Source organism: Felis catus, chromosome F1 (genome assembly GCF_018350175.1).
Source record: "Felis catus isolate Fca126 chromosome F1, F.catus_Fca126_mat1.0, whole genome shotgun sequence".
In the NCBI taxonomy this organism is placed as follows: Eukaryota; Metazoa; Chordata; class Mammalia; order Carnivora; family Felidae; genus Felis; species Felis catus.
The window spans coordinates 5189552-5766267 of record NC_058384.1 but is presented as its reverse complement, the minus strand read 5'-3'; the positions used below and the strand labels follow the sequence as shown (position 1 = coordinate 5766267).

The following is a 576716-nucleotide window of genomic DNA, read 5'->3' as shown; positions in this document are numbered from 1 at the left end:
ACGCGGGGCTGGAACTCATGAACCCTGAGATCATGACCTGAGCTGAAGTCGGACGCTTAACCACCTGAGCCACCCAGGCACCCCCTTTTCTTTTCTTAATTTTTTTTCTTTTAAGAATCCCTCAGTCTTTAAGGAAATAGGAAGCTGTGTTCCCTCATCTGTGCTCCCTGGGACAGTTAAGGGTTTTCAGGTTAACCTTGAATAATCCAGGAGTTCAGGTAACTGGAAGATGACATCGTCAAATGATTTAGATTCATTAAGATTTAAATTCCTTTTGTTGCTTGACTGTCACGTTTCTGCACCTGGGTATCTAGATTACCCTCCCCATGGTGTTTCTTGTACTTCAAGTCCCCTGGCTTCCATGTACTTCTCTGTTTTTCTTAGTGCCATTGCCACTTGCTTCTGTGCTTGGGAGAATTTTTTCTTTATATATCTTGATTTCTCTTTCCCACATTTTCGTTTTGAAATAAGCCAAGAAGCTCTCCTGAAAAAGGCAGGTAAGATTCTTATTGGCTGTTATGTACTCCTTTGCTCTGCACTAGACTAACTTCAACGTTCTAATTTTTATCTCTCTTTGCATCTCTGCCGCCCTTATTCACTTTATTCCTTTTCCCCTTTCTTCTCCTTTTCTGTACTAAATGTTCAAGGCAGCTCTTCTCTCAGAGGAAAGCAGCCCCTCCAGGAAAGAGGCGATTCGGCTTTCCAAGTTGCCAATTCAGCATGGCACCGGAGGATGCAACAGAGAGGCATACATTTAAAATTGCTGATAGGCATAGAAAAATCTTGTAGGGTGGTAGAAAACTGTGGAAGCCATGAATTTTCTGGGACCGCGTTCATTACTCACGAACTTTGGCAGGTGGAAGCCTGCTCACCTCTCCCAGAGGATGTCTGCTCCGGCTAATGGAATTCTTCTGTTTTCCTATGGCTCTGTTTTGTTTTCTTTAGGCACTGAGTCAAATGGCATGTGCCAGTGTGGGTGGTAGCTGTCCCCGCTGCTACTGTCCTGGCATGGCTATGACCCTTCTCTCTCTATCAGCATCAAGAGGATGCCGTCATCCCGTGGCGCCCAGCAAAGCCCTCCATCCTCCACCTCCTAGAGCATCACGTTGTCTCCAGGTCCTTCCCTTTCGCCATTAACTGTGAAATACCCAGCGCAGGAAATGAAGGTGGGGACACCAGTAAACGGATGCATTCCTGCATCCTGACAGTGATCTTCCTTTTCCTTGGGATTTCTCTTCTGCTGACTCGAGTTTCAAATCCTAGTGTTACTGTAACTAATTCCTGGCAGATGATGGATTTTTTTTAAAGCACAATTAAATTAAAGCAGACTTTGCTCTTCGTAAACTATTTTTAGTAAAATGTATAGGATGAAAAAAAAAAGCCCAACTCAACACTAACAACATGCTCAATCTAGAAGGGAAAGCACATTGTTCACTCAAAACCCTTATGCACGTTTTGTTATTGTTTAAGAAATGGACTGGCTTATTAGTCTACAAGAAATTTAACCTTGTGTAAATAAATACGAATACATAGCAAGACATTGGAAAACTCTAATCTATATATACTCAAACAAAAGATTTAAAACTATTAAAAATCCTAATATGCCTGTAGATATACTATTTAATTTGCATAAAATAGTAAGCAGGGAGTTGCTGTACCAAATGCTACGACGTGGGCTCTAAAGCATATAGGCTTAGAAAATATCTAAGGACCATACACCTCCCATCTTAAAGTCAATTTTAAGTCCATAAACAACTGTCCACCCATACCTGGCATATATATAGCGAGGCCAGGATCCCAGTGCCTCATTACATGCTTAGCAAAAGAGGAAAAGGCAGAGGGTCCTTCATCAGAGGGCGGCTTCAAAATGGGCAGTGCTTAATTCCATGTGACCCCCAAGTGGCTCATAATAGAAATGGCCCTAAAGTTTCTCTTTTTTCTCTTCTACACTGAAGAGAATTATGAGTGAGAAAATGCAGCCCACTGAGAAGCAAATCCTCACTGCAAACCCAGTGGTTGGAATCCCTGACTTGATTGATTGCCCTCACGGACTCTCTTCTCGCTGGCAAGAGCATCCTCGCCCCTGCCCAGGACCACAGAGCCACCTCCTCCGCGCTGCTCACCGGACCAGCCATCCATTATCCCTCCCTCAACAGCTGCTTTCTGCTTGCACTCCATGCAACGGGAGGCTTTTAAATTCCTCCTTCCTTCCTTCCTTCCTTTCTTTCTTTCTTCTCTCTTTCTTCCTTTCTTCCTCCCTCCCTCTCTCCCTTCTTTCCTCCCTCCCTCCCTTTCCCTTCCCTTCCGTTTTTCTTTCTTTCTTTCTTTCTTTCTTTCTTTCTTTCTTTCTTTCTCCTTTCTTTCTTTCCTCCCTCCTTTCCTTTCTTTCTCTTTCTTCCTTCCTTCCTCTGTCTCTCTCTCTCCCTTCCTTCTTCCCTCCCTCCCTCTCTTTCTCTTTCTTTCTTTCTTTCCTCCCTCCTTTCCTTTCTTTCCCTTCCTTCCTTCCTTCCTTCCTTCCTTCCTTCCTTCCTTCCTTCCTTCCTCTTTCTCTCTCTCCCTTCCTTCTTCCCTCCCTCCCTCTCTTTTTCTTTCTTTCTTTCTTTCTTTCTTTCTTTCTTTCTTTCTTTCTAGGTCTCTATAGCTTCCATAATTTCCTTTTGGGATCTAAGACTGTTCTTATTTATTTATTTAATTTTTGAGAGAGAGAGAGAGAGCGCTCACAAGCAGGGGAGGGGCAGAGACAAAGGGAGACACAGAGTCTGAAGCAGGCTCCAGGCTCCGAGCTGACAGCACAGATCCCAACACAGGGCTTGAACTCACAAACCGTGAGATCATGACCTGACCTGAAGTCAGACGCTTAACCTACTGAGCCACCCAGGGGCCACATAACTAAGATTATTCTTCCCTTTTCCCCAATTACTATATTTGACAGCACAAAATTAAGAATCTGGTCATCACAGGTTTAACATCTCCATAAGTGGGACAGGTAGACCAGAGCCCCAGGGACAGCAGTCCTATCTTTGCTTCCCCTGGTGCCACGGCAACATTGTGCCTGCTGGGGGCTCACTGCAGGGTGGGGGGGTCACAAAGTCCGAGTGGTTCCCTGTGCTCTGAGTACCTGAGACCCACACAGATAGCACCAGGCTCTGTCTGGAAAACAGGCTGCTGTCTTCTTTTCCTTCCAGGCAATAACATAATGAAGGATTCTTAAAAGCAAAACGAACAGCAGAAAGGTTGGTGCCTTCGCTAAATCCAGCAGACCGGACAGCCTACACAGAAAATCATCAGGATGGGTATCCTTACGGAGCCAAAATGTAAAATTTTCCACAACAGTGAAGTTTCCCTTCTAAATAAGAGCAATTGCCATTATCTTGCAGCTCGATCTTTATATTCATAAAGAGGCCCCTCGGTTCTTTTTTATTACTCTGTCCACAGTTTACCCAAAGGGTGAATAATTGACGCTGGTAATTCCTATCGTATTTCTGGAAAAATTAGGAGACAGAAGAGTGAAATGACTTCTATCGGGTACACAGTAAGTCAGTGGCAAAATCTAAATTAGAACTCAGGTGCTTGGGTGGCTCAGTTGGTTGATTGTCCGACTTTAGCTCAGGTCATGATCTCACAGTTTGTGGGCTCAAGCCCTGTATTGGGCTCTGTGCTGACAGCTTGGAGCCTGGAGCCTGCTTTGGATTCTCTGTCTCCCTCTCTCTGTGCCCTTCCCCTGCTCACACTCTTTCTCTCTCTCTCTCTCTCTCAAAAGTAAATATTACATTTTTTAAAAAAAATAAATAAATTAGAACTCAGCGTCCTTTTGAGTTCTCAACTTTCATTTTTTTCATCAAGCCACACAGACAATGATATTCAGTAGCCAGGGAAACACACACTGCCACAGTGTAAATTCTACAATCTTATGAATCTTTCAGGAAATTCTTGAAACGTCGCAACCCATAGAGTCACATTTTGAGTGGTTTGTCACCAGGTCTTCCAGGTGAGATATTCTCTGCATTTTCTTGTGGCCTATTTGTCATATTTTATAACCCGAAGTTATTATTTTGGTACTTCGGGAAATAATTATTAATTTGTATTTCCCCCCTCCCCCCAAACAACATGCTAAAATGACAGCATATGCTAGACGTATGGCCTTGTCTTTGAATGGGACTTGTCAAAAATCACATCCTAACCCTGCCTCGTTGACAAATAAATTTTATAGCTGTCTGAAGGTTTAAAGCAATACAGATTGTCTGAGCCAATAAGTTGATTTGGTGAGAGCGGGATGCTAATGAGTCTTTGATCCGTGCAGAGGCCAGTGAGCTCTAGCATAGTCTCAGCCTGCACCCCTCACCCTGCCAGCTGTCTCGCAAATGCCTGCCATTGGTCACAGGGGGGACCAGGCAAGCTGGGAGTAGAGATGGATCAGTGCAAATCCATCATCTTTCCGAACGCATCACTCGAGTGTCGGTCCTCTGCAAGACAAACCCGCGGCATTCTCTTTCTGCCCAGAGATGGGCACGTTGCAATAAGGAACCGTTCCCCAACGGCATCACGGTCTTGTTTTTCTAAGGGAGCCTTTTCCCCCTTGTGCCGAAAAGAAATGTAGACTGGTGTGTACTTCATGACTTGGGCTCTTTAAAGATACTGTGTCTGGTGATCCTGGGGGTGAGGAGGGGTGAGTGTTGAGTCCTCAGGAAAACTTGCTGGGTCTTAGAAACTGACCATGCGGGTGAGTGATGTCAGGCACGCGGGGGCCGTATGAAGCAGCTGGGCTCCAGCGGGGAGGCCGAAACAGCCCGCAGCAGCTGGACAAACGCAGGAGGTCAGGCCGTGTTTGTGGACATTGACTTCTCCCTAAGCATCCCTGGATGGCAGGACACATCAAAGCCCATCACCCAGGAATAACACTCGGTGGGTTTTCTGTGTCTGACCCCCTCCCAAGACGCTGACCCAGGCCAGACCAGGTCTTCTGTTGGCTTCATGCCCTTGGAGGATGGAGTCACATTCCTCCTGCACCTGCTATTTTTGGAATAGGTTGCATGACAGAGGAGGAAATAACCCACATCATTGTATCACGAAGGTAAAATTGGAAACAATTTTGTCCTTTGCTATTCACTTTCTTTTTCTGATGAAAAGGCCTTTTTAGAAATGTTTTTTAAAATTCATTTTATTATTTTTTTAAAGTTTCGATCCAAGTTCGTTAACATATAGCATGAAAATGCCTTTTAATATTCAACAGATCTTTTTACTAGCACCAAAAACCCTTGGGTATAGTTGAGGTGGCAAGACGTTATTTTACTAACCAGAGCTCTTTTATGATAATACAGAAAAGGACAAGAAAACATAGTCTCTAAGGTTTAGGAGCTGGGATTATCATCAATTTTTAAAACTGTTGATGTTGAATGGATGGAAATAATTAGGGAGCCCTCTTTGGTGGCAAGAGGAGGCATATGCACTGGGGACAACCACAACAAAAGCTAAAAGAGCTGTTCTGTACAGGGTAACATTCCAATTTTGTGCTCAAAGTGCTTGAACCCAAGATGAGGCAGTGCCATTTCTAGCCTGTTTCCTGTTCACCTGCAGGCTCCGAGTTTTAAATGGGTTGCACTCCAAAAGCTCCCTGGAAGACTGTCATGTGGAATTTTGGACACTCTCCCATAGGAATATAAGGACTTTTCACAATAGTAACGTTCCCATGACAGCCCTTGAACATGCGTTCTATCTCTGCCATGGCCTCAAGACCCCCTTCCCAGGCAGCATCTTTTGGGCGGCCCCGCACTGCTCTCCCCATGTGCTGCTCTTCCAGGGCCCGTTCATGCTGTTCCTGCTGCACCGAGTCCTCGATGTTCTGGGATATCGCGGCAATAGCTCCCACCTCTGCACTTCATCCTGGTCCCCCTCCACCTGGAAGGTGGGTCCCCAGGGCCGCGTGGCTCGCTGCCATGCTTCCTCCAGGGCGCCGTCTCTGACATCCCTGACCACACGCCACCCAACATGCCCACCCTGTGGGCTCCATGTTTCTCCAGAGCCCTCTCACCATCTCCTCCCACCTACAGGTAGGCAGGCTTCCGCAGGAAGTTTTGTCAACTTTATTCACTGCTTATTTTCAGCACCTAGACAGGTGCCCGGCCCAGGGTCACCAGGGTCGGTGCTCAGGGAGCACTGGCTGGTGAGCAGTACTGTCCTGCACCTGTGTGGCCACGCCCATCTCACCTAGTCTGTCTTCTCACCTTGGGGGGGGGGTGCATTTCCCCTTCCCACACAGCACTGCTGGCATGAGCCACCGAGCAGTGTCACCGAGGATGACAGTTTCCCTCTCTCAGCCATGGTGCTTCATCTTTGAAATCAGAGTGTCCCATTAGCTGCTGGTTATGATCCTTGAGAGCTCTTTTTTTTTTTTTAAGTTTATTTATTTATTTTGAGAGGGGGAGGGGCAGAGAGAGAGAGAGAGAGGATCCCAAGGAGGCTCTGCGCTGTCAGCGTGGATCCCAACGTGGGGCTCGAACCCATGAATTGTGAGATCATGACCTGAGCCAAAATCAAGAGTCCAATGATCAACCAACTGAGCCACCAGGCACCCGGAGCCTTGAGAGCTCTTAGGGGATGACGACGGAGACAAAATCCCGCCTCCTTCACGCTTCCGGGCGCTTGCTGCTGACTCCTCACGCCCCATGTGGACGCGTGGGCTGCACTCCCAACCCCAAGCCTCCACCTGCTCCTACCATTACTGTGGAAATCTACCCCGTGATTCTGGGGACTTCCTGCCTCTTATCCATGATGCTCCCTCCGGACGGAGCCTCCTGGGTAGGCGGTGGGACTGCCCTGTGCACCTGCTACGCTCTGATTCTGAGGTCCTCCTTCTGACCCTGGGGCATGTGATGGAGGTGCCTCATGGGGCCTGGCAGACAGGGGCCCAGGCATCCTTCCATCTGTGAGCTCTGTGGAGCTCGTCCTTAGGCACAGGTGGGGCTACTTTTAGTGGGGCTGGATCCTCCCGGCACTGGGACAGAGGACTGCAGTGGTAGAGCCATCTTCCTCCTTCAGCCTGAAAACAAAATTGTCCCCACATGCCAGAGGGCGGCTGTCCCCCCGGAAGCCCTCCTGTGCCCTGACTGACCCATCCTTGGAAGGAAAGTCTCCTCTCTACCCCACCCCGGCTTTCCCTGGAAGGACATTTCCATGCCATCCAGTTCTCTCTCTAACACATACCGACATGTAAATTTCTAAGATTTATTTTAAATTTCCTTTTCATATGTCAAGCCGACTTCCCTTTATAAATCCTGAGATCACCTTTGAAATTTTAGACCAGGGCAGATGTCACTTAACGTGACTGGCAAGTGTTCCACACGCCATTTGTTGCGTGCGGTTGTTGTTTTCCCTTTCGCTTCTTTCTTATTTTTTTTCTCCGTTTAAAAATCACCATCGCACTGTAAAACCAATTAAAACAAACTTTTCAAAGACTGTTACTTCCTGGCTGAGCTCTTCCAACCTCTGACTTTCTCTGAAGCGCGAGATAAGACTTTCTGATTAACTGGGGGTGGGATGTTTGTTCAATCTGTTCGTTTTATACATTGTGGATACCGCTTTTTAATTTTTGTGCCGTGTCAGTGGCATATACTTTCCGAAATTAAGAAGTACAATACATACCATCCATGTGCGAAATTTAAAAAAAAATCCACATATTTCCATAGTTTGACATACAAAAATGTACTCACACACTTTTGAAATCTACTGTCAAATAATTTCACATCTGTACCTAAAGCAAACAGACATAATGCTAACAGCTTGTTAGAATTCAGAAATGCCACCCGCTAATCAGCCCACCTGTGGCATATTCTCGGTCCATCTTGCAAGCTGCGGAGCCGGCTGCCAAGAAGCTTGACAAGAAAATGTATATTAAATTATTGAATAAGATTGGAAATATTGTACAGCGTGGGATAAAGAGCGTGCACAACGTGTGGCCAGTGACATACTGCACCTTCTCATCTTAACGCCTGTCTGGAGGTGACCTAGCTTCCTTCACATTTGCCATGAATTACGGAGTCTCCGGGTGAAAAATCGGCAGCAAGATTTTCATTGTTTCGGTCGGGTTTTGTTATGTGTCACGGGCACTGGGTAAAACAAAAGCCAAGTTGAAAAAAAAAAAAAAAAAGAGCAGAAAGCAAAATTTGAACCGAGTTTGACAGAAACAACCCCATTTGCCTACAATTCCATCCCGGGGTTCAGAGTAAAACAAAGAAGGAGATTTTTCTGAGATTGCTGATACTGTTTGGGAACCACAGTAGCGATGATGTGAACCAAACCTAACCTTTATCTAAAATCCTAAGGAAGTGATCTTTTAGCAAAAAGTCCAATAACACGCACTAGTGAAATGAAGCTAGGTCCTAGAACAAAATGGGGCAGAACATGAGGGGATAAACTGTGGGTGCACTCTGCCCACGCCTGGAAGCTTGTGAAATCGGGGGGAAGCGTGACATTGCACCACACGATTACATTTCTACCGATTATTAATTTCTATAGAATATAAACTAACGCGCTCGCAGAAGTATCTTCTCTGGGGGTCTGTGAGTAAGAAATGTGATTTTAGCATCTGTTCTTTTAAGGCTATTTGCTCTGGGAAGGCAGTGTGTTTTGCCATAAATCTAGGTCATTAATTTGTATCTGTTCTTTGTTTATTTAAGACACAGGACAAAAGGGCAGCTGCTGAAACATTTGGCTGTGCCGAGGGGTAGTGGGCTCGACATGCTGGAGTTCTGCACATGACCAGCTTGAGTTTGTACCCACAGCTACAGGACAGGACTTTATGGAAACACTTTGCCAAGCCATGTGGTGCGCGGCTTCCCTTTGCATCAATACCCTTTTAATTACCTGATCCTGAGGGGGAAAAAAGTTAAAGAAAAGTGTCAGTGCAAAACCCTAGGAACCTGCCGAGAATCAGACTTAAAAAAAAAAATCCTCGTGATACGATGTTCGGCAATTATTCTACAGAATATCCATGTAAATCCTGCAGCTGGTCTATGAAGGTAACGCTATGACCTATATAACTTGATATTTATAAAGCACAATAATATCCAGGAAATTGATTGTTAAGAGCGTTTAATGCTCTGAAATTGGCCATTAAGTGCAGAATCCTTTGAAAGGCATTATTGTTATTATGAAGCATTGCAGAGGTTTTATTTATTATCATAAACCTAATGGACTCAGTAAATTAGGTGTATTTAAAAAGGTCATTTGCTGCTTGTTGAGGCCAAATCCTAAGCACTTGGATTCAGATGGATCACAAAACGTAGCAGTGTTTTTAAAGATGACCCACTGTAAGCTACTTGAGATAAATAACATGGAAACACAGTTCCTTGGATGTGTATATGATAATAGTGAGAATGATAGCAATGTCACAAGAACTCTTAGGATTGTGTAAAAGGCTACATTAGGAAATGACAAGTTTCCTTTTCAGAACTACTTATTAAAAATAAAAGAAAAAAAGTAAAATTCATCAGAAGTGAGTTTTAAGTCACAAAGAAAAATCTCTTCCTGGAATTGTATTTCTTTTGGATGGAATATAGTGTCATCTTTGCATCTTTCTAAAAAATCTCTCACGGTGAGAGGGTGTGGTTACTTTATAATCTAAGGAGTCAGCTAGGGACCTGAAGGATGAGAGATACACATGGCTGAGGGGGTCCCGACACGCCGCCGTGGCCTCGAGAGTTTGTTGAGTACACGATGGAAATTGAACACTTATGTGGATGGAGAGTAACATTTTTTTTCCTGTTGAATGTATTTTCATGTGAGTAGAAATGGCTTTGTTTTCTCAGATGCTCTCTTTTGAGGAAGTCATAGCTGGAAATGTGGTCGGAACTAGGCACTGGTGTTTCAGTGCAAAGTCATACTCAAGGCCCTTGCCTGGAACAATCTGGAAACCGGAGGAACATGCAGGTGCCTGTCTTTGCAGAGCTCTCCTTGGGTAGCAGACAGCAGACAGCAGGCTGCATCTGAGTGGGACCCGGCCAGTCTACATTCAGAGACAAGGACTGAAGGCCTTTAGGAAGAGAACTCCAGCACAACCTTTTCTTTTATCACTGGAGTCTTACACTCGGAGTAAATGTAAACTTGGTCCAAAGAACGTGTTCCTTCCCATCGTTGCGTTGTTTTGTGGTCAGGTGGTGCGGAGGAAAATTTAACAAGAGTCCCAGCCCTAAGACTAGCTGAAAAGACTCTTTTCTCAACATCAGTGAAAAAAGGAAAAAAGAAAAAACCTGAAATCAATTTGGTATGAGACCTGAAAAGAGTTCTTATACTCTGTGACTATGTTCGGAGAAGAAAACACACAAAAGACGCTTCCTGAATATGCACAGGCCAGTCGCTTGGTATTACACACACATGGTACTATCTTAAGTCCATTAAAAAACCATGGGATGGCTACTAGCCAGCATGTATTTAGCACCTGCTATAGGTGATGAGGATGTTATGTATTGTACTATCTAGTACTCTTTGAAAAATAAAACAAATAATTTCAAAAGGTCTTATCTGCACCTTTGGTGTGTACCAAGTAGAAGTAGACTTATTCTGTAGGCTTAGATCAGTTGAAAACTACATTTTGGCAAAACAAAGGAAACTGACTTGAGATGATTCTAAAACTAAGGGGGGGCATCCTCAGAATTTGTCTGAAGGAAACTGATCACCAGTTCGCTGCTAAGCTGGGACAAAACACTGGATTCTTGTCTCTTCTGGCCATTATGTTTCAGTTCTATGCACCTCTTGATGTTTTTCTTTCTTTTTTTTTTTTTGTCTGACCTCATCCAGACTCTTTTATTCTCCCACACTGTCTCCGACTCCCCAAGGGTTTAATGGATGAAACACACACACATAATAAAATGCTGCATTCTCACCCCCCACCAGGAGAGCCGAAAGGTATCTATTTGGTCCTTTATTGGTCTCTCGATGAATATATATAAAAGCCGTTTTGTAGATGTATAAAGATACGGTTATATTTATATGAGATACAATGATCTCAGGTTTTTCTCCTGCTACCTACAACCTTTTCATTCACTAATCTTGCTCACTTTTCAATTCTTCTTCAATATCTTTTGGCTGCTAAGTTCCTCAACTTTTCTCTGTGTCTCTTTCTCCCAAGCCCAATTCAGAGGCTCTCCATCTGATCATCTCCCCCAGGGCGGTTGTGGCCGTTGGGATGCAGTCTAGGTGTTAAATGAATGATTATTCATTGCGATCTCCAAGCATGAAAGCCCTCCTCTCTTTATAGAGGCTCCACTCCCTAGAGAACAGTTTGGCAGCATTTTTTTTTTTCAAAGTAGAATAAAAAATGCATCACACTTAAAAAAAAAATGCCTGGCATCTCTCAAGAGACTTTTGATGCAGGTTCTGTTTCTGTCAAGAGAAGATGCATGTTGTTGTCAAAAAAGCATTGAACTTGGGTCTCAAGAGAACTCCCTTCCAGGCTGGCTCTGCTAATTACGAACTGGGGGATCTTGGACAAGTTACCTACTTCTCCTGCGGTCTTAGGTCCCTGGTGTAGAAGTAGAAAATGGGACAAGGGAGTATCCATGGTCTTTCCGGCTCTAACATTTCTTGAGTCTAGGAAATGGGGTCCTAAGACATTAAAAGGAGAGTTATGTCAAAACTAGGATTTGATGACCTGTGAATAGGTAAACCACCAGAAGGTAAACTCTTCTGGTATTTTACCTTAAAGTAATAGAATTTTGATCCCCTTGGCTGGGCTTCTCTAGGAAGAACATCTAATAATCGTGTAAAGTACAATTTACCTTCAGAAATGAATTTTTTTAAAGTTTAAAACCAAAATTCTTCTTTTTGGGGGGCAATGCCAATAGAGGGAGGTACCATTGATTTAAAAAATGGACAACCTCATCATTTTCTCTATTGGCAACTACTGTGAGGCTTGTTTTGGTAAATGACTTTTTAAAAGAAAAAAGTTTTCTTTCTGATTCTATAACCACAGTGATCTATCTATCATCTGTCATCTATCTATCTATCTATCATCCATCATCTTTCCTTCTCTATCTATCTATTATCTATGATCTTTCTTTCTTTCTTTCTTTCCTTCTTTCTTTTCTTTCTTTCTTTCTCTATCGTCTATCATCTGTGTATCATATTTCCTTCTTTATCTTTTATCTATCATCTTTCTTTCTTTCTTTTTTTCTCTATCATTATCTATCATCTATCATCTATCATCTTTTTTCTCTATCTATCATCTATCATTGTTCCTTCTTTCTTTCTCTATTATCTATTTATCTATCTATATCATCTTTCCTTCTTTCTTTCTCTATCTATATATCATCCTCATTTGTCTTTTCATACACCCACATATACTATTTTAACAAAATAAAATTAGGAAACCTTCCTTTCCTCTTTTCTCAATAAATGCTTCATATTAAGTGCTTAGTGTTGAGAAGATTTTCATCCTTGGGATGTATTTCAGGTATACTCAAAAGACTGTAGAGAATTCAGAAATAAACAAGCATAATTGATTGCTCTTAGCTGTATTTGTGCAGATATGAGCAAGATTCATGGTCCTTGTGTTGGGGACAGAATCCATTACTACCCCTGAGCTTAGAAAGGACAAGGACAACATGGGGAACTAAGGTGTTTTCCTAGCACACTATAAGTATTGTGCCCCGACAATGTGTAGTAGCCTAGAGAGGCTTTAAAAATATCAGTTGAGAGTTGATGCTTTGGGAAGTGCAAGCGTAATTTCAGCCAGTATTCTCCCCATCCCTGGCTCAGCACACATTATCACACCATGAAGCTGTCTCTGAGAAAGCCAAGCTTTCTCCAACCCAAATCATGTCTATGACTGTATTCTTGAGGCTCTCACTTCCTCCGTCCACTAGTCAACCCGCATTTCTGGCTGGCTTCCCAAACAGGACCCAAATCCAAGTCAGGCTGCTTCCAGCACTCTGTCTCACCTTCCTCTAGGACATCATCCCATTGTGATCGCACTCCCTGCCCTTTCTTGGCTCCTTACGTTTTGGACCACATCCTGGAAGTCTCTTCTTTCAGACCTCAGTTTCCCTTTTTGCCACTTGATCTGTTCATGAACACTCTCTCATCTTACCCTTCCCTAATGGCTTAAAAGAAAATTCTAGCAGTTTTCAGTTAATGAAACAGACACTTGAAAAGCTCTGGACTGGCCTGGAGAAACCAAGCCTATCTGGGAGCATGGTTTGTCATGGGTGGGCCAGCTCTGAAGTCATGTTCCCTCTGTTCTCCCAAAACTCCCCAAGGTACTAGGGTGCTTCTGGTGCTGATCATGTTATTAGAGTGCCATTAGGGAGTGATTTAGAATTACTCGATGTGAACCAATATTAAATCTAAACCTAGATATCTTTCAGTTTTGAAGTTATGTAAGAAAGCGAACTTGCTAGCCCATGGTAATTCCCTAAATTTATTACAACCCAACATCTAAATCTATAGATTTGATAAACAAGCATATAGATTATTTAAGTGATATTCACTACTATTTATTAAGGACTTAGGGACTGTGCTCAGCATTGTCTGTGCATTATTTCACTGTCTTTCCTCAACAAGCTTCTGTAGAAGGTGTTAGTCCCACCCCAGTGAGCAATTTGCCCAAGATCATACAGCTAATAAAGTCACAGCCAGCGTAGGGACCACGGCCTGACCCCTGACACATGGTAAACATGAAGTTATGAAGATATGTGGTTTCGATTTCTTAGAGTCATTCACCATGGAATACAGACCTTGAAGCAAGTTATTCCTAGAAAGAGCAGTTGAGTAGGACCTTGGGGGAAGATCCCACTAAAGGCTGCAAGGCTCTTTGATTCTAGTCTTCATGGGCGTGTTGGTCTCCCACAAAGAATGGTACCACGCTATTCTCAAATGGAAGGGGAAATCAATGGGTATTTGTTGAAGTATGAAGGGTTTAGGTTAAATAGTTAAGACATTTTCCCATTGCAGAGAGTTGTGAGATGCAGGAATGTGTCTCCAAGAGAAAGGATGGGATTTTTTCACTGTAGTCTTTTAAAACATGGGATGTATTTTCTTTTGAACAAAAGTGGACAAGATCCTAAAGAAAGGTCCAGGCCTCTTTTGTGATAGAATTGTGTAATCATTCTATAATTCTAAATAACATTCTGGCATTATGTTCCTTCAGTAACAAGTCATTTGTGATCACGATAGCCAAGTGTATGTAGGCCCCAATAAGAGAACCCTGAGGGCCAAAATTGGGTGAGAATCCACTATTCTGAACTTTAAAATGACAGTTCAGACAAGAAATGAATCATTGCTGAAGATAGGGCATGAATCAAGCAAGAGGATTTTATCCTAATTTGATATTCATTAATTAAATACAATTTGACCAGTCTCTTTCCTAGTCTGGATGTGCAAGATTCAATCCTCTAAAGTCACTGAAGAGAGAAAAAAAAACTCCCCCTTTTCATTGCTGTTATGGGAGAAGCAAGCTTTTCAATCTTTGATCAGCCCTTAGATTTCAGTGAGCCTCTGTTCTAAGAGCTTAAGAAATAAAATAATAGCTTTTTGAAACAATGAAGCCTTTTAAGTTTTACTTCTTAAAGTAGTTAATCATTGGTCAAAGAAAAAAAATATCTAGGCATGCAGCAATCGAAACAGGGATTCAAGATCTACTTAACACATGTCTGTGGAAGGTGTTAACAGTCCCACTTGAGTAAGCAAGCTGATTAGTGAACATCATAGCTTTGGGTACTTTGTGGGGAGAAGGGGTTTCAGAGGTCATGTCAGAGATATCAGTAAGAATTTTAGTAAAATCTGGAACTTTGATCCATTAAACTGTTTCCTGATTTCTTAAGGCTCTGATTGCTTACTGTTACTAGATGCATTATTACTTTGTCACTAATAAATATGGGAAGGCCTGGAAAAATCTGGTGGGCTGGAAATTGCTTGTGAACCAGTAAGTCTAGCTTTTGAAACCAATTTACTGGAGAAGATAATCATGCTCTTTTTTTCTTTCAATCGTAGAAAATAATCTCTGTGCGCCATTAAGTGCAGTAGTCTGTGTTTTTTTTTTTTTTTTGTAAGAAGCAGCAACAATTTCCTAACACCCCAAATGCACTTCAGTGCGCTATTTTAAGAAAAATATACATGAGTTATGGGTTTGAGCAAAATCCATATTTAATCCAGATTATACATTCCATAGCGGTTTAAGAGAGTGTTTGTTTTTATCTCATTATTCAGTTCTCCATTGTGTCCCTCGGACTCCCTTCAGAGGTTCTGGTGTGAATGTACCTTTCCAATTGTTTTCTTTATTGATTTAATCTTGTAACTTGAGGTTTCAGACTGATTTATCCAGCTTTTTATACAGCAGTACAATTTTTTTTCTCTCTGTTTAACACGTCGCAGAGAACTGAGCGTCAGGTTTCTGTCTCAAATGTTCCATAATGCTGCGTTCTGGTGTGATGCCGGCATAACTGATATAATTTGAGACAAATAGTGATCTTTCCAAGTTTCATAAAATAAGTGCTTCTAATTTATAGCATTTATAGGAATTAGAAATACAAATATTGAAATGCTTTAGAATACCACATGGTTACATTTTTTTTTTTTTTCCATTTCAAAGGTCTGGGGCGTTAAACTGACCTGACCCCCGTACAAATTACAGCTAGCATTCTAGATTGTGTGAGAGTAAGTGGGATGAGTGCCCCAGAAGGAGGGTGTGGAAAGACGAAACAGCCACCAACCACCCTGTCACGTTGTCGCTTTCTAGTTTAGAAAGACCAGCAGGACGCTTACACGGCCGCACGCGCTTATTCATATGTCCATTCAATATTGAAAACACAGCAACATTTAGGTGGATATAAGCGTCGTTGTCAGTTGTCTCCATGTTGATGCCAATCGTGTTGCCCAAATGTCTTAAAAATCTGTTTAAATAAAAATGTCAAACCCCCATATGATTTCTAAAGCTGTGGGGGGCATTTGAGGCGATCTACACAGTCGAGGACAACATCTTCATTGTCTCTTAATTTCCCACAATGCCTAGAGTGGGGTTTTTTGCTCAATAATTATGTATTTAACAACAGAATAAATGAACGAATCTAGTACAGCCCACATCCCAATGGGGGCATCACTGCTTTGCATCTCTGAATATCTCACTCGTCAACCCCAGTCTATTCTTGCTCAACTCAGTGGCTCCAAAGATCCCCCTGATGTTGAGTGAAAGCTTGCCTGGTGGTAATCTCCACCTATTGATTTGGTGTATACTGGGGGGATAGTCTATTGCCTTTACTACAGGACAATCCTTTTCATATTTTAGGGCAGCTGTCATGTCTTCCCTTAAACATCTCCAGAATCTTCCCCAGGTCCTCCTACCATTGCTTATAAGGGAGGCAGTGTAAAAAAGAGCTAATTGCTAGGCAAGTGCTCAGTAAACTTGCATTTATGCCCCACTGTGGTCATCTATGAGCAGTGTGACATTGAGTGGGCCACTTAATCTCTCTGGGCATTTACAGATATGTGTATGACATGTCATGTTAATGTTTGTCTGCTTGCCTGATGGTACTGTTTTGGGGATCAAACCTTCCAAAAATTATAAGATATTATAGAAACAGAAGATATTATTATTAATGTAGTTTCCAGCTACTTCACCAATCTAGTCTCCTTCCTCCAGCCATATTTGTAGTTTGTCATTTGTGTTCCTTAAAATGTAATGACCAGAAAAACTCAGTGTTCCATCCATGACTGGCCTTGTCCAAAGTACAATAAAGACTAAAGAGGAGAAAGATGTGAACTCACTTTATTTAAAACTCGTCACGTGCCAGGCCTTCATTCTTTATTGTAATCTTCATAATAACTCTTGCAGGCATGTATACATAGGTAAGAAAAGAAAACCTTAGGAATTGTAAGTAACTTGCTCGAGTCACCAGGTCAACTTGACTCATGTTCTTCCTACTCTGCCATGTTGCCCATAACCCTGTTATCCCTACATTCCCCCTTGGCTGGAGCATAACACTGACTCCTTTTTCAAGATTGCAGCAAGCTAAGGGCTTTGAGTTTTCATTTTTATTTGGTTTCACATATATTTCTATTCATCTTGTACTTGTGTAACAGATTTGGAAAAGCCTGAATTCAAGACTTTCTACAGATTCATTAGAATCTTGGGTTCACAACCTCTCTCTAAGAATTCACTCTTGATTTGTATAGGGGATAAACACTGGTCTTACCAACTCTTAGCCTTATCCATTTCTGGTTATCCCTGATTTTGAAAATGGAAACATTCGTCAATCTGTCTTCTCATACCTCTTTTCTTATTCTCTCTTCTTCCTCCCTTCCTTGTCCCTTCTTCCCTAAGTGACCTAATACATACAAAGCACTCAGAAAAATGTTGTCATATACAGAGTGCTCAAAAATGTTAGCGATTGTTATTTATTTAACAACTAGTGATGGAGCATTTCCAACATACCAAGGATGGTGACGGGTGCTGGGTATACACCAGGGATGAAAAAGGAAATAATCTTTGTCCTATAGAGTTCACAGGCCAGTGGGTGGGGGAAGTGGGACAGAAAAATCCTTAGGGCAGTGGACCACCCTTTGAAGAAGTGACATTTAAGCCACCACCTGAAGATTGGAAATCATGCAATGCAAGAAGTTCCCTGCTAAAGGAATCCTGAGACCACATCTGCCACTGCTTCTAGACCCTGACAAGAGATTCGAATTCACACCAAAAAAATGGCTACACACACCCCTGGTAATTCCTCACTTAACTTGGCCTTTGCCTGCTGAAGTGTTCAACCATTTTATTTTATTTTTTTTTCAATGTTTATTTATTTTTGAGAGAGAGAGACAGAGCGTGAGTAGGAAAGGGGCAGAGAGAGACGGAGACACAGAATTCAAAGCAGGCTCCAGGCTCTGAGCTATCAGCACAGAGCCTGATGTGCGGCTTGAACCCATGAACTGTGAGATCATGACCTGAGCCAAAGTTGGACGCCCAACTGACTGAGCCACCCAGGTGCCCCTAATGTTTTTATTTTATTTTTGAGAGAGTATGTGTGAGCGGGGGAGGAACAGAGGGAGAGGGAGACACAGAATCTGAAGCAGGCTCGAGGTTCTGAGCTGTCAGCACAGAGCCCAATGAGGGGCTTGAACTCATGAACCACAAGATTATGACCTGAGCTAATGTTGGTGCTCAACCGACTGAGCCACCCAGGGACCCCTGTGTTCAACCACTCTAAATGTGAAGTCTCTTCTCCCTTTTGAAAAAACTTGGAGCAGAATGAAAGTGAATAAATAAATGCATTCTTTGTTCTTCGTCCTTCTCTGAGTGTGGCTCAATGAGCCATTTCTGTCATCCTGGGTGTTTTTACAAGCTCATCCTGGGCTTCGGCCTCCTGTAGTCAACTAACAGCCCACAAAAATATCAGGTCCCAAGCCCTGGAATCTAAATGTTACTGTATATGGGGAAAGGGACTTTCTAAATGGGATTAATTTAAGGATCTTAAGATGAGGACGTTATCCTGGTGGGTCTTAAATACAATCATACGTGTCTTTATAAGCAGGTGCAGATGGAGGTTTGACACAGATGATAGAAGAGGGTGCAATGTGACCCCGCAGAGATTGGAGTGATGGGCCTTAGACAATGAATGGCTGCAGTCACCCCAAATTGGAAGAGGCAAGGATTGGCTTCTCCTTTTACAGCCTCTAAGGGGGGACCAGCTGCTCACCTGGATTTCAGCTTCTAGATTCTGATTCTGAACTTCTGCCCTCCAGAACTGTGAGTGGATACGTTTCTGTTGTTTTCAGCTACCAAACTGGTGGCAGTTTGTCATAGCAGCAACACAGAACTAATACACTCTCTTACATTATTCTTTGATGGTCCTGAAATTTGAAACTCTTTTGTAATCTCCTGAGATTCATGCTCCTCTTTCTTTTTTTTTTTTTTCCGGTATACACCTTAGTTATGTTTCAATAACATTCCATATGTTTTATTTTAACATCTGAGTTAGCCAAACGGCTAACCATCGTGAAAATGTTTATTTCATTTTATTTTGTGTGTGTGTCTTAATCCCATCATTTAGAGGTCAGAAAATATAAAACATTGCTTGGACAAATAAGGAATAATTTTCAAATGTCTTCCGTCTTGGTTTTTCAAATATTGGCAGTACAAGAATGCTTACCAGTTGTTTGTAAACTAGGAGAACCTTTGCTCAGTAAATTCAAAAATTTGCACTGGAAGCACTGTGGATGCCAATAGACCCAGTGAGCTAACACCCAGAGGTGGAGATTGGGAGAGGCCGCTGGGGAGGTGGTTGACACAGAGACCCACAGAAAACTCCCTCCGAAGCTCAGCCTCTGCCTCCAACAGCCGGATGAACTTGCTGCCTTTTATGTCAGACAATTTAATGCCTCTTTTGAAAAACTATCAGGACCAGGCAGTCAGGTGGGTCCGCATGAAACAGCAACAGAGCATATAAGTAAACAGACTTTACTTATATCCTCTTTCCTGTTCCTTTCTAGTTGAAAAAGGTTGTTTATTGCCTCCTGTCTAATGTTCAGAATAATCAAATCTTAGAGAAGTGACTGCACTTTACAAGTGCCTGGAACAGTCCCATATATAATTTATGTGCTTGCTCTGCATGAAAAAGTATCATTCTTGAGACTATTTGGAAAAGCATATACGCAGAGAAATAACTCACTGTCGTCAGGTTGACTTGGCTTTTGCTCTGCTGCTGTTCCGGCCATCATCGGCCCTCTCTGGGATTGTGGAAGGGGTTGGGAGGGGAAGGCCAGGAAGCAGCTGGAAGGGGAGCGAGCAAGGAGGAGGCAGGGTGATGAGGAAGGAGGCGCAGAGGAGAAAGGAAGCAGGTTTGACCTACATTCCCAGCTGCCCGGTCCTTGAACGTCAGAACTCAGGTCAGCGCCGTGGGGGAGGGTGGGCAGAGAACTTGCACCCATGTCAAGTTGGAGCCCGAAGATGGGACCCTGTGCAATTTCAACACAGTGTCACCAGAGGCCGGGCTGGTGCTTAGAGCCCTGCTTTCAGATGCACATGTGTGTCTGCAAATACTGCACATCTTCTTTCTTCGTGAGATGAAACTTACTTATTCTGCCACATGCTCAGAAATACTTAACCTTGCTATGGATAACCCTGTGCTCTTGTGCCCAGGTGGGTGGAGCTGCGTGGATGCTTTCCTGCAGGAAGAGGTGGACTGTCTGAATGAGAAAGTCTCCGGCAGGGAGGCTTTGTGAGTGACCCCCGAGTCAGGCTCGGGGGGCTCAGACGCACCTCCAAGCCACCCTAACCTGGTGATGTGCCTGCATCCAGTTTGCTTCTCTAGGTATGGACCTCTGGGATTCTTGATGAGTGAAACCCACCCGATTCATTGATAACTGTCAAAGCAAAATAGCAACGGAGTAACAGGAGGACTTGTTGTCTGTCTGTGCCTCTTATGTTCTCTAAGCTAGCTTGGTGTTACAGCATCCTGGTGTCTGACCTGAGGCTCCCATCACTGTCCAGCTCTTATGCTCTCTGGGGGAGGTATGCACCGAGTGGAGGGCAGGGAAGAGCACAACGCACGAGCCTTGGTCCCAGAGGGGGACCAAATGCCCCAAACCTGCAGATGACAGGAGCTCTCCCCATAGCAACAGACGCCCACAGTGTACTTGCGGCAGGCAGCCGAGGATTAGATCCAGGCGGGTCCCGGCACTGAAAGCCTTCATCACGGATGCAGCGTGGGAGCAGAGGGGGCCGCACGACAGGGCTGGGCCCAGGGTGAGGCGAGCGAGGCATTTGCCTCTAGTACAAAATTTAAGGGGGTGCCAGAAACTCAAGAATCAAGCTACAGAATATCACAATGCAGTACTTTTTTTAAAACAAAATCACAAGGAATATGAAATAATAACGAATGAAACGTCGGAGTTCTGAAGAACAAGACCGATATGACTGATCCTTCTTTTTTTCTCAGGCCCCGGTGCGGCCCCACACAGTACTGATACTGAAGGGTGGGGTGAGCATCAGAGGTGGGTACCAGGGTGCTGAGAAAGGAGGCAGAAATGCACTTGTGCCATGAGGCCGATTGGCTGGGACAGGGGTCTAACAAGGGGACAGCAAAGACGACAGCATGACATGGGGGAAGAGGTGTGAGAACCCTTGGGGGTGGGATGACGAGCACAGTGAGAACAGGCAGGATTTGTCATCGTGGATTTTCAGAAATGGTGGGGAGTGTTCCACAGAAACAATTGTAGCACTGAAGCATGGGAGGGTCGGGAGCTGCACAGATTGCCTTGGGGAAGTCGGTCAGCAAAGATGCAGGGTCCGCAGAGGCATCTGCTAAGGGTAGCTGTGGTACTGGGGAAAAAACCATTTCCAAAAGGGATTGTAGATAAAAAGAACTGGCAGAACCCAATCACTTAGACATGGGGATAAAGGACAAAGAAGCAATGGACAGGAGGAGACATCTGCCAGGCTCTGGGTTGATCTAAGTCTGACCTGCCCACCAGATGATCTTCTCTTTGGCAGTGGTTGGCAGGAGGGGCCAGGAGTGATGCTAACAGGTGGGAGAGACAGGCTTGGGGGTCTTGTGTGTGTGTGTGTGACAGAGAGGTCTGATCCCACCATTGAAGCAAAGTGCTTAAGAGTAGGGGTTCAGAAATAACGAATGAAAGGTCAAGAATTTGATTTCCCCACGTGGTGTTTCTCAAAAGTGTAGTGCTGTTTGGATTTTGGCAAAACAAACCTTTGTCACGTGGAACTGTCCTGTGCGTCCCAGAAAATTAACGTTCTTGCTCCTCTCTCCTCCCTGCACCTGACTCCCATTAAATGCCAATGGCCCCATCACTGGAAAATGCTCTGCACGTATCCAAATTCTTCCCAGGATGTGGTTCCTGACCCTCCAACACAGGATCATTGAGCACCCCTCTGGGGAAGAAGAAAATGTGGATTCAGTGGAAGGGTTACCCACGAGCGGCCAAGAGATACTATTGTGGCAGAAAATCCAAAGGCAAAAAAGGTTCTCAAAAGGAAGGTAATTGTTGGTGTCAAATGTAACCAAAAAGTCAACAAATAAGGACCCTCTAAGAAACAAGACAATTGGGGAGGTGTCTCTCATTACACCTTTAGTTATTCCAGAACAGTTAGGTGTTGTCCTGTGCGGTAGGTGATTGGACAGCTGTATTTTTTCAAGCAGGGCCCCAATTTTTATGTTTTATCATTATTATCATGTTCATACAGTTATGTGGTCTGAGAACCTGGTTCTCTTAAAAATGCCTTGTATCTAATAGATGAATTATTTGTATATATGTTTGTATATATACATGTAATATGAACTGATTCATAGGAAGAATGTGGTTTTTGTAATCAAAACCCTGTCTTCATTGCCGCTACATATCCATTAAAGCCATCTGGAGCTATCTGTAGGATGACAATATGCAAATATCAGGAGACTTAGCTAAAATTTTCCTTTTACTTCTTTCTAAATGTAAAGAATATTTTTGTGGGTGTGTGTGGAAATAAAAGGGCATACCATCACTTTAAAATGAACTTGCCCAACTATAAATGGTAACTTTCATAATTAAATGTAGTCAAGAAACTGATAATGGCCTTTTCCTTATTAGTTGGATACCTTCAAAGATGTATGGCCTGCATTTCTTTGTATATACGGTTTGCCTTTGAACTTGCATAAAGGCTTTGTTATGACTTCATCTTCTGGAATATTCTGTCTTGGGAGTAAAACAGAGAAGACAATTTTCATGTATTATTTTTCATTCTCTTTCGTACACTCTTGCACTTGGACATCAACTGGGCATATGGTCTTCAGAATGGTCATGGCTGTCCATTCCCACAGAGTTCTGTTGCTTGTCCTGAATCAAATCACATACAATTTTGTGAATTCCAACTCAGCGTTCTATCAAGGTCTTCTCTAAATTGTTGGTTTTGGAGTGCTCTGTTATTCCTGGAGCTCCAGCCACTGTATTCTCCCCAGATGAGAAAAGGAACTGTGGAGGAATATTCCTAAACATATAAACACTACCTTTAAAAGTTCTTAATTTCTCTTTCCCAATCTCATATTGTCAACAGAGGTCTTTTTTCCTTCTCATCGTGTTCAAAATGATCTGCCCTTTTATGAATGCCTTGAGACTATCACACAAAGCTAACGGTGAGGGAGCAGATGCCTCATTCAATTCCAAATAGAAGGAAATCTGTTGTCTCAAATAATCCCTAAATTCAGACACTTTCAGACAGCTATTATCAAGAGACCACATTCTAAGAGCAGATGTGTTATTAAGGCTGAGAAATGTTATGAGGACTTCGTGATCTGACAAATGATTTCAATCTATCCAACATTCCAACATTTCATCTTTTAATAAATTAGAGATTAAAATATCCATTTTAGGGAGACAAGTTGTGTAAGGTGGTTGGGTACTGGAGGTGTAACAGACTTCATTTCCATGCAAAACCTGCCCTAAATTATGCCTACAGGTCCCTTTTATATACAAAATCTGTTCATTTGACTAAAGCAATTATGAAGTATTTTAATCTCTGTATTCAATCTTCTGGCTCCTTCCTACATATATGAAACATAGCTTCTGCCTTTCAGTGAGGAATGAAAAACAAACGCACCCAGCCTTCAGTTATTCCACCTAAATGTGCTCAATCATTTCTTTATACCATTAAGTTTACCTTTACGTGATTGCACTATTGAGCCTTTTCAGGGAGGCAATTACTGAAAATTCTGCTGAGGGCTAATACTCTCCCTTTCTTGTCTGCTACTAAAACTCTATTTTTTTTTTAAGTGCAATAGCGTTCTTACACTCCTTGAATAATAGAGTCTTCTTTTGGGTTCAAGTGAATGTTTTCAGCAGCCCTATTCAGAATCACAAAGTGTACCATCCATAACAAAGTATACATTCCTCAGCACTTGCAAACTGCTTATTATCTAGGGGTTGTGCTTTGATCTTCTGAAAATACCTGCAGTGCCAGGAGATTTTTACGTAATCCTATCATTGTCAAATATAATAAAACTTAGATCCAGGTGAACACCAATTACCGTAAATAACCCGAAAAGCAGTGAAGGCCTCCAGACTCTCTTCAGCAGAGATGTCCCCAACTGGACCTGTATGAAAATTTATATTCCACCTGGTCTTATAGAAAGTGGACAATAAAATGATCTTGACTGGTTTTCTTTAATCATCTGGAATTGCTCTCCCGACTCAACATTTGAAGATGTTTCCTTGGTATGAAATTTGGGAGGGGAGGTAAATCATCTCCTAATATTCTACTTATGACAGGTGATACTTTTATCTCAGACCCTAAGGATCAGAATTTGACAATAAGATTCGGAAAACAAATGACACTTACTTTGTAATTTTTAAAATATGTTCAATTGTCAAAATCCCAACTATGGAAAATGTTGCACAACATCAAGCATGGATTCCCTGACCGGGTGGAGGGGCACCTCTGTCTTAGCAGTGCTGCAATGCACAGTGGGGCCAGCCCTTGGCCTCAGTGTGCCTTCTACAGCCAGGGGCACAGAATGACCCGCCTGTGGGTCTCCCCCTCCCCACCCCCCACCCTCCCCACCAATATCCCACTGACCTCTACCCTTAACAAGTTTAAGCTTTCTGGGTACCATCATCCCAAACTTATTCACTCATTCATTCATTCACCATTTTTTAGCTCCTAAACAAAAGTGTTTGGAAAGCCTTTGGAAACTAGACATTTAAAGAAACTTTCTTTGGACCACCAAAATGGTATGATTGTGACCCCACTGCAGTAAAATATTTAAGACTATAGGACTCACACAAGAAATTGAAAGAACACTCAAATCCATGGCAACTTTGGCATTTGCAAGCTTTGTGATTTAGGGCATGTGGCTAAAGACTCCTAATCTGTCTAAAATGGTGGTGACTAAGTATGCAGCACGTGTTGGGCACTTTGGGGAATACAAGATAAATGAGATACACATTCTGGCCTTACTGAACCTCCAGTAGCTTTGAGAGCAGAGGTGCTCGAGATTGTGACACACAGACAAAAACAGAGGTGTTGCGGGTGAGAGAGGCAGAGGCTCCTAGGCAATTCACGCAGGCCATTGACTCTTTGCAAGTGTGGATGTCGGGACAGAAATACACTTGGTTTGGGTCTAAGGAGTGGGCAGGATTTGGATGCACAGAAAGAGGTAGGATTTTACCCCAGGCAGAGGAAGCATGAGAGAAAGCACTCAGAGGTGGAATGAAGCTCAAGTATCAGGCTCCAGGTAAGAGAACGTGCTTTGTGGTGCTTGCTTTTTTGCTTATTTATTTGCGGTGAAGAATACTCTTGACCTAGTGTGTAGGCGTGGAGGAATTTGTCCAAGAAAAGATTTTAAAGGCGTGTTGAGGGAGTGGTAGGCAAACAATGGCAGAGAGTCCTGGATCAGGTGAGGGGCATGGGGCCAAGGGGAGGGATGGGCATTGTGCAGAGAGAAGGTAAGGCCAAGCCAAGCTTGAATGTATGCAGAGGCTCAGACAGCGCTCACGGGGTCTGGGGAGCCCATCCCTAATGGCATCTGTGTTCTCTATGACAGGTTGGCATCTGTTGAGTCAAAGGAGCCAGGGCATGGAGACTGAGAACGTTGATGAAGATTTAGAAGCTCTTGTTGCTGAGCAGTCTTGAGGGCCCGGTTGAAATTGGGCATCATGCACCTGCAGTGGAGCCAGACAGGATGGTGATCTCTTCTAAAAGTCTGAGCAGGGGAAGATCCAAGAAAAGGAGGCAGACAGAGGAAGCACAAGGGGGCCAAGTCATGCAGCAAGCAGAAGGAGATGAGATCAGTGGCGAAACACGGTAAGTAAAAAGGTGGAGTCAGCGCTGGGTTGGAAGGGGGTCTTGGAGCAGTGGATGAATCTTCTTTTCTTTGAGTAGGAAGGGGAGAGGATTTTCAGAAAATTTTCTGTTCCTGAAGATTAATGCATTGAGAATTTCATTGTGCCAGGGCCAATGATAAAACTGACAAATAAATAAGTTTTCACAGATATATTTTAATGGCATCAAAAAATAATGAGAAGGAAGTATGCAAAAAAAAAAAAGCTCTGTGGTTCTTTATGAGAACCTATTCTTTTTTTTTTTAATGTTTGTTTATTTTTGGGAGAGAGAGAGAGGGGGGCAGAAAAAGAGGAGGAGACACAGAATCCAAAGCAGGCTCCAGGCTCTGAGCTGCCAGCACAGAGCCTGACGTGGGGCTTGAACTCATGAACTGCGGGATTATGACCTGAGCCGAAGTCGGATGCTTCACCGACTGAGCCACCCAGGCCCAATGTAGAGAACTTGGAAAATAATCTGACTCAAGGAAGGCAGATGGATTTAAACTGATAAACTATCTCCGCCTGCTTGTTGGTGGCTGCTTGGGGTGTCATGCTGAAGGATGTGTGTGAGGACCTAGGTGAAACAGCAAAACAGCAGTGAGGGCCCAGAGGAAGGGAGTGGTGGGTGCTTGGCAGTGCCTGTCATTCATAAAGTATAGGCAGAATATCGAAGCTTTGTATTTGCTCAGGTAGGTCACCAAAATAGTATCAAAATCTTGTGCAGATGACTTAATTTGTTATTATCAGTTCACCTTAGCAATCCAACATAAATTTACCTATATCTTTCTAGATCGCAAGCATTTTTTTATTTGTAGTGCCCTTTGAGCTCTTACACAGAAGATGACACATAAGTACAAATTGGAATAACGTGAGCAATATATTTTGTTGGGTAAGTGTTTATGTTTTGTCTGAACTAAATTACTGAAGGGAGAACTGTTTGCTTTAAGTGAACTATGTCCATGGAAACATGATTCTAATATCTTTCAACTCCTGGAAGCTTTAGAGACATTTGCACTTTAGTGGGCTGAAAACAATAAAGAGAAATGTAATGGTTATTCTTTATTATCAGGGAAGAGAAGAGATTAATGTTTACTGAGAGCTGTTTTAGGATCTTTCTGTGTGTTCTCATTTAGGTGACCCTGCAAGTGGGGGACTGTGTGAGGCTGAGGGAGGTAGGAATTTGCTCCAGGGCAAACAGCTCCCAGGTAGCAATGGTAGAGCACAAGTTTATGTTCTTTCCATCACCAGGAAAGAAGGGGGTGTGTGTGTGTTCCACCTTTGCACATGGATAACTTACCTGAACTAAAAGAAAATGCTACCACACTACCAATTTTGCACATAATACAAGGTAGAAATTATGGTCACTAGAATGCTGGAATCATACCTGTTAAAAAATTGCTTTCATTTTTTTTTATCAGCAGGAAGAGAGGTTTTAAAAATGAGTCCATCTGGTTTTGCTTTAAAAAATGGATCAGTAAGGAAGGCAAAATTGTACAAGTGGATATTATCAATCGGTACTTCCACATGTGTGCTAGACTTAAGTGATCCTTTGATAACACTCCTCAGATCCTGTTTGGTTCCTTTTCTCTTGTGCTATTAGAGCCCACACTGGGTTTATGCTTTCTCTCATAACCTTTTAGTTAAGATGTGATGCCAGTCCTGGAAAGCTAAGGCCATATTAGCCAGCTGAGCACTACAGAGGTACTGATAGTCATAAACAAAAGTAAGGTTGAGTGAGGTTGGTCCTCTGAAAATCCCAAGACAATGACAGCTTGTCATCCTTCAGAGGGTTTTTCTGCGGCTCAAATATAAATAGTTTTTCTAACTAAAAAACAAATCTAACATATTAAGTGTTTCATTGAAAGCCCCAATTATGTCTAGGGTTTTGTGCTGAGTTTATTTTAAAATGTATCTTGAAAAGCCAGTGGTCCACATTTTCCCCTAGACTTACACATGATGAGAATCTGTCCCTTTATATTTAGCTGCAGGCCACCTAACAAGTTCTTAGGCGAAACACATTATTTGCTAGTACAAGAAGAATAAATACTGTATTTGGAAAGTTCCAGTGTTCTTCTTTAAAATATCGCTGTTTCCATAGCAATAACATAATGTACTAAAGAGTAGAATAGTGTTTCTTTAGAAACCACGTGTATGGATGCATGTTTCCATGAAGGGCTTTGAAGCATCTCACCTGCTTGTGGCCCCAAAACAGAACAAAGATGATGGATCACCTTATGAGATGGAACTTGGTATTTTATTGCCTGGTTATACATTAGGTTTCTGCTTTTAGTCACATGTGTAATACTTTCTTGGGCTCTGTGCTCTGAGAAGGTGGAGAATAGATTTATATTCATTCATTCATTCATTCATTCATTCTCCATATAGCCGGTAAGTATTTATCAAGCACCTATATGCCAGATATGGTTCCAGGCACTGGGGACTCGGTGACATCATGGAGCTTATAGTTCTAATGAAGAAAACAAGAAACTTCCTTTTAAGTAATAAGGCATGTCACATTGTGTGCAAATATGCCCATGAAAGTGCTCCTTGATGACATTAGTGATGTTTTAAATACTTTGCAAGCACCCAGTGTCAAAAAATAACACTAAAAAGGTAAAGAATAAGACAAAGGGGAGGGGGGGTTAGGAACAATCATAACTGATACCGCGATTCCCGGGTGGCTCTGCAGGCATCTGAGAGGATCGATCTGGGATAAGCCTCGCGTTACAGGTAGCAAAGGGTGCTTTAGGGGGTTGTATAATTAAGGTATGGCAAATACACTCAAAGATTCGGGACAGTGGTGAGTTCTGTGTGAGTGAATGCTCTTTGGGAAGATGTGGTATGTCTCTTAGGATATGACTGTGATCTTTAAAACTCAGATGAGGTCTCTTTGAATACCTACCTCCTCTGTATTTTGACTTGGGTCGGTGCCTTTGCCTTCCTGTAATCCTCCATATTTGTTTCCCGTGCTGATTGTGCCCTGATGAGCCCCACCTTTCTCTGTACCCCCACTCTGACTCCTAAAGCCGGGAGTGTGGACGCCTGGCTGGCGTGTCACTGGGAACGGCTGCTTCTCTAGTTAACTAATGGCTGTCGAGCATCTGGCAGAGGGGATGCAGGTCACGAATGTCTCCATGCTGGGTCATCACTATTCAGAGAGAGAACAGTAAAAGGAGCAGAGTGTCCCCACCCCCTCCCTGAGGCCACACATCTTTGTCTCCCACACAAGGCTCCACTTGTGCTTTCAGTAGCGAGACCTTGAAATATTTAATGTCTTAGGAAACCTGTGTCTATCTGCCATGTGCAAGGTCCTTTCGTGCCACAGCCTTGCTGATGCCCTGGTCACAAGCAAGCAGCAACCTCTTGACTCTCCCAGACTTTGAAAGGTTTGGCTATCTGTCCACGTTTGCTCCAAAAAGGTCTTGGTTTGCAGACACTTCTCAAGCCGCCATGGGAGCAGAAGGAGCTTCGTGGGCCAGATGTGGGGTCACAGAGTCAGAAATGCTCCCAGCGTGGCCACCCTTTCTTCAGAATCAGACACGTTGACTGGCCACCCCAGATGCCTTCTTAGACCCTGCTAATAAATCAGTAGGCAGCAAGGTCACAGAAAGAGTGCTGACATGTAAGCACATATTTTCAAGTAAGCCTTTCAAACTTTTGCTTTTGCCCCCAGCAGGGCCAGAAGTCCCAGAGGGAGGAAAAATCTAAACTCTATCAAGGAAGTGAATTTTTGGTTGCCAACCACCCAATTCTTTTAACCACTGTGATTCTACCCAGATGTTCTTTCTTAATGCAAAAGGCATCATTTTCTTGCCAAGAAATGGAATGATTGATCAAGCCTTCTCTAAATCATTTCATCTTATCCGTTCCCATCTGAAGGAGCAGCCATTGCATTAATATTAATATTCTTATTGTCTCCCTTGAGAGAGGAATGCCCCAGTAACCCCCCTCCCAATTACTGCCAACACCGCGGGGATATGAAGTTAGAGGAGGAAGCGACCAATGCAGGGACTGGAGTTGTTTTATTAGCAACAGCTGGTGGTAGTCCCCTGCCCCCCCCCCCTTTTTTAACGCTATGCCTGTCAGATCCAGCTTCTTAAGACTGGATGGCAAAGGGTAAGACAAGAACACGGCATATTTCAGCTTTTGCAGGCAGAAAAGGGGGATTTATGCTAACGAGGGTGCAGGCAGCATTCAGAAGCTGATGAAGAAACTTTGCAGAATTATCTGCTCTCAATATTGTGTAGGTAACATGTGAGCAATTAGACAAACATATTGAGTAACTGAAACCACCTGTAGGCTTTGAAAAAAAACCCCCACCACTTTGTCTTTCCTTCTCGTTTGTCCAAGATACTTTTATAGAAATAAAAATGTGGACTGCACATGTCTCACGTGTATCCTTAGTGTAACTTTAAGTATGTTTATGATCAAGGGTGGAGTCTGTAACACCAGGACTCACTCAAACTGTGTTGGAAACACTTGGCCATCAAAAGGGAACCTGTGCCATTTGCCCAGCAAGGAAATAAATCTTCCTTTACTCACGTTTGCCCTGATTTCTATCTGAGAAGCCCAAATGGACACTGTTTCATCTCATTTCACATTTGGAATCCCAGGTAGTCTTTGCAGGATATTACATTCACATACGGAATCTATATTTGACAGAAACTTTTGGCTGGTCAAACATATGCCCTTTGTAATTGTAGCTGTTCCATTTTCATCTACTTTTCCTAATCTGATCACAATTGAATGACTTTCACATATATACTAAATTACAGAGCATATACCACACTGTCAGAGTCATGAAACCGTTCCAGTTTTCTAAAATACCAATTATGTATCATGCAAATAAGAACACTTATGAATCTGCATATGAAACCACATTGTAAGTGTTAGTAGAAAAAGGGCATGCTTGGGTAGTGTGTGGCCTGCTCAAGTCCATAATTAATAACTATTGGGACAAAATGGTTAATATAATCTCCAAAATATGGATCCATGATACGCCTGCCTCTTGGGGAGAGGGACTAGAACAATGCCAAATGGAAGGAACTCTTGGCTGTCCTCCCTATTTCTTTCATATGTGACAAATTTAAGACATGTATTTCTTCCTTTTGGAACAAATATTTTTAAAAATAAAAATTTCGCAAGATAACAGTAACACTTATAGGAAGGACTAATGCTTGATACTGGGGTGGAATCTTAAAAACAGCAACACTAACAACCATGTGGAAGCATGGCCCCTCTCTAGAATGTGCCATTTCGTGGACTGCACATTCCCTAGTCATCTTCTTATCAGAGGGAAGTTCACTGCAAAGGAGGCAGATGTCCCTGCTGTTGGCTGCCATTGTCTGCTTATAGGATAGTTCAGTGGGTGCAGACCTAGGAAATTCATTTGCTTCTTGAAATTTATAAAACACAATCTTTCAGGATTGAACATTGGAATACTATTTTTAGACACTGTTGTGCTAATGTCCCCCCCAAGACGCCCACATCCTAATCCCCGAAACTGTGAATATGTTACCTTCCATGGCAAAAAAAGACTTTGCAGATATGACTAAATTAAGGATTTTGAGATGGGGAGATTAGTCTGGATTATCTGGGTGGCCTAATGTGACCACAGGAGTTCTCACTGTGGAGAGGAAGGCAGAAGAGTCAGAGGTAGATGTGGCTATGGAAGTAGGTCAGAGTAATGGGGTATGAGAAGGACATTACTTGCCATTGATGGCTTTGAAAATAGAGAAGGAGGGTCTCAAGTCAAGGAAACTGGAAAAGGCAAGGAAATGGACTGTCTGCTAGAGTCTCTGGAAAGGAACAGAAAACACTGTGGACATTATGATGTTAGCCCAGTAAGACCCAGGTCTGACCTCAGTGCTCCAGAACCATAAGACAACAAATTTACATTGTTTTAAAGCATGGAGTTTATGCTAACTTAACTTTATGGCAGCAATAGGAAACCAGTATACCTGGGATACATGTTTCTTTTTGCTTCTGGGGGTTCTATTTAGAATCAATGGTACTGACGGCTTCCGGAATATTATACTGGAAAACTCACCAAGACTCAAACCCAGACAGGGAAGAAAGTGAATATGGAAGAATAAGGATGTGTCCGAAATGAGTAAGTGTAACCAAACTACTTATCATTTCAATTGTGTTTTCTGAGGCGCCTCAGAGGAAGCTGTGATTTTGTTTTCAAGAAATGCAGACCTTGGGTTGGCATTGCTGACATTTGGTTTGATTTGGAATTTAGAGAGAATGGCAATATGCTTTCATGTTAATGATTAGCAAGTAGTAATGCAAAATCCGAGTTTTATTTATTTTTAATTTTTTTAATTTTTTTTATTTTTGAGAGAGACAGAGACAGAGTGAGAGTTGGGAAGGAGCAGAGAGAGAGGGAGACATAGAATCCAAAGCAGGCACCAAGCTCTGAGAGTTGTCAGCAGAGAGCCCAACGCAGGGCTGGAACTCACAGACCTCAAGATCATGACCTGAATCAAAGTCAGACGCCTAACCAACTGAGCCAACCAGGTACCCCCAAAATCTGAGTTTTAATGCCTCCACTTTTGGTTAATATATTTGCCTCACAGCAAACTAGGTAGACAACAGCCAAATTGATATCTTTAATGTTATTCAAGGGCATCTTTTAAATCTGTGGGAGAAGTCTTGATCAAACAGTTCCTTTTTGTCTCATTCTCTTTCATCAGGGAAGTTAGAGGTGGAAAAGACTCACTAGATCATAAATTAATGATCCTGTGTTAATGCAGATGTCCCCACTAATTAATAAAGAAAAATAAAATGCAAAGCTTAAACATATCTAAATACCTTTTAGTCTGGGGGAAGATTAAAAATTCTCCTCATACCTACATGAAATTTGTTTACATTTTACATAAAAAGTAGAGATCTAAACTCCTGGCCCTAACTAAGTCTTGATCTCAGCGATTCTTTTTAAACAGACTTTCTCCCAAACCAAGGGACAGGCAGAATTAGGCAATGCCAAAGCAGTCAGAGATATTCTCATGATGCTGGGTCACTAGGCACCATCCCCCAAGTAGAGCCAGATACTGAAGTTACCTAGTTGTTTCCCAATGCCCTTTGCTGGTACTCTGATTTCCTTCTTGGGGGTTCCAGGTACCCAATGCATGGGAGCTGTAGGCCTAAGAAGAAATGGGTCACCAGAATGGGAGTATGGTTTTCCAAAAATAGTACACTTAAAATGGAAGCTAATAAGAATCAACATAAATGAATCTGGGAGCTGAATGCGTTGTATGACCTAGCCCCAGAAATCACATACTATCATTTCTGTAAAATCCTATTGGTTACCTCAACACCCCTACTTCTAAGAGGGGTTACACAGGGGCATGATACTAAGGTGTGAGACTCATAAACAACCATTCTGGAGGCTGATTACCACAGAGTAGATGGTTTTCCTTCAGAGACATTAATAGGGTTTGCTCTCTTGACTTCATGTGACAGAAACACTTCCTTCAGAACTGGAAAGTTGACATAACTGTCTGCCCACATTCTCTTCTTCCAGAGCAGCGACACCCAAAATGAAAGTATGGACCTTCAATGGGAAGACTGATGTCATTAGTATGGAAAAACCATCTGCCAGATAAAATCATGTCCATGAACAATCTCCTCTATGTTCTGGGAGAGAGCCTGTCTTTCTTCTCAGTGCAAGCAAGCAAGTAGCTACAAAACAACTTCTGCCTGAGGTTCAACCAAATACTTCAAGACTTGACTTTGGAGAAGTCACTCAATTTGTATGGATAAATGTCATGTTCTCTTTCACTTCCCTGACAGAGCCTCTTGGATTGTATCTCTTCATTACACGCAGTTAATGGATAATTTAAGGCTCTGATGCTGATAAAATTGACAAATGTTATGCAGCGGTGGGCACGATTTTCAAATCATTGGCCAAGTCTTAGATGTGAGCACATGCCAATGTCAAAAGCAGCAAGACACAATGGTATGTTGTGCCTCCTTGTTTACCAGAGAACCAGGTGGGTTGATGCCAAACACACCATGTGCTTCATCAGTTCAACAAATACCAAGATATTGTGTCTATGGCAGACCCTTGTTTGGCAAAGAAATACCTTTAACAGTTTTGAAGATGTCAGTGCCCTTTGAGTTTTCCAAAAGGGACTCACCAAATAGGAATTCTCTGACAGTATCAGAGTGCACCTCATGGACAAAAACCAAGAACCGGGTACATTGAAAGATGTCAGTAACTGTCTTCAAGGGAAATGGCTTATTAGTGAATTCTTCCTTGACCTTCATCAAAGGGCTAAAAGAAATGCTGAGGATTCCGGAATGGATGAGTTTATTTGACAGAGATACTGTTTCAGTGTTCCTTCCTGATCCAAATTAGAAGGCTCCTGAATGTTTTCCAGGACATGCGGTTTCACAGTTGTATATGGATTCTTTTCCTTAAGAACATTATAAGCAGCTTTGAGAGATACATGAAAACAGAGTTTTTGTGTTGAAGCACAGCCACATTTTGGTAAGGTTCCAATCACAAATAACTACCTTTCCTGATGTGTGGAGAGGATAGACAGTTTAATTGGATTTGTGTTTCCATAGGGAGGGTCTGTGGCTTTTGTAATCCATGATATTCAATAGTAAAAGAAACAAAGATACAGACGACTTATCAATCGTTTCTTTTCTATGACATTTTCTCCAATTTAACCTGGGCCTATGTAAAAGGGCAGAGATACTAGGGTGTATTTATTTTCACTAATATCTATGGGAAACTAATTTCAGTGCCATATCAGGGGAGCGATGATTTTCGCCTTACCTGACCATGTACAATAGCATCCCTTCCTATCCTGCACTTGTTGGACGCAAAACAATACCATAATAACATGGTTGATAGTAAACACTATCTTTGAAAACATTTTTTTTTAAGTTATTTATTCTGAAAGACAGAGGGAGCAGAGGAGGGGCAGAGAGACGGGGAGAGAGAGAATCCCAGGCAGGCTCTGTGCTGTCGGCACAGAGCACAATGCGGGGCTCGAACTCCCAAACTGTGAGATCATGACCTGAGCCGAAACCGAGAGTCAGAGGCTTAACTGACTGAGCCCCGCAGCCACCCCAACACTTTTGTTTTTTTAATGACAGCAATGACCAAAGCAACAGAAAGGCAAAACAAAGAAAAATAATATTCCCATAAGGCTCATCTGTGAATTCTCTTATGGACTGAATGTTTGTGCTCCTCCAAAATTTATATGTTGAAACCTATCTGTTGATGTGATGTTATTAGCAGGTGGGCCTTTGGGAGGTAGTTAAAATTAGATGAGGTCATGAGGGTGAGGCCCTTGGAAATGACATTGGTGCCCTTATAAGAGTCATGAGAGAGTCTGCTTCCCTCTCTGCTCTCTGCCTTGTGAGGACACAGCTAGAAGCTGGCAGTCTGCAACCCAGAAGCGGGGTCTCACCAGAACCTGACCTGAACTCTGACTTCTAGATGCCAGAACTGTGAGAAACTAATTCTCTGTCATTTATAAGTCACCCAGTGTATCGTACTTTGCTATAGCCGCCCAAACTAAGACAAATCCCCTAGGAAATATTGCCATATTCACTTGATTTCCTGCCTTTTCCCTACTAGACTAAGCTGTTTGTGGGCAGGAACCGTGTCATTAATCTCTTTGTCCCAACAATATAACAAAATCTAAACAAAATAGTTATTTCTTAAGAAACCTTCTTATGGCATAAGGTACCAGTTACTAAGTTTTATATACCATCTGTAAATCTCAGAGTGATTAACAGTGCTGGCCCCATAGTGTGTATTCATTAAAAATTTCTTGAATTTTTTTGAGCCTTGGGTGGCTCAGTCGGTTAAGTATTTGACTTCGGCTCAGGTCATAATCTCACAGTTCACCAGTTCAAGCCCCACGTCGGGCTCTGTGCTGACAGCTCAGAGCCTGAAGCCTGCTTCAGATTCTGTGTCTCCCTCTCTCTCTGCCCCTCCCCTGCTCTCTCTCTCCCTCAAAAATAAATAAACATTAAAAAATTTCTTGAAATGAATGGATGCATGCATGAGAAAAATAACGTGTCCACATATCTCCACCACTAGCTGGGGAAGACAGTCGCTTGGTAGAGATATTCCAACTTAACTGGCAGGTAATGCCCATGCACACATCAAGCTCTTCTATCTCAAAGGTGATGGTCTTGGGATCAGACAACCAGGGTTCAAATTCCACCTCTGCTACTTACTTGCTGGGAAATAGGTTTCTGCTCCTTAATTTACTCACTCATTCTGCTTGTCTGTTTATGCTCAATCATGAGGCTGGGAGTATCAGTTAACTTCTCTGAGTCCTGTATAACATGATAACATTAGTTTTACAAGATCACTCTGAGGATTCAGTAAGTTTGAATGAAATAACACGTGAAAGTATCACAGTGCTTGAGCTGTAAAACGTGCTCAATAAATTTTTTTTTAAATTTTTTAACGTTTATTTATGTTTGAGACAGAGAGAGACAGAGCATGAACGGGGGAGAGTCAGAGAGAGAGAGGGAGACACAGAATCTGAAACAGGCTCCAGGCTCTGAGCTGTCAGCACAGAGCCTGATGCGGGACTTGAACTCACGAACCATGAGATCATGACCTGAGCCGAAGTCAGATGCTTAACCGACTAGCCACCCAGGCGCCCTGCTCAATAAAATTTAAATGCTGAACAAGATCAGCCAGCTCCCTGTCCCCTGAGCGCATTCACCAAACAAACTTCTCACGCTAATTTAATTTCTCAAGAAAACTCTTGGACTCAAAATAAGTTCTATCCATGTACACGTTCTCATCTTAAGTGTAACTATGTCTCCATGTACCAGCCTCTGTGCTGGTTTTAGTAACTAGAGATGGACTTGACATTGAGGGCTCACGCTCTAAGAAAGTGCTCGGTGTGGCAGTATGGGGAGTCTGTCAGGCGCCTGCCTAGCTCACATCCTGCATGAACCCGCCAAACGAAAGCCAGCCCCGCGTGAGAGACTGTGTGTAACTGCACGTGCTTTGACATCCATACAAACATGTCGATTAGCAGGTCACGCGAGGTCCTGAACTTTATGCAAATTGCATCGCAACAGGAAGTTGACTTGCTGTAATACAGTCCTTAAGGAGCGAGTTTAGAACATCACATCGAGGGGGCTCCTGGGTGGCTCAGTGGGTTAAGGGTCCGACTTCAGCTCAGGTCGTGATCTCACAGTTCGTGAGTTCGAGCCCCCCTTCAGGTGAGCTCCAGTTGTGCTTCCGGCATTTCGCTGACAGTTCGGAGCTTGCGTGGGATTCTCTCTCTCTCTCTCTGCCCCTTGCCCACTCACACCCTCTCTCTCCTAAAAAAAAAAAGAAAGAAAAAACCCATAAGAAAAAAAAGAACATGACACATCATGACACATTGGAAGCTCCACCTGGTTGTCTGATCTATGAAACTGTGTCGTTGAATCTTCTGCTTAGAAAACGTGCTTCATTCATTCATTCGTTCATTCATTCACTCACTTATTCAGCAACCATTTACTGAGAGCCTGCTGTGGGCTGGAGATGGCTCTGGCCTCTGAGCCTCAGTCAGCTCCACTGACACAGATTCTTCCCACTAATCCAATCCTTGCTATAATAGTACCATCTTCCGTAATGAAGGCCAGCCCCTGGCATGCGATTCCTTGGAACTTCCGTACTATGGTCTGTATTACCTTTGGGTAATTAAATAAAATGTAACTGAAGCTTAATGTAGATACAAAACAGGGGTGCTTGGGTGGCTGAGTCGCTTAAGCGTCCGACTCTTGATTTTGGCTCAGGTCATGATCTCAGGGTTTGTGGGATCGAGCCCTGTGTGGGGCTCTGCGCTGACAGGGCAGAGCCTGCTTGGGATTCTCTCTGTCTACCCTTCCCCTGCTTATGTGCATTAGCACATGCATGCCCTGTCTCTCAAAAACACACATATGTGCAAAAAATTGTGCAGAAAATTACGTGATTACAACCGAATATACTCATGTAATCAGCACCCAGATAAAAACTGAATGCTCCCACCACCCCTTAGAGTCACTCCCACCCTCCAAACATGGGTACCTCCTATCCTGACCTGTAACAGCATACATTAGTTTTGACTGTTTCATACTTTATATAAAGAGGATCCTACAGTTTTTATCTTTAGGCATTTATAAACTTCTGCCTGGATTGCTATATTTTATAAATTTTGGGGTTTTTTTTAAGTGATGAGAATGTAACTTATGTAACTTCCTGGTAGAGAAAGCTCGAATCTAGAACAACGCCGTGGACAGAATACATTAAACTGGGTGCTCCTCAGCTCCTTCAGTTCATGCAGGCTCATGGAGAGGTAGACTTAGGACCTTACCAGGAACATGTCTGAAGATGGGGATCTAGTTTTTTATTCTAGTCCTCCTTCCAGGATGCCACTCTGAGTGTGTGTGTGTGTGTGTGTGTGTGTGTGTGAAATTTATCACTGCCTAATGTAAGCAGCATTTCTGAAAATGTGCATGAGAATAAAAAATGAGAGATTTTCCCCCATCCTAATAGTATTAGTGGACAGTTCTCCAGACTGGAGTTAACTTACTGCTGACCTTTTGGGTTTGTCTGAAACACTATTCTTAGCCCTGGAGCTTCCTTCTGGTGACTTCACTGATTGACAAGAGAAGAGTGTCATAGGGTCCCATTAGTGATGGTGTGGCAGGTGGTTTATCTTCCTCTCCAACTTAGGAAACACCGAGCTGCCATAAGGCTATTGAAAGAGACTTACACCTGTGGCCTATTCTTATTTTACTTCTTCTTTATTTTTTTTTGTTTTGCTTTGTTTGTTTGTTTGTTTGTTTGTTTGTTTTGACAGATTATCAGCATTAACTCTTACTAAAAGCCAAACCGGTCCTTTGTTAAAAACCGGCATGCAACCTTATTGAAAATATTTTTCTTTTTTTTTTAAATGTTTATTTATTATTGAGAGGGAGACAGAGCATGAGCGGGGGCGGGGAGGGGCAGAAAGAGAGACAGAGACAGAGACAGAGACAGAGAGACAGAATTCAAAGCAGGATCCAGGCCCTGAGCTGTCAGCACAGAGCCCGATGCAAGGCTCGAACCCACAAACTGTGAGATCATGACCTGAGCCAAAGCCAGATGCTTATCCAACTGAGCCACCCAGGTGCCCCTGAAAATATTTTTCTATGTAAGTTACTTTCATTTTCAGCCTTCAGTATTTCAGTCCCCAGTATCTTGGTAGGCACTGACCTCTACCATGCACTCAAGACCCTAGCAAATGAGTTGTTCTAAGAGATAAGGAAATAACACCGCTGAAACGTAGTTTCGTAATGGAGCCATTCTGGGAAACACTGACCTAGCAAATGGCCCCAGTGTATTCACTGTGAATGTCCATCTCCAAATAGCCACAAACAAATGCTGTAAAGTCACAGCGCTGCAAGCTGCTCAAAGGGCATCTGGGGAGTAGGAAGACAGTGGTTGAATAATAAGGGAAACCCAGCTGGCAGACGCCTGCGGGACAGGAAGCAAGCTCCAGGTTGTGGTGGGCAGAGCTCAGATCTGTTGAGCTTGAAAGTCATATCCAAGATTTTCTGCTCATTGCTTCTATTGTTATTTTCACTGCTGCCAACTCAGTGTCAGACACTGTACCTACCTGGGGACTGGCACCTCATATTCTAGGTCATTAATCCATCGGCTGGCTCTCCATCATAGCACCACGGCATATGCCTTTCAAACACTATCTGTTGGAGGCAAAGCTTTGAGACCATCACCTCAGAAATCACAGGCTATGGGGCGTCCAGGTGGCTTAATCGGTTAAGCATCTGACTCTTGATTTCGCTTCAGGTCACGATCTCACGGTTCACAAGATCAAACCCCATGTCAGGCTCTGTGCTGACATCACGGAGCCTGCTTGGGATTCTCTCTCTCTCAAAATAAATAAACAAGCGTTGAAAAAAGAATCACAGGCTATTCTGGACTCTCTCTTCCCCTTCCCTACACAGACCTTTGTGTTGTTGCTCCCAGGAGATGCATCGTCAGAAATGCTATTAAGCCAAACTACACCATCCATGTGTTGGTTCATATTTTGTTGCATCTATTCAGATTCAACTGCAGTTTTCCCATTTTACCAACTAGATGAGTGGAAGGGAGTGGGACACAGGGAGCCCAGGGATGGATTCAGAAACACCTTGTCTTCTCATTTGCTTTTGTTGCGAGGGTGGCTGTCAGTGTCAGAGGCTGACCTGCCCATCTTCCTTAGTTGCCATGGCAGTGACTAACAGGGTCTCCCGTTGGACACAAGGGCTTTTTACAGTTTAAACAAAGACAATGGGGAAATATGTTTTCTTGACCCTTTGCAGGAAATCCTGCCCAATGCACACAAGAGCACAGCATTTCCTGGACCGTCCTTGCTCAGGTCTCGCACTCAGGGTGGGCTTAAGTGAACCTGGAAAAAGGCACATTGTTTCTGAATAAGAAAACCTGAAAGTCATTACCCACGTCTGAAGGGGCTACTGTGCAATAAAACCTCAGCATAAATCAGCTGGGCCTTCAGGAGAGGGGGGAAAATGACATATATATTTCAAAATAAACTAAAAGAAGAGAGAGCTATACATTTGACCCTGACACTGTCCATTTTCACTGCTTAGTTTTTGGCTATGTTCAAGAGCAACAGAGTAAGAGACTACTTGGAAAGAGAAGAGAGGAGGTCTCGTGGCCCTACAAACAAATGATTGTTTAATATCTTTCTTCTAAAAGCCACAGCTTCTAAGGGGGGGAAAAAAAGCAAACTACAGTTTCCTTCCCTGGGCCTGGGTGGAAGTCACAAGAATAGGTAAGACAGCTGTCCTGCCCTGTGCTGGCCCTCTCGCATGGCAACATATCAGAGCAGCGTTGGTGCCTTTTCATAAAACTAATGAGAGAAACATCTGTCTCTCTGCTACTGTCTTTTCCAGGCAAATGGCACTTAAGATTCTCGCTTTGGACTTATCAATGCTCCCACCCCCAAAGCAGCTTCAGCATTAACTATTTCTCCCTCTTTCTCTGAATCTGTTGACCACTTTACTTTCAGATAGTCGAGAAGCAAAGGCCACGACAAAAATGCATGCATGTCTCCGATGCTGTACGATTAAGAAAAAAAAGTGAAGATACAGCAGAATCAATTGTTACATGTTTGCAGAGAATTCTTCCTTTCTTTTAAAGAGAGAGTAGAAGAGCCAATGTTTTAGAAGTGTTTATGCCTAAAATATTGCAGAAGTTTGAAAATTATGGAGTGACACAGATCATGAATGGATGGTGTAGTGTTAAGAGTGACACTTTCTTGGGGCGCCTAGGTGGCTCAGTGGGTTAAGTGTCTGACTTCAACTCAGATTATGATCTCGTAGTCAGGGAGTTCGAGCCCCGCATAGGGTCTGTGGTGACAGCTCAGAGCCTGGACCCTGCTTTGGATTCTGTGTCTGCCTTGCTCCCTGTCCCTCCCCCACTCATGCTGTTTCTCTCTTTGTCTCTCAAAAAATGAATAATCATTAAAAAATTTTTATAAAAAAGAGTGTTACTTTCTTGAAAAATGCTTTTCCAGCTGATGTCAAAGAAATTACTGCCTATGTTTTCTTCTGGGCGTTTTATGGGTTTGGGCCTCATGTTTTAGGTCTTAAATCCATTTTGAGTGCATTTTGTGTTTGCTGTAAGAAAGTAGTCTAGTTTCATTCTTTTGCACGTTGCTGTCCAGTTTTCCCAACGACATTTGTTAAAGACACTATTTTGTCTTCCCAATGTATATTCTTGCCTCTTTTGTCATAGGTTATATGGCTATAAATGTGTGGGTTTATTTCTGGGCTTTCAATTCTGTTCCATGGATTTGTGTGTCTATTTTTGTTCTAGTGCTATACAGTTTTGATTACTACAGCTTTGTAGTATATCTTGAAATCTGGGATTGTGATACCTCCAGCTTGGTTCTTCTTTTTCAAGATTGCTTTGGCTATTCATACAAATTTTAGGATTATTTGTTCTGGCAAAGAAACAAAAGCAAAATTAATCTATTGGGACTGCACCAAAATAAAAAGCTTTTGCACAGTGAAGGAAATCATCAACAAAACAAAAAGGCAACCTATTGAATTGGAGATGTTTTCAAATGATATATCCAGTAAGGGGTTAGTATCCAAAATATATGAAGAACTTACTCAACACTAAGAAAATAGATAATCTGATTGAAAAATGGGCAGAGGACCTGGGTGGACATTTTTCCAAAGAAGACATACACATGGCCAACAGATACGTGAAAAGATGTTCAACATCACTGATCATCAGGGACATGCAAATCAAAACCAACATGAGATATCACCTCACACCTTTCAGAATGGCTAACATAAAAAACGTAAGAAATAACAAGGGTTGGTGAGGATGTGGTAAAAAAGGAACTCTTGTGTACTTACTATTGGTGGGAATTGTGTGACTAGTGCAGCCACTGTGGAAAACAGTATGGAGGCTCCTCAGAAAATTAAAAATATAAATACCATATGATCTGATAATTCCACTTCTGGGTATTTACCCAAAGAAAATAAAAACACCTAATTTTAAATTATATGCACCCTATATTTATTGCAGCTTTATTTATAATTGCCAAGATAAGGATGCAACCCAAGTGTCCATTGACAGATGAATGGATAAAGAAGATGTGGTGTCTATATACAATGGAATATTACTCATCCATAAAAAAGAAAGAGATCTTGCCATTTGTGACAACATGAGTGGACCTTACCGCCTTTTACAAGGAAGAGGGTGGCACTAGTCAAGCTGAGTGTGTAAATGGTCCTTCCTGGAGATTAGGAGACTGACTTCTTAGGAAACTTCCCCTTTTCAGTGCCATCAAACACAGTGTTGATCCTTTTGTAATTTCACTTCATCATTTTACAAAGGGGAGAGCCATTACCTCCACAATGATCTGAAAAAATCCCTAAGGGGTGAAGCCTTCAGAATCTGTAGACTTAAAAATAATCTTTTTGTTATACTGTGCACCAAACTGGTACTAAAAAGGTCTGCTTTTCAATGTCTTCTCCACACAAGACCTATCCACAAATGGGAATGAGTTTTCTCCACCTTGTCTCATGCATGTTTCCATGAAGAGTGTTGCTGTCTCCTTGCAGGGTTTTATTAAGTCAACATATCCTATCTTGCATTGGTTTTATTGATTTATCTATGTGCTTTTATGTCTAGACTGTCCTCCTTCATTCCAAACTTAACACTCATCTCACGTTGATTATTATTTTTTTTTAATTTTTTTTTCAACGTTTATTTATTTATTTTTGGGACAGAGAGAGACAGAGCATGAACGGGGGAGGGGCAGAGAGAGAGGGAGACACAGAATCGGAAACAGGCTCCAGGCTCTGAGCCATCAGCCCAGAGCCTGACGCAGGGCTCGAACTCACGGACCGCGAGATCGTGACCTAGCTGAAGTCTGACGCTTAACCGACCGCGCCACCCAGGCGCCCCTCACGTTGATTATTTTTTAAGGACTTCTCTGGACAGCCATGTTCATGCTGAGGTCAATCTTTGTAATGCCCTTATTATACTTTCTTGAAGAAAATTCAGCCACTATGGTCTTTTTTGCCAATAAAACCAAACCACCCCATACCAGCTTACTCCTTTTCTTATTTACTATCTTTAAAAGAGTCATTAAGAATTTTGAGCTATTAGGGCACCTGAAGAGGCTCAGTTAAGCATCTGACTTCAGTTCAGGTCATGATCTCACAGTTCATGAGGTTGAGCCCTGCGTCAGTCTCTGTGTTGATGGCTCAGAGCCTGGAACCTGCTTCGGATTCTGTGTCTCCATCTCTCTCTCTGCCCCTCCCCTTCTCATGCTCTGTGTTTCTCTCTGTCTCTCAAAAATAAATAAACATTAAAAAAATTAAAAAAAAGAAGTTTGAGCTATTACTTAAGCATCAGGGATTGAAAGCTCTCTCTACCATTTTCTTCAAATCCTCTTAAAATCAACTAATGAAGATAAAGCCAACCAATAGATTAGGGCAGCATAAATTCTTCTAAGCAGCACTACAGCTAAAATCTACTGTTCATTTTCCACATCCCACACAGCCTAATTTTTATAAGGGTTAAATTGATTCACTTTAAAAAATTTTTTAATTTTGTTTTGTTTTTAATTTTGACCCACAATTACTTCTCCAGGTGAATGCTTTTCTCCAAATTGTGTTAAGAAAGTGGCTTGACAGGAAGATGAAAATAAAATTTCAAATATGAACTTAAAATAATTTTTAATTATTTTAAATCATTTAATACTCCTTAAGGCATTAAAGATCACAGTGTAAGGGGTCATAGAAGCTTAAAGGAAGTATAATTTTTTGAATACGCACCTGGCCACAATGAAATAGTGAAAAGTGGATGACAAAAACATGGAAACATCTGAACTGAGCAAAATGTATTCAAACTGAGCTCATTGGTTATTTAAGGTCCCACAAATAGACCATGGACAGAATCCATCTGTGGTGGTTTCAAAACATGGCAGCAAATTCTTTGACATCGCCCCCACTGAGAGGTGGGATCCAATCCCCTTCTCCTTGAATGTGGGTTGGCCTTATGGACCAGTTTCTGACAGAGAATGTGACAGAAGGGAAGCTGAGAGACTCCTGAGGCTCAGTTAGAAGGGCAATCTTGTGGGCACCTGGGTGGCTTAGTGGGTTAAGCAACTGACTTTGGCTCAGGTCATGATCTCACAGTTCATGAGTTCGAGCATGCATTGGGCTCTGCACTGACTGTGTGGAGCCTACTTGGGGTTCCCTCTCCCTCTCTCTCTGCTCTTCCCCAGCTCTCTCTTGCTCTCACTCAAAAAAACAAATAAACAAAAAAAGAAAGAAAGAATGGTGATCTGCTTCTCTCCACTGTGATGCTCACCCTTGTAACATGGCAGTCATACTGGGAGGAACCTTTGCTACATAGAGATGCCACGTGCAGATGACCTAGCCAGTGGCTGAGGTCCAAGGTCAAATAGGACCAAGATTTAATCTGATATGGTAAGACTTGCAGAAACAAAAGTGAGTCATAAAAGAAAATGTTTCTATATTCACAGATACCTATAAATGGGAGGCATGCCACGCCCACACAGAACAACATGAGGAAGCACCAGGGTCAGTGGAAAGGCAGAGAGAAAGGGGAAAGTGTGGGCAAGACCCTTCATTGTGTTTTCCACAAGAAGGAATGGGTGAAGTAGGGCAAGCAAGCTTAGGGTTGGCTAGTTGGAACAATTTCAGTGCGCTCTGAGGCTCAGGGGCTGTCTCTAGTTGTCTGGTACCTGGCCCTGGGGTGATTAAGGAAGAGGAATGGTGGCCTAGAGTGTGGGAGTCCAAAAAAGAGGTGGTTGGGTTATGGACTCTGAAAAGTCATTTGTTATCTCTTGAAATTAGCCAGACCTTGGAGGGGTGGACCCTCCAGGGTCAGCAAGGCCCAAATGTCAAAGCATCAGATTAAAAAGTCATGTTTAAGGGGCACCTGGGTGACTCAGTTGGTTGAGCATCTGACTCTTTGTTTCAGTCTAAATCATGATCTCACAGTTTTATGAGTTTGAGCCCTACGTTGGGCTCTGCGCTGGCAGTGTGGAGCCTGCTTGGGATTCTCTCTCCCTCCCTGTCTACCCCTCTCCTGCTCCTGCTGTCTGTGTCTGTCTCAAAATAAATAAATAAACTTAAAAAATACAGGCATGTCTAATATATCAGCTGACAGTCAGCATCAACTGCCACATATGTGAGGAGGCTTTTGAGGTGTCTTTTACCCATATCACTGTTGTCTGGTTACAGTCATGAGACCCTGACGGAGAGCTGTCTACTGGAGCCCAGTTGGCCCCCTGACCCACAGGAGACCATCATCATCATCATCATTGATTGCATGGATGTTTTATGCTCCTAATGAGTGTTCAATTACCACATACCCTCTGTTTAAGGAACTAATATGATTGCATATATCACGTTTCGATGCTATGATTATTCTTTAAACATTGAAAGGAGTCATAGGTGCATGGCTCATGATATACATTCTCACATGTAAGACATTCTCCCATATTAGAAATTCTTTGAAAAGCATAATTATAACATTTCCAGAGTAGTTTAAACACATATATTGTCTTACCAGTCATAACTTCTATTTTGAAGCACATTTCTCTCATCAGTCACTATGTATATACAATCATTTTTATTATGTTCATCTTAGCTGGGATCATTGAATATGAGATGAGATGTCTGCTTAACAACACTGAAATTATGGAGCCAAAACTTTGATCGGGCTGCTATCTGTAGGGCATTATTTCCCAGGTGCCCGAGAGGCTATGGTGGCACCTTTGGGAAAGAACAGGAGTGCAAGCTCTCTACCTGGTCTCACTGAGGGATTGGTGAGGCTGCACACTATAACAATTCAGATATTGATTCATTATCTCAAAGAGCAGTCCCTGTGGCTCTAGGACCCACCCATCAGTCTGTTTCTGCTACTAGAAAGTCCACTAGCCGCACAGAGACCTGAGCGTGAACACAAAATAGCTCGGCTCACCACCCAAGAAGAAGGTTCATTCTTTGGGCTCATGCTTATACGTGCAAAGAGTATGAAATAGCAGGTCTTCAGATGGTATTCACGTAAAAGGGTGCTGACAACCGTTAAACACCTCATCAGAATCAAGAAGAGAAGACTTTCCCTTGCAAAAAGGGGAGGGAAAACCACATATTTCCTTCTGTCCTTCTGTGGATGAGAGGACCTAATATAGACCAGGTATGAGCTGCAGAAGACCCTGGGCTCCTTTCCTGTTCCTCTGTTTCCCCTCTTTTCAAGTTTCCTCTCCCTGTCCCCTGTGCCCTAGTCTTAGTCTTGCTGTCTGATAGATTTCTCATTTAAAGGGGAACTCTTTTTTTAAGATTTTATTTTTAAGTCATCTCTCTACACCCAACATGGGGCTCAAACTCACAACCCCAAGGTCAAGAGTCGCATGTTCCACCGAATGAACCAGCCAGGACCCCCCCTCAAAGGGAACTTTTGATGTCCTCTCAGCCTCTGAGACCCAAAGTTATGATGTTAATATATTGGTTAAAAGACAGGTGAAAGACAGGGGCTTGGGGGCTCAGTAGGTATGGTTTAGACTGGCTTTGCCAGTTCAGGGTGCTGTGAGACCATCCTGCACTATGGGATGACCCCAATGAGAAGTCCCAATGCTACTTGCATCATGTTGAAAGACCATCTGGGGAAATGAAACACAAAGAATTTCAGAAAACAACTTTAAAATCAGAGGGTAAAACAACAATTATTTTTTTAATCTCAGGATTCCAACACTAACATTTTAAGAAGTTGTTATGCACGTATTTTCAAAACAGAACCTGAAATTATCAGTGAAGCCATAAAGGAAATCTCTCTGGAGACAAAGTAAGATTTCCTTCAAGTGCATCAAAAGGGCCTTGAATGTGTACCTTCTGAGGCTTTACATCATCTTGTTTCCCCAGCTCCTAGCTACACCCATAGTGGGAGCTCATCGCCGAGTGAGTGACTGGGAGAGAAAAAGATACAGGATCTTTGAAAAGCAGAGAAGTAACTGATGCACTCAACCAAATAGACCAAGGATGATTGATACTTCTTTTAACACCAAATACTGGGATGAAGAACTATTTGAGACAAGATCTATACTACTAATTAAATTGATAGCAACAGCCAATTGTGCCTGAATCTGGCTGCCCTGTGATCAACAACTTCCCCCCCTACACACACACATCCTGCCAAGTGAATAATCGTCTCCTTAATTCAATTAAGCTGTTTAGAAATTGCTATTGTTAGATGCAGGGCTGGTTCTAGAAGGCTTCATGACTCGATTATATATACCCTTTATTCCAATATAGGTTAGGATTTTGGCTGAAGGCAAGCAAAGAGCTTTGATGACTACTTTGGTTGCTTCTTGTCTTTTAATTTATGATTTCAGCATTTGCTACCTGTACATAAATTTAGAAATTTTTCTTTCATGCTATTACTGCTATTCATTATGAGTCTATAACCACCACGGGCTAAAATGCAATCTTCGGAACCATGATTTGCATCTATATTAAATGCAAATATAAGCATATCTAAGTGTATTCGCAAAGAATTCATTTAAATAGTCAATAACACTACTGAGAAACCTGGACTATAAGTGCAAGCAAAAATCACTGAATGTAAATGTGTCCAGTCAGCTAAATAAATGCATAGTGGAGCATGGGTCCTGCATAAGTGTCCTAAAACCCAACATTTTCAAAAAAGGAAGAAACGGAATGAGTAAATACAAAGACCTGAACCACACAATGTCTCTCAGGCTCATCTATTTTAGGGTTTGAAATTGCTATTTAATTACTTATGTACCATGAGCATCTTTAAAAGGGGGAAGGGTATTTGAGCAACTTTTAATAAAAGCATAAGTACAATAATGCCCCAAACCATTAACAAAGGATTGAAGAAGAAGAAAAGAAAAAAAACCCCATAGTAATAGCCAAGAAGAGGGGGAAGATTAGGTCAAGACATCCTGTCAAGAAAAAATATACCAACCAAGGATAGAGCTTGGCTTTGAATTCTCTGACAGGCGGGGCATACCTGGTCATTTAAGGATGTTGAACTATTTGGGGCACTGGGTGGCTTAGTCGGTTAAGCGTCTGACTCTTGATCTCAGCTCAGGTCTTGATCTCAGGGTCGTGAGTTAAGGCTCCATGCTGGGCTCTGCACTGGGCTCAAAGCCTACTTAAAAAAATATGATGTTGAGCTATTTCTGGTGACCAAAAGAAAGAAATAACAGTCTACCATTCTTTCACCAAGTATTTACTGAGCACCCAAAATAATGATGAAAAAGTCATTCAGTGTCCCTCTTCATTCATAGAATTTCAAAGCTTCCATCAAACTTATCAATGAAGTATCACAAAGAAGCCTTCCAAGGCTTCAACAATACATACAACATACAAACAATATGATGTAACGCTTGGTTGTTCTTCAAATGTTAAGAGTTGATTTCCTACTTTGAAGGGTAGAAAATACACAGCTGAGGAACTCAACATCTTCTAGGAAAAACAGGTTTATTGAGACAGAGGTTACAGATTAAACTTAGGATAGCTTTGTACATATTTTTATATCCCCTGAAATAAAATAGCATAGCAATGAATGATAAACATTAATGACGTTTTGTGTTGCTCAAGCTAGTAATAATAAAGGCTATGAAACTAATTTTTATCTCCAGGGCACTGTCTGCTAGGATTTCCTTTTCAAACATTTGTCATCCTGCAAACAATAATGATGCTGTATCTGTAATTCTGTATCTGATTCTTCATTCAAATTCCCAAATATTTTAAATTCTATCATTTTGATTCCCACACTCCAGGTTTTGCAGCGTTCATAGAAATTAGGATTATTAAATTGGAAAGGGCTTTATGCCACTTGCCGCAATGCATCTGGTTATATAGGTCACAACACTGGCCATGAGAACCTCACAGCTTCACAGACCCAGCTCGATTCTCTCCTTTCCAGGCTTTTTTGTTGGAAAGAATTAAGAACCTAGTTTCAGGGGCACCTGGGAGGCTCAGTCGGTTAAGCGTCTGACTTCAGCTCAGGTCACAATCTCATGGTATGTGGGTTCGAGCCCCGCATTGGGCTCTGTGCTGACTGCTCAGAGCCTGGAGCCTGTTTCAGATTCTGTGTCTCCCTCTCTCTCTGACCCTCCCCCGTTCATGCTCTGTCTCTCTCTGTCTCAAAAATAAATAAATGTTAAAAAAAAAAGAACCTAGTTTCCTTTTCCTTAGCTGCCTTTTTTTCCCCAAGATTTTCTTACAAAACCTCTACTCTTGCATCTTTGTTTTAAATTTCTAAACTCTATTTCCTTATATTCTAATTACCCCCTGAACAAATGACTCACAATTTTAGTGTATTAGAATCAAATTCTTACAATTGTTGCAAAGGCATTCAGAGAAAAGACATCATGTGCTAGAATGTTGAGTAAGAGGAATTTGCTTTGAGCATGGTGGTATCTACGCTATGCCAATCTTGAGAGCTCTGGAAATTGGTGGAGATGAAATGAGCATGTGTTAATCACATACCATGAGCCACACACTGTTCTAGGCACTGTGGGTATGTTCTTTCTTACCGTGAGTACAATTTGAAGCTAAGTGTTATCACATCCAGTACACAGAAGAAAAATGGAGGCTCAGGAAGGTCAAATACATTCTCCAAGGTCTTATGGTTGATTAGCAGTAAAGCTGCAAATTCAACTATACTTTTCTCTGGTACCAAGCTTCCTTAGATTTCGTCTGGAATCTTTTTTTTTTTTTTTTAATGCATACACCAACCAAAATGGGCATACTTTCCAACAAAACTGTTTCCAAACATTTGAATCTTTTCTCAACCGTTTACATCAATATGTTAAATTATATGGAATAAATTTAATGAGCTAAATTGTCATTACAATGTGTCTGACCATTTAGAAAATGTAAAAATATGGAATTGATGATTTTTGATAGACACGAAAAATTTAGTATTAGCCCACCTGTGCATTTCATTGACCACTAGCCATTATTTTAGTGCCCATCTTTGGTGTCAAGGGATAGTAGCATAGGTAGAAATATAGCTTGCCTCTGTTTTTTAATAGTTGTGTATCCTTGGGCAAGTTTTTTAACCTCTCTCTGCCTCAGACCCCTCTTTTGCAAAACCTTGATAATAATAGTAACCATCTCAGAGTTGTTAAAGGACTCATGAATTAATACATATAAAGTGCCTAGAACAGTGCCTGGCATGTAGTAAGTTCCATCTGGTCTTGTTAAATTAAATTAAATTTTTTGTGCTGTTGTTCAGTGATAATGTAATTCACACAATAAACATTAGGGGGGAAATGAATCATAAAACTAAGACTAAAATCTTTTTTTTTTTTTTAAGAGAGAGAGATAGAGAGAGCATGAGTGGCAGAGAGAAAGAATCACACTCAGCGTGGAGCCCAACATGGGACTTGATCCCACAACCCTGGGATCATAACCTGAGACGAAATCAAGAGGCAGGCACTCAACCGAGTCATCCAGGCGTCCCATAAGACTAAAATCTTTTTTAACATGTTTACAGGCTGATAATAAGAAAGGGAAAATGTGGATCATTTGGTCACGACTTGAATACGGTGTGGGAACAGTTGGTGTCTTGTGAGGTTCTCATGTGACAAAATGGACATTGAAACCCATCTATATTAGACAATCAGTTCCTTCATTTACTTCCATGCAATATGTTTGTGAAAGTCGCCTTTATTACTATGATGGCAATCTTTGACCTATGAAAAAAATGAAAGGTTGAAATAGCTGAACATAATATTAATGGATACGAAAGAACAGTGGTCATTGGAAACCAAAACAACTTTTCAACTTCCACATTGCTGAGAATGAATGCATCTGGATGTTTGGGACACTGGGTAACTTAGGGGAGGTTGGGAGAATTTCCTCTGCTTGTTTGCCTTTCAGTTGTGAATGATGGGAAACCATCCCCCTAGATTTAGCCACAACATTTCCTGGAGTTTCATACAAAATAGAGGTTTTTTTCCATTATTCTTTACTTTGTAGGCTCAAGAATGTCAAATCACTTAGGCAGTACCGGAATAGACTCCATAAATGATCACCACAGACTCAAAAAAAGTTTGACAAAAAGTTTTTGAGTGCCTCCTAAGTGCCAGACCTTAAGAATATGAACATCGTAAATGTCGTAAACATCATAACCAGAAGCAGCATGTGAACAGGTTTGATTTTGTGAGAACTACGTGCAGGTCACTGTGCTAAGTACCTTACGTATACATGCCTCATTCAACCCCCAAAGAGGTAGGGTCTCCACTCTTTAAGAAGTGGACAACCCAAGGGCACCTGGTGGCTCAGTCAGTTAAGCGTTGACTCTTGGTTTCAGCTCAGGTCTTGATCTCACAGTTGGTGATTTCAAACCCTGCATTGGGCTCTGTGCTGACAGTGTGAAGCCTGCTTGGGATTCTCTGTCTCCCTCTCTCTCTGCCCTCACCCCCACCCCTACTTTCTCTTTCTCTCTTTCTCTAAATAAATAAATAAATAAATAAATATTTTTTTTAAATTTTTTTTCAACGTTTATTTATTTTTGGGACAGAGAGAGACAGAGCATGAACGGGGGAGGGGCAGAGAGAGGGAGACACAGAATCGGAAACAGGCTCCAGGCTCTGAGCTGATGGCTCAGAGCCTGACGCGGGGCTCGAACTCACGGACTGCGAGATCGTGACCTGGCTGAAGTCGGACGCTTAACCGACTGCGCCACCCAGGCGCCCCTAAATAAATATTTTTTTAAAAAAATAAGTGGACAACTCAAAGAAGGTACCGGACAAGCGTCCATAATGTCAGGCAATGGGCAGTCTCCCTCGTAGGGCTCTTCCAGGCACATGCCTTCCATAGCACCTCTGAACTTATGCCTGGCTGTTGGCTACCCTCAGTGCCTCTTCTTCGGAGGAAATCAGCTCCCACAGAAGACCAAGAGCTAATGCTTTATTGTGAACAGGCCACACTGGGTCCCTGGGAAGGTAGGTGAATTCCCAAAGTGCATAAATAATGTACAATAAATAAATACAGGTTTCTTTTTCCCAGCTAGATCTCGATTCCCAGGTTAAGCCATGAGGGACCTACAGGAAAAGGTAGGATGGTAAATAAGAAATGAAAATCCTCCATGTTTAGCTGCAGCATGGGGTGGGCACAGTGATGATCGAATTAGTTACTGCTGATAGTTATTAGGGATGCCCACCAGGTGCTAAGAGCTCTGCACGCCCCTGGGAGCTTCATTGTCACAGCCATGCTCTGATGTAGGCACTATTGTTCTCATTTCATTGATGGAAAGCAACCAGGTGTAGGGCAGTTACATCACAGCCACATGGGGCATTTGAACCCAGGTCTGTCTCCTGTAAAGCCTGTCACGTCCCTCAGATGTTGAGCCTCTCCAACATGGGCACAGCTTTATCTTCTGCCTCTCTCCATCTTCCCATCTCCATGTCTTCAGCTTCCTCCTTGCTGTGAAGCCAGCCTGTCACCACCTCCAGTGACAATTGCAATTACAATAAGGCCAGAGATGCCCAAGAATGGAAGAGAAATGGGATGGGGCACTTATACGGGGGATCTAAGAAGACAGTAGAAGGGCTTACATCCTGGAACCCTCCACGTCCTCTAAGGAGCAGGTGACAGCTCTGAGGGCCTCCCATCCATCAGTTCAACAGCGACACGTTACTAATCTTTACCAGCCACGTGCCTTGCCTCTCCTTTTACAGATGTGGACACTGATGCAGAAGGAATTGTAAGAGGCTGACCTAGGGTCAGCACATCAGGAACTACATGCCACAGACTTTGAATTACTGGCCTGTTGCTTAGCGGTTGATCTACCAGACACGCCAATACAAATGGACACCTGGGTGCCTCAGTGGATGGAGCATGAATATGCTGCTGATTCACCCTTCTCTTCTGGAGAAGAGTGGGGAGAGTGTGGAATGCACATTTAACTTCAAGGCAATGGGGAAACCTTAAGGATGGAGACAGATTCCAGAAGTGGAATGGGAGATCAGGAGTCACACCTCCCTTATAGACACAACACGGTGCATGGACTTTCTGTGCTTGGCTGGATTATCAAAGTATCTACAGACATGCTCATTTCCTCCAGAGAGTTCAAGACTCCAGGAAGGGATTCCAGCTGACCACATTAATCTCTTCACAGCCCTGCACCCCCCGATTCGGTGTCATGTGAGCAGGGACCACGTCCACTTCATTGAGGCCAGTGTTCTGACATTTCAAAACCCAACACTTCTTCCATAGGATGGCTAAAGCAAGACCGTGAATCCTTGGAAAGCCCACACTTTCCATGCGACCGTGAATCCTTGGACAGCCCACACGTCTGGGAAAATGGCACATAGGCCCCTTTCTCCTTTTTACTGCTGATACAGTGAGTGAGGGAACATTAAGAATTCTGGGTTCTGTTTGCCTTTCCACCAGGCAAGTGGCTTTGGCTATGGGTTTTAATCGGCACCTCGGCCTGAGAAAGTATGTCCTCTACATAGAATACATGCAAGCCAAAACTTTCACATTGAGAAGCGTCTGTCCCTGGTCCGCGCCCCCGCACCCTGAAATTGCTTTCGTGAGGACAGTTCCAGCTGCAATGAGAATAGGATCCAACAGGTACCAAGTTGGGGGTGACACTGTGCTACCTGGCCCCCCACCAGTAACTCCTCTCGCTTCCTTGAGGCTCTGAGATACCAGGAGTCTCAAAGTGTGATCTGTGGGTGGTCACATGTGGCCATTGATTTTTAGATTCTGATCTACTCTTAATATTTGTAATAATGTTGGAACGTGTTTCATGGAATTAGTCATTTGCTTATATCTACTTAATTTAAAAAACAGCCCCTCATTACTGTCTTATGAGAAGTAATGGTACCATGTGAATAAATTCTGATGAGATCAGTTGCTTTAGGAAACCAGGGATTACTGGCAGAGCAGATGGCCCATAGATTCTTTTCTGCAGGCCATAACATTTTCAGAAGCACAAAAGTACTAACGCACAATATTAACATGATCGTAAATAAACATTCAAAGATGATTATGATTAAAAAAACCCACTAAGGATGTCATATAGTAACTTTGCCAGTTACTATAAATCAGAGGGCCATAAAATCTAAATCTGGCAATAAACTTGAGAGGCCACATTTCGTCTCAGGTAGGAGTCAGGAGTCCCTGGTGATATCAAACATGTCTACAGTTTGTATTTTTAAAAATGTGACTGTAAATCAGGTATCATAAACTCAGCAATAAATTTGAGAAGCCACCCTTCATGTGAGGCTGGATGTCAGAATTCCCCAATGATGAAAACTTTTCTTCTACAATTGTTACTTTTCAAATGTAATACCCAAAGTAGTTATTATGCTGGGTGCATGTGGCAAATGTCTACATGAAATACTGAGGTTAAATTACTTATGGGCCCTACGTTATAATATTACTTAAAATGTTTCTAATGTAGGGGTGCCTGGGTGGCTCAGTCGGTTAAGCCTCCGACTTCAGCCCGGGTCACGATCTCGCTGTCCCTGAGTTCGAGCCCCGCGTCAGGCTCTGGGCTGATGGCTCAGAGCCTGGAGCCTGTTTCCGATTCTGTGTCTCCCTCTCTCTCTGCCCCTCCCCCGTTCATGCTCTGTCTCTCTCTGTCCCCAAAAATAAATAAACGTTAAAAAAAAATGTTTCTAATGTAGTGGGGTGCCTGGGGGCTCAGTCAGTTGGTTAAGTGGCCAACTTCAGCTCAGGTCATGATCTCGTGGTTCGTGGGTTCGAGCCTCACATCAGGCTCCGTGCTGACAGCTCAGAGCTTGAAGTCTGCTTTGGATTCTGTGTCTCCCTCTGTCTCTGCCCTTCCCTGCTCACACACTGTCTCTTTCTCTAGCTCTCAAAAATAAACACTAAAAAAACTTATTTTAAATGTTTCTAATGTAGTATTACTTTCAATCATTTTGTTAATGTAATCCATAAAGGAATTCTTTTTCTTCTGGTTGCGTTTGAGAGCTGCACATAATGATTTAAGAGTTGCCTACGTTCTCAAGTGTAAAGACTGCCTTCTCCAATCTCCTTCCATTTACAGCCTTTAAAATGACACCCTTGCCTATGTTCTAGAAGGTTCTATGTGTTTAAATATAAAGCAAAGTAAAATAGGGGTGAATACCCCATGGCTGATTTTGAGACTTTGGCTTTGCTTAAAAATATTTTATATATAATCCTCTACTCTTTGAAATAAAACTAAATACACATACACCATATCATAATTATTCCCATTTTACAAATGAGAAAACCGAAGTATTAAGGGTCAGGTGAATTGTTTAAGGTCACCCAGCTCATATGTGGTAAAGCACTGAGTGTTTGTCAGTCTGACACAGGCCAGTGCTTTTAACTCCTCTTACATTCTGTTTTTCCAAGCTCCACACATGGCTGAGAAAAATCCTGGGTACCATTGCAAGGAACATATTGGATTGTCTTTACCTTCAGGGGCCTGTGTTGTCCATCTCATTCATTCATTCATTCATTCATTCATTCATATAGCTTTTCCTTCATTGATCTGTTCATTCATTCAACAAATAGTTGTTGAGAAGCTTTTAACTGCTGGACATCATGCTAGGTGCTGGGGTTTAAACAGAGAATAAACTAGACAGACATGGTCCTAGCCCTCACCCATTGGGAGAGACATTGTTCAAGCAATCATATCAGTAATTATCTAGTTATAAATTTTGAACTATGATTCAAAAAAGACAAAAAGAGGCCTGTGAAAATATGAAAGGGCAGCTTTATTGAGTCTGACAATAGGAAAGTCCCTCCTGAGGAAGTGACCATTAAGTTAAAGAATATAACATTCAGAAGGAGTGACAGTACATGTCTGGCTCTTGAATGTTCATGAAAAAATGACAGCTTGGTCCTCCTACCTAATACCACAGTCATTCAGAAATTCCTTTTCTCATTTCAAGCAACCACATGGAATATCTACCTACAGATACTTGTTTAAAAATTCAGCTCAAACTCAACCATTTCTGAAGCTTGCTTAAGACACTGGATTTTGGAAAACATCAACTCCTCTCCCTTACCCTCCAATCTATCACCATCTTGCTAATTTTATCTCTTAAATGTGTATGTATTTGTCTCCCTCCTTTGTGAATAATTTCTCACTGCCTAATATCATCACTCACCAGGATTTCTGCAACCACCTCCCTGCCTTCAGTCTTGTCAAATAAATTATCCCTGTTGGTACCAGGATGTTCTCTCCCAAACATGGATTTAACCAGAGTATTTTCACTCTTACTTTGCTAGGTCCTATTTAGCAGGCTGAGCTAGGTAGCCCTCATGCACAGCATCTCTGCATATTTCTGTCATTGCCTTTAATGTGACACATTGCAGACATCAGCAAGGTTTTGATTGTATGCAGAATCAAGCACGCAAAGACTTGGGAGAAATTCAGGATCTATTTAGATAATATTCACTTATCTCAAAAGAGTCAGAGAAACACAAATCCAGTTGAGGCAGTGGACAAAATTAGTTACATCTTGGTGGGAATTGCAGATTTCAGGAAGTGAACAGAAAATTAAGTAACGGCAGAATTTAAGTCTTGGGACATGGACAAGAGTACAGTCCCTTTATCAAGTTTTGGACTACCTTTTATAGCGACACAGAGAGATCTTGTTTCGTCTCATCATGATGGTGGAAAGAATCAAGTCCCATGATCTGATGAAGGGGTATCTTCTAGGTCTTTAGGCAACTGCAATATATTTGCTTGGATGGGGGTAACAAAGTTTCTTTAGAAGGTAAATTTGTTTGTTTGTTTTCACCCTGGGAAGATATAGAATTAAGTAGTTAAATATCAAAATAAATCAAACAAACATGTTAAGGTTTTAGCTAAATTTGGAAAATACACGTGTATACCTGCTCTATTGAATATTTAGAATGTTTAAGAGAAATAGGCACGTTTCAATATGTAACAGAATGTAATTCTAATTTCACATTTCTACTTAAAATATGACATTAATTGGGTTGACTTATGAGTCTAAATTAAAAAGTCTAAGAGAGTATCACCAAGGTTGTAAACAATAGGAAAGCAGTTTTAAGAGCTTCAGATTCATCATGCGTGCAAGTTTCCTTTTATTAGATTCAAAGGAGCAATGCAGGTACTTAAAAATTTTTTGTTTATTAATCACACAATTGAGGCATTTAAAGAAGAAATGAGTACATCATTTTAATAAACACAGTTTAAATTATTTAAGAGAATTCAATTAAGTAGTGAGAGGTTTCTTAAAAGTGGTTGTAAAAATATAGGGAATGTATAAATAGAATAAAACGATTTGTAAATTGAACATAAAAGCTCAAGGTTCAACCTGAAAATGAGGTTTTTGAACTTGTGAATTTTTAATTTTAATAAATTAAGCATTAATTTTTAAGCCTCTGAAGTCTCTACAAGTACAGGAACATTCAAACTGAGAAAGCAATTATCAGTGATTTATCAACTTGTTCCTTTTTGTGGTGAATACCTTGAAGATAAGGGTCAAGTCTCACTGAGATGATCATTTTCTTATTCATATGATTTTTTTCTTAAGTATTTCACCTTTTTATTACCTAGGTGACCTCTTGCTTTAGCCTGCGTGATTGAATATTAAGTTAATACCAATTACTTTATTCAGCTTTTAAGACACAAATAGTCTTGAATCTAGGTTGTTTTAAAATTTTAGTTCAGAAATTCCAGGGAAGTACATTTCTTTCTAGCTTTATTGCAATGTAATTGACATATAATGTTGTGTACACCTTTTTTTTTTAATTTGGAGATCTGATTGACCTTATTAAACATTAGGTGAATTTAAGGTATACAGTGTAATCTTTTCATATATGTACATATTGTGAAACAATTACTACAATAGATTAGTTAGCGCATCACAATGTGCTTTTCTTGGTGTGGCAAAAACGGTTAAGATCTACTCTCTTAAGAGAACAGCTTTCAACTATACAAGACAGTATTGTTAACTATAGTCACCATGCTGCATATTACAGCTCCAGAACTTATTCACCTGACAACTAAAAGTTTGTACCCTTTGACCATCTTCACCCCCACCCTGACCCACACGTTCTGACACCCATCAATATGCTCTCTGTTTCTAGGTGTCTGATTTGTTGTTGTTTTAGATTCTTATTTCAGTTAAGATAATGTCCTCAAGGTTCATCCTTGTGGTCACAAACAGCAGGATTTTCTTCGGTTTTATGGCTGAATAATATTCCATTGTGTACATATACCACATTTCTTTTTCCATTCATCCACTGATGGACACTTAGGTTATTTCCATGCCTTGGCTATTGTAAACAATGATGCAATGAACACGGGGGTGCAAAGGTCTCTTACAGATAATTATTTGACTTCCTCTGGTTATACCCAGAAGTGGAATTATTGAATCACATGGTAGCTCTATTTTTGACCTTTTGAGGAACCTGCATACTATATTCCATAGTGACTGCACCAAGCTACAACCCCACCAACAGTTAGTTGTATGAGGGTCCCCTTCTGTCCACATCCTCATCAGCGTCTATTCCATGTCTTTTTGATAATAGCCATTCTAACAGGTGTAAGGCAATGTCCCATTGTGGTTTTGATTTGCATTGCCCTGATAATTAGTGATGTTGAGCACCTTTTCTTATACTTGTAGCCCTTTGAATATCTTCTCTGGAATTATGTCTACTCAGTTCTTTTACCCATTCTTAATTGGATTATTTGGTTTTTGTTATTGGGTTGTACGAGTTCCATGTATATTCTGAATATTAACCTCTTATCGGACATGTGGTTTATAAATATTTTCTCCCATTCTTTTTTTTTTTTAATTTTTTTTCAACATTTATTTATTTTTGGGACAGAGAGAGACAGAGCACGAATGGGCGAGGGGCAGAGAGAGAGGGAGACACAGAATCGGAAACAGGCTCCAGGCTCCGAGCCATCAGCCCAGAGCCCGACGCGGGGCTCGAACTCACGGACCGCGAGATCGTGACCTGGCTGAAGTCGGACGCTTAACCGACTGCGCCACCCAGGCGCCCCTTTTCTCCCATTCTTTAGGCTGACTTTTCATTTTGTTGATTTTATTATTTATTATTTATTTATTTATGTATATATCTATTCATTCATTCATTCATTCATTCATTTTGCTGTGCAGAAGCTTTTTTGTTTGATGTATTCCTTCCTGTTGATTTTTGCTTTTATTGTTTGTGCTTTGGGTGACATATCCATGAAATCAATGCCAAGATCAATGTCAAGGAGGCTTTCTCTATGTTTCTTTTAAAAGTTTTATGGTTTCAGTTCTTACATTTAAGTCTCTAAGCCATTTTGAGCCCATTTTTGCGAAGGATGTAAGTTGGGAAACTAGTTTCATTCTTTTGTCTGTGAATATTCAGTTTATCCAACATCATTTATTGAAAAGACTTTTTCCCATTGAGTATTCTTGGCTCCATAGTCAGTATTAGTTGACCAGGTATACATGGGTTTCTTTTTGGACTCTATTCTGTTCCATTGATCTATGGTTCTGTTTTTATGCCCCTGTTATTCTTTTTTGATTACTATAGCTTTGTAATATAGTTTGAAATAAAAAAGTAATGCCTCCAGTTTTTGTCTTCTTTCTCAGCACTCTTCTACCTGTTTGGGATCTTTTGTGGCTCCATGCAAATTTTTTAGGTTTTTTTTTTTTTTCTGTTGCGTGTGTGTGTTTTTTAATGCTATTAGAGTCTTGATAGGTATTGCATTGAGGTGGCTTAGACAGATGGCTTTGGGTAGTACAGACATTTCTACAATATTAATTCTTCTGCTCCATGAGCACATATCTTTCTATTTATTTGTGTCTTCAATTCCTGTCATCAAAGTCTTATACCTTTCAGTGTACAGATATTTTATATCCTTTGCTAAATTTTTTCCTAAGTATTTTCTTATTTTTGACAGTGTTATGAATGAGATTTTTTTCTTCATTTCTTTAGCAAATGTTTTGTGGTTAGTGTATAGAAACACAACTGATTTCAGTATGTTGATTTGGTATCCTGCAACTTTACTGAATTCATTGATTAGTTCTAACTTTTTTTTTTTTTAATTAAGTCCCTCAGGGACACCTGGGTGGCTCAGTCAGCTGAGCTTCCGACTTCAGCTCAGGTCATGATCTCATGGTCTGTGAGTTCAAGCCCCGTGTTGGGCTCTGTGCTGACAGCTCACGGCCTGGAGCCTGTTTCAGATTCTGTGTCTCCCTCTCTCTCTGACCCTCCCCCATTCATGCTCTGTCTTTCTCTGTCTCAAAAATAAATAAACATTTAAAAAATTTAAATAAAGTCCCTCAGCTTTTGTTTGTTTGGGAAAGTCTTTATCTCTCCTTTACTTCCAAAAGACAGTTTTGTCAAGTATAGTATTCTTGGTTGACACGTTTTTTTTCTTTCAATATTTTGAATATATCATCCCACTCTCTGCCTGAAAAATTTCTGTTAAAAAACCCAGCTCTAGGATTTCTGTTTGGGACTTTTTAAAAATAATTCTTATTTCCAGGGCATCTGGGTGGCTCAGTCAGTTAAGCATCTGACTCTCGCTTTCAGCTAAGGTCGTTTGTGGGATCAAGCCCTGTGTCAGGATCTGTGCTGACAGCATGGAGCCTGCTTGGGGTCCTCTCTTCCTCTCTCTCTGCCCCCCCCCCACTCGTGCTTGCTCTCTCTCTCTGTCTCTCTGTCTCACACACACAAAATAAGTAAATAAACATTAAAAATCATTTTAATGTACGTTTCAGTGCCTTTATATCATAACAAAATAATTTTTTAATGTTTATTTATTTTTGAAAGAAAGAGAGAGAGAGAAAGAGAGATGGAGTGTGAGTGAGTGAGGGGCAGAGAGAGAGAGGGAGACACAGCATCCAAAGCAGGCTCCAGGCTCCTAGCTGTCAGCACACAGTCTGATGCGGGCTCGAACTCATAAACTGTGAGATCATGACCTGAGCTGAAGTCAAACACTCAATGACTGAGTCACCCAGGTACACCCCCAAAAATAATTTCTATTGCCTGTTGAACTACTCATTTTGTTCATGCTTTGTTTTCCTAATTTTTTTAATTGCCTGCTTGTGTTTATAAATTTTTAATTGCCTGCTTGTGTCTAAAGTTTTCTATAAACTTCCTTAAAAGGTTTATTTTGAGTTCTTTGCCAAACATTTCATAGATGTTCATTTCTTCAGGGCCAGTCATTGGAGCTTTATTCATTTCCTTTGGTGCAGTCATGTTTACCTGATCTGCATGATAGTTGATTTCTTTTACTGGTATATGTACATTTCTATAAGTGGTCTCCTTTTCCCCAGACTTTACATGTTTACTTTGGCATGGAAGGACCCTCACCAGTCAGCTCAGCTTGGGTTACCAGATGGGTCAGCTAGTATCATCCATGGGCAGGGTGGATTTGCCACTTGTGTCTTTAGTTGAGAGAGGCCACTTCTTGTGATCTGAGGGTGGGTCTTTTTGGGGGGTGTCACTGACTGGGCTCTCTGGTTGTATGGGTCTGATGGTTGGGCTCCACATTCAAGCAGGGCCCCTGGGTGGGTCACTGGGCAGGGCTGCTGGATGTGTTCTGCAGTCACATGGGGCCATTAACTGGGTTCTGCAATCCCCTCTGGTTGGGTGAGGTTGCAAGCTGTGTCTGTTGGAAGGGTGGTGCCACCCTGGTTAGACTCTGTGATGAAGTAAGGTTGTGGGCCAAGCTCTGCAATCACTCCTGGTTGGGTGGGATCTCAGGCTATGCTCCAGACCGTTGGTGCCACTGGCTGGATTTTGTGTTCATACTGGGCCACAATCAGGGATTCACAGATGTGCCCTCAGACTTTGCTCTGTGATCAGATGAGGCTTCAGGCTGTACTCTGAAATTGGGAAGGGCTGCAGGCTGGACTTTGTGGTTGAGAAAGGCACAGTTGGGTGGAGATAGAGACAATGCTCCACAGTTGGGTGTGGTCACTCTCTGGGCTCCCTGCCTGGGTGAGGCCACAAGTTGTGTTCAGGGATCAAGGAGGGCTACATAGGCTAGGCTCTGTGGCTAGGTATTACCATAGTCTCCAAGGATTCCCAGGGCCACTTTTCAGGCACCCTGGTTATGTGAGGCCAGACTAGAGACCTTATTAACAGTTGTTCATGGCTGCTGGCTTGATTCCCTGCTTAAGTGGGGCTATAGGATGGGCTCTGCAGCTGCCTGGCTTCTCTGGCAAAGCTTCCTGGTCAGGTGGGACTGGAAGTGATACTCAGAAGTTGAGTGGGACAGTGAATTTGCTTTCCTGCCTGGGCAGTGCCATAAGACAGTCTCCATGGACAGTATGGCTCATTGGCTGGAGACTCAAATCAGGCAGAAATGACAAGCAAGCTCCCTGGCCATATGGGGCCACTGGTTTGGCTCTGCAGATGGCCAGAGCTGCTGGGTAGGAACTCTCCTTGGGGAACATGCCAACAAGAATGTGATCTGCAAGATCTGAGTGCTGGTTCTGCAAGTGTGCTCCCTTCTTTGTCTCTATCTGATTTCCAGTGGCTGAGGCCTACAGATTTCCCAGTGATCCCCATGAGGTGGGACCCAAGTAGGCCTCCCGGGAAACATCCTGCAATGTTCAGGGAATGGAGTGTCCACTGTGGGCTCTACTTTTCCCACTGGAGAAACTATAGGCCCAGGGGGCCCTCTTGGTGCAGCTCTGTGCTGGGTGGAGGGAGAGGCGATGTGGTCAGACTGTAGCTATTCATCTTACTCTTTTAATGTGGTCCTCCTTGGTCTCTGTGGCTCAGGGGTGCTTCAGCCTCACTCCCACGTTCTGGGATTTTCATAATGGTGTGTTATGTATGGATAGGGGATAGTTGATCTTTTTGTGAGAGGGGCTAAAGTTGATAATGATCTATATTTGTCATCTTGATGATGTTACCCTCTCTGGGAAAATATTTTCAATTCAGTGGACTATAAATATAATTCTTATTTCCCTGAGACAATCCTGTAGGAACAGTGTATATCTTTGAAGTCTGTAATGGACATAAAGTCCATGGAGATTATTTTTATCTAATTTATAAATTCAGCCCATTATGCTGGATTAGGCAAAAACTGAGTTTATTTTCCAGCCCTCTTCAATGAAATGTCCCACATAGCCAGTGATTTACATAAATCATATGAGATTTTAAATTATCAACACATTTTTTTATGCATTCAAAAAGTTTCTGACTAAGAGGGAGAAACTTTAATTAAGACAAGATTGCATTTAAAGATGGGCACCATGACTCATGGCTCAGTCAGTTGAGCGTCCAACTCCTGATTTCAGCTCAGGTCATGATCCCAAGGTCTTGGGATCGAGCCCTGCATTGGGCTCTGTGCTGAGCATGGAGCCTGCTTAAGATTCTCTCTCTCCCCCTCTGCCCCTCTCCCCTGCTTGTGCTCTCTCTCTCTCTCTCCCTCGCTCTCTCTCTAAAATAAATTTTAAAAAACAACCAGCACCATTAAATATACTATTGAAGGTCTGCAGGAAGGCAGGGAGGCCAAGTGCTCCCTAGGAAATAGCAGGGCTCCTTCCTACCAGCCCATGGAGAGAAAATTCTGAGTTGAGTTGAATAATAGAGACACACTTCCACCAACTCAACCATATTTTGACCTGTCTCCCCCGCAACCAGAGGCACACATTTATGAGGTTCCTGACTAGTTGAGCCTTCTGGAGTCACAGGACAAACGTGGACAACTAACTAGCTCACACGGACATCAGACGTGCTAAACAACTGGCAAAAAGGCAGCCACGAGTGCTGGACAGACAACTCAGTCACTGTAGACAGCAAGGCGTGGCTTAAGCAGCCTCCCAGGACTCAAGGGCACCCATGTTGGGGTCTGTGGGCAGGATGTGTGCAGGGGCCCGGCAGCTGCTCTGTGCCAGCACAGGTGGGACAGCTGCAATGAATGGGCCAAAGAGCCACCTCAAAGGCACACTGTGCCCAACTCCAAACACATGGCCTTGCTGCGGACAGCTGAGAAACAGCAGCAGCAGCGGCGCAATAGCAACAAACAGCCCACCCAGCCCAGGCGTTGGCAGGGAGGGACAGAATGGCTCCCTATTGTGCAAAGCAAGCCAGCAGGCAGGGCCACACAAAGCTCTGTCAGCAGCAGCTGCAACTGCCAGCCAAAAGTTATCTTTACACGTAAGTCACTTGGACAAGGACTTCCGGTCACACAGGACTTCTTCCTCCGCTCAGTCAGCCTAAGGGACATCTCTAAACTCCCATCAGAGTGCATCCCTAATGGGTTTGCAGGCTATTGTGCTATGTGCCTCTCCTACCCAAGTCTACTAGAATGCCCTCCACATCCATTTCACTGGTAGCAACCGCCAGGTGGACTTTAGCTGTGCTAATTGTCAACTTAAGTATAGACAGGCCGGTTGTCTACCCTTGTGGAGGCCCCCAAGGTGCATCTCCACCTAACTGCATTCTTGGATCTTTCTCCAAAGCCAGCATCTCCAGAATGAGTGGATGTCATGGATAGATTCCTGTTCATTGCCCTTGTTCCTACCTTATTCAGAACGGTGGGCATTTACACGAACAAGGCACATGGGCACCCACCATCAAAAATTTTACCTGGATTGAATTTTATCAGTTGTCTCTAAGTGGGTGCCTGCCCTACATCTTGGTTGTTGCTCTATCATCTACATTAACACTCAAACTTTGCCCCTTGATCTGGAACTGGCTGGCTTTAGCTGGAATGCTCACTATTATTCTCAAAGCCCATTGAACAACTTTCTTAGTCCTCCACATGGCACTCTTCCCCGACACCATCTCCAAGGCCACCCCACCAACTCATAGTTTGGGACCTGTTTTGCAAACTGAATAATTGTTTTTCTAAATAATTCCAATTTTGTTCAACCAGGCTGGTGGTTTTGAGCAGTTCAGTAGCATGGTCTCCCAAGTTTGGAGGGTTCATCCATGATGCACTTTCAGGGGAGATTGGTTTGGCTCCCTTTATACATGATCCGAATCACTACAAGCAAATGTTTAAGATTGGCTAATATCCTAAATAGGCTTAGTGATATATATATTTTTAAAAATAGCATAGATGTTTGAAATGAAAAAAAAATTCAACCTTTCCCCAGTGGGCTAAGAAAAAAAATCTATGAGCGAGAAGCTTCTAGTACTACATATAGAACTTCTAATATTATTCCACAGCTAGTTTCCTGATTCATATGTTGTCACTGTTTTCTCACTGCTGGTCCTTTTCTCTTTTAAAACTCTGATCTTTTTTACTGTCTTTATTTTAAACCTTTTCACCACCACCCCCCTCCTTTTTTCCCTCAGCCACAATATACAACAATCTGAATGTTTCAGGAACATCTTTCTTTATCTCTGTGTCTGTGCAGTGTTCGGTGTCTGGGAACCCTGATCCCATTTTGTGAGGAGTCGCTTGGTGGTCTCTTGTTAGAACATAGAGATACAAAACATACTTCTCTTCTTCACAGAAACAGAGAACAGGTCCCAAATAATGAGAGCTAAGCAATACTTCTTGGCTTGTTTGTTAGTTTGTTTCTTCATAATTATGGCAAATTATACATAACATACAATTTGTATAATTTTTACCACTTTTAAGTGTACGATTCAATGGCTTTAAGTACGTTCATAATGTGTGACCATCACTACTATCCAAGTCTAGAATGTTTTCATCATCTGAAATATAGACTCTACAACCATGAAACAATACTTCCCTTCCCCCCAGTCCCTAGTGATCTCTATTCTTTCTGTCATTATAAATTTACCTATTCTCGGTATTTCATATCAGTGGAATTACACAATACTTCTCTCCTTCTAACTTGCCTCTTTCATTGAGCATAATGTTTTCCAGGTTCATTCATGTCACAGCATGTATCAGGATTTCAATTCTTTTTATGGCTGAATAATATTCCATCATATACGTACACCATGTTCTATTTATCCATTCATCTGTCAATGGACACTGGCATTATTTCCGCTTTTTGGCTCTTGTGAATAATGCTGCTATGCCTGGTTGCTTTTTGAGGATAAAAGCCTTAGATCCAACTGGAGACAAAGATAGCTGGTTAGGATACTGAGGTTTTCTGAGAAATTTTTAACCTAACTCAGTGTTCAGAGTCCTTGGGTGATGCGAGGGCCCTATTAACTCAGTTCTATAAGAACGTAAATTTCAAAAGCTATTAAAAAAAAAAGAACAGAGGACATCATAAAATGTGTATCAAGAATTATTAGTGACAATCTCACAATCCCATGACCTTTAAGTGCACCCAATATTGTAACAACTAACGCCCAGATATTACACATACGACCTGACTATAATACATGACAGTGGGTAAGAGAAAATCATTGTTTTGGTACAAATATCCTTTTTTTTTTTTTTTTTTTTTTTTTGCATGAGTTACCATTTGTCCTCAGTTTTGTATTATGTGATACTGAGGATTTGTATCCTCAGTTTTGTATTATGTGATAGTTGTAATGCCCCATCAGAGATGAAATACATATTCATCTTTGGAAATTATTGGAGTTAAAAATAACCAAATTTACCAATAAAAATTATTCTTCTTTCAGCTAGAGTCATTAGGTAAGAAAAGTTTATATTTCTGAATTCAGGGATTTTCTTCTCTAAACCACATCAGATTCCATATAAAATAAGTATATAGGCCATTCTGTCACATTCTTGGCTATCTTCCTTATCTGCCTCCTTCACTACCTCCTTCTCCTGCTCCTGCGTCCTGCCCTCCTAGCAAATGGGAAGCCATGTATATTTGCTAGGATTCTCTTACTTACCTGTAACTCTCCTTGCCTATGAAATGTAGGCACATCTGAGGCTCATTCATAGTCAACACTATGATCCGGGGAGATTTTTGCTGGGCTCCAGCCAAAGAAATGTTCCTCTTAGTGAGAAAATGGAGAGTTTTCTTAGCAGACTGTGACCTCAGGCTCACTGGCTCTTGTTGGGAATGCAGCAAAATTTGTGCCACAAACAACATAAAAATTTTCTGAAAGGGGTGAAATCAGGGTAGTTGGTTCTCAGGTATGTACTTTTCCTGTTCGTTAAAGGGGCTGAAGACAAAACATGTTACAGATTGTCTCCCTGGTGGTGACAGTGGCCTGGTGCAGTTCTGGGAGACCTCATGCTCTGGGACTAGCAGGCAGGGTGTGTGGAGGGAATGGGGGTGGGAGATGAACAGGGCCAGGATGTCCAGAACAGGTATCTCATTCCAAAACTATGCCTAATTTGGAAGTCACAGTTTTGATCAAAACTCGGGGTCAGAAGGCATGTGTTCCCTACTCTGTGCCTAAACCCAGACCACCACCTATGTATGTAGTATGGCCCCATGCAGCATAATTATATACAAGTAGCTACTTCATTATTGAACTGTTATGGTCCAGGCACTATGTCACATCACTTCACAATAATTCCAGGAGAAAGTTATATTATTTTCATACCTAAATTTACCAATGAGGAAACTGAGACTGAACAAGATTGATATATCTGTGATGACATAGCTCCTGAGAAATGGAAGTGTGGCTCACTCCGTGGGCCTACTCTTTCAACTGGTAGGCTTCACTGTGGTTGGCACCCCATCTTCGTGCCTTGTTATTGTTCAAGGAGAGTCAGTAAGGGCTCCGAGGGTGTCTTCAGAACAGCAGAATGTCCATCAGCATTTCAGGTCTCACTGTGTCTTTCCCTGATGTCTTCACCCTTCATGTGGGCACCCAGAGTCCTGTTGAAGTGACTAACCTACCCAGCAGAGATTGCTAAGTTTTCTTATACACCACCACCTTCTTGTCCTCAGTTCTTGTCAGATGGGTATCTGTCTTTGCAAGCTTTCTTGGTCCCAAAGACTTCCTGTCAGTCTTGCAGCCCTGACAGGATTCCTACTGTGTGGAGCCAGCCTCATAGGCGCTATGAAGGGGAGCCGTGCTGTCAGGCCTCCCTCACCCCAGTGCCTGGCACATATCATGTCTTAAATGAATGAATCCCTCATTCTAGAAGTCACCTAGTGTGGGAAGAAAGAGATGGATGTGCAGCTGAATGGGACACTCACTTGGAATGAGAGAGAAACCACACTTCTTAGAGAAGGAAACGCATAAGCCTCCTTGACCCCAGAGTCCTTTTCCCTGGCCTGTCCCCAAGGCCGCTAAAACCCCAAATGACTGTTTCCTCCCCACCACTGTCTGCCTCCCTGCCTATCTCTCTGGACTACTGAGTTGAGAAACCAGTAGGCCTTGAAAACAAACTTCCTGGCCTCACCACTGGCCAGGATGCCCATGAACCAGGGTGTCTTCACTGTGGAATAGAGAGAAGACAGCAACTGTTTTCCTGTACTCACTTCCTAGAGCATAGATGGCAGGAGCATGTTGGGCTTAGGTGGGCGTGTGCATGTGTGGGTGCTCACACACATGTGGGTGTTTCTAAGCAGGAACCATGAAGTTACTATTACCCAGCATTTGCATTCCACACACTAAAGCAATGATTTGTCTCTTCTGAGGGTTGGAAAAGGAGCTTCGTCTGAGGGTTCAAGGCAGTCTTTTGACCTGTAGCTTTGTGGGTGGCCTGAGAAGGGATGTGACCCAAGCTTTGCCAGAAGCCACAGGAATAAGTTGGAAGGTTGGGGCTTGTGCTGAACTTGAGCTCGAGGCCCTCTGAAAAGAGGCCTCCGAAGCATATTTCTTCCTCGGCTAATTAAGCATGGACAGGGGATGCGGGAAAATGTGTGGCAACCAAGCAGCCATTTTCCACGTTTTCTTACCTATGGCCATGGCACAAGAATGCGGGGGGAGCAGGGATGTCCATAAATAGTCTGGCCCCAGTTGCACAGAGACAATGCCTCTCACAACCGAAGCTTTAGCATGTGCTAGAAATGACAATGCCATCCAGTGTCAATAGTTCCAGGGGGACCCTTCATTCCTAGTCACAGCAATGAAACCGCTGGTGGGTGGTCTGTGCTGCTGGTCGTCTTCATTATCATTTCATTGTGCTTCTGGGAGGCCCAGTGCATTTTGGAACTCTCAGCATTCTAAAAGCCTTTCATGCATTGGAGTGGCTTGACATTCATATTTATATATCTCCTCTGCTTGCATGGCTGCAGAATCTCTATTCTCAGGATCCCAGTTCTTTGTGCATTCAAGGTCACACCCCATTTAAGTGGGAATTGCAATATACCCCGAGAACATCAAGCCATCATAACTCAACTCCACAATCCAGATTCCTCTCGGGTGCTGAAAGCTCTCTGCCTCTTGATTCAAAGTCAAAGGGAAACCTAGAATAAACTCATCAAATTACGATCTCTGAGTCTACCTAGGAAACTTCAAAATGTTTACTTTGGAAACTTTCAAAGTTTCATCTCCTTTAAAAAATATACCTTCAGGGGTGCCTGGGTGACTCACTTGGTTGAGCATCCAGCTCAGATCATGATCTCAAGATTCATGAGATCGAGCCCCAAGTCGGATTCTGCCCTGACAGAGCGGAGCCTACTTGGGCTTCTCTCTCTCCTTCCCTCTCTCTCTGCCCCTCCCCAACTCATGTTCTCTCTCTCTCTCTCTCTCTCAAAATAAATTTTTAAAAATGAAACATTAAAAAGAAATAAAAAATATCCCTTCAATGTTGCATTTATAAGCAAAAGTGGGCTTGTCTCAGTCAGAAACCTGGGCACCACTGCCAGCTTCTTTCCCTCTTTATATGGTGGGTAATCACTTCTGGTCAATTCTATTTATGGAGTATCTTCCAGTCCTACACCTCCATCCTCATCCTAAACTCCTAGTATTCCTCCTGTCTAGTCTGTGCCTACACAACTAGGATAGTTTTCAAAAAAATAAGCCTGATCACACGAGTTTCCCCAGCTTCCAGAGTAAATGTCACCAACCTTAGTATAGCCTAGAAGGATTTCTGTTGCCTGATCCTTGCCTACCTCGTTTGTCAGGTGTTCACAGTCGCCCTCCTATCCAACCAGTCTCACAATCTTGACTAACTTGTATTTCTCCTTGAATGCTCAGCTTAAGCATCCTTTACATTTACCCTGATCTGTACCTCACATGACATGCTCTGCACACATCAGAGACAGCATGACCAGAGTCATCATGAATTTGCTGTTCTGTTTTTCACTGACCATCATATAAGGTTGACTCATGGAGAATGGACAGGTGATTGTGGAAGAAATATTAGATAAATTTTGCCAAATTGCACCTGAAATCATCCTCCAAGGTGGCATCATACAGAGAACCATCAAAGTGATAAGTAGCTTCTTGTCATCCCCGGGCATTATGGGGGGAACGACTGAAATTCGAAGTAGGAGGCTGTGGGAGATGGTCGCGAGGACCCTTGAAATGCCATTGAGAAGTGAGGCCAAGGGGCGTGTTGCCACTTCTCCTGTATGGCTCATCAGGCACTGATTGTCCATGCACATGTTGGTTTGCTTGCTATTTCCTCATAAGGGGATGAATGGTAGCCTCAGGGCCCTCCTCTCCTCCAAGGCCACCAATGGTTCACATGAGAATGTCATACCAAATGGCAGAATAAGTCACAATAAGACCCTCTGTGGCCAGGAGGAAATGGTATATTCAGGGTTTATCATTTAAATGGAATTCCCCAGTGTTCACGGAGGTATTTTAATTGGTTTCTTCGTAAAAAATGAAAAGGGGCTCTTCCTCAGTTTCTGAGAGTGAGTTTGGGATTCGCTCGGATAAAACACTCTGAGAGAAGGGAACAGAGTCAGTGGAGTCTGTGGAAAGCCCAGACAGGCCTGACTCCGGGCATGTCCCTCACACCTCCCCAGGGCTTCCCAGGTAAACTGCACACTGTTTCCTGGAAGCCTCTCGCACGTCTTTAGGTGGTCTTTGTTTAAGCATTAGATGGATGTTTGCGAGATTATTTAAGTGGTTTCCCACAATCTATTTCAAGCATTTACTGTAAGTGGCTCCAGGAATTTTAAGTATGAGGTAAACTACAGATCGCCTCCCTAAATGCACCATATCTTGCGTTAGTTTTATACAGTAGTCTAATCTAAAAGATGGTATAAGGCCGGGGTCTGAGCTGCTGCTAACTGCCCCGAAGGGCTCTGGGTACACCGGAAATGCCTGGGAGGGGCCCCTCCCAGTGTCGTCCAGGGTGCTCTCCTTCCGGGTGTGGCCCCAGACTCTCTCAGCCAGATTCTCCTAAAGACCCTCCCACAAGACCCCTTTTCCAAGATTCGACAATGGAACGTGAAAAAAAATCTGAGAATTTAAAGCCCAAGGATATAAACTAAGTCTCTTGTAAATATGATTGCCCTCTTTCTGCTGTGCTGTAAGCAAGCTCTGACTCACTTCCCCTGCTAGAGAGGATTTCCTCCTGCATGTACTCCCAGTGCATGGGATTCTTTGAATGCCTTTGCTATTACCCCTGTGCTTTCAGCGTGTATCTCTTAATATTCTTAGGCCTTGCTGAAGGCGTTCGTAGCCATCCGTCTCCACAGCTTTTGGCATTACCCATCTTGGCCTCGCCCCTGGGGTGGTTCCTGGGGATTAGTCACCCAGAACCTTCCATAGGCTTCACTGGGCATGGAAGGGTTGTCTTGTGCCTAACGGAGCTCCATGCCAGAGCTCCCCCTAGCCTTCCCACACTAGGGACAGACAGGCCTGGAGCAACCCCAGAACACACTGGAAGTTTTCATGTGTTCAGGAGGTATTGATCAAATTTAGCATCGGCCTGATCAAAAGCTACACTGTGGAAAGTGAGCAAAGCAAACTTACAAAAGTTCACAGAAACGGACATGTTCTGACCATGTACTGTAAGTTTTCTGATGTGATTGATGCTAAACTGCAGGCCCTACTAAAGCCTCTCAAAGAGGTAGTCATTACTCTCCAAACAGCCATTCTTGGTCAATTAATCATCATGGAATACCAGATATCAATTATACATCTACAGATATGTCTATGATCGCTCATATGTCACCCTGAGCATTGTAGGGCAGCATGCTGGGTGGTTTTTTTGCTTGTTTTTTTTTTTTTTTTTTTGATGTTTTCATTGGTGTGAGCACTGCTGATGAGAATGATCACATTAAAGAGATACATTCATGTTACCAAGTTTTTACAACACTTTGCTGTGATGCATGGAAAGAAACATAACCTTAGCTTTTAGTCTGTCAGATATCTTAGGGCCTGACTGGGGAAGATGGGGAGCAAAATAAAAATAAACAAATGTCATCATTTCAGGTACTTCCAAGTGCCCTGACATCAATCAGGCTTATAAGAGAGAGGGTCTGGGGACTGGATTGGAAGGCAGGACACTGCTGGATGAAGGGTGTAAGGAAAGTTCCTCAGAGGAGGGACCCTTTGAGCCCAGGCCTGAAGGGGAGAGAGGCTGGCACACAAAGGTCTGAGGGAAGAATGTCCAGCCTGTGATGATAACAGGTGCAATGGTCTCAAGATTAGAATGAGTGTGACTGTAAGGGCAGTGAAGCCAGAGCATGGACAGCACTAGGGATGGGACTTGGTTGGGGGGAGGCGGTTAGAAGGTGGACCCAGGTCATGGTGGCCATATTGAATTTCATTTTAAACTTAATTGGAAGGCATAAGAGAGCTTTACTTCAGCAGAGGGTGACATATATCTGATTTATGCTTTAGGGAAATTGTTTTGTCTACCGTGCACAAGATAGGCCATAGGGAGCAAGAAGGGAGGCAAGGAGGCAGTTCAGATGAGAGATGATGATACCTTGGACCATGGTGGTAGCCGTTGAGATGGTGAGATGTGGTCAGTCTGAAGCTGTATCTTAGAAGAAGCACCAGTGGGGGGCACCTGGGTGGCTCAGTCGGTTAAGTGTCCAACTTCAGCTCAAATCATGATCTCACAGTTCATGAGTTCGAGCCCCGCATTGGGCTCTGTACTGACCGCTCAAAGCCTCACTCACACTCTCTCTCTCTCTCTTTCTCTCTTTCTCTCTCTCTCTCTCAAAAATAAATAAACATTAAAAATTAAAAAAAAAAAAAAAAAGAAATAGCACCAGTGGGATTTAGCTCATGGATCAGATGTAGAGTTGGAGGGGGAGAAGAAGAAGCAATGACCTCAAAATATTTAGTCTTAGCCACTGGGTGGACCTCTCCATATGCTGAAAGGGGGAGAGCTTGGCTGGTGGGGAGGAACTGATCCAGGGGGAGGAAAAAAGTCAAGAGTTCAGTGTTGGCACTGTTGGTTGTGAGGTACCTATTAGTCATCTAAGCAAGGATGTTGAGTAGGCAGATGAGTATTTGAATTTGGAACTCAAAGGAATGTCAAAGCTGAATAAATAATATAATGGTCAAGGGCATAAATATAGGTCTTAAAATCTGTGAGACTGAATAGGGTCATCTTACCTTGATGGAACATAGATAATTTAGAAAGTCAAGAACAGAGTCATGGGGCACTCCAGCCTCACAGAGAAGTGAAGAGCAGGAGTCATCAGAGAGGCTTAACACAGACAGCCAAGGTAATGTGGTATCCTGGAGTCCTGGGAAAAAGTTTTTCCAGAAAGAGAAGGAGTGACCCATACCAAATGCTGCTGAGAGTCTAGCAGAGGGAGGGAAGAGAACTGATTCCTGGCTTTGATGTCAGTAGTCTTGGTCAAAGTGTGATGGAGAGGACAGAAGTGTGAGTGGTTTCAGGAGCGGTGATATGTGAGGATATGGAAACGATGAATCGTAACAATCATTTCAAAGATTTTCTGATGAAAGGAAACACAGAAATGAGATTGTGTCATAGGGACAAGTGTGAAGAGGCTGTTGTTAACATGGATGTTATTGGCTCTTGTGTGTTTGCTGATGGAAATGAAGGTAAGACATAAAAAATAAAGGAGAAAGAGAGAGGAAATAATTGCAGAAGCAAAGTCCTTGAGAAGAGCACAGGGGATGAGATCCAGATCATAAATGGAGAAGTTGGCCTTAGAAAGAAACAGGTGTCCTTTCATTTAGAGGGAGGCAATGTGATTTCAGCTTAGCAACTTCCAGCTTGTGAGTCCCGGCAAAGAGTAAGTGGATAGATACGTGAGCAAGTATGCGGCTTTTCATAAACATGCATGATTGAGGAAGACAGAGGCAACAGTTGTTAAGGGAATTTGTAAAGGAGCATTTATGCCACTAGACCAGGAATCTAAACTAAGAAAGGAAGTGAGAATACATGTGTGGGTGGTGGTGGTAAATAGTGAAAAAGTGGAGGTGAGCTGATGGGATTGTCTGTCATGCCAGTGTAGCTCTGTTGGAGATGGTCAAAGTGTGAGATGCCTAAACTTGAGATTTTAGAAGCTTTGCAGTTATTTTGAAAGACGAGGTCCAGGGCAAGCCATGGGAGTGTGTAGCTGAGGTCTAGAAGAAAAGATCTTTGGAGCAAAAGAGGTCAAGGAACTAAGAGACCAGGATGTTTGCTGGATCATCAGCATGGAGGATGAAGTCACCACAAATGAGGAAGTGGAAGAGGGGTCAGTGAGCAAAGGTGCCAAAGTCATCTCTGAATGACTGAGAAACCAGGAGACCAATAGGCTCAAGAAATGAATAGTGAAGTCTGATGCTATTTAGTTCAAAGAAAGATTTTGAAGAGGGAAAGAGGAGCAGCAAAGGGAGCAAGGGCACCCACTGCACTCCCAGGGTGTAGAAGAAAAACAACCTGCACAGGTGAGAGCTTTGAGGGAAGCATGGTGCTCAGAACACCACCAGGTGTCAATGAAAGCAGGATGTTGATGAGAACTTCCAGATAGGGAAAGAGGAGAGGAAACCAAACGTTTACCAAAACCATTTCAGTGGGATAGCTAGGATGTACCCTGACCTTCCTTCTGCTCCAGTCTCATCAGGGTGGTTTGTCTGGGAGCCTCAAACCTTCCCAGCATTCCACAGACCCTACCTTGTTTGTGTTCTCTGGGTGCTAACACAATCCCCTCCCCACACGAGAGAGGTGGTGTAGCCAGGAGATCACATGGCTCTGAGTGATTTATAATTGTAAACAGTGCACGAGGCTGCTTACAATGAATGGAAACACCCTATGGTGTTTGGGGGCCCCAACAGCCACTTCTATGACCAGACCCCTCTTCTAATCAACTTACCTCAAATATCATGTTTTCAGAGAATTCTATATGTAAAAGAAGAAACACAGAAGCTATTGGTTTTGAAGCCTGGAAGGTTGAATGTTCTAGGAAGGTTCTGAGCAATGAGGATTCATTCAGTCTTCAGGACCATCCCCCTTTTTGTTTTGTAGGTATTTTTATTACAGTAGTAAGAGTCACTGCTCATGCCTGAATGAGGAATCTCAAGTTCATTGTGCCTGGATCCTAATGTCTGTGATAATAAGGCTGTGAAACCAGGTACATTTCAATAGTAAGTGGTAGTGAAGATTTCATAATATTTTAAGCTGGTGTAACATTTTCTACTGACAAAAACCAAGTGGCAGAATTTTGGGGAACTATTTGCTCTTGGGTGGAGTAGACAAAATTTTCATATAAAAGATAATATTTTGTCAAAAGGTATTAGTGAAAAGGGGACTTCAAATGAAAGTGATTTCAGCATTGTAATTGAGCATTTCCACACATTTGGCTCTATTTTCTTAATGAAATTAACTTATACATCCAGGGAAATGATTGGTCAACTCAGTCAAATATTTGACCAAGAAGGAAAAAAAAAAAGAAATTTCTTATTGTTTGGGTCAAAGGATTTTACTGAGTCGAAATGAATACATCCTCTTGGTGGGGGCATCTGCTTGTTAAATAAGGACAAAAGCTATAGTTTATGTTCATTATATTCAACTTATTTATACTAATTGAGGGAGCTTGATGATGTTAAATATAAGTTTATGAGAACAAACTTCTGCTGTTGTAGAAGTGATAAGATACCAAAAGTGGGACCCAGTATAAAAGTAATGGGCAATTGACATTTGTAATGATTAAAAGAAGCAAAAAGAATGGGTTGGTGACACTGATGATGTAGTGATAATCTGAGAACAGTGTTCTAGAATCTGGTAGAGAATTCAACCACCTGGCATAGTAATACAGCCCTGCAGACCTGCCCCATTAGTCAGTCATGTTTCTGTGGTGGTGACTCTTTCTCACAGCTTTTTGTGTGGTTTTTGTTACATGTACGACAGTAGACAAGAGTAAATACAGGCATAACTGGCTTTATTGTATTTCACAAATACTGCATTTTTTACAAATTGTAAGTTCAAGACATCAGGGGAGGATGTCCCTGCAGATATGGTGGAAACAGCAAGGGAATCGGGATCAGAAGTGGGGCCTGAAGACAGGACTGAATGGTAGCGATCTCATCATCAAACTTGAATGGATGAGCACATGGTTTCTGGAAGTGGAATACTCTCCTGGGGAAGATGCTGTGAAGACTGTTGAAATGACAACAGAGGATTTAGAACAGGACATCAACTGAGCTGATAAGGTGGCAGGGTCTGAGGACTGACTCCAGCTCTGAAAGAAGTTCTACCATGGGTCAAATGTGATCAGGCTGCATCGCACGTTCCAGAGAAATGGCCCATGAAAGGAAGAGTCGATCGATGCGGCGAACTTCATTGTGTGTTTTTTTTTACTTTTTAAAATGTTTATTTATTTTTGAGAAAGGGAGAGAGAGAGAGAGAGAGAGAATTAGTGGGGGAGAGGCAGAGAGAGGGGGAGACACAGAATCTGAAGCAGGCTTGAGGCTCTGAGCTGTCAGCACAGAGCCCAACTCAAGTATCGAACTCATGAACCACGAGATCATGACTTGAGCTGAAGTTGGATACTTAACCACCTGAGCCACCCAGGCACCTCTCATTGTTGTATTATTTTAAGAAACTGCCACAGCCCCCCAACCTTCAACACCTGTCACCCTGACCAGTCAGCAGATGCCAACACGGAGGCAAAACCCTCCAGAAGCAAAAAGACCATGACTCACTGAAAGCTCAGGAGGTAGTTAACATTTTTTAAATAACAAAGTATTTTTTTAACTTTATTTTTATTTGTTTTGAGAGATAAATAGAGAGCAAGTGGAGGAGGGGCAGAGACAGAGGAAGACAGAATCCCAAGCAGGCTTTGTACTGTCAGCACACAGCCCAATGCAGTGATCTAACTCATGAACCATGAGATCATGACTTGAGCCAAAGTCAAGAGTCAGATGATTAACCAACTGAGCCACTCAGGCACACCAACAACAAAATATTTTTTTAAGTTTGTCTATTTATTTTGAGAGAGAAAGAGAGAGAGAGTGAGAGAGAGAGAGAGAGATTGAGAGAGAATCTCAAGCAGGCTACAGTCTCAGCACAGAGCCCAATGTAGAAGTCGATCCCATGACCCTGGGATCATGACCTGAGCAGAATTCGGGTGTTGGACACTCAACTGACTGAGCCACCCAAGTTTCCCTGCACAACAAAAGTATTCTAAGCCTTGATTAACTGCTCTCTGTCTGAATTCTTCATGTTTTCTGAGAGCAATGTAACTTTGATATCAGAACATATCCTTTTTAATTTCCTATTTTCTTATTTGAAAGCATACAGGAAAAAAAAATGAAGTCATGGTTTTCCACTCTGGTTCAACATGTCTACCTGAAACAAACCTATAGAGGTTGAAATCCTATGTTTTTTTCCACCTATTAAATGGGGAAGATAACCTGTAAGTCAGGAGTTCTTATGAGGATCATCTAATACAAAGCATGCCCAGTCCATAAAACACAGCAAGCACTCAATAAATGTAGGTATTGTTGGCATTATTATCTGGGACCTTCTGTTGCAACCACCTTCAACTGGTTCACTGCCTAACTCTTACTCTTCTATGGAGTAGCCAAAGTGACATTTATATGTTTTCTCAAACATATAAATTAAATTCTGTCATTCCCCTTCTGAAAACTACCAGCAGCTTCCCTGTTCTTAGAATAAACTCTAAGCTTGTCACCACGACCCACAGTGACTTACTCAGGCCCCTACTCACTTCTCCAATAGGGGCTCACACCACCCTTCTCCCTACTCAAAGACACAACATCTGATGTCTTCCTGCCCCCCCAGAAGTGCCAAGATTATCTCCACTGTAGCGCCCCTGTCTTTGTTATTTCCTCTTCTGGAGATGCTGCTCTTCCAGATCAGCTGGCTCCTTTTCATAGTTCAGGTCTTAGATGAGATGTTACTTCCTTGAATAACCAATCCCAGCCCATGTTAAGTACTTCCTTTCTTACCCACCAACACTCTTCAGCAAATGACTAAGTTTTGTTTCCTCAGTAGCACTATTGCTATCTGAAATTTTCTTGTTCATTGATCTGATACTTGCTTCCCAATCTTCCCCCAGTGGAAGGTAAACTCGATGAGAGCATGACTTCCTGTTTGGCCAATAATAGGTGCTTAATATGTAACTGCTAACAAATGAATCAATGAGGGAGTGAATGCACTCAAGAAATAAGCTTTTATAATAATGAAGCTTTCATGATAATCCTTAAAACAAAAATTAATTACATTTTCGTTAAGGTGTGTGTATATGTATATGTGTATTCAGGGCACAGAGTTTTTTTTCAGCGGATCTGAATGATAAAAACAATCAATAGTGACAGGGTTTCACAATGCTAAGAAAATCAGATCGCCTTTCCCTAGAGGCCAGAGTCTCGGGGAACACCGATGGACATGATCTGGCTGGGATATGTGTGTTGAGTTTAGACTAAACTAAGACTTGCTGTTCACCCTTCTCTGCAGCCAGGGTACAATCCCATACTCACACGAGCAATCATATGGAAGAGGAGAGAAGATGAGAGGGCCTCATCATGTGTGTTCATTCCCTCAGGGTCTGATTCATTGAAAAGACAAAAGAAAGGGGAGGAAGTCTGAGCTCTCCCATGTTTCTGCCTTTCCAGGTAACTGCTCAGTCTTATCCTGGGGGAACGAGAGATGGCAATACATAACTGGCCTCTTTCCAAGCTCCTTAGAATAGAAGTTACCGTAAGATGCATGGACATGCATAGGTCCACCTTCAGAAAGTCATGCCCCTGTCCAAATACACACTGACCTCTGCCTTTTCAAAGGCAAAATTTGATCCATTAATGTTCTCCAGTGTTGGTTTCATAAAGCATTTGGATGGGCCCTTCTTCACAAATGAATAAAAATGAGTAAAGTCCTCAGAATCAAAGGAAAGCCAGGACTGGCTTCCAGAAGCACGAGGCAACCCAGAGAGTCCATCTGCAGCCAAACCATGCAACAGACCCAGACACAGCTTAGAGGCTGGCAACAAGTCTGCCTGTAGGATCTGCCAAGGAGCCAGATGCTGTTGCTTCCAAAGCTTGGCATCAGGGCCCCTGACTGCCATCCAACAAAGAGGAAAAATAGGAATGATATAATGTGGTGGGATAAAACACATCCCACCTCAACCTTTTTTATTACTCACTGAAAAAAAATATGGAAGATATTTATGGGAAAGTACCAATGTTTTTGGAAATATTGTACATACATTAGCTACAACACCATTTTTGCCAAATGGGAAATATATTTAAAATATGCAGCCTGCGTCTGTCTAAAAATAAATTGTCATCTTTTCTGATCAATGTATATGTCCAGGATATGGAAATGACTCTGCTAATTGAGGATGCTGTCAACCAGTGCACTTGTAAGTTACCAAGAAGTAAACTTGCGAAGAAGTCTGTCTGTGTGTGTGCATAAAATAGCAATTAATGTTGTTGTCATGTGAAGTGAGTTTAAGAAAGATCGGGCTTTGAAAAAGAACTATCCAATGAAGGTGGTGTGTTGAATCTCATGGTTATATAAAGTATTAGGAGTTATGTTAGGCTGGATGAGATAAGATGTTTATGAAAAAGTAGAATGTGGTGGAGAACGGTGTTGGCAAAGGCTCCAGGGTGGTATTAATAACCCACTATATATGAGAAAGTACTGGTTATGTAGTGAAAATTCACTGTCATTCTGCTTCATCTGGGTTTTAAATTAGCAAATTAATGTCACTTTTGATACCACTGGTGAAATTTCTATTGTTTTGAGTGACTCAGAATTCTACATCTAAAAATTAGAAAAATAAGGCAGGAAAGAGAGGGTATCTTTGTTGGGTGAGCCAAGGGGCGTCACCAACAGCAGAGTGCCTGGATTCACACCCACCGGAAATCCCGCCCCCGAAGTCACTGTGGGCTCAGGCCGCACACGCAGAGTAGGTTCCAGGAGCCTTCAGCTAAAATGCCTATCGCCTCAGCACATTAGCACAGGCAAATTTGTCATCCCAGCCCGTTGACAGGCGTTTGAAAACAGGGGACAGTCTGTGGGGGAGCAAGGACACTGTGAGGGCATCAGGTAAGGCAAACCTGGAGCCTGTTACTGACAGGGTGGAGGGGGCCAGTGCTCTAATCCAGGTGGAACTCTGGGGGAGATCCACCCTCTTCACTGCTTTGCCAGGTTGGAGCATTATTTCATTTTCTGTCTCAAGAGTGAGAATCTAGGACAAATACTTAAAAAAGAAAAAAAAAAGTTTTGGGTTTAAAATGCAGCTGTTTCCTTTCTAAGCTATCCATTTAAATGTGAATAATTGCATCTCGATCATTAAAATATTATTTCTTCACCCAAGACCCTTGGGTTCCTCATATGAATGGAAAAAGGCAATCAATTCAAATAAAATATGAGAGATCATTCCAGACAGGAAAGATAGATGGGATTTTCTTTTTTTTTCTTTCTTTCTTTCTTTTTTTTTTTTTTTTGGTTTCCTTTTTTAAATTCCATACTGCTCCCACACTTCACAGAGAAGAATGCAATCCAAAGAAATAGACCATTTTCATGTAGAACTTCCCAAAGATCTCCCCAGGTCCCTGGACACCGTTGCAGAGAAAAACTACTGCAGTAAAGGGTAGCCCAAAAAAGCCTGGGTTCAGTTGCCTGCTTCATTCATGGGACTGGTGTATATACACATGGACACAAACATTTGTCCATGAAAGCCCATGTGTACTTCAAATAAAGACCCAGGGAGAGATTAGTAGACTCTTCTTGACTCTCAGATTCTGAAAGATCAAACCGCCAAGGTTCTTTCCCACTTAATAAGGATGCTGATTGCCGGAACAAGGCAAGTCTGTACTGATCTCTTACACACTATGCTATTTTTGCAAAACGAATAACGGGTAAGAAAAAAATTGATAAAATGTTTTTATCTCAGTTTTGACCTTCTTGTGATTTGTGTCACTTCTCATTGATCCCCCGCCCCCCAGCAAGTGAAAAAGAAGGTCTTATTATAATGCCAGCAAAATCAAAGAGACTTTCAAAAATTTATGTCCAATACATCTCCAAATCGGAGCAAGAGGTCAGGCTTAGCTCAGGTGAAAAATGTGATGATATAAACATAAATTCATCACTGTTACAGTCAGCAGATCATATGGACATTCCAGCATGTCAGGCAAGGACCATGATTTGTGTCACTGCAGAGAAAGATAAATCACAGTAGAAGACATAACAACCAGAATCACTGCCACCATGTAATAGATCATGATGCACCCCGATCTTTTCCAAACGTTATTTACAGTTATCAGGGCTTAAGGATGGCAAAGCACAAATGGATATTAATCTTTACTCTCCCAGGCCTCGGCCGACTCAGGGTTGCTGTCTATTAGAGTCAGCCCGTGATTTCCAGCAATGTGATAAACTCTGGCTATGTGCAGTCTGTCCAAAAGGGATCAAATATAAATATTTCCAAAAAGAAAGAGTGTTTCCAATCCCATCAATCAAAGCCTTTGAGAACTCTGTCACTGTAGCATTCTGGAAACGATTGCTATGTGAGATTTTGTTCCAGAAAGGAGCTACTGAAGTAAATGAATGAGGCCATGTTATGGAAAGAAGAGGGGGGTAGAGGTGAGCATGGGGGGCTGGGCAGAGTTAGAACACAGGAAGCTGCAGCAAAGAGGCTTTCAGAGCACTGGTGCTGGAACTGGAAACCTTTTCTCTAAAGCTTATAATGTAACTGCTATTTTATCTTTATATACTTTGGCTTCCCAACTGTGTAGATTAAATGGGAACTTGTCGCCCTGCCATCTACCATATGACCGCAGGTCAAGGCTATGTTCACACCTTCTCAGTCCCTAGACTCACTTTTGCAGGGTCCCAAGTCCACTCCATATCACATGTGTTAAAATGTACCCATATCCCATATTATAGGGCATTTCTTTCTTACTTTTTTTTTTTTTTTTTGCTATAAGAATAAACTTTCAAATTGTGATGTTGCCTTTGAAATTATTTGGCTCTGAGTAATTTAAATCATGATAGGCGGTGGTTTCCTGGCAGCTCCTGTGTCTACGTCTTCTTGTAAAGAGAAAATATACATGTATACATCATATTCAGCTGCAGTGCAATTTTTACTAATACTAAATTTAGCAATGAAGGAAGTGGCCATCTTGTCATGTTCTGCAAATTAAATATTTATTAATTTCAATGTTTTAGTTTTCTTTTGAGCCGTTACATTTTTCAGTTCTTCAATATTTTCTTGGGTCCCTAGAGTTCTTGTGTAAGTGCCTGATGGATGGAACGAACTGTCCTGGGTCCTCAAGAGTAAAAGCACTGGCGTGGGGGCATTCCATCCACTAAACCTTGTGTTCCCATGACCTAAATTCCCCCAGTCTGCTGGTGTCTCTGTAGTTTGCTCACAAGAGAGTACACAAAACTTATTTAGGTGCCCAAGGAAGCTGTCCTGTGGGGGAATGCATATCAGGGCAGTACATTTCTCTACAGTGGACTCACTGTATGGGGTCATAAGTATGGACCCAAAGACTCAAAGACAAAGAACTTGACTTGAAGAACAGAACAGTCCCTTTTGTGCTACCTATTTTTTTGATCTCCTTTTCAAGAGACCTTTCACCCTTGAGATGATGGTTGCTTCTGACAAAGTCTCCATCCTTTGTCTTTCTAGACCCAAGGCATGCTTTTGAATTTACATCCTGTCTCTTGGCTCAGCAGTGAATTTCATTAGGATTTAGGCCCTGGGCACATTTCTAACATGTCTAACCTTTGTAGAAGCGAAGAGAATGTGCAAACACCTTCATCTCAGAGCAATCTGGGGGAGTGTCTCTGATTTATCTCCCTGATTTACTCTACTTTCAGAGCAGCACAGATAAATACTGCCTGAGATGTATATTTTACCTAATTTCTATATATTTATCTATCTTACGTGTTTACCCCTCAGTTGAAATAGGTGGAACTAGGAGTTCTTCCTTCTTTTCCTCATCTGTGGTTACACGGATGGCCACACTCTTCTGTACTGCCAAGGCCCCATCTTGGATCCGGTCCATCTTTCTTGTCTTTGTCTCTTCATCTAGGCATGACTCTGACCACACCAATTCACCTGTCAGGTCTTCCAGAGTTCAAAAAAAATTTGGCTTTTATGTCACTCCACGCTTGGGGCCTCGCCACACTGGACACAGCAGATATCTGATATCTCGCCTCTCCCACCTGGGCAAGCAGACCCACCCTCACACCCAAGACAAGAGATTCTTTCACAAGTTACTGGTCACAAGGACTAAATCACAGCCGGCATTCTAACAGCAGCCTTCACTGATTTCTACCATGACTTTTAAATTCCCAAGCCAAATTTTAATATTTTACTCACTCTTGGTTTGCTTCCTGCTTCCCCGGTCATCCCAGTAAGTGTCCTTGTCTGTCAGTTTTCAGGAGCTCCACCCTGACATCCTACCTGCCCTTCCCCTTGTCACCTTCCCCCCTGCCCTCCCAGTGTTCCTGCCCTTAACCTTGTTCTGTTCTTTATTCCTTGCAGTGCCTGCCCCCTTTTAACCTACCATGTAATTTACTTGTTTATTTTGATGATTTAGTGTTCATTTTTAAATCCCCTCCCCAGTGCATAAGCCTTCTCAGGCCAGGGATTGTTGTCTGTTTGTTCTCTGATATAACACAAACATCTAGAACATTGCCTGGCACACAACAGATACTCAACAAATATTTGTTGAATAAATAAATGAACAATACTTCCTCCATTCCCTAAACGGGGGGAGCTTTAATAAAAATTTCTCCCAAGCAGTGCTGTAATCTCTTGATGGTGAGTGCTAACATCTATAAATATATCCAAGGTATCTCATCCAAAAGCCTTATGGGACTGCCTGGTCCTTTACTTTTCAGTCAGACTGAAAATGCAGCCTATCTCCTTAGCTGTACAAACACTGAAGATGGGAGAGAAGCCACCACCCAGGCAGGTACAGAAACTGGGTTACCTGTGTCTCAGAAGCCTGATGTGTTGAACAAGCACACCCAAAATATTTCTCACCACATTGGAACATGTTTTGCTTATTTGTTTAACTGAGAGCTCACTAATAACTGGAATGGCCACAGCAAAGGTAACAACACATCCATTGTTTTCCAAGTGTTCTTCTACGGTGTGCCTCAACTTCCACACATGCCTATAAGACAGAAGTCAAACTGAAGAGCTTAAATTCCTTCTTTTTTGCTTTGCTTCAAAGGGCAGAACTGAAACCAACAGGTAGGTATCATAGGAATGTGTTTAAGTAGATGAAGGGAGGTTCTCACAATTGGATCTATTCAGAAATGAAATGGTTGTCTTCAATATGGAGGGCTCCAGTCCCTGGAGAATTGGTTCATGGATGCTGTGGAGAGCATTTCTGCAGTGGGTGAAGGGTTGGACAGAGCGACCTCCCTGAGCTGAGATTCTATGAGACAATGGCTTATACTGGTCAGTTGCTATAGCTCACTCTTCTTAGGGGACAAGGGATGCTATCTTAGCTGGGTGGTAAGTAAACTGAGGTGAAAAAACTGAACAGATGACCCACATTTTCAGAGTGAAAATTCATGAAAAGAACACCCATATTTCTGAATTCCATTTTTCCTTCGCATCAGATATAATTAGCTTTCAAAGTGAAAAGTATCAATCAAATGTGAAGGGCAAGGCAGAAATGTTTCCATATTCTTTATACTTGAATAAAAAGGAATCAGCTCCCAGCAATAAAAATTCATTTCTCAGAACCCAAAAGTAATATTGAGATCACCTAATGGGGAAGATCAACAATCTTTTATTGCTGTTCAGAGAAGTCAAAAGCAACCCGATTGGGAGAAGATATGGAACCAATAAAGTGGGAGTCAGAGAGGTACTCCCATGAGCAGTGTAGACTCAGAAGCTTCAAACCTGAGAGACTTCTGACTTTGGGCATCAACAGAATTGGCTGAGAAACTTGAAGATATAACTAAGAACACTAGCACGATGCTTTCCAGGAGTTTGTAATAGTGGTTATCATCTGAACTTCTCCTCTAAGCTCTTGAAAGGGTCACACAAAATTATTCTTCTGTTTTGAACCAGTGTATGCACTATACTTGTTTCCCATTAAATGGTGCATCTAAGCAATCTTATACTCGATTCCAAAGTACCCAGTGCCATATTTGCTGCTGCCACTCATCTTCCTGCTCCTGGATGTGATGACTAAGGATGGAAAGTTCAAGGGGAGCTGTGTGTCTTCCAAGCTGTAAGAACTCTTAGTAACTTCACCATGGGAAAACAGGAAGTTGGGAGAGGCTGCAGTCATATAGACTTTACTCTCAGAACTGGAAGAGGCCAATAAAATGTACGTTTATTACTCTTTACATTTGAGGTATTTTCAAGTGAGCCAAACACCACAGGACTATGAACCCCTTTGGAACCTTTTCTTTAGAAAATCCCTAATCTTGGGATCCACCTGGGTGGCTCAGTCAGTTGAGCATAGCTCCTGATCTCAGCTCAGGTCCTGATCTCACAGTTCATGAGATCAAGCCCCATGTCAGGCTCACAATGATAATGCAGAGTCTGCTTGGGATTCTCTCTTCCCCTCCTCCCTTCTCAAAATACATACATACATACATACATACACACATAATAAATAAATTAATAAATAAATAAATAAATAAATAAATAATAAAAGTAGTTTAGAAAATCCTAAATCTTAAAATTTTTGATGGTCATTCCTCTTATCAAGTAGAGGTAATATTGATCTATGAGAATGATGTAAGTTCCAAAGACAAAAAGATGCCATTAAAGAAAGTTACTGCTTTGGAGATTTATCCTATAAAGTATTCCAAATTTGAAAGCTCATATAAACCCTTTACTGCAAAGTCTTGAGGAAGGGAGTTCTCTTATTTAATATAAAACTGTGTAGAGTAAGGAACTTCTTGAGTTCACACTGTTTCTCTCTCCATCTTTGCCCCCTGAATGAATGTTCTTCCTTCCCCACATAAACTGAGTTAAAATATGGCAAGACACCTTCCAGCCTTTGGATTAATTTTTTTGAACCTATTTGCCCTCAAGAGGATAAGAAGGATGATTCTAGAGAATAATTATCTACCTGTTTTGGTTCTGCAATCAAGTATAATCTGAGCCCATTCTAAAATTAAGAAGAGGCTAGGTGGAGGTAAACTGGGAACCTGACATGCACTACCTCTGCCTTATAATTGGACATTCCTCCTCATTAGTGATTCTTTTTGAGCTAGAAAGTACTAATTACCAAGGTTGTCTCTCCTCACTCTTTTTTCCCCCAAATGATCTCTTTTTGTTCAAGTTCACAGAATTGGCATCCTATTTCTTTTTGCTGTTTTAAGGATGCAGCACAGAACCTTGGCTGCTTTCAGTGCCCTGAATTTTGGAAGGTGATGTGTCCTCCAAACTGCTAATCACTGGCTCTAAACTGTGATCATCTCCTTACCAGTTCGAAGAAGGAAAATATCCAGAGCAGGGGTCATCAAACTATGGCTTGTCACCTGATTTTTTAAAATAAAGTTTTACCGGAACACGTCATGCACATCTGTCTATGTATTGCCAGTGGCTGCTTCAGGGCTACTGCAGCAGCTGAGTAGTAGCCACAGAGGCTGTATGACTCACAAGGTCTAAAATATTTACTATTTGACCCTTTGTTGAAAGAGTTTGCTGACCCGTGGTCTAGAGTACGGTGCGCTAGAGATAGCACATGATAGGGAGTTGAAAAATCAGCAACAAAGACTCACCTGTATTTTGAATTACCTTCTAATTGGCAGTCACTTCACCTTCCAGTTTCTTCTTTCGTAAAACAAGACAGGTAGCCTATAGAATCTCAAAGTGTCTCTCAAGGACCCAAACTCTGTAGTCTGTGAGTGGGACATACCCTGCCATCGCCCTCCTTCCAGGCCTGCTCTGTGCAACACTGAAGCCACTGAAAGTATCTGGCACGATCCTGTTTGCTTACGTCAGGATTATCCATTGCCCCCATTTGGTGACCCAGCTGCTGAGCCCTGAAGTCCCTTCTACCGGGGGGTGCACTCCCAGTAAGGCCCGTCCTCTGTCCCCATCATCATTCACATGTTCTTTTTCAGGTACTTGCTCTGTGACTCACCAGGTAAATCCAAAAAACTACTTCCAGCTTTAGCCACTCAGACAGTTTTGAGTTATTTCCCCATCCAGGAATGTAGGGCAGAGCACACTGGTTCTCCATACCCTCTCCTCAAATAAATGAACAAAACTTAGAAGCCCAAGAAATAAAACTCAAAATCATTCTTTTATTAAGAATCAGATTTCAGGGGTACCTGGGTGGCTCAGTCAGGTAAACATATGACTCTTGACTTAGGTTCAGGTCATGATCTCACGGTTCGATTTGTGAGTTCAAGCCCCTCATTGGGCTCTGTGCTAACAGCATGGAGCCTGCTTGGGATTCCGTCTCCCTCGCTCTCTGCCCCTCCCCCACTCTCTCTCTGTCTCTCTCAAACAAACAAACAAAAGAAACATTGTTCAGCTGACTCATTCCCTCTGTGGAAATTCTTTGTTCAACCTGTTTGCCCAAGTCTGGGTGGTCCAGTGACACAGATATCAGTGAAACAGCTGACCAGAACCTTCTCTCTTGGGGCAATCTCTACTACTCGAGTTCACACACTTGCTAGTCCTTACTAGTCATGACACCTGGCAAGGGTTATTTAACCTCTCTGGGTTTCAAGTTGCCACGTTTGCAAGTGGAGGTAACAGTGTCCATCTTACAGCCCCATTCCAAGATGGCGGACAATGCATATAAAATCCCCAGCATGTCGCAGGCATGACCAAAAGTATTCTCCATAATGAGATTTCTTTGAAAAAGAAATGCTTACTCCCAGCTAGGAATTTTCTCCCCACTGGTACAAGACCTGGGTGTGCTGGCCTTCCACATCATGCTTCCTCTGAGGTCTTTGGTGGGCCAGGAAAGTTGGAAGAGCCTCAGGTAGAAGCAACAAGGAAACCGGGGAACTGGAATCTAATCCATTCCCATGCAACTGCTCCCACCTCTCTGAAGACACAGAAGTATGTATGTATGAATGTTTAGGACATCATGGGACAGCAACCAGGGACAATTTTCCTAGGGACCGTTAAGTAACTAGAATCAACCCTCCCTTCTGACCCATAATTACGGTGATTTGCAGATCCTTGCTTAATTATTTTCTTGCTGAAACTGATTTTGGCTTTTGGCTCCCAGATTAAGTCTAGAAACTCCTCGAGGGAAGCACAGTGTCTTCCTCATATTTACGCTGCATATACGGTGCCTGGCACAGAGCTCGGCATATAGTCAGGGGCCGGTAAATGACAAAATGATTAATCATGACTGATTAATGGATGGATTAATAAATGAATGAGCCAATTGACTGGATATCAGGGAGGGGGATCCTTGAACATTTAGCCTCATCCTTTGTGTGGGACCAGGATGGAAACAGAAGGAAAGATAAGGGGACCCTGAATGGAGAGGATTCTGAAAAGGAAACTGAGCATCCAGCACAGGCCGGAACTAGTCGCAGCCCAAAGCGGCCCAACTGTGAACAGTCCGATTGTCCAACTCTGCAGCTCTCGGCGCCAACCCCCAGTCTCTGAGCCGCCAGGCCTCCCGGGCCCGGTGTCAGAACCCATGCTGCCGCGGGAGCAGTCATGCGTGTTCCCCCAGCAGCCGGGCCTCACGGAGCGGTGCCAATTTACCTTCCGCTACCAGGGCCAAATCACTTCATCCAGTAACTCTCCAGACCCCTGTCCCTCTCTGACATTTGGGGGATGGCAGCTCCCAGCCCACAGTGAGCAGTTTCAGAGAAAAATGCAAAAGTCATTCCTTTTCTTTCGGCAAAGGGAGCCCCTGACTGTGTCAGGGCTACTAGCTGACTATTGATGCATCTGAGTTATTAACAGTGTCTGTTTGTGTTTCTGTGCTTTGCAGGGCTGTCTCCCAGCCCCAGCACCTGCCCTCATGGTCTAAGGACACCCTGTAATGCCAAGCCACAGCACAAATTTCTGGGGTGCTGCTCGAGCTGCCCTTGCACTTGAGAACCCCTGACTGTTGTGGGGCAGAGCAGGGACGACACTTTCTCAGTTCATTCTCATTGTTTTGGTTCAGCTTGAAATGCCCTTCTCCTCCCTCTTTGGGGAGTTCCAGGCTGGAATTCACAGAGGCTCCTGATATGCAGGACCAGTTTCCGTAACAGCCCATCCCGCCTCGGTGACAGAGATGTTCCCCTGCTCTTTGGGGCCAACCCGACACTGCCTGTAAAGAAGTGAGCAGGCCCTCCACGAGGCATGTGGTAAGCGTGGTCACACATATCTTGACCTCTACTTGCAGACGTGTGGTTAGTGGTTAAGATCTAAAGTCAGACCATCTGGATTCGAATCTTACCAGGTGGGGGAGCTTAACCAAGTTATTTTCCCTGCATCTCAATTTTCTCATCTGAAAAATGGAGTTGAGGATGTACCCACTTTATAGTGTTGCAGGGAGAATCAGGTGAGCTAACTTCTGGCACACTAGTGCTTCAGCAATAGATGTCACAATGATGCCCAGGCCAGGGCAGCGTTGGGGGCCTAGCCCTAATCCGTGCTGTTGGCTGCTTCCGTGAACAACTGGATATTCTGATCTCAGCTTGGCCTCTTACTAGCTGTGTCATCACGAAAAGAACAAGGCCACATTGCATCCCATTTTCCTCATCAGGAAATGTGATAACGATACCTTTATCTACAAAGTCCTTATGAGAATCCAATGAAGTAACATAAATGACAATTCTCTGTAAATCTACACATGCTGCATGGTGCTTGGTGATTGGGTGACACCATCTAGAACAGGTAACTGGTCTGTTTTTTCTTTAAAAGTCTCTCCTGAGAAAGAGATTCTGGAACTTGACTCTGACCCTGGCACCATCTGAAACTATGCTACCCTGAAAGTGGATAAGTTCTTTTTCTTTTTTATTTCTTTTTTTTTTTCTTTTTAAGTAGGCTTCAAGGGAACCTAGCGTGGGCCTTGGACCCACCACCCTGAGGTCAAGACCTGAGCTGAGATCAAGAGTCGGATGCTTAACCAACTGAGCCATCCAGGTGCCCCGATAAGTTCTTTTTTTTTTTTTTTAAATTGAGGTATAACTGACATATAACACTATCTTAGTTGTAGGCTGTTTGTATATACGTTGTGAAATGGTCACCGAAGTACGCCTAGCTAATGTCTGTCACCGCACATAGTTATAGATGGTAGGTTCTTCTTTATGTTGGTTTAATTTCTCAAACTTGGCCCTATAAAAACATGAGCAGAGACTTGTCATCACCACATCGGAAGATAAGCAAAGAGCCTGACCAGGAGGCACAAGGCCTGCTTGAGGTCCAGGTATCCAGTTAAATACACATGTCCCCAGTGCAAGCCCATGAACTTTTCCTTGACCAAAGTCTCCTCATCACTAAAGTAAGGACAATAAGCACACCTTTGCTTATTCATTTTTTCAACACCTGTTTCTAGCAGCCTCTCCTATCATCTGCCCTGCTTGGGGGACAGATCCAATGAGATGCCAACAGGGGATGCTCCAGCTGACGCCCTGCAGGGCCTCTCCGTGGGACCTACCTGATCTACTTTAGAAGACTCGGCTGCCTTTTCGTAATGTACCCACAAATTACAGTGCTCCCACAGCACATTTATGGACATCAAAGCCCATAATTACAGATAGATCCAAACAATATGTGGGTACCAATGGGCGCCAAGGACCCTGGTAATGCTGTTTCTATGGGGGTTTTGTTGTTACTGTTTTACATTTTATCAATGCCTGCTTGTTGGTTAAATCCCAAACTGATCACCTCTGTGCATGAGGGACTGAGCATGTCCCTAGTGGATCTAGAATTGTGGGAAGTCACCGCATTGCAGGAAACCTCTGAGTGCTCACTCTGGGGCCCTAAAAGCCCCCCTCCCCAAGAGAAGGAATGGTCTGTCCCCATCTGGCTCAGTGGAAGCAGTGTGCCTGCATCGTAGGTAGAGGAAAAGGGTGGTCACGTGCAGGGTGATCTGGCCACACTGTCTTTTCTGATCAGTGAACCGTGGGCAGCCAGATCCCTCTGGATATCACATCATTCCTGAACTAGGGGACATGGGCTTTGGTCAGTGCCTCACCTCCTGCCCTGCCAAGCCGCTGACCACACCCTAAGGGTAAATTGGGAAAACACCCAAGCTCAACACACAGCAGAAGTGAGGAGACCTTCGTAAGGAAATTCTGCGTCTGGAGGTCAAGCCTCACAAGTGGTTTAGTGGGCCAGCAGCAAGCCCCTCTCCAGGCCAGCCTATTAGCAGCTGGTGTGTGTGTGGGGGGGGAGGGCAGTCATCTGCCAAATGCACAGTGTGATGGATGCTTCCTTAGGTGACAAGTCGTGAGGAGAGGAAACAAGATCTACAGGGGGGTGGTTGGAAAAAATGAACTCCAGGGCAATGAGAACAAAAAAGACATGGAGGAGGGCAGCTTTCCCAAAAGTAAGTGAAAAATGGTGAAAAGTCTGTGCTCATTGTGATGAGAGGAAACTCCTTCACTTGCACGCAGCTGCTGACACTGCCCTTCAGGGTTTGGTTTCTGGTTTTCAGAGAACCGCGTGGTAGCAGGCTGTGAGGGTTATGAAAGATGTACGTTTTTTGATCCTATAATTGAGCCTCTAAGAATATAACCCAGAGAAGCGATGGAAAAGAAAAGAAAGAGAAGGACTAACCCTATCACAGGAAGAAATTTTTTAAAAATACGCAAATAGATAAAAACATGTATATAAAAATACATATACATAAATTTTATTTTGAGGTGAAATTAGAGATGTAGTTCCAGATGCCCAGCCCAAATATCCAGAAATAGTGGGATGACCAAAGCCCTAAGATATCACTACATAGCCTGTTCAGTGGTCACTCAGAGATAAAGATGACATCCGTGCTGATACATGAGAATACACATATTAATCACATTCTGTGGACATGACAGAACACGACAGAGTGTGTGTGCACTGATGTAAAAATGTGTCCATGTACAATGTCGAGGCTCAGGGATAAATTCGGAAACATGGAAATGGTTGAAACTTCATGTTTTCTTTTCTGTCAAATATTTCAAGGCATAATAAAAATTGTGAATTTGGAAACAGTAGTGGGGGCCCCTGGGTGGCTCAGTCAGTTAAACTTCAGACTCTTGATTCCAGCTCAGGTCATGATCTCACGGTTGGTGAATGGAAGTCCCCCCCCCCCCCGCCCCACCCCAGCCCCGTCGGGCTCTGCAAGGACAGTGCAAAGTCTGCTTGGGATTCTCTCTCTCCCCCTCTGCCCCCCCCTCCCTGCTTGCACATGCAATGGTGCTCTCCCTCCCTCCTCTCAAAACAAATAAACTTAAAAGAGAGAGAAGCGAGGATGTGGTAAAGTCACTGAGAACTTGCAGGCCCCAGAAAAGTGATTAAGAGGAACAAAACTGAACTGCCAATCACAGCGGAGTAAGAATGAGGATCCCAATTCTCGCGCCATCTCCTCCGCCCTGTCCTCCTTTGCCGCCTCTACCCACCCACCGTCAGGCCACTACGTCTACCTCTTCTTCTTTTTAAAGGTTTGCTTTTCTGATTCGTGTCTCTTTTGCCTTGAGGTTGGAGAGACTGAAAGCCAGTGGGGCATTTCCAGGTCCTTCCTGGGTCCCTCCCAGGTCCCCTCTCTGAAGGCCAGTCACCTATGATGGGGGCTCTAGACTTTCCAAGAGGTTGGACTGTGCATTTTGCGGCTCGAGCTCCATCACAGCAAGCGTGCGTAGAAAGAGAAGGCACACGCCACAGCCCCAGAGTCCAAATTTGCCACTGGCAGCAGGTCTCAGAGCCCCAGATCCAACAATGGACTCCCCTGGTCCAGCCACAAAACATTTATAACCTCTCCAAGCAGTCCTCTGGCAGAGAAAAGCAAACTGTGAGCTCAGGAAGCTAATGACCTTGAAACTATCCATTTATCTTGGCCTTTCCCCTCCGTGTGAGATGCCACAAAAAGTGCCAGTCTCTCTCTTTCTCTCTGAAGAAGAATGGATGGAGCCAGACAGCCATGCTCGCCTCACCTTTGTTTTCCTCCTGGGCCAGGCCCAGGGCTGGAATACCGATGGGAACCAGGAGGGAAAGGAAATCATTCTTGATCATCCAAACCACCTTCCCGAATCCTCTGTGTAGGGGGGACAGCTCACCTGAGTGCTGCCTCAAAGCCTAATGTTTGTCGGCTCCTCCATAAATCTTCATAAATAGACAATGCAGATTCCCAGCACACCTCCTCCTGCCTGGCTCCAGAGGCTGGTGCCCACCACAGCGGACAGCTCCGCTCCTAGCTACCTCTGTCCTCCCTGCCTAGAGGAGGAGGAGGGCAGCCACCCTGAGGAATCTGAGCGTTGGAAATCAATATTCCTCTCAGTTGCCCACTATCTGCTTCGGTGGCTGCCCTCACCCTGGCACAGGGACATCAGCTTCCCGCTGGGCCCGGCTGAAGCCAAGAGCTGGCACAGCGAGACTCCCCTTTGTTTCTGGTGTGGCCACTTGGGTGTGAGATGTTTCCTCTTCTCTTCCCTGCGACACTCAATTGGATTTGAGTTAAACAACAAATCCGTGGACTGTGGCTGGGCCGAGGAGGCAGCTAACTTGTCTCAAGCCCGGAGCACAAGCAAACCAACAAGCTAGCGAGAGTGACATCAACAAAGAGAAATAAAACTACTGTATATTTGAAAAATGCAAAGCTGGTTTTAGAGTCCGAAAGCCCCTTTCCCCAAATACCTGCTTCTTTGATTTTGTGTGACCTCCATTTCTTTGATGACTTTTCTCCTTCTTCTTCTCCTGCCAAAGCTGTATCCCTCTCCTTTAGCTGGATCATGCCAGGGCCATGTATGCGCTGCCCGTAACACAGCATGCCAAGGCCCCTTCCTCACTAATCTCCTGTGTGCTCGTATCCAAGCCTTTGAGAGAGCTGTGTGAAGGTAGGGCATTTGGGGAAAACATCTGGAAGAAGAAAGAAGAGAACTAGGGGCTGATGCAATGGTCTCCCATTCAAATGGCCAGTTCTAGGCTCACGCACTCTCTTTCTCTCAAGTTGGTTTTTTGTTTTTTCCCACGTCTGGCTTTAAGGGTGAAAATATATTATTTTCAGGTAAATCCACAGTTGCATTTAAAATTCCCAGGCTGCCTTGGATTCATGAAAAAGTAGTTTCATTCATGTGCTACTGTATTAATGTGTGAAATGGTTAAATTAATCCTTCCATAGGATGTCTGAATAGGTTATTATAAGGTGCTTAGAGATTTGGCAGGCTAAGCCCCATCTTTCTTTCAAGATGTTAAGAGAATAAATGTAAATGCAGGAAACACTGCATGTGAGGCATCTGCTGTCCAACTGTACAATCTGAATGTCAGCACACTATTTAGGAAAAGTTAACCACAAGAGCAAGGGCACAGGATGCCCACTAGGTTGAGACTTCTGAGGAAACCCAGGAACTTGAGACTGGACCGCCTTCCTGTTGCCCAACCCTCCTTTCTTGGTTAAGACTCTTGTCTTCTAGGGGCATCTAGGTGGCTCAGTCAGTTAAGCGTCTGACTCTTGGTTTCAGCTCAGGTCATGATCTCATGGTTCATGAGTTCGAGCCCTGCATCAGGCTCTGAGCTGACCCTGTGGATTCTGCTTGGGGTTCTCTCTCCCCATCTCTCTGTTTCTCCTTTGCTCTCAGGCATACACACTCTCTCTTTCTCTCTCAAAAATAAATAAATAAACTGAAAAAAAAAAAAAGATTCTTGTCTTCTAACAAAAACCAACTTGACCTAATTTGAACCAAGAGGGAAAAGTATTAAAGAGTTGCGGGGGTGTCTCACAGAATCCAGAGGCAGTGGGATGTCTCAAGGAGCCCAAAAATAGGAACTGGAGGGAAATTGGGAATCCAGGCTGTACTATTTATTGCTTGCTCTGTTTTTCTCTGTGTTCTCTGTTTACTCTGTTCTTCTGCTCTTCTCTGAAGGTCAGCTTCTTCTATTGCTGCATGCACGTGGGGGAAGGTAGCAAGCCCAGTTCCTGAGCTTTGAGATTCCCTCAATGCCATCCCACACAGAGGAAATGTCCACCTCCGAATCCGAATTTTACATCAGTAGTCCTGTGGTCAGCACACCTGAGCTTACTCTTGCCCTATTCACACAGTTTGCCTGTTTCTTTTGTTCTTTTCTCAAAGCATCCTGTTCTTGTGTCAAGGCCACACATTTTGTATCTCGCTTAGGATACTAATTAGATGTTTGTATTGTGTATTTAGTTGATTTTCAGTTTTCCCTTGTATCCCCTTACTTATCTTCTTTTTCAAGGTCAGCTTATTGTGTTTCATTCTGCTTCGTCTTGTTTTTATGCTGCTCACTTTATTCTGAGGTCTGGTTAACTTCGCTTGTCTACTTGGAATTGCAGGTAGGAGAATGACTTGGTTTGTTTCTAGGTTGCTTGGTGGGTCTTCTCTGTGTTGAAAGCACATGTCTGTTTCTCTGCTCTTTCACAATCAGATGACTGGGGCGTTTGTAGATGCAAGCAGACTGTGCAATTGGCAGGCTTTACTTCAGAATAAGCAAAGGAGGAGTTGGTGAGGTGGGGTGCTGGGTTTGGGGCTAGGTTGTCTCCAGATGCAATGGAGAGGTCTTCATCCAGGAGCACAGCATCCTCCCAAGCAGCCCTAATTCTTGTTAGGCTGGGACCCCTTTTGTTTTGCCTGTGGGTAAAGCACTGGACTGCCTTTCTAGGGGTGGTGGAGAAGAGAGGGGAGGGAATCGTGGAGAAGCAATTGGCATGGTAATTGAATAAGTAGAATTTTCTACCTACCAACTGAGTTTGGAGCATTCCCAGGCTTCAGCAGTAGCTGCCTGGGCTCTCTGGGCTGATGCTCCCTCACTCTGTTTCGTTTATCAGAACCCCTTTCGTCCAGCAAAACTCTTTGCTCCCAAACTCCCTTCGCGCCCCTGACATTTGCTAAAATATCGTGTTTGCTGATGATGCTCCTGAAGACTGATTCCTGTACATTCTATTGGAGTCTCGGAAGGGAGTAGAAACAAATATTTCACTCATTCTGCCACCTTGAACAGGAATGGCTAAATCTGAATTTCAAATTCCAATTTCAAAATCCAGTTGGTCCACCTAGATGATGGGCCCACCCCTGTTCCAATAAACTGGATGGGAAGATCTCATGATTGCTAAAAGCAACCATGGGGTGGGCTGGAATGTCTCCCCTAAGGCAGTCACTACACCATTAATTTTAAGAATTTAGATTTTTCTTGTTTTGTTTGTAGGCTCTTTATTCTCTGCCTTGTTCCAACAGATCCTGGTCTCCTGTAACTCCCTCGTTCTCACCTTAAGCAGGACTAGGTCTATTGGTGAGCTGATAAATGTTGAGCAACTGTCTCTTGGTTTGTGACATTTTCTGGTTTCTGTGGTGGATATACTCCCACTATGGCAGATTTCAAACCTTCTGGAATTACTGAACGTGGAATTGGGGAGAAATGAACAAAATTGACTCCGCCAAGTGTGTGCAACCCACCTCCAGCACACCTCTGACTGGGGTAGAGCCATTGTATAGTCCTAGCCAAAGCATGGCCAACCAGTAAAGTTGGTTGAATCCATTAAGATACTTCAGTTACAAGGAACAGAACCAAAACACTGTTTGATGAAGCAAAAAGAGAAGTTTATCAGAAAGAACCCAGAATAAATCATGGAGTCCAAGGAAGAGCTGAATGTCCAGAACTTGGGAAGAGCTGACGCTGCTTTGGTGACCTCAGAAGCAGCGACACTTTAGGACTCGACTCCTCTTCCCAGTTTCTGGCTCTAATTGAAATTCCTTAGAGAGAACCTAATTGTCCTCGAGTTAGGTGTTTTCACCTGGGGAAATGTAGCCCTATCTGACTTCAGTGACATTTAGCAAAACAGGACTTGCTTACGTAATGTGTAGGATTCAGTGTAGAATAAAAATGTAGACCCCTTTGTTAAAAAATTATTAATAGAGCATTAAACCAACTGTAGGGCCCTTTTAAACACAGGACCCAGTGTGACTGCTCAGGTTATATGCTCCTGAAGCTGGCTCTGGCTGGTGGGGTTGGGGGGGGGGGCGGAGCTCACTTTTGTGATCCAATTGTGAGATCTGTCTTAGGTTCTTTTCTGAATTGCTCACTTGGGGGTATTGCAAGGCAAGCCCATGGAGAGGCCATGTGGCAAGTCAACAACATGAGTGAGCTTGGAAGCAGAGAAACTACCTTCCCCCATCCCCACCCCCCCATCCCAGCAAGTCTTCAGATGATACCGCAGACCTGAATGATACTTTCAACTTCATGAGAGACATTCAGGCAAAGGCACCTATCTAATCCATACTTGGATGACTAACATACACTAAGTATGAAATAATAGGTGTTTGTTGTTTTAAACCACAGGTGTTTGTTGTACTTTGTTACCCCCCAAACAATAACTACTATAGTGTTATTTATTACTTTTGACCTATCGAAAGGTATTATAATTTACACATGGGGGTGTTGAGTGAGTTTATTTATTATGTCATCTAGCCTTAACTAACTTCATCCTCACAGAAGCTGTCCAAGTGATTTTAAAACATTTCTGCAAAGAAACTAGAGATTGGAATTAAGGCTGATAATGCAAACAAACTCACCTCCAGAAAATGGCTCTTAAATACATTTGAAGGAAAAAAATAACAATGACTAATCAGATCTGTCAAGATGATGACCAAAAAAAAAAAAAATCAACATTTTTGAAATGTGGACTTACATCCACTTGAAATTATAGCTAATCATGGTAGTACATGTATAAAAATTATAAATAAGTAAATATTCATATGTTTGTGCATACTCAAATGTACTTAACTGATGGTTTGCATGATCCAAACAGATTGGTGATGGCTGTTTCTGTGCTTGAATAGGGTTAGGGGAGAACACCAGTACCCTGTTCTGAGGTCACTTGATTACAACACCATCATCACAAGAGAGGACAATGGTCAGGTGGGCCAGGTGCAGCCTGGGACAGCAGTTTAGAGTGAGAGGCCATTTAAAATAATCAGGAAACTAAGAAGCATTTCATGATGATAGGGACTAGTCACAGCCACACTAAATCACAGTCACACATGATGGAGATGCATTATTCTTACTTGGATATTAAAGAGAAGAGTGATTCCAGAAGACTGGAAATCCACAGGAAAACTGTAATCATACATGCAATTCACAAAATAATTTTGGTTTGGATATATAATATTCATTCAGAAAAATATCTTAAAGACCTGTGTACAGTGTTACAAATAATAGTAACATGAACCTACTGTAACCACCACCTGGGTCGAGAATTAGAATGTGGCCAGCCATCTGGAAGCCTTCCAGGTAACTTCTCCAGTCATATCCCTGTCCCTCTACCCTGGAAGCCACTTTTGTCCTGACTTCTGTGATCATTCTTTTTGGGCTTTATTTGATAGTTTTACCACTTTGGCATGTCTCCATAAACAATATGGTTTGATTTTACCTGTCCTTATGACTGGAAATTTCACACAAATGGAAATCATTCCACATCGTATCCTTTTGCCTTTTATCTTTTGTTCAACACTGTTTGAGAGTCATTTGTGCTTCAAATAGCTACATCTATCTTTATTGATGTACAGTCCTCATTTTATGAATATCCTACTTATTTATCCATTCTTTGTAAGAGAACATTTGGCTTATTTCCAGTTTTTAGTTATCATCAGGAATTCTGCCTTAAACATTCTGGTACATTTATCCAAGTGTACACATACATGAGTTTCTCTAGGACATATGTGATACGGAAGCACAGAGTTATAAGCTTATCTTTGTGTATCTTCAAATGGAGTGGATAACGACAATTCTTTTCCAAAGTAGTTGTACCAACTTACACCTCCCTTCCACTCCACAGTGTTTGAGACTTCTCACTATTGCACACCTTATCCAATCGTGGTATTGCCAAACTTTTAAATACTTGCCAGTCTTGTGGGTATGTAGTGTTATCTCTTTGTGGTTTTAATTTGCATTTCCCTCATTACCCATAAAATGCTTTTACACTTATGTATTGGCCATTTGGATTTCATCTTTGGTAATTTATTGGGTTTTGTCCATTTTTCTACTGAATTGAGTTTCTCTTATTGATATGGAGTAGGTTTTTAAAATAGATTTTCAATTTATTGACACATATATTACATATTCTGTAACATAACATATTTACATCTTCTTCCAATTTACAGTCTGACCTTTTATTATTTGTATAGAATCCTTTGGTGAATACAAGTTCTTAATTTTAATGTAGCCAATCTCATGTATCTTTCCTTTCTGATCTTGTTTAAGAAGACATTGCATATATTTTTATGTGAAAATATTCTATATTGACATCTAAAAGCTTATAGTTTCACCTTTTACACTTAGATCTGTAGTCTACCTGGAATTCATCATTGAAAATGTCTTCCTCTCCTCATTCATCTGCCATGCGTCTTTTTCATATGTCAAATGTCCACACATGTGTTGATCATTTTTCTGTTCTCTCTATTCTGTTCCATTAGTCCATCTGTCCATTCTGTGCCAAGACTATGCTGCCTTTACTACAATTTAAAACAAATCTGGTGTCTGGTAGAGCAAGTCTTTCTACTTCATTGTTTTCTTCAGAAGAGTCAGAGATTCTTTGTGTTTACATCTAACTTTTAGAATCAACTTCTCAAATTTTACCAACACCTTGCTAGAATTTTGGCTAGGATTAAGATTACATGGAATCCATGAATCAGCTTGGGGAAAATTAGTATCCTTCCAAAATTGGGTCTTCTCATCCATGAATATGGTATATTTTTCAATTTATTTAGGTTTTCTTTAATATCTCTCAATACAGTGTTAAAATTTTGTCTGTGCATATCTTCCATATGTTAAAAACATACTTATATTAATTGCTTCATATGTTTTACATAATTATTTACTGATTTATAGGAATACAATTGAGTTTTGTATATTGCTATTGTATCCAGCTACCTCGGAAAAATCCCTCATTAATTCTAATAATTTATCTGTAGGTTATTTTAGATGTTCTATGAACATACTGTTGTTGTTTTTCTTGCCCTTCCTTTGCACTGTCTAGGGCCTCCAGTATAACATTCAATATTATAATTTTTATGCATGTATCTTACACCTTTGTGAAACTGTAAGTTCAACGAGGGATAAATCATTGTACAACAGGGATATTCAATAAGCATTTGTTGAATGAATCATGGAATGAATGAGCTATTCCATCATCCAGATGGCTAATTATAGCAGAAACCATAAATGGTCATGGAGGCAGGAGACAAGTTGACAAACTGGTTTAAAAATCAAAATCAGAACCAACAGTACAAAATATACTACTGGAGACCAACATGTAGGTGCAGAATACATGCATTAGCCTAGTCAAGGACCTGAGCTGGGTACAGAAAGAGGGACAATAACTGATTTTCTTGAGCTTCTGGTACAATGTAAGGCACTTAAATTCATAACTTTCTTCCCTAAAGAAATTGTGGGTGGGTTTTTTTTAGTGTGTTACTGTGCTTCTACTACTTTTAGCTTAAAGCCCAAATTTTATATATTCTTGTCCCTGCCCACCTCTCCGACCTTGGTCTTAGAAGGGTCTAACCTCCCCACCTCCCACCTCATCATCCCTTGTTGTGTTCCACTCACTCTGACTTCTTCCTGGTTTCTAGAAAATTCCAAGCTTTCTCTAATAGTGCTTTGCCTATCTGTTCCTTCTACTTGGAACACTCTTCCCACCGTCCCTCCTCTGGCCATGCCTGTTAATTTGTCAGGTCTCTGCTCTATTGTCACTTTCTCAAGCAAGCCAACCCTCATTTTCACCATGTAGCTTAGCTACATGGTGTATACTCTTAAAGCCCCTGTACTTTTTCCTTAAAGGTTCTTACCAAAATAGCAATTTTATTCCTGTGCTATTATTTGACTAACGTCTCCTAATTAGATTGTAAATTCCAAAACAGGGGTGGCTGTGTCTAGCTTGCTCACTGCTGGCTTCCCCAGCACCTGGCTAGTGTCTGACACACACATGGCGGGTAAGAGTCACTTCCTGAACTAAAACCTGTAGATCTTCACTCTTGGTTTTCCTTTATGTCACTGCCCCTCTGTCCTTTCCCTTTCTCTCTGATGCCCTCAGATGCTCCCTCCTTGTTCCCACAGCCCTGTACCCTTGATTCTATGATGCTGCTTAACCATGTGGAACCCTATGCACCTCCACCTCCAGACTGGTCTTATTAAGTTCACTTTGTACTGTCAGCCCCTGCAAAGTGTCAGGCACATAGTAGGCCCTGATATATATTAGCTTGACTAAATGAATAAATGCAAATGAATAATAAACAACGAATGAAGTGTGTATGTGCATACAAGTATTTGAGAGTCTCTTACCATGGGGCAGTCTCTTAAATGAAGATAACTAATTGCATGCTTTTTATGATAATTTAGTAATTAATCTCCCTTTGAGAGGGTCTAAGATAGAACCACCTTACACCAAATTGCAGTCAGTAGTGAATATTCTTGCAGAGAGGATCTGGGTAGCGTATGCATGTGTAGATGTGTATGTAATATAATATATATTTTTTTCTTTCTAAAAAACCTTACAAAAATAAAGAAAATGTCAAAGCCTTTTAAAGGGCGCGATCACGCTGAGTAATACAACCCTTCCTTGATTTTTGCATTATTTCAGTATGAGATGTTTTTATGGCTCTTGCTAAAAATAAAAGACATTTCAGAGTTTCTCAGTAAATGAGGCACTGTAGACTTTTCAGTTTTGTTGTTTCCCCTAAAATTAATATAATTAATTAAAATCCCATGTGAGTGTGATTTACAATCTGTGAGTCAATGAGTCACAGACTCTTATGCTAATAGGGCAGTTCAGCTTTCTGAGCTCTTTACAAAAAACTGTGCCCCAGCGAAGGGCCAAGAACAGAGGTAAGGTGACAAAGAGGCCCAGAAGGAAGGACCTCTCTAACCAGGCCGTGGCATATTTATATTGTGTTTGGAATGGAGGAGTCTGAGGATGATTTGGAAAGACAACTGCTTTTATCAAGTGTAAGAAATTAGTTTAACTGAATTTAAATGCAATTACAGGAGCAGCTGGTGAAGGCTAATTTCTCTTCAGTCTGGTTTCTCAAGAACCGCACCCCCATTCTGTTCCCTGGGAAGGGATCAAGTTTCAAGCTTTACATCATTGACACCAACCCTTATAGGCTGGCCTTGGTGGAGGTCAGTGCTAGGAGCCACAGAGGACGGGGATTACCTCTCTCCTGGTGTTTACCTGAATTTGCTCCTCCCCTTTCCTTTGTAAAGAGACCCAAGGCCAGGTGCCAGTATCATGTTGACGTCACTTTGAAAGGCTCAATTTCCACTAGGGTCCATTCTGACGCGATCTCTGTCTAGATGGCACCGGGGCTGGAATCCAGGGTTTTTAGCTGCTTCTCCTGGTTCAGGATGGTGAATCCTGTGTGATGAGGAAAATCTTTGACTTCAAGAACTGAAAAGCTCTTAAATGTCATCTACCTGGGCCAGATCACTAACCTGATAGACTGAGAACAGACAGCCTGGGAGCAATATCCTGACTGCCAGTCCAGTGTTACTGGTACCAACACCCCACACTCCATAACCGCACCTCAAAAATGTCAGGCCCATTCTTTCCACATGGGAAATCCCTGCCACCCCAAATCCAGCTCAGTGCACACACCTGATCCCCTCAAATGCACTAAAGTGAATACAGTGTTCGGGCCTGGATCTTCTGCCTTTGGGTCAAGGCTTTGCCGTTCTTAAAATATGGAATGTATAAACCATCTCTGTGATCTACACCCCCATATAAAGGAGCTTATAAAATCATTAGTGGGAGAAGGGATTGTCACAGATAAGAGAGAGGAAAGAGATAAGGACACTGGAAAAGGAGGTTTTTCGGAAGCTGATCAAAAGAAGAAAGAAGGTGAGCACTCTGGGTAAACGCTGCAGAGGTCTCCTGGTTGGTCCTGGTCCTGCTCCTGGCTCGGATCAAGTGATCCTCCAAGTGGGGGGTTGGAGGGAGGCCCTGTGGAGTCTCACTTCCCCAAGGGTTACCTGGTTTCTAGCTCTGAACTGGTGGCCCCAGCGGGACCTGGGATTTCCTGTCTTGTGGGCAACTTCCCCAGGGGCCTCCACATATGAGAAATGTCATGTGAAGCTTCTGGGTTTCTCTCAAGTGTCACCAGACAAGGGCATCAGCCGCAGGGCGGGCGGGGCCGAGAGACGGCCAAGCTGCTCAGTGTGCCCATCCAGCCAGTGGCATCCCCCCGCGCCTCCACGTTTCCTGGAACTTTACAGACTGCCAGATGCCTTCAAGACAAAGCTGATGGGCCCCAGAACATGGCTCTCAACTCTCCCCAGCAACGAACACTCTCCAAGGCCATCACCCTGCCGGCCCCCTCTTCACTCTCATCCTGCCTTATCTATATGTTGGTCCCCCTTCCGCTTGGGTACAAGGCCACTCCCCCATTTCCCCCACCTTCCCAGGTGCTCACACATGAGCACACTGAAGCCTGTGCCTCGTGGGGCTACAGGGACCCCCTGGGCCCTGGCCTCCTTGGAGATCTCCTCAGGCCCCTGCAGCTCACCTGTCTTCAGCATTCTCTCTCCCTCCTGTCATGCACACCTCCCTCTTGTCCCATGCAGGGCACTTCCTGAGGGCTCCTCATGTGGCCCCACGTTCAGCATTATTACTGAACAGACTAACACCTATAAAGGTTGTTCACCACAGGCCTCAAGGCAGCATGTAGGCTCCAGATACTTGAAGATGGTTTGCCAAAAACAAAAGACTGACCCCCCATAGGAGAACCAAGGCTGTTATCAAAGCCAAAGGTCCCAATCTCATTTCCTGAAGGTTTGTTGCCTACAACCTAGGATTCAGGTCAGATGAAATTATTAATTCCTTTTATGGGGGCTCGCGTGTCTTTTTTCTCTTCCATGAATTGGCACATCACAGGGGCTTTCTCAAATTATTGGCACGGTTTGGAGAAGAGGAGGGGCCCCCAAATGCCTGTGAACATTAATAATGTTAGTAAGATCTATTGGAGGTGGGGTCCTAACACACACAGCTCAGCGCCCACGACACACAGCTTGTGCAGCTGATGGCCCCTGCCAGGCCCCGAGAGGTAACAAGGGTGATAAAGAATGGCATTAGATCTGTGACTCTTAACTCCCAAGAGGGACTCAGCTGTAAGGCAGACCTTACTGAAATCCTTATTTTCCTGGTTCAAACTAGCCAGCCTGAGGCCCCGGCTGGAAGAGCTTGCGGCTTCTGTCAGACAACCTGCTCACTCCTGTCTCCACACCAAACCTGCTCTATTCCAGGCTATTATTTTTATATGAAACTCTCTTCCCGATCAACTCATTTTGTTCAACCCCTGCTAACTGTCTTGCGACTCCCATCCCTCAGTGAGCCATACCGGGAAGACAGGGGACGGCGAGGGGGCAAGAGTGGGCATGGGGCGGGATGAAGTCACTGTCAGCAATGCACCTGCAGTCAGTGGGAGCTACGGCTGGTAAACGAACCTCAAGTTCAGCCATCCAAGACCCACAGGCAGCCAGTCTTCTGCATAGGACTGGACAGGAGGAGCCCTTTAGGACCAGACAAGAAAGAGTTTTGTTTTCTGAGCATTGACTTGCAGCTCAGCCCATGTGAGGGCTGTTCACTGAGGTGTCTCGGCCAGGTGGTAGATTTCTCCTGTTGTCCTGTGACTTGGCTTGAAGCGGAAGATGACCCGTGTCACCTGGCACCCTGATAACAGAGAGCAAATTCCAGCAAAAAAGTGCCCATGCCTGGGCTGGCCATTCTTGTGCCCAGCAGGCAGCTCCCTGCCATCTGGCCACCTTAGAGGGACCACAGCCGCTCTGCTCCTCGCCCACCTGGCTTCAGCTGCCTCCCAACCCCAGTGACAGGGACAGCATCGCCAATACTAGGCACAAACCAGCCTCCGATTTACCTGCTTTCCTGCTCTGGGGACTGGGGACCAGGTCCCCTAATGCTGTTGTGCCCTAGTTTTCCACAGAGCTGATGCCCTATCCCTTGAGGTAAGCAATCTTCCAACCTTATTTGCAAATACTGAATATACAAAGCTCAAATGCATTTGTGGCACTCAGGGCACTAACATTTGTCAGGGGACTTCACTAGAGATTTCCTAAGGCATTAAGTGAAGAAAATAAGTACTGGATAGATGGGAATTTGGGGGCAAAGCGTGCACACATGTACATCGCGATGGCCTCTTAGTCTAATATAACATTACAAAGAGGTGGTCCAGAAAGAGATCAGGTAGAGGACCCGGGCAGCAAAGAACTGTCATAATTTCACCATGTTTCTTAAAAGGCGTTTTTAAAAGTGTGGTAGCTTGTGTTGCTCCTACAAATCTGAGCACTCTGTTCATTGGTTTATTTACACAGTGACTTATTTCGGGAGTACGTTACAAGAATACATGTGATAAAATGTGAAAGTATAGATAGATACATGGGAAAGCATGTATGAGAGGGAAATTTTAGAATGGGAGGGGAAATCTGGCATGTGGATATATGGATTATAGGGTTACATGGATAATAGAGGTGAGCCACTAATCAAGAACAGATGATTGCTAAACACTGTCCTCTTCACTGGTGTTGGTGACATTAATCAACACCTGTATAAACAAGGTGCTGACTCCACATGGGCTAAGACATGCTCCTGCCTTCCAAAAACTCAGGGTTTCGGGGCAAATAGAAGGGCCCTTGTCCAAATGGGGTCCTGTCACAGAGTCATAGAGAAAAGAAGACTGGGGTCAGCAATGTGGGTCGACATAAGTATCCCGGTGGAGACTCACCGTGTACCTGCTGATCTGTGCTGTGCTCCCCCCACTGCATGCATGTCTGGCCAGCAGCCCCACTTCTCCCTGGATGAGGTCCATGGGGAACCTGGCCACACCCCCATAAAGCAGCACCCCTAAACTGCTCCTAGCCAACATGCCCTCATCCGTAAAACACTCAGCATTGGTAGCACATCTCATGGTTGGAGCCACTCCTACTATAATGTCTAACAACTTGCTAAGTACCTGCATGGATTTATTTGTCTGACGAATTCACTTGAACACTGACCCAGAAGAAAGATTCAGTGTCTGATGACAGGGGGAAGAAGACTGAAGCCAGGGCCACATCTCCACACACGTTGATGTTGGCATTTCCGGAAGCAGTCCCCTCATTGAAGGAAACTGTGAAGACCAGGATGGGGGAGAAGGGAAGGAAGTTTTCGCAGCTCATCATTTGGCTAACACTGTTGCACTGATGGCAACGCTCTCTGTCTAGATCAATTCTTGTGTTCTTTTGAGCAAAGTAGTACTAACACATTTTTTAATGTTTATTTATTTATTTTGAGCGAGCGAATGAGAGAGAGAGAGAGTATGTGTGTGTGCACAAGCAAGGAAGGAGCAGAGAGAGAGGAAGAGAGAGAATCCCAAGGAGGCTCCATGCTGCCAGCACAGAGCCTGACGTGGAGCTTGATCTCATGAACTGTGAGATCATGACCTGAGCTGAAATCAAGAGTTGGTCCCTTAACTGACTGAGTCACCCAGGAGCCCCAATACTAGCCCATTTTAATTCATGCATTTGATTTGTTTTTTCCAAGTAAAAAACTCTGGATTTGGTTTTGGCCCCATCTCTAGGCAATTTTGGAAAGAAACAAATTGCATTTCAGCACTAGAGTCTCACCCTGGATTCCCCTGGGTGGATCCTCACCCTGAAGCACCCAAAAGTCTCATATTGTCCACTGGATATTCAGTCTCTTCCTGTAATAGATCTTAATGGGAATCACTTATCTTTTTTCTCATCTCAAGAGTAATCCATTAAATTAACTAAATCTGACTGCCAACCTTTATATCCAAAAATAATACAGAAAATAAAATTAAGAAAAAGTGTATACCTAAATACAACTCTTTACTTTTCCAGCTAATATTTGATTATTTTAGACATAATTCAATGATGCTAGACTCTTTTCTAATATTAAATTACTCATTTTTTTCTTTTTGAGTCAAAATCCTGATGGAGAACAAGTAAATCCTAGCGCCAGCTCTGTTCCCTGAGTCTGTTGCTTCAAGGCCTCTTGACATCAGGCTCTCGCTGGGAGTTCTTGTCTATCCTTGGGTCCCACTCCAGCAGACCAGGGGTCAGTGGGTACAGGAACCAGAAATAAGGCTTTCTCATCAGAAAGAGCTGAGCTGAAATTCCAGCACAACTACCCAGTAACTGTCTTGATGTTCTCATTTGCAAAAAGAGGTTCCTAACACCTACTTCACAGGCATTTTATAAGGAGTAAATAAAATAATAAATGTGAAAAGCTTAGCACGGTGTCTGGCTCACAGTAAGGATGACAGTCATCACCACCATGATGTCCTCCTTATCATCATTGTCACAGCCATCACTGATTCTTACAACTAATTCAAAAACAAGCCACACATTTCCTTTAAATCTCTGATTCCCAGTGGAGGGCTAACCTTGTGGAAAGGTGGTGGGATTTGGGTCCATCCTAGCTGTTAGCTCTGGGTCTGCCATCTCGGACAGCCTGCTTAGCCTCTCTGGGTCCTCTCACCTCGTCTGTCCAGTAGGGATGACAGCTGCTGGGAGGGTTAGCGTGGGGGTGTGGACAACGCATCCAGATCCATTAAAGATTGGCTTTCTGCACCTTCATCCTTTCTTCTTTCACTGTAACGAAATATTAGAAGAAATCACACCCACATGAGATGCCACACATCTACCTAAAAGCCTTGTAATAGCATAGGCAAAATATTTAGTCTCATTTCATCAGACTCTATTCTCTTTGGGCTCTGCTTACAATGGGTATTAATCACTTAATCATACAAGCTAATTTATACTCATCTGTTAATCAGTTAATGGCTCTTCCATAAGCATTTACATAATGTTTTTAGCCAGAAAAAAAAAATGCAGTGTCCCAAAGGCTCCTAGGAAGTGTCCCTGTGGTGAGCCTACCCTGCCCGGTGACAGGGACTACCTTCATGTGGAGAATCTTCCATAATCACCCAACGGCAGCCCATCCTGCCTGTGCCTGAGCCTGAGCCTGAGCCTGAGCCTGGGTCTGCTTGACTTGACAAGATCCCCATTTGTTTGCATGGATCTGTTTAAATGCTTGCTCTCTGATGGCTGCGTTTCTTCACACACCCAGATGCACAGTACAATACCTGCCCCCTCTTGTTAGAGTGAATGCACAGCTGGGCTTGTGTCTTATTAGCAGGCTGGGGCTGGGTAAGGGGGCAGCAAGGAAAAAGGAAACTTATATCTTGGAAGCTGGCCATTTCTGTGTATAACAAATACAAACCGGAACCGGGTGACACTTGGGACCATCAGCATAAGCCAAGATAGAAGTCACTCTTGCAAGGAGTCTGTGTTCCTGGTAGAACGACACCAACAATCAAAGTTAAATGATTTCTTGCCATTGTACATTAAGACCAGAACATTGGAGAAAATGCTTCTTCAAGACTCAGGGTGCCCACTGTTGCACCATTTGGTTGTATAAACTTGTCACTATCTGCACCTGGGTGGCAGCTCAGCTGTGGTCAGTCCCTGGGGGGAGGATATTAACCCTTTTGGTGACAGAGGCTGGCTCAGCTTATTTTGCAACCATCTCAGTTTCTGGAAACAAGCCACATCACGTCTTGAAGGTGGAGAGTGGATGGAATCTGAAAGAAGGTAGGTCACAGACCGGCAGAGAGGGCAAGGAATGATTGACAAGAACCGTAGGTGAGTGTCTGAGAGGTTGTGTGACTTTGCTTATATTAAAACATAAACTGTGGATTGGATGGGGCTCAGACATTTGGCTACAACACACATTTGGAAAACGCATCAGCCAGAGCAGCCACGGCACCTAATGCGCATCTTTGTTTGAGTAATGCTGATGGGAAGTGACTCAGCAAAGGCTGTAAAATGGGTTGCATTGGGAAAACCAAAGACTTCTGCTCCCAGGTCAGATCCTGAAGGCTAAATCCAGAGTTTCACTTCGTTCTTGGATTTGCTGCTGCTGCTTCCACTGGGGCCACCAGATAGCCAAGGGCCTGGGATGGTCTCCAGTCGTCTCCAGCACCCTGGCTTGGGAAGCAGGCTTTGAGTCCAAGGGTGGACATCTCTGTGGCTAGCCATCTGGTTAATGCTCATCACGCCCGTGTGGGACGCCAACAGGGAACAGACTTAGGACAGAATCAATAATCTGGCAAGGAGGAGGAAGCTCACAGCTTCACAGATGAGCTCCTGAGCATTAATTAATTTATTCATTAATTCAATAATAATTCATTAAGGGCATATTATATGACAAGCAATGCGAAGACATAGAGCGATGGTGCCATTATAAAGATATATAAAGACATACCCTCTTCCTGTCTTTAGGAAGCCCATACTGGGGGGGGGGGGGCAAGACAACCACACGGACGTGTAATCAGAATACAACCTTAATAAATAGTGTTTTTGTAATGTGTACAGAGTGTTACAGGACTATAAAGGAATATGCAATTACCTGAGGAATTCCATTAAAGCTTCACAGAGGAAACAGCATGAGGGCTGCAGCTCAAAAGGTGACTGGGAATTTCTACAGACACGGGAAAAGGAGAAAGTAGCAGACTTTAAAATCAGGCAGACCTATCCGCTAGCCCTAGATCTACTTGTGCAATGCTGACTTCAGTATTTAGTCTCTGTTTCTCCATCTGCAAGATGGAAATAATAAGCCTATCTTGCAGAATTTTACAAGAATTGGAGATCATCTATATTCAAAGAAGTCGTGGCTTTAGCACATTAACCAGCTGGGTCTTGAAAGAGGACATTTTATATAGCTGGTATACCATGAGTAAAAACAGAGACATGTGGAAAGAAACAGTACATTTTTCCAACAGGAGGTAGTTTACCACATCGGGAAAGTAGGCCTGGGAGGAGGAAATAACAGATGACGCCAGACAGATGATTGGGGTTCATTTATGATGAGCCAGGACTGTCTTAGGTGAAGAAGAGCCAGGGTCATTCAGGCTTGCCCACGACCGCTCTGCCCAAGGGCTCACTGCGAGTCTGCTTCACGGGTGGCTTCCGCCCAGTCTTCCCGGTTCTTCCTCCTCCCCACGCCTCCTCCGTCCATCATACTCTGACAGTCCCCACGCCATGCCCACGGCTCTATCCTCAGCATCGCCATATGCCATTCCTCCTAATTCTTTAGCAGTCACGTCTATTTAGAGCTGTATTGAAAGTCACTTCTATCACTTCTCCTGCAGGTGCATTCTAAGAATACCCAACAACAAAAATCCAAACAGGCAAACAAAGAAATGACAGAAAGATCTTGATGACACCGAGAATTCATTGCCCTCTAGACTTTGCTTTCTTCAAGAGTTAGTTGGAAAGAATAATATTACCAACTTTGTGGGATTGAATGAGATAATTCCGCGAAGTGCAAAGTAAATCCTTATCAGCTTATTAGCTGCTATTATTATGATTGTTCCTAGCTTTATAAAATAGGTAACCATTCAATACATTTGAGTGCTTACTATGTGCAAAGAATCAAAACATTCCTTTACAAACATATAATTCACCTACAACTTTTTGGGCAGATATATTCTGCAGAGAAGAAAGCACAAGCATATGGGAGCAGTATAATTTAATCACCACCTAATTAGCCAAACTATTTAAAATCGGCCTTACAATGATGATGAAAACATTCTCACTTCTAAATGCCGGAAGCTGCGTCTTCCTGTAATTCTCTCCCTGGAAAACTGCGCACTGAGGGGCTCTTGGCTCAGTGTGGACGCTTCCTCTCCATCACATTCAGACCTCACTGAGTCTAGTCATTTCCTTGCTTTGTCATTAGAGGAGGCCAGGATGGCCTCTGTTATCTTTCCTCATTTTCTTGATGTTTCTCCTAGTGGTGATTGTCCTTTGTGTGGGAGGATGTGCCTGAGATAGGGATAATAGGACCCAATATTTATTAAGACTTGCTACATGGTGGGGGCGCCTGGGTGGCTCAGTCGGTTGAGCGTCTGACTTTGGCTCAGGTCATGATCCCACAGTTCGTGGGTTCAAGCCCCGCATCAGGTTCTGTGCTGGCAGCTCGGGGCCTGGAGCCTGCTTCGGATTCTGTGTCTCCCTCTCTCTCTCTGCCCCTCCCCTGCTCATGCTCTCTCTCTCTCTCAAAATTAAATAAACATTAAAAAATTTAAAAAAAAAGACTTACTACACGGCAGAGGCCATTTAAGCATTTCACTTCTGTTTTTCTTGCGAGAAAGTGAGCGACATGAGACAGAAGGAGAGAGAGACAGAGAAAGAGAGAATCTTAAGCAGGCTCCATGCTCAGCACGGAGCCCAATGAGGGGCTCAATTTCATGACCATGAGATCATGACCTGAGCCGAAATCAAGAGTCAGAAGCTTAACAGATAAGCCACTCAGGTGCCCCCAAACACTTCACATTAACCCTCCCATAGCCCTATGAGATTAACACCATGAGTATCTCCATTTTCTAGAAGAAGCCAAGGCTCCAAAGGGTTAAATAACCTGCCCAAAGTCTCTCAGCTGGTAGGTAGTGCAGCCAATATCCACCCCCAGGCAGTCTGCTTCCAGCTTCCCTAAGAGTCAGAAAATCCAAAAGCAGTGGAAACCTTTGGGCTAAGAAGAGGCAGTTGCTGTGAGCGAACCCGATTCTTAACTCGTGTTTCCCAATTAACCCAAAGTTTCTCTTACAGAGTTTAGAGAAACCCTGTTTTCAGACTGTCCAGTGATGAAATTATGAACACCCAAGCCAGGTAAATAAATGTCCAATGGAAGGTTTCTCTGAACAGCTAATTATAAAAAAAAAAAAAATCTGTTATGACAGAAAAGCCCAGAGAAACTTAGAACAGAGTAAGAGGCCACAGTGCTCAAAGAATCAATCAAAAAGGAAAAACACTGTAAATACAGAGAAAGCCCACAAACCGAGACCAAAGTACAAGACGCTCAGCAGGAATGTTCTACAGAGGATTAAAGTGTTTGACAGACAACTGGGCTAGATGATTTTAAAAGATCTTTCTAAACCCAGAGATGCCATTATTCAATCAGGAATGTAATTTTTTTTAAGTTCCCAGTGTTCATGTTTTTAATCTCGTGGACTAATTCATAGCAGGTCAGCATAAGTTTGGTGCTGCCATTGCCTCCAAACATTTCCGCATCCAAATTCCACTGTGCACACCAAACCCCAAGTGTTGGCTCCACTGACCCCTTCTTTCCATGCACCTTATCTCGGTTAATGGTCTCACCATTGCCAGTCACCCCGACCTGGTGCTCAGAGTCTTCCTTGACTCCTCCTATACCCTCAGGCTCCACATCCAACTGGTCAACAAGCACCATCAGCATCTAAAGTGTCTTCCCTAGCTGTCCTCTCCTACCCCACCATGGCCCTGTTGGTGCAAGTAAGTCATACTACAGTACGTACTGTGGACTAAAGACACAAAGATGAAAGTCATGGTCCTTCCCCTCAAAGAGCTCACGGCCTGGTAAAGGAGACAGGCTCATACACAGAACTCAAGACCCAGGCAAGAGGCATACAGGAGGTACAGTAAATGATACAACAGATCAATATGTATCAAGCATCTTGTTACCTCACCTGGTCACAAAAGGCTCCTAGTCCACATGCCTTGTCTCCTCATCCTGTCCATTACTCACACTGCCAGCCTAACAATCCCCTTTTTTGGTGTCACTTGATGCTCAGAAGCATAAGGGCACCTGGGTGGCTCAGTCGGTTGAGCATCCAACTCTTGATTTTGGCTCGGGTCATGATCTCACAGTTTTGTGAGTTCAAGCCCCCCATCAGGCTTTGCACACTGACCTCAAGGAGGCTGCTTGAGATTCTCTCTCCCTCTCTTTTTGCCCCTCCCCCACTAGTGCTCTCTCTGTCTCTCTCAAAACAAACAAATAAACTTAAAAAAGAAGAAGAAGGGGCGCCTGGGTGGCGCGGTCGGTTAAGCGTCCGACTTCAGCCAGGTCACGATCTCGTGGTCCGTGAGTTCGAGCCCCGCGTCAGGCTCTGGGCTGATGGCTCGGAGCCTGGAGCCTGTTCCCGATTCTGTGTCTCCCTCTCTCTCTGCCCCTCCCCCGTTCATGCTCTGTCTCTCTCTGTCCCAAAAATAAATAAAAAACGTTGAAAAAAATTTAAAAAAAAAAAAAAAAGAAGAAGAAGAAGAAGAAGCGTTGGATGGCTGCACTTGTCCAGGTATGTGAAGGGCAGATTTCTGCGCCTTATGCTGAATATAACCTACGGCAGAAGTGACGGGTGGTTATGAGCTTGTTCAGAGACGTTTCCGGAGTAAGATGAGCCCCCGGGAAAACAGTGGCATTACATGATTGGCAAGAGGACTAATACCAGACTCAAAAAGAACATTCACAGAGGTGGGAGGAAACCAGGAAAGAGAAAGACAGGGAAGATAGAGTGACAAGAAGTTGAAAACAGTCAGTGGCAATGAATGTTGCTGAAATTTAAGCCAGAAGAGAACTAAAAGCCAGCTACTGGTTGCCTACTGGTTTTGCAAAAGCTACATCTTTCCATTGATTGGATCAGATACCAGGCTTCATGGGTTTGTGATTTGATTATGAGGTCCAGGAGGGCTGCAAGGATCCCTGTATCCCCTTTTAACATGACTGGGAGTGAAAAAGATGTATTTAAAGCATTCCATCCTATATTCAATTTATTTAAGCCCAACATGTTGGTTTTTTCTTTTTCTTTTTTTTTTTCTTTTTTTGAGAGAGAGGGAGAGTGAGGGGGATGGGGCAGAGAGAATGGGAGAGAGAGAATACCAGGCAGTCTCCATGCTTAGCATGCAGAACCCAACATGGGGCTCAAGCCCACAACCATGGCATCATGACCTGAGCCAATATCAAGAGGGAGACGCTTAATGGACTAAGCCACCCAGGCGCCCCCAACGACTTGGTTTTAACTGCTGAGAGCAGAGACCATCTTGTTTCTCTTCATATCCTTATCCCATGGTAACCAGCAGTGTTTGATGCATGTTTGTTTGTTTGTTTGTTTGTTTAGGGCAATGGTAATTTTCCTGTAATCAGTTCTTAACTAAAATATTTGAGGGTGCGTGGAAATGGTTGCTTCCACCAATGGTTTCAAACATTGTTCACTGGGTTTTTTGTTCTATTGATTTGCATTCTCTCTAGAGAGGCAACTAGCTGAGTAGGCAAAAATAAACTTTCAGAGATCGCATTTGAGTAATCACAAATTCGGAACTTATATTGGCCCAAATTAAGATTTATTTTCGTAATTTTGGCAGCTCTGAATTTGCAGTGTAAGTCAACAAGAAAACAGGACTCACGTTGCCCCCATAACCACCAAACGATTTATAAACAACTTGGATGGAAGCTTCTATGATGCAAAGCAAATCTGCACCAGTATGCCACATCGGGTCAGATGGCGGGACTCACTTTACGTTCACCCTATTTCCTGGATGGACAGTGCCTGGTCCTAAATGTTCCCTTTATTTCTATTTTTATTTTTTAAATGTTTTATTTATTTGTGAGAGAGAGAGGGGCAGAGAGAGAGAGAAGGGGGCAGGGGATCCGAAGTGGGCTCTGTGCTGACAGCAGCGAGCCCGACGTGGGGCTCGAACTCACGAACTGTGAGATCATGACCTGAGCTGAAGTCAGATGCTCAACCGACTGAGCCACTGAGGCGCCCCCAAAATGTTCTTTTTTAAAAAAAACTGACTTAGTATGCAGGTACTAGGGTTCTGATGTTTCTGAACACACTGGATTCTGAGCCACCCCAATGGCTCCGCACACAAGGTCATTTACAACATGTAGCAGTAACACGATTGCACACGATTTACAGAGGAAATAATCATTTGCTATGAAATTATCAAAAGCTTCCCTTCTGGCCATCCTGAGAGCAGTTCTCCAACAGTTTTCCCTTAGGTTAGCCCCAGAATATTCTGGAAGTCTATTTATTTATAATCCTGGCACTGACCTCCTATGTCTGTGAGGTCTTTACCAAATCCAAGCGGGTGGACAAGCACTGATTCCCTGTCGCTGGCCTCACCTTGCCAGGTTCTCCCAACACCTCCTAAGCCTTTTCAAACAGAGGGCTCACCCAGCCTGCCCAGGGCCAGGGTCCATCAAGCCTTATCTGCTCTGTTGAGAGTTGGCATCCCACGGCTCCTGGCCCAGCCTGCAGCAACAGTGGTTCAGCAGTGGCCCTCACACCAGGAGCCTGTGCACACAGGCATCTCCCTGGGGCCCAGGGGAAACAGACAGAAAACCCTCATTGAAACACTGGCTCAGCAAGTTCCATTATTCATGGACAGAGAGAAAGCAATGGCGCTGAAGTTAGGCACCGAGTGTCCTGACGGCCAACATGGGGAACAAGTGGGGGTTCAAACCACAGTGCACTCAACCTTCTCTGGGCGTTAGAGGAGGTCCTGAAGCACTTCTGTGTCCCCATAACGTGGGATCTGAATACCTAGGGCTGACAGAAAGGTAGGTCGACACGTCTCTTTTATGTTACCAATACCGCCTTGACGTTCTGAAAACATGAGTGAGCCACCTACTAAAAGCACATCGGCACACACACTTGCAAAGTCAAACGCCTTCCTTAACCAAATGGCCTTGAGAAGAGATGTGTAAAGAGACATACGATCCATGCTTAGCCTCTTGAGGGGGTGCTGGATTTCTAATTGACATATAAAAAAGGTAATTGCTTGAATCCACTGTAAACCTGAAGAGGCTTGAACCTGCTTCCTCCCAGCCAAAGAGCCCGTCGGTAATTTTTTCTCTTGTTCATCACAACAGGCGCTGCATCCAAGACATTGCCCAACTCAAATCCGGTAATTCCCTCCAAGACCATCATAACCTTCCGAAATAAGCTTGTTCGTTTAAAATAGCCTTGTCAATAGCACTCACCAACTCACACAGAGCAAATAATGATTTATACCTGAAAAAAAAAAAGGGAAAACTGTCAGCCTCTGGCTCATCCTGGAGGAAAGAGTGATGAATTCACAGGCTACTGTTTCAGTAATTTTTACTTTAAAATGTAAATTGTATTTTGTTGTTGTTGTTACAAGAATGACATATGAGCATTATGGAAAATTTAGAAAGACCACTAACCAAAAAAAAAAAAAAATACTAGTCAATTAATTAGACGAACTATAATCCCACAGTGAAGATATAACCTCTGGTATTTTGGCTTATACTCTTCCAGATCTATCTTTCTTTCTTTTTCTTTCTTTCTTTTTCTTTCTTTCTTTCTTTCTTTCTTTATTTCTTTCTTTCTTTCTTCTTTCTTTCTAAGTCCATCCTCCATGGCATCATGATGCTCACAGTCCTTATTTGTGAGGCCATTGTAGAAGATGAAATCTGTGTCAAGAAATAACTATGAACACACTGGATACTTTTAGCCACTGAAACCCAACAAGCCTCTTGGAGTGCTAGGTCAGGCTCAGTAGGTTCAAACCACAAGAGCTGGCTTCATTGATTGGGTGTTCGGCCACATTTTCATGCCATAGAGTGGCTCTCAGCACTGGGCGGGAGCAGCGACCCGGGGGGAGCCAAGAGGGCTTACTGTAAGTCAACATGTTTGTTGATCCTGGACCAGTGGCTGAGCCGGCGGACAGGGAGAGCCCTGCAGGGCAGACAGACAAAGAGCAGGGAGACGGAGCTGGAACATGGAGGGGCAAGCACCGTCTGCTCTCTTCTCTGGGGGAGAGAGAGGCCCTGGGATTCTTTCCATCTGCAGAGACTGCAGTGGTCAATGCCGCCATGGCCTGTGGGGCTTTGGGTATATGTCACAAGAGGGTCCTCTCCCCAGTGGGAAAATTGTTTATTTGGCATCTGACCAAAGGCATTAGGGCTCCTTTGAGAAACATTTGATCGGGGCCCAGAATTTTCATGTACGCTATGGAGAAAGGAGGTCAATTTAAAGAAAATTTAGATAGAACAAGAGCCACAACAAAGCAGCCTCTTTAAGGGGCAAAGGCAGGGATGCGATGTTTCTAGGGCAGAGACACTGACCCCGTTCCCATTCTAGGAAAGGGACACTGACCCCATTGAAATAAACAAAAAAAGCTCCTCAAAGAGGCTCACCAAACCCAGGCAGTCACGAGCGGGAAAGAGGTCCTCACGTCTCTGCAGTCTGGACAGGGACCAACGTCTCCATCAGCCTTGACACAATCAGTTCTCTTAATATGGGGAGGCCCTGGGATCACAGCAAGCTCCCCTGGGCAGCTGATTTGCCTTCAGGGATCTGCCAAAGCCTGTGCAAGTGCTGTTTCCACCAGAGCTGGAAAGTGTCGATATATTGCGGGGCAGGGAGGACCTCATGTTTCCCGAGCTCTTGCTAACAACAGAGTAGTCCACGTTTCCTCACTTACCCCTTACAGTCACCCTAAGATGCTCAGTACTCTTGTTCCCACCTTGCAGATGAGAACGCTGAGGCTCCGATCATGGGAGGGATCTGCCCCGGGTCCCACAGCAAAGTGACAGAGCGGACATCCAAAACCCCTGCACACTGGTGCCAGAACTCATGTCCTTGACCTTCTATGCCGTTCTGATCTCAGTCCCCTTCAGAGTGTTTCTTTCTTCTATCCCACTGACTTCCTCCTTTTTATGAGAAGAATGGAGAGTCTTTATAGGTGACGATAATGAACGCGAGAGCTTAGTTTTTCATAGACCTCTGCCTCCTGCAGGAAAGGATCAGAAGTCAGCATGGCGGTGATGTTTTGTATTCCTCTGCCGTAGCTTAATTAAGGGAGCGCGTTGTGCCGTGATTACTTAATACATTTAACATTTAATAATTATCCAACACGTAGCCAGTATTCCAAGACAGACGCATCCGGAGAATCAAGAACGAAAAGGCAGGAAGGAGAAAGGGAGGAGTAGATGAGGTGTTAAGGAGTAGACAAGGTTTGAGGGGGAAGATGAGGTTTGCTGCCCTGTGCATTCTTAGTGTGGCTGCAATGGCCAAGGCACCGCGGCGAACGCTGATTCCCTTCCAATAAGAGCAGCGCTGTTCCCTGGGCAGGGAGCTGGCCGCTGAGCACACTGGGGGAGCCCTGTCCGCAGGACACAGATTCCGCTTGCGGTTTTCCAAGGGAGGGACCGATGGCCCCCGGCCATCTGTGCTCTCTGCCGGACCCCACAAGGTTTGACCGTGACAGCTGAGGGGGGGCTAGGATTGCAGCCGTGAGCACACTGGAAAAAAACAGCTGCTGCGGGTCCTTTGCTGGCTGGCCTGCGCTCCGCTGGCGAGTGGGACATTACGGCCTTTGTTATTCACGAAGCATTTGGAATCTCTGTCCATTTAAGGAAGGAAGCCGCGGGGTAATCCAGCCCTGGCTGTGCCATTGACGAGTGACTCACTCATTTCTGCCACGTGAACTGTGGATGAACCCGGGCCGCCGGGGCTCAGGCCCTTCCTCGGACGTGGTCGACAGCCTGCACTTGATTAAACTTAATGGATTCCTGAGGCATACGTGCGCTCTATATATTAAGTCAAATTAAGCCCTGTGCACCATAAACCATGCTTTCTGTTTGTTTTGATAACATTAGAGAGTTGGGAAGGAAAAGAGCAGGTTTAGGATTAGAGCAAGAGCCCGGCCACATTGGTTTACCCCAAAGGGAATCCAAGCCAGCGCTGGGCGCCCCAGGGGGCGGGCGGGGGGGGGGGATGCGGGGGCAAGGCTTGGGGGTGGGGGCTTCAGCTTGTGGGCCGCCTGGACCGGGAAGGGCTGAGGACGCAGTGCAGAGTGGAGCTCGGTCCTTGGAGAGGGGAAGCCGTGGATTTGGATTCCATCCCTGCCCTACCGCTAACGAGCGGTGTATCCCTGGGCAGCTAATGCCTCCTGCTCTTAGCTTTTTCATCGGTGGAATGGCCTGTCTCGGCTTCAGAGGGCTGGCAGGAGGGTAACATTGGCCAAGGGTTTAGCACAGCGCAGGGTGCACCGCGAACATTAAGAAAGGTAGGCATATACACACAGGTACACCTGCATGTATGTGTATACGTCTGCATGTATACATGCTTAATGTAAATATCAGGCTATCTAGGTATATACGTATACCTAGATAGTGTACTTATCGGCCTGTATAGAGACAGATCAGCCCATGTCGATACAGACACAGACATAGATAATGCACGTCTCAGCACATAGAGATAGAGATATATACATACACATACATAAAGTATCTATTGGCGTATATGGGTATATGTATGAGGTAGCAGGGAGCCTGGGCAGGGTCGGCAGAGGGGACGGTATGGCAGAGGAGGGGGTGACCCCAAGGCCCGCACCTACCTGAGCCATGAATAGAGCCCCTCCTCGGGGCTGCTGGGGTAGGAAGCCGACATTTATCAGGTGACCCCTTATTGGAGAAGCGATGTCCTCTCATGTGGTTTTTGCTGTTTCTAAAAACAGAAAGCAGAGGCTGTAACCGTGGCCAAGATCGTTCAGGGGAGACTCCTTTGGGAACCAGTAGCTGACGCGCAGCAAGTGACGCCCTCTGGCCGGAGGGAAGAAGAAGCTCAGGGGCCAGTCGGGAGCTGGGGACAGACGCCTGCCTCCCTGGGCCTTGCATCCGTGACCCTGGAGTTAGGTTCCCAGGCCCCCAGGAGGGAAGCAGCTTGGGTCTAAGCCGGCAAAGGAAAAAGGGGTAAGTTTTTCCCGGCAAATCGCTCTGTCCTGACAGAGCCACCAGCAGCCTCGTCCCACAACCCAGCATGTGACATGGCTCTCTGCGCACCAGTCCTTCTGCTTCTCCGCCCACTTTCACTTCTCCTCTGTCCTTATCTTGGCCTCCCCTCTGGAGGAGCGGGTCCGGAGCACCGTGCCTGCGGGGCAGGGACAGGATGGAGCACTTGTGGTGCCTCTGCTCCAACCGTGGAAGGGACTTAAGGCCCCTGAGTCCAGCGAGTCTCAGGGTCCTCACCGTGAGGACAAGTGTACCAGCTCTGTGAGGACCCAGTGAGGTCGCGTGTGTGGTGGGGGACGCAGGCTTTGGAAACGAATACAACATTGCACACACGTACCTCTTTCAGGGACTTGCACCCCCAGGGACTCTGACAAGCTGGCTCATGCCCTTGCCACCACCACTAGAGCACTATGAGAGCACACAAAAGCTGTACGCTATGGCCTGGCTTGTGCCTCCCCCAAATTGATATTTTGAAGTCCTCATCCCCAAAGTGATGGTTTTGGACGAGGGGCCTCTCGGAGACAATTAGGTTTCCAGGGAGTCATGAGGAAGGGGCCCTCACGATGAGCTTAGTGTCCTTTGTAGAAGAGACACCGGAGAGCTGGCATTGTCTCTCTCCCTACCACGTGAGGACTCGGTGAGAAGGCTTCCACACGCCAGGAAGAAGGCTTTCACCAGAGCTCGACCAGGTTTGCAGTTTGATCTTGGACTTCCGGCCTCCAGAAGTGTGAGAAGAGGACACACTTGTGTCCTATCAGCCACCCGGCCTGTGGCGTTTTGCTGTGGCAGTCCAAGCTGAGTGGGACACACACATCTCAGGCTTATAACACTGACAGCAGGCTAGGTCGATCCCTACCCAGCCGCGGGGCCATGACACCAGTGGGCCAGGGGCTCTAGTTAGCACAGGATGAATACTGAGCTTTCCAAAAAGTTTTGAAAAGCAATTTGGTTTTCCTTTGGTTTTTGAATGTGAATGATTCCAAAAAGATGGTGGGTTTAAATGTGGGACGGATATTGGTAGAAAGAATGTACAATAATACATGTTCTTACATAATGTAAAAGTGACTGTCATACATTTTCAGAGCACGTGGGCAGGTACAGGTGGGAGAGAAGTGTGGGGAGCAGCACAGAATGTCACAGCTCCACGAGACGGAAAATGATGGCACCCGGGCACACTGAGACATCGGTACATTCACGCTCACCCTCCTTCACATCTAGTGAACAGATATTTCACAGCGAAGACGTTAATCTCCTTCTGGTCAATAGTTCTCAGCCAAATGATCAAAATAAAATACATCACTCATCGCAAGAAAAAAAACCATAACTATGTGTGGTGATGGATGTTAACCAGATTTATTGAGGTTATCATTTCAGAATACATACAAATACCAAATCGTTATGCTGCACACCTGAAACTGAAAGCATGTTCTGTGTCAATTATACCTCAATACGTTCAGACACACACACACATGCATACACACATGAATACATATACACATGCATACACACATACAGACGTATACACATGCAGACATACACATGCATATATACATACACAAATACATATATATGTACACACATATGCATATATACACACACATACATATATACATACACATGTGCATATACACACATGCATATATATGGACACATGCATGCATGCATACACATGCATACATATAGAAACACACACATACACATACATGCATATATATACACACATACATATATACATACACACATGCATATATACATACACACATACATATATACATATGCATATACATACATGCATATATATGCACACATGCATGCATACATACACACAAATACATATAGAAATACACACACGCATATACACATGCACACATGCATATATACATACATACCCATACATATATACATACACACATACATATAGACATACACACATGCGTATATACATACACACATATACATATACATATACACATGCATATATATGCACAATGCATGTATAAATACACACATACATATGTACATACACACATACATGTATACATACACATATGCATATACATCCATGCATATATACACACACCTGCATGCATACATACACACCTGCATATATACATACACACACACACATATACACATACACACATACATATATACATACACACATACACATATACACACATGCATATATACATACACACATACATATAAACATATACATATGCATATACACACATGCATATATACGCACACATGCATTTATACATACACACGCATACATATGGACATACACACATGCACATACACACATGCATACACACATGCATATATACATATGCATACATATATGCATACACATATGCATATACACCCATGCATATATACGCACACATGCATGCATACATACACACACATGCATATATATATACACACATGCATATACACATACACACATGCATGTATACATACACACATACATATATACACATATATGCATATATACATACACACATGCATATATACGCACACATGCATGCATACATACACACATGCATATACACATACACACATGCATATATACACACATATGCATATACACGTACACACATGCATATACATGTACACACATGCATATATATGTACACACATATGCATATATACATACACACGTGCATATACACGTACACACATGCATATATACGTACACACATATGCATATATATACACACATACATATATACGTACACATATGCATATATAAGCACACATGCATATATACATACACACATGCATATATACATACATACATGCATATACACGCACACATGCATGTATACATACACACGCATACATATAGACATACACGAATATACACATACCCACATGCATATATACATACGCACATACATATATACACATATATGCATATATACATACACATGTATATATACATACACACATACATATATACATACACATATTCACATATGCACACATGCATGTATACATACACACTTGCATATATACATACACACATACATATATACATACACATATGCATACACATGTGTATACCTGCATATATACATACACATGCATACATATATATACACATACATATATACATACACACATGCATATATACATACACACATATACACATGCATATACACACATGTATATATACATACACATGCATACCATTATACATACACACATGCATATATACATACACACACGCAAAAACAGACGTGCATATACACAACACATGCATATATACATACACATACATATATACACATAGGCATATATACATAAACACATACATATATACATACACATATGCATGTATACACTCACATGCATGCATACATACACACATGCATATATACACATACACGCATATACACGTACACACATGCTTGTATACACACATGCATATATACATACACACGCATATACACATACAGACATGCATATACACACATGCATATATACATACACATACACATATACATACACACATGCATATACACACACATGCATATACGCATACACACATGCATATATACATACACACATACATATATACACAAATATGCATATATACATACATACACATGCATATATACATAAATCACAGCCCCATCCATAGACTTTTCTCCCCCCTTCTTTGCTCTGCAATCACAAAGTCTAGGACAATGGAGAAGGGTTCAAAGTCAGCTGTCATCTCTTTCTGGTCCTTGTTGTTAGTGCTGTGACATCAAAATCCCTGCCCGGCCCCTCCCCAGCCACAGGTGACATTGACCTTGCCCCCGCAGGAGAAAGCCTTGGCAGGGCCGAGTGGGGAGGCTCCAGGGTGGCTGGGATGAACCAAGGCACCCATCTCAGGAGACCATGCGGCCATTGATTCTACCCGCCAAGTGCCTGGAGGGAGAGTGACCGCCTTCCCTGGGTGCCGCACAAAGTACCAACTGTGAGAGGTGCCTATCAGGCCTCACCGATCTGCTTGGGGACGACAGTGTGTGCCTTTGTGAGCTGAGGCTGAACACAGCACTGGTAGGGAGGAAAAACATACCATAATGAGTGTGGTGTCTTCATCTGTCCCGCATTAGGTACAGATTTGCTGCATTGAGATTCTCTGTCAGTTTAAAGAGAAGCCAGGGGGAGGAGGTGAGCAGCAGAGTCACTATAGAAAAAAGAAAGAAGGAAAAGTGGTCTCACCTGCACCAATGTATTCACTGGGCAGAGAAAGAAGATCCCACACAAAGAGAAAGGAGAAAGAGGAAGCTCTTGTTTCCTAACTTGTTCATCCCCCACAGTCAAGGGTTCCTGCATGATCAGGGGTGTTTCCCAGGAAAATAGAAATTCAGAAGGAATGCCAGTTCACTCACTATATAGAGTGAAGTATTCCCGATGAATCCAGATTTGAGGAAGAAGGTCCGGAACTTACCCCTTGAGCTCCCCACACAGACTCTGCACCCATCCCATTATCCTGGGCTGTGATGAGCAGGAACAAGTCGGGAGGCCGGGGGGGACTGGGGAATTGCAGAATTGAGGGGCACAACATCCCCGACCTGTTGCTTCTACAGTCTTTCCTTGGCCGCATGGCCACGCCCTCCCCAGGCTGGCTCCTCCCCAGAGCTGGGACTGAGTCTCTCTAAGGTTGTTTACCCTGGTCTGTCTTGCCCCAGGGTACTAGTATGTTTGAGTAGCCCCTCTAATTGTAGAGCTCCTTGAGAGCAGGGACTATATCTTACATGCTGTGGGTCCCCCTGAAGTTCTGAGCTCAGTGCCTTGTATGTGGCTGACATTTACAACACGTGCTCAGTTGGAAAGGAATGGGGATATATTACACTGAGAGCCTCCCAGCTTCTCTCCTGCCATCTTGCACGAAACCACAGCACGATGCAGTGAAACAGGACACTGAGGAGCCAGCGTTGGGCTCTCCCCCAGCTTATAGGGCTGATGCTACGGCCATAACGTGCTCGGTTACTCGGAAGGGAAGAGAGGGGCAGGCCCAGCGCTGGGGAGCTGGGTTTGCCCTAGGGACCGGGAGGTGGAAGGAGGGCAGAAGGAAAGGGGCCACTGCAGGGTAGAGGCACATCTCTCCCTGGGGATGCAGACGGGACTGGATGGGGGAGAGGCATCCCTTCCAGCAAAAGTATCTCTGCTGATGCCCAGGTTGGGAAGAGGAGCCCGCCAGGCTTTGGGGGTCTCGGAGTTCCCCTGTGCTTTAAGGAGGAAGGAAAGAGTCAACGCGAGGTGCTGACTCCAGGAAGCATGGCTCCTGCTGGCATCCTGCTGGTTCTGGTGGCTTCCTGCCCCAGAGATGGGGAGGAGCCCCCCTGGCCACACTGCTTATGCACTGGTGCCCCGGCTGCGGCTGCGGGGCTTGGCGGGGAGGCCTCCGAGTCTGCACACGGATCCCTGTGATTTCCTGCACCCCGTGATACCAGCAGCAGGAAAGCACCTGTCTCACTGGCACAGACCTGCCCCTCCCCTCCCCGCGCTCTGGAAGGCCCGGGAAGCCTGGTGCGGTGCGCAGAGTGAGGACCACGTGGGGCGGGAAGACACCTTTCCAGCTACAGGCAGAAATGCCTCCCGGTGACCCCTGTGCTGGGTGAACAGTGTGGCCCTCCCTTAGATGATCTCATTTCTTCTCCCGCCACCAGAAGGGAAAGGGAGGCATTTAAAGAGGAGAGGGAAAAGGAGCCAGGATGCATTTTCGAGAGTCAGTGTGGAAAATTAGTCCTTGCGACCCTAACGGCTATTCTGCATTATGCATGCCCCCACCCCACAAACATACACTGTCGCTTTATTGCAAAGCAAAGTGTCTTCCCCCGGGCTCATCCAGAGCCTAAACAGCCAGGGACAGCGGGTGGGCTTGAAGTCTCATTAAAACTTTATGCTGCAGGCGATGCAATTATTTTCACGGGCTCCCTTAAAATCTAAACGTGGCAGGTGAGGCTTACACGAAAGGGGTCGGAGCCCTTCTGTGGGGGGCGTCCTTCCAGCTGTTACACACCGATAAATAATGCCTCGCACATCTGCCAGTCAGGTAGTCCGGGAAAGCTCAGAGTGCGTGGGAATCACCGGAAGACTGGGGCCGGCTTGTTAAGGAAAGGGAAATCAACGTTCCTCCATCTCCATGTAAGTGTCACACTCTCCCCCAAAGAGGCTCTTGCTGAACAGGGAGGCAGTGGCCAGAGGTTCCATAGCCCTCCGTCCAGTTACACTAAACTCACGCAAGAGGCCAGATGGTGTGGAGCGGGGCTGTTTGCTCCCTGCTCCGAGTGGCAGAAAGGCAAGAGAAAGACCACAGGGCTCCTTCCGCTACTTCCCTGCAGGCCTGCGCCCCAGCAGGCTCCCGGAGCCAGCCTGCCCATCCCCTCTTCTCCCGGCTCACTCGCACGGATGACCGTGGCTGGAGAGGTCAGAGACGCTGCCTCGTCCTGGCCTCCCCAAGCAATCAACTTCGCAAACAGAAACGGTATCTCTTCTCCAAGCCTCAGCACCCCTGCTCCAACCTTCTCACGCAGCCCCCCGGCACTGCTGGGGCACCTACTGAGGATCATGCTGCTATACCAGCTCAGGGCAAGGAGAAAATGGCAAGGATCTGTGGACTCAAGGATCACAGAGATTTTTGAGAGAGAAAAGATGTAACATTGGTAAAGAGTGCAAAATCAGCAGCCTGGGTCAAAAATGCAAAATGCCCCATGGCCCAAGCTCCTGGGTTTCTCAGGATAGCCCCGATCTCCAATACTCTGCCCTCGTAAGTCACTAAAACGTTCAGGTCTTCTGGTATTTAGGGACACCTAAACAGCATCTCTCAGACTGCCCATCACGTCTGGAAGCCACACGAAATCCTCTTTCAGACGGTGTCTATTCTGACTCGGGAGCTGTGGCCCCGTCACCAAGGTGTAGTAAGAATGAACTTCTATCTGGGGTGACCGAGCAAGTTTCCAAGAGGAAGGGGACGTGGGGGAGCCTGAGCTGAGGGGTGGCCAATGACAGGTGTGTCTCTCTGCAGAAGGAATCATGGGAGGCCAAGAACAGGCTCCCGAGGGCACGTGGATGCAGGCCGGGTGGGGAAAAGATGCTGGGCAGCTGGGCTGAGAGTGAGCATTGGAGGATACAGACACCTAGAGGAAGGGTGTGGACTTGACGATGTCACGTTAGCCAGATGGTGTTCTAGAAGGCACCGTGTTCTACCAGGTGTGAGCAGATGGTCCGTGCAGGGGGAAAGGTGTGCTGGAGGCTCCCCTTCTCTGTCTCCCTCTGTTCTCTGGAAGGCTGACCTCTGTGGACTGTAAGGGTGAATCCCGTGCCCCTTGACTTTGGGTTGGGTTCAGGTGATGTGAGGATTGACAGGTGCCTGGAAGGCGGGAGGGGAAAGAGGCTGGGGTATCTATTTCCCAGGCTCCTCCCTGAGGTGGCCAGTGCCTCTAGGAGAGGTCTCAGCCCCTGTCAGGCAGCGGTCCCCACGCCCATACCTGTCCCAGGCTCTGTCTTACCTCATCCCTAATTTCCTCGGCTAGTCCCCGGGTGCTCCATCATCCCCTCGTTGGTTTCCTTAATCTGTTCACACTTTTGCTAATAGTCCCCGCAATTACTCCTTCGAATCAGCCATCTGTTTCCTGCCAGGATCTCAGTCAAGTAAATTTGGGGGAAATGCTTGAAAATTTGCAATGCTTATTAACATCTTAAGGCTCCAAAAAGTCCTGCTGTAAAGAAACTCTTTAATTTTGTTTGATCTACAAAATCTCCACCACCACCACCCCCAACCCCCGCCCCCCACCATGGAATCCCTACCAATCGTTACAGAGGTTAAGACCTGCTGTTGTAAACTAATGGTCCTTTGCGGAAGGGAGCGACATACAGAAGCAATGTTTTAAGAAAACGGGTTTGACCTGTGGGAAGGATAGATTGGGAGGAACAGAGACCGGGGAGGGGGGGGAGGGGGGTGTTTCTGGAAGGAACATGGTAAGAGTCTCAGCATGAAGGTGTGATTTAGGTCGTGAGAGCGGGGACAAGGGACCACGAAAGCTGAGATGCTCTGCGGCGTCCCTTTCTGGGGACTGGGACCACTCTCACCCCCCATCCCCTGTGAGAACCGAGCCTCTGTTCATGGCGACTTCCCTGACTCAGCAGCCTCCTCCTTTTTGAGAATCTTATTAGGGATGCTCAGAAAGTACCATATGTTACCCCCAAAAGTTGACAGGACCGAGGAGTAGAATGAAATCTGACCGTTAAGTCCATGCGGCCTCCTCCCCCGTGACGTACAGGTCAGAGTGGAGGCTGTTTCAGTAAGAAATCTGCAGAGTTGATTAACGATGACGTGATTAATGCGAGTCAGATCAAGATGCTGAATTAGATGATTTGAAGGGTAATTAATAGGCCAGACCCGGGTCTCATGTTGATGTCAAACTGCTCTTTTCTCAAGAATCTCTTTGGCCAAGGGCCTCAGTTTATGAGGTTCTGTGTGAATAGGACTTCAGCGCCCCCCCCCCCCCAGCCCCGCCAACAAAGTCATTCAAGAAGAAAGAACACCATTCTCTTGACTTTCTGCAAACTCCCAGACTGAGGTCACCACGGAAGTCTGTCTTTCCCTGCAGAGGCTCGCGCCATGGCCTGTGGGGGCCCGCACCCGCTCCTGTCACGGTCTGCATTTATGTCACTGCTGGGTACTTTACCCTGATTGAACCTTTCCACAGAACTCCAGAGAGGGAGCTGGGAACCCAGGTCTGCAAACGGGCCCGTTGTTAAGGTGATATAATCAATTCTCAATCATTTGCAACGAGGAAAATCCGCTCGGCAGGGCTGGATTCAAGCAGATTCTACACCCCACCGCTACAGAGAGTCTCGGTCAGGGTGAACCTGGAGGGACCCTTTTCTTTTTATTTCTTTTCTTTTTTTTATGTTTTGTGTTTTAATATTTGAGAGAGACAGAGAGAGACAGAGCGCGAGCAGGAGAGGGACAGAGAGACAAGACAGAAGCTGAAACCGAGACGGAAGCTGAAGCAGGCTCCAGGCTCCAAGCTGTCACAGAGCCCAACGCGGGGCTCGAACTCATAAACCTCGAGATCATGACCTGAGCCAAAGTCGGACACTTAGCCAACTGAGTCCCCCAGGGGCCCCTGGAAAGAGCCTTTTCTAAGCCATTTGGACTCAGCAGATGACAGCTTTCCTGGAGCAGAGAACATGGCTTTTCAAGACATCTGATGACTGTCTCCAACACTCAGGGGCATCCACAGGGAGGAGTGGGGAGCTAATTCCCTGCAGCTAGTGTGGGCCTAGAACAAACAGTCAAAATGGTAGACTGGGGCTCAATTTTGATTGAGCCAAAGGAAATTCCTGCTATCTTTGGCAACTCTCAGAGAGAATAATAATAATAATAATAATAATACATATCTATCACTGGCAGTTGATTGTAAATCCATTCTGCCTGTATTTCAATAGACAGCAGATCTTCTTAACTTTCCCAGGCAAAAAGAGAGTAGAAATCTCCAGTGACCTCAATTGCGCAACCTGGAAAATTCTAGAGCAGAAAACAAGACACCCTCGCCTGCCTTGAGAAAAGTCTTTTAGTGCCTGAACATGTTCGACACATTTCCTTGACATGGAACTTACAGAGCGGTCCATTCCGTTTTTCTCAAGGAATGGATGGGTCAGTTTCCAAATTGTAATCTTCACGTTCAAAGAGGCTGGGTGAAGCCAAAAATCTGAACCTCAGAGAGACTCTATCACTGGGATCTGGAAAGCACCCAGGCATGGAAGGCCTTATGGGTTAGTTCAAGAGTTTTACCTTTTTTGTTGCTTGGCATGATCCATTGTCCCACTGATAGCTTAGTCAAATCCATGTGTACTGATACACATACACACACATGTGCATATATACCTTTCTGCACACATACACACACTGCATACAAACACATATAAACGTATACACACGTATACACATGCACATACACACACATATACATCTTCTTTTAAAGAAGAAAGGATCTTTTTTTTAAGTGTTTATTTATTTTGAGAGAGAGAGTGAGAGAGGGGCAGAGAGAGAGGGAGAGAGAGAATCCCAAGGAGGCCCCACCATGTCGGTGCAGAGCCTGACGCAGGGCTCGATGTCACAAACTGTGAGATCATGACCTGAGCTGAAATCAAGAGTTGGACATTTAACCAACTGAGCCACCCGGGAGCCCCTCAAGAAGAAAGGATCTTAAACAGACTTCCACAGTCTGTTTGTGCAGACCACAAAGACTGTATTTGCTAGGTGTAGAAGGCAAGAGAAAATGGGAGATTTAAGTTCCCTCTCCATAACAAAGCGATTTCTTGCAAATCTCTCCATCAGGAGGGATGAGATGACACGCACTATTTGCTTGAACTTGGGCTGAACCCAGAGTATTCCAGCACCCGGGTTAGATCTCCTGCCTCAACCCTTCCTGTCTTAAGGCATGAGACTCTCCCCCTCCCACCCGACCCCCATCTGCAAAGTCACTAAGAGGAAATTAGCCCCTGAATTATGGAGAATTCAGGTCCCAAGGCAAACTAGAGTCAGCAACAATGTAAGTACTGGGACAGATGACCAGGCCATCTTGGTGCCTTTAGTGTGACACTTCGGGGAGTTCATTTGCACTCAGAGGGAAGTTCAATTTATAGGTGTGGACATTGAGGCTTATGGAGTAGAAAGATTGCTAAGCACCAAGCCAGGACGAAAAGACAGGTGTCCTGACCGAGGCTGTGTCTAAGAGCCAAAACAGTCACTCAGAGGCTCGGGGAACAAAACAATCCAGCCAGCTGTTTTGCATCCTTTTGCCCTGTGACCAGGTAGAGAAGCATTGGGTGGGGCAACCCCCATCAGCTAAGCTCACCCCAGGGTCCAGCCACTGAGAGCCCATCCCCTTCCTAGGGCCCAGTTGCAATTGAACCCAAGGGTGGGCTTCTTGGAGTCAAGACCCTGTAAACCCAGCCTCTTGCCGTGAAGGAGTGGCTTTGGTCTCTCTGGGTCCTTGAGGTCCCCGAGTGGTGGAGGACAGTGTGTGTCTGCCAGCCCGGCTGCACATCACTGAGAATAAGACGGGACACTACGGGTCCTTTCTCGAGTTCTGCAGGAAACACCTCACTGTTTTCTTCTACGTAGCCCAGAGTGCCCCCAAATACCTCATTAATAAGGTGGGTAAGCATCTCGTGTGTCCCTCTTGCCAGATCATATCTTGGAGAGAACAAAAATCAATAGTGATCTGTTATCCACCCGCCCAGAATAACTCTGGGGGACGTTTCAGAATGAGGCAGGAAAGGAATCCCTGTAGCTTCCCTTGGGTGACAATGGTGAGGGACATGAGGGAGCCTCGTTCTACCCCATCAGAAACCAGATTTCAGGGAGGGAGGGAGGGGCTGGGGAAGCCGCGTTTGCCCCCCCACCCACCCCCACTTCTCCCTTCTCTGTCCTCTGCCACATCACCTACGGGGCTCTTTATTTAGCCCGTGACACAGAGAGATCTTACCTGGATTAAGTCACGGGTTTATAGGAGCTGGTCTGTTTTCAAGAGCCAAGCAAAAATGTGATGGAAAGTGCGGAGAACGTGTCTCATAAACAGCATCAGAGGAAGGGCAAGAGGAGAGAGTGGTGATTCTTGCCGCGTATTCTATGCTCTGTTTATGTTTGCAACAAGTGATTTTCCATTCCTCGCGAGCGTCGTGTGAGGGTCACTGAGACAACCCCTCAGGCCCCGGGAAAAATACAGATCCGAACAGAAGCAGAGTGGCCGCGCTGGCCGGCCAGTGCCATGACAGAGCTGACTCTGTTCCAGTGGGGGGCTTTCTTCCTTGCCATTTTGTGCTTGCTGCTCCGCTCTACGTTAAGCTCTTTGTGGGGGAGACTGCCAACCCTGCCTCCACTTCCTCTCCTGCTACTAAAGCCGAGCCTGGCACACAGTAGGTGCTCAGTACCTACTTGGAGTGAGTGGCATTTTCCCCCAAGAGGACCCCGTTACCCACAAAGAAAGGATGCCGACCCACAGCCCACGGCTCTTGGTTCCTCCACACAGACTCGTGTATAAGGTTGTTTAGCGACGCTGAACCACACGGAAAGAGCAGGGGGCGGAGGCATCCTACAGTCCAGGACTCGAGCTCATGTTCTGCCATCTGCCATCTGCATGATGTCGGGAGAGTTTTTAAATCTCTGTTCCTTGGGGCGCCTGGGTGGCTCCGTTGGTTGAGCGTCCAACTTCGGCTCAGGTCATGATCTTGCGGTCTGTGGGTTCGAGCCCCACATTGGGCTCTGTGCTGACAGCTCGGAGCCTGGAGCCTGCTTCGGATTCTGTGTCTCCCTCTCTCTCTGCCCCTTCCCTGCTCAAACTCTGTCTCTGGAAGGAAGGAAGGAAGGAAGGAAGGAAGGAAGGAAGGACATTAAAATTTTTAAAATAAATCTCTGTTCCTCAGTTTTCTTATCTGTAAAGTGGGGAGAGTAATTGCACCTGCTTCAATGATGTGCTGATTATGAAGCACTTAGCACAGTACCCAGGACATGCAGGTGCTGAATGAGCATCTGCTCCTTTTGCTCATACTTTCCCCCTTGGCAGAAGGGAAAATGAGCTGACTCCTGCCAGCGATGGGAGAGAGGTAGTTGAGAGAGTTTAGCTGGTGGGGGGGGGGGTCCTTCTGGGAGAGACCCCTAGCTCAGGATGCACAGGTCGAGCGTAAGGCCCCGTGAAGGGATAGCCTGTGGCCAGGGCACCCCCCACCTGCCCGGGGTACAAACATCTTGAAAGAGACAGCGCCGTGGTGATATGTTTTTATAAATAGGCATGACAGGGCTAGAGAACAGAGGATGTGCAGCCAACACTTTGCAAGCTCCAAAAAGCAAACTCAGAAAGACCACGTGTCCGAAGCACAGAGCTTATGGGGCACCTGCTCCTGAACCCCCATTTTTCTCCTGCTCCTGCAGCCATGTCCTCATCAGGACAGTCCCATCTCCCAGGCTGGGATGGCCAACAGGGGAGGGAGAGCTACGGAGAAGCTTTGGAGACGCTGGAGGGACAGATCTGAGGCTGGGCAGTGACACGGGGCCGGACACGTGGCCACTGTCCATCCTTTGAACATGCACGTTGCCATCCATAAAACAGGGATGGGAGAGGCAGAGGCAGTGAGGACGCCCTCCCACCCACCCACCCTCTGACGCCTCTCCTTCTGTTTATCAAGCCTTCCTGAGTGCAGACAATGTGCTGGAGTCAGGATGGTGTGGGTCAAGTGGATGCAGTCCCCAGCTTCCAGAGAGACACCTCACGTGACAGGCACAGCAGCACAGACTCTCAAGCTGGGAAGTGTTGGGAAGGGAGCCGGGAGGGCGTCGCCCGGACTCCCCTGCTCCACTGCTCCTCCGTGACTTCAATTTTCTGAACGGCCAGCCGTCTTCCTGCCTAAGGAAGGAAAAAGAGCAGGAAACCAACTATCCGTGCTGGACACTGGTGGTACCAGGGCCTGGCCACGATTGCGTGGCAGGGTCCTGGGGCCCCTGGGAAACTGAGGCTCCCACTGTAAGGAACTTGGCTGAGACCCCCACAAGGAGTCAGAGGAGGAGTTGGGACCCGAACTCGGGTCTTCCTGACTCAGGAGCTCAGGGACCTATTCTCCAGGGCTCACTTCTCCCGGCCGACCTTCGTGGGGCCCTGGCCGGCTTGCTGGAGGCTTCCCGGACCCCCGTGCCCTCTGGCATCCAGCCACAGCCCTTGTCCCAGGTGAGCACCTGAGCAGAGGCCCAGGGGCCCTTCAGAGACAGGCCTGGGGCGACTCCAGCACTGACTCAAAGGCCTGGCAGTTGGCCTGGGGGCAGGGATCTCCAGCCCCCTCCTGGCCTTTGACTGCAACAAGTGTGAGGGCTTGTCCCTCCCCCGTCCCCTCCAGAGGAGCAAGGAACTGCTGGCAAACACAGACCCAGCACCTGCGTGCCAGATAGCACAGCTGCATGTGGGAAACGCGATCTGTCTGCAGCGCCTGTCACACGCCGCGTCCAGTTGTTGGAAGAGGGCGCCTTGAGAACTTTCCGGGGCAGAGGTACCCAGCCCTCTCTCCCCACCCTCCTCTTCTTTGCACTTGGCATTTCCGGCCGGGTTTGCCTCTCACCACCTCCCAGGTGGTGATGGTGCTGGGGCTTGATGCCTCCTCCCCAGGGCTGCACAGGCTCCCCCCCACCTCCGCCCCCCGCAGCAATAAAGGTGCTCAGCCCCCTCCCCGGGCCTTTCATCTTCAAAGCAGTTGTGGACCCTTCACGCCAAGGCCTGCACATCTGGCTGAAACGTTTGCGGATGCCAGGGCGGTGGGCTACCTTCACAGCTGGGGCGCCCGGGAACCTCCTGCCGTCTGGCTCAGCTCCTCTCCCTCCTCTCCCGTGGCTGCCCACGCGGTACTCCCAAGTCCCTCCCAAGTCCCGGGCTCTTCTCCCAGTGCTCTGCAGAGACCTGCCCGCCTCCCGCCAGAACTGCTCTCAGAGCCGCGGTTGATGCAAACGACCGGCCTGCATATGGAAAAGGCAACCAATAGGACATCGCACAGGTGCTCAGGAGGGTAGGAGGAAGAAGGAGGCAAAGAAGAAAAGAACAAATTGCTTCGGGATATTCGTGTCTTTTGCCAGAGGGCAGCTTTGCAGGGGGATAACTCACAGCTGACTGTGAGCATTTCCACCCATGGAACAGAAGGAAGGCACTAGAATCCCAAATGCCAGGGCGCACCTCAAATATGCCCACCTGTGCCAGGCGCCCTGACGCCTGTGATACTCAAACTGCTTGGGAGTCGGCCCAGCTAAGAAATGGGAAAGGGGCTCCTGGGCGGCTCAGTCGGTTAAGCCTCCGACTTTGGCTCAGGTCATGGTCTCGTGGTTTGTGGGTTCGAGACCCGCTTCAGGCTCCCTGCTGACACTGTAGAGCCTGCTTCTGATCCTCTGTCCCCCTCTCTCTGCCCCTCCCCAGTTTGCACTCTCTCTCTCTCTCTCTCAAAATAAACAAATAAACTTAAAAAAGAAAAAGAAACAGGAGAAGGTCACTGCACACAACAGACACCTGTCTCAGCAAAGCCAAAGGCTTTCCATGGATCGATCACTGTGTTAATTCGTTCAGTCAGTCCTCCCTGCAGCCTTATGCTGCTGTAGTTTTTATTATTATCCCCAATTCACAGATGACAAGACTGAGGCTCAGGAAATTAAATAACTTGCCAAAGGGCACCCAGGCCGTAGGTAGCAGAGTTAGATCTGAGCCCCGAACACGCTGGGCCTCAGAGTGGATGGATGAACCAGAACTGTGGTTGACTTTCCTCAAAGTCCCCAAAGTAACAGGCTTGGAGGGAGGAGGCGAGTCTGGGCTTGACCCCTCCACCCCCACCCCGCCGAAAGGCGATGCCAGAGACTCCTGTTTCCAAAGTTCTTTCTTCTCACATAGGTCTGTTTCTTCAACTTTCCTTTCAACAGAAAACAAAACGAGATAAAATTTTACTTCCAGAAGTCACTTCACGTGAATCCAAAATTAGTTGTTGCTTTGCCGCTCTGAAAGATGACACAGAGACAGCATCTGTGTGCCCCATCGCTCCCCTTCCCGCACGTCACGCCAGCGTCAGTTCTGTCACCGCGCAAGGTGGCACTGTCTGGGTCCTGTACAGAATGTAATTTTCACTTGCCCCTGAAAAATCAATATGGAAAGGCTCTAATTCCCCAGATTTCGATTTTTCAATACAAAAGTGAAAATGAAACTCTGCGGGATTGCGGCCAAAACGGTGCCCCTGAGCCAACTGCAGTCTGGAGGGAGACTCACCAAGAGTTTTTCCAGAAAAACACCAACTTTTGACATTGTTCTCAGATGACACGTCAGCCGGAAAAGGAAGCAAACGTCGCTGAGTCCACGTGAGGTTTCCCAGCACCCCTTCGCGGAAGACGTCTCCGTCCAAAGGGATTTATGGCAAAATTAGGCTGCCCTGGGGTGTCACCGATGGGCAGTGTGGTCCCGGGGAAAGAGCTGAACTCTGAAATCAAGACGCACGAATTAAAGCCCATCTCATCATATCATGGTTACTTTCCAGCCAGCAGCTCTGAGCATCTCATTTCCTCAATGTGAAGGAGGAGGAAGAAAGTCTCTGCTGGCATGGGCAGTAAATGAAATAGCGCACATGAACGTGCCCGCACAGGCCTGGTGCAGAGTGGACTTCCTGCCTGCCCCCGCCTCTCTTTCCCATGTCGTTGGATCACTCGGGCTGAAGCTGACACCCTTCGGTGTCTAGTGTTGGCAATGGAGGGTCACAGTGAACTATCTACTCACCTAGGACATCCTAGTCCACCCATGCTGGTCACAGACCTAGGGAAGATGTCACCACCCATCTCCAGACTCTGAGACTAGAAGGTCTTCTGAAACAAGACCACCAGGATTCCTCACCACGTCCTTCCGTGGCTCTTTTGACAATGAACGGAGAAACAAAAGAGCAGCCCCCCCCCCCAGGTGTGATCTGCCTGTGTAACCTGAACCACCTCCCCTGCTGCCAAGGACGGCGTCCGTCATCAGAAGCCTGCATCCCAGGACTCGGGCATTGCCAGGTGATCCCGGGCAGGTCACGTAGCTTCTGGGTGCTTCTGTGCCCTCAGCTGTCCAGCAGGTTAATGATAACGAGGCAGCAGGGTTTAGCGAAGAGAGACCACCCTGCCAAGTTCAGTGATGGGACTACACAAGAGAAAACAAGAAACAAAAACAGCCCCACATACCACTGAAGTCTGTTATTTCAAGCTTTTGCTCCTCCTGTGCCCTGAAACAAAGGAAGAGAGACACTTGGGGCCACTGGGAGAACACACAGCCCTTCCTGGAGGTTCCCTGGTATTTGCTCAAGACGGGCCAGGCCTGGGAGGGACTCTGTCACCAAAGCCAGTAGCTTGCAGGCCTGTGACCTGGAAGCTGGTGGGGGGGGGGGGGGGGGAGGAGCAGGGAGGCAAAGAGAAGTTGTGGAAGTAGAATCTGGCTTTTTCAAGAATCCACACACAGGGTTTTAAGGGCCAGCTGCCCCCATGCTAAGACTAAGGTCCACTAAGACTGTATCTGGCAGGAGAGGAGTGATTCTTCATGAACTGCTGTTATCAGATGACGAGAGGGATTCCAGACAGGTAGAAACAATCCATGCCAAGTACGGTATAAAAGCATCTCTGAATTTTTCTAGGAAATCAAAAGTGAGTAAGCAAGTGTTCCTCCATGTATGGTAGATGAACTGAACAGAGCCTATTTGGTTGATATTAAGAACTGGGTTTGGGGGGCACCTGGGTGGCTCAGCTGGTTAAGCGGCTGACGTTGGCTCAGGTCATGATGTCACAGTTGGTGAATTCCAGTCCCACCTCAGGCCCTGTGCTCACAGCTCAGAGCCTGGAGCCTGCTTTGGATTCTGTCTCCCTCTCTCTTTGCCCCTCCCCAGCTCATGCTCTGTCTCTGTCTCTCTCAAAGATAAATAGATGTTAAAAAAAAATTTTTTTTAAGAACTGGGTTTGGGGGGCCCTTAAGACCATGTTTTCTGGGCTGGGGCATGTGGAGGGAGACCGTTGGCCAATGGTTGTGACAGATTTCCAGAGTGATGATGCCATAGGTGACAGAGGCAACCCATGGGACAAGAGCTGCCCGGGACGCGCCATGGGGTAGCCTGTATATGCAATCTTATCTAACAGCAAAGAGTTGGGAAAACCTAAATATTTCTCAGTAGGAAACTGACTACATGCAATGGAATGCCATTATTCCATTAAAGGCGATTGAAGGTGATGTCAGAGATTTACATATCTTGATGTGAAACGTGTCCTCAAAACATAGTGTTGGGTGAGGAAATAAGCTTCTATAAAATGTGGAATATCAGGGGCACCTGGGTGGCTCAGTCGGTTGAGCATCCGGACTTCAGCTGAGGTCATGATCTCACGGTCTGTGAGTTGAAGCCCCGTGTCGGGCTCTGTGCTGACAGCTCCGAGCCTGGAGCCTGCTACAGATTCTGTGTCTCCCTCTCTCTCTGCCCCTCCCCCACTTGCTCTTCTCTTTCTCAAAATAAATAAACATTTTGGGGGCTCCTGGGTGGCTCCGTCAGTTAAGCGTCCCACTTCGGCTCAGGTCATGATCTCACGGTTCGTGAGTTCGAGCCCCACGTCGGGCTCTGTGCTGACAGCTCAGAGCCTGGAGCCCATTTCAGATTCTGTGTCTCCCTCTCTCTCTGCCCCTCCCCTGCTCAAGCTCTGTCTCTCTCTCCCTATCTCAAAAATTAAAACAAAAAAAATAAAATAAAATGTGGAATATGAGCCCCATCAGGTTAAGGGGAATCCCGCATCTATGTTGTAAATATGCATCGAGAAGCGTCCTCAAAAGCAATTGCCATAGTTTGTCAGAGTATGAGCTCTTGGCCGATCCTTGTTCTCTTCTGTGTAATTTGACTTTTCTTTCTCTTACAAAAAAAAAAACCTGACTTTTTATTTTAAAACAAATCCGTCTCTGTAAGAAGTGAAATACCCTTTTATCTTCATGAAAATTTGTGATTTAACAGTGAAAAGAGCGTTAAACATTTTCCAGATCCTCCCAGACATACTATGATTAATAGAGAGTAAAGCCCTCTGTGATTCCCCAGTATCACATGAAATACTGTGGAGAAAGGCCATCGCGTAAGATGCCATCAGAGGTATCTCTCCAGACTCGGTGAAATCCTCTTTCCAGCCTCTTTCAAGAAAGACTAACAAAAATCTCAGGAGGTCTAGTTTTGCATAACCATTTCTTCCCCTTTTGTCTTTGGTACTTTCCTTTAAAAAAAAAAAGTTTATTTATTTATTTAGAGAGAGGGAGCAGGGGAGGGGCAGAGAGAGAGAGAGAATCTCAAGCAGGTTCTGTGCTGTCAGTGCAGAGCCCGATGTGGGGCTTGAACCCACAAACCACAAGATCATGACGTGAGCTGAAATCAAGAGTTGTCTTTGGTACTTTTCATTCAAATGTATATTGAGCATATATAGTACCTAAGACCTGCTATCGGAAACTCACCTCCTCATCTGCTGGCTGTGCTCTGTTTCAGGCTCATCACTTAAAATAGCGGGAGGAGGCATCCACCCATGGTGGGTATTCTTGTGCATGGAGTGAGTCAGCACTAACCATGACACCTGGAGCCTCTTATGATGAAGTGAGTTTTCAGAAGCCGTCCCTCCTCCCTTGTGCTCACATGCACAAGCTCAGGGATCATGGAGTTATGATTCCTTCAATATTCACTCGGTCAGCATTTACTGATGCCCACTGTGTGTCAGGATGGTGTGAAGTCTGGGTCTGCAGCAGTGAACAAAATAAAAAATCTCTGCCTTCAGGGAGCTTATACTGTAGTGGGAGAAGCTGGACCATCACACACACGCACACACACACACACACACACACACACACATTTCAGGAGGTAACAAGTGCTATACAAAAGACAAAACAGGGTAAAGGGGACAGAGTGACAGGTGGCTAGTGTTATTTCAGACGAGGTTGTCAGGAAAGTCCTCTCTGGTAAGATGACCTCTGAGCAGAAGCCTGGGAGGAGTGAGAGAAGGAGTCAAGAGGGAAAAAGCATTCCAGGCAAGGAAACAGTATGTGCAAAGGTCCTGCGGGAGAGTTTGCTCAACATAGTCCTAGAACTATAAGCAAGTCACAGGCTGGGACCAAGGAGCATGAGAAGGAGGTGAGTAAGAGGTCGAAGGCCGGACCTTGCAGGGCTTTAAGGGTGATTGGAAGGACCTGGGGTTACATCTGGATGGGATGGGAAACTTTGGACGAGTTCAAGCAGAGTTACACGATCTAACATGGTGGATGACGCATTTTTATTTTTTTAGAAATAGAGAAAAGAAGAGAAGATACCAAAAAAATAAAAAGTAAGAGACATAATTTTAAAAGAGAAAGAGAAACCAATCCATCTGCTACCCAGAAGGGCTGTGGACAATGCTACAGTTGCCCTCCTTTGCACAATAGGGTTTAACCATGTGTGGACATAACGTCATGAAAACCATTTGTGGCCAGTCGCCAGCCAGTGGACATGGAAAGCAGAACTTGCCACAGGCAACAATAGGAGCTTTGAGCAAAGTGGTAAGTCCCTATGAGTAATGGGTGACTTTTCTCTCCTTTGTCAGGGCTGATGGCATTTCTTTCCTGACTCTGAACCTCCTTAAGAATGAGCCCAAGCCACACCCTGGCCATGTGCAAAGGATAATAACTTTCTTCCATGTAGGTCAAAAACCATCAGTCCTGTCATATTTTATTTTTAGCACTCTATGTGATTAAAATATATTTAGTAACAAAAGTATTAATAAAATGCTAATATTTATTAGGTGTTTACAAAAATTACTAATTTCATTCTCAGAAGAACCTTCAGCGCCATTAATACTCCCATCTTACTGCATCAGGAAGATCCAAGAAGCCTTGAAAACTCTTGCAGAGATCTGCATAGGTGGCTAGTGGCTCTGGGAATTCAAACCCATTTCCATCTGAATCGAAATCCTGTGTTCGTAGCCAGTTGACCACACTGCTCCTGATACAGGGTTGTCCACAGGAGGGATGTACAAGTGTAAGTCCTGGTTGCTTGAGAGTTTAAAGGTATTGGGGAGCCAACACCAACACCGAGAAAAAACAGGCATGGCAGTGCAGGGGTGTGGCCCCAACTGTGAGTGCAGATGTGGCCAGGCCTCAGAGGAAGACTGTGGGCAATGGTAGAACATGGACCAATGCCTCAAGGCTTACATCCTTATTCAGCTGAGTTCTCAGCTCCAGTAAGGCTGGGGCTTGGTGAGGTCAGCCCTTATGTAGATTTTTCTAGCCAGTTGCCACCTTCTGAGCACTTACTGTGGGCCAGGCACTCTGTGAGGTGCTTGGGTTACATTAGTGCACCCCATCCACGCTACCCTCTGGGTGATTTCCCCATTTCACAGACGTGTTAAGTAAGGTGGCCAAGGTCTTCTGGCTCATAGATGGAAGGACTACAATGTTATCAAGATTGACTCAAAAGCCAGGGTCTTTTTTTTTTCAGGTATATTTATTTATTTTGAGAGAGAGAGAGAGAGAGAGAGAGAGAGGAAAGGAGGGAGGAGCAGAGAGAGAGGAAGAGAGAGAATCCCAAGCAGGATCCATGCTGTCAGTGCAGAGCCTGACACGGGGCTCAATCTCACGAATCATGAGATCATGACCTGAGCCAAAATCAAGAGCTAGATGCTTAACCGACTGAGCCACCCAGGAGCCTCAAAAAGTAGATGTCTTAATTATGATACATACATCATAACTACTGACACTTGGAATTAAGAGTTTCTCCCTTTTCCCCCAGCACTGACTTTCATGGGTGACCCTTAAGGAGACAATCTTTTTTACATTTACTAGCTCAAAGGAAAGTTGGCATCTGAAATTCCCACTCATGGATCTCTGAGTAGGATACACAATGGGTGTGTGTGTGTGTGTGTGTGAGAGAGAGAGAGAGAGAGAGGGAGAGAGAGAGAGAGAGAGAGAGAGAGAGAGAGTGTTGGGGGGCTGGCAGCATGGAGCAACCCAGCAGACATGCAGTCAGGACCGATCATGGTAGACAAGGAGTCTAGACTTTCTGATTCTTCCCTTTCCCATTCCTATCTAGTCAGGACACATAGACCACCACATTTTAAAGGGAAGGTTCCTGGCTCTCCCATTCCCTTTCTCTAGCAAATTCTATAACTTTAAGGTACTTATAAAACGTGTTAATTCTGGCTTCTCCAATAAAATTTTGGCTCTCCTCCTCCCCACCAAAAAAGAAAGAAAGTCAGGGCAGAGCCTGCAGCCCCAGCCTCTGCCCTCCAACAGAACACAGAAAGAGGTTTGGGGCTGCTGTCCCCATCTGAAGTCCTGCCCCTATTTATAGAACATTCTTGTAAAATGATTCTCCGAGCAAAGGTTTTGCTCAAAGTGGCCCATGCCCCCAGGCTGGGCACGTGTGTCCAGGGCTGGGTTCCCCACAGAGCTGCCTGAGCCCTGCTGGCAGAGCTGCATCCAGGACCTCCGTGGAGGGCCTCTTCTGCCTTCCTGCCCCACCGCACTCGCTGGGCCTCCTGCTGTTGGCCACTCTTGGCACAGGTCCACCCCAGCAGGCTTGTGTCACATTGGGAACCATCAATATGGGCAAATGGGCTCGGCTTTCTAGGTTCATCCTGAGGGGTCTCATCCCACCACTGGAGGCTCACGGGAGGCTGTCGGTGATGATGGAACCAGGCAAGTCACTGGCAAGCGATGTCTCACTAGCCCAGGCCTCACAACCAAGGAGAGAACCTTTCACCTGCACACAGTTCTTCTGACCTGGAGGGTGACGGTGCCATAACTTCCAGCCTTGGAAACACGTCCAACAATCACGTATTGAATACCTCTAACTCCGCCTTGCTATTGTTGCTTAAAAAAGAAAGAGAGAGTGGGGCGCCTGGGTGGCTCAGTCGGTAAGCGTCCGACTTCGGCTCAGGTCATGATCTCACGGTCTGTGAGTTCGAGCCCCGCGTCAGGCTCTGTGCTGACAGCTCAGAGCCTGGAGCCCGTTTCAGATTCTGCGTCTCCCTCTCTCTCTGCCCCTCCCCTGTTCATGCTCTGTCTCTCTCTATCTCAAAAATAAATAAACATTAAAAAAAGAGAGAGAGAGAGTTGATATTTATTACCTCTTGGTAAATGTAAAAGGCTCTCCCTTCACGTGTGACCTTGTTTGCCAAGAGTGTGTATCTGGAAATGTTAGTTTGTTTGAGTCAACTTAAGTCAAAGTGATCTGAACTTTTAAAAAGTTTCTTGGGGGGCGCCTGGGTGGCGCAGTCGATTGAGCGTCTGACTTCAGCCAGGTCACGATCTCGCGGTCCGTGAGGTCCGTGAGTTCGAGCCCCGCGTCGGGCTCTGGGCTGATGGCTCAGAGCCTGGAGCCTGTTTCCGATTCTGTGTCTCCCTCTCTCTCTGCCCCTCCCCCGTTCATCTGTCTTTCTCTGTCCCAAAAATAAATAAATGTTGAAAAAAAAATATTAAAAAAAAAAAAAGTTTCTTGGCCGTTGTAGAAGCACAGAGACAAACCTGATCACCTCTGATGTGAAGGGGAATTCACATATCTACATTGTACACATGCGTCAAGAGGGATCCCCAGACATGGCCACCAAAATGTCGCCATGGTTTTCTCCAGAGCATGAGGTCTTTGTTAATTTCCCCCCCCTTGTTGTTGTTCTTCTCTGTTATTTGGGAAGAGAGTAGGGAGAGAGAGAGAAATACGACACATGGCACTGTCCTCAAGGTGATGCTAATCTGCAGGTAACACCTGTGCAGAGCTCTGCCCCCGCCAAAGCACTCTCACCTATTTACTGCTTTCAAAACTTTTCCACCGGAGCTTTCCCACTGCACAGAGAAGAGTGACGCTGAATGCCTAACATAACCCACCGACAGTGTAGATTTCTGTGAAGGCAACGTTTCTCCTTAAAATTCATACAAAGTTCGCATTATCCTCTATTATGTTATTTAGGCATTAAAATGCTCTTGGTTAATTATCATCAAGTAAAATGAATGTTTCCAGGAAAATCCTCCAGGTTTACCCTGCAGCTTTCCATAACCCCGGGGTTTTCTAGGACAAAGTCCTCTCAGATCAGCCAGGGGATGACAGCGGATCCAAATCAAGGCTCCATAGACTTTCAGATTCTCTGCTAGTCTCCTCCGGAGGAAGGTTCCCTGGCAAGGGATGCAGGGCCCTTTAAATTTGGAAGTGCTACTCAGGTAAGCTTAAAATAGGTTTACTTAAAATGTATCGGAACTCTTCAAGTAGGATTGCTGGAGAAACAACTTGCAGGCTCTAGAAAATTCTGTTGCATTTATAATTCCACTCCAGTCCTTGATGGAGTGATATCCCACAAGTACCTTGGGCATGCCTTTGGCCTCTTCAACTAAAGATTTATACTTCTTGGCTTTTGTTCTATTTTCTGGCTTTTTCGGGACCTGCAAAACCTGTTTGACCAGTCCAGTGATCACAGTCCTTAAGGCCATCAGACCCAGATGAGCCACCCTGAGCCCAACAGCTGACATCACAGGCTGCCTAGACACAGCACAGGTAGCTGTGGGCCTTCATTTTGTCAGGCTGTGGTCCACGCATAGCACCCTACTCTGTGCTTCCAGAAGGACTTCAGGAACAGTCCACTGCACTCTCTCTTCAGGTGGTATTTGTCCCACTTTGGGGTTATTCTCCTAGTTAATAAAAGTGAAACATTCGAGTCTACCTTCCGGCCTGCATCTTGTATCTGACAACACAGTTCAATTGTTTAGGTTGGCTTTGGCCCACTGGGTAAAGAGAACCCATCATGGATCTGGGTTCAAATAATTGTTCCAGGGGAATGTCACTCGAGGTGCTGTTGAGCAACTCAGTACAAGCAAAACCCCTCTGTGAATGGCAAAGCGTCTGTGGAGTCCAGGACGCATACATGGGGACATCTGTTGTTGCTACTCTATCTTCCTCTATGGAAGTATGTTCTTCCTCTATCTGACATGTGGCCAAGATCATACCATGTCAGTTAAAGTAGAGTGACCTTTTCCCAGATGCCCAATGAAGGGGGCTTTGATAGCAACGGGGAGAGCAAAGAAGCCAAGCAGAAATATTGCAATCACTTTGCCTTTTTCACTAAGGTGACGATACTGGATGATGTCATGGAGTCAAAAACACGGAACTGTTGTTCCTCACACACTTGAGGCATTATTGATACCTGGAGTCACTTGGTCTGGAAAGGAAAAAAAAAAAAAAAGAAGAAGAAGCAATGAGCATGTCCTTCACAGTAGATTTTTAGAGCTGAAAATGTGCTGCTCTCTGGCAGCATCAGCTAATAAATTGCTAAGTGACATCAGCTAAGGTTTTCTGGAAGAACCTTTTTTTGGATCGGTATCAGTTGTGAATGCATCTGGTCACAAGGAATGGCACACATTGCTATAGTGCCTTAAGGAAATGGGGCTTTATCTTTCTCACATGACAAGAAGCATGGAGTTGAGGGCAGGTGCCGTTAACACAAGGATGCTCTCAGGAACCCAGGGCCTCTCTGTGCTGTTCCTCACTCAGTTCTCAACACGGTCAGGTTCCTGTCTTCATTCACTGTTACGTGGGAGAACAAAAGGTAAAACAAGGCTTTCTCTTGGTAAAACTTGGCCTTTTTTTTAAAGAAGCACGTGTTCTTGAAGGACTTCTTCCCCCAGCTCGTTGGCCAGACTATGCTCAGTGGATTTCGCTGGCTGTGGTGAAGGCTGCAAAGGGATCATTAGCCATATTGCTGTCCCATATAAAACTGGAGCTCTCTAAGTAAGGAAGTCTGAGGAAGACAGACGTTGGGCGAGCAATCAGGAGTATGTGCCACAGTGGTGGGGACCTGGTGAGGAATTTTGGTGCCCATTCTACCGCTTGTCCACTAGGTTCTCATCCAGTCCAAGGCTACCAGGACACGACATCTGAACAAAGGCAACAGAGCCCCAAGTATCTGATGCCTATGGTCTTGAATGAGAAAGAAAGAGATTCCAGCTGTCCCCTCTGATTCCATTCTAATGGTGCTGAATGAAGTCATTAGCATGCATCACCCAGAAGGTGGCCCATCCATATGGCTCATGTTTGCGTATGTAGCTGTCGCTTATGGCTTAGCAGACGAAGAGATTCCTTCTCCCCATTATTTACTTTTCTTTTCCACATGTTGAACGTTACACAAAGCTACTTAGATTCCCTTTTTCCAGTGATTTCAACAATCGACCACACCTCTCGGCACTTTCTCTCGGCTCTCCCAGGAAAGTCTGCGCACTCCAGACCCGTGTAAAGAACTATCTAGAACTGTGCCCTGGCCTCCAGCACCTGTCATCCACCTGTGTGGGGAGATTTCTGCCAGGACCCGTTGGCTCCGTAGACTTCTGCACAAGGCTAGGTCTAAGGTCTATGTTCAATACTTCCATCTTTCAAAACCATTACTGGCATCTACAAACACCATTTTATAAATTATTCAAAGCTTGTGCCTGGTTGTATTATTTCAAATCTATGGAAGACTGAACACTACTAGTTATAAATCCAAGTAATAGAATTTATAAGCGTTGGGTTACCTTTTAAATAACTTGACACACTCAGATTGTATTTGGCTTATCCTCCACATAACCAGTCATTTTTTTTTTCTCGAAACTGGGATGCCGTGGGCTTTTATTATAAGTGCACAAAATCCCCAGGCAAGAGAAAACAGGTCTATTAAAAGAAGGGAATATGACAGTTGAGTTCCTTCTACTGAAACAAAAGAAGCCAGGCAGTTAAGAACACCTCGTGGGGTACAAATGGTCATCTTGTGTTAACAGTCACCCCCAATCTGTAGTTATGCTGTTTCCTTCCCCAACTATGAATGACTTCCTCAACAATGATTAAGTTACTCTTTGTTGGGGAAGGACAGTCTTTTCCAGAATAAATGAAAATCTCTTCACAAAGTGTGAATATTAGAGACTGGCATACTTGAAAGACTGGTCCCTTCTTGCCCTTGAGAAAAGAGGAAAAACAGTAAGTGGTGGCAGCGGGTTTTGAGTCTCAGTAGGGTCAATGCAAGAGCCACCCTATACTTGGGCTTCACCCCTGCAACGCTGCAGGTCAACACTAAGCCCAACGGGGACCCTGCCTATCTTATGGACTGAGGAGGAGGGGCCTCAGCCCTATTCTGGGGAGAAGGGGGACGGGCCATTAGAACTGGGAAGCCCAGAGAACCCAAGCTGGGGCAGCAAAACATAGACCCCACCCAGCACCACGTGGACTCAAAGGAGAAACAAAGGAACAGCGATGGCACAAAAGCTAAGTGTGAAAAGACCAGTCAATGAACTTGCTTTCTCATGTGTAAGCAACAGAGCTATAAAAAGAACTTCAAGCCTCTTTTCAGTCAAACCTTTGTAGTCTCTCCACCCAAGAAACAGTCTCAAAATTAAACTCGCAACTCCTTATTTGGGGCTGATTTTCCTGTAACGTGTCCTCCTTTTACCTTGTCTCAGGTCCGAATGAGCCCGGCCCTCGCCACCAGCCACGTTCAGCAGGGCAGACCAACATGTACTCCCAGCTCAAGAAACCTGTTTTAAAAAGGAAGCTCCCTCACCAGCCTGTATTTCAGAAGTAGCAATCACAGACCCAGCCAAAGTGAAATTAAGAAATTTGCATGTCATTTATTAATATCCTTCTTGTCTGTCAAGCAGCCTTCAAAAACATGTTTTCCTCCTTTGGAAAGAAGCAAATTGGAATGAGCGCATTCACACAAAGGATCTCAGACCAGGCTATGTTTTTCTGTGGATGTATGGAGGGTGCACGAGACGGACACTAGCTAAGCAGTACCTTCCCCTCTCTATCCTAACACCTGGAACAGACGTTCCCATCTACAACGATTCGTATCATGTCTTCAAAATGGTCTCCTCCCCAACATAATCTATCTTGAAATCAAGAAGGTCATTCAAAATACTCCAAGATGCCTGGGTGTCAGATCAGAGAATTGCTAATTCATTAGCTGACATAAAAACTGATGTGTTATGTAAAATTGATAATGACATAATTGATAATGACATTACGGTTCTGGGGAGAAATGTCTGTGTGTTTTGGAGGTGCGCGGGGAAGAAATGCGATGATATTTCTAATTTACTTTAAAATACTACTTAGTGAAATTGAAAAAAAATAGATCAAATAAATTATGGTAAGATGTTAACCACGGCTGTATCCAGGAAATGGGTTCGTAAGTATCCATTACACATTTCTCTCTACGATTTTGTGTGTGTTTACTTTTTAATTTTTTTGTACATTTATTTATTTTTGACAAGAGAGAGCACGAGTGGGGAAGGAACAGTGAGAGAGAGGGAGACACAAGATCCGAAGCAGGCTGCAGGCTCTGAGCTGTCAGCTGAGCTCAGTGTGGGACTCGAACCCAGGCACAGTGAGATCATGACCTGAGCCGAAATTGGACACTTAACCCGCTTAACCGACTGAGCCACCTAGGCGGTGCCCATACCCCGCCTCCCGCCCCCACCTCTGTTTTGTGTGTTTGAACATTTTCATAACAAAAGAAGAGAACCACTGAGATGGTGCTTGCGTGGAATCTCCTGGACATCCTGCATCAGAGCCTCTTTATCACCTGTGGCTGCCCACAGCCATCTTGGCTGCCAGCTCTCCCAACTGAAGCTCTGGGCCTGGGACCGGACGTTCACAGCCAGTGGAAGTTACCTGTAATTCACAGCACTTTCTCTAGGCTCCAGTTACCATTCTAAGCTCTTTATATGGATTGTGCCATTGAATCCTCACGGCGGCCCTCTGTGGTAGCCAAAGTAGCTACTATTATCCCCGTTTGACTGATGTGGAAACTGAGACCCCTAGGTCTTAATGTGACCAAGACCACCTCAGCCAGTAAGTGGCACAGCCAGGTTTCAACCCCTCAGCTGGCTAGTAATCAGAGGCCATAGGCCATGGTTTGTGAGGTATACGCTTTCCTGCATTATGTAAAATTGATTAAATTCTAAGAGCTCTCTTTCTACATGAATAAAGGTAAGTTTCAGTTGTTCCTTGGTCTTTTTTGTGTTTCTCTCAGAGGCCAAGTCAATGCCTGCTACCTAACAGGCACTTGATAAATGTTTATCTCACCTAGAAGAGAGGGGACAGCACTAAGCTGAGAACAATCCTTGAAGCCTTCGCTTTTGGCTTGGCTCCTGTGTCCCCATTAGTCAAGTATGAGCAGGAATAGCCCTTGGCAGGTGGCAACCCTCTTTAGAAGTGTTCTGAATCTTGGGGAACCTGGGTGGCTCAGTTGGCTAAGCATCCGACTTCGGCTGAGGTCATGATCTCATGGTTCATGAGATGGAGCCCTGCGTCGGGCTCTGTGCTGACAGCTCAGAGCCTGGAGCCTGCTTCGGACTCTGTGTCTCGCTTTCTCTGCCCCTCCCCAACTTGCTCTCTCTCTCTCTCTCTCTCTCTCTCCTCTCTCAAAAATAAACAAAACATTAAAAAAAAGAAGAGTGTTCTGAATCCAGTTTTTTTTTTTTTTGAGAGTGGGGGGCAGGAGGATCAAAGAGAGAGAGAAAGAGAGAATCTCAAGCAGGCTCCATGCTCAATGCAGAGCCCTACTTGGGTTCAATCCCACGACCCCAGGATCATGACCTGAGTCAAAATCAAGAGTCAACACTCAACCGACTGTGCCACCCAGGTGCCCCTCTGAATCCAGTTCTGATGCTGATCGTGGCTCCTTCCTGCCTGACAGTGAAAAACTTGGTGCACATTTATATGTATACCTGTGGAGGACCTGGCAGAAACCCTATTTGCATATCTATATATGTATCTATTTAACCCAGTATCTATCATCTATCTATCTATCTATCATCTATTGGCATGTGTGTAATTTTGATCATTAGAAGCCAGGAAAAAGCCAACGTCTTTCATGAACTCATCTCTACTCCCTCATGTTAGGAAAATACATGTCAGTGGGCCTTTTGGCCAGGCAAATGTCTATCAAAGATTTAGTCCCAGAATGGAAAGGCCACATGGCTGTGCGCAGTCATGTAAAAGGTTGTTCATGATGGGCACCTTCCCTTCTTACTTTTCTAAAACTGAGTATAGATTATATGGTCTCTAAAAATTACTTTCTGTTCTTAGCTGGTACGTTTATAAATTTATTTTTCAAGGGCTAGCTCACAGTAGATTGGGAACAGAGACTGGGAGGATGTGGGAAGCTCACCATTTCATGCAGGTAAATCTCCCCAAAAAGACCAGACCAGGGGGGCACCTGGGTGGCTCAGTTGGTTAAGTGTCCGACTTCGGCTCAGGTCATGATCTCGCGGTTCATGAGATGGAGCCCCACATCGGGCGCTGTGCTCTGACAGTGCAGAGCCTGCTTGAGATTCTCTGTCTCCCTCTCTGCTCATCTCCTCTGCTCGCATACACATGCACAAGTGCTCTCTCTCTCTCTCTCTCTCTCAAAATAAATAAACATTAAAAAAAAAAAAAAGACCAAACAGGGATTGCTGAAGCCCTTTCTGACCTTCAACAAAAGCCCCACAGGTGAGATTATCGAAAACTAAATAGTTTGGTGATTGTGTCCTGAAGGATGTTGCAGGGGAAGCCCAAAGGTAAGTCCAGACTCTTTGGGCAGCTGGTGGAGCCCCTCTGTGGGACAGTTCATTTGCTGTCACTGTCATCTTGGGGAGAAGTCTGCCCCACATAGGAGTGCGCATCTGGCAGTAGGTCTGGGACTGAGGGAAGGAGGTCACTCATTCCCTGGATCTTGAGGACCTAAGCTCCGACTCTGGGTGGGAGAGACACGCTCAAGTTCCTCCCAGGGAGTTGAAGTAAAATGGCCTCCGGAAGGTGGCCGTAGGCCCTGGGACTCGGAAGAGATCTCAAAGGAAGCAGTCTCTGTGCAGCGGGGTCTACTGTGATACATACTATAGTCTGTGAGACCTCGGGAATTTCAGTGCATTAGCCCTGCATGCCCGGCCTCTCTAAACCTTGTGCTGGTGTCTCACAGAAGTGCTCAGCAGCCTTCAAGTGGCTTGAAACCTGTATTTCTGTTGCTCTTTCGCAAGGCCTCAGACCGCTGGTAATCAGAGAAATACAAAATTAAAACAGCAATGGAACAGCCTTTTCCTTCTATCAGGTTCGCAAAAGTTTGAAAGCCTAACAGCCAGTGTTTACTTGGGCTGAATTACTTTTGTCCTCCCTGAAGCCTGAAACAATTTCCGAGGGGGAGAAATAGAGAAAGAGAGCCCACAGCTGTGATTGTCTTTTACGTAATAATCATGTCATCAGCATCCATGGAGACAAACATCAACAGGGCTGTGAGAGCTTTGTAATAGAAAGCCATCTGATTTACGTATTTATTAATTCACTCATTCGTTCGGGAAATGTGCACTGGAAATCTGGGAACCCAAAGCGGGAGGCAGGAGAGTAAAAATGTCTCAGATGCCAAGTACATGTGGGGCATAGAGCCAGGTGGTTTAGATGGATTATTCTTTGAGGTCGGGGAACAGGAGACCCTTTGCACAGCGGAAAAGAGGGGAAGCCACGTGGCTAAAGTCATCCAGCAGATGAACTCTTTGCTGGAGGCTGTGAGACAACAGGGGGCAGAGTACCCCCTACCATCCCGGGGCTTCCTGTCTGTGGGGGGCACTGAGCAAGCTCAGAGAACCCCAACACGAATGCTCAGAGTCCTGGGCCTGAGTCACTCGGGCCATGCACACACCCCACACACACACACACACACACAGCCCCGGAGTTCAAGGAGGAGGAATTACTCTGATGTGGGTGGGGCTGTGTTAACAAGGCTTCTCAGAGGAGTTTGTGAACCGAGCCTTTTAGGATGGGTCATATTTAATAAACAGATGAAGGCAGGGAAACCAGAGGAGCAGAATGTTCTGGAAGGGAGACTTGCTTGAGCAAGTCAGTGAAGAGGAAGGGCCAAAGCATGCCCAGGAAACACTGCCAGTAAAGAAACAAATAGACAAACAAACCCAAACCTAGATCAGCACAACCCTTCAACACCTCAAGTGGATGGACAGAAACCAGTTAGAGTTCACAGAAAAGAGCTGATACAAGGAGCCTGGGGCTCAGGCAACAGCCAACACATGTATCCATCAGACTTGAAGACTTGAGTCCTGGATTTGGAAAAGAGTCCGGGACAAAAATACAGAGTGTGGACTCACTGGCTTTCCAGTGGCCAGGGACTCCCGAAAGGTAAGGGATTGGACAGATCAAAGGGAACATGGATGGAACCATGCACGCTGGTTCCCAAATATGGCCCCGGGAGCAATGGAGGCAGAGGCAGGGAGGAGAAAGTGATTACACAGAGCCAGATTTTTTTAATCTTCCTCCAGTGCATGGTACCCTGACCTTCACAGAAAGGGTGCTCAACAGCTGGGGGAAATGAATAAAGGAAAAATGAATCCCAGCCAGGAACCCAGATACTTGTTGTGTGTGAGCACAGGCCCAGTACTAAAAATAACCAAAGGGAATAAAGTGATCTTTCTCAAAGAATCACTAACTCGAGCCCCCTGAGTCCTGTTTGGTTGTGCACGGGAAGAAGTTATTTATGAGAGGAACCACAGAGCCCTGGAAGAATGAGTTGAAAGTGCCAGAACCTTCTTGCTAATGGGATCAAGACCAACAACGGCCTTTGCGGATTCTAAATTCTTTCAGGGCTCTGCGCTTCTCTGAAACCTCGGAGTGTCTCCAATTATCTCAAGAAAGGGATGTCATAAAATCCTCAGGACCAAGTTAATGTTAATTCATATTCATCAGATGTGAACGGAGCTGCTGGTGCTCACCACACAGCATCTCGAGGCAAAATATCATGCAAAATTGAACGAAGGTTGCGGAATAGTAACAGCAACTATTGATTATGTGCTTACCATTCTCTGAGCGTGGAGCTAAGTGCTTTAACATCCAGTTAAAGCTGAAAACCTCCTCTGTGCCAAGTGCCCCCACCCTACTTTATACACATTTTCTCATCGAATCTTTGTAACGATGCTCTTGCTAACCCTATTTTATATGTAATCTGCCCAGTGGCACGTGTCTGATAAGTGGCAGAGAAAAGATTCAAACCAGGGGGCCTGATTCTGGAATCTGTGCCCTTAAGCACCCCCTCGTCCCCCCGCTGTCCCCCACCACCCAAGACTTGGTAATCTGTTGGAAGCAAAGTCACCTCCCGAGCTCGCAGGACAGTGGGGGCAGCCCTAGAAGATTCGCCCGTGTGAAGAACACCGTGTGTGACACCCGGGCAGCGTCGCCTGGACACACAGGGATCTGCTCCCCATCACTTTGGATTAGAGCCTCTGTTGCATTCCAGGGCTGTGCTCGCCTCGAGACGGCAGCAGGAAGCAATTTCAGTCCTGGGTCCAGACCGCGAGCCCTCTAAACCTTTCTATCTAATTACACTTCCATTGGCTTGCATTTCTGCAGCCCTTTTTACAGGAATACTCTATCTAAAATAAGTAAGTAAAGACACGGGAATTGGAAGGGTTGACTGAGAATTTATCTAATCTCCACATCTAACTCCCGGGACTAATGCTCTGGGGAACAGACAGGATCTCTGTAGGCATGATTGTGTTTTTCATGAACTGTTATGCATGAAGTTGCTATGTTTGCAACTAGATGGGATCCAAATTTCAGACTCACTCTAATGACACTGCAGTAAAGGTTCATTAAGAAGAGAGAGAGGGGGTGCCTGGGTGGCGCAGTCGGTTAAGCGTCCGACTTCAGCCAGGTCACGATCTAGCGGTCTGTGAGTTTGAGCCCCGCGTCAGGCTCTGGGCTGATGGCTCAGAGCCTGGAGCCTGTTTCCGATTCTGTGTCTCCCTCTCTCTCTGCCCCTCCCCTGTTCATGCTCTGTCTCTCTCTGTCCCAAAAATAAATAAACGTTGAAAAAAAATTAAAAAAAAAAAAAAAAAGAGAGAGAGAGAGAAGTCATGTCACCTTTGGCTTGCACTATGATGGCCTTGGGAATGGGCTGTCCTGGCTGTGAAACTTTCTTCACTACTCTGTGGAAGCCACTGAAGGCACCTCCCACGGACTCAGCCCACCCATGTTCCAGAACCTTCTCTGGAGCATTCACAGAGCTCAAGGAGGACCTTGTTCGGAAGTCGAGCAGAACCAGCATCATCGCCTTGGCTTGGCCTAGCTCTGACCTCGGGCCCCAGCCGGTGTTGCGTCCCCGCCTGGGGCATCCATGTGGCACCTTCCTTGTGGTGTTAGCCTGGGCAGGCTGGTCACCTACTGCAATTATGCTGCCTTGCACAGAACCCTCTCACACTCCTCTTTGGAAAGTTCCTTCAGAGACATTGTGTCTTCCTTTCCCCTTTAGCCAGCTGTCCCTAGACTTCACTGTCCTTGAGAATCACCTGAGGATCTTCTCCAGCTGCAGACTGTGACCAGTAGGGCTGGGATGGGGCTTAGGAATCTGCATTCCTAACAAGCTGCTAGAGTAGGTTCTGGAGACAGTTAATGGTTACTCAGGGGCAAGGATGATGACCAAACAGATGCGGTAGCTACAGCCCACTACTATTTTTGTCTTCCCAGAGCAGGTGCTTCTTCTTCTTCTTTATTATTGTTATTATTATTATTATTATTATTATTATTATTATTTTCTAGTAACAATCTTTCCCCCTAGCCACAGCAATGGTCAAATGGCTCAGTCTGGGACAATCAGAATCCTGCCCAGAAATGATATAAGGACAATGTGGGAGAGAGGATGTGAGGGTTAGTGCGAAGCAGGCCCCCCCTTTCCCTGAGGTTATTAAACTGGCGTGACATCGTCTTGGGGATGCCAGGAGCCATCGTCCTTGACACATGCAAGAAACCTATCATCTGCAGCAAGAGGGAGTGAGTTGAACCACAGAGCAAAGTCAAAGATGACACCACTTAAACTCCTAGGTCCAGTCATACCTGATGCTAGACCACTTTAGGGTTTCCAGTTATGTGAACCAATAAATTTGCTTTTTTGCTCGAATTGAGCTAATCCCTGTCACTCACACATCAAACTTATATAGTGAGTAAGGCAACTTGGGATCAAACACAAGGTATATAGTGATGCTTCAGGGGGTAACTCTAAAAGTCAGTTCCTGAAATGTTTGAGCAATGGAATAATTGCTTAGCCTTTCCTGGTACCACTGGGAGATGGATAGAACTCACTTGGAATGTTTTTAAATGATCTTATAGCTAACTTCATAGTAATGTCTCTTGTGAGTCCAAAGTTCTCTGGGATAAGGGTAAGCCATGGACTTAAACCATCTTGGTGCCCAGAAGGCAGGGATCAAGGTAGAATAGGACAGAGAGGTGAAGCCACAAAGAAGTGATAGAATATGGAACCCTAAGGGTCTGACCTCCAAGGACAAACAACGCCATAAAAAAGGGACTTGAGATCCTTTACTAGGCAATGTTTGGATTATACCTTCCATGACGGTGCTAACACATCGTACAGACACTCAACATGTACAGCTGTTTCTTCCCCAATATAGTTATGTAGGTAAGCTTAGTTAACACAGGATCTTGACTCAAGTTCAGGTTCACAAATGGCCTCCTTTCCACTTCTAGCCCTTGATGTCATCTCTATCAAAATAGATGGAGACTGTGCAGATGTGAGTTGCTGGGAGATGAGCAAATCTCTGGAGGGGGAAGAGGGAATAGGAGGTTCCTGCCTTTCCCTGCTGACTTTTCTATTTCAGGTAATGGCAGCCCTGCCCGTCTGAGCACCCAGGTTCAAACCTTGGAGCCTCTCGACTCTTCTTCCCCCTTTTCATCTCTTTCCTCATTTATTTCAGGAGTCTGATCTGTCCCAAAGCTAACTCTGTTTTCCGTTCCTTTCTCCCCATTCTCTCTGCCACGGCTATTTCCACCCCAATCGCTGTGGCCATGACCTTGCTGTTCTTCTCCTCAAACCTGCCTTTCACGGTCTTGCCAGATCCAGTCAGAAATTTCAGGGGCTTCTTGTTGACTCACCCCCATGGCACACTGGAGTTTCCAAAGATGCCACAACTGTAGCTACCATTCCACACGATCTTTCTCATGAAGAGATTTTGACTTTCCTGCCATCGAGAGATGGAGTCTCTGCTTCCTCCTCTTAAACCTGGAGGGGCTTCAGACGCAGCAGAAGTGACGTTATGGGACTCCCAAGCTAAGGGCCTAAAACGTGTTCTAGTTTTTGCCTGGTTCTCTTGAGAAACTTGCCATCAGACCCTTTAGTTGCCATAAAGGCAACTTCCTACTGCGAGGAAGCCCATGCCATGTGGAGATGCCACGTGGAGGTATTCCTAGTATGGAGGCCTCACTGACAGCTGGCAATGTGAGTGGACCTCCAGAAGATTTCTCCCCCCAGCCAGCGGAAGAAACTTCTTCCCTCAGTCACCTCCGCCTCTGCGTTCTCCCAGTCGAGGCCATAGACATCATGAACTGTGCCCCTTTTGAATTTCTCACCCACAGAATCTGCAAACATAGCAAAAATGGTTGTGTTAAGCTGCTGTGTTTTGGAGTTATTTGTTACACAGCCAAGGGATAGCGGATACAGTAAAACCCTGGTTTGTGAGCATAATTCGTTCCGGAAACATGCTTGTAATCCAAAGCACTTGTATATCAAAGCGAATTTCAAGAACCATTGGTTCCGTTGTGATCATGTGACGTTCAGCGTCACGTACGACTCGTATTGCAAGACAAGCTCGTTTATCAAGTTAAAATTTATTAGAAATGTTTGCTTGCTTGTGGAAGACTCACAGAACTAGTTACTTGCAATCCAAGGTTTTACTATATTGAATTTTAAAATTCCTTGATTTTTGCACAAAACGCGTATCAATCTGGCCTCTAGCCTGCAAGAAGCTACGTACAAAAGGGGTGAGGTTTCAGGACCTGTCAGAGGGGAAGAGGGGAGCTGATCTGATAAGGGTAATCTGGGCACCCTTAGGCATTTTTCCATTACTTACCATGTCCAAGTGCATCACAGCCTTTATCCTACCCAAACCTTCACCACCATGGCCATGAGCTAGACATTAATTTTCTTCTCGAAGAGGTGCAAGTATTGAAGCCCAGAGTGGAGACTTAAGCCTCCCAAGCCCTCCTGGATATGGAAGTGGCAAAATAGGAACCCAAACCCTTGCATCCGGGCCCTTGCAAGCCTCACACACCCTGAGAGCTGCACCTAAGAAAGAACACAGATGGGCACTTGGCACAACGTTCCTGGGCTCTCACCTTTCCTAGGACATTACTGATAACTTCTTTCCTTGCAGCAAAGAAAAACAAAGCAGTCTGGCTTGGCCAGAGAAAGCCCCAGGCAACAATGTCGAACAAGCCAGGAGTAATTTGTTTCTATTCTTTTCCATGTGACTGCCGGAGGTTATCCTGTTTTTTATTAGCCCAAACTTCCCCCTTTCAAAAGATAATTCTTTGAAATCTTCTGGGAAATTAACATGGCTCAATCTGGCTCTGGGCTGGCCACCACATGCTCTCAGAATTAAGAGAACCTGAAATTTTTAACCCCTTGCACTCACATGCACATGCACATGCACGCAGAACTGAATGTGTGTCTATATTGTGCTAGCGTTGTGAGGACACAACCCACAGTGAACCAGCCGTTATGTTCAGCTTTATCCTAGAAAAAAAAAAAAACTGATTTAGATTCCTTCCAATTCAAGTGTTCTACACAATGTACAGATTTAGGTATAATTCAAACTAACCAGAAATGTTTTATTTAAGAAATATCAGGAACCAGGGGCACCTGGGGGCGTTCAGTAAGTTAAGTGTCTGACCCTTGATTTTGGCTCACGTCATGATCTCACGGTTTGTGAGTTCAAGCCCCACATCAGGCTCTGTGCTGACAGTGCAGAGCCTGCTTGGGATTCTCTCTACCCCCCTTTCTCTGCCCCTCACCTGCTCACTCTCTCTGTCTCTCTCTTAAAATAAATAAACATAAAAAATTAATTAATTAATTAATTAAATCCAAAATAAGAACTCCATATATGAGATCAATTCTGTGGTGAGTACTGTAAATGAATGTACAATTATAAGGGAACACAGAAAAATACACCCAGAACACATAGATGGTTTTTATACATATATAACAATGCAGCAAAGAGATAAAGGGACTAGGTTAAGAAAACTCCTAAAGTCATTGATCAAGATTTCAAAAATAAGTGAATATTGGAAATAGCAGAGAAGTAATATTTGTAATGCTGATAATTCAATATTTCCCATAACTGAAGAAAGACATGAAATCTTAGAGAAAAATGTTCTCCAACTCCCTAGTATAAATACACATCAAGACTCAACATAGTGAAACTACAGAACTACACAGACAAAGAGAAGATCTTAAAAGACACAAGAGAAGGGGCGCCTGGGTGGCGCAGTCGGTTAAGCGTCAGACTTCAGCCAGGTCACGATCTCGCGGTCCGTGAGTTTGAGCCCCACGTCGGGCTCTGGGCTGATGGCTCGGAGCCTGGAGCCTGTTTCCGATTCTGTGTCTCCCTCTCTCTCTGCCCCTCCCCCGTTCGTGCTCTGTCTCTCTCTGTCCCAAAAATAAATAAACGTTGAAAAAAAAAAAAAGACACAAGAGAAATGTGACAAATTATTTATAAATGAGTGGCAATTAGACACTCAGCAAATTTCATATCAACCCCAGTAAAGGTCAGAAGACAATGAAGGTGGGTGCCTGGGTGGTTCAGTCAAAGTGTTGAACTCTTGATCTCAGCTCAGGGCTTGATTTCAAGGTCGTGAGTTCGGGCTCTGCATTGGCATGAAGGCTACTTAAAAAAAAAATTTAAATAAATAAATAAATAAATAAAAGCACAATGAAGGAATATCTTCAAAGTGCTAAAAAAAAATTAAACATCAACTTAGAATCTTACATGAGCTGAACTACCCTTTAACAGTGAAAGTGATATAAAGATATTTTCAGATATGCAAAGATTACACTCCCACAAACTCCCACTGTAAGATGTTCCTTAGAAAGAAAAAAAAAAATGACACCCAAAGACAAACTGTGGTATACACCCATGGCAAGAAAAGGTGAGTATGGAAATTGATCGAATATCAATGGTCATTAACAAGGAAGAGTTTAAAAATACAAATAAATCTAATTTTTATTGAAAAGGAAAGCTGAAGTTGTTTACAATTCTAGCAAAAAAGAAGGTAAATGTAATTGTGATCCAGGGACATGTGAAGAATTTCAAGCCACCGGAGGAATAAAGTTGGGGGAGAGGGGGAAGAGGCAGTTAACTTCCCGATAGGGATCAGGGGGAAAATGCTGCCAAAAGATATTTAAAGAAAAATATTAGGAAAAAAAAGTCACGATATATTACAAAAGTGAAATCTGATGAAACTCAACCAAAAACAAAGATCATCAGGTTGGAATTTTTTTAGCCATGTATATAAAAGGTTCAATTGATCAGGAAGCTATAACAATCTTAAATCTGCATGTAGCTTATAACATAGTCCAGAAATATACAAAGCAAAAATGGACGTAACTAAAGGAAAAACAAATCCAAAATCATAGACAGAGAGATATTAACACAAACCCCTGGTTTGTGAGTTCAAGCCTCAGGTTGGGCTCTGCGCTGACAGCTCGGAGTCTGCTTGGGATTCTCTCTCTCTCCCTGCCCATCTCCCGCTCTCTCTCCCTCAAGCATAAATAAATAAACATTTAACAAAAACTTATATCATGAAAGAAGAAAGGCATGTTTCTTAAGAAGTTCAGAAAAGCATGGAAAGGCAAATTAAACCCAAAGAAAGTGAAAAGAAAAAAAAAATAAAACTATCAGAATAGAAGTTAATAAAATAGAAAGCAAATGTATAACAGAGAATCAGTAAGACCAGAAGTTGGTTATTTAAAAACTAATAAAGTTAATAAATCCATGGTAATACTAATCAAGAAAAAAGAGAAAAGTAAAAATATCAGGAGTGAAAGCTGAGACATGACTATATGTCCTTGCATATTTACAAGTTAATAGGTTAACGTCATGGGCAACTTTATGACGACTAATTAGAAAAGGTGTTAAATGACAGTTTTTAAAAACATTTACCAAATGGATACAAAGAGAGAGAAAATCTAGTCTTTTATCTATTACACTGATTCCCGAATTAGAAACCTTCCCACACCTTCAGAGGTGAATTCTTCACATTTAATGAAGAAATAGTACCAACTGTTCACAACTCTTGCAGAGAATGGAACAAAACAAAATACTTCCCGACTTTGTAAGACAGGGTAAAGGTCATTCCCCAGAAGAAAATGATAGGGCCAAGCTTTCACATAAACACCTTTTTAAAAGCCAATCAAATCCAGTGACATAATGAGGATAAAATGTCATGTTATAGTCAAATTTATTTTAAGAATGCAAGGTTGGCTTAACATTCCCACATTGGACAGTAATAGATCAGCGTTTCGTTTCCTGACTTGTTATCGAACCCTGGTTATATAAGAGAATGTCTTTGTTCTTAGTAAGTAAACACTGACATATTTAGGGATAAAAGCATCTAATATGTCCAATCTAATCCAAAATATTTCAGGAAAAATAAAATGCACATATACGTGTTTATAAAAAGAATGATAAAGCAAATGAAACAAAACGTAAGCCAACTGGTAAATGTGGGTAGAGGGTCACGAGAGTTTCTTGTACGAATCAATTTTTACATAAGCCCTAAGTTACATCAGAATTAAAAGTTACCAGAAACTCGGTGTAATTCACCTGTAAACAGAATAAAGGAGGAAAAAAAATCATACAATCCATTTTAATAAATGCTGAAAATAATTTGATAAAATTCAACATCCATTCGTGATAAAAACTCTTGACAACCTTGCAGTAGAAGCACATGGCTTTAACCTGATAAAGGTTATCTACCAAAAAGCCTGCAGGAGGTATCATATAACGTTGAAACTTTTCATCCACGGTCAACAATGAGAGAAAGATGCTGCTGTCTAGACTTATTTCGGCAGAACTTCCAGCAAAAAACAAGCCTACCCTAGGGAAATGAGAGAAAAGTCTGATCATACAGGCTGCTCATTTCCCAAAAGGAAAAGGCCCATCCTTTTTGGACCTTTGTTTAGCGACATGCTAAAACAAGTTGGTCTCTGCTTATTCGCACGGGCCATTCCGTCTCGTCTCTCCCAGGATAAAGCTGGTGAAGGGGCAGAGTGTGTTTTAGGGAAAATCCTTCCTCATGGAAACCAAGACCAAAGACCAAGTTTCCCAATGTTCAAGACCCTTTGAAGAAAGTTAGAGAACAGTATGAAAAGGCATAAAAGCAATCTGGGATAAATGGGGAATTAGACCACACTCATGGACGAGATGCTGATAGATGATAAACATGTCAATTTCCCACAAATCCTCCCCAGCTCTCTCTATCTCGTGGGTGTACATAAAACTTGATACGGACCCAAAAAATGTGTATGGGAGAATAGAAGACCCAGAAGAGCTAAAGTCAATTTTGAACACAAGGAAGACAAAGACAAAGAAAAGGCAACAGGCCTCTCAAATATTATAAACGTGCGTTAACTTTCTGTACCTAAGAGAATATGGTATCGGCACAGGAATAAACAAACAAAAAAGGAACAGATAGAGGTTGAGAAACAGACCCAGGCATATCTGTAAATTTGACATATGACACAAATAGCATTTTGAGTCTGTGGGGAAAAAATAAACTATGTAATAAACAGTACCAAGGTAATAGGTTATCTCATGTGGAAAAACAAAGTAAAAGTAGATCCCTAATATACATCCAAAACAAAAGTGATTGTGTTTGGATTAACTACCTAAATGAAAAAATATATCAAAACTTAAAACTTTTAGAAGAAAATAGAAGGGAATATTTTTGCCTTTTCTGAGTAGGGAAGAAGTTTTAAACTGGGCACCAAAGGAACACGTTGTAAAGATAAAGACTGATATATTTGACTATCCTGTTGTCAATAACTTGTAGCAAAAAAGACAGCTTGAGGGGCGCCTGGGTGGTGCAGTGGGTTAGGCGTCTGACTTCGGCTCAGGTCATGATCTCGCGGTTTGTGGGTTTGAGCCCCGCGTAGGGCTCTGTGCTGACAGCTCAGAGCCTGGAGCCCGCTTCGGATTCTGTGTCTTCCTCTCTCTCTGCCCCTCCCCTGCTTATGTTCTGTCTCTCAATAATAAATAAATGTTTTTTTTTTAAAGACAGCTTGAGCAAAATTAAAAGACAACTTGCAGACTGAGAGAAGATATTTCTAATGTGTGTAAAGGACAAAGGATGAGAATCCAGAATATATGAAGAGGTCTTACAGATCAGTAAGAAAAACAAACAATCTAGTACTGAAAAAATGGGCAAGCGATGGGCCTTTCACAAGAGAGTACCCAGTGGTTAATAATTGGGAAATTGCACATTAAATCACCACTGACACACCATTTCCCACCAAAGCGATGGGCAGACAGAGGACGGCTGATACTACCAAGGGCTGGTGAAGGTGGAGAAGAGAGACAGTCCCTGTCACATGCCACAGGTGGAGGGCACATTGGTACAGGCCCTTCAAAGAACATGGCTGGTGCATTAGAGACACCATCTCACCTGAGAATTCCACCCTTAGAGATACTCTGTATGTAACGGCGGAGAAAACCAGAGACAGCTGAGATCCATCAATGAGATCACGAATAAATAAACCGTAGTACCAGAGAACACTACATAGGAATTGTAATGAATAAACTAGAGCTACATATATTAATACAGAGAACCCTCAAAAACATCATGTCAAATTTTGAAAATGAAGAAAAACACGTTACCAGGTGATACACACAGCGTGCTGACATGTAGACAGAGCTTACAACATGGAGACAAATATTATATATCGTTATGGGTAGAAATAACACTAAAACATTCACAGAAGTGATAAACAACGAATTCAGAACAGTATTCTCTCTGGGCCAGCAGAAACAGAATGCAAAAGGACCCATAGGGGGCTTTACCTGTTTTTAATTTTTCTTTTTAAAAAAAAAAAAAAGGTGACCGGAAACAAACAGGGCCAATGTTAAGGTTTGGTAAGTCTCTGTGTAAGCCCATATATCCTTCTCTATGCCTTTCTGACTCTTGAAATACCTCGTAAGAGAAAAGTAAAATTTAATTCCGTTAAGTCTGTGTTGCAATCATAAGCATTTTGATCAAATCTGCCTATTCTCACAAATACACAAAAATCTCACCTGCTATATAGTCATTGTTTTTCCAAAAATAAAAACTGTATCAGTAAATTTTTTTTAAAAAACCTAGCATGCACTTTCAAAGGTCAGCAGCAAAAGGACAAACAATCCAGTCGAAGAACGGGAAAAAAAGACGAGAACGGACATTTCACAGGTGAGAATATACAGAGGGCCCGTGAGCACGTGAAGGGATGTTCAGCAGCGTTAGGGAAACGCGGTTTGGAGCAGCTGGATTGCACCCGCGAGGGCTGCTAAGGTAAGACAGTGACAGCCGACAGGCCCACGAGACTCTCATCTACTGCCCGTGGCACCCACTCCTGCTCTCCACCTGCTGTGCCGCCGTCCCGTGGCTTGTGCCACTAACCTGTCGTGGCTTTATGCATTCCCCTGATGGCTAGTGAGGCTCAGCGTCCTCTGCGTGACTTTTGTCCCCTGCAAAAAGTCTTTTGTCCATTTTCGTACTGGGGTATCCTGTTGGATCATCTGTTTCTCCTTGGTTTGTAAGAATTTTTGTTTGTTTTTAATAAATGCTGAAAGAGTCCCCATCATCTCCCACTCTGTGTGTTGCCTGTTTGCTCCTATTTAAAATAAAGAAGCTCCGGGACGTCCATCTGGGCGACTCAGTCGGTTGAGCATCAGGTTCTTGATTTCAGCTCAGGTCATAATCTCACGGTTCGTGAGTTTGAGACCCGGGTTGGGCTCTGAACTGAGCGTATAGCCTGCTTGGGATTCTCTCTCTCTTTCCCTCTGCCCCTCCCCCTTTATTTAAATTTTTATTTAAGTAAAAATTTTTTTAAAAGCGAAGAAGCTCGTACATGCACAGAATACCTCTGGAAGGGTCCTCGGGCTGCTTCTGAGGGAGAAAGGAAAGCACTAAGAGAAAGCCCAGATGGCAGATAGCCTTTTCTCCATATTTGTGTGCACTCCTTTCTTTCTTTCTTTTTTTTAATTATCATTGTTTGCATGTATTTAATTTTTTTATTTTTTTAAATGTTTTATTTATTTAATTTTGAGAGAGACAGAGAGAGAGAGAGAAAGAGTACATAAGCTGGGGTAGAGAGACAGAGGGAAACAGAGTCCGAAGCAGTCTCTAGGCTCCCATCAGTCAGTGCACGGCCAGTCACAGGGCTCGAACTCACGAACCACTAGATCATCACCTGAGCCGAAGTCAGATGCTTAACCAACTGAGCCACCCAGGCACCCTTTTCTGTTCCTTTTTTTAAAGGTTTTAAACAACAAACATTTACCATTTCACAATCTGCAGGCCCGGAATCTGGGCACGACTTAGCTGGTCTCCTGAGAATCACGGTGTCTCAGTAGGCTGCAGTCACCAGTGGGCCTGGGCTGGGGTCAATCTCAAGGTTACCTGCAGTGGGGTCCGGCTCCAGGCTTCCTCGCTGCCTCTTCGCAGGACTGGTGGGCTGGATTCCGGTCCTTGCTGGCTGCTGGCCGGAAACTGATTCCTTGCTCTGAGGGCCTTTCCCCAGGGCAGCTGGAGACCTGGACTGTAACGTGGGACTGACTCCCTTCAGAGCAAGTGACCACACGAAGGTGTGCCAGGGTGGATGCCGCATCTTCTGTCCTTCATCTTGGAAGTGAAATCCCATTGCCTCTGCCACAGGAGGTGGCGAGCAATGGGGACCGACCGTGACCGTTGTAGGAATTGGCGAGGCCCGGAGGCAATAGTAAGTTTGATAACGTTATCCAAGGGGCAGCGAAGAGGCTGGGTGGCAGGCCCGATGGCCTGACTCATTGCTGCTTTGCTGTGCTGCCTCACTGTTACAAGGTGGTGTAGACGGACTCCTTGACCCGGAGGAGGGGATGGGCGTGTGGTGTTCACTGAGAGGGACAGCTGGGGCAGACGTCCTCACCTCTTCCTTGGGGTAAGCCCATGGGAAAGCTAGGACTGGCCTCGTCACAGTGGGCTCTTTGATGCCTTTCCTTGGTCTTAAAATTTAAAATACGTGCAGGGGCGTCTGGGTGGTTCAGCCTGACTTCGGCTCAGGTCATGATCTCATGACTCGTGGGTTCGAGCCCCGCGTCCGGCTCTGTGCTGACAGCTCGGAGCCTGGAGCCCGCTTCAGATTCTGTGTCTCCCTCTCTCTCTGCCCCACACCTCCTCACGCTCAGTATCTCTCTCTCTCTCTCTCTCAAAAATAAATAAATGTTTAAAAAAAAAAAAAGGAACGGAAAGACTGGGCAACGTCTCTCCTGAAAAATTGATCAGTCGCCTGTCTGAGGCAAGAGACCAGACGGAACCTCCCAGTGCGGGATCCCATGAAGTTTTCAAGATGTTATAGCACATCCCTGATTTTAAACAAAATCATCAAGGACATTGGTGATTTGCAGCATTTGATTATCTGGTTAATTGGAAGAAATTTCCTTCATAGAATGTTGGAGTTTAAATGTACCCCATAGAGGAGGAATCTGAAGGTGGGAATAGCGAACTTCCTTCTGAAAGTTCAGAAGCTTTTTTATGGCGAATGCAAGCACAGCACCCATCACACAGTAGAAGCTCAGTAAATAATTGTGAAAAGAAGAAGGGAGGAGGAACAGGTGGCAGAGAGGAGGGAGTTGGGGCTCTCCGTCTTCACCACTTCCAATGTCAGGAACTCCCTGAGGTCACGCCCATGGTGCCTGGAAAGCTTGGATTTGGAAGTCGGGAGACTCGGTTGTGTGACGTGGGGCAGCCCCTTGACCTCGAACCTCACACCTTACCCCTCACCTGCTCAGGTGGGAAATAGAAAAAAATACCTCCCATGTCACAGAGTCGCAGTGAGACTCAAACAAGATCACATATGGAACCCACACTCTGAAAGTGTTGTCCGCTGGGCCAACTTAGAAAACAGAGTATAAAATAAAGCATCTCCCAACTGGGGAGATGGGGAAAGGCCGCTGTTGGGAAAGCTGGTTGTTCGGGTAAGGAGAATCCATATGGACCCTTATCTCACATGATTTACTGACACAAAGTTTAGATGAGCTGAAAAATCAAGTGTAAATTGGGGCACCTGGATGGCTCAGTTGGTTTGAGCGTCCAACTCTTGATTTCAGCTCAGGTCATAGTCTCACGGTTCATGGGATCGAGCCCACGTCAGGCTCTGTGTGGAGCCTGCTTGGGATTCTCTCTCTGCCTCTCTCTCTGCCCCTCCTCCGCTCTCTCTCTCAAAATAAATAAATAAACTTAAAAAAAAAACAAGTGTAAATCGTAGAACATGTATACGTACTGTCATGCAATGAAAAAGAATAAGGAAAAGTTGTGTTCACCGGCATGGAAAGATCTCTAGGAGCCAGTGTTAGGAGAAGAAAACCAAGCTGCAGAATGGTATTGTATACATATGTACGTGTATGCATTTTACTTATGTAAAAATAAATGCCAACATACACGTGCATACACACATATGCTGCAAATTTAGAGAACGTCTGAAGAATTCACACATCAATTGTTAACAGTAGCTGCCTCTGGAGAAGGTAAGGGAATTGGGCGCGAATGTGGCATTTAAATTTTCATGGAAAAAAATATATATATATACGTACAGACATATATGCTAGTTGAATGTTTTAAATGTGTAGGTATTAATTTAAAACTTTAAAAACAAAAAGTAATATTTCAAAAGTTAAATGTAGAGAATAAAACCATTAAAAATTATGCATGAATAGAATACCTGGTCTTGTCAGGAAAAAAAGAAACAACTCTGAAAGCATAAAAACCATGTAGAAAAATCATGGCCGGGGCGCCTGGGTGGCGGAGTCGGTTAAGCGTCCGACTTCAGCCAGGTCACGATCTCCCGGTCCGTGAGTTCGAGCCCCGCGTCGGGCTCTGGGCTGATGGCTCAGAGCCTGGAGCCTGTTTCCGATTCTGTGTCTCCCTCCCTCTCTCTGCCCCTCCCCTGCTCATACTCTGTCTCTCTCTTTATCTCTCAAGAATAAACATTTTTAAAAAATGTTTTTTAAACATTTAAACATTACAAAAACCTTTTTTTAAAAAAGGTTAAAACGTGGGGCGCCTGGGTGGCGCAGTCGGTTGAGCATCCGACTTCAGCCAGGTCACGATCTCGCGGTCCGGGAGTTCGAGCCCCGCGTCAGGCTCTGGGCTGACGGCTCAGAGCCTGGAGCCTGTTTCCGATTCTGTGTCTCCCTCTCTCTCTCTGCCCCTCCCCCGTTCATGCTCTGTCTCTCTCTGTCCCAAAAATAAATAAACGTTGAAAAAAAAAATTTTTTTTAATAAAAAAAAAAAAAAGAAAAGAAAAGTCATGGCCGAAAGTATTTCTAGAATTCACTACATTACATGTTCGGTGTGTCCAAAACAAAAAAAAGTAAAGGGTAAATTAAAAGCTGGATGATAATTTAGCATCCAACAGGGATAGGAATTAATCCTTTCTGTTCTACAATGCCCACAACTGATTAAAGATTGAAAAAATAAGATTCACCACCCCACCCCCGCCCAAAGAGCCACCGACCCTCGAAACACTCAGCCCCAAGCTCTTTGGCATGAAATATACATTTGAAATTGTCGTCTCGTGTCCTGATTTTACAGACACTGATACAGTCGCGGCGGGTCGCGCAGTCAACGTGAACATGTTGCGGTGTGCCAAGCCACAGCCCATCCCCAGGCCACAGTGCTGCTGTCACCGTCACCGCTTGTTATGAGGAAGGGTGAGATCAGCCACTTACCACCGCCACCCCACCTACCCCATCCCTTCCTTTGGTGAAATTCTAGAACGGTCCGTCTTCCCTGGGTCCTGCCAGACCCAAACTCCCTCAATCTCTGCTCTTCAGATTCCTCTCTGAAGGTGAACTGAGGTCCACAAGAGGAAAGTCCAGATGCAAGGTGGTCTACAGAGTCTGCCCCTCCCCCACCCCCAGGGTGGCCTCTGGGTCAGCGGGAAACCCCAGTCCTCACTGCAGACATAGCCCGTCATAGTTTTAGCTGCAGACGATTTCACTACCCCCTCGGGCCTCCCCACGGAGAACACTCTGGCTGCTCTCTCTTCCTCTAACTGGACGGGGCTCTGAGGATTGTCTGGGCCTAGCCCCAGGACGAAACTGGAACTGAGAGCCCAGAACCCATTTCTCCAAAGTCACGTGGCCCGGGCCGCACGTCCCAGACCGACCAAACAGCAGCTCATCGACCTAAAGACCCCTGTTGGTCAGAGAATGGCTCCATTTGCCACAAATTTTGAGAAAGAAAATGTCTTTGAGGTTCCAGATGGTGCATTTCATTTCTGTCAGTGATTTTCCTGTGCCCCCTCAGAGTGGAAGATGGGAACTCGTGAGGAACTAAGAGCCCTATCTCTAGATAGTCCCTCCCATAGCCCAGCACCCCCAGGGCACTCACGGCAGCCCCGGGGCTCTGGCCTCCCAGGGTGTGGGGAAGGCACCACCACCACCACAACCATCTCTCCTGAAGCATTCGGAATTAAGCAAAATCCAACCTGGGGGTCAAGCCGCTGTGGGACAGGAGTAGACAGTTATTCTTAACGAGAACATTAGATAAAAATTTGCAATGAAAAGTTCTTGTCATCTCTGGGGCGCCTGGGCGGATCAGTCAGTTAAGGTCCAAATCTTGGTTTCGGCTCTGGTCACGCTCTCACGGTTCATGAGTTCGAGCCCCGCGTCGGGCTCTGCGCTGACGGTGTGGAGCCTGCTTGGGATTCTCTCTCTCTCCCTCTCTCTCTGCCCCTCACACTGTCTCTCCCTCAAAATAAATGAGCTTTAAAAAAAAAAGCTCTTGTCGTCTCATCAAATACTCACTTCACACTCGATAGCCACGTACTGAGCACTGGTGCGTGTGCAGGCGCTAAGCGCGTACAGATTGTTAACATGGCCTCCTTGCCCTGGGACAGGTGATAATTCCTAGGATTTAAGCATTCAGTGTGGTACAGGGGAAACCGCTGCTTGTGGGTAAGACTCGAGCACGTTGTTTAATCTTCCTGGGTATGTATCTATAAAATTGGCATAATCATAAAAATCTCCCAGGATCTTCTGAGGATTAAGTGAGATAACACTGCACAGCACTAGGCATGACACAGTCTCAGGCATGCGTTGGACAAAGAAGGCGTGAGATTCCGTCTCCATTGCTCGCCCCTCGGTTTCCTCGTCTCTGAGGTCTGTTATCTTCCCCTGCTGGTGTCACAGGCGGAAGAGGTGTGACATGAAAACACAAGAGCACCACACAAATAAATCGTCTTAGGACAGCTGAGCCCCCGATTGAAAAAGATTAAGACTTCTATTGACTCAGGTAGGTGGAGACAACTGAATGCCAACATATTCTGAAACGCTGAGTAACACTCCCCTGCGAAGGTCTGGTCTGTGCCAAAGAAGACTGAGTCAGAGACCAAGTCTTCTATCACACTTCAGCCCAAGGGCCCAGTGCGGTTGCCCTCTCGTCTGGTTTTGTAAAGACAGTTCTTTTATTTTTTTACATTTATTTATTTTTTTTTTTAATTTTGAGAAGGGGGGCAGGGGCAGAGAGAGAGGGAGAGAGAGAGAATCCCAAGCAGGCTCCATGCCCAGCACAGAGCCCAACATGGGGCTCAGTCCCAACACAGTGAGATCACAACCTGAGCCAGAATCAAGAGTCGGACACTCGACCGAATGAGTCACCAAGGCTTCCCCGTAAGGACAGTTCTACGGGAGTCAGCCACGCTCACTCTTCTGCGTGTCCCCTATGGCAGCTTTCATGGGAGAACCACAAAACGGGGTTGTCATGGACACAATATGGCCCACAAAGCCTAAAACATGTCCTATCTGGACTTTTACAGAAAAATAATGTCAACCTATGCGCCATTGAATAACTTCTCTTCCTCTGTCACAAACACCCGTTGGCAGGAGTTACACTGTGACCCTAGAGCCTTACAACTGAGACTGAAATGATCCTGAAGGTTGGAAATAGGCCTCCCTTTGGATTGTGTCTGGCTTATTACTGCTCAGCCCTGACGGAAATTGTAGATCAAAATAGGGCTTCAAGATCCATCTGATGGTTTTAAAATGTGGGGAGGCAAAGGGAAGGGGGGCAGGGCCATCCTGAGGGTTCCAGTCCCTGGCTGGCCACCAGTTTGGTGTATGGCGGGGGCAATCGCTTCCCATCCCTCGAGCAGTGACTCCACTTGCAAATAAGGTAACATTCACCGGACACCCGGAGAACTCCTTCTACAGGGAACCCACCCACCTGGACGTGGGCATTTGGGGCGAGATCATGTCTAAGATGCCTTTCCACCTTTCGGCTCCAGTTAAAATGTTCAGTGGTAACTGAGGTCTTGGAGACGGCCCCGTGTGGAGCACTGAGTGGTGAACATTCTCGGGGCACCCTCACTTCTGCCATGTTTCCGTGACATTCACCATCGTGCTAACTCATCATACCTCCTTCCTTCCAAACAGAAGCCTCATTAGTGTAGGTCCCTCATCAGAGGGAAAGGAGGCGCTGGACGGCTCCACACGGGCCCTTCCACTTGGGTTACATAACTGCAGAAGGGCCGTGCAGATGGGCCTTGGGGATCATGCCGTTTCCCACTGGTGTGAGCATGAGTTTTCCACCCTGAACCCTCACCAGCAGCCACAGCAAGGGAGGCTTTCTCTCTAGAGCAACCAGCCCATGTGGCAAAAGGACCTTAAAAGGTGCTGCCAACAGTCTCGAGATAATTGGGACCTGGCAGCAAGTAAGTCCTGTGGCATCGAGACCACTTTCCGTTATCCCAGAGCCCCAGAGCGAGGACCGCCTTCCAGAAGCTCAGAATCCAAGCCTGCCGATCCCGCCTGCGGAGAGCCCGTCATCCTGGACTACGTGCCCCTCGCTCCTCTCCCGTAAGACCCATCCGGGGCAGGGACCCCGGCTGGCGACACGGAGCCTCGCGGACCGTGGGCACATAACACCCAGATGAGACCGGCAGCTGATGGCTTGGCATTCGGGTCAGTGGCTGCCGGGCACAGCTCTCCCCCCCGCCTGATTTCTATCTGGAAGCATCCCAGCCCAAACATGGGACAAAAGTTCCCTCTGACAAGCCCATTCCGGGTTCCAAAGTATGTTTTTATGTTTGTTGGCAAATAGAACTGTCACCAGCAACAATAACAACACTGTTTCCCTTCGACTGAAGCTACTTCATTTCTTCCCATTTGTTCCAGGGCTGGCGCTGGACAGATGAATAATGTAGGCTCGGCGGCTGGCCCAAGTCCTGACCTCGTGCCTCGAAAAGCAAACACAGTGGTGAAAATGGAGAGACTTGTTTGTTTGAACTCTCCCTGCCTGACTTAAAAGAGAAAAAGAAAAGAGAGAAAAGGAAAAACAAACCTCCCACCACCTCATTTCATCAACGTGGACACTGAAGTTTTATTGTTTTGTTTTGTTTTTCTTTTTTTGTTTTCGTGTCTCACGTTGTGAAGCGAGGAACGACAGCCCCCTACTGGCGCGAGGACTGGAGCCCTCGGTGGTCGGGGCGACCCTGCCATCTCGTGGCCGCGGGTGGGATGTGCACCCGCGGGGAAACTCCGACCTCTGAGCATCGTGGAACACAGGTTGTTTGGAGGATTCTCCGAAGTGTGCAGGGAGGGGTTTCAGTGAAGACGTCTCAGGGAAATGGAGTGGAGCCTTTGGAGGGAAACAGAGGCGGGTTTGGAGTCAGGATGTCGGTTCTCTATCTCAATGCCGGGCAACTCCTGGTGACGTCACGCTTGAGCAGATGATCTTGTTCTTTAATTTTTTTTTAATGTTTATTTATTTTTGACAGAGAGAGAGAGACAGAGCATGAGCAGGGGAGGGGCAGAGAAAGAGAGGGAGACACAGAATCCGAAACGGGCTCCGGGCCCCGAGCCCTCAGCACAGAGCCCGACGCAGGGTTTGAACTCACCGACCGCGAGATCACGACCTGAAGCCCAAGTTGGACGCTCAACCGACTGGGCCCCCCAGGCGCCCGGATCTTGTTCTTATGAACCTGTTTCCTCATCTGTAAAATGGACGTCATAATACACGTTTGATTCTTAGAGTTTTATGAAGCTTAAGTAAGATGATGCGTGTAGAGAGACTCGTAAACTTTATACACGAATACACATAAATATATTAAAAATCCCTGAAGACATGGAATCTGGCATCACACTTGGTAAAACTTTTTCAGAGACTCCGAAGCTGTTTGCCTGCCTAACCCTATAAGGATAAAGTCCTAGCTTTAGGATGAGAAGAGTAAAGGGCTTCACTCTGCCTCATGCTTTCTTAAATGCACACACTGTCAAATTCTCTGAAGTAAATCCAGGTTGTCTGACCTTTCTTCGTAGGGCCGGTGAGTGGACGATGAGGAATGTAGATGAGGCTTTGGAGGTTAAGCTTTGCTTACAAAGTGCCCATTAGCGTTGAGGCTTGGGTACTTGGCTACCTCGTCTCCTCTTAAAAGCCCGAGCCAGACACAACAGCTACACAAGCACTCTTACGATGTCTAAGCCGCATCGTGCAGACACAAGATGACTCATCAAACACAAGAGGGCTCTGGCCACTGCTTCTGTGCAGTCGTTTGGAGGAAACCAAGAACTTCTGGGGTCTAGCTCCGGACTTGGTGAACAAAGCCACGTGTGTGGTCCTCACCTGGCACTAAGTTGCATTCCTGCCTGGGTTAGCAGGCCAGCCAGTGCTTGGTCGACCGATCCCATCTCCAAGGCAAAACCCGTTTGAGCCTGGAGGTCTCCGACTCAGGGCTGGCCCTTTCAGGGCCCTCCAGTTACGGCTTATCCCTCGTCTCACTGACAGGAGGCAGGCTTAGGGTACATTTGGCGGCAGGATAGATAGTTTTGCAAGGAGAAAATAGCACACCAGCCAAGGGACAGCAAATCCTTGGGCAAGCGGTGAAGAACTATGACTCAGATTTCCAGGCCGTCTGCCCCCCAGGCTAGGCTCTGTTACCTCCTTGCTCACCTGTTTCCAAGTTGGGTTCACCCAGGCCGGGAAGCCACCTTTAGAATCGTGAGTGTCGCCGGTGAGCCTGTGTTATAGCTGGAGAAAGACACAGAAGAGGGAAACAGGCTGTGTCTCTGGGAAGGTCCTGTGTCAGATCTGGGGCTGGTGGGGGAGGGGTGGAAGGCAAGGTCGTGCCCTGCCCTGCAGAAAGAGTGTGTCCCTCCAACCCCTCGGAGACGGCATGCCAGAACTCCAAAACCAGAGAAGGCACTTATTCCCACCCCAACTAACTCTTATTGGGCTGCCCCAGAATCTTCCAGAGAGGACAACCCCCGCCTCAGACCACCTCTGAAAATAGGTGGTTCTTCCTCCTCTGGTCACCGGGAGACGGACAGCAGCCAGACTCTTCCCCACAGGAGGGTACAAGAGGGGGAGGCTCTTCTTCAGAACTTTTCTATCCCTGATCAATGATTTACATTAGCCAAATGAGAGGAGGAATTCAAGGTGTGGTGGCCGGACTTTCAGAGCTGAAGTGCAGTGTGACCCGACAAGGCAGAGGTGATTGTAGGCACAATAGGACAAAAGTATTCACTTCCTGTGATGTGTCATAAAGGGAAACTTAGAGCATCAGGGTTCAAGAGGGAGCCCCGTGGCCAAGGGTTTAAATATAAACCAATGAATTAACTTATTTGGATGAACACACTTACTTTTAGGATAACTATTTGGATTTATTTAGGATACACTGCTTAAAAGAACCCCGTAGTGAAAATACCTATCTTATGCATCAGACTTCACAAAAGTTTAAGAAGCAGTAGAGAAAATATATTAAAACTTGGCCGCGTGGGGGCGCCTGGGTGGTTCAGTCGGTTAAGCGTCTGACTTCGGCTCAGGTCATGATCTCAAGGTTCAGGAGTTTGAGCCCTGCGTCAGGCTGACAGCTCAGAGCCTGGAGCCTGCTTCGGATTCTGTGTCTCCCTCTCTCTCTCTGCCTCTCCTCTGCTTGTGTCCTCTCTCTCTCTCTCTCTCTCTCTCTCTCAAAAATAAATAAACATTAAAAAACCTTTTTTTAACTTGGCCATGTGTTATGTGTTATACAAGACATATGAAGATTTTGCCTGGCCTTTGGCCCTGGTTGCTGGGAGGGGGCCCCCACACCCTTGGAATTTCTGCAGTTGTAAGACTGTCTTGTTATTCATGGCGGGCCTTTCAGACCACACCTGAGTTGACGCTAACACGGGGACTCTTGGTGGGTTCCTAAACAGTTTCAGGATAGGCGCCGGCCATGCTGGAAAGACCAGCCATGTGATTATAAAGCCGGGGATTTGAGTCACGTGATGTCAGCCCAGCCTCTGGGGAGGGGAGATTGTGTTCAATCACCTCGGCCAATGATTCAGTTAATCTTGCCTGTATTGCTAAACCCCAGTAAAAATTGTGGACACGAAAACTTGAGTGAGCTTCCCTGGTGGGTAATCATATACCGACCACCATAACACATCCTGAAGATACCAGAGCTTCCCATTCGGGACCCTCCCAGGTTCCTGCCCTGGCATCCATTTCTTCATCTGGCTGGTCCTGATATGTATCCTTTACAATGAAACTAAATCATGCATGTAGCATTTCCCTGAGTTCTGGGAGTCACTCCGGCGAATGATGGAACCTGAGTAAGTAGTGGGAACCAACGTTTTAGCCAGTTGGTGAGAAGGGCAGGAAATCTAGAGCGAGGGAAGTCTGGTGGACCAAGGTGCCTTCATTTGAAATTTGATCCAACTCTGGCTAGTTGGTGGCAGACCTGCACCATGCTATGAAACGAATCATATAGAAGCCCCGGGAAAATTCACAAATGGTGCACTCGTCTGGACATTATGTTTGTTCACGAATTTGCTTCCCACACATACGAGGGGCGATCAGTCACATGTGTTGGTTGAATGAATGAGTTAATTATGGCACAGGGAGCTCTCTGCCCACTGTCTCAGCCTGGGGTGTGGATCCTGCCTCACCTGACCCGCTCAAATCAGCCACAACCCCACCTACACCCTGCTAAGTGTCCTTTGCATGCTGGAGCTTATGAGTGCCCAGGGGAGAGTCTGTCTGTCTATCTCCCTTCACCTTGATAGCCAAATCCCACCTACACAAACCATCGGTTTGCTTGTTTTCACCCACGATATGGGCCAGGAGAAGAACCGAGTGGGACTTCACACCAGGATGCAAAACAAATACCAATACAAAGCTAGACTCCTAGGAAGAGGAATCTGACAGTCATGTCTGAAGAGACTTCATTCAAACTGGAAGGTTGTTGGTTTTTATAATTGAGACATAACCGACATGTAACATTATATTAGTTTTAGGTACACAACATAATGATTAAATATATGTACATATTAGGACATAGTGACCAGAATTAGTCAACACCCGTCACCACACATCGTTACGAATTTTTTCTTTGGTGAGAACTGTTATGATCTACTCTCTCAGCAACTTTCAAATGTGCAAGGTTATTAACTGTAGTCGCCATGCTGTATATTACGGCCCCAGACCTTACTCATCTTATACAGGAAGTCTGTATCTTTTGACCCCCTTTATCCCTTTTGCCCATCCCCCACCCCTTGCCTCTGGCGTCCACCAATTTGTTCTCTGTATCTACGAGTTCGGCTTTTTTTTAGATTCCACATAGAAGAGAGATCATACAGTATTTCCCTTTCTCCATCTCATTTATTTTACTGAGCATAATACCCTTAAGGTCCATCTGTGTGGTCAGATAGCAGGATTTCCTTCTTTTTATGGCTAAATAATATTCCATTCTGTGTGTGCACGTGTATGTGTATGTATACACCACATTTTCTTTATGCATTCATCCACTGATGGACAATGAGGTTGTTTCTACACCTTGGCTCTTGTGAATAAAGGTGAAGAAAACATGGTATCTTTTGCAGATAGTTTTCCTCTCCTTCAGATAAATATCCAGTGGCAGAATGACTGGATCATATGACAATTCTACTTTTAGTTTTTGGAGGAACCTCCATACTGGGTTCCCTAGCGGCTACACCAGCTGGCATTCCCACCAACGGTACACGTGGGTTCCTTTTCCTCCACACCCTCGCCGGCCCTTGTTAGTTCTTGTCTTTCTGCCACTAGCCGTTCTGACAGGTGTGAGGTGAAATCTCATCGTGGTTTTGACTTGGCGTTTCCCCGATGGCTGGTGATGTTGAGCACCTGTTCGTGTGACCTGTGTGGCCCGGACACTTGTTTCTGATAACTGCCAGAACGTACGCCTCATCTCCCTGCCCACTCACAAATCCCTAAACCTTCTAGAAAAGACAGTCTTAAAATCGTGAGGGCACAGGAGACCCAGAAGGGCCGCTCTGAATGATCCAGACGTGTTGTCAAATCCTCAGAAACCAGAAGGCAGGCAGGGATGGGACGAGAGGACCAGCAAGCAGTGATACTGCTAATAGGCCAGGGGGAGGGCAGAGATGTGCAGACGGAGAGGCGGCTGGGGGCCGGTGCTGTGACTGGTTTAGGAGCGCCTGGGTGGGCTGGTGAGTGGGGACACCTATCTGCTTGAGAAGCAAGTTCCCTGAAAAAGGGGGAGTCCCTCAAGCTGATGTGCCCCCTCCTCCCTGCCTCCCACGGGAGGGGGGCTACCGCGTTCAGCGGCAGGCCAAGGGGAAATCTTGAGTGTGACCGTGAACCCACCACCAGGCAACACCGGCTGCTTGAGGAAAAACCAATCCGGTGAAAAAGAGACACCAAAGTCAACGGACAGAACATACTCATGGACTCCAGGGCAGCAGGTGAAGGGGGAGGGCGCTGCAGAAGAGTCTCACGGGCTGGGTGACTGAACGACACAGCCGTTGGAGGCAGTAAGCCCTGGGGAACCGGTAACTCCCATGTTTGCACACGACCTGTCCTGCCCTCCCCAGGTGGGCTCCTTTTCCATTCCCTCTCTTGACCTCAGAAGCCTCCCATCCTCAGGACCTGCAGGTGCCATGCTTCCTTCCCGGAGGGAGTCCCCATCCTGTGTCTTTTTTCCTCCTGGGATTTGAGCTGTGACTTGTTGGGCCCCAGCCTTCCAATGTCTTTTTTCCTTCAAAGACTTTTTGCTGCTCTCGTGGGGCCTCTCATATCTGGAACACATTCAAACCTGATAACTACTTTCTGAAATAATGGACCTAACAGAAGGCACAGAAGTGCCCGCCCCCCAACCCCCTGGGCTCTGGCCCTGCTCACAGGATCTCTGGAACTTTCATTCTGTCAGCCTTCACCATCCAGGAGCTGAGTGACTGAATTCATGCTTTTCTAGATACTCATTTTTAGGTGTTAAGCTTAGTATGATATGTATCCATATTTCATATCTACTCTAGTACATACATCAGTCATGGAATTCGATTTCTAGAAGGATCTAAAAATGGTTCTAGGGCTGGAATAATGAGTGGTTCTTCTAGAGATAGGAGCTGACATACACCAGGAACATGACATACGGTTAGGTCCCCTGGGCAAGGCAGGGTGAGAGGGTAGGTGATTAAGGCAAAGACCAAAGTCTTCTGACTTTCAGTCTTCTAGATCATTCTAATGAGTGATTCTCAGGTGGTTAGGCAAATGTAACTCCCAGGCCTAGGCCCTAGGGCTGAGTCAGCTGTTCACATTAAAACGGTTAACTCTGGAGGGGTGCCTGGGTGGCTCAGTCGGTTAAGTGTCTGACTCTTGGTTTCAGCTCAGGTCATGATCTCATGGTCTGTGAGTTTGAGCCCTGCGTTGGACCCTGTGCTGACAGTGTGGAGCCTGCTTGGGACTCTCTCTTTCCTCTCACTGCCCCTCCCCTGCTCATGCTAGCACACATGTGCACGTGCTTTCTCTCTCTCTCTCTCTCTCCCTCAAAAATAAATAAATAAACATTTTTAACAAATGGTTAATCTGGAGGGGTGCCTGGGTGGCTCAGTCAGTTAAGCATCTGACTTTGAACTCGGCTCAGGTCATGATCTCATGGTTTATAAGATCGAGCCCCACATCGGGCTCAGCACTGACAGAGCAGAGCCTGCTTAGGATTCTCTCTCTCCCTCTCTCTCTGCCCCTCTCCCACTTATGTAGGCATGTAAGCACTCTCTCTCTCTCTCTCTCTCTCTCTCTTTCTGTCTCTCAAACGGATAAATAAACTTAAAAATTTTTTTAAATAAAAAAATACAAAATGGTTAGTCTGCAGTCTGGCAATGTAAACAAATAATTGTGCTGCCACGTGTATTCTTATCCCACATCTAATTCTCGACTTTAAACACCGTTCAGGGGCGCCTGGGTGGTGCAGTCGGTTAAGCGTCCGACTTCAGCCAGGTCACAATCTCGCGGTCCGGGAGTTCGAGCCCCGCGTCGGGCTCTGGGCTGATGGCTCAGAGCCTGGAGCCTGTTTCCGATTCTGTGTCTCCCTCTCTCTCTGCCCCTCCCCCGTTCATGCTCTGTCTCTCTCTGTCCCCAAAATAAATAAACTTTCAAAAAAAAAAAAAGAAAATTTAAAAAAATAAAAAAAAAAACACCGTTCAATGCCTAGGGTTCATGTTGTTCAACCCCACAATTTTCCTGTTACACTACCATTTCTTCTAAGTGTGAAAATTAAGGGCACCAGAATTCCTCTTAAGGACAGGAACTGTCTTTGTCGAGAAAAAGAAAATACCTTGATTAGTGCCTGAGTAGAATATGAGCCTCCCTCTAAAGGGCCTGCGTATCAGGTGGCCTCATACCTTTCAAGGACAAGGCTGTATAACCAAGGGGGGAGGAGGGCTGGACAGGGACGCATAGAAAGGGGAGGAAGGGGGAGGGCACCGTTCCAGGACCCTCAAAACCTTGAGCAACATCTAAACCCATTACCACTCCGTGGGAGTGATCTTCTATTGTGAAAGCCAAAAAAGGAGCTGAGTTGCATGTAAAGGTAAACATGACCTTGGACAGAGACAGCCCAGGGGAAGGCCAGACCTAAGGTAGAGGAGGCCAGGGGACCCAAGTCCCCATCAATTAGGACATCTTTGGTTTCCACCAGGTTTAGGATTGGAGGGTTTTGAGGCAGTTCACCTGGGCAACTTGACTTGATATCTGGATTAATCAAAGATGTGGACAGGAATTTGTGTACAACGATATTAATAACAGAGTTACATATGTTGGAAGCTGGGAAACCTAAATGTACAACAATAGGGGTCTGGTTAAATACACTGAGGAGAGAGAGCTTAGAAACTTGGGAAACTTGGGAAAGTTCCTGCTATCATGTCAAGAAAAGGAAAACATACGAAATGCTACTGGTATTACTAATACTTGGTATTAGTTCGGTTTTTTTTTTTTCTTCTTATAACAAGTGATCTTTTCTCAAAGAAAAGAGGAAGACTAAAATGTTACCAGGTCATTCCAGAGTTTGTGGGGTTATAAGTGACTTGTCTTTTATTTGGTTTGTTTCTGCAGGATTTTCAAATTCTCCGTAATGAGCAAAGGAAGGTTACAATCAGGAAAAGTCAACATCACTTTTGAAGCGTGGGAGTGAAGTTTGTTTGTGTTCGTTGGCTTACTTGGCAGAGGCGGGAGGGATGAGCAAGCAGGACGGTGCCCTTAAGTCATTGTTCGGGCATGATTTGTTTATGCCAGTTTAGGTAGAGACGACATTTGTGTAGCAGAGATGACGAAGGAGGGGAACCATTTCTAGGGGATCTCCCGTCTTGTCAGGAAAAACAAATTTAAAAAAAAAGGAAAGAGGGGAGGAAGGAGAGAGGAAATGGAGAAACGATACACTGAGACTCTCTTCTGAAATGGGGTCCAAACTGGTAGGTGAGCTCTGTTTCACTTCTGCGTGTTTTTACCAAGTCAAAAAGGTGACAGTTGCATTATGGATGTGTTGGCAGTCACGTAGAGAGAACGCGCATGTGTATGCGTGTGCATGGATGTGCCTATGTGTGCAGAGTGAGGCAATACCTTCTCTCTGTGTCCTACGTGAATTATCTGCTACAAACGAGGACAAAGCCTGCAAAACCTCAACTTCTGCCCCCCATGAAATTGAGGACACCTCACTTACGGTACACAGAAAGCTGCATTTTCACCTCTCTCGGCTGTCAGGTCCGGGTGAGTGGCAAGAGGTCAGGCTTGACATATTCCTATCTCAAAAATACTTGAGGAAGAGATCCTATCAGATGTTCCGGGTCCGCCAGATAATGCATGACCTAGTGTCGTAGCCCTGGGCCCGATGTCAGAAAGACACAGCTGATTGTCTTGACATCGAGCACCAGAGAAGAGCATCACGTTCCCAAATGATCCCACAACTAATTTTGCAGACCATGCCGTGAACTTAGAATTGGGTACAGGCTGGGGCGCCTGGGCGACCCAATCGGTTAAGCGTCTGACTCTTGGTTTCGGCTCTGGTCATGAGCTCACGGTTTGTGAGATCGAGCCCTGTGGAATCCTCTCTCCCTCTCTCTCTGCCCCTCCCCCTTCTCACAATAAGTAAAAATGTAAAATGTTAATTAAAAAAAATTGAGTAGAGGCTATGCCCACTGTGTGCGTACAACCCTGGCCAAGCCACGTCACCTCTCAAGGCCTCAGCCACCTCAGCGGTATCACGAGCCCTTAAGCGGCATTTCCGAGGTGCCTTTAAGCACTGAAAACTCTGCCGTTCTTTAATTGTAGAAATCATGTACAAGAGTGTGTGTGTATGTGCGTGCGTGTGCGTGTGTGGTGTTTATTTGCCCAAATGGAAGGCAACTAAGGGTGTCTAATAGGTGACAATTTCAATGATATTTAATCCTAAAGGGGAAATGGAAGGAAGTATCATTTCTTGAGCAACTCCTGAGAGTCTAGACATCATTGAGTAACATTGCAGTTTGGAAAAGAGACAAGCTTGAACGTAAGTGACTTCGTCAAGAGCAGCCGACCTTTAAGAGCCACAGGTGAGAAACCCCATCCAGACGGTCTAGCTCCAGAGCGGTGGGACTGGCAGATCAGTCCCTTCACCTTCACGAGGCCCTTTGGTTAGATACCAGGTGGACCTCGTCACTGTCATCGTTCCAGGCACTGGGGCAACACTGCTTGTGCCACTTAACCGCTTCTGCCACTGGGCTGGTCACCACGGCTCCAGACAATGCCCACGGGCACTGTGGCAGCTGTGAAAGGGGCCTTGAGGTTGGAGGAAGAGTGATTGCATCCTGTTGGCGCCCCAGAAGGTCACCTTGCTTATGAGATGGAGACTCCAGAGTCTGGGCTGAACGTGAACACGTCAAGAATGCATTAATCACGGCCCTCACCGTGTCTCACTGTTCCAGGACCGCACGCACCCTCCCACTCAGGGCGAGTTTTCTGCTTCCCGAGGGGAGCTGCACCTCACCCTCCCCCCCGTCCCCCAAGCTTCCCATGATGGCACTAACTGCCATTCCTAGGAGCATCTTCTGGAACCGGAGCAGAGTGTGGGCAAGGACCCGAAAGGCCGGAGTTCCACCCCCTTGCCCTACCCACCAGGCCGCATTGCCTCTTTCAGCAACGCCTATCCTGGAGAAAGCAAATTCCAGAAGTTGGACATATGCTGTACCATTTAGGGAGGCTGGGTTATACCGAAAAGAGTAAACTACCAGGAAATCACTCGTCGTTCCGTCGCCGCTTAGCTGCGAGACTCTGGGCAAGCCACCAGCACTCTCGGAGCCCAAGCCCCCACCTCCACGAGGTGAAAGAATTAGGGAAGGCGATCTCTCGCGCCTCCGCCATCTCGGGAGTCCACCACCTGCCCCAGACTGGCAGCTTTCACCGGGGCGCAGCGTCCTTCTAGAAACTGTGTCTTGCGGAATGAGTCTGCGTTCACCTTTCGTGACTTTTCCGAGTTTCCTGCCTCCTGGCACCGTGGAGCGCTAGCCTCCTTCTGTCAACGCGTGCGGTTGGATGACTGCGGCCGGATGCCAGCCGCCGCCTCCAAGAGGCACCATCTTGCCCGACGCCGGGGCTGCCTGCTGACCTGTCCCCACAGCTGCCGCCGTGTCGCAGCCCCTCCCTGGCAGCCCTCCCCAGCCCCTCGCTGTCCCCCCGCCGGCCTCTCAGACACCACCTGAGGCGTCAGCTGGCCCTGGGGCCTCTGCCACCGGGAGTACTGGCATTAGCCCCTCACGGTGCGCCCGCGGCCTTGAGAGGCGCTGCCCCAGACGAGTCCCCACAGGGCCGATAATCTCACCCCATTTCACAGATGGGGCACTGTGGCCACGGGACCTCCTTGTCTTCCAAGAAGGAACAAAGGCGAGGCGGCAGCCAGGGCGCAAATGAAAGCGTGGGCATGCTCCCAGAGCCATGCGAGCTGTCGTAATGGGTCAGGCGTCTTTTTTTTTTTTTACCTTTTGAAAGTTTGTCGGGTTTATATATAGCCTCCCTCTTGTCCTCCGAACGCGGCAGGGCTCGCCATCAGTCACTGGGCTGAACACCTGGAACTCTGTGGGGACCATCATTAGAAGGATGCGAAGCCAGGTGTGGTTTTGGACCAGAGACCCTATTGGAAGAGGGAGGATTTCTCACTTTCCAAGTTTACTCTGCTCAAGTTAAAACAATTAACCTCTTTTCCCCTTCAAACAACTGTTCTCCGCAGCTTTCCACCAGCTATAGCCAACCCGGAGCCACAAAGTCGACAGTGGACTCCCGCCACCCTTGAAGCCTCCGGGTGCAGAAGCATATGGAACCCTTCCTCCGGGCCTCCCTTCCTCCCTGGCTGCCTTCTTCCCCACCCACGTCACCACCACCCACTGGACGCTACACCTCCTGAGAGCGGGGGGTTTTCTCCAGTGCTGGGGTCATGACGAGACTGCCGCCAAAGGGGCCTTGGCCACAGTTAGGCCCCCACATTGGGGCCCAGGTGAGCCTGCAGGGAGGGGAGCACAGATGGAGAGGTTATTCCCAACCACTTGGGGTCTTAGCCCTCTTAACTGATGTCGCTGTCAGCACATTCCCCTTCTGGGACTGCCACATCGCCCAGGACACACGCACGCGTGCACGCACACACACACACACACACGCACGCATGCACACACATGCTCAAAAGCTCTTGGTGATAGGGATATTTTCAGGAAATCATCTCTCTCCTTGTGATAGAATACAGTAGCTAGCATGATCTGAATGCTTAGCCCATTCTGGGCACTGTGCTAGGCGATTTTCATGCACTAATGACCCCATTCAATCCTTACCACAATCCTATGGGGGTGTATGTGGGACAGATGTAAGGCTCAACAACGCAGAGAATAACCCAGTCCCCAGCCAGTATGTGGCAAAGCCAGGAGTTGAAACCCAGTTTTACCTGACAGGTTGGCTTATTTGCCATCCTCTGAGATCCTCTCTGTGATGCGAGGGGTCAATTGCAGGTATGAGGCATTGCTGGTCCAGATGAGGCAGCCCCAGGCAGCCCCTGGTTTCTTCATGCCCAAGAAGAAAGGTCACACTCCCCCATCTCACACAGGCTGGCCTTTTCCTGAAGTGACAGGAGGGGACAGTGATGGACTGCCACCCTTTGAGGACAGAGTCCAGTGCCGAGCTTTCGGGGTGGGGAGGAACAATTCATCATGGAAAATAAATTGATCATCTTGCGAAATGACCTAACACAGTGGTTTTCAAACGTGACTGCACGTTAGACAACCAGGGAGACTTTTTAAATCCTGAAGACTGGACTATACCCCCATCGGTGAAATCAACGTGTAATTGGAAACCAACCATCAGAATTTTTCAAAAATATATAATTTTTTATTTATTCTCAAGTTTGTTAATGTACAGTATAGTCTTGGCTTCAGGAGTAGATTCCAGTGACTCATCTCTTACATACAATACCCAGTGGTCATCCGACAAGCGCCCTCCTCAATGCCCATCATCCATTTTCCTCACCCCTGTCAACCCTCAGTTTGTCCTCTGTATTAAGACCTCTTATGGTTTGCCTCCCTCTCTGTTTTTCTTATTTGTCTTACCCTTACTTTATGATCAATCTGTTAAGTTTCTCAAATTCCATATATGAGTGAAATCATGTGATATCTAGCGGTCTTTCTCTGACGGACTTATTTCACTGGGCATAATATCTTCCAGTTCCATTCATGTTGTTGCAAATGGCAAGATTTCGTTCTTTTTCATAGCTGAGTAGTTTCCATTGTGTGTGTGTGTGTGTGTGTGTGTGTATTTGCCTCATCATCTTTTTTAAAGTTTATTCATTTATTATTTCTAAGAGAGAAAGAGAGAGAGAGCACAAGTGGGGGAGGGACAGAGAGAGACAGAGAGAAAGAGGGAGACCCAGAATCCAAAGCAGGCTCCAAGCTCTGAACCACAAGATCTGACTTCACCTGAGCTGAAGTCAGACGCTCAACAAACTGAGCCACCCAGGTGCACCTATATAGCACATCTTGTTAATCCATTCATCAGTTGATGGACATTTGGGCTCTAATACTAGGAATATATCCAAAGGATACAGGAGTGCTGAATCAAAGGGACACACGCACCTCAATGTTTATAGCAGCACCATTGACAACAGCCAAATTATGCAAAGAGCTCAAAAATATTTTTAAATTTTCAAGCAATCACAGATTTACAGAAAAGTTACATGTCACTGTGGACGGACTGTCTATGCCCTCCAAAATTCTTATGTTAAAACTCTAATGTGAAGGTGTCCGTAGGGGGACCCCTAGGGTGATTAAGTCATGAGGTGGAGCCCTCTCAAATGGTATCGGTGCCCTTGTGAGAAGAGACACACACGTTTGCTTCTTCTCTCTGCTCTCCCCGCTGCGAGGATATGGCCATCTGCAAACCAGGAACTGGAGCCTTCACCAAGAACGCTGGTGTGCTGGCACCACGATCTTGGACTTCTAGCCTCCAGAAATGTAAGAAATAGACTTCTGCTGCTTAAGATGTCCAGTCTGTGATCTTGTTACAGCCGCCCAAGCCGATTAAGATACAAGTACAATACAAAAAGCTTTTTCCCGAACCAGTGGAGAGTAACTTGCCAACATAGTGAACCATCTTCCCAAAACATATTTGGGTCTATTTCCTCCAAACAAGAACATTCTCCTATGTAACCTCAATAAAAAAAAACCCAAATCAGAAAATTAACATTGTTACATCTCTACCAGCAAATCCTCAGACTCTATTTGAGTTTCACTGATATGGTTTAATAAAAAACTGTTATTATTATCGTCCTGACAACACTTTTTACAGCAAGAGGGTGCGCTTCAGAAATCACAAGGTGATTGGTCAGGTGTATTCAAGACCTTGATACATTTCAAGAGTCTTTGATAAAATGTCTCTCAACTTGGGTTTCTCAAGCATTTCCCTATGAGTAGGTTCAGTTTATTCATATCACAGAATGGGTGTGTTCTGTTCTCCTTGCATCCCATTGGGTGGCTCCCAATTTTTATTTATCCCATTACTGATGACCTTCACTTTGATCTCTTAAGACGGTGTCTTCCAGGCTTCCCCACTATAAACTTGTTCCTTTTCCCTTGGTCAAGTGATTGTATTTCATGATGAGACACAAGTGGTGAACTGCATTCTGGGAGACTGCCCAGCCTTTGGTTATGTTTACATCTCCCCAGCTGATCCCAAAGTACAACCAATTTTGAGATTCAGTGGCCTAACTCCTCCCTGTGAAACAAGCATCAGCAAAGACATAGAGGCCTTTGTGAGACGAGTCAATGGCAATAAAAGCTTATATGTATTAGCCAACATTTTTTGAGCCCTTATGTGCCATCCACTGTGCCAGTCACTTTATATGCATTATTATAGCAGCTCACGGTTATTATTCATGCATTCAGAAGTTCTTCTTGAATGCCAACTGTGGGCCAAATACTTCTAAGTGCTAGGGATACAGCAGTACACGACAGAGACCCAAATCCCCTTTGTCGTGGAGCCTACACTCCATGTATCGAACACCATGCTAATTGTGTTCACAGTAATGATGAAAACAATGATCATAACTGCCTTTATGGAGCACTAACTGTGGGCCAGACCCTTAGATCACCACCTCCACAATATTAGGAGGCAGACGCTTTTACCATGTACTTAGGAACTTACGTCAGGGAAAGAAAGGCTCTAAGGCACATAAAAATGCAGCCAGCATAGCGTTTGGTACATTAAGTATATTCTCTCCAGTGCTAGCAAAGGTGATTGTGGACACTGGGATTTTTGGACAATCACACCAAACTAACAAATACGACTTTACATGCACCACGTTGGCAAAAATTAGAGAATTGGACAACATCAAGCACTGACAAGGATGTGGAGTAATGTGACCTTTGAGCATCATTGGTACAAATGTTAGCTATGCAGCCACTTTGAAGAGCACTTTCTCTGTGTATTCCCAAGAACCCAGGAAGACCATCCTTGATAAATACACTGGAGATATCATCCCATGAGTTCACAAAGAGACATATACAAAGAAGTTCATGCAGAGTTACATGCACCACAGAGGTGGAGGCAACCAAGGGATCTTTACTGGGGAAATGGACAAGACAAATATGTCAGGTGTATCTGGTGAACTACTTTGCAGTAGACAGAAGAAATCACCTGGATTCCATAAAACATGTGTAAATCTCAAAATCATAATGTTGACCCCAAAAATGCAAGAAACAGACTGTTTATAGCATGATAACATTTATAAGAGTTTTTAAACAACCTGCAAAACAACACTGTGTATTATTGAGGTATATGTACATATGTGTGGTGGAAGGTGGATTGGAAGGGGGACCAAAGGAGACAATAATAACTAATTAAAAATAGAAGAAGGATTATATAAGCACAATTCCTTACGTGCTATGGATTAGTGAACATGACCAACTTGATTCTGTGCCTGATTTGATTCTGTCTAGGAGCAGAATAAAAAGGAGGAGGTCTTTGGGCGTCTGGGTGGCTCAGTCGGTGAAGCGTCCGACTTCGGCTCAGGTCATGATCTTCTGGTTCGTGGGTTCAAGCTCTGCGTCGGGCTCTGTGCTGACAGCTCGGAGCCTGGATCCTACTTCAGATTCTGTGTCTCCTTCTCTCTCTGCCCCTCCCCTGCTTGTACTCTGTCTCTCTCTGTCTCTCTCATTAATAAATAAAAACATTTTTAAAAGGGGGGGAGGTCTTTCAAAAAAGATATATGAATGATCCAGAAAGAGCTTCTTTACACCCAACCCTCTCCAAACCAGTCCTCACGGAAGGAGCCGGGTCTCCGGATCACACTGACTTCCTTTTGCATCAACTGACGTGATGAAAACAGGCCCACCTTGATGTTCACCCTGACTGCTACCAGAACAGCCAAGGACCCTCTGACTCTTCTTACCCTGTGTCTTATAATGCCCTCCTCCAGTGACAGAGACTCCCAGGAAGAAGACAGAGTCACTACAATCAGGAAACCCAAGCGTGGTTCCTAGCTTTGCAACTTGCTGGCTGTGTGACTTTGACCAAGATATTCAACTCCTTCAAACATATCCTCGTCTCTCAAAATGAGGACCACACCAGCTAACTGGAAGGGCTGTTTGGAGAAATAAATAAGATTTTGCATGACGGAACATGGCCATATAGGTGCTCCCTTACACCCTCCCTCTAGAGAACCTCAAAGGTACCTCAAGTCTTTTTGTCCACAATTCTCAACATCCCCCAACAATGGCAGGGTCCTAGACACTGTTAGCAAATGGGGCCACACATATTGCTGGGCTGGTCTCCCTCACGTCCCCATCTCTAGCCCTGTCAACGGGGAGTCACTGGTGATGCCCAGATTGTCACAGGGCAATCGCATGGGTGGGGAGTTCCTGGAGGACAGTGGTGGGTGGCAGCTTCCTGGTGGCCCACTCAGCTCCACCATGTGGCTCAGCATTTTCCAAGGTGTCCCAGATGACTGGTCATTGTCTTTCTTGCAATTCCTTCACTTTGAATGGCACTTTCTCCCACCCAGCCATCAAAACCCATGACCTGGCAGCCCCCTGCCATTGTTCAGAGTATAATCACTAGCCAGGTGTTGTGGGTCCTGCAACCAGTGAGCCCTGCCTCCCCCTACCTGGCTGCCTGTGAACTATCCAGGCCCTTGGCTCCTTTTCTCTAGGAAGGCACCCATTTTACCCATGGTGCCCATTCTACCTCTCTGCCCCAACATGGAGCTTCAGTCTAGTGGGGCCAGGTCATTAAACAAACACCAGAAACATAGAATCACAAATGGCGGTAAGCTACAGGAGGCGGTCAAGGGTGCCATGAAAAAAAATAAGAAAGTGTCTAATTCAGACAGTGGGTGGGGATAGGGAAGGCATCTCTGAGGAAAGCACGTTGTCCCTGAGGCAGCAGGCTGATCCTGTAGGATCCTCTCAGCCAGGCTGAAGGTCTTGAATTTCATCCTAAGTGGAGGAAAGCCTTTGATAACTGTTATGCTGAGGAGAGGGAGAAACATTACCTGCCTTCTATTTCACAACATGGCTGGGGTTGCTGAACAGACAGTAGGTTGGTGGGGGTGGTCTTGAAATTGAGGGTCCCTTCTTGTAATCCCACAATAATGGGTGGTGTCTTCATGGCTGCATCTGTGAGATATGTGCCTTCATCTGTCTTCATCCTGCTTTGTGATAGTGTTGAAAATCACTCAGCTTCTTCCCAGGTTAAAAAAAACAAACAAACAAAAAACAAAAACAATGCATGGACAGATGTATTAGCCTACTTCCCACTAATGGTCTGAACAGCTGTCAGAACACCTCTGGGTACAATAAAATTCCAACCAAGATGGGAACAGGTGTGGCCATCTTTTCTAACCCAGTGATTGGCGATTTCCCTGGGTTGGCACCAGCCCATCTACCTAGAATGAGAGGGGTCTTCTGCTCAATGAACAACAGGCCAAAGGGCCAAAGACCCCAGGAGAGGAGCTCAGTGCAGGTGCGAGCATGCAACCAGGGAATTTACTCAGTGATGTCACAACTAAATCTGTGTTTTATACCACAAAGGAGCCTCTTAAACTCCATGGAAGCATTTTCAGATTTTAGAAGCACCTTCTTCACCTTTCTTCAGGGCTTATCTGTGACTTTCCGGTCTCCTCTTCGAAGAGACTAGACCGAGGTGCCCCTTCAGCCCAGGGTTCCAGTGTGCCCGCTCCTGCACCCTCTCTGCCTCCCTGCTCTCTTGAGGCAAGGGCAGCTGCACACCCCACCAGCTCGTCAGGGCACAACAGCCAAGCTTTCTGCAAAACAGGTGAAAACTGAAAGTACAAACTCTTCTCTCGTCAGTGAATCAAGACACAGACACAGTATTGTTAGAGACTGGCTTTGCCAGACAGAGGCTCTTGTTGGCTATCCTGTCCCACCCATGAGTGCCATGGAGCCCAGCAGGGTCTTAATGAGCATCTAATGGTTATTAATCATGGTTGCACATGGAGCTTTAAAATTATCCATGATATGACATTCTGGAAAAGGCAAGACTATGGAAACAGTCAAAAGATCAGCAGTTGCCAGGGGTTTGAGGGGGAGGAAGGATTGAATAGGGGAAGTACAGAGGATTTTTAGGGTGAAACTACTCTGATACCATATTGGTAGGTAAATGTCATTATGCATTTGTCCAAACCCAGAGAATACACGTTTGAAGTTTCCTGGACTCAATTCCACCGTAGTGGGGGAGGGTTACCCACACAAAATACCAAGAGATTCTGGGACCCCAGCAGACCCCAGTCTGAGAATTCAACTCAGTTCTGATGCTATCTACTTGGAGGTAGCATCAGATCCCACAGATTAAGGCTTCAGTCCTACAAGATGTCCCCCGACTTCCAACTTCAGATGCCAGTCAACTGTGCTTCCGGCCACTGGCTACAGATTGGAGGTTCCAATGACCTCCTCTGTAGGTTTGGTTAATTTGCTAGAGCAGCTCACGAAACTCAGAGAAATACGTGTTTATGTTCACTAGTTTATTAAAGAATCAACAGCCAGATGAAGAGATACATAGGGCGAGGTCCCCAACACAGGAGCATCTGCATGGCAACGTGGCATGTGGGAGAGTTTCGGTTCCCCAAGTGTGGAAGCTCTTTGAAAAAAGCCAAAAGGCCCTCCCCTTGGGTTTTTATGAGGCTTCATTACATATCATAGTTGGCTAAGTCATGCGCCATTGGCTGATTCAACCTCCAGCCTCTCCCCTCCCCGGAAGACAGGGGGTGGGACTGAAAGTTCCACATGGTTGGTCCTCCTGGCAACCAGCCTCACCATTGGGCGGCATCCAAAAGTCACCTTTATTAATATCAAGACTCAAAAGTCACCTTCATTAATACCAAGACACCCATTTCACCCTAATGGCTCTGAAGTGTTTGCAGGAACTGTGGATGAAGACCAAATATATCTGAGAAATATATTTCGCTCATCTGAATGACCAAATATATATTTCTTATAAGTCATTATATCACAGTACAACACCAAGAGTGAACAGTAATGTAAACCCTGGACTCTGGGTGATTATGATGTGTCTGTGTAGGACCATTGATAGTAACAAATGTATGACTCTGGAGAGGGATGTTAAAGGTGGGGGACGCTGTGCATGTGTCAGGGCAGGGGGTATATGGGAAATCTCTGTACCTTCCTCTCAATTTTGCTGTGAACCTAAAACTGCTCTCAAAAGTGAAGTCTATTTTTGGGACGTCTCGGGGGCTCAGTCAGTTGAGTGTCTGACTTTTGACTTGGTCTCAGGTCATTATCTCATGACTTGTGAGTTTGAGCCCCACATCAGGCTCCACATGGTTGATGGTTCAGAGCCTGCCTAGGATTCTCTCTCTCCTCCCTCTCCCCCTCCTCAAAAATAAATAAGTAAACCTAAAAAAAGAACCTAAAAAAAATAAAGTCTATTTTTAGTAATTTTAAAAACTATTCATGCTCAACATATGGTATAGCCATGTGATGGAATATTACTAGGCCAGCAAAAAGGAACAGAGCACTGACACGTGCCACCACATGGACGAACCTTGAAACTATTACGCTAAGGGAAAGAAGGCAATTGCGAAGGACCACATACCGTCTGATTCCATTTGTTAAATGTCCAAAGTAGGCAAACCTTTATCTATAGAAAGTAGATTAGTGGTTGCCTAGGGCTTAGTGGAAGGAGAATAAGTACATGGGTTTCTTTGGGGGGATGATGAAAATGTTCTGAAGTTCAATAGAGGTGATGTTTGCACAACTCTATAGGTATCCTGATTGAGTAGTACACTTTCAAAGCATGGATTTTTTTCAAAGGGAGAATTATATCTCAACAAAGTTGTTAAAGTATACCAATATCTGTGTCCCACCCCATCCCAATTAAATTAGAATGTCTTGGGGTGATCCCAGGCATCGAAGGTTTGAAGAATGCCCTAGGTGGTTCTACTTTGCAGCAAAGGCTGTGAACCACTGGTCTAGTCTAACCCTCAGTCAGACAGCTGAAGACACCAGGGACTAGAAAGCTATAGTGACTCTAGGGGAGCCTGGGTGGTTAAGTTGGTTAAGCCAACTCTTGATTTAGCTCAGGTCATGATCCCACGGTTTGTGGGCTCAAGCCCCACATCCGGCTCTGTGTTGACATCGAGGAGCCTGCTTGGGATTCTCTCTCTCCCTTTCTCTCTGCCCCTCCCTTGCTCTCTCTCACCCTCTTTCTCAAAATAAATACATAAGCTTAAAAAAAATTCCTTAGAAATCTACAATGATTCTCAGTGGCATTTAGCAGAGTCAGGACTGGAACCTGGCTTTGAAGTCAGGTCACACCCAGTTTCCCCTCTGTGTTCAGTCTCCTGGTTCAACATAAAACTCCTCACACAGGTGTCTAACACTCCCCAACAGATGCTCTCTGGCCCCCACCCACCGCCCCCCACAATGGCTCTTGAATCAGTTTCCCCAAAGTACCCAAAGTGCCCCTGGCTTGTCAGCGTTTCTCTTCTGAACCCCCTGCCACCACCTTAGCTCTTCAAATGAGTGGGAGTCATTTATCCAGCTGTGATTCCCACTACACGTCTCTCACCTATGCTGATGACCAACGTGCCTGCGTCCACGTGTCCTGTGTCCTTCCACTCAGTCTCTGCCCTGTCATGATTCGTACGCCCATTTAACACACAAAATCCTTTCTGTCTTCAGCTGAAAATTTCTATCATTCTATCTTTACAGAGAGGGGAAGCTATTCATCACAGAGGTCCCAGACCCTTTTGGGAACACAGTGAACTTGGCTGTTCATAACTCCCACTTTGAGTGAGAAGGCTGTTTAGACTTTAAACGGATCTTCACTACAGGTTAATATCCAGGGTGAAGATATAGGAAGGTTGTATCTGAAATCCCTGTTAATAATGACCACTGTTCTAGGGAGCCTCGGTGGCTCAGTCAGTTAAGCATCCGACTTCAGCTCAGGTCATGATCTCAGGGTCCGTGAGTTTGAGCCCCAAGTCAGGCTCCATCGGGCTCTGTGCTGACAGCTCAGAGCTGGAGCCTGCTTCAGATTCTGTGTCTCCTTCTCTCTCTGCCCCTTCCCCACTCACACTCTGTCTCTCTCTCTCTCAAAAAACGAATAAACATCAAAAACAGTTTTTTTATAATGACCACTGTTAGGACATTAGAAGTAAGTTTCAAGCAGAGATTTAGGAGGTAAATTAAAAAAGCAAAATCAAGTATTTTCTTCTTTAAAAATTTTTATTTAAAAATTTTTATTTAAAAAATTTTAAGTTTACTTCCTTATTTTGAGAGAGAGAGAGAGAGAGCACAAGTGGGGGAGGAACAGAGAGGGAGAGAGAGAGAGAATCCCAAGGAGGCTCCTCACTGCCAGCACAGAGCCGCATGTGGGGCTCGAACTCACCAGCCGTGAGATCAGGGCCTGAGCTGAAATCAAGAGACGCTTAACTACCCGAGCCACCCAGGTGCCCCCAAAATCAAGTATTTTCAAACAGAGGGCTTTTAAAAGGTTTTTTTTTATATAAATGCACATCTATGTACATAATTTGGTCCACGAAATGCATGGACTTTTGTGTTTCGTAAGCACTAAGATACTTGTAGTACTTTTTTTCATCTGGAGAAATTAAAAGGAAAGGTTCTATTTATTTACATCAGGATCCTTTCTCTTCTTTTAGGCTTTAAACTTTTAAAGGCCCAGGGTCTTCTGATACATCTTTGCATTTTTCTTTCTTCACCTTCCCCCACCGGAATCTGGTGCAGAATCTGGGCCCCACAAATGTTTGGAACAAGCCCAGAGCAGGGACTCTCACATGGAGACAGGGACATAGGAAATGGGCTTAGAAGTAGCACAGACGATGTATTTCTAATAAGAAATAAGTTCTGTTACAAACTACATTCACTCAAAAATCTTTATTGAGCTCCCAGTATGTGCCAGGCAGAGTTCTTGGTACTAGGGATAATCACTGGAGAAAGCTGACGCAGCCTCTAAGATACTGCCATTCTATAGAACATCGGCTGATGGGGACGTGAGGAATTTGACTGCATCCCGGGAAAAGTTGCAGAGATAAAAATACAGATATTTGCAACTTTTCCCCCACACTCCGCAACCTGAGTTCATGCTTCCCTGTCCTTCTGGAAATAGATGAGCCTGGGGTTGGGGGGGGGGCGGGGGCAGGAAGGCAAGAAAGAAAATCCTCCTGTCTCAATAGTCGCATGAAGTTCACGTGACACTTTCACATATCTCATGTCACCTAACCTCACAGCCCTGTGGCATGGAAGGCATCATTGCCCTTCTATGGGTAAAAAAGGCAAGGCTCCGGGAGGACACAGACTTGCTCACAGTCTCCCAGCAGGTGAGAACCCAGAGCTGGACCAAATTCCCCAGGTCACCAATGCCTCAGCCTGGGGGTTTTATCACACAGTTTCCTCGGGAAGCAAGAAGCCTGGGGGGTTGGGGCCAGTGGGGAGAGACGATTCATCTTGACCCAGACACTGGCACGATACTTTCAGAAACAAACACGGTGCTAAATGGGGCTGCAGAAGCAGGTGAGGGCCAAGCCAGCCAGGCTGGTGGAGAACAAGTCTATGCCAGCTGCCCCCCAGTTACCGCCACTGCCCCCTTGCTCTCAGAAATGCCCCAGGACATGCAGCCGCTCTGGAAAACAGTGTGGAGATTCCTCAAAAAATTCAAAATAGACCTACCCTACGACCCAGCAGTAGCACTGCTGGGAATTTACCCAAGGGATACAGGAGTGCTGGTGCATAGGGGCACTTGTACCCCAATGTTTATAGCGGCACTCTCAACAATAGCCAAATTATGGAAAGAGCCTAAATGTCCATCAACTGACGAATGGATAAAGAAATTGTGGTTTATATACACACGGAATACTACGTGGCAATGGGAAAGAATGAAATATGGCCCTTTGTAGCAACGTGGATGGAACTGGAGAGTGTGATGCTAAGTGAAATAAGCCATATAGAGAAAGACAGATACCATATGTGTTCACTCTTACGTGGATCCTGAGAAACTTAACAGGAACCCATGGGGAGGGGAAGGAAAAAAAAAAAAAGAGGTTAGAGTGGGAGAGACCCAAAGCATAAGAGACTCTTAAAAACTGAGAACAAACTGAGGGCTGATGGGGGGGGTGGGAGGGAGGGGAGGGTGGGTGATGGGTATGGAGGAGGGCACCTGTTGGGATGAGCACTGGGTGTTGTATGGAAACCAATTTGACAATAAACTTCATATATTTAAAAAATAAATAGGGGCGCCTGGGTGGCGCAGTCGGTTAAGCGTCCGACTTCAGCCGGGTCACGATCTCGCGGTCCGGGAGCTCGAGCCCCGCGTCGGGCTCTGGGCTGATGGCTCAGAGCCTGGAGCCTGTTTCCGATTCTGTGTCTCCCTCTCTCTCTGCCCCTCGCCCGTTCACGCTCTGTCTCTCTCTGTCCCAAAAATAAATAAATGTTGAAAAAATAAATAAATAAATAAATAAATAAACAAAACCAATATATTCCTCGTCCTTCTACCACCATAAAGAAAAAAAAAAAGAAATGCCCCAGGACACTCTCCTCCCCGCTTCCCCCCACACCAATGCCGTGGACCCAGAGGCGGAGAGTGAGCAGAGCAGCTGGGGCGAGGGGAAAGACCCAGCCCTCCCTGCTGCTGGCGCTGCTCAGACCTCAGCTTTGAATCAGCTCAAAAAACTAAAGCTCCAGCCTGAAAGCTTGGTGGCGACTGCTCGGCGGGCCCCGCCGGAGAGATTGTCCGAAAGTGGAGAAAGAGTGTCTGACCAAATGTATTTGCAGGCAGGGGTGGGAAAAAAATAATAATAGTTTCTTGGTTTTTGTTTTTTGTGGGTTTTTTTTTTTTTGTAGTCATAAAATAGCAAGGGGACACCTGGGTGGTTCAATCAGGGGTCTACCTCTTGATTTCAGCTCAGGTCATGATCTCATGGTTCGAGGGATCAAGCCCCGAGTCGGGGTCTGTGCTGACGGTGTGGAGCCTGCTTGGGATTCTCTCTCTCTCTCTCTCTCTCTCTCTCTCTCTCTCTCTCTCTCCCTCTCTGCCCCTCCCCTGCTCATGCTCTGTCTCTCAAAAATAAACATTAAAAAATAATAGTAAAAAAGTAAGTAAATAAAGACCTCAGAGAGCTCCAGGCCCCGTCTGCCACATAAAGACACAGCAAGAAGGGCGTTGGCTATGAACCAGGAAGAAAGCCCTCACCAGAATCCAGCCACAGTGGCGCCTTGATCTTGGACTTCCCAGCCTCCAGAACTGTAAGAAATACATTCCTGTTGTTTACAAGCCCCTCAGCCTGTGGCATTTTGCTCTAACAGCTTGAACACAAGAAGACAGCCAACCGATCTTCAACATGCAGGCGCTAATATGATCCCAGCAACTCCCAACCCTATTTCACTGTCCCTCACCCTGACACCCTAAATTAGAGGTCATCTGCAAAATTCTGGCATGTGTTTTGTTTGGGCGGTCCCCCTGGGGTTGGTGCTGTGTGATCTGAGCCCTCAAAGGTTGTTTGGCCCTGGCCCCTTTGTTGCTTGCTGCGCACGAAGCCCTCTGAGGCATGCCCCTGTTGCGGACGTTGAGGGACGTCCGGAGTCATGCTGGGCTTCATGTACAGGTTGAGGAGAAAACCTCTGTGTGCAAGTTTGGGACCTGCATAGTGAGCTCCAAAGCATGAGTGGCTAACACTGTCTCGCCTGCTTGCAGTGCCTCTCTGCAAAGACACAGGGAGACAGGCATCGGGGATCCCCCTCGTGCTCATTGTTTTTCTTCTTTCTACTCTTTTCCCAGACTTCAACAACCTCCCCCCTCTACTCCGACCAGACGGCTCTGCCTGCTCAGACAGGACAGGCCTTGGCTCACGACGAGACCCCTGAGAGGCTGGCTTTACCCAGCAGACAACGGGAAGCCCTGATGGGCTCTGAGCAGAGAAGGACCCTCATCCCCCTGGGAGTAGTCCTGGACATGAACTGGACGGGAGATCAGCTCTCCTTGCTGCTCTCCCAGAACCTGAAGCCCAGACTCCGCTCAAGACGGCGGCACACTGGTGCCACCTGCAGGTAGCCAGCCTCAATTACAGAAGCAGGTTCCAAACCTGCAAATCAGAAGGTCATGAGAGGCTTTTCAAGTGCCTCCAGAGAACAGCCTGTTTGTTTGGACCAAGCCAGAAAGAACAAAGCTTCGAGGAGGTTCTATGCTAGAGACTCGAGGAGCGGCCTGGGCCTCCGTGCCTCCCCTCAGGGGACGCTGATTTATAAGAAGATTCCTGAGTTACTTCAGAACTAAAACCGCCCAGGATGGACTGGAGAGACACCCCCAACCTGCGGAAATCTCACAGATCTTTGCCGAAATAAAGGGCAGTCATTGCTCGGGGGAAGGAAGAAGGCTGGTTCTTGGCGACACATTCCAGGTGCCTGGAGGTACCTCCCTTAGAAATCCTCACCCACGCTGGAAAGAGAAAAGAGGCTCTTGGACAAAGTGGAGAACCAGTCACAAGGAGAATGGCACTAGGAACCTGCCCTGTTAGCCTGGGAGGGTTTCTCCTCTCTTTCCCTAACGTTCCTGTCCTTTACAACAACGCCTAGGAAGTAACTAACAAGGAGAGGGTGCTAGAAATCCGAATGGAGCAGTTTTGAACATTAGCAGTAGACCTGACTCTCTGAACCTCCTTCTTCCTGCCGGAAGCCACTTAATTACAGACTTCAGCATATAATTCTTGTAATATTTCATAATGTGTTTCTCCCTTCTTCCAAAACAGGAGGAAAGTATTCCTTATCTGCTTTCTCCGGGTCACTGAGTCATGGGAAGTTTATTATGGCGAAAACCTCTCTTGCCATTCCCCCTATCTCCTTCTTAATATCTGATGTTTTCTTAAGAAAGTTTCTTAGTGCAGACAAGCAAGGTCGTTCCTCTGAGTCTTTGCCAAGGTTGCACTGGGCTTCTGTTTCTGGACGGAGGGGAACTTACAAGCAGCCTGACATCTGCCATCCTGATTTGCAGGGGAAGAGAAAGGCAGAGCTTGAACTCAGGAAGTCGTCAGATTTATACTGTCGTGTCCATTTTCTTTTTTTTTTTTTAATGTTTATTTATTTTGAGAGAGAGAGAGAGAGAGAGAGAGAGAGAGATTCCCAAGCAGGCTCTGTTCTGGCAGCATAGAGCCCGACGCCCAGGCTTGACCGCATGAACCATGAGATTATGACCTGAGCTGAAATCAAGAGTCAGAAGCTCAGTCGACTGAGCCACCCAGGTGCCACTGGGATGTGCCTTTTCAAGATGGTGAAATAGATGCCCAGAGAATACTTTGGCCAAGGACACACGGCTAGCAAGTAGAGAAGGTTAAGATTTGAAATCCAACAGTTGCTTGACTCCAGATCACTTTGCTTCCTGCAGCACAAGAATTTAGAAAGAGGGAGCACTGAAGAGTTAAAAGAGGGCAGTGGGGGCCCAGAGGATGAGAGGAAAATGAGTTGGGTCTCGAAGCATATGGGGGTACAATGAGGGTACCCCAACATTGGTTATGGGGGCCAGGGGCAAGAAGGGAGGTGCTGGGGAAAAGGAGAGACAGGACCAGGGGGATAGCCCTCAGATTTGGGGTGGTGCCGATGTCAAGTGGTTAGGAGGAGGTCCTGGGAAGGAATTTTGCCTCCAGAACTTTCTGGAAAGCCAGTGTCCATGTCTAGTGTCTGCCACTACAGTCCCTGACTCCTGTAACATCCACCCTCTCTTCTCCCTACAGCCTCTCTTGTCTCACTCCAGCCTACTCTCTTTTTGTTCACTTGACGTCGTCGTGGGTATATCATGGACGCTCCAGGGGAGAACTCAGGCCTCTCTTCCTCTGCCTGAGTATCACGTAATGCCTTTCACTTCTTTCCCTGTTAAGGGCAAAATATATGCTGTCAAATCAAAGATCACGTTCTGCAATTGGTTTCCCAGAGGGTTGGGCTGTTTTACTGTGTTTTTCTTTTAAACTGCCTTCGAGGGGCACCTGGTAGCTCAGTCAGTTAAGCATCTGACTTCGGCTCAGGTCATGATCTCACAGCCTGTGAGTTCGAGCCCCATATCGGGCTCCCTGTGCACGGAGCCAGCTTCAGATCCTCTGTCTCCCTCTCTCTCTTCCCCTCCCCCACTTGCGTGCCCTCTCTCTCTTTTTCTCTCTCTCTCTCAAAAAAAAGATATTAAAAAAAATTTTTAATTGCCTCTGATCTTTCGCTTCCCTTCATTCCTCTCTCAGAGGCAGCAGCGTCCAGAGGCTGAGCCACACGGACGTGGTGGGAGGTGTCCCCAGGGAGCCAGTGATGAGCTTGGAGGCCAGTCACATTGAACAAATAAGTAGCTTGAGTAAGTAAGTACATATAGGGAGGGTGATGGGCTCCAGGCCAGAGCAGTGACAGCAAGTGAAAGGGGGAGATTGGAAAGGACCTTGAGGCATTGTTGGGGGCACTGGATTATAGCCAGAAGTAGAGTATGAGCTCATAGCTTTTAAACAGATAAATATGTTAAAAAAAAAAAAAAAAAAAAACAACACTGGCCAAAAATGGCCTCACAAGACCAAGTCACAAAATCAGGCTTAACACCTAACCTAACTGCGGTTTCAGACTGCCCCAGACATGTGAGTTTTAACTGGTCAGTCAGGAATTTTCTGACAAGCACCACTGAGGTAATCTGTCACATGGGTCCTCTCCACCCCCCAAAGGAAGATGAGGTAATCCACCTAATATGTCTCCCTGCCCTTCCTGCTATTAAATAAGAAAAATTACACTGAGTATATATATTTTTTAGAGTTTGTTTATTTTTGAGAGAAAGAGAGAGCACGAATCGGGGGAAGGGCCGGGGGTGGGGGGAACAGGGGATCCAAAGCAGGCTCTGTGATGACAGCAGAGACCCTGGCTTCGGGCTTGAACTCGCAAACCATGAGATCATGACCTGAGCCAAAGTCAGACGCATAACCAACTGAGCCCAACACTGAGTAAAGATCTAATTGGCTCTATTAATCAATTTGTGAATCCAGCAGCATCCCATCCAACGAGTAGAGGGGGGCTCCAATGGGCTACAGAAAAGGAAAGGTGGAGAGGGAGCAGGGAAAGGGAACTACTAGCAAAGAATCCATTGTTTCAGGCAAGGTCACCTTCCAGGGGAAGGGAAGGGTCTATCTGTAAACTTCTGTAAACTTCCTAGTGTTGACCAGGAAATGCCTGTGTTAAAAGTTACATTCCTGGCCGGGGGTGGGGGGGTGGGGGGTGGGGGTGGGGTTCAAACTGTGGTTAGGTTAGGTCTTAAGTCTTGATTTACTGACTTGGGCCTTAACCTAAACGATTCCATTTTGGGCCTATGGTTTTCCTTTCAACACCACTAAGGGAAGGCGACCTTGCTGGGAACAATTCTTTCTTTTCTTCTGCTAATAACCTCGCTGTTCCATCATTCTGCCTATAAGATCCTTCCATTTTGTACAAGTTCCTCTGAGCTCCCTTCTACTTGCTATATGGGATGGCTGGAATAGTGATTCATGAATCACTAAATAAAGCCAATTAGCTTTTCAAATGGACTCAGCTCGGTTAACTTTTATTCTTTAACAAATATATATCTAGACATATATATATATGTATATATATATACATATATATATATACACACACACACACAGATATATGTGTGTGGAAATATATATGTGTATATATAAACAAATAATCCTAACTCTATCAGGTGAGAGGCCCTGGAAACAATAACATCCCAGTAGCAGTGAGCACATTTATAAACTAATCTTGGTTTCTAAATACCATTCTTCACTAAAAAGAACCAGGAAATGGCTGATTCCAGAGACAGAACAGGAACAGGGGGAGCATAGAATATATTCGTCTGTCGGAAAGTAAGGAGATGCTTAAAGAATGATGGGAGCATGTCAAAAGGACACAGGAGCCAACTAAAGGACATCCCACTGGCTAAATCTCAGATAGTCTAAACATGAAAATAATACGATAGCATCAGATTTGACTTATTAAATAAAATAAGACTCCATATTGATAAATAAATGAACGAATAAGTAATTGGGATATGTGTGTGCGCGTGTGCAAGTTCTTTCTTACCATAGGCTGCTAAGTAATAAATGTGGAAGAAATTAGTGGAAACAAGAAACAACAATGTGGTACCATCATGGTGTTGAGTTATTCAGAGTTATTCAATGAATGCTAAGGCTGATAAGTGGAGCTTAATAAGGACCAGGATGTTGGTATCATCTCAGAAGATCTCTCCACAAAAATGGTTATCATTACTAAGGCATAAGGAGTGACCTGATGGGGGAGAAATTTGGAAGACACCAACATGACCACGAGATCAAGATTAATGTCATCATTGGAGACATACTATAATGTGCTGTAATATGAAGAGCCCAGCATCCTGTCTGTGGTGTTCCCGACCAAAAGGAAATATCAGATGGAACCAGGTCTAGGTTCATCCTACAGAATAAAAGGCCTGTACTCTTTAAAACTTAAAGACATGAAAGACAGATGAGAAACTCTGAGAAATTATTCCACGTGGAAGGAGATTGAAGTGACTTGCAAACGAATGTAATATAAGTCCTGGACTGATCAGATCCTGGACCAGAAAAGAAACAGACACGTGGTTGGCTGAGCTGGCAAAGTCTAAATGAAGTCCATGGATTGGGTGGTGGTGGAGTACCAATGTTGATTTCCTCACTTGGAGGAAATACTGGATTCCCAGAGCCGGCATAATATACTGGATTCCTAGAGCCAGCATAATAAATTACCACAGAGTGGGTGGCTTAACATGGCAGAAGTTTGTTCTCTCACAGTTCTGGAACCTAGGAGTCCAAAATCAAGGTGTCTGTCAATAAGGTGGGTTTCTTCTGGAGGCTGAGGAAAAAAGTGTCCCAAGCCTTTCTCGTAGCGTCTGGAGGTTTTGGCAATCCTTGGTATTTCTTGGTCTGTGGCACCATAACTCCAATCTCTGATTCCATTTTCATGTGACCTTCTTCTCTGTATGTCTCTGAGTCGCTCTTTGTCTTCTCCTATTATATGGACATCAGTTTACTGGATTTAGGGTAGGATGTCATCCCTAAATCCAGGATGATTTCATCTCGATATCCTTAATTACATCTACAAAGACCCTATTTCAAAATAAGGTCACACCCTAAGGTTCCAGGTGGGTATGAATTTACGAGGGAACACCATTCAACCCACAGCAGGGTTGCATCCAGAAATATCCCCTAAAGTTTCAGGGGTGACAGGGCATTATGTTTGCAGCTTGATCTCAAAGGGTTGGAAAAGTGGTAACGGGGGAGTCAAGAATTCTTTGTGTCCTACTCTTACGATTTTCTATACCCTTGAAATTATCTCAAAATAAACCATTTAAAATTTTTCTTAAACCTGCTTTTGATATTACTTAAGGTTGTTCATGGAGAAAATAAGGAGAGAATTCATTCAGGAGAGAATAAGACAAGATGTCAAATGTTTGAGCTTCCAGATTCTGCCACTGCTCCATGTCTCAGAGACTGGGGGCAACCCTCCTAGCCTGGGCAGGAAGGAGCTTGAGAACTTTAGGTCCTCTTAATGCCTCGCCTTTTTGTATTCTTCAAGGGCTTTGAATATTCTTTTTGGGTGGGTAAAACCCATTTCCAGAGGCAACTGATTTAGAATTTGGTCATGACCATGAGAGGCTTTGCTCAAGCCAAACCTAAGAGGGTAGAGGGGCTTCCCTGGTTCATATGAACCTACAGCCCACTGCTGTGCACCTCGCCATGATCCTAAGGACTGCCCATCAACAGTTAGACTTAACCTTTTCACACCCAGTTTGTCATTCCTGAGTTTTTCTTTTTATTCCTATCAAAGAAAGAGAAACATAATTCCTTTTTGCACATTACACATATTTCTACTCCTAATCCAAAATCTATCTCCCCATGTTTTAACCTTTTAATTTAGCTGATAAAAAGGTTTCACCTTTTATGTTCCTGCTTTAAATCTCAGACAGTTGATCTTCTATTGCTTTTCATTGCCTTTCAGATTTAGTGGGTTATTTTATTGTATGTTTCATTCTCTTTTTGTTTTATTTTTCTTATGGCTCACTTTAACTTTTAATCTCTCAAACTCCCATAGTCCTTGTATTAACCTGTCCTAACTTTCTTTCTTTTCCTTTTCTTTCCCCCATCCTATATTGACTGGCTTTGACAATGATGGTAAAGGATGGTCCTAAGGGTGTGTCACTTAGGGGTGACAGAGCTGATGGGAGCTGTCTCCAAAGCTGTTCCCACCATAGCTCCCTCAGCCTTTTGAAGAATGCCCTCCCAGAATCCTTGCCTGGTGTTCGGAAACACCAGGCAAGGATTCCATCCCAAGGCTATAATTTGCTTGCAAATCTTATTATTTATATCTCACATAATCCAATCCTTTGTGTTTTAAAATCAGTGGGCTTCAATATCTAACCAAATTTTGTTGAGTGAAATGCACTACTGACAAGAAACCTGTCACAGGCCAGAAGGATGTGGTCAAGGAGGTCACAGCAACCTGGCCTGGATGTGGTTGACCTGTTTGGCCTTGAGCCTTGGATAAATACTCGGCAGAGGCCAAGTTACCAAGCCCATGGCAAGACTTGTTTTCCTATCTATTTCTAATCTGCTTATTTTCAAACTGTGCCAACTCCCTTTGGGCTATCTGTAAAAGGTTGCTGGATGGGTTGGTCCTCCACACTCCCATCCCTTCTCAGGACAGTCTCCCTACCCCCCCCCCAAAAAAAAAAGTCAAAGTGGAGATTATTCTGAATGAATTTTTTTGATAACAACAATCAATTCCCTATAGGGCAAACCTCTATTGTTAGGATCTAATCTGTACATCCCAGATACACTTGGGGACTCATACGTAGAGAAGAATGGAAGGCCCATTTTTTTCTCTGGATCATGGGTCCCTAAATTTCTCTTTCCCACCCCCTGGCTCTCCCTCTTCCATTCCTCACATGGCCCACTGGCTATCATTAGCTTTTGCCATTTCCTCTAAAATGCAATATTGGTTTTGCTTTACTGTCTTGGCTAATGTGAGACCAAGGGGAGAGTTTCAAAGACTTTCTCTCTTCCTTCTTAACTACAATAGCTATTAACCCAAAGGCCAAGGAACCAATGTGAGGGTAAAGCCAACACCAAGTATGTCCATCAAGATTATATATTCAGTGGCACAAAAACAGACACATAGACCAATGGAACAGAATAGAAACCCCAGAACTAGACCCACAAACGTATGGCCAACTCATCTTTGACAAAGCAGGAAAGAACATCCAATGGAAAAAAGACAGCCTCTTTAACAAATGGTGCTGGGAGAACTGGACAGCAACATGCAGAAGGTTGAAACTAGACCACTTTCTCACACCATTCACAAAAATAAACTCCAAATGGATAAAGGACCTAAATGTGAGACAGGAAACCATCAAAACCTTAGAGGAGAAAGCAGGAAAAGACCTCTCTGACCTCAGCCGTAGCAATCTCTTACTCGACACATCCCCAAAGGCAAGGGAATTAAAAGCAAAAGTGAATTACTGGGACCTTATGAAGATAAAAAGCTTCTGCACAGCAAAGGAAACAACCAACAAAACTAAAAAGCAACCAACGGAATGGGAAAAGATATTCGCAAATGACATATCGGACAAAGGGCTAGTATCCAAAATCTATAAAGAGCTCACCAAACTCCACACCCGAAAAACAAATAACCCAGTGAAGAAATGGGCAGAAAACATGAATAGACACTTCTCTAAAGAAGACATCCGGATGGCCAACAGGCACATGAAAAGATGTTCAGCGTCGCTCCTTATCAGGGAAATACAAATCAAAACCACACTCAGGTATCACCTCACGCCAGTCAGAGTGGCCAAAATGAACAAATCAGGAGACTCTAGATGCTGGAGAGGATGTGGAGAAACGGGAACCCTCTTGCACTGTTGGTGGGAATGCAAATTGATGCAGCGCTCTGGAAAGCAGTGTGGAGGTTCCTCAGAAAATTAAAAGTAGACCTACCCTATGACCCAGCAATAGCACTGCTAGGAATTTATCCAAGGGATACAGGAGTACTGATGCATAGGGCCACTTGTACCCCAGTGTTCATAGCAGCACTCTCAACAATAGCCAAATTATGGAAAGAGCCTAAATGTCCATCAACTGATGAATGGATAAAGAAATTGTGGTTTATATACACAATGGAATATTACGTGGCAATGAGAAAAAATGAAATATGGCCTTTTGTAGCAACGTGGATGGAACTGGAGAGTGTGATGCTAAGTGAAATAAGCCATACAGAGAAAGACAGATACCATATGGTTTCACTCTTATGTGGATCCTGAGAAACTTAACAGGAACCCATGGGGGAGGGGAAGGAAAAAAAAAAAAAAGAGGTTAGAGTGGGAGAGAGCCAAAGCATAAGAGACTATTAAAAACTGAGAACAAACTGAGGGTTGATGGGGGGTGGGAGGGAGGAGAGGGTGGGTGATGGGTATTGAGGAGGGCACCTTTTGGGATGAGCACTGGGTGTTGTATGGAAACCAATTTGTCAATAAATTTCATATAAAAAAAAAAAAACACGAACAGACCCACCATCTTATTTAGATGTGCCATGATTTCTCAAAGACAAATACCAAACATCTGTCTTGAATAAAACTTGGAATTTGAAAAAAAAAAAAAAAGATTATATATTCAGAAATGACCATCAGATGTGTCAGTGGGCCGAGTGGACTTATTATAAACCAGACTTGGGCCAGAATTCCATTTATTACCTGGACCCCATCTGCTTCCATTCTGTAACAGAGGCACCATAATCATGCTTCATGACTCTGAGAATGACCAAGAAAATAACTATTTTCATCCAAGAAAATAACTATAAGGATCTATGGAGAAAAGCTAAGACAAACAAAACTTCATACAATTGTGATGTTTCAGGGATTTTCCCCATGAGGACTCAGCCTCTTCTTCAGTCAATGGGTTCTGAGTCTGAAAATGATCTCAGGTCCAGAAAATGGACAAAAGATCATGATGTTTAATTATGGCAGCTGCTACTGTCCGCATTCTAATTTTTGTTTGTATAAATTGAGCAATGCCCTTGTTTGGTGCCCGCCGTGTTAGGAACACTGTGCTCTATTAACCATTTCTATAACTCTATGCAGGCTTGGTCCTTTAGCTGACTGGCTGACCTGTCCACTCATTTTAATCATTGTACCACCTTACTTCTGACAGTTAAGGATAACCAACTGCTCCCTATTATTTTGGGATCTTATCATTTTCATCAGGGACCCAGGTTCCATAATAGAAGCCCTACCATCAGTGCTGACTTACCGAGTACAGTCTCCACTGAGATTTTCAACCATCTGGGGTCCCTCTCCCCAGTTCATTCCTTATCACTCTAGTAAGTAGAATGGCCTTCAGACACCTACCTCTTACCTCCTGTAGAATAGAGTGGTTTGGGCAGGTTTTGCCACCTTACAACCTATGGGCATACTCCAGCATGCCTGCATCTCTGGCCCTGTTGATCTTTTCATCCACTTCCTGCCACAAGAGTCTGGAACATCTATTTGACTTAACATGGGCCATTGCTTTCTCTATCCTTCCAAGAGCTACACTGGCAGCTTATTTGCTCTGTCTCCTGGGACCCTGGCCAGAGTATTAAATCTTCTATCCCAGGAGAATGCTCCCGCATCTATAAAATTTCCCTTGTCCAACTTTATGTTCTACCTCTGTGTTAAAATGTAGCCAGGAGTTGTTTACTCGTGTATGACAATACAGCAGACATGGAAAGAAGTGTCATGAAGGGAGAGGTTGATGCCCAGATTCTTAGAAAGAGGAGACATGCATACCATGCAGAGCCACATGGACAGGGACCAGAGACGTTCAGGAGTCAGAAGAAGGAGAGAAAGAACATGTTTCAGAGCCTTTACTGGAGTTTTTGCAGGAAGAAATAGGCGAAGCAGAAAAAGTATGCTGAGTAAAGTTAGGGTTGGAGAGTTTGGATAATGTCAGCAGGCTCTAGACTATAGAGGTGGTGCCTCCTTGTCCAGTGCCTGTCTCTGGGGTGATGGGGGGGGGGGGGGGGGGATTGGCTAAGTGTGTGAGAGTCTGATAAAGAAAAGAGTGGGGGATAAGGGTTTGGGATTGGTTGGTTTGCATGAGAAAGGCGTCCCTGCAGGGGAGTCATTTGCGGACTCTAGGAATTAACTTGCTCTGGGAGTAGCAGTCCCTCCAAGTTCAAACCCCCCCACCCCCACCCATGCCAGTGTATCAAGAATACAGCAAATAAGAAAATGCAGTCAGTACAACCCCAGTCTCCCGCTCTCCCTGGACTTTCCAGTTCAGCACTGTCAGCACCCAACTCTAAATGGACTCTGCTGGCTTCTCCTGCATCCCCCTGAGTATGGGGCACCCTTTTATCCTCAGCAGGTCCGCACTTCCCCAGCCAGGTTGTAGTATAATCTTATGCTACTCATCAGCCTACAAGCCAAAAGGGCAGAGCCTGATGAGGGTGCCTGCTGACCTGCAGGGGAATGGCCTCTCTAGGGTCTTTGGGCCATTGGGTGGATGCTAGACTTTCTTGTGGAGAAGGGGGGCAATCCTGCAGGCCCTGGGGGTTCATGCACACCAACCCAGATGTCCCCACCTCACATCTCCAGATCCCATTCTTCACTAATTAGAGCCCTGCCCTGGACAGAGCAGACCTATCTAGGCTGAGAGTTCAGCCCCTCTCTGGACCTCTGCTACTCTACTCCTAAGAATAAACCCTGGGCTGATCCTCAACTTTTTCTGCCTTTCGGCCACAGGAGCTGTGTGTTCGTTCCTTCACATGCTGCCGAGAAGGCCTGACTTCCACACCCACCTTGTAATCTGTGCAATCCCTGCCAGCCTTTCACGTTCCAAAGCAGCCATTGCCCCTTGCCAAATCCAAATCTATTGTCCTTCCAGTTCCTTTTCCCCCCATAGTTCTTAAATGCCCAGTAACATACTTAGTATCGCATTTCCTTTCTTGGGTCCACCATCCAAATTCACTACTGGCGAAAGTTTTACCTATCACTCTGCTACCTTTCACTGGGCTAAGTTGTGTCTCCACTGCTAGCAGCTATGAGGACGACTTTGCCAGCCTGACAGCAGGTGGTTCAGCTGCAGAATCCTATCTTAGTATGTGCTTCTTGGACTATTCCTGACAGCAACAGTTACAGGTTGGTTCCCTGGGAAACTGGCTGTGAGGTGGAAATTAGCATGCAGAAAGCTTATCAGAGAGTGCTCTTGGGATTAACACCCCTGGAGAAAGAGAAGGAAATGACTGGAAGAAGTCGGACAGTGCCCTGGTTTCAACAAAGTCTCGGCTGACCCCAGGAGGAGCTCTGATTCTGAGATGCCCCTTCAGAGTTTTCATGATTTGGGACAAGGGGTCTGAGCCTTTATACCCTGCAAAGAACAGTCATGGAATGCAGGCTGTCCCAGGAAGAGGACATGACCTTGGGCAAGATGGCCCTCTGCAGCCAAGGATAATTTCCGGAGGGCCGACAGCTGAAGGCTCTCAGCCAGTAGCACTTCGAGAGTCTTTCAGATCTGCAGGGGAATGGGGATGGAGACCATACATTCCTGCACCTTGCAATCTGGACATGATTTATCTTAATGTGCTCACTCCCCCATCAAGGTGCATGCTGTCTGCTTGGACATATGGTCTCTCTTTTATGATTATTTAACTTCTATTTACATCGCATCCTCCATGACAGAATTATTTAACTTTAGGACCTTAAATGCCAGGATTTGTGATGGGTCTAAAAGGCAAAGAATAAGAATGGGAGCGTCATTTGCTCATGGGTGATTTTTCTAGAGCCAGACATGCTAACCTAAATGGAGTATTTCTCACACTTATTTAAGGACGGGATCTGGAAGCTCAGAATACAGAAGACTGATAATTTTGCTTTGAAGTACGTGAGAGCTGTTGTTGGACATCCCTTCCCACCAGGACTCTGTTATCAACCAGAAGAGCAACTTGACACCACATTAACATTTCACCCCTGCAGATATGCTAATCACTTGATAAGTTAGTCGCCATTTGGAATTCTGAAAGTAGGTGAAAGGTGAATGAAACCATCCTTCCACCATTCTGGTTCATTTCTTCAGAGTTTTGTGGAGAGGAATGGCTCCTTCTTGACACACGGGACTCTTATTACAAAACATGGCTCAATACAAGTGGATGGTTGGCTAGGTCCCGAAGGTGTTTTTCAGAGAAAGCCTTTTCCGTGGGGGAATTTGGCCTACGGTTTCATGGCCACTGATCAGTGTTACGGTTGCTTGGATTCTCTGGAGCTAGGCCACCTCAGATGTGAATAGAAAGGAACTGTTTCCAGCTCAGCCTAAGCCCACAGACTATGAAGCCAGAGGGAGTCATTTGGACTCACAAGACTGAAACGATGCGTGTTTGGTATCCATGCTGCTTTCATGGTCCCCAGGAATTCCAATGCACATAGTTACCTTAATGTTCCAGGGGTGCCTAGAGGCAGTTGACATCAGCCTGAGGGTAGGAAAGCCCCAAGACGAGGCCTGACTTTGGCCGGGGGGGGGGGGGGGGGCGGTGTAATTCATTTTATTTTTTAAATCTCTTTTTTTTTTAACGTTTATTTATTTTTGGGACAGAGAGAGACAGAGCATGAACGGGGGAGGGGCAGAGAGAGAGGGAGACACAGAATCGGAAGCAGGCTCCAGGTTCCGAGCCATCAGCCCAGAGCCTGATGCGGGACTCGAACTCACAGACCGCGAGATCGTGACCTGGCTGAAGTCGGACGCTTAACCGACTGCGCCACCCAGGCGCCCCTCATTTTATTTTTTAAATAAATTTTTTAACTTGTGACATTTAATTTTATTTATTGCTTAAGCAAGCTCTACTCCCAACATGGGGCTTGAAATCATGACCCCGAGATCAAGAGTCACATGCTCTACTGACTGAGCCAGCCAGGTGCCCCTCCATTTTATATTTAAGTCAGAAGAAAAATCAATCTTTCAATTAAATTTTATTATAGATATCAACAGTGTAATAATGTGTCTGGGTTTATCCTGTTGTTCCCCCACCACACACACACACATCAATGTTCTTAAGAGTAAAAAGACATTGGTTTTGGATACAGAAAAGTGAAAGGAAACCCAGGTTGTGAAATGGATGTGGGCCCCATTTGCACATTACTATATGTCTGTATTTTAGGGTGGCAAGATTTAGCAAATAATAATACAGGTGCCCAATTAAATTTGAATTTCAGATGGGGCACCTGGATGGCTCAGTCACTTAAGCATCTGACTCTTGATTTCGGCTCAGATCATGATCTCATTGTTCTGCTTGGGATTCTCTCTCTCCCCTTCGCTCTAGGCCTCCCCTGCTTTCTCTGTCTTTCTCTCTGTCTCTCTCTAAATAAATAAATAAATAAATAAATAAATAAATAAATAAACTTTAAAAAATTGAATTCCAGCTAAACAATGAATAATTTTCAGTATAAGTATAGCCCAAATATGCATGGCACCCTATGAAGTAAGTCCCAAATAGTGCATGGCATCCTGTACTTCACCTGGCAACCTTATTGGACTTTCAAGTGAAAACTGTTGGATTTGCTAAGAGGTTTGCAAGATGAGGAAGACCAACAATGTGGCTGCCTGTGGCAATAGGAAGGGTAACGACTCCAAAGAACCACAGAGAAGAGCCAAAGAGAGGTTGAAGAGGCTGGGACAATGATGGTGTAAGAAGACCCTAAGCTCACCTCATCCCATGGACATAACTAGATCGGTGTAAATCGACTAGAAAATGGCCCAAATACTGGCAGAACAGACTCCATAAGTAAATGTAGAGAAGAAGCCACATCAAAGAGGTAAGAAGGGCAGAGACGTGGTCAGGAGCTAAATGAACCCATGGAGCCATCCAGAGGAAGGACCTGAGGGTGCAGAGAAGGGAGAAGAGCAGGCCCTCATGCCAGGGAGTCCATGAAAGGAAGACCCCATAACATTTGGCTTTTAAAACCAGAGGAGCTGAATTTCATGAGTTCTTATAACCAGTGGAACTTAAAACCTGAAACCTTACAAATCAGTGGGCATGGCTCTGGAAGACCCAGAAGGGTGAGAGGAAAGTCTGCCCTTAAAGAGACAGCACAACAAACAGCCTACTAAGAGGGAGCATAGAACCAGCAGATTGAAAACTATCTGGGGCATACGTAGGGGAGAGTTATTTACTAATCTCAGAGTGTATCCCGAGGGCCAGAGATCACTGGGAGATTCCTCCAGGAACAAAAGAGTGAGCAGAAACCATTTCACTCAGATAAACACACGTCCACCTGCAAGAACCAGCCCGGTACTGACATTCACTACCTAATTTGCTCATACCAAGTCCACCACCCCCCAGGTTTGGCAGATCTGCTCCTCCAACATGGCCTGCCTCAGTACCAGTGCTGCAAGTCCCCTGTCCCAGAAGACCATCATAAACCTTGCCAACACCCAGTCTCTCCACCCACAAGCTCTGCAGGCTGTGATCCCTGAGATGGTAGGGCGGCGGGCCACCTCCACCTTGATAAAACCTTGATAAAACTGTGCACCCCACCCCAGCTGGCCCGTTCACAGTGGTGGCAGCATGTCCCCTCTCACTGGCCTGTAGACCTTGTGGGCACTGTGTGACTCGCCCACTCCAGCACACTCTTGGCCAGAGCCCATTCAAACCAGGGGCCATATGCCTGGCAAGCAGCTCCAACAGGAACCAGCATCCCTCCAAAATGTCTCCTGCCCCAGGGAGAGGGAAAGAAACCACACATACAGTCAGACTGTGGCCGCAGCAGTGTGCTGGGGGCATATAGTTAGGCTGATTGCAAACCCCGCCCACTAATGAAAGTTTCTCAGGAGACAACACAGGACAAGTGCCCTGCAGTTTGGTGCTACTGCATCTCTGGCAAATGCCTGGTCTGACTCAAGCCCAAGGCAGCCTCAGACTGGTCCACTAACACCACAAGGGCTAGATACTGCCCAAACAGGCAAAAGAGCCACTGCAGATAACTTGACTGACAGAAGAAACAGCCAAGCCACAACAGCAGGGTGCATGCAACACACATAGGAGACACTCCTGAAGTGCCAGGTTCTGGCGAACAGGGAGCACTGCACATCAGGGCACTATATGAACTTTTTAGGTCATTAATTTCATAATAAGGCCATTACTATCTCTTTTTTTACTTTTTTTTTAATGTTTATTTATTTTTTACAGAGAGAGACAGACCACGATTGCGAGAAGGGCTGGAAAAGATGGAGACAGAATTTGAAGCAGGCTCCAGGCTCCAAGCTGTCAGTCCTGATGAGGGACTCAAACCCATGAACCATGAAATCATGTCCTGAGCTGAAGTCTGACACTTAACCGACTGAGCCACCCAGGTGCCCCAAGAGTCATTACTTTCAAGAGCAGGAGACATAGATGACTTTCTTAATACACAGAAACAGACCCAGAGAGTTAGACAAAATAAAAAGACAAAGAAATATGTCCCGAATGAAAGAATAGGGCAAAAACCACAGCAAGAGAATCAAGCAAAATGGATATGTAATATGCCTGATAGAGAACTTACAGTAATGATCATAAAGATGCACACTGGACTTGAGAAAAGAGTGGAAGACTTCAGTAAGACAACAAAGAGATTTTAAAAAAAAGAACTAATTAGAGATGAAAAACACAGTAAATGAAATTAAAAATAGAATAGATGGAATAAATAGCAGACTAGAGGAAGCAGAAGAATGAATTAGCAACCTGGAGGAAAGAGTAATAATCAAAAGTAATAAAGCTGAGTAGGTGAGGGGGGCGGGGAATCAAAATGACAAGAGACTTAGGGAACTCAGGAACTCCATCAAGCTTAATAACATTCACATTATAGGGATCCCAGAAGAAGAGAGAGAAAAGGGTGTAGAAAATTTACATAAAGAAATATATCAACTATTCAACCATAAAAAAAAATGTAACCTTGCCATTTACAACAACTTGGATGGATCTAAAGAGTACGATGCTAAGTGAAATAAGCCAGGCAAGAGAAAGACAAAAACCACATGATTTCACACATACTTGGAACTTAAGAAACAAAACAAACACATAATGGGAAAAGAGAGAGACACACACACACCAAAAAACAGACTCTAATTATAGAGAACAGATGGTTGCTAGAGGAGTTGTGTGTGAGGATATGGGTGAAATGGGTGAAGGAGATTAAGAATACACTTATCTTGATGAGCACTGAGTAATAAATGGAACTGTTGAATTAGTATATTGTACATGCGAAACTAATATAACACTGTATGTTAACTAGAGTGGAGTTAAATAAATAAAAAAGAAGAGACAAAGAAGAAAGTAAAATTGAGTTAGACACCCTAACAAAATCAGACTAAATTAAATAAATAATTTAAGTTTAGTAAATTTTAAATGAAGATTACGTGCCCAAACAGACCAACATATTGGGTTTGGCAGACGAGAAAGCACAAATAAGTGCGCCAATGGTCACGTCCTGATTTGTAATCCCAGAAGAGTAGAGACCCGGTGTGATGGGGATTCCCAAGTGTGTTTCCAGTGGGAAGCGGATAATGTTAATGTTGACCCGTGGTTTTAAAATTTTAAGAGGTAGGGCAAGACCTATTGTAATTAACTTATGCTCACACATCTCATAGAAAGATCCATCAGCCATGACCAAACCAGAGCAACAAAGCTTCCCAGTGACCCTTTGTGGGTCCTTGTGCACCATGGACCAGCCCCAAGGGCCAAGTGCCCAGAGGCCTCTCAGAACAACAAATTCTATCCCTGCTTGTCCATCCAGGTAATGAGGAGGCCTTGTTCTATAAAGCTGCAATCACTGAAACCGTGTCAAACAATTGACACATCAAAGAAATAGGATTAACAATAATATTGGTTTCATGATAGAATCACATGATAAAAGTATGTAAAGCCTAAAGTATTCTATCCATGATAGTGTGACAATTGGCTTGCCTCTTAGAGAAAAATAGTTGAAGTCAGTCAATCTTTTCCCTGAGGAGGATTAACATAATTGCCTTTTCACGTGGTCATCTGAACTATCACAGAAGACATCAAAAAAAGTAAGCTCCAGACTGGCATCTGGGTCCTGGTTTCTAGAAGGTCTGCTCACCCCCACCTTTCTCCCTAACTAGATGCAGGGCTGCCTCTGGGTAGTTGCTTTGTGAACAGGGTCCTGACTCAATGAAGCGGGTAGATGAGGAAGAGAATATAAAGGAAACCGGTAGAAATGACAGTCCTGAAGGAAGCCACAAGTCATAAATTCAACCCACAGATCCTCAGAAAACTTATGCTTACCTTCCTAGGCCAGGATCAGGTTTCCCTGATTTCTAAGTCCCTGAAAAAGCCCGGTGGCATGCCCAACTCTAGATGTGACCTGACAGATTTGAAATGAGAAAATTATATATGAAAGTGTTATTTAAAAAGTCAAGCTCTGTGACCTTGGTGAGTCATTGCTATTTGCTTGGCTCCTGTCTCTCCTGACACATGGGGCGGGGTGAGGGGGGTGCACCAAGGGCTCTCTGAGGTTGCTTCCAAACATGTGATTCCGTGATTGTATGATCACTAAAAGTGTATTGTCAGATGGCCCAGTAGACATTCAGGCAAAGCTGCTCAATCTCTTTATCTAAAACTGTGTCATTATCATTACAACATCTCTGGGTAATGTTCTCGGGTCTGGACACACAGGGACAAAAACTTTGATAGAAGTGACTTTGACCCCTCTTTTCTGCTTCCCTGGATTTTGTCTGTCCCCAGATGTGGTTGGACTTTGGGTTTTGAGGAGTGACTCAGAAAGACCAGGGGAAGGATTTGTACAAAGCCACAGCTCTTATATCAACAATGAGAAAAGAATAATCTGACACTCTCTTGTTCTTTTGTCCTCTTGCACTGAGGCCCGCTGAACTCGTTTGCCCGACTTTGGAATCATGAGCACACTTTTGAATGGTTTTCGAGAAGACTTTCAAAAGAATGGTGCCAGGAAAGACAGTATAAGACCACCTTTAGGTGCAAAGAATATCCAGTGTATAAACTCTGCTGTAAACAGAATAACCATCTGCAAGTGACCGTTCAAAAACTCATGACTCAGAAATGACCTATAACTACAGAAGTACATTTGCTTTATTCAAACATTTCGTTGGTGGATTAAAAAAACAAAGTTTGTTTTCAGGTTGGAGAACATACCACAGCTATGAGTCAACGCTCCCTGACCAGTGACTTTCCGGAGAGAAAAAACAATCCAGGCTGGTTAATGAAGATTCATATACGGACCAGGCTTTCCAGAAACCTGACTAAAGTGACTTCCCTGCACTATAGAAAATGTGACTTTGTGTCATTGTTTCCTTTTTCCTTTTTCTTTTTTTCTTTTCAAAATAAATCCATTTTGGAGGAATTTGGGGACAGTTTCAAAGTTGAGCGAAGTATGACCCCTGTGCCTCAGTTTCCACATCTATCAAAACGCAGAGAGTCAAATGTTCTAAGACACATAGAGTCTGGAAACAGTGCTTGGGTTACAGCAACTCTCCACCAGTGGTTGCCATAATTATTAGTTAGTGTTATCTTCTTGAAAATCTTGCCCAGCCTCTCTTTCTGATCTCACTTCCCTCTGCCCTCCACTCACATGTCCTATACATCAGCCACACACACTGTATGGCCTGCATCCTGCTTGTTATGGGTTATGTTGTGCCCCACTCCCTACAATTCAGCCCTAACCCACAGTGCTTCAGATTGTGACCTTATTTGGAAATGAGGTTGTGACAGATGTAATTAGTGAAATTGAGATGAGGTCGGAAGGGTGGATCCCTAATCCGTGTGAGCGGTGTTCTTATAGAAGGGGGGAAGTTGAACACAGACACGGGCACAGACAGAAGTGAACGTAAAGACGCTCAAGGAAGGCAGAGAAAAGGGGACGCTTCTATAAGCTGAGGAACGCTCGGATTTCCAGTGGACCACTGAAAGACAGAAGAAATTTCTGGAACAGGCTCTCTCTCAAGCCTTCAGATTCAACCCTGCCACACCTTGATCTTGGACTTCCAGCTCCCAGAACTGTACCACAATCCATGTCTGTTCTTTACACGCTCAGTTTGTGGTATTTTGTTAACAGTAGTCTTACCCAACACCTTGCATGGGCTGAATTTCCCTACCTCCGTGTCCCTAGCAATGCTGTGACACCAGAAAAGCCTTCCCTGTCGTCGCCGCCAGTGGGAAAATCAGCCCGTGTTTCAAATGCCACGTTTGTCTGCTCACCTATCAGAATTAACTCATTTTCTACCGTCCTCTCTCTGTGCCACTCATAATTCTGATTACAATCCACATGTATTATTAGCTAGTTGTGACTATGTCAACCTCACTAGGGTATGTTATATTTCTTGCTGTGTACATTATATGGGTGACAAGTCATACCCCAAATTTCAAGGACACATTTTTAAAAAAACTAACCTTCCAAATGACTTACAAGGTAATCAGGACACGTAAGAAAGGGAACTATTGGGGCGCCTGGGTGGCTCGGTCGGTTAAGCGTCCGACTTCGGCCCAGGTCATGATCTCGCGGTTCGTGAGTTCAAGCCCCGCGTCGGGCTCTGTGCTGACAGCTCAGAGCCTGGAGCCTGTTTCGGATTCTGTGTCTCCCTCTCTCTCTCTGCCCCTCCCCCGTTCATGCTCTGTCTCTCTCTGTCTCAAAAATAGATAAACGTTAAAAAATAAAATAAAATAAGATAAAACGTTAAAAAAAAAAAGAACGGTAACCATTCCAGCAAGCAACAAAATACAATGTAATAGACTCGTGATTTAATATTGCATATTACACAGTTGTGTCATATATTTGAGTCAGTGCCTTCACAGGAAAGCACAGTGCATTTAAATGTCATGCGTTTGCTGCGATGCCTTGAGCAGCCACCCCCGACCAGAAAGAACCAGCATCTTTTCTGCGTGTTCTCGTCATCTCAGGAAGGTGCCGACCTGTAGGTCTCCTTTTGTATCATGAGAAGTTTCTCTTCCTTTCTTCTGTGGGTATTTTCATCTCGATTACCTGTCGGCATTTCTTGGAGTCACGAAGGGAAATACAGAGGAGATGAGGCGATGTAAACTTCCTTTCGCGGTGAAGCCGGTTGTTCATTTTAAGTCTTACGTGTGATTACTTTTCCTCATTTCAGTATATCCACCAGCTGCCACTGCTGAGTTCAGACTTACCCATCCCCCTCTTATGTCTCCCGATCCACGGTCGATGTAACCTGCATTTGTGGGAGGTCATTTGAAGGTAGGGTGGGGAGAGGTATGTGTGATTCCGGATCAAGTATAATCACCTCCTTCAGGGAGGAGCTGATGTGGGAACTGGGGACTCTGCCCCACCCCTCAAATCTAAATACATGGTGCCACCCCCAGACCAGAAACCATGGAGAGCCTTAATCTTGATCCTTGTTGGCCCTCCTGACTGGTCAGTCCTCGTGTTGTGTTGACTCCACCTCCAGGATATGTTTCCAGCCTGTCTTCTCTTCAGTCTTTATTATCACTGCCCTGGCTCAGGGCACCTTCCATTTTCACTAGATAACAAAACTATGTTCTCAAGAGTCTCCCTGTGGCCACTCGTCTGCAAACCACTTTCCACGCCGTAACGTACGAGTCTGATCACAGTGATAGTGTTTACCATGTGCCAGGGGCTGTGGAAAGCACATCTCTCACTTAATCCTCATAACGACCCAGGGAAGTAGATTCTGCTATTATTTCCTTTTCACAGATGAGGAAACTACTGAGAACTTAAGGAAATTTCACAGCCAGTAAGCGACAAAACCGGGATCCAAATCCAGCCTGACTTCCAAACACGAGTAAGCACTAAATATACTGCCCCTTGGATGACTCTCCTTCCAGATAAAATCCAAACTCATTAACGTGACAGAAGAGGCCTTGGAAGGCCTGCCTCCTAGCTGCTGGTCACCCTCATTTCCCAGTTCCCCCCTCCCTATACTCTTGCCAGACTGAGCAGCTTGCTTTCCCACGTCTATGCTTCTGCACCTGCTGCTTGCTCAGCCTGGGATATGCCTTCTATCTCTCCTGCCCTTTTGTGGGGCATCCTGATCAGGCGGGGGCCACTGGCATGGGTGGTGAAAGAATTCACCCAAGGCAGAACAAAAGAGATAGAAATGTATTGAATATACCACAGGGCAGCAGTGGCAGGACAGCAGAGCAGAGGCTGTCTGCTAGGAGGCGGTGGTGAGGGGCTATAGTTGTAGGGCGGAGCGAAGATGTATGGGAATGTATGGAATTTTCCCTTGTTAGGTAATCTTGGGAACTGGGCCTGGTTGCAATTGGTCAGTTAGGGCTTATGGCTATTTCGAGGTGGGTCGCTTAATGAGCTGGGTGGTCACTGGGGGCCCTTATGCCCAGCTCAAGTTTTCATCACTCAAACCTATTGCTTTTATCCACACCTTTATCATCACGAGCATTTCCCTGGTGGCAGGTACATCAGTTATGTCACTTATTCATCATAATAGCTCCGTAAGATATCTTCGTTTTATGGAGGGGAAACTGAGCCTTGCAAGGTTAAATAAGTTTCTCACTGCGCACCGCTGATGAGTTGGACCAGATCTACTGTGGTCAAGCTCTTGCCTAATTACTTTTTCAAATTCTCTTTTTGGGACGCCTGGGTGGCTCAGCAGGTTAAGCCCAGGCTCTGTGCTGACAGTGTGGAGCCTGCTTTGGATCCTCTGTCTCACTCTCTCTCCACACCTCCTCTGCCCGTGCACTCTTTCTCCCTCTCTCTCAAATACATAAAACATAAAAAAGAATTCTTTTTTTTAAATTGAGGTATTATGGGGGTGCCTGGGTGGCTCAGTCAGTTAAGCATCCAACTCTGGCTCAGGTCATGATCTCACAGTTTGTGGGTTTGAGCCCTGCGTCGGGCTCTGTGCTGACAGCTCAGAGCCTGGACCCTGCTTCAGATTCTGTGTCTCCCTCTCTCACTCTCTCTCCCTCTCTCTCTCTCTCTCTCTCTCTGCCCTTCCCCCCACTTGCACTCTGTCTCTCTTTCAAAACAAAATAAAGACATAAAAGAAATTTTAAAAAAATTAAGGTATTATGTGCAAAAAAATTCACCTTCTTTATGTGATAATCTTCGGTAATGGTAAAATCACCACCAACCACTGTTATAATATATAATAGATCTGTCACCTCAAAAGCTTCCTTGTATCCCTTTTATTATTGACCTCTTCTTCTGCCTTCCAGCAGCTGCTGATCTGCTTTCTGTCACTGCAGTAAAATCATACAGTCTGCAGTTTTTGTCTTCTGTGTTTGACTTCCTTCGCTCAGCCGACGTCCTTGAAATTCGCCCATGTTGTGGCCCACATTAGTATTTTGTTCCTTTTTATTGCTAAGCGATACTCTACACTACGCATATACCACGATTGTTTACTCATTCACCAACTCATGGGATTTGATTTGCTTCCAGGGTTTGGCTATTAAGAATAATGCAGCTATGGGGCACCTGGGTGGCTCAGTCGGTTAAGTGTCCAACTTCGGCTCAGGTCATGATGTCATAGTTTGTGAGTTCAAGCCCTGCATCGGGCTCTGTGCTGACAGCTCGGAGCCTGGAGCCTGCTTTGGATTCTGTGTCTACCTCTCTCTCTGCCCTTCCCCTGCTTGTGCTCTCTTTCTCTCTCTCAGAATACATAAGCATAAAAAAAAATTAAAAAGTGAAAAGAAGAATGCAGCTATGAATATTCATACACACATCTTTTTGTGGACATATGTTGTCATTTCTCTGGACTACATACCTAGGAGTGGAATTGCAAGGTCATATGCTAAGTTAATGTTTAATTTAACAAGAGACAGCTGTTATTATTTTCCAAAGTACCATTGGTTCCATTAGAGTTTTACTTCTTTTCCAATATGTATACCTTGTATTGGTTTTTCTTGTCTAATTATACTGCCTAGGATATTCAATACAAAGTTAAATAAAAATGGGGTACTGGGCAGCTCAGCCAGTTAAGGATCCAACCCTTGGTTTCGGCTCAGGTCATGATCTCACGGTTCGTGAGTTCGAGCCCCAAGTTGGGCTCTGTGCTCACAGCATGGAACCTGCTTGGGATTCTCTGTCTCCCTCTCTCCCTGCCCCTTCCCCTCTCACTCTCTATCACTCTCTCTCAAAATAAATAGATAAACATTTTAAAAAATTAAATAGATGTGGTGACAACAGATACCCTGACATTGTTCCCGATCTTAGGTAGCTGAAGGTTTTTTATAGATATTTTTTATATTGAAGAAGTTCCTTTCTATGCCTAGTTTCCAAATGGATCTCTCATGAAATGGTGTTGAAATATGTCACATGCTTTTTCTGCCTTTACTGAAATGATCATATGATTTGTCTCCTTTATCTTATAATAGTGTGAGTTGCATTAATTCATTTATGTATGTATTGTTGGAATCAATTTGGTAATATATTTGAGGGTTTTTTGTGTCCATGTTCATGATGAATACTGGTCTGAAGTTCTCTTGTGATCTCTGTCTGGTTTTGGAAGCTAGTTAACACTGACTTCATAAAACCACTTGAAAAGTCTTCCCTCCTCTATTTTCTTAGACTTTGTAGAGGATTGATATTATCATGTCCTAAATGTTTGCAAGAATTCATCAGTGAAGCAATCTAGACCTAAAGTTTTTCCTTTGTAGGAACGTTTTTAATTATAAACTCAATTTCTTTTTAAGTTTATTTATTTATTTTGAGAGAGAGAGAGGGCACACAGCATGAGCAGGAGAGGGGCAGAGAGAGAGAGAGAGAGAGAGGGAGAAAGAGAATAACAAGCAGGCTCAGCACTGTCAGTACACGGAGCCCAACACACAGCCGGATCGCACGAACCTCGAGAATACTCCCTCCAACAAGCCTATCATTCAGATAGAAGGAGAGATAAAGAGTTTCTCAGACAAACAAAAACGAAAGGAATTCATGACCCCTAAACCAGCCAGCCCTACAGGGAATATTAAACGGGACTCTTTGAGTTGAAAGGAAAGAACACAGGTGAGAGTGTGAAAAGTAAAAAATACAAAAGCAGTAAAAATAAGTATACCTGTAAATATCAATCAAGGATTCGTAAAATAAAAGGACGTAAAATATAACACCATATACCTAAAATGTGTATTTGTGGGGGGGGGGGGGCAAAGAATTGGTTCAAACTTGAGCAACCATCAACTTAATATAGACTGTTATATGCAGAAGATGTTAAATACAACCACATATCAAAAAATACTAATAAACACGCAAAGAATAAACAAAAAGGAACCCAAGTATATCACTAAAGAAAGCCAACAAACCATGAAAGAGCACAAGAGAAGAAAGGATCAGAGAAAAACTACAGAAACAACCAAAAAAACAACTAACAAAATGGCAACAAATACATACCTATTGACAATTACATTGAATGTAAACGGGCTGAACACTCCAATCAAAAGCCATGGGGTGACGGAGTGGATAAAAACACAAGACGCTCCGTCTACTGCCTCCAAGAGACTTACTTCAGACCTAAAAGACACCTGCAGGTTGAAAGTGGGGGGAAATCATCACGAAAACGAACATGAAAAGAAAGCCAGAGTAGCAATACTTACATCGGACTAATAGACTTTACAAATATTTCTACTGTTCTTTCCCTCTTTCTTCTCCTCCTGGGGTTGTACATACCCAGATGTTATACCTTCCGTAGTTGTCCCCCAGTTCTGGAACACTGTGTTCTGCTCTGTTCAATCTTCTTTTTCTCTCTGCCTTTCAGACTTGCAGGTCTCTAGTGTTACGTCCTCAAGCTCAGTGATAGTGCTATGTCCTCAAGCTCAGCAACTCTTTTCTCAGCCATGTCCAGTCTACTAACAAGCCCATCAAAGGCATTCTTCATTTCTGTTCTAGTGTTTTTGATGCCTAGCACTTCTTTGTTCTTTCTTAGAATTTCCATCTCTCTGCTTTTCTTGTTCTTCTTTCTTTTTTTTTTTTTAATTTAAATTTTAGTTAGTTAACATCCAGTGCAGTATTGGTTTCAGGAGTAGAATTCAGTGATTCATCACTTACATCCAACACCCAGTGCTCATCCCAACAAGTACCCATCCCCCAGCTCGCCCATCCCCCACCAACCTCCCTCTCTCAACCCATGGTTTGTTCTCTATCCTGAAGAGTCTCTGATGGTTTGTTTCCTTCTCTTCTCTTCACCCCCCCCCCATATGTTCATCTGTTTTGTTTCTTAAATTCCACATATGTCCCATCTCTCTGCTTGTTCTTTATGCTTGCTGCTTCATCCATGAAAGCCCTTAGCATTTTAACCACAGTTGTTTTCAATTCTAACATTCCTGCCATTTCTGTATCTGTGTCTGATGTTCGTTCAGTCTCTCCAAACTGTGTAATTTTTTTTTTTTTTTTTTTTTTTTTTTTTTTTTTTTTTTTGCCTTTTGGTGTTTTTTTCTCTTAATACCCAATGTGATGTACCAGGTAAAAATCAACTGCCATAAATAGGTTCGAGTAATGTGGTGGTGTGGTGCGGGGAGGGGACGCATTCTAGAGTCTCAGTGATTGGGTCTCGGGGTTTGGGGGGAGCCTGCACCTCTGGACTGTGGTCTCCGCCACTGTTTCCCAGCCCCCTCCCTCTCGGGTGAGACAGGATGGCCAGGCTGGAGCAGAGTATTTCCCTTCCTCCGGCTCTGATATTATCCCAGCTGGTTGGGCTCGGGTAAAATAGCTTTCCCCGAGGGCAGACCTTGTTTGTTAAGAACAGAAGCACGAGGGGAATTTTCTTTGATAGTCCCCGTGAGAACCTCCTCGTCATGCTCCTGGAGGTAAAACTCACAAAAGTGTGGGGGCCCCTCTGCTTGGGTCCCCCTGAAGTCTTTATCACTCGTGCTTGTCCACACGGAGCCCCTAGCAATGTGTCCATTCTGGTTCAGGTTTCCTGTCCCAGCATGGGCTCCCATGGCCGTTTTCTGCTCCAGTAAGCTGTCATTCGCTAGATTCACCTTTCTGGCACGGCCGATTGCCCTGTGATGTCGCTTCTTGGACAGGCCCTAAGAAGAGGTGTCACTGTTTCGGTGTGTTCAGATTTGCCCTTGTTACGATCGACTGAGTGGTGACTCCCAAACTCCCCATGTGTGGAACCGGAAACCTAAATTCCTTGACTACTTATTTTTCCTTGTGGTCATTCTCTGGACGCATCTTAGGCAGTGTCTGACTTCCGGGCCCAAGATAAGTGTCCCCTCTCTCTGCCCTGCCACACCTAGCCACAACTGCCCTTGTGAATAGGAAAATCTCCTGGCCCAAAGAGCTTACAGCCTAACGGGGAGAGAAAGACTAGAAAATCAGGCAGTTTCTAGGATAATTATGGCACATGACCCAACCTTTACTGGTCACAGGAAACTTTCCAGGGCACAGGAATATTGGAGCCCTGAGGAAAATCACAAAGTAACCAGGCAGAGAGGGCTCATTTATTTCTACGACTGTCTCCTTTTTTAGATTCTAAACTCTGGGAGGACACATTTTATCCATTTTTGCACATTTTATTCCTATTTGCATTCCCAGCACTCAGTAATTGTTTAAGGTAGCGAGTGAGTGAAATTTAAAGTTTATTTATTTATTTTTGAGGGGGGGAGAAGAAGAGAGAGAGAGAGAGAGAGAGAGAGAGAGAGAGAGAGAGAGAATCCCAAGCAGGTTCCATGCTGCCAGCATTTAAGGCTCAGACTCACGAACCGGGAGATGGTGACCTGAGCCAAAATCAAGAGTTGGACACTTAACTGGCTGAGCCACCCAGGTGCCCCAGGAGTGAAATTTAATAACTGGAAAAGGAAAGAAAGGGTCATGTATCAGTTTAGAGCAATAAAGGCTCTGAAACAAACTCCACTCTGTATCCGGGAGCCCCCGGTAGTCCGGTGCGCTTGGAGCAGCAAGTTGTCTTCGAAGAACTGGACAGACAGGATGGCCCCAGCGGATGGAGGACCAGGCATGCGGAAGGTGCCAGAGAGCAGCCATCACTAAGCCCCCTGCTCCCTGCAAAGAATCACCGCGGCAGGGTTTCCTGGATCCCACACCTGCAGCTGAAAAGTGTTTTTAAAATAGTACTCCTAGCCAAATTGTGGAAAGAGCCTAAATGTCCATCAACTGACGAATGGATAAAGAAATCGTGGTTCATATACACAATGGAGTACTACATGGCAATGAGAAAGAACGAAATATGGCCCTTTGTATAACGTGGATGGAACTGGAGAGTGTGATGCTAAGTGAAATAAGCCATACAGAGAAAGACAGATACCATATGGTTTCACTCTTATGTGGATCCTGAGAAACTTAACAGAAACCCATGGGGGAGGGGAAGGGAAAAAAAAAAAAAAAAGAGGTTAGAGTGGGAGGGAGCCAAAGCATAGGAGACTCTTAAAAACTGAGAACAAGCTGAGGGTTGATGGGGGGTGGGAGGGAGGGGAGGGTGGGTGATGGGTATTGAGGAGGGCACGTGTTGGGATGAGCACTGGGTGTTGTATGGAAAGCAATTTGACAATAAATTTCATATATTAAAAAAAATAATAAAATAAAATAAAACAGTACTCCTAGCATCACAAATAAAGAGTGGATTAACACTCTGCAAATATTTAAAATCTTTGATATCCTGGACTGGCCCAGGTTTTCTGCTTGACTGATGCGAGCCACACCCGCTCCCCAGGATCCCCTCCTCCAAGGGCACCGACAAGCCTTGTGCTGTACCCTGCCCCGCCCCGACCCCGGAGGTGGGCTGGCGCTTAGCTGTGAATGCCCATCCCCAAAGGCTGTGACAGCGAAGGATCAAGAAAGGACAGTGCCGCTTTTGTGGGCTTCCTGTGGCATTTGTGGCCTCGTATCTCCAGTCACCGAAGGCCTCCCTGACTTACCCCCAGAACGGACTCTGCCAAGGGAGTTCTACCACTAAATTAAAACGTTCAGTTACATCACTGTGAATGATTAACTTGGGGACCTCTCCCACAGCACAGCATGTGACACTGTGGGGCAAGGCAGAATGGGATTGAAAGGGAGGAGAGGTGACAATCTGGTTTCCTGGATGCATCGAAGTTATTTTTTCATTTTGAAATTCACAAGGGTAAAAACAGATGGCTGATAGGATAAATTCGACCACGCGCTTTGTTCAGCCTGCTCGGTGTACTACGAGTCAGGAAAGTTCCCATTAAAAATCTGTTTTCTCTTGAAAAATTGGACACCCTGGCAACACTGGGCCTATTTTCCCACGACAGCAAAGCAGTTTAAAGCTGAGCAGCAGCTGCCCCTTCGTGGGGCTTGAACACTGTCCAGTTCCTGCAGCGTGGTCTGCTCCCGTCCACTCTGCTCACTGAAGCACAACTGCCTGACTCCTCGAGGCATCTGAGCTTTCTGACCCCTGTGTGCAAGCTTCCTAAGCTCTTATTTTATTTTGTTATTTTTTTAAGGAATAAGTAAATCTAGTTTCATTTTTTCATTTTTATTATTTTTTAAATTCCAGTTCGTGGTATATATACACAATGGAATATTATTCAGCCATTAAAAAGAATGAAATCCTTAGCTCTTTTAAAACCTTCTTGGGGCGCCTGGGTGGCGCACTCAGTTAAGCGCCCAACGTCAGCTCAGGTCATGATCTCATGGCTCGTGAGTTCAAGCCCCGCGTCGGGCTCTGTACTGACAGCTCGGAGCCTGGAGCCTGCTTCAGATTCTGTGTCTCCGTCTCTCTCTGCCCCTCCCCTGCTCATGTTCTGGCTCCCTCTCTCTCTCGAAAATAAACATTACAGAAAAAAAAAAAACAAAAAACCTTTCTCTTTCCTGTCCTGCTATCTTTCCATGCATAATAGGCAAAAGTGGTTGTCCTGTCCTGAGAGTCTCATTAAATTATTTTCATGAAACACCTAAGATAGAACCCTGGCACAGGGCTCACCGACTTTCCTATGAGGTGTGAAAAAGTAAAGGACCAAGGGTCAAGAGAAATAATGTTTTGTTCCATATCTGCCTACAGCCCGTTCAGTAACGGCCGTATACCTGGCAAAAAGCGCCATGCCAGGACAAGAAGGTGCCCAGTGACACGTTCCGGATGGATGAACGCACCTGCCCAGGGTCTTACGCAGCTTCCTCACTTAACCAGATGGCCTCCCAGCGCCATCCAGCTCTGCTTTCTGTGACTCTATAAAGGGCCACGGTTTTGTGGTGGCTCCCCGTGGCTGAACGGTGGGCTGATGGTCAAAGACTGGAAAGTCTGCCTGAGGTTGAGTCCTGTTGGCCAGAGCCTAGAAACATCCATTGCTTCTGTGCTAAGTCTGGATGGACGGATCGCAGGCTCCTGCGATCGAGGAATGAGAAAACCCGCTATTCAGACCGTGGCACTCGCCACAACCACCCCCGGGCCCGCACCTCTTGCACGTTTGTGCAAACATCGCCTTGTGCTCTCTTCTGACCTCCCCTCTGGGAAACGACCAGCAACTCTGAGACGGAGCATCACCGGCCCCCGCCCCGCCCCCCGCCAAGAGCTTCTGCTTGAGGTTAGGACAGTGGTGCCTCTATAATTACGTCGGTTGCAAACAGAGAACTAAAATGCTCATTCCTCCCGGGGAGGTGACCCAAGCCTCAGACTGCATTAAGACCCGATGATTAACAGCAACTCATTTCCTGGACGCTGACTTCGGTTGGGGGAGTGAGAGGCGAGTGGCACAGGGCCAGGACCAAGGACAGGGAGGCTCCCGCCTGTCTGCAGTGTCCCCAGGCAACTCTTGTCAAGGTCCTTACGGGCATCAGCCTTACTTTTCCGTAATTGTACCTCTAACCGATTACTTTGCATTGAAAAGAGATCAAAGTTCAATCCGACCCAAGTGAACCAGCCTGCGGAGCGGGTGGGGGGAGTCCTGCAGGCACAGAGCCGCACTGCCATCAGTCTTCTCTTCCAGGGCTGTCCGAACATCTGCAGGCTGGTCGCACACCGGGAGGGGACTGAGACACGCAGGGCTTGCTGAGAAAGCCCGGACCCAGGGCCAGGCAGCTGGCCTTCTGATTTTGGCCGGTACCTGCTCTGCCCACAGCGCACAGCCCCCCTCCCCAGGGCTGCACAGCTTTGTGTCACACACAGGCCTGAGATTCATTCTGATCTCAGTGAAGCAGGAGGGTTTTAACACCCTTGAACTCAGCTCTCTGGGACCCGACTTGAAGTCTGCAGTGCTTGCCGTGTGGCATCGGTCTGGTCCCTGGCGATGCTCAGCGGGCTTTGCTTTGTTCCTAAGACTGAGTTTCCCTCCCCAGCATACGTCCCGTTCTTATCACAGGCCCCTGGGTTTCCCCTCTCTCTGGTACCCGCCCAGAAACAGCCTCCCCACACCCCCCGCCCATGCCTCCGAGAGCCAGGCCCTGCCCAGCCCCCTTCTGGGGAAAAGCTGGGTGATGCCTTTGCAGGGTGGTTTCAATGTGTCACCAGTGGCACAGACACGTTGACATGGTGCCCCTTTACGTCCCCACAGCATGTGTGCAAGGCTGATCCAGTCCCCAGTGGAGAGACGAAGAACAATGAAGATATTGAAAATATTGATGCTCGGAGACATAAAGCCACTTGCCAACATCACCCAACCAGGGAGCCAAGGAGCAGAGGTTTGACGCGTGGTCAGTCCTGCTTGAAGGCTTTCTGTTCTTATCTCTTCACCCTGGGGACACCCGGGGACCGAAGCACAGCTCCAGACGCAGCTGAATCCGGCCCCCCTACCTGCCAGCCACCCTCCCTGAGCCCAGTGCCTTCCAAGCGCTGCTCAGCCCGGATTTGCCACAGCTCCGTCCTCTCCTCCTGTTTGGGGTCCCTCGCTGCAATGACTTGACCTCATGCTGCCAACCAGCCTTTGGGGAAAAAGCGAACCCTGGGCTCGCTTGAGCTTAGCGTGGACTCATCCACTTCATAGTTTGCTGTGTGAACCTGAGCAAGCTTCTCAGCTTCTCTGGGCCTCGGTGTCCTCGTAAGGAAGGTGTGATGGCAGAGCCTTGCCTCATAGGTGGTCGCACAGGTACAAATCTGACCGCCCTTTCAAATCCTGCATCAAAAAGCCGTTTCTCTGTCCGCGAGTCCGGACTCGTTGCTCGAAACGTCGTTTTAAAGCTGAGTTTTAGAAACACGAAACAGAACTGAGACGCCCCTTAGAAGGAGTTTCCCAGATGATCACCGCTGCAGAAATCGGGAGATTGCACCGTACCCAGAACAGGGCATAATAAGGTCACGCGGGCGTTTGTTTAGAACGTAGCCGATAGGCTTTTTGCTGAGGCAAAGGCAAATCACGGGTCCTGGGCGCACGTCTAGTAGCAATGCCTCTTTCCAGGAGGGGCCAGGCGACCACCGCTGACAGTTTGCTTCAGGCTCCATCAGTGTTTTTCGTTGTTTAAAGACACACATTAATTTAAAGTCTCCTCCCATTCTCTGTAAATTACAGCGTTCAGATGAAGTGGCAGCTGCTGTAATTAAGACACAGTTAATTGCCTATCTCCTTAATTGCAGTGATAGGATTTTGACAGTTTGGTAAATAAGAATTGTTTGGCTTCCTCCGGCAACTTCAGCCTTGGCCTCCCTCACAAATGCTGAGTCACCCAACCCAGGGACAAAGGGGTGCCGTGGGAGGGAGGAAGCCCATTTCACCTGCAGGCCGGGCCGCCCGAGCCCGCAAGACAGCGAACCACAAAAGCAGGAGGTGTGGGTCGTGGGGGCACAAAGGGAAACACGCCCAGAGTCGAGAGCTACCGAGTGCCAACCCGGCTTCCGACCCCACGTCTTCCCACTAGGCATGAGGGCGGCCCCATAGTGGCAGAGAAAAATCTGGTGGCCCCAAGGCAAGAACCTTGGGGTCACACAGCCGTGGGCTCAGAGCCCCCCCTTCACCTTTTCTGCTGGTGTCACTGGGGGCGAGTTCCCGGAGGCTTCTACACCTCATCTGCCTCCACTGCCACATGGATTTTGCAGCAGCCACTGTTACATTTTGGGAATTAAGAAAAATCATCTGGTAAAGTGCCTTAGCAACATACCGGGCTCATGGTAAGCACCCAACAAATGGACATCACGCAGCACGTCTAACTTGGGCTCCGAAACTTACGTACACAAATTTGTGTGAGTTTTCTCTTTCCCGCAAACCTCACGTCAACTGTAGTCCACCTTCCAGGTTCCCCTCTCTGGTATTTCTCTCTAGGGTCCTGCCACCTTCCAACGACACTGATTCAAGCGATCAGCATCAGAAACACTGGGCCTGAACTTCAAAGCCTCGAGGAGGCAAGGGGATGCCGTGTTGATTGGTACTACAAAGAAACAGAAGAGAAAGAAAACAGGTATCCACAATCAAACAGTGCGAATGCTCATATCCTATCCTGGTTCTTCGCAGCGCTCAAAACATGACCGTTAACTCTGATCGCGCTGGGACCACCGTGTTATTTGTCAGTCGTCGCTTCCCAGAGGCCATGCTAACAAGGGTGTCCGTGACAATGACTCCTGGCTCTTTCTTGGTGCTACTGTGTCTGTAGTCAGATCCCTGCCCTTGCCGAAGTATAACGCGAAGGAAGCTTTGGGATAAAGTACGTAACACTGTTGCAACGAATGAATGAACGAAGGGGAGGGACGAGGTGGAAGAACCCTATTTAAAGACAAGATTGCCTTTAAGGAAGCGGATCTTGTCCTGGGCAGCAGGCACATGGGTTCAGTTCTGCAGAGCTGAACAAGATAGACCTTAAACAAGATAGGAGCTGCTTCTGCTTTTCATCTAAGCAAAGTCCAAAGCAAGGCAGTCAAGGGGGGTTTGGTGGCTTCACAAGCTCGCTCTTCTACATCCTAAATGCATGGCTTCCGTTGCATGGTCCCAAGACCGCTCAAATCCCAGCACCTTACTGCATTCTCAAGTAAGGAGAAGGCCAGGTCATGAGCTCACGGTTCGTGGGATCCAGCCCCGCATCGGGCTCTGTGCTAACAGCTCAGGGCCTAGAGCCTGCTTCAGATTCTGTGTCTCCCTCTCTCTCTCCTCTTCCCCCACTCTTGCTCTCTCTCTCTCTCTCTCTCTCTCTCTCTCTCTCTCAAAAATAAATAAACATTAAAAATAAAATTAATAAAAAATTTTCAAAACCTATTGCATTTCTCCCCCCTGAACCTAATCCCCAGAGCCTAGACTCTCTGCTAGAAGGGCTCCTTGCTCGAGCAGACCACTTTTCTGCTCAGTGCTCACCTGTGGTCTCTTAGTCTTTATACATATTTTCTTGAACAGATAAAATGGAGGCTAAAAAACATGGTCTTTGGTTGAGTCAATCCTGACCTCAGCCTAAAATTGAGGATTCTATTACTGAAGAAATTGGAATCTGGGGGACAAAGAGTAGCCTTTATCATACCCCAAAATCGAAGAAACTGGAGTTTAAAATAAATAACGACATACATAACCACACCACTTTCTCCCCAGCCCCAAATTTGCTAAAATCTTTTTTTAAATTTTTATTTATTTATTTTTGAGAGAGAGAGAGGACACAAACGAGGGAGGGGCAGAGAGAGGGGGAGACACAGAATCCAAAGCAGGCTCCAGGCTCCGAGCTGTTAGCACAGAGCCCAGTTCTGGGGCTCAGACCCGCGAACTGTGAGATTATGACCTGAGCTGAAACCAAGATCCGGACGCTTAACCTACTGCGCCATCTAGGTGCCCCTAAAATTTGCTAAAATCTTGAGAGGATACTGTGGGCTTGGAGCAATCTTCTCTAGATCCTAAGTGGCCAGACGATGAAGTGACATTTGCATCTGACTGAATGACGTCATGTCACTGCACAGTGTCACCACACAGCCGTGAACTGCAACAGCAGATAGATCCCTGGAGCCTGAGACAGCAGGGATGCATTTGCTTCTTTACCTCCTCCACCTGCAGCCCAGTAAAAAGAGCACCGGACTTGGAGTCAGGAGTTCAGGGCTGAATTCAGAACCGGAGCTCAGCCATCTAGGGTGTGAGTGATTTTGTGCAGGTGCTGGGACAGAAATAAAGGTGATGGCGACTCATGCCTGACGAGATGTTACCATGTGTTGGACACTGTTAATGTTTTTTATATGGATTGATTCTCTACCCCACAACAATCTTGTGCCATAGATAATAATAATATTACTTCTGCCGCATGTCAACCCATAGGAGACATTAGGGCCTAGAGATTAAGAAATAACCAATGGAACTGGTAAAACGGCGCAGTGAGAATTTGAACCCAGGTCAGGGGCACCTGGGTGGCTCAGTCGGTTGAGCATCTGACTTCAGCTCAGGTCATGATCTCATGGTCTGTGAGTTCGGGCCCCGCATCGGGCTCTGTGCTGACAGCTCAGAGCCTGGAGCCTGCTTTGGATTCTGTGTCTGCCTCTCTCTCTGCCCCTCCCCTGCTCGTTCTCTCCCTCTCTCTCTCTCTCAAAAATAAACATTTAAAAAATTAAAAAGGAAGAAAGAAAAGAGAGAAAGAAAGAAAGAAAGAAAGAAAGAAAGAAAAGAAAGGGAAAGAGAAAGAAAGAAAGAAAGAAAGAAAGAAAGAAAGAAAGAAAGAAAGAAAGAAGAAAGAAAGGGAGGAAGGAAGGAAGGAAGGAAGGAAGGAAGGAAGGAAGGAAGGAAGGAAGGAAGGAAGGAAGAAAATAGCACACGTAAAGGCATGGCCATCACTGACTGCAAAGTGGCTGCTGGGCTCCAGACAATGTGTTCTCAATCAGGAAGAAAAGAAGAGGTCGGTGAGAAAATGCATTTCATTGATCATGAGGAAAATAGCCCTCAGCAATGCCCCAGCAGACTTTTTGTTAGTTGTCTTTGGCCAAAACCAAGTCACAAGGCCACCGCGAGCCACAAGGAAGGACAGATAACCCACAGTTGGCTGAGGCTGACCAAGAATCGTCCACTGGGGCTGGGCCCCTTGCAAATGGAATGAAACCAGGGTGGTGTTAGCAAAGAAGGAACCAGGGGGTCAGGGTGGTGGGAGGCAACCAGTAGGCTTAGCCTCACAGCAAAGTAGAGGGTGAGGTGAGAACGGCACCATGAGTCTAGTAAGGGAAGAACTAAAGAACTAAAGGGAAGAACTCACCAACTCTAGTTGGTGAGATGCTAGAGGTGAAGGCTGAGGAAGATTCTTTTTTTTTTTTTTTTAATGTTTATTTATTTTTGAGAGAGAGAGAGAGAGAGCATGAGCAGAGAGAGAGGGAGACAGAATCCGAAGCAGGCTCCAGGCTCCAAGCTGTCAGCACAAAGCCTGACACGGGGCTCGAATCCACGAACCGTTAGATCATGACCGGAGCTGAAGTCGGACACTAAACCGACTGAGCCACCCAGGCTCCCCCTGCGGAAGATTCTTCGGTGATTGGCAAATGCATGGCTTGGGTGACCAGGGTGTCAGTGGTTTAAGTAACCACCGGAAGGCAGACGACTGAGACGTATTGTCTTAGTCCACTCCAGCTGCCACAACACAGCACAGGCGAGGTGGCTTAGACAACAGGGATTTATTGCTCATGGCTCTGGAGCCTGGGAAGTCCAAGGTCAAGGTGCCGGCTCATTCAGCTCCTGTGAGAGGACTTTGCTTGAGTTGTCGGTGGCTACCTTCTCACTGCGCCCTCACATGTGGGGCGGGGGGGATCTCTCTCTTTCTTGTTCTCCTTTAAGGGCACTAAACCCATCATGGGGACCCCCACCTTGATGACCAATCCATCCCTAATTTCTTCCTAAAGTCCCCATCTCCAAACACCATCACCCTGGGGCTTGGGGCTTCAATACATGAATTTGGGGGTGACAAACACTCCACCCCCAACATGCCTAAAACGATTTTGTGATTTAGGAGACATTCTGTTGCTTTGGGATTCTTCAGAGACGTTCTTATCTCTCATTTGTTAGGAGGATCAAACAAATAAAGCAAGTAAAAGTGTGTTTACATCAGCCCCCTCTGATAATCCGTTGCCATCAACACTTAAACAGGAGGCAGTTGGAGTGGCTCTCCGATCCTATTTCCCCAGTGGCTGCATTCGTGCTATGTGATCTGAGCCCCTGATAGACAGGCTGTGTCATTTTCATATCAGTTTCAAGTCCCAGGACACCAGGAAGCCCTGTGTCTGAGGACCCAAGACCTGGCCTGGTGCCTGCCTCCTGAGGTGAATCTCATTATTCCTTCATTCTTCCAAGAAATTAATTTTGTCATCAAGTTAATAGTAACCATTTGTACTGTGTAAAAGCAAAAAAAAAAAATTTATCCGACTTGGTGGTGGTGTTTTTTTTTTTTTAATCACATTATGAGGTATGATTGACATACATCTGGGTTAGGTCTTTATTAATTTTTTTAATGTTTATTTATTTTTGACACAGAGAGACAGAGTGTGAGCAGGGGAGGGGCAGAGAGAGGGGGAAGACACAGAATCCGAAGCAGGCTCCGGGCTCTGAGCTGTCAGCACAGAGCCCGATGTGGGGCTCGAACCCACGAACCATGAGATCATGACCTGAGCCGACGTTGGACCCTTAACCGACTGAGCCACCCAGGTGCCCAGTTAGGTCTTTAAAAGTACGTCATATGCCACAATATCTCCTATGCAGTACTCTTGCCAAACTATTGTGTTCCTCATTTCTGATGTTCTGTTTTGTTTTGTTTTAAATCTCCTGGCTAAGGGTCTCACTGATGTTCTCCACTCTTTTCTCAAGCCCAGTAGCTTTGTGATCATTACTTTAAATTCTCTCTCGGGCATATTACGTATTTCAGTTTTGCTTAGGCCTCTGGCTGTAATTTTGTCCCATTTTTTTCACTGGGTCATATTTCTCTGTCTCCCCGTTTTGTCTAACTCTCTGTGTCTGGTTCTGTGTGCGAGGAAAGTCAGCTCTTGAAAGTCATGGGTGGGGCAGGCACTGATCCTTTAACAAGGTTGCACTGGTCCTCTGCCAGAGGGAACATGCCTCCGATGCTGAGGTGGGGCCAGCTGCTGCCTCTGCAAAGTGTGTGCAGGCAAGGCATGCAGTTTGAGCGAGGTGTCCACGTCCTCCGTGGGAGGTGACAGGCTGGCGCCACAGGGACCGAGGTCCGGCAAAGTGCGTGGGGAGGAGAAGCAGTGTTGGCATGGTTTGCGCTAGTCTTCTGCCGCGGGGGGTGGGGGAGCTGCGGGGCCAGGACTGAGACACGCAAGCCCGGCTGGAGGCAGTGGGGTGCAGTGTAAGCAAGTTAGGCGGTGAATGCTGGGCCCCCTCTGGTTCCTGCAGGCGCAATTAATAAATAACTCTTCCTCCCGTACGCCCCAGGCATTTTTCAAACTGCTGTCTCTAAGCTGTATCTCAGAGGGTTGTCATGCTGTCTCTTTAAAGGTGGGGATGGTTTCCTATCACCCTCCAGGCTCTCCCAGACCAGAGCCCTCTGATTTTTAAAGTTCGAGGCTTTATGTCCCACTAGTTGTAAGAACTTTCGAAATTCGAAATTTTCAAAGTCAAATGCTATAGAGATTTGTCTTCACATGTGGGCTCGAGGGTGTGGTAGTCTGTTTCTCTTCCCCCTCTGAGACTGTGACCTTCTCCCTAGCACTGAGGACCACAGTCCATTTAGCTCTGCCCTGGGACTCCACCCTTCCTACCCTCTTGAACGTGGCCTCTTTTTTTTATTTTTTTAAATTTTTTTAACGTTTATTCATTTTTGAGAGATGGAGAAAGACAGAGCATTAGTGGGGAGGGGCAGAGACGAAGGGAAACACAGAATCAGAAGCAGGCTCCAGGCTCCGAGCTGTCAGCACAGAGCCCAATGTGGGGCTTGAACCCATGGACCGTGAGATCATGACCTGAGCTAAAATTGGACGCATAACCAACTGAGCCACCCAGGTGTCCCTCAGCCATGTAACTCTTAATGTCAATCTGTTCATATGTTCAGAAGGACATCTAAACTGATGTTAACTTATCCAGGACAACGATAATTTCTGACTCATGAGATTTATGTTCATTTTTAACTTTCTTCTCTGTACGTTTTTTTTTGTATTGTCAGGTTTATTTCCATGAATAACATGAGGGCATTTTTGTTTGTCTTTTCCTTCATGAAGACTATGGATTGTTATTCTTAGAGGCACCCGGGTGGCTCAGTCGGTTAAGTGACTGACTCTTGGTTTCGGCTCAGGTCATAATCTCACGGTTCATGGGATCGTACCCTGCATCAGGCTCTGCGCTAACAGCATGGAGCCTGCTTGAGAGTCTCTCTCTCCCTCTCTCTCTGTCCCCTCCCCCACTCTCTCTCAAAATAAATAAACTTTAAAAATTTTTTTAATTTATGTATTTTAATTAAAACGTAATTCAACCTGGGCTTCAATGTCCGATAGAGCTAGGTTCAAACCGTAGACTTATTAGAGCCTGGTTGTGACTTCCAGCGAGTTCCCTCGCCTCTGTTAGCCTTCATTTCAAATGGAGATATTTACCTTCAGAGGCCACGGCTGGGATTTGGCTTGGTATGTGTCAAATAGCTAACACAGTGCCTGGCAATAGAAGGTGCCTACCCAGCAAATGAGAACCATTTATCACTTCTATTAGTGTAATCCCCGTAGGTTGCTTCTGTTCTTTAAACTTTCCCCACCTCTCTACTTTTAACAAAGCGCTGTGTCACCAAGACTTTGGCATTAAACTACTATTGTCTCTGTTCTATGTGGGTGAGGCTCCCAGTGGGAGCCCCAGTCTATCCCTTTGTCTCTCCACCTAAAATTGTATGGAAATTGGGGTGCCTGGGTGGCTCAGTTGGTTAAGCACCTGACTTCAGCTCGGGTCATGATCTCACGGTTCGTGAGTTCAAGCCCCATGTCAGGCTCTGTGCTGACAGCTTGGAGCCTGGAGCCTCCTTCGGATTCTGTGTCTTCCCCCTCTCTCCGCCCCTCCCCTGCTCACGCTCTGTTTCTCTCTCTCAAAAATAAACATTACAAAATATTATTTAATAAGAATAAACATAAATAAAATTGCATGGAAATACCTTACTTCCTCTTTGCAAACACTATTTAACTGAGGAGTGGTCCTGGGCCCAGGCCAGCGTCCTGCAGATAATACTCGTGGTTTATATTGGTTTTGGTTTTTGGTAAAGGTTGGTTCGAATAGGCACATTTGCGATTCTGTTCTTCTGAGGTTACGACTCTGTTTTACATAGTAGTGCTGCTGTGATGCTCCGTGTTTGGTTTGAACTGTATCTGTAAACAATTAAAAGCCTCCTCTGATGGTCTCAGTAGAAGCAGGATGGAGCCTAATTGAGTGCTGGACCAAGCAGAGCTGGGCTCATTTGTCCCTCGTGTGCCCTACTTCCTCAATTCTAGCTTGCAAAGGGTAGCACATGCCAATACCGCACCACCCAGCTCTTTAACCTTATGTTGTCCCTGGAATACTCTTTACAGAAAAGAAAGTTGTGATGATTAAATAGTCTGGGTTATTTGCCCACATGGTGTTCTTTTCCACCCTGATTTTCACCCTTTCTTTCTTGTGCAGCTTGGCTCTCATAGAGACCAAAGGATCCCTACTTTTTATAAGGCCATGACCTGATAGGCATCATCTAGCAAAACTTTCTGTCCCACAGTGCATCACAATAGCCTTTTGAGTGATGTAGAAGGATCAAGCCCTATATCTCTGCAGTGTGTTTTTGCAGTATATCCAGCACCCGGAGGTGGCTGAAATAACCACTGTCCTCAGAAGACTGATTTTTAAGAACAAAGAGGACTCTACCCACTGGAGCCCAAGCAGGTAACACCGGTTCGGTCATTACTGCTGGAACATCTCTCTCCTCTTACTTAGTGCTTGTAGTACTAAATTGCTGATTGCATTTTGAATGTTCTGGAGACGAGCACTCACAGTTAAGCAAACTTTGTGGCAAACCATTCTGTAAAGCCAAGAATTCTTTTGGAAAGTGAATATTCATACCTCTCAGCTTTAAATTATTTGAGTAGATTTAGCTCAACATTTTTTTTTTTCTTAGAAACGAGGTACACCCATGTAAAGGCATCTGGCTCTCTGCAATACAAAAAGTACAAAGATTAAAAGGGTACCTGGGTGATTCTGTCGGTTAAGCCTCTGACTTCGGCTCAGGGCATGATCTCATGGTTCGTGGGTTCGAGTCCCACGTCGGGCTCTGTGCTGACAGCTCAGAGCCTGGAGCCTGTTTCAGATTCTGTCTCCCTCTCTCTCTGCCCCTCCCCTGCTCATGCTCTCTCTCTCTCTCAAAAATAAATACACATTAACATTAAAAAAAAAAACAAAAACAAAAAGAACAAAGATTAAAAACTGTTTACTAGATTAGCAGGTTATTGAGTTGACTGACTGATTGATTCTTTCATTCACTCATTCCAAAGTATGCATAGAGCACTTCCTTGGATGGGGAGTACTTTGCCAGTCAATTAGCAGGAGAAGGACAAGGACAGTGGAGACAGTGGCTGCCAAAACAATACGGTCCCAACATCTAGGAACTTGCATTTCAGGTAGACAGGCCAGACCTTGTATGAAACTCATGTCTTGTGCTTTGCAGAATCTCTAGAGCCTTATCCGAGGCCTGGCACAAACTTTTTACTCATTCAATGTTCTCTTAAACAATAGAATGAATAGATGAATTCAGAAACCAATAAGCCAATGAAGACAGGCCTTAAAACCAAAATGCATTATAGGATTAATTAAGGGCTCTGGGAGTCCAGAGGTGGGCAACGGACCATTTGGAACCCAGAAGAGAGAGGCCTTGGAGGATATGACACAGACCTTGAATAAGGCCAGGAAGGGTGGGTGGAACTTAGATTCAGAAGAAGGGAAGAAAAAGCATTGAGGCAGTAGAATTCAGAGTAGGATTGGGAGGCGGGGGTAGATAACCAATCTTCGTGAACTGGGAAGACTGGCTTCTTGAGGAAACAGAAGAAGGAGGGGACTGTCCAGGTCATTCAGTGGTGGAAAGCCCTCTTCTCAATTCTTCTCACAACACACATGCTCAAAGGCAAGTGGTAGCAACTGCCCCCACTATACAGCCACCCTGCAATCAGCCAGGCCACTGTCATACATCCAGCCAGGGTGGGTCACAGCAGTTCTGGGCAAGCCCCCACCCCACGGCTTCTCTGCACTGTCAGATCACTAAGGAGTGGCTTTCCCCAGGGGCCCAACCTCCGCCAACACCTTGAGTACCGATTCCACACCTGCAAGGAAAGGCGGGGGGGGGGGGGGGGAGCGCAGGGCTCTGGGGTTTTAAAGTACATCTAGAAAACCAATTGTTGCTACTTATATACCAGTTTAAATGCCACCCTCTGTTTCTCGAATTTTCCCAAAATTACGGATAAATAACATTAGAATCTTGGGACCCTGACTACTATTCTGCCTCTGCTCCTCCTTTGAACAGATTAATTAAGTGATAAAACTTGCTAGTTATTTGAGGTTCACAAGCTTATTAGACTCACCAGGCAGTTACTACTGGTTCCACTCAATCTCATACTGGGAGGATCTAACCTCTGATTTAACAAATATTATTTTAAGTCCTTCCTACCATAAAAAATTGATGTCACTTTAAAATTTTAAACCACAGAAAGCCCGTCTACATGAGGAAAGCTTTATCACATGCTTCCTATCAGGGAAAATGCTCAGGTTTTCTGAAGCAAAGGTGACATCTGTTCTTGGAGCCTTTTCCTTTAAAATTCTGAAAAATTCGGAGGCGGGGGGGGTGGGGGCACCTGGGTGGCTCAATCGGTTTAGCCTCCGACTTCGGCTCTGGTCATGATCTCACGGTTGGTGGGTTTGAACCCCACATCAGGCTCAGAGCCCGATGCCTGCTTCAGATTCTGTGTCTCCCTCTCTCTCTGCCCCTCCCCCACTCATGCTGTCTGTCTCTCTCAAAAACAAACATTGAAAACATAATACAATACTGAAAAAGAGTGTGGGTGGGGTGTGGGGACACAGCCACTCAACAACCTGAAAGGTAACTTGTCGAGGAAACTGGTCAAGGATTCTGTTTTAGAAGCTACGAAGCTTCAATTTTGTATCAACTTGTGTGAGGTTGTGATTAGTATCAGACTTGATCTCCTTCCAGCAGGTAAGTAACGAGAAAGCAGAACCACATGTCTCTTGCTAAATGCTTTTTCCTTAGTGCCTGGCACAGTGCCAAGCAAAGGTGGTTGATCAAGAAATATCTGTTGGGGCGCCTGGGTGGCGCAGTCGGTTAAGCGTCCGACTTCAGCCAGGTCACGATCTCGCGGTCTGTGAGTTCGAGCCCCGCGTCGGGCTCTGGGCTGATGGCTCGGAGCCTGGAGTCTGTTTCCGATTCTGTGTCTCCCTCTCTCTGCCCCTCCCCCGTTCATGCTCTGTCTCTCTCTGTCCCAAAAATAAATAAACGTTGAAAAAAAAAATTAAAAAAAAAAGAAATATCTGTTGAGTGGATCAATGAGTCGGTGGCACTGTAGCAGGAGAAGGGCTTCAGAGTCAAACAGATTTGGCTTTTTTTTTTTTCCTTTTCTTGTTTATTGGCCATGTAACCTTCAACGTGAAATTTAACATCTACTAGAAATTCAGGATAATGAAGGAAAACTCTCAGGACTCCTGAGAGGATTGAGTGAAACAGCATTTGTGACAACTGTCCGGTGGATAATGAGCGTCAGCCCAGGATGAGGCCTTTCCCATCGTTTCCCACAGAGGGCGGCTACCCTTTTTCAAAATTGTGTTGGCTATTTTAGTTCCCTTGCATTTCCAAATAAGCTTTAGAATAAACTCATCTATATTCTCCAAAAACTCCTACTGGGTAGTTTGACCAGATCCAATTTGGGCAGATTGTCATCTTTACTATGTTGAGTCTCCCAAACCATGAACATAGTATATCTCTCAGGTCTTTGATTTCTTCCATCAATTCTGTAGCCTTCAGCATACAGAGTCTGTGCATGTCTTGTTAGATTTGTGCATAATGTTTCTCCTTTTTTCTTTTGAGCTATTATAAATAGTTGTGTTTTAAATTTTGGGCTCCAATTATTTATTTATTTATTTATTTATTTATTTTTAATTTTTTTTAACGTTTTTATTTATTTTTGAGACAGAGAGAGAGGGCATGAATGGGGGAGGGGCAGAGAGAGAGGGAGACACAGAATCGGAAGCAGGCTCCAGGCTCTGAGCCATCAGCCCAGAGCCCGACGCGGGGCTCGAACTCGCGGACCGCGAGATCGTGACCTGAGCTGAAGTCGGACGCTTAACCGACTGAGCCACCCAGGCGCCCCATCCAATTTTTTATTTAAAGTATAGAAATATAATTATGTGTGTTGACCTTGTATCCTATGATCTTGTTAAAAACGTTATTTGTTTTGGGGCGCCTGGGCGGCTCAGTTGTCTGGACTTATCATCCAACTCTTGATTTCAGTCCAGGTCATGATCTCACAGTGGGGAGATCGAGCCCCCGTGTCAGGCTCAGTGTGGAGCATGGAGCCTGCTTGGGATTCTCTTTCCCTCTCTCTCTCTCTCTCTCTGCCCCTCTTCCAGCTAATGTGCACTCTCTCTCTCTCTCAAAATAAATAAATAAGCTTATTTATTTATTCATAGGCTCCTTGGGATTTTCTACATAAACTATTATATCATTTGTAAATAGGGACAGGTTTCTTCCTTTCCATCTATATGCCTTATATGTCTTGCCCTGGCCTTATTGTACTGTGTAGGACTGCCTGCATTATGTTGAATAGGAGTGATAAGAGTGGCATCCTTGCTTTATTTCTGATTTTAGGAAGAAATCAGTCTTTCTCCATTAAGTATGATGTTAGCCGTAAATTTCTATAGATGTTCCTCATCTGGTTGAAAAACTTCCCTCATGGTTGGCTAAGAAATTTTACCATAAATGGATAGGTTTTATCAGATTTTTGACTGTTATATTATTTAACAGAATTCTGATTTGATCCATAATATATTCTGTAATACCAAAAAGTTGCTGAAAACGTTGACCAGATAAATCTTATACCTTTGTCCCTAACTCAGTACGTTGAACATTAACGTTGAGGCAGTTTGTTGCAACGTTACGTCTTTTACTCGTGTACCTTAGTTCACCTTCTGAACATGAGAATGATAAAAAATTCTATTATTAAGCTTTCATTCCTGTGCCCTCGGAGTCTAACCGCAGTGGTTTATGTGCCGGTATTAATTAATTGGAAGTGGTTACAATTCTTCTAAATAAGAGCCATGAAGTTGCCCAAATCTTATCTCATTCTTAGGAATGTACCTTAAGGAATGAATTTCCAAGAATCAAAATATATTTATATTCAGCAAGATCAAAATGGCCAGTACTATGGGACTGGGCTTCATAAATTCCGGCATATTCGGTTACTCAATAAATATTTATGAAATGTCCACCATGTGCCAATTTTTATCTTTGGCCCCAGGGATACAGCAGTGAGGATAAGAGACAAACTTCCCTGTCTTCATGGAGACTACTTTCCGATGGGGAGACAGACCTAAATCAGATACATATGTAAACATGTAGTACAGCAGGTGGTGATGAGCATTTTGGAGAAAAATAAAACAAAGAACAGGGAGGAGTCCAGGTGTGGGAGAGGAATGGGGTACTATTTTAAATAAAGTGACGGTTGGACCTCACCAAACTGCATAAAGGAGCCTTAAACATTAGAATTAAGAATACTCTGTAGCAATGTGAGAAAATGTCATGCTACCTCATTAAGTGAAAAACAGAGAATATAAAACAGGAGATCTGCCGTGGTTTCGAGTATTGAAGTATGTACATATATAATGTATATAAAACATAAAAAATGAAAATAGGTTTGTGGATAATTTTCATCTTATTTTACAGCATTATTCACTTTGAGCATAATTACGCCCGCAGTTTAAAACAAGAAAAATGTTTAAGGTTCCCTAAGGCTAATTCAAAACGGAATGGAACGTATGTATGGGGATCCAGCTAGAACTCACCTTTGCCCCGGAAGGATTTTATTTGGGGCACCTCTGAGGAAGAATCTTCTATTCAAGCGACCAACAAAGAGTCTGTATTTTAAAGGAGACGAAAGTTCCATCGTCCAGGGTGCCGAGAACAGTGGTTGCACAGTGTTGGCTGCGAGTATGGAAGTGATGGCAAGCTTAACATGCGTGCGTAATCATCTCCTTCAGATTTGGCATGTGAATCTATTTTTCACGATCGACTAAAATAAAACGAACTGACACGTCTTACTGCAAACTACATTCTCTTATTTGTTCCAGAGATGACAAGTAATCACACAAGATGTGACTTGGTAGCCTGTATATGTGGTAGCAACCGTTCTCTAGGGATGCAGAAGGACAGGTTGCAACCATTGCCAGACAATGTCTTCCGATGATTCTGAGAGCTCAGATTCCGTGTGGGCTGTTCCTGTGTTCTTCCGAAAATGTTTTTTGTGGCCCGGCCAAAGCATGGCAGCCCAGGACTGGTTTATTCCCTCCGGTGTTGATTCAGAATTCCTAGGCACTGAGCAATCACTCTATCCTCAAAAGGCAGACGCGGTGTTGTCTTAGTGAAGCGCAAATGTCCTGAATATCTTCCATTCTTCTCTCTGGCATGTCACGTCTGGTGAAGGAAAATCCCAGCAGTCACAAAGCTTTCCGAGTTCAAGCAGGAGCTCAGTGGTGTTTACTCGGATTTTCTCTTTTGTTCTTTCTACTTCTTGGGTGTTTTTTTTCTTTTTTTTTTAATAATCACACTAGCACTAAAAGAAAAACACAGCTTACATAATGAGCAGATTCCACTGGATAGCCAAACTATTCTGATATAATCTTGCCTGAAAATGTTCAAGCTGCTTGAAAAATACATTCAGAGGCGAAATAACGCAGCTAGCTGGCCTGTGAATGGTCCGTGGACTAGTTTTGACTAGAAAAGGGAAGAAGGAGGCACCACACACTTGTTTTCCGACCTATCTCCTAACCAAAGAAGGTTACTGCTTCTTTGGGGGCTGTCCCGCTTTTGTTTTGGCTGATGGTCTGGGAGCTCTGTGGTTTTTGCGATGTGGCATAGTAGTCAAATGTTTCTGGAACCAAATGGATTCCCATCCTGGTTGCTCAGTGTCCTTGTACAACTTATTTCCCAGTACTTTTTTTTTTTGGTCCATAAAATAGCCGGTTTCATGTCACCTGACACATAGTACACGCCCATACATAGAAACTCATATTTCTCTGTTCGCAAAGGTGCTGTTTTGTGTACAGAACACACACACACACACACGCATTATTGCCTCCCTTAACCCTCCAGATAGGTATTGTAATCATCAAAACACAGAGCAGCTGCTTTAGTCCGTTCCGGCCGCTGTAACAAATTCCCGTGGCCTGGGTGGTCTACAAGCACCAGAAATGTATTCCTCACACTTTTAGAGGCTGGAAGGCCGAGATCCGAGCGCCAGCCTGGTGGGGGTTCTGCTGAGACCCCTCTTCCGGGTTACAGGCTGCCGACTTCCTGTTGCGTCCTCACGAGACGAAGAGAGCAAGTGAGCCCTCTGCGGTCTGCACCAGTTCCATTCGTGGGGTCCCCGCCCTCTTTCCTTCTCAAAGGCCCCGCCTCCAAACACCACCGCTTTGGGATCAGGGTTTCACACGTGAATTTAAGGAGCTCAGGGGTAGGGGACACACACATCCGGTCCCCTGCGGGGAGACGACTTTGCCCATTTCTTCCAGCCACGTGGGTGCCGGTCGGACATTCCACTGCTATGCTCTTCTTTACCCCGTTTATGCAGACACAGGCCCAGCGGTCTGCGCATACGCATAATACAAACACACGGTACAGAATTGATGAGGTACCCGAACGGTAAACTAAAAAAGTAAGGTTTTCTCCCACCTCTGTCTCCCAGGCACTCCGTTTCTCTTCCCATCGTGGACTATTTCTCAAGAGAATACTCATGTGTAGTGGTTTTCCGCTGAAAGTCTTCCTCTATGGGAGATAATCAGCTGCAATGCGAAGTGTAGACTAGAAACAATCTAGGTTGTATGTTTACGTCTAGGAAAAAGAAAGAGTTCGATGTCGATGGTGAGGCCCTTAAAAAATCATCAGAAGGACAATGAGAAGCAGACTCTGGGGAAGGCCTCCAGGAAGCTTCTAGAACGCCTCCACAATGCTGACCCAACATGGGAGCAGCTACCTGTGCCCTACTCAGGAAGCTGCTTCCAGAACCTACTCCCAAAAGCCACCAGCACGGCCACTGCGGTACTCGCTCCATACTCCTAAAGATGGTGTTTGAACCCCAGAATGTGGCCTCAGTCACTGTCTTCGATGCACTTGCTTCATGACACCCAGTGCTGGAGACCAGCCCCTGCCTTGTGCTGCAGACACTCACCACACGCGGCTTCATGAGCAGCAGGAAATGGCCTTTGCCTCGTTTCTGCCTTCCAGATCTCAGCCTGGTCTGTTGGATTTGAAAGAGTCGAAATCCTATCCAGAGTTCTAGGTGCCAGGGAGTCTGGACATGTAACGCAAAGCCCATGAGCCAGTGCGGTAGGAAGGCACCTAAGAAGGGTGGGAACAGACACTAAAGACCCAACTGCACAGTAGTTTCTTTCTTTTTTTTTTTTTTTCTTTTAGGGTGAATTCCTGCTGACCTCTGTGGCTCAAGTTTCGAAGATTGTTGTGCTAATCCTCAGATCAATTTTCTAGGTGTGCAAAATGGTTCATTGCTGATCTAGTTGCATTTCAGGGATGGGAGAGGCAGAGAATGTCATGCTGCTCTGACATCGTGGCCCCTCCCCCCCCTTTTTTTCTTTTAGAGAGAGAGAGAGAGCAGGCATGAGCCAGGGAGAGGGGCAGAGGGAGAGAGAGAGAATCTTAAGTAGGCTCCTCAGCATAGAGCCCATCACAGGGTTCAGTCCCACAATCGTGAGATCATGACATGAGCTGAAATCAAGAGTTGGACACTCAACCGACTGAGCCACCCAGGCATGCCCATATCGGCTTATGCTTTCCACTTTTTTCTCCCCCTTTACTAGTTTCTTTCCTTCGCTAAGTGGTCTACAAGAAGCCATGGATAGTCTCCTTACTCTTCAATTTTCTTACTGTTATTTCTTTCCAGACAGACTTTGTGGCACATGGAAGTGGACTGTGTGTCTAGTGTATATGCGATATAGTACATAGTGTGTATACATTTGCAATATAAACCTTCACTCTGTAATGTTTTTTAGGCTCCCATCCACCATGGCTGCCATCCGGCTTCGAGAATTTATTGACCGCCGCCCAGTGATCCTATCTAGGTAATGTTCTTCCAGACGCAGACGCCATCCAGAGCTGTGGTGAGGCAGACAGACACCTGGGGTGGGGGGTGGGGGGTAGATTTGCTCACCGGGTGCTCTGTGATTGAGAGGCAATAGCTGCCAGAGGTTCCAATGACATTTCTTTGAGTTTGGGGAAAGTTGTAAAAAAACAAACAAAAAGAAATTCCACACTGATGGCAAAATCCAAGCAAACAGGCAACTCCAAACACCCAGAAGATTGGAAGGATATTGGTTTTTGCTTGGGAAGGGCTTCAACAAGAAGGATGAGGAACCTCAGCCTAAATTTTAGCGGGGGCCCCTTTAGTCCGCTCAGGATCAAACAAACCACTTCCTGCTTCTGCCGTATGGGAGGTTGAAACAACATAGGATTTTCACTCTTCCTCCAAGTTCCAGCCTTAGACGGGCCAAGACTAACAAGCCCTAGGCATGTGTTCTTGGGCTAAAGTCATCTTGCTGAGAGATATTGGGTAATAATCTATAGACTCTAACCCAGCCTCCCTTTACCACTGGCCGTGGGGTCTGGAGAGGCTCAGAAGCTATGACAATGGGTAAGACACTCACACGGTAAGTGACTTTGAGGTCAGCCTCTTTGGCTTCGTGGTTTTGAGTGAGGCCTGTGTTTATTTTAGTATCTAGTTATTTTTGACAATGTTTAGTCAACAAAGATAAGTCCTTTCGCTTCCAGAAATTACCAAAGGAGGGATAGGGAAAGGATGCTTTGTTCCTACAGTCCTCTTTCAGAGAAAGGACAGAGTCTACCCTTCTCTCCCAGAAGCCCACACGATGAGGAACTGGAGGAAATAGGGTTCCAGTATTTCTTGATTTCTGCCTCCCCACAACCCTTTGGTCTTTCGGAATGTGTTTGAAATCTGTCTTGCCCACTGTTGAGTTATTTAACTGTGGGTCATCTCCTGGGCAAAATGGAAACAAAGCTCCGTTAGCTGCTGCTAAGGAACTCAGTGGGACTGAGGCAGGGTCATCGGGCCTGGCCTAAACCAGCTCACAGGGAGCCTGAGGGTTTGGGCGAAACAGTGCAGCAGGCACAGGGTCCATGAAATTCTAAGATGGGGCTGGATTCAGTTGTCTGCGCTCATCCCTCAAAGCCTCCACGACGAGGCACACCACCGGAACTAGGCTGGGGCCCCAGCCTCCCCGCCGTACTCACTGTGAGGCTGGCCCTTGTCTATGCCTTTCCTGAATCTGCAACAGGAGGGGGTCCAATCCATCAGTAGTTTCCTCAGTTGTACCTCCAGGACGTATCTCCAATGGGAATACGGCCTGTCCCCACTCACCTGCCACGACCACCGTCCATTCTCCAGAAAGCGCTTCCGAAAATGTAACTTGGTTCAAGGCCCTTCATTGCAAGGTGAAAGCCTTGCAATCACTGCATTTTGCATAAAATCTAAACTCTGCTAGGGCCCGAGAGGCTCTCCACAAACGGGCCCTGCCCCCACCTCAGCTTCCTCTTCGGCCAGCCCCACTGTCTTTCCTTCATGGGAAAATGGAATCACACACGGGCGGGGGCACCTGATAAATATTCAGTGGTTCACCAGTCATAGTGACCACACAGCTCTCACGAGAATTATACCAGGTGTAAATGCCACCTGTGGCCATTCCCAAGCTACAGGCCTGCCTCTCAGGCTGGGCTGAGGGTTGAGTTGGTTTGCAGAGCATCAGATGCTCCTGAAAAGACGGTTTTAGGCGGATAAGTGCAGTGCGGTGTGGAAGAAAAAAGAGGTGGAATTTGTGTCAGATATAAGTGGATTTTTTTTGATGTTTATTTATTTATTTTTGAGAGAGAGAGAGAGAGCGCGCGCATAAGTGGGGGAGGGGCAGAGAGAGAGAGGGAGACACAGAATGTGAAGCAGGCTTCAAGCCCTGAGCTGTCAGCGCAGAGCCCGACGCGGGGCTGGAACTCACAAACTGTGAGATCATGACCCGAGCTGAAGTCGGACGCTTAACCGACAGAGCCACTCGGGTGCCCCAAGAGTGGATTTTTAAAACACTGGCTGAAGTGGTCTCTGGGAGATCAAGAGGCAGCTGGAGGGGTCAGCTCATCCTGCCCGGAGTCATGGTAACACCTACCCCAGATCACCAAGTATGTCCACAATGTCCCGTTGACTCACGGAGCCACACGGAGCCATAGCTGATCAGTCCCCCCCCCCTACTTTACTGATACCTGACGTCCCCCTCTTCCTGGAGGGGATAGTGAATCTGGAAGATAGCAGAGCGGGCACGGCGGTCTCCCAACCTCTGCGCCAACCAGCTCGTGTCCTTACTAAGTGACTCATTCCCTAGAGCCTGCTCCTCCCTGACACAGCATTTACTCATTGTGTATGATCAGTTAGTGCCCGAGTGTGGTTTTCCTGCCAGATCGTGAACTCTTGGGTAGAAGAGAATGTTGAATGTCACTGTCTCCCTGTCCCCTGCACACGGCGGACACCTCAGAGCCTACAAAGAGGGCTTGTTTCCTTGAACCAAGGACAGCTTCCAGCTAACACGGCCATGTCTGTTTCTTCCCCTGTGCCTTCGGTGCACGGCATCGACTTCCTGCCTGCCCGTGAGAGGATCACAGAGTTCATATAAAAATAGCACTAGATTCTTCTGCAAGCCAGCCATCCTGCACACTGAGAGATGACTCTGGGTGCAACGTGGAGCTCCGAGAACGGGTTTGATCCTTGGCTCTGGCATTTACCAGCCGGGTGATCTTTGGAGGGCCCAGTTGACCTCTCTGAACCTCGGTCCCCTGTTGTTCATAATGTTTACCTGGCAAGGTGACTAGGGATTAGATGAGATCACCCATGTAAAGGAGCCTCATAAAGCCTGAGGCCCAGCACAGACATAACAGAGGACTGCAGGGCCACCTCAGGTCACGGGGCCAGGCTCCGTGGGGCCTGGGACGAACACGCCTGACCTCCCCTGTGCATATCGGATTCCGTCTGAGGCTAAGCCCAGGTTTCTGCTCCGGCTACACACACTCTCGTCTGCACAGACCACATCACCTCAAAGAGCCAAGCTTTGAGGGGCTGGCAAACAACGTGTGGGGGAATTGGTCGAAGCAGGAGTCTGGAGGAGGAGGAGAAGGGGTCTTAGAAGCCAACCTTCCCACAACTCATTCAGGAATCTTAGAAGCCAAGTCAGTCGACGGGTCTGAGCAGAGCCCAGGCAGGGGTCCGCGGCCAGGTCTGGAGAGACCGCTGCTTCCCCCACTCACGCACCCAGCCCCGCCAGGAGAGGCCAGCTCCTGACTGACAGGCCAGGTTACGTACGCTTTGCCCCTCATTAACCTCTCGCCTGGGATCTTCCTCTTCTGGAAGGTGAAGTCAGGCCACGTGGGGAGCTGGGAAAGTCCACCTGAAGAGTTTGCCCTTCTTTCCCCAATCCTTTCCACTTCTCCACCCAGCCCCCCTTCCCTTCAGCACCTGCTTACGAGCTTCCCTCCCCCTCCCCGCTCCTGGGCCAAAACCTACCAAGAGAGACCCCCCCAGGGACTGGGAGCTGGGCCTGTGATCTGGTGCTGGCAGAGAAGGGCTTCTCCATCCTCAAAACAGCCTTTACAGACGGCTTCTACGGAGCGGTGCTTAGGTCACTCGCCTGTATTCAGCAGGCGTTTGTTACAAGCATGCTTGTGAGAATCCACGGTCAAAACTCAGCCTACTGAAAACGGCACAGCAGCTGTGAGAGACCAGTGTGGCTTCGGAACCCCGGCTGGATTGCTCACAGACTGCAACAGGGCGCTAGGGGGATCTTTCCAAGGGAGTGCTTCAGCCACGGGACGGGTGCCCAAGAAAGTCCCGGGCTCTCAGAAATGTCATTTGTTCCCTATGATTGTGCCAGTTCCTCTCCTTTCTTATGACTTAATCCCTGCTCGTATTTACTCTTCGGGGCTCAGTCACTTTATCCGAGCCACTGGGCAGGCCCGGACAGCCTGTGGTTTTTCTGAAAAGTCAGAGCTCCCGGAGGCCCTGTTTGCATAGACAGACAGACCCGCCCTGTTCACAGCACTTGCCTTTCGTACTGGTTAGACAGCGAGGTCCCCGCTGGCCCCCCACCCCCCGCACACTCCACTTTGATCCCAACTCTGGCCTCATCTTGGCTTCTGAAATTCCCCTCACCTCGAATGTCTTCCCCATCCTGTTTGCTTGCCCAAATCCTGGACATCCATCTCTCAACCATGACCCCACTGACCCTTTATTCAGATCACCAGTTCAGCACACAAAGAGCAAAGGGACGCCTGGGTGACTCAGTCGGTTACACGTCCGACTCTTGATTTCGGCTCAGGTCGTGATCTCACAGTTTGTGAGTTCAAGCCCCACGTCGGGCTCTGGGCTGACAGCGTGGAGTCTGCTTGGGATTCTCTCTCTCTCCCTTTTTCTTTGCCCCTCCCCGGACCTCTCAAAATACATAAACTTTAAAACAACAACAACAACAAAGAGCATTATGAGGACAAGTCAGCTCCTAGATCTGTATCTAAGAACCCTCAGTGTGCAGGCACGTTGTGTGAATTCAGTAAGTGCTGGTTGGACTGCGGACACGGTTCAGATTTCCATCCATCACCCGACACGTGTTTGGTGAGCTATTTCGTGCAAAACTATGTACTGTTTTCTACCAAGTCTTCCCTTGGAACTCTGAAATAGCATCGTCTGAGAGCTCAGAACCTGTGGAAGTCCCCAAACACCTACATATCACAAACTCTCCCCACGATGGTCACCTGCCTGTGTCCCCTCCCTCTCCAGAGGAGTGGCAGCCTTCTTCCTTATGCCTGAAGCCGTAAGGCAAGCCTGTCCTTGTATTGGACGCCTCCCTCCCAGCCTCAACCCTTTCTCCCACGGTGTCCCCTGTTCTCTCCAGCCACCTTCCCCAACACATAGCTCGGGTTTTTCCGTGTCCCACATAAATGACGACACCTGCCTCCTGGCCAGTCTCTGTACTTCAGTCAGACTCCTCACCTTCATTGTCCACACAGCCACTAGCAAAGATCTTTCTAAAATAAAAATTGCACTATGTCATTAATCTTCTTTTTTAAAATGCTGCCAAGATTCCCTACCCCCTAGTGAGTGGTTCCCAACCTCTCGGACACAACGCCCCCTTTATGCCTAACATAATCCAACTACACATAATTCTGAAATGGCAACATAATGTAGTGACCATAATCTAAAAGGAAAAGTAATTGGTTATAAAGTAAGATGTCTTTCAAAACTTTTTTTTTTTAGTTTATTTTTTGAGAGAGAGAGAGAAAGCAGGGGAGGGCTGGGGAGGGGCAAAGAGAGAGAGAGAATCCCAAGCAGGCTCCACACTGTCAGCACAGAGCCCGATGTGGGGCTGAATCCACAAACCATGAGATCGTGACTTGAGCCGAAATCAAGAGTTGGGTACTTGAACTGAGCCACTCAGGCACCCCAAAATAAGATGTCTTTCAAACAGTAGGGTCTGGATATCCCGGCACCCTTGCCTCACCTCGCCTTGGTTCAGCTGTACACGCCCACCCACCCCTGCTCAACTTCACACCCCAAAAGCACTTCCTCCCCCCCACCGATTTGTGCTTCAAAATGTCTTTACAACCCAGCCCTCCCTGGCAAAGCTAAGTTCCCTCCTCCAGCCCACAAGCGCCCTGTGCTTTGGCCATCATAGTGCCTATTCATTTCTTGCCCCATACACTTAATTGCCACAGCTTTTAAAAAATCTAAAATACTTGGGCAAGTTTGTGAACCTACCAAAAGTAGGGAAAAAAAATAGTATAAGAAGCCCCCACATAACCATTCTCTCATTTCAACAATGATCAACATTTGCCCCCACTGATTTTAAATAGCCTCTTATTTCTTTTTCTGATAGTTTGAACCTAATACCTGACACATCAAATACTTCCTTATGACTCTTGAGAAGGAAATCCTGAAAAATGGATAACAGAAGACAGCCCTATCAAGAAATTCCAAAGGTTTCCAGAACTCTGTGCCAGAAACCGGAAGCAAAGACTACATGTATTTTTTATTATACCACAGCTGGCATTCTGCTGTAAAGAACTAATTGCTTTTTTTTTTTAATCACCCTTTTACTTTCTCCACTAGTGTATTCATCGCTCATCAAGGAAAGGACATCCAAGGATATTACCCCGGGCAGCTGGCAAGAGTCCACTTTGATTCTAGTGCGAAGAGACCTCCCAGGTGAGGAGACCTTCCTAAATCTTAGGTTTCAAAAATTTCATTAAAGTTAGAATGATAAAATGAAAAAAAAAAGGGAGGGATGACAATTTGTAGTCATAATAATGATAACAATAATAATTATTATTTAATGGCTAAAAAAAAAAAAAAAAAGCTTGGAACAAAATACACCAAACTTAACAATGACGTTTTATGACTGGTTAAGATCATTGGTATTTGTATTTTATTTTTCATCTTTCTTTCTGTTTTCCAGATTTTTCTCTAAAGAACATATATTACTCTTATAATCAACAATAAATATAGAATGTTACTAAATCATCAAAGAAATGTAAGAAACACCAAGAGTTTAGAGTTTCAACTTGTTCAAAAAACTTACCCTCCTGAGAGTCAGTTTCCCTCTCAGTAAAATTGTGAATTTGGTTTCTGTCTTTCCAAATGTGATTTTAACAAAAAGAAAAGGAAAAAACAAAGAACAGTCACTTGGGCGTTATTTAAGTTTATTTATTTATTTATTTATTTATTTATTTATTTATTTAGAGAGTGCAGGAAGGGCAGAGAGAGAAGGAGAGAGACAGAATCCCAAGCAAGCTTCGCCTACCAGGGCAGAGCCCAATATGGGGCTCAATGCAGGACTCGATGAGGGACTCACTTCATATAGTTGCACATTTTTTTTACTCATGATGAGAACTTTTAAAGTCTACCATTTTAGGACCTTTCAAATAAACAATACAATATTATTACCTATAATCACCATGCAGTACATTACACTTCTAGAATTTATTTATCTGGAAGTTCGTACATTTTGACCTCATTCACCCATTTTCCCCATCCCCCCAAGTCTGCCTCTGGCAGCCACCAATCTGTTCTCTTTTTCTATGTGTTTGGTTTTTGTGTATTCCACATATAAGTGAGATCATATGGTCCTTGTTTTTATCTGATCTTTTTTCACTTATATACATATATACATATATGAGAAAAACATATATATATATGTATGTATACAACAACATCTTCTCTATCCATTCATCCATCAATGAACACTTAGATTGTTTCTATGCCTTGGCCATTGCAAATGATGCTGCAATGAACATGGAGATACAGATATCTGAGACAGAGATTTCACTTTCTTTGGATGTGTACCCAGAAGGGGAATTCCTGGTAGTCCTAACTTTTGGAGGAACCTCCATACTGTTCACAATGGCTGCACCAGTTTGCAGTCCTACAACAGAGCACGAAGATTCCCGTTTCTCCACCTCCTCGCCAACACTTCTTACCTCTTGCCTTTTTGATACTAGCCGTTCTAACAGGTGGGAGGTGACAGCTCACTGTGGTTTCAGTTTGCATTTCCCTGATGGTTAGTGACGGGGAGCATTCTTCATGAGTCTGTTTGGCATCCATACGTCTTCTTCGGGAAAAAAAATGTCTGTTCTGATTCTCTGCCCATTTTTTAGTCAGACGGTTTTTTTTTGTTTTTTTTTTTTTTTTACTATTGACTTGTAGGAGTTATTTGTGTATTTTGGCCATTAACTCCTCATCAGATATATGATTGGCAAATATTTATCCTATTCCACAGGTTGCCTTTTTGTTTTGTTGCTCTCCTTCGCTGTGCAAAAGCTTTTTAGTTTGATGTTGTCCCGTTTATTTGTGTTTTCGTTGCCTTTACTTTTGGTGTCAAATCCAAAAACTCATTGCTAAGCTTGATGTCAAGGAATTTACTCCTTATTGTTTTCTTCTAGGAGTTTTATGGTTTCAGGTCTTACCTTCAAGTCTTTAACTAATTTTGAGTTGCTTTTTGTGTATAAGATAATTCATCTTTTGCATGTTGCATTTTTTCCAACACCACTTACTAAAGAGACTATCCTCTCCCCATTGTATATTTTGGGGATTTTTTTTTTTGTCTAAACCAATTGACCACATAGATATGGGTTTATTTCTGTGCTCACTATACTGTTCTGTTGGTATATGTAACATATGTGTCTTTTTTATGACAATATCATAGTGCTTTAATTGCTATAGCTTTATAATATAATTTGAAACCAGGAAGCATGATGTCTCCATGTTGTTTCTCTTTCTCAAGATTGCTTTAGATATTTGGACTTTTGTGGGATTTTTAGGATTTTAGAATTCTTTGTTCTAGTCCTATGAAAGAATGCCTTTGGAATTTTTATTTTATTTATTTATTTACTTTTTTATTTTTTTCAAAAGAGAGAGTAAGAGGCAGAGGGAGAGAGAGAGAGAATCCCAAGCCGGCTCCGTGCCTGTGCAAAGCCCGACACAGGGCTTGATCCCATGAGCCCAGGATCACGACCTGAGCCGAAACCAAGAGTCGGACTCTCAACTGACTTGAGCCATCCACACACCCCTGCCTTTGGAATTTTTATAGGAATTGCATAAAATGTGTAGATGGGTTTGGATAGTATGACATTTTAACAATATTAATTCTTCCAATCCATGGACACAGAATATCTTCCCATTTATTTGTGTTTTCTTCCATTTCTTTCATCAGTGTCTTAACGGTTTTCAATGTATAGGTCTTTAACCTCCTTGGTTAAATGTACTCCTATTTATTGTTTTTGATGCGATTGTAAATAGGATTGTTGTCTTAATTTCTCTGTCCGATAGTTTATTGTTAGTGTATAGAAATGCAATACATTTTTCTACATTGATTTCACATCCTGAAACGTCACTGAACTCCTTCATTAGTTCTAACATTTTTTTGGTGGAGTCTACAGTTTTCTATATATTGATCATGCTATCTACAAATAGAGACAGTTTTACTTCTGACTTTCCTATTTGGATACCTTTTATTTCTTTTCCTTGCCTAATTGCTCTGGTTGGGACTTCCAACATATGTTAAATAAAAGTAGTGAGAGTGGACACCCTTGTCTTACTTCTGATCTTAGAAAAAAGCTTACAGCTTTCTAACTTGGAATATGAGATTAGCTGTGGGCTTTCATATATAGTCTTTATTATGCTGAAATATGTTCCCTTTATACCCACATTATCATTAATGGATGTTGAATTTTGTCACATTCTTTTCCACATCTACTGAGATGATGGTATGATTATTATCTTTCAATTTTTTAATGTTTTATTCATTTTTGTGAGGGGGGGGGGGATGCAGAGAGAGATGGGGAGACAGGATCCAAAGCAGGCTCTGCACTGACAGCAGACAGCCCGATGTGGGCTCAAATCCATGAGTTGCAAGATCATGACCCAAGTTGAAGTTGGATGCCCAACCGACTGAGCCCCCCAAGGCACCCCTCCTTCAATTTGTTAATGTGGCATATTATGTTGATTGATTTGCAGATGTTGAACCTTCCTTGTAGCCCTGGAGTAAATCCCACTTGGTCATGGTGTACAATCCTTTTAATGTGTTGTTGAATTCAGTTTGCTGATATTTTGATGATTGAAACCTTGTTTTGTATAACAGTTTTCCTGAGATAATTCCCACACCATAGAGCTCATCCACTTAAAGTGTTCAATTCAACTGAAACCTTTGTTTAAACTTAATTTTTTTTTCAATGGTTTTTATTTATTTTTGGGACAGAGAGAGACAGAGCATGAACGGGGGAGGGGCAGAGAGAGAGGGAGACACAGAATCGGAAACAGGCTCCAGGCTCTGAGCCATCAGCCCAGAGCCTGACGCGGGGCTCGAACTCACGGACCGCGAGATCGTGACCTGGCTGAAGTCGGACGCTTAACCGACTGCGCCACCCAGGCGTCCCAAACTTAATTATTTATTGCGGACTTTCTTCCATCTCAAAATTCATAATTCCACAGCATCACTTTTAATGGCGGTATGATATTCCTGTACATGTCTGTATCATTTTCTAAATAATCCCTCTTTTTTCACATGAAGATTGTTTCCATTCTTTTATTATCATAAAATACTTTGGTGAACATTCTTCGAGCTATGTCTTTGGTGACACCCCTCATTTCCGGAGTTGGCTGTGACAAAGTATATGCACATTTTAAAGATATTAATACTCACCACCAAAGTGTTCTCAAGCAAGCCGCACCAGTGAGAGTAAACTCCCACACGTGTATGAAGATATTTCACCATTAAATTTTGATTCTTCTTTACTTTTGCTTTCAGAGGGGACTTATCTGAGTGGAGGGACAGGAAGGTTATAACTGATTTCAAGTTCATCCAACACCAACTTGCACCATAGTGGTTAGTCTGGTCAGAAGACAGTGTTGGTTCCTGGAGGGAACCAAACATCCATAGGGAAGAAAATTACGATGGGAAAGGGCACTGGGGAGATGTGGAGTACAGGAAGTAGCCAGGGCACAGGAAGTAGAGTACAGGAGATAGCCAGAGTGCAGGAAGTAGCCACACTTGAGCAGACCCAGTGGAGGTTTCAATGCAGGTCGTCTTCTGGAACCTGTGGTGGAGGAGGAGGAGGGATGCCACCATGGGGGAACAAGGGACTGGGATCCTCGAGCCACCTGCTGAAAACCCCGCTGTGCTGGCCTTGGCGCCATGGAGTCTTACCAATAGTATCTTTGTAGCCTCCTGGCTGCTTCCAGAGAGTGGATTTCAGCGGATGAGAACGTTGGACTGCTTTCCTTCTACTGGGTGCTCAGCAAGCTGTTTCTATTTTCATTTAGACCTCTCATAGACTTGACAATTCCACCCAGGAGAAAAAGCCAGTATCAGCCTCAATTAGACCAACAAACTCTCATTCGATACATTTGTTTTCGAAGACATTCAAGGCCCGCTGAGCCATGGTATAAAGAAACCACCTACCAAAGGGACTATTCTCTGCCATTTTACAAGATTGGTAAGTCAGGTCAACTGCTCTTCCTCTCTGAGATCACACTTGCCTCCGATGAGCCTCTTTCGTGGGCTTGTAGCCATCAGGGACGTGTCTGGGACCAGTCAAGTTGGGGACAGTGTGTGTGTGTGTGTGTGTGTGTGTGTGTGTGTGTCGAGGTGCAGGAAGAAGAACTTAGAGGCTGGCCCAAGGGCTGTTTCCGCCTCTCCTTTTTTCCAGCTCGCTATAGAATTCAAGGATAGGGGTGCCTGGGTGGCGCAGTCGGTTAAGCGTCCGACTTCAGCCAGGTCACGATCTCGCGGTCCGTGAGTTCGAGCCCCGTGTCAGGCTCTGGGCTGATGGCTCAGAGCCTGGAGCCTGTTTCCGATTCTGTGTCTCCCTCTCTCTCTGCCCCTCCCCCGTTCATGCTCTGTCTCTCTCTGTCCCAAAAATAAATTTAAAAACGTTGAAAAAAAAAATTAGAATTCAAGGATAAAAATGCAGAAATGTCAGGGTGGCTCAGCTGGTTAAGCATCTGACTTTGGCTCAGGTCCTGATCACGTGGTTCATGAGTTCAGGGCTCTGCGCGGATGGTACAAAGCCTGCTTGGGATTCTGTCTCTCCTTCCCTCTGCCCCTCGCCGACTGGTGCGTGCACGTGCGCTCTCTCTCAAAATAAATAAACAAACTTAATAAAAAAGAAAAGAAAATGCACAAATGTCCTTGCTAGGAAGCAGGCTCAAATGTGACTGCTTCTTACCGAGCCTCTCATCACTCAACAAATTCCTTGTGGTGCCTAACTATATTGAAGAAATTTTTTTCGTTTCTCCCATTTTTTTTAAATGTTTTATTTATCTTTGGGAGAAAGGGCATCAGTAGGGGAGGGGCAATGGGGGGGGTGGACAGAGGATCTGAAGCAGACTCCACACTGACAGCAGTGAGCCTGATGTGGGGCTTGAACTCACGTACTGCGAGATCATGACCTGAGCTGAAGTTGGACGTTTAACTGCCTGAACCACCCAGAGGCCCCCTTGTTCTCCCATTTTAAACGACTTTATGACAATTTGACATTTGGAGGCATGTTTCAAAGATTCTAAGTTCCCTGTACATTGCAACATGTGCGGCTATGAAGGGCCAAGCCCTCCCCCAGATGTGAGCCGGGGGTACACACGAGGATGCCAGTGTAGACATTACTTGTATTCCTGTCCTCACGGATGCCTTGAATTTTAGTGAGGGGAAGGAGTCGCTGCGTTGACAGGCTTTGTAAGTGAGTTAACCCCACTGTTTCTGGAGCTCTTACCCTGTGGCAGGAACATATTTTGTCCTCGTAACAGCACTCTTAGGTAAGTGCTATTATTTCCCCCATTTTCCAAGAAGGGGGGGATCGAGTTTCTGAGACAGTTAATGACCCAGATCACCAGGCAGCAGGTAGGAGGGGCAGAGTTCAGACCCAGGCCATTTGAGACATAGCATTCAGGCAGAGGCCAAGCTCTGTGCTTGACCTGTAACCCATATGGCCTCTGTCACAGCTGGGTGTCACCTGCACTACTGTTTATCTAATAGTTTTCTTTAAAGTGAGTCACTTTCTTCTTGCTTGAGAAAGAGTAAGAAACCGAGTAGGAGGATGGTGGAGGGAGCGGCTGGGGGTGAGGAGGGCCCACCCTTCCTCCTGTTCTCCCCTGAGAAGAGTGGCTAGGCCAGGGATGGGGCTCAGGTCCCAGGGGAAGAGCAAACACCAGCAGCCAGGAGGGTGGGAGTCAGGCCCAGGCGATTCGTCTCTAGACAGTGGAGCCGCGGAGGGGCGGGGGGGGGGCGCGCAGTAGATGAGGCCGACGGGCCGCATGTGGGCAGGAGGCATCTGGCATAAGAGGTTCCCAGGGGTGCGAAGCTGGGTTCTGGGAGGTGGGAGACGGGTGGAGGCTGAGCAGGGCGGGAGATGAGGGCAGAGGGAGGCTGGGGGCTGAGATGAGCTCTAGGGAAGGAGGTGCCAGGAGGGAGTGTGGGACGGTAGAAGTTGGGGCCCCACAGGGGGCCCCGGGACGGTTGTATTAACGGAAGCCAGGGTGGGTATGGGTGCAGATCAGGGCTGAGGATGAGGCCTGAGGGGGGACGGGGGCCGCCAGGGGCTGAGTAGCGGGAGAGAAGAGGTGGTCAGGAGAACCAGCTAAGCGGCTTGCCCTTTCGAGAACGTTCGAGTCTGAAGTCGGCTTCCGTAGCAGGGGGTAATCCAGGTGGGCCTTGGGTTACCAAAGTGGTAATAGACAAGACCTTCTTTCCAATTCCTCTGCTTCGAGGGAATCCGGTGAGACAGAAAGACACAAAAGGTTTTCTCCCCTGCTTGTTTTAGACGATTCTTAATTCTTTCCGCCCTATGGAACCAGGGGAGTGTTTAGCGACGCAGTTGAGTATTTACCAGGTTCTGTGTCCCTAACACCGTGCCGGGTGCCATGGGAGGAGGTGAGCGCCAAGCCCAGGCTCTGACCTCAGCCACCGGGCGTTCCCAATCGAATCAGGAAGGTGAAGCAACAACCAGCCCCCCAGAGAATGACTAAGCAACTAGCTGAGTGGGAGCTGGAAGGTGGGGTCTAGAACATGCTAGGCCCTGATGGATGAGGTTCCAGGCAGAGGGAACAGGGGCCCCCAGGCAGGGACACCGCAGCCGGGACGTGGTGGGGGGATGGTGAGGCTCGTGGAAGGCGGGAGAGCAGGGAGGACTCCAGCCAGGAGGACTCAGGCCCCAGGGCCACTGCAGGCCCGCATGCCCTGACTCTTCAGTGTTGGGCAAGACGCTCAGCTTCTCTGAACCCGACTTCTCGGAAGTCTGTAGTTTAAAAAAAATTTTTTTTAACGTTTTATTTATTTTTGAGACAGGGAGAGACAGAGCATGAACAGGGGAGGGTTAGAGAGAGGGAGACACAGAATCTGAAACAGGCTCCAGGCTCTGAGCTGTCAGCACAGAGCCCGACACGGGGCTTGAACTCGCGGACCGCGAGATCATGACCTGAGCCGAAGTCGGCCGCTTAACCGACTGAGCCACCCAGGCGCCCCATCGGAAGTCTGTAGTTTAGCATAGCTGTTAATATTTAAAATGTCTGTCATGGGCCCAGAACTGTGCTGAATGATACACACACACACACACACACACACACACACACGTGTATACACTCGTGGTTGCAATGAGTCATAGCCCCCGTGATGTAGCTATTATTATTTACTCCACGTAGCAGAAGAGAAAACCGAGCCTTACAGACTTTAAGAAACTCACTCCATCCAGCAGCTGGTGGGTCGTCGATCCGGGCCCTCCAGAGAATGAACGGAGGGAGGCTTCACAGGAAATGGGAAGAAGATTCAGGTGGTGCAGCATTTGGAGTGAGGAAGGACACCATCAAGAGAGAACTCACGAGAACTCACGAGGCATTAAAGCTCCTTGCACGGCCGCCCGCTCCGACCGCAGGATTGTTGGTGCCTCTGATGGAAATAATGGTTTTCGGCCAGAGACGTGTCAAGCTGGGATCCGTAGGCAACTGAAAATGAGGTGCTGGAAAGTCTAGCAGGCAGCACTAGACAAGGAACAGGGTTGGACAGCCCCCTACCCAGTGAGGGTTGAAGCCTGACCCATTCAAGAGATAATTCATGTCGAAATAGTCACTGACCCGCTGAGCGAGCGTGTATGAGTTATCTATCGTGGAGGAGCGTCTCACTCCAAAACCTAGTGGTTTATCAGATAAATGATCATGATTTTCACCTTTTAGATGGGCAGTTCTGGCTCAGGGTTTCTCTCTCAAGGAATCAGTCACCTGCATTGAGTGGGGCATCATCTGAAGGCTTGACTGGGGCCGGAGGGTCTGCCTCCAAGGTGGCTCATCCACATGGTCGTCACTCGCATGCTGGCTCATGACTGGGGCCTCCGTGCCTTTCCAGGTGGGTCTCCTCACACCAGTGCCAAATGTCCCGAGGGCACGGCAGTTAGCTCCCCCTACCTAGAATGGGCAATCTGGGATGAAGGGGGAGACGGTGATGCCTTTTCTGACCCGGGGGCAGAAGCCACGCACTGTCACTTCTGAATGGTCCTACTGAGGCAGTGTGCAAGGATTACATAAGGCACGGGTACCACGGGGTGAGAATTACTGGGGTCCGCTTTGGAAGCTGGCAAGGGTGCATTGACTGAGCATCCTTTATGAACCAGCCACGGTGCTGTCTGTGGGGGCTACAGTGACCTGGATAGACAGGACACCTGCTTTCATGGAGCTGACATTCTTGGGGGCCTACAGAGCATAACCAAGCACGCTTTGTCAACATTATAGACTGCGGTGGTGCTATCAGCGAAACAGGCTGATAAGTGAACTCAAGGCAGTTTGCTTTTAATAGCACAGTCAGGGAAAACCTCTATGCAATTTTAGCTGAGCCCTGGAACACGGGAATGAGTCACGTTAGACAGTGTTTCAGGAGAAAGGAACAAACAGTGAGTCCAAAAGCTTGAAAGCAGGAAAGGCCTACGCTTGTTTGAGGAACAGAAAGGAACCCAGTGTAGCGGGTGTGTGGTCAGGGAGGGCGCCTGGATTCGAATCTCAAAACAAAGACCTGGAAGGGTTCGAGCGGAGGAGTGACTGATCATTTGTATTTTTAAAAGATCAACTCTAGCTGCTGCTAAGACCCTGTTTGGAAAGGGACAAGAGGTAGGGCGTGCCGACCAGCGAGGAAGCTATTTGCCTGCTTAGAATGGAGACGATGGGGCTTGGACCAGCAGGGAAAATGAAAAAGGATGAATGGATTCCAGAGATATTTTGGAGGTGACATCAGTTGGACTCAGTGACTTGCTGTGAGAGCGTTTTCATTCATTCATCTGTGTTCTTCCAGTAAATGATTTGAGAGCCTATTTGTATGCCAGGCAGTGTGCAAGGTTTTGGCGATACAGTGTCAAACAAAAATAGACACAACGTTTCTACATGCAGGAAGCTTCAACCGGAACCGGGACAGAAATAAGCGTACCATTTCACCTGGCATAAATGCGATAGAGCAGAATTTATGTGGTGCTATAGGAGCGCTTAATGGGTTTCCCTGAGGAAATGATGAGCGAAAAGTTCACTAAGCGAGGAGTAGGGGAAGAGCTTCACAGTGAGCACAGAGTGTGCAAAGGCCCTGTGGTAGGAACACAGCATGTTTGAGAAACTTAAAAAAAAAATGTGCTAAAGCACAGAGATCAGGAAGGGTGGAGCAGGATGTAACTAGAGATTTAAAGACAGGAACAAGGAGAGGGTATACAGGCCATTTTCAGCTCTGGCACCTCTAGCCTGAGATAAATGGCAAATCACTAAAAAAGTTTTAAGAAGGGTGGAGACGCCATGATTAAAAGTGCATTGTGAAAATGAGAAGGAAAGGGAGGCCGGGTGGGGAGTCGGGTGAGGCAGGGACTGAATATGCTGAGTCAGGAGCACCCCTGCCCGCTGCCCCCAGCAGTGGTTAGGCTAAAGGTTCTCACCCTCGGTGACATCACTTTTCGCAAGCCAGATGCCCAGGAGATACCCATACCAATTAAATCAGGATCTCCTGGTGCAGGGGTGGGGTGGGGTGGGGTGGGGTGGTCCCAGGCATCAGTAATTTAAAAACCTCCCCAGATTGGTCCCCCATGTGGCCAAGTTTGGGAACCAGTGGTTTAGGCAGGTGATGACAGCTGGTAACAGTAAAGAGAATTGGATGGATTTGCGGGGTGCTTAGGGGGCGATTATTTTGTGAACAACCATCAGGTAGGCGACAGGGGGGTCTTCAAGAGACCTAACAGAGAGAGGTCACAAATCTGAGCACTGAGAGAGACCACAGCAGGCACTGAATCGAGGGTTTGTTTTTTTTTTTTTAATTTTTAATTTTTTTTTAAACGTTTATTTATTTTTGGGGGGACAGAGAGAGACAGAGCATGAACGGGGGAGGGGCAGAGAGAGAGGGAGACACAGAATCAGAAACAGGCTCCAGGCGCTGAGCCATCAGCCCAGAGCCTGACGCGGGGCTCGAACTCACGGACCGCGAGATCGTGACCTGGCTGAAGTTGGACGCTTAACCGACTGCGCCACCCAGGCGCCCCATGAGGGTTTGTTTAAATCAAGAAACTGTACTCCTTGAAGGAGTCTTTGGGGGAAGGGCTTCTCAGAGAATAAGATCGATATAAAGTGGTTTACGAAGACGTGGGTTTTTTGTTTTTGTTTTTGTTTCTAATCTTAACCATTTGACCCGTCTTGGTGATCAGATTTTAAGGGCCGGACATATGCCTAGATTAGCACTGACTCGCATTTCACTGTCGGGTTCTCATTTCCTCTTTGGGCATTGTTGAAAAACGGATTAAATATAGATTGTGATAGATCACCTCTCAAGAAGTTCTTCCTCAGTAACAAATTCATTCTCAGCACATTCTCAGGGGTGCGTTTATTTTTTTAGGAAACATTGATTAAGCATGGACTCTGTGCAAGACACAGTGTAGATGGACAGACTCCATCCTCAGAGAACCTAGAGCCTGCGAATATGAGACGGCCCCTCACACAAAATTTGCCCATGTATTACCCTGGCACCAAATAATTAAAAGAACTCATCCTCTGAAAATAAAATATCTGCTCTTGGTAGCGGTGTGACCCTTAGACTCCCTGACCTTCCGATTTCTCGTCTGTAAAAAGGATAATAATAGTATCTACCTAACAGAACAGAGATAACCATATAAGGAACTTAGCATTGTGCTTGTACGTAACATTAATAGGCCTTCAAAAAATATTAGCTATTATATTATCGATCAAAGAATAAACACGTGCCATAATAAATGTTTGTAAACAGACAAACAAAAAACCCTAATGCAACGGGATTGTGTTTTTTTCTGGGATCAAGTTCTAAAACCAGTGCCTCAAATAGTTATCATGTATAATCGAAGTTATCCTTGGAAATCTCTTAAACTGTTCCAAGTGATACTATCAAATGATACTAAATTATTACAGTAGTTGGAATAAATGGGATTCAGGAAGTTGGTTAAATTGTCTCCGTAGTTCTCACTTAACTCGTTTTATTTTTCGATGATGACTTTGGAAGAAGTCACCCCCACAAATCCACATGAACAAGAGTTTCACTTTATCAAATGGTAAGGAAGTCCCCCAAATCATTTCACATGTCCTTTCCACAGCAGTCCCACCCCCAAATCTGCATAGCGTATTTCGGGCTTGATAGCATCCACTGTCTGTGGGCATGTTGACTCGGTGAAGCCCCAAAAGTTTGTTGCACGTTCTGGGAACGTTTATTGTCCAGTCGATCCAGTCGAATGAGTGCGTCATTCAGCTCCATGGCTGGTGAGGGATTCTTCACGCTCCTAAAGCGCTTAGACACAGTGTAACCCTCGAGAAGGTCAGAGTTGCTATTTTAACCCCATAAGCCTTGGGAAGTTGAATGGTTACTTAGTTCAGACAGGTACACACTATTCAATTAGATTTCAAGAATCCTCCAGGGATGGCATTTCGAGTCATACTCCTGGGTTCAATGAAATAGTATCCATTCTTAATACCAAGAAATGTTTGTGTCTTTCAATGCTGTCGAAGTAAGTGTGGAAGGTGTAATGGAGCAGTGAAGAGGTCAGGGCCTTGGGGGCCAGGTATTCCTGGGTCAAGTCCCCTCACTATCCTATAAACTTGGGCACGTTCACGAATCTCTTTGAGATGGTGACCCCATCAGTGGGCATCTGAGGATTACCGTGGATATTAAGGTAAGTAACACAGTGCATGGCACTACACGTAATACTGCTTGCTGCCTTACGATGCTATCGCCATAACGCCGTGCTCTTTGGTTCACCCAGTGTGGATGCGATGGCTGATGCATTTATCCCCAAGCCCTCCGCGAACCCTCAGCTCCAGACAAGCAGAACTGTTAGTGATTGTAGATAAGAGGGTATAAAGTACAGGAACTCCAGTGGGGGTAAATTGAGGGATTGTACCAACTGAAGTTTGATACAAACACACAGAGTGGCCCGTTTCCAGTGTGGGGTTTATAGGGGTTGGGGGTCTACAATTAGGATGTCAAAATGCAAACGTATATGACTGATTTAATTTTATTTACATGTGGGCATAACTCAGTGAGGTGCCTCTTGATCACAGAATGAAACACAGAAATAACCTTTTGATTAAGTCCTGTTCCCCCACATCTTTCACATATATCCCTTTCTCTTCAATCCCCCAAATTATTTTATTGCATACAATTGTTGTGGACACTATTTTGGGGCACTTGGTTGGCTCAGTCGGTTGAGTGTCTGACTTCGGCTCAGGTCACGATCTCACAGTTCGTGAGTTCGAGCCCCGCGTCGGGCTCTGTGCTGACAGCTCGGAGCCTGGAGCCTGTTTCGGATTCTGTGTCCCCCTCTCTCTCTGCCCCTCCCCCCCCCACCTCTTTCTTCCTCTCAAAAATGAATAAACATTAAAAAAATTAAGCAAAATTGTTGTTGACACTATTTAAAATTTAGGAGTGAACGGTCTTAAAATAAATCATTGATTTGTTTTAAATTCCAGATTGGAACAAGAAATTAGCTACAGTTTCATCGAACCCTAGACCACTCGATTCTCTGCCAGAACTCTACTGTTGTCAAGAGAGGCAGTTGTGAACGAAAACCACTTAAGTTGTAAATAACCATGGCATTCAAACAAAACAACATTTGGAGTTCTTAGGTGACTCTTTTAGATTAAAATAACAGGACTACTGTTGATTGAAGTGTGTATCTGAATGGCTACAATCCTGAAATATTTACATGCGGCAAAGTATTTTCAGATTGAGGCGATCAACCTAAGGGCAGGGGATCAAGAGTCAAGTTTAAGGCGCACCTGGGTGGCTCAGTCGGTTGAGCACCTGACTTCGGCTCAGGTCATGATCTTGTGGTCCGTGAGTTCGAGCCCCGCGTCGGGCTCTGTGCTGACAGCTCAGAGCCTGGAGCCTGTTTCAGATTCTGTGTCTCCCTCTCTCTCTGTCCCTCCCCCGCTCATGCTCTGTCTCTCTCTGTCAAAAATAAATAAACATTAAAAAAATTTTTAAAAAAAAGAGTCAAGTTTAAGACAACTTGTCATCTCTTCTCACGTCAACTGTCTTACATTTAATCCAAAGGTTATACAGGGGGCCAGGTAAGAATATAATCTGCTCAATAACTGCATTACTCGTTATAAAGAGAAGAGAAGAGAAGAGAAGAGAAGAGAAGAGAAGAGAAGACAAGACAAGACAAGACAAGACAAGACAAGACAAGACAAGACAAGACAAGACAAGGAAAACCTGGGGAAGTAGCCAGGGAGGTAGACTGCCAGCAACCACAGATCCTAAAGGTGTTCTGGATGCAGAAACCCAGAAGTGGCTTAGGGCTGTAGTGAGTTATGGGAATGGTAAAAAAAAAAAAAAAAAAAGGATTAATTGATTAATTGAAAGCCCGTGTATAGACAGTTAATACCCTTATCTTAACAACTGGGCATCAGTTCCCCAGGCAAAAAACTAGCAGGTTTTTTTTTAAAGAAATTAATGATCCCAAAGAAAAGAATCCTACATTCTGGCCCCTAGCATCCCTACTCAACCCCCCCCCCCCGCCCCCACACACACACAAAGTGAAACCTACTAGTTAACAGGCTTCCCCCCTGGGAACACAGTTTTAGGTAGTTTTCCACTGCCTTGGTCGTAGATGTGAAGAGCCAGCCAAGGATCACCAGAGAGTTGGAAAAATAACGAAACATGAAAGACAAAGAGAAGAAATGATCCCAGAGGAAACACCAAGGAATCGAAAAGAAGCTAACAAAGTAACACTGTCATCCAACAAGGGATGCGTCATCCACAAACATGAAAACGCCATCTCTCCAAAGCTCTTGGTCATTAAAAACGTGATTCCTAAAAATTAAACATTTGACAGGATTGGAAGAAAATTCTGAAAAGCTCTATATGGAATCAAAAGACAAAGAAAATTATTGTTTTAAAAGAAGAGACACAGACTAATAAATCAGGGGGTCCACCACCTAACAAGCATCAGAGAAAATTAGAGGAAATCATCAGGGAAACGTTTTCACAGAGCTAAGGACCAGGAAGCTGCTCAAACGCAAAGGTCTCGGCTGTGGCCAAGCACACGAAAACACAGAAAATAAAAATTACCAGCTTTTGGTTTCACTGATATTCTCTGTTTTCTAGTCTCTATTTTGTTACTCTTGACTCTACTCGTTTCCTTCCTTTTACTGGTTTTGGGTTGAGTTTGCTTTCTTTTTTTAGCTCCTTAAGGTGGAAAGTTAGGGTCTTGATGTGAAACTTTTCACTGCTACCAATTTCCCGTGGGGCTCTGCCCATGTTTGCTGCACGTTCTCCTCTTTGTGTTTCCTCCTTTCCTCTGGGAGTTCTTCTTTGACTCATTTGGCTGAGTGTGTGTTCTTAAATTTCCACTGTGAATTTTTCGGTTTTCCTTCTGTTACTGATTTCTAGCATTGTGCCATTGTGATCAAAGGTACTCTGTAGGATTTCAGTATTTAAAAAAAACTTTTTCTTAATGTTTATTTTTGAGAGACAAAGTGCGAGCTGGGGAGGGGCAGAGAGAGAGAGGGAGACACAGAATCCGAAGCAGGCTCCGGGCTCCAAGCTGTCGGCACAGAGCCCGACGCGGGGCTCAAACTCATAGACCCCGAGACCATGATCTGAGCCCAAGTGGGACGCTCAACCGACTGAGCCACCCAGGAGCCCCTGGTTTTCAATATTTTTAAATCTGAGACTGGTTTTGTGACCGAACATAGGGTCTGTCCTGGAGAATGTCCCATGTATGCGTGAAAAGAGTGTGTACTCTACTATTTTGGGGTGAAGGGTTCCATAGATGTCTGTTAAGTCTGGCTGGTTTATAGTGTTGATCATGTTTTCGATCTCCTTACTGATCTTGCATCTAAATGTTCTATAAATCATTGAAAGTTGGGTATTGAAGACTCCCAACTGTTATCGTAGAACTACGTCTCCCTTCAAATCCATCAGCATTTGTTTCATATATTTGGGGGCTCTGTTGTTTGGTGAGTACATGTTTAAAATTATTATATCCCTTGGTGACTTGACCCTTTTATCCATACATAAAGCCCTTTGTCTCCTGTAATAATTTTTGACTTAGTCTATTTTGTGACATTAGAATATCTTTTTCCATTCTTTCACTTTCAACCTACTTGTATTTTTGGATCTAAAGTGAGTGACCTCTAGACAGCATATATGACCTTGAGTTAGGCAAAAGACTTCTTCTTCTTCTTCTTCTTCTTCTTCTTTATATTTATTTTTGAGAGACAGAGAGACAATGAGCAGGGGATGAGCAGAAAGGGAGACAGAGGTCCAAAAGGGGCTCCACATTGTCAGCGCAGAGCCCTATGCAGAGTTCGAACTCGCAAACCATGAGATCATGACCTGAGCCAAAATCGAGTCAGATGCATAACTGACTGAGCCACCCAGGTGGCCCTAAATCACCAAACTGTATTCTTAGAACAGGTGAATTTTATGGTCTATAAATTATATCTCAGGGTGCCTGGGTGGCTCAGTCAGTTAAGCGTCCGAAGTCAGCTCAGGTCATGATCTCATGGTTTGTGAGTTCAAGCCCCACATTGGGCTTTGTGCTGACAGTGCAGAGCCTGGAGCCTGCTTCAGATTCTGTGTCTCCCTCTCTCTCTGTCCCTCCACCGTTCATGCTCTGTCTCTCTCTCTCTCTCTCTCAAAAGTAAACAAGCATTTTAAAATATTGTACCTCAATAAAGTCATTTCAATAAAAACCATACGTATGTAGACCTTTGACAAAAATAAAACAAAATCAGACCAAGAAGCCTCTAAGGAAGACAGAATGATGGTGTGCATAAAGGTGATAACAACTTACTTTCCCTCTTGGGTAGATTCTACAGAGGTGGATGCGATTCTAAGTGAAATTGTATCAGAAATTGCAAATTGATTCCCCATATTGCAGTAACTCCCCCTGCGGGCAGTACATGAAAACACCATAGCTCTAATGTTGCATATTTAACACTCAGAGATGACAAGTGGGATCTCATTGTGTTAACTTACGACTTCCTGTCTGTAGGCGAAAGTGAATGCCTTTTCATGTTTTGGGCCATTTACATTTATTTTCCTGTGGATTGACTAGCACCTATTACTTGGTCCATCTTTCATTAGCTGTCACATTCTTACTTGTGCTAGCTCTTTGTATATAAAGGATATGTATTGAAATCTTTTCTCCCAGTTTGTTGTTTTCCCAGGGGTCTTTTTTGTTTGTTTTTGTTTGTTTGTTTTTTAATGAGCTTTGTCCATAAGTATTTAAAAATTTTTACTTTGGTCAAATCTGTACATACTTCTTTAGGGTTTACAAGCTTCCTACTTTTGTTTAGAAGGCTCTCCTGAAGTTATTTTCCTTTATTACTTTCATTGGTTAAAAAAATTTTTAATTTGAATTTTATTCAATCTGAAGTTCATATTTGAGATTGTATTTGTTGTCATTTTTTAAAATTTTATTTATTTAAAAAATATATAATATTTATTTATTTTTGAAGGAGAGAGACAGACAGAGGTTGACCTGGGGAGGAGCAGAGAGAGAGGGAGACACAGAATCCGAAGCAGGCTCCAGGCTCTGAGCTGTCAGCACAGAGCCCGATGCGGGGCACGAACTCACGAGCTGTGAAATCATGACCTGAGCCGCAGTAGGATGCTTAACCGACTGAGCCACCCAGGTGCCCTTATTTATTTTTTAATTTATACCCAATATAGTGCAATAATGATTTTAGTAGATTCCAGTGATTCATCCCTTACGTATGACAACCAGTGCTCATTCCAACAATTGTCTTCCTTAATGCCCCTTGCCCATTTAGCCCATGCCCCCAAACACAACCCCTCCTTGCTGTCATTTCTTTAATGCATCCTTTTCCCAATGACACGAAATGCCATTTTTAGCCCATATCAAGCTCCTATGTGCACGTAGGTCGCGTCTATTTCTGAAATGTCCAGTCCATTTTCCTTCTTTGTTCATTCCCATGACAGGATCACATACTTTGACTACAGTAGCGTTATAATGTCTTTAACATCTGGTGGGGAAACACCTCTCAACACATTCTTTTTTCAAAAATATCTTAGGAATTCTTGCACATTCATTTTCCACCAAAGCTTCAGCGCAATTTTGCCCCGTAGACAACCCCCTGGCAATTCTGACCGGAACGGCATTAAATTCACATACTCATTTGTGGAGGACATTTGGCTACATCAGTCAGTTAATATATAAAAAGTATATACTAAATAGGCCGTCTCCCCGTGGAAACTTCTTGTTCTGCCGTCTAGTTACCTTCTACTGAGCTTTGAGATCTGGAGTGCACTTTTCTGTTTTAGTTTTTCCGTTTCCCCATTAGGCCCCCTTAAGCGTTTTGGCCTAATGCTTTCCTTTTAGAGGAAACATATTTTGGTTATTTGGTGGGGTCCTCCTCCAACTTCTTGCCAACCTCATCAGCCTCGCCAGCCCCTCACTCATTTTGTTCCTCCAACTTTCCAAGTGTTTCCAGCCTCCAGGCCTTTGCACGGCCCTCTGACTACTCATCCTTTTGGTCCGTTTGAATGCTATTTCTGCTAAAGGCCTTCTCTGACCCTTTCCAGACTTACATTAAGTTCTGTTTCTGTTTCACGGCACCCTGCACTTTCCCATCGTAGCACATATCCCTCGCAAGTATGTTTATCTGACATGCTGCCCCACGACAAAATACCCAACACCTAGCAGATTCTAGCATACACACTTGTTAGTGAAGACTTATTACTGGAATATAGTTACCTGGGACTTCAAAGACTGAGATGTATCTGAAGAACAGAACCTCTCTCTTAACCAATTTAATTAGCAAACAGCTCACAGAGAGGAGAGAATCAATCAACCTAGTCAAAAAGGAGTCAATGTCTATCAACGTCCATAGGAGATTCATGTTTTTTGGAGGGGGGAAAGAAAAATCAGTGATTCAGAGAATGAGTTTTTTTTTTTTCTTTTTTAAAGTTTATTTATTTTTTTGGTAATCTCTACACCCAATGTGGGGCTCAAACTCATGACCCAAGATCAAGAGTCACATGCTCTTCTGGCTGAGCCAGCCAGGAGCCCCCAAGACAGTTTTGTGGGTTTTTTTTTTTAAGTTTATTTATTTTTAAAGTAATCTCTTTGGTAAGTGAGTTCTTCACATCTGCCTCTGGACCATTACTAAAATTATGTTTCAGTAAAGCAACGCTTACAGCCAAGATGAGAATGTGAACTTAAAAGCCTAATTTCAACTCAACCTAATTTGAAATTCGAGCAGGAAGATAAAGCGTTAGGAGAAATAAAAGCCCATCCAATTTCTGCTGAAAAAAATAAAAATTATTTATTGTATACGAAATATAAGTTATTTTTACATAAAAGCCATTATTGACCCATAATGGGCTTGTAAGATCATCTGTACGATCCTTTTTGTTTATTGAAACCAACAAGGCTGCCTCTCTCGCAGAACTTTCTGAACTTAGTATCAACGAAAGTATGTCTGGTGAAGACAAAAGAGGTTAATGTTCTTTTCTAAGATTCTGTTTTGATCTCTCCCCACCTCATCCCTACATTCTACAGGGAGAAAGCTGCTGCTTCTATATCCAAGTGTTGCTAGTACTTCTCCTACGGAACAAAAACACAATACACAAACCATACTAGAAATATTTGGTTCATTTTAATCAGCTATTGATGGTATAATAAAATAAATTTAAGTGGCACCTAATTTAAACATTTAAAATAGTTCATCAGAGGATAATCTACAACACACTACGTGACGCCTAACTGTCAGAACAACACCTCTTTTTTTCCCAAGAAAGAAAAAAAATAAAGGCACAATCAAAATTATGACCAACAATTTGAATTCATTTGGACACTTATAGATGATTTTGTAGGCAAACCGGCAGGCACAATGTTGAAAAATCAATCCACTAGGTTTAGAAATAATGGTAAGATAAAAAAAATGACAGCTATACATTTCAGAGTTAATGCCTGAAATTAAAGAAAAATATCCACCAGTTAGCACAATGATCTTTTAATGACTAATTTTTTTTTTAACATTAAGATTGTTGTCTTAGGGAACGCCCTTCTCCAAACATTTAATTAAATGTTCAATGTATTAAATAATTTACAGAGAGAAGTAAGTTTTGTGTTCTGTACAAATTAAAGGACACACGACTATAACCCCCTCCCCCCCTGCCAAAGCTCAAATTTGCAATGGTCTCAGCAGAAACTAAACAGTTCACAAGTTAAACAGAACTTATAGCATTACAAAAGTTTACAGAACCCTTCTTTTCATCCTTTTTTTCTAACAGCAAAGATTACAACGACAAATTGAATGACCAGAATGTAAAAATATTTGTGCAAAACTGCATTAATTGTTCTTACCATTTAATAGAGGTGAAACCTAACAAAGCACAACAACAGTCATGAAGAAGAACTACACTGGAAGGAATTCTCTTAGATTTCGAACATGGATCGTACTAGGACTGAACACTGAAGGGAAACGTGGCACCGTGAGCAGGAGGAAAACGTGACTCGGCGACTCTGCCAGCGAAGGCGGCGGACCCTGGACCGCGCCGAAGTTTCTCTCCACACCAGCCAGCCGCCTTAAATGACTGGGAACACCTGCAGGGCTTGAAACTCACTCCAATGTCTTTATTCTCGAAACTCACCCCGATGTCTTTATGCTCGAAATTTGCAGATCATAAATGAAGTATTTCAGAAAGTCCTCTCCCCCCCCCGCCTCCTCAAGGAGTGTTTCTTGTGTCACTGGAGGTGGTCCTTAAAAGAGCTGAATCATAGATTCTCTGGATTTACCTACACCGATCCATTTAACTGGGATGGGGGAAAAAAAGAAGAAGAGTATTAATTTGTTTATAATGTTCGATCCTTGGGATGAAAAGGTCCCCACTTTTCCCGGTGTCACTATTTAGCTTTGCCAGGTGTCTTTTGCTATCCGTGGCTGTCCTGACAGCAGACCGTGCTGATTTCTAAACAGAACGTGCAGTCGGCATCCAGCACAGGTGTGAGATTTACCGGTTCCAGTGTTAATCGAGGGGTATTTCCAAGTTGTCGATGCCTGATAATTAGGTCAGTAAGATACTGGCCCAAACCAGCAGAGACCGAAAGAACCCTTGATCACGTCCCTAAGAACTAGATCAGCATCTGATAAATACAGGATGCTAGGAGGTTCTGCAAGTATCAGCATAACTTTTATATCCCAAGAAAGGAGAAGGGGCTGGAAGCAAATGCCATTTTAGCTTGCAGAGCCCGGACCAGTCTATAGGAATCTCTCAACATCGTACCACACCTTTATGGTCTTTTATACAAGTCACTGTCAAAGTCACTACTGCTTGTGTTTCAACACAATGCTGACTGAGAGCCACAGCAAACATGCTGACTTAACTCTGGCACCAGGCTGCTCAGGACAGCTAGCAATGTGGAAAACCAGACTTGTATTTGAGAGGAGCAGAAGAGCAAAGAAAGCACTGTGTCAAAAAGAAAGACTTCCGGTAACTGGTCAGAGCCACCGCTTGGTTATGCCTAACTCCCTGGCCAGCTTAGATTTGTTTCTTAATGTGGGTTTCTTCTTTGCTCTTCTTGTAGATCTTTTCAAATTGGATCGCCTATTTTCTGTACCTGTTATTCCCTAATTGTTCAAGAAACACCCCCAACTCCCAAGGGTGCTTTAACCCGGAATGGAAAGACTGCCAACCATTTTTGGTGGAGATGAAGACACAAAAGGGTTTGTTACTAAGAGGGAGAAAGCGGGGCGCCCGGGTGGCTGGGTCGGTTGAGCGTCCGACTTCAGCTCAGGTCATGATCTCACGGTTCGTGAGTTCGAGCCCCGCGTCAGACTCTGTGCTGACGGCTAGGAGCCTGGAGCCTGCTCCGGATTCTGTGCCTCCCTCCCTCTCTCTCTCTGCCCCTCCCCAGCTCATGCTCGCACTCTGTCTCTGTCAAAAATAAATAAACTTAAAAAAACAGAAAAACAAAAAAAACTAGGAGGGAGAAAGCAACGAGCGTAAGTGTAAAAGTAACCTGCTGTCTTCAGGCATCTGAAGGACTTAAAGAAAGGTGATTACATTTATCCTAAGAAATAGGATTATTTTGTATCTTCCTGGGCATTTATACAAATCATGAGCACTCTACAAATTAACAATGATCTTCCTCTAATCCCATCTCAAAGATACAGTCAAGTTAGAAGCAGAGAAAAAGTAGAGATGGCTGTTCATAAAGAGTTTATATTTACCTGGAATTTGAAGCTCATCTTCAATAAATCGAACGTAATTTTGTGCATTAACAGGGAGCTCTTTAAATGTCCTTGCATTTGATATATCTGTGTTCCAACCTGGGAGAGTCTTGTATTGAACTTCAACTTTATTTAAGACTTCTTGGTTTGCTGCAAGTTAAAGAGGATGTATGCTTTCTCATGGTATAACACTGTCTATTGCTAAATAAGTGATTTGCTAGGTCACAGGTTCCTGATCTCTTCTCAAAATCCTTGGAGCCAGATGCGCTTTGAAATGCAGAAAAAAATGTTTTGTTTTGTTTTCCTCCAGAGTTTAGGAAGGTCAAACAGTACATTTACCATTTGAGGCGGTATTTTTATAATCAAACACATTCCTGCAGCCACCAGATTATTCACTCGAAGCAGATAGATGATTGGTTCTAATATCAACTCAGGTCAGGTCTGACTTTGGTGCCGACCTTTCCATTTTTTAGAGCTTTCCAGATTTCCACACCGTGGATTAGAGGCTGCGGACCTGCATAAAGGCAGCAATCTCACAGAAAGGAGACTGGCGGACTCGCTCTCATCTGGGAAATCTATGATTTTGGTGACTGCACAAAAGCTTAGCTGGAAATTTTCTTCATGATCTCACCTAACCGTTTTCTCTGTACCCCCTGGTAGAAACTAAAAGCCTACGAAAGTAAGAACAGTTTCTTCGACCAGAGGCAGTACGGTGCCTGCTGTGGTGTACCATCCAGATTTCCCGCTTCCGGGTGGAGGCCCTGCCCCCCCACCCCCCTGCTGCGGAAGCACCCCTGCTGAGGATCAGGTTCAGAATTTCCCCAGAGACCACCCTCCGCTGGAAGGAGCAGCGCATATCCCACAACCGGTCAACGTAGACCACAGGCGGCACAAAGCTGCAGTTTCTGAGAAAAAGGAAACTCACGAGCAAGTCCTGAAAACAACTCCACCATCTGCCCAGGGACAATGTCCTGACGACTAAAGGTCAGGACACCGGAGTCAGAGGAGAACAACGGTCCCACTGACTGAGAAGGCAGATACCAGATTTCAGGGAGGCTGAAGCAGTGAGGATCACGGTCCAAGCGTCAGAAAGGAAGGAGCTATACAGAGAGCTCCCACCCCTCAGAGACCCTGTGAAAGTCCCCCGGCTAACGTTCACCTTTACATGCTAAGACTGGGACCCCTGGAGGCTTACGGACAGCAGGGGCCACAGTTGAGTGCGACAGGTTCTAGAGTTCCAACAGTGCTGTCGGAAGGGAAGGGACAGACTACACTGAAGCTCCAGCCAGCACTGCCACATTGGAGAGATCTCTTTATACCCCAGTAACTCTCCTGGCAGCAGCCGAGACAGCAGAAACACTGCTTCATTTAAATAACGATGATCAGTAGGTTAAGCGTCTGACTTCAGCTCACATCACGACCTCACGGTTCACCAGTTCGAGCCCCGCGTCGGGTTCTGTGCTGACAGCTCAGAGCCTGGAGCCTGCTTTGGATTCTGTGTCTCCCTCTCTCTCTCTGCCTCTCCCCTGCTTGTGCATGCTCGCTCTCTCTCTCTCTCTCTCTCTCTCTCTCTCTCTCTCAAAAATAAACATTAAAAAAAAATTAAAAACGATGCGCCGGAGTACAACTGACCGCAGACCCTCTACAACAAAGCCTAAAAACAACCTCTGCCAAGATCCACAGAGGAAATAGAATTTGTAGACGGACTCACACCAGGTTAGAGGCTTGGGAAACACCTTGGGTTCTTCCTGTAACTATAGAAACACAGTGGAAAACCAAGCTCATGCAAGTTCAAGATGATCAGCCAGTAATTCAACTGTCCCCTAAAACAAGAACCAATACTCTTCAGAGGGAGGTAACGGAATCTGAGTCACTACAACATAAGCGCATTCACCCAGAAGTCATTAGACAGAAATAGAGATCCATGGGGCACCTGGGTGGCTCAGTCAGTTACGCGTCTGACATCGGCCCAGGTCATGATCTCACGGTTCATGCGTTCGAGCTCCGTATCAGGCTCTGCTCTGACAGTGTGCAGCCTGCTTCGGATTCTCTGTCTCCCTCTCTCTCTGCCCCTCCCCCGCTGATTCTCGGTCTCTCAAAAATAAATAAATAAATTTAAAAAAACTAAAAAAAAAAAAAAAAAAAAAGAAGTAATAGTAGTGAACCACAATCAACTTAAAAAACAGTCACGAGAAACCAAACTGGAGACGGCCCAGCTGTCAGACTAACAGAAAATGGCTTTCAAGGGGTTTCCGAGAACTTGCAGCGACCCTCGGTTCCCAAGGACTGGTCGCCATTAGCAAGCCACAACACCCACCAACCTACAAGCTTCATTAAGCTAGTAGATATTCCTTTGTTTGGCGGATCCCCCGTCTTACAGGATGACTAAACAAATGAACAGTTAGTTCCTATTTCTGAAAGCTGGTAACATTTATTGAACTTCCTGAGTAACTGAAAAAATCATGTAGCTACGGATATGCTTGAAGAAACACATTGCCTCATGTGGGAAGTCTCCTTACAACCACCCACTCTTGACACAGGAGATTAGACAAAACCACTTGTGTGGCTTGAAGGACGGGGTGGGTTAATGTATTAAGAGCCTGCTTACCCTTACAGGCAGCACTCTTCTACTCCACATTTCTCAAGGGGGGGGGAGGGGTGGGGAGCAGAACACCTATGAAGAAGTCACTTTCAAAATAGGGAAGGTGAGATTCAGGGGCCGCATCGCTGAGCTCAGAACTGCCACGTTTCTTCTTTCTTCCTTTGAGTCTGAACACATGCATCCTGCAACCCGGAACCCAAACGCGTGGCAGCTACGAAACTGAGGCCAGTGACAAGTGACTATACTCGCGCGGTTCCCAAAGGACAGGGCAACCCTGTGGCTACCTGTCACCGACCATGCGGGAGAGCTATTGGAGACTGCTCTAACACATCCCCTGATGCCCTGTAACGTTCTGTGTACCGCAGACTGAAGAACATACCTGGGAAATGAGGTATGATTTCACCATCGAGCTTGTAAGCAACCCCAACTTTGATTTCCGTAAACATGTCCAAAATATCCAATTTGGTAAGTGCCAACCTAAGTGGAAGGAGAGGCAACGTTAAAAGAGCAGACTCTTCGAGGCCCTAACATCTAACGCGATGAGGAAGTAAAGAATTCGTACCAAGCTAGGCATTCCAAAGCAATTCTGAAAACTGGTTAGGATTATCTTCTGAAGTGCACCACACATAAAGCGTGCATTTTCCTCATGATACAAAAATGACTTACCTACTTGTGAGGAGCTCTCATAATTCCACCTTCCCTGACTGACCCACACCATCTTGCTTAGCTTTCTTATGAGGGATCAACACACACGTGAGGGGCAGCAGCCCGGTGTAAAGGACGCAGTCTATGGGACTCGGCAGAACTCGCTGTCCCACAGAGAGGATGACAAGATACATGGACATTTATGCATACACCATAGGCCCTCATCTCGCCACTCTAGTCACCATCGCCTCCGCCCTTCTGCTCAGAAACTGTCAAAGCAGAGTAAGGGAACCACATCAAGGACCTCTTCATGATACATCCAATCTCCCAATAAACTGACTGGGAAATAACTTAAGGGGAAATCTATGGCATTAGATAAAATAACAGGTTTGAGAATCTCATCCACAAGGTATCTTTTTATTCTTTATTTTGCTCTTTGCTAGAAGCTAACCCAGAGTAACAGAGACACGAATACGGTTATTTACATATTTGCGTATATGTGTTCATAGCAACTTTTACTGAGCATTTTCAGGGAGCCAGGCAGCGTGCTGTACGCTCTCACTGTATTTCTCGCCCAATTTTCAAAATACTCGTGTGAAGTCGGTATCATCATCTAGGTTTTAAAGATGATGAAAAAAGGCACAGAAAGATGAACTTGCCCAAAGCCACAGCACAACGCGTGAGTCGGAGATTTGAAAACAGGAGTTAGACATTCATCAAGCCCATGCACCAGGTCGGTCATACTGCCTCCTCTCCATGAAGGCAAAGTGTGCCAACCCATCTACCTACTTATCTTACTTCCCTCTACACTTGCATGTGGAGGATCCTGATTCCTTTTTCCCAACCCAGATGTCTAGGAAGACAACGTGGGGTCCTTCCCCTTGGACACCCTTCCCCTGGATCTTGGGCCCCCTGCACTTTGAGCTACAATTGCATTTGGGGGCTAAAGAGTGACACTACCACCAGGATACTACTCTTAAGGTTGCACTCCACAAAAACTAACCTTTGGTCACGAACCCTCCTGTACTTGCCTGAAATAAATGTTTCCGAGAATACTCACGCAGTAAATCCATTAATCATATGAGCGTATTTGAGCAAAACGAGGTCCAGCCAGCCACACCTTCTTTTCCTTCCAGTGGTTACCCCAAACTCGCGACCTCTTGTTTGTAGTAATTCTCCAATTTCCTGGGAAATCAAAAATAGGGCTTTTGGACTACACTCCCAGTGCTGTAAATCTAGTAGAATTAATTATATCTAAGATCATATAACAAGTCGAAGTCTCCTAGAAATGAACATCTCTCAAAAACTAACGAAGTGGAAGACAGAATTCCATCCAGATGATGGATGTTGCGTGAGGCATTATTTGGAAGCGATCCACCTTTGGCTTCGTTTTTTACCATTTCTTGAAAACCAGCAATTTTTATGATGTCAGATAACTTCTTAAGATTTAGATTAACATATGAGAATAATAAATGCTACATATGAAAAACAAAGTTGTCAGTAAGTATTTATTACAAAAGACAAGCCAATTATTTGCAAGAACAACTGTAGTCCGATGATCTTCCTGAAAACCGGAAGACAAACTCTCAGCTAGCAAGGAGTCGCTAACGGCACGATGCCCTTTCAAAGAGAAGGAAGGTCGACAACAGCGCTCCAAGTTCTAAGCCACAGCCATTGTCTACAACCTAACCTTCCGTCCATGGTCTATCTATTCCCTACTTTACACCTTTCCGATTAAAGTCATTACCTCTCATATTCTGACATTGACACAACTATGTAGTTTTTAGACTGCTGCTCTGTCAGGTTTGAATCCCAGCCCTGTCTGTCTATGTGCAAGTTATGGTGACTCTCCGTGCCTCAGTTTCCTCATGCGTAGAAGCGGGGGGCGGGGGGGGGGGGACAGGGGTTGGTGACACCACCCAGCTCCCTGAGCTGTCGTGAGGTCCACAGAGCTCCTGAGTATACAACACTTCAACAGTGCTTGGCCCGCCATCGCCACCACTGAGTGTCGGCGAAGGTTAGCCCAGGTCCGGAGGTCACTCTCCTCAGCCCTGGTTCCTGACAGGCTCCTAGTGCAAGGCAGCCGTTATTTTTAACCACCTCTTCCTCCTCCACCACCTTAATCTCCCTCGTGTACCCACCTTCTCGTAGCCTTGCACCTACAAGCACCCTTTTAACGTTTACTTATTTTTGAGAGAAAGAGACAGACCATGAGTGGGGGAGGGGCAGAGAGAGAGGGAGACACAGAATCTGAAGTGGGCTCCAGGCTCCGAGCTGTCAGCACAGAGCCTGACGCAGGGCTCGAACCCATGAGCGGTGAGACCACGATCTGAGCTTGAAGTCGGACGCTTAACCAACTGAGCCACCCAGGTGCCCCTAATCCACAAGTACCTTTAAGTGCCCTCTGACACTTTTCTTTTGTTGCCAACCTGCTGCTACTTCAGTGAAGTGCACAGGAAGGTAAGAATTTGTTAAGGGGGGAGGGGGGGAACAGAAGTTTATATTTTTTATTTAACTATTTTTTTTTTTGAAAGAGAGAGAGCAGGGGAGGGGCAGAGGGGAGAAAGAAGGAGGGAGAGGGAGGGAGAGGGAGGGAGAGGGAGAGGGAGGGAGAGGGAGGGAGAGAGAGAGAGAGAGAGAGAGAATCCCAAGTAGGTTCCACACTCTGTGGACATAGGGCTCAATCCAACAACTCTGGGACCATGAACTGAGCCAAAATCAAGAGTTGGACGTTCAACTGACTGAGTCACCCAGGAGCCCCCAGAAGTTTTTCGGGGGCACCTGGGTGGATCAGTCGGTTAAGCATCTGACTTTGTCTCAGGTCATGGTCTCATAATTCGTGGATTTGAGCCCCGCATCGGGCTCTGGGCTGACAGCTCAGAGCCTGGAGCCTGCTTTGGATTCTGTGTCTCCCTCTCTCTCTGCCCCTCCCCCACTTGTTCTCTCTCTCTCTCTCTCAAATATAAATAAATAAACATTAAAAAAAAAACCCAACAACAACATTTTTGGAATTAGATCAACTGAAAACGGGCTTACATTGTCCTGCTCTGTAGGAAAGGCCCCAATGCCAACTCGAGTTGTGTAGGCTTTCACGACCCCATATACTTCTCCGACATTTTGAGGGGGCATCCCCAGCCCGGTACAGACACCTCCAACCGTACAGTTTGAAGAGGTCACAAAAGGATAAGTTCCTAAAAAGAGAAACAAATATTAAACTATACACACATGGGCATACGTTACTCGGAAACAGAATTATAATGAAAAATCCACATTTGAGTATATTCCAGGTAGTGGACAGGCTTGACTAGAACCGTCCCCTCAAAAGCTCAGTGTTTTCCTCTTGATCCTTTCTGTCCGTAACGAGGTAACAACACGGGCGGTTAGAGCTGGCAGGTGTGGGCACTGGAGAGGCTCTGTGGGCGTGTGCACGCTTACTCAGCTCTGCTCGGTGGGTGCTCGCCAAAGCCTGCTAGATGACGTGATGCCAAAACCCTGGTGTTCTTCCACTATGTAGACTTACAATCTACATACTTTTAGTACTCTTCTGTTAATTTGAAAACAAGTTTGTCTTACTTCCTTGATACAAATTTTTAAGACACATCAGCAACCCAGAGTGACACCAGGACACCATGAAAGTCTGTGGTCTTCATTACCCTTCCTTCTGATTTCTGTTCAGGGAAGAATCCCCAAAATGACAAGGGAAGCTAAGAGGGGTGTACTCCCCCAGCCCCAGAGATCCTGGATCCCCACTTAAACTATCCACTAAGCTAATCAGACACTCTGCTTTCTTCCCAGACTGCACAGACATATTAAGCAGTCAAAAATCCATTATCTACTGTAATAGAAATACACTTTTTAATTGGTTTACTTGGGAGTCAAAAGCCGATGAAAGGTCAGTGAGAGCTGAGAACAATCAGACTTATCCTGAGGGATCAGGCTCAGGCAGAGGCCACCAACCTGATAGGGCAGTAGCTGGACGGTATTGACTCGTCCACTTTTCGAAGATGGAAGAAATACCCTAATGTGCTCAGAATCTCACACCCAAGATGTTAAACAGATTTCCACAGACCTTAGAGTAGACATGTTTAAGGACAGAGTTTATTCTTGATATTTAAAGACAGGCTGGATTAAAAGTAAAGATCCTTCCATAGGATTCCTCTCATCATCAAATGGAGCATGAACCAAACAATGAAAATCAGTTTACAGAATCCCGAACCCACTGACCCAAACGGTGATTTCATTTTTCTCATAAACTACAAAACTTAACACATGTATTATATTTTCCACAACATTCTTTTCGAAAAACAGATGAGTGGCAGATGGCAAACTTTCATCATTCCTGAATATACAAGCCTGGCTTTAAAATCCTGTAAGGCTGGGAATTTAAGCTGGTACAGCCACTCTGGAAGACAGTCTGGAGGTTCCTCAAAAAATTAAAACCAGAACTACCCTACGACCCAGCAATTGCACTACTCGGCATTTATCCATGGGATACAGGTGTGCTGTTTTGAAGGGACACATGCACTCCCTGTGTTTATAGCAGCACTATCAACAATAGCTAAATGTCCATCGATGGATGAATGGATAAAGAAGATGTGGTATATATATACAATGGAGTATTACTCACCAATCAAAATGAATGAAATCTTGCCATTTGTAACTACGTGGATGGAACTAGAGGGTATTATGCTAAGTGAAATTAATCAGTCAGAGAAAGACAAAAATCATGACTTCACTCATATGAGGACTTTAAGAGGCAAAACAGATGAACATAAGGGAAACAAAAATAATATAAAAACAGGGAGGGGGACAAAACAGAAGCGACTCATAAATATGGAGAACAAACAGAGGGTTACGGGAGGGGTTGTGGGAGGGGGGATGGGCTAAATGGGTCAGGGGCACTAAGGAATCTACTCCTGAAATCATTGCTGCACTATATGCTAACTAATTTGGATATAAATTTTAAAAAATAAAAAAAAATTAAAAAAAAAGAAACTCAAATTGAACGTTGGAGACATTAAATAAAATTATAATTAAAAAAAAAAGAAGTGTACTTGTGGTGAGCACTGAGTCATGTACAGAATTACTGAATCACTATATTGTACACCTGAAACTAACATTACACTGTATGCTAACCAGAATTTAAATAAAAGTTTTTTAAAAGTTAAAAAAAAAATCCTGTATGGGAACGTTAATTATTTATATCCTAAGTACTTTAGGGCTCGGTTAAGCCCCCATGAAGTCATAGCTCACTCACCAAAATCAATATCTAGTAGGGCTGCATTCGCACCTTCTACCAAGATTTTCTTTGGTGGTCCATGTAGGGCCTCATAGAGGAAGTAAACTCCATCTCTCACCATTGGTTTAATCCTTTCCATGTAACCCTACAGGCAAAGACAAAATCCAATTCCAGTGTGTACTAATAAATGTACAACATGATCAGTACAAGTAAAACTTACCTGACTCTAAGACAGGTAAGACTTAACTAACGCAAAACAGGAGGGGCTGGTGATGGTACTCAGTCTACTGGACATTTGGACTAGCTTTGGTCTCTCGTCCTGATTCTCCAGAACCAGAAAAGAGACCCTTCCACATTAACCTTACTGCAAGTTCTGATGACAACCTTCCTCGTGGCCAAGACTCATTCTTCACAAACCAGCTTGCAGGAAAATGAAAAGAACCGGGTATATTACATTGTGCTTTTGCGTCCGGTGAGGTCTTGAAAAAGCTACATTTACAATCCGTTTGTAACCACGAGGTTTGCAACTTGCATCAAGGTGACTGTCAAAATGTTGGTGCGGGTCACCAGTGTCATGCAAATATCGACAACTGATTGTTAACACTCTTTTGCTATTGTATTCCATTACAGCAATAGCTCAGCAGTATTACTAGTAGGTAATATCAAATACTATTTTACACACGAGCATTAAAAAATTTTCACAAAACATATTAAAAGCATTAATAATCCTGCTTAATTTTAGAAGTCAATTAAAAACGTCATATAAACAAGAGTCCCCTCAAGGCCTAAAGTACAAATACAGTAAAACCTAGTTTCGGGGCACGTAGGTGGCTCAGTCAGTTAAGCGTCTGACTCTTGATTTTGGCTCAGGTCATGATCTCACAGTCATGAGATCAGCCCCACATCGGGCTCCAAGATGGTCATGGAGTCTGCTTAAGATTCTCTGTCTCCCTCTCCTCCTGCCCCTCCCCCTCTCGCATGAGTGCACATGTGCCCATGCCCCCTCCCCGCCTCTCAAAAACAAGTAAGGAAGCAAACCCCTAGTTTCAACTATGTTTCAATATTTAGTCAGACTAGTATGGAAATTCCAAGATCCACTTGTGAAGTCACCGGAATGTGTTACACCAACTGATCAAAGTATGGTCCCCCACCTTGGCTCTGGTCTCCTGCTTATTCCTGTTTTAGTCCTTTTTTTATGCCTGAAGTGACCATACCGTTCATCATGTCCCTTATTCCTTCAAGTGGTGGTTCAACAAATAGCACCTATTAAGAATCTTCTTACCCAATTCTGTTCATTATTATTCATCTACTTCACATGAAACATGAAACATGCATAAAATGGAACTGAAAAGCCATAACCATACTTTAGCACATAAATATTTCCAAGTTGCTAGCAATAAATCTAAAATATTTGCCACATGATAGAACGAAAAACAATGGCGGTGTATCCTAAGCAATGAGCAATACACTGAAATCTAAATACTCAGCATTTAGAATCTTCCTTGGAGGTCTTTTTTTTTTTTCTTTTTTTTTTTTTTTTTAAGGAATTTAGTGAGTAGATAAGCCTAAAGTCTATAATCATTCTAGAATAACATAGGAGTTTGTAAATTCCTATTCAGTTCTGGAATTGATGTTCATACCGATTTACAGAAGAGAAGGAGTAATAATCAGATACACAGGAAGCAGCTTGAAACTCACCAAAGACCAGGGAGGAATGGAAGGTGGAGAAGGCAGGAGACTCGTCTACTAACTCGGGCACCTGACACCTAACAGCTGCCAAACGTGGGCCCAACCTTTGCCAATCACCTTGGTCTCGTAAGAGAACAGTGCTAAAGAGACCCTCCTTCCGGAACGTGCTGGGGCCCTCCTTCCGGAACGTGCTGGCCAGCTTTAAAAGTCAACAGCCCCGGCCGTCCCTCTGTTGATCTCTGCTCCACATTGCTAGGAGGGATTTTTATTTTTTACGTAATCCACATCGAGTCTTTTTTCTGCTCAGAATTACTCAACAGCTTTTCCTTAACTCCAGGATAAAAACTAAAATCGTTATCGCTAGACAGAAGACCCCCAGAAGACCTCCCGCCCACCCCCGCCCCGCCAATATTTCGTTTCAGCCACATCACGCGAAGTGACTCAAACGTGCCCTGTCCTTTTCGGTAGGCCTTATGCTTTCAGACTTAAAAAGGACAATAATTTGCCATACCAGTCCTTACTTCCGGCACATTACACAGTCTGTGTGGTACTTATTACACCGTAAATCATTTAATGTACATCTTCCCAGTCACAATGTGATTTCCATAAAGGAAATTAGAGACTGCATGCTCTTCATTCTTATGTTTGCAGGTCCTAACACAAAGCCCGAATGAATGATCTGAGATGTCAATCTGGCAAATGACTTTTTGAAAAGGACATTAAAGGGGCCAGAAAGCATTACCTTGAGTTTTTGTAATTCGCCTTCAATGTCGATTTCCAAAGTGGGGTATATAGATTTGTACTGGTTGGCCAGAACTTTGAACCTGAGAAACACGGATAAATCAAGATGTTCGCTCTGTGTAAAACCAGTCTGAATAGATCACTTGATTCAAATGGTTTCTGTAGATAAGTGGTTTTCATAACACATCAATCCAGGACTGAAGCTACATTCTAAGACATAAAAGCTACACAGGAGATCAGTCATATGAATAAGTGATACATTCAAAATATTTTTTAATTCAAATGTAGGAATGCCAATCATATAATTAGGGTGATGTGTGTGGAGGGAAGGGGATGGCCTAAGATCTGCAACCAGTAGACTTAAATCAGTGTAAATTATACTGCGCTGTGTAAAAGAAAAAAACAAAAGGAGACAGTCTACACAATGCTTTTTAAAGAGACAGAGGCAGAATTTAGCAACTGGTCTCCAGTAATCTCAGTGGAGGTGCCCTGATGGCACAAACTGCTGCCTGAAAATGGATTCAGCCATCGGGTCTTTGATGCCACCTGTCATTAGACACAACCAATTAACTCCCTGTCACTGAGTCACCACACAGCTTTGATGATTATTAGGTCTCTCATGGAGACTTTTCTAGAGAGTAAGCATCCATGAGGCAATTTCTATTTTTTAAGGTGAGCTTAAATATTAAATAGTTCACCAGTACCTAAGAGCCTAATTATGTCTAGGCTGGGGGAGTCTCTGGAACTGAAAATCTGAGGGGTCAAGACTCTCGGGGGCGGTAACCCGACCACGGTACCGCCACACCCCCCTGGAATCTATTTCTCTGCCAACTATACCAAACTCCAATCCCTACATATAATTTTGGCTTTGCCTTCTTGGGGTATCGCTAGGATACCAACAAGATGTTACTTTTCATGAAGTTAATTTGAAATTAAGTAATAAAAAGTAACTTTAATACTCCAAACAAAACAAAAGAGCCAAACGCCACTATTCAACTAGAATACTGATCTTACCAATTTGCATCCTGGATATGAACAATCCCCAAGATCCCACGTGCTCTTTCCATTCTGAAACACAAGTTAGTTACCTCTCAGAGAAGCCCTCGAAGTCGGAAACAAGATCACACATCCGCAGTCCACTCCGAGCAGCTTTGGAAGAATAAACTGGGCCAATGCCCTTTTTTGTGGTACCCAAGCTTAAAAATAAATCAAAACGGGCTTTGAGTTAGACAAGAAAGAGGCACTTCTTGTGGTCAGATCATTACAAAGAATGGAGTTACTCCGACTATTTTGTTTGTGCTATTTTCTGTAAGTTTATCATCACAACCCTACTGATTTCCTCTGAAATCCAAACACATTCTAATAATTTTTCTTAAACCTCTGGCCTAGGATTTGAACATAAGGGTCTGGATCTGCTTAAACTGCACCAAAAACAAAAACACATACTTTTTCCCGGCTTGTTCTTGTCTCTGTTGCTCCTGGATACCATCAGCTGCTTGATGAAAATCGAATACTGAGGAGAGAAACACCAAGTCACAGTCGTTGAAACAGAGATCACGTGGGAGGAGCAAAACATACCGCATTTTAAATTACTTGAGTTACAAACGCCTTCGGCCTACTTTCACCACGACGAATCAAATGGGTGCTTTTAAAAAGCGTCAATAGGGGCGCCTGGGTGGCGCAGTCGGTTAAGCGTCCGACTTCAGCCAGGTCACTATCTCGCACTCCGTGAGTTCGAGCCCCGCGTCAGGCTCTGGGCTGACGGCTCAGAGCCTGGAGGAGCCTGTTTCCGATTCTGTGTCTCCCTCTCTCTCTGCCCCTCCCCCGTTCATGCTCTGTCTCTCTCTGTCCCAAAAATAAATAAACATTGAAAAAAAAAATTATAAAAAAAAAAAAAGCGTCAATAATGGTGGGAGTGAAGTTATGACGCCAACAGGTACATGAATACGAAAATAACGCCCAATCGTTCATTCCTATTAATTGCAAACTATATTATTTTAAAACTGGTCAGTAAGAGGGTAATTTTGGGGCCTACCCTACAATCCTGTGAAGCTTCACTTACTAGGACACCCTCTTTTCTTCAAGTTCTACCCTCCAGACATCTCTGCGTTATCTTGACATCTCACTCTCCCTCACCAGTCCCAAACTTCTGTCATCTTTCACCCCAAACCGTGGCTTCCTAATGAGTGTATTTCCACTCTTGGAAATTCAGATTATCTCGAATTCATAATTCTTAAGGCAGCAAAGCCGTCTTTCCAAGACACAAAATATGATGTCACCAGCCCCTTGCCTTTAAAAACTCAATGGCTTTCTGTTGCTCAAAAGAAAAAGACAAAACTCCTTTATGTGGCCTCTCTTCTGGCTCCGTGCTCTGGTCCCCTTTCTGCCCTTGGGTCACACGGGCATTCTTTCACGTTGATGGCTACAAGGAAGACACTTGTGTCTGAATGTGGCTCTTCCTGTGCCTGCGCGTGCACTCACAAACTCACGCCCCACCAGTACTTTAGGAAGCCTGTTACCAGCTGATTTCCTGTGCCTACAAGTTCTCAAATGTTTACCGACTGAATAAATAGCCACTTGATGGAACAGGCGGGCCTAGAATTTCGTCTTACAACTTTTCACCAAGGCTTCTTTTGCTTCCAAAAAGCCAGACAGGAATATAATTTAGGTACCATAAAATTCACCCACTTGCAGCGTCCAATTTAATCATTTTTCAAACATTAAACCCTGGCTTCTTTTCCCTAATGATTGTGATTGCTTCCATATAAATAAGTTGAAATGTTTACATTTTACACAGAACGACTGACATTAAGTTTCCTAGAAAGCAGTGGTGGCTTAGCTAAAAGATCTGGTGGTATCGGAAGGCTTCTGTTGTAGTTATAGATGTTGAAACTAGAAAAATTCGAGGAAACCTGACCTTAATCAACCCTCTGATTGACCCTACCCCCTACAACCCCCTCTGCCCTAATTCCCTCTTTTGAGAGGCTACAAAATTGTCAAGGCAGTCCTCTTCCCAACTGTATGGTTAACAGATTTCCCCAGTGGTCTAGAACAGGAGTTCTGACACCTCTTACACTAGGTGATTACAACACAGAGACTAAATTTTTATCGTGTGACATAAAATTACCCTGTGAATCACGATGCGTCTTCGTGCCACAGAAGCAGGTAGCAACAACATCCTTAAACTACACTGCCATATTGCACACCAAAAGGTATCTATGGGAATGTTCAGAGCAATATTATTTGCAGTAACTCAATACTAGAAATGAGTCAAAGCCTCATTAATGGGAAAATGGATAATGGCATTTTCATACAATGGGATACTATTCAGCAATGAGAAAACTATAAAATATTGCTTCATTGAACAATAAGGATGAATCTCATGGGCACCCTGTTGAGTGGAAATCAGACGCAACAGATTAAATGTGTAATCTGTATCGAGTTCAAACAACAACAACGACGACAAAACCAATCTATAAGTGAGAGAATAGCGGTCTCCCTTGGTGAGACGGAGTAGATAAGGACTGGGAAAGGTCATTAGAGTGATTTTGTTTATTTGTTTGACTGAAATATATTGACCTAGAACACTACTTCCAGGCGTACAACATAAAGATTCAATATTTGTATGTACAGGATGCTTGGACTATTCTGGTTCTTGTAGTTCTAGAAGAGTTTTAGGACTGTTTCTTCTATTTCTGTGAAAAATATGATAGGGATTGCACTGAATGTGTAGATTGCTTTGGGTAGGATGGACATTTTCACAAAACGGATTCTTCCAATCCCCGAGCACAGAGCATCTTTCCATTTACTCGCGTCTGCTTTCTTTTATCAATGTCTTACAGCTGTCAGTGTATAGGTCTTTTACATGCTTGGGTAGCAAAGTAGCTTTTTCGGGCACTAGAAAGGTTCTGTTTAACAAGGTAGACACTGATTAAAGGGGTAAAATATGTGTACACTTTTTGTGCATTTTGCTGCTGTGTGTGAGATGTTAAAATGGTTACTTATTTCTAACAATAGCTATTGTATACTATAGGGATTACTTTATTACCATGTACAGCTAATAACCATTCTTATTTACTTTAGAGGAGCCTGAACAGTTCTTAAGAAGCTGTTTCATTAAAACTCAGACTTTGCCAAAGTGAGACGTTGGAGTGAGCTATTTCTTTCGAATAAAAAAACATTTTGCATTTAAGTATCTGCTGCATTTTCTATGCCCAAATAAGTTACAGTGGCAACTTGCAAACCACAAATAAATGGTTGATGGAAAGCAGGCAAACCATATTTCTCAGAAATTAATTTAGTACCTTGCCACTAAGCTAATGTTTCCTTAGGTTTTTCCAGGCCCCGGGGAGCTATTAGTGAACTCAGAGTAATTACTTTCATAAAGCCTCATCGTGGCACAGAGCCTTAATACCCCCACTAACACTGTTTTTGAAAGAACGCTCTTCGTGTGAGGTTGATTTGAACACGTCTTCCACTGTCCACAGCCTAGATAAGGAAAACAAAAAATGCTGCCTTGGGGACTCAGTCTAATTTTTAAAATAAAAGATAATTATGCACTTTCAGTAGATAAGTTTTAATAACACCATCTTTTATTATTATAGTTAAGTTTTATTAACACCATTAATGTCACACTGTATTAATGTGCCCACGTGAGCTTCAGGATCCGTAATACCCACGTCGCTTGCTGCTCTTCTAAGTTGTTTTGGGGGTTTTATTAGTTGTGGCCACTTACTAGGAGATCTACCCTCTTAAGAGATTGTTAAGTCCCAAGAGAACACGGTCATCTACAGCCTCAGTGTTGCACAGGAGGTCTCTAGAACTTACTCAGGAGATGACACAAAGGTCATCTTTGCAGTGACACATCCCCAGCCACTGTATCGGAAATTATAGATTGCTACCCACCTTCTCCAAACTGCCAGATGCGACAGGTGGCTCCCCCCTCCTCAGACCGCATCACTACATGCCATGGTGCGTTTGTTACAGATTTATCTTGTTTGTCATCTGTCTGCCCTACTATACCACACGCTCCATTTTTTCTACTGCTGAATCCTCAGTGCCCAACACTACACCTGGCACAGAGTAGCCATTCAATAGATAGTTGCTGAATCAAAGGACAGACACCAACTAACCTAGATTTCAAATGTTTGAAGAAATTTAAAGTCTCGGCCATTTCTCAGATCTCTTTCCATCGGTAAGTATCTCTTACATTACAAATTTTGTTTGGAGTTTCAATGCGACAGGTCGCAATTATAATGTAATGGTTCCCTGCATGCTTGCTTAAGTATGCTAACGTAAAGAACTGGCCAACAACGGACTCATTTAAAAATTTCTTTAAAAGAAAATTAGCTGTTTAAAGCAAAAATTTAAGAATGCAATGTAGAGTTTATAACAACATAGACATGAAATGTAGGACAGTAATAACACAAGGGACTGGATAAGGGGTATAGAGGGCGTCTGGGTGGCTCAGTAGGTTAAGCGTCCGACTTCGGCTCAGGTCATGATCTCGCGGTTCATGAGTTCGAGCCCTGCGTCAGGCTCTGTGCTGACAGCTCAGAGCCTGGAGCCTGTTTCAGATTCTGTGTCTCCCTCTCTCTCTCTCACCCTCCCCCATTCATGCTCTCTGTCTCAAAGGTAAATAAACGTTAAAAAAAAAAAAAATTAAAAAAAAAAAAGAAACATTGCCTTGTAAAAATCTTGGATTAAATATTGTATCATGTTAAGGTAGATGATTAAAGATGCATATTATAGGGGCACCTGGGTGGCTCAGTTGGTTAAGCATCCAACTTCGGCTCAGGTCATGATCTCACCACTCGTGAGTTCAAGCCCTGCATCAGGCTCTGTGCTGACAGCTCAGAGCCTGGCGTCTGCTTCACATTCTGTGTCTCCCTCTCTCTCTCTGCCCCTCCCCCCTCTCAAAAATAAATAAAAACATTAAAAAAAATTTCAAGATGCATATTATAAATCCCAGAACAACTACCAAAATTCACAAAACAGGAGGTGTAATTAATCAATCAATAAATGGTGCAGATAATATTTAAAATACTAAATCTAAAAGAAATCAGGAAAAGGAGGAAAAAAGACAATGGCAGGAATAGAAAACAAAAAGCAGATATAAATTCAGCCATAATGTTAATTAACTATATTTAGAAATAAATGATCTAAACACTCCAGTTAAAGGGGACATTGTCACAATGAATAAAAAGCAAGACCAACTCTATTTTGTGTATAATAAATGCCCTGCAAATATAGATATAGATAAGCTAAGGATGGTTAGATTGAAAAAGACACCTCCTGCAAACGCTGATCTTAAGAAAGGTGTGCTGGTTCTTAAGAGTAAGGAATATTACCGCGGCACATTCCTGTGTATACCAACGTACATGAGGACATCTCATCACGATCAAAGTTAATCTGCCAAAAACAGAAGTTTAAATAGACACACCACCCAAAGCACACAAAGCAGAAACTGACAAGAGGTGAAAAGACAGACGAATCCAGTTACTGCTGGAGGTTTCAACGTGCCTCTAAGTGACTGACAGCAAGGAGACAGAATACCAGCGAGGACACAGAGACGCGAACACCCTTTAACTGACACTTAGGGAACACCCCACTCTCAACAGAAAACATATTCTTAGGGCATGTTGAACACTAACCAAAAGAGGCCCTATGCCAGGCCATAACACAAGTCTAGACAAATTGAAAATGGATGAGATCACACGCAGAGTATATTCTCTGTCTATAACAAAGTCAGGAATAAATAAGGGAAATCAGAAAAAGCATCCAATATTTACAAATGTAAACGTATTTCTCAATAACTTGTGGGTCAAAAAGAAATCACCAAAAGGTATTTTCAAATGAATGGAAATAAACGTACAAAATGTCAGTATTTGTGGAGTGTAGCTCAAGTCGTAGGAGACTCATACGCAGCTTTAAATGCTTATATTAGAAAAGAAAGGTCTACGTCAATGATCTAATAAGCTTGAAAAGAAGCTAGAAGGGAGCAGATTAAACCCCCAGAGTATGTCAGTCCAGCACAGTTCACTTCAGAGAAATTATTTGAATGGATTACTGAGGTTTAGCCATAGGCTTCAGCCTCTGCTGGTAATTTGGAGGCACTGCTACTTAGCTGATACTTAAGAAACTTGATGGGGCTGCTCTTACATGGAGGTCAAGGCTAAAACTAGAGCAGCTCTTGCCTCAGGAGACCTTTGAATTTAAATACAACTTACGGGGCGCCTGGGTGGCTCAGACGGTGTGTCTGACTTCGGCTCAGGTCGTGAGCCCCCCACGTCAGGCTCTGGGCTGACAGCTCGGAGTCTGGAGCCTGCTTCAGATTCTGTCTCTGTCTCTCTGCCCCTCCCCTACTCGCTCTCTGCCTCTCTCCCAAATATAAAAAACATAAGAAAAAAGTTTTTTTAAAAATGCAACTTAAGAGCTTGCATCGGTCAGTTCTCTCTCTTTCCTGGTTAGTGTCTCAAAACCACGTGACTGATAATTAACAATTCTATCCCTTCAAAGGTAGGACAGGAAAAAGGAGACAAACTTCAAACTTCTTGGTGCTGCTTGAAGTTAATTTGAGAATCCAGTTTGTTCTAACAACGGACAAGGAGGCTACACTGAATAAAGTCTGAACCACTGAAAAAGCCACATGGGTACATTTTAGACACAAAGAGTCACTCTCAAGATTTTCTCCAGATAGAAGACCTGCTTTTTACATGCGTATTAATGTGCAAATAAATGCTCTTCATATTTGATATGGTTTATTATTTCTTTTATTTTATTTTTTTAAGTAGGCTTCACGCCCAGCACAGAGCCCAATGCGGGGCCAGAACTCCCCACCCTGAGATCAACACCTGAGCTGAGATCAAGACTCAGATGCTTCACCAACTGAGCCAGCCAGGTGTCCCTAATATGCTTTATTTTATAACAGAATTAGAGATGTTTCTCATGAAATGCTGCTTATGTTAGTCAGTAGTTTAGCTAATTCCTCAGAAGTTAGTGATAACTTTCTGAGAATAAGGCAGTTATAAAAAAATGCATGTTATGCCCCTTACCAATGTGAGCTCTGTCAGATATGATAAGCCTTTTTTCCCAGCCTTCCAGACCTAGAGGGAAGGAGAAAAAAGATACGGTTAACTGAACACTTTGTATAATTTTTAAACCTTAATTTCTTTGGAAATACAGTATTTCAAAGTGTTTTTCACGGAAGTAATCGCTAACACATCTTGTCTTCTGTACGGGATACATATTTAACAGGAATGTTCTGACCAGTCATTCATTATATATACACTCATGCACAAATTCTATCTTTTTAAATGTTTAACTCTAAAACGCTTCAAACTCAAGCCAGCCGGAGCCACATAAAATACTTCTAAGAATCCAAAAGCAAATGGTGGGGAAATGTCATTTTTGTTAGAGGCAGGGGAGGGGGAATTTGCTGCAGAGCAGGAGAAGAATTTTAAGAAAAGGGAGTTAATTTGGGGAATGGCACCCTTTCCCAAAAGACAATTATAAAAAGTGGGATTAGAGGCGCCTGGGTGGCTCAGTCGGTCAAGCGTCTGACTTCAGCTCAGGTCATGGTCTCATGGTTTGTGCGTTCAGCCCTGCATCAGGCTCCGTGCCGACAGCTCGGATCCTGGAGCCTGCTTCGGATTCTGTGTCTCCCTCCCTCTCTGCTCCTCCCCTGCTCGTGCTCTGTCTCTCTTTCTCAAAAATAAATAAACGTTTAAAAATTTTTAAAAGATTAAAGAATTTAAAAGGAGACAGCACCACGTAGGTAAAAATGCAGGGAAGCCAAGAGGGATGAGAGCCGCAGGCAGCCAGGATTCTGTGACATCACATCGAACTGTCAGGAACACTTGAGGTTGGATTGCTACTTTTAAACTTGAACAGCGAAATCGAATTGAGTATTTCCAACGAGCCAGGCTAAGGGCAAACAGTGCTTTTCCTCAACTGCGTATTTATTATTTGCGTTGCCAAGTGCCCCTCAAAGCCCAGCAAGGCAGCCAAACTGAATGTAAACAGACTTCCACAAATCCCAAAGAGATTAGCAAAGGCAGGAAATTAAGGCTTTAAAAAAATTGTTCTTAAGGAGATGGGAGTGAATCATGTCATAGAAAGAGCATCTCCCTCATGTGGAGGGAGGGACAGAAACAACCCTGTTTTATCCCAGGGTTATACAACCCACGGGAACGACACTGACTGACTGTGTGCAAAGGGGACCTCACTGGTTTCCTGACTCCCACAAGCTAATGTTTGGTTTGGGAGGTGGGGATGATGAATCTCTGGAGTTTCTCCACCAGCGAACGGACAGTGATTCCAGGAGCCTGAAGAGAAACTCTATGGATGACCTGAGTGTCAAGAAATCAGGGCTTACACAATTACCTTATTCTGTTTGTCTTCTGTTTACAGAATAAAACGTAACCGAGATTGAAAACATTTGTCCTACAACAACCTGCAATTTTAAAGTATAAGACAAGGGAGCCTGGGTGGCTCGGTCAGTAAGCATCCAACTTCGGCTCAGGTCATGATCTCACCATCTGTGAGTTCAAGCCCCGTGTCAGGCTCTGCTCAGAGCCTGGAGCCTGCTTCAGATTCTGTGTCTCCCTCTGTCTCTGCCCCACTCGTGCTCTGTCTCTCTCAAAAATAAATAAACATTAAAAAAAAAAAATTTAAAGCATAAGACAAAATGTTTTGCCCGGTGTGAGATTTTTCAACAAACTTTACAATAAACAAACCAGTTACCAGGCAAAGGAGTCAGGCTTTCATACCTTTTCCTTTTTGAACATTTTTCTCTGCTTCCTCAAATAATCCAGGTAGATGAATTACCACACCATTTCCTAAAGGAAAGCAAAAAAAAAAAAAAAAAAAAAAAAGACCAACCTTAAATATTTATACTTATAATACACATATAATGATATTAAAATACAGACATCTATGATAACTCTCATCTAGAACAGCAGATAAATGAAGGACTTAATAAACAGAATATCTGATTTCTCAGGGAGTTACCACAGAAATGATTCCAAGTTTTTAACAGTAGTGTAATGCAAATACACATAGAGTATAAAACACTAAAATTACATTCAAAATAATTTGAAATTTCTTTGAAACAAAGTGAAACTTATTCTGAAAGAACCTAGTTAGGTCGGTCTAGGCAAACTGAACCAGGTTACGATGATGCTAAATCAATGCCTTTAAAATTGGGGAATCACACCCTACTAGTGGCCATAAAATCAATTTAGCGGGTTGCGATTAGCATTTTTAAAGATAAAACACTAGGCCAAAAAACTTTAGATCACATCACATTATAAGGGTTCAGCATCAATCCGTGAAACACCTCCTATATTTCTCACTGTGCATCAGTGTTTGGAAAGCTGATTTGATGATCTAATACTACTTTATAAATTTAAGATTGCCAATGGCCACAGTTAAATGCAAGTTATTCCAAAAAGCATTAGTGCTAAAAGACAGAGTTGTAAAATAGCCAGAGTTAGGTATATTCCACAAGGCACCAAGGTCAAGATGAATAAGGGACCAGTGATTATTTGAGCAGTGAGAGATGAAATCAGCTTGGATAACGAAAAATGAACACCATTATCAATTGAGGGAAAAAAACCCCAAACGGTTCAGTTTATACACTCACCAATGAATGCGGTAACATTGGGATTAATTATTCCACTGGGTAAAAGATGAAAATCATATTCCACAGAATCTACAACAACTGTATGGCCGGCATTATTTCCTCCCTGAAAATATAAGACAGGGGAAAATTGACCCAGACAATAAATATGACAAATAACACATCTCCCTTCTAAAGTGAACTAGTAATTTCTTCTAAAATGTCAATATAACTGAAGAAAACCCAAGTATGTATTCGCCACAAATACTTATTTTTATTTTTTTAATGTTTTATTTATTTTTGAGACAGAGAGAGAGAGAGACAGAGCATGAGCAGGGGAGGGGCAGAGAGACAGGGAGACACAGAACCCAAAGCAGGTTCCAGGCTCCGAGCGATCGTGACCTGAGCCGAAGTTGGACACTCGCAGCCGACTGAGCCACCGAGGTGCCCCACAAACACTTATTCTTTAGAGGCTTTATAGTAGTTTGACTATACCCTCTTCTTCCCCCCACCACAGTACCCTGGTTTTTCCTGACGGGATCTAGAAAACTAATAAATTCAGGTTTCTAGAAGGTAGAAAGACATCTCCCCTCTTAAAAAGAGAAAAAAGTGTGAGAAAAGAAGTACAGGGAACAATTAGTTATTCTGGCTTGGGCATTACAGAGGACATGTAGCAATCTAATTAATTATCCGTGATATTTCATCCAAACGCAGAAAAATCCCTAGATGAAAAGAGTAATCGATCCAGTTATGTCGACCCTAACTTGACATAAACATTCATGTAACTCCCACGGTACTAAAAGGGCGTCAAGCAGCTCTGTGACCTGAAATGTGTATTCTTACACGGACTTATCTATCAACTAGGAAATCTCCAAGTAACTCCTTCCAATACTGGCTATCCTGAGACTCCAATTCGTAAATGTGTAAGTCAGTCTTGTGGGTGTGTAGTACCAATCCCTGAATCTGCTCATCTCTGGATAAAGTAATACACTGGGTCAAGGAACCTCTAAAGTTGAGAAACATATTATAACCCCATAGTGAAACTTCCACTCTGTGAAGCTGATGCCTAGAATAGTCAACACAAAGCAAAACCTGAGGTCAGATTAGGTTCACAGGAGACTGATTATTAAGTGACCACATAATTTTTCTAATTTTTTTTTTTGAGTTTATTTATCTTGAAAGAGAGAGAGAGAGAGAGGATGGCACAGAGAATCTCAAGCCCACTCCGCACCCTCAGCACAGAGCCTGACCTGGGGCTTGAAGTCACAAACCGAGAGAACATGACTGAGCTGAAATCAAGAGTCGGACGCTTCATAACGGACTGAGTCACCCAGGCGCCCTAATTTTTCTAATTTCTAAGCTTAAAAAACATTAAAAAGAAAAACCCCACACAAATCAACTGATATTTAAACTTCTACATAATATTAACAAAAAGCTTAAAGTAAACAAACCAGGAATATGTTTGCAACAAATACAAAATTTAACAACATCCTTGTTGGACACTAAAAAAAAATATCAATACACTATGCGTCCTGAGAATGACTAGTTTCACTTTATCCCAAGGCTGTTTTTGACAAAATGAAGGTTATTTACTTTTTACCAAATCATCACCAATCAAGAACTCACAAAACCTGCCAGAAGGCTGGTCTTGCACAAAAAAATAAATAAATAAATAAATGCCTATTTACACTGTTCTCCACAAATACAAAGCATAGAACTGCCTGCTTTAAGACTAGTACATGTCTAGGTCAGGTATGTTTAAAACAAAACAAAAAAAGACCGGACAGTGAGGTCTGGAAGGCAACAGGTGGGCGGCAGGTCACAGGAGGACAGAAGCAGGAGTGATTAGCAGCACTTCCCTCACTGGATACACCGAGGGAACCTGGCAGTATTTCCCTACTTTTTATGTTTTAATAAGAAACATCTGCATGTGAGAAAAGGCTCTGAAGGATGCACGGTAGGGGTGAAGTCTTCCTCACAGTCCTCGCCCCACCAGGCCCTCCCTACCAGTCACCACCAGGTTTTGGTGTAACTTCTGGAGGTAATTTGCCAAAGCCAACAGGTAATCTGCGTCCTGTTTCACTGCACACATCCAAACGGCGGGAGATGCATACTCCCGGGCAGCCTGCTTTTACTTAGCAAATCTGAGCACGTGTTCCACACCTTATGAACTGAACAACCTCATTCTTTTCATGGCCCTACCGTACAGCTTTTTATATGGTCCCATACAGAATTTATTTCCCACAAGAGAGGCATCCGGGCTGTTTCCAATCTGTCGTCCTTAGAGACAACGTCACAGCAGCACTTCCTGGTGCACACTTTATTATGACTTCACACTTGCGCAAGTTTATTACCAATTCTGATAGAACCCTAAAAGAAAAATAACCCACAGGACAATTCTTACTTGGTGTTTATAGCTTTTCTTTCACAGATCTATCCCTCATGCTAATATTAGCTTTTTTTATCGCGACTTTTTACGATTTAGGAGACCTCCCCCAAACTTTCAGGAAAAATCTTTCAGGAGTATAAAGCTCATTCAAATTTCTGGAGATCCTACGAAGAGATCCTATGAAGATGCTCATTTGTTATTAATTCTAAATTGTTATAAATCACTAAATCTAAGAAATTTGTCCCCAACTGTTATAAAGTACTAGTGACTTTATGACAAAAAAAAACTAGTAAAGCACTATTACTTCAGCAAAATCAGTTAATTTTTTTAATCCATCATTTGCCTAAGATAAAAAACCACGCCACAATTTTTGGAGTAGACCTCTAAAGTCAGTCTCCCAATTTACATAAAACTACTTTTATAGGTACACTACTATAATCATTTGGTGAAACAATTATTAACTCGGCAGTGCCCAATAATGTTCTTATTGTGTAACCAAACCCTACTCTCTTAGGTAATGTTTTACCAAGACAGGCAGTGATGGTGGCAGCAACTGTAATAAAGCGGATTGTTTGTTATGGGTTGTGAGAGATGACGCTAGGGGGATGAGACGGTTTAATTTGTTAAGTTCTTCCAAGTTTACAGGTGGTGGTTCAGGCTGGAAAAGTTCAGCTGCAAAAGGCTTCAAAAGCACACTTTAGTGAACAGCTGAGCGCATTCAAACACTAACCAGCCCTTTCAATAACCAATGTCCTATATTCAGGCTTCCTACAGGATTTCAATCTCATTTAAATTCTACTTGGTTGAGCAAGAAAATATGGTTAAACATGCTCAGAATAACCCTAGCTTATTCATTCTATTAAGGAGCTAGGGGAGAAAATGTAAGCCTGCTTATTAGCGTATCTGGCCATTAGTGCCCCGGGGGAACTGGGGTAGGACAGCTTCTAATCTCAAACACACAAGTCTGCAGAAAAGATTCCTAAGGTGAACTGAGGGGGAGTTACTCATAAGGAGCTTCCTGACAAGGTGATCTATACAGGAGATAAGCTTTCATAAACTGTCGTGTTTTACAAAATGCGACAGAGGCAGCTTCAAATCTGAAGTGTCTATTTGGCTGCTAACCTCAAATATTCATAGATGGTGTGCAATACACAAAAGTCCCCTTGGGAGCTCAGGCAACGGTCTCCAAACACAGACTACACCGGTCCAAGGAGAGGTCAGCACACTAGCAAGCAGCAAAACACGGTTTCGATACGCGCACCACTGCTAACCACACCACACCCTCCCCCCACACCCTCCCGTGGATTCGGGGGGCAGAGTCTGAACCACAGGCTTCCACGTCTGTGATCACACTGCCGGTCACAGGGGCAGTTCCGCGAGCGTGTCAGAACAAGTAACGAGAACATACACATTTAATCGTGTTTAGTAATTCTCATAAGGAGCACTGGGGAGGCCAGAGAGCACTGTATACACGATCGGAGAGAAATATCGTCTACTTTTAACGGAGATGTACTACTCTCTTCCCAACGCGAAATTTCTGCAAAACAAACTTGATAAATTATCCCCCCTCCCCACAGCGTACTAGTCATATATTCATATTAATAGTTACAAGTAACTATCTCTTGCTGTTTTGTTAAACTCCCGTAACACATGGTCCTAGTCACTCATGTAGGACACATGTAGGTCCTAGTCACTGTTAACTATCAAAGCTGCATGTTTTATATCACTTAACTAAAAACACAGAATGTGTTTAATTGTCACACAATCAAAAGAGCTGTGGACTAGCAATTAATGTTGTTTTCCAGATCAATGATACCAAGAGAGAAAATATTTTTTAACAATTCTCAGATGGCTTAATTTTTTTAAACATTTTAAATTCTGAAATTTACCCTTTAAAACCCCAAGAAACAAGAAATCCGTGTGAACACAAAGTAACTGCATATTATGTGGCAAGTTGCTTTGAGAAAAAGCCTAAGTTTATAATGCCTCAAATGATGGTTTTCCCTGTACTGAATATCAAGAATAAATGCAAATTCAGGGGCACCTGGGTGGCTCAGTCGGTTGAGCATCTGACTTCGGCTCAGGTCATGACCGCACAGCTCTTGAGTTCGAGCCCCGCGTCGGGCTCTGTGCTGACAGCTCAGAGCCTGGAGCCTGCTTCAGATCCTGTGTCTCCCTCTCTCTCTGCCCCTAACCCGCTCGCATTCTGTCTCTGTCTCTCTCAGAAATAAACAAACATTAAAAAATTAAAACAAACTAAATAAAAACAAACATAAATGCAAATTCACTGTATTGAAGTAAAAAAATAAACCTATGAAAGAAAATCCAATCAGGTCTCACCCGTCACAAAACATCCCCTAATTTGGTATTTATTTTACTGATTCTCTTCGACTACTATTCTTGCTTTAAGGTTAAATGTAAATAAAATATTAAATGCTGCTTAATGACCAAGAATAAAATGTCTCTCGTTGACATAAACTAGAACATTATGACTGAGGCAAAAGCAGAGCTAAAATGCTATGTTCTCAAATCTAAAAATCAAAGTTTCTGATGCACGCTTTAAGTTTTATAAACCATTCCTAAGATAGGCCATTTTCACTATTTTAATTATAGTTAATCAAAACCAATTTTTTCAAATGTTTATTTATTTTTGAGAGAGAGAGAGCGGGGGAGGGGCAGAGAGAGAGGGAGACAGAGGATCCCAAGTGGGCTCTATGCTGTCAGCACAGAGCCCGATGCGGGACTCAAACTCAGGAACTGTGAGATCAAGACATGAGATCCTGACCTGAGCGGAAGTTGGATGCTTAACTGACTGAGCCGCCCAGGTGCCCCAATAAAAACCCATTTAATTCCAAACATTCTTCCCTCTAGAAAAACAGCGGCTCTACAGTATATTTAATACTATTACCAAACAATTCACAAATAAGAATAACCCAGAGCCAGTATTTCTTCATTGCGTATTTTCCTATGTAAAATTAACTCTCCGTCAGCTACACCTTCTTTACGTTTCGTCCCCCTTCTTTTCCCTCTCCCCCCAAACTCCTTATTTTGCAAATCATTAATTGACCCAGACTGGGAAACCTGATCCGACCAAGCCTGAGCCAATCAAGATCCTCCCCTCTTGGGAATTGGATTTTGAGTAGCGAGAAAGGCAGTAGCTCAGTGACACCTGTAACCTAAGGGAGCCTCCTTTAAAAAAAGGTTGCCAGTTCGGGCTGCTGAGCTCCCAGGAGCTTCCTTTACCCGAGGCCACCCTGAGGACTGGCCAACCCGTCCTTGCTTCAAACAATTCCCCATTTTGCCTAAGACAGCCTCCCTCCATTGCTAGCAAACAACAGACTCCAAATGATTCACCGCAGGAACTAATTGCAATATAGTATGCATACAGCTGGCTCTCTAAAGTTCCTATCTTGCACTGGTGATAAACCGAATATAAAAAATGATTAACTTCCAAATGTCAGTATGTATGCTGTCAAGAACAAAACTCGGAAGCACTACAGGGATGGGATAACAGTATTTAGTTATTTTGTAACTGTTCTCAGTTGTACACTTCCCAATTGGGGTTTGAAGCCTGAGAAAGGAGACAATTAATTTTCCTTCCGCCGGAGCCGTCAAGCCCAACCCTAGAATAAAAGCTTGGATCAGGAAATGGTGGTATGTGCAAGTTTCCAATTAAGAAGCTCCAAAGGTCCAGGGGAGATTTAAAAGAAAAGGTTTTGGGGGCACCTGGGTGGCCCAGTCAGTTAAGTTCGACTTCAGCTCAGGTCAGGATCTCACGGTTTGTGGGTTCGAGCCCCACGCCGGGCTCTGTGCTGATACCTCGGAGCCTGGGGCCTGCTTCGCATTCTGTACCTCCCTCTCTCTCTCTCTCCGCCCCTCCCCCACTCACGCTCTGTCTCTCTCAAAAATAAACAAACATTAAAAAAAAAAGTCTGGAAGGGAATGAAATGAAACATTAGTCTGCAAAAGCGACTCCGAAAAAAGAAAAGAAGAAAAAAAAAGCGACCCCTGATTCCCAACTCAGCTCGCTATTGGGTCTTATCTCTTTCCCAAATCACTCCCCTAACCGAGTTCCTGCTGTGACCTCGGAGGTGAAGACAGTAAAGCACCCCCCCCCCCCCCCCCCCCGCCGTGTTGCAAACCCGAAACAATGGCGTCTGCAGCAACAGCAGGCGCCCGAGAGTCCAGGGCTGACACTTTTGTGCGCAAGCCTGGAGGCCTTTCTCAGGCCACCGAGGCCTCTGACACGGTCTGTGCGTCTTTGTCCTTCCTGCCCCGAGTACACGAACACCGTGCTATGACCACAGAGCGCAAAGTGAACACCCGTCCACAACAGGTCCTGCCCTGGATCACAGGAGAGGACAGCGACGCCTCACACCCCGCGCCTCCGAACCATCCCAGCAAGCAGAGAAGGGTTCCTATGTCTTGCCTCGAGTCTTCAAGCATCTTAGAAACCTAACGGGCTTTTGAGACAACGCTGATGACCTGGGCTGGTTTCTCGGGAGAACGTCAGACCTGTGCCTGTCTTTCCACAGGCAACACTTCTCCTTACGCCAAAACTAAAACATTTGTCAACCCGCAGCAAGAAAGTCATTATAAACAAGGATGACTGGTCTTTTAGGAAGACGTTCATCTAATTGCAATTGGCTTATGATTTCAAAATAGAACAGGTTAAGTGACTAGCAGTAAGTCGACCAGTTAAACTATTCAGCAGTAACCAGACACACTAGATAGGAAGAGAAAACATATACACTGCTCAGTTGTCTTTTAACGGCTTAAGATACTCTCTTTACCTTACGTTATTATGGTTACCTTCCAGTTTCGTGCAGATAAATGTCACACACATGATGAAAAGCTTGGGAGGACCTTAGGTTCCCAATCAAGCTGTGTGTAGACGCTAGGCACCAAGCCCTAATATACACACTTACTAAACCAGGGTCATGGATGGAAAGATCAGACACGCAACCAAAAACTGCATAAACCAATGATGTGTGATGCAGCTTCTGTAAATGCTTGAGAAAAGTTCACCCAATCATTACATTTATAAAGACACTTTCTTAAAAATGCACTGGAAGTGTACGGCAGGTTTCAAGTCAAATAAAAATCTTCTCATGAATAAAAAAAAGGCTTGATATAGACAAAAATCCCACTTTTTAAAGAAGAATTCTAAATAATCTGAACTACACAGAATTAAAAGTTGGTTCAATGCAAAGAACCATCCCATGTTGGAGCCAGAGTCACCTTGGGAAGGGACTTCTGTTGACGGTTCTCAACGGTGCCCACAGCCAAAAGTGAATACCTCAAAGTCCTCTTTTCCACTGGTAAAAGTATTCCGACAGTCACCAATCTCTATGTATTGGTGAGTAGCTTATCCATACTGACCTTTAGTGTCAAAATCTGACATGGGGCCCAAAAGATAATACTGCTAAATGTGGGTCCGGTTATAGTAAGCCAGTAACTATATGCCCATTTACCATTTCACTCTACATTTGTTCTGGGCAACAGTTTGTCCTAGAGATAACTTGAAATTACCCAACTCACTCACCCATTCCCACCAAAATTAAAGAAAGAAAATAATATTGATCAGATGTCACTGAGATGATCTCATGATTTAAAAATTTATGCCTCAAAAATAGAGATTATACATTAACAAATTACATGTTATATCCTACTGTACTATTATATATAATATCATTATATATTATCTATATTTATATCAACAGAATAGGCTTAAACAGTAAACAACTTGGGATATCCTCATTAACTAAATTTTCAGATCTACTGCCCTCAGCAGACAAAAACTATTTTACTAGAATGACATGGCATTCAAGCGAAACATGCTGAGGAAATACACACAAAAAATTACAAACATCAGTTATCTCTTCAAACATACAAGACATAAGACTTTAATATAAACCATTAAAGCCTCTGAACATAATGGTACAGTATAAAAGTACTAGTTAAAATACTAAGTAACAAATGTTAATCCAACGAATGCTGGGGATTCCACCTTAAACTCATGCCATCAGTCAATTAACTTGTCCAGGGAGATGTTAAAATAATTTACAGGAAAGGGTTAAGCTACCGGTCTCAAAGAAATTTCTAGACGTGATCCAGACACCTAATAAATATTTGTTGAGGATTTACTTCCTCTCTGTCTCATAGAGTACTTGGTGCTATGGAAAAAAACAACAACAACAAAAGCATAAATCCTCGTTTTGAGAAAATTTATATTCTGGCAGGGAAAACACAGTAATCCAAGAAAGCAAGATTTAACCAAGTATACCACACATTGGCATACATCTCTGTACTTGGGAAAGTCTATGAACTTTATAAAAAGTGTTAACAGGGGACACAGAAATAGCGATTATTATGAATCTGGAAAAACAGTTTACCCTAAATGCTAATTCTTTACCACCTTCAAAATTGTGGGAAGTGGTTTGGGAGGTAATTTTAGCTCTATCAAGTCAAGGCATTAAAAAACACTTTAGTTATGCCTTTTAAATTATCTCTCAATTTTTCTAATCATTCCAACGACAAAGTCTCAGTTTGCTGCTGTTAGGTCCTCTATACTTTTTTTTTTTTTTTTTAACTTACCAATAGCTGGTTTCAGAGCCTTCCGCGAATGTCAGCATCTAGCTACAAATTAACATTTTCTTCATTGTATTTATTTTCATGGCAAGCTTTTATATAAAGCAAGTGACAGGATACACTTTCCCTTTATAATTAATTTTAGTTAACATTTTTCTTTATGTTAACTTTAAAACCCTGAGGGGAAAAAACACAAAGAGAGAGAGAGTACTGTCCTAACTATTCCGGATCCCAGGCAACTTCATGGTTAACCAAGACCACCTTGCTGACTTTCTAGAACAATAAATAAACCTGCTTAACAAGTGGTAGAAACGGTAACAGTTCAAACCTCTGTAGTTTCTACTCAACAAAATAAAGAAAATAAAGTATAACAGTTTACTCTGGAGGATGGGGGGTGGGGGTGGGGTGGTGGTGATAGCAAGAGACTTCCTAACAAAGCAACTTTTATGCTGCCAGAAAGGGGCCGACCTACACCCACCCATACTTTAACTCTTTGAAAACCCCCTACCAGTATCCTTCTCCAATCCCTACCTGGCAATACCTGCTTATGTAGCAGTTGTCCCTCGGACTGTAAGCTCCTTGTGGGCACAATCCCTGCCTTTTTCAGCTTAACTCTGGGGCTAAGTGGTTCCCCCTTTATCCCCTGTAGATACTCATTCGGTGATTGTTGGATAAATAAAATACACCTGGAGTTGGTCCTACACGTATGGCTTTTCCTTAAAAGACATCAATTTAAAATTAAGATATCAGGAGGTGTTGTTCTTTGATGTTAAGCCCTACATACTGATTTATGGATCTAGAGAATTTACCAAATTGTAAATAATTCCGTACAAATCCTGAATCTGCAATATAGGCCTTAAGGGTGTTGATGAAAATGCCACTAGCGTTGCATCTACTCTTTCCAATAAGGCATTTGATATATTTAACATAGTTAAATGCAAGGTCAGTTTTTCTTTCAAAAACTTTATTTTAAATTGGAAAAAGTTCCTTTATGATTCCATTGTTAAACCGTGAACACATCATCTGTATACCACTTCTAGAGAAACCACCTGTACACAAGCCGAGTTTATGGCATGAATATGATCAATAAAAACCGTACCAAGTTCTAACAAAGTATAGATTTCCAGTAATACACAAAACTTAAATCACCAAACAAGGCCATTTCAAGCTACAAATGTCTTTCCAACGTTGACTTTTCCCAGCGCTCTATATACATTGAGAATTTCAACATTCCATATTCTTGTTTTATAAGCCAGGAGAATTTCAGTAAGTAGGAGTCAGCTTACTAGGGCTGACCAAATAATATAAAGTTACCAAGGTGAATCACAAGAGAGACGCTTAAATCTATTCATTACGTAACTACTCTCAGTAACAAAACTAGTAAGAGTCCTTCCAATGATGAGCTCTTAAAAGGCACTAGAATATGAAGATTTTAGAATTATATAAGGATTGCAGTCAGTCAAAAGTTTACAGGTGGCGAACGTCTGCGTAACAGGTCTGCACAAATGTTCCTCCTCTGTCTTCAGCTAACAGTTTTAAGCCAAACTTGGCTCCTTTTCAATCACTTCTCTCTACGCTTTCCAAGGGCATCAGATGAGATTGGTCCATGACCTTCGTCAAGAGGACATTCACAACAACACAGAAACACCTTCTCTTGTATACAAGTATTTTTCAAGGAAATACTAAAATCGAGGATCTTTTAGAATAAATGCTCTTCAACGTTACATTCTCCAAACCTTCTGACAACCCATAATGTTACTCAGCCTAAGCATTACTATTTCTGGGTAAGGAAGACGGCAGGAATGACAGGGAAGGGGACAAAGAGGCCCAGCCTCTCTCCCTTTCTACCCAGCAAGAGTTAGGTATTCTCATTCTTCTTTCCCTGTAGCATGGCCAGACCTGATTTTAAGACAAAAGCAAGGTGAAAGCTGGCTTTTGGAGCAGCTCCTAAGGCAATGTGGGGCAGGACTTGCATGGAAACAGGCTCAGGAGTAAGGCAGTAAGTAAGTAAGTAAGGTAAGTGGGTCGCCAGAGGGCCGGACGAAGAGAGATCTGAAGGTGGAGAGAGGTGGTGGTGGTGCTAAGTGGTAATACTAAGAGGCCATGACTATCTTGCTAAGGAATGGGCAGGGTGAGTTTCTGCATGCAAAAAACAAAACAAAACAAAACCAAACCCCACGACAAATCAGAATATCTGCATTTAGCTTTTTCTGTACTTGTGATTACTTTGTTTCTGCTTGCCCAAATGACATTCAGGTAGAACGCTTTCAATCGAGTGGGCCTACTAACTTGTTACAACATACACAGCATGGCATCATCATACTGTGCCATGTTCACGAGGAAGAGACCTACCTTCTTGCGAGGTAAACAGCAGTTCATTTCAAATACATCGCAATTTGTTTTGAAAGTGGTTATTGCTCAACCACTTCGAATTTTGAAACTGGTAATAGTTATCTAAGAGCCTTCACAGAGGCGTAGCCTAGAGGCTGCTTCAAAGCAACCGACAAATCAGAAGAAAGCTTACACGGAAAACCACGTGTCTCCGGGTAGGAAGTACATTACCGTTCCATTTCCCGAAAGTTCACTTTCCGTGTGAGCGTAACAATGTAAATATTTCTAAATACCACATTTGACATCCGCGCATTATTTGCCTCACTCGTAGAGGAGCTGGGATTCTTTCATCTGGGACCAACAAGTAACAATAATCTACCCTTAACATGAATACACGGGGTACCGAGTCAAAACCCGGGGCCGTTAACTGTGCAAAGCCCGGAGGCTGGGTTCTCGTGTCAACAAAGTGGACGGGAGGAGGCAAAGGTCTGCACGCTGGGGGCCTGCAGGTGGGGGAGTGGCGAGCGGCTTTTCGGGCGCTTCGGAACAATCCATTCCGCGCCCCCCCCCCCCACTTCCATCGGTCTCCCCCGGCTGGGTGGGTGGGTTAAGGGGAGGGAGCGTGCTGCAGCCGCGCGGGGTCTCCGCCCGGAGTCGGGAGCAGGCCTCCCTCGGGCGGGAGCGTCTCAAACTCGGACCGTATCCCGTCCCCACCCCGGCCCCAGACCCGGGGCTGGGCACTGCCCCCCACACCCAAAACTGCAGCCCCCGAGGCATCGCGCGTCTCCCAAAGACTCCCCGTCAACCCTCGTTTTCCTCCAGAGCCACCCCAACCCCTCGGGTCAGGGGTCTCTGACCTCCCGCCATTTCTCCACGTCGCCGCAGCTCCGAGCAGGAGAGAACCTCAAGGTGACACCTCCTTTTGGACGACGGATCCGGGTTCCGCGCCCGCGCTCTCGGGCCCGGCTTCGCGTCAGAGCCCGGTCGCCTCACCTGGCAGCGGCACACGATGTCGGCGTCCTGCGCCAGCAGATCCACCACCTTGCCTTTGCCTTCGTCGCCCCACTGCGCGCCCAGCACCACCGTCACCCGGTTCCCGCCGGGCCGCGCCCCGGGGCGGCCGCAATCGCCGTTGGGCAGGGAGGATGCCGCCGGGTTGGTCTCGGCGAACGCCATGGCTCCGGTGACGCGAGGAGAGCCCGAAGGAGGCGCGGGCGGCGAGGAGTGCGCGAACCGAACTGCTCTGCGGCCGCCAGCCACATGCGGAGGAAGAAGGAGCCAGAGGCCGGCCCCGCCCCCGCCCCCGCCGGGCCGCCCCTCTCCAGCCAGGCCCCGCCCCGCTCCCCGCCACAGCCCACTCAAGGGGCGACCATGACTGCCCCGCGCAGGCCGGCCGCCGCAGCACCGCCCGCAGGAAGAGGCCCCGGTGGCGGCAACCGCCGCCACCCGGGACTGAGGCCACGCCCCTTCCGCAGCCTGGCGCGCCACCCCAGGGGGAGCCCGCGAGCGGAAGGTGGCGGGGGCGGGGCCTCGAGCGCGCTTCGCCTCATCGCCCCGCCCATCCGCCCTGGTCCCGCTTTTCAAACTGGAGAGGCGCGGAGGTGCGTGCTCGAGCGTCGGACTACAACTCCCGGCATGCAACGCTCTGGGCGGAGGCGACGTTTTCTGGAGCCATGGTGTCCTGCCGTCTGCAAGCGTTCGTCCTCAAATTGTTTTTTAATGACTTGCCTTTATTCAGCGACGACATAGCGTGTGCGAAATTCAAAGGGTGGAATACCAAAATACAAATGGGATGGAATTGAAATGTATAGATTTGGAACTGAAAACTAAAGGCCTGGAAGTAAGAGAGATGGGGCAGGGATCAAAGAGGGCAAACTCAAAAGTAGAGCAATGGAGGACATTAGAACTGAAAGTCTAGAGATCAAGTTCTAGCCCTTCTCATTTTACACACTAGTAACAGAGGCTCAGAGAAGAGGAGAATACTGATGTATAGTTTGTGCCAAATATTATGATGCATTTAGCTCTTTTAAATTCCACAACCACGTAAGGGAAGTAATACTCTCTTACCCTTATTTTATAGGATTTAAAAGTTAACTTGCTCTAGTGCGGGCTGAATTGGCACCGAGAGAGCCCAGAACCCAGGCCCTTTTTGTACATTCCACTCTTTAGTGTTTGAACCGCGCCTAGCTTCTGGAGTAAACTGTATCACCTGCTGATCTAATGCTCTTCCAACTGCAACACAAATTAACTATGACAGCTAATTCTGATATAAAGATGCTTCGGGGAAAAGTGCGAATAGAGCCTCATGTAAACATTAAACGCAATGTCTACTACATATATATCGTATACACACAATCACGTTCTCTAATGGTCCCTAGAGCGTATTTTAGTATTATACTGGTTTTATTCAATGATTCCTTGTCGGTAAACCTTGAGGACGTACTACAAACCATGATGGTACTGGGCACTGAGGACGTAAGGAGTAAAGGTAGTTGCAGCACTCAAGGATTCAGATTATTTGGTCTAGTAACAAACATAAATTAGAAAACTGAAAATTGTGGTGTTTGTTTATCTTAGCTTTACCACAAGATTACAAACCCCTTTGTAAACAAAGAAAGCCGTCATATTTCCTTGTACTCAAGTGCACGAGGTGGCGTTGGGCCTAAAGTAGGTGCTCAATAAGTCCCCGTTACTGTTCATTTCTGTTGAACTTAAAAACCACTTCTAGAGTGCTGGATCCTGGAAAGCACTGCCAGATGTGTATTCGCTATTGCAATATTTATGTACAGTCACAACGAAGACTTGGGCTAAAGGATGCAGGAACTTAAAAGCTTCACCCTCGTTCCGTCAACTGGGATTTTCCGGAGTGGTTTTGCTCTTTCACTCCCAAAAAGCACGGTTTCTGCCCTTCCTCCCGTCTGGTTTTACGTTTCCTCCTCCAACCAACTACCAAGCTCAGGGATAGCGCAGGTAGCGGCGCGCTGGCACGCATGCGTACTGCGCGCTGGCCCTCGCGGGTGGGGCTCGACCCCGCCCTGCGGCGCCCGGCCCCGGGCACCTCCTCCGCGGGTCCGCCGGCACCCCCGGGGAGCGCGCGAGGGCAGGGTGGGCGTGGCCCGGGCCGTTGGGCGGACGCCATCCCGGCGCCATGTCGGCCCAGGGAGTGGCGGTGTTGCTGTCGTGGCTGAGTTGCTGCGGCTCGGCCCTGTGGAGGTAGAGAGACGCCCAAGGCGCCCTGGGACACCGGGCAGGGCGCGCCCCCGCGCCCTGGCGTCCTGGCCCACCCGCCCCTGCGGACCAGCGCCCCGAGCCCCAGCTCCCGGCCCCCAGCACCGGCGCCCCGCCGCCCCCTTCCGCCAGTTTTCCATGAATGGGGCGGGAGTGAGGGGCAGTGCTAGGGCTCTGCTACTCCAGGGTCTTGGTGACTTCGCGTGGCTGTCGGGTGCACAGCTGAGCCCCCGCGAATCCGTACACTCGTTTCCTCCTGCCTCGCCCTCGTTCCGCCGGAGACGAGCGGAGCAAACGAGAACCCAGAAGTCGCCACCACCGGGGAGTGGAGGCAGGGAGCGAGGGCACTTCCCTAGGATGACTAGGTGGTTGATGGTTTCTGGTGCTTTGTAAGCTTCCATTTTTTCCTCTATAAGGTGAAGAAGATGAAACCTGCCTCACGGGGTTGTCGTGAGGCTTGAATGCAAAGATATATTTAGCTCCCAGCATAGGCCTGGCAAACAATGGATCAATAAATAAGGATAGGGGATATTATTAAGGATGGCCTGTGAATTCTAGGTGTTGTATAAACTTTATGTTGTACCCCAGAGGTCACTAAACTTTTGTGGAAAGGACCAGGTAGTAAATACTTGGGGCTTTACAGATGATGCAGTCAACTCTGCCATTTTAGGGATTCATGCACACCCTTACAATAGCCAACCCGGGGATGTGGCTGTGCACAAATGAATCTCTATTATAAAAACAAACAGGTGGAATTGGACCTGTAAGGCATGGTTTGACACCCCCTGGTCTACATTCATAACGGACGAGAATACTAAATTCATTGAGATAATTAGTGCAGACAAAGTTGCAGGCAAAATTCAGGGTAGATGTCTTATTGAACGAATTCTTCCTTTGCTCAAGGTCTAACAGACATGTACCTACATTTTCTACTAAGAGCGTTAACATTTTGTTTTTGACATTTCGTATCCCGACGGAGTTGGTTTCCTTTAATGATCTAAGGTAGGGCTGCAATCATTTCTTTCTCCTTATGAGTCCAGTTCCGTTTTCCAGTTCCATTTATTGAATATTGCCTCTGTCATATACAAAACTTCCCTCTGCGGGGCCAGTCGGTTAAGCGTCCGACTTCAGCCAGGTCACGATCTCGCGGTCCGTGAGTTCGAGCCCCGCGTCGGGCTCTGGGCTGATGGCTCAGAGCCTGGAGCCTGTTTCCGATTCTGTGTCTCCCTCTCTCTCTGCCCCTCCCCCGTTCATGCTCTGTCTCTCTCTGTCCCAAAAATAAATAAACATTAAAAAAAAAAAAAACAGAACTTCCCTCTGCACTTATGTCAACTTAAGGGTTTGCTATACAATCCCTCTTATTTGGAGGAGAAATTAGTTTTAATATTTATATTTGACCTTTTCCTCCACAGGTATTCCAGTAACAGCCCAAACTACCACATTTTTAGTACCAGAAGTACTGTAAGTGTTTAATTTTTTTCAAACTATAGTCAAGAATCATTTTTTACCTTAGAGCAAAGAGCAGTGTTTTATATTAGTTGTATAGTGTGGTGTCATTCATTTATTTTTATTTTATTTCCGTTGTCTCATTTGTCATCCTAATATAAATCCCCTTCCCAATGAATGTCCTTAGATATGTGTGTAGCAAAAACAAATAATGTGGTTTTGAGTGTTTTTTCTTATTTAGTATTCACAGATAAGATGGCCATACAATATATTGTGTAAACTACAGACAGTGAAAGATAGTGCTATTAATATTTTTGCTGGGACAGCACGTATGAATTGGAACAGCCTAGATAAACAGAGACGTGTGGCCACCAAAGCTGTAGATTTCATTCTCTATATTACTTTTTTTATCTAATACTTTGCCTTAATTTCTTCTGAATGCTGCCTGCTTACTAGTGTGTGTTTTATTTTATTTATATACCCCCCTAATGATGGACACATGGCTTTCTATCACCACAAACAACACTGTGAAAAAGATCCTTCTACATGTCCTTTTATGGGTCTGCGCAATAATTTTTCAGTTATGGTTGCAGGGACATGGGGAAAGCAGACAATTTAAATTCTGCAAGATTGTTCTTAAATGGCAATCACAATTTCCACTCTCACCTAGTGCACATCTCCACCAAAGTCTGGTATTATTGAAGTTTCTATTTTTTACCAACATCATTAGTATGTGCTAATACCACTGTTGCTATTTTCAATTCTCTGACGGCTACTGATTTTGAGCATCTCTTACCACATTTACACAAGCTTCTGTTTTGAATTGCCTGGTCATAACCTTTTGCCCATTTTCCATTTAAGTTTATGCCCTTTTCTTGTTGATTTACAGAGTGCTGTATACATTCCACTCTCTATATTAGTTGAATATTGGTTTTAAATGTTTCAGTTATCAGGGCATCTGCGTGACTCGGTCAGTTAAGTGTCCAATTATTGACCTCAGCTCAGGTCTTGATCTCAGAGTTGTGAGTTCAAGCCCCACGTTGGACTTTGCACTGGGAGTGAAGCCTACATAAAAAAAAGTTTAAGTTTTAATCATTTTCTTGTCTCTCATCTACTCATCTAACCATTAACTTTGTCCATGGATATTTTATTTTTCAAGAAAAAGCCGACTTTTGTTGAACCAAACCACTCTGCCTCCCCGCTCCCCCCCCCACTCTTTTTGACCTCATACTTTCTACTTTTTTTGCAGCCTTTTATTTTTTAGTGTTTATTTATTTTTGAGAGAGAGAGAGAGAGACAGAGTGTGAGTGGGGGAGGTGCAGAGAGAGGGAGACACAGAAATCTGAAGCAGGCTTCAGGCTCTGAGCTGTCAGCACAGAGCCCAACATGGGGCTTGAACTCAAGAACTGTCAGCTCATGACCTGAGCCAAGTCAGACGCTTAACCAACTAAGCCACCCAGGTGCCCTTGGAGTCTTACTTAAGAAAAATCTTCTCCTGCCTGGAGTTGCAAAGATATTTATCCTTTTTCTTTTATATGCTTTATATCTTGACCTTTCAAATATAGGACAGAAATTCATCTAGAGTCCACTTGTATATAATATAAAGTATGCATTCACATTATTGTCTCCATGTAATGAACCACCATCAATTAAACAACTTACTGTTTTTCTATTATTTTCTGGTATTATCTTTTTAGATGTTGTTAATATCTATATATAGAAAAAAAGATAATACCAGAAAAATAATAGAAAAACAGTAAGTTGTTTAACGTAGCTGCAGTTTAGCTTCAATGGTATATACTCTTTCCTTGAATTAACATGCCACAGTATAGGCATCATTTTATTCTAGATAAGCAACTAGGTTATTTCCATTTTTAGTCTGCTATGATTACGGCTACTAGGAACATTTTTATGCCTATCTTCTGCTTAACATATATGCATTGCTGGTGGGTATATAACTAAGTGGAATCGGTAAGTCCTGGGGAATATGCACGTGTTCAGCTTTAGTAGGTGATGCAAAAGATTTTACAAAGTAATTGTATCGGTTTACACTTATATTCTATGTTTATATATATCATTGCATTTACATTATTCAAAATTTATTACGTTACTCAAAGTCAGGCAAAAGGAAACTATACAAACAACGTCATTTGTTTTCAAATCCATTGCTATCCGTTTCTTATAAAATCTGTACTTATCACCTAAAATGTTATTTGTAGTTAATTTCTTTAATATCATTTATCTATTTCATCTTTGTTTCTTGAACATCTTTGCTGTATGATTGACCATTTGATTAGTCATTTTAAAAATCTCTTTTTTTCCTAAGTAATCTCTGCACCCAGCATGGAGCTCAAACTCATAACCCCACGATTAAGAGTTACATGCTCCACCAACTGAGCCAGCCAGGCACCCCGTAAAAATCTCCTTTCTTGATCTCTACTGTTTCTTTATCATTTTTGGGGGGGGGGGTGACAGAAATATATCATCTTAGTTGGCAATTGGTAACCAAAATAGTGGAATTATGTCGTTATAGAAATGCAAATTGGGAGCCAGAGTTTGATTCTCCACCAGGAAGGTAGACAAAATGCAAGAGAGTAGATGCTAAAACCAGTAGTATAGCAGCTTCCTTGCAAGTGATATTCAGAGAAAGAAAGAAATTATTGAGTGTACAGAAGACACTTTAGGGATGAAATATTTCATAAATCTTGATGGAAAGCATTTTGAAACAATTTTTCTCTACCTATTTGCTTTTCTGGGAGCTTTGGCATGAGCTTTGGCAGGATTCAGGTTTGACACACATCTAGGAACCTGTGAAGGTGCTCTGAGGGAACATAAGCTGATGGAAGCCATCTCTCTACTTCCCTATGTCTCTCTACAGCTTGCCAGTGTCTCCCATAAAGGAACTTATGCATTTGTCTAGAGCCTCGTTTTTGTAACCCACAGGACACCTCCGGATTTCCTGGCTCTAGTGGCCAGGGAGGCTTACACTTGTAGTCCCATTGGACTATATATATTTGTATACTTTAAAAGCTACTGCTTGAGTGTCTGGCTTCTAGACAACATGAATCTAGGTGCTCACTGAGATCCTCCCTTTGGGACAATGACAGGACTGGAACATCCTCAACTACTGGGAGTTATTAAAAATAAAGTAAGCTTCTTGGACAATCACAAAGTTTTGAAGGACAACCAAGACCTAGGGCAAGGTTAAATGATAAGCTTCATCTTTTACACAAGGCCACTTCATCAAGACTAGAAGAGGTGGTTATTTTATCTAATGCATAGAAATGAACACAAGAGAGTCAAGAAAATAGAAGAAACAGAGGAATATGTTCCAAACAAGAGAATAAGATAAAACCTCAGTGACAGGGGTGGGGGGGACACCTTACTCTAATGGAGATAAGTAATTTGCCTGATAAAGAGTTCAAAATGATAGTTGTAAAGATGCCCTTTGAACCCAGGAGAAGAATGGCTGAACACAGTAAGAACTTCAACCAAGAGATACAAAATATAAGAAGATACCAAATAGAAGTCACAGAGCTGCAGGATATAATAACTGAACTGAAAGGTACACCACAGGGTTCAGTAGAAGACTAGACAAGGCAGAAGAAAGGATCTGTGAACCTGAAAGCAGAGCAGTGGAATACACCTAAACAGAGCAATAAAAAGAAAAAAGAGTGGGGGGAAAAAAGTAAAGATATATTAAGGGACTTACAGAACAACATCAAGTGGACTAACATTCACATTATAGGGGCCCAAAAGAAGAGAGAAAGGGGCTGACAATTTTTAAAGAAATAATGACTGAAAGCTTCCCTAATTTGGGGAGGGAAACAGACATCCAGATCCAGGAAGCCCAGAGAGTTACAAATAGGATGAACCCAAAGAGACCCCAACAAAGACACATTATAATTTAAGCATTGAAAGTTAAACACAAGGAGAGATCTTACAAGCAGCAAGAGAAAAATAACTTCTGTTACATGCAAGATAAACCCCATAAGGCTATCAGTAGATTTTTCAGCAGAAACATTGCAGGTCAGAAGTGCGTGGCACAATATATTCAAAGTGCTGAGACAAAAAAACTTCCACACAAGAATACTCTGTGCAGCAAAATTTTCATATAGAATTGAAGGAGAAATTGTTTTCCAGATAAGCAAAAGCTAAAGGGATTCATCATCACAAACTAGCCTTACAAGAAATGTGAAAGTGACTTTTTATGCTGGGCGGGGGGGGGGGTGGGGGGTGGGAGGTACTAATTAGTAACAAGAAAACATGAAAGAATAAATCTCACTGGAAAGGTAACTGTATAGTAAAGGTAGTGGGTTAGTTACTTATAAAGCTAGTGTGAAGGTGAAAAGACAAAAGTACTAAAAATAATAATTTCTTAAGGGATGCACAGGAAAAAAAGATGTAAACTATGACATCAAAAACAATGTGCAAGGGGTTAGTAAAAATGTAGCACTTTAGATTGTGATCAACCTTAAGTTATTATCTACTTAAAATACACGGTTACAAGTTTTTGTGTGTAAGCCTCATGGTAACCACAAAGCAAAAAACCTGTAGTAGATACATAAAAGATAAGGAAGAAGGAATCTAAGTATGCCACAAAAGAAAGTCAACAAAACAAAAGAAAGAGAGGAGAGCAGAAAGAAACACAGAGAAACTACAAACCAGCCAGAATACAGTTAACAAAATGGCATAAGTGCAGCCATACCTCATATCATTGTGCTTCACTTTATTGTGCTTTGCAAATACTACTGTTTTGTTTTTGTTTTTGTTTTACATATTGGAAGGTTTATGGCAGCCCTGCATCAAGCAAGTCTGTCAACACCATTTTCCCAATGCCATCTCATCGGCTCATTTCATGTCTCTGTGTCACATTTTGGTAATTCTCACAATATTTCAAATTTTCATTATTGCATTTGTTATAGTACTCTGTGATCAGTAACTGCAGCTTGCTGAAAGCTCACATGATGGTTAGCATTATTCACAATGTTTTTTAAACTAAGGTATGTACGACATAATGCTATCACACACTTAATAAACTATAGTACAGTCTAAACAATGTTTATATGCACTGGAAAACAAAAAAATTATGTGATTCATTTTACTGTGATATACAATTTATTGTAGTGGTCTGTAAATGAAACTGCAATATCTCAGAGGTATACTTGTACATACCTATCAGTAATTACTTTAAATGTAAATGGACTAAATTCTCTAATCAAAAAACTAAGTGGCTGGCTGGATTAAAAAAAAAATCCATCTATGTGCTGCTGATAAGAGACTCAACAGATGTAAGGATAAACACACAGACTGAAAGTGAAGGGATGGAAAAGGATATTCTGTGCAAATGGAAACCAAAAGAAAGCAGTGTTGGCTATACTTATATCACACAAAATAGGCTTCAAGACAAGAGCATTACATGAAGAAGAAGCGTTCAATCGAATAAGATGACATAACATTGGTACCTATTTATGCATTCTGCATAGGAGTTGCTGAACATATAAAACAAATAATAACAGAACTAAAGGGAGAAATACACAGCAATACAATAATAGTAGAGGACGTTATTATCCCACTTTCATTAGTGGATAATCCAGACAGAAAATCAAAACGGAAATATCAGCCTTGAACAACACATTCAACCAGATAGAACTTAACAGATATTTACAGAACATCCCATCCAGAATGAACAGAATACACATTCTTCTCAAACACAGGGAACATTCTCCAGAATAGAGAGGTCATGTGTTAGGCCACAAAGCAAGTCTTAAGATTAGTATCATATCAAGGATGCTTGGGTGGCTCAGTCGGTTGAGCATATGACTTTATCTCAGGTCATGATCTCTCAGTTTGTGGGGTTGAGCCCCACGTCAGGCTCTGCGCTGACAGCTCTGAGCCTGGAGCCTGCTTCAGATTCTGGGTCTTCCTCTCTCTCTCTGCCCCACCCCCACTCATGCTCTGTCTCTCAAGAATGAATAAACATTAAAAAACAATAAAAAAAAATAAACATTTTAAAAAATTTAAAAAAGAGGATTAATATATCATGCAAATTTTCTGACTGCAATGGTATAAAACTGGAAATCAATGATAAATAGAAAACTGGAAAATTCACAAATAAGTGGGGATTAAACAACATGCTTACTGAACAACCAATGCATCAAAAAATAAATTGAAAGACAAATCAACCAGTAACTTGAGACAAATGAGGAGGGAATGGGATGCAGCAAAAACACTTCTAAGATAGAGGTTCATAGCTTAAATGCCTAAATCAACTAACAAGAAAAATATCAAACAATATTACACCCCAAGAAACTAGAAAAAGAAGAAATGAAGCCCAAAGTAGGTAGGTAGAAGGAAATAACAAAGATAAGAACAGAAATAAATGAAGTAGATGGGGCGCCTGGGTGGCTCAGTCAGTTAAGCATCCGACTTTAGCTCAGGTCGTGATCTTGCGGTTCATGGGTTCAAGCCTTGTGTCAGGCTCTGTGCTGACAGCTCAGAGTTTGGAGCCTGCTTGGTATTCTGTGTCTCCCTCTCTTTCTGCCCCTCCCCTGCTCATGCTCTGTGTCTGTCTGTCTGTCTCTCTCAAAAATGAATAAAACATTAAAAAAAAGAAAAATGAAATAGAGATTACAATAACAATAGAAAAGATCAATGAAACTAAAAGCTGGTTCTTTGAAAAGATAAAATTAACTGCAGGATACAAAATCAATATTCAGAAATCTCTTGTGTGGCTGTACACTAACAGCAGTCTGAAAGAGAAATTAAGAAAACAATCCTATTTGGAATTACATCAAGAAATAAAAATACTTAGCAATAAATTTAACCAAGGAGGTAAAAGACTGCTACATTAAAACTATAAGATATTGATGGAAGAAATAGAAGAAAACATAAATAAATGGAAAGATATTCCACACCCATGGATGAAAAGAATTAACATTATTGGGGCGCCTGGGCGGCTTAGTCAGTTAAGCATCCGACTACAGCTCAGGTCATGATCTCATGGTTCATGAGTTTGAGCCCTGTGTCAGGCTCTGTGCTGACAGCTCGGAGCCTGGAACCTGCTTCGGATTCTGTGTCTCCCTCTCTCTCTCTGCCCATCCCCTATTTGTACTCTGTCTCTCTTTCTCTCTCAAAAATAAATAAACACTTAAGTTTTTTTTTAAAGAATTAACATTGTTAAGATGACCATCAACTCCAAGAAATCTACACTTTCAGTGCAATCTTTATCAAAATTCTGATGCCATATTTTACAGAAATAGAACAAACAGTGGAAAAGTTTGTGTAAAACCATAAAAGACCTCAAATAGCCAAAGCAATATTGAGAAAGAAGAACAAAGCTGGAGGCATCACCTTATATGATTTTAAACTACATCACAGAGCTGTAGCAATCAGAACAATATGTTGGCACAAAAATGGATATAGAGGGGTGTCTGGGTGGCTCAGTTGGTTGAGTATCCAACTCTTGATTATGGCTCAGGTCATGATCTCACAGTTTGTGAGACTGAGCCCCAAGTTGGGCTCTGCACTGACCGTGTGAGTCCTGCTTGGGATTCTCTCTCTCTCTCTCTCTCTCTCTCTCTCTCTCTCTCTCTCTCTGCCCCTCCACCCCCCTCTCAAAATAAATAAACGTTTAAGAAAAGGGGCACCTGGGTGACTCAGTCAGTTAAGCATCTGACTCTTGGTTTCAGCTTAGGTCAAAATCTCATGGTTCATGTGCTGACAGCACAGAGCCTGCTTGGGATTCTCTGTCTCCCTCTCTCTTCCCTTCCCCTGCTCTCTTTCTCTCTCTCAAAATAAATAAATAAACTTCAAAATACATATATAGAGAGGGATGCCTGGGTAGCTCGTTTGTTTGAATGTTCAACTTTGGTCAGGTCATGATCTCACAGGTCATGAGTCTGAGCCCCAAATGTGCTCACTTCTGTCAGTGCAGAGCCTGCTTCAGATCTTCTGCCCCCCTCTTTCTCTGCCCCTCCCCTGCTTGTGCTCTCTCTCTTGCTCTCTCTCTCTCTCTCTCTTAAAAATAAATTAACAACATTAAAGAAAACAACACAGAGATTGATGGAACAGAATAGAGAGCCCAGAAATAAACCCATGCATATATGGTCAATTAATTTGCAACAAAGGAGCCAGGAATATACAATGGGAAAAAGACAGTCTTTTTAATAAAAGGTGTTGTGAAAACTGGATAGCCATATGCAAAAGAATGAAACTAGACAAGTATCTTATACCATATACAAAAATTAACTGAAAATGGATTAAAGTCCTGAATAAAAGACTTGAAACCATAAAACTCTGAGAAGAAAACACAGGCAGTAAGTTCCTTCACATTGGTCTTGGCAATGACTTTTTTTTTAAACTGACACCAAAAGCAAAGTCAACAAAGACAAACATAAACAAATGGGACTACAACAGACTAAAAATATTTTTCACAGTAAAGGAAATCATCAATAAGATGAAAGGGCAATGTACCGAATAGGTGAAAATATCTACAAACCATGTATCTCATAAGGGGTTAACATCCAAAATATATAAAGAACTCATACAACATACAACATAAAATAGGAAAAAGCAAACAATTTGATTTAAAAATGAGCAGAAGATTTAAATGGACATTTTTCCAAAGAAGATCTACGGATTGCCAACAGGAACATGAAAAAGTGCTCAGTGTCACTAATCATCAAGGAAATGCAAATCAAAACCGCAATGAACTCACTTCACACCAGTTAGAATGCCTATTATCAGAAATGAGAGAGGATAAACAGCGACTGACACCACAGAAACACAAAGGATCATAAGAAAATACTGTGAAAAAGTATATGCCAACAAACTGGACAGCCTGGAAGAAATGGATAAATCTAAATAATCTTCCAAAGCTAAACAAGGAAGAAATAGAAAATCTGAGCAGACCAATTAAAAGTAACAAAATTGAACTGGTAATCAAAAAACTATCACAGAATAAAAGTCCAGGACCAGATGTATTCACATAATGAATTTTACCAGACATTTAAAGAAGAGTTAATATCTATTCCCTTCAAATTCTTCCCGAAAATTGGAGAAGGAAAGCTTCTAAATACCTTCTATGAGGCCAACATTACCCTGATACCAAAAACAGACAATGACACCACAAAAAAATAAAACTACAGGCCAATATGCATGATGAACATAGATGGAAAATCCTCAACAAAATACTAGCAAACTGCACAAAACAATACATTGAAAGATCACTCACCATGATCAAATGGGGTTTATTCCCAGGATGCAAGCATGGTTCAATATCTGTAAGTCAGTCAATGTCATAAATGACATCAAGAAAATGAGGGGGGAAATTATATGATCATCTCGGTAGATGCAGAAAAAGCATTTGACAAGATTCATGATAAAAATTTTCAACAAAATGGGGTTAGAGGGAACATACCTCAATATAATAAAGGCCATATAGGAAAACCCCACAGCTAACATTATACTCAATGGTGAAAAACTGAAAGCTTTTCCTTTAAGGGCAGGAACAAGACAAGGTTATCCACTCTCACCACTTTTATTCAACCTAGTACTGGAAGTCCTAGCCACCCACAGCAATGAGACAAGAAAAAGAAACAAGATGTATGCATATTGCTAAAAAAAGAAAAAAAAAGGGTGGGGGGCGCCTGGGTGACTCAGTCGGTTGAGCGTCCGACTTTGGCTCAGGTTATGATCTCGCTGTCCATGAGTTCAAGCCCCGCGTCGGGCTCTGTGCTGACAGCTCAGAGCCTGGAGCCTGTTTCAAATTCTGTCTCCCTCTCTCTGCCCCTCCCCCCACTCATGCTCGGTCTCTCTCTCTCTCTCTCTCTCTGTCAATAATAAATAAACACTAAAAACTTTTTTAAAAAAAGTTAAACTGTTACTATTTGCAGACCACATGATACTTTATAGAGAAAATCCTAAAGACTCTACCAAAAAGCTACTAGAAGTAATAAACCACTTCAGTAAAGTTACAGGATACAAAACTAATATGCAGAACTCTGTGCTATTTACTAACAACAAAGTAATGACTTTATTGTTAGTACTAACAGTAAAGTCCCAGAAAGAGAAATTTGAAAAACAACACCACTTTCAATTGCATCAAAAGTAATAAAGTACCTAGGAATAAACTTAACCAAAGAGGTGAAAGACGTGTACTCTGGAAACTATAAAACACTGATGAAAGAAATTGAAAATGACACAAACAAATGGAAAGATATTTAATTCTCATGGATTGGAAGAATTAATATTGTCGGAATATCCATATTATCCAAAGCAATCTGCAGATTCAGTGCAATCCCTATCAAAATACCAATAGCATTTTTCACAAAACTAGAACAAATAATACTAAAATTTGTATGGACCCACAGAAGACCCTGAATAGCCAAAGCAATCCTGAGAAAGAAGAGCAAGGCTGGAGGCATCACAGTTTCAGATTTCAAAATAATACTACAAATCTGTAGTAATCAGAAAAATAAACACATAGATCAATGCAACAGGATAGAAAGCCCATAAATAAACCCACATTTCTATGATCAATTAATCTATGACAAAGGATGCTGGAATATACAATGGGGAAAAGATAGTCTTTTCAATAAATGGTGTTGGGAAAACCAGACAGCTTCATGTATAAGAATGAAACTGGACTACTTTTAGCAACATACAACAAAAAAAAAAAAGAAAAAAAAAAAAACTCAAAATGGATTAAAGACCTAAACATGAGACCTGAAACCATAAAAATCCTAGAAGAGAAAGCACACAGGCAGTAATTTCTGTGACACTGAGCATAGCAACAGTTTTCTAGATATGTCTCCTAAGGCAAGTAAGACAAAAACAAAAATAAACTATTCGCACTACATCAGAATAAAAAGCTTTTGCACAGCAAAGGAAACTATAGAAGTAAAAGACAACTACTAAATAGGATAAGATGTTTGCAAATGATATACCTGATAAGGTGTTAATACCCAAAATATATAAAGAACTTATATGACTCAACCCCACCAAAACCCCAAAAACAAATAATCTGATTAAAAGTGGGCAGAGGGGTACCTGGGTGACTCAGTTGGGTGAGCATCTGACTTTTGATTTTGGCTCAGGTCATGATCCCAAGATTGTGGGATCAAGCCTCCCATTAGGCTCCATGCTGAGCGTGGAGCCTGCCTAAAACTCTCACTCTCTTCCTCTGCCCCTCTCCCCCACTTGCTCTCTTTCTCTAAAAAAAAAAAAAAGTATTAAAAAAATGGGCAGAGAAGCTAAATAGACATTTTTCCAAAGAAGATGTGCAGATGGCCAACAGAGACATGAAAATATGCTCAACAACACTCATCATCAGGGAACTGCAAATCAAAATCACAATAAGATATCACTTCACATCAGTTAGAATGGTTAAAATCAAGAAGACAAGAAACAGTAATTATTAATAAGGATGTGGAGAAAAAGGAACCCTTTTGCACTGTTGGTGGGAATATAAATTGACACAGCCAAGGCAGAAGAGTATGGAGATTCATCAAAAAATTAAAAATAGAAATACCATATGATCCAATAATTCCACTACTGTTTACTCAAGAAAATGAAAACACTAACTCAAAAAGGTATATGCCTCTCTGTATTTATTACAGCATTGTTTACGATAGCCAAGACATGAAACAACCTAAGTATCCATCAATAGATGAATCGATAAAGACAATGTGATACGTACGCACCCACAAACACACAAAATGGAGTTTTACACAGCTATAAAAAAGGATGAGATTGTGCCATTTGAGACAGCATGGATGGACCTAGAGGGTATAATGCTAAGTGAGGTAAATTAGACTGAGAAAGACAAATACCATATGACTCCGCTCAAAATGGAATCTAAAACAAGTGAATAAGCAAATAGAGGTATTCTAGACATAATATTTCATCCATAAATATTTTAGTATGTACGTTAAAATGTTAAGATTCTTAAATTTTATTTTATTATTATTTTTACTTCCTTAAGTAATCTATACACCCACTGTGGGTATCAAACTCACGACTCTTGAGATCAAGAGTTGCATGCTCTAAGGGCGCCTGGGTGGCTCAGACAGCTGGGCGTCTGACTTCAGCTCAGGTCATGATCTCACCACTCATGAGTTTGAGCCCCGTGTCAGTCTCTGTGCTGACAGCTCAGAGCCTGGAGCCTGCTTTGGATTCTGTGTCTCCCTCTCTCTCTGCACCCACCCCCTCTCCTTCAAAAATAAATAAACATTTTTAAAAAGGCAACCCTAAAACTCTTTAAATACATACATACATACATACATACATACATACATACCATAGCCAAGGCAATTAGACAAGAAAATGAAATAAAGACATCCACATTGGAAAGGAAAAAAAATAAATTACCTCTATTTGCAGATGACATGATTAATATAAAAACCCCTAATGAATCCACTAAAAAATTATTAAAACTACTGAGTTTAGTAATTTCATATGGAAATTCACATGGAATTTCACAGGGAAATTCAAGAAAAAAAGAATAGACCAGACATTTTTGAAAAAGAACAATGTTGGAAGACTCACAGTTCCTGACTTTAAAACTTAACTATAAAGCTGCAGCAATTGAGGGGTGCCTGGGTGGCTCAGTTGGTTGAGCATCTGACTCTTGGTTTTGGCTCAGGTCATGACCTAATGGTTCATGGGTTCGAGCCCCACCTCTCTCTCTACACTGACAGAGCCTGCTTTTTTTCTTCTTTACTTATTCCACTTATAGTCTCTTAGTTGTTTTTCTGCCTTTCTTCAATGCCTTTTTATTCACATATAATTTCCCACCAGTAACTTTTAATTTAATCTTCATGTCCCTTATCATTATCTATTTCATGTGCTGGTTTAGTCAACTCTTATTTCTATTTGTGTTTCATTTTCTGTTCCTAGCTTATGAATTTACTTTATTTCAATTCCAGTATAGTGTTATATTTCAGTTTCAGGTGTATAACATAGTGATTCACCTACTCAATGAATTTATAACTCAAGATTTTTCTTTCTCTTATCACCAAATGCTTGTTTGATATTTAATTCAGTTAAATATCAGTTTGCAGTTTTCTTCTGCTTTTTGTTTGTTTGTTTTTTTAAGGGAATTTAATGAACTGAAATGTTTTTATTTTTATTTTCTATTCTATAGTAGCTTTTTATAGGTAAAGTCTGATTATACCTTTGAATTTTATGGACAGTTTGGCAGCCTAAGTTGGTTTGAAACATTCCTAGACAAACTTCTCTCATTGTAGCAAAGTGCAGTTTCTTTAACTGATGGCTTTTTGTTGGTAGTGTTGCATTTTCTTGGTTGTTTGGTTTGGTTTTTCGACTTACCTGATCCTAAACTTCCCCTCTTGATTCTTCCCTTCACCACTTACTCTCCGAAGGGTGTTTCCCTTTCCTGTATCTTCTCTCCTGAAGTGACACCTTTCTGAGGGTCTCACGTGCTTTTAATTCCTGTCCTCATAGTTCTGTGGTCTCCCAGGAGGTTTTTTCCTATTATATTTTTGCACCTAGGGAGTGCTTTCTCTCTCTGTGGGTGATTTGAATTCAGTCTTAACCTTTTGTTTCCTGTCTTTTCCCTGCAGTGTTTCAGAAGCCTCCTCACTCTCCACAGTGGATTATGATAGGAGCTTGAGTGAGAGCTCTGCTGAAGATAGTTGGTTTTTCTACTTACAGGTCTACTTGACATTTATAGTATGCTTTGTCTTCTTGCTTTGCTGTAATGTAGACTTTTCTGGGTTTTATTTGTTGATCTGTGTGTTTTTTTGGAAATGTGTGGAGAGAGTCAAACTTATGTGGCCACCATTACCTGGGCTAACCATAATCCCCCCCACCCCTCATGTTTTGATACACTGTCAGATTACAGGAATTAACAACTATATCCTTTTTTTTTATACCCACCATGCAGAGACATGGTTCGGCAAAGACTTCTTATGTAATACTTAGCCTCAGTCCTTATGCTGATGTCTCCCCAGTCATTTCGACGGCCTGAAGCTCTTCTAGCAGAGTCTTGAGGAAGGGCTCTTAAGAGTAATATTACCTGAATTACTTTATGGTCATAAGAACTTATTTATGGATTTGATATCTAAAAGTTGGTGTATCTGGGGCGCCTGGGTGGCGCAGTCGGTTGAGCGTCCGACTTCAGCCAGGTCATGATCTCGCGGTCCGTGAGTTCAAGCCCCGCGTCGGGCTCTGTGCTGACAGCTCAGAGCCTGGAGCCTGTTTCCGATTCTGTGTCTCCCTCTCTCTCTGCCCCTCCCCCGTTCGTGCTCTGTCTCTCTCTGTCCCAAAAATAAATAAACGTTGAAAAAAAAAAATTAACAAAAAAAAAAGTTGGTGTATCTGGATATAAAAATTATTGGCTTCTGTTTTATTTCTGTTACTTTGTTGTCTCTGACATAAAGTGTTGCTTCCAAAACATCTGGTGAAAATATGATTTGCTTTCCTTTACAAATAATATGTGTGTTGGTTGTTGTTCTGGTTGTTCTTGTTGTTTTGGTCACAATCCCCAAACTATTTCTTTTTAAGCCCAGTGCTTTTATTAATATAGCTCCTGGTTGTTTTTATTTTTTAAATCATTCGTAATTGTTTTTCATAGATATGAGCTGTGCCTTTTTAATATGTTGTTTCAAGTTATTTTATTTCACATATTACTCTTGACTTAGAGTTAGTGTTGATGTTACTGTTGTGTTCCAAGCATCTTGGTTTTCTTCTTCAGGATCTCTCAACTATACATACATTGGATTTTCTTTGCCTATCTTTTATATTTGCCACTTATTCTTGAATTGCTTTTTATCTCTTTTGTTCTTAAAAAGCTGTTTATCTCAAGACCTTATCTATTGCTTATTCACCGTTGTGTTTTCTCTAAACACATTTGGTTTATTTCTGAAATGACTTTTTCTTTTATTTCTATATTTTTCCTGAGTTCTAGCTTATTTATGAATTTCAAATTCTGATTTATATTGTTCTTTCATAACTTCTATCATTTCCTTATTTATTTTGCCTCATTTTGAAATAGTAGATGTATCAGCCAGTGTTCTCACAGAGAAACAGAACCATTTTAGAATTTGTACATACTTATGTTAAGAGATTTATTTTAGGGAACTGGCTCCCGTGACTGTGGGAGCTTGCAACTCTGAAATCTTTAGGTCAGGCCAGCAAGCTGGAAATTCAGTCAAGAGTTAATGCTGCAGTGTTGAAGCAGAATTTCTTCTCCATTTTTTTCTGAAGGTTTCCAACTGATGGAAGAGGCCCCATCCACATTATTAAAGGCATTCTCTTTTACTTAAAGTCAACGGACTATAGATATAAGCCACATCTATAAAATATCTTCACAGATAAACCTAGGTTTGATTAAATAACTGTATACTATAATCTAGCCAAGTTGATACATAGGCTAACACTCATATTAAGTTATGGCGTTCATTTATACATTGTGTATGTTCTTACAGTTATTCTGCTTCATATTTTCTTTTTCGTGTAATAACTATGTGAAATTAGACTGTGATCCTTTTTCTGTTGCTTTTTTTTTTTTACATGAAATTAATTGTCCTGATCTTTAAGGAGGGTGGGTCAAAATAACTTTTCTAACTTCATGGCTGTAGAGTTACCTCTTCTGTTGTTTTGTAAAGTATCCAAAAAATGAGGCTAATACTTTCTGAGATCTCCAGATTCTATTTCCCTCTCTCATTTATCTGTAGCTTCTCTTTCCTTTGTCTTTATTGTCCCTTTCCAACTCTATTGGGATTCTTTTCCCTGTATTTTTCATTACAGATCCTTGTCCTAGGAGGTATCTTTGGGTCCTTGGTTTAGGGTTCGTAGGTCCTAGCTTCTCCTGCTCTTTCAGACATTATCATGGACTTCATGGACTTGCTTAGAAATGGAAAGTGCAACAACCCCTCTGGTTAGAGTTGCTATCCTCGAAATGTCCTGCCGTGGTTTCCACTGAATACCTATCACTGATTTAGGTGGTTCTTCCCTTCTGAGGTCTACCATATTTGCTTTCTTTTCTTCCTTATGCTCATACATGTGAGTCTGGTTGTTTTAGCTGGTTTGTTCTAACCCACTTATATTTGGGGATTTTGACAGATACTTTGTCACCAAGTTTTATTATTGGCATTGTCCAGTGTTGTTTGTTTTATTGGTACTATCCTAATTGTTCTCTCTCTGCTTATAAAGAAATTTGGGTAGATTGAAAAACTACATCACCACTAACCCTTCACAATTTGTTTTATTTTTTAAACTCTTCTTTTTTCCTCTTTTTAAATAGCCTTCCTTCTACTATTTTGGGTTTTCTCTGTTATTATTTTATTAGCATCTTCTACTAAAAACAGAGTTTATTCACTTTCAAACTACCTTATTTCTTTTGTATATATTGAAGGATATAAATTTCATTTTAGGAGTTATTTATACTATATGCTACATTTTGATAACATTGAATGCTTTTATTGTTTATTTATACATATTTTGTAATTTCCTTTGTGATTCCTCCTTTGCTCCACGAATCACTCAGAAGTAAAGTTTGGGCTTTCTATTTTAAGAATTATATGTGTCCTAAGATTTTCTTCTACCTTTATGAGAAATTCTAATTTTATTTCACTAATATCAAAAGCATAGTATGTGTGATAACAATTCTCTGAGATTGGCTAAGACTAATTTTGTAAATAAGGTCAATTTTGATTAAATGTTCTATGTAAGATTGGAAAGAATATGTTTTATAATATTGGTAAATTTTAGGAAGTGTGTGTGTGTGTGTGTGTGTGTGTGTGTGTGTGTGTATCTTTTACGGGTTTATCTGTAGTTTGAGAAAAGTGTATCAAAAATATACCACAGTATTTGTGACTTTTAAATTTTTTCCTAGTAATTCTATCAAATTTTGCTTTATATAACCTACAGGTTTAAGGCAATCTCTATCAAATGCCAACACCATTTTTCACAAAACTGGAACAAATAATACTAAAATTTGTATAGAACTACAAAAGACCCCAAGTAGCCAAAGTGATGTTGAGAAAGAACAAAACTGGAGGTATTACAATCCCAGATATCAAGCCACACTACAAAGCTGTAGTAATCAAAACAGTATGGTACTGGCACAAAAATAGACATAAAGATCAATGGAACAGAATAGAAAGCCCAGGAATAAACCAATTAATCTATGACAAAGGAGGCAAGATTATACAGTGGGGAAAAGGCAGCATCTTCAACAAATGGTGCTGGGAAAACTGGGCAGCAACATGCAGAAGAATGAAATGGGACCACTTTCTTATACCACATATAAAAATAAGCTCATAATGGATTAGAGACCTAAATGTGGGACCTAAAACCATAAAAATTCTAGAAGAGATCACAGGCAGTAATGTCTCTGACATCAGCCACAGCAACATTTTTCTAGATATGTCTCCTAAGGTAAGGAAAACAAAAGCAAAAATAAACTATGGGAACTCTATCAGAATACAAAGCCTTTGCACAGCACAGAAAACCATCAACAAAACAAAAAGACAACTTACTAAATGAGAGAAGATATTTGCAAAAGATATATCTGATAACGGGTTAATATCCAAAACATATAAAGAGCTTATACAACTCAATACACACACACACACACACACACACACACACACACACACACACACACACACAATCCAATCTAAAAATGGGCAGAAGACCTGAATAGACTTTTTTCCCAAAGACCTACAGATGGCCAACAGAGATGTGAAAAGATGTTCAACATCACTCATCATCAGGGAAATGCAAATCAAAACCACAATGAGATATCACCTCACACCTGTCAGAATGGCTAAAATAAAAAGCACAACAAACAACAAAGGTGGGTGAGAATGTATAGAAATAGGAACCCTTGTGTACTGTTGGTGGGAATGCAAACTGGTTCAGCCACTATGGAAAAGAGTATGGAGATACTTTAAAAAATTAAAAACAGAAATACCATATGATCCAATAATTCTACTACTGGGTATTTATCCAAAGAAAATGAAAACACTAATTCAAAAAGATGTATGCATCCCTATGTTTATTGAAGCATTATTTACAACAGCTAAGATACAGAAGCAACCTAAGTATCTATCAATAGATCAATGGATAATGAAGATCGCTTATCAGTAGATGAATGGATAAGGAATACACACACACACATACGCACACACAAACACACACACACACACAGGAATATTACACAGTCATACAAAAGGATGAGATCATGCCATTTGAAACAACATGGGTGGGCCTAGAAGGTATGTTAAAGTGAAATAAGTCAGATTGAGAAATAAGTCATAGGATTTCAGTCATATGTAGAATCTCAAGAAACAACGACAGCAACAACAAAGAATAAACAAAACACAGAATCAGACCTATAAATACATAAGACGAAATTATGGTTGCCAGAGGGAAGGGTGGCAGGTCGGGCAAAATGAGTACAGGGGAGTGGGAGATACAGGCTTCTAGTTATGAAATGAATGAGTCAGAGGAATAAGACACGGCATAAGGACTTTGTCAATGATATTGTAATAGCAGTGTATGGAGACAGATGGTGGCTACACTTGTGGTGAACGGAGCATTAATGTAAGACCTTGTGGAATTGCTATGCTGTATGCCTGAAACTAATGTAACATTGTGTGTCAACTAAAATTTAAACATTTTTTTCTTTACATATTTCAGGGTTATGTTATATCTTCTGGTGATTTTTTTCTCTTTTTTCTTACACACTGTCACTGATCCTATCATTTCAAACTTATGACATAGTTGGTATCATAATCCCCCTTTTACAAGCAAAGACACTGATACACTCTTTGCACACGTATATCTACATGAAATGTGTACACATTATAAAACTGTTACTCTAAAGGTGAAATGACGTCCCAATGCTGGCTGAAGTAGACCAGTGTTGAGACTGAGACTGATGATATTAGGATGTGGACCAGTATCCTTCAAAAGAGGAAAGAAAAAACATTGTAAATGAAAGAATGTGAAGCAGAAAAAAAAAGAAATAAGGAAAATGTGACTGATGAAAGTGATAGTGACAGTCAGTGATCCGTGAATAGTAGGACCTCAGAATTCACCATGTCTTGTTTTTAAGTGTAGGATCTTGTCTCATCCATTTTTCTTTATCCTCAGAATCTGCTGGAGTACAGTCACCTGCCAGACACTTGAGAGATTATTATTATTATTATTATTATTATTTTACTAAAAAAATTTTAATGCTTATTTATTTTTTAGAGAGAGGCACAGAATTGAGTAGGGGAGGGGCAGAGAGAGAGGGAGACACAGAATCTGAAGCAGAATCCAGGCTCGGAGCTGTCAGCACAGAGCCCAATGCGGGGCTCAAACCCACAAGCTGTGAGATCCTGACCTGAACCAATGTCAGATGCTTAACTGACTGAGCCACCCAGGTGCCCCTATTATTAATATTTAAAGTGTGTATTTATTTTTTAGGGAGAGAGAGCAGGGGAGAAGCAGAGAGAAAGGGGGACAGAGAATCCCAAGCAGGCTCTGCACTGACAGCAGAGATCCCAATGCAGGGCTGTAACTCACAAACCACAAGACCATGACCTAAGCCGAAGCTAGCCCCTCAACCAACTGAGCCACCCAGGTGCGCCGATTATTTTTGAAGTAAAATAAGAATCTTATAGGGTTCTTTTATTAATTTATTTTCAAGTTAGTTAACATACAGTGTAGACTTGGCTTCAGGAGTAAAACCCAGTGATTCATCTTTTACGTATGACACCCAGTGTTCATCCCGAAAAGTGCCCTCCTTAATGCCCGTCACCCATTTAATCCACCCCCAACCCCCACTCCAGCAACCCTCAGATTGTTCTCTGTATTCAAGAGTCTCTTATGGTTTGCTTCCCTTTATGTTGATCTTATTTTTCCTTCCCTTCCCCTATGTTCATCTGTTGAGTTTTTCAAATTCCACATGAGTGAAATCATATGATATCTGTCTTTCTCTGACTTAATTTGCTTAGCATAATACCCTCCAGTTCTATCCACATTGTTGCAAATGGCAGGATTTCATTCTTTCTCATCGTCAGGCAGTATTCCATTCTTCATCCATTCATCAGTTGATGAACATTTGGGCTCTTTGCATAATTTGGTTATTGTTGTTGATAGCACTGCTATAAACATTGGGTGCATGTACCCCTTCGAATCAGCACTCCTGTATCCTTTGGATAAATTCTGGTAGTGCAATTGCTGGTTCTATTTTTTAATTTTTTGAGGAACCTCCATACTGTATTCCAGAGTGGATGCACTGGGTCGCATTCTCACCAACAGTGGAAAAGGGTTCCCCTTTCTCCGCATCCTTGTTATTTCGTGAGTTGTTAATTTGGGCCACTTTGACTGATGTGAGGTGGTACCTCACTGTGGTTTTGATTTGTATTTCCCTGATGATGAGGGATGTTGAACATCTTTTCACCCCTTTGCTGCGCAGAAGCTTTTTATCTTGATGAGGTCCCAATAGTTCATTTTTGCTTTTATTTCCCTTGCCTCCTGAGACATGTCAAGTAAGAAGTTGCTGTGGCTGAGATCAAAGAGGTTGTTGCCTGTTTTCTCCTGTGGGATTTTGATGGTTTCCTGTCTCACATTTAGGTCTTTTATCCACTTTGAATTTATTTTTGTGTATGGTGTAAGAAAGTGATTTAGTTTCATTCACCTTCATGTTGTTGTCCAGTTCTCCCAGCACCATTTGCTAAAGATAGTGTCTTTTTCCATTGGATACTCTTTCCTGCTTTGTATAAGATTAGTTGGCCATACATTTGAGGGTCCATTTCTGAGCTCTCTATTCTATTCCACTGACCTATATGTCTGTTTTTGTGCCAATACCGTACTGTCTTGATGGTTACAGCTTTGTAATACATCTTGAAGTCCAGGGTTGTGATGCCTCCAGCTTTGGTTTTCTTTCTCAACATTACTCGGGCTATTAAGGGTCTTTTGTGGTGCCACACAAATTTTAGGATTGTTTGTTCTAGCTCTGAGAAGAATGCCGGTGCAATTTTGATTGGGATTGCATTGAATGTATAGATTGCTTTGGGTAGTATCAGCATTTTAACAATATTTGTTTTTCCAACCCATGAGCACAGAATGTTTTTCCATTTCTTTGTGTCTTCTTCAGTTTCTTTCATAGCTTTCTGTGGTTTTCAGCACACAGATCTTTTACTTCTTTGGTTAGGTTTATTCCTAGATATTTTATGGGTTTTAGTGCAATTGTAAATGGGATTGATTCCTTGATATCTCTTTCTATTGCTCCATTATCGGTGTATAGAAATGCAACCAATTCCTGTACATTGATTTTATATCCTGAGATTTTGGTGAATTCCTATATCAGCTCCAGCAGTTTTTTGGTGGAGTCTTTCAGATTTTCCAGGTAGAGTACCGTGTCATCTGCAAAGAGTGAAAGTTTGACTTCTTCTTTGCCAATTTGGATGACTTTTATCTCGTTTTGTCGTCTGGTTGCTGAGGCTAGGACTTCCAACACTACGTTGAACAACAGTGGCAAGAGTGGACATCCCTCTCATATTTCTGATCTTCGGGGGAAAGCTCTCAGGTTTTCTCCACTGAAGATTATATTAGCTGTGGGCCTTTCATATGTGGCTTTTATAATGTTAAGGTGTGTTTCTTCTATCCCGACTTTCTTGAGGGTTTTTATCAAGAAACGATGCTGTACTTTGTCAAATGCTTTTTCTGCATCTGTTGACAGGATCGTATGGTTCATATTATCTTTTCTTCTATTAATGTGGTCTATCATGTTGACTGATTTGTGAATATTGAACCAGCCCTGTAGCCCAGGAATGAATCCCACTTGATCGTGGTGAATAATTCTTTTAATGTACTGTTGAATTCAGTTTGCTAGTATTTGTTGAGAATTTTTGAATCCACGTTCATCAGGGATACTGGCCTGTGATTCTCCTTTTTAGTGGAGTCTGTCTGTTTTGGGAATCGAGGTAATGCTGGCTTCATAGAATGAGTCTGGAAGCTTTCCTTCCATTTCTATTTGTTAGAACAGTTTGAGAAGAATGGGTATTAACTCTGCCTTAATTGTCTGGTAGAATTCTCCTGGGAAGCCATTCTGGCCAGGACTCATTTTGGGGGAGATTTTTGATAACCGATTCAATTTCTTTGCTGGTTATGGGTCTGTTCAAATTTTCTATTTCTTCCCGTTTGAGTCTTGGTAGTGTGTGAGTGTCTAGGAATTTGTCCATTTCTTCTAGATTTTCCAGCTTATTGGCACATAATTTTTCATAGGATTGTCTTCTAATTGTTTGTATTTCTGTGGTGTGGGTTGTGATCTCTCCTCTTTCATTCATGATTTCATCTATTTCGGTCCCCTCTCTTTTCTTTTGAGAAGTCTGGCTAGAGGTTTATCATTTTTGTTTATTCTTTCAAAAAACATTCATTGATCTGTTCTACTGTTTGTTTTTTTGTTTGTTTTGACTCTACATTGTTTGTTTCTGCTCTAATCTTTATTATTTCCCCTCTTCTGCTGGCTTTGGGCTTTATTTGTTGCTCCTTTTCTAGCTTCTTTAAGTGTAAGGTTAGGTTGTGTATGTGGGACCTTTCTTGCTTCTTGAGATAGTCTTGAATTGCAATGTACTTTACTTTTAGGACTGTCTTTGCTGCATCCTAAAGGATTTGGACTGTCATATTTTCATTTTCATTTACTTCCATGTATTTTTAAATTTCTTCTTTAACTTCCTAGTTAGCCCCTTCATTCTTAATTAGGATGTTCTTTAACCTCCATGTATTTGGAGGCTTTCCAAAAATTTTTCCTGTGGTTGATCTCAAGTTTCATAGCATTGTGATCTGAAAATATGCGTGGTATAATCTCAATCTTTTTGTACCTATTTGAAGGCATTTTCTGACCCAGTATGTGATCTGTTTTGGAGAATGTTCTATGTGTACTCGAGAAGAATGTGTATTCTGCTGCTTAAGATGAAATGTTCTGAATATATCTGTTAAGCCCATTTGGTCCTATGTGTCATTCAGAGCCATTGTTTCCTTATTGATTTTCTGCCTAGATGATCTGTTCCATTGTTGTAAGTGGAGTATTAAAGTCTCGTGCAATTATGGTATTATTACCCAAAAGTTTGCTTGTTTGTGATTAACTGAATTATGTATTTGGGTGTTTCACATTGGGGGCATAAATATTTACAATTGTTAGCTCTTCTTGATGGATAGACCCCTTAATTATGGTATAATGTTTCTTCATCTCTTGTTACAGTGTTTGTTTTAAAATCCAGTTTGTTTGATATAAGTATGGCTACTCTGGCTTTCTTTTGACATCTGTTTGCATGACTGATGGTTCCTCACCCCCTCACTTTCAATCTTCAGGTGTCCTCTGGTCTAAAATGAGTTTCTGGTAGGCAGAATATAGATGGATCTTTGTTTTTTATCCATTCTGATGCCCTGTGTTTTCTGATTGGGGCATTTAGTCCATTTACATTCCAAGTGATTATCGAAAGATATGGATTTAGTGCCATTGTGCTATCTGTAGATTTCAGGTTTGTTGTGATGTCTCTGGTTCTTTGTAGTCTTTGCTGCTTTCCACCCACAGAGTCCCCCTTAGGATCTCTTACAGGGCTAGTTTAGTGGTCACAAGCTCCTTTAGTTTTTGTCTGGGAAAGTCTTTATCTCTCCTTCTGTTCTGAATGAGAGCCTTGCTGGATAAAGGATTCTTGACTACATATTTTTCCTATTCACTCCCTTCTGGCCTGCCAAGGTTCAGTAGACAGGTCTGCTACCAACCTTGTGTATTACCTTGTAAGCTAAGGACCTTCTGTCCCTGACTGCTTTCAGAATTCTCTCTTTATCTTTGTATTTTGCCAGTTTCACTATGCTACGTCGTGGTGTTGACTTGGTTTTGTTGATTTTGAAGGGAGTTCTCTGTGCCTCTGGGACATGGATGCCTGTTTCCTTCCCCAGATTAGGGAGGTTCTCAGCTATAATTTGTTCAAATAAACCTTCCGCCCCTTTCTCTTGCTTTTCTTCTTCTGGAATGCCTATGTGATGGATATTGTTTCATTTCACAATCATTTAGCTCTCGCATTCTCCCCTCGTGATCTAGTAATTTCCTTTCCCTCTTTTTTTTCAGCATCATTTTCCATAATTTTATCTTCCCTTTCACCTACTCTCTCCTCTGCTTCTTCCATCCTTGCTGTCACTGTATCTAGTTTATTTTGCATTTCATTTATAGCGTTTCTTAATTCATCATGCCTAGTCCTTAGGTCTTTGATCTCTGCAGCAATAGATTCTCTGTTGTCTTCTATGCTTTTTTCAAGCCCATCTATTAGTCTTATGACTATTATTTTAAATTCTTGTTCAGATATATTGTTAATATCTGTTTTGAGCAATTCTCTGGCTGTAATTTCTTCCCAAATTTTGTTTTGGGGAAGAATTCTTCTGTTTCATCATTTTGGCTAATTTCTGTCTTTTGCATGTTTTAGTAGCTTGTTATGTGTCTGCACCTGCAAGTACTACTACATTAAAAAGGGGTCATTCACGGTTGAGGGCCTGGCACTTCAGGAAGTGTTTTTGGCATCTGTTGCATGCACTCTATTGTTGTGTTTTGGCTGCTCTATCCCACTGGTCAGTCCTCTGCAGAGGTCCTCCTTGCTTGTAGTGCTGGAGTGTTTGGACCTTCCACCAGGTGGGCTTTGATTTGTTTGTTGAAGTAACCATGGAAAAAAAGGAAAGAGGTAGGGGGGAGGCCTGATCCCATAAGAAAAGAAAAATGAAAGGGGAGAAAAGAAGACCAAACAGAGAATCAAAAAACTATAAGGCTTAAATCCAGAGAAAAAGAAAGGAAAATAAAGAAGGAAAAGAGATAGAAAAGATCTAAAAAAATAAAGTAAAAATGCCTGAACAGACTATATATATATTAAGAACTGACCATAAACAATTCAGAAACTATGAGCCTTATTCCAATAGAAAAAAGGAAGAGGGTAAAAAGAAAAAGAGAAGAGAAGCAAAAAAGAAAAGAGAAACGAAAAAGACAACCAGACAGGCAAACAACAACAATAACAACAGCAACAAACAGTTGTCCGTTGGTGCCAGGGACAGGTGGCTGTGCTGGTCTGGAGGAGAGGCTGGCCGTATTGGCTCAGTGTCAGTCTTGTTCCAGTAGATGTGCAGTTACCAGGGGCAGGGTTTGGTGTAAGTGCCCCGCCTCCACTGGGGGCCGCTGTGCTTCTCTCTGAAGCCCCACTGTGTCGGTGATGGGGAGAAAACTGGCGACACCCCAATCTCTCCTTCCCACGCCAGGTTGTCTCAAACCCCTGTTCAGGCAGCCCTCACAGGATAGCGAGGGCATTCAGCTTGACCTGTTCCTCACGGTTCTCCAGCACCTTCTAGGTGCCCAGTTGGGATTCAAAACCCAATGTCTTAAAGGACCCCTCACAGCATGGATCCTGTTCTGATGTAGAGCCACTCCACTCTGCTGATAAAAGGCTGACAAAAGACTGGGTGCCTGGGTGGCTCAGTCAATTGGGCTTCTGGCTTCGGCTCAGGTCATGGTCTTCCAGTTCTTGCGCTTGAGCCCCGCATTGGGCTCTCTCCTGTCAGCACAGACCCGGTTTCGGATCCTCTGTCCCCCCGCCCCTCCCCGCCCCTCCCCTGCTTGTGCTCTCTCTGTCTCAAAATAAATAAATAAACTAAAAAAAAAAAAGGCCTTTGGCTGGCACCTGCAGGGTCTTTGTCATTGGGGAGGCAATAAACCCTTTTCCCAAAGTACTCTGGAAAGGGGACTGTTTTCCAGTATCCCCCTGAGATCCGTGTACCAGGCTATGCGCTCCAGGGGGAGGTTCCTCCTCCACAGGAGCACCCAGCGGCTCCTGGCTTAGCTTCGGAGAAAGTCGGCGTAAGTCGTGCACTTTTGAAACCTCCGAGTTTCAGCTCCTAAGGCTGTTTGCAAAATAGAAACTATCACTCTCTGTATTTCTCATTCCCCCATCTATGGTCTGGAGAGGTTTTCCTTTTGTGCCAACTGAGTCCTGACTTTTACAACCCCTCTCTCTTTCACTCCCTTTTGTCTCTGCACAGAAAGGGCTCCCTCCCTTCCATGCCTCTGCCATTTTCTCTCCACCACTCCATATACATGCACCTCCATCCACCACGCTGCCTCTCTCTGCCCCTGGAGGTCCTTCAGCCACTCTGCAGATCCATTTCCTGGGTGGTCCAAGTGATCTCTCCTCAATACAGCTGTGTTTGAGGGACCAGGGCAATCCCAGTCCCCCTACTTCCCTGTCACCTCAACTCCACAAAGAAGCTTAGAGTTTTTAAGGGAGACTACTGAAGTGTCTTGGAAAAGCTACATTGCCTTTCTTTGTCGTATTACTTTGTACAATTTTAAAGCAATAAAATGTTTAGTCATTCTTTCTTTCAATGATAAGGACACAGAAAATTCAACCCTGCCTCTGAATACTGAGGTAAAAATTCTGGGGCAGACCTTTGGTTTGAACTATGGTACCTTCTTTTTTTAGATTACGTTAGAGTATGAAGGAACATCATTTCTTGAGTGGAGTGTGCCAGGAACTTGTTCAGTGAAAAATAAAAGGTAAGATTTTTGCTGCTGATGTCAATATAATGTGTGTATTTACCCATCAAAAAGTATTCATATAGTGCGGACAGTCAGATTTAAGGCAGTGATTGAATGTAAATTTCTTCCCATTAAATAGATGTGAGAAGAAAGACAAGATCTCTTTGAAAATAGGATATGGGGTGCCTGGGTGACTCAGTCCGTTAAGCATCCAACTTCGGCTCAGGTCATGATCTCAAGGTTCATGGGTTTGAGCCCCGCACTGGGCTCTGTGCTGACAGCTCAGAGCCTGGAGCCTGCTTCGGATTCTGTGTCTCCCTCTTTCTCTGCTCAACCTCTCTCTCTCTCTCTCTCTCTCTCTCTCTCTCTCTCTGTCTGTCTCTTTCGCTGTCTCTCAAAAATGAATAAACATTAAAAAAAATTTTTTAAAGAAAATAGTATAAAAGTAAAATATGCTGTATGTTTTATTTTTCTTGTTAGCATACAATTAATGTTTTTAGGCTTAAAAAGTAGGGAATTTTTCCTAACCTTGTATGCTTATTTATCTTTCTGTTCTTTTTAAATACTAGCTCAGCGAGGACAGAGCTGCGTTGTTCTTCTCCTGGTGTTCATACTATAAGACCAATTGTTGTGGGCCCAGTGAGTTGATTTTAATGATAACTTATTAAATCTTGAGTAATTATCTCTGTTACACTTTATTTCCCATATTTTGAGCTTTCAACCTAACTTAATCTGTTTTAAATAGTATGTGTTAGTCATAGATAAGAGGTATTTTTAAATTATTATCAATAGGGCATTAACTTCTAGATATATCTCATAGAAAATGATGTTATGAAATGGTATGCGATTTTACCTTAGCCTTTTTGTCAATAAGTATGTGAAAGCCTCAGTTACCACCTTCCTGGTAACAATACTCCCCAATGAGTGGGTCTCACATCGTATACTTTTATAACAATTCCCTGGATTAAAAGCCATTTCTGGCAAGTTTGTTTTTACTATATTTTCTTCAATTCGAGAAAGCATTTGTGAATGCAAATACATAAGAATGATGTTGAATCCTCTCTGGGTTACAAAAAAAAAAAAAAGAAAAAGCTAAGCATCAAAAACATCGGCTCTCTACTAATTAGTAACAGGTACCGGCCAGGCATTCATAGCTGATATTCCCACGCAAGTGTATCTAAAGCCACTGCCATAGAGACTGCGTGTGACAAAATTTGACTATATTTTGGGGCTTATGCCTTCTTCTTGATTTCTAATCTTTATTTTCAGAGAACAAGTAGAGTGATGCAGGAGTGGCCAAATGAATATTAATTCATTTTTTCAAAACTCGTAGATTGAAAAGTATTTCAACTTGAGGTTTTTGAGTTTATGAATATTTACCAGTTTCATGGACACAATTCTGAGGAAGTAAAGGTTTACTCCTTTTCCTTTTGTTGTGTGTTAGAAGCCCAAATGTGCAATGTTACATACACACAAATACATGCATAGAGAAGAGTATCTTTGTCGTTTACGGATAGTGCCATCAGATCTTATAACCTTTAAGGATGTACATGTGACTTTAGAAATACATTCAAAACCACTCAGATATAACAATCCAAAATGTCTCCAGGCATTGCCAGTGTACCCTGGTGAGCAAAATCATCTCTGATTCAGAACCATCATGGAAGAAAATGAATTGAATTGCATTTCAGTGAGTAAGACTGTCCAGGAAAACTCACTATTTTCCTTTATACACTCACAGAGAACATTCTGTTACCACATGAAGTATAAGGGGTTGGTTTCCATACTGACTAATTCTCTGATACCAGCTGACTGTCTTACAATTCCAAGTTCTGGCATTTTCTACATGGAGTTAACTTCCCATCCACAAGGTTAAGGGCTCAGTCCCACAAGACTGCTCCATTTCGGATGCCAACTGCAAGTCCCAGTTTGTCACCTGTACTCATGACTGACTGTCCATAAATCCAGGTTCCTACAACCTTCTCCTCAGGGTCCATAATTTGCTAGAACAGCTTGCAGGACTCATGGAAATGCATTTATCGGTTATAATAAAAGATATGATAAAGGATACAGATGAACAGCCAGAGAAGAGCTACATAAGGCAAAGTCTGGAAGGGCCCTGTGCACAGGAGCTTCCGACCCCATGGAGCTGGGTTGTGTCACCCTGCCAGCACATGGACATGTTTACCAACCTGATTTTTATGGGGCTTCGTCACATAGGCATGATCAATCATTAGCTCATTTTCTAGTCCTTCTCCCCCCTCCAAAGGGTGGGAGGTTGAGGTAAAAGTTCCAAGCTTCTAATCATGGCTTGGGCTTTCTAGTGACCAGTTCCCATCCTGGATCCCACCCCGAGTCGCCTCATTAGAACAAAAGGGATTGAGGATCTCTGTGTCAGACCCTCCCGTCGTTCAGGAGATTATAAGAGTTGTAGGAGCTCTGCATCAGGAACTGCAATCAAAGACCAAAGATTAGCAGGAACTGGGTGCAAAGACCAATACATAACAAATTTGTCACTCATGATAGTGAATTCGTTATTACAGAGAATAGCTACAGAATTGAACTAGTATTACATGAATATTTGTTAGTTCTATTCTGAAATTTGTTCATTATACTTCCTCTCATCTTAGATCACTAATTTAGTGCCTCTGTGACTTTTCTGCCTGTATCCAAATTTGTATTTAAAGCTACCTTAATTTCCTTTTAGGATTCAGAAGAAGAACGCAATTTGTCTGTGCAAAGTTCTCATATCTGCTTCCTGTGGTATTATAGAGTTATGTAAGTAAGGCAATGTTGAATACAAAGATAATTAATGCTTTTTAAGAATAATTAGATTTAACTTTTAATTAACCACAGATGGATTATCTACATTATACTTTTCACATAAGCTTGCACTCACCAATCAAGCTATCCTCAAATAAAATGCCAAACTAATATTGGGAAACGAACAATAAAAGTAACAATAGCAACCACTATTTGAACATATATTTCTAATGTTCATACTTGATGTAAATTATCTCTCTCACTTTTCGTAACAAACAGAAATGTAAGTATTGTTATCTTTATTTTATAAATGCGGTCATGTAAGCTTGGGTAGGTTAAATAACTCGGATAATAATACACAGCTACTAATAACTAGCATTGGGATTTGCCGCTGGTGTTTCAGACTACAGGGCTCTTTTAATTCCATTATATACATAGTTTCTCCAACCCATGTTAACATGAGAGTGAATGAAAATAACTAAAAAGAGAAAACTGGCACAGGAGAAAATAATTAAGTGCATTAGAAAATCATCTGATAAGTTAAAACCATCAATGAATCAGAATATTTTTCAGTGCAACAGTCAAGGCAATATCCTAAGCCCTGAATAGGATACAGGGAACTGTCTTATGTGGCCCCTGCTCCCCAGAGGACTCAACAGCCTCGCATTTCATTGGCCACAGGGATTACTTGAGGACTGACACATGACCCAGGCAGTCGCCAGCAGAATACTCGTGTCTTCTGTAAAGCGGAAGTGGTTGTTGCCGATAGTTGTCTTGGTTCACGTGGTCCCTTAGAAGTCAGATGACTCTGCAGTGTATATGCAATTTTTGGACTAGAAGCCCTGATAACTAGATTTTAGCAAGCCCTTCAAGGAGTGCACGTTCCGTTCCTCTCAGAAATGCTGCCACCTTCCCAGACTCTTACCAAGAAGCAAGGATGGAGTCTCTGCTGCTCCTGAACCTGACAGGGTTCTGTCCTACTTGCGGATTTCAGATATGCCAATCACCAGCTTTCTCCTGTGGGTTTCAAACCAACTGAGAAACAGACAAAGGCTAATTTGGAGATAAAAATTCCCTGTACAGCAGAATTGGAGAACAGAACCTTCCTCTCTGGCCACATGGGTTATTTTCTGCTTCCTCCAAGCAGAGACCAGGGGGGCCATCAGAGAAGGCAATCTGCCAAAAAAAAAGCGTTGAAAAAGCATTGATAGTCAGTTTCACGAGTTTCCAGTCTCACTCACACACACTGAGCCCCAAGAGCTAGTGACGGATATGGGCTTCCATACTGCTCTGATCTGGTCATGAATCATGAAAACAAAATCGGAAGAAGCAGCACCTATCTAGGGGGGGCAGTTAAGCCCAAAGACACAGCTCAGTGGGAGCTAAGTGTTTTTCTGTTACGTAAGTGGTAAAAATGTACACAATTTATCACCTGTAAAAATACCATTTACAGAGTAAAATGAAACTAATACTCATGTATTCATCACACAAGTCAAGGAAGAGAACATTACCAGTACTGTAGAATCTGCTACTTAGAAATGCAGAATCTGGGGCCTCATTCCAGACCTCCTAGATCATTACCTGCATTTGAACAAGATCCTGTAGTCATTGTATGTACATTATTGTTTAGCAAATCCCATTCTGATGCACATGAACAAAAGTTTCTCTAGGATATAGACCTAAAAGTACAGTTGGCTAAAAGTAGGATATGCATTTGTTCAAGTTTACTAGGTAATGACTAAATGCCTCTTGAAAAGATCGTTCAAATCTACGTCTACACCAGCCGTGGACTACATCTACACCAGCAGCAGATGAATGTTCCCATTGTGTTACTTCCTCACCAATACTCAGTATTATCTGACTTTAATTTTACAATCTAGTAGATGTGAAATTATGTCACTGTGCTTTTTATTTGCATTTCCCTGATTACTATTGAGCATATTTTCATTTATTCATGAAGAATTTTTCTTCCCTTTCTGTTAAATGAGGATTTTTACCCATTTTTGAGTTATTTTTGTTTCAGAATAATTTATAAGATTTCATTCTAATGACTAGGACATTATTTATATATTTCAATATATATATATATATAGAAAGAACTTATCCCAGTTTATGCAACTTTTCACTTCTTATGATCTCTATTGATAACAGAGGTCCTTGCTATTATAGATGAATTTGCCAGCCCTTACCTTAATTGGTTTGTGACTTTTTAAATCAATTTAAGAAATTTTTTCCTCCAAGTTCATAAAAATAGCCTCCATGTTGTTTCCTGAAAGGTCCACATAGTTTTGACTTCCACAGTTAGGTCCTTAATCCATCTGGAGTTAGTTTTTGTATATACTTGGAGATAGGGATCCAATTTTATTTTTTCCATGTGAATAATTAATCTAATCAGACCCATTTATTGAATAATGTATTTACCTGTAGTGCCTGCTTTATCATACATCGATTTTCCATGTATGCATGTGTTTCTTCCCAGCTGGCTCTACTGTTCAGCTGATCTGTTTGTCTGCTTAATAAACACTACATTATCTTTATTACTATAATTTCATATTTCAAATCTTGATGAGTGACAGTGCAAATCCCTGGCCCACTCTGACCCCAAGTCTTGTTCTTCTTCATGAGTCTCTTAGCTTTGTCTATTTTTCCTCTGGCCTATTTTTCCTCTTTATGAAATTTTAGAATTGGTTTGTCAAATTCCACAAAAACTCTAGTAGGGATTCCTATAATTTGTCTCAATATTTAAATCAATTTGGAGAGTTTCAGCTCAAGAATAATACATAACCTTCCATTTATTTAGGTCTTTTTATATGTCTGCCAAAAAAATTTTGCAGTTTTTCATAAAAGTGCCTGGACATTTTTATTAGACTTATTCCTAGGTGCTTTATATTTTTGTCTCTACTACACTCAGTTTTTTAAAGCTACATTTTCTATATTTTCTAACCAGAGCTTCTTGTTGTATAGAACACAATTTACTTTTGAATATTGATTTTTGTATTCAACAATCTTGCTAAATTCTTATATTAATTCTAACAATTTACTTATATATTCTCTTGGAGTTTTTACAAATCCTATCACCTGCAAATACTGATGGTTTTCTTTATCCCTTTCCAAATAAGTATGGCTTTTCTTTCTTTTATTCTGACTGCTTTGCTACAATATTCAAACACAATGTTTCCTAGAAGGGTGAAAGCAGGCCTCCTTGTCTTATTCCTGATTTTAAAAGGGAGGCTCTCATTTCACTAATTTTGCAGAATATTTATTACAAATTATGAATTAACCTTTACCCAGTTGAGGAACTTCCCTTTTATTCCAAGTTGGTGGTGAATTTTGCGTATGAATCAGTGTTGAAATTCATTTAAAGTTTTTCTACTTGCACTTCAGAGTTCATATGGTTTTTCTGTTTTACTATGTTAATGATGAAAAATAGTTATTAATGTTTCTATATTAACCTAACCTTGTATTTCTGGAATAAGCCAACTATTCCAGATTCCAACTACTCCAGAATTCTTGATGAATTCTCTTTCATTTACATTGATGAATTTTCTTTGTTAATACTGTGTTCAGATTTTTTTGGTGTGAATTTCATGAGTGAGTTTGGCCTGTGGTCTTACTCCCCTTGTGCTAACATTTTCTGCATTTGGTATCGGGATTGTGCTAGACTCATCAGGGAAGTTAGGAGTGGTCATTCTTTTCTATTCTGAGAGATTTTGTGTAACATTGGAAGTATATGTTCCTTAAGTATTTGATGGAAGCTTGCACGGAAGTTTACTTGGGTCTGGATTTCATATGTATGTGTGGGGGGGGTAGATTTCCTAAGTGTTAATTCCATTTTTTAATGGTTATAGTGCTATTTTGGAATTACAATTCTTGTAAAATCCATTTCTGTAAGTAGTACTTTTCCAGAAATTTATTCATGTCTTCAGTTAGCCATCTTAATATCAACTTTAATATCATAAAGTTGTCTGTAATATCCTCTTATGAGTTTTAGTCTCTGAGGTGGTTGTAGTGTTACACTTCTGTTTTAACATATCTAATAATTTTATTTGTGCCTTCCTTTGTTTCCATGTCCTTGTGGTATTCCTCTTTTATTAGTATTTTCAGAGAACCAACTTTTGGCTTTTTGAGCTTGTCTATTGCAGTCTATTTCATTTCGACCCATATTTTCTATGATTTCCTTGAGTTTGTTTTCCTAAAACTTAAATTGGCTATTTAGCCCATTAGGCATGAGGCTCTCTTTTTTTCTAATGTGCGTGTTTAAGGCAATCACTTTTCTTCTAAGTACTTCTGTAACTGTATTCAACAAGTATTGCAAATACCTCCTGTGATTTTTTTTTTTATTGCTCAGAAATAATTTTCTAATCCTCACTACAATTTGTTTGACCCATGAGTTAGTTAGAAATGCGTTTTTGGGGGCGCCTGTATGGCTCGGTTGGTTAAACATCTGACTCTTGATTTCAGCTCAGGTCATGATCTCACAGTCATGGGATCAAGCCCCACGTCAGGCTCTGTACTGGGTGTGGAGCCTACTTGAGAATCTCTCTTTCCATCTCCCTCTGCCCCTCTCCCCCACTGGTGCCCTCTTTCTCTCAAAATCTTTTTTAAAATACATTTTTCAATTTACAAACCTATGAGTGTTTTTAATTATAACCTGATTGTATTGGGATAAGAATTGCTGGAGGAAATTTTTGACCTAGCATCTAGTCAGTTTTTATAAATGTCCCATGTGTACCCATAGAAAATACATTTTCTTATTGTTGGGTCAAATATTATAATCACAGAATTAGTAGATCAGATTTGGTAAGTGAACTGTTCAGATCTTCTGTGTGCTTACTTGACTCATTGTTGGCTTGATCTATCAATTAATGAGAGGGCTCTGCCAAATGTCCCACTAGGATGGTAGATATGTCACTTTTCCTCATAGGTACCTAAGTTTTTGTTTCATATTTTGAGGTTATCTTTTATGTGTATATAACTTTGGAATTACTGAGCCTTTTTGAAGAATTGAAACCTTATTTGTAGTGATCTTGCTTCTCACCTGTAATACTTTTTCTTTTGTTGCCTCATGTTCTGTTTTATTTTATGTTAATATATTCATGGGTCCTTATCCATTGATTTTTCAAGTTTTCTATAAACTTATATTTTAAGTGTTTCATTAATGAATGCCTTGAAACTGGATATTCTGTTTTCTAAAATGACAATCTTTGGCTTTTAATTGGGCAATTTGGAGCATTTATGTTTATTGTGATTACTTAAGTTTATATTTATGAAAAAAATTTAATGTGCTTTCCATTTACTTACTTAATACCCTTTATGTCTTTAGCATGTTTTAACCCTAATCATGCCTTGGTCAATATTTTCATTCTAGTCAGTTCTTTTCTCCTTTTTCCTTGACTTTCTTTTTTTCCTGATTTAATTTTCTTTCATACTTGTTTAGAAATTATGAATCGTATGTCTATCTTACATGATACTCCAGTAATTTTAGATGTATCAAGTCTAAATTTAATCAATACATTTATTCTTCTCTTGAACAATACAACAATCTTTAGAATACTTTACTCTGATATTATACCTCTTTTTTAAATTTTTTTTTACATTTATTTATTTTTGAGAGACAGAGAGAGACAGAACAAGCAAGGGAGGGGCAGAGAAAGAATGAGACACGGAATCCAAAGCAGACTCCAGGCTCTGAGCTGTCAGCACAGAGCCTGACGTGGGGCTCAAACCCACAAACCATGAGATCATGACCTGAGCTGAAAGTTGGCTCTTAACTGGATACTTAAGTCGGACACTTAACCAACTCAGCCACCCAGGTACCCCTATTTTATCCTCGTTCTTGAAAAATAGTTTCTCTGAAAATACAATTCTGGGTTGGTTGCTGTTTTCTCCCAAGACTTTAAAATTATTGTCTGCTAAATACAGAGAACAAACTGAAGGCGGATGGTGGCATTGGGGGGGGGGATGGAGGGGGAAGGGAGGGAAAATGGGTGATGGGCATTAAGGAGGGCACTTGTTGGGATGATCACTCAGTGTTGTATGTAAGCCAACTTGACAATAAATTATATTTAATAAATAGCTTCCTAATAGTAAAATAAAATAAAATAAATAAAATAAAATAAAATAAAATAAAATAAAATAAAATAAAATAAAATAAAATAAAATAAAATAATTGTTTGCTGGGTCCTACTATTGCAATTGTAAAGTCCACTGTCTAATAGTTTTATCTTTTAGGTTGTCTGTATTTTCTGTTTAATGACTTAACCTTGCCTTTGGTGTTTCAGTATTATAGGTTTTTTAAAAAATCTATCCTACATGTGGTTTATTGCAGTTTCTGAATCTGAAGATTAGGGTCTTTCATTAATTCTGAAAAACCAGTCATTATCTTTTCAAATATTGATTCTCTCATTTTATTCTTTCTCTTTAGATTTTCATAAGAAAATATATGTCACCTTTTCATTCTGTCCTTCTTGAAATATTTTCATATCTTCTACCATTTTGTTTTCCATGACTCATTGTAGACTATTTTTTTTTTAATTTCAGTTTGCTAATTCTCTTATCATCTGTGTCTAAAATTTGTCTTCACTAGGGGTGTCTGGGCGGCTCAGTTGGTTAAGCATCTGACTTCAACTCAGGTCATGATCTCACGGTCCATGGGTTCACACCCAGCATCGGGCTCTGTGCTGACAGCTCAGAGCCCAGAGCCTGTTTCAGATTCAGTGTCTCCCTCTCTCTCTGCCCCTCTCCCAGTCACCCTCTCTCTCTCTTTCAAAAGTAAATAAACATTAAAAAAATTTTAAATTTGTATTCACTAAAGTCCTGTCTAGAGGCAACTGCCACGGTATATGCTCCCATTTTTTGCATTATTGCATCCAGAACTGCCTTTGTAATTTGTTGGGCCGTATGAAGACTCTTGTTAAAAAATCAGAAGAAAAATAGTGTTAAAAGTTTTAAATATAAAGCATTCCCTTTCTTCCCCAGTCACTCTCTACTGGTCTTCGTGCTTTTATTTATATTTAATGTCATGCTCCCGTGGACATGAGAATACTCTTGGGCCAACTGCAGACCCTCATAATCACTTGGCGATTCAGCATGTGTGCAGTTCACTTTCTTCTAGGTTTCCCCTGTCAACAGCCATTGGACCAACACCTCATGCCCCAGTCAGGGGTGGCATCTGAAGAAGTCAAGCCTGGTGTCTTTCCTTACAGTGGGTCTAGCCATCTTGACCTATAGCAGATGAGTAACCCCCAAGGGTACTGCAACTTATCACTTGAACACACTAAGTACCCTGATTGGGCGTGGGCAAGACACTCACTCCTGTGGAGACGAGGCCTCCATCTGCCACAGCACAGTGCTGCCACCTGGTGAGGCAGGGGGCAGCTGCTGCCATGCCTTACTCCAGATGCCACAAGTTTCATACACCCTACACTGACCCTCCCACACCTGAGCCCTGGCCATTGCCCAGGGTGAAGGCAGAAGCATTTTCAGGACAGGGAAGTGAGGAGGCCAAGACCAGGTGGAACCCAAGGTACCAGGGAATGGAGGAGTGAGGTACCAAGAACCTGTCCTGTGAAGGCAGACAGGAACAGGAGTCAGGACTGCACCAGCCAAAGCTCCCAAGTGCGTGCTTCATTGTCCCATCATAATTCACATATAAAATACAAGTTCAAAGATAAATTTATTAATAATTTCAAGAGAAAGATTGCAGTAGATTAAACCTCAAGCACCAGGCCCTTGCTGAGCACTGCTTGAGCACTGGGCTTTCCAAACCTATTTTGTTTGTTTGCCCCCAAACCTGAGTTCTGACTCTGAGGAGGAGAATTCATGGAACAGGTACCATGTTATCATCTAGACTCTTGATTTATTTTCCCTCTCTCTCTGTCTCTCTATCTCTCATCAGAACAGAGAAAAGGAAGGGAGAAGAATCCAGGAGGAGGTCATGCTCAGGCTGCTATCTTTCCTGAATTCATGGTGACACTGTTTGGCTTCATCACTCTATCCCAGTACTCTCTACATACTATCCGTCTATCTACTTAAATAGCTTGGTAAAGTCACTGAAAGTTTGCCAAGTTTAATAGGATATTTTTTAGTCCTCTTAGCATTTGACCACTGTACCACATATAATGTTGGAGATGACTTATTTCTTCTTGAAACTCTTTTCTTCCTTCACTTACCTGCTACTATCTTCCATGTCTTTTTTCTTTTTCTTGTACAATACATCATTATTGTTGTACATATTTTCTTGTACAATACATCATGCTACACATTAGATCCTGGAACTTAATTAGCTTATAACTAAAAGTTTGTACACTTTGGCCAACATCTCCTTGTGTCCCCTAGCTCCAAACCCTTGGTGTAAACATCAATATACCCTCTGTTTCTATGAGTTTGAAGTTCTTAGATTCCATATATAAGGGAGGTCATATAGTGTCCTTCTTGGTCTGACTTATTTCACTTAACATAATGCCCTCCAGGTCCATTCATGTTGTTGCAAATAGCAGGATTTCCTTATTTATATGGCTGAATGATATTCTATTGTATAGATTTACTACATTTTCTTTATCCACTCGTCAGTTGATAGTCACTTAGGTTGTTTCCGTATCTTGGTTATTGTGAATGATGCTGCAGTTAACATAAGAGTGCAGTGGGGCACCTGGGTGGCTCAGTCAGTTAAATGTCCAACTTCAGCTCAGGTCATGATCTCACAGCTCATGAGTTTGAGCCCTGTGTCAGGCTCTGTGCTGGCAGCTCAGCCTGAAGCCTGCCTGCTTTGGATTCTGTGTCTCACTCTCTCTCTGCCCCTCCCCCACTCATGCTCTGTCTCTGTCTCTGTCTGTCTCTCTCCCAAAAATAAAGAAACATTAAAAAAAATGGGAGTGCAGATAACTCTTCAAAATAATGATTTATTTTCCTTTGGAATATACCCAGAAGTAGGATTGCTGGATTACATGGTAGTTCTTTTTTTAACTTGTAAAAGAACCTCCACACTGTTTTCCATACTATCGGTACCAATTTACATTCCCACCAACAGTGCACAATGGTTCCTTTTTCTCTACATTCTTACCAACATGTATTTGTCATTTCTTGTCTTTATTTTTTTTTATCATATCCACTCTAACAGTTGTGGGGTCATATGTCATTATATCCCTGATGATCAGTGATGTTTAGCACCTTTTCATGTACCATACCAACTGTATGTCTTCTTTGGAGAAATGTCTTTTTAGGTACTTTGCCAATTTTATAATAAGATTGGGGTTTTGTTTGTTTTTTGTTTTTTGATATTGAGTTGTATGACTTTCATATATTTTGGATATTAACCCCTTATCATATATATGGTTGGCAAAAATGTTCTCCTATTCTGTATGTTAGCTTTTCATTTTGTTGATTGCTTCTTTTGATGTGCAGAAACTTTTTAGTTTGATGTGATCCTACTTGTCAATTTTTACTTTTGTTGCTTGTTCTTTTGGTGCCATATTTTAAAAAATCATTGTCAAAACTAAGGTCAAGGAGATTTTTCATCTATGTTTTCTTATAGGAATTTTACTGTATTTCGTCTTACGTGTAAGTCCTTACTCTATTTTCAGTTAATTTTTTGAGTGGGGTAAGATAGTATTCTAATTTCATTCTTTTTCACACGGACATCCAGTTTTTCTAACACCATTTACTGAAGAGACTATTCCTTCCCCATTTAGTATTTGTGGCTCCCTTGTCAAATGCTGGTTGACTATAAGTGTGTGGGTTTATCTCTGGACACTTGATTCTGTTCCATTGGTTTTTGTGTCTGTTTTTAATAACAACACCATACTGTTTTCATTAATATAGCTTTGTAATATATTTTGAAATCAGGAAGTGTGATGCCTTCGGCTTTGTTCTTTCTCAAAACTGATTTGGCTATCGGGGGTCTTTTGTGGTTCCACACACATTTTACAATTGTTTCCTCTGTTTCTGTGGGGGGGAAATGCCATTGGAAATTGATAGGATTTTATTGAATCTATAGGTTTTGGTAGTATGGATACTGTGGCAATATTAACTCTCCTAACCTATGAACATGGAATATATTTCCATTTATCTGAGTCATCTTCAATGTCTTATAGCTTTTGGTGTATAGATCTTTCACTTCCTTGGTTAGATTTATTACTAAGTATTTTATTGTTTTTGATGCTATTGTAAATGCGCTTATTTTCTTCCTTTTTCAGATTGTTTATTGCTAGTGTATAGAAACACAACTGATTCCTGCGTGTTGATTTCATATGCTTCAACTTTATTGAATTTGTTGATTATTTCTAACAGTTTCTTGGTGGTGTCTTTAGGAAGACATATATGATATTCAAGGTCATATCAGCAAGCAGAGACAATTTTATGTCTTCCTTTCTGATTTGGATGCCTTTTATTTCTTTTTCTTGCCTGATTACTCTGGTTAGGAGTCCTGTACTGCATGGAGTAGGAATGGTGAGAGTGGGATGGGCACTCTAGTCTTGTTCTTGATTGTACAGGAAAACTATCAACCTTTCACTATTGAGTATGATGTTAGCTGTAGGCTTGTTATATATTGCCTTTGTTATGTTGAGGTATGTTCTCTCTATATCCAATTTGTTGAGAGTTTTTATTAAGAAAGGATGTTGTATTTTGTTAATGTTTTCCTGCACATATTGAGATGATCATATGTCTTTTGTCTTTCATTTTATTAATGTGTTTCACATTTATTGCTTTGCATATGTTGAACCATCCTTACATCCCACTTGATTATCATGTGTGATCCTTTTAATATGCTGTTGAATTCAGCTTTACTAGTATGTTGTTGAGAATTTTTGCATCTGCTCTTCAGGGATATGGCCTGTAGTTTTCACTTCTTGTAGTGTGCTTTTCTGACTTTGGTATCAGGATAATGCTGGCCTTGTAAAATGAGTTTGGGAGTTTCCTCCTCTTCAGTTTTTTGGAAGAGTTTGAAAAGGATTGTCATTAATTCTTCTTGAAATATTTGCTGGAATTAACTAATGAAGCCATCTATTCCTGGGCTTTTCTTTGATGAGAGATTTGTGCTTACTGATTCAATCACCTGACTCATTTTTAGTCTGTCATATTTTCTACTTTTCCTGATTTAGTCTCAGTAGATGATAATGTTTTAGGAATTATTTCTTCTAGATTGTCAAATATGTTGGTCTATAATTGTTCACAGCAGTCGCTTATGGTCATTTACATTTCTGTAGAATTTGTAGTAATGTCCACACATTTCTGATTTTAGTAGTCTGAGTATTCTTTTTCCTTAGTCTAGTTAGAGTTTCATCAATTTTGTTTATTTTTTCAAGCAACAGTTCTTAGTTTTGTTGATCTTTTCTACTCTTTTTTTTTGGTCTCTACTTATTTCTGCTCTGATCTTTGTTATTTCCATTTTTCTGCTAACTTTGGATATAGTTTGTTCTTCTTTGTCTAGTTGCTTGACATATAAAGTTAGGTTGATTATTTGAGACCTTTCTTTTCCCTTAATGGGGCATTTATCACTATAAACTCCCCTTCTTGAAGTGTTTTTGCTGCATCCCATAAATTTGTTATATTGTGTTTCCTTTTTCATTTGTTTCAAGATATTTTTAAAATTTATTTTATTTAAATCCAATTTATTTTATTTATTTAACATAGTATAATATGAATTCAGGAGTAGAATTTAGTGATCCATCACTTACATACAACACCCAGTGCTCATCAAGATATTTTTTTAATTTCCTTTTGATTTCATCTTTCACCTATGGTTTTTCAAGTGTGCTGTTTAATGTCCACATATTTGTGTATTTCCCAGTTTTCCTCCTGTAATTGATCTAGTTTCATACTATTGTGGTCATAAAATATACTTAGTATGATTTCAATCTTTTTACATTTGCTGAGACTTTTTTTTTTAACCTAACATGTTTCATTTGGTCTAAAGTATAGTCCAAGGTCAACTTTCCCTTGACTGTCTAGATGATCTATCCATTGTTGAAAATGGCATATGGAAGTCCCCTGCTATTATATTATTGTACATTGCTCTCTTCAGACCTGTTAGTATTTGCTTAATATGGTGCTCTGATATTGTGTGCATATATGTTTACAATTGTTATAGCCTCTTGATAAATTAGCTTCTTTGTTATTACACAGTTACCTTCTGTGTCTCTTGTTACACTTTTTAATTTTTTTTTCAACGTTTTTTTATTTTTATTTTTGGGACAGAGAGAGACAGAGCATGAACGGGGGAGGGGCAGAGAGAGAGGGAGACACAGAATCGGAAACAGGCTCCAGGCTCCGAGCCATCAGCCCAGAGCCCGACGCGGGGCTCGAACTCACGGACCGTGAGATCGTGACCTGGCTGAAGTCGGACGCTTAACCGACTGCGCCACCCAGGCGCCCCGACACTTTTTAAACTTACAATCTATTTTGTCTGATATAAGTATAGCTATTCCACTCTATTTTGGTTTCTACTTGCATGAGCTATCTTTTCCCATCCCTTACTTTGAGCCTGTATATATCCTTGAAGCTAAAGTTAGTCTTTTATAAGAAGCATATAAAGGGATCTTGTTTTTTATCCATGCAGCTATTCTGTATCTTTGTTTAGAGAATTTAATCCATTTACATTAAAAGTATTTATTGTTAGATAGGTCTTACCAATTCCATTTTATTAATTTCCTTGCTCTTTTGTGTTTTTTTAAAGTTTATTTATTTTGAGAGAGACAGAGACAGCATGGGTGGGGGAGGGGCAGAGAGAGAGGGAGACAGAGAATCTCAAGTAGGCTCCACAATGGTGCCGCTCAATGCGAGGCTTGAACTCATGAACCATGAGATCATGACCTGAGCCAAAACCAAGAGTCAGACGCTTAACCAACTGAGCCACCCAGGTGCCCCCCCTTACTTTTTTGTATTCCTCTGTTCCTTTCTTCTTCTCTTGCTGTCCCTTTGTAAACTGATGATTTTCCACAGTGGTATACTTTGATTCCCTTCTCTTTATCTTGTGTGAACCTGTGATAGCTGAGATTTGTTTTGTTTGTTTTTGTTGTGGTTACCTGTTGGCTTACTTGAAATATCTTATAGATATAACAGCATTCTACATGGGGCTGATAGCAGCTTACCTTCTATCACATACAAAACTCTACCATTTTATTTCCCCACCCCCCATTTTATGTTTTGTTGTCAATACTGACATCTCTTTAAAAATTTTTAATGTATTTTTTAAAATTTAAATACAATTAACATACGGTGTTACATTAGCTTCAGGTATACACTATAATGATTCAACAATTCTATATATTACTCAGTGTTCATCACAAGTGTACTCTTAATCCCCTTTATTTATTTCACCTATCTCCCTACCCACCTCTCTCTGGCAACCACCAGTTTGTTTGCTATATTTAAGAGGCTGGTTTTTGTTTGTCTCTTTTTTTCTTTGTTCATTTGTTTGTTTCTTAAATAGCACATTTGAGTGAAATCATATGGTATATCTTTTTCCAACTGACTTATTTCACTTAGCATTATATTGTCTATCTCCATCCATGTTGCAAATGTTTAGATTTCACTTGATCTTTATAGCTGAGTAATATTCCATTGTATATACATACCAATCTATGGATGGACCCTTGGGTTGCTTCCATATTTTGGCTATTATAAATAATGCTGCAATAAATACATGGATACATATATCTTTTCAAATTGCTGATTTCATTTTCTTTCAGTAAATACCCACCAGTAGAATTACTGTAGTAATTCCATTTTTAATTTTTTGAGGAACCTCCATAATTTTTCCACAGGGGCTGCACCAGTTTGCATTCCCACCAGCAGTTCATGACTGTTCCTTTTTCTGCACATCCTTGCTAACACTTACTATTTGTTGTGTTCTTTATTCTAGCCATTCTGACAGTTATGAGGCAATATGTCATCGTGGTTTTGATTTGCATTTCCTGAATGATTCATGGTGTTGAACATCTTTACCTGTCTGTTTTGGCCATCTGTATGTCTTCTTTGGAAAAATGTCTATTTGGATTCTCTGGTCATTTTTTAGCTGGATTATTTGAGTTTTTATGATGTTGAATTTAGAAGTTCTTTGTGTATTTTGGATATTAACCTCTTATTGGATATATCATTTGTAGATACCTTCTTTTATTCAATAGGTTGCTTTTTTTGTTTTATTTATGCTTTCCTTTATTGTACTAAATCTTTTTAGTACAATAGTTTATTTTTGCTTTTGTATCCCTCCCTGAGGATATATATCTAGAAAAATGTTTCTACTGCTGATATCAAATAAATTACTGCCTATGTTTTCTTTTAGGAGTTTTATGGTTTCAGGTCTTACATTTAGGTCTTTAAACCATTTCAAATTTATTTTTGTGCACGGTATAAGAAAGTGGTCCAATTTCATTCTTTTACATGAAGCTATCCAGTTTTCCCAGCACCATTTTTAAGAGATTGTCTTTTTTGCATTGTATATTCTAGCATTTTTATCATAGAGTAATTGACCATAAAAAGCATGGGCTTATTACTAGACTCTCTATTCTGTTCTATTGCTCTATGTGTCTATTTTTGTGTCAGTACCATAATGTTTTGATTACTACAGCTTTGTAGTATAGCTTGAAATCTAGGACTGTGACACCTCCAGCTTTCTTCTATTTTAAGATTGCTTTGGCTACTCAGGATCTTTTGTGGTTCCATACACATTTTAGGATTATTTGCTCTAGTTATGTTAAAAATGCTCTTGGTATTTTGATAAGGATTTTATTAAATCTGTAGATTTCTTTGGGCAGTATGGACATTTTAACAATATTGGTTCTCCCAATCCATGAATATGGGATATCTTTCATTTGTTTGTGTCATCTTCAATTTCTTTCATCAGTGTTTTATAGTTTTCAGAGCACAGGTCTTTCACCTCCTTGGTTAAGAGTTTATTCCTATTATTTTAGTTTTTTTGGTGTAATTATAAATGAGATTGTTTTCTTAATTTCTTTTTCTGCTGTTTCGTTATTAGTGTATAGAAATGCAACAGATTTCTATATATTAATTTTGTGTCCTAAAACTTTACTGAATTCACTTCTCAGGTCTAGTAGTTTTGGTGGAGTCTTCAAGATTTATTATATATAGTGTGATATCATCTGGAAATATGAGTTATACTTCTTCTTTCCTAATTTGGGTAACTTTTATTTCTTTTTCTTGTCTGACTGCTGTGGCTATGACTTCTAGTACTGTGTTGAAAAAAGCAATAAGAGTGGACATCCTCACTTTTTCACCATTGAGTATGATGTTAGCGATGTGCTTTTCATATATGGCCTTTATTATGTTGAGGTATGTTCCCTCTAAACCTACTTTGTTAAGAGTTTTTATCATGAATGGATGTTACATTTTGTCAAATGCTTTTTATACATCAATTGAGATGATGATATGGTTTGTATCCATTCTCTTGTTAATGTGATGTGTTAAGTTGATTGACTTGCAAATATTGAGCCACACTTGCATCCTGGGAATAAATCCCACTTGATTGTGGTGAAGGATTTTTTAAATGTATTGTTGGATTTGTTTTGCTAATATTTTGTTGAGAATTTTTATATCTGTGATCAGACATATTGGCCTGTAGTTCTCTTTTTTCTTATAGTGTGTTTATCTGGTTTTGATATCAAGACAATGCTGACCACATAGAATGAATTTGGAAGCTTTCCTTCATTTTCTGTTTTTTTGGAATAGTTTGAGAAGAATAGACATTATTAACTCTTCTTTAAATGTTTGATACAATTTACCTGTGAAGCTGTCTGTTCCTGGACTTCTATTCGTTGGGAAATTTTTGATTACTGATTCAATTTCATTGCTGGTAATCAGTTTATTGAAACTTTCTATTTCTTCTTGATTCAGTTTTGGAAGGTTTATGTTTCTAGGAATTTTATCCATTAATTCTAGGTTGTGCAATTTGTTGACATATAATTTTTCATGATATTCTCTTATTGTTTGTATTACTATGGTGTTGGTTGTTATTTCTCCTCCCTTATTTCTTTTTAAAAATTTTTTTAATGTTTTTTTTTATTTTTGAGAGAGAGAGGCAGACAGAGCATGAGTGAGGTTGGGGCAGAGAGAGAGGGAGACACAGAATCCAAAGCAGGTTCTAGACTCTGAGCTGTCAGCACAGAGTCCAACGTGGAGCTCGAACTCACAAACTGTGAGGTCATTACCTGAGCTGAAGTCAGATGCTTAACTGACTGACCCACCCAGGCACCCCTCTCCTCCTTTATTTCTTTTTTTAAAGTTTATTTATTTTGAGAGAGAGAGAGAGAGAGAAGAGAGAGCAGGAGAGGCCAGATAGAGGGAGAGAGAGAGAATCCCAAGTCTCTGCACTACCAGTGCAGAGTCCTATGCAGAGCTCAAACCCATGAACCATGAGAGCATGGCCTGAGCCAAAACCAAGAGTCAGACGCCCAACTGACTGAGCCACCCGGGCACCCTCTTCTCTTTTATTTCTGATTTTATTTCAGTTTTCTCTCTCTCTCTCTCTCTCTCTCTCTCTCTCTCTCTCTCTCTCTCTTTAGGTTTATCAATTTTGTTTATCTTTTCAAAGAACCAGATCCTGGTTTTATTGATCTATTCTATTGTTTTTTAGTCTTAATTTATTTCTTCTCTAATTTTTATTATTTTTTTCTTCTATTGGCTTTGGACTTTATTTTTGTTTTTCTAGCTTTAAGGTTAGGTGTAAAGTTAGCTTGTTTATTTGAGATTTCTCTTATTTTTTGAGTTAGGCATGTATTGCTATAAACTTCCCCCGTAGAACAGCTTTTGCTGCTCCCCAAGGATTTTGGACCATTATGTTTTCATTTTTATTTCTCTTTGTATTTTTTTATTTGCTTTTTGATTTCTTGGTTGACCCATTTATTGTTTAGTAACATGTTATTTAGCCTCCATGTATTTGTGTTGTGTCCTTTCCAGATTTTTTTCTTGTGATTCATTTCTAGTTTAATACACAGGAAAAATGCATGATATGATTTCAATCTTTTTTAATTTATTGAGACTTGTTTTGCTATATAACGTGTGATCTATTTTGGAGAATGTTCTTTGTGCTCTTGAAAAGAATGTGTATTCTGCTGTTTGGGGGTGAAAATGTTCTGAATATCTGTTAGATCAACCTGGTTTAATGTGTCATTGAAAGCCACTGTTTCCTTGTTGATTTTCTGTCTCTATGATCTATCCATTGACGTAAGTGGGATGTTAAGGTCCCCTACTATCATTGTGTTATTGTCAATTTCTTCATTTATGTCTATTAATGGTTGCTTTATGTACTTAGGTGTTTCCATATTGGGTGCATAAATATTTATAATTGTTATGTCCTCTTGTTGCATTGTTCCTTCTATCATTATGTCATGCCCTTTCTCTCTTGCTAGTCTTTGTTTTATGAGACTGAAGCGCTACCTACTGCGCTAATGAGGCACCTTCTAGTCTTTGTTTTAAAGTCTATTTTGTTTGGGGTGCCTGGGTGGCTCAGTTAAGCATCTGACTTTGGCTCAGGTCACGATCTTGCAGTTAGTGAGTTCAAGCTCCACATCAGGCTTTCCGTTGCTAGTGTGGGCCCGCTTTGCCCCTTCTCCACTTGTGTGCGTGTGCATGTGCACTCTCTCTCTCTCACACACAAACACACACAAATAAACATTTTAAAAAATAAAGTGTATGTTTTTGATATAAGTATTGTCACCGCAACTTTCTTTTCCCTTCCATTTGCATGATGCATGATTTTCTATCCCTTCACTTTCAACCTGCATGTGTCTAGAGGTGTGAAGTGAGTCTACTGAAGGCAGCATATAGATGCATCTCCTTTTATCTCTCGCTCTCTCAGTCACCCTGTATTTTCTGACACAAATGACTGGAGCATTTAGTTTTTTTACATTTAGAGCAGTTGTTGATAGGTGTGTACTTATTGCCATCTTGTTATTTGTGTTATGGTTGTTTTTATAGTTCCTCTTGGTTCCTTTCTTCTTCTTTTGCTCAGTTCCCCTGTGGCCTGATGGCTTTCTTTAGTAATATGCTTGGATTCCTTTCTCTTTATTTATCGTGTATCAAAGGTTTTTGATTTGTGGTTACCATTAGGTTCACCAGAACCAGGCACTTCAGGGATGTCTCCCATGTGGGTTGTATATGCCCTCCTGTTGTGGCTGAGCCACATTTGCCTTCAGTCAAGTCAGTTACATTGGCCCACTTTTGCCTTTTTTGGGTACACTGGGTGGGGTTTAGTCCTTGTGCTATTAAGGAACCGGTCTGGGGCCCCTGTGGGCTTGCAATTGGGCAGTGTTAGAAGTCAGCACAGGTGCCTGCCCTCAGCTGCAGTCTCCCCAACCTATAGGGCCCTCTCCCTGCCTTGTCCACAGAGGCCTTCCTTGGTGTGTGGATCTGGCAGTTGGGCCCGATGCCAACCCCCATTCCATTTGCTGGGGTTGCCCTTGCACCAACCTACAGAGTGCTCTCCCAGCCTATCCCTTGGGAGGTTTTTGTTGGTAGGTGGAGTTGGCAGTGAGACTCACAGTTTGCCCCCAGTCTGTCTGTGGGTGCTGTAGTCACACTGAACTGCAGGGATTTCTTCCTGTGCTGCCCCCAAGAGCTTTTTGTTGGTGAATGGGGCCACAGTCAGACCACATGCCTGCTCCCCCATACGTGTGCGGGAGCTGCAGTCACACCGACCAGCAGGGCACTGCACTGCCAGCTGTAGGGTTTAGCTGCTGGGACTATGAGGACACTGGTGTGTGTCTGGTTTTCTTCCCCTCTCCCCAGGGCTGGAGTCACCTTGGAGTTCCACTCGTCCCTGCCAAGGCTGCTTGCAAGGTGTGCTGGGGCAGGAGCCACTTTGAAGGGACACCTGCCACATGGGGTGGGTTGGATGGGGTGGATACACAGGAGAACCTGGAGGCAGAAAATGCAGTGTTAGCAAGATACATGGATTGTGTTCATGCCCGTTCCCACAAGCATCAGCTGTCTAGGCTGGTGGGGGGCAGAGAAACAGTGCCTGCCATCTCTTCTGTTCTTGGAGAAGTCTCTTAAAGGTCCCTGTCCCTCCAGTGCATATTCTGAGATTAGCAAATAAATTGATACCTCAGTAAATAAATCTGCCATATACCTCAGGCACTTTCCAGACTGCTGCTTCTCTGCTGTGTCTTGGCTGGGTTGTTTACTTTGCTAGCCCTTTACAGGTGGCATTTCAGTTTCCTGTTGCACTGTGGCTCTCCTGGAGCTAAGCCCACTGATTTTTAAGGTATTCAGAGCTAAGCCCTGCTGGTTGTAAAAACTCATGAAATTGAGCCTCACTGGTTTTCACAGCCAAGTGTTATGGGTACTCATCTTCCCAGTTTGGGTTCCCCGTGCCTGGGGTGCCCGGTGTGGAGTCTGATGCTCTCGCTTCTCCATGCTTGTGCTGTCCCTCCTGTTTGGGGTTAGCCTCGCCAGCGTGTTTGGTTCCCAGCCAAACTTCCCAGCCAAGGCTTCCCGAAAGGCTTTCCTACCCATTTTGATGCGGCCTCCTCTCTACGATTAAGTGTGAAAAGTCTGTTCTGCCAGTCTTTCAGTCATTTTGTTCAGTCATTAGTTGCACTCATGTGGCTGTTATCTCAGTGTGTCTGTGGGATGTGGTGAGCTTAGAATCCTCCAACTCTGCCATCTTCCCAGAATTCCACATCTCTGATGTTGTGTGGCCATTATAATTTGAAATACCTTTGTCCTTTAACCTTTATACTAAAGGTAAGTGGCTAACACACCACCCTGCTACAATATTAAAATATTCAGAATCTCATTATAGACTTACCTTTACTAGTGTGTTATATATTTTCATGGTTTCTTTTTACTAATTAGAGGACTTTTTATTTCAACTTGAAGAACTCCTTACAGCATTTCTTGGAAGGCAAGCCTAGTGGTGATAAACCCCCTCAGTTTTTATTTGTTTGGGAAAGTCTATCTTGCTTTCATTTCTAAAGGACAGATTTGCTGATAAAGTGTTGTTGGTTGGCAGTTTTTTTCTTTCAGCACCTTGAATGTATCATCTCACTCTTTCCTGACTGTGAGGTTTCTGCTGAGATCACCTAAGGGTGATCATTTGTATGAGAGGGTTTTTTTTTTTTTTTTACTCCTCCTGCTCTTAAAATTCTCTTCTTTGTATTTTATTTTAGATAATTTTATTATAATGGCTGTGGAGAAGATCATTTTACATTGAAATTTGGGGGTGATTTAGCTTTATGAACTTGAATATCCAAATCTTTCCCTAGATTTAGGAAGTTGTCAGTCATTTTATCTTTAAGATTTTCCTTCTCTTCTCCTCCTGGGACTCCAGTGATGCACTGATTGTTTCTCTTAATGGTATCCCAGGCTTTGGTCATCCTTTTTTATTCTTTTTTTCTTTTTTCTTTTCTGAACTGGGTAATTTTATTTTTTTTTTTTTAATTTTTTTTTTCAACGTTTATTTATTTTTGGGACAGAGAGAGACAGAGCATGAACGGGGGAGGGGCAGAGAGAGAGGGAGACACAGAATCGGAAACAGGCTCTAGGCTCTGAGCCATCAGCCCAGAGCCTGACGCGGGGCTCGGACTCACGGACCGTGAGATCGTGACCTGGCTGAAGTCGGACGCTTAACTGACTGCGCCACCCAGGCGCCCCATTTCCAATCTTTTTTAAAAAATATTTTTAAAAATATTTATTTTTGAGACACACACACACACACACACACACACACACACACACACACACACAGAGTGTGAGTGGGGGAGGGGCAGAGAGAGAGGGAGACACAGAATCGGAAACAGGCTCCAGGCTCTGAGCCATCAGCCCAGAGCCCGACGCGGGGCTCGAACTCACGGACCGCGAGATCGTGACCTGGCTGAAGTCGGACGCTTAACCAACTGCGCCACCCAGGCGCCCCTGAACTGGGTAATTTTAAACGATCTGCCTTTGAGTTCATGGATTCTTTCTTCTGTTTTGTCCAGCCTGCTCTTGGAGATCTTTTGTAAATTCTTCAGTGCAATCGTTGTATCCTTAGCTTCAAATTTTCTCCGTGTGTGTGTGTGTTTCCATGTTTTCTGTCTATTGAACTTCTTGCTCTATTCTTCTATTGTTTTTCCGATTTCATTAAATTGTTGACCTTTGTTCTCTTGTAGCTCTCTGGGCACCTTTAGACACATTATTTTGAATTCCTTTGTGAAGCATTTATGTATTTCCATTTTGGGGGGACCCATTACTGGAATTTGTGTATTCCTTTGGTGGTGTCATGACTCCTTGATTTTTCATGTTCCCTTTAGCCTCACATAAGTGTCTATATATTTGAAAAAGCAGTCACCTCTTCCAAACTTTGGAAGACTGACTTTGCTAAGGAAAACCTTCACTGGTGGGTGGAGAATACAGTGACCCCAGGTCTAGTGATGTAGGGCATCTCAGGGGCATGTGGCATCTTGGGGTTCAGAGATGCATGATGTCTCATTAGGTCAGGCCACTGGAGTCCATAACATCAACAACTGTGTGATATTTGGCAAGTGCTATGTAGTGCTCACATACAAGGGCTGTTAATGTTCTCCACATTAAGGGCTGTTAATGTTCTCCACAGCTCCTCCAGGTCCAGTGGCTAGGGACCAGAGCAGGAAGTGGTAGTGGCCCGAACCAGTGGTGTGCACATATTTAGCTGTGTGGGCCTGCTGGTAGTTTTCTGTGTCCTGGTAGGGATCAGTTTTAGGCACACACACAGTGTTGAGGGCCAGGGCCAGCAGCAAGGGCCAGGCCGAATGCAGGCATACAAACAACTGTAGGAGTCCTGGCTATCTGTGTGCATTCCTGTGGCTGTGGTGTTTCACCACAGATATGGGCACAAGTAATGGAGGCCAGTAATAGTAGACAGGGCCATATCTAGATTCACAAACAGCCTTGACCATTGGAATGACTTCCCAAAGATGCAGGGTCTTGCCACAGACATGCCCAAGGTAATGGAGCAAGTAGTGGGAGTTGGGCTGGGGATCCTAGAGGTGCACATTTGGAGGAGCTAGACCTAAGCACCTGCAAAGGGGTGGAGGCAAGCTGTGGGGTTCTAGGCTGCATCCTGCACTTGTACAGCTGCAGAAGCTGAAGCTAGCTGCTTGTATGGATCCTATTCTCTGCCAGTGGTGAGGACAGGGGAAGGGGAAGGGACTCAGGCAGCTGGAACCTGCAAATGCAAAAACCTGTGGGGTAAAAACTGGTGAAATCTGCAGGGGTCCATGATGGCTGTCCTGACCATTGGTTTCTTCTGTAGTGAAAGCTTCTGGGTCCCCTGTAGAACCAGGTCCCTGGGACCCTCATTGCTCCCACTGTGTGGTTGATACTGGTAGTGCTTGCCTTTCTTCCTTGTTTCTGGCCATCTCTGTGCATCTCAGCTTTGACAGTCTCTGGATGGGGTGAAACCTAAACAGGTCTTCCGTGCAGTACCCCAAAAGGCTGGGGAAGCCGGTCAGTCACCCTGCCCTCCCTTTCCAGGGAGGGGAACTCTACAGCTGGTGAGTTCACCTCTTGACACAGAGCAATGCCGGCCTGGCAGATGGGATGATTAGAACAAAATGAAGCATTCTTCCTTCCCTTTTTGTGCCCTTGCTCCTAGGTTTTTGTTCTACTTCGGTCAAGTTTCTTAAGTGGACTCTTGAACTCTCCCAGAAGTGTTTTTGTTTGTAGATAGCTGTCTAATTGTTGATCTTTGTTGGGGAATGGAGGTTGGCTTCTTCTACTGTACCATCTTGGTGACATCAGCCTCTTCTGTTTTTTCTAATGATCCCCTCCCAGTCTTTTTGTTTGGCTTTTTGTGATTTGTCCTTACCTTAAATGTCAGCTCCATTCAGGTTTCTTTCTTTGACTCTCTTTTCATTCTATGCTTCAGTTTGTGCACCACTTAAGAAAGGCAAGCATTCTGATAAAGATCCAACAGAATGCTGCTAATATCATCTTCCAAGAAAATCGAGGTCGTTACTTTAACATCAACTGATACTGTCTCTCTGCAAGTTTACCTTTAATAAGCTTTTTAGTATCAACACTAAAACCTTTCTCATATTATCAGTACATTTCTCCTTTTGCCTTTAAATTTTCCTTTCCAGATAGACAGGTAAGTCACTCAGTGACCCACTTCTGTTCTTGTTTCCTGCACCTCAGACAAGTAGCATAACACAAGGAGGACATTCCAGCCCTGGAACTTGGGATCTTTTTGATCAACCTAGTTCTTTGTGAACACTTATCAATATTTATAGTACTTACTTCCATTTGCTTTCTAAAAATCAGGTTGAACATATGGGGGCACCTGGGTGGCTCAGTCAGTTGAGCATCCAACTCTTGATTTCAGCTCAGCTCGTGATCCCCAGGTTGTGGAATCGAGACCTGAATTGGGCTCCATGCTGAGCACAGAGTCTGCTTAAGATTCTTTCTCTCTCTCCCTCTGCCCCTCCTCCCAGCTTGTGCTCCCTCTCTCTCTAAAAACACATTTTTTAAAAATAGAATAAAATCAGCTTGAACATATGAAATATTGTTTTCGTTATATGGTCTCAGAAACTCACTGCATACATATTTACTGATTCCCAAAATATCTTTTTTTTTTCCATTTTATACATAATAACATACCAGGCACTGTGCAGCAATCAGCAAATAAAAGAACATAGTCCCGAGGCATTGACTTTTAGAGCTTATATGATAAAGAAAATACAGATATCATTAAATGAACATCACTTTCTAAAAAACATGCAACTGAACATACAAATAAATGTTCTTTTCAGAAAATTTACATTGAAAGGGCAGTTAATGAAAGATTTTCACTGCTAATTGATGACTTTGTTGGCATAAATTGGCATAGATTACAGCATGTAAACACTATAGACTTTCTTAGGCAGAATGATCATATCACAGTTTTAAAGACTGCTCGTGCAATTTTGGCTACGTGAACTTGTAACGTTACTAAGGCAGCATGCAGATTCAAGCCTGTCAGCCTTTTGACATGTGATAACATGTGAGAATCAGTCGTTATATTTAATTATAGACATAGTAGCTTTTTAAAAATTTAGTATTTAATTGTTTATATATTTATAATGGAATATAAGAATATTGAGAGACTTAGAAGCATGTATATTGAAAGCGAAGTATTCAAACTAATATTTAGCCTGCTGTTTGCTAAAATGTGATTCCTCTTTTTCTCAACAGAAGTTTCTTTCACAACTTTACCCAGGTAAAACATGTTTTGAAATTTTATATATCCTTCCCATATCATTACTGTATTATTTGCCTCTAATCTTTCATGTTACCCAGAAGGAGAATTTCCCAAACTAATTTTTCAACAAAATTTGCCTAGAGCAGTGGTACTTACAATATGATTTGAGGACCCTTAGAGCTCCACAGACCTTTTCAGGAGGTCCCTGAGCTCTACCCTTTCCCAACCACATATCTGTGCGAGGATAGATTTTCCCCACATACTTCCACCAAAACAACATGTGCCAACAGCTTGAATGCAGGAGCACAGATGATAATTCAGCTGTCTTCTATTAAGACAGATAACACAGACATTTTGTGATGTAAAATGCAAAACAACCATTCTTCTGCTTTTCTTTGTTTTGGAAAATAGCTCTTTTTCATTAAAATATATGTCATGTTAACATTTTATGGGTTTATCATAGTTTTTAAAGTAAATTCATAAATATCTTTAAATCTTCTTGGTTTGATACATGGTAAATATTGATAGATCTGAACCACCTAAAACAGAAGCTCTGTGATATTCTCAATAATTTTTAAGGCTATGAAGGGGTCTTGAGATCAAAAGGTTTTAACATCTGGTCCGAGGGTGGAAGATGACAGTCAAGTAGAAGGATCCTAGGCTCGCCTCCTTCCATGAATGTAACTAAATAGCCATCAGATCATCCTAAATACGCCAGAAATTGATGTGAAGACTGGCAGAATAAACTCCACAACTGACGGTAGAGAAGCCACATCAAAGAAGGTAGCAAGTGTGGAGATGCACTTTGGGGGAGAGATTGTGGCCACTGTGGTAAGGAGGGAGCCATGGTCATGAAGAAGGACAAGAGACAGACTAGCACACAGGGGAGCACACAGGAAAAATGAATCCCTGTAGCAAATTGGCTTGGAAAGCAAGAGGGGCCGAATTTCATGAGTTCTTGCAACCAGTGGGCTTAAAGGTCAGTGGGCTTGGCTGGGATAGAGCCTGAATGGCACTGCACTGTTCTTGCAGAGAAGGCAGGCAAACAACCCTACATTGTGGAAATAGCAATCAAAAGAGCACCTGTGGCACACAGTGGGGAGTTTATTCAGTCATCTCAGAGCGAGTCCTAGAGAAGTAGCATTCACAGAGAGAAACCTCGGGGAACAAAGGAATTGGCCAGCGTCATTTCCCTCTCCTGACCCTCAGCATAAGCACAGTTCCACCTGTGGGAACCAGTGCGGCACTGACACTCACTACCTACCTTGCTTACACCAAGCTCCACTCCCCCATGCTCCAGTAGAACTGCCTATCTGAGCCATGCTTGTCTCGGCCCCAGCATGGCAGACCCCTTCCCCCAAAAGACCAACCTAAACCCCTACTCACACCATGTTACCCATCATGGGAATTTTGCAGCATCTCAGTTCTGCCAAGTGGAGTCAACAGAGCTCACTTCACAAACAGACCAAAGCACACCTAGTTAAAATGTGCCACATTCAGGCCAGAGACCAAACAGTGCCTACAATAGGCAGAGACTCTGCAGATGACTGGCCTGAAGGATAAAACAGCCAGGACAAAGCAGCAGAGCACATGCAACACACATTGGAGACATTTCCAGAAGCGCAGGCCCTGGGGAACAGATGACATTACATGGCAGAGAGCACTATAGGACCTCTTCTTCATAAGATCATTACCCTCAAGAACAGGAGACATAGCTGACTTTCCTAACACAGAAATAGGCACAGAGACATAGACAAAATGAGAAGACAGAGAAATTTATTCCAAATGAAAGAACAGAGCAAGACCATGCCAGAGATCTAAGTGAAACAGATATAAGTAACATGTCTGATAGAGAATTTGAAGCATTGATCATAAGGATACTCACTGGACTCAAAAAGAGTAGAAGACATGAGTTAAACCCTTACACAGAGATAGGGAACAACATAGCAGAAATAAAGGTCATAATAAACAAAATGAGAAATATGCCTCATGGAATGAACAACAGACTGGAAGAAGGAGAGGAATGAATTAATAGCCCAAAAGACGGAGTAATGGAAAGTAATCAAGCTGAACATAAGAGGGGAGAGAAAAAGAATTCTGCAAAACAAGAATAGAGTTAGGGAACTCAGTGATTCCATTAAAGGTAATAAAATTTGTATTATAGGAGTGCCACAAAAAGTAGAGAGAGAAAAGGGGCTAGAAAATTTATTAGGGAAGCTGAAAACTTCCCTAATTTGGGCAAGAAAACAGATATCCATATCCAGAAGACACAGAGAACCCCCCTCAAAATCAACAAAAGCAGACCCACACCAAGACATATTGTAATTAAATTACTAAAATATAGTGATGAAGGAAAAAATGTTAAAGCAGCAAGACAAAAGAAGACTAACTTAACAGGGAAAACTCATAAGGCTAGCAGAAGATTTTCCAGCAGAAACATTTCAAGGCAGAAGGGAATGGTATGATATATTCAAAGTGCTAAATGGGAAAAATCTGCACCTGAGAATACTCTATCTAGCAAGGCTATCATTCAGAATAGAAGGAGAGATACAGAGTTTCCCAGAAAAACAAAAAAAACTAAAGGAGTTCATGACCACTAAACCAGCCCTGTAAGAAATTTTAAAGGGGACACTTTGAGTGGAAAGACCAAAAGTGACAGTATAAAGTAGGAAACACAAAGCAGTAACAGTATTTCTGTAAAAAAAAAAAAAGTCAAGGAACTCACAAAATAAAAGAATGTGAAATATAACAATATATACCTAAACGTGGGGAGGAGAGGAATAAAGAATGTGTTCAAACTTTAACAACCATGGACTTAATATGGACTGCTATATGCAGAAGAGGTTATATACACACCTGATGGTTACCACAAATCAAAAACCACTAATAAATATGCAAAAGTACCAAAAGCAGGCAAAGAGAAGGGAAGTAAGGAAGTGTAGATCAATATCCTTGTATATATAGGTGCAAAAATTCTACATAAAATAATAGCAAATGGAATCCAGCAATGTATTAAAAGAATAAATTAAAAAGGGCCAGTATCTTCCAGAATGCAACATTGGTTCAATACCAAGAAAGCTGACAACAATATCCATTCCATAAACTCAATAAAGAAGAAAATAAATGATCACATCAGTAAATTTAAAAATTGAACAGCCATTCCTAATGGAAACACCAAACAAAACAAGTTTAGAAGGGAACCACATTGATTTTAACATTTTTAAAATGTTATTCTAATTTTTATTTTTGAGAGAGAGACAGAGAGACAGAGCATGAGTTGGGGAAGGGCAGAGAGAGAGGGAGACACAGAATCCGAAACAGGCTCCAGGCTCTGAGCTGTCAGCACAGAGCCTGACACGGGGCTCGAACTCACAGACTGCGAGATCATGACCTGAGCCGAAGTCAGGTGCTTAACCGACTGAGCCACGCAGGCACCCCAGGGAACCACTTTATTTTAATAAAAAAACACTGACTTCTCAAATAATTAACAATATTATTATAAATTATGAAATACTTTTGATTCAAGTAAAATCAGGAACTGGACAAATGTGCTCATCTGTCAGTAAATATCATCACTATTATTTAACATTGTCTTGAACATAACAGTGTAAGTAATAAGACAAGAAAAAATGTACAATATTATAAATTTATAATAGCAATAAAGACTAAAATACTGATGAATCAATTTAACAGGAAAGACACAGAACTTGTAGCAAGAATCACTCTCAAATTTTGTTGAATGATTTTTTAAATATACTTTAAATGTTTATTTATTTATTTTGAGAGAGAGTGAGTGCATGCATGGGTGGGGGAGGGGCAGAGAAAGAGGGGGGGGGAGAGAGAGAGAGAGAGAGAGAGAGAGAGAGAGATCCCAAACAGGCTCCATGTCGTTGGCACACAGCCCGATGTGGGGCTTGATCCTACAAACCATGAGATCATGCCCTGGGCTGAAATCAAGAGTTGGACGCTTAACCGACTGAGCCACCCAGGTACCCCTGTTGAGTGATCTTTAAAAGATCTAGTTTTTAAAGTATTTAATTGGATCTAATGTCAATTTTTTGACTGAAAAAATATCTTTGTTTTCCAATTTATTCTTTTTAAAATTTTTATTTGTTTTTAATTCCAATATAATTAACACACAATGTTATATTTCAGGTATACAATATAGTGAACCAACCATTCTATCCATTACTACTCAGTCCTCATGATACATGTGCATGTATCTTAATCCCCTTCACCTATTTCACCCATCTCCCACCCAACTAACCCCTGGCAACCACCAGTTTGTTCTCTGTATTTAAGAGTCTAGGGGTTTTTTTTTTTGGTCTCTTTTTGAAAAAATATTTCACCAATTATGTGTAGTAATATGGTATAATATGTTATACTCCTGGAAGAAAATGAAAGTGTAATCCTCTCTTATACCATATAAAAAAATAAATTCCAATTGGCATACAAGAGTTTAATGTAAAACCAGATTTGGGGAGAAATTGAAGCTGTACCATATAAAATGAAGGGAAATCTTATCCTAGACTGGAAACCAGAATCTTTAAAGATAGCCAAAATTGAAAACGTGAAAATTAAAAACTTTTGTATCACAAAAGTACCATAAGCATAGTTCAGACAATAAATAGTTATGAAAAAATTTTACAACATAGATGACACTAACCAGCTAATATCCCTAAGTGTTCAAAGAGACGGGGGAGGTGTAAACTGGTGCAGCCATTTTGTGAAATCATCCTGCATTATCTGACACATATCCGGCAACTCATCATTTCCACTCCTGAGTATATACCCAGGAGAAAACTCTTGCTCTCAAGCATCAAGAGACATTTTCAGAAATGCTCATAGCAGAAAACACTCATGGGGCGCCTCGGTGGCTCAGTAGGTTGAGCGTCCGACTATAGCTCAAGTCATGATCTCACAGTCTGTGGGTTCGAGCCCCGCGTTGGGCTTTGTGCTGACAGCTCAGAGCCTGGAGCCTGCTTCGGATTCTGTGTCTCCCTCTCTCTCTGCCCCTTCCCCGCTCATGCTCGCTTGCTCTCTCTCTGTCAAAAATAAATAAACATTAAAAAAAATTTTTTTTAAATGCTCATAAAATCCATCCCTCCCAAACAGAAAGAATCCAAGTGCCCATCAACAGGAAAATGGAAAAGTTGTGGTGCATTCACATGATGGAATTTTAAATAGCAATAAAAATGAATGGGCTCAGTTGGGGCAACAACACAAATAAATCGTAGTTACACAATGTTGAAAGAAAAAAAAGCAGATCCTAGGGGGCTATGTGTGGGATGACTAAGTTCAAAATAGCCAAAAACTAAACATCATGTTAATGTTTAAATTAAAAAAAAAAAAATGAACAGTTCAGGAAAGTGAGTACCTGTGGGCAGAAACAGAACCAGAAAAGGAACAATATGTAGATAAATGAAAGATATTTGTAAGGTTCTTGTAGTCGAATATGGTGGTGGGTTCTTGGTTTTTATTTTACTATTTTAGAATTTAAATAGTTACATAAAAGATAGTCATACCAATAATAATAGTGTGTTGTGAGCCAAGGATTGTGATTATTCTAATTCTGTATATGTGTACCTGAAGTCCAAACAAAACAAAGAGCTCTTACAAAGGGTAAGAAAATGGTAAGTGCCAACAAAAAATGTAAAAGCGCACTGTAACCAAGAGCAAATCTAACAAACCTGAAACAATACTGAAATTCACATAATCTCAGGAAAATCCAAATTCACAATGAAATGTCGTGCTCATCACACTGGTAAAAACAAGAGAAAACACTGTGAGAGGGAAACTGGGCCACAGGGTGTAACTCAGATTTTGTTGGTGGAAAATGTGTACAGTTAGAGACTTAGTACATTTTTGGAGAGTAATAGGGAAACACCTAGTAAAAGTATTTATACCCTTTGGATCAGGAGTCTTACTTCTGGGAATCTACTCCACAGAAGTCAGACCTCCAGTACATAAAGCTATATGAAAAAGGTCCTATATTTTGCAGCATTATATTAGTGGTAAAACAAAACATAACAAAACTGGAGCCACAGTAAAGCTCCATTAGAGAAATTGATCTATAAATTACAGCGTAACCACATTGTAAAATATTATTCAGGCTTTCTGAGAACTGACACTGGGGACTTTCAATGGGGTACACTTGCATGAGAAAAAGAGAATATGGGAGTGTGTATAATATGATCCAGTTTTGTTTTAAAAACTCTTAAAATGCCTCTTTTTAAAAATACATGTAAATATGTATTTGTCTACATGTCTGTAGATGCTTATATAGTGTAGAGAAAAATAGGGGAGGGCACATAATAGTTATCTAAATCGTTTTACAGGTTGAGAGAAGCTTAATAGGTGAAGGGACTATAAAGGAAAAATAAAGCCGTGCTATAAAAAAGCAAGGAAGGAAGGAAAGGAGGAAGCACAGCAATATGAAAGCACAATATAGAATTAAAGCAAACAGATGAAATAGGATAAATAGGAATATGATATCATTATATAGGGAATAAAATTTTCATGTATGTGTATATAGGTGTGTGTGTGTGTATCCATATAACCAAAACACAGAGCAAGATTTAGAACATACAGATGTCGAAGTTATTAACATAAAGAATTCTACAAATTCATAAATCAAAGACTAACAGCCCAATAGAAAATGGAAAATAGGCAAAGGAAGTGAACAGATAGTTCACAAGACAGGAAATACAAGTGGACCTTGAACATATGGAAAGATGCTCAAACGTTTTTATAATAAAAGAGTTGGAGGTTAAAACTGCATCAAAGCACCAGTTTTCACCCACCAGATTGGCAAATTCCAAATGTGTGACAACACACAATGAAGAAAGAAGAAATCTCATACACTGCAGTATCTGTGAAAATTACAAAAGCATATACTGTATGGCTTAAGAATCACCCTTTTAGTCGTATAATAATACAAAATTATATATGTACAAAATTGCTCATTATAGCATTGATTATAATGGCAGAGGATTGAGAACAAATTTATTAGTAGGTTACTAGTTAAGTAAATTATGATTCTTCCATAATTTGGAAAAATATCCAGTGGAAAAGTTCATGAAAATATGTAAAGATCTCTAAGATATAACTTTAAGTGAAGAATATGTTTGAAAAAAAACATGTTTATGGGGCGCCTGGGTGGCTCAGTCGGTTGAGCATCTGACTTCAGCTCGGGTCATGATCTCACAGTCTGTGAGTTCGAGCCCTGCGTCGGGCTCTGTGCTAACAGCTCAGGGCCCGGAGCCTGTTTCAGATTGTGTGTCTCCCTCTCTCTGACCCTCCCCCATTCATGCTCTGTCTCTATCTGTCTCAAAAATAAATAAACGTTAAAAATTTTTTTTTTAATTAAAAAAAGGAAAAAACATGTTTAGAATACTTGCATTTATAAGAAAGAAAAAATAACATCTTAGTTATACACAAAAATTTTATAGAAATATAAACAAGTGATAGTAGATACTTGGGGATACAGTGAGAAGTGAGTGATGGAGTACAGAGTGGGAAAGACAAAATTCACTTTATTTTGAATATAATTTGTTTTTAACTATGTGAATAAATTGTCTATTCAAGGAAAAAATCAACAAGAAAGAAAAAGTTAGATCTACATCTATTGAAATGACAATGGTGTAGATCAAGTGATGTATCGAGTGACAAAACCAAGTGTTGAATTGTGATTATAGAGAAAGAGATATAAACATACATGCACAGTTTTAACATTGGTTACTTCAAAAGTGTAGAGGAAAATTAACTCTTCCTTCATAGGTCTTTGGTTTGTTTCACTTGTTAAAAACAATATGTATCACTTTTGAGTTTTTTGATGGGATAATCAAAAATGTTTAAATAAATAAAAACATTTTTATTGTTATGAAAATGAAATTTGTCCAAAATGTAGAAAAATACAAACACTTTTTTATTTTGTAGGTTATCATTGTATGGATATATGACCCAGAAAATGCAGATCCCAGTGAGATTCTACGGAATGCAAATGAACCTTCACTAGTAGGTGGAAACATTACTATTATCACAGATAAAATAATATGCTATGGTTCCTTTTTAAGGGCTTTGAATAATTTATTTTAAGCATTCCAGAACTAACTAAACACGCTTTAATTATCCATTACATTTAGCCACTATAGTGATTTTGAGCTAGTGCTCAGTCTCCCCAACTATAAATCTTTCTCCTGAATTCTAATTGAGCATTGCTCTTACTTTCTATGAACTGCATTATTCACGAAGATGCTAAACTTTAAAGTGTTTTAAAGGTGTTCCTTGAGCATCTGTCTAGATAGCATCTTTCAAAAATCTGTCCAGTCCCTTACTGAACCCTTTACCACTTGGACACTAGTGAATTTCCTAAAGGGGCAGTACGGTGGATGAACACAGATGGTCTTCAATTTATGTGGCTTGACTTACAGTTTTTCTACTTCACTATAGTGCAAAAGTGATATACATTCGATAGAAATTGTACTTTGAACTTGGATCTTTTCCCAGACTAGCGGGCTATCAATGTGGCATGATACCTTTGCGTGACACTGGGTGCTGGCAGGGGTCACAAGAATAAACAACCAGTACATTTAAACTATTCTGAACACATACAACCATTGTTTTTCAATTTCAATACAGTATTCAATGATTTACATGAGACATTAAACACCTTATTATAAAACAGCCCTGGTGTTAGATGGTTTTGCCCAACTTTAGGCTAATGTGAGTGTTCTGAGCACATTTAAGGTAGGCTAGGCTAAGCTACAAAGTTTGGTCGTTAGGTGCATTAAATGCATTTTCCACTTAATGATATTTTCAATTTATAGCCAATTGTAATTCAAGGAAGATCTGTACGTCCTTTATTTCATTTGTTACAAATTTATCTCTTTCAAGATTTAAGTTTTCTGTCTTCTGTTATAACAAAAACCTATTGAAGAGAAGAATAAAATGAGTTTTAGTTTCATATGAGACTATGTCTTAATGAGTCAAGGTATAATTTTTGAATAGTATGTTACATGCCTCTTGGTAGCCAAATTCACAAGAGATGGAGTAACAAATCAGAATGACAACCTATTGAGGCGCCTGGGTGGCTCAGTCGGTTGAGCGTCCGACTTCAGCTCAGGTCATGATCTCACGGTCTGTGAGTTCAAGCCCCGCATCAGGCTCTGTGCTGACAGCTCGGAGCCTGGAGCCTGCCTCAGATTCTGTGTCTCCCTCTCTCTCTGCCCCTCCCCTGCTCATGCTCTGTCTCAAAAATAAATAAAAATATTTTTTAAAAAATACTTTGTAGGGTTTTATTCTGAGGTTTTTTTTCTTACAATTTTAACTATGAATCATATCAGAAAGAAAAAACCATAGATGCGTACAATATAGTTTAATGAATAATAACAATTAGCCCTATAACCACTATCAAGAAGTAAAACACCAACAATAGTACAGAAGGTCCCCATTTGTGCACTGTGAATGAGCATAATTTCTCCCTCCACCTTAGAAGTACTTGTATGGATATAATCATTTTGTTCCATCTAAAAGTAACCATTATTCTGAATTTTATGGTAATAATTGCTCTGTTTTTTTTTATTTTTTATTTTTTTTTATTTTTTATTTTTAGCTTGTTGCATGATTCCTAACCAATGTAGTTTGGTTTAGTGGGTTTTGGTTTTGTGTTTACTTTTCTACTTTATATAAATGCAATCATGTTTTCTATACATTGTACATATTGCTGTTGGGGGGTGGTCAACTTTATATTACTTATTCATGTTATACCGTACCTATAGTTTATTCATTTTTGATCCTGTATGATATTTCATCATTTCAACATACTATGCATTTTTCATCCATTCTACTGTTGATGAATTTTGGATGGGCTTTTGTTTTCTTTTGTTTGTAAGGAGTGTTGGTTTCTTTCTTTTTGTTCAGCTTTATTGAGATATAAATGATATATAACATTGTGTAAGTTTAGGTATACACTGTTGATATGATACACTTATATGTTGTGAAATGATTACCATAGTAGAATTTTTAACACCTTTATCACCTACATAATTACCACTTCTTTTTTGTGGTAAGATTATTTAAGATTTACTCTCTTATCAACTTTCATTATTTAATACTGTGTTATTAACTATACTCATTATGCTATACTTAGATTCCCAGAATTTATTCATCTTATCACTGGAAGTTTGTGCCCTTTGACCACCAGGTCCCCATTGTGCCCACCCCCTCAGATCCTTCAGTCACCATTCTACTCTGTTTCTGTGAGCTCAGCATTTTTTCGATTCCATATAGAAGCATATCATATACTATTTGTCTTTCTCTAACTTATTTCACTTAGCATAATGCCCTCGAGGTCCATGCATGTAGTTGCAAATGGAGACATTTCCTTCTTTTTTGTGCTTGAGTAGTATTCCATTGTATGTACACCATATCTTCTTTATCCATTAATCTGTTGATGGACACTTAGGCTGCTTCCATATCTTGGCTATTGTAAATAATGCTGCAATAAACATAGGGGTGCCTATATCTTTTTGGATTAGTGTTTTAATGGGGAGGGGTAAATACTCAGCAGTGGAATTACTGCATCATATGGTGTCTCTAATTTTAATTTTTTGAGGAACCTTCATACAGTTTTTCACAGTGGCTGCACCAATTTATATTCCTGCCAACAGTGCACAAGTGTCTTTTTCACCACATCCTTGCCAACACTTGTTATTTCTTTTTGATTTTAGCCATTCTGACAGGTATGAGGTGAGGCATCTTTTCATGTACCTGTTGGCCATCTGTATGTCTTCTTTGGAAAAAAGTCTATTCAGATCTTCTGCTCATGTTTGAATTGGATCATTAGTTTTTTTGGTTTTTTTTTTTGCTATTGAGTTGTATGAGTTTCGATATATTTTGAATATTAGCTCCTTAATTGGTATATGATTTGTAACTATTTTCTTTCACTCAGTAGGTTGTCCTTTCATTTTGTTGATTTAGTTTGCTGTGCACATATGATTTTTATCCTTTGTTCTGTTGTAGTGGGTTAAACTGATTGATTTTGGGATGTTGAACGAGCCTTGCATACCTAAAATAAATTCCATTTTTCCATAGTATATAACTCTTTTTATATATTGTTGGATTCTATTTGCTATTGTATTTCCATATAGTTCAAAGATTTTTAAGTTTACATTTCTTTTGAGACTTCTTCCTGACCCATGTGTTATTTAAAAGTGTGTCAATTTCCAAGTAGTTAGGGATTTTCCAATTACCTTTCTGTACTAACTTCTAATTTAATTCTATTGTACCCTGACAACATACTTTCTATATTTCTATTCTTTTAAAATATTTATTGATTTGTTTTCTTAATTCTACTATAATTAATGTACAGTGTTATATTGATTTAAAGTATACAATATAGTGATTCAATAATTCTATACATCACTCAGTGCTCATCGTGACAAGTGCCCTCCTTAATCCTCATCACCTATTTCACCCAAACCCTGCAATGTCCTTTCTGGTGACCACTAGTTTGTTCTCTATCGTTAAGAAACTGCTTTTTTTGTGTGTGTCTTTTTTTTCTTAGATCATTTGTTTTCTTAAATTACACATAAGAGTGAAATCATATGGTATTTGTCTTTCTCTGAATGACTTATTTCACTTAGCATTATACTCTCTAGGTCCATTCATGTTGTCACAAATGGCAAGATTTCACTCCATTTTACAGTGGAATAATATTCATTCATATATATATATATATGTTCATATTATATATATTCATTCATGCATATATATACATACATACATACATACATACCACATCTTTTAAAAAAATTTTTTATTGCATTTATTTTTGAGAGACAGAGTGAGACAGAGCATGAGATGGGGAGGGGCAGAGAGAGAAGGAGACATAGAATCCGAAGCAGTCTCCAGGCTCCAAGAAAGAGTTCAGCAAGGAGCCCAATGTGGGGCTCAAACCCACGAACTGTGAGATCATGACCTGAGCCAAAGTCAGACACTTATCCGACTGAGCCACCCAGGAGCCCCATACCACATCTTCCTTATACATGCATCCATCAATGGACACTTGGGCTGCTTCCTTATTTTGGCTAGTGTAAACAGTGCTGCAATAAATATAGGGGTAAATATATCTTTTCACATTAGTATTTTTCTTTGACTAAATACACAGTAGTGGAATTACTGGATCATACAGTAATTCTATTTTTAATTTTTTGAGGAACCTCCATACTATTTTCCACAGTGACTACACTAGTTTGCATTCCCACCAACCGTGCACTAGTGTTTCTTTTTCTCCGCATCCTCACCATTTGTTGTTTTTCTGATTTTAGCCATTCTGACAGGTGTGAGGTGATATTCCATTGTGGTTTTGATTTTCATTTATATGATGATTAGTGATGTTGAGGATCTTCCCTTATGTCTGTTAGCTGTCTTTGCAGAAATATCTGTTCATGTTTTTTCCTATTTTTTAACTTTATTACTTGTGGTTTTTTTGGCATTGACTTGTATAGGTTTTTTATATATTTTGGATACTAAACTTTTATCAGATGTATCATTTGCAAATACCTTCTCCCATTCAGAAGGTTGTTTTGTTTTGTTTTGTTCATTGTTTCCTTTATTGTGCAGAAGATTTTAGTTTTGATGTAGCCCCAATAGTTTATTTTTGTTTTTCTTTCCCTTGCCTCAGGAGACATATCTAGAAAAAAGTTGCCATGGCTGATGTCAAAGATATTACTGGCTGTTTTCTCTTCTAGAGTTTTTATGGTACCAAGGTCTCACATTAGGTCCTTAATCCATTTTGAGTTTATTTCTGTGTATGGTGTAAGAAAGTGGTCCAGTGTCATTCTTTTTGCATGTAGCTGTCCAGTTTTCCAACACAATTTGTTGAAGAGACTATCCTTTTCCCATTGTATTGTCTTGCCTCCTTTGTCATAGATTAATTGACCATCTAATTGTGGATTTGTTTCTGGGCTCTCTATTCTATTCTATCAATCTATTATGTCAATTTTTTTTGCCAGTATCATACTGTTTTGATTACTACCTCTTTGTAGTATATCTTGAAATCTGGAATTGTGATATCTCTAGCTTTGTTCTTCTTTCTCCACATTGCTTTCGCTCTTTGGGGTCTTTTGTGGATGCATACAAATTTTAGGATTAATTGTTTTAGTTCTGTGAAAAATGCTGTTGGTGTTTTGATAGAGATTGCATTAAATCTGTGTATTGCTTTGGTTAGTATCAAGAACTTAACAATATTTGTTCTCCCAATCCATGAGCATGGAATGTCTTTCCAATGATTTGTGTCTTCTTCAGTTTCTTTCATCCATGTCATATAGTTTCCAGAGTACGGATCAGTCACCTCCCTGGTTAAGTTTATCCCTAGGTTATTTTATACTTTTTGGTACAATTATAAATGGGATTGTCTTCTTAATTTCTCTGTCTCTACTTTATTATTATTGTATAGAAATGCAACAGATTTCTGTATATTAATTTTGTATCCTGAAACTTTGAATTCACTTATCAGGTTTAGTAGATTTGGGCAGAATCTTTAGGATTTTCTATATATAGTATCATGTCATCAACAAATAGCAAAAGTTGTACTTTTCAATTTGGATGACTTTTATTTCTTTTTCTTGTCTGATTTCTGTGGCTAAGACCTCCAGTACTATGTTCAATGAAAGTGGTGAGAAAGGACATCCTTGCCTTGTTCTGATCTTAGGGGAAATGCTTTCAATTTTTTACCATTGAGGATAATGTTAGCTGTTGATTTTTCCTGTATGGCCTTTATTATATTGAGATATGTTCCCTCTAAATCTACTTTGTTGAGAGTTTTTATCATGAATTGCTGTTGTTCTTTGTCAAATGTTTATTCTATGTTTATTGAGATGATCATATAGTTTTTATCTTTTTTCTTATTGATGTGATGAATCACATTAGTTGATTTGTGAATATGGAAGCACCCTTGCATCCCAGGAATGAATCCCACTTGATCGTGGCGAATGATTTTTTTAATGTATAGTTGGATTCGGTTTGTTAATAGTTTAAGGATTCTCGATCTGCATTTGTGTTCATCAGATATATTGGCCTATAATTCTTTTTTCTTACAGCGTCTTTGTATGGTTTTCATATCATGGTAATTCTGGCTTCATAGAATGAATCTGGAAGCTTTCCTTCCTTTATATTTTTTGAATAGTTTCAGAAGAAAACATACTAACTCTTCTTTAAATATTCACTAGAATTCAGCTATGAGGCCATCTGCTCCAGGGCCTATTTGTTGGCAGTTTTTGATTATTGAGTCATTTTCATTGCTGGTAATTAGTCTGTTCAAATTTTCTATTTCTTCCTGATTCCGTTTTGGGAGGTTACATGTTCTAGGAATTTATGCTTTCCTTCTAGGTTGTCCAATTTGTTGTCATATAATTTTTCATAATATTCTCTTATGATCCTTCATATCTCTGAGGCATTAGTTGTTATTCTTCTCTTCATTTCTGATTTTGTTTCTTTGTGTCCTCTTTTTTTTAATGAGTTCTGCTAATAGTTCATCTATTTTGTCAATCTTTTCAAAGAACATCGATCTGTTTTGTTGTTTTTTTAAGTTTCTATTTCATTTATTTCTGCTGGAATCTTTATTATTTCCTTCCTTGTACTGGTTTGGGTTTTGTTTTGTTATTTCTTTTTATTCTAGTTCCTTTGGATGTAAGGTTAGCTTTTTTATTTGAAATGTTTTCTTGCCACTTGAGGTAGACCTCTGTTGCTACTTCCCTTTCAGAATGACTTTTCCTACATCCCCAAGGTTTTAGACTGTTGTGTTTTTATTTTCATTCGTCTCCATGTATTTTTTTTTTAATTTCTTCTTTGATTTTTTGGTTGACCTATTCATTGTTTAGTGTCACATTGTTTAGTCTCTATTTATTTGTGCTCTTTCCAGACATTTTCTTGCAGTTGGCTTCTAGTTTTATAGTGCCGTGGTTGGAAACGATGAATGGTATGACTTCAATCTTTTTTAATTTGTTGAGACTTATTTTGTGGCCTGACATGTGATCTTTTCTGGAGACTGTTCCATATGTTCTTGAAAAGAATGTGTAATCTACTGTTTTAGGGTAGAGTGTTCTAAATATGTCTGTTAGGTCCATCTGGTTTAACGTGTCATTCAAAGCCACCATTTCCTTGTTGATTTTCTTTCTCAATGACCTATCCATTGATATAAGTGGGATATTAAAGTCCCTACTATTATTGTGTTAATGTCAATTTCTTACTTTATGTCTATTAATAGTTGCTTTATGTAACTCCCATGTCGGCTCCCATGTCGGCTGCATAAATTATTTCAATGATTATATCCTCTTGTTGGATTGTTTCTTTTATCATTATGTCATGTCCTTCTTTGTCTCTTATTATAGCCTTTGTTTTAAAGTCTATTTTGTCCAATATAAGTATTGCTACCCCAGCTTTCTTTTCACTTCCATTTGCATGATAAATGTCCTTTCATCCCTTCACTTTCAATCTGCATGTATCTTTAAGACTGGTATGAGTCAGGGTGCCTGGGTGGCTCAGTCGGTCTGGCTAAGCGTCTGGCTTCAGCTCAGGTCATGATCTCACAGTTAGTGAGTTCAAGCCCTACATCGAGCTCTGTGCTAACAGCTCAGAGCCTGGAGCCTGCTTTGGATTCTGTGTCTCCTTTTCTCTCTCTGCCCTTCCCCCACTCACTTTCTGTCTCTCACAAATGAATAAACATTAAATTTTTTTTTTAAGTCTGGTATGAGTCTCTTGTAGGCAGCATATAGTTGAGACTTACTTTTTTATCCATTTTGTCATCCTGTGTCTTTTGATTGGAGCATTTAGTCCATTGCACTGAAAGTAATTATTTTGCAGTTTTTTGAAGTTTATTTTTATTTATTTTGAGAGAGATAGAGAGCAAGTGGGGGCAGGGCAGAGAGAGAGGGAGACAGAATCCCAAGCAAGCTTGGGACAGAACCTGATGCAGAGCTTGAACTCACAAATGCGAGATCATGACCTGAGCCGAAGTCAAGAGTCAGATGCTTAACTGAGCCACTTTGGTGCCCCTCAAACTAATTAATTATTGACAGATACGCATTTATTGTCATTTTGTTATTTGTTTTATGATTTTTTTGGTAGTTCTTCTCTGTTTCTTTTTTCTCTTGCTTTCTTTCTCTTTCTTCATGGTTTGCTAGCTTTCTCTAGTGATATACTTGGATTCCTTTTCTTTATGTTTTGCATATCTATCACTGTGTTTTTCCTGTTTGTAGTTACCATTAGGTTTATATATAACATCTTGTGCATATAACAGTCTGTGTTATTTTGATTGTCACTTAAGTTTGAACCCATTCTAAAAGCACTAAATTTTTACTCCTCTCCCCCCTCCTTTTTAAGTATAGTATCATACTTTACATCCTTTCATTCTGCAAATCCCTGATTGATTTTTACAAACATAGTTATTGTACTTCTTTTGTGTTTCCTACTTTTCTTACTCCTGCTTATCGTCTTTATTTTCCGCTCAAAGAACCCCCTTTAACATTTTTTTGTGAGGCTTGTTTAGTGGTAATGAACTCCTTTAACTTTTGTTTGTCTGGGAAATTGTTTATATCTCCCCTCTGTTCTGAATGAGAACCTTGCTGGATAGAATATTCTTGGTTAGAGGTTTATTTCTTTCATCATTTTGACTATATCATGCCACTCCCTTCTGGTCTGCAAAGTTTCTGCTGAATAATCTGCTGATAGCCTTATGGAGTTTCCCTTGTATGTAACTGTTTTCTCTTGATGCTTTTAAAACTCTCTCTTCATAATGACTTTTTGTTATCTTAACTACTGTGTGTCTTGGTGTAGACCTCCTTTAGTTGACTTTGTTGGGGGCTCTCTGTGCCTCCTGGATCTGGATTTCTGTTTCCTTCCTCAGATTCAGGAAGTTTTCAGCTTTTATTTCTTCAAATAAATTTCCTGCCTTCTTTTCTCTCTCTTCTCCTTTATGGATTCCTGTAATGTGAATATGGTTATACTTGATGGTGTTGCTGAGCCCCATTAATTTATTCTCATTCTTTATTAATGTTTTTTTTTGCTCCTGTTCAGTGTGATTGTTTTTCATTACTCTGTCCCCCAGTCACTGATCCATTTTGCTTCCTCTAATACTTATTCCCTCCAGTGTATTTTTAATTTCATTTATTGAGTTCTTCATCTCTAACAGGTTTTTTTTTATGTTTTGTATCTTTTTTGGTGGGGGTCTCACTGAGATCTGCCACTCTTTTCTCAAGGCCAGTGAGTATCTTTATGACCATTACTTGGCATTCTATATCAGGCATGTTACTTACCTCTGTTTCATTTAGCTCTCTTGCTGTGATATAGTCCTTTTTGTTTGTTTGGCATATTCCTTGTCTCCTCATTTTGTTTGACTCTCTGTATACATTTCTATGTGTTAGGAAAATTAGCTATGTCTTCTGCTCTAGCAAATAGTGGCTTTATGAAGAAGAGGTCCTCTGGTTCCATGCAGTACAGTGCCCCCTGTTCACCAGAACTTGGCACTTCAAAGGTATATTCACTGTATGTTGCATGTACCCTACTGTTGTGACCGAGCCACATTTACATTCAGTCCAGTCATCTGCAATGGCTCTCTTTGCCTGTTATGCACAGGGTTATGTTCCTGTGTTATTAATGGGCCAGTCTGGGACCACCTTGGGCTTGAGTTGGGTCAGACCAAGTGCTGACCAAGCTGCAGTTGCACCAAACTGCAGGGCACGCTCCGATGCGTCCCCTGTGAGTCTCTCATTGATTGGTGGATCCTGCAATTAGACCAGATATCTGCCCCCAGCCCACTGTTGGGGCCACATTTGGACTGGTGTATGTAGTTATCTTCCCCTCTCTCCAGGTAGGAGTCTTTTTAGAGTGATGCTGACCCAGTCAAGACCGCTTGCACAATGCCTGCTTTGGTTGTACTCTTGCTGAATCCAATTTGGAGCGGCAAGTCCTGCGGAGAACATGGGTGTAGGTGCCATGCTGGTCTGCTGTGAAAGAGGACCTGCAATCACCAGGAAAAAATGCCAAGGTCAGGTTGGAGAGGGTGAGTTGGCAGAAGAGTACAGGGGGTGAGATGTGTGGCATTAGTAAGATTTGCTGACGTCTGCTGTGGGAGGATGCTTGGCACTGATTCGGAGAGCTGCTGAGGCTGGGTTGGAAGAGATGAGTCTGCAGGAGGACATGGGGGCAGGGCACCCTGTTAACAAGCTAGCTAGAGAGTATAGGTGCTGTGCTGATTCCTGCAGGTGTCCGTGTATCTACACTGGGGGGCAGGGAAGGGAAATTGCCCCCACCAGATTTTTTGTTCTTGGAGAAGTCTCCCAAACATCCCTGACCCTCCAGTAGATGTTCTGAGATTACTAAACAAATTTCCCTCCCATATACTCCAGGCATTTTTCAAACTGCTCCTTCTATGTTGTATCTCAGAAGGGCTGTTTTGTTGTACTGTCTCTTTAATGGCCAGGACTCAGTTTTCTCTCACCCTCCAGCTCTCCCAGAGCCCAGCTACTGATTTTTTTAAGTTCCAGGTGTTAAGCCTCACTGACTGTAAGAACTGGAGAAGTTAAGCCCCTCTGGTTTTCAAAGCCAAATGTTATCGTTATGATTTATCTTCCCAGTGTGGGTCCCCTAGGCTTGGGGTCCCCAGTATGGGGTCTGCTCCTCTCCCTTCTCCTTGCTAAAGGTAGTCCTCCCTCCTGCAGGAAGTCTCACAGCTCAGTGTGGTTCCTGAACACATCTCTACTTTCTACCCTCCCCGGTATGGCCTCTTCTCTATATTTAGTCTGTTCTGCTAGTCATCAGGTCATTTTCTGGAATATTTACACTGATATGTGTGTTATCTGGTTGTATCCATGGGACAAGGTGAGTTAGGATCCTCCTACTCCACCATTTTCCCCAGAAGTCTATGGTTTCTATTTTTTTTAATTTGTTAAGTAGTGTTTTATGGCCCAGAATGTGGTTGCTTGATAGGTAAGCACATTTTGGGGTGATGAAATTGTTTTGGAACTAGATAGAGGTAGTGGTTGCACAACATCATGAATGTACTAAAAGCCACTGAACTGTAAACTTTAATTTGGTTAATCTTATGTGAATTTTCCCTTCAAAAGAAATTATTTTATTTTATCCTTGTTTACTTCTTTTCTAATGCTCTCCTTTTTTATGTAAATCCAAGTTTCTGCCCTTTATCATTCTCCTTCTGTCTGAAGAAAATATTTTAACACTTCTTGCAGGACAGATCTGGTGGTGAGGAATTCCCTTGGTTTTTGTTTTCTGAGAAAGTCTTTATTCCTCTGTCACTCTTGAAGGATAATTTTCCTGGATATAGAATTCTAGTTTGTGGATTTTTTTTCTTTCAACACTTTAAATATTTCACCCATCTATCTTCTTGCTTGTGTGGTTTCTGACAAGAAGTCTTTTTTAGGGGTGCCTAGGTGGCTCATTTAGTTAAGCATCCAATTTTGATCTCAGCTCAGGTCTTGATCTCAGGGTCATGAGTTCATGCCCCATGTTGGGCTCCATGCTGTGTGTGAAGTCTTCTTAAAAGAAAAAAAAAAGAGGGGTCACCTGGGTGGCTCAGTTGGTTGTGTCCAACTTCGGCTCAGGTCTTGATCTCACAGTTCATGAGTTTGAGCCCTACATCAGGCTCTGTGCTGACAGCTCAGAGCCTGAAGCCTGCTTTAGATTCTGTGTCTCCCTCCCTCTCTCTGCCTCTCTCTGCTCATTCTCTGTCTCTGTCTCTCTCTCAAAAATAAATAAACATTAAGAAAAATTAAAAAGAAAAAGAAATAAAGTATCTTTTAATTGTTACTCTTGTTGATCTATAGGTTTTTGTTTTTTGTTTTTTGTTTTTTGGTGTGCTTTTTTTTCCTCCAGTTTTTTTTCAAGATTTTGATTTTGCCTTCAGTTCTCTGTAGCTTGACTATGGTATGCCTTGGAGTAGTTGTTTTGCATTTCCTCTTCTTGGTGTTCCCTGATATTCCTGGATTTGTGTTTTAGTGTTTGTCATTAGTTTTAGAAAGTTCTTGGCCATTATTGCCTCAAATATTTATTTTGCTCCATTCTTTCTTCTGGCATTCCAGTTGTGCATATGTTACATCCTTTGAAATTATCCCATAGTTCTTGGAAGTTCTGTACCTTTTTTTTAAATTCTCCCCTTTGTATTTCAGTTTGGGAATTTTCTTTTCATCTGCCTTTAAGCCCACCAATTCCCCTCTTCAGCTTTGTTTTGTCTACTGATGAGCATATCAAAAACATTCTTCATTTCTATTACATTGCTTTTTTTCCTAACACATCCTTGACTCTTAGAATTTCCACTTTTCTGTTGACATTACTCATCTGTTCTTGCATATTTTCTAATTTTTCTGTTATAGCCCTTGACATACTAATCACAGTTATAAATTCCCTATCTGATAATTCTAGTATGTGTGTCATTTCTGATTCTGGTTCTGTAATTTGCTTTTTCTCTTCAGACTTTGTTTCTGCTTGCCTTTTGGTGTGCTTACAACTTTGTTTGCTGTTGTTGATATATGTTATATTGGGCAATAGGAACTGGGGTAAATAGGCCACTTCTATGTGGATTTATATTAATCTGGCTAGGAATTTAATTTAATTTAATCCACTGAATTGTGTCAAGTCCATCCACATGTCATGAAATCTAATGGACACATCTCAAGACTTGGTAGCATTTAACATGTCAACATGTTTAACCATTTCTTTTTTCTTCATTTCATTTTTTTTCTTGTTTGCTGTAGCTATAGGTGCCAGAAACTTTAAATTGGTTTAAGATTCTTTTTTTTTTTTTTGTCTCCCCTTCTGACTTCAGGTTTATCTAAGTTTCCCTCTTCAGAGATTGTATGTGTCTTATGGCTCTTTAAGCTATGATCCACTATTAGACTGAAGCCCTTTTGATGTGGTGGTAAGGTATGAGTGAGGAGAGCCTTATACAATCTCCCAATTAAATGCCAGCCTTTTACTGGGCTTGCTTCTCTTGTATGTGACCTTCAGAGTTTATTCTTATATAGCTTCGCCCTCCCTTAACTTACTGAGACTGGAAGTCTAGAGGAGATGGGAGTGAGAGGAATGCTCTCCCCTATGGCTCTGGGACAAGACACCGGTAAAGTCTTTCTCTCTGGAGAGTAAGCCCTTGTTGTGAAAAGGGTGGGCCTTCAGGATATTTCACAAAGATTACTTTTCCTCTCCCTCTTCCAGAGCCATGAAGGAATCTTTCTCTAGTCCTCACTGTGAGAATTTGGTGGAGTTTTCCCTAAAACTGTAACCATAAGGAGATTCTTTACCTCAACTCAGCTTCCCACAACTTGTCAAAATTACCATTTAAGTGTTACTTACCACCATTTTATGGCTCCAGTAGCTTCTGCTCCATGTAAGCAGATCTCAGCTATGACTTTCTGGATTCACCTGACTCTCCCAATCTTGGGACAATAGTTTGCCTTGCAAAGTCAGTTCTCTGGATGGGCTCAAGAAAAGTCATTGATTTTTAATTTGTCCAGCCTTTTCTTGTTGTAGTGATAGAAGTGACATCTTCCAAGCTCTTTACATGGTGGAGCTGCAACTCTGTATAATGTATTTTTATTTCATTAAAAATTTTTAATGTTTATTTATTTTTAGAGAGAGAGAGAGACACAGAGACAGAATGTGAACAGGAGAGGGGCAGAAAGAGGGGGAGACACAGAATCTGAAGCAGTTTCCAGGCTCTGAGCTGTCAGCACAGAGCCCAATGCAGGGCTCAATCCCATGAATTGATCATGAACTGTGAGATCATGATCCGAGCTGAAGTCAGATTCTTAATCGACTGAGCCACCCAGGCACCCCTGTATAATTTATTTTTAGTTCTGTTCATTCTTCAATGAATACCATGCATCTTCAGTCTCTACAACCAAGAACTTCCATATATGGCTGTACAGCTTGAACAGAACAGCCATTGTAGTGACTCTGCTTTTAGTCCACTGAATTGTGTAATCAAAGTTCATCCCCCGTGTCATGAAATCTAATGGACACGTCTCAAGACTTGGCAGCATTTAACATGTTTAACCCTTTCTTTTTTCTTGAAACACTCTCCTCTTATGGCTTCCCTAGCACTGAAACATCTTAGTTTCCCTCCTACTTTACTTGCTAGCCTTTGCCAACTCCGTTACTTATTCCTCTTCCTTCACTAGTCTTTAAATGAGTCTTTGCATTTACTCCCCAGGTGATCTCACTTAGACCCTATGGTTTTAGATATCAATTATATGAAAATGGGTTACAAATTTGTATCTCCAGCAAGAACTTTCCTCTTTCCTTTTCAAATAATAAATTCAACTGACCACTGCCATCCCCGTTTAGATGTCTTATAAACAGGTTATAAACAGTATGGATAAAATGGACTCCCCAGTTTGCCTGTAAATCTGTTCTTCCCACAGGCTTCACCATCACAATACATGACACCACCATCCTTGTACTGTCTCAAGGAACAGCTCCCTAAGTGATCTCAGTGCCCCCACTCTGTCCCCACCTTAAAATCAATTTTCCATATGACAATGACAATTTTAAATATAGTACGTCAAGGTTTCTGGTTCCAGACTAGAGGAAGTAAATGCTTTCATTTTACTTCTGACACTGGTCAGAATGGAAAGAAATCCTAGACAAAATACACTTCACTCACAAAAAAGACTGAAAGAGAGAAAAAGGAAAGTAGAGGTGATTAGGGACCTTGAGATTCTAAGAGCACCCCACCAGTGAGTTCCCTGAAGTTCCCTTATATACTCTGGCCTGGGCATTAGAAATGCCTGAATTCAGTAATTCCAGCAAGCACAGAAGAAAACAAGCCCCAAGAAAGGCCTGCATTCTTTATCCAAAAGACCAGATAGACCCATTGGTGGCCCAGAAGGGCAAAAATCTTTTAACATACCTGCCTGATCTTGAACCAACCACCACAAAAAAGAGCTGTTCCCATTTCCCACTACAATAAGTGCTGCAGTAGGTGCTCCGTTGTCCAGAACCCTGTTTCTCTTCCCACCTCCTGCAGTAATGAGGAACTTTCCCTCCCTTGTGGAGCCTACAGGTAGAAATCTGACTCTCACCCATCTACAATAATGAAGCAGTGTCCTTCTCGCATGGTGCTCATAGGCAGAACTCTTGACTTCCATCCCCACACTGCAGTAACACGGCAAAGCTAATTACCACTTCTATTCATGCATCTCTGTCTCTTCTCTCTCTCTCTCTCTCTCTCTCTCTCTCTCTCTCTCTCTCTCTCACACACACACACACACACACACACACACATACAAATGAGGCAGTGCCTCATCCTGCAGCACCTGTAGGTGAAACTCTGACTCCTACCTCTACCTTCTAATAAGGTGGGACCCCTGCTTTGCAGAGCCTGTGGATGGGATTCCAAAGTCAACCCCACCCTATAATAAGGAAGCAGTGAAGCAGCAAAGCAGCACCCCTTCCTTGTGGTGCCTGTGCGCAGGATTCTGACTAACCTCTGCCCTGCAATAACAAGGAAACACAGCTTCCCTTCCCTAACTAGCACTGGGGGACTAGTGGGTGGGGTCCTCTATTCCTGTTAACACAAAAGTGGAAGAGAACAAAATGGCACCGCAGTAACTTTATAAACTAACATTTGAACCACATTCCACAAAAGTGATCTATGACATGCATTCTGATGCTAAACAGATTGACTCCCTCATAATATGAAAGATTTAAGTAGGAATTCACGTCTTATTATATAATACTAAAATGTTCAGGGGATACAGTCCAAAAATTACTCACCAGACCAAGAAAAAGGAAACTCTTAACTTAAAAGATGATCAACAGAGGCCCCCGGGTGGCTCAGCTGGTTAAGCATCTGACTCTTGATTTCAGCTCAGGTCATAATCTCATGGTTCATGAGATTGAGCCCTTCCATGCTGTCAGCACAGAGCCTTCTTGGGATTCTCTCTCTCCTTCTCTCTCTCTGCCCCTCCCCCACTCCCCATTCTCTCTCAAAATAAATAAACATTTTTTTAAAAAAATAAAAGATCTGGGGCGCCTGGGTGGCTCAGTCGGTTAAGCGTCCGACTTCGGCTCAGGTCACGATCTCACGGTCCGTGAGTTCGAGCCCCGCGTCGGGCTCTGTGCTGACAGCTCAGAGCCTGGAGCCTGTTTCGGATTCTGTGTCTCCCTCTCCCTCTCACCCTCCCCTGTTCATGCTCTGTCTCTCTCTATCTCAAAAATAAATAAAACGTTAAAAAAAATTTTTTAAAAACATTAAAAAAAATAAAAGATCAATAGATACTATATGAGACAAATGTTGAAATTATCAAACAAAGGAATGAATCAGTAAACTTAAGATAGAACAATAGAGATCACCCAATTTGAACACCATACAGATTGAAAATAGAAACAAAATGAACAGAGACTCTGGGACCTGTGGAACTATGACAAAAGATCTGGCATACGTGTCATTGAAGTCCTACAAGAGAAAAAGACAGTGGGACAGAAAAAGTAAGCAAATAAAATATGGCTGAAGATTTAAAAAATTGACAAAAGACAAATCTTAAAACAAAGCACAACATAGGTGCCTGGGTGGCTCAGTTGGTTTAGTGTCCAATTATGGCTCAGGTCATGATGTCATGGTTCGTGGGTTCAAACTCCATGTAGGGGTCTGTGCTGACAGCTCAGAGCCTGGAGACTGCTTCAGATTTTGTGCCTATGCCCCTTCCCCACTAATGCCCCCCCTCTGCCTCTCAAAAATGAATAAATGTTTAAAAATTTTTAAAAAGAAGCACAAAAAATCCCAAATAAGATAAACCCCAAAAAGCCTACACTAAAACATGTCATAATCAAACTTCTGAAAACTAAAGATAAAAAGAAAGTCTTGAAAACAACCAGAAAGAAACAATGCATTGCCCATATAGAATGACAATTTGACCAATGGATTTCCCATCAAAAACCATGGAAGCCAATAGGAATTTGTACAACTCTTTTCAAGACTCAAAAAGAAAGCACCACCAGCCCAGGATTCCTATATCCATCAGTCAAGAATGAAGATAAAATAATGACACTTATAAATGAAAGAAAACTATGAAAGCTTGCAGTCAGCAGACATACATTAAAATCATGGATACAGAAAATTCTTAACACATAAGGGAAATAGAAAAAGAAATCCTTAAACATCAGGTATAAGAAAGAACAAGGAAAAGAGTAAAAATATGGGAGGATATGACTGTCTGTCCTTACTCTTGAACCTTCTAACTCATGTTTGATGGTTGAAGCAAAATATTGTAACATTGTCTCACGTGGTTCTCAATGTATGTAGAGGAAATATTTAACACAGCTATATTATAAATATAGGAGGGTAGGGGCGCCTGGGTGGCGCAGTCGGTTAAGCGTCCAACTTCAGCCAGGTCACAATCTCGCGGTCCGTGAGTTCGAGCCCCGCGTCGGGCTCTGGGCTGATGGCTCGGAGCCTGGAGCCTGTTTCCGATTCTGTGTCTCCCTCTCTCTCTGCCCCTCGCCCGTTCATGCTCTGTCTCTCTCTGTCCCAAAAATAAATAAACGTTGAAAAAAAAATATAGGAGGGTAAAGGGATATCAATCTGTTTTGATATTATACCCAACCATTACATAAGAACATAACCACTAGGAGAAAACTTGGTAAGGTGCCTGACATCTTTGCAACATGCTGTGAATCTATAATTCTTTCAAAATAAAAAGTTACAAAAATTTTTTGAAAAGCTAAAAGAACTGAAGAAATAGACAAATCCACAATTATAGTCAGGTGCTTCAGTATTTCCAATAATTGAAAGAATTACTAAACATAGGATACAGAAGAACCAAATAGTGCCATCAAACAATGAGATCTGACAGCCATGGAATATTCTGCCCAACAACAGTAATATACATATTATTATTTTTAATGTTTATTTTTAAGAGAGAGAGAGAGAGAGAGAGAGAGAGCACAGTGGGGGAGGGGCAGAGAGAGGGGGACAGAGAATCTGAGGCTGGCTATGCGCCGACAGCAACAAGCCCAATGCGAGGCTTGAACTCACAAACTGTGAGACCTGAGCTAAAGTGGGACGCTCAACTGACTAAACCACCCAAGCGCCCCTACATGTTATTCTTAACTGTGCACAGTACAGTAACCAAGAAAGACTATATCTTTGATCATAAAACAAGCCTTAACAAATTTAAGAGAATTTAAATCACAAAAAAAAATGTTCTCTGACTATAAAGGAATCAAACCAGAAATCAGTAACACAAAAAACAGCTAGAAGTCTCCAAACACTTGGGAATTAAACACATTGCAAAATAATTCATGTGTCAAAAAAGTCTCAAGAGAAATAAAAAATACTGAACTGATGGAAAATGAAAATATAGCAATGACATAATAGGTGAGACACAGCTGAAGCAGTGCTGAAAGGGAAATTTATACCACTGCATTCTTACATTAGAAAAGAAGAAAAGTCTAAAGGTCATCTAAATTTGAATTTTAACTCTTCTATAGCTACAATAATCAAGACCACATGGTATTGGCAGAGGACTACATACACAGACTAGTGGGACAGAACAGAGGTTAGAAACAGACCAACAAATGTACCAACAAACTGATTTGTCTGTGGGGACAGCAGCAGGGGAGGGGTACCTTTTTGATTGGATGATGGAAAAGCAGGAAATAGAGAACTTCCAGAACTACTGTGTCCAGGAAGGGAGATGAAAACTTTATCCACTGAATTGTATTAACTTTACTTTAGGCAACTGATTTTTAGCAAGATACAAAAGCAGTTTAGTGGAGGAAGGATGGTCTTTCACCAAATTGTGTTAGAATAATTGAACATTCATAGGCACACACAGAAAAAGAACCTCCTACTTTATACAAAAATTAATTTAAAATTTAAATAGATCTAACCATAAAACATAAAACTATAAAACTTTCAGGAAAAAACAGAGTAGAAAATTTTCATGACTTAGGGCTAAGCAAAGAGTTCTTAGAAATGATACCAAAAGCACAATCTGTAAAAGAATCAATTATTCAATTGCACTTCATCAAACTTTAACTTTTGCTCTACAGAGACCTTTTAAGAAGATGAAAATACAAGCCACAGGCTAGGAGAACATTGTTTGTCAATCACATATTCACCAAAGAACTTGCATCTATGCATGATCTATGCGTGAGCCAAATAATAAGCAAATTAAAATGTCGTGTGATTAGAACAAACAGTGAAATAAAAGAAACATTTTATTTTTACTTCTTTTTAATGTTTATTATTTATTTTTGAGAGAGACAGACAGACAGACAGACAGAGTATTAGCAGGGGAGGGGCAGAGAGAGAGGGAGACACAGAATCTGAAGCAAGCTCCAGGCTCTGAGCTGTCAGCACAGAGCCAGAATATATAAAGAATGCTCTAAACAAATTATGCAGTTAGAAAATGGGCAAAAGACTTGAACAGGTGCTTTGTGATAAAGGATATACGGATGGCAAATAAGCTCATGAGAAGATGTTCAACGTTATTAACTATTAGGTAAATACAAATTAACGCTATAAGGTAAGGTCACATGCCTATCAGAATGTCTAAAATTTAAAAATACTGATAATTCCAGGTGCTGACAAGGATACAGGGCAATTGTATCTCATACATTGCTGGAAGGGATGAAAAATCTACAGCCACTCTGGAACACCATGTGGCAGTTTCTTATAAATTGAAACATATATTTGCAATATATCCCAGGAATCTCACTTCTCATTATTTATTCTAGACCTAGACATAGGGATATAAAAACTTATGTTCAAACAACAAACTGTACAAAAATATATCAGCTTTTTTTTTTTTTTTGTAATAGCCCCAAACTAGAAACAACCCAAATGTCCTTCAGTGGGTGAATGAGTAAACTGGGAAATGTGACTCAGCAAGAAAAAGAAATGAGGTTTTTTTTCCCCAAAAAAAGTTTGCAAAGATTTTGGGTACCCAGAATTTCCAGGAAGGCTTGGAAAATGGGTGGGAACTGGGAGAGACCAGCCCTAATGCCACAGCGAAGATCATAGCACAGGAGCCAAAAGTATGCATGCCCCTGCCTTTGCCTGGAACTGCATCTGGTGGTGCTGACCTCTAGCACAGGTCATGGGATGCCATGTGCTGGCACTTCTGCCTCCAGAATCTGGAGGTTGTTGTCACCACCATTGTCCTCTGAGGGGGCAGGGAATTCTCCAAACATCAAGGGGCCTTAGGTGCTCATCAGATAAATGAAAGGCAGTGCTCACTAAATGACTTGTCTGTCTTGCAAAACTAAGTTCAACAATGTGTTCTAGCAAAATAAAAAATGAACCCAACGAAGAAAGAGGAAGCCATAAGCTTCAAGACGTGGTGGAATAAACTTAGGCATTTGATGAGAAATCCTGATTTTGCAGAGGTAGGTCTAGAAAGATATCTCTACTTGGAATGGGAATGGGAAGTTAAATTGTCCTTGAAGAATATCAACACAATGAAGTAGTTGCCATGAAACAAATGGTATGAAGTGGGGACGTGTAAATGCATAGTGATATTAATGAGACAAAGATACATATTTCTTTTTTAGTTAATAAGAAAAAAAGTCCATAGAAATTATTGGAAAAACAAAAATCTATGAGTAATCTATGCATGAGTCCAATAATAAGCAAATTAAAATGTCATGGGATTAGAACCAAACAGTGAAATAAAAGAAACATTTTATATTTTATTTCTTTTTTTTTTTTATTTTTTTAACGTTTATTTATTTTTGAGACAGAGAGAGACAGAGCATGAATGGGGGAGGGGCAGAGAGAGAGGGAGACAGAATCGGAAGCAGGCTCCAGGCTCTGAGCCATCAACCCAGAGCCCGACGCGGGGCTCGAACTCACGGACCGCGAGATCGTGACCCGGGCTGATGTTGGACGCTTAACCGACTGAGCCACCCAGGCGCCCCTGTTTTTAAATTTTATTATTTATTTTTGAGAGAGAGACAGACAGACAGACTATAAGCAGGGGTTGGGGGAGAGAAAAAGGGGGACACAGAATCTGAAGCAGGTGCCAGGCTCTGAGCTGTCAGCACAGAGCCTCATGCAGAGCTCAAACTCACAAACCAGGAGATCATGACCTGAGCTGAAGTCGGACGCTTAACCGACTGAGCCACCTAGGCGCCCCAAGAAACATTTTTAAACTGTCACCAAACCTTCCAAGATATAAGCTGTTTTAGTAGCAAGTAGATATCATGTACATTTGTGTTTAATTTGTTTGGGTTTTTAATAGTTTCCAGTTTTAGTCACTGTTCAAGATTTTTTTTCTAATAGTGACTCATTGCTATCAATATTTGTTTATAGATCCATTTTCTTCCTATTAATTTCTTGTGGCACATCACTCTGAAAGTAACCATAAGTTTTAAACTTTTTTAATAAAAAATAATTTGTTGTGAGAACTCTTAGAAGGAGGGGCCAAGATAGCAGAGCAGTATGGAAGTTCTCTGCTTCTCTTGTCCCTGAAATGCAGCTAGATCAGCATCGAACCATTTTGCACCCCTAGAAAATTGACCTGAAGATTAACACAACAATCTGCATAACTTGAGCCATGGAACTCAGCAGGTACACAGTGCGGAGAGGTGAACTAGGGGAGACAGAAGCCACAGAGGGTAGGGAGTGGTATTTGCAGAGAGAGGACAAAGAAAGGGTGGGGGGGAGAGTACAGGAAAAACACTCCCCCCAAAAATAGCTGGAGAGAAAAAGAGTGGAAGTACCCACAGTTGCCTGAATAAGAAAGAAAGAAAGGAGAAAGGAGAGGGCTTCAATATCATTAGGACTGTATAAACAGGGCTGAGCAGTATTGGAAATTCCACAGCCCAATACCTGGCGGTGCTCTGGTGGGCAGGGCAAATCCCCAGGAGCTGGCATTGAGGTCCAAGGGGTCCACAGGCCACATGGGGAGAAGCAGTTCCCCTGCTACCCTGCTAGGAGGGCACTTGGTAGAAGCTGTGCGGCTTTTCCATAGGCAAAGTTTCCAGCAGACCCCAGAAAACACAATTGCTGGTATTGGAACAAAAACACCAGGGTGTAGTGAAACCTGACTCGTGTTGTGTGTTGTGATTTACCATAATCCCTGAAATACCGCCCCTATGAGATCAAACGAACTTATTCTGGGGCAAGCCAGCATCCAGTCACAACCTCTGATCCTCTACAGCAATGTGATCCCAGGAACGTTCCTGGGGCAAGCTGGCATCTGGCCATTGCTCTGTGAGACCCTCCCCCAGAGGGTCAGAGTGGGTCCAAGCTGCAGGGCCCTCAGAAAGTGAGGGGTTTGGAGACAGAGCCCCATCTGAGATAAAATTTGGGAGGGACCTGAGACCTGGAAGTCTCATAGCTTGGACTTGAACAGTGTAGAAGCAGGAAGTAAAAGGAAGCCAGAGACAAAGGAGGGGTGCTTGATTGCCGGTGGGGTAGAGTACAGAGTTCTGATGCTAGAGACTGGGAAGCTAAGCTGGGTGATGCCATTTTCACCTCTCCCACGCATGTGCACACACCCGTACATGCACCACAACAATCCACCCCAGTAAGCTAAGCAGCACCGCCTAGTAGAGAACAGAAACTTTACACCAAGCTCCATCCAACTGCACAAACCAAGCCCTAGAGGACAACCACAAGTCTCTGCCTGTGTAGTGTATAAAGTATAAAGTACTTCAAAGTTTGATTTCTAGGGGAAACTGGATGTAATTTCAGATTGCATTCTGACTGCTGGTCCACCTATTCAGATTTTTTGTTGGTTTTGTGTTTTCTATTTTTTTAAAAAAAATTTTAATGGTTATTTATTTTTGAGAGAGAGAGACAGAGTGCGAACAGGGGAGGGGCACAGATAGAGGGAGACACAATAAACTGAAGCGGACTCCAGGCTCAGAGCTGTCAGCACAGAGCCTGATGTGGGGCTCAGACTCATGAACTGAAATATCATGACCTGAGCCCAAGTCAGACACAACCAACTGAGCCACGCAGGTGCCTCTCTTTTCTTTTTTTTCTTATTCTTGGATACAGAAAGAGTATCCATTTTATATAAATTTTTATATTTTTTACATAATTTAAAAAATTTTACTATATAAATTTTTTGGAAATTTATTTTTTATTCTATTTTACCTTCTCCAGTTCATTTTATTGTACTTTATTGTATACATTTTTCTTAATTTTTAAACGTTTTCTTATTTTTTTCTTTTTCTATTCTTTTCTCTTTTTTTCCCTATTCAATCAAGCTTCTTTCAACAACCAGACCAAAACATATCTAAAATCTATCTTCCTTTATTTGATCTTTTTGTGTTGTTTTTAACCTTTTTAATTTTATTTTTTTAATGTTATATTTTATTTTTTTAATTTACATCCAAATTATTTAGAATATACTGAAGCAAAGATTTCAGTAGATTCCTTAATGCCCCATACCCATTTAGTCCATCCCCCCTCCCACAACCCCTCCAGCAATCCTCAGTTTGTTCTCCATATTTATGAGTCTCTTTTGTTTTGTCCCCCTCCCTGTTTTTATATTATTTTTGTTTCCTTTCCCTTATGTTCATCTGTTTCGTCTCTTAAAGTCCTCATATGAATGAAGCCATATGATTTTTGTCTTTCTCTGACTGACTAATTTCACTTAGCATAATACCCTCCAGTTCCAGCCACGTAGTTGCAAATGGCAAGATTTCATTTTTTTGATTGCCGAGCAATACTCCATTGTATATACACCACATCTTCTTTATCCATTCATCCATCGATGGACATTTGGGCTGTTTCCATAATTTGGCTATTGTTGATAGTGCTGCTATAAACATGGGGGTGCATGTATCCCTTCGAAACAGCACACCGTATCCCTTGGATAAATGCCTAGTAGTGCAATTGCTGGGTCATAGGGTAGTTCTATTTTTAGTTTTTTGAGGAACCTCCATACTGTTTTCCAGAGTGCCTGCACCAGCTTGCATTCCCACCAGCAATGCAAAAGAGATCCTCTTTCTCTGCATCCTCGCCAACATCTGTTGTTGCCTGAGTTGTTAATGTTAGCCATTCTGACACGTTCATGAGGTGGTATCTCATTGTGGTTTTGATTCGTATTTCCCTGATGATGAATGATATTGAGCATTTTTTCATGTGTCGGTTGGCCATCTGGATGTCTTCTTTGGAGAAGTGTCTATTCAAGTCTTTTGCCCATTTCTTCACTGGATTATTTGTTTTTTGGGTGTTGAGTTGATAAGTTCTTTGTAGATTTTGGATACTAAGCCTTTATCTGATATGTTATTTGCAAATATCTTCCCCCATTCTGTCAGTTGCCTTTTAGTTTTGCTGGTTGTTTCTTTCACTGTGCAGAAGCCTTTTATTTTGATGAGGTCCCAGTAGTTCATTTTTGCTTTTGTTTCCCTTGCCTCCAGAGACTTGTTGAGTAAGAAGCTGCTGTGGCCAAGATCAAAGAGGTTTTTGCCTGCTTTCTCCTTGAGGATTTTGATGGCTTCCTGTCTTACATTGAGGTCTTTCAACCACTTTGAGTTTATTTTTGTGTATGGTGTAAGAAAGTGGTCCAGGTTCATTCTTCTGCATGTCACTGTCCAGTTATCCCAGCACCAGTTGCTGAAGAGACTGTCTTTATTCCATTGGATATTCTTTCCTGCTTTGTCAAAGATTAGTTGGCCATACATTTGTGGATCCATTTCTGGGTTCTCTGTTCTATTCCCTTGATCTGAGTGTCTGTTCTTCTGCCAGTACCATACTGTCTTGATGATTACAGCTTTGTAGTGTAGCTTGAAGTCTGGGATTGTGATACCTCCAGCTTTGGTTTTCTTTTTCAAGATTGCTTTGGCTATTCGAGGTCTTTTCTGGTTCCATACAAATTGTAGGATTATTTGTTCTAGCTCTGTGAAGAATGCTGGTGTTACTTTGATAGTATTGCATTGAATATGTAGATTGCTTTGGGTAGTATCAACATTTTAACAATATTTGTTCTTCTTATCCAAGAACATGAAATCTTTTCCATTTCTTTGTGTCTTCTTCAATTTCTTTCATCAGCTTTCTATAGTTTTCAGTGTATAGATTTTTTACCTCTTTGGTTAGATTTATTCCTATGTATTTTATGGGTTTTGGTGCAACTGTAAATGGGATCAATTCCTTGATTTCCCTTTCTGTTGCTTCATTGTTGGTGTATAGGAATGCAACCGATTTCTGTGTGTTGATTTTATATCCTACAACTTTGCTGAATTCATGAATCAGTTCTAGCAGTTTTTTAGTGGAATCTTTTGGGTTTTCCATATAGAGTATCATGTCATCTGCACAGAGTGAAAGTTTGAACTCTTCCTGGCCAATTTGGATGCCTTTTATTTCTTTGTGTTTTCTGATTGCAGAGGCTAAGACTTCCAATACTATGTTGAATGATAGTGGTGAGAGTGGACATCCGTGTCTTGTTCCTGACCTTAGGGGGACACTCTCAGTTTTTCCATTGAGGATGATATTAGCGTTGGGTCACTCATATATGGCTTTTGTCATCTCGAGGTATGATCCTTCTATCCCTACTTTCTTCAGGGTTTTTATCAAGAAAGGATGCTGTATTGTGTCAAATGCTTTCTCTGTATCTATTGAGAGGATCATATGGTTCTTCTCCTTTCTTTTATTGATGTGATGAGTCACATTAATTGTTTTGCAGATATTGAACCAGCCCTGCATCCCAGGTATAAATCCCACTTGGTCGTGGTGAATACTTTTTTTAATATATTGTTGGAGCCGGTTGGTTAATATCTTGTTGAGGATTTTTGCATCCATGTTCATCAGGAAAATTGGTCCATAGTTCTCCTTTTTAGTGGGGTCTCTGTCTGGTTTTGGAATCAGGGTAATGCTGGCTTCATAGAAAGAGTTTGGAAGTTTTCCTTCCATTTCTATTTTCTGGAACAGTTTCAAGAGAATAGGTGTTAACTCTTCCTTAAATGTTTGGTAGAATTCCCCCTGGAAAGCCATCTGGCCCTGGACTGTTGTTTTTTGGGAGATTTTTGATTACTAGTTCGATTTCCTTACTGGTTATGGGTCTGTTCAATTTTCTATTTCTTCCTGTTTCAGTTTTGGTAGTGTGTCTGTTTCTAGGAATTTGTCCATTTCTTCCAGATTGCCCATTTTGTTGGCATATAATTGCTCATAATATTCTCTTATTATTGTTTTTATTTCTGTTGCGTTGGTTGTGATTTCTCCTCTTTCATTCTTGATTTTACTTATTTGGGTCCTTTCCTTTTTCTTCTTGATCAAACTGGCTAGTGGCTTATCAATTTTGTTAATTCTTTCAAAGAACCAGCTTCTGGTTTCATTGATCTGTTCTACTGTTTTTTTGGTTCTGATAGCATTAATTTCTGCTTTAATCTTTATTATTTCCTGTCTTCTGCTGGTTTGGGGTTTTATTTGCTGTTCTTTTTGCAGCTTCGTTAGGTGTAAGGTTAGGCTGTGTATCTGAGACCTCTCTTCCTTCTTTAGGAAGGCCTGGATTGCTATATACTTTCCTCTTATGACTGCCTTTGCTGCGTCCCAGAGGTTTTGGGTTGTGGTGCTATTATTTTCATTGACTTCCATATACTTTTTAATTTCTTCTTTAACTGCTTAGTTAGCCCATTCATTCTTTAGTAGGATGTTCTTCAGTCTCCCAAGTATTTGTTACCTTTCCAAATTTTTTCTTGTGGTTGATTTCGAGAGTCATAGCATTGTGGTCTAAAATTATGCATGGTATGATCTCGATCTTTTTGTACTTACTTAGGGCTGATTTGCGTCCCAGTATGTGGTCTATTCTGGAGAACATTCCATGTGCACTGGAGAAGAATGTATATTCTGCTGCTTTAGGATGAAATGTTCTGAATATATCTGTTAAGTCCATCTGGTCCAATGTGTCATTCAAAGCCATTGATTCCTTGTTGATTTTTTGATTAGATGATCTGTCCTTTGCTGTGAGTGGGATGTTGAAGTCTCCTACTATTATGGTATTACTATCAATGAGTTTCTTGATGTTTGTGATTAATCGATTTATATATTTGGGTGCTTCCACATTTGGCACATAAATGTTTACAATTGTTAGGTCTTCTTGGTCTATAGGCCTCTTGATTATGATATAATGCCCTTCTGTATCTCTTGATACAGTCTTTATTTTAAAGTCTAGATTGTCTGATATAAGTATAGCTACTCCGGCTTTCTTTTGTTGACCATTAGCATGATAGATGGTTCTCCATCCCCTTATTTTCAATCTGTAGGTGTCTTTAGGTCTAAAGTGGGTCCCTTGTAAACAGCATATAGATGGATCTTGTTTTCTTATCCATTCTGTTACCTTATGTCTTTTGATTGGAGCATTGAGTCCATTGATGTTTAGAGTGAGTACTGAAAGATATGACTTTATTGCCATTATGATGCTTGTAGAGTTGGAGTTTCTGGTGGTGTTCTCTGGTGCTTTCTAATGTTTTGTTGCTTTTGATATATATATATATATATACATATATATTATATATATGTATATATATATACACACACACATATATATGTATATATATACACACACACACATATATATACACACACATACATACATATACATATTTTCATCTTTTGTGTATATATATATACACACATATATATATATGTATATATACACACACACACACACACATATATATACACACACATACATACATATACATATTTTCATCTTTTGTCCCCTCAAAGAGTCCCCCTTAATATTTCTTGCAGGGCTGGTTTAGTGGTCACAAACTCCTTTAACTTTTGTTTGGGAAACTTTTTATCTCTCCTTCTATTTTGAATGACAGCCTTGCTGGATAAAGAATTCTTGGCTGCATATTTTTCTGATTCAGCACACTGAATATATCCTGCCACCCCTTTCTGGCCTGCCGGGTTTCTGTGGATAGGTTTGCTACAAGCCTGATCTGTCTTCCCTTGTAGGTTAGGGACTTTTTTTTCCCTGGCTGCTTTCATGATTCTTTCCTTGCCTGAGTATTTTGTGAATTTGACTATGATATGCCTTGTTGATGGTCAGTTTTTGTTGAATCTAATGGGAGTACTCTGTGCTTCCTGGATTTTGATGTCTGTGTCTTTCCCCAGGTTAGGAAAGTTTTCCACTGTGATTTGCTCACATAACCCTTCTACCCCTATTTCTCTCTTTTCCTCCTCTGGGACCCCTATGATTCTGATGTTGTTCCTTTTTTGAGTCACTGATTTTTTTAATTCTTAAGTCATGCTCTTTTGCCTTAAGCTCCCTCTTTTTCTCTGCTTCATTATTCTCTATAAGTTTGTCCTCTATATCGCTGATTCTCTGTTCTGTCTCGTCCATCCTTGCTGCCGCTGCATCCATCCATGATTGCAGCTCAGTTATAGCATTTTTAATTTCATTCTGGATATTTTTTACTTCTTTTATCTCTGCAGAAAGAGAGTCTAATCTATTTTCAACTCCAGCTAGTATTCTTATTATCGTGATTCTAAATTCTGGTTCAGACATATTGCTTGTGTCTGTGTTGGTTAAATCCCTGGCTGGCATTTCTTCGTGCTCTTTCTTTTGGGGTGAATTCCTTCATTTTGTCATTTTGAAGGGAGAAAAGGAATTAATGAGGTAGAAAAATTGCAATTAAAAAAATAAAATTAAAAAAATATTAAAATTAAAAATTAAAAACACACCCACACATAAATCGAACAGATTATACTAGATCCTAGGTGTGTTTTGGTCTGGGTGTAGAAAGTGGTTTGACAGATTATAGAAACAAACAAACAAAAACAAACAAACAAAAAAGGCGGGGGGAGAGAAAAAAATGGAAATCGTTTGAGAATTTGAAAAAATGAATACACTAAAGTAGACTAAAATACACAAAAGTAGAGAATATAGTAGAAAAAATTATAGAAAGATATTTTTAATAAAAATTAAAAATAAATATGAATTTTTTCATTTTCTGTATTTAAGAAAAAGAAAAGAAATGAAAAAGAGAGAAAAGATTAAAAAAAGAAAAAAGGAAAAGACAAAAAAAGGAATCATTTGAAAATTTGAAAAAGTGAATACACTGTAGTAGACTAAAATAAAATAATGGGAGTAAGATAGAATATGAAAAAATTTACATAAAAGCAAAAACTGTAGTAATAAAAATTAAATAAAAATATTTTTAGGGGCGCCTGGGTGGCGCAGTCGGTTAAGCGTCCAACTTCAGCCAGGTCACGATCTCGCGGTCCGTGAGTTCGAGCCCCGCGTCGGGCTCTGGGCTGATGGCTCAGAGCCTGGAGCCTGTTTCTGATTCTGTGTCTCCCTCTCTCTCTGCCCCTCCCCCGTTCATGCTCTGTCTCTCTCTGTCCCAAAAATAAATAAAAAAACGTTGAAAAAAAATTAAAAAATATTTTTAAAAGAAATTGAAAGTGAAAATGAAGTTTTTTTTCTTTCTGCATTCAAGAAAAAGAAAAGAAATGAAAAAGAAAAAAAGAAAAAAAGGAAATTGTTTGAAAATTTGAAAAGGTGAGTACACTGAAGTAGACTAAAATAAAATGATGGAAGTAAAGTAGAATTTGAAAAAATTTACACAAAAGTAAAAAATATAGTAATAAAAATTAAAGACAGATATTTTTAATAAAAATTGAAAATAAAAATGAGTCTTTTCTCTTTCTATATTCAAGAAAAAGAAAAGAATTATAAAAGAGAAAAAGGAGAAAGAGAGAAAAAAAATTGAATAGATGAACCTGCTAACTGATTGAAGTAGGACTGAAATTGCTTTGTTTTCCCCTAGAGGTCAGTCCATGTAGCTCTTTATAGTCCATAGCTTAAGCCGGTGGTGAGGTTTGTGTTCTTGAAGAGCAAAGTTGGCCCAGTTGGGCAGGGCTCAGTGTAACAGCTCCGCTCTCCCCTAGATGGCGCTGCTAGCCTACTGGGGTGGATTGTTGTGGTGCTTGTCGGTGCACATGGCACATGTGCGGGAGCGGTGAAAAATGGCGCTGCCCAGCCACCAGTCTGTTCTCCCGCATCAACAGTTGTGCGCCAGTCCTCTGTCTTCAGCTCTTGTACACTCCCCACTTTTTCACTCTCCGTGACCTGGCCCAGGCAGTACCTCTCTCCCAAGTTTTGTCTCAGATGTGGCTGTTTTCCCCAGCCCCTTACTTCTGAAGGACTGCGGCTTTGACCCACTCTGCCCCTCTGCAGGAGGGTCTCATCGAGTGGTGGCCTAATGAGCAATGGCTGAATGTTGGCTGCACCCACAAACACCGGCTGGATCCTGCTGTTGCTGGTGCCCTAAGACTGCAGCTAGGTGCCAGCCCGACCCCCCAAATATTTGCGAGACAGTGTAGCCTCAGCATTTCAGGGACCGTGGAAAATCGCAACACACATCTGACACCAGGCTTCACCCTCAACAACCTTGCCCCCGCACCAGTGAATGTGGCTGCCTTCCAGGGTCTGCTGGGACCAGGTGACTTTAACAGTCTCTACCAAATATCCTTCCATCAATGGAACCGCTTTTCCCCATGTGTCCCGAGAACCTCCCAGACCCCACTCTGTTCCTGGGCATTCACCTTTCCCACCAGAGCACCACCAGGTATCAAGCTGCGGAGTTGCAGCCTTTGCACTCCCCTAGTTTACAGTCTTAATGGAATTTAAACCCTCTCCTTTCTCCCTTTTTAGTTTAGTCCCTGCGACTGTTTCCAATTTTCTACTTTCTCTCCAGCTGCTTTTGGGGAGGGGTGCTTTTCCCGTATGCTCCCCGCTCCCCAGTCTCCATCCTCTCTCCACCCACAAAAGCAGTTCCCTACGTTTTGGGGCTTCTTGCTCCCCAAGTTCAGCTCTTCGTGTCACATACCTGCTGAATTCTGTGGTTCAGGTTGTGCAGATTGTTGTGTTAATCTTCCAATTGGTTTTCTAGGTGTGTAGGATGGTTTAGTGTTGGTCTGGCTGTATTTCACGGACGCGAGACACACAAAAAGCTTCCATGCTGTTCTGCCATCTTGGCTTCTCCCCCAGATTGTCTCTTTTATTTTCTTTTATTAATTCTTTTTCTCCCTCCAAAATGACAAAATGAAGGGATTCGCCCCAAAAGAAAGAACAGGAAGAAATGACAGCCGGGGACTTAATCAACACAGATATAAGCAAGATGTCTGAACTATAATTTAGAATCATGATAATAAGAACACTAGCTTGGGTTGAAAAAAAAACATATAATCCCTTTCTGAGGAAATAAAAGAGGTAAAATCAAGTGAGGACTAAATTAAAAATGCTATAACTGAGATGCAATCTTGAATTGATGCCATTGATGAAGCAAAGCAACAAATCAGTGATACAGAAGCCAAAATTATGGAGAATAATGAAGCAGAAAAAGAGAGAGAAACTAAGGCAAAAGAGCACAATATAAGAATTAGAGAACTCAGTGGCTCACTGAAAAGGAATGACATCCAAATCATAGGAGTCCCAGAAGATGAAGAGAGAGAAAAAGGGATAGAAGGTTTATGTGAGCAAATCATAGCAGAAAACTTTCCTAACCTGGGGAAAGACACAGACATCAAAATCCAAGAAACAGAGAACTCCCATTAGATTCAACAAAAACCAACCATCAACAAGGCATATAATAGTCAAATTCACAAAATGCACAGACAAGGAAATAATTTTGAAAGCAGCAAGGGAAAAAAGTCCTTAACCTACAAGGGAAGACAGATCAGGTTCGCAGTATACCTACCCTCAGAAACTTTACAGTCCATAAAGGAATGACAGGATATATTCAACATGCTGAATCAGAAAGATATGCAGACAAGACTTCTTTATCCAGCAAGGCTGTCATTCAAAATAGAAGAAATAAAGAGTTTTCAGACAAACAAAAACTAAAGGAGTCATGACCACTAAACCAGCCCTGCAAGAATGTCTAAGGGGAACTCTCTGAGGGGAGAAAAGATGAAACAAAACAAAAAAGACCAAAATCAACAAAGACTACAAAGGACCAGAGAACACCACCAGAAACTCCAACTTTACACAATTGCCAACACAATGGCAATAAGTTCATATCTTTCAGTACTCATTCTAAATATCAATAGACTAAGTGCTCCAATCAAGACATATGGTATCAGAATGGATAAGAAAATGACATCCATGTGTATGCTTTTATAAGAGACTATTTTAGACCTTAAGTCACCTTCAGACTGACAGTGAGGGGATGGAGAACCATCTAACATGCTAATGGTCACGAAAAGAAAGCTGGAGTAGCCATATGTATATCAGACAATCTAGATTTTAAAATAAATATTGTAACAAGAGACAAAGAAGGGCATTCTATCATAATTAAGGGGTCTGTCCACCAAGAAGATCTAACAATTGTAAACATTTATGCCCCAATATGAAAGCACCCAAATATATAAATCAATTAACCACAAACATACAGAAACTCATTGATAATAATACCATCATAGTAGGGGACTTCAACACGCCTCGTAGAGCAATGAACAATCATGTAAGGAGAAAATCAACAAGGAAGCCATGGGTTTGAATGACACACTGGACCGGATGGACTTAACAGATATAGTCAGAACATTACATCCTAAAGCAGCAGAATATACATTCTTCTCAAGTGCACACTGAACATCCTCCAGAATAGATCACATACTGGGTCACAAATCAGCCCTCAACAAGTTCAAAAAGATCGAGATCATACCATGCATATTTTCAGACCACAATACTATGAAATTCAAAATCAACCACAAGAAAAAATTTGGAAAGACCACAAATACTTGGAAATTAAAGAACATCCTACTAAAGAATGAGTAGGTTAATCAAGAAATTAAAGAGGAAAGTAAAAAGTACATGGAAGCCAATGAAAATAATACGACAGCCCAAAACCTCTGGGATGCAGCAAAGGCAGTCATAAAAAGGAAGTATATAGCGATACAAGCCTTCCTTAAGAAAGAAGAGAGGTCTCAGATACACAACCTAACCTTACACCTAACGAAGCTGGAAAAAGAACAGCAAATAAAACCCCAAACCAGCAGAAGACAGGAAATAATAACAAATAGAGCAGAAATCAGTGCTATCGAAATCAAAAAAACAGAACAGATCAATGAAGCCAGGAACTGGTTCTTTGAAAGAATTAACAAAATTGATAAATCCCTAGACAGTTTGATCAAAACAAAAAAAAAGGAAAGGACCCAAGTAAGTAAAATAAAAAATGAAAGAGGAGAGATAACAACCAACACTGCAGAAATACAAACAATAGTAAGAGAATACTATGAGCAATTATATGCCAATAAATTTGGCAATCTGGAAGAAATGGACAAATTCCTAGAAACATATAAACTACCAAAACTGAAATAGGAAGAAATAGAGAATTCAAACAGACCAATAACTAGCAAAGAAATTGAATTAGTAATCAAAAACCTCCCCAAAAACAAGAGACCAGGACTGGATGGCTTTCCAGGGGAATTTTACCAAACATTTAAAGAGTTAACTCCTACTCTTGTGAAGTAATTCCAAAAAATAGAAATGGAAGGAAAACTTCCAAACTCATTCTATGAGGCCTTGATCCCAAAACCAGACAACAACACCACTAAAATGGAGAACTATAGACCAGTTTCCTGATGAACATGGATGCAAAAATTCTCAACAAGATACTAGCCAACTGGATCCAACAATGCATTAAAAGAATTATTCACCATGATCAACTGGGATTTATACCTGGGATGCAGGGCTGGTTCAATATCTGCAAAACAATCAATGTGATACATCACATTAATAAAAGAAAGGACAAGAACCACATGATCCTCTCAATAGATGCAGAGAAAGCATTTGACAAAATACAGCATCCTTTCTTGACAAAAACCCTCAAGAAAGTAGGGATAGAGGATCATACCTCAAGATCATGAAAGCCATATATGAAGGACCCACCACTAATATCATCCTCAATGGGGAAAAACTGAGGGCTATCCCCTTAAGGTCAGGAACACGATAGGGATGTCCACTCTCACCACTGTTATTCAACATAGTATTGGAAGTCCTAGCCTCAGCAATCAAACAACTCAAAGAAATTAAAGGCATCCAAATCAGCAAGAAAGAAGTCAAACTTTCACTCTTTGCAGATGACATGATACTCTATATGGAAAACCGAAAATATTTCACCAAAAAACTGCTAGAACTGATTGATGAATTCAGCAAAGTCACAGGATATGAAACCAATGCGAGAAATCGGTTACATTTTTATACACCAATAATGAAACAGCAGAAAGGGGAATCAAGGAATCTATCCCATTTACAGTTGCACCAAAAACCATAAAATACCTAGGAATAAACCTAACCAAAGAGGTGAAAAACCTATACACTGAAAACTATAGGAACTTATGAAAGAATCTGAAGAAGACACACACAAAAAAAAGGAAAAATATTTCATGCTCATGGACTGGAAGAACAAATATTGTTAAAATGTTGATACTACCCAAAGCAATCTACATAGTCAATACAATCCCTATCAAAATAATAGAACACACAATCCTAAAATTTAAATGGAACCACAAAAGACTCCGAATAGCCAATGCAATCCTGAAAAAGAAAACCAAAGCTGGAGGCATCAGAATTCCAAACTTCAAGATGTACTACAAAGCTGTAATCATCAAGACAGTATGGTACTGGATCAATGGAACAAAATAGAAAACCCAGAAGTGGACCTACAAACATCTGGCCAACTAATCTTTGACAAAGCAGGAAAGAATACCCAATGGAATAAAGACGGTTTCTTCAGCAAATGCTGTTGGGAAAACTGGACAGCAATATGCAGAAGAATGAACCTGGTCCACTTTCTTACACCATACACAATAATAAACTCAAAATGGATGAAAGACGTAAACCTAAGACTGAAAGCCATCAAAAATCCTAGAGGAGAAAGCAGGCAAAAACCTCTTTGACTATGGCTGTAGCAACTTCTTACTCAACACATCTCCAGATGTTTCCAGAGGCAAGGGAAACAAAAGCAAAAATGAGCTATTGGGACCTCAAATAAAAAGCTTCTGCATGACAAAGGAAACAATCAGCAAAACTAAAAGGCAGCCAAAGGAATGGGAGAAGTTTGCAAATGATATACCAGATAAAGGGCTATTATCCCAAATCTATAAAGAACTTATCAAACTCAAAACCCAAAAAACAAATAATCCAGTGAAGAAATGGGCAAAAGACATGAATAGACACTTCTCCAAAGAAGACATCCAGATGGCTAACAGACACATGAGAAAATGCTCAACATTACTCATCATCAGAGAAATACAAATCAAAACCACAATGAGATACCACCTCACACCTGTCAGAATGGCTAACATTAACAACTCAGGCAACAACAGATGTTGGTGTGGGTGTGGAGAAAGAGGAACCCTTTTGCGTTGCTGGTGGGAATGCAAATTAGTGCAGCCACTCTGGAAAACAGTATGGAGGTTCTTCAAAAAATTAAAAATAGAACTACCTTACAACCCAGCAATTGCACTACTATGTATTTATACAAAGAATACAGGTGTGTTGTTTTAAAGGGGCACATACACCCCAATGTTTATAGCACTGCTATTGACAATGGCCAACGTATGAGAAGATCCCAAATGTCCATTGACAAATGAATGGATAAAGAAGATGTGGTTTAGGGGCATCTGGGTGGCTCAGTCAGTTGAGCGTCTGACTTCGGCTCAGGTCATGATCTCACAGCTCGTGAGTTCAAGTACCGCGTTGGGCTCTGTGCTGATGGCTCAGAGCCTGGAGCCTGCTTCGGATTCTGTGTCTCCCTCTCTCTCTGCCCCTCTGCAGCTCTCTCTCTTTCAAAAATAATAAAATATTTGAATATAATAGTAATACACACACACAATGGAGTAATACTTGGCAATCAAAAAGAATGAAATCTTGCCATTTGCAACTCTGTGGATGGAACTAGAGTATATTATCCTAAGCAAAATTAGTCAGTCAGAGAAAGACAAATATATGACTTCACTCACATGTGGAATTTAAGATACAAAGCAGATGAGCATAAGGGAAGGGAAGCAAAAATAATATAAAAACTGGGAGGGGGACAAAACATAAACTCTTAAATACAGATAACAAACAGAGGGTTATGGGAGGGGTTGTGGGAGGGGGGATGGGCTAAATGGGTCAGGGGCACTAAGGAATCTACTCCTGAAATCATTATTGCACTAGATGCTAACTAACTTGGATGTAAATTAAAAAAAAAAAAAAAACTCTTAAAAAAATATTTTGTTGTTATTTAGAATTCAGTGCTGTTTTCTGAAGTTGAGATAGTTGATCAAGATTTTCTAATTATACATAACTAAATACATATCTAATACTTTATACATTATAATGTATAATGTAATCTAATACTTTATACATTATAATGTATTTAATTATAAAAATTAAATAAATTAATATGAATTTATATTTATAAATAAAAATATAAAAGTGAATAAATATAATTAAATATATATTTAAATGCTTTAATAAACATGTATGTAGAATTTATATGAATTGCCATCTTAGGTGTTTTTCTCAGCGTCTTTTACCTTCAGAGGTGAAATTTCTTAGGAACTTCTATGTATTAAGAAAAAATATCCAAAACTTAGAAATAAGGCAGAAAGATGACTGCATGTTCTTTCAGTGTCATATTAGGGCACTATCTAACAGCGCACTCCAGGATCCCTTAAATATTTAAAGGAAAGTACTTTTTTAAAAAATTATGTAGGAGCGCCTGGGTGGCGCAGTCGGTTAAGCATCCGACTTCAGCCAGGTCATGATCTCGCGGTCCGCGAGTTCGAGCCCCGCGTCAGGCTCTGGGCTGATGGCTCAGAGCCTGGAGCCTGTTTCCGATTCTGTGTCTCCCTCTCTCTCTGCCCCTCCCCCGTTCATGCTCTGTCTCTCTCTGTCCCAAAAATAAAAATAAACGTTGAAAAAAAATTATGTAAAATATACATAAACATTTATCATTTTAGTAACTATTTTAAGTGTACAGTTTAGTGGCATTAAGTACACTCCTATGGTTGTGCTTCCGTCTCTAAGAATTTGACAACTCTAAATACCTTATATAAGTGGAATCATATAGCATTTGGTTTTTTTGTGACTGATTACTTCACTTAGCATGATATAGTCGAGGTTCATCCATGTTGTAGCATGTGTCAGAATTTTTCTTCTTTTTAAGGCTAAATAATATTCCGTTGTATGCACAGCAAAGGAAACAACAAAACTAAAAGGCAATCTACTGAATGGAAGAAGATATTTGCAAATGACATATCTAATAAAGGGTTAGTATCAAAATATATTAAAAAAAAAACTTAGGCAACTCAACACAAATAAAAAACAAATAATCCAACTAAAAAAAATGGGTAGAAGACATAAACAGACATTTCTCCAAAGAAGACAGACAGATTGCCCTCAGACCCATGAAAAGATGCTCAAGATCACTCATCATCAGGGAAATGAAAATCAAAAGCACCATGAGATATCACCTCACATCAGTCAGAATGGCCAAAATAAAAAACAAAAGAAACAACAAGTTTTTGTTACTGTGGAGAAAAAGAAACACTTGTACGCTATTGGCAGGAATGCAGACTGGTGCAGCCACTGTGGAAGACAATATGGAGGTTCCTCAAAAAATTAAAAATAGAAATACCCTATGATCCAGCAATCTCACTACTGGGTATTTGCCCAGAGAATACAAAAACAGTAATCCAAAGGAATTTATGCATCCCCATGTTTACTAATGGGATGTATACATCTCATATCTTCCTTATGCATTCATCAGTTGATGGACGTTTATGTTGTTTCCATAATTTGGCTATTGTAAATAATGATGCAGTAAACATAGGAATATATATATATATATATATATATATATATATATATATTATGTACATATGACTATTATATGTGAATATTGCTCAGCCATAAAAAGAATGAAATCTTGCCATTTGCAGTGACAATGGATGTCCCACTTGTTTAATTTTGATTTTGTTTTTGTGCTATATCATATCACAAAAAAGTCAATGCCAAGACCCACATCAAGAAAATTGTTTCCTATGTTTTCTTCTAGGAGTTTTATAATTTCAGATCTTACATTTAATATTTTAATCAATTCTGAGTTAATTTTTGTGAGTAGTGTAAGATCGGGATCTAGTGTCATTCTTTTACTAATGAATATCCAATTTTCCCCAGCACCATTTACTGAAGAGACTGTCTTTTCTCCACTGAGTGTTCTCAGCTCCTTTGTCAAGTACTACTTGATTGCATATGCTTGGGTTTATTTCTGGACTTTCAATTCTGTTCCAGTGATCTGTCTGTTTTTTGTGCCACTGCCATACTGTTTTGATTACTATAGCTTTGTAACATATTTTGAAATCAGGAAGTGTAATGCCTCCTGCTTTATTCTTCTTTCTCAGGATTAACTTGGCTATTCAGAATCTTTTTTTGTTCCATATAAATTTTAGCATTCTTCTTTCTACCTCTACAGAAAAATGTCATTGTACTCTTGATAAGGATTACACTGAATCTATAGATGGCTTTTGGTAATATAGACATTTTAACCATATTAATTCTTCTAATCCATGAACACAGAAATACCTTTTCATTTATTTGTGTCTTCTTCAGTTTCTCTCATCAATGTTTTGTAATTTCAGAGTACTAATCCTTCACCTCCTTGGTTAATTTTATTCCTAAGCATTTCATTGTTTTGATACTATTGTAAATGAGATGATTTTCTTTATTTCTTTTAAGGCAATTTATTATTGGCATATAGAAATACTACTGATTTTGTATTTTAATTTTGTATCCTGCAACTTTAATAACTTGATTAGATCTAATAAGGTTTGTTTGTTTGTTTGTTTGTTTGGTGGTATTTTAGGATTTTCTATATACATCATATCATCAGCTAACAGACACAATTTTACATTTTCCTTTCCAATTCTGATGTCTTTTTTTTTCTTGCCTGATTTCTCTGGTTAGGACTTCCAGTACTGTGTTGAATAAGAGTGGTGAGGATAGAAACCCTTGTCTTGTTCCTGATATTAGAGGAAAGGCTGAGTATGATGTTAGCTGTGCTGTGGTCTTGTCATATATTGCCTTCATTATGTATCTTCTATATGTAATTTGTAAAAGAGTTTTATCATAAATGGGTGTTTTATCATAAATGTTTTTTCTGTGTCTGCTGAGATAATCATATGATTTTTGTCTTTCATTCTATTAATGTGATGTAACTCATTTATTGATTTGCATATGTTGAACCATCCTTGTTTTCCAGGGTTAAATCCCACTTGATCATTACGTATGATCTTTTTAATATGCTATTGAATTTGCTAGTATGTTATTGAGAATTTTTTGCATCTATATTCATCAGGGATATTGGGCTATAATTTTTTCTTCTGGTAGTGTCCTTTTCTGGCTTTGTAAAATGAGTTTGGGACCATTCCCTTCTCTTTGATTTTTTGGAAGACTTTAAGAAGGACAGGTATTACGTCTTCTTAAAGTTTATCAGTAAAGCCTTTATTTTTAATAACAGTCACCTTTCAGGTTTGACCAGTAAACCCTGGGGTGGTGGATGACAGAGTACTCCAGACTCCTGAATCAGAGAAAGGAGAGGGCAAGGGGGCCAAGCACTCTAGTGGCAATGGCCCCAAGCAAAGCTCTTCTCCAAGCAAAGTTTTTATTGAGAATCTTATTAGTACATTTCAAGAGGTACAGGGGAAAGGAATGTGTAGTTTCAAAAGCAGGAACAAAGCATACTAAAAAATTATCAGGGGAACAGTACAATCAGGGCAGTGACGTGCAGACAGGCAAAGGGAACATGACGGGGGCAGTATATATGTCATAGGAAGGGAGTTGTTTTAATACTTTAGATTAAGCATTTACAGAGTGGAGAAACATGTTGATCCACAGGCAAGGTCAGGCTGCCTTCAGCCTTGAAGTTTCAAAGGAGACCCAGTTTTGCTGGTCTCTTTGCTGCTTCTCAACCAGCCATTTCCCAGACTGCAAACACTCCTTACTTACATCTTAGCCAGGCAAGCTCTATCAACTTCCAAGGTCATCCTAATGGATGTGAGGTTATATCTCACCATGGTTTTGATTTGCATTTCCCTAATGATTAATGATGTCGAGTATCTTTTCACATGCCTATTGGCTATTTGTATAATTTTCTCTGGATAAATGCTATTCAAGTCCTTTGCCTGTTTTTTAACTGTTTTTGTTGTTGTTGAGTTTTAGACATTCACTATATATTCTGTATATTAATCCCTTGTATGTGATATGCAAGTACTTTCTTCCATTCTATGTGTTGCCATTTTACTCTTTTGATACTCTTTTGATAGTGTCTTTTGATGCAAAAAGTCTTAAATTTCAAAGACTTCCAATTTGTCTGTTTTTCCTTTAGTTGCCTGTGCCTTTGGAGTCATACCCAAGAAATCAATGCCAAATCCAATGTCATGAAGGTTTCTGTCTGTTTTCTTCTAAGAATTTTATAGTTTCAGCTTTTATGTTTAAAGAATGCACTATTGATATGCATAACAACTTGAATGATGCTGAGTTAAAAAGCCGATTTCAAGTGTTGTATATTGTATGATTCCATTTATAGAATATTGTTTTAATGTTTATTTATTTATTTTGGGAGAGAGAGATCACAATCAAGGAAAAGGGGCAGAGAGAGAGAGATAATCCCAATCAGGCTCCATGCTGTCAGCAAAGAGCCCAATGTGGGGCTCAATCCCACAAACCATGAGATGGTGACCTGAGCTGAAATCAAGAATTGGATGCTTAACCAACTGAGCACTTTCAACAGTAGCCAAATTATGGAAAGAGCCTAAATGCCCATCAACTGATGAGTGGATAAAGAAATTGTGGTTTATATATACAATGGAATACTACTTGGCAATGAGAAGGAATGAAATATGGCCTTTTGTAGCAATGTGGATGGAACTGGAGAGTGTTATGCTAAGTGAAATAAGTCATATAGAGAAAGACAGATACCATATGTTTTCACTCTTATGTGGATCCTGAGAAACTTAACAGAAGACCATGGGGGAGGGGAAGGGGAAAAAAAAAAGTAAGAGAGGGAGGGAGCCAAACCATAAGAGACTGTTAAAAACTGAGAATAAACTGAGGGTTGATGGGGGGTGGGAGGGAGGGAAAAGTGGGGTGAGGAGGACACCTGTTGGGATGAACACTGGGTGTTGTATGGAAAACAGTTTGACAATAAATTTCATATTAAAAAATAAATAAATAAAGACAATGTTGTTCCAGAATCAAAAAAAAAAAAAGAAGAAGAAGAAGATTTTAGAGGTGACAAAACTGTAATCATTGAAAACAGATAAGTGATTGCCAAAAGTCAGAGTTAGCAGGCAGTTATTACTCTTAAGAGTTAACATGATGGGGTTTCTTCTTTGTAATGGAACAGTTCTACCATCTATATTTTATAACAGTTCTATATTGTGGTGACGGTTACATAAATCTAGACATGTGATAAAATTTCACAGAACTATATAAAAAAAAGAGCACCTGTAAAACAGAATGGAGAAATCTTAATAAGATTCATACCTGAGTGAATAGTGCTGCCTCCTCAATTTCCTGGGTTTTGACAATGCACTAAGATTATATAAAGCTATTGTCATTGGGGAAAGCTAACTCCTTGTGAGTCAAACTATTTCAAAATAAAAGTTATATTTATATTTTAAAATTTCTTTAACATTTGCCCATTGTACTAAAAGTAAAATCCAAACTATTTTCCAAACCTACGATGCTTAGCATGATGTGGCCTCTGCCTATCTTTTATCTAACCTTTTCCTGCACTATTTTCTCTCTTACTACTTTCTAGCCATTATCTCTCTTTCAATTCCTCAACCATAATAATTCCTCTCCCACCTCAGAGCCTCTGTGACTCCTGTTCATTCCGTCTGGAGCACTCCACTCACAGCTACATTGCAAAAGAACTATATTCTCTTCTAGCTTGTGAGATTTTTTTCTACTTTATTCATTCAACAAACACTTACAAACACAGGTTTAGGAGGCAGAAATCTCAAGGCATCATCAGTGCAGTTTTAGACACATTGGTTTGAAGTGTTTGCAAGACAAGCAAAATCATTGTTAAAAAATCTAGTCAGGTACATTGATACTGAACTAGATACAAAATTTGGGATCTGGGCCATAGAATTTGAGCATTTTTATGGAAACTGAATGATACTTGAAGCCATGCGATTGAATAAGATTCCCTAGGAAGAGAATGTACTATGAGAAGGGTACTGGGAGGAAGAGAATCTGGGACCAAGATCAGGGGATCTCCAACAGCAAGGAGCGAACGGTAACATGGAAGCCGAGTAAGAGAGTGTTTCCAAGGGGAGACTAGTCAATAGTCCAATGTGTCAAATGCTGCTGAAAACTCAGATGAGATAAACAGAAAGTATGTTAAGTTTCAAAACGTGTAAAACCATATACTGATGTTATAACTAGAAAAATACTTTTAAAAACAATAATGCGAAGTTTGACATCACCATAGTGAAGTTTGTTCTGTCATAGATTCCTAATAGTAAAGTGAACTGGCATGGTCCTTTTAGAAATCGTTTCAAGAATATGCATCAAGAATGTTTAAAGGATTCATAGCTTGTGATCCAGTAATCCCATTTCCCAGAATCTCATCAAAAGAAATAGTCCTAACTGAAAAAACTGTACATCTGATGATATCCATGGCAATAATATTTATAATAGTGAAAGAATAAAGTTACCTAAATGTCCAATAGGGAAGTGTTAAATCAATGCTGATAATCACTTAGTTGAATATCATGCTATCATTAAAAATGATGTTTATATAGATTTCCAGTTAAATAACATGGATACATAATAGTAGCCTTCATTTGGTAAATTCTAAGAAATATAATAAATGTGTTTTTATATATTTATAATTTCTATATGTTAATTTTTGCCATATTTATAAAACTATCTTTAATGACCACGAATTATATCCTCTTAATGAAAAAACCTGTTTTTAAGCTTGTTTGCAGGATTGTCTTAATTTTTCTTAGCCTATCCTTTTTTCTATTATTTTTTGTATATGTCACTTATTATATTTTATTCCTATCTTATTCTTTGCTACATTTATTCCCTTCCTTTCCTTTGCAGTTATATTAAAGACAGTTGTATTGTATTTAAAATTCTGAATAGTGAATATAATTTTCTGGAATGAAACTTAAAATATCCATTATTATTTACCACACAAACCTATATTTCTCTATCAAAACCAGTGAATGTGTATGCTTTGGAGGCCCTAAGGACCTGACCACGTTCACTCTCAAAATTAGGTTAAATCCTATTAGATAATCCCATATGAATACACCCTGATGCTCATCATAGCAATCTCAAAGGCTCCTTTGTTGGTGGCTGACATTTCTAGGAAATTAACTGGAGCATTACTGGAGGATTAGGGCAGAAGGAAGCCATGGAATTTTGGACTGACTGTCATTATCTGATATTTTATTCTAGGCATTCCCCATAATGAAACCATTGCCTCTATTCCAAAAATACCTATTAGGAAAAATTCCAGGAAGTTCAACTTCTCTTTCAATCTCATTAGAAAAAGAAGCAGCAAGTCAGATCTATTGTTATACTAAGAGAAGTTTTGTTAAAGCCTCCAGATGTCATTTGAAACCTACCTTGAAAGAGGGTGTTGTTTTGAAGTCAGATTCGTATAGAAATAATTCTAACAGATTAGTTTAGAAACTCCATTATGTATGTCATTAAAGTTAAGACATAATGTATTTAAAGGTTCCCATAATCTCAGTTCATTCAGGAATCTGATTATGTATATTATTTTCAACATGTTGGAAAGGGTATTGTAACTTCTTTTTAATTCATAAAGTTCAATGGGAGAAGAAGCATTATGATAGAAAAAACCTGATCTTGAAAATGTGGTAAATCTATAAATATAAATAGTGTCTTAGCTAAAATAACAAATTCAGTACATCATGATATAATTTCAGAATAATTTTGTCTATGAAAAGTAAAAAGAGGAATTTTTTTGTTGTTTTACAGAATTCCATAATACTTAGCAAGCAGTTGGCCACTTTGGGACAGAAGCCTACCATATTTACAAGTCTGCAGAGAAAGGTTTATTTTCCAGAGAGTAAAATGAAGAATGGGTATTTAATTTTAAAACTTTGAAATTAAAGCATTAATTTTAATTTAATTTGTTTTAAAACTTCATACATAAATTTTGTTTTAAATTTTGTAAAGTAACTACCAGAAATTTAAAGTAAACGAAATTCTAAATACCTAGTGAAATTTCATGGAATAATCTTATGTGTAATTGCCAAGTAGCTTCTTTCATCATACACACAAAAAATTGCGGTAATCAGAACTGGTTACCAACTTAGAAAATGCCAGTCACACTTCTTGATTATAGTTTTATAATTTCATATTAATAGCTAAACTTTAGTCCAAGCTTAGCCTTGGATGTTGGCAAATCCTGTCAATATCTCAAAACGTTTCCTGGCAATTCAGAAAAGCGAACCACAGTGGTTTAACTGATGCCAAAATCATTACCATCATCAGTACAAATACACACAACGAATTCTACCTGAGGGATAAAATCTGTTACAGTTAAAGTTATTTAGTAGGTGACCATGGGGTTTAGACAGCCTTTCTTAGTCTATTACCACTAGGCACAGGGCAAGGTGCTTATAACTAAAACATACAATTCCTGCCCTCAATGACCTTACGTTGGTTGGGGAGACAAGGAAGCAAATAGACATTATGATAGAGGTGAACCCAGGAGAAATGGAACAGAGGGTGCACAAACGAAGGTTTGAATAAAAGGGAATCAAGGAGGACTTTCCTAAAGAGGTGAAATCTGTATTATTGAAAAGAAATAAAAGTTAGTCAATTGGGGGAACATTCCAGAGAGGCAACACATACAAGGGCCTTTGAGCAGAGACCCGAGAAAGCAGAAAGCAATGCATTTCAGACGATGCAAAGAAGTTGAGTTCGTGAGTAAAGGGTGACATTCAGAGAAGCTATTTTTTAAACATCATAATAATCTGGGGCTAAAATTCCTGCTGATTTTGTAAAACTTTGAGAGTTAGGAGAAACCGTCATTATAAAACCTACCAAGGGCTTGTCTGATATAGCCGGCAGGTAGGAAGTTATAGGTACCGTTTGTTTCTTTCCTACTGTGAACAGCTCTATGGAGCTTCATCTATCACATGATTCACCCTTTTAAAGTGTGCAGTTCAATGGTTTTTAGTATATCTACGGAGTTGTGCAACTATCACCACTGCTTAATTCTAGGACACCTTTATCAACTCAAAAAGAAACCCTATTCCCTCCTCCTCCCAGTCCTTGGTACTATTAACCTATTTTCTGTCTCTATGATTTGCCTATTTTGGCTATTTCATGTCAAGAATCCTGCAATACAGTCTTTTGCGACTGGCTTCTTTCAGTTAGCATAACGTTCTCAGGGTTCATCCATGTTGTCGCATGTATCAGTATTCCATTCCTAAAAAGGAACAAAATTTGCCAAATATTATTCCATTCTATGGATATATCAACTTTTTAAAACATTCATTCTTCAGTTGATGGAGATTTGGGTTTTTTTTTTTTCCACTTTAGAGCTATTATGAATAATGCTGCTGTGAACATTTACTTACAAGTCTTTGTGTAGACCTAATGTTTTTATTTCTCCTGAGTGTGTGCCTAGGATCGAAATTGTGAGTCATATGGTATCTAATTTCAGAGAAATTACTTTGTATGATTTCAGTTTTCTTATATGTATTGAGGATTGTTTTATGGCCTAACGTACAGTTTGTCCTGGGGAATTTTCTATGTCCATTTGTGAAGAATGTATGGTCCACTATTGTTGGGTGGACTGTTCTGTAGACGTCTGTTAGGTCTGTTGATATATAGGGTTGTTTAGGTGTTCAATTTCTTTGTTGGTAGTCTGCTAGTTGTTGTATCCATTATTTAAGGTGGTATATCAAAGTCTCCGACTATTTCCCCCTTCATTCTGTCAGTTTTTACTTCATGTGTTTTGGGTCTCTGTTGTCAGATGACAACATATATGTTTATAATTATTATACTTTCCTGATAGAAGACAGACTCTTGACATTATAAAATGTTCCTCTTTACTTTTGTAGCTTGCTCAAAGTTACTTAAAGTTGCTTTTGTTTGCTCAAAGTTATTTTCTCTAATATTAGTATAGCCAGTCCAGCTTTCTATGCCTGCCTTTGCATAATATATTTTTTCTACCATTTACTTTGAACAAATTTGTATTTTGGAAACTTAAATGCATCTCCTATGGACAACATATAGTTGGAACTTATTTTGTTATCAGTCTGATAATCCCTGCCATTTCATTGGACTGTTTAGTCTGCTCACATTTAATGTTATTACTGATAGAACTGGATTTATGTCTGCCATTTTATTTTTACTTCCTATATTTCTCATGTCTTTTTTGTTCCTCTGTTTTGCCTTTATTGTTTTCTTTTGCATTAAGTGAATATTTTCTACTATAATAATTTAATTACATTAATTTTTTCGCTGCATTTTTGAAATATTTTCTTAGTTTATTCTCTGGGGTTGGCCATATACATATAGCACACTGGAAAAATGAGAACACTTACATTGCACAACAAATTTGAAGGATAATTTTACATTATCACACAATGTTAAAGATGCACATGCCAATAGTTTGCCATTTCAATAACAATGTATATTCTACAGAAATTCATGCATAAGTACCAGGAGATGTGTGTATTTGTAGCAGAATTGTTATAAATAAATTTTACAAATACAACATCGAATGAAAAAAGCAAGTCACAGAATAAAAACACAATGATTCCATCTAGATAAGGTGCAAAGCTTGAAAAATCAAAGAATATATTGCTTAATAATACATATATGTGGTAAACTGGTTTTATAAAAGATGAGAATTGACTTTTGTGTATTAACCTTATATCCTGCAACTTGCTATCATTGCTTATTAGTTCTAAGATTTTTTTGTTTGTTCTTCGGAATTTACTTACTTAGACAATCATGTTCTCTACAAATAAAGAACATTTTATTACTTCCTTCTCAGTCCTGTACGCCTTTTATTTCATTGTCTTATCTTACTATGGTAGCTAGTTCTTCCAGTGTGATATTGAATAGGAGTGGTAAGAGGAGACATTGTTGCCTTGTTCTTAGGAGGAACGGATCTAGTTTCTCACCATTAAGTGTTTTGGATGGTTTTTTGTAGATGCTCCTTTATCAAGATGAGGAAGTCCCCCTCCATTGCTTGCTTAGCTGAGAGTGTTTGTCATGAATGGGTGTGAGATTTTTGTCAAATGCCCTTTTTGCATCTACTGATGTGATTATACACTTTTTCTTTTTTAACCTGTTGATGTGATGGATTATATTAATTGATTTTTAATACTGAACCAGCCTTGCATAACTGTAATAAATCCCATCTGGTCATGGATCTGAAACTTTTCCAGTAATGTCAAAGGATCTATAACTTTTCCTGTAGTATCTTTGTCTAGTTTAAGTATTAGGGTTCTTCTATTCTTCTGTTTTGAATTGACTGATTCCCATTGCAATCTTTTTCTTCTGTTTGATTTAGGTTTATATTGCTTTTTTCCCTCTAGTTTTCTAAGGTGGAAGCTTAGAGTATTGATTTTAGGTCTTTCTTCTTTTCTAAACATGCATTGAATGCCATACATTTCCCTCTAAGCCTTGCTTTCACTGAAGCCCCCAAAGTTTGGTAAGTTGTATTTTTTTCATTTGTTCAAAACACTTTTTCACTTGCATTTCGTTCAAAATATTTTTAAATTTCAGTTCAGATTTCTTCCTTAACTGATGTGTTATTTAGAAGTGTTTAATCTCCAAATCTTTGGGGATTTTTTCCAGTTATCTTTCTGTTATTGAATTCTAGCTTAATTATGTAGTATTTTAAGTACACACTTTGTATAATTTCTATTTTTTAAAATTTCTCAGGTGTGTTTTGTGACCCAAGATATGGGGTGTCATGGTCAATGATCCCTGAGAACTGGAGAAGAATGTATATTCTGCTGTTGCTGGATGAGATATTCTTTATTTGTCAATTAGATACACTTGATAAATGGTGCTGTTCAATTCAGTTATGTCCTTACTAATTTTCTGCCTGCTGGATCTGTCAATTACTGAAAGGAGGTTGTTGTTGTTGTTGTTAATGTTTATTTATTTTTGAGAGCGAAAGAGAGACAGAACACGAGCAAGGGAACGGCAGAGAGAGGGAGACACAGAATCCGAAGCAGGCTCCAGGCTCTGGGCTGTCAGCACAGAGCTCGAGGCAAGGCTCAAACCCACAAACTGAAAGATAATGACCTGAGCTGAAGTCAGTCGCTTAACCGACTGAGCTACTAGGCGGCCCCTGAAAGAGGAGTTCTGAATCTCCAACCATACTAGTGGATTTTTCTACTTCTTGCGGTTCAGTATTGTTCAATAAGGCATACATGTGGCAAAACTAATTTTTTTTTCCGTGACAGAATGTCAGATTTCTTCAAGGATGTTTACCACATTCCTTGCTCTGTTCTGTATATTATGCTAGACATTATAAGAAACACAGCAAATAGTATGATGCCATTCTTGTCCTTAGGAGATTATAGTAAAGGGAAAGCATTTATTCATATCTGTATAATTTTTTAATATGAAATTTATTGTCAAATTGGTTTCTGTACAACACCCAGTGCTCATCCCAAAAGGTGCCCTCCTCAATACCCATCACCCACCCCCTCCCTCCCACCCCCCATCAACCCTCAGTTTGTTCTCAATTTTTAAGAGTCTCTTATGCTTTGGCTCTCTCCCTCTCTAACCTCTTTTTTTTTTTCTTCCCCTCCCCCATGGTCTTCTGTTAAGTGTCTCAGGATCCACATAAGAGTGAAAACATATCATATCTGTCTTTTTCTGTATGACTTATTTCACTTAACATAACACTCTCCAGTTCCATCCACGTTGCTACAAAAGGCCATATTTCATTCTTTCTCATTGCCACATAGTATTCCATTGTGTATATAAACCATAATTTCTTTATCCATTCATCAGTTGATGGACATTTAGGCTCTTTCCATAATTTGGCTATTGTTGAGAGTGCTCCTATAAACATTGGGGTACAAGTGCCCCTATGCATCAGCACTCCTGTATCCCTTGGGTAAATCCCTAGCAGTGCTATTGCTGGGTCATAGGGTAGATCTATTTTTAATTTTTTGAGGAACCTCCACACTTTTCCAGAGTGGCTGCACCAGCTTGCATTCCCACCAACAGTGCAAGAGGGTTCCCGTTTCTCCACATCCTCGCCAGCATCTATAGTCTCCTGATTTGTTCATTTTAGCCACTCTGACTGGTGTGAGGTGGTATCTGAGTGTGGTTTTGATTTGTATTTCCCTGATGAGGAGCGACGTGGAGCATCTTTTCATGTGCCTGTTGACCATCTGGATGTCTTCTTTAGAGAAGTGTCTATTCATGTTTTCTGCCCATTTTTTCACTGGATTATTTGTTTTTCAGGTGTGGAGTTTGGTGAGCTCTTTATAGATTTTGGATACTAGCCCTTTGTCCGATATGTCATTTGCAAATATCTTTTCCCATTCCGTTGGTTGCCTTTTAGTTTTGTTGATTGTTTCCTTTGCTGTGCAGAAGATTTTTATCTTCATGAGGTCCTAGTAGTTAATTTTTGCTTTTAATTCCCTTGCCTTTGGGATGTGTCAAGTAAGAAATTGCTGTGGCTGAGGTCAGAGAGGTTTTTTCCTGCTTTCTTCTCTAGGGTTTTGATGGTTTCCTGTCTCACATTCAGGTCCTTTATCCATTTTGAGTTTATTTTTGTGAATGGTGTAAGAAAGTGGTCTAGTTTCATCCTTCTGCATGTTGCCGTCCAGTTCTCCCAGCACCATTTGTTAACGAGAGTGTCTTTTTTCCATTGGATATTCTTTCCTGCTTTGTCAAAGATTAGTTGGCCATACTTTTTTGGGTCTAGTTCTGGGGTTTCTATTCTATTCCCTTGGTCTATGTGTCTGTTTTTGTGCCAATACCATGCTGTCCTGATGATTACAGCTTTGTAGTAGAGGCTAAAGTCTGGGATTGTGATTCCTCCTGCTTTGGTCTTCTTCAAAATTACTTTGGCTATTCGGGGCCTTTTGTGGTTCCATACAAATTTTAGGATTGCTTGTTCTAGCTTTGAGAAGAATGCTGGTGCAGTTTTGATTGGGATTGCATTGAATGTGTAGATAGCTTTGGGTAGTATTGACATTTTAACAATGTTTATTCTTCCAATCCATGAGCATGGAATGTTTTCCCATTTCTGTGTATCTTCTTCAATTTCCTTCATAAGCTTTCTATAGTTTTCAGCATACAGATCTTTTACATCTTTGGTTAGGTTTATTCCTAGGTATTTTATGCTTCTTGGTGCAATTGTGAATGGGATCAGTTTCTTTATTTGTCTTTCTGTTGCTTCATTGTTAGTGTATAAGAATGCAACTGATTTCTGTACATGGATTTTGTATCCTGCGACTTTGCTGAATTCATCTATCAGTTCTAGCAGACTTCTGGTGGAGTCTATCGGATTTTCCATGTATAATATCATGTCATCTGCAAAAAGCGAAAGCTTAACTTCATCTTTGCCAATTTTGATGCCTTTGATTTCCTTTTGTTGTCTGATTGCTGATGTTAGCACTTCCAACACTATGTTAAACAACAGCAGTGAGAGTGGACATTCCTGTCGTGTTCCTGATCTCAGGGGGAAAGCTCTCAGTTTTTCCCCATTGAGAATGATATTAGCTGTGGGCTTTTCATAAATGGCTTTTATGATGTTGAAGTATGTTTCTTGTATCCCGACTTTCTTGAGGGTTTTTATTAAGAAAGGATGCTGAATTTTGTCAAATGCTTTTTCTGCATCGATTTTACAGGATCATATGCTTCTTTTCTTTTATTAATGTGATATATATCACATTGATTTGCAAATGTTGAACCAACCCTGCAACCCAGGAATGAATCCCACTTGATCATGGTGAATAATTCTTTCTATATGCTGTTGAATTCGATTTGCTAGTATCTTATTGAGAATTTCTGCATCCATATTCATCAGGGATATTGGCCTGTAGTTCTCTTTTTTTGCTGGATCTCTGTCTGATTTGAGAATCAAAGTAATGCTGGCTTCATAGAATGAGTCTGGAAGTTTTCCTTCCCTTTCTATTTTTTGGAACAGCTTGAGAAGGATAGGTATTATCTCTGCTTTAAATGTTGGGTAGAATTCCCCTGGGAAGCCATACGGTCCTGAACTCTTATTTGTTGGGAGGTTTTTGATAACTGATTCCATTTCTTCACTGGTTATGGGTCTGTTCAAGCTTTCTATTTCTTCCTGTTTGAGTTTTGGAAGCGTGTGAGTGTTTAGGAATTTGTCCATTTCTTCCAGGTTGTCCAGTTTGTTGGCATATAATTTTTCATAGTATTCCCTGATAATTGCTTGTATTTTGAGGGATTGGTTGTAATAATTCCATTTTCATTCCTGATTTTATCTATTTGGGTCATCTCCATTTTCTTTTTGAGACCCTAGCTAGAGGTTTATCAATTTTGTTTACTTTTTAAAAAAACCAACTCTTGGTTTCATTGATCTGCTTTACAGTTTTTTTAGTTTCTATATTGTTTATTTCTGCTCTGATCGTTATTATTTCTCTTCTTCTTCTGGGTTTGGGGTATATTTGATATTCTGCTTCTAGTTCCTTTAGGTGTGCTGTTAGATTTTGTATTTGGGATTTTTCTTGTTTCTTGAGATAGGCTTGGATTGCAATGTATTTTCCTCTCAGGACTGCCTTTGCTGCATCCCAAAGTGTTTGGATTGTTGTCTTTTCATTTACATTTGTTTCCATGTATTTTTCAATTTCTTCTTTAATTGCCTTGTTGACACATTCATTCTTTAGTAGGGTGTTCTCTAACCTCCATGCTTTTGGAGGTTTTCCAGACTTTTTCCTGTGGTTGATTTCAAGCTTCATAGCATCGTGGTCTGAAATATGCATGGTATGATCAATACTTGTATACTTATGAAGGGCTGTTTTGTGACCCAGTATGTGATCTATCTTGGAGAATGTTCCATGTGCACTCGAGAAGAAAGTATATTCTGTTGCTTTGGGATGCAGAGTTCTAAATATACCTGTCAAGTCCATCTGATCCAATGTATCATTCAGGGCCCTTGTTTCTTTATTGATCCTGTGTCTAGATGATCTATCCATTGTTGTAAGTGGAGTATTAAAGTCCCCTGCAATTACCACATTCTTATCAATAAGGTTGCTTATGTTTGTGATTAATTGTTTTATATATTTGGGGGCTCCCGTATTCAGCGCATAGACATTTATAATTGTTAGCTCTTTCTGATGGATAGGCCTTGGAATTATCATATACTTCCCTTCTTCATCTCTTGTTACAGCCTTTAATTTAAAGTCTAGTTTGTCTGATCTAAGTCTGGCTACTCCAGCTTTCTTTTGAGTTCCAGTAGCATGATAGATAGTTCTCCATCCCCTCACTTTCAATCTGAAGGTGTCCTCAGGTCTCAAATGAGTCTCTTGTAGACAGCAAATAGATGGGTCTTGTTTTTTTTTATCCATTCTGATACCCTACGTCTTTTAGTTGGAGCATTTAGTCCATTTACATTCAGTGTTATTATAGAAAGATATGGGTTTAGAGTCATTGTGATGTCTGTAGGTTTCATGCTTGTAGTGATGTCTCTGGTACTTTGTTGTCCTTGCAACATTTCATTCACAGGATCCCCTTAGGATCTCTTGTAGGGCTGGTTTAGTGGTGATGAATTCCTTCAGTTTGGGATTCAGTTTGTTTGGGAAGACCTTTACCTGTCCTTCTATTCTGAATGACAGACTTGCTGGATAAAGGATTCTCAGCTGCATGTTTTTTCTATTCATCACATTGAAGATTTCCTGCCATTCCTTTCTGGCCTGCCAAGTTTCAGTAGATAGGTCTGTCAATAGTCTTATCAGTCTCCCTTCATATGTTAGAGCATGTTTATCCCTAGCTGCTTTCAGAATTTTCTCTTTATCCTTGTATTTTGCCAGTTTCACTATGATATGTCGTGCAGAAGGTCGATTCAAGTTATGTCTGAAGGGAGTTCTCTGTGCCTCTTGGATTTCAGTGCCTTTTTCCTTCCCCAGATCAGGGAAGTTCTCAGCTATGATTTCTTCAAGTATACCTTCAGCACCTTTCTCTCTTTCTTCCTCCTCTGGAATACCAATTATGCATACATTATTATGTTTTATCGCATCACTTAGTTCTCTAATTCTCCCCTCATACTCCTGGATTTTTTTCTCTCTTTTGCTCAGCTTCCTCTTTTTCCACATTTTTATCATCTAGTTCACCTATTCTCTCCTCTGCCTCTTCAATCTGAGCTGCGGTCACCTCCATTTTATTTTGCAGCTCATTTGTACCATTTTTTAGCTCCTCCTGACTGTTTCTTAGTCCCTTGATCTCTGTAGTAATAGATTCTCTGTTGTCCTCTCTACTTTTTTCAAGCCCAACGATTAATTTTATGACTATTGTTTTAAATTCATTTTCTGTTACATTGCTTAAATTGTTTTTGATCAGTTTGTTAGCTGTCGCTACTTCCTGGAGTTTCTTTTGAGGAGAATTCTTCCATTTCATCATTTTGGACAGTCGCTGGAGTGTCATGGAACTGCAGGGCTCTTCCCCTGTGCTGTCTGGAGTAATTGCCTTGGTGGGTGAGGCTGCAGTCAGACCTGATGTCTGCCCCCAGCCCAGCGCTGGGGCCACAGTCAGACTGGTGTGTGCCTTATCTTCCCCTCTCCCAGTGGCAGCACTCACTGTGGAGTGGTGTAGCCCCTGTCTGGGCTACTTGCACACTGCCAGGCTTGTGGTGCTGCTTCTATAGGATCTTGTGTATTAGCCACGGTGGATCCACAAGGTGCACAGGGGTGGGAGGGGCAGACTCAGCTCGCTTTTCCTTTGGTGACCCGCTTTGGGAGGGGCCCTGCGCAGGGGGTGGTGGCGGCGGCGGGGGGTGGGGGGGAGGCAGACCTGTCAGAGAGATGGATCCACAGAAGCACAGCATTGGGTGTTTGCATGGTGCAAGCCAAGTTCCCTGACGGGAACTAGTTCCCTTTGGGATTTTGGCTGGCGGATGGGTGAGGGAGATGGCGCTGGCCAGCGCCTTTGTCCCTGCGAAGCTGAGCTCTGTCTTCTGGGGCTCAACAACTCTCCCTTTCGTTGTTCTCTAGCCCTCCTGCTCTCGGAGCAGAGCTGTTGACTTATAACATTCCAGATGTTAAGTCCCACTGGCTGTCAGAACACACTCCACCCGACCCCTCCGCTTTTGCAAGATGGATTTGGGGGCTCTGTCTTGCAGGGTGGGCTGGCTGCCCCTCCACCACCCCAGCTCCCTCCCGCCAGTCCATGTAGTGTGGGCACCTCCTCTCCACCCTTCCTGCCCTCTTCCATGGACCTCTTGTCTACGCTTGCTCCAGAGAGTCCGCTCTGCTAGTCTTCCGGCAGTTTTCTGGGTTATTTAGGGAGATGTGGGTGGAATCTAAGTGGTCAGCCAGACGTGGTGAGCCCAGCGGCCTCCTACACTGCCATCTTCCCTGGAAAACCTCTGAGAGTCTATGTATTCAAAACTAATTTTTACAAAGCACAGGAATGTGAACACAAGCGCAAACACAAAATCAGGCGAGTGTTTATGTGTAGGAGTGGAGGAAGGAGAGACATGGAGCATTTCTAAGGTATGGGTAGCGTTCTGATTCTTGATCTAGGTGATTAATACACAGATGTTAATCTCAGTATTATTCTTTAAATGTGTGTGTGTATCATATACTCTTTTTGTATATATGATACATTCATAATAAAATTATTAAATGTGTGGTTTTTAAAATTTTTTTAATGTTTATTTATTTTCGAGAGACAGAATGAGACAGAAGATGAGTGGGGGAGGGACAGAGAGAGAGAGAGGGAGACACAGAATCCGAAGCAGGCTCCAGGCTCTGAGCTGACAGCACAGAGTCTGACACGGGGCTCAAACCCATGAACTGTGAGATCATGACCTGAGCCGAAGTCAGATGCTCAACTGACTGAGCCACCCAGGTGTCCCCTAAATATGTGGCATTTTTAAAGAAACACAAAGAAAATATGTGTATATATAATATTAGAGGTTCATTTTTTTTTTTACTTTACATCCAAATTAGTTAGCATGTAGTGAAACAATGATTTCAGGAGTAGATTCCTTAATGCCCCTTACCCATTTAGCCCATCCCCCCTCCTACAACCCCTCTAGTAACCCTCAGTTTGTTCTCCATATATATGAGTCTCTTCTGTTTTGTCCCCCTCCTTGTTTATATATATATATATATATATATATATATATATATATATATATATATTTTTTTTTTTTTTTTTTAATATTGCCTTGGATGCCATAAAATACCATCTACATGATGGTTTAGAATCAGGGTTTAGAAAAGGTTATCCTTATAAAAGATACATTTTGTAGTAAAACAAGAAAGCAAAATAGAAGAGATAGTTTTGAGCAGGACTTAAAAAACAGTAGAACATAAAGACAGGAGAATGGAAGAGGAACTCCCACGGGACATTAAGAGCACCAATAGTTCTGACAGGCAAACAGAAAGAACACACTTGAAATATAATATGGCAAGGGAAATTGAATAGGAAAAAATATGGAGATTCCCTGAAAATCATTTGGAATGGCTTGAATTTTTTCCTGGATATAATTAAGGGGCCATTGATGTTTCTAAGCAGAACAGCACTTAATGAAATTCAGTTTAAAGGAGATAAATTACAACATGGCAGATTAAATACAATTGTTTATCTCCACTCTCCCCCATAATCTCAGTAAGATAGTTGCAAGCCTACAAGGAGAAGCAATGGGAAGGGAGGCAAGAAAGTAGAAAGCCGAGAGAGAAGTGGCAACTGACTTAGTAGAGCATGAAATTGTATTAATTAAGAGCTCACAGAGGGAATTCTAAAGTGATGGGGACCCCCCAGTGTGCCTTCAGTTCTTTCCTCCTGCTCTGCTCCCTGAATATGGAAACCTAGCATATATCCTGGCAAGATAGAAGAGGAGTTTTCTTTGTGTTAACTGATCAGACCTACTTAAAATAACTTAAATTGGAGTCAGAAAGGAAAAAGCACGATGGAGCACATGGTGAGCAAGAAGTGTCCCTCAGAGCTGACCCACACACAACTTGTTACAACTTCTCTCTTAAATATTAGACAACCAAAGACTAACAGAGAATTATAGGTTCCAATATGAATGTCAGACACCTGAATCAATAAAAAGAACAGTAGAACTCAGAGGAAACAACACATAGAGGGAGCCAAAGAAAAGATCACAAAAAAGTATAAAATCTTCAGAGAAAGAGAAGATATTATACACATAAAAGAAATTAAGATGTTATAAAATGGGAAAGAAGTAAGAAAAGAACTTTGAAACGTGTATGATCACCATTAAAAAATCAAACATTTGAAAACAAAATGATAGACGTGGAAAATTGAAGATGTGGTTTATATATACAATGGAATACCTACTTGGCAATCAGAAGGAATGAAATCCTGCCATTTGTAACAGCATGGATGGAACTGGAGGGTATTATGCTAAGTGAAATAAGTCAGTCATAAAAAAGACAGATATCATATGTTTTCACTCATATGTGGAATTTGAGAAATTTAACAGAAGACCACGGGGGGAAGGGAAGGGGAAAAAATAGTTTCAAACAGAAAGGGAGGCAAACTATAAGAGACTCTTGAGGAAAATAAACTGAGGGTTGATAGGGGGACGGGGGGCTGGGAAATGGGTGATGGGCATTGAGGAGGGCACTTGTTGGGATGAGCACTGGGTGTTGTATGTAAGCAATGAATCATGGCAATCTACCCCCCAAACCAAGAGCACACTGTATGTACTGTAAGTTAGCTAACTTGACAATAAATTATATAGAAAGAAAGAAAGAAAGAAAGAAAGAAAGAAAGAAAGAAAGAAAGAAAGAAAGAAAGAAATGCAGTAAAAAAAATAAGGAAAAAGAAAATTGAAATGCTCAGTATGTCTTAGCTAGGCCTTGAGTGCTGGCTCCTTTCTAGGCCTTGTAGATAGGAAGTTATCCATTCAAACAAAATAGTCACCGGTGCTTAGTTATAATGGGGCTATACATATATGAAATTATTATTATATATAGAATAATATATTTATATTTATATATATATACATATGTGTGTGTGTATATATATATGACAATGTAACAAAATGGTACTGATGATTTTTTATGTTTATTTATTTATTTTGAGAGAGAGAGAGAGAGAGAAAGTGGGGAAGGGGCAAAGAGAGAGGGAGAGAGAGAGAATCCCAGGCAGGCTGTGCACTGTTAGTGCAGAGCCTGAGGTGGGGCTTGAACTCACAAACCATGAGATCATGACCTGAGCTGAAATCAAGAGTCAGATGCTTAACCAATGAGCCACCCAGGCACCCCATGATGATTTTAGAAATCGTACTTGAAACTGATGTTACCAAGTCAGTAGTGTGGCTTGCCAAAAACAGTAATTGCATTGAGTGTCATGGCAGCATGGTGATTTGGTGATAACCCTACAAATGCCCCAACATGGGCTGCCTTGACCTGCCAGGACCACAGTCCGAGTGGGCAGAATGCCATCACCCAGGTATGTATTCACTGAGGAAATAGAAAACTCAAGAGATGTTCACTGAACATCTACAACCCGACATCTCCTCGATTGTCCTGCTAAGAAACTCTCCTTGGAATTTTTCACGACTTCTGAGATTCATGGTAGAATGCCTGTTTTCACAAATTCCTCTGTATGTCCACTCAAAAGATAGACCCAGCCCTGTTGAATAATAGAATACCAAGAAAAAAAGGGGGAGATCCTAAAATCTCAAAGAAAGGCAACCCATTTAAATAATAGCAAGAATCAGCGTATCATCTGGCTTTTCATTAGTAAACTTTAATACAAAAAGAAGGGAGAAGATGCCCTCAGAGCTCTGAAGTCTCTGCCTAATTTATCCAGTAGGTGTGTAAAATATTTTCAGATATTCGGGGGTCTCAAAATTTTATGATCATATATTTTCTATTCACATATACATGAATGTACGTTCATATTTCACATTCATATATATTTTTTATGTTCAATTTTATACTTTCACAGAGAGGTACTGAAGGATGTGCTTTAGCCAAACCAGAAAGATCAAAGCTCTGGACTGAGAACATGGTGCCTTCAGCCCAGAGAGTTATGAAATGAACAAGTACTAGATGACCTGTCTTTACCACATGGAAAATATCAGGGAGCACCATTTCACCTCCTGGCACACTTAGGAAACAACAGATTTTCAAAATCAAATAATTATTAACTCTAGGAGAAGGATTATGAATATATATGTGTATATGTGAAGATGTAATTATAGTACGATAACTGGCTCATTAGTAAACAATATTTACATAGTAAAACAATGTAAACCCTGTAAGTTTAGCTAAACACTGTGATGTTGGAGAAGAGACGTATGGGTAGTTAAATTTTATGAGCAATACATCTTCATCCGTCATATAAGAAGCCAATAGATAATGTGTAAAAATTATATATTAAGACAGAAGCATAAGAATATTTGAGAATTTGGAGACACACTGCAAATGAGAGAGCTGTAAGAGTCCAGATTGTTTTCCTTTGGGAACAAGAGTGAAGAATGTGGAGAAATGGGGCAGGGGTAGCCTTTTAGTGCTATTTAATTTGTTTCACCCAGATTTATGTTGATAAAAATAAATTTTTTTTAAAGATGATAAATGTCAGTAGTGTACAAAATGGATGAGAAGAGAGGCCATTACATTTTTATACATTCTATGTTTATAATTTCTACACTTAATTCTAATATTTTATATACACAATTTTTTATATTTAATTTTTATATTTTTAGTTTTCATATTCTTCTTCTTCTTAGGACCTGGCATATTTCAGTGCCAATGACAACAGATGATGTGCTAAAGGAAATTAAAGGAAATCAAGTGGCTTTTCAAGACTGCTTTATTGCAGATGTTCTTTTCCTGCTGACCTTCCCTTTGTTGACAATGCCCGAGATTCCTGACTCTTTACCAATCACTTCACCGCAAGGTAGCCAGTTAATATTAGCCTGGGCTACTTGTGTTCTTTCATCGGTTGTGGTGGTAGCTGATATGGAGACCTTTCAAACCAATGATTCATTCCGTACTTGGACCAGAATCAGAGTGCCTCCAAACATTTTGACTGACGATGAGAGACACAACGTGTCTGATGTGAACATATCATGGGATGGAATATTTTTTCTAATAAATGGTATTCTTTACATCAAAACTTTCACTGCGTTCAAAAGACTGGGAAGAAATGAAAATCTTCCTGATGGTGGAATTATTGGCATTACCTCAAGAAAATGGTGTTGGGCCAGACATTTATTAAAGGTTAGTAAAAGATTATATATATATATGTATATTAGACTTACACATTTAGACAAATTCACCATATCACTTAATTCCATGATATAAAAGAGACTATACTATGCAGATTTTGCAGAGCTATTTTATTTTTGGTGGTAAGTAAAACCATCTTCCTAACCTAAATTTTCAGAAGCCTCTGTTTAGAGATGCATTTCCAACAACAAAGAATGAAATAAATCTTGGTTGTTATTATGCAGAGTCATTTAATTATATTATGAGAGTTTTGTTTTACCTCGATGTGGGCAAAAGGCCCAAAAAACTATTTTACCCAAAGATATCATGTGCTCTCAAAATTGGATTAACTTTTCTTTTTGACAATATAGTGAATAAAATATTTTAGACATTCTGACAGGTGTGAGGTGATGTCTCCTTGTAGTTTTGATTTGCATTTCCCTGATGATGAGTGATGTTGAGCATCTTTTCATGTGTCTGTTGGCCATTGGCATGTTTTCTTTGAAAAAATGTCTATTCATGTCTTCTGCCCATTTTTTTTTATTTTTTAAATTTTTATTTTTTAATTTACACTCAGTTAGCATATAGTGCAACCATGATTTCAGAAGTAGATTCCTTAATGCCCCTTACCCATTTAGCCCATCCCCCCTCCCACACCCTCTCCAGCAACCTCTGTTTGTTCTCCATATTTAAGAGTCTGTTTTGTCCCCCTCCCTGTTTTTATATTACTTTTGCTTCCTTTCTCTTCTGTTCATGTGTTTTGGATCTTAAAGTCTTAACATGAGTGAAGTCACATGATATTTGTCTTTCTCTGACTAATTCATTTAGCATAATACCCTCTAGTTCTATCCACGTAGTTGCAAATGGCAAGATTTCATTCTTTTTGATTGCCAAGTAATACTCCATTGTATATATACACCACGTCTTCTTTATCCATTCATCCATCGATGGACATTTGGGCTCTTCCCATACTTTGGCTACTGTTGGTAGCGCTGCTATAAACATTGGGGTGCGTATGCCCCTTCAAAACAGCACACCTGTATCCCTTGGATAGATACCTAGTAGTGCAATTGCTGGGGCATACAGTAGTTCTATTTTTAATTTTTTGAGGAACCTCCATACTGTTTTCCACAGTGGCTGCACCAGCTTGCATTCCCACCAACAATGCAAAAGAGAGCCTCTTTCTCTGCAGCCTCGCCAACATCTGTTGTTGCCTGAGTTGTTAATGTTAGCCATTCTGACAGGTGTGAGGTGGTATCTCATTGTGGTTTTGATTTGTATTTCCCTGATACTAACTGATGTTGAGCATTTTTTCATGTGGAGTTTGGCCATCTGGATGTCTTTTTGGAGAAGTGTCTATTCATGTCTTTTGCCCATTTCTTCACTGGATTATTTGTTTTTTGGATGTTGAGTTTGATAAGTTCTTTAGATATTTTGGATACTAACACTTTATCAGATATGTCATTTGCAAATATCCTCTCCCATTCCATAGGTTGTCTTTTAGTTTTACTTATTGTTTCCTTGGCTCTGCAGAGGTTTTTATTTTGATAAAGTCCCAATAGTTTATTTTTGCTTTTGTTTCTCTTGCCTTAAGAGACCTATCTAGTAAGAAGTTGCTATACCAATGTGAAAGAGGTTACTGCCCGTGTTCTCCTCTAGGATTCTAATGGTTTCCTGTTTCACATTTAGGTCCTCATTTTAAATTTATTTTTGTGTGCGGTATAAGAAAGTGGTCCAGGTTCATTCTTCTGCATGTCACTGTCCAGTTTTCTCAACACCATTTGATGAAGAGACTGGGGTTTTTTTTGCATTGGATATTCTTTCCTGCTTTGTCAAAGATTAATAGTCCATATAGCTGTGGGTTCATTTCTGGGTTTTCTATTCTGTTCCATTGATCTATGTCTATTTTGGGGCTTATACCATACTGTCTTGATTACTACAGCTTTGTAATATATTTTAAAGAAAGGACAAATTTTAAAAACTAATTAGAAATTGTTTTGAACTATGGGCACCTGGGTGACTCAGTTGGCTAAGCATCAGACTCTTGATTTCAGCACAGGTCATGATCTCAGGGTTCATGAGTTAGGGCCCTGTGTTGGGCTCTGCACTGACAGTGTGAAGCCTGCTTGGGATTCTCTCTCCCCCCCCCCTATGCCCCTCCACCGCTCACGCTTTCTCTCTCTCAAAATAAATAAACACTTTTTAAACTGAAAGAAACAAACTGTTTTGAACTGAAAGAAAATGGAAACAGAATATGTCAAAATTGGTGGGATGCTACTGAAGAGATACTTAGAGGGAAATTTATAATATTAATCCTCTATATTACAAAAGAAGAAATATCTCAAATCCATGATCTCTGCTTCCACTTTAAGAAACCAGAAATGATTTCAACCAAAAGTAAACAGAAGAAAGGAAATAAAAAAAAATCATTGGGTAAATTAATGGCATTAAGAAAAACAAAACAAAATAAAAACAGAAAACCTACAGAGAAAATCAACAAAACCAAAAGGCTGATTCATTGAGAAGATCCATAAAATTGGCAGCTCTTTAGCGAGACTGACTGAGGATAAAACAAAAAAGAGAAGACACAAATTGCCAATATTGAGACTGAAAGAAGTGGAATCGGTGCAAAGTCTGCTGCTGCTAAAAAGACAGTAAAACAATGTTACAAACAACTGTAAATACAAAGTTAAAAAGAATCTAAAACACATTCAAAACCATAAAATGGACAAGTCACTTGAAAGACACAAACTACCAAAGCCTCCTTAAGAAGAAACAGATGACAGGGGTGCCTGGGTGGCTCAGTTGGGTAAGCGTCCAACTTTGGCTCAGGTCATGATCTCACAGTTCGTGAGTTTGAGCCCCACGTTGGGCTCTGTGCTGTCAGCTCAGAGCCTGGAGCCAGCTTCAGATTCTGTGTCTCCCTCTCTATCTCTGCCCCTCCCCCATTCATGCTCTGTCTCTCTCTCTCTTTTAAGAATAAACATTAAAAAAAAAAAAACTAAAGAAGAAACAGCTGACATGAATACTCTTACATCAATCAAGGAAATTGAATTTGTTATTTAAAAACCTTCCCACAAAGAAACCTCCAGGCCAGGAGGATTTCATCAGTGTCCTGCTATATATTTTAAAAATAAATGATGCCAGTTCTAAACTTCAGAAAATTGAAGAGGGAGTAATACTTTTCAATTGATTCCATGGAGCAGCTTGTCTGATACTACAACCAAGAATAACATATTAGAAAAATATAAAACTACATAGTAATATCTCTCATAAACAAAATTTTAAACTTCTAGGCAAAATTTTAGCAAACTAGATCCAACAATATATAGAAAGGAAAATATGTCATGCACAGGTAGGGTTTTAGTTCAGGAATGAAAGAGTGGTTTACATTAGAAAATCAATCAACACGATTTACCATATTAGAAAACAACAAAAGAAAAACCATATGATCATTTCAATAGACACAGAAAAGCACTTGACAACATCCAATATACACAATTGATTTTAACAATCAGCAAAATAGGAATAAGAAGGAATTTCTTCAACTTAACACAGGACATTCATATAAAATGTATGGCTAACATTGCATATGATGGTAAAAGACTAGCCCACTTAGATTTAATGCAGTTATTGCTGTGGTTGGGTTTTAAGTCTACCATTTTGTTATCTATTTTCTATTAACACTATATATTCTTTCTTTCTTTTTTTTTTTTCTTGCCTTCCTTGCTTAAAATAAGGAACAAGGCAAGAATGTGTGCTCCTATTACTTCTATTCAACATTGTGCTGGCCATTCTAGTAGGTGCAATGAGTCAAGAAACAAAGGCACGTACATTGGAAAGGAAGAATGAAACTGTCTTTATTACCAAACAGCATCATTAGATGTAGAAAAGGTTACATAATATACAAGAAACCCATCAGGGCTAATAAATATGTTTACTAAGATTGCAGTTTACAAGATCAATATAAAAACTCAATTTTATTTCCATATGAAATATACAATTTAATTTTGCATAGGAAATATACAAGCATAAAAATGAACAATAATAAATCGAAACTTTAAGAAATACTATTTATAGTACATTATAAAATATTAAGTGCTTAGGGATGATTCTGACAAAAGATGTGCAAGTGTATACACACTTAAAGACTACAAAACACAAATAACCGTATGATTTCACTCATGTGGAATTTAAGAAACAAAACGAACAAGCAAAGGGAAGAGAAGGAGAGGCAGACCAAGAAACAGACTCTTAACTATAGAGAACAAACTTATGGTCCAGAAGAGAGGTGGGTGGAGGGGTGATGGAAATAGGTGATGGGGATTAAGGAGTGATGAGCACTGGGTGATATACGGAAGTGTTGAATCACTATATTGTACACCTGAAACTAATATTACACTGTGTGTTACTCACTGGAATTTAAAAGCTTAAAAAAATGGTACCACGCACACATACCACCACACACACTACACATATAACACACACACACACACACACACACACACACACACACACACACACATTACAAAATATTACTGGTGAAATAAAAGACTTAAGTGGAGAGATCTGTTCATGGGTGAGAAGACTCTGTTAAGGTGTCAATGCTTGAGAAATTCAACACACATCGGTTAAAATTCCAGTAGGCTTCTAATAGAAATTGAGAAGCTGATTCTAAAAGTCATATGGAAATTCAAAAGAGAACCAAAAAAATTTCCAGATTTCCAAGAACAAATGCCATTAAAAATGTACAAGATCTTGGTTGAGACGAAAATAAAATATTATCAAAAATATTAATAAAGATCCGAATACATAGCTATATCATGTTCATGGATTAGAATACAGAATATTTTAAGCTTTTCAATTCTTCCCGGATTTATCTATCAATTTGATGCTGTTCCAGTCAAACTCCCAATGTTACTTTGTGGAGCTCAGTACACTGATTCTAAAATACATATCAAAGAGTAAAGAGCTGAAAGTTGGAATGGTTGGGTAGCAAAGTATTTCTTCTATCATACATCAAAATTTATTACAAGGCTATAGTAATTAAAACATAAAATATTTATGGCAGTTTTTTTTTCATTTCGTTCCACATCTCACCAACATTGGGTGTGTCCAATCTTTTATTATCTAAACTCTTCTAGAGGGTATGCACTAGCTTTCTTATGTTTCATGCTTATATGGTGAATTATTTTTATCCTTTTACGATCAATCTGTCTGTGACTTCATACTTCTTATAAACTGCAATCTTGCTTCTTCTCCAATGTGACAATATATGCTTTAAAATTATAGTATTCATGGGCACCTGGGTGGCTCAGTTGGTTAAGCGTCTGACTTTGGCTCAGGTCATGATCTCATGAGTTCACGAGTTCACGAGTTTGAGCTCCATGTAAGGCTCTATTCTGACCACTCAAAGCCTGGAGCCTGCTTCAGATTCTGTATCTCCCTTTCTCTCTGCCCCTCCCCTGTTTGCGCTCTCTCTCTCTCTCTCTCTCTCTCTCTCTGTCTCTCTCTCTCTCTCAAAAATAAATAAACATTAAAAAATATTTTAAAAATTATAGTATTCAGTCCACCTAGATTTAACATAACTACTGCTATGGTTGGAGTTAAGTCTACCATCTTGGTATTTCTTTTCTAGTAATCCCACATGTTCTTTGTTCCTTTGTTTCTCTCTTCTTGTCCTCTGAAAGAATCATGTTTTTTTCAGTATCTCTGTTTTCAACTGTGTTCATTTTTTTTTATTCAAGATCTTCTTTTTAGTGATTGCACTTGGCTGTACAACAATCTTTTTGTTAAGGCTATTTATTTATTTTAAGAGATAGTGTATGCAAGTGCACATGCATGAGTGGGAAGGGGCAGAGAGAGGGGGAAAGAGAGAGAATCCCAAGCAGGCTTCCTGCTGTCAGTGCAGAGCCCAATGCAGTGCTCAGTGTCATGAACTACGGGATTATGACCTGAGCTAAAACCAAGAATCTGATGCACAACAGACTGAGCCACCCAGGTGCCCCATAATAATCATCTTTAATTTATCAGAGTCTAATTTCAAGTAGTATATACTTAACAACAGTGTAAGAAACTTATGACTGTATGGTTCCATTTATATCCCTCCCACCCTTTATATTCTTATCTCATATTTTACTTCTAAATATGCTATAAATTTCAAAATATATTGTTAATATTTTTCCTTTAATAAGGTCAATTGTCAGGGGGTCTGGGTGGCTCAGTCAGTTAAGCGGCTGACTGACTTCGGCTGAGGTCATGATCTCATGGTTTGTGAGTTTGAGCCCCACCTTGGGCTCTGTGCTGACAGCACAGGGATTCTCTCTCTCCCTCTCTCTCTGCCCCTACCCTACTTTGTGTGCTCTCTCTCTCTCTCTCAAAAAAAAAAAGAAAGTAAATAAATGAATTAATAGTCAATTGTCATAAAGATATATAGATATATAGATATAAACTGATGTCAAAATAAGTCTTTATAGATATATTCTCCCAGGCATGCTTCATTTCTTTCTGCATATCCAGAGTTCCTCCTGAATCCATTTCCCTTCTTCCTGAGGAATATCTTTTGAATTTTCCTATACAACAAGTTCTCTCAGCATTTGTCTGTATAAAGGTGTCTTTATTTTTTGGCCTTCATTTTTGAAGGGCATTTTTCACTGAATACAGAATTATAGGATGACAGCTGGGTTTTGTTGTTTTTAAAGCAATTTATGATGACATTGTTCCATTATCTTATGGCCTCTATCATTTTGGGGAAGAAGTCAGCCATCATTCATGCCATTGTTCTCACATATACCATGTGTCTTTTTATGTGTCGCTGCTTTTAGAATTTGCACGTTATCTTTGGTCTTCAGCATTTTTATTATGTATTATTCATTAGTAGTTAGGTATGATTTCCTTTGTATGTATCCTGTTTGTGGTTCAACTGAGTCTCTTGGGTTTCTGGGATTATTTCAGTCATTAATTTGGGGATGTTCTTGGACATTATCTCTTCAAATATTTCTTCTGCACCATTCTGTTTTTCCTCTCCTTCTAGGGGTTTAGAAATGCATATATGACACCATTTAATATTGTCCCACAGACCTCAGTCTGTTCATTTTGTGTTTACTTCTTTCTTTGTATTTCAGTTTGTATATTCACCTGTCTTCAAGCTCACAGCCCCTCAACTTTTCCCACTTTACTCTTGAATGCGTCTAATAATTTTTTTATTCCTGATGTCATATTTTTTTTTATTTCTAACATTTTCACTTTGTTCTTTTTTATCATTTACATATCTCAGCTGAAATTCCCCATCTCTGTACTCGCGCTGCCCATCTTTTCCAGTAGGTCCTTCAGCATTTTTATCCGTTATTACCTCTTTAGCCATACTTGGGCTCTTAGCACTGACAAGATTCCAGGGATCTCTTCATACTTTACAACTGGCCCACCACCTCTCCAAACTCGAGGACAGCTGTCTCTGCTTTATAGTCTAGCTGCCAGCTTTTTGATCGCTAAGGAATTCTCTTTCCTCATCTGCCCTGGGATTTTCAGGCATTGAGAGACCTCTCTCTCTCTTTCTCTCTCTCTCTCTCTCTCTCTCTCTCTCTCTCTCTCTCTCTCTCTCATGCTTCCCTGTCCCCAGTTGTGGCAGGGAGGCTGCCTTACACTTTGTAAAGGCCAAGCATGTCTCAGAGGGAGAGTCTCTCAACCCCCGTATCCCACTCCCAGCCTATGGTAGCTGAGAATCCAGAGTACAGATGGATTTCTCTCAACTTTGCTGCCTTGCAGCGTGCCCCCTCCCTGTCTTCAGAGGATTACTGCTTTATTTTTGGGAGAGTCCCTGAATGCCTCAAGGGGATCTCTCAGCTCCCTGGCCTTGTCCCAAAACCTTTGGCTTACTACACCTATGCACTAGGTGAAGATCTATGGGAAAGTTTGTGGGTGGGTAAAAACTCATTCCATGGCTGAGGCTCCTTGGAATTCCCATATGTCATATTTATGATGGATTCCTCTTCCCATCCCTCTGCCAAGAATGAGCATAACCTTGGGTCTTTTCTATGAGAGGCTCATCACTTTGTTTCTAATATACTTACTCTTGGAAGATCATCTGACACTCATTTAAGCAACACAAGCTCTAGACTTTTTTTTTAAGTTTTTATTTTTTTTATTTAAAAAAATGTTTTTAAGTTTAAATACAAATTAATTAGCATATAGTGTAATAATAATTTCAGGAATAAAATTTAGTGATTCATCACTTACATGTAACAACCCAGTCCTCATCCCAACAAGTGCCCTCCTTAATGTCCCTCACCTCTTTAGCCCTTCCTCCCACCCAAACCCTGTCAGCAACCCTCAGTTTTTTCTCTGTATTTAAGAGTCTCTTATGGTTTGTCTCCCTCTTTGTTTTTATATTAATTTTGCTTCCCTTCCCTTCTGTTAATCTGTTTTGGATCTTAAATTCCACATATGAGTGAAATCATAGATTTGTCTTTCTCTTACTGACTTATTTCACTTAGCACAATACCCTCCAGTTCCATCTACGTGTTGCAAATGGCAAGATTTCATTCTTTTTGATTGCCAAGTAATACTCCATTATATATATATATATATATATATATATATATATATATATATATATATATATATATATACCACGTCTTCCTTATCCATTCATCCATCAATGGACATTTGGGTTCTTTCCATACTTTGGCTATTGTTGATAGTGCTGCTATAAACATTGAAGGGTGCATGTGTCCCTTCAAATCAGCATACATGTATCCTTTGGATAAATACCGAGTAGTGCAATTGCTGGGTCATAGGGTAGTTCTATTTTTAAGTTTTTGAGGAACCTCCATACTGTTTTCCAGAGTGGCTGCACTAGTTTGCATTCCTACCAGCAGTGCAAAAGTTGTCCTCTTTCTCTGCATCCTTGCCAACATCTGTTGTTGCCTGTGTTGTTAATGTTAGCCATTCTGGCAGGTGTGAGGTGGTATCTCATTGTGGTTTTGATTTGTATTTCCCCAATGATGGATGATGTTGAGGATTTTTTCATGTGTCTGTCAGCCATCTGGATGTCTTCTTTGGAGAAGCGTCTATTCGTGTCTTTTGCCCATTTCTTCACTGGATTGTTTGTTTTTTGGGTGTTGAGTTTGATAAGTTCTTTATAGATTTTGAATACTAACGCTTTATCTGATATGTCATTTACAAATTTCTTTTCCCATTCCTTTGGTTGCCTTTCAGTTTTGCTGATTGTTTCCTTCACTGTGCAGAAACTTTATATCTTGATGAGGTCCCTATAGTTCATTTTTGCTTTTGTTTTCCTTACCTCTGGAGAAATGTCAAGTAAGACGTTGCTGCAGCTGAGGTCAAAGGGGTTGTTGCTTGTTTTCTCCTCGAGGCTTTTGATGGCTTCCTGTCTTATGTTTAGGTCTTTCATCCATTTTGAGTTTATGGATTTGAGTGTATGGTGTAAGAAAGTGGTCCAGGTTCATTCTTCTGCATGTCGCTGTCCAGTTTTCCCAGCACCACTTGCTGAAGAGACTGTCTTTTTTCCATTGGATATTCTTTCCTGCTTTGTCAAAGATTAGTTGGCCATACGTTTGTGGGTCCATTTCTGGGTTCTCTAATTCTGTTCCATTGTGTCTGTTCTTGTGCCAGTACCATACTGTCTTGATGATGACAGCTTTGTAACACTGTTTGTAGTCTTGAATTGTGATGCCTCCAGCTTTGCTTTTCTTTTTCAAGATTGCTTTGGCTATTCAGAGTTTTTTCTGGTTCCATACAAGTTTTAGGATTGTTTGTTCTAGCTCTGTGAAGAATGCTGGTGTTATTTTGATAGGGGTTGCAATGAATGTGTAGATTGCTTGGGTAGTGTCGACATTTTATCACTATGTGCCCAAGAGACTCCTTTTGACAGTCATGAAAATAGAAGTTACATATTAAGTAAAAATCTCTAAGAATTAGAAACAATTGGGAAGAAGAGACAGGGGAGAATAGGGATCATGGCTTGCTAAATGAAATTAGGCCCACTGAATTTCAGACACAGCAGTCTCTCTAACAGCCTGTGTTCATAAAAGGGTAGTATTGATCCAAAGTTGTAAGTTCTCTCTTCTCTTGATCTCATATCCAAGGAAGCTATAATTCCAAAAATAACTTCATGTTTGAAGTGTCTTTATATCTTGACCGTAGTGAACATCAAAAAGGCACTCCTGGCCAGAGTGGATAAATACATAAGAAAAGAGAAGGCTGATATTCTCTGGGGATTTAAAAGGGAATTAAAATTAATTATGTCTATAGATAAAGAATAAAATTCCTGAAATAACTTATATTTATGAATATATATAATATGACATATTTCCATGTAATGTATTTCAATGCCTGGAGTATTATTCAGAAGTACACTAAGAGTCAAACCTTAATAGTTACTACATTTTATTTTTAAATATAGCAAATTAGAAGACAGGAATTGTAAGGACCATCCCTAAAACAAAAGATCTTTAAGTTATTTTCCATTTTGTTACAGAGTAAAATAAGAAGTATCTTCGCAGTCTGGACCAAAAGTGAACTTTATCTTGGATATCCTCTTCTTAGATTTATGAAAATAATGACTACTGAAAAACTGAAAAGCCTTCTAGATATATCACCAACCGATACACTAACTATACACAATGTTGAGTATCCAGGACACCCTTTGGAGATTGCCTTGTTATTAAGTTACTGCTCTGCATGCACAGTCAACAAAAAGATTTATGTGGTAATATATAATGAAGATACAGAGCAGTGGATGAACCAAGACTTTGCATTAGATGTCCCTAGTGACACTTTTGTAAATGCACATTTTCTATATTCAGCACTTCCAGAATTACTACTATGGGACAAACATAGGGTCTACTATTGCTATCACAATTTCACCGAGACTGGAGTCATCCAAACACCTACAGAGTTTGGAAACTTATCAAGGTTGTCACAGAACAGCACCATTCATATTATTTTCATCGGTGAGCCATTCTCAGTCTGCAAAAATTTATTCTAGGTTTTCTAGTAGATACCTTCCTTACGAAGATGTAACAATTATAAATGCACTAATATATGGGTATATGGGTAGAGAAAGGTGTACTTTTTACCGCCTAAAAATGGATATGTTTTAAGCTCCACTAAGGTCAGTTATGATCTCACATAGCAAAATGGCCAACTCCAGTTCTGGGTTTTTTTTTTTCCCGTTAGATTCATTTCGGTCAATCAGCACATACATATGCATTTTAGTGTTGGAAGTGATATGGTGTTGTATTCATTTCCTAGGACTCCTTAGGGCTACCACTAGCTGGGTGGCTTCAAACAACAGGAATTTATTGTCTCAATTTTGGAGGCTAGAAGTCCACATTCAGGGTGTCAGCAAAGCCATGAATTCCCTCTGAATGCCATGAATTCAGAATCCCTCTGAAACCCCAAGGGGGATCTTTCATTGCTTCTTCCCAGCCTTTGGTGGCCTTCTGGTAAACCTGGCCATCCCTTGACTTGCAGCTGCATCATCCCAACCTCTGCCTTCATCACGATGTCGCATTCTCCCTGTGTCCTCACACGCCAACTTGTTGTAAGGACGTCAGGGCCCACCCTGCTCCGGGAGCACCTCATCTTAACTGATTGCCTCTGTAATGACCCTATTTCCAAATAAGGTCACATTCTGAAGGAGTACTGGGAATTAGAACATCAACATATCTTTTCTGAGGGGACACAATTCAAGCTATGGCACATTTTGTAGAGTTAAGTGGACCTGTATTCACATCCATGAGCAAGTCATTGAACCTTTCCAAGCTTCAGTATTCTAATCTAGAATGTAGGGCAGCTGTGTCAACTGGATAAGAGATTGTATGTAAAATGCTTAAAATAAAACTGGGTGCATGGTAAACCTTCAGCTAATAGTAGTTATTCTTGATCTTGTTATTCCTGAGGTAGCATACTAAACATTATAGGCAATGCCGAGAAATAGGAAGTGCTATCCTCAAAAAGCCTAGTTAGGAGGTAACCCCAAACATGGAATTTAAAGGAAGTGTCGCTGTCATTCATAATCAGTCTTTCTTGACCTCTATCACCCTTCAACTCCCAACCATTTGATTTTTATGTTCCCTTTTACAACAAAACTATAAAAAATATTGCCTACTTTCACTTTTTCCTCTTTCCTCCCTTTCTCTTGAAGGCACTCTAATCAAATATTCCGTGGAAACTGCTCTTGTTAAGGTTCTCGATGACCTCCACTGTGCTAACCCAGTGGCCAATTTTCAGCCATCTTCCATGACCTGGCAGCAGCATTGGAAACCACTTAGCAGGGCCTTATTCTTGAAATACTTTTTCTTTTTGAAGTTTATTTTTTACTTTTTATTGAAATTCTAATTGGTTAACATACAGTGCAACAATGGTTTCAGGATAGCATTCAGTGATTCATCACTACATACAACACCCAGTGCTCATCATAACAAGTGCCCTCCTTAATGCCCATCACCCATCTAGCCCATCCCTCACCCACCTCCCTCCATCAATCCTATTTGTTCTCTATCGTTAAGAATCACTTTTTACCTCTTTTTACCCCTTTCAACATGTCCATGTTTTGTTTCTTAGCTTCCACATATGAGTGAAATCATATGGTGCTTGTCTTTGACTTATTTTGCTTAGCGTAGTATACCCTATCTCCATCCATGTCATTGCAAATGGCAAGATTTCACTCTTTTTGATGGCTGTGTATTATTCCTTTGTGTATATATACACCACATCTTCTTTATCCATTCACTAGTTAATGGACATTGGGTCTCCCTCCATAGTTTGGCTATTGTTGATAATACTGCTACAAACACTGGGGTACATGGACCCCTTTAAATTTTGGTTAGGGGGCACCTGGGTGGCTCAGTAGATTAAGCATCTGGCTTCAGCTCAGGTCATGATCTCACCTTTTGTGAGTTCAAGCCCCGCATTGGGCTCTTTGCTGACAGCTCTGCTTCAGATTCTGGGACTCCCTCTTTCTCTGTCCTCCCCTGCTCATGCTCTGTCTCTCTCTCTCTCTCTCTCTCTGTCTCTCAAAAATAAATAAACTTTAAAAAATTTTTTTTAATTTAAATTTTAGTTAACATACAGTGTAATATTAGTTTCAGGAGTAGAATTCAGTGATTCATCACTACATACAACACCCAGTGCTCATCCCAACACTTGGAGATACATTTTAGAGGGACCTTAAAGTCTGAATGTTGTACTGAAGGCCATTTGGAAAACACGGAAATAAAAAGCTTAAACAATTCATAAACATGAAATATGAAGTCAAAAGCCTTCCACCTTCACCATTTTCATTCCTCAAATAACCCACTATTCAAAAGTCCCTGTGAATTTATTCAGACGTTTGAAAAAGAAAATTCAAAACATAATCTGTATTTTCAAAATATCTAATACACATAAAAACTATGCCACTTTCACTGCCACAGTGTTCATGGTTTAACTTACTATTATTTAGACCAATAGGAGTATAAACAGATATTTACAAAGATAGATATCAGGCTTCATTTCTTTTGCTACTACAAATAATGCTGCAGGAAATGTGCTTCTATATATGTATATGTTTTACACTTGTACGGGTATTCTTTGATATAAGTTATTAGATGTAGAATTCGTGATTCAAAGCTCTGAATATTCAAAAAATCAATAAATCTTTCCAGTTGCTCTCCAGCAAAAGTTGCCACAGTCTGTTTCCCCAAAAGTATTAGAAAATGTGTATTTTCATATGACATATTTGATATTTACCCACAATACAGACAAAAATGGGTAATTCTCATTTTAGGACTCATTTTATAATTAGAAGTTATATCTAGTTTCATGTGTTTATTGGCCATATTCTTCTATGGATTGTCAGTTCTTACTCTTGAGATATTTTTGCATGGGGTTATCTATTTTCTTATTGATACTGATATGGTCATTACTCACAGTGTATATTCACCATTTATCTTTGACATGTATTGCAAATATTGTCTCTTGTGTGTAATTTCTTGTACCTTTTTGGAGGGATTTGGTATTTAGAATTTGTGTTTTTGTGTAGTTAAATTTGTTAATATTTTTACTCGTGACTTTGGATGTAATGTCATAATTTGAAAGGTCTTTCCAATTACAAAAATATTACTAAGTATTTTCTTTTATCATTTTTACTTTTCTAATTTGCATATTTCAATCTTTAATTCATCCAGAATTGTGTTTGGTATAAGTCAAGAATTTCGTTCTATTTTTTGTCTTTATGTCTTTCACTGAAAGCTGATGTTGCCTTCAAATCACTGTTTTAGAAACCAACCCTTACCCCCCAGATTTGAAATACCACCTTCCTTATCTATTTATTACTCGTGTCAACCAGGTTCATTTTCTAGGCTATTCTGTTCCACTCCTACCTGCATGAGCTCTCTGTCGTTTTGATTACTGTAGCCCTAATCTCCTAACACACCACATAATTCACTTATTTTCATGTCCTATTGCTGTATTCCTGCAGGAATGTAAGTTACACAAGAGGGAGGACTTTCTGGGTTTTCCCCTAATGTATCCCCCACAAGTTTCTAGAACACTGTGTAGCCAGAACAGGCATGCAATTTATTGAAGAGATGATGATATGTGTGCAATATTAGGTCTTCGCAAGCAGGAATGTTGTACACTTCATTATTTGTATTTTCTCTAATTGGTTTCTTCAAATATTCCATCTCTTTAGTCAATTTTAGAAGTTTGTATTTCCTTAGGAAATCATTCATTTTATCTGGATTTGCTACTTTATTGGCAAAGGTTTTCCATTTTATTTTTAGATTGCTTATTGTCTGTAATAGTATTCTCTTTCTCATTTATAATGTTGTCTGTATCCCACCCCTTATTAATTTGGCTCACAAGATATTGTTTATTGTGTTTAGGGTTTTTTTTTTTTGGCTTTGTTTTCTTTCTTTTGAAAAGTACTCTTAGTTTATTTATCAAATCTGCTTTCTATTTAATTCCTCAATTTCTGCTTTTGTCATTATTGATTCTTCACTTTTTTTTTTTTGTAACTTTGGTGCTCTGTGGCCTGCTTCTTATGTTAAATGATTAGTTCATTTATTTTCAATCTTATTTTCTAAGCATTTAAAGCTACAAATAAGCATAAGGCTATGAATTTTTCTCACTACGGCTTTATCTGCATCCCCAAACTTTTATATACAGTGTTTTTAATCTCATTGTTTTAAAGTCATTCCTAATTTTCTTCTTAACTTAATATTTAATCCAAAATTCATTTAATAATGTTTCAGTGAGCAGCAAGATAAGCAGAAGAGAGAGTGCCATATAGCACACAGAAGGGACACCTAATTCAGATTTATGACATCAGAAAAGTCTACACAGAGGTGCCTGGGTTGTTCAGTTGGTTAAGTGTCCAGCTCTTGCATTTGGCCTAGGTCAGGATCTCATGGTTCATGAGTCTGAGCCCCCATCAGGCTCTGTGCTGACCCTGTGGAGCCTGCTTAGGATTCTCCATCTCGCTCTCTCTCTCTGCCCTTCCCCCACTCATGATTGATCTCTCTCTCTCTGTGTCAAAAATAAATAAGAAAACATTAAAAAAAAAAAGAAAAAGGAAAGTCCACACAGGGGAAAAACCCTCTAAACCAAAACCAGGGAGAAGGTACACACTAGAAAAATTAGATCAATGGTCAGGATGAGAGTTGAAGTAGCAAAGACCCAGAGGTGCAAGAGAATATGGCAAGTTCATGGAACTGAAGTTAATCGTGTATGACTAGATGGTAGAGGGTGAGACCAAAAGTGGCAACAAGGCTGGTGGGAGAAGGCAAGGACCACGTCACCAAGTGACCTGGACACTATATAAGATCCTAAAGCAATATGTGTTTTTTGTTTTGTGAGATTTTAAACCTTATATATCATCATACTGTGTGTATCCTGCAACGACTTTTCTCACTCAACATCCGGATATATTCTGTTAGGTCATCCACCCGCATCCATCCTTCTCTCCTCCTTCCACCTTGTGAAGTTTCTAGAAACACACACACACACACACACACACACACACACACACACAGCACAGCAGGCCAAGAATTTGGTACGCCTGGATGGACTTTTTGTCAAAAGCACAACAAAACAAAATTAAATTTATAAAGGATCTAAGTTCCATGAGAAAAGTTACCAAATCACTTTAGCGTCACAGTGTTACTGACCTGTCAGCACTGGTGTTGGATGCCCTGTGTGTTGCCTTAGCGCTAAGGACGCGTACCCTTGCAGTTTTACTAAAAGACTCAGAAGAATATTCCAAGCTTCATATTCACCTTACCGATCAATGTAATAATTTTGCCAACACTATTATATTGTTGAATTTCTACTGACAACACTAGGACTGTGTGAAAGCTTAACGTTATAAGGACATCTATGTGGACAGTGATGTCTTATTAAAGTATTCTGATCCTAAAAAAAAAAAAATCGGCATTTCTGATTTAGGGGTTTTATTAGCATATAAACTACAGCAGTCTGTGAAAATATCACTTATTTATTCAAATTTCAAATGTAAGATGCATACACATAATATACTCTGAACCTTCCTGACTCTATGAATCGACCTTCCTCCTTTTGGTCAGTCCCCTTAAAGCATTGGGTGGTTTGGGTTTGTTTTGGGGTGTTGTTGTTGTTGTTGTCGGGTTTTGGGGTTTTTTTGGGTTTTTTTGTTTTTTTAGTTAAGGAAAGTATACCCCTAGAAGCTGTACACGGAGAAAGTCGTATATGGAAAGAAAGCTATGAAATCAACTAGCTCCACTCTTCATTTTACAGATATGGCTATAAAACCAAAGAATGTAAGAGACTTATTGTCTATGAACCTCTATGACTTAGGCATAAAACTCTGTTAAGGGAAGAAGTTGGCTTTTATTTATAGAGTGAACATGAGAGGAACCAACACCCACCCCGTTTCTTATCCCAGTTTTGTTAGTGTGCTAGGGCTACTGTAACAAAATATCATGGGCTAGGTGGCTTAAACAATACAATTTTATGTTATCACAGTTCTGGAGTCCAAAAGCCCAAGATCAAGGTGATCTCAAGGTTGGTTTCTGGTGAGGATCGTCTTCTTGGCTTAGAGACATAGGCCACCTTCTCACTGTGCCCTCATATGGCCTTTTTTTCTGTGTGCATGCAGAGAGAGAGACAGAGATCTGATGTCTCTTATTCCTCTTATAAATAAGAATACCAGTCATATTGGATTAGGGCCCCTCCCTTATGACCTAGTTTAACCTTAATTACCTCTTTAAAGATATTTTCACTTGGGGGGACACAATGCTGTCCATAATACAATGCTTCCTAATAATATGATTCTTGTCATGCCTATCCTTATTATTATTTAATGCACTAATTCTAGCTTTTTAATGGAAATGATGTCATATATACCTAAGTGATATTGTACACGCAAGAAGAAATCTATCCAGGGGAAACATGGCCCCACTATGAAGTGGGAGAGATGTCCTTCAGCATCACGTAAAGTTGTAGTTTTCTGCCTGCACACTCTAACTTTCTCAAAACAGACAAATCCTTCCTTACTACAAAAGAAATTATTTTGGTTAGAAGTGCATGGATTCGCGGTTACTTAGAATAACACAAACTTTTCTCCTCCTTTTCCAGATTATTATGGAAATGTGGTGGTGAAAATGGAAAATAACATAATGTTCTACTTCAAGGCCAATATTAAAGACGCAGTAAAACTACACGCATGGACAAATAGTACACTGAAGTCAGCAGTCTCGATGAGTTCCTCTGGGCTAATGTATCTCATACATGTTTTTGAAAATGGCACAATACGTCCACAGGAATATCCTTTAAGACTAGAAGCAAAAAGTGTAACTTTCAATTCAAAAGAGAAATGCCCCTACGTGGCATTTCTTAATAATATTTTTAGTGTTTTTTTCTTTTTGGACAAGGGACAGAACGTGTCCATCTGGACTCAAATAGTCTATCCAGAAAATGTTGGTCTGTACATTGTGGTGGAATCATACGGCCCAAATATATTACAAGAGACATATCAGGTTCACTATGAAGTTGCCCTAGGATACTGCACTAAAACCATGGTAAGTTGATAGTTTGAAAATGTATTCATATGACTGTAATAAATGTAAAATTATAATATTGACTTTTGTAAATCCTATCACCAAAAAAATAGTGTCTAGCATTGTCAGTCACGTTACATGAGGTTTTCTCATAATATCATGTATCCTTAGTTTTAGGTCCTCTTGGCCAATGTTGCAGTAATTTCTGTTAACTGATTGTAGTAAACAGTGTTTGATGTGAAGACAAATTAGAACTTTCTTCGTCTGTTGTAAATGTGTGTGTGTGTGTGTGTGTGTATGTGTGAGTGAGTGTATTTTTTAAAAAAGATTTTCCTTCTAGGTTTAGCTTGGAAAATGTTGAGAAATATACAAGTTTTTAATAAATAAATGATAAGCCATTAGCTCCTGAGTCACACATTTCACTTTTAATATCCAAAAGGCCTCTTTGCTGCCTAAAAGCACATTCCTGCAGAATTCTTTGTCAATTGTATTATCTGCTTCCTGCTTCCTTTTTTGTTTTTAATGCATGGCTTTGTATGGACTTCTATCAGGCACCTATTATACTATAACATCACCCAAAGCGCGATGGCTTCAAACAGTATCCAAATCTATTGGTCAACATTTGGGTCGTGAGAGGCCGGGCAATTCCGCTGGTTTCACCTGGGTTTATTCATCTGGTGGTTTGTCTGGGACAAGGTGATCTAAGATGGCCTCAAACACATGTCATGTGGTTGGCGCTCACGCTGGCTTGTTTGTAGAAGGGACATCAGCTGAGCACTTGTCTCTGAACCATGTGACCTCTATTGTCCAGGCCAGACCTGGCTTTTCCCCAAGGCGGTCTTAGGGCAGTATTCCAAGACTGCATGAGTAGAAGCCACAAGGCTTCTTCTCCGCCACATTCTATTTGTCAAAGCAATTCATGAGGCCAGTCCAGGTTACTTACACTGTGAGGGGTGGTGCCTACAGGAAGGAGAGGAATCATTGAAGCTAGCTTTGGAAACAGTCCAGCACAATTAGGTATGAATGAACTGCATATATTATTTTGTGTACTACTTTCCGATGAACATTATAGCATAAGCGTTTTGCGCGTTACTACAGTTTTTTCCCCAACACTCTCTATTCTGTTTCCCACCTTCTCTTTCTGGGCTCAGCTTTCTTTAGCATATATGAGGATGGGCCTCTGAACTGATGCAATGCAATGGAGTGTTCAGTTAATTCCAAAGTCAGTTAAAGCAGAGAATCCTAAAACATGAAACATATATATGAAGCATTGTACTTTAACTTCAATAAATGAATGTGCATTCGTTAGTCAATCTTTTAATATAGGACCACAGGCTTTTCTTTGAAATAAGTCAACTTATTGGAGCGCCTCGTCTCCTTTCTTGAATAACCTTATTTGTAATGCATTATCGCTGACTTCCCATTCCCGTTTCTTTAAAGGAGAGGAGGGAAGGGGCGCCTGGGTGGCTCTGTCAGTTAAGCCTCTGACTTGAGCTCAGGTCATGAGCTTGCACTCTGTGAGTTCGAGCCCCACATCGGGCTCTGTGCTGACAGCTCAGAGCCTGAAGCCTGCTCTGGATTCTGTGTCTCCTTCTCTCTCTGCCCCTCTGCCTCTCATGCTCTCTCTCTCTCTCTTTCTCTCTCTCTCTCTCTCTCTCAAAAACAAACAAACATTTAAAAAATTCTTAAAAAGATAAATTAAGTAGAGGAGGGAAAACAAAATAAATGACACTGGGAAAGGAACCAAAGTTCTTTTTTTTTTTTTAATTTTCAACCAGCTTTTTATTGTTACCTTGCTCCTAATTCAGCAATTTCTTCAGGAACTTGGTTTATTAAAACTTTCCAAAGCAATCAGTTTAGTTCTCAGAGAAGCAGTAACTGACATTTCGCCAGTTCATAATGTTTCATTCCACAACTACAATAATAATGCAATCTGGCAGAAACAGGTTTAGAAACAAAGAAAGCTGATTTAGGTTTGTGTACAGTCATAGGGATAGATCTTAAAACGGTGTCGAGTAGAAAACAGTGTTAAGTGAGAAACTGAGATCGATCACATGGTAACGTTTACAAAAATTACAAACACCCACATACAAATCACAAGCAACAAAAAGAAAAGCATTATTCATTTTCCGTGGATACAAAGATACCCGAGGACATATATCAGACAATATGACATCATCAAGTATGATGACATCATACTTGTTTGATAAATATTATGGGGGCCTACAGTGGAGACAGGAAATGGGGGAAGAAGGTACAGGAGAAAAGTAAAACATAATGAATAAAATGAGACTCGATTGATCATGTTTCAAGAAATAAGGAGTATCTTCAACTCACTTTTCTGAAACTGAGTTACCCCTTCTTCCAGAACAAAAACAGAAAACAGTTCCACTTCCTTTAGCCCAGGAATATTTTCTTTCATTATCTAGCCCCAATATCTGCAGATGCTCTCATAAGTTTTCTTTCCAAGACTGGGCTCTCTCGTGTGCATTTGCCCATTTGCAGTTTAGAACTTCAAAATAAGTTACCAATCAAAATATACAAATGACCAAGGATATAAAAATTTACCTGTTTTGATAAAATACTAGCTCTGTCATTTATTAGCAATGCACATTAACTGATGACATTAAGCAAGTTTTTTAAAATTTGATTCCATAAAAATCTTAAGACTGCTTTTACATCTAACTTTTTTATTAAATTATTTTAATTCCAGTATACTTACCATATAATGTTACATTAGTTTTAGGTACACAATGTAGTGCTTCAACACTTCCCTACATCACCCAGTGCTCATCACAACAAGTGCCCTCCTTAATTCCCATCACCTATTTCCCCTTTCCCCCCACCCACCTCCCCTTTGGTGACCAAGAGTCTGTTTCTTGGTTTGTCTCTCTCTCTCTTTTTTTTCCTCTTTGCTCATTTGTTTGCTTTCTTAAATTCCACATCTGCGTGAAATCATATGCTATTTGTCTGTCTCTGACTTATTTCACTTAGCATTACGCTCTCTAGTTCCAAAAAATGCCATTGCAAATGGCAAGGTTTCATTCTTTTTTGTGTGGTGGAATAATATGCCACTGTATATATGTGTGGGTATAATATATATATATATATAATACATATATATTATATATTATATAATCACCTCTGATATATATATATGTGTATATATATATATATATATATATATATATATATATATATATCACCTCTTCTTTATCCAGTCATCAATCAGTGGATACTTGGGCTGCTTCCATAATTGGCTCTTGTAGATGATGCTGCTATAAACATAGGGGTGCATGTATCACACCTGTCAGAACGGCTAAAAGCAAAAACACAAGGTGTTGGCGAGGATGTGGAGAAAGGGGAACCTTCTTGTGCTGTTGGTGGGAATGCACACTGGTGCAGCCACTCCGGAAAACAGTATGGAGGCTCCTCAAAAAGTTGAAAATGGAAGTCCTCTTTGATCCAGCAATCGCCGTACTGGGTGTTTACCCCAAAAAAAACACAAAAATACTTACTCAGAGAAGCAAGTTTTTTAGTCTTTCTATGCCTCCGTACCCTCATGTAAGTAATGATGATAATAATAATAATATATTATGTGTAATAAAATATATTAACATATAATTTTGTTAACATGTTAATACAATGAAATTATATAATATAGTCATTATCATAATATTTATTTCATAAGTTATTAGGATGAAAATGAGTTTAGGTATGTAAACCCTTGGAGCTGCGTCTGGTACCTGGCAAGCACTATGTTTATGCATTGCTGCTACCACCACAATCACCACCGTGGGTGATGCTCTTAAGGCTGTTGCTACTGCTCCCACCACCACGTTTCACCAATTCTAAGGCACATTTTTTAAAAATTTACACCCAAATTAGTTAGCATATAGTGCAACAGTGATTTCAGGAGTAGATTCCTTAATGCCCCTTACCCATGTAGCCCATCCCCCCTCCCACAACCCCTCCAGGAACCCTCTGTTTGTTCTCCATATTTAAGAGTCTCTTCTGTTTCATCCCCCTTCCTGTTTTTATATTATTTTTGCTTCCCTTCCCTTATGTTCATCTGTTTTGGATCTTAAAGTCCTCATAAGAGTGAAGTCATATGATATTTGTCTTTCTCTGACTAATTTCGCTTAGCATAATACCCTCCAGTTCCATCCACGTAATTGCAAATGGCAACATTTCATTCTTTTTGATTGCTGAGCAATACTCCATTGTACACATATACCACCACATCTTCTTTATCCATTCATCCATCGATGGACATTTGGGCTCTTCCCATACTTTGGCTATTGTGGATAGTGCTGCTATAAACATGGGGGTGCATGTGTCCCTTCGAAACAGCACACCTGTATCCCGTGGAGAAATGCCTAGTAGTGCAATTGCTGGGTCGTAGGGTAGTTCTCTTTTTAGTTTTTTGAGGAACCTCCATACTGTTTTCCAGAGTGGCTGCACCAGCATACATTGCCACCAACAGTGCAAAAGAGATCCTCTTTCTCTGCAGCCTCGCCAACATCTGTTGTTGCCTGAGTTGTTAATGTTAGCCATTCTGACAGGTGTGAGGTGGTATCTCATTGTGGTTTTGATTTGTATTTTCCCGATGATGAATGACATTGAGCATTTTTTCATGTGTCAGTTGGTCATCTGGATGTCTTCTTTGGAGAAGTGTCTATTCATGTCTATTGCCCATTTCTTCACTGGATTGTTTGTTTTTTGGGTGTTGAGTTTGACAAGTTCCTTATAGATTTTGGATACTAACCCTTTATCTGATATGTCATTTGAAAATATCTTCTCCCATTCTGTCGGTTGCCTTTTGGTTTTGCTGATTGTTTCCTTCGCTATGCAGAAGCTTTTTATTTTGATGAGGTCCCAGTAGTTCATTTTTGCTTTTGTTTCCCTTGTCTCTGGAGACATGTTGAGTAAGAAGCTGCTGTGGCCAAGATCAAAGAGGTTTTTGCCTGCTTTGTCCTCGAGGATTTTGAGGGCTTCCTGTCTTACATTGAGGTCTTTCATCCACTTTGAGTTTATTTTTGTGTATGGTGTAAGAAAGTGGTCCAGGTTCATTCTTCTGCATGTCACTGTCCAATTTTCCCAACACCAGTTGCTGAAGAGACTCTTTATCCCATTGGATATTCTTTCCTGCTATGTCAAAGATTAGTTGGCCATATGTTTGTGGGTCCATTTCTGGGTTCTCTATTCTGTTCCATTGATCTGAGTGTCTCTTCTTGTGCCAGTACCATACTGTCTTGATGATTACAGCTTTGTAGTATAGCTTGAAGTCCGGGATTGTGATGCCTCCTGTTTTGGTTTTCTTTTTCAAGATTGCTTTGGCTATTCGGGGTCTTTTCTGGTTCCATACAAATTGTAGGATTATTTGTTCTAGCTCTGTGAAGAATGCTCGTATTACTTTGATAGGGATTGCATTGAATATGTAGATTGCTTTGGGTAGTATCGACATTTTAACAATATTTGTTCTTCCTATCCAGGAACGTGGAATCTTTTTCCATTTTTGTGTGTGTCTTCTTCAATTTCTTTCATAAGCTTTCTATAGTTTTCAATGTATGGATTTTTCACCTCTTTGGTTAGACTTATTCCTAGGTATTTTATGGGTTTTGGTGCAACCATAAATGGGATCAATTCTTTGATTTCTCTTTCTATTGCATCATTGTTGGTGTATAGGAATGCAACTGATTTCTGTGCGTTGATGCTATATCCTACAACTTTGCTGAATTCATGAATCAGTTCTAGCAGTTTCTTGGTGGAATCTTAGGAAACCCTAAAGATTTCCATATAGAGTATCATGTCATCTCCAAAGAGTGAAAGTTTGAACTCATCCTGGCCAATTTTGATGCCTTTTATTTCTTTATGTTGTCTGATTGCAAAGGCTAAGACTTCCAATATTTTGTTGAATAACAGTGGCAAGAGTGGACATTCCTGTCTTATTCCTGACCTTAGGGGGAAAGCTCTCAGTTTTTCCCCATTGAGGATGATATTAGCGTTGGGTCATTCATATATGGGTTTTATGATCTCGAGGTATGATCCTTCTATCCCTACCTTCTTGAGGGTTTTTATCAAGAAAGGATGCTGTATTTTGTCAAATGCTTTCTCTGCATCTATTGAGAGGATCATATGGTTCTTGTGCTTTTTTTATTGATGTGATGAATCATGTTCATTGTTTTGCAGATATTGAACCAGCTCTGCATCCCAGGTATAAATCCTACTTAGTCGTGGTGAATAATTTTTTAAGTGTATTGTTGGAGTCGGTTGGCTAATATCTTGTTGAGGATTTTTGCATACATGTTCATCAGGGAAATTGGTCCATAGTTCTCTTTTTCAGTGGGGTCTCTGTCTGGTTTTGGAATCAAGGTAATTCTGGCTTCATAGAATGAGTTTGGAAGTTTTCCTTCCATTTCAATTTTTTGGAACAGCTTCAAGAGAATAGGTGTTAGCTCTTCCTTAAATGTTTGGTAGAATTCCCCTGGAAAGCCATCTGGCCCTGCACTCTTGTTTTTTGGGAGATTTTTGATTACTAATTTGATTTCCTTACTGGTTATGGGTCTGTTCTAATTTTCTATTTCTTCCTGTTTCAGTTTTGGTAGTGTGTATGTTTCTAGGAAGTTTTCCATTTCTTCCAGAGTGTCCATTTTATTGGCATATAATTGCTCATAATATTCTCTTATTATTGTTTGTATTTCTGCTGTGTTGGTTGTGATCTCTCTTCTTTCATTCTTGATTTTATTTATTTGGGTACTTTACTTTTTCTTTTTGATCAAACTGGCTAGTAGTTTATCAATTTTTTTAATTCTTTCAAAGAACCAGCTTCTAGTTTCATTGATCTGTTCTACTGTTTTTTTGGTTTCGATAGCATTAATTTCTGCTCTAATCTTTATTATTTCCTGTCTTCTGCTGGTTTTGGGTTTTATTTGCTGTTCTTTTTCCAGCTCCTTAGGCATAAGGTTAGGTTATGTATCGGAGATCTTTCTTCCTTCTTTAGGAAGGCTTGGATTGCTATATGCTTTCCTCTTGTGACCGCCTTTGCTGTGTCCCAGAGGTTTTAGGTTGTGGTGTTATCATTTTAATTGGCTTCCATATACTTTTTATTTTCCTCTTTGACTGGTTGGTTAACCCATTCATTCTTTAGTAGGATGTTCTTCAGTCTCCAAGTACTTGTTACCTTTCCAAATTTTTTCTTGTGGTTGATTTCAAGTTTCATAGCATTGTGGTTTGAAATATGCACAGTATGATCTTGATCTTTTTGTACTTGCTGAGGGCTGTCCCAGTATGTGGTCTATTCTGGAGAACATTCCATGTGCACTGGAGAAGAATGTATATTCTGCTGCTTTAGGATGAAATGTTCTGAATATATCTAAGTCCATCTGGTCCAGTGTGTCATTCAAAGCCATTGTTTCCTTGTTGATTTTTTGATTAGATGATCTGTCCATTGCTGTGAGTGGGGTGTTGAAGTCTCCTAATATTATGTTATTACTATCAATGAGTTTCTTTATGCCTAAGGCACATTTTTTTACCATCTATGACATCAGGATGAGTCTTACACCCTGTGGCATCCTAGATTTGATGAATTATGGTTTTATTCTTTGCATTCTATACTTTCACTCTGACGTGTGTAGATGTTTACGTTTATCCTGCTTGGGACTTCTTGGGCCTCTTGAATCTGTGGATCACTGCCTTCATCAGGTATCTTGTCAAATGTCATCTTTGCCTCTGTCCCTATCTTTTCTCCTGAAACACTGATGAAACAAAAGCTAACCCTCCATCTATTCCCCATGAGTCTTTCTTCTTTATTGTCCATCTTTTTATCTCTCTGCGATACATCGTCATAATTTCTTCTGATCTGTCTTCCACTTCACTCCTTCTTCTTGTCATGCCTGATCTGATGCCAAAATTATACACTGTGTGTTTATTTTGACTCTTGTATTTTCCATCTCTAGAAGTTCTATTTGTTCTTTTAAAAAAACACTGACACATTTATGGTTTCTTTTACACAACAGATATTTTCAACTTGTCATTTATTCCCACACGACTAGTAAACACATCTGTTTTATAATCTGCACCTATTACTTCCATATCTGCAGTCTGAGCATGTGTTATTTCATCTATTTCTTCTCCCTCATCATTGTTTATTCTGGTTTGTTTATTCTCATGCACACCTTATTTCCTTGTGCACTTGGTTATTCTTGACTATGTGCTGTTACACTTGTAAAACTATCTGTAAGAATTCCCTGAGGTCGAGTAAGAATATGCCTTGATCTTAAGATGATCTGTGTTTGCTGCTATCTAGGGGTACCACTCCCTTGAAACTTCTTTAAATCCTGAGTCTTCTGGACAAACAATTCCACCCATACAAGAACCTACCCATAGGTAGGCTACCAATTGTTGGGACAAATTTTTTCCTTTTCTTGCTTTTTCTGATCACATAGTAACTGAAGTCACTAGAAGGTTAAGGAGGGCCCAAATTTAATCTTGACTTACTCTAACTCTGAGAATACAATCTTCTGATAACACAGGTTAATGTAGAGAGGATATCCAATTTGATTCTCTATCTTGAATTCTCTGTCTCCTGACTATGTTGACAAATGCCTTTAGGGGAGAAATAGATTATGGCCTCTGGTGTTCTGCTTTATTCTCTAGATTCCTAATTTCCCTCAGTCTTTGGGCTAATAGTTCTCTACTCTCTTGTCAGTTATTGGATACTTTTAAAGGTGACTTCACAAAAGGCTGATGTTTGTAGGTTTTGTGATATCTGTGTTTTTAAGAGCAAAAATTTGTCAGGGTGCCTGGGTGGCTCAGTCAGTTAAGTGTCTGACTTCGGCTCAGGTCATGATCTTGCGATTTGTGAGTTCAAGCTCCGCGATGGGCTCTGTACTGACAGCTCAGAGCCTGGAGCCTGCTTCAGAGTCTGGGTCTCCCCCTCTCTCTGCCCCTCCCCTGCTCACACTCTGTGTATCTCTGTCTCTCAATAAGAAATAAATGTTAAAAAAAATTTTTTTAAAGAGCAAAAATTTGTCCATATAACCTATCTACCACTAGCAGAAATGAAAGTCTCCAAATCATTTCCTAATTATTTATAATGAAATGGTTTTTAAACAGATGATCACATTCACGAAATATATATTTTTAAAATAGTTCCACTGGGTAAATATTTTCAGTGATTATGATCCAAAATAATATACATATATGCTGGTTGAGTTACAGACCCAAGTTTAAGCACCACTTAAGTGACAATTGATAAGCAACCCTTGGAGAATCTGCTTACATTTCACAAAAGATAATATTAAAATTTTCAAGCCTAATTATGCTATTTTTATCATTACATATGAAGAAGAGTATGGTGTACAATAGAATACAAGTGTAAATTTGACAACTAGCTCCTTTCCTCGAACCTGAACTAGATTTATTTTTAGTGTGATGACCTCCACAGCCTTCAACTTTATCACGAGAGATTGCATATTTTGTTTAATACCACTTACCATCCAAGATGTGGATAAATAAACTTGGTCTCCGAAGTTAAGATTTTTTGCAAAGGTTGTATTAGAGGTACAACATCTCTGTTCTAATCATACCAGATTAGCCAGAGTCAAATTGGTATCTCTGAAGATAGTATAAATATATACAAAACAAAGAAGTACCACCAAAAAAGTGATTTTGGGATATGGTGATTATAGTTACCATGCTTTAAAAATATGCAGCTTATGGGGCGCCTGGGAGGCTCAGTCGGTTGCGTGTCTGACTTCAGCTCAGGTTGTCATCTCACGGTTTGTGAGTTTGAGACCCACATTGGGCTCTGTGCTGACGGCTCAGAGCCGAGAGCCTGCTTTGGATTCTTTGTCTCCCCTCTCTCTGCCCCTTCCCTGTTCACATGCTCTCTCTCTTTCTCCCTCTCTCTCAAAAATAAATGTTAAAAAAAATTTTTTTAATTAAATAAAAAAATACAACCTATAATTTTTTTCCTCTAATATCAGACATGTTCCGTAACTGGATTTATCCTGAAAAGATAGAAACCTTCTGGAATGCTGAACATTGAGATGAAACGTGCCCCAGGTAGAAGAAAATAGCAAGGACATATACACAAGGCAAATAGATTTTTTTTTTAATTACTCAAAAGCAAGAAAAGAAGTTTCAGGCAAATGACTCCTCAGAGTCTCAAAAATTACAGACAACATTATGTCTGTAATTATTCTAAAAACCTCAAAGAAGAAATAAAAAGGTCCAGAGATGAGGTTATTAGGAACAGGAGAAGGCTGGTCACACATCAGGAATGAAATGAAAAATTAAAAATGAAAATAGGAATATTGCAATGACAAAAGTAAATGAAGAGGGAGAGAGAAGCAATCGAAATAAAGGGACTATGGTAAAATGCAATTCAAAGAGAAAATAAGAAAAAGGTAACAAAGGAAGTCTAATATGTACATAATTGGAGTTTCTGAGTTAGAAAAGAAAATAAATTGGAAAAATACTAATTATATTTTTTCTTACCTAAAGAAAGTTTCAAATCTGTCTTGAAAGTATTCATTGTCCCCCCCCCCCATTCCCAGTTTTCCTGTTTTAAATAAACTCTCATTTTCTTTTCCAGACAGTAACATTTTTTCAAAATGTAAATTATGAGGCAGTAGATGATTACTTCAAATTGCAGTAAGTATGACTTTTAAAAGAACCTACTCGGTATGAAATGTGCTATCAAGGGTATTGATTTCCAGGTGTTCTTTTACTTAAATGGCCTCATATCACTTTAAATATCCAGAATTTCAAATTCCTTTAAATGTTTGGAGAGATTTGAAATTACTATTCTGTATAAAAATGTAACGAAATGAAACCTATCAAGGTTTTCATTCATCCAATTGAAGATGCAAAAAACAAGCTATTTCTTTATTCAATAATTTTCAAGTGTGTTTTATCATTCATTCCCATCCCAAAGTCTTTACATACTATCCTTGGGCAGACTAGAACTCTAATGACTAGAACTCTACTCTATTCTCTGAGTAGAATCAGAGAAAACACCATCGTTGACTCTTCTTGGAATAGGTAGGACCTGAGCACGATAATTCCCGGAGGAAGCAACTACTCCGGAATTGAGTCTTAAGGCATTTCTATGGTCATCATTAATTCCTGACTCAATATATTCTCTGGAAAAATAGCACTGCTACTCCAAGTGAGTATGAGTACCTACTCTATGCCAAGCACTTTCTAGGTGTTCAAAATACATGGTGAACAAGAAAGCAGGTACTGGTGTCGTGGGACATATCTCTTGTGGGAAAAGACAAAGAACAAACCATCAAATAAATGAACAAGATTATTTCAAATAGTTTTAAATGCTATTAAGAAAAGAAAACAGCATGAAGTGGTAGAGAGAGACCAGGAAGGGGAGGGAGAAAAGTCTACTTTAAAGACAGTACTCAGGGAGGCTCAGTTCATCCCTCGCCCCCTCACCTACCAACTTTTCTCTCGATTCTTCTAATGTTGTGTGTTTCTTGGGGTATTTTTGATTTTCTGGATATTTACTCAGAACTCTGTTGCTGTAGAATACAAATCAAACTGTCCAGGATACTTGAGGTCAGTCAAAGACTCGAGAAAAAATACCTAATGCTTTGAAATCAGCCATGGCAGGAAAAAAAAAAATCTACCTATAAGAAAAATTATATGGAAAATTATAAATGCAGCGGTGCCTGTGTGACTCAATTGATTAAGCATCCAACTCTTGATTCTGGCTCAGGTCATGATGTCATGGTTCATGAGATCGAGCCCCTTTGTCAGGCTCTGCACTGACAGCATAGAACCTGCTTGGGATTCTCTCTGCCCCTCCCCACCACACATTCTTTCTCTCTCTCAAAAAAAAAAAACTTAGAAATTTATAGATGCAGTATTTGTTATAGTGTTCTTCACAGATCTACGGTATATTACTGTATTTATCAAATCAACGTTTCCATCACATTGGAAAACAAACCATAAGTGACATAGTTAAAATTATAAGATGCTTCCTGATTTCAGAGGTATTAAATGAGAAAAAAACATATATCTTAGAATTGATGAAATATGGCACAGTGATTTAAAAAATATAAAAATGCACTATTTGTATCCTAACTTATTTATTTACATTTTATACCCAATATTTGATAAATAAATAAATATGAAAGTGTGATGAATATTGGAAGAAAAAGAACCTTTGCATGTGGTTAGTTTGTTTTTCCCCAGCTGTTTCAAAAAGGAAACACCTGAGCACCAACGGGATAGAATATTAATAAAACTTCCAAAAAACTCTGTGATTTTTGGCCCTCCCCAGTTTCTCTGAACACAAAATAACTCTTGTGCACTTCATCACCTAGAAATTTGATCTCATTTTTGCTTCCAGTCGGATCATACTATGTGGCATAATGTGGTTCAGGAAACTGATTTCATACCTTACTCTTTATTGTTCCCAAAGTGTTATCAATAGGAGGAAAAGATCTGTAGAGGGTAGAGGAAGAACAAATGGAGCAGCTGTAGCCTTCTGATACCATCAGAAGCAGGGCAAGATGTCAGCAGCACAGCCTCTCCTCTAGGGACTGGGGGTGTTAATAAAACAGGGAGTTGAAATGTTGATAGCTCTCATTTCTCTTTCCCATTGGGCCAACCCTATGCCAGCCCACCATGAGGTGCAAGGGGCTTTCCAGAGTGACCACGGTGCACAGCTGCCTTAGCAGAAGCAGAGAGCAGTTGCTATCACCACCCCCTTCTAGGCCTCTAGAATTCCTCACAGGGCTCAGTCACATTGTGTACATGGGATTTTTCATAGGCTCTCCAGAAAGGTGGGATTGTGCCCGCCTCCCCTGTGATTCTATAATCACCTGCACGTGCTGTTTCTCCTAGACACCAGAACACGGGTCTTCTGCTTCTCCACATGAGGCCTAGTGACTCAGCAAGACCATGTCCGATATCCCAGAAGGTAAGTGACATGGGCAGATCAAAAGCTTTACCTCAATAATGGTAATGATGGTGGTGAGCTGTATAATCCATACAGTACCTCTATGCAACTCCACTCCCCTCCTACATTTGTAACGTTTCTCCATCGGGAAGAGATCAGGGAACAAAACTCTGGGAATGGATCACAGTTCTGCCTTCCGTGGGTTTGCCGTCGAAAGTGAGACATATAGATACCTATAAAAGTGTAAAATTATTAGTTTATGGAGACAAATAAAACTGTATAAAGGAAAAAGTGAAATTAATGAGAACAACAGAAGCTGGGTGTGTTTGTCAGAGGAAACTGCCAGTCATGTCCACATTGACCCTGCATTTATTTCTTTATTCAAAAAAAGTGAACCATTGTTTCATTCGAAAAAAGGTATCGGATACCAACTGTGTTTCTCTGTCTCAGTATGTGTGTGTAACCACGTAACCACCACCGCTGTCACAAAGACCAAAAGACAGACTCTTCCCCAGGCGTAAACAAAAGCCAGCATGAGGGAATGTGAGATACATGGTCATCAAATAGCCCAGAAGAGTGGGCCATTCTGAGTGTCCCAAAAGGACTTTGAAGAATCAGTAGAAGTTGAGCAGGCTGGATGCAAAGGGAACCCCAGGAAGACGCATATACCAAAGCACAGCACCGTGAAATAGCAACAGAAGCACTAAGAAACTGAACACCAATTCTTCAACATCACCCCACCTCTTCTGAGTCAGTTCTCCTCCAAGGGATGCCTCCTCTCTTTATTCCCTTCCAGCCTAATTAACAATCAAGAAACATATATTGATGGGAACGCAAGCTGGTGCAGCCACTCTGGAAAACAGTATGGAGGTTCCTCAAAAGACTAAAAATAGAACTATGCTACGACCCAGTAATTGCACTACTAGGCATTTATCCAAGGGATACAGGTGTGCTGCTTCGAAGGGACACATGCACCCCCATGTTTATAGCAGCACTATCAACAATAGCCGAAGTATGGAAAGAGCTAAAATGTCCATTGATACATGAATGGATAAAGAAGATGTGGTATATATATATACAATGGAGTATTACTCGGCAATCAAAAAGAATGAAATCTTGCCATTTGCAACTACGTGGCTGGAACTGGAGGGTATTATGCTAAGTGAAATTAGTCAGTCAGAGAAAGACAAAAATCCTATGACTTCATTCATATGAGGACTTTAAGAGACGAAACAGATGAACGTAAGGGAAGGGAAACAAAAATAATATAAAAACAGGGAGGCGGACAAAACAGAAGAGACTTATAAATATGGAGAACAAACTGAGGGTTGCTGGAGGGGTTGTGGGAGGGGGGATGGGCTAAATGGGTAAGGGGCACTAAGGAATCTACTCCTGAAATCATTGTTGCACTATATGCTAACTAACTTGGATGTAAATTTTTAAAAAATTAAATTAAAAAAAAAGAGAAACATATATTGAGTACCTACTGTATACCAGGCATAACACAGTGAGGAATCCCTACAAGAAGAATTCAAAGGTACATGAAATAACAGCCCCCGTCCATCAGGACCCCAGCACAAGGAGCCTGTTCCCAGCAAAGTGAGCTTGCATGAATTTGGAAGGAGCCCTGAACAGAGGCAGATGTGATCCAAGCTTGAGTGTGGCTGACAGACACACGGCTTCCCCGGGGTAACTTCCTGCAGGTGCACACCAACCACTCCCCGGCCGGCCTACCCCACCACCTTCCCAGCTTCATCTTCGCAGGAAGCAAGAAACCGCAACCTAGCCAGCTCTTTCTTCCCCAGCCTAGGTCTGTTCTGCACCTCCAGCTGCTTGTCCCATACAAGATGCCTTCCAGAAGCACCCTGCTTTCCTCTACCCCTTTTTCCTATCTACTCACTAGGTTTGTTAGGGATCCCAACCACTGGGTGCTGCCCAGCCCAGGCATTACAAAAGCAGGTTAATCTCACCTGAGTTCAGATCCAAGCCTTGCCACCTGCTGGCTGGGGCAAGCTACTAACCAGTGATTTGCCGCCGCCTCATTTGCCAAAAGGAAATTGGTCTTACAGTATTTATCCACTCTGTTGAGAGTATTAAATGTGATCCATTTGTGTAAAGTGTCCAGAACGGTGTCTGTCGCAGAGTAGCCATCTAATATTACCAGTTTGTTTCTTCTCTTTCCTCCTCGGCATGCCCCAAGACACGGACAGTTCAAATCTAGCCACCCTCTGTGCCCCACTGTAGGTAGCTTGTATTGGCTGCAATGAAGCCACCCTAGTGAGCCATTCCCCAGAAAGCTTTAGTGATTCCTCCCAGGATCAATTTCCCCAGGGAGAGATGACTACACTCTATGTAATGCATTATCTACCAACGTTTCTGTGTTGACGGCCTTCAGAATTCCTGTCTCAGTTCAGTTGTTCTGCCCGGTTAGAAGGAATGTGCTGTGTCTGCTTCTGAGCTAAGTTGAGAGTAGTCCTACCCTGTCTCTGCACCTGAGAGAATAATGTGAAGTGTTTGCTTTGGCAGCACATATACTAAAATTGGAAAATAATATTAAATAAAGAAAACCAGTGCGCTCATTGTTTTCATTTGGGTTACATGTCAGAATACCTCTAATTAGGTATCCAGTCCTGAGAACACTGTCAGCCCCACAGCAGTGGGTGCACGGGTGCCCTAGAAAACAGCCTTTCTCGTGCATCCCATACTCTGTACCAACGTTCCTGTTCACGTTCCACATGCGGGTCAACTCAGATTTTTAACCCCAAGCATGGTTGTTGATTTTTGTCAAATGGGCCCCGGAAGAGAAGGGATGCTATGACTAAGACACTGAGTGATGGTGGGTCCTGACTGAAAGACTCACCCCTAGGAAGCCTAGGATGGGGCGGCAGGGTAGTCAACCACGTGTGACAAATGGATAGGTTAGTAAAGATAAAGGGCAGGCCCATGCTTCTGAACACATTTGACTGGAAAACAAAGCTTTGATGATGAAGGACAGCAAGGACTGTAGGTAGAGTTGCTGAGAGAACAAATCAGGTCCTGTGACCGAGATCAGGTGGTTCAGGCAATAAAATCCATGAACTCCTGCTGTAGAGCATGCCTTTCAAATGAAGGCTGAAGGGCCTTGGTTTCACATGCACAACTCTTTAAATCCCTCAAGTTTATCTGGACATTATTCTATAACCTCATCCTCTGATCCCCAAGTCCTACTTTGGGGTAAGGAGTATTAGAGGTTTTTTCAGATTTGTCTTATGGAAATATGCAACATACAGGACATGTTTAAGACAGAAAGCAAGCATCTAGATCGCCCCTAGGAAGCCTAGGATGGGGTGGCAGGGTAGACAGCAACGAGTAAGGCATCCGGGAGCCAGGTTGAAATTGAAATAGGCATCCTGGTCAGGGAAGAACCAGGTCTCTGGTTAAAAAGAGGTCAAATTAATAGCTATACATATTATAGAAACCTACCAGCTGAGCCAGGTGCAAGCTGGAAGTGGAGTTGATGATCATGTTTGCGGAGGTGCTCGTAAAAGATGAGATTGGGTCAGTTCTGTTGAGATACTGATGTCAAAAAAGCAGAGTACTAACCTTTGGGCAATGGTCTGGGCAACCGGAAGCAAAGAGAGAGAAAAAAAAAATGTGATCAGAAAGAAGGAGTAAAACAGCACAGAACAGTATGATAAACCGTACATTTAAAAGGTTATTGGGGCGCCTGGGTGGCGCAGTCGGTTAAGTGTCCGACTTCAGCCAGGTCACGATCTCGCGGTCCGTGAGTTCGAGCCCCGCGTCGGGCTCTGGGCTGATGGCTCAGAGCCTGGAGCCTGTTTCCGATTCTGTGTCTCCCTCTCACTCTGCCCCTCCCCCGTTCATGCTCTGTCTCTCTCTGTCCCAAAAAGAAATAAACGTTGAAAAAAAAAATAAATAAAAGGTTATTATTTCAAATCGAAAATGTAATTGCTTTTAGCTCATGAGAACCAGAACCGCTGATCTCACCACTTAAATTGCTTCGTTTTAGGTGTTCCAAATAGCTGTTGGCTGTAATCCTCATAAATACATTGCTGTTAAAGGGCAAGTATATTTGCATTTGACCTGTCTTACTCTTTGCATTTTAAAACAAATGGTGAACTACACGGTAATTACTGGTGGTGCTATTAGCCTGATGACTGACATGTTCTTTATGAAATCCAAAGTTGAATTGGCATTGGTGTCCAAAACTTGAATTGACAGTTTGTCCAAACTAAATTTATGTGAACTTTTTGCCAAGCCAAATCTTACATCTGAATCGCACAAACAGATAAAAAGAATTAACCTCTTTCCCTATTACCAGCATTTTTCTCCGCCTTCCCTTTTAATAATCCAGTTCCCAGCTTTCACCATCACCTCTTCTCAGCTCTTCAGGCTCACTTCCCAGGGAAGGGAGAGGCAGAAACACTTAGGTCTACTTTCTGTCCTACTCAAATCAGTCATGATCTCATCTCTGTCAGAGGATCGCTTACATCCACATCAGAGAAGCCTCCGTTTCCTGCACCATTTCCCATGGGACATTTTTTTAGAGCAAACCTCACAGAACCATCAGTGCTTCCTCCAGAGAACCCCAGGGTTCTCTTTATTTGATCTTACTGTGGTTCATGATGAAGCACGCTGGATTTTGTCATCCACTTGCCAAAGCTCTCTTCTGTGTGGGCGAGACTCGAGGTCAGCAAGCACAGTACGTTCAGCTGAGATAAAGGTGCACTTGAGACGAGAAGGTCTCCTGTGGTTAGGAGTGGGGGAGAGCGGGGGACCAGGGGCTCTTATGCAAGTCTATTTGTGAAACGACTTGCTCTCATGCAAACAATTGTCTATTCACCTGCCATTCCAATAACCTTTGGAGTGTGGAATTGTGATGATCGGTTGCTGGCTTGGTGATTAAGTATTCTTATTTAATTCAGCAAGGAATTTGCATTTTCCATAACTCCTGTTCCAGGAAACATGAAGGCTAACTAATTTATATAGCATAGAGCATCCTGCTTCTGGGATGGTCCACGTCCTTGCTTCTTAGAGAATGGTCAGTAGACCAGCACTGGCATCTTGGGGAATTATTAGAAATGCAGAATCTGTGACCTTCTCCCACTCCTGCTGAGACAGAACCTCTATTTTAACTACATTTCCGGGAGATTAGCAAGAGCATTAAAATTTGAGAATAACTGCTGTCCTGTTTCCCAGGACTACTGCGCACAGTAGCCGTGCCTGCAGATTTCTTTCTTCAGTGAAATGCAGCTTGAATCAGTCTGTTCTGGGAGGGTATACATGGCGATTGTCAGATAGCTGGTTGTTCACGAGAGCTATCTGGAAAGCATGTTTGAAAAACATAGATTTCAGTACCTTATTCTAGGCCTCTTAGTCAATGACTAAAAATGACTGCAACCCGAAAAATGACCCTCTGATCTTAAATTCAGGATGTGATAGGCCCAAGGTTTTCACAGTCATGAAAGGAGACCTATGGAGTTCAAGGTGCCCATGACAGGAGAAATGTCCATGATGGGGTCTCATGGGGTCTGTTTTGAGTTTCAGGGTGGGAGATGGTGTAGACTTCCAATATCTCTCTAAACGCAGTGGTGATTTCAGTCACTCCCTTGCTGGAAGTAGCCAGCAAAAATGGTCAAATGAATAATTTAACTTACTGAAAATTTTATCACCTTCTAGACCATGATAGCCTTATGTCTGCATGAATCCTAACTGGAAATTATGTGAATGCTTAAAGTAGCTCCTTACCTGTACAACTGAGTCTCCAGTAACAATTAGGAGTCTGTGTTTAATATATATATATATATATATATATATATATATATATATGGAAGAAAATAGTCCAAAGAAATTTATCTTATTTTGATAGATTTTCAGTGAATTCTTCACATGTATCAAATATATATAAATCAATATATTTCAAATTCTGATGTCCTCAGAAACATTTATGAAGCTGATTTTTTTAAATAGAAATGCAAGGGCCACACACCAACCCCAGGGTTCTAATTCAGTAAGTGACAATTCTGTGATACTATCAAGTCTGAGAATCACTGAGTTAAATGATTAAATGTCTGTTAAGTATATAAGGGATGATAATATTACAACTTCATTATGTTTTATTTTTTGTAGATTTAATAAAAAAGAATGTCTTCAGCATGATTTCTTTTACCATATTGAAAAGTAAGGAATAGTTTTAACATAAGCACTGAGTCTTATATTAATATAACACCAATAATTTAGAATCAAGTAGTATTAATTCCTATTAACATCAATCTTTTCTAAAATATGCATTCATTGCTACGAATTTACCTCTCGGCACTGCTTTTGCTGCAACTCAAATTTTGATAAGTTGTGTTTTCATTTTCATCTAGTTCAAAATGTTTTAAAATTTCTCTTAAGATTTCTTCTTTGACCCATGAGTTATTTAGAAGTGTGTTATTTAATCTCCACACATTTGGGGAGTATTTTGTAATTATGTTTATTTATTTAACTTTTATAATACCTCCTTACCTGAACAAAGTAATGGTTTTGATTTTTAAGTTTGAAAAGAAGAAAGAAAAATAAGTAATGAAAAATGATTCTTTTTTTTACAGGTCATATTTGAGGAATAAACCATCTAAAAACTTGGTAAGAAAACTATAATTTTATCAATCAGACATATATAGAAAATAACTAAATCATTTTTCCTTTTCTAGCGAGTAAAATATAATTGGAAAGAATATGGCTGCCCATTGAGACTTGATTTTCGAGAAAAGTTTCGCCCTTTGGTTCAATTGTAAGTATATTCTTACTAAAATTTTTACTTACTTTGAAAGTTTCAAAATTAAAGTATGAAAACAAAGCTAATTAATTATGCACTTAATAATAAATATTTTTGAGCACCCAATATATGCAACTCTAGGTTTTCAATACTAGTTATACAAAGTTGGACTACCCATGGTGCTTGCCTGTTGAGAGAGCTTGTAATTTCACCACTGAGACATAGTGGATAAGATAACTGAGGCTCTTCTCAGGCATGCAGGTGATCTCTTCACCCTTGCTTTATTCTCTCTATATCTGTCCCCAAGCTCTTACCAGCACCCCTGCCTGTTTGATAGGAATTATCTTCCCCAGGTGACATATGACTGTTCTGTCCATGGGCCAACAATAACTGAAAGGTTGCAAGGAAAGAAACTAGATTGCTGATAATGGCTGGTACATTGGGGAGATTTCAAAAATATTATCTCTAACTTAATTCTTAAAAATAATATTTTATAATGAGAATAAAATGCTATTAGGAAGGCTTTTGCATGTAGTTTTATATTACTTTGCTTGTATCTTTGATTTTATTCTTGATTGATGATTTTAAGTAGGCTCCACACACAACATGGAGCTCAAAATCATGACCCTGAGATCAAGACCTGAGCTGATATCAAGAGTCTGACTCTTAACCAACTGAGTCACCCAGGGACCCCATGATTATAGCAGTTACACAGCTTGTTGCAAAACTTAAAATAGAAAAATATAAGAGCTAAATGACCCATTTCCTAATTTTTTTTTTTTTTTGCTATTATAAACAAAATGGTAGTGAATATCCACTTACCTACATGTTTGGACACCAGTCCAGATATGCCATTAGGAAAAATTACTGGAAATGAAATTCTTATGTGTAAAATATCAAAATTTTAGTCAAGGTTTCCAGCTTTAGAGTTTGCGGGACCTGTCAGGCTAGAGAAAATTTCTGAGATCTCTCAGGTGGTAGGTAGGACATAGTGAATCAGATGCTCTAATTTAATTTTGCTATGGGAGCTGTCCTTATTGGGACCCAGAAGTCCTCTGCCATCATGTCCTGCCCACCACTCCTCACCCATGGCAGTTCTAAGATTCTGTGCTGTGCCCTCTACATCATTGTCCTACAGTCCCTCTGTCCTGGGCCCTCTGAGCTATCAGGCCATTCTGCTATCTTCTTAAGTTTTGTTCTTCTACACATCTAGTGATGCCACTGCTTTTCTTGAGAACCCTTGAAACCCCTTCCACCACTGAGGCCTCATTTTTCTCTTTGTTTGTTTTGCTTTGTTTTTTAAATTTTTATTTTAATTCCAGTTAGTTAACATACTGTTACATTAGTTTCAGGTGTACAATATAGTAAGTCAATAGTTCCATACATCACCCTGTGCTCATTATGACAATTGCACTCCTTAATCCCCATCACCTATATCACCCATTCCCTCCACCCCCATACCCTCTGGTAGCCATCAGATTGTACTCTATAATTAGGAGTCTGTTTGTTGATTTGTCTCTCTCTCTTTTTTTCCCTTTCTCATTTGTTTTGGTTTTTAAACTCTACATATCAGTGAAATTATATGGTATCTGTCTTTCTCTGACTTATTTCAGTTAGCATTATACTCTCTAGTTCCATCCATGTCATTGCAAATGGCAAGATTTCATTCTTTTTCATGGCTGAATAATACTCCATTTTATACACACACACACACACACACACGCACAATGGAATATTACTCAGCCATCTAAAAGAATGAAATCTTGCCATTTTCAACAACATGGATGGAGCTAGAATGTATTATCCTAAGCAAAATAAGTCAATCAGAGAAAGACAAATATATGATTTCACTCATATGTGGAGTTTAAGAAGCAAAACAAATGAACATATGGGAAGGTGGGGAGATAAGAAATGGAAACAAACCATAAGAGACTTAATGATAGGGAACAAACTGAGGGTTGATGGAGGGAGGATAGTGCGAGATGGACTAGACGAGTGATAGGTACTAAGGAGGGCACTTGTTGTGATGAGCACTGGGTGTTGTATGTAAGTGAAGAATCACTAAATTCTACTTCTGAAACCAATATTGCACGGTATATTAACTAACTAAAATTTTTTTAAATGAAGAAATAATGCTTGGTAGAATTCACCTGTGTAGCCATCTGGTCCTGGACTTCTGTTTTGGGGGGAATATTTTGATTACTGACTCAATTTCTTTGCTGATTATTCATCTGCTCAAATTTTCTATTTCCTCCTGTTTCAGTTTTGGTAGTTTGTACATTTCCAGGCATTTGTTCATTTCTTCTAGGTTGTCCAATTTTTTACCGTTATGGTTTTTTCATAATATTCTCTTATAATTTGTATTTCTGTGGTGTTGGTTGTTATTTCTCCTCTCTTGTTTATGATTTTATTTATTTGGGTCCTTTCCTGCTCACTTTCTCTCTCTCTCTCTATCTCTCTCTCTCTTTCTTTGAGAAGTCTGGCCACAGGTTTTCCAATTTTATTGATTTTTTCAAAGAACCAGCTTTTGGTTTCATTGAACTGTTCTATTGGTTTTTCAGTCTCTATAACACTTATTTATGCTCTAACCTTTATTATTTCCTTTCTTCTGCTGGTTTGAGGTTTTGTTGTCTTATTCTAGCTTATTTAGGTGCAAGGTTAGGTTGTTTATTTGAGATTTTTCTTGCTTCTTGAAGTAGGCCTATATTGGTATATACTTCCCTCTTAGGACCACTTTTGCTGCATCCCAGAGGTTTTGAGCCATTGTGTTTTCATTGTCATATGTTTCCATGTACTTTTTTATTTTTTCTTTGATTTCTTGTTGACCCACTCATTGTTTAGTAGCGTGTTCTTTAACCTCCATATATTGTGCTCTTTCCAGATTTTTTCTTGTGGTTGACTCCATTGTGGTGAGAAAAGATGCATGTATGACTTCAATTTCTTGAATTTGTTAAGATTTGTTTTATGGCTTAATATGTGATCTATTCTGCAGAATGTTCTGAGTGCACTTGAATGTGTATTCTGCTGTTTTAGGATGGAAGGTCCTGAATATATCTGTTAAATCCATGTGGTCCAGTGTGTCATTCAGAGCCATTGTTTCCTTGTTGATGTCCTATATAGATGATCTGTCCATGGATGTAAGTGGGTTGTTAAAGTCCCCTACTATTATTGTATTATTATCAATTAGTTCCTTTATGTTTGTTAACTTTTTTATCCATTTGGGTGCTTTGATGTTTGGTGCATAAATATTTACAATTGTTGTATCATCTTGTATTGTCCCCTTTATTATTATATAGTATCCTTCTTTATCTCTTGTTACAGTCTTTGTTTAAAGTCTAGTTTTTCCAATAGAAGTATTGCTAGTCCAGCTTTCTTTTGATGTCCATTTGCATGATAAATGTTTCTCCATCCCCTCACTTTCAATCTGCAGGTGTCTTTTGGTCTAAAATGAGTCTCCTGTAAGCAACACATAGATAGCTCTTGTTTTGTTTTTGGTGTTTTTTTTTTTAAGTTTATTTATTTATTTTGAGAAAGAGAGTGAGCACGTAAACAGGGGAGGGGTAGAGAGAGAATCCCAAGCAGGCTTAATGCTGTCAATGCAGAGGCCAACATGGGGCCCGATCTCACAAACTGTGAGATCATGACCTGAGCAGAAATCAAAAGAGTCAGGCACTTAACTGACTGAGCCACCCAGGTGCCCCAAAAATGAGTCTTGTTTTTTTGTCCTTTCTGTCACCCTATGTCTTTTGATTGGAGTGTTTAATCCATTCAAAGTAAGTATTGATGGGTATAAACTGACTGCCATTTTATCACTTGGTTTATTACTTAGCTGTTTCTGAAGATTTTCTCTGATCCTTTCTTGTCTTTCTCTCACGTTTTGTTGATTTTCTTTAGTGATATATTTGCATTTCTTTCTCTTTAGTCTTTGCATACTTATTAACAGTTTTTGGTATATGGTTACCATCAGGTTTGTATATAACCTCATCTGCATGCAGCAGTCTATATTAAGTTCATGGTCATTTAAGTTTGAAACCACTCTTTTTGCCTCTCCTACCTATATTTTAGGTATATGTTATTATGTTTTACATCCTTTTTTGTGTGAGTTCCTTGACTGACTTTTTTTTTTTTTTACAGAATTTCTCATTTCTTTTGTGTTCCTTACCTCTCTTCTTTTCTATATTTAGTAGCGGAGTCTGTTCTACCAGTCTTCAGATAACTCTCTGGCTTATTGATTTGGATGTGGGTGATGTCTAGTTGAAAATGTGGGATGGGATGAGCTCAGGGTCCTCCTATTCTGACATCTTCCCAGGCTCCTTGTTTTTTTTGTTTTTTGTTTAATGCAGTACCTAATCCCCCAGTGGTACATAATCTTAATGTTCTCTCCCAGAGAAGTGTACTCTTCAATTCATTATTAGTAAACATCTTTGAACATTTTACTCTGGTAGGCAATGGGAATTCAAAGATAAATAAGATGGGATTTCTGTTCCCAGGGCTCAAGAGCCTGATGAATTAGATAAACATATGAGCTGATATGGAATAATAAAAAGGAAACTCAAAAGAAAAGAATCCAACCCAGCTGTGGAAGGGAGATGGGCTTTGGGAAATATTTCCAGAATAACTTGCATTTGAGCTAGTCACTGAGTCTTAAAGGATAATGAATATTTAGCTGAAGGCAGGGAGGGAAAAAGAGAAGTGGGGAAGGTGATAATGGACTCCACCAGGGAGCCTTTCAAGCAAAAATGATGGTGAGGAAGAAAATGCACAGTTCCAACAGTAAAATGCTGTTGGGGCATTAAGTGAGGCAGTAAGTGTCAAGCCAAGAGGCTGGGAAACTAGCTAGGTGGAGTCTACCTTGTGAAAGACTTTCTGTCCATTCTATGGTAGAGTGGCATGATCAAATATGTGCCTTAACTAGTTCTCTCTGGGAGAAGGGTAGAAGATGACCTTCAGGAAAGCAAGTCTAAGTAGGGAGACCAGGTGGTAAACTATATTGGTAGTACCAATGGAGGAAAATTGGTACTCCAGTTGGTACCTCCAATGGTAGTTCCATGGAGGAAAAAAACAAGTGATTAAAATAGCAGCAAGGACAAAGAAGAGGAATTATTTATGAGAAAAATGAGGGATTGTAATACACAGGGCTTGATAATTGATTGATAATTGATAGAAGAAAAGAGAGAATGAGGAAGACGAATGAGTCCCAGTGACGTCAATCAGAAGAGGTCTCCACAAACTTCTACCACCTTACCTACTCATCTGCAAACATCCGTCCCCTTGAACTCTGTCTGTCTTCCTATCATCATAGGTGAGCTATATGTACATGTAAGGCCTCTCTCTCCATCTAGGAACTGGATCCCCACCTGCTTTCCTAATTCAGAACACTGCTTCCGAAACTGCCCCCTCCTTCTCCGGCATCATCGACTTTTCCCTCTTGACTGTATCATCAAAGAAACCTGCAGTTCTAACGTCATCAGAAACAAAACCACAAGACCCTCCCTTGACCCCACTACCTCTTCAGCTACCATACTCACCGTGACTAACTCTCCTCCTCTCCCCCAACCCCTCTCAGTGAGGATTCTACCAGCACCACGCCACTGGCACTGCTGGCTAGTGTCACCGGTGGCCTCCATATTGGTACACCCAGTGCTCAGCCCACAGGACTCACCCTACCTGACCTCATTAGCAAGAATTGCATAGCTGGTCACTCTCTCCCAATTGAAACGTTTTCTTCACTTGGCTTCACATTCTCCTACTCTTCCTGCTACCTCGTGGTATCTTACCATAAACCAAGTGCAAAGGACGCGTGGCGGAAATGTGTGCTTATGGTGTCTTTATGTACAGATTTTTCAAATTGTGGTAAAATACACATAACAAAACATAGTGAACATTTGGATGTATATGTTGTACGGTCAGCCAGTGCAATACTGCTCAGCAGTGAAAATGAATGACTAAGATGGTTGTAAGAGGGAATCGGACAGTCAGCCTCGAAGCTCGGGTTGGGTAGGGAAGGAAGAGTAGCCAGGAGGGAGCTGCTGATGAGGAAAAGAGATCAAGAGACTGGAAACTTCTATGGATTCATCTCAAAACCTAATATTGAATGTCGGGGGGAGGGGGGGAAGTTGCCAAAATATACTTGCAGTGTAACCTCATGTTACATTTATTTGCAAACCCACAAAGCAACACTATATATGATTTATGGATATATTTATGTATAAGTAAAGTTTAAAGCCTGGATGGGAATGATATATAACAACTTTCACATTATTCTCTATGTTCTGCATATTTGAAATATTTTCTAATTAAAATGAAATAAGCTATAGGAGCCAAGTCCATGAAGAAAACTGGGGAAGTAGCATCAAAGGCCCAGGTGGCAATGTTGAAAGAAGAATAATTCATCCTCTGAGACTTGGGGGGAAGGAGTAAAAAAAATTTTTTTATTTTTATTTTTGATGTTTATTTATTTTTGAGAGAGATAGAGACAGAGTGCAAGAGGGGAAGGACCAGAGAGGGGAGACACAGAATCCGAAGCAGGCTCCAGGCTCCAAGGTGTCAGCACAGAGCCTGATGTGGGGCTCGAACTCACGGACTGTGAGATCATGACCTGAGCCAAAGTCGGATGCGTAACCGACTGAGCCACCCAGGCGCCCCGGAAGGAGTAAAATTAAATGTAGAAAGTGACTGGTTTGGAAATAGGAGTGTGGGAGTGAAGAGAAGTCATGTCTGACAGCCTCAATTTACTTCCATGAAAGAGAAAGGATGCTGTGTAAACGGGGCGCCCTGAGGGGTGGAGGAGGGGCTTTGAGGAGGATGTCAGGGGTCACTGAGGGTAATGTGAGACGGTCTGGCTAAGGCGACCCATAGAAAGATGATCAGACAACACCGAAGCCACAAGTGGGTTCAATCCCACATATTTGAATTTCTCGAGTGACATGTGCCTGAATGCGGAAGGCACCGTGTGACGTCCAAGACTGGGGTGAGATGTTGGAGGCAGGGCCAGAACAAGTGAATGAATCCAGGATGCTGGGCAGGGAGGAAACTGCCTGGAGGAGGAAAGCAGAGAGGGGTCAGGATTGGAAGTCTGGTGAGGTCAAGGGGCAGATGAGAGTCTGCGAGGGGTGAAGGAGGCGGGGCCGGAGAGCAGACAGCAGCAAACCCTACTTTGGACCACGTGGCGGCACGTTTGTCTTGGGGTTACTTATTTACGTGTCTGGGCACCAGGACTCACTTGATAGAGCATGCTGCTTCCAATTCATTCTCCTGGGATAATTAACGCAGCTATTAAAGCACCACAAAACAGAAAATAAAAGACATGGTACCGTGGGCTATCTGAGTGGCCGTGCAGGACTGAAAACATATGCATCCAGTGGATCCACGGAGAGGTCTCTCCTTCCGAATTCCAAAAGGAGAACTGTCACAGTGAAGTTACAAGTTGTAGGGAAGTTCGTTGCCAAGTAAAGACATTTCCGAATTTCTCAGGTTTCATTGGTATCATATCTTATTAATGAACATTAATGAAAATAAGCCATGCTTACACGGGGAAGTATTTTTGTCCCATATGCTCAGTGAAATCAATAAAACATCATCAAGGAGCATTATAAACCCGGGAAATATGGGGTCATGTAATTTATCCTTATTGCCACTAGATGACGCTATAGCTTATTGGTTTTGTGAGTGTCAAAAGATGTCTGCTCCCAGTTCAAGGAAAATCTTTTTTCTGAATTCAAATAAAAGGTCTGGCTTTACAATTAGTCCTTAATAATTCAAGAATGTAATGGTTTTCAGAAGATGCAAACAAGCTGCACCTTCTGAATCTCCTAGAATGAGAGCTTTGCTAAAGCCTGGCCCAAATCTCCGGAACTGCATACCACATTAAATGTGTCACACACGTGTGTGCATTTTCCTGTGGAAGGAACTTTAGAGTTTAGAGTTCTCTGTGACCTTCCTCCTGTGCTGGGAAACAAGTCGACCACCACTACTCTAACCCCTAACTAGTCACACCTGAGTTCATGTCTTCCTGGTTCCTAAAAATGAATTAAGATGAAAATAAAGTAGCTTCTTCAGATACCACTTTCTGATAGGTAAAAATCCCCTGCCCTGCTTGTGAATGGGACAACAGCTGGTTTTTCTAAGCAAGAATGGACGGTGTCAGGTTGTAGGACATACGGAGAGCCAGGTAGAGCGACCCGTGAAGTCAGGCAGAGTTGCGGGCAGTGGGTAGAGAAACACTGTCGAGGACCCTTGATCTTTTACGGATAAACACAGAGAGGGGAAGCAAGAAAAAATATCAGACACTGGGGCAAGAGTCCTGGAGTCAGAGCCCAGAAGCAAGCGCCTGAACCAAAGTCCTAAGTGAAATTTTCATCCTGGGGGATGGGGGGGGGGGGGGGGGAGGAGACATTCCCATTCAGAAAAACGGTCACTGACTGATGGAGAAGGAAGATGTGACCATGTTTAAAATGGCAGCAAGGTCTGGTACACACCAGTAACTTCACCAGTAACTGAACCTGAACTTTGGTCTCAAGCCCCTGATTCCATACAGTACCAAAAATAATAATAATAATAATAATAATAATAATAATAATCTTAACAATTTGAAGGAACATCCCTTTTGAAACACACTGAATTTGGGGTGAATACTCTAAGCTCAATGGGGCTTATGTCTCCAGTGCTGGCATCTGGGGGGTGGGCAACCTGTCCACGCTCAACTGTCTGCTGGGGTCTGCTGTGGGTAGAAGTCATCACGAGCTCTCTGGGCATGGGCCATGCATGACTGTGGCTCCTGGGAGCTGGTGACCACTTCTAGCTCTCGGCCCCATGAGAGGTCTCACTGCTGCTGCCCGTCCCCTGACACTCAGCCCTGTCCTCCAGCCAGGTCCTCCCGGGAGATCCAGAACATCTGCTCTCCTAGTGATTCTGTGCTTTAATTCGCTGGCACGCGAATTCGCATCACCCAAAGAATTCATGTGGATTCAATGACACCAGGGGACCTTTGCTGTGCCCTTCCTCCTTCATCCCTGCAGTCTTTTTCCCTGCGACCAGCCAGCACGGCAGGGCCTCACCTCCTCACTACGTGGTTCCCGTCAAACTGAAGAGCACTTAGGGCTCTGACTGTTGAAAAGGCGACATCATTCTGCTTTGTCACTAGGAGGCTGATTTTGAGAGGTGAAGGAAACCTGTACAGTAGGTACAGTTGTTATTTTACAGATAAGCGAGGATGTCGAGGCTTCCAGAACATAAGTCACCTCCCTGGGGCTGCAAGGCTGGCTGTTCAGGGATAAACACAGAACTGAAACGGAAGCCCACCAGACAAGAAAGCTGCCGCTCTTAACCCCTGTCCTCTACCCTCAACTACTATTGTTGTGCTTGTTGTCTCACGCAGATACAATGAAAATGGCTACGTTGAAGATGTGGAAGTCAATTTCATTGTGTGGGAAATACACGGCAGGAACGACTACAGCTTTAATAATACCATGAAGAAGGTATGGTGTCTTTGAGTTGAAACAGACCTGAACGCGCAGGTAGACCTGTCGTCCTGTTTTAAATCTGTATATAAACTATCTAAGGGAAATAGAACCTGTAACACACGGGTAGAAAACACACACGACCTGTGTATTAAATTTTGTGAATACTGAAATTCATTCACAGGGAAAGAAGCCCTGGTCATAGTCACAGACTTTGGGGTGCCTGGGTGGCTCAGTTGGTTGAGCGTCCAACTCATAATTTCAGCTCCAGGTCATGATCCCAGGGTCATGGGATCGAGCCCTGCATGGGCTCTGCACTGGATGTGGTGCCTGCTTGAGATTCTCTCTTCCTCCTGTCCCTCTGACCCACTCAAGCCCTCACCCACTCTCTCAGGGTGAGATGAGATGAGATGAGATGAGATGAGATGAGATGAGATGAGATGAGATGAGATACTCAGCCTCCTTGGTGACAACCCTCTCACTTTGCAGGCCTTGGCAGGAAGACCTTACCCCTCCTGGCCACCACACTTCACTCCCCTATGCGGCCTTCTATCCTGAGGGCCTCCCATCACAGTGGAGCCTCCCCAGAAGTCACCAGCATTGATTCCTGCTTTTCCCCAGAGATCTCAAGCTCAAAGGCAGGGATGACTCCTTCCAAAGGAACTTTCTCATCTGTCAGAGACCTTAATGCTCCAAGAAGGAGAACCCACCCAGATAGCAGCCAAGAGACAATGAGTTCCGCCTGCTACCCCTCCAGAATGTCTCAAGAACAAACTGTCTTTCAATTATGTGGCCAAACAAATCCATCCCACCATGTTCCTCCTACACTTGTCCAGCACCCAAAATGTGATTCCTTCTCAACTACCCTCTCCCCACAGTCTCATCCCTAAACTATTCCATTCTTCTTATACCTGGGTCCAGATTCCCTGGCCCCCATTCCTCTCCACCTTCTCAAACCTTTCTAATATACCCTGGGGTTAAATGCCCCTTGACCCTTCTTCAGTAGACATTCCTCAGAGAATATAATTTTCCCTGTTTTTCTCTCAAACCAAGGGTTCTCTTTCTCTCTCCCCAAAGTACTTCAGGATAAGCTGCGGAACTAAAGCCCTCCCTAATCCACAGTATCACGGCCAGATCAATAATCCCCTCACCCTAATTCAAGTGTCATTTGTTTAAGGCCCCTGTCATCCAGGTGTCACATACCCCATCCCTGGCTGTTGCTGTCATTTGCTCAGAACTTGGTGAGTGTTCCTCATGGCCTAAAAGCAGTCACAGTTGACTCCTGACTGTGGCCAGCCATCACATGGGGCTATTGCTGGGGAGAAGCTTTCTAAATGGGGATGACGTTTCCCAGCCCTGTTTGCGTCTGGGTGGGGCCACATGACTGGTTCTCACCTCCGGGGAATGAGCAGAAGCGATATGTGTCACGTGCAGGCTGAAGTGCTAAAGAAGGGGCCGCATGAACCTCCATGCTTCCGACCTTCCTCCACATGTCAGTCTATTGCAGCAACAATTAAAGACAGAATAGATACAAGCTGGGTAAGAAGGGACCGGTGAAGGGAACCTTCAAAGAGCCACTAGACAGAAAAGCCACTCCACTGCTTAAGAGTCATCCATAGGAACCCTCTCGCCAGGGGCATCTGCACCGGACTATGTGTGAGCAGGAATTGAACTTGAATGCATAAAGGCCCTGAGGGTTGGGGTTTATTGCGGCACAGCTGAGCCTGCCTTGACCAATGTCAGTCCCTTTGCTATAATTACATTTACATTCAAACACTCCGGGGGCGCCTGGGAGGCTCAGTCGGTTGAGCATCCAACTCTTGATTTCAGCTCAGGTTATGATCTCATAGCTTCATGAGATCAAGCCCCACATCGGGCTCTGCGCTGGCAACGTGGAGCCTGCTTGAGATTCTCCTTCTCTCTCTGCCTCTTCCCTGCTTGCACTCTGTCGCTTTTTCTCAAAAATAAATAATAAATGAAAAACTTAGTAGATAGATTTGGAAGATGGCAGCGTAGGAGGACGCTGGGCTCACCTCATCCTGCTGATCACTTAGATTCCACCCACACCTGCCTAAATCACCCAGAAAACCACCAGAAGACTAGCAGAACGGAGTCTCCGGAGCCCAGCGCAGACGAGAGGCCCACGGAAGAGGGTAGGAAGGGCGGCGAGGTGGTGCCCACTACACGGACTGGCAGGAGGGAGCCGGGGTGGAGGGGCAGCCCGCCTGGCAAGGCAGAGCCACTGAGACTGGCTGGCAAAAGCAGAGGGGCCAGACTGCATGGGTTCTGACAGCCAGTGGGACTTAACATCTGGAATGTTAAAAGTCAACAGCTCTGCTCAGAGAGCGGGAGGGCGAGAGGACACCAGGAGGGAGAGGTGTTGAGCCCTGGCAGACAGAGCTCAGCTTGGTGGGGAACAAAGGCACTGGCCAGCACCATCTCCCTCTCCCATCCCCCAGCCGAAATCCCAAAAGGAACCAGTTCCCGAACTGCTTGCGCCGTGAAAACACACAACGACAGTGCTTCTGTGGATCCATCCCTCCGACGGGTCTGCCTCCCTCCTGGTGCTTCAGGGACCCTCCCGCAGGGGACCACCAAAGGCAAAGCGAGCTGAGCCTGCCCCTCCCGTCCCTGTGCACCTTGTGGATCCACCCCGGCTAATACGCCATATCCCATAGAAGCAGCACCACAAGCCTGGCAGTGTGCAAGTAGCCCAGACAGGGGCCACACCACTCCACAGTGAGTCCTGCCCCTGGGAGACGGGAAGATAAGGTACACACCAGTCTGACTATAGCCCCAGCAGTGGGCTGGGTACAGATGTTGGGTCTGCTGCGGCCCCACCCACCAACACAAGTTACTCCAGACAGCACAGCGGAAGTGCCCTGCAGTTGGGCGCCACCCCAGGGACTACCCAAAATGACAAAACGGAAGAATTCTCCTCAAGAGAAACTCCAGGAAGTAGCGACAGCTAACGAATTGATCAAAAACAATTTAAGCAATATAACGGAACAAGAATTTACAATAAGAGTTGAAAAATTAATTGCTGGGCTTGAAGAAAGTAGAGATGACAGCAGAGAATCTATTGCTACTGAGATCAAGAGACTGAGAAATAGTCATGAGGAGCTAAAAAATGCTATAAATGAGGTGCAAAATAAAATGGAGGTGACCACAGCTTGGATTGAAGAGGCAGAGGAGAGAATAGGTGAATTAGAAGATAAAATTATGGAAAAAGAGGAAGCTGAGAAAAAGAGAGAAAAAAATCCAGGAGTATGAGGGGAGAATTAGAGAACTAAGTGCTGCAATCAAACAGAACAATATCCATATAATAGGAATTCCCCAAGAGGAAGAGAGAAAGGGGCTGAAGGTGTACTTGAACAAATCATAGCTGAGAACTTCCCTGATCTGGGGAAGGAAAAAGGCATTGAAATCCAAGAGGCACAGAGAACTCCCTTCAGACGTAACTTGAATCAATCTGCACAACATATCATAGTGAAACTGGCAAAATACAAGGATAAAGAGAAAATTCTGAAAGCAGCTAGGGATAAACATGCTCTAACATATAAAGGGAAACTGATAAGACTATTGACAGACCTATCTACTGAAACTTGGCAGGCCAGCAAAGAATGGCAAGAAATCTTCAATGTGATGAACAGAAAAAATATGCAGCCAAGAATCCTTTATCCAGCAAGTCTGTCATTCAGAATAGAAGGAGATATAAAGGTCTTCCCAAACAAACAAAAACTGAAGGAATTCATCATCACTAAACCAGCCCTACAAGAGATCCTAAGGGGGATTCTGTGAGTGAAATGTTGCAAGGATGACAAAGTACCAGAGACATCACTACAAGCATGAAACCTACAGACATCACAATGACTCTAAACCCATATCTTTCTATAATAACACTGAATGTAAATGGACTAAATGCTCCAACCAAGAGACGTAGGGTATCAGAATGGATAAAAAAAACAAGACCCATCTATTTGCTGTCTACAAGAGACTCATTTGAGACCTGAGGACACCTTCAGATTGAAAGTGAGGGGATGGAGAACTATCTATCATGCTACTGGAACTCAAAAGAAAGCTGGAGTAGCCAGACTTAGATCAGACAAACTAGACTTTAAATTAAAGTCTGTCACAAGAGATGAAGAAGGGAATTATATGATAATTCCAAGGCCTATCCATCAGAAAGAGCTAACAATTGTAAATGTCTATGCGCCAAATACGGAAGCTCCCAAATATATAAAACAATTAATCACAAACATAAGCAACCTTATTGATAAGAATGTGGTAATTGCAGGGGACTTTAATACTCCACTTACAACAATGGATAGATCATCTAGACACAGGATCAATAAAGAAACAGGGGCCCTGAATGATACATTGGATCAGATGGACTTGACAGGTATATTTAGAACTCTGCATCCCAAAGCAACAGAATATACTTTCTTCTCGAGTGCACATGGAACATTCTCCAAGACAGATCACATACTGGGTCACAAAACAGCCCTTCATAAGTATACAAGAATTGAAATCATACCATGCGTATTTCAGACCACAATGCTATGAAGCTTGAAATCAACCACAGGAAAAAGTCTGGAAAACCTCCAAAAGCATGGAGGTTAGAGAACACCCTACTAAAGCATGAATGTGTCAACAAGGCAATTAGAGAAGAAATTTGAAAATATATGGAAACAAATGTAAATGAAAAGACAACAATCCAAAAGCTTTGGGATGCAGTGAAGACAGTCCTGAGAGGAAAATACCTTGCAATCCAAGCCTATCTCAAGAAACAAGAAAAATCCCAAATACAAAATCTAACAGCACACCTAAAGGAAATAGAAGCAGAACAGCAAAGACACCCCAAACCCAGCAGAAGAAGAGAAATAATAAAAACCAGAGCAGAAATAAACAATATAGAATCTAAAAAAAAACTGTAGAACAGATCAATGAAACCAAGAGTTGGTTTTTTGAAAAAATAAACAAAATTGATAAACCTCTAGCCAGGCTCCTCAAAATGAAAAGGGAGATGACCCAAATAGATAAAATCAGGAATGAAAATGGAATTATTACAACCAATCCCTCAAAATACAAGCAATTATCAGGGAATACTATGAAAAATTATATGCCAACAAACTGGACAACCTGGAAGAAATGGACAAATTCCTAAACACCCACACACTTCCAAAACTCAAACAGGAAGAAATAGAAAGCTTGAATAACCAGCGAAGAAATTGAATCAGTTATCAAAAATCTCCCAACAAGTAAGAGTCCAGGACCAGATGGCTTCCCAGGGGAATTCTACCAGACATTTAAAGCAGAGATAATACCTATCCTTCTCAAGCTGTTCCAAAAAATAGAAAGGGAAGGAAAACTTCCAGACTCATTCTATGAAGCCAGCATTACTTTGATTCCTAAACCAGACAGAGACCTAGCAGAAAAGAGAACTACAGGCCAATATCCCTGATGAATATGGATGCAGAAATTCTCAATAAGATACTAGCAAATCAAATTCAACAGCATATAAAAAGAATTATTCACCATGATCAAGTGGGATTCATTCCTGGGCTGCAGGGCTGGTTCAACATTTGCAAATCAATCAATGTGATACATCACATTAATAAAAGAAAAAATAAGAACCATATGATCCTGTCAATCGATGCAGAAAAAGCATTTGACAAAATTCAGCATCTTTCTTAATAAAAACCCTCGAGAAAGTCGGGATACAAGAAACATACTTCAACATCATAAAAGCCACTTATGAAAAGCCCACAGCTAACATCATCCTCAATGGGGAAAAACTGAGAGCTTTCCCCCTGAGATCAGAAACACGACAGGTACGTCCACTCTCATCGCTGTTGTTTAACATAGTGTTGGAAGTGCTAGCATCAGCAGTCAGACAACAAAAGGAAATCAAAGGCATCAAAACTGGCAAATATGAAGTTAAGCTTTCACTTTTTGAAGATGACATGATATCATACATGGAAAATCCGATAGACTCCACCAGAAGTCTGCTAGAACTGATAGATGAATTCAGCAAAGTCGCAGGATACAAAATCAATGTACAGAATTCAGTTGCATTCTTATACACTAATAATGAAGCAACAGAAAGACAAATAAAGAAACTGATCCCATTCACAATTGCACCAAGAAGCATAAAATACCTAGGAATAAACCTAACCAAAGATGTAAAAGATCTGTATGCTGAAAACTATAGAAAGCTTATGAAGGAAATTGAAGAAGATACACAGAAATGGGAAAACATTCCATGCTCATGGATTGGAAGAATAAACATTGTTAAAATGTCAATACTACCCAAAGCTATCTACACATTCAATGCAATCCCAATCAAAATTGCACCAGCATTCTTCTCGAAGCTAGAACAAGCAATCCTAAAATTTGTATGGAACCACAAAAGGCCCCGAATAGCCAAAGTAATTTTGAAGAAGACCAAAGCAGGAGGGATCACAATCCCAGACTTTAGCCTCTACTACAAAGCTGTAATCATCAGGACAGCATGGTATTGGCACAAAAACAGACACATAGACCAAGGGAATAGAATAGAAACCCCAGAACTAAACCCAAAAAAGCATGGCCAACTAATCTTTGACAAAGCAGGAAAGAATATCCAATGGAAAAAAGACACTCTCGTTAACAAATGGTGCTGGGAGAACTGGACGGCAACATGCAGAAGGATGAAACTAGACCACTTTCTTACACCATTCACAAAAATAAACTCAAAATGGATAAAGGACCTGAATGTGAGACAGGAAACCATCAAAACCCTAGAGAAGAAAGCAGGAAAAAACCTCTCTGACCTCAGCCACAGCAATTTCTTACTTGACACATCCCCAAAGGCAAGGGAATTAAAAGCAAAAATGAACTATTGGGACCTCATGAAGATAAAAATCTTCTGCACAGCAAAGGAACCAATCAACAAAACTAAAAGGCAACCAACAGAATGGGAAAAGATATTTGCAAATGACATATCAGACAAAGGGCTAGTATCCAAAATCTATAAAGAGCTCACCAAACTCCACGCCTGAAAAACAAATAACCCAGTGAAAAAATGGGCAGAAAACATGAATAGACACTTCTCTAAAGAACACATCCAGATGGCCGACTGGCACATGAAAAGATGCTCAATGTCGCTCCTCATCAGGGAAACACAAATCAAAACCACACTCAGATACCACCTCACGCCAGTCAGAATGGCTAAAATGAACAAACCAGGAGACTATAGATCCTGGCGAGGATGTGGAGAAACGGGAACCCTCTTGCACTGTCGCAAGAGGCTGCAAACTGGTGCAGCCACTCTGGAAAAAGTGTGGAGGTTCCTCAAAAAATTAAAAATAGATCTACCCATTGACCCAGCAATAGCACTGCTAGGAATGTACCCAAGGGACACAGGAGTGCTGATGCATAGGGGCACTTGTACCCCAATGTTTATAGCGGCGCTCTCAACAACAGCCAAAGTATGGAAAGAGCCTAAATGTCCATCAACTGATGAATGGATAAAGAAATTGTGGTTTACATACACAATGGAATACTATGTAGCAATGAGAAAGAATGAAATATGGCTTTTTGTAGCAACGTGGATGGAACTGGAGAGTGTTATGCTAAGTGAAATAAGTCCTACAGAGAAAGACAGATACCATATGTTTTCACGCTTATGTGGATCCTGAGAAACGTAACAGAAGACCATGGGGGGAGGGGAAGGAAGAAAAAAAGGTTAGAGAAGGAGGAAGCCAAACCATAAGAGACTCTTAAAAACCTAGAACAAACTGAGGGTTGATGGGGGTGGGAGGGAGGGGAGGGCGGGTGATGGGTACTGAGGAGGGCACCTGTTGGGATGAGCCCTGGGTGTGGTATGGAAACCAATTTGACAATAAATTTCATATTAAAAAAAAAAACCTTTAAATGCAAACACTGCGGTCTCTGACCTCAACCCCCAATTTTCTAGCCCTGTGGTTGTTATCCCCACTGCTCCTCTGCCTCTTACTTTTCCTCTCGCAGTCTAGACATCCACCATATTGAGCCCTCTGCTCTCTCCCTCTCTGCCACCCCCATATTTCCTCTTTTCCTGCCTAACTTGAGCTCCACGGTTTAGTCCTCCAGACTCCATCTTGCCAATACCTGCAAGTCGCCTCCCCGGGTTGTTTCAATGCCCCACACGGCAACTTTGAACATCAATCATTCTGCCTTATCCATGCCTCTGAGCTGCCGATCACTTCTGGAAAAAAAAAAAATCAAAACTGCACTAACTGGAATGAAGAATTTGACTATTAGGAGTGATGACTGAAAACAGAGTCAACTGGAAGAGGCGTCACAAGGAAATGCCCAGAATTATGCAGGGAGATAAGCTGATTGGAAATATAGACAAGAACATAATGGAGACTCACTGTCTACATCTAAGGAGTGGAGTCCTAAAAAGAGAGAAGAGAGAGAGTTGGGCAGAAGCAAAATTTTCCCAAACTTGCAAAAGACATCGAGGCACAGAAAAAAGTAATCTGTATCCCGAAACACTATGGTAAAATTTCTGAAATCAAAAACAAAGAGAACCTCAAAAGCAGCCAAAGCAAAAAAAAAAAAAAAAAAAAAAAAGAGTAGCTGTAAGTCTTCAAGTTGATTTCTCTATAGAGATAATGCAAACCAGAAAATTTTGAGTAAAAATATCTTTAAATTGCTGAAAGAAAATAAATTCCAAATCTAAAATTTCATATGCAATGAAAATAGCCTATTTAAAAATGAAAGTAAACAACAGGTAATGCTTTAAAAGACACAGGTGAAATTAACAGGGAAAAAATTTTAAAGTAAAAAGAAATGAACAATGGGATAAAACGGATTTTAGACAAAGTGACAAATACTGAAGATAAGCAAAGACCCAAAAGAAATCCGTGAAAAAAAAAACCAGAACAAAGGAACAAAACCAATGCTAATCATTCAAGAAAACATCTCTCCCACCCTTGGCCAAGAAAAAAGACTTGAAGCTTCATATGGAAAGAGCATAGCATATACTCAAGAATATAGAACAGGGGCGCCTGGGTGACTCGGTCAGTTGGGCATCTGACTTTGACTTGGTTCGTGATCTCGCAGTTCATGGGTTCTAGCCCTACACCGGGCTCTGTACTGACAGCTCAGAGCCTGGAGCCTGCTTCAGATTCTGTGTCCCACTCTCTCTCTGCCTCTCTCTCTCTCTCTCTCAAAAATAAACAAACATTAAAATATAGATATAGATATAGATATATATAGATATATAGATATATCTAAGATATGTCTATATATCTATATATATCTATATATCTATATATCTATATCTATATATCTATATATCTATATATATATATACCTATATATATAGATATATAGATATATAGATATATCTAAGGTATGTATATATATCAGAACAGCCAACCCAAGTGACCATGTAGGCAAAAAAGCAAGCAATTTACATATAAGGAAAATAAAATAAAATTAACATTTTTATAGCAATGCTTTATGCCAGGAAAAAATGGAGTAAAATATTTAAGATACTAAAGGAAAATAAACACTGAGCCAAGGATTTTCTATTCAGCAAAACCAATGACTCTAGAAAAGGCACAAACTGCTATTAACATGTAAAAAAATCAGATGATATTGCTCCCATGAGTCCTTCCTGAGTAACTTATTAAATAATAACCTTCAAACAATGACAATTAATACTAAAGAGGTAGCAACATAAGAACTAGAGGAAAGCATGCTATAGAGTTACTTATAAAGCTGAAGCAAAGCGAGGGTTAAAAGGGAAAGAGAATAGTATATAATGGATGTATTTTCTGACAATATAGGTATAATACAGTTATAAAATATGCTAGGAGAATGTTAAGATCATATGTCAGAGGGAAAATATAACTGTTTTCAGTAATCACAATAGCGGTGGCAATATTTGTATTAGTTATTCTGATGTTGTGAGGTATGTAATGTGAGATATTCTAACACTATCATTCTTCATCAAGTGTTTTGGTATAAAAGCAAGGAGACACGTATGTAAAATAGAAGAAGTTAGACAAAAAATCCTGAATTTGAATAGGACTCCATGTAAACTCGTGAGGTATTAGAAACTCATGTGATCTGGATAGAAATGTATTGTTCATAGAGAGAGAAATTTTTCCTAGGCTGTCCAGTAAAATCCCTAGAAGCATAACCAATCAGTAGAAGTATCCTCAGTACCCAGGTGGTTATCTTGAAATATTATCTGCCACTAAAAAGAACTGGAATTTCTTAAATAGCTGATTCCAAGCCTGGAGGAGGAAATGTACATGATGGGTTTGGGAGAGTTTGACATACCCGTTAGCAAGGAAGTATCAAAGACTCCTAGGGTCATGTCAAAAGTAATCAGAAGTGAACATAAAGAGGTTCCTACTGGCTGGAGAAGGGACGATCAGAGCTTCATTAAGGGTAATTACCGCAATATTGCCAAGACCCATCAAATGCATTAAACCTATGAGTTAAAATGGTTTTTTCAAAAAGATACCTTTGGAGAATGATAGAAAACCAACTCCTTGTTTTAAACACTGGCAAATAAAGACAAGGACACAAATATTTCTACTACCTTCTGCAGATGAGCCATCCCAATGGGTAACCAAATAGTAGATAAGGGGAAACATCTCTTTATAAAAGTTTTCCAGTTGAAAAATGAAAAAAACAAAAGAGAGAGAGAGAGAGACAAAATTAGAATATCACCACTTTAAGCCCAAATGATAGAGGTTACTATAAACAAATTTATATTAACAAATTTGACAATGAAGAATTGGATAAAATAGACAAACGCCTTGAAAAACACAATTTACCAAAGTTTTTTGGATTCTAAGCAATAAACAGACATCTATAATCCCAGATGGCTTTCCTGATGAAGTCGACCAAATATTTAAGGAATTTTTCCCTTCAGCCTTCTAAAAACTCCAGAGTATTCAAGTGAGAAGAGCACTTCCCAACTCATTTTATGAATGCAGGATGACCCGCTGAGGACCTTAAAAGAAAAGGAAATTATGAGCCAATCTCACCCATGACCACAGATACAAGGCACCTAACCAAAACACTGGTAAATCAAACTCGGCAATATATTTAAAAATCACGCATCCCCCCTCCCCCCAAAAAAAAATTTTTTTTTTTTAGAAAGAAAGAAAGAAAAAGGGACGCCTGGGTGGCTCAGTCGGTTAAGCATCCGATTTCAGCTCAGGTCATGATCTCACAGTTTGTGAGTTTGAGCCCCGCGTTGGGCTCTGTGCTGACAGCTCAGAGCCTGGAGACTACTTTGGATTCTGTGTCTTCCTCTCTCTCTGCCCCTCTCCCGCTCATGCGCTCGCTCGCTCTCTCTCTCTCTCTCTCTCTCACAAATAAAAACATTAAAAAAAAATTTTTTTTTAAATCACACATCCTGACAAGTTTTGTTTATTTTATAAATGAAGAGCTGGAATATCATTTGAAAATCAAAGAGAGCCACTATATTAACAGAATAAAGAACATTAAGCATGGATTATTATAATAGTTGAAAAGCCATTAGGTTAACATTATGTACATATGTAGCCATATGTAACATTATTTTAAAAATACACCTTGGAATTCTCAGGGTCATGAGTTTAAGCTCCACATTGGGAGTGGGGCCTACTTAAAAAAAATAAAGAATAGCACCAAAATAAATCGTAGAAAATTATAAGTATATGGTAACTTCTTTAACCTAATAAAATGTAACTACAAAAAAAAATTATAGAAACTTCTTACTTAGTGGTGAAAATTTGAAAGCCTTCTTTCTGGAGTCAGGAGTGAAATGAGGGTGTCAGTCATCACCACTTCTATACAACATTGTTTCCGATCTCTGTAACAAGGCAAATGATACAATGCAAATTAATTAAAAGCATGAGAATTGGAAAGGAAGAAATAAAATGGTCATATTCACCGATAACATTACTTTTCATGTGAAACACTTAAAATAAGTGAGTTTCCCTTTTCTACAAGGTCAATATACAACTGTCAATTGTTCCCCTTTATATCAGCAAACGTTTAAGGAATGAAAAAATAAATAAATATACATTTTTCAATGACATTAAATATATTAAATATTAGGAATGAATTTATATACAAAACATGTATATATATACAAAACATACGTGTGTGCGCAATTTTTTATTAGGTTTTTTATTTTAATTCCAGTAGAGTCGACCTACGGCGTTATATTTGCTTCAGGTGCACAATATAGTGACTCAACAGTTCCATCCTGGTCATCACAAGAACACTCCTTCATTCCCATGACCTGTTTCATCCATCTCCCCCACCCACCTCCATTCTGGTGACCATCATTGTGTTCTCCACAGTTAAAAGTAGATTTCTTGGTTTCTCTCTCTCTCTCTTTTTTTCCTTTGCTCATTTGTTTGTCTCTTAACTTCCTATATGTACAATTATTTGACAGAGTGGTTGTTTAAATGAAGCCCAGACATGGAAGTCAATGATTGAGCTTAACAAGCACCTCCCACTAGAAGAAGTCTGGGGACCTGAGGTAAGGGAATTATTACCCAGAAAACTTTATTTGTAATAACTAAATTGGCATTTCAGCATTAACAAAAGCTTGATGGAAACATTCTGGATTTAAATTTGTTTCTGCAACTCACATCCAATTTTTCTATTGCATTAGTATTATGATTTCAAAAGTGCTTCATCTTATTCCTGTTTGATCTTCCATTGTTCCTGTGTTACCAACAATTTTAACTTTTTTCTGCTGAAACCTGTGTTTGCAGATTTATTAAATACCTGACAAACACGTTGAAGCATTGAGAGTAAGTCTTTCTAAAGAACACCTGAAGTTTCAATTTTTGTACAACGAAAAGACCACTTCTGAATGCCAACTATCAGTCCCATACTATAACATTTTCCATTTTTTCAATCGAACTTTCTTGAATTGAAATTAATTTATGTTATATGGAAAATCAAATCATATCTCATGAATAAAAGGGACCTATACAGTACCTGAGCCTGTAAAATGTAAGTCCTACAACAGGAATGTTACTTTACTTCTATATCAGAATCTGTGCATGTCAAGACAGAGATATATATACAAAACAATGTGTATTATCCTCTATATTCCCAGCTCTAAGCATTCCACTTTCCATCCACCACTCCCAACCCTTCCAGCAACATAACCCTAGAACCTTGACTGTGACAATCCTTTGGACAATCCTTCAACCTCAAAATGACATTCAATCCGGTGACCCCACCACCCTCACCCCACCCCCAGGTTCTCTTGCTCTTTATTCAGCTTAAATTCCATGGTCAATAATTCTATCACTCTGTTGATATGTACCCTGAATTCCCTCCTTCCTCACACTTCTTCAGACTTGTGTGGCTAAATCACAACCCTCATTAAATCCAACTGTCCACCTTGACGTCTGACTGGTGGTTGGAGGAAAACATACCCATGCTGACTGGTTTCACTTTAATTTCATGATTAAAACCATCCCTTAATACTGCCCAACAAACATAAGTGTATTTCTCCAGAGCATTCCCTTCTCCCCTCTAGCTATCACATACTTTCTCCTCTCTCCTATAATCTGCAACACCTCTTCCCCTAGAAAACGACCCTGAGGTTTTTGTCTTTGTTTCCTGTTCAGAACTATAAACACTGTTTTTCTTATGCTATTGGAAAACCGGGAGACTTGAATCAACCGTATGAGATTATCAACAAGTCTAACTATAACCATTTAGTTTGGCCCGTAGACCATTCTGGAATGTATGTGTTTCGTGTGAAGATCCTGGATCCAAACTATAGGTGAATATAAATATTTTATTATAATAGTTTTAGCATTTATTTAAAGGGATAATCATGGGATTGAATAAAATTTCTACTCCACTCTACAAAGTCCAATAAATGAGTTACACTAAAACATGACAACATCATATAAGGCAAGAGGGAACCCAAAAAGATATATGCACCCCCATGTTCATGACAGCATTATTTATAATAGCCAAGGCATGGAGGGAGACTAAGTGCCCATTAATGAGTGAATGATAAAGAAAATGTGGTATATATAAGTATAGAATGGAGTATTATTCAGCCATAAAAAAGAAGGAAATCCTCTACCTCAAGAAGGAAGAAAAATCTCAAATAAACAACTTTACACTTCGTAGAACTAGAAAAAGAGGAAGGCCCAGAGTTAGTAAATGGAAGGAAATAACAAAGATCAGAGCAGAAATAGAGACTAAAAAGACAGTAGAAACTAAGAGTTGGTTTTTGAAAAGGTAAACAAAACAGACAAAATTTTTGCTAGATTCAATAGGAAAAAAGAGAGAGGACTCAAATAAAATTGGAAATGAAAGAGAAGTTATAACTGATACCAAAGGAATACATAGGATCATAAGAACTACTATAAGCAATTATATGCCAACAAGTTAGACAACCTAGAAGAAATGGGTAAACTCTTAGAAACATACAACCTACCAAAACTGAATCATGAAGAAAATGGAAAATCAGGGGAACCTGGGTGGCTCAGTCGGTTGAGTATCTGTTTAAGTCCAGCTCAGGTCATGGTCCCAGGGTGGTGTTATCAGGCCCTGTGTCTCACTCTGTGCTGAGCATGGGACCTGTTTGGGATTCTCTCTCTCTCCCTTTGCACCTCTCCTTCTCTCTCTCTCTCTCTCTCTCTCTCTCTCTCTCTCTCTCTCTCTCAAATAAAAAAAAAAAAAAAAAGGAAAATCTGATTAGACTGACTACTAGTAAGGAGAGTGAATCAGTAAGAAAAAAAAACTCTCAACAAAAGTCCAAGACCAGATGGCTTCACTGGTAAATTCTACCAAACATTTAAAGAATATCTAACCTCCTCAAAATCTTCTGAAAAATGCAAGATAAAAGAATGTTTCTAAACCCATTTTATGAGGCCAACATTACTAGTACCAAAACCAGACAAAGATACCACGAGAAAAGAAAATTATAGGTCATTATCCTTGATGAACATAGATACAAAAATCCTCAAGGAAATATTACCAAACCAAATTCAACAATACATTTAAAAAGGACCATATAGGGGTGCCTGGGTGGCGCAGTCGGTTAAGCGTCCGACTTCAGCCAGGTCACGATCTCGCGGTCCGTGAGTTCGAGCCCCGCGTCAGGCTCTGGGCTGATGGCTCAGAGCCTGGAGCCTGCTTCCAATTCTGTGTCTCCCTCTCTCTCTGCCCCTCCCCCATTCATGCTCTGTCTCTCTCTGTCCCAAAAATAAATAAAAAACGTTGAAAAAAAATTAAAAAAAAAAAAAGGACCATATACTATGATCGAGTGGATTTATCCCAGGGATACAAGGATGATTTTATATCTGCAAATTAGTCAGTGTGATACACATTAACAAAACGAAGGATAAAAACCATATGATGATCTCACTAGATGCAGAAAAGCATTTGACAAAATCCAACATTAATTATTTAAAAAAAATAACTCTCAACAAAGTGGAGAAGGAATATACCTCAACATAATAAAGGCCATATATGACAAGTCCATGGTTAGCATCATACTGAATGCTGAGAAGCTGAAAGCCTTTCCCCTAAGATCAAGAACAAAGATGAGAGACAGAGATGCCCACTTTTAGTTTTGTTCCACATAGAATTGGAAGTCCTATCCAGAGCAATTAGGCAAGAAAAAGAAATAAAAGGCATACAAATCAGAAAGGAAGAAGCAAAATGTTCACTATTTGCAGTTGACATGATATTATATTTGGAAAACCCTAAAGACTCCACCCAAAAAAAACCTGTTAGAACTAATGAACAAAGTCAGTAATGTGGCAGGAAACAAAATGAATACATAAAAATCAGTTATGTTTCTATATACTAATAATGAACTATGAGGCAGAGAAATTAAGAAAATCTCATTTACAATTGCATCAAAAAGAACAAAATACCTAGGAATAAATTTTTTTTTAATTTTTTAACGTTTATTTATTTTTTGAGACACAGAGACCGAGCATGAGTCTGGGAGGGGCAGAGAGCGAGGCAGTCACAGATTCCGAAGCAGGCTCCAGGCTCCGAGCTGTCAGCACAGAGCCCAACATGGGGCTCAAACTCACGAACTGTGAGATCATGACCTGAGCCGAAGTCGGATGCTCAAACGACTGAGCCACCCAGGCACCCCTCCTAGGAATAAATTTAACCAAAGGGTTGAAAGACCTAGACACTCAACTCTTTGGCTAAATTTTTATAAGACAATGACGAAAGAAATTGTAGAAGTCACCAATAAATGAAAACATATTCCATGCTCATGGATTGGAATAATTAATATTGTTAAAATACCCAAAGCAAACTACAGATTCAATGTAATCCCTATCAAAATTCCAATAGCATTCTTCACAGAATGAGGACAATCCTAAAATTTATATGGAATGGAATGACAACAGACCCCAAATAGCCAGTCATCTTGAAAAAAAAGAATAAAGTGAGAGGCATCACCCTTCCTGATTTCAAACTATCCTACAAAGCTATAGTAATCAAAACTGTATGGTCCTGGCATAAAAACAGACACATACATCAATGGACAGAATAGAGAGGACAGAAAAAACGCACACATATATAGTCAATTAATTTATTATAAAGGAGCCAAGAATATGCAGCAGGGAGGAAGACAGTCTCTTCAATAAATGGTGTTGGGAAAACTGGACAGCTACATGCAAAGGAATGAAATTAGACCCCTGTCTCACACCATACACAAAAATTAACTCAAAATGGATTAAAGACATGAATGTAAGGCCTTATCCCATAAAACTGGGAGAAAACATAGGTAGGAAGCTCCTTGACTTCAGTCCTGGCCATGATTTTTTGAATCTGACACCAAAAAAAAAAAAAAAAAAAAAAAAAAAAAAAAAAAAAAAACAGCAAAAAGAAACAAGTGGGACTACGCCAAACTAAAAAGCTTCTGCACAGCAAAGGAAGCCATCAACAAAATGAAAAGACAACCTGTGGAAATCACACACCCAATAAGGGGTTAATCTGCAAAATATACAAGAATTCATATAACACAATATGAAAACAAACAATCCATTTAAAAACTAGGCTGAAGATCTGAATAGACATTTTTCCAAGACATACAGATGGCCAACAGGCATATGGAAAGGTTCTCAACGTCACTCATCATCAAGGAAATGCAAATCAAAAGAGCAACAAGATATCACCTCATACCTGTTCAAATGGCTGTTCTCAAAAAGACAAGAGATAACAAGTGTTGGCAACGATGTGGGAAAAAGGGGATCCTGTGCACTATTGGTGGGCATGTGAATTGCTGTAGCCACTATGGAAAACATTATGGAGTTTCCTCAAAAAGCTAAAAATAGAACTACCATGTGATCCAGCAGTTCCTCTCCTGGGTATTTACCCAAAGAAAATGAAAACGCTAACTTGAAAAGATTCACCCTCCTGATCATTGCGACATTATTTACAGTAGCCAAGACATGGAAATGATGTATGTGTCCATCAATGGATGAATGGATAAAGAAGATGTGGTATATAAATACAACGGAATATTACTCGGCCGTAAAAAGAGAAGGAAATCTTGCCATTTGCTACAACATGGATGGACCTTGAAGGCTAGAATCTACTTTGGCTCGAAACCGAATTTTGCCACCGACAGATATGCCTCCTTAAGCAAATTGCTTAGTCTCTGAGCTTATTTCTTTATTTGTCGAATGAGTCTATAATTCCTCTCTTAATAGTATTCTGAGGATCAAATGAAAGGCCTGGGTAAAAATCCCTAATTTTGCTCAATCAAGTTAAGTTCCTTTCTTCTCTCTTCTCCCACATGAAGATAGGTGCAGTCATATCATTAATGTTGATTTAGCTCTACTCTCTTTCCAAGAAATAGGCTACATTATTAACTTCAGAAGTTAATAAAAGTTCCATATGTCTAGTTCCTCACATTCTTAGCTTCTTGAAAGAGTCAACCTACATCAGGTGAACGTCACAGGCTCTTCGATCAGAAAAACCTGAATTCGGCTCTGCTACTTACAGCTGTGTAAACTTTTGCAAGTAGCCTAACCTAGCTAAGCGTCAGTTTCTTCATCTAAAAGAAAGGGTTCCTGTGAGGATTCAGCAGATAATTCATGGAAGGTATTTGGTACACTGCCTGGTACAAAGGAAACACTCAGATAGTATTCGTTTTCAATAAGTACTAATGCTCAGTAAAACATTATTATTATTATTATTATTATTATTATTGCTGTTGCCTCGGGACCCACCATCAAAACGATGCAAAGCTGTTAAGAGGACCATGAAATCGCACTGACAAGCTCTGAGAAACTATACAGCAAGCAGGCCAAGTCACACGTATGGAAAAATCATCATGGCTGTCATGCAAATGCATCTAGTCTCTCCATTACCGAGAAATTGACACCTTAATTAGGATTATACATGATTTGATCATTACCGTAAAGATTTGGACGGAGTCTTAATATATTGCACTTAATTTCATCTTTAATATTATTTTTCTGATTTGCAGTTTCTGTAACCTAACAACTATCTTTGCAATAGAGACCTTCGGAATGATTCCCAGGTAATGCCCGGCGCCTAATCAGATTTTAATGAGGGAAGTTGTAAAAGACAAGGGTGGCAGCTAAAAACAGGAAAAACCTCTCTCCCCCATTTCCCTGGGACCCTAATACTTCTGCCCTATATGCGATACCCTAAAATTGTATGTATCAATCATCCCAGGGATGCGGCTGGAAGGAGTTTCTGAGAATTGTTACTGCAGCTGGGGGTCCCCTTTTGTTTCATCCCCCAGTGCCTGCTGTCTTCCCATCCAACGCCTCTTTCAACCCCACTTAAGGGCCAGACTGTAGGCTGCAGTGGTGGAGACTGGGAGCAGACACTGGCTGTGCCCCCAATGACCCCAGGTCCGCCCTTGACCACTGGCCATATTCTTATGCATCCGGGAAACAGGTAGCGAAGGCATTTTCCTGGACCCAACTTGAGTTTCCCAGGAGGGCAGAGTAAGGAGTCTTCATGCTCACCCTGGGGTCACAAATGACTTTGCGTCTCTGTCCTGGGCCTGGTTTTTGTAAAATTTTAAAAAATGGAAGACAAACAATTAAGTTACTTAGGCCCTACTTCCAACATTACTGACTCCTTGATGTTTTGTACCAACGGGAGATCAATAGTGTGAATAGCCTACAAATGAGATGAGCCATGTGTTATTTCGAAGTGACTTTGGGAAACATGTATAGCGTTTGGCAGTGACTTCCCTTCCTAATGAGGATTCGATTGGTATGTTTGATTTCGATGAATATTAATAACATTCGCCCACCCAAGTATCCACCGTCAGAAGGGGGCATTGGTGAGTTGGAGAGGACAGAAGACAGTGAAGGAGGATTTCACCCAGTCGCCCCAGCTCACCTCCTAGTAGCTGGGATTTTAGCAGCCAGGGCATATGGTGCAGCCTAGGGAACAGTCTGTAGGTTAGTGAGCCCTGAACGGGGGCGGCAGAGGAGAGAAGGGGTTAGCTGGTGGTGGACATTTTCCTAGCGAGAAAGCCCTTTTCATGAGCAAACAGTGGCTGAAGACCAGCCTGTAGGAGGCAGACATTTAGTGCTCCCTTGCCTTTTGGCCCAGTGCTCAACCACTTCCCCAGATTTTCCACTGGGTCCTTTGGAGTTGCTACCATTTAACCAGCAAACTCACCTAAATCCTCAACCATCCTCTGAGCTCCCCCCTCTTATCTCCCTCTCCCCCGCCCCCAGGACACTGCTTCACCTTCAGCCCTCTAGAGTGCTGGCTGTTTATTTCCCAACGACCCCCAGGTGCCTCACAGAGCCATTACCACTGTCGGATCATTATTTATCCCGGTTCTTCTAAAACAAAACTAAAACGTATCTTTTTCAACACCCACCCTTTGAGGCTCATGGCATCTGCTGTACCTCTGTCCTTTCTCTGTGTTGCCGCATCCTCCCCAAAGTCCTCTCCACTCATTGATGACCTTGGCCCTGCCATGCTGTTTCCACCTCCATATCAGTCCCCACCATCTGTGCCCACACGGCTAACCCTGCCAACATCAAGGCCTTTCCTCATCCTGAGTGTCCTCTTCCTCTGCTGTGTTTCCACCACCCACTCCCATAGTCACACTGCGGACACTGGCATTACTGTCAGAATGTCTCTGCTTCCCGAAGCATCCGCGCAGACATCCCATTCTCTGACCTTCCAGCTTGCTACTCCAGCTATACTCACCACAGCTCCTCATTGTTCCCATTGGGACCTCCACTTCTACTTCCAATTTCTCCTTTTTTATTTAGTATCTTCTTACACTTTATTCCTTCAGTAGCACTAGTATCTCCTTACCTTTCTGGAATTTAGCGCCCCACAGCGCTCTGTGATTACACCTGAACGGCCAAGTGTCGGTAAAGAAAGTGACACAACAGGGCAGATTAATCACCGACTTCATGTAGGTCACCAACACTACCTGAGAATCTTCCTATCTTTCTCTGGCCAACCAATGTCTCTACTCTCCATAACAACCTCGGACCTTATCTAATTAGCTTCCTCCTTGGACCATCTTTACTTAACAACCATCAGATGAGCTTGTCTCCACCATTCCAGGGAAATTAGAAGCCAGCACCCGGGAACACTCCTGATTCCTGATTCCAAACATATAAATCTGCAAACACCTATATCCATTCTCTCCTTTTTCCATCCTGTTACAGTTAAGGAAATTTTATTCGTCCTCTCTAATTCTTCCTCCTGTGCTTTGAACCCTCTTACTTTCTAAGGAAACTTCCAAATCCATTATTTCTTCTCTCTTTTGTATATTAAACTTTTCCTCTCAACTAGGTCCTCCTCGTAGGCTTTTAATCACCCCCAAGTTTTTAATTTAAATAACCTGATAAAACCTTGGGGTGCCTGGGTGGCTCAGTTGGTTAAGCCAAGGTCTGTTTCTTGAGTTTTCTCTTGTTCTTTTTTTTTTTTTTTTAATTTTTTTTTTCAACGTTTATTTATTTTTGGGACAGACAGAGACAGAGCATGAACGGGGGAGGGGCAGAGAGAGAGGGAGACACAGAATCGGAAACATGCCCCAGGCTCCGAGCCATCAGCCCAGAGCCCGACGCGGGGCTCGAACTCACGGACTGCGAGATCGTGACCTGGTCGAAGTCGGACGCTTAACCGACTGCGCCACCCAGGCGCCCCTCTTGTTCTTTTGTTTGGAATAAATTTCTTCCGTTTCTTCATTTCCTTTGACTGCATTGGCTTCTGACTTAGAGAAGACAGCCTCTTTTCAATAGTCTTGCAGGATTGGTCTCAGGGAGGAGATGAACCTTATTGTTCAGTCTGGCCCTAGCTGTTGGTTGTCTCTCAAACCTTTGACTGTCCAAGATGCTTTCTTTAAACATTTTTTTTTAATGTTTATTTTTGAGACAGAGACAGAACATGAGTGGGGGAAGGGACAGAGAGAGAGAGAGAGAGAGAGAGAGAAAGAGAGAGAGACAGAATCCGAAGCAGGCTCCAGGCTCTGAGCTGTCGGCACAGAGCCCGATGCGGGGCCCAAACCCACCAATCGTGAGCTCATGACCTGAGCCCAAGTCAGACGCTTAACTGACTGAGCCACCCAGGTGCCCCTATCCAAGGTGCCTTCTTAATTTTGAGGGTTTTCTAATAGTTGAGGGTGTGCCAAGACCTGTCAGCCTCCCAAAGAAGAGGACCTCAGTCAGCACCTGGATGCAAGCTGATTGGAAACTGGACACATAGGCAGTGGCTTTTCAAGTATGCAAATAGACCTCTTTCAGGGAAAAGACTGGGAGATGGGTGTCCCTGTCTGTTCCCTCTGTGCCAAGTCCTGGGTTAATCCCAGCTAAATGGAGTTTGTCACACTCCTATAGGACTAGTGAATGTAAGTTCTCCTGACCACCAGAGTCAGGCGATAAAGGGGGTGTCCCCTGCATGGCAGCCATAGAAGCTGGGGCCACCAGTCATGTGCAGAAGCTCCTTTCAGAGAGATACCAGTGGTCGAAGGAGAAGCAGAGAGAACGTTAAGATGGCACTTGCCACGCTCCCAAGTGTCTGGAAAGGATTTCAGTCAGTCCCTTGATGTGCGTTAAATCAGGAGCCTGAACCCCAGACCATAACTTGTAAGATAAGCAAATAGACCTCTTCATGGAAAGACGAGGAGATGGGCATTTCAGTCTGCTCTCTCTGGGCTGAGGGTTGAGGGAGGCTTAGCTCCTGCAAGTGCTCAGGATCCCTTTTCTGCGCTGCCTCGTGGGTCTCATAGATACAAGTCCGGTTGGCTCTCAGAGCTAAGTGTTTGGGGGGCCTGTCCCTCAGGTGGAACTCTTGTAGATTGAGACTCTAGATGTTGGGTCCAAACCCTTAAGGCTTCAGGGACAAGCTCCTGGTTGTGTGTTGCTGTGCTGGGTGTGGGGTTTATGGTCAGATTGTGTTCTAGTCACTCCTACCCATTTCGATGTGGGTGGATTTTTTTCTCATTCACCCAATGTGTAGATGTTGCTCAGCTAGTTTCTGGATTTCTTTTGGAGAGAACTGTTCCTCCGATAGCTGTGGCATGGGTGTGATGGTGGAAGGAGGTGAGTTCAAGAGCCTCCTATGTCACCATCTTGAACCGGAACTGGCCTGCACTGAACCTGATATTTACCAGCCCTCATCTTATTTCCTGTTTCATCAGTGTTGACTCTTCCTTTGACTGCTGTATTGCTTTATGGGTTTTCCTAAACTTCTATAGCCAGTCTCTCTCAAGTAAAGAGAGCCTCAACCTCCTTCAGCAGCCAGTAAATGTTGACTTTGCCCAGGGCTCAGCCCTGGTCTTGTGAGCTTCTCATTCTGGCAAGTTCAGCCATACTCATGGCTTCAGTAAGCATCTATCTATGTACGCATGGCTCCCAAATCACATCTCTGGCCTGTCCAGAGCCAAAGATCCTACCATCTACTTAACGTCTTGTTTTAGATGTCTCAAAGACTGGTCAAACTGGACATGTCCAAAAGTGGTCTCGTGATCTTATCACCCGTTCCCTTACCCCATTATTTGTCCCACTCTAAAACCGATCCGTTGGGGTAATTACATACATCCCTGCAGGTTGTCTCTGCACAGCTCCAAGAGAATCCATTCACATGGGCTATAATATGAATGGTGCCTTCAGGAGATGAACAGTACAGCAACCCTGTGTTCCTGTGTTCCTTCTCTCAGGAAATAGCACATTGAACTGTACAAGCCAAACATCTACAAGTCAAAAAGAAAAAGAAATAAGTAAATAAAATACCAAAAAAACAAAAACAAAAACGAAAAACCAAAAAACCTAGGGCTCACGTTCATTTCTCTATTTCCCCCAGCTCATCCAGTCACTGATTCTCATTCATTCAATCTCCTGAACCGCCCTTTAATGAGTCCGCTTCCCACCAAGCCTATCGCCACCTCTCCAATCCAAGCTACCATGATCTCAGATGGGAACAGCTGCAGTAGACACCTAACACATCTTGCCTCATTCAGTTCTATTTTCTTCTAGTTCATTTCCTTCGCTGGGGCCAAAGTGATCTTTTCAAATGCTAATTTTATAGCCTGAAACACTTAGGTTTTTTTTTCCTTAAAATGGTAACTCCACAACAAGGCTTAGAAGACCTACCATGATCTGGCCCCCACCTACTTTGCCAATCTCATCTTGCATTATGCTCCCGCCATCTTCTCCGCTCTAGACCCACCGACCTTCTTTCAGTTCCCAACTTTCTCCATACTCTGTCCCGAAACAGGAACTTCACAGGTGCGATTTCTTCCATCTGGCAACTCTTCCTTACCTCTTTCCTACTTAACTTTGCCAACTACGTTTCCGTTTAATTCTTCATAGTTTAGGATAATTATATTTTCCCTAAAATGGAGGCATTTCTTGACCCTATCACCAGGTTAAATCCTGCTATAGCAAGCTTTCATTGTGTCGTATCTCTCTCCTACTTAGTTCTTATCCAAATAAAATTTTCTATTTATTTTCTCATCACTGATTAACGGTTATGTCCCCGCTTGAATGTAAGCTCTCTAAGGATGGGGACCATGTCTATTCTTACTTATTTATCCAGGTACTTACTTGTTTATCCAGGTACTACCACAGGACCTGGCTCATATCAGGTAATTTATTGAGTCAGTTAATTAACTTCCTCCAAGAAGGAAACCATTCACTGGAGTCAGATTAAGCTCATACCCATATAGAAGGAAGGTCTGAGTAAGGAGGGACCTGGGGAAACTTTAACACTGCAAATAAATAATTATGGCTTAAAAAGGAACCAAAAACTGATGTCAGATAACAGGACAACAAATAGAAAAGAGCACAGTGTTTGGCTCAAGCAATAAATCCACCCCGATGGGAGGCACCCATGCAGAGTCCCAGGTGAAGAGGCCTGGTACCCAGAGGAAAGTAGCAGAGAGAGAGAGAGAGAGAGAGAGAGAGAGAACAAGAATGAGCAGGGGAGGGGCAGAGAGAGAGGGAGACACAGAATCCAAAGCAAGCTCCAGGCTCTGAACTGACAGCACAGAGCCTGACGCAGGGCTCGAAGTCACGGACCTGAGTCAAAGTCAGATGCTTAATGGACTGAGTCACCCAGGCGCCCCAATTTATTTTTATTTTTTGAGAGACAGCATGAGCAGGGGAGGGGCAGAGGGAGGGAGAGAGAGAGAGAGAGAGAGAGAGAGAGAGAGAGAGAATCCCAAGCAGGCTCCAGGCTCCATTCCACAACCCTGAGATCATGACCCAAGCCAAAGTCAAGAGTCAGACGCCCAGGTGTTCCCCCTGCCCCCACTGCCAGGCATTTTTATCCAGGGAGCCCATTCTAATGCTCCTAATCCTATTCCCACCAGTACTCTGTTCAAAGGTCACCACCACTGGAAGGCCTTCCGGATGTCTGCCCTCCCCCCCCCACCCCCCCCAGCGAATTTCATGTTTCTTTCTCTCATTCACCACACTCTCTGTTTTCCTCCCTGGTCCACCTTGAACACTAAGAGGCAAACGTCCTGAGGGTAGACAGGCTGTCTTACTAATCTCTGTTTGCTGTCAGTGGCATAGGAGCTAGCCATTCAAACGTTGTCTGACTAAATAAATTCACAACCAAAGTGAATGATGACTTCTAATGGACTGGTTTTTCTTCTGTTCTTGTTTCAGTCCCAGTGGCTACCTGGTTGCTGCTTTCCTCTTTGTTCTGATGCTATTGTTCTTCAGTATTCTAGTTTTGAGCTATTTCCATTACATGAGGATCTATAAACAATGTATTTACGAAACACTTAACAAATATGAAAGAACACCAAAGAATAATTAGGAGGAACCAAAGCTTGTACAGTAGGGATGTATATATATTTATGTAGAGAGAGTATGTATATATACTTACGTTGCAAGTGTGCGTGTGACCAAGACGTACAAAGCACATAGTATGTATCATCAAATTCAAGCTCCGAAGAATGTTTTTGAATTGCCCCAAGACGAATATCCTCATATCCGTTGTATATTACAAAATTAACGTTAAGGTGTTTGCACTTACCTTAAGGTACTCTGTATGCTCTTCCATGGTGTTCTAAAAAATTAAAATGAAGCTAACTTTGGCTGTTAACATCCTTCCTAAGAATGTGAGTAAATTTTTTGAAAGTGTATAAACGTGTCAAATATTATTTTGCGTGAAACTGCTCATATGAAACCTTAGATGGCTATAGTTCGCTTATGCACAAAAGGCTTAATGTGTCCTAAATGATCTGCCTTCAGCGTATTCCAGAAGTTTTTCTAGCAGTAGAGTCACACGTGAAATGTACAACTTATTATATTGAAAACAAGGAGCGGATGCTCTAAGTTTTAAGTTTTAAAGTGTGATTTTCATGTTCAACATAAGCTGCTTAATTTGCCCAAGGATCACCACAGCTTTCAAACAATCAGTATTTCTAGCAGTCAGAGTTCAACTACAGAAGCAGAACTTGTGGGAAGCGCGTGTGTGTAAAGCAATTTGTTTAAAAGAATTGGCTTACGCGATTGCGGAGGCTAGCTACACGAGAATGAAATCAACAGCACGGACATCAAGAATAGAGGATCACAGGGGCGCCTGGGTGGCTCAGTCGGTTAAGCAATTGACTTCAACCAGGTCATGATCTCATGGTTCATGGGTTCAAGCCCCGAATCGGGATCTGTGCTGACAAGCTTGGAGCCTGGAGCCTGCTTCAGATTCTGTGTCTGCCGCTCTCTCTCTCTCTCTCTGCCCCTCCCCCCCTCAAAAAATGAATAAACATTAAAAAAAATAAAAACAGAAAAAAGAATAGAGGCTCACAAAGACTAGAAGATCTTGAGATGGAACCCCAGGGGCAGATCAAAGCTGCTGTCCACAGTTGGAATTTCTTATTTTACTAAAATCAAGAACAAGACAGGGATACCTGCTATTCACCACTGTTTTTGAGAGTTCTGACATTACAAGAGGAAAATAAAATAACCATTATAAGCACTGGGGGAAAGGAGATAAAAATCCTCTCTTTCAAAAATAAGATCATATGCCTAGGAAACCCAAACTTAGTCACAAGAACTACCCTATAGTTGTCTAGACTAAGATAATTTGATGGCACAATGTAAGATAAATATTTGAAAATTAGTACTTTTTCTCTAGAATGCTATATAACAACAATAGAAATAACAAAAAGTAATCTATTCATTGTAGTGACAGATTTTTTTATGTAATTTATTGTCGAATTGGCTTCCATACAACACCCAGTGCTCATCCCAACAAGAGCCCTCCTCAATGCCCATCCCCCACTTTCTCCTCTCCCCCACCCCCATCAACTCTCAGTTACAGAAATTAAATTTTATTTAATTACAAATCTTTAAAATCTTTATTGAAGGAGGTGAGACAAAATCTGATAAAAATATTTGATAGAAAGAAAAAACACCCGAAAAAAATGAGAGCAAAGGATACAGTCATTTTACAGAGGAGCATACCCAAACAGCCAATAAATGTATTTAAAACAACATTTTTTTTAGCGTTTACTATGCACCAGGAATTGTTATAATAATTTACCTAATTCTCTTCAACAATGCTGTGAGATGGGAATATTATTATCCCATTGCAGAGATGAGGAAACAGGCACAAAAAATGGCAAATAATTTTTGTAAGGTCACACAGCTTTTAAGAGATGGAGGTGAAATTCACACTCAGGCACACTGACTCCAAAATCAGGTGCTGTCCACCTCTGATAGTCAACCTCACCAGCAGTCAGAAAGATACAAAGTTACAATGAGGCTGCACCCAAGGGCACAAAGTCGGAAGGGTAACTCTTGGGAAGGAATGAGGGTCAGTAAATTCTCTCGCACTTCTGAAGGAAAACGGAATTATTTCAGCCTTTTTGGAATGCGATCTGCTAAGATCTATTGCAAACATCTATGCTCTTGCGGCGCCTGGGGTGGCTCAGTCCGTTAAGCGCGTCTGACTTGGGCTCAGGTCGTGATCCAACAATTCAAGAGTTCAAGTTCGAGTTTGAGCCCAGTGTCAGGCTCTGTGCTGACAGCTCGGAGCCTGGAGCCTGCTTCGGATTCTATGTCTCCCTCGCTGTCTGCCCCTCCCCCGCTTGCACTCTGTCTCTCAAAAATAAACATTTAAATTTTTTTTTAGTAAAATAAAAAATACGTATATATACACACTCTTAGACCCAGAAATTCCACTCTTAGGAATCTATTTATGGGATGAGATGGGATGGAAAGGAGATATATATATATATACATATATATATATATACATATATATATATACATATATATATATATCCTACGAGTAGGATATATATAGATATATATACATATATCCTACTCGTAGGATATATATATATGGATATATATAGAGAGAGAGATATACAGAATCTATATATACGTATATGCTGTATCATTGGTTGTCATGACAAAACTCTACAAAAAGAACTAATGCCTATCAATAGGTGAAGAGTTGAATCGACTGATTATACGTTGACCGTATAGATCAATCTGTACTAGTCGATTTGAAAGATTTTCCACGAGGTTTTGTTGAATGAGAACACAGAGAAGTAGTTAGAGTATGATCTTACAAACAAAAGAAAACCTCTGTGAGTGAGAACATGAAGAAACGTTCGGAAGGATACATCACATTCCGTTAACGCTGTGTGCCTGTGTGCAGGTGTCTGTGGGTCACTGTGGGAGGGGAGTGGGGATATATCAAGAGAAGTTCGAAATCAAACCCTTAAAAGGGCGGAAGAGGAAACAATAGAGGAGTCGCACGTAAAACTCTCCTTATTGTAAAACAGCGTGTCTGTGATGTAATTCCAAGTGACATTTGCTTTCTTGTTCTCGTTCCAACCACATTGAACTTATACCATTTTTATTCATACAAAAATAAAACTCTTTTCATCGTGAACAAAAACATGGGAGACGAGGAAGGGGAGACCGTAAGTGGAGGCAACTCTTTCAGAGAGTTCCTTTGCTCCTGTGACAGGGAGCAAAGAAATGGAGGCCAACACAAGGCAGAGGTGAGGCCGGGAAGATGCTCTGAAATACTGAGGGGTATCGTCCGGGAGCTAGGGAAAACCAGCAGCGGAGGCGGGTAACTGCTGGACCAAAATCTTGAGGGGGCAAGATAGCTATGATCCAGCGCTGACCCTAAGGACGGAACATTTCACCCACTGCTACGGGGGGGGGGGGGGGGGGGGAGCCAGAGTGCCGGGGTGCCCGTGTAGGTGGGGTGGCAGGAAGATGAGCGGTGTGGCGGCCTTGGGAATGCTCCCGGCAGGCCTCCAAACGAGGACGTGCCACTGAGCCAGGAAATCGGCAGCTGCCTTCGGGCGTCCACCACCACGCTTGCACCAAGGCCACACGTGCACCCTCAGGCTGCTCCCCTCCGGTGACAGGGTACAGAGGGGATACTGAGGCAGACTGGATCCTAGGTAGACCAGGACCCCTGCGGCCTGCCTCAGGGACTCCTGAAGGCTTCTCAAACTTTCCTTATGTCGCATGGCCCCCGTAAGGTGGTGTGGAGACCCCCACCCGATCTCTGTCTCTCGCCCTCTTTTCTCTCTCTGGTGATTCTCCCAACCTTCCACTACTTCGCATTTCCTTTCAGGGAGTTCTTCCTCTAATAAAATCGCTGCATACTTAATCCCGTGTTGGCGGCTGCTTCTCAGAGGCCCGGGCCAACGCAGCAGTGACCCGAGTGGTCTGAGCAAATGGGCAGGCAGAGGGGATTTGAGACCGGCCCAGCACCCAGCAGGCAGAGACAGCACCATCCTGGAAGGTATGAGGGGCCGCAAAAGTTTCTGGCTCAAGCTCATGGTTCAGTTGCTGAAGTTTTCATTGGTAGTGACCTGGGAAATGTCCCGGTGGGAGCGCTAGCGGGTGTCATGGAGCAAGCATTTGAAAAGCATGGACTAACAAAGACAACAGAGTCCCCAGGTTCTTGCTAAATTATGTATGTTTTTCGTTGAAATATAATTGACATACAACATTGTGTAAGTTCAACGTGCGTTGATTTGATATTTACATGTCGCGAGAGGACTACCATTGTGGCATTAACTAACACCCCTGTCGTGTCACATAATCATTTCCCTTTTTCTGGTGGGAACAACTCAACATCTAATCTTTCAGCAACTGTGAAGTTTATGATGATCATTGACTATGGTCACTGTGCCGTGCCATAGCTCTCCATTGTCTGCTAGTTCCAAGTTTGTGCCCTTAAACAGCATATGCCCAAATCCCCCACCCCTCTGCCTCTGGTAACCCCCATTCTACTCTGTTTTTATGAGGTTGGCTTTTGAGGATTCCACATATAAGTGATATCACACAGTATTTGTCTTCCTCTATCTGGCTTATTTCACTTACCATAATGCCCTCAGGATCCATCCATCCATGTTGTTGCAAACGGCAGAATCTCCTTTCTCATGGCTGAATAACGTTCCATTGGGTATATATGTACACCACATCTTCTTTATCCATTCATCCCTTCACACTTGAGTTGTTTCCATAGCTTGGCTACTGTAAGTTATGTTTCAATAAACATGGGAAAGCATATATTTCTTCAAAATCCTGGTTTCATTTCCTTTGGATATATACCCAGAATGGAACTGTTGGATCACGGGGCGGTTTTATTTTTATTTTCAGTTCATTTATTTACTTTAAGAGAGCACATTCACACAACCTTGAGAGTAGGGGAGGGACAGAGAGAGAAGGAGAGAGAATCTTAAGCAGGCTCCGAGCATGGAGCCTGTTACAGGGCTCAATCCAACTGTGCGATCATGACCTGAGCCACAATCAAGAGATGGCCACTCAACCAACTGAGCCACCCAGGGGCCCCTTATTTTTAATTTTTTGAGAACCCTCCATACTGTTTTCCATAGTGGCTGACCAAACTGACATTCCCACCAACAGTGCGCCAGGGTTCCCTCATCTCCACACCCTTGCCAACACTTGTTATTGCTTAACAACGTGCAGAAGGTCAGTGCGAGGCAGAGCCCCAGTGGTTCCAGGCGAAGGGTGAGAACCGGAGGGCCTCAGAGGTGGCTTATAAAAAGAGATCATCATCACCAGTAACAGAAGGACAGACACCACTGAAGCTTTGGATTCACAGGGCTCTAGAGATGCTTGAACACTCAATCAAGGCAGGTCTGTTATGTAGAGGTTGAGGTGCTGGTAGGGAAAACCTGGGATCCTGAAAACTGGAACAAGGTCATCTGGATGGATGCCTCTGAGCGCACTGTCTCTCCACACCCACTCCTTCCCACACCCACCCTCTGGACATGAAGACGTTGCCCATCCGTCTCTAGTAAGTGGTCACTTCTGCTGGGCTGGGGGATGCTGCAGAAGCCCCTCCCTCACAAGAGAACGTGTGCCCCCCCCCACATCCTCTCATGGATTGGTACAAAAACTAACCTTTACGTACCCACCGAGCAAGGGGAGGACACCTGAGACTGTTCCAAGGGTTCTTTAAAGCCGGATAAGCAAGTTCTTGATGGCTTGGAAGCATTTTCTCAGGATATGGGATTTAACTAACACCCTAGCGAGGACCCTAAAGGAGGGGGCAAATTTACTGCTGGGGTGGCTCTCAGAAACCTGGAAAAAACAACAGCTAACTGTCAGCACATAGAAAAGCCTGAGTCCTGGCAGTTGGTAAAGGAAGGAATAAAAAGGCCCAGGGAGGTGACAGGCTGGAATGGATGTATTACATGAGGTCCCGATGGCACGCCAGTCATCAAGGACATATGATCTGATGAGAGGACCACCAGCATCACTGAGAGGCCCAGTGGTGGCTGCCACTGCAGCCAGGGACGAGAGGAGGTGAGGCAGTCACAGATGGGGTTCATTAACACCCACGGGGAGGACAAGGCCCCAAAGTAAGAGAGGCTTGGTAATGGCACTTTACTTCCAGAAACCAGGGGGCCACAATTACCATAAGGACAAGGAGTGGCCATGGGGATTTGACCTGCAGGGAATTAAGGAGATGGTCAATAGAATATTCTGGCAAAATTGTTGGACAGCCAACAAGGCTGTTGACTGCACCTATTAAAGAACACAAAATGGAGGAGGCGGTTAAGGGCAATCGTCTCGACAAAAAGTCATCGTCCTTGCTCCAGTCCCCAGACCTAAGTAGATTATTAGATCCAGAATCTGCCAGTTCCCTAGGAAAAAGGGCCCTGCAACACCAGGGCAAGTCTATAGCATGACAATTCCCCCAGAGACCTGTGGCCATCCAGTCAGTCGGCTGTATTGGTCAAAGTGGTGAAAGCACCTACACTGGTCAAAGTGGAATAGCCAGACATTTGGAGGACTTACCAGACGGAGGTCTGACTTGACAGCGATACTCAGAGGCCCAATGTGCCACCAACCCCCTTTAGCGTGGGGACCTTGAAGGGCCACAGTGGCTCCATGCCAGGGGTCCTTTCCCCAGTCCTCAAGTGCATAACTGGAATTGACATATGTGGCTGTTGGAGTAAAGCCCACATGGGGCTCCTGGACTGTGGGATAGGAATGATCATAGTTGGGACGGCCAAACGGAAACCTCTAAAACTGCTCCCCCCCCCCCACACACACACGGCCAAGTTAGAAAATCATTACCATTTCCAGGTGGGTAGCTGAGATTACTGCCACCATTAAGCCCTTAAGGATGCACGATTGGTAGTCTCTGTCACGTCTTTATTTCATAACCAGTCTGGCCCATGCCAAAAAAGGGAAGGATCCTGGAGAATGACCGTAGACCCCTGCAGATTTAACCAAGTAGTGGCTCCAACGACAGCTGGCGTGTCAGATGTGGTGTCCGCGCTAGGGCGGGCTAATTGGACCTCGGGTATCTGGTGTGCAACTACGGACCTGGCAAATGTATCCTTTACGGTCCCTTAAGAAAAGAGGGTCAGAAGCAGTTCACGTTTACATGGAAAACAATATTCAATTATCTGCCCATCTTATAGAATTCCCAAGTACACATCGTCATACACAGAACCAAAATAGCAAACCAAGCCCACGTCTGGGCTGCTCGCAGAGTCTGGGACGCCATGCTGTTGTGGGACCCCGGTCCTTCTGTACCAATTAAGAATGAAACAGCCACCTAGAGCAGATGATTGCCCAACTTTCAACAAGGATGATCTCTCTCTCTCTTTTTTTTAATGTTTTTATTCATCTTTGAGACAGGGAGAGACAGAGCATGAGCAGGGGAGGGGCAGAGAGAGAGGCAGACACAGAATCCGAAGCAGGCTCCAGGCTCTGAGCCGTCAGCACAGAGCCCGACGCGGGGCTCGAACTCATGGAGTGTGAGACCATGACCTGAGCTGAAGTCGGACGCTCAACCGACTGAGCCACCCAGGCGCCCCAAGGATGATCTCTATCTTAGCACCAATACGGAATAATTCTGGAGACGTGGGAAGCACAGCATTGACAGGTGAGCCGTGTGGAACTCTTACCTCTGAGCCAGGAAAAACGAAGCGTCTTGCACGAAGTGATCATCCACTCTAGGTCTACAGTGCTGGTGCCCTGCCTGGGCAGCCTCCTCAGCAGCCGCTACCCAAGACTGATCAAACACAAGTCGGTACAACTATCAATGGCTGAAAAAGCCACTTCGTCAGTAGAGATACCTAAGACAAAACCCACAATTATCCTCTCAATCTTTCCGTGGGGTTTTCTTCTCGGTTGGCAACTCTGAACCGGAAAACAGTTTCAAGATGTCCTGTAGAGTGTACATTTGTGCCTTTTAACCCTGGACTACCTGTCGGGCTGCAGCAGTCAAGATGCACCCCCCCCCACCCCCAGCCATCCTCACCTCCTAGTAGTCACATCTGCGTGGTCTCTTCCCACACTGCACCAGAGTTGGTCTGCGTGATGTTAGGTCCCTTCCGACATCAGGTGATAAGACACTGCGGTTTCCTTCTCTGTCACTTTCCCACTCTGGGTCACTGAGAGAACCAGCCACCAGGCGGTCGGCCCTGGAAAGGCCCATGTGGTGCTGATGTGTAGCCTCCTGCTACAGCTACGTAAGTGAGCTTGGAAGATTCTCCAGCCCCGGTCAAGCCTTCAGATGATGGAAACTCCCTAAGAGACCCGTTCACCTAAACATAATCAGATGGTCTCAGACTCCCGACTTAGAAACTGTAAAACGTGTGGGGTTTTTTTTTTAATGTTTATTTATTTGACAGAGAGAGAGAGAACAAGAGGGGTAGGGGAAGAGAGAGAGGGAGAATCCCAAGCAGGCTCTGTGCTAACAGCGCAGGGCCTGATACAAGGCTCCATCTCACAAATCATGACCAGAGCTCAAATAACGAGTCAGACACTTAACCGACTGAGCACCCAGGTGCCCCTAAAATGTTGTTTTAAGCTGCCGTTTCGAGGTGTTTGCTAGCCAACAGGAAATAAGGCACTGTCAGGCTCAGTTCATGTCTACAACACAGCTCGTGTAGCAATAAACTTAAAATTTATGTTCCTCTGTAATGCTTTGGAAACTTAATGTCTCCCTCTGGGTTGCCTAAGAAATCATTTGTGGGAGTTTGTATCAAGGCTCCTATCACTCAGTTTCAAATCTGCTGTTCTCATTAGAGGCTGGGACTCCACTGCCCAGTAGGTTTCTTGGGACCAGGTACCAGAGGGACACGGGCAGGTAGGAGGAAGGGCTTCCTGTCCCCACCTTTCCTGTCCATGTGAACTTGGCTATGCTTCTTCACCCTGGAAGGGCCGCAGGCTTCAGTAGCATGTTTGATTTCTAATTTTTTTTTAACGTTTATTCAATTTTGAGAGACAGAGACAGAGCTCGAGCAGGGAAGGGGCAGAGAGAGAGGGAGACACAGAGGCTGAAGCAGGCTCCAGGCTCCGAGTTGTCAGCACAGAGCCGGACGTGGGGCTCAAACCCACAAACTGTGAGATCATGACCTGAGCCTGAGTGGGACGTTTAACCGACTGAGCCACCCAGGCACCCATGACAGTGAATTCTCTTCTGGATCTGATGAATTAGAAGTGACCACGGGACATGGGATGTCAATGAATTCTCCAGAATCTGGAAATACATTAGTGTACATAGGAAAAAAAAAAGACTTTGCAGATGTGATTAATGAAGGATCTTGAGATGACATACTCCTGCCCAATGTAATCATGAAGGTCCTTCTAAGTGAAAGGGGGAAGCAGGAGAGTCAGAGAAGATATGATAGAAAGAGGGGTCGGGGCAATGTGGCCATGAGCCGAGGAATGAGAGCAGCTTCTAGAAGCTGAGAAAGGAAGCAGATTCTCCCCCTGGAGCCTCCAGAAGGAACACAGCCCTTGATTTTAGCCCAGGGAAACCCATCTGGGACTTCTAACCTCTGCAACTGTAAGATTATAAATGTGTCTTTTATATACATTGTAGTTCCTGTTCATGTGAGACAGCAGCCATGGGAAACTAGTATCTCCGGTAGAGAAATCCAGTAGGCTGCAGGCTATACCGGCCCAGTGCTTGGGACAGATGAGGGGTTTGGAGCTGGGGGCATCAGACTTTTCAGCACGTGTGTGATTATGACAGCTGAGAGCAGATGAGATCACAAAGGCCAAGGCAAGTGTGCAGGGTCAGAGGTGAAGTGAACCGGCGGTGTGAGTCCTCGGGAGTGCAGCAAAGACTCAATGAGGTGTTACCGGATAGCACCCTTCCCCCATATCTCTAGTTTGTTCACCCGGGTTGGGTGGAGAGGAAGACCACACCAGAGACGGAAGGGGAAGCAAAGCAGCTGGGTACACCAAAACTCGAGTTTAGAACTTTGTCCACAACAGGTCTGAGGACAGTCAAATATCAATCATGCATCCAGCACTTACCACACTCGGCATTGCCTGGCCGGTGAATCTTATTTCCCTAGTATATGTGTTTCTCCCTATTCTACACCTCCCTCTCTCTCTCCAAATTCCCTACACCCCTCACCTTCCCTCTCCGACTCTCCGATGACCATCTTGCCTCTTAATCATTGAGAAAATCAAAGCAAAGCACGAGGGAATATTCATTCCTCCAGCCCCCAAATTTCTAACCTGCCTTCATTTGTCTTCTGTATCTTCACCACTGTGCACCTGCACCTGCCTTATATGCCGTCACCATGGTTGAGGCAGGCATCCTTCCTACTAAAGGCCAACCCTGTACCACTCGTGCACTAGATATCTTCCTCTTCTTACCTGGCCCTCAGAAATCCCCCCCCCCCCATCTCCTACATCATCAATTTCTCTCTCTTTACAAACAACTATACCTTGGTATCGCCCATCTTAAAATGTCCTCCATTGGCTACATAGTCCTATCCCACTATTGTCCCCAGTTGCCTGTGGGTCTCCATGTCCTCACCTCACATTCACTCTTCAAACATTCCGGATGTTCTTTGGATCCCACTCTTCCCAAGACTGCTCATGTCAAGATTACCAGTAACCTCCAATTTGATACAATCTAATAGTCTTGTGGCTCCTGAGTTGCATGTTCTCCTGTCTCTGCAGTTCCTTTTCCTTCCCAACTTGACCTCTAAATGAAGGATCCTAGAACTTAGCCTTTGGCCCCTTTCTGTGTTTTTAGCTACACATTTTCCTAGGTCATCCAATCAGTCCCAAGGCTTAACAGTCTATTTATAATGGCTGCGTCTCCAGTTTATGCCAATGCCTATTTGATATCATGGATGTCTAGAAGGCATTTCTAACTTAACACGACCAAACCATAATTCTTGATTTCCCTCCTCCCAACCGTTCTTCCCAAGTTTCACATCTTATAAATGCCACCACCACCCACACAATCTCCTAAGTGAAAAATCTAGAAACTGCCCTTGAATGCTTTCTCCCTAACAAACGCAACTCATTAGCAAGCCCCACGAGACTCCACTTTCAAACTACTGCAGATTGAATGTTCTCAGTGTTCCCCACTACTCCCAATGCCCAAGCCACCTTTTGGTATGCACTGTGGAACAGCTTCCTAATTGGTTGAATGTTAGCTTTGCTGCTCCCCCTTAATGCGGTTTTTGTCCGGATGGATAGCCGTCCTTCAGATCTCAGTCTAAACCAGACCTTGTCACCAAGACGTTCCAGATGCAGCCACCCTAAGATTACTGTCAATCACTTCATCCCATTTTGATTCTCTGCAAGGCACATACCACCCATATTTATTCTTCCTCCTCTTATTACGGTATTCCCCAGGGCTCACAACACTGCCCGGCATACGGCAGGCACACAAAGATTTGTTGAATAAATGCAAAAGCAGCTACTGTGTCCTAACGTTATGCTAATCTGTGAATGCTGTACTCTCCTCCCATTGTCAGCAAGACAGTTTCATAAAACGTAAGATTTCATACTGAGCACTAGCTGGACGCGTGTTATGCGCCCCCGCCCCAGCAACCTGCCTTCCTCTATTTCCGCACCTTCTCCACGTGCAAAGAAATAAGCAAGGAAGGAGGGTTTGGAAAACAGGGTCATCGCTACGGTCTTTTGCCACACTCCGCTGGCTTCAACGTGCTCAACGCGACGGAAACTAACAGCAGTGGCCCCGACCAAGAAGGGTTGAAGGTAGAGGACTTCACCTGCCGCCAAGGGCGGACCGCAGAGGACCGGCGCAGATCCCCCGCACTGCACGCTGGGAGCTGTAGTCTCCGGGGGAGGCCTGGTGTGGTAGGAGCGGGATGCCCCGCTGCATGCTGGGAGTTCGAGTCGACGGCTGGAAACCGTACTTGTGAGATTCGGCCTCTGCGCTGGGAGCGGCGAGCGGCGGAGTCCTCGCTGCATGCCGGGAACTGTAGTCTTTCTGGGACCCCTCTCTGCTTCAGCGTGGAGAGGCGCCATCTTAGGTCCCGAGGTGCGGCCGCGCCGAGCCAGAGCGCAGGCGGGCTCAGCCCCCGCGCCGGGCCGGCCCCGCCCCCGGGGCGCCTGGCGCCCGCCCCCCGCTCAGGCCCCGCCTTTCCCCACGTGTCCGCCGCCGAGGGGAGGCGCCTGAGCCGGAGCGGGCCCGCCAGAGGTCCGGCCCCGTCGGCGCTGAGGGTCCTGTCGGCGGCGCCCGGGAGCGGCCCGGCTCCCCGATGCTCCCGCGCCGGCTGCCGCGGGCCGGGCTGTGCGCTTAGTGCCCGGCTCTGGCCCCCCGAAGTGCCCGCGGGGGTGGGAGCGGCCTCGGCCCCGCGGAGACGGAGCGGCTGGAGGACGAGGCGGCGGCCGCGGGGAGGAGGATGGGGGCTAACCAGTTAGTGGTGCTCAACGTGTACGACATGGTGAGTGCGGCCCAGGCCGGCGTCCTCCGACCGCGGGGCTCGGACCCCGGCCCCCGGCCCCTGCGCTTCCTGCCGCGCGTCCCCGCCTCCGGCTTAGTTCTCGGGGGTGGGGGAGGGGAGCAGGATTAGGTTTTAATCCCCGCGCACGTCGGCGCGCGGGGAAGCGCTGCCCGGTCCGCCCGAGGGCTCCGGCCGGGGCTCCGGGCGCCGGGCCCGACAGCTGGGCGGGCGAGCGGTGTCCTTTCGGCGAAGCTGGGGTCGCGGGTCCGACCTCCACTCCTGTCCCCGGGGACTCCGGGGCCGCCCCGTCCCCGAGCGCCTGTCCGCCCCGCTCTGCCGCTTCTCCCAGCCGCACGGCTCCCGGTGCCCGAGTCTCCAGAAACTCCCAAGCTCACGGCTGTCGGTGCTTAGGCTAGACTCTCTCCAAAGGCGCACAGGGGCCGACAGCCCCTTGCCTCCGAGGCAGCCTCATTCGGATGAATGAGGCTCTAGTTTACCGAGAAAAATAGCCCAGCTGAGTTACGTAGATAGAGATCAAGGTGGTGCTCCTTTGCTAGATTCTGAAGACCACTCTGCAGGTGATGCAACAGGTATCCGACGTGACCGCAGGAGAGGGAAGGGGAGTTTATGAGGTCATCTAACTTCGGGGTGCCGCAGGCACCCGGGATCGAGTTCCGAGGACTGGTTTGCCACGGAATTGCGCCTAAAGTACCCGGCAGAGAAGGATCGGGGCAGTTAGATGCACGCCTGGGTTTGTTGCTTTCGGTTGGCTAGTTTTCGTTTTGCGAAGGGTTCCCTCCGCCTGCGTGTGTAAAATTTCTTGTAAGTGTTTTGGCAGGTGAAAAAGCCCTCCTCGTTATTTCTGTGGGCTGAAAGATGCGGAAGGAGCTGGAATACGAGAGGTCAGGAGTCACGGTTCGCCCCCGCAGATCTAAACTTTGTATTCCTTTGCTCTGTGTAAATTTCTACATTCACAGTGCAGCGTCTTGGGTGGAAAGGAATTCTGGCGCCCTATTCTGGGAGTTATGTCAGGATGGGGTAGAGACCGCCTGGGACTTGAGGTGACGTCTCCGTGGATTTGGTTGGAGGGGTTTGGGGGTGGAAGGAGATGGATGGACGTGCGTGAAACGTGGTAGGAAAAAATTAGAGAAGCATAGAACTGGAGGGCCTAGAAACGCAAGGCACTAGTTAATAAGGTCTTTGGCGTGTGTCACTGGTTAGGAGTGGTTCTCTGGATTTCAGCTTTTTGTGGTCAGTGGGATACCTTTACTGTTCAAGACTTTTCATTGCCCTTTTACTGTTTCATCGCCTGCCCCCCTCCCCCCACCGCCGTCATCTGCGTTTGGTATCTTGTCTATTCTTGAAGACTTACGAAACATCTCACGGCATATATTCTGCTTTTGAGAACACAACATGCCTCTTCTTCTGGATCATTAAGCCCCTTTATAAGTTAGGGTTATGCAGCGATGACCAGAGCGTCATAGACTAAGAGAAATCTGAAAGTCGAGGCAGGGAGAAGTTTTGCTGCTTTCATAAAACTGAAAATACATTATTTGGCCTGTGACGGGCTTCCTTGCACCTCAGGTGCTCTATGAATCACAAAAATCGTTGCTAATTGTGGTGAGTGTAGGAAAAGCTAGAGGTGATATTTAAACCGATACGTTTTAAAGGGAGGAGTGTTCTGAAAGATGTTAAAAATATTGTTAGCAAAGATCTTATTCCTCACATCACTTTTATAAAGTGGGTAGTTACAGAGGAGGCAGGTAGAGAAAAGGGTAAATGAAACCTGCCCAGATAACCAAAAATAGGATCTAGAATTTCTAGACCACAGTCTGATTCGTGATCTCCTCTGCTGAATAATTCCCGTGTTTGTTTCTTAACGTATTGCTTTTTCCTCGCAATAGGAGGAGAAGCAGCATATGAATGTTTATCAGAATGGCAAAGAGTTGAACTATTAGACTTCTGACAATCTTGCCCTTGTCGTGTTCTTCTGAGGGCTTTCAAGCTGTGGCTGTTTGAGGTCAGTCATTCAGCAGCCTACAATTTTTGATGACCTTGTAGAAGTCACAAAAATGAACGAATGATCTTTCCCTCTTTGAGGAATTTAGAATACCATGGGAGAGGTACAACAGTAGTAATAATTCAAAACAGAATAGTGTGATTTTGTGATTTTGTTAAGAGCAGAACAGGATGTAAAGCAGGCCACGTGTGGTTGTGGGCTCAGGAATTGCTGGAAGGTGCAGGGACCTGTAAAGGCGGAGAGCAGTCAGCAGGAATCGTGGTGGCCAGAGGAGAGCGCACGTCGGCCTGGGAGATAATCAGCTGGCCCAGGAGAACTAGAGTGTAGGATGCATGAAAGAGACACATTGGAAAGTTTTATTAGAACTTTATTAGTTTGGGGCTGGAAGGAAGGGCTAGGGGTGGGGAGTAAGGCTCTGAACCAGGGGGGCCATCTTCGCGGTAGGGAACAGCGTGATCAGAGGTATGTTTTTGAATGAAGACCAGTGTGTTGAGGAACAGGTTTGTTTCCTTTATACTCCCTTTTCCCAAGTTGTATTGGTTTTGGAAACCTTTTTGCTTGATGTCAGGGGCAAATCCTTTTATCTTTGATAGTACTGCCTGTGCGTCATAGATGCCTTTGATGGGGATTGCTGTTGTCTGTACAGGCCCCGTCTAGCAGCATTCTGTCTCGTCCAGACTTCACAAACATCAAAATCAACCTTTGGTTTGCACTTCTAATCACTGTTTATAGGGACCCCTTGCCTGTATCCCTGTGTCTCCTTGTCTGTGAGGCTGTCACCAGCTCCAGCCCTGACTGTTTGGTTCCTATTCCCTAGATTGGGAATCGCTGATCATTTCTGTTTGTCCCTAACTGCCACATGTAAGAAGAAATTGTATCAGGGTCACCAGCATTAACTTCTTCCCACAGAGGGATAGTATAATCCTTAAGAGGTTACTTAATCCTACAAAGTGCTGCTAAATTATTGCTTGCTGCTTTCTCAGTGATTATGTTCCTCTTTGTACTTGGGGATAATCTACCACCAATAAAACCTGTCCTGGGTGATTTTCTGAGTCTCTGAATGAGGTGATTCGCATATTCCCAGTTTGCTAGCATCCATAGTAGGGCAGGTGATTCAGACTAGTTTCAGCTGCTGGGACAGTCTCTGCTGGAGCCACAAGGTGTTCATTTGCCACGGATCCAGATTTTGTGCTTTTTCAGGTTATCTTGACTACTAATGAATTGTTAGGAAAAAAAATATGCAGTAGCTTGATAATATTTGTAGACTCATTCTATAAACAGTTTTCTTCCTGTTTTCAAATTGCATCTGTACATCTCCAGAGCCTTAATAGGAAAAAAAAATGCATCCTAAGACTCTTCAAGCAAGGAAGTTTGGTGCCGTACTTTAGACGATCCCACCTCCATCCTACCTCGAAGAGAACGTGAGGGCACGCACGTGGGAGAGGACCTGAGTTCCCACACATCTTTAGATCTAACTCATTTAACATTTTTAATGTTTTATTTATTTTGGGGAGAGAGAGAGTGGGGGAAGGGTAGAGAGCGAGAGAGAGGATCCAAAGCGGGCTCTGTGCTGACAGTGGAGAGCCTGACACGGGGCTTGAACTCATGAACTGTGAGATCACGACTTGAGCTGAAATCAAGAGTCGGATGCTTAACCGACTGAGCCACCCAGGTGCCCCATAATATCTTTATATCAACATGTCCAGAACGAACTTTTTCCTTTCCCTTCTCTCCATAGCTCAGATTTTCCCCTTTACTCCATTTAATACCCACCCCCCACCGCTCCCCTCACTAGCCTCCCCCCACCACTATTGTGTTGTAATTTTGTCCTGATGACAAAATTACATTTTGTCAAATGTAATGTAATGTCAAATGTCAAAATTAGTTTCCCAAGCTAGAACCCTGGATGTAAAACTGTTAATTCTTCTGTGTTACAAACCCTTCATAGTCCAGTCACCAGGCCTGTCTCTTTTAGTTGGGTTGATTCTGTCTAAAAGTAATTGAGAGCTTAACAGTCAGTAGCTAATACTGGAAGGGTACTTGTCTTGAGTCCAGATATAAACAGTCCCGGGGTTGGTTCAGCAGCTCTGCTGGGACATCGGGGACCCAGACTCTCCATGCTTCTGCTCTGCTGTCTGTCCACATCACGTTGGCTCTTGTTCTGGTTGTCCCGTCATAGCTGTGAAATGGCCATCGTAGCGGCAAACATAGTCTTCAGTGGGACGTGAAGGAAGACAGGGGTAAGCAGGGCCTTCTGTGTGCACCTCTCTCCTTCTAATAGGCAGACGAGGCTTTGCCAAGGCTGCTCTCCTTTGCCGAGAAATGGTCCCCAAGTTGGCTCCACCGTGACTGGGAGGAAGCTACCTGACTTTCCTGGCCTGAATGGCAGTGAGCTGCAAACCCTAGTCCCATTGTTCTTTAAGTCGGTTACCTTATCATTATTTCTGCTGTTGCTTCTCAAGTTCAAGTCCTTGTTATCTCTGTTCGTAGAACAGTCTTCTGGCTTCAGTCTCTGGCATTACTTTGTTTTAATCCATCTTCCCTTCTGTCACCAAAGTCATCTTTCTGAAACATAGATGATTGTGCCATTCCTGTGCCTAAAATTCACTTGCAGGGTTGGGTCTAATGCCCTTTATGATGTGACCCCTCCCTAATAGGCCCACCTCGCACCAGTCCCACACTCTGTCCCACCCCAGCACAGACACTTCGTGCTCAGTACTGACATGTTTAGTTCTGCAAGCAGGCTCTGCTACAAGAGCTTACGCCTCAGTGTCTGTGCTTGTCTTACCTGGAATGTCCTGTTCTGGCATCGGCCACCAGCCGCCTCCTGCCTGTAGCCTTGTCTTTATTCGGCAGACTTGCGCCAACTTTTGCGCCCTAGTTGTACTTTGTACGTATCTTCCACTGTGTGTATCATAATTCTGTGCGTCCCATTAGACCAGGTTCCTCGATGGCAGTATCCAGAACTGGGCCTGTTGTGAGAAGGTGTTCTGTAAATATTTACCAAGTGAATGGGACCTCAGGCAGTTTTATTAGGAATGGTGCCAGTACTTAAATGGCATCAAACAGTCTTCCAGTTTCCCTTCCCTTTGTGCCAAAAACCTTTCTGTATTTGTCCCCCTATTTAGTACATTACTGGATTTTAGCTTTGGTTGTTGTAAAGGGGTGATCGAGTGAAGGGGGGAGGAACACGGGAAGCGGGGAAGGAAAACTATCAAATATTCTTCTTTGACATAGTTGTTTTGTTTTGTTTGTTTGTTTGTTAAACACTGTGGGGCTAGACTGTTGATTCAGTGAAGTTGGAGCCGCAGCCACTCCTTGAGAGGCCCCCCTCACCTTTGTCTTCCTTTACATGCTGCCGAGTGAGGATCCCGCAAGGCTCTGACGGTCCTGTTGCAGCCGTGACCCGCAGACCAAGAACAAGTAGTTGCTCCTGGGGAGATGATCTTTCTGAGAACATTGTCAGAATTTCAGCATGGATGAACCAGTTAATGGGAACTAGTCTTAATTCCCTTGCACCACGTCTGCTTCTGGGCCCAGGGCCGCTTCACCGCTTGACATAGAAACAGTGGGTCCGTGAGTCTAACCAGAAAAAAAGGATGGTCAGTCATAAATCTGACCTCCTACGTTATCTGTGGCGGTATCGTTACTTTTTTTGTTTAGTCTGTATGAGAAAAGAATTTAATCTCTGTACGGATTTGTGTTCTGTTGCTAGAAAAACGAATTGCCAAAAATGTAGCGGTTTGAAATGGCTCGTGGGCCAGACGTCCGGGTGGGCGGGGCTGGTCTCACAAGGCTAAAGTCAGGGTGTCGGTGGGCCTAGGCGGGGACAGATTTGCCACCAGGCTCATCCAGATGGTACCAGGATTCGGTGGCTTGTGGTTGTAGGGCTGAGGTCTCGTTCCATGCTGTTCCGTGCAGTTCCGTGCTGGCTGCCAGTCGGAGCCACTCTGGGCTGCTTGGAGCCTCTCACATTCCTCATTTGCATCCTTGGTCTTCAGACCAGCCGGAGGGCCTGGAGCTGTGCCATGTGAGAGTCTGACCTCCCTTCCCCTGCGTCTAGCCCACCTCCATCCAGAGAGCTCTCCGTTCGTTTAATTAAAGGGGACCCACAAGGATATGCCAGGGTAGTGTCCCTGTGTTAAGGTGTCTCTAACTTAAATTACATCTGCCAAGACCCTTTGCCATGATTCACAGAACAGATTCACAAGTTCTGGAAACTAGGGTGTAGACACCTTATAGAGTCCTTTCCCTATCACACTATCTATGAAAGGTATTTTGTAAACCCCAAAATATTCAGTGCTCCCTTTTAGCAGGCCCTTGACTTGTCATGGAATAAATATTATCTCCATAACTTAAAATGGAAAATTTGAAGTATTCAAGAAGTAAAGCATGGAGAGGCGCCTGGCTGGCTCACTGAGAGGAGCATGTGACTGTTGATCTTGGGGTTGTGAGTTCGAGCCCCATGTGGGGTGTAGAGATTACTTAAATAAAAAAAAACTTAAAAAGAAAAAACACGGAAACCTTTTATGAGTGGCTCATACTCCGATGTGAAAGGTCCGGGCATGTTGGTGAACACAGGCCCTTCAGACCACAGCGGGATATTGTGTAGCAGCAACAAGGTCACATTCGTGATGATGGATAAAGCTAACAAATTAGAATTTAATTTAACAAATTAGAACAAATACGACTAAATACCAACGAAAACCTATTTTAGGTGAATTCTTCCATTGGATAGAATTTTTTTTAAATGTATACTTTAATTTCCTTTTGTTGACTGATTTTCTAGAAGATTATTCAAATTCCAAAGTATTATTGTTCAAGTGTCATCCAGTCGGTTGATAGAATATACAGGGAAGTCTGCCAGAATAAATAATCTTAAACTATAACAAAGGCAGAAAAATAATAAAGGGAAATGAGCTACATGAAAATAATTTTAATTTTCAATTAATCTGAAATGGATTTGGGTATATGACTGTGATTGCCCTTCCCCCAAAACAATAACATAAAAACAAATTGACCCCACATTATTTGGAATAAAAGTCTTGGCTCACTAGGTTGTGATACTACTAAATTCTTGCCCATATGGAATTCAGGAGTCTCATTACTACACTATTTGAATTATTATAATTTTACAGCATATCTTAGGCTGGACCAGTTTCCTTTCATTATTTTTCCCAAATTTTCTTGGCTATTACTCATTTCCTCTTCTAGGCTTTCTGAAAAATTCCGTACGTTTTTTTTGTCTCTTTGGGTTTTTTTTTTTTTTTTTAACTGTCTTAAAATACACATAAAATGCACTGCCTTAACCGTTTATGGCTGTATAATTCAGGAGCGTATATTCACACTGTTGTGCAGCCGATGTCCAGGACTTTTTCATCTTGCAAAACTGAAGCCCTGTATTCGTTAAATTCCCCTTACCCCTCCCCTCGCCCCTAGTTACCACAGTTCTACTCTGTCCTGCGAATTTGACTCGATACCTCCTAGATGTGGAATCAACAGGACTTGTCTCTATAACGAACTTATTTCACTTTACATAGTGTCCTAAAGTTGTACCCATGTTGTACCACATGTCCGAGTTTCCTTCCTTTTTAAGGCCGAATAGCGTCCCGCCGTGTGTGTACCCATTCATGTTTCCATGGACATCGGGGTCGCTCCCACCTTTTGGTGACTGTGCATGATGCTGCTTGAACACGAGGCTACAAATAACCTGTTCGGGTCCCAGCTTTCAGTTCTTTCAGAGGCGCACCCAGTCTGTAAGTTGTTGTTTTCATTGGAACTGCACTGGTTTTTGTGCAGTTTAAAGTAACTTGGGAAGAATTGGCATCTTTCCTATTAACATATTCTTTTTTTCTCAATGGTGAAAATGGGATTTTTTTTTTTTTTTTGCTTTTTGAAATTTTTATCGAGAAAATGCAAATATTTCATACATGCATGTAGTTGATAGGTTAATTCCAAGCCCATATATCTGAGCCATCTATTAACAGAATATACTTCATAAGTAAGTAAAATAAGATTCTAGGTCATTTTGTCATAAACTTCCACGCTGCATACGTTTTCACCATGTAAGTAATTGACTGTAGGGCAATTTGCTGTAAAAAAAAAAAAAAATCACAAAAAAATGACATTTCATTTGAAAGGACATAGTGAAACATGAAAAATGAATAACCAAATTAAAAGATCCTATTGCGAAATACAAAATATTTGAATACATTTAAAACGTGTGTAGACTTTTGACAGTATTGCACAAATAACCGATTTGATTTTGTGGATTGTACCCAGGCATTCGTCTTCGAAGTCTTTCATTTGTAGTATTATACCTTTTTTTTCTTCTTTTTTTTTTTTTTTTGTCTATTGATTCATCTCAGCATCACTGTTTTCCTTCTTTCACTTCCTTCCTTCGTTAAGAGAGGTATCCGTTTCCAAACACGAAGATGCGGATTCGTAACCGAGCTTTGCATTGTGCAAGCTGCCTGCACTGCTTTTTTCTCCCGGCATGTTGTCACATGTTGGTGATAGTCTGGAATTCTCTGGGAAGTGTGGACGATGTGCCGGCGCCCGGATGCGTTCGTGATGGAGCCCTGCCATCACCATCGCTGCCACGCTCCCCTGACCCCAGTACAGCACGGGGTCTGGCCTGACCCTCCTGTTTCACACTGCCCGTAGGCGGGCTCCCTCACGGTGTTTTTGTCAAGTCGATCCATATAGTCGTTACCATCCAGTCTTTCAAGAACACTGCGTCCGTGCATCACTGAATAGATCGTCGTGAGAGCGAGCTAAGATTTATACAACATCAAAACAGGAGTTTTGTTAATGGAGAAATAAACCGACGGCCAACTTCGATACGTTAACCCAGCCAAGGGCAGTCGAGTCATCCATGGGGAGATGAAGCCAGACCATCCACCAGTTATTTTAGCTTTTATGGCAAAATGGTCTTACAGCCAACTGGTGGTGCAGCAGAAATGTTTGTGGCAAAAACGTCTGTGGCTGAGACGCACAGGGCGAAAATCCCGGACGTGACTAAAAGGCATTTGGTATATTAAGTGGCAGTAGGACTCAACAGGAAAATAAAGCAGGGGGAGGGGAAGGAGAGCGTAGGCCGGGATGGGGCAGTGCGGTTTCTACTACGGTTTCAAATCAAGTGGTCAAGAAGGGCCTCGCCAAGAAGAAGGCATTCCTGAAAGGTGAAGGGGTACACCGTGTGGATACCTGGGGAAAGAACATTCCAGGCAGAGTACGCAAGCACAGAGGATAAACCAGGCCACATGCCTCCAAAGTAAATGTACAGCAAGAAATAGAAGCTTTTAGGGGGAATTTCTGATTTATGTTCTCAGATAGGTTCATGAGGGTCATTGAAAATTGAGCAGACAGTACCAGAGAAGGAACAATCTGAGATCAAGAGAGATTCCGCAGAGGTGAAAAGTGCCATTGCCTGACTGAAAACTGCAACAGGAGATTGAAAACTAAAGAGAAAGTAGCAAGATTTAGAAAACCTCTCAAGTAGAAGCCTCGCCAGCCTCCAAAAGGATCAGGTGCCAGGCAGTGTTTGTTAAAAGTTAGGAACATTCAAGCAAAGCCCGGTTTAACTTTTAAATGTTAAGGATGAAGTAAAAAGTCCTACAGACACGCACAGGCAAAAAAAGGTACCTCAAGGGAACAAAATCAAGACTTCTCTGTCCTGACACCAAACCCCAAATACAACGGAGCGTTATCTGCGGAGTCGTGAAAGGGAGAGCATTTCCGTCCGAATGCCCTGATGTCTCTAGTGGTCACTCGCGCAAAAGGACGTGGAGAGTATCTGGCACCTCTGGGGGGGGCTACTGGAGGTCTCAAGAACTTAAGAATGGGGTGGTGACTGTAGAGGAAAAGCCATGGTCTCCAATGCTAGTTGGAGTTAGCAAAGCTAGTTCCTGTGATATATATGGTTATGGACGATGCCAAGGTCCTGAATTACTCTTCAAAGAGAATGAACATGATGTTACGATTAAGTCCCAGGTTGTGTTGACCAAATCTGGAAGAGAGGGAGGGAGGGAAGTCAGCAGATACGGTTGGTTTTGGTCCGTATTGGAAAATTGTATGTGTAAATGCTTTTTGTCATGTAAGTGTAAGTAGTGTTGGGATAAAGTTGGATCTAGAGGGGAAACAGCAGAGAAAACACAGTTTGTACAGTGGAGGAGAGAAAACAGAAAAATGGAAAAGGAAGACAAATAGGCCCAAATACAAAAATTATGAGATGGTCGTAAATAAATTAAATCCCCTATTAAGTTTGTTAAGTATGTTTATGTCCTTTCCTTACAGAAATTTTAAATTACACGTGGTCAAAACTGTCATCATTTTATGACCATTCAGGTTTATATCATCCCTAGAAAGGCTTTTCCGGGTCTGCAGTTATAGAAGTAATCCCCGTGTTTACTCTCCAGGGGAAAACCAGTTACCCCAACACTGTTGATTGGATGATCGATCGTTTCCCATGTTAATTGGAGGTGCATGCCACATTTATCCTCTAACAGATTGTCATGGATGTAGAAGTCCTATTTCTTGACTCTCTGGGCTTGTCCTGTATTTAGTTGCCTCTTCCCACACACTCATCAGATGTTTAGTTGCGTATTCCAGTGTTTTGATACTGGTGATGGAGGTTTCTCTTGCTCTCTCTTGGCATTTTATGTTTCTCACACATTCGTTTTTCAAATAAAACTTAGAATCAATTCATCAAAAAAACTCACTGAAATTTTCAGTGCAATGACATTAAGTTTATGAATAATTTGGGGGGAGAATTGACAGATTTAGAATATTGAGTCTCCCCATAATATAAGAACTTTTGTATTTTAACACTCATTTTTGAGAGAGAGACAGAGTGTGAGCAGGGGAGGGGCAGAGAGGGAGGGAGACACAGAGTCCGAAGCAGGCTCCAGGCTCCGAGCTGTCAGCACAGAGCTTGACATGGGGCTGGAACCCATGACCCGCAAGATCATGACCTGAGCCAAAGTCGGACGCTTGACAGACTGAGACCCCCCGCGTGCCCCAAGAACTGACCTTTTTGAGTGATTATTACAGGCCAGCCATTGCCTCATATCATCATCCCTTTTTAAGATGATGAAGCCGAGGCATAGTTGAAGGGCCTGCTCAGAATTGTGGCCATAAGTGGTAGAGCACAGACCTGCATCCCGAGCTCTGACACTACAATCTGTGCCCCTAACCACCACATTACAGTTCTCTTCCTCCTCCCATCCCTGGAAAGTGCTGTTTCTCTATTTGTCTTGATTTCCACACCCCTGACCCCACCTAACTTCCACTCTGTGCTTTCTGGAACTCCTGAAGGGGCAGTGGCAAAAAAAAAAAAAAAAAAAAAAAAAAAAAATCCCTGACCTCTGAATATTCCTGTGATGGCTAATTGTATGTGTCATCTTCACTGGGCCAAGGTAGTACCTGGGTTTTAGTCAAACATTAGTCTAGGTGTTGCTGTGAGGGTATTTTTTGGATGCAATTTACATTTAAGTCAGTAGACTTTGAGTAAAGGATAATGGGGGTGGGCCTCATCCAATCCGTTGAAGGCCTTAAGAGCAAATACTGGGGACCCCTAAGGAGGAAGGAATTCAGCCTCCAGAGGAGCTACAACATCACCTCCTCCTACGTCTCCAGCCCCACCCCCCCAGCTTGCCCTGCACATTTTACACTTGCCCCCCGCCCCCGCATCATGTGAGCCAGTACCTTACGGCGACCCCTCCCTTCCTGCACCTTCGTCCGGGTTAGATTCTGGCATCACCCTTACTGCCGTTCCCTCTGGCATACTTGTCTGGCAACCCTAGTGAAGTTGAACTCCCCATCTCAGCAGCTGAGCGCGGCTCGAGAAAACCCCACAGCCATCCTGACTGATCTCACTTTGAAATCGTGACCACAAACCCCAAGGGGACCCTAAATGCTGTCTGGCAGTGCTTCCATATTTCTTTGGTCAGCTGACTTTCCCACTCCAAGACAGCTCCGGTGCCCCTCCCCGGTCCCCGGTCGTCACTCTCCGCTGGCGACTTCACTGCTTGCTTCACTTTAAACAAGAAAGTAGGGGCGCCCGGGTGACCCAGTCAGTTAAGTGTCCGACTTCAGCTCAGGTCAGGATCTCACAGTTCATGAGTTCGAGCCCCGCATCAGGCTCTGTGCTGATGGCTGGGAGTCTGGAGCCTGCTTTGGATTCTGTGTCCCCCTCTCTCTCTGCCCCTCCCCCACTTCGTGCTCTCTCTCTCCCTCTCTCTCTCTCAAAAATAAACATTAAGAAAAAATTCAAAGAGAAAGGAGCAGCTGAGAAGAATATGATCTCCCCCCCCCCCCCCCCCCCCCCACTGCCTGGGTACAGTCCTCCTGCGCGTGGAACGGGAATCACCCGTGTCCTTACCGGAGGTCAGACCTCCCACTCTGTACTGGATCCCAGCCCCTCACTTCGGTGCAAGGACCTCTCGCTCAGAACCGTCCACGCTCTCACCTGCTGTCCTCGTAGTCGCTATGGAACGTGCTATGATAGTTTCCGGTCCTTGTCCTTCTGAACTGAGGCGTCAGTGGACTTATTCTGACATTCTGTCCGTTGACCATGCACCATGTGGCACCACGCTCTCAAGCCAGAGGTTTGTGTCTTTTTAATCAACTTCTTTAGAAACGTGTTACTTTAAAAGACTAACAAGGAAGCAAGCAAGAGCTGGGCTATTTCAGGCCTGTTCATTCATTTCTGTTGCTGTTTTATCTGGGCATCAAACGGTAATTCACACACGGTCAAGTTCCTCACTCTGCAGTGAGCTTGAGGGCAGAGACAAGGTCTTACTCTTTATTCCCAGAACTTGGTGCATTGTCATTGCTTTTAAAAGGTTTGTTAGGCTCACCTGAAGTTCTCCTAGGGGCCGTCATCTTGAAATCGTTCCTCTCTCCACTGTGTCCTCTTGTTCATTGCGGCTGCCTGCAGGACGATGGAAAGGATGGACGGACGGACCTCCCCACCCTGTCAGGTGGCCAGTGAGAGCCCCAAACATCTGTGCCGGTTCCAAACAGGACTATCAGTGTGACACAGAGTCATGGCTAAGGCAGGGGCAGCCGGAAGCTGTCCTTGACCTCTTCCTTGATCAGGCCTGCCGTCTGCCGTTTGGGATCTGTTCTTTGTCTTTGAGGTGTAGTCTGGAATCCCTCAGACCGTGTGGATTTGCATCCCACCTCCTGCTTTTTACCTGTGTGACCTGGGAAGGTTTCTTAACTTCTCTGTGCCTCTGTTCCTTGCTAAGATGGGAATCGCAATTCATAGGGTTATTGTAAGGGTCGATTTATGTCCAATGCATGGACAGGGAGCTGGCACATGATAATCACAAGAAAGCACCAGCTGTGTGTTAGTGGTGTTATTTGCAGGATTAGAAGAAGCTGAGTGAGCTCCCGGTTGTATTCCTTCTGCAGTTGCAACACCTCGTAACTTGATCTTTGGAATTTCCTCGCTTTATCTTAAGGACTGTTCCGCTACCGAGGACAGGAAAGCAGGCTGTTGCGTGTTTGACATTAGCTCTAAAATCTCCCATCACGGTGTTATGTGTAACTCTGGGGCTAATTATGTAAGCCTTTTCTCTTCCCTTGTGCGTTGAGAGCCTTTGAGCCACGTGAACTTAATGGAGCTGATTTCTCAGTCTTGAAACATTTGTGGAAGTTGTGAAAACAAACAGCTTGGCCGAGACTGGTTTGTACGCCATAGCGGAGTTCTCATTTCTAGCTCATGGTCCGGCAGTCAGTTAAAGCAGCCACCAGGTAAGCACACTGGTTCTTCCCAGCCCTTCTCAGCATAATCTGCGTGTGTGCCCTGGTTTACTGCCCCGTAGTACGGGAAGTTGTCTGCTTGAAGGACTCTTGCAATTCTCAGGTCCAAAACGAACATATCTTCTAGATTTCTCCTCCTGATGTCCTAGAGAGCAGTTTCAGATAAAAGGTTCGTTTCCAGAACAGGAGGTCTCTACGTTACTGAATTAGTGACCAGGTGGGCACATTATGTGGCATTTAAGGCAAAGGCTAGGCAGTGACTCTTTTCACTTGCAGTGGTGAGGGAGGGGTCACCATAACTTCACACTTAAGGAAAAATGATGACTAGTCATGATCTCCATCTTACTCCGAAGTTGTTCCGGGCGCTTCCAGATCATGTAAAGAAAAGGAGGGGCCCATGAGGCTGTCTGCTGGAAGCCAGGCTGTGTGATAGGAGCAGCAGTAGGTAGAGGCTATGAAGCCTGGGCTGTTTATGGTTTGGCTGCTCATCATGTGACCATGGGCAAATTACTCCTAAAGAGATTTACATGTTTCACATGGACCGTTACTATGAAAGAGAGTGAGTGGAAGTACATTTTAGGGTAGCATTCAAAAATGAGTTTTTGGTTTACTACATATGCACATATTTCTGTTCTAACACAGGTTTGTGATTGATTGCTTACATTCTTAATGAGTTCCTTATGGACAAGGACTGAGTTAATTGTCTGTGTAACCCCAGCGCCTGGCAGCCCCTGACACATAGGTGTGCCTACATTGTATTGAATCTGGGTTGTTTAACTTGCTTCATTTATGGCTTTGCTGCAAGTAAACATTTTTAAATGAGATTTAAACTGAGGTGCAATTTAGGAGACCCTTCTAGAACAGTAGCTCTTCTTTAAAAAAAAATTTTTTTAATGTTTATTTATTTTTGAGACAGAGAGAGACAGAGCATGAACGGGGGAGGGTTGGAGAAAGGAAGACACAGAATCCGAAGCAGGCTCCAGGCTCTGAGCTGTCAGCACATGAGCCCAACGTGGGGCTCGAACTCACGGACCGCGAGATCATGACCCGAGCCGAAGTTGGATGCCCAACTGATTGAGCCACCCAGGCGCCCCTAGAACAGTAGCTCTTGATTGTATCCTAGACCAGCTAAGAAATACACTTACATCACACCGTTACGCACATGTGTAAACTGATACCAAACGTTCAGGAAACACCTTATTCAGTGTCTTGTCCTCTGATAAGTCCTATTCCATCATATTTTACTCATTGGAAATATGGGTGCCAACCCACCGAAATGATTTCGGGATCCTGTGATGGGGTGCAACCTACAGTTTCAAAGACGCTTCTCAAGAATGCAAGCTCTATGAAAACCAGAACTTCGTCATATTTGCTACCGTGTTGCTAGCGCTTGGCACATAGTGGGTGTTCAGTAAATATCACCTGCATGAGTAAAAGAATGGAGATACTCTTTTCCATAGGTCACAGTCGAAAAGATAAAGCATTACAAACTCCTTGCTGCATTTCAATTCATCCAGTATTTGAGCAGTCTACTAGGTATAATACAGTGCCCTCAGCACCATGGAGGATCCAGGAATTTTTTTTTTAAGTTTATTTATTTTGAGAGAGAGAGCAGGGGAGGGGTAGAGAGGGAGGGAGAGAGAGAGAATCCCAAGCAGGCTTCACACCATCAGCATGGAGCCCAACGCAGGGCTCGAACTCAGGAACCGCGAGATCATGACCTGAGCCAAAATCAAGAGTTGGATGCTTAACCATCTGAGCTACCTGGGCACCCCTGGAGGATCTAGAATTAAAGAACACTCAGCCTCAGGCCTCGCTCAGTTTAGAGCCCAATCCAGAGTGCAGGTCAAGTACAGATAGGCCATGAAAGAAGTTTCAAGATTTTACCAAAATATCTGACATCAGCTATTGGGATAACTACACCAAGTGCCTCGTAGGAAAGATTTGCCAAGAACTTAGATTTCTGGTACAGATATGCCGTCAGGACCAAGAATTGACAGTACTCTGCCTCATCTATACCAGAGGTAACATTCTCTGGTAATGAAAATCGAGCCAAACTGTAGGTTACACGCAATAGGTTTAGTCTTAAAAATATTCAAGGAGCATTTGGTTCACCGTTGATTTGACTTGTAAAAATCTATTCTCCTTTAAAAAACAATTTACAGTCATCCTGGGTCTAGCTTGTGGTGGGTCCTAAAAATTAGGTTTTTTGACAAGCACAGGAATTTGTTTTTGAAAATTGGTTTGCCTAGTTGATAAAGCGGAGGAAACTGACGTTATGTGAAATGCATAGGAGCACATTTTCCTTGGTTTTAAGTTTCCTGTGAGTGCGTAGTGATGTGTACTCATGCTCGTGAACTTCAGGACAGTGCTGTGGAGCTTTAAGTCTCAAAGCACAGTCCTTGGGAAGGCCAGCTTTGGACTAACCTTAAAATGGATCGTCAAAACTGGGACTTAATAAAAGAGGGTGCAGGCTGAATAGTTCTGCTGAAACAAACATACACTGGGACTGTGTGTGTGTGTGTGTGTGTGTGTGTGTGTGTGTGTGTAAGTTTGGTTACACTGTCTCAAAAAAAGCTTTACAGAACATTTACAAAACTTGAAACCCTATTAACTAAAAAATTACTAGCAAATAAAGATCGAGGCTTAATACCTAAGGTTATCAACAATTTATAGATAGCATGGTAATGAAAATGTTAATGTTATGTAAAGATTTTTTTCCCTAAGACCCAGAAAGTGAGTGATGTGCTTATTTTTATTGTTTTAAATTTTTTAGCGTTTATTCATTTTGAGCAAGACCGTACAAGCGGACGGCGGGGGTGGGCAGAGAGAGGGAGACACAGAATCCGACACAGGCTCCAGGCTCTGAGCTCTCAGCACAGAGCCCCACGTGGGGCTCGAATTCAGGACCGCGAGATCATGACTTGAGTCAAAGTTGGACGCTTCACCGACTGAGCCACCCAGGTGCCCCAATGTGCTTATTTTAGATAACATTCTCTGGTAATGAAAAAATTGGACATTCTTAGAAATAATGATAATGGAATAGAAAGAATATGTAGTGTGCCATCTTTCTTACGGTATAAAGCAAATTAACAGATAGATCTGGATGCTTACGGTTTCATCTAGAAAAGATAGTAGTCTGTCTCAGTTCATTCAGTGAGTTTTTATTGACTCTGTTTTACGATTAGCCTGATGCCAAGGCTCTATAGATAGCATTTTAATATGATTTACTATTAAGTAGCGTTTGCTGTAAGATTATCTAGGACTCAATCCAGTGGTACCAAAAAGACCTCCTGAGGTAGTCAAACAGTGTGAATGTCAAAGACGGCTTTATATGAGATGGCACTATGGGAATTACCCCAGTCTCCACTACTCGCGGTTTATTTTTAATTTTTAATTCAGCAAGTGAAAGGCCTTCTCTTTTCCCCTAAACACCTTTTTTATGGGAGTTAAGTAAAACACTTGCCTTAACCCACACGAACACGGGTTTTTTTTAGGGGAAACCGTCATACTTTATACTTAGATCAGTTAATACTACCTTTTGAGGAAGTCAGGCCCAGCATCTAAGTGGTTATATTAAATGTTTTAAGTTCCAGACTAGGGAGATAGCATGTATCCTCACTGCTGCTTTCAAACAGGAAGCATAAAATTTTATTAAATTGATAAGTCAAATCACTGACCGAAATGAAGTTTAATGAAAGTTCTCTGTCAGAAGAATAACGTAACATTTTAATATAGGACTGTAATACACCACAGTCAATTCACTTCTGTAAACAGTGCTTTAAAGTAATAAATGGAAATGTTTAGGTCAGTGTTTTGCATTGAGGCAAGATGGAGCTCAAAAGTAATTGCAGTTATCGATGTATTTGTTGCCTTCCCACATATTTTAAGATGATAGGTTTCCTGTGAAGTGTTTCCTTTTACCTTTTATTATATTAATACTTAAAAAGCTTCGAACAGCCCTCTACGCTTCCGTGGCGGTTGGTGTCGGAAGAGGTAAAGCTGGAATCCGTGCTCCTTCCTCGGCCCTCTTCTGTATGCTTGGGAAGCCCCAGGCCGTGATGGCCCAGTGCCGAAGTGACGCGCGGCTCTCCGGTTCCTCGCTCCTGGTCGTGCCTGTAGGAGCGCCCTGTGACACCACTGGCGTATTTACGGAGACCTGTTCCTCAAACCTGTGCTCCTCCAGAGGATAAATGATCGCGTGCGGGGTTCTTAAAGCAGACTCAAATTAATTCTGCCGTTGTTTGCTATTCACTGTAATGAGTCACTGCTCCTGGGAATTTGACATCGGCTCCCAAAGATTCTTGAAAATTCCGAGATCTAGCAGATAGCTGGCACCGAGCTGCTTATTTACACGAGCGTACGGCCGTTTCCCGGTAGGTAAGACGAAAGCACGAGGGAAGGATCACGTGGTCAGTAAACGTGTTTGCTACTCCTGACGCTTCCTGTTTCCCGGGGGTCAGGTAGCCCTCTGAGGACTTCACGTGGTGTATGCTATCTATTAATAATCCCCATTTTATAAATAAGGACAGAGGAGATAGCGTCCTTTTTAGGTTACGCACCTAGCGAACAGTGAAGCCGGAGTTTGAACCGAGGCTTTCAGGCCCCAGGATCTGAATTGGAATCCAAACGCTCTTTGAGACCAACAGGGGACCTTGAAGAAGTTCTCATATACGTGCATCAGAAGAAACCAAAGCAAAGAGCTCTGGCCTCCTGACAGCCCAGTGTCTTTTCCACTGTCGTTCAGATTCTTCAGCCCGTGTGGGTTGTCGTACTTGGATCAACCTCTTTCTATCCAAGCGATATCTCTGTAGTCAAGTCAAGTGTAACAGAAGCCACGTCCTTGGGATCTAGCCCGGAATAAAGGAACACCGTGGGCTTTCCTGTTAGACCCGAAGGGAAGGAGCGCCCTGGATGAAGCCAGCTGACCAGGCGATACCCTCCATCCAGATGACTTAAGTAGGTGGTTGATGGGGAGACACTGTGGTAACTTGCTGGTTTCGTGGTTTGAGAGAAGACTAATTCGTGGCAGCGTCTGGCAGCTTGACCGTTTTCCTTGGCGACAGAAACGTCTGATTTCTCATATGATCCACTGAGGGCCTCTCTTCCTCAGCACTGGGTGAATTGGGCACATAGCCACCTCTTGTGGATGTGCCCCTGACGTTCTGTGTCCCTTCTCTCTCGCAGTGTGGCCTTTGTGTGATAAACTCTCTGTGACGGCCAGCCCCGGCGTCAGTCTGTAGAGCTCTGGGAGCGACAGTTCTCAAACTAGTCCCCTGAATGCTAGTTGTACTCTTACACTTGAACCAAGCTCTTAGGAGTAAAAGTGGTCTTTAACGGTTCGGATGAACGGCTTTTGGGTGAAACACTTCTGGGTTATCCATCTTTCCCAAGTACGTGACTGTAAACCTTGGCACCTGCTACTGTTTAGACAACAACATCCGGGAAGACGTATCCAGCAGAAATTAACAGAAGTCTTGCGTACATCCAGCCATATCTAACTCAGCAGCTTGTTTTGTTTGTTTGTTTTTCGTGGACGTGTGTTCTTGGCTGGGAGCTCATGTTGTGTATTTTTTGTTTCTTTTGGAAAATGTCAGTGTTTTATGGTGTTCTACAAAAGCAAGAATTGCCATAGCAGGTTTGAGAAGCTCTGTTAAAGCTCTGTGGGGAGATAAAGTAAACACAAAGGATGGAAACCATGTCAGAGAAGGACTGAGAAACCCTACTGTTAATTTCAAAAATCTTGGACTTGGGGGAGGACAGTGGTTAAATCACGGTAGGGAAGTTTTGCAACTGAAGTCATTCAGGAAAAGGCTCAGCTGTCATATAGTTTTTTGTTTTGTTTACGCTTATCTTATTAAACCCCCACTTAAAAACAGGCACCATCCATATCGTCTGCAAAGCCTTGGCAGGACTTTGAGGGCGAAGGACTCGACAAGGCATGCTGACCTTGAAGGCATGTTGACCTGTCTTCCACAGGCAGCCGGCCTGGTTTTTAAAGATGGAGCCTCTCAGGCCTGTGCTCTAATAATAGAGCCAGGAAGCCCAATGAGAACAGACTCATTTGGAGGGCATCTCTCTCTATGACCGACACCCCCCCCCCCCCCCCCCCCCACGGAAGCTTTCCCCTCTTTCCTTCTGAATTCATTCAGGGAAAAAAAAAAAAATTACACCAAAGAAAAACATCTAATCTCCTTCATCATGTAAATTCTAAGAATTTTGGCAGTAATATGCTGCTGTTCATATGTTCATTCTGGTCGCTGACCAGAATATATGTATTTAGAGTTGCTTTTTGTCTGTTCTTTTTTTTTTTTTTTTTAATGTTTATTTATTTTTGAGACAGAGGGAGACAGAGCACGAGTGAGGGAGGGGCAGAGAGAGAGGGAGACACAGAATCTGAAACAGGCTCCAGGCTCCAAGCTGTCAGTACAGATGCAGAGCTTGAACCCAAGAACCGTGAGATCATGACCTGAGCCGAAGTCAGACGCTTAACCAACTGAGCCACCCAGGCGCCCCATCTTTTTGTCTGTTCTTGATGTGTTATTTGTTTATAGCCTGGCTTCTATGTGATTTTTGAAGGCAGCTGTCCGAAATTTGAGAAGTAACCTATTTAAAGGCTTTTGACTGGGGATAAGAGTTCAAGAACTAATTGGACCACCCTTTGTGTCATTAGAAAATGTTTTACATGGGGCGCCTGGGTGGCGCAGTCGGTTAAGCGTCCGACTTCAGCCAGGTCACGATCTCGCGGTCCGTGAGTTTGAGCCCCGCGTCGGGCTCTGGGCTGATGGCTCAGAGCCTGGAGCCTGTTGCTGATTCTGTGTCTCCCTCTCTCTCTGCCCCTCCCCCGTTCATGCTGTGTCTCTCTCTGTCCCAAAAATAAATAAATGTTGAAAAAAAAATTTTTTTAAAAAGAAAATGTTTTACCAGGGGTGCCTGGGTGGCTCCATCGGTCAAGCATCCAACTTCAGCTCAGGTCATGATCTCATGGTTTGGGGGTTCAAGCCCTATGTCAGGCTCTGTGCTGACAGCTCAGAGCTTGGAGCCTGCTTCAGATTCTGTGTCTCCCTCTCTCTCTGCCCCTCCCCCTCTTGTGCTCTCTCTGTCTCTAAAATAAGTAAACATTAAAACTTTTTTTTTAAAGAAAATGTTTTACAGTAGCTTGTATATTTTTCATTGTTTTTGTTTTGGTCGAAAGGCCCACAGTCATGATCTGCATATTTTATTTCACTCAGATTGAAGTTTACATTGGACCATTTGTTAGAGTAAGCACAGGAAAGTGGAAACTTTTTTTTCCTTCATGAATTTTTTTGGTTTTCATTTTGCTAACAGTGGGAAAACTTTCCGATAATGCCAAATTTCCTTATTTTTTTTTTTCCAAAGGAACTAAGTATGTATTGTATTCGAAGGAAAATTTGTCCTTGGGGGACACTTGGTATTTATAGAACAGTTTTTAAGTTTGCCAACTACAAGATGACAGGCTCTTCTGCAGTTCATAGATCCTTTATTTCTGTTCTTTGCGTTTTTTGAACCATTTTCTTGAGATATAATTCACATGCCATCCAGGTCACCCTTTGTGTGCAGTTCAGTGGATTTTAGTGTGTTCACAGAATCCTACAGTCATCATCACACTCCATGTTAAAAATTTGTCTTCACCCTGAAAAGAAACCCCATCCCGTTAGCAAACACTTCCATTTCCCTGCAGACCTCCCAGCCGAAAGTAACCACTGCTATACTTTGTTTTCTTAAGTTACCTGTTCCGGGCATTTCGTGTAAATGAAACCATACGCTGTGTGGTCTTTCCTGACGTGGCATGTTTTCACAGTCCGTTCATGTTGTCCCCTGCCATCAGTACTCCATTCCCTTTTGTTGAGAAGTGGTGTTACATTGTATACATATATCACGTTTCATTCATTCATCGGTTGATGGACATTTCGATTGTTCCTGGTTTTTGGTTATCGTTAAGTAATACTGCTATGAATGTTGATTACAAGTTTTCATGTCACTGTGTATTTTCAGTTTCTCTTGGTGTAAACCCAGGAGTGAAATTGTTGGCTCATAGAGTAACTTTAGGTGTAACATTTTGAGGAAATGCCAAACTTTCCCAAAACTGCCGTGCCATTTTGAATTCCCATCAGCAGCGTATGAGGATTTGTTTCCCCACATCCTTGTCAGCTTGTGTTTGTCTTTTTGATTATTGTCATTGAAGTGGGCGTGAAGTGGTATTTAATGGTTTTGACTTGTGTACCTTCTTTAGAGAAATGCCTGTTTAGATCCTTTGCCCATTTTTTAAATTGGATTATATGTCCTGTTCTTGAATTCTAAAAGCTCTTTATATATTCTGGATATACATGCCTTACCGAATATGTGATTTGCCACTATTTTCTCCCATTCTGTGGGTTGCCCTTTTACAAATTCTTTATAGTGCCCTTTGAACTTTGAACGTACAATGTCTGAGTTTTTGTGAATCTGATTTATTCTGCTTTTTTCTTTTGTTGCTCATGCTTTTGGTGTCACAACTATGAAGCCATTGTCTAATATAAGATCATGAAGATACACTTTTGTTATTCTAAAGGTTTTATAGTTTGCTACTCTTACATGTAGGTCTTTGATCTGTTTTGAGTTAATTTTTGTATATGGTGTAAGGTGGGGGTCCTGCTTCATTCATTTGCATGTGGATGTCCAGTTCGAGTTTCTTTCTTTCTTTCCTTTTTTTTTTTTTTTAATTTTTTTATGTTTATTTTTGAGGGAGAGAGAGCATGAGCGAGCACGAGCAGGGGAGAGGCAGAGAGAGAGACACAGAATCCAAAGCAGGCTCCAGGCTCTGAGCTGTCAGCACAGAGCCTGACGTGGGGCTTAAACTCCAGAACTTGGAGATCATGACCTTGAGCTGAAGTCAGACACTGAACCCCCTGGGCCACCAGGCACCCTATTTGGCTTCATTTTTTAAAAGAACTTTCTTTCCGTCATTGAACTGTCTCAGCACCCTTGTCAATGATCAGTTAATCATACATGTAAGAGTTTATTTCTAAACTGACTTCTTCTCCATTGATCTGTATGTCTGCAGTTACTATAGCTCAATTCTAAGTTTTAAAGTCAAGAAGTGTCAGTCTTCAGACTTTTTCAAGATTGTTTTGGATATTAGACTTCAAGCATTATCTTACCAATTTCTGCAACAACAATAAAAAATTGAGATTGCAGTGATTCCACAGGTCAACTTGGGGAAGATTGCCATCTTAACAATATTAAGTTTTATATTCTGTGAGCATGGAAAGTCTTTCCATTTATTTAGGTATTTAATAATGTTTTATCGTTTTCAGATACAGAGTTACATTTTTTTGTTAAATTTATCCCTAAATATTTTTTGCTGTAACTGTAAATGGAATTTTCTTAGTTTCATCATTGCTAGGATGCAGAAATACAGTTGATGTTTGTATATTAATCTTGTGCCTTACAATCTTGCTGAACTTGTTTATTAGTGTTAATAGATTTTTAGTGGATTTCTTAAGATTTTTATATGCAAGAGTACGTCATCTGCAAATAGAGATAATTTTACCTCTTTTTTTCCAATCTGGGTGTCTTTTATTTCTTTTTCTTCTGCAATTGCCCTGGCTGGAATTTCCAGTACAGTCTCTTGGAAGGGGCAAGAGCAGACATTGCTGTTTTGTTCCTGATCTCAAAGGGAAAGAAAGCCTAAAGTGTTTCACCATTAAGTATGATGCCAGCTGTGGCTTTTCATAGATGCCTTTTATCAGACTGGGGAAGTTTCCTTATATTCCTAGTTTGTTGAGTGTTTTTATCCTGAAAGAGTGTTGGATTTTGTTAAGTGCTTATCTGCACCTAATGAGATGATTGTGTGGGGCTTGCCCTTTATTCTGTTGGTATGGTTTAGGACATTAATTTGTTGAATATTAAACCCACTTTACATTCCTGGAAGAGATCTCACTTGGTCGCAGTGTATAGCCCTTTTTTATATGTTGCTGGAGCCAATTTGCTAGTATTTGGTTGAGGATTTTTGAGTCTATGTTTATAAGAGATGTTGGTCTGTAGTTTTCTCATGAGGTCTTTGTGTTTGGTGTCAAGTTCATTGTGGCCTCGTAGAATAAATTGGAAAATGTTCCCTTTTCTTTCTTCGGGAGTAGTTTGTGAAGAATTGGTACTAGATTCTTAAGTATTTGGTGGAATTCACCAAAATCATCTGGGTATAGTCTTTTTATTCATGGGTAGTTTAAATTACTATTCTCTCTCTCTCTCTCTCTCTCTCTCTCTCTCTCTCCCTCTCCCTCTCCCTCTCCCTCTCCCTCTCCCTCTCCATTCTCATTTGTTATAGATCTAGTCAGATTTTTTATTTCTTCTTGAGCCAGTTTTGGTAGTTTGTGTCTTTTCAGGAATTTGTTCTGTCTCAGTTGGTATACGGTTGTTCATAGCATTCCATGTAATCCTTTTTATTTCTGTAAGGCCAGTAAAGAGATCTAGTCATAGATTTCCAACTAGTAAAGAGTTACTTTAATCTCACAAAGAAATTAACTCTTAAACTTGGGGGCTTTCTAGGTATAGAAACTACAAAGAAACATGAGAGTCAAAGTACTGTCGAGTCTCCCATTGTTCTTGCTAACAGTGAATAAACAGCCTCAACTTTAATGCCTGCCCGGCACAGAATATTGAGACACAGCCTTTGAGAAAAAAAAATGATGTTAGGAGGGGGTAAGCTTCTGCTGTTTAATACTGTCCAAAGGAATGTCTCTGGGTTAAGACCTCCTCTTCCTGGCAACTTGTAGGCTTCAAAACCTTGAACAAAAACACTTGACCTGATGGTCCAACTTTCCATCTGAGAGTGGAGGTGAATGCTACCCAGTGTTCATTTGCCATTGTCGTGTGTCAGCAATTCATTAGAAACGTTATGGAGATCAGATCTCCTTAGGGTGAACTCCAAGGGACTGGCCAGATGTTTGGATAGGACATTTCTCTCTCATTTTTATGTTTCTCATATTTTACAGATCTTCCAACTCTAAAAATGCATCAAAACAAACACATTTTTCTTTTGTAGAATGTAAAGTCTCAAATGCAGGGACATTTCCAACTCTAAAGCAGTAGAGTACCTACCCAGGCAACTTAAAGGAGTTCTAAGCATCGGAGAGATTATTTTCAGTTGTGAAAGGGCAGAAAATAAAAGATCTGAGTTCAAGATCCCCACTCTGGCAAGTGCATTCCCCTCCTTGCCCTCCCTGTCTTAACTCCTGGCCAGAAGTCACCGTTTGTGTATGGTTTTTATTTTCGTGAAAACCTTTCTGTTAATAAAGCATTTAGATTCCCATTATGGAAATTTATTAGAAAAGCACTTTTGGAAAAAGCTATTTACTGCTCACCTAAAAGATAAATTGTTAAAGTTAAGCGATACTAGACATTAAATGGAAATAAATGTTTCGTTTCCTAAGAGTGTAAAACCTTTTGAGTTATCGCAGATAAACCATTTTGGATATATCTCTGTGGAGAATATTCTATATTTTGAAAGAGAAGCTACTCTATAAAAAGAGAAAAGGTCACATTTAAAGCGGAGCTGTCTGCATCCAGAACAAAAGCCTGTCGGTGCTGTTGTTAAGGAAATCAACAGTACACAGACCAAATTATTGGTTGCAAACAGCATAAACAATGGAATTTTTCAAATGGAAAAGGCAGTTTAAGTCTTAGAGAAAAGGAAACCAGCCAGTGGCTGCAGAAGCCTAGCAAAAACTGTGTGCAGACTAGCTGATCCCCTTGTGGTGTTTTCTACTCTTTCTCTGAAAAGGGAGAGAAAGGAGGAGGATAGCAAGAAAAATGGAAAAAGCCTCTCTTCTCTTGTAAGGAGGCGAGAGCCAGATCATTTTCTTTAGTTCCCCCTAAGTTTTTATTTTGAAAATGTTTATGGCTTCAGAGAAGGAAAACTGGAAAGAAGAGTGGTCTGTATACTCTTCACCCGGAGTCACCAATTTTTAACCACGTTTGCTTTCTCATACCCTCTCTTACACATACACATACCCGCATTCACACCCACACGGTTAAGTCACAAACATTACAACATTTCATCTCAAAATACTTGAACATGCATTTCCTACCTAACAGGGCATTCTCTCTACCTAACCACAGTACTGTTATGACACCCAAGAATTTTCCCATTCGTTATTATTTCCCCTAATAAAGTCTTGGGGAAGAAGACGGGGGTTTAATGTAAGATGCCGTCAGGGTTCCTTCATTGCATTTAGTTGTCGTATCTTTTTCATCTTCTTTAAAGAGTAATAACCACTCTTCTTTTGACTTTGATGTCACTATTTTTGAAAAGACCAGGTTACTTATAGAATATCCCGTAGTCCAGCCTTACTGATTTTTTTTCCTTATGGAAGCATACGATATGTTAAACATATCTTGACAAAACCAGCAAAGAAAACGTTGTGGCCTTTCTATTTTATCACATCAGGAGGCACGTAACATCGGTGTGTCCAGCTGTTGGTGATTCTGTTCAATCACCCACATAAGATATTCACCATATTTTTTTTCATATTGTCAAAGGTGTCTTTCTTTTTCTTATAATTTAGAGAAATGTCGGGTACGATACTTTGAGACCCGGTAAACATTGTTCTCCAACAACCTCCTCCTTTTTCTCCAAAATCAGGAAGAAAACAAGGATGCCCACTCTCCCCACTTTTATTCAGCATATAACTGGAATTAGGCAAGAAAAATAAATAAAAGGCATACAAATTGGAAAGAAAGAAGTAAAACGGCCGCTATTACGGATGACGTGATACCATACATATATAGAAATTGCTAGGACTAATAAAAAACTCAGGTTGCGGGATACAAAAATAATATGTAAAAATCAGTTGTGTTTCTGTATACTGGTAACAGACTTGTCAGAAGAAAAAATCAAGAAAACGTCCCATTGACAGTTGAATCAAAAAGAGTAAAATACCTAGGAATAAATTTAGTCAAAGAGGTGAAAGACCTATATACTGAAAACTATAATACATTCATGAAAAAAATTGGAGACAAGTAAAAAGCAAAGATATTTCGTCCTCAAGGACTGAAAAAATTAATAGTGTTAAGATGTCCATGCTATCCAAAGCAATCTACAGATTCAGTGCAGTCCCTGTTAAAATTCCAGTGGCAGTGTCCACAGAACTAGAAATAATTCTAAACAGATTTTAGACCTGAGTAACCAATTTTGACAAAGAAGAACAAAGTGGGGCTATCACACTCCCTGATTTCAAATACTACAAAGCTCTAGTAATCAAAACAGTATGATATTGGCATAAAAACAGACAGATCTATCAGTAGAAAGGAGTAGAGAGCATGGAAATAAACCCGTGCATTTTTTGGTCAGTTGATTTACCACAAAGGAGGCAAGAATAGAGTATAGGGAAAGGGCAGTGTCTTTAATAAATGGTGCTGGGAAAACCAGACAGCTCCGTGCAGAAGGATGAAGCTGCTCACTGTTTTACACCATATACAGAATCAGTTCAAAATGGATTCAAGGCTTGAATGTAAAACCTAAAATTATGAAGCTCCTAGAAGACAGAGGCGGTGATAAGCTCTTTGATACTGGTCTTAGCAATGTTTTTTTTTTTTTGGATCTGACTCCAAAGGCAAGGGCAACAAAAGCAAAAATAAACAAATGGAACTACATCAAACTAAAAAGCTTCTGTGCAGTAAAGGAAATGATCAGCAACATGAAAAGGCAACCCGCCGAGTGGGCGAAATATATGTAAAGAACTGACACAACCCAGTAGCAAAAAACAGTCTGATTAAAAAATGGGGAGATGATTTGAAGAGATGTTTCTCCAAAGACGTACAGGTACATGAAAAGATGTTCAACATCACCAATCATCAGGGAAACACAAATCAAAACTACAGTGAAATCTCACCTTACACCTGTCAGAATGGCTGTTACCTGACAAGGTATTTCTTCTGACAAGAAATAACAGAATATGGAGAAAAGGGAGCCCTCCTGCATTATCGGTAGGATTGTAAATTAGTGCCACCACCATGGGAAATAGTATGTAGACTCCTCAATAAGTTAAAACATGAGCAACTTTATAAGCCAGCAGTTCCAGTACTCTGGGTATCTATCCAAAGAAAATGAAAACACTAATCCAAAAAGATACGTGCATTCCTGTGTACATTGCAGATTTATTTACGGTAACCAAGATGATGGAAGCAACCTAGTTGTCCATCTGTGAATGAACAGCTAAAGCAAATGTGGTTGATTGACTGATTGAGAACTCAGCCATATGAGTAGTATAGCATGTAAATATTACTCAGCCATAAAAAAGAACGAAGTCTTACTATTTGCAGCACGGATGAACCTTGAGTGTATTAGAAGTGAAATAACGCAGACGCAGACGGAAAGAGACCAATACTGCCTGCTTTCACTTATGTGTGAAATCTATAAAACAAAACAGAACAAAAACCCAGACTTACACAGAACAGGGTGGTGGTTGCCAGAGGGGAGGGTCTTTGGGAAAGGGAGGGCAAAATGGGTGAAGAGGAGTAAGGAGTGCATACTTCAAGTTATAAAATAAATAGCTCACTGGGATGTATTGTACGTCAATAACATTGTAAGGTGAAAGAGGGGAACCAGACTTACTAGGGGGACCATGTCACAGTGTGTGTAAATATCAAATCGCTGTGTTACACAGCTGAAACTTGTGTAACATTGTCAATTACACCTCAATAACTGTCTTCAAATGTTCAGGTAAAAATGTGAAAGTATCCCTTTATACTGCACCCCTGCCCCTGCTGTAGCTGCGCCCCTTTCCCAAACTGTGAACAGAGATTGAACTGTCTCCTTCAAACTTTCTTTTGCTGTAGTTGATGGCAGTTTTTTTGTATTTTTTCCATATTTAGCGTGTAAACATGCACGAAGGGTGTATTTATTTATTTTGCAAATAATGTGACCATGCTACAGATAACATATCGTGACTTGGTGTTTTACTTTATGTGTCTTTTTATGTCCCTTTGTACTGAGTTACCTCACTCTTAGGAGCTGTATGATAGTTTATACTACGGATTTACCGTAACTGATATTTATGTTGTTTCTAGGTTTTTAGTATTCTAGACAGCTGCAGTGAATATCCTGGAGTATGTCTCTGCATATGTTCAAGTATTTCTATAGAATAGATTTCCAAGAGGTAGAATGGTTAATTAACTATCATTGATTCACACTTCTGCAGTAGCTTCCTCACACCCTTACCAACACCGGCAATATTTAGCAATATTTTTTATATTTGCCAATCTGATGGGTTAAGAAAAGAATGGTAGCTTACTGTTTTCATCAATATTTTTTTGTTTTCTAGTGAGAATGTTCATTCATGTTTGTTAGCCACTGATTTCTACTGTGATTTCTCACTTGTCCATGGGGGTTATTTTTTTAATGGAGCTTTCGTACACTGTATCCTTTGTGGTCTGAATTTCTGCTACCTAAACTCTGGAATTACGTAGATTTGATAAAGTCTTGAGAAATCCCTTCCTATATGTACCCTCACTGCTGTATCCAAAATCAAACTGATTCAGATGACGACGTTCCTGACTCAGGAACCAAAGAGAATCTCAGGAACCAAAGAGAAACTTTTAGAGAGGAAGACGCAGCTCATTCTAACCTTTGCTATGGAGTGTTACGAATTTGCCCCCCTGTGTGTGGTTTATCTTTTGATGTCATTCATGCGGTTTTACCCAATAAAAAGTTGGAAATGTTTGTCAAACGTCTGTGGTTTTCCGGTGTAAGTTCTAAGGTTTTGCTTTTATCTAGGTCATCTTTTCTCAGTTAAGATTTTTTTCAATCTATTTTATTTTCTTCTCTGTGGTTATTTTTAGGCACACTGGAATTCTTAGGTACATGAAGTGTATCTTTATGCATAATGTATTTTGTCAACACATTTTTAATACTTCATCCTTTATCGTTAATCATAAACACCAACTTTATCATACACCAGATTCTTATGTACGCAAGGATCTTGTTCTAAAGCAGTTTAATGAATGTATCAATATCTAGATAAGAAAGTTCCTTATTCTTTTTCAAATATCCCTTGCTTATTACTGCTTCGTTTTTCTTCCGGGTACATTTTAGGACAAAATAAATCGATTTTGCCCATTTATGCTTCCTGCGGCAATGTATGTGAATGTGCGCTCCCCTGGGTCTGGGAGAAACTGGTTAGGGGTCTGGAACCAAGGGTAAAACTTGAATAAACCCAGAAAAATTCAAGACAAATTATCCTCTAAACCTGGAAGAAATCTAATGGGTTTGTAACACTGTTAAGTGCCGCCTAAGTGTTTGTTTAATGAGCTCTTGACTCATCGATTCTTCTAGGTAGGCCCTTTCCAGTCCTTGTGCTTCTCCACGGTCACCCCCAGCATTCACATCACGATGCTGGTGCACTCCCTTCACTCCTCCAGACATTTCTCCCCATCCCCCTATGCCCCATCCCACCCCCCCACCCCCCCCACTTTCTATCCGAGGAAATTTCATTGGTTCCTAAAAACCCAGTTCAGATACTACCTTTCCTGGGAATGTTTTCTTCCTGCCGATGGTAAGAAGGTTGTGGGAGCCTTTGTGCCTCTTCTTATTTGTTCCTATATTATCATTATCCAGCTTCAGACTGAGCCAGGACAGAAATGCCATATGGGTGTTTTTCAAGTGTTTTTGAAAACTAGTAAGACATCTCCTGGTCTTCAGGGAGCTCACCAGAGAATGGAAGGAAAAGCTGAAGCTAGAAGAAAAATAGATGTGAAAGCATAAATTATATGTGATTTTTTTTTTTTTAAGTCACAGGAGAGCTTTTATATCCGTTTTTCCCCCCAACCTGACCAGGTTTAGGTCTTATGGTTTATGCTCTAAGCCTTTGCAAATGGAGGCAATCATAGTACCAGCAGAGGTGCAGAGATTGGACCAATCCTTTATCACGGCGTTTGGAGGCCAGAAGGAAAAATACTGAGAAATGGACTTAGAAAGACCTAGATGTTCCGTGAAGGACTTAGGGGTCATAATTGCTATCGTGTGGCGCTGTGTTTTAAACGAACAGATATTCTGAATCTCTCCTTTTTTTCCTAGTACTGGATGAATGAATACACCTCGTCCATCGGAATTGGAGTTTTTCATTCAGGAATTGAAGTATACGGCAGAGGTACGTGTACCCACCGTGTGAACAGGCTTTCCGAAGACTGTTTTCTCCTAAAGCGCTCGCAAAATCATCACTATAGGTCTCCTCTTTTTTTGCAACTGCTTCCATACATTACTGCAGAAAGTAGAAGAAAATCTCCCCACATTTTGTACTGCAGTCTGGGAAAATGCCCAAAGTTGAATGCATTTGAGGAGAAAGTACTCAAGTTCATGAACATAACGTTCGTTGAGTTATCTTTTCTCCCAAATACAGCGGCTTAAAAAGCAGTTGCTTCTTGGATTATTTCACCGCCACAGTTTTGCTCTGACAAATACTGGAGTTCCTAAGAAGCCTTGTGCTTTGAAAAACCGTCATTCTGGTTGGAAGAGTATTGGTGCTAGAGTGTCATACTTGAAATACCAATTTCCTGAGGGAATTTCAGTATTAAATTTTGTTTTTGGAGACTTGCAAGTGTGTAGTTATAAGGCTGGAAAATATCACTGAGCAAATCCTGCCCTTGGTTCCATCTAGCTTTTTGCTCAAGAATGATGGCCTTTGTCATTAGCCCAAGCCCTTTTATTCTTCATTGCCCTTAATTATGATAAATATGACAGGAGCCACTCAAACCAAGCAGCTTTGTTTTTAACAGCTTTTTCCTTTGTTCTAATTCCCGCTGCTGGTGCAGGATAATTTCCTCCAGGTCAAGCTGTAAGCAGTAATGATCTGCATAAGACGGACCACATTTCCAGTTTCGTCGGGGTTGTAAAAATACATTATTTTGAATCCTAAACTCACCCCGTAGCAGAAATGTCTGTCACGTGCTTCAGTCAGGCGGCCTTTGTGCGGGCCCTCTGAGAATATGCGTTGCAGTCCACCCGGAGTTCCCCGTGAAGACCGCATCCCTGCTGTAGCTGGTGCAAGGAAGAGGCTCCATTACCTACCTGGGTCGGTGTGGTGCTTCTCCTGTCCCTTTCTTACATCCCACACCAGTCGCTTCTGGGTGCAGCGTAGCGTATCACACGTTCGCTATAAAGATGTGCCATTTAAGCTCCGTGTGAGTTGGAAGCCTGCACTGTCTGTCTCCCAGATAATTAATCCCCAAAAGCAAGGAGGCTCTTGCCCAAAGAGTCAGCAGTCACTACGTGTTGCTGCAGGTGGCCTCGTCATCTGTGGGTTTGCGCCCTTGTTTGACTTGGCTTTTGCCAGAGTTGCGTGTTTCCCCTTTAACTGAATCTCTGGTGTTATAGTTTTCTAAGTGCTACCAAGTTGTGAACCGCTTGATCCCGTTGCTGTGAAGTAGAGAAGGACGTGTGGGCCTGTGGCGCTTTCTCCATTTTCCAAGCGAAGAAACCAAAGCTCAGATCAGCTGGAAGTCAGATCAGATCAGCTGCTAATAGTTCTTAGAACTAGGACTTGAACCCAGGTGTTCTTACGTGCCAGTCATTATTCTGTTACCTGTCTAATCATTGCACCCCTCCACCAAATGATTCAGGAGTCTTCAGAAACATGGTTCGAAACATGTTCGTATAAGTTTAGCAAAGCTAAGGTCAGATGTCTTCCTGAAAGTAAATGACGCTTCTTGAACAGATGAATAAATGGCTCTGTGACTTTCCTTAATGGACTTGAGGAAGTTAAAAATCTAAACATAATCTTTCCGTATCCAACCTGATTATCGACAAGGTTTATTATAAAGTCCTATCGTTAAGATAAGTTTTAACGTGTATTTCAGAACTGAATGCCAAACACTTTCTTATCCAGACCTTTGCTTTTTTTCTGGAAGGTCTGAATCAAAAGTAAACTTGGTATGTGCCTTGTTCTCACCCATGCTTTGTTCTAAGACCTTTCACGATTAGATTTAATAAATTTTAAGAGATGAGATTTATTTAAACATTTGTTTGTTAATTTTTTAAGTAAGTCCACTAAGATTTGCCACTTAAATATCTAAATATCTCATACCAGAAATTTGAATTCCTTCCTTCTCCGCTTCTGTTCTGGATGAGAGTTTATATCCCATGATCCTTCAGTACAAGTAGTTCCCGCAGAGCTGAAAGATCTTCCGCGAGAGTGTGTGTGGAGAGGTGTATACGTTAACTCGGCAGCTTGCTTGTTTTCTTGAATGAGGGGGATTGAATTCAGTTTTCCAGGTTTGGTAATGTTTCATTATTCAAAGATAAACCAAGAGCCTTCAACCCATGAGCCATGAAAGCTCATTACTGTTAGTCAGTTTCTCCAGTAAAGTGTTGAGTTTGAAATTTGATGCCTTCAATTTGGAAAGTGGCAAAGTGCAGAACTGACCGCCCATGTCTTTTGGCACGACACATGGGCAGAGAGACCATGGTCACCTGCGATAGTCACCCTCCTCCTGCCAACAAGAGGGGACGAGTCAGGGTCACCTTTGAGTGTCTTTCGTTTATCAGAATCAGGCCTTTTGTATCGACTGTTGTTACACGTAACAGCTAAACGAGACTGAGATATTTGTGAAAGCATTGATAAACTGGAAAATATTTAGATGGTGTCGTTATTATCCTCATCATTTATTAAAGCTAATTCAGCATTCTGGTTAAGTTTTGTGTGATAAATACTAAAAATCATGAGTTTTCTCTTTTCAGAATTTGCTTATGGTGGCCATCCTTACCCCTTTTCTGGAATATTTGAAATTTCCCCAGGAAATGCTTCTGAACTAGGAGAAACATTTAAATTTAAGTAAGTAGGGAGGATAATTTTTATTACACTGTCTTAGGTGCCAAAGCTTGTTTTCAGGCCTATGGAAGTCACTCTGTAGACTAAAATCTAGGAAGTTAAAATGTTTCTTTAACGCTGTTTTAGTTGCTGACATTTATTTTAAAGTCGAACCTATCGGAGTTTGTGTAAAGATGAGAATCGGCCAGATGAAGTGCCTGAAATAACCTAGTCTTTTGCTTTTTTTCAGGACCCACGTGAGTTATTTTGTGTACTTTAGAAATGTTCTTACTTTAGTATGTAACTTGGATTCTGCCTTAGAAAACGTGTGTATGTGAGTGATAGCTTCCCCCTCAGACTCCCGTGCAGAGAGATGGAAGAAAGGGTCGCTGTGACCTACCTGACACTATTAGAAACCTCTTTACTCTCCTGGCGAGTGCAAGCACAGCATACAAAGATGTAGAATCGCTGTGTTGTACACCTGAAACTAACGTAACGTTGCGTGTCAACTGTACTCCAAACAAATGAAAATTTTTTTCATAAAATGCATGAAGAGAAAAAGAAATGGTAGGATTTTTTTTTTTTGTAATCTTTTCATTTTTCCCAATGAAAGGGATACTGTTGATACATTTGAAATACCCGAACAGTTGATTAGCTGAGAAACTATTGTTAAGGTGCATGCAGTACGCCTATCGAGAAACCAAAATACTCTGGACCTTACCGAGAATTTGAATGCTTAATGATCCAAATTTCCATTTCTTAGTTAAGGTTTGTATGTGAAGAGATACTTAGAACCTTAGTTTCAAGGAGCTCTAAAGAACCTTCTGGGCCTATAATCATTAACTTGCCAAGTGGAAAATAGCGAAATGAGGTTAACATTGAAATTCAGGGTAGGGCTACTACCCATGTCGATCACTACTAAGTTCCTGGTTCTCCCAGCCTGTCACTGATTTGCTCTAGTGCCGTCCTGAGTCTGTTCCTCAGGTGTCCCTTTTGGCAGGACTGCTAGATGAAAGGGTTTTCTAGGTATTTGTAGTTTTCTTGGATGCCCAATTTGTATCTGACTTAACTTCTGCTTTCTGTTGGATATCATGTCTGTCGCATTTCCAGGGTGGGGGTTGGGTGGAGGGTGTTTGGTTTTTAATTTGGGGGTTGGTTGGTTGGTTGGTTGGTTTTTATAATGCTGTTAAAAAAAAAAAACAAAACTGTAGTTGTTTGCTAGTTTGTGTCCCCGTGGCACAGAAGCCAATAACATAAAAGACTATTTCTGAATAAGATTATGGCCAGCTCTTCACTGGCCAGTATAATTGAGCAGGAATATTTGCAGCCTGATTTGGGTCTGCAGTAACCTGGCTGCTTCCACGGTGCTTGTAAAAATAACGGGACCGTGCGTTTTCAGTATATGACACGCTGCTTCCTAAAGAAAATGACCCGAGTTTGCATTGGTATGATTTAGAAGTAACGGACTTAAGAGATTATGGTAGAAATGCAAAAGCTCAAGTAACACAAAATGTAAAGGTATCTCATTTACCTTCTAGTCGTAGTGCATTAACTCCGCTCTGTTAACCAGTCAGAATATCCCTGGAAATGAGCAAGTCTTGAAACACGCTCTTTCTCCATACCTGAAACTTACACAGCCGTGGTTTCTCTTTCTTTCTTTTCCTTTTCGTTCTTTAAGAGAAGCTGTAGTTTTAGGGAGCACGGACTTCCTGGAGGACGACATAGAGAAGATTGTGGAGGAGCTGGGCAAGGAGTACAAGGGCAACGCCTACCACCTGATGCACAAGAACTGCAACCACTTCTCCTCGGCGCTGTCGGAGGCAAGTGTCACCCTGCGGTCCTTCAGGCACACGCCCTCCGCTGTCACCCTGCCTCCTTCAGGCACAGAACCTCCGCCGGTGTGCCCACTGCACTGCTCTTTCCTTTGCTCGTTTCCTCCTTGTCTTCCCGAGTCTTCGTGTTGCGTAAAGTGTGGCATTCTGGTTCTTTGCCTCATCTGAGCGGCCTTCCTGAGGTCGGTGGCTTCCGAGTGGGCACCGCGTTAAACTGTGACCCCATTCACGACTTCGCCGCGGGGAGGGTGAGCGCTGATAATCGTCCCTTCTTATCCTAAACCGTTCCCTTCCAACCTGAACTTCCTCTTTAAAGAAATTAATGCTGGGGCACCGGGGTGGCTCAGTTGGTTAAGCATCCAACTCTTTTTTTTTTTTTTTTAAGTTTATTTATTTTTGAGAGAGAGAGAGAGAGACAGCATGAGCGGGGAAGGAGCAGAGACAGAGAGGGAGACACAGAGTCTGAAGCAGGCTCCAGGCTCCGAGCTGTCAGCACAGAGCCCAGCATCGGGCTCGAACATGGGAACATTGAGATCATGACCTGAGCCGAAGCCGGACACTCAAACGACTGGGCCACCCAGGCGCCCCAAGCGTCCAACTCTTGATCTCAGCTCAGGTCACGGTCTCACGTTTGGTGAGTTCGAGCCCTGCGTTGAGCTCCGCATTGGGCTCTGCATTGACAGTGTGGAGCCTGCTTGGGATTCTCTCTCTGCCCTTTCTCCCCCCACCCCACCCCCCTTCACATGTGCCCTTGCTCTCTCTCACTCCCTCTCAAAATAAACTTCAAAAAAAAAAAAAGTCTCCACTGCTAAAAAAATTAAAAAAGAAAGAAAGAAATTAAAGCCTGAACCACTTCTGCTACTTAGCCACAAGATTCTTCTTTTTCTGTATTAGTTGCCAGTATGATTTTTCTCCCTGGCGCTTAAAATTATTAACAGGCCGTCCATCTCTGCGGTCTTGAAATTTCGTTCTGCCAACAGAACACCCCACAGGCACTTACTTGCCTTCCCTGTTCTGGACTCCCAAGCCAGGAGACCTGACAATTGCAGGACCTGAAAACAGAAACCAAAGGGAAGACATGAGACTGTGAGATAAGGGCTGGAGAATCCGCTAGCCCTGAGACAGCTTCTCCGCTTGTTGACCTGTGGCGGCTGGTGGCAGGGCAGTGTCCCATCCTGCGGAAACCGGAGGGTGTGAGGGACAGAACGAGCTGCCATCCCGGTGGTCCTCATCCCTTCCCGCGTGGCTCTGGACAGGCCCGGGCTTGCGTGCGGCCTGGAATGGGTCCCTGGGACCTGCAGGAGGTAGGACACAAGATTCACGTCGCTTCCACCCCTGCACGGCCGGCTGAGTCAGAATCTTCTCGCTAGTGATTGTGCCGACATGGGAGTTACAGAAGCACCCCCAGGCTTGTGCATACGCCAGTTCCACGGAGGCGACCCGGTTGCTCCCCAGGAATGAGAAGGTTCAGGCCTCCTTGACCTCATCTGCCGGAGACGCGTTCAGGGATCCATCGAATGGGAGAATCAGCAGAGATCCTGGATGGCACCAAGTCCCGTGTCCTCGGTGTGCAGACGGGGCAGCTGCCGTCCGTTGCGAGTGGGGAAGTGGCCTGTGGAACTGGGAATGACAGATGCAACCCCAGGACACCTGGCTGTTTTAGCCAGGCCGCTGACGTGAGGCAGGGACGTGTGGCCCGGGTGATGCCTGAGCTTCGTTCCCTCTCCGGGCAGGAAGAGAAAAGGGAAGCCCCCCAATTCCCCAAGTGGAGTTGTGGGTGAGCCCGAAATGCTGACCATTGGTTGCTGCCTCCTCCGAGTGGATGGGGCATGATGAAATCGTTCCTGGGGCCGGAGCAAGGTCGGAAGGGGGACAGGGGGGCCCTGCTACTGAGCCCCCACCCCCTCCCAGCTCGGCCCTCCCCCGACAGCTGGAACAACAAACTGTTTTGGCTAAATTTACTGCTGGGGGTTTGAAGAAATTCCCAGTCAGGAAAGAAAAGGGGAATTTTTTAATGGCTTTGTATTTTGTGATTATACGATAGGAGTTGATGTAAAACGATTCGTGCTTATAATTGTATAGGGGATGCAGGGACCGTCTCGGGAATACTGGGAGAAAACGCGTTAGTGGACACAGCTCTCTCTCTTGCAGCCGCAGAGTGGGTGCATTTAAGTCTCAATTATTAAACGAACGCCTGTCTCCACAACTGGGATTTTTTATAGGGTTTTTGCCTCTCGCAGCCTCTAAAAGCAGACGACGTACAGAGAGAGACAGTTTCCAGATGAACTTTGGGGTTTTAAAACGCGGTCTCTAGATACTGATTAGCCCTTATACTGTCAGTTATCTGAGGCGGGGAGGTGAGGATTTTCCGGCCGGACGTGTTTATTTGTCAGCTGGTCTTGAAAGGGGCCTAGGAAAACCTCAGTTGCTTAACCTTAGAAACGTGGCTCCCTAGCTGTGCACCGTGTTCACTCACTCATTACTGTCCTGGCCTTTTCTCGAAATCCTGAAATCACGATCCCAATTGCCTGCACCGGACTGTCGGCCGAAACCCGCCCTTGTCTGCTCCACGCCGGGCCAGACTGAAAGCAGGTGCGGGCCCAGGAACCGGCCTCCTCCTTGGGGACCCTTGCGGGTCTAGACCCCTGTCCGCGGAGCCCTCCGCCACAAAAGTGTCGTGGATGTTGACCGCTCCGTCCAGGTGGCATGCAGGTGTGCCCCGGGAGGGGCTCGTTCCCCAGCAGGGCCCCCTGCGCCCAGCCGCTCGGCCCCGTGTCGCTAACCAGGGATCCTTGCCAAAACCCACAAGTGGGGGAGAGCGGGGCCCCTCGGCTGCTGCAGTGGTGGCAGCAGGGGGGCATCCAGACCGCCTTCCCCCCACTCCCCCTGCGCTCCTTAGTGAGGCAGAGCCGTCACCAAATGCAGCAGCCACGGAATTGGGGTGTTCCTCCCTAGGCCCTTCACAGGTTAAACGGTCAGGGGGAAGGAGGGGTGACCTGTAAACCCGTTGTGAAATCTTCTGCAAACTCAGGATTTCATCCTGACCAGTGCCTGATAACGATGTGTCCATCTAGTTTGTCACATAAAAATATTTTCCAGTGACAGCTTCTGTTCTCATATATGTCCTTTCCAGACCAAAAAAAAAAAAAGTCCAGATGAGAGTAAAGGATAATTTTTAAAGCGTAAAGTTAGGATTGCCAAACGGCGCACACTGATTTTGTGACCGCGAAAACCAAAATCCTGGCACCTGGGGAGGCGTGCGGGCAGGGAGGCGGCCTTCATGACCTGTTTCTCGATGCTGCTCCTCCCCTCGTCCTAAAGACCAGCCGTGGCGTCTTGCCTTTCTGAGCTGCTGCGAGCACCTTGGATCCGCCAGGCTGCTCACCTGCGAGCCAGCGACAGTGCTGACACAGCAGAGAGGCTGTTCCCGCACCTGCCGCACAGAGTGGAGGCCGATGACCTGGTCTCGAGGACGGACCGAACTGTTTGGGTCTGTCTGTGGGCAGACCCTCCAAGATTCGACTGATCTTTCAGGCCAGATCGGAAGCCCTGTCAGTGCGTTTGGGCAGCGGTAACAGGGCAGCACGGGCCCGGTGGCTAAGAGACAATAGACCGTTCTTTCTCAGGTCCAGGATCCAGGCGCTGGCAGATGCAGCCTTCTAGGGAAGTCCTAGGCCGCTTCTTGCCTTGGCCTCAGGTTGCGGGAGGAGTGCGGGGCTCTCAGATCCCTGGTAAGGGCACTGATCCTATTTGTGAGGCCTGGGCCCTCATGACCCGCCCACCTCCCAGGCTCCCCACTTCCACCAGCGGTCAAGTTCGAGGTTAGGATTTCAGCCTACCGGCTTTGGGGGGACAAAAATCCTCATCCTCGAGCGAGTCCCACGGTGTTCACTGCCAGTGAGGAAGCACGCTGGGGGCCTTGCAGCCGGTGCTGCCTGACCCATGCGTGCCCTGCTTGGGGGCCCTCACGCTGTAAACCTCCCGTTCTGGGGGTGTCACGTGTGCCCTCTGGGATTGGTTCTTGTGTGGGTGCCCTTTCGTGACCCCACCTCAGGCCGGGTGAAGAGGGTTCCCACCAAAACTCAGGTGGAAGCCACCCGGCTTTCTAAAGTCAGCCTTTACGGGTTTGCTTTAGTGGGGTTTGCTCTAACTGGCTAGGTCCAGGAGCCCTAAAAGGTGTGACTGAAATCAAAACTCCAGGTTGCCCTCACCCTGCTGTGTAGGGTCCTTTGGTAATATTTGCTGGAACAGCTTGGCTAAGTTTGGGGAGGGGGGGGGGTGTAGAAAAAGAGTTAAAACGGGTCAGAGGCTGCTGTCCCTATAAAAGACCTGGGGCCTTGGATGGCATCTGAGAACTTGACTTTCGGAAGGGCCGCCAACAGTCGCAAGATGGAAGGACAGCTCACCAGGCCTGACCTTGTGTGCATAGCGTGATTTCTGCAAGACACCTGCTCCCATTCCAGGGAACCCCAAATCTTGGCACATGCTGAGAAGCAGGTGCCTACACGAACAGGCACAAATAAAACCTTGGATGCTGGGTGTCCAGTGAGTTTCCCTGGTGGACATTTCACATGTGTTGTTGCCCCTCCTTGCGGGGCAGACCTGAGTGAACCCTGTGTGACTCCGTGGGGAGAGGCCCTTTGACAGCTTGTGCATGGTTTCCTCTGCACTTTTCGTCCATTTCCCTGTAGTAAATGAGAGCTGCGACTGCAGCTGTGTACCCAGTCCCGTGGGTTTCTTGGCAAGTCACAGTCTAACCAGGAGCTGGTCTGGGGGACCGCTGGCCCAGCTCACTTCTCCACAAGTAATCAAGAGGTTTTTGTTGTGTTGTTTTAAGTGTCATGAATTTCCCCTCCTCCCAGATTTAAAAATACTTGACTTCATGAGAAAAATCTCAAACAGCCTAACCTTCCACCAAAGGAATTAGAAAAGAACAAACAGCCCAAAGTTAGTGGAAGGAAGGAAGGACTCAAGATCAGAGGAGAAATGAATGGAGACTAAAAAGACAGTGGTAAAGATCAGTGAAACTAAGAGCTGGTTCTTTGAAAAAGATCAGCAAAATTGACAAGCCTTCAGCCAAACTCACCAAGGAAAAAAGAGACAGGGTTCAAATAAATCAAAAGTGAACGAGAAATCGCAGCTGACACCACAGAAATACGAAGGAGCTTAGAGACTATGGCGAACAATTCTGTCCATAGATTGGACAACCAAGGAGAAGCAGACGTTCCTAGAAACTTACAGTCTCCCGAGACTGTATCGTAAGTAGAAAATCTGACCAATTTACTAGGGAGGTTAAATCCAGCAAACAGTAGTCCACGACCAGACGGCTTGACTGGTGACTAACACGCAAAGGTGTGATACCTAACCTCAAACTTTTCCAAAAATGAAGGAGATGAGTACACTTCCAAACAAATTCTGCGAGGCCAACTTCACCCCGATACCAAAACCAGACCAGGACGCTACAAAAAAAAAAAAAAATCACAGGCTGGTATCCCTGATGAACAAAGATGGAAAAATCCTCTACGAAACATTAGCAAACCAAATTCAGCAATACATCGAAAGGATTCTGTACCGTGATCGAGTGGGATTTATCCCAGGGGTGCAGGGTGGTTCCACAATCGCGAACCAATCAGTGCGATATACCACATGAAGAAAATGAGAAAAAAGAATCATACGGTCATCTCAGTAGCTGCAGAAAGGCAATTGACGGTATTCGGCGTCCACTGATAAAACTCTCAACGAAGTGGGTATAGAGGGGACGTACGTCAGGATAATGAAGGTCGTAGAGGACAAGCCCACAGCTCGCATCATACTCAGTGGGGAAAAGATGAGGAACAAGACCGGGGTGGCCACTCGTGCCGTTACCAACAGTGCTGTGATGAATATCCCCTTACGTACATCTCTTCGTATTTTGCCAGCGTGTCTCTGGGGGAGATCTCTAGCAGGGGACTCACTGCTTGAAGCTTAAGTGCAAAAGTAATTTTGCTACATAAACCACTACCCACGGTAAGAAATATGTTTTACACCATGACCCGGTCTAAACACACATGTACACGTAACACGTTAAAACAAGTGTCACAATTACCCCACCTCTCTACAGTCTGATGCTGAATGACTCACTGGTGGGTCTGGACTCCCAAGTTTACAGACGCTGGCTTGGTACAGGACCAGCACACTTCTGAGAGGGCCGGGCGGGAGATCTTTTAGGCTGTAGGACTGGTCACGGACGGCACTCTGCCGTGGAGAACTCAGCTCCCGGGCACGGCTAATGCAACTTCACCTATGAAATCAGGAGGCTGTAGTTTGCTGTCCTCTGTTTTAGCCTGATCAGGGCACGGACACACACACACACACACACACACACACACACACACACACACACACACCCCCCGGTTGGGATGAAGTCAGCCTCCTGGGAAGCACACGGACGTGGGAAGAAGGGAGGGTGCCTGCTGAGTAAAACCAGGACTTCGGAAGCAGGATGAAGGAAGTGGCTGTTGACGAGTCAGCGGTGGCTGCACAGTAACCTAAATACCCCTCGTCGCCTCTTCTGTGGTCAGCCTTCGGGTATGCAGGTACCTGAACGTGCTGCGGGTGTAAAATACATGACACGTTCCCCCGTGTTTCTTAGCGCAGAGGGACGGGCATGGTGTTGTGTAAGGTCCGTTGCTCGGCCTTCCTCCAGGTGTAGTTCATGGATCATGGGCCAGCTGATCGGATTTGGTCAAAACATGCCATCTTCCCTCGAGTGAGGCCATCTCACTTGTTAAGACAGAGACTGCGTATTAAAGGAAACGTAACTCGTCTTGTAAGGCTGACCCCTTTAGGAAGGAAAGCTATGTGGTTGCTTAATTGCAAGTACCAGTTTACTTACATTTTAGCTAATTTGGGAGCATAAGATATTTTGAAACCTTTTTTCAAGGTCATCAATTCAGATATGATGTCAGGATCGTGATTTTTGACACGACTGGAGGCAGGACTACCAAGGGGACAATGAAGCAGGGACACAGTAAGCCAGCCCCGTGTTGTCTGCAGACGGGAAGGAGGGTGATAAAGAGTGAGGTCCGCGGTGTCCGGGTGGCTCAGTTGGTTAAGTGTCGTACTCTTGGTTTTGGCTCAAGTCATGGTCTCGCGGTTCGTGAGTTCGAGCCCTGCATCGGGCTCCATGCTAACTGTGGAGCCCGCCTGTGATTCTCTCTCTCTGTCTCTGTCTCTCTCTCTGCCCCTCCCCTGCTTGTGTTCTCTGTCTCTCTCTCTGTCTCTCTCTCTGTCTCTCTCTCTCTCAAAAATAAATAAACTTTAAAAAACAAAAAAGTGAAGTTAGTTGTGGAAGACCCGATTCTTACTGTTTGAGATTGGCGAGGGTGTGGGTTATGGCCCAGAGTCCTCTAAGGACAGGGTAGGGATGGGGAGTGGGCAGAGAGCCGCCGCAGACCATCAGCTGGGAGGGAATCCCCCCGGCCCCACGCCTGCACCCCCACACCCCTAGCAGAATCTGCGGACGAAAGCTCAGCCTGGCCTTCCAGCCTGGTTCTGACCGCAGAGTCGCAAAGCCAGGTCCGCATCCGTGGAGACGTTTCTTTCTCGACCAACACGAGAAGTAACGGTTTAGAACGCAGGCCCGGACAAATGGGGTGGCGGAGACTGGACGGAAGTAGGAAAGAATCTGTGAAAGGGGACAACTGACGGCGGGGAGGATACCCAAGACCGGCCACTCTGACCGTCTGGAGCGTGTTACTCTGGTCCCTGTGTCAGCAAGGCTTCCCTGCTGTGTTGTTTGGAGCACTTGACATGGAGTCTCAAAGCAGTTGCAGGGAGCCAAACGGAATTAGCTTGATGCTGTAGGTGGAGAAAGTGAGCCACTTGACAAGCCTCCGGAGGTGGCGGCTGCCTGTCATCCCGGCCTGTGTGCTTCCCCGCACCCCGCCTGCCCGTCCCCCGGCACCGGACCGGGGACCCTCAGCCCGCACCCCACCTGCCCGTCCCCTTCCCCCACCCCGGCACCGGACCGGGGACCCTCACCTCGCTCACCTGACACCGCCCCCTCTCTCCTCCGTAGATTCTTTGCGGAAAGGAGATTCCTCGCTGGATCAATCGTCTGGCCTACTTCAGCTCCTGCATCCCCTTCCTCCAGAGCTGCCTCCCCAAGGAGTGGCTCACCCCCGCGGCCCTGCAGTCCAGCGTCAGCCAGGAGCTGCAGGAGGAACTGGAGGAGGCCGAGGATGCGGCCGCGGCCGCCTCCGTGGCCGGCCCCTCGGCGGGCTCCAGACCCGGGCGCCACACCAAACTATAAAAGGTCTCCCAAGTCTCACCCTCAGAACTGTCTCCGACCGGTGACTGTCCCCAGAGAAAAGTAAGAGAGTAAGAAGCGTCCTTTGGGTATTTTGTATGCAAAGATGGCTCTCCCCCAAATCCCAGTTTTTCAGCTCAGGATTATATTTGTAATCAAAAGAATCACTTGGCGCAGGAGGGAGAACTTTGTACGAAGCCGCCCTCGGTTTTTTTTACCCACTTGTAAATTGGGGTTTACTTCTGTTTTCTACAAGCTCTGTTAAGTTATGTTTACAGTATTTTGTATCGCTGTTTACAAACCTTGCATGGACTCCTGCCACCGTGAAAGAAGACAGCCTTCACGTCTCGGGAACTTCGGTGGATCACCTTCCTCCACTTGCGACAATTTCCAGAGCCACGGCGTCCGTAGTCGGCACACGAAGGGCGCTTGAGCGGCTCTGGCCACCACTACCTGCTCCAGAAGGGTCGTTTAGGTTCGCGTGTGGTTCTGTTTGCGTTCGGGCACCGGGACGCCGAGGCCAAGGAGCTCCCGCAGCCCAAGGGCTCGGGGCCCGGGTCTGCGGGAAAGGCTCTGCCAGGCGGGGGCCTGCACCCCTGACACCTGTCCCCCCAGGCGGGCCGGCCCGTCCCATGACGCCTCTGATTCTGCCGTTAGGATGGTTTTCGTTCGAGATAGTCTTGCCAGGAACCGAGGGGTATTTTTGCACACGTGTTGGGGGCTTCATCGATATTTTAATACGGACTGACCTCCCTGCACACGATTTCGCCGACGGGGCGGGAGTAGCAGCAGGAGTTGACATTCAACTGCTTTTGAACTATTCAGGCTGCCTTTTATACTAGACCTTGAAAACTGGAGCCTGAAGTAACGCCCTCCACAAAGTTCACGATTTGATATCCCGACACTTCGTGTACCAGACGGAGCGCGTCGGAGTTCTGTTGCTTCGTTCCGGGGGTAGTTTGACCTCAGAGTAGAAAAACCTAGTCTCATTGACCTCTCGTTAAAGGATGTTTGTGTGTCTTAAAACTCATCTTTTTCTGTTCTCCCAAGTGTGTGTCTCTTACGTGACCTCCTCCCACAAGGAAATTGTCACCACCGATAGATAAGTCCTCGTTAGCAAGGACTCTGTCTGCTCACATCTACTCCCAGTTTGACCCTTGGATGTAAGAGCCAAGTCACTACATGTCAGATTCAATTTTTCTGCCTTAAGAATGAATGTCCTACATAGAATATTGGGTGAGCGCATAAATTATCCAAGGCAGTGACTTCAGCTTTATATATATTGTTAGTTTTAAAGTCACCTCCTTTTATTTAAACTCCTAGATCGGATTGTTTGCTATTTCTCTTTGTAAAGATACGTATCTTTCAGTAAAGGACATTTTTAACTTTTCCACCAGCTGACTCTGATTCATTGTATCAACCTAAGCACACCCTGTCCGAGGGGAAAACGGAACCTTGGGTTATAAGCTGTGACCTGAGGCAGATGAAGCCACTTAACCTAATTTATGCTTTTGACTGTTCTGTTTCTGGAGAGGAAAGCCTTTACGGTTGTATTCTCAGTTCTTCAGGGGGTGCAGAGCACCTGTTTAGGAGATGTGACAGCAAGAAGAGACGAGCGTCCGATCGTTGTGAGAAGTAGGCTTGGTCCGGGCCCGAGAACGAGATTCAGAACACGACACTGAGACTCGGGCAGGTGTCCTTGTTCGGAGGACAGTCCTGTCGCCGAAACCCAGGTTGGTGAAAAGCGTTGGACGCGGTTTGCCGGGGAGTGTTTTTAAAACACGTGGTGGAGGACCGTTTTCTCTAACCCATTCTGGCGTACGCGAGCGAAGCCTGTGCTGCTCGCGGCGGCGGTCAGTGAGACCCTGGTGCGTAGCCCAGAACCCCCATCTGTGGTCCCCAGAACCCAGCGCCTCAGCACACGTGATTTCATTGTCGTCATACTTCCTCTCCTCAGCATCCGGAGTTAGAAATAGCGTAAAGGGTCCTCCGAGAAATCCACGGCGGCCTGAGGCCCGTTGTCACACTGGTAGCCGGCAGATACGGTTCTGGGCGTGAGATTGCCCGCAGCCTAAAGTGTACTCGAGGTTGAAAGATACAGAAATGTCTTCACTGTAGAAAATCTCATTTAAGTCCGTTCCAGGCTGCAGTTCAGAATTGAGACTGGACTTAATTAACTAGCATTTAACCAGCGTCTCCCTGCCCTTGGAGGAAAAGAGTTGTGTTCTCGCAATTGTGATCCCTGCTCAGAAAGACCCAGTCGTGAAGATACACGTGACGGGATGGAGTCAGAGACTCTGTCGTCGTCACCGAGCGAAACGCGTTTCTCACAGTGGGTTGGACAGAAATAGAGTGTTGGAGGGTCAGGAGCGGTGTTTTCAACGCCCTTGGGTGGGTTGGGGGGGGGGGGTCTGTCCACCCTGAGAAGGGGGCGTCAGCTCCGGAACGTGGCCTCTGGCCTTGTAGGAGGCGGTGATGCCACAGTGATGCCTGAAGCCCAGCCGGGGTTGTTCTGACCCACGGCTCTGGCACAGGCTCCCTTCACCAGCATTTATTTGCACAGAGCAGGGAACTCTGGTGTTAGCCGATCGATGGCACCGTGTGCACGAGGAGACAACACTACAGGCAGCTCGGGCCTCTGTTTCCACGGCTTCCCTCCATCACAAAACGGGTAGAAACACATTCACTGCTTCAGGGCTCTAACGTGTGCGTCTTCTTGTGGCTCGGTTTCTGCAAGATACTCCATACCTTTGACACCTGCTGTGTTTTTTTTCGGGTTCTGTTCGGCAAGCTGGCCATACTACCATCGCGTCCCGTTTTCCCTTCAGTGTGGTTTTAGGGCTCAGCTCAGTTGTTAGACTCGCATTGTCTCCGCAGTCGATACACATCTTCGCTGTTTGAAAGGTGTTACAGCTGTTAAAGAATCTTCATGAACCTGAAGATAATCTCTTGTGAAGTTGAATGCAAATGTACTGTCATTCATAGTGTTTATATAAAAAAATACCAGGAATTTCACTTTTGCTACCTTGATATATAGCATTGGGCTATCATGTTAACAACATTGAAATACATCGATTTATTAAAAAAAAATACTTTTATAAGAAACGTTTTATAGTGCTTTCTGACCTCCAGACCACGAACTCTTTATGTGTTTGTGTTGGGGGGGTGGGAGCTAAACTTTTAAAATCCAGGGATCCTGGGGCACCTGGGTGGCTCAGTCAGTTCAGCATCTGACTTCGGCTCGGGTCATGATCTAATGGTGAGCTCAAGCCCCACATCGGGTGGGCTCAAGCCCCGCGCTGACAGTGCGAAGCCTGCGGGGGATTCTCTCTCTCTCTCTCCCTCTCCCTCTCTCCCTTGCTCATTTGCACGCTCTCAAAAAAAATAAAACCAAGGATCCCATCTGCTATGCAGACATGGTCAGCCATCTTGTGAGCCCCGGTGTATCTACTCACATGATTGCTCTTGGCCCAAGTCTAGGGCCCGGTTCCTTCGCTGCCAGAGAACACAGCCACAACCCTCACAGGCAGTGTGTCAGCCCCTGCTCCTGGGCAATGAAAGCAAGCTGAGAAGGGAGACGTGTCCTCTGCTGTCCACCCAGAGTGCGGAGGGGAGACCCACAGAGGAATAGCCCCGCTGTGTGCACACACGCGCGTGTGCATGCACATGAGGCGTCGAGCAAGCAGAAGCCAGGGTGCTGGGACTCCCTGTTTCCTATGAACCTGTTCCACTTCTGTTCACCTCCGGCCCGACCCTTCCCCCTTCCCCATTGGCCTTTTTGTACCTAGCCAAGTAGTATTCCCTTCCACTAGCTCAAAAACTTCTCTTGAATTGTCGTTAAACAGGGGCGCCTGGGTGGCGCAGTCGGTTAAGCATCTGACTTCAGCCAGGTCACGATCTCGCGGTCCGTGAGTTCGAGCCCCGCGTCGGGCTCTGGGCTGATGGCTCAGAGCCTGGAGCCTGTTTCCGATTCTGTGTCTCCCTCTCTCTGCCCATCCCCCGTTCATGCTCTGTCTCTCTCTGTCCCAAAAATAAATAAACGTTGAAAAAAAAAAAAAAAAAAAAAAACTGGCAGTCTTGTGGTCAGTGCCTGTCCATGATCTGCTAAGAAGGAACAATCTAGAACATATCTGTTCTCCCCTCAAACACAGCCACGGGGATGGAAGAGAACCCCCACCCCGATCTAAATAGGTTCTCATAGAATCATAACAATTCGCAGGGCACGTGGGGGGCTCAGTTGGTTAAGCGTCCAACTCCGGATTTTGGCTCAGGTCACGATCTCCCAGTTCGTGAGATCGGGCCCCACATCGGGCTCTGTGCTGACAGCGGGGAGCCTGCGTGGGATTCTCTCCCCCCTCTCTGCCTCTCCCCCGCTGGTGCTCCTTCTCTCTGAAAATAAACTTAAAAAGAAAAGATTATAACAAGTTGGCCACAAGCTCAGATCTGGTAAAGCAGCTGGTCTTGGCTGCAGAAGAGATGCCACATACACTGAGAAACTGTCCTTACTATCTGCTCCTGAAGCTCTCATCACCCAGACGTTGACCTTGTTCTAAGTTTGCAGAAGCATACGTTGATAAAGATAAATGGCTTCGTGCTATACTTTCCAAGAGTCACATGAGACACGGGCAGTTTCTTTCCTTACAGATTCTGAACCCAGAGAACTGCCGAGCCCTCTCAGACTAGTGCCTTTGATCCTTCTCCCCAAAAGAAAATCCTCCCAAAGATCACCCCTAGATCCTACACTGGGAAGTGTGGATAGTTCCCTTCTTGTCAAGGCCACGGGGGAAAGCTAATGAGAAGAAGGGTCTTCTCAAGTTCATCACAGAGACATTCATTTCCAGAGGCCAGACGGGCACGCCTCCTGATGAGGAGGGCTCTGTGACCCCAATCAGGAATGTTCTGGTCCCAGGCTGCTGAGCAGAGTAGAGCCCTTTATGTACCTCGAGCTCCTCCCTGACCCCCTCATTCAGGAGCAGTTGCCTGGTTCTACAAAACACTCCTGGCCACTTCACGGGCACAGTTAGGGGAGCCTGGCTGCCAGGCTGTTTTCCTCACACCCCTAACTCCCAGAGAGCGGTGGGAGCTGGTGCCTGGGCAACCTCCAGGTGCTTCTGGGGCTGCATCTGTACAGAGGGAGCCACCAGCCTTGACGGGCTGTCCTTAGAGCTTTGCAGGCAGGTGGACTCGGGAATACAGTTGGCAAAGTTGCGAAGCCAGACCCCTCGGAGGGAGGGAGAAATGACCTGTTGTGCTTGCTCTGCACTGGGAAAGGCATATGGGCAGAGCGGCGAGAACTTAGACAAGGAAAAGTTATTCCTTCTACCTAGGACCCTCTGTCCATGTGGCCAGTGATCATGCATCCAAATGGGGATGGATTTTCAGATCGCCAAACTGGAATAGGAGAGACAAAGGCATTCAGGGCTGCCAGACTCGGCCCTAATCAAAGACAGAAGGACACCCTTGCCTCCCTCTTCCCCAGGATCAGCCACCAGGCATCACGGGAAGGCCATGGCCATGGCCCCTGGCAGGTAGTTGACCATCCTCAGAAGACCAGCATCCCCACAAATACAAAAAGTTGTCATCTGGAGTCTGAAAAGGCAGTGGATTTTGTGGCCAAGACAATGGAGTAAAGGGACTCTTGTGCCCCTGCTGTGGACTCCCCGGGGCAGCACTGGGCACTGTACCCACATTACTTCAACCATCGCAACAGCCTAGGCCATGCATGATTCCTGCTTTGCACAAAAACCATCGAGGGGCGATTAGCCCGAGACCACACGGGCGGCGTAGGAAACGCCCACGTTTCAACCCAGCCCATCACAAAGCTTCTCCTTGCCTTCAAACACACTGCTTTGCTGGCCCACCCGGGACCTGCTGATCAGATCCAGCATTTGACAAGACCCTGGGGTGATTCCCGTGCACTAAAGTCTGAGAAGCCCTGCCCTGTACCTCAGGACTCTGTTCCGTGCGGTTCCAGCCCCTCTGCCCACCGAGGTGAGAACTGCTTAGAGGTGACTGTCCGGCAGGTGTCAGTCAGACGCATGAATGTCTGCAACACCTGGTGACTGAATCTCCAAAATTCAAGAGGCGTGGTATGGTTTTCTGAATGTCTCCTGGGTTTGACGGAATCCATCTAAGTTACTCAAGGAGCAATACAAAAACGCGAAGCATAAACTTGACCCCGTCCAAGCTGCCAACAGGAAGCCCCGGATCCACACACTAGGATTCTGGACTGTGCTTTGAACTGTTGTCCACCTCCCTGTGAGAGGCCACCAGGGTGGCACCCAGCACGCGGCCAGCCCAGCCAGTGTGTCACCCCAGTCCCAGCTCGCGGGCCACCCTGCCCCAGTCTGCACCCCCCACGACCCTGAGCGTGGCCTGCTGTTCATCCTCCTTGGGCCCCCCCGTTGGCCACAGGCAAGTGCCCCAGTAGCCTTCACGTCTTCAAACGTCTCCTGGCCTCTGTGCCTCACGTGAACCCCGCTGTCCCCTGCAGGCGTGCCCCCCCCAGAGTGTGCACCCCCACCCCTCGTGGCTGCTTCCACAGACCTCCTCCTCCCTCCCAGCTCCCCAGTGCTCTGCCTCCTCCTGCCTGTCTTCCCCTCCACCCCAGTCCTGTCCTCATCCATTCCCAGGGACGTCACCCACACGGGTGACGCATCCCACACCCTTTCCCCGCCTTTCTCCCCAGGGCCCTGTTGCCACTGGGTAAGACAGTCCCTTGTGCTAGACCATCCTTCCTGTCACACATGTGGCATCTGTACACTATGGACTAATCAGAGCACTCCCCACCCCCAGTCCCTGCCATGTCTAACATCCCCAGGGGTGGGTGGTCAGTCCCTGGTTGAGAACCACTGTCTGTGTCCCAGTCCCTCTTTCACCACAAGCCTGTCACCACCGCCTGACGTCCGGGCTCAGCGAGCACCAGACCCTGCGGGAGGCTCGGCCCTATAGTCCGAGGCCAGCAGTGAAATCAGCTCCAGGTCGGGACACTCCACACCTGGGCCCCTCTCTCTGGCATCGTCATGGCCTGGCAGGTCCAGCCCCAGCGGCCGATCCACCACGTGGCCCCCTCCACGCAGCTCCCGTGGGAGCCCGGCGCTACCCCGGGTGACACCTTACGTCCCATCACGGCTGATCCCTCGCCCACATCAGCCCAGAACCTCACCGCGTGCGTCTTTGAGTCCGAAGGCCACCTGGGCAGTTGGGTCTGTTAGGAAGACCCGGGCTCCAGCATCCCCTGTGTGCCTCTACTGTCACAGAACATCTCACTTCTGACACGTCTGGTCCCCACACCAAGCGATTCTGTGCCACACCGGCAGGGTGTCCTGCAATGGACGTCAGTGCTGACGCCGGGTGCCGGGAGAGGGTGCCAGACCCCCCCCCACACCCCGTTCAGGGCTCCACTCACTGCAGGCGTCCCCAGTGACCACAACTTCTGGTTGCCGTGGTTACAAATCAGAGGTTCCCACGACCCCTTCCTTGAGTCCAGTGCACCTGCTAGAGCAGCTCACAGACCTCAGGGTATTAAAGGACATGATGAAGGACACGATGAACAGCCACACGAAGAGATACATAAGGTGAGGTCTGGGAAGGTCATGAGCGCAGGAAATCTGTCCCCGTGGGGCTGGAGTGCGTCACCCTCTCTCATGTGGAAGCGTCCACCCCCTGAAGCTCTCTCCAAACCCTGTACCATTGGGATTTCTATGGAGGATTCTTCAGGAAGGTGTGATGGATCATTACCTCCATTTCAGCCCCTCCCCCTTCTCTGGATAAGTGGGGGTGGAGGGGGAGGTGAAAATCCCAAGCTTCTAGTCATGGCTTGGCCTTTCAGATGACCAGCCCGCATCCAGGAGCCGTCCAGGACTCCCCACCGACCCCCGAGTGGCCTCAGCAGAACTAAAGGTGCCCCTAGTTGTCTTACCACGTAGGAACTTACCAGAGTTTCAGGAGTCCTGTGTCCAGAACAGGGGCAGAGACCAGCGTGTGTGTTTCCTATTAACTCCCAACCTCCAATGTCCCAATCTGCAAACACGTGGATTTGTTCCCAGAATCACCATCCCTGTCACCATGGGAGGCAGTCTCTACTGTTCCCGAAGGCCAGCTCGTCCCTTGTCACATGACACCCATTTCCCTTTCTCCACTGGGTCATTTCCTAGCAGCATAAAATACGTTCTGTGGTTTCTCAGCTAAAAGCAGAACCGAAAACACCCCGACCCTGCCTCGACCCCCTCCCTATAACAGCGCCGCGTTTCTGTTTCTCTGTGCAACAGAACGCCCTTCACCTTCACGTCCCATTCTTTTAAACGGCATCTTTGTGGCAAGATACGTATGCAAAAGGATGTGTAAGATGCATGTGTACAGTTTAAAAATAGTAAAATGCGGGCGTCTGGGTGGCACAGTCGGTTAAGCGTGCAACTCTTGGTCTCAGCTCCAAGAGTTGGAGCCCCACGTCGGGCTCTGTGCTGACAGCGTGGAGCCTGCTCGGGATTCTCTCTCTCCCTCTCTCTCCGCTCCTCCCCCACTTGTGCTCTTTCTCTCACGAAAATAAATAAACTTTAAAAAATAATAAGAAATAGTAAAACGAACAGCTCCCTGTACCCACCACCCAGCTTAAAAAGCAGAACACACGCAGGACCTCAGAAGAGTCATCCCGTTCTGCGGTGGCTTCCTCCTCCCTCCACAGAGATGTCGCCATCCTGAGCTCTGTGTTCATTATTTCTTTGCTTTTCTTTATGGTTTTAACACCCACATAGGCATCCCCTTGACAATATGTTATTTGGTTTTACTTTCTTTAAAATGTTATAGGGGCTGTTGGGTGGCTCAGTTAAATGTCTGACTCTTGATTTAGGCTCAGGTCATGATTTCACAGTTTGTGGGATCGAGACCCACGATGGGCTGTGGGCTGGCAGCAAGGAGCCTGCTTGAGATTCTCTCTCTCTCTCTCTCAAAATCAATGAATAAACTTTAAAAATTTTTAGATGCTATATACATGAAATCACACTGTATATGTTCACCTGTGACTTTTCAAATTCCATATTCTATTTTTTTTTTAATTTCTTTAATGTTTATTTATTTTTGAGAGAGAGAAAGAGACCGTGTGAGTGGGCAAGGGCAGAGAGAGAGAGAGAGAGAGAGACAGACTCTGAAGCAGGCTCCAGGCTCCTAGCTGTCATCACAGAGCCCAACACGGGGCCCGAACCACAAGCCGTGAGATCATGACCTGAGCTGAAGTGGGACGCCTAACCCACTGAGCCACCCGAACCCCCCTCCATATTCTATCTTTTAATTCAGGCATATGAATGTGTGTGGCTACAGTTCATTTTTCACTGCTGTGTAGTATTCTGCCACAGAAATAAACCACAATTTTATTTATAGGTTCTACTTTTATGGGCGTTTGGGGCCATTTCTGGTTTATTGTATTATGAGCAATGCTCCTATGAATATTATAATGCATATCTCCCACTGCACGTGTAAAGATTTCTCTCGGAACGGAATCGCAAGGAATGTACCTGTTCAACTTTATTAATGTAGGGAAAAAAAGGCACTCTTCTTATTACACTTTTATTACATAAAATAAAAAAAAAAATCCTATCCAGCCCTCTCTCCACCTGCTAATGAGAGCCCCACAGGCTAGCTATTTTCTTATAATGTCATATGAAATTTCAGAGCCTGGCCTTCAAAAAGGTTTTCTCGATGCTAACTACAGGAGTCACAGAGGTGAGAACCGTGCCCCGCTCCCACAGCTCTGTCGCCGGGACGGAGGACGTTCAACAGCACAAAAGTAGTGCCAAGAACCCGGTTGGCTTGGTTTTAGAACTCAGAACAGAACGCCTTGTTCTAAGCCAGTCAAGTGGACGCGTGCGAGCATTCACCACCATTTGCGACTCTGGTTGGAGCAACAGGGGTTGGTTAGACGCCCGCCCGTTAGAAATGGTTGCCGTGCCCCGTGAACATAACCACCAGGGGAAGGCAACCTTTAAGGGACACCTGCTGTCCGTCTTACCCCATAATTCACGGGCTTAATTATAGCGCTGTAGACGACATCTCAGTATTCCGAAAGGTTATAGATACTTGAAAAAAATGTCCCCCGCAGATCAACAGAGGATCGTGACCCTTCTCTCCCGAGTGCATTTTTGAGACACCAGAGCCCCTGCGAGATTTATTTAACACATCCTCTGAAAGTAACATTCTGGCATCATCTCATCAGCACGTGGTGATGGAAACCGTTTTGCCAGTGTGGCTGCAGCGCTGTCCGCGCCCCGGAGAAGATTCCCTTTCCCACTGCTGCGCACCCCTGCCCGTCCCTGATACTGACTGACTCTCCGGCGTTTGGCAATCTGCCAGCGTAAACTGGCACCGAGCTGTGCTTTCCATCTGCGTTTTCCTGCTCAGCCAACAGGATTGAGAATCTTCAGTGTTTCCGGGCTACTTCCGTTTCCTTTCCTGTGACATGTCTGTCCTACCCCTTGTCTGTTTCGCTATGAGGTTATGTGTCTTTTTCTTACTGATTTGTAGGAAATCCTGACATGTTCTGGCTACTCTTCTTTGACAGTTCTGTGTACTGCAAATCGTTCCTCCCAGCTTGAGACTTCTCTTTTCGCGGTCTTTCAGGCGTGTGTGGATAAACAGAAGTTCATTTTAAAGTAGTCAAAAGTGGGGCGCCTGGGTGGCTCAGTCAGTTAAGCATCCGACTTTGGCTCAGGTCACGATCTCACTGTCCGTGGGTTCGAGCCCCGCGTCGGGCTCTGTGCTGACTGCTCAGAGCCTGGAGCCTGTTTCCGATTCTGTGTCTCCCTCTCTCTCTGACCCTCCCCCGTTCATGCCCTGTCTCTCTCTGTCTCAAAAATAAATAAATGTTAAAAAAAAAATTAAAAAAATAAAGTAGTCAAAAGTATCAGTATGTTTCTCTATGGTAAATGTTTTTTTGTCCTAGCAAATTCATCTCTCCCCCTAACCCATAAAGATATTCTTATACATGGTTTTCTAAATATTTTAGTGTTTGCTTAGTGCAAGTCTTCAATCCATCCAGAATCGATTGTATGTGTGTGTGAGGCAGAGAGAGACCCAATCTGGTTGTTTTTCTTACGGGTGACAAGTCGCCCTAACACACTGCACCAAGTAGCCTGTCCATTACCTGCTGATTTACAATTCCTATTTTCTGTTAACCAAGTTTCCATGCGTATGTGAGTCTCTTTCTCGTCTCTCTCTACTTCCACTGGTCTATTTACTATCTCCAGACTAATGATACACTGTCTTAATTGCTAAGACTTTAAAATAAGTCTCAGTGTATGTTAAAGCAAGTCTCCCTAACTTCTTTTTTTTTTTCAATTTTTTTAATGTTTATTTATTTTTGAGAGAGAGAGAGAGCGTGAGCGGAGGAGGGGCAGAGAGAGAGGGAGACACAGAATCCGAGGCAGGCTCCAGACTCCGAGCTGTCAGCACAGAGCCCGACACGGGGCTCAAACTCACAAACCGTGAGATCATGACCTGAGCTGAAGTGGACGCTTAACCCTCTGAGCCACCCAAGCACCCCAAAGCAAGCTCACAGGTTAAGCAGCCTGTAGAATACAGACAAGACTCCTAGGAGGGGTTAAATAGAGCACAGAAGTTTCCTCACCTGTGAGGCGCGTTAGGCACGAGTGAAATAGAGCACCTGTGCGCTGACACAGATGACATGCGTGGAAAGCCCACGGAGGCGCCAAATCCTCACGAGGAACACGAGGCTCCAAATATTTATTATACGCCATGTCACGCACTTGGACTCCAAAATCCCACGATGCGGCAAATCTACCTGAGGCAGCCATGGCACCAAAATGCCTAACCAAATACGCATAATATACATGAGGCACTCGACATTCACGAGTTAAATTGGCCACTGTTTTAAAATGTACCCAGATTGGGACGCCTGGGTGGCTCAGTCGGTTGGGTGTCTTGCTTCAGTTCAGGTCATGATCTCACACAGTTCGTGGGTTCGAGCCCCGCGTCGGGCTCTGGGCTGACAGCTCGGAGCCTGGAGCCTGCTTCGGATTCTGGGTCTCCCTCTCTCTCTGCCCCTCCCCCACTCGTGCTTGGTCTCTCTCTCTCTCTCTCTCTCTGTCTCTCTCTCTCTCAAAAGTAAGTAAACGTTAGGGGCGCCTGGGTGGCTCAGTTGGTTGAGCGGCCGACTTCGCTCAGGTCATGATCTCGTGGTCCGTGAGTTCGAGCCCCACGTCGGGCTCTGTGCTGACAGCTCAGAGCCTGGAGCCTGTTTGGGATTCTGTGTCTCCCTCTCTCTGACCCTCCCCTGTTCATGCTCTGTCTCTCCCTGTCTCAAAAAACAAACAAACAAAAAAAAACGAAAAAAAAAAGTAAGTAGACGTTAAAAAAAATTAAAGAAAAATGTACCCAGATTGATTTTAACCAGGTACAGTAGGACACGCAGACACAGAAACGAGGGCCGTGCAGGAAGACGTTACACTCACCGATCCCCGGAAGCAGGCACGCCGGCCCCATGGGGGAGAACCAAGGGCCGTGGGGAAGCCGAATAAGCAAGAGAAGGCAGGAGCAGGAGCCTTTGTTGTGGTTTTCCCAGAAGGAGACAGGCAAGGCGGGGTCGGCAAGCTGAGCAGGCAGAAGACTGGAGAGTTTGGATAGCTGAGCAGGCCCGGGCTACAGAGAGGTCCTAGTTTTCCAGAACCTTCCCTGGGCTGATGTGGAACAGGAGGAGAGTGCCCCAGACCGCAGGATCCTGATGGAAGGATAGCTCACCCTGACGTGGGCAGCCCCTGCCGGGTCTGCAAGACCCAAAGGTGTCAGGGCATCAGAAAATACAGAAAATAGGGGTGCCCAGGGGGCTCAGTCGGTTAAGCATCCGGCTTCAGCTCAGGTCACCATCTCCGGGTTCATGAGCTTGAGCCCCACCTCGGGCCCTGTGTGGACAACTCGGAGCCTGGAGCCTGCTTCGGATTCTGGGTCTCCCTCTCTCTCCCACTCTCTCCCTCTCTCTCCCTCTCTCTCTCTGCCCCTCCCCTGCTCACACTCTTGTCTTTCTCTCAAAAGTAAACGTGAAAAAATTAGAAAAAAGAAAATACAGAAAATAAACAACAGGATTAGCAGGGTCACCCCCTCCTGGGACCATGCGGGCTCTAGCGGCCCAGGCACCCTCGCCAGGTGTTCTGTGGGCCACCTGGTGGCTGTGGCCAAACGTCCTGCCTCTCCTGGACACCGTGAACGTCCATCTCAAACATCTTCCGTCTCCTTCGCCGCCCTGGGTGTCCTGAGCTCTGGTCCCCACAGACCCCTCTGAGCGCTGATGTGACAGAGGGAGAGACTGTGGGATTCTCTGTGAACCTCATGGAGCACAAGCCTCAAGGCCCCTCAGCTCCAGGCGGGGATCGGAAGCCAGGTTGCGTCCCCGATGAACGCTGCGGAACCCCGGGTTCAGGCGGCTGGTCCTTCCTCCCACCTGGGCCCTCCCTGTGTGTGTGTGTTACTCCACTCCTCCTTGCTTGAGGCTGTGTGTTTACACCGTGGCATTTGGGCATCTCCCTGTGGGCCGTGAGCTCTGCCCCACGGCCCGGATGGCCAGCTTGGGGGGCGGGGGGTGCTTAGAGGCCACCAGCGCGTCGAGGTCGTTCTTCCTCTCCCGCTGCTGATTTGCCAAAGGGCGCTTTGGAGCAAGACGCAGCCTCGGGTTCGTAGTTGTCCGTGACCGCTGGTGCGTGGGTTGTGGGGTCTGAGGTTTACACTGTATAAAAACCAGTATGGATCTTGAATGAGAACAGGAATTAGCACAAACGACCGGAGTCTCACAGATTCTAGTTCTTTCATTTTTTGTTTTTATTTATTTATTTTGAGAGAGAGAGAGAGAGAGAGAGAGACAGTGTGACTTGGGAGGGGCAGAGAGAGAGAGAGAGAGAGAGAGAATCCCCAGCAGGGTCCGCACTGCCAACGCAGAGCCCGATGGGGGGCTCGAACTCACGAGCTGTGACACCAGGACCTGAGCGGAAATCAAGAGTCAGATGCTTAACCCCCTGAGCCACTCAGGCGCCCCAGTTGCTTTGTTTTTTAAGGTCTCTTTAAGCAGTTTACCAGGAGTCCTAGGTGGGAAAGTTTCCATCCAGATGGGCAGGTTCTAGGGGCCAAGGCCAGTGAAGGGCCTGAAGCTCACGCCCCGTGAGCTTCGTGGGGAACCCCATTTGCTGGTGCTCCCGGAGAAGACAGCCCTCCCCCCTGGACACCTTCCCTTCCCCTCCCTGATCCTCGGAGTCCGGTCTCAGGGCAGACCCGCACGGGTCCCTGCAGCCGTGGGCAGGGCAGCCTGGCGGGAGCTGGGGCTGGGAGAGAGCCCCGGTGGCTTGTGGTGATGCCCTGAGGCTCCCCCCTCCAAAGGGCTCCCCAGCTCGTGGGCCTAAGAAGCATCTGGGAGCTGCAAACACAGATCCGCACAGGCATCACCTCTGAACAGTCTGAGTCAATGGACCCCGAGGGGGCCCAGGAATGTGCATTTGTAGCCAGCACTCCAGGGGGTTCAGATCAGGTCTGCCAACCCCACTTGAAGGCAGGAGGGCTGGAGAGGCCTGGACAGGGAGGCTTTCGTGAGCGGACAGGCAGCGTCCTCCCCTCAGCCTGTTTCCATCTCTCTAGTTGGACTGTTTGACCCCGGACTCTCAGGTCCAGCGGTGCGGATCCAGAAGGAAAGACAGAACATTCGCAGAGCACTTCTCTGCACCTTCGCATCATCCCCTGTAATCCTTCCAGCCGAGAGGGAAGGGACGTTCTGACAAGCGAAAATAAGTGGCCTGGGGACAAGCCCCAGTCCCGCGCTGCGACCTGGGCTCTGTCGTGCCTCTCGGGTGCCTTGAGGGAAGCAGTGGAGAATATGTTTATGGAGCCCCTACGTGTTCCAGGCCCTGTCATGTCCGTTTCTACACGCGGTCCTCACGCTGGCCTGTAGAGACGTCGCTGTCCACATCGTAGGCACGGGGACTGAAACTCGGGGAAGTTGAATAACCTTCTCGTGGCCAGACAGCCCGTCGGGGGCAAGCCGGTGTCGGCCCACGTCTGTGACCGCAATCGGCCGCCTCCCATGGGCTGCCCACCCCCGGCTCGGTCACTTGGCGCCCCCAGGACTCATCTGCAATGTCACCGGTGCCGAGCGCCTCCCCGAGGCCGCAGGGAACAGCCCGGCGAAGAGCAAACTCCAGGCTCGCACGCCGGCTGCCCTCGCTGCCCTGCCACCAGGTGGACAGGGTCCGATCTCCCCACCACCGGGAACCGAGGCTCGGCTAACGATCAGACGAGCAGCAAGTGGCCTAGTGCTAACGGGGCCCTGCTGGACCTCAAGGCCGAGTGGCGCCATTCTAACTTTCGGGAACCATTGTCACCTGTCTCTGCGCAGCGCCCCCTGGGTCAACCGCCAACCCCTCTGTCAGGTGATCTAAGAAAATGTTTGGCCTGAATGGCGATAAAGCAATAGAGACCACTCTTCACCTGTCTCTCTTCCATCTTCCCCCTCCTCTAAAATTCCCCCTTTAGGGATCTGGCCACCCCGAAAGCCCCAACTTGATTCAGACATCCGGAGAGCGGACCTTATTCCGCAGGCTGGGGGTGAACCCTGGTAGTGTCAGCCGTTGATGGCAACACGTTTCCCCTCTGGCCCTTGAGACACGAGGACACTCTGCTGGAGGGATTCTGAGGGATCCCTCCCTCTTATGAAGGTCCGAAGACGCAACCCTGTTCTTGCGGGTGCTGTTGTACCCAGAAGGTGCGTGCGAACTGCCGCAGCCTAAAGATGAAGCCAGTGCACCAGCGACAGGAATGGAGAGACTTGGGGCTTTGATGCTTCGCCGAACTGCTCGTCACCCAAACCCGGAACTGGTCTCCCTAGGGATTTCTTATGATGTGAGATGACCTCCCTATTCGTATGCGACTTTGAGTCTCTTTTCTCGCAGCCAGAAGCACCCTAACTCGTGCACCTGAACCGGGCCAGGACTGGATCTGGCTTTGCGCACAGCTGTATCCTGCCTAGGCTCATATGATGTGTCGGGCCGATTTCTCTCCATTTCTTATCTCCACCTCCTCACGACTGGCTCCTGCCTCAGGCACACCCTCTCCTCGAGGGCCAGGCACGAGGTGTCCTCGTGTGGGGCCAGCAGGAAAGAGCCTTTGTACCGAGGTCCTATAGTCTTTTCTTGACTTTCCCCACTGGGAAAACGCTCCCATCCCTGACCTACACAGTAACCGCGAAATGGAACATGCTGGTTGGCTTAAGACAGGCTCTCAAATAGGGCTGCGTATTAGAATTAACCGGAGCATTTAAGAAGTGCATATCATTAAGTGAAAGAAGCCGATCTCAAAAGGCTGGATACTGTCTGATTCCAATTATAGGACACTGTAGAAAAAGCAGTAGAAAGAAAGAAAGAAAGAAAGAAAGAGAAAGAAAGAAAGAAAGAGAAAGAAAGAAAGAAAGAAAGAAAGAAGAAAGAAAGAAAGAGAAAGAAAGAAAGAAAGAAAGAAAGAAGAAAGAAAGAAAGAAAGAAAGAAAGAAAGAAAGAAAGAAAGAAAGAAAGAAAGAAAATCAATGGTTGTCAGGAATCTATGGAAAGGGATGAACCGTAATGTAAACTATGGACTGTGGGTGATAAAACAATGTGTCGGCGACTATCACAAATAATCCACGCTGGTGGAGGATGCTGATGATGGGGGGAAGCTACGCAGGAGTGGAGGCAGAGAACGGGTATGTGGGCACCTGTACTTTCCACTCATTCTTGCCGTGAACCTCAAACTGCTCTAAAAAAAAAAAAAAGTCTATTACAAACAAAAACAAAGCCGGTGCCCAGGCTCCTGCCCAGAACCAACACACCAGAGTCTGTGAGGGTGGAGCCCAGGGCTTCTGAAGGACTCGGGTGGATCTGTGTGCAGCCAGGATTGAGGACTGCTGGCAGAGCCCGGGGAACCCATCCCTGGGCCTTGGCATAGATAGTGTCAACTTTTGCATACCTAATGGTGGAGACTGTTCCAGAAGAGAATCTGGGATACTTTTATTACCAAACAGCATGAGAGATGAATGCCACTGTCAGGGACAACGTACCCAGCCGATTCCTATCCCAGGAGCTCACAGCTCTAGGAGTAAAAGAGACTGTGTTCCCCCCACCACACAAAGTTGCTGAGGGCTTCTGTTTTGAATAAGGAGATAAGCATCTCAGCCTACAGGTACAGATGTCCTTTCCAGGTGGGAGAACAGGGTCTTGTTTTCTTTCGCACCTCATCCTACCCCCCAGATCCCCTTAGGGTGAGCGCACAGGCTAGGAGTCGAGGTCTAGGGCTGTACTGGAAAAACAGAGTAGTCT

At 43.0% G+C, this 576716-nt stretch overlaps 4 protein-coding genes and 6 long non-coding RNA genes across 22 annotated transcripts; 5 read left to right on the top strand and 5 right to left on the bottom strand.

The window, feature by feature from the left end:
- Positions 1-25293: 25293 nt before the first annotated feature.
- LOC123382693 lies at positions 25294-31893 on the top strand. The gene is made up of 3 exons (XR_006591406.1): positions 25294-25774; positions 26582-26680; positions 31794-31893. It is a non-coding gene; the product is annotated as an uncharacterized LOC123382693 (long non-coding RNA).
- Positions 31894-98797: 66904 nt separating this feature from the next.
- On the bottom strand, positions 98798-111542 carry LOC109495526. Its single transcript, XR_006591857.1, has 4 exons — positions 110032-111542; positions 108844-108915; positions 108005-108212; positions 98798-102963 (listed from the first exon to the last, which is right to left on the bottom strand). It is a non-coding gene; the product is annotated as an uncharacterized LOC109495526 (long non-coding RNA).
- LOC109495527 lies at positions 105207-121516 on the top strand. Its single transcript, XR_002150967.3, has 3 exons — positions 105207-105566; positions 119925-120159; positions 121281-121516. It is a non-coding gene; the product is annotated as an uncharacterized LOC109495527 (long non-coding RNA).
- Positions 121517-135303: 13787 nt separating this feature from the next.
- On the bottom strand, positions 135304-137464 carry LOC123382871. The gene is made up of 3 exons (XR_006591966.1): positions 136934-137464; positions 135996-136203; positions 135304-135645 (listed from the first exon to the last, which is right to left on the bottom strand). It is a non-coding gene; the product is annotated as an uncharacterized LOC123382871 (long non-coding RNA).
- Positions 137465-171728: 34264 nt separating this feature from the next.
- LOC109495436 lies at positions 171729-173278 on the bottom strand. The gene is made up of 3 exons (XR_002150836.3): positions 173066-173278; positions 172738-172815; positions 171729-171781 (listed from the first exon to the last, which is right to left on the bottom strand). It is a non-coding gene; the product is annotated as an uncharacterized LOC109495436 (long non-coding RNA).
- Positions 173279-235626: 62348 nt separating this feature from the next.
- CF1H1orf100 (chromosome F1 C1orf100 homolog) lies at positions 235627-263867 on the top strand. Of its 4 annotated transcripts, XM_045048932.1 has the most exons (6): positions 235632-235763; positions 240817-241109; positions 244155-244223; positions 250310-250405; positions 255017-255189; positions 263684-263867. In XM_045048932.1, the coding sequence occupies exons 3-6, from the start codon at positions 244168-244170 to the stop codon at positions 263773-263775; spliced, it is 417 nt and encodes a 138-aa protein (XP_044904867.1). In that variant the 5' UTR covers positions 235632-235763; positions 240817-241109; positions 244155-244167; the 3' UTR covers positions 263776-263867. The 4 variants fall into 4 exon arrangements, with proteins under 4 accessions (XP_044904866.1, XP_044904868.1, XP_044904869.1 ...); XM_045048931.1 differs by lacking the exon at positions 240817-241109 and having other exon boundaries at positions 235627-235763; XM_045048933.1 differs by lacking the exons at positions 240817-241109; positions 263684-263867 and adding an exon at positions 258386-260565 and having other exon boundaries at positions 235627-235763.
- A 5959-nt stretch (positions 263868-269826) lies between these two features.
- ADSS2 (adenylosuccinate synthase 2) lies at positions 269827-306567 on the bottom strand. Of its 4 annotated transcripts, none has more exons than XM_023247274.2 (13): positions 306267-306566; positions 293987-294089; positions 293112-293180; positions 291396-291446; positions 284788-284854; positions 284430-284537; positions 283343-283424; positions 280930-281056; positions 278709-278863; positions 276733-276857; positions 275407-275504; positions 272426-272575; positions 269827-271008 (listed from the first exon to the last, which is right to left on the bottom strand). In XM_023247274.2, the coding sequence occupies exons 1-13, from the start codon at positions 306447-306449 to the stop codon at positions 270956-270958; spliced, it is 1371 nt and encodes a 456-aa protein (XP_023103042.1). In that variant the 5' UTR covers positions 306450-306566; the 3' UTR covers positions 269827-270955. The 4 variants fall into 4 exon arrangements, with proteins under 4 accessions (XP_023103042.1, XP_019677045.1, XP_044905348.1 ...); XM_019821486.3 differs by lacking the exon at positions 306267-306566 and adding an exon at positions 296165-296233; XM_045049413.1 differs by lacking the exon at positions 306267-306566 and adding an exon at positions 296192-296233.
- A 1505-nt stretch (positions 306568-308072) lies between these two features.
- Positions 308073-503583, top strand: CATSPERE (catsper channel auxiliary subunit epsilon). Of its 5 annotated transcripts, XM_045049410.1 has the most exons (23): positions 308306-308486; positions 309405-309503; positions 309914-309962; positions 336431-336504; positions 337056-337125; positions 339194-339264; positions 371342-371419; positions 411764-411821; positions 415408-415514; positions 430337-430829; positions 441316-441790; positions 448437-448879; positions 459459-459517; positions 461729-461804; positions 465793-465845; positions 467913-467963; positions 468377-468410; positions 468479-468558; positions 477920-478019; positions 490444-490530; positions 491639-491796; positions 496495-496548; positions 503135-503583. In XM_045049410.1, the coding sequence occupies exons 1-23, from the start codon at positions 308422-308424 to the stop codon at positions 503286-503288; spliced, it is 2988 nt and encodes a 995-aa protein (XP_044905345.1). In that variant the 5' UTR covers positions 308306-308421; the 3' UTR covers positions 503289-503583. The 5 variants fall into 5 exon arrangements, with proteins under 5 accessions (XP_044905343.1, XP_044905344.1, XP_044905347.1 ...); XM_045049411.1 differs by lacking the exon at positions 309405-309503; XM_045049408.1 differs by lacking the exons at positions 309405-309503; positions 309914-309962 and having other exon boundaries at positions 308073-308486.
- An 11795-nt stretch (positions 503584-515378) lies between these two features.
- Positions 515379-560779, top strand: DESI2 (desumoylating isopeptidase 2). Of its 3 annotated transcripts, none has more exons than XM_023248031.2 (5): positions 515379-515670; positions 546537-546609; positions 549195-549288; positions 550943-551084; positions 559156-560779. In XM_023248031.2, exons 1-5 carry the CDS (start codon positions 515629-515631, stop codon positions 559387-559389), a joined length of 585 nt encoding a protein of 194 aa, XP_023103799.1. In that variant the 5' UTR covers positions 515379-515628; the 3' UTR covers positions 559390-560779. The 3 variants fall into 3 exon arrangements, with proteins under 3 accessions (XP_023103799.1, XP_044904356.1, XP_011289135.2); XM_045048421.1 differs by lacking the exon at positions 515379-515670 and adding an exon at positions 515770-516260; XM_011290833.4 differs by lacking the exon at positions 515379-515670 and adding an exon at positions 516308-516421.
- LOC123382695 lies at positions 518040-520396 on the bottom strand. Its single transcript, XR_006591420.1, has 2 exons — positions 520122-520396; positions 518040-519320 (listed from the first exon to the last, which is right to left on the bottom strand). It is a non-coding gene; the product is annotated as an uncharacterized LOC123382695 (long non-coding RNA).
- Positions 560780-576716: the final 15937 nt, after the last annotated feature.

Bases quoted from the DNA above. Each gene is read 5' to 3' on its own strand.
- CF1H1orf100 (XM_045048931.1), top strand. From the start codon at position 244,168: ATGGCTGCCATCCGGCTTCGAGAATTTATTGACCGCCGCCCAGTGATC. The intron at 244,224-250,309 runs GTAATGTTCTTC...TTTCTCCACTAG, and splicing joins CGCCCAGTGATCCTATCTAG to TGTATTCATCGCTCATCAAG. The intron at 255,190-263,683 runs GTAAGTCAGGTC...TTTAAATTCCAG, and splicing joins TCTGCCATTTTACAAGATTG to ATTGGAACAAGAAATTAGCT.
- ADSS2 (XM_023247274.2), bottom strand. From the start codon at position 306,449: ATGGCGTTCGCCGAGACCAACCCGGCGGCATCCTCCCTGCCCAACGGC. The intron at 284,538-284,787 runs GTATGTGTTTTT...TTTATTTTTAAG, and splicing joins CAAGAACAAGCCGGGAAAAA to CTTGGGTACCACAAAAAAGG. The intron at 278,864-280,929 runs GTGAGTGAGCTA...TTCTCTTTTTAG, and splicing joins CCTACTAGATATTGATTTTG to GAACTTATCCTTTTGTGACC.
- CATSPERE (XM_045049408.1), top strand. From the start codon at position 308,088: ATGCAGGAACTTAAAAGCTTCACCCTCGTTCCGTCAACTGGGATTTTC. The intron at 461,805-465,792 runs GTAAGTGACATG...GCTTCGTTTTAG, and splicing joins CATGTCCGATATCCCAGAAG to GTGTTCCAAATAGCTGTTGG. The intron at 490,531-491,638 runs GTAAGGGAATTA...TTTCCTGTTCAG, and splicing joins AAGAAGTCTGGGGACCTGAG to AACTATAAACACTGTTTTTC.
- DESI2 (XM_023248031.2), top strand. From the start codon at position 515,629: ATGGGGGCTAACCAGTTAGTGGTGCTCAACGTGTACGACATG. The intron at 546,610-549,194 runs GTACGTGTACCC...TTCTCTTTTCAG, and splicing joins AATTGAAGTATACGGCAGAG to AATTTGCTTATGGTGGCCAT. The intron at 549,289-550,942 runs GTAAGTAGGGAG...TCGTTCTTTAAG, and splicing joins GGAGAAACATTTAAATTTAA to AGAAGCTGTAGTTTTAGGGA.